This window comes from Lepus europaeus, chromosome 5 (genome assembly GCF_033115175.1).
Source record: "Lepus europaeus isolate LE1 chromosome 5, mLepTim1.pri, whole genome shotgun sequence".
In the NCBI taxonomy this organism is placed as follows: Eukaryota; Metazoa; Chordata; class Mammalia; order Lagomorpha; family Leporidae; genus Lepus; species Lepus europaeus.
The window spans coordinates 57,914,343-58,491,058 of NC_084831.1; the positions used below are offsets into that span (position 1 = coordinate 57,914,343).

At 39.5% G+C, this 576,716-nt stretch overlaps 1 protein-coding gene across 2 annotated transcripts; it reads left to right on the top strand.

Annotated features, from left to right (window-relative positions):
* Positions 1-29,600: 29,600 nt before the first annotated feature.
* PDE4B (phosphodiesterase 4B) lies at positions 29,601-487,054 on the top strand. 2 transcript variants are annotated; one of them, XM_062191495.1, is made up of 15 exons: positions 29,601-29,836; positions 329,012-329,206; positions 340,391-340,427; positions 340,555-340,625; positions 349,127-349,176; positions 442,173-442,285; positions 467,974-468,067; positions 473,794-473,972; positions 475,565-475,663; positions 475,806-475,970; positions 478,529-478,628; positions 480,601-480,755; positions 480,854-480,976; positions 481,675-481,857; positions 484,753-487,054. In XM_062191495.1, exons 1-15 carry the CDS (start codon positions 29,601-29,603, stop codon positions 485,116-485,118), a joined length of 2,166 nt encoding a protein of 721 aa, XP_062047479.1. In that variant the 3' UTR covers positions 485,119-487,054. The 2 variants fall into 2 exon arrangements, with proteins under 2 accessions (XP_062047479.1, XP_062047480.1); XM_062191496.1 differs by lacking the exons at positions 29,601-29,836; positions 329,012-329,206; positions 340,391-340,427; positions 340,555-340,625; positions 349,127-349,176 and adding an exon at positions 441,899-441,915.
* Positions 487,055-576,716: the final 89,662 nt, after the last annotated feature.

The following is a 576,716-nucleotide window of genomic DNA, read 5'->3' on the forward strand; positions in this document are numbered from 1 at the left end:
CCCCCTCTCACACATACAAACACTCTTTCTTCTCCAACAGTTTTCAGCATAAATAGAATTAAGTGAAATGACAATTTTGCACTTGTACTGACACTATTCTTTTAAAGTGGCTTGCTTAAAATCTTGTTTACTTAGAACAGTCTCCCCAGGTTATGTGCCATACAATAAAATGATGAAAATTTTGAAAGTTTTCCAAGGCAAGATTATTCCAAAACACTGTAACAATTAAGCCAAGAATTCAGTCTTGTACCTGAGGCACTTAAATCTTGGCTTTCAGTATGGATGCATTAGTATCAAGAAGGCCAAGAATTTCTGTTACTGGTTCTTTTGTTTAAAGCAATCGAAATGCACTTTTTTTTTTTTTTTTGACAGGCAGAGTTAGTGAGAGAGAGAGAGACAGAGAGAAAGGTCTTCCTTCCGTTGGTTCACCCTCCAGATGGCTGCTATGGCCGGCGCACTGCGCCGATCCGAAGCCAGGAGCCAGGTGCTTCCTCCTGGTCTCCTATGGGGGTGAAGGGCCCAAGCACTTGAGCCATCCTCCACTGCCTTCTCGGGCCATAGCAGACAGCTGAACTGGTAGAGGAGCGACCGGGACAGAATCCAGCGCCCCGACCGGGACTAGAACCCAGGGTGCCGGCGCTGCAGGCAGAGGATTAGCTTAGTGAGCTGCGGTGCAGGCCAAAATGAACTTTTTTTAAAAAAAGATTTATTTATTTATTTAAAAGTCAGAGTTACACAGAGAGAGGAGAGGCAGAGAGAGAGATGAGAGAGGTCTTCCATCCGATGGTTCACTCCCCAATTGGCCGCAACAGCTGGAGCTGTGCCGATCCGAAGCCAGGAGCCAGGAGCTCCCTCCAGGTCTCCCACAAGAGTGCAGGGGCCCAAGGAGTTGGACCATCTTCTACTGCTTTCCCAGGCCATAGCAGAGAGCTGGATTGGAAGTGGAGCAGCCAGGTCTCAAACTGGTATCCATATGGGATGTGACACTTCAGGCCAGGGCATTAACCCACTGTGCCACAGCGCTGGCCCCTAAGCAAAATGCGCTTTTATAAGCCATGATGCAATTCACAGAATTCTATGTGCTTACAATGTATCCATTAATGTTTCTGTTAACGTAAATTAATGACAATTTAAGTCCAAATAAGATGTTCATCAAGTATACACATTTTATATACTTTTTGAGATATTTTCTAAAGCATTGTTTAAAATTCTGAATAAACTTAAAAATCCTTCATCTCTCATAAAGGGGTATGATTTAATTTGCAGCCAGAAAATGGACTGCTGTGTGGCCATTTAAAACTGTGGTGTAGGAGAATATTCAGACTGGTGAAAGCAAGCTATAAAACGTTATGATAACATTTTAAAAATACCTCATGATAAATACAAACTAGAAAAATAACAGTGATCTTTCTACTTTTTCCTTGTTGAACACTATATTTAGTGGAGTTTTAAGCCTGTTATTATAAAGTACATTGAAAGTATGTTATCACAAAAGAAAAAAAAAAAGAAAGGAAGGAAGGAGGAAGGCGGAAAAGAGGGAAGTAGTCTTATGATCTTAGAATTGTACAATTGAAATACATCATATCTTGTCTCTTTACATAAATAAAAAATTTAAAAAGGAAAGATATAGTGCGTTAACTGTGATTTTTTACAGTAGTATACTGCGTGCACTAATTAAAGTCATATCACTTTACTCTCCTTTTTATCTTTTCACTAGGTTCTATTTTTGCTATATTGGGAATGCTGGACTATGGATAGTTCAAGGAAAAGTTATCCTTTATGAATGTGAGGGAACTTCCAAAAGTTCATGATAAATGCATAGTATGAGTGGATTTAAAAAAAATTGTGCACCAAAACAAACTTATCTTTTAATTCAATTTGCCTGAACCTTTTAAACTGTCATTATATGTATGTGTTAAATTTATGGAGCAAGAACATGTACGAATTTCAGCCCTTTTATTCAAGGATAGGTTTTAGAAAGGCAAACTGGGGTAGCCTAGAGGTAAGAGAGCACCTTGGGCAACATAAAAAGAGCTAAGGCATCTCATCTCCCCACAGAGCAGAGAGAACAAAGCTTTTACTGTACTATTAATTAGAATGCAGCTTTGCATAGTCTGTGGTTACAAACACCAGTGAAATGCGTACAGGATCCTATTCTCCAAAGGGTACAAAGCACATATTGTTGTCAAAGTAAATCCAGTACAGAAAGATGGCATCCTTGGAATAAAAATTACATACATTTTACATGGAGCAAACCACATTAAACACGTTCATAGGTTTAAATATTCAACAGTGGTGAGCAGTTCTAGGAGTCTTTTCGGTTTTTTTTTTCCCCCCATAAAATGAATGCTTTTATTTCCCAGGAATCCAAGATTTAATATTTTAACAGTTTATATGATAGGGAAAAAAATAACCTAACTGGAATATAAATACTGTCAACCATAATGATTCCTAATTAATAGATCAAGGCAACTATGAATACATTTCTATAAACTAAGAATTACATAGGGTTCACCTTCTGCCTCCAGTGCTTAATGTAGTGGCTGGCATAGTAGACACTAAATAAAAGTGTGCATACTTGATAGGGCCAGCAAATGTGCTTACCTGAAGGTTTCTAATGCATACTTGATGTTGAATAGAATGGTGTGGTAGAATAATGCACTAAGACCAGAGTTCACTTTCTAATCCTAGCTCTTCTATTATCCCAATGTATGTCATTTTCTCTTTTTGGCTCCATTTACCCATTTGTTTAAAGGTGACTGGAAGGGCCAGCATTGTGATGTAGTGGGTTAGACCTCCACCTGTGGCACTGGCAACCCTTATGGGTGCAGGTTTGTGTCCTAGCTGCTCCTCTTCCAATCCAGCTCTCTGCTATGGCCTGGGAAAACAGTAGAAGATGGCCCAAGTCCTTGGGCCCCTGTACCCTCATGGAAGACCCAGAAGAAGCTGCTGGCACCATTCCTGGCTTTGGAATGGCTCAGCACTGGCCGTTGCAGCCATCTGGAGAGTAAACCAGTTGATGGAAGACCTTTCTCTCTTTCTTTCCCTTTTTCTGTAACTCTGCCTCTAAAATAAATAAATACATAAAGTCTTTAAAAAATAAAAAGGCAGTTGGGCTAGATTAACTCCAATGGGTATTTTTGTTTGATATGAGCATCATTCTAAGGTTATCCTTCAGGACTTTTTCCTTCCCTTTTGCAAAGGCTCATGCATTTATTAATGCATTCAACATATGCCTATTGAACTTCCACTTTGGATGTCAGACATTGTGCTGTGCCATGCAGAATAGGCCTTTTGTAAACAAAACACACACAGTCTCTGGCCTTGAGGTCCCTTACTACAGTGAGTGAGTTATGTTCTCCCTTACTTGGCTTACTGTGATTTTTAAAAACTTGTACTCATAGTTTAAAGTAAGATCTTAGAGGGATGAAGAGATATTTTTGGGGAGAATTTCTTGTCACTCTTTGATGAGGTAGAGGAATTTACAAAGATTTAAGTTATAAGTTGCATTTTCCTACAGATTGTTTGAGTGGAGCAGAATAATGACAAAATTGATGTTTTCTAGCTTTTTAGTGACATCCTGGGTATATCTTACAATATCACGTTGACATATATTTAAAATGCAGTTTATAAAATATGTTTTATAAACTGTTATGTTTTTATTGTTCCAGTTTAAACTGTTCATTTAAATGAATACTTTAGTAACACATAATGAATCATATTGTTATGCATGTATTATCCAACCTGCATTTTTATTTCAAGATTTTTCATAAGACAAATCATCTCAAAATGTTATTATATAGGAAATTATTGTACTATAATAGTCATAGCCACATTTTGACATAGCATAGCTCTTTTTTAGTTTAATCTAAAAGTGTGCAGACAATAGGATATAATAAAATTTCAAGTTTTACTTAAGAAACACCCTACTGTCTCAGGATAAATAAGTCAGGATGGGCTGGTCATGATGCTGTAACAAACACCTCCAAATTCTCACTTTTGAAGTACTTCAGATTTCCTTCCTGTTCACATCAGACATTCATTTTGGTGATGGATGAACTAGACTTTACTGTAATAATTGTGGAACCCAGGCTGATAGCAGCCAGCATTTCAAACATTTTCATGATAAATGTGAAAGGACATAAAGAGCTCTGGAGGGTCTCCCTAGGCAAGAAATTGTTTGGTTGCCTGTGATTGCAAATCATGGGTCAGGTTTTGTCACATGCTCCACAGTCGAAAGGAGCCAGAACCTGCTCTCCTACCATCTGCCTGGGAGGAAGACAGCTGGGGAACACCATGAGTAACACTTGTTACCTTCCTGCCATAATGTGGGCTGAAAGGATTGTTTTCAGGCATTAGGTCTCTTAATTTGCTAGGAAATCAATTAATTGCTAGCTGTATCCTGGCAATGTGTTTAGTTGAGAAATCATTTAAAAAAATATGTTGAAGTATTAACTTTCTTGAGCACATAAATTGCATTATATGATCTACTAGAATTCTGTCAATATCTTTGCATTTAGATTTCTGGCAAATGTATGTAACAATGTGTATTTCTACACTTTTGCTGATGAATATTAATCCTTTTGTTACTGTGATTTGCTAAAGCATTAGAAAAGATGAGAAAGGTTGGGTTATTGTAGAAGTTTGGTTTCTTTAATTCTCTTTCTTTTTATGTTTTCACTAGACCATATTGGGCTTTACTCCAAATTTCTCTTTCAGTATTGTTCCTTGCATGAAGCCTGCTAGTGCTTACACATTTTCAGTTCTAATGCTAGTTTTGAACTAGAACAGATAAAAGAATTTTCATATAGGAGGGTCCTTTTAGACTTTCATTTCCTTCTTGATATCAATCTTAAAGATTCATTTTAGTTTTCTACTTTCTAATGTAGTTATAAATAATGTATGAGTATCTTTTAATTCACATCTTCAAACTAAAGTATTATTTTTATATATGTATTAATAACTTTATTTATTCACTTATCCAACATACTTGCTTTGTGTTCTGCCTATGTAGCAGGCATTCACATTTAATTATATGGATAGTACTAGAAAGTAAAAAATGGGAAATGCATTATGAAATATATCTTCAGTGTTAGAGGCTAGATGATACTCTTTCCTACATTCTTTTATAGAAGAGTGAAAATGGAACTAAAGGGTAAGTTAATTTGGAGACAAAATTTTTTCAAAACCCATATATATGAGAGATATTCAAAAATTTCATGGGAAATGTATATTATGAAAAGACTAGGCATGGATTTCAAAGTTTTTGCCCCAAAAACTTATCTCGTAATTCCATTTTCCAAAAATGTTTGAAATACCCTTATTTGCATTTGGAAGATGATAGACTCGGAAGTACAAGCATGGTATGTCACAGTTAAGTATTCTGGAACCACGCTTGTTGTTACTTAACCGGGCAGAAGTGACTATGTGTCTACACTGGCCCATGCCTTGGTAACACATCTTTAAGAAATAGGCCATTTTCTCATGGATTTCATGTTCAGTTGGCGGAAATATATATGTTAATATATTATTAACAAATGTCGAGTATAATAAATGCTATGGTAGAGGTACATACCTTGTGCAATGAAAATATCAAGAGGTTGTAGAAAAACTGACCTGGAGGTGTCTGCAAGATCTTTGAGGAGTGGGAGAATCAAGTGCCGTTTGACATGGGCCTTGAGATGGAAGGCTGTGGGACAGAGGGAAGTTAAGTTCCCTGGAAGTACAACAGGTAGCCTGATTAAGCATGCGTGAAAACACATGATGCCAGAGGGTTTTATATGGGAGGTGTGGAGAGGAGAGGCAGGAGACCAAGCTGGAACAAGATAACGGGCCAGGCAGAACAGGGCCTTGGCTTTGGTCTGACTCAGAGGAGTATCTTTTCTAGATAAGAAAAGAGAACAAAAAGAGCCCCTGAAGAGGCATTAGCACGAAGGATTGGAATTTGTCTTGTGGGTACCTGGGGTCAACAATTCCTATAAAGCTAGAGAATGGTATGGCCAGGCTGGGGTATCTTCAGGCTGTTAAGTAACTGTAATGGGAAAGGAAGAGGGAGAAACCAGAAATGAGACTTGGAGGCACGGGTAAGTTAAATCTCAGCATCATCAGTTTGATTCTTCAGTGAGTAAGTTCTAGGCAATTGAGATAGGTGACTAATTCTTATATTCTAAGTTATAATATTATGACTATGTGGTTAGGAAATGGCAGCTTGTCCTTTAATAACCGGATTTTTTTTTTTTTTTACATAAAACATCTCCATGAAATTTTCTTTGAAGTACCAATGTATTTGTTAGAAAGCAGCAGACATAGCAGTAGCAGTCATTGCCTCTCTCTGCTATGAAAATCTAGGCAACACTGAGTACTTATTTAAGCATTTCTATGTATAGACAGCAGTGGGTATGGTGGGGGAGATTCCTCAGGGATTCATTTCAAGAAAAGTTTTTTTTTTCTTTTTTTTCTTTTTTTTTTTTTTTTTTTTGACAGGCAGAGTGGATAGAGAGAGAGAGAGAGGGACAGAAAGGTCTTCCTTTGCCGTTGGTTCACCCTCCAATGGCTGCCGTGGCGCACCGCGCTGATCCGATGGCAGGAGCCAGGTGCTTCTCCTGGTCTCCCATGGGGTGCAGGGCCCAAGGACTTGGGCCATCCTCCACTGCACTCCTGGGCCACAGCAGAGAGCTGGCCTGTAAGAGGGGCAACCAGGACAGAATCTGGCGCCCCGACCGGGACTAGAACCCAGTGTGCCGGCGCCGCAAGGCGGAGGATTAGCCTGTTGAGCCATGGCGCCAGCCAAGAAAAGTTTTCTGTGACTTAAATGCAAGAACCTATTAGTGAATAAAGGAAAGAGTTGATGTCAAATATGCTGGTACTTCAGAAATTTAATAGGAAATGGAGTTAAGAGATAAGTTTATTTTGGTGCAAAAAGTTTTGAGAACCATGCATATGAGGGGCCTTCAAAATGTTCGTGGAAAATATGTGTTATGAAAAAACTGTGCATGGATTTCAAAATTCCTTGCATAAAAATAAACTTATTAATTCCATCTTTCCCACAAAGTTTTTGAAGTCCTCTTGTATGTACCCATTAGCATAGTTTGAGGAATGGCATGTATTAAAGTGTAAGGAAAGGATTGAGAGTGATTTTTATTTCAGCTATTTCAAAGGGAGAGCATGATTTGCATGACAATGTTCAGAGAAGATGCTATCATTAGCAATATCAACTGTTTTTGACAAATCAAGAATAAAAATAAAGGATGATTGATGTTAAAATTGGCTAACCTGTAAATAATCATCCCTAGAATGCCTTAACAGGTGTTTTGCTGGGTTCCTGTAGCTGTAACAATACATTATTTGAGAAGGCTCAAAAGTGAGCATCATTATCAAAAATGAAACAAAGTAGGTCATAATTTTTCTGTCCTTGGACTTTTAAATGCAATCTCTTGCATCTTATGACTGTAACAGCCAATATTTGTGCTACCAAGAAATACCTACCATCATTATCTCTCTGTTATAAAATGGCAACATTCTTTCCTGCTAGACTGGAAACTAGTACAATAAAACCTTGTTAATGAATTATAGCTGCTTTTGTTGAACGTTTTGCTTCTTTTAAGCTGGTATATTTGATATTTAAGTTTATAAGCATTTCAGACCTTGCACTTTCATATACAGATGTGCTTTCATGGCCTACTGGGCGCATTTGTACAGTTTTCTATCTTGGAACATTACACAGAGGCTTTTTTTGTCATTTGGATTACACATCCAATAGAGCTGTTGACAAGTCAGGAAATGTCTTCGGGACTTTTTTTCACAATTTGTCATTGATTGAGATTATTTGATGAGAGGTATGGTAAATCTGAATATTTCCCCCCAAGAAAGGAGTAATTTGTAATCTACTGGATCAGCCTTCCTGCGATGGGAAGTAGCTTTGCCAAAAAGTGGAGATATTTTTCAACTGGTGAATGTGGAATTAAAAAGAGACAGAATCATCCTGAAATCTATGCTATTTCCCAAGAAGAAGATTGGAAGTGGAGAAAAAGGTATCAGAGGCATCTGATATGCTCTGATTTACTTGGAGTTTCTGCATGGCTGTATTTTTATCAAAATTTTCCCTGATTTACTTAGTGTTTCTGCATTGCTATTTCTGAATTCTCAGATTTTTCCCTAACCTAGTAACTGTTGCACTATAATTGGTTGTCTTACAAATACTTGGTTTTTTTCCATTAAAGAGAGAAGAAAAAAACATACTCTATTGTTTTTATTTCTTTAGGACCAAATAATTATTGAATGCCTACTTCATGTCATGTATAAAATTGAATATGACAAATTAGCACTTTATAGAAGTTCTATACTAGTGAATATTTTATCTTGAATATTCTTTGGATTATATTTGGGTAAATTTCTAGTAGCAAAGTGTTCTGTTGGCTGAAAATCCATCCCTTCTGTTTTAATCAGGAAAACCCAGGGCTAGCCAGCTTTCAGCATTAGCTAATTGATAATACTGGGAAAAACACCAGCTCCAAAATGAGCTCCTTTTTGCTTTAATTGAAAAAAATCATGCAGAATTATTCATTACTGTAAAGTTTTAATTCCACATAACTAAACTGAAGGTAACTGAATGTTAAAAAAATGCTTCAATTCACAGGTAATTATGAATGAATGTAGGTTCGCTAATGTAGGCATTTAAAATCAGTAATTTTTATATTTATTAAAGTGTATGTTTGTTTGTAAAATGATATTTACTCTAATAAAGTAGTTGCATTTTAGAGAAGATAAATTAGTTGGAGAAAGAACTTTGGAGTGAGACTGAGATGGGTTTGAAAAAAGCCTTTGGTACTTACTACTTTTTGGTTTTGAATCTCAGATGTTGAATTTCTTTAAATCTAAAATGGGAGATGAATATATTTATCATGCAAATTTATTAAAATATTTGCAGCTGACCACTAGGAATTGGTAGCTACCTTCTTTTCTCTTTTTTCTTTTTTTTTTTTTAAACAAATATTCAAGTGCTGTTCTGAGCAAAAGATTGTAAGAAGTTATTGTGGGGAGAATACAAAGAATGCAAAATATTAAATCTCTGTCTTTCAAGGAGATTGTCACAGTTTCATTGGGAAGATAGGTATATTCACCCATCATGGAAATCTGTAACAATCATAATAGGAATATAAAACAATGAAAAACATTTAGAGGGCAGAAATGTAGTGTGGGATAGCTTTTCTGTCACTGAGATAAAAATTCTAGATGATTCTTGTTCTCTCTTCTAATCTTTACATAGATATCTCATTCCCACACATGACTATAAAATAGAATATTCTTTAATTTTTTTTTTTTTAGAAAGAGACAGAAAGAAAGAGAGAGAGAGAGAAAACAAGAACTCCCACCAACTGGTTCACCCATGCCTCCAAATGCCTTATAGCCAACCACTAAAGAACTCAATCTAGGTCTCCCATAGGTTTTCCATGTAGATGGCAGGGACCCTACTAGTTGAATCATCACTTGCTTTCTCAGTGTGTGCATTAGCAAGAAGCTAATGTTAGGAATGGAGTCAGAATTTGAACCCAGGCCTTTTGATAAGGGATGCAGACATCCTAAGGGGTGTCTTAATCATCGTAACAAATGCTGACTTCTAGAATATGTCAACTCACAAATGTTTGTGAGGACTATTATAAATAACAGGAGTATTCAGCCACAGTAAATAGAACTGTGTAATTAGCATGGGTTGCTTCAACTCAGTGCAACTCAATTCTGTATTAAAGTCTCATTGTTGTTTCCAATGAGCCATCAATCTCTAAAACTACAACTTTATGTTGGTCTTTATACTCAGATGTTAAAATAATTACAGGTGCTTACAATGGATAATCCTGTACTACATGGGTGCTGCCATTCCCTACTTCCTGGTTCATAGCAGGTGTTACTAACTGATCAGGGCATTCTTTCCTACTGAATTCAGTCTCAAAAACCCTATCATCTCATTGTTTCAGATCGTCACAACCAATTAATTTGACTTGGCATGTGAAATACCACTTGTTTTTCACCCTGATGTAATAAGCATTTCTGTTTGAGAACATCTATGCTCACTATTTTAACTGAAGCTATCTTCTAGCCCAGTTAATCTATATTTGGGAAAATTATAGGAGCTATAGATGCTTTTTCTTCCCTTTTTCAGTCTCATTATATGCCATAACTCTAGAATTACTCTGAAAACATGATGGAATACAGTGGTTCATATATACATGTGTCCAAATCAGTGGAAGTCTCCTTGATGCCCAGGATCACCTCAGCATTTCTGACTCAGAATGTAGCAGTCTTTAAGAACAAGTCCAGAGTACTTTTAGGAAATATATAAAATCTAGAGTGATATTGGTGGTTTCAGTCATGGAACCATAATTGGTGAAGAAATAGTATAATGAAAAGTATATAGAATTACAGACAGAAAAGCCTTAGGGCATCACTACTGGAAGTTTCTTGATATATATAAAAGAATTAAATTCATACCGTGAATTCCTGAGTATTACCTGAGAAACATTTCAAACATTTAGTAATAATAATTCTGTGACAAAACTTTATTACCTTTCTTGTACTTTTCTTTTTTCTTTTTTTTTTTCCTGTTTGCAATAGAAAACTGTTCTGGATGGTGTAGGGAAGTGGAGAGTGCTATGATGTGTTGTTCTTGCTCATTCTTTCAGCAAATGTTACACGTTCTAGTCTTCAGAAACACAGACAAGGGGTGGGGCAGGGCGGAAGAATGCACATATAGGGGCAGGAGGTTCCTGGCTAGCTGTGGGATCTCCAGGAACTCAGGAGTGTCCAAAAAGGTGGAGGGTGGGCCGGTGCTGTGGCTCAACAGGCTAATCCTCCGTCTTGTGGCACCGGCATACCGGGTTCTAGTCCCGGTCAGGGCGCCAGATTCTATCCCGGTTGCTCCTCTTCCAGGCCAGCTCTCTGCTATGGCCTGGGAAGGCAGTGGAGGATGGCCCAAGTCCTTGGGCCCTGCACCCGCATGGGAGACCAGGAGGAAGCACCTGGCTCCTGGCTTCGGATCAGAGCGATCCGCCAGCCGCAGCGGCCATTGGAGGGTGAACAAATGGCAAAAAGGAAGACCTTTCTCTCTGTCTCTCACTATCCACTCTGCCTGTCCAAAAAAAAAAAAAAAAAAGAAAAGAAAAGAAAAGAAAAAAAAAAAAGGTGGCGGGTGGAGAGTTTGGCAGTAACACAGAAGAGGCGTCCTTAGGAGGTGGGGGCCCGATCTTGGCCAGCAAGACCTGGGCCTGGAGCAGGCAGAGGAAAGTAGAGGAGATCGAAGAGACTGGGCCAACCCAGAGGAGGGAGGGAGAGCAAGGGAGGAGTTACTTACAGTTGGTCGAGCGTGGTCCGTAGTCAGCCTGGGGCACCAGACAGGTTCAAGGAGCGAGGGGACCTCAAATCCAGAAAGGGGAGGCGCCAACCTCAGCTCCCGGGTTTCGGTGCCATCTGCAAGGTGTCCGGCACATAACAAATCTTCCCAGGCAGACGAATCAATTAATTCACAGGCTTTTATTGGGGTTCTGCTCCAGGGCGAGGTTCCATGGCCCTAGCAGAGCAACAGAGCAGGAGCTGGGGAAGTCGCCTCCCAGAGATTGGGAGAGCTCCTTTTATAGATTCAGGGAATGAGAGTTAAAGGTTGAGGTGGGTCTGATCCTCATTGGTTGACCTTTAGGCACCTGCAGGGTCCTTGACAAGGACTTTCTTCCCCAGAAGTAGGCCTCTCCATTCCCGAAAGCATAGGCCTTCCTTCCATGCGGATCCCAAAGCTACCACATATTATTTTAAAGATCATACCCTGTTTATTCTTTGCTCTGAAAACCTTGCATTAGGTTAGGAGGAGAGAGTTTTACTCTGAGTTTAGAAAAGTTGGTAAATTGCAATCCAGTAGGTGACTGTGGGTAAAAAGGAGCCACATTCAGACTGGAATCCCTCTGTTTATCAGTAAATAATTTTAAGTGGATGTGATAACATCTATAACACTTTTTAGATCTCACAAGGGAATGCATTATCTAGATATATACACCATATTGCATTGCAAATGCAGTTCCATTTACATTTTAAATTATAATTTGTTAATTTACATGAATTACCGGGCAGAATACTTGATAGGAACATTTGCATCTATGGATAAGGAACTAAGGAACTGAAAGCTTGAAAGAATTGCACAAGGTTGGGTTAGGTTTGATCTCAAAGCACAGACTACTGTTAAATAATTCATTCACTTACGTCATTCTCCTACTTGATTGCTCTTCAATTTTCCAGGGGTTTAATTTGTTTCCACATAAGTATTTTTACATGCATTCACATTACTGTATTTTTGTTTCATAAACTTAATGAAAATATCAAGAGTACTTTTTAGGAAATATAATGTTAACTATGGCAAAATAGTTCTTAATTATAATGCATTGTTTTTGGACAGTATAAATGATAGCTTAGAATTGAAAATAGACTTACTATGCTCATCATAAATCTCCTTGACAACAAGCTCAATGTTTTGAATACTGATTCATTTATAATTTTATGCAGATATACAGGTCTCTCACTTTGGCATCTCATTTTTTTGTTAATCCATCTGAGATTTTAACAACATTCTTTAAAATCTATTAAACCTTGTTGCTTTACTACATGTTTGTGGCCATCTAACTCAGTTGTATTTGAAGCATTTCCCCAAATTTTTACCATCATGATTATCATCACCTTTTTCCAATGTATATTGAGTTATAGAAAACTGTGAAAACAGTATTCAAAGAACACTTTGATTATTTTACCAAAATGAAGCTCTTATTGGAACTCCACTGCAGAAAAAAAAAGTGATTCACAGGCAGAGAAAAAAAATGCTTCATAGGCCCTGGTCTTTGGCCTGAGGGATATGCAATGTCACTGACGCCAGGGCAGTTACCATCCCCCAACCGTTGCTTCTCACTTTGAAGGGAAGAGAGCGCTCTCAGCAGATAGTGCTCAGTGCAGCTCGCCTTCCTGCCTTTGGCAGAGCTCTTGTTTCTCCTGTGAATCATCCCTGCACACAGTGTTAGCATTGTGTGTCTGAAAGAGCCATTCCTGCTGGGTGATGGTGCAGCGACTCCACCGGGAAGGTCACAAGTTCATGTCTGCTTTGCCTTCCTGCCAGTAAGAAGTGTTCTTGTGAAGGAATAGGAAATTGTGATCTTTCTCTGCTTATGGAGGGTTAGACTTTTGATGGCCACCCAGCAGTGGTGGCTAAAAGGCCATTGGTAGTGGTGGGTTCAAGACAAGGTTTGTCCTTGACTGTGGTCTCTCATTCTGCCTGTCTTTTATCATCTCTTTCCCAGTGGCTGTAAAAATGAAATTTCCTAAGAAGTTGGTTGAAGTGACTGAGAATGAGGCAGATGGCGCTTCATGGGAGCCAGGAGCAAATGTTCTTGTAGTTTAACTAAGTAACCTTTCTGTATTCTGCGGATTTATTATATACCAGGCATTATTTTAGGTGCTAGCTTCAGTGTGGTAAACAAAACATTAAAGGGCGCTGTCCTCCTGGGATTTCTAGTGGGAATATTAGACAATAGTATTGCAGGCAGTGATAGAAACTGTCAGAGGAGTAAAACTCAGTAGGTGAGAGTGTGGCTGGGAGCTGTTTGACACAGGGTCATTGTGAGCAGCCTTTCCCACAAGATATGTAAACAGATGCCTGAAGGAAGTAAGAGAGGAGCCCAGGGAAAGATGTTGAGAAAGAGCCTTCCAGGCAGAGGTAAAAGCAAACACCCCTGAAGACTAAGTGTCCTTAGCCATGAGATGGGTCACATATATATTCAGCATTTATCTGAAATAAGAATGTTTTGTTGATAATGATTATGCAAATATATATAAATACATTTTAAAATATTACATTAAGGAAAAAGAGCCATTGCCACTTTTAAATTGTGTGTATGTAAAGAAGCATAAAATAATACTTTTGTCAGAAATCTTCCCCGTAGAGCCATCACAGGGTTAAAACAACATACTTCAAACCTAATTTACTGTAACTGCTTTCTTAACAACTGAAAATGTACAGAAAATGTTGTTTGGATTGTCTATCTTTAGTCTTCAGCTGTTGCTGTCACGATTCAGAAATCTGTATCTTTGCCTTAAGAGGCACATTTCCTTAGCTGTAAAAAATCTGATGGAATCTACAACTGTAATCACAGGCTGTGATTTTAGAATATAAATCATTTCACATAATGGGGGGAGAGTGTTGGTGTTTCTTTTCATTTGATTCTCATGTTCTCAGTATGCTTTGTTTTGAGTTTGTCCAAAATTTGATGCAGATGAAATTTTCTTTGGTTGCAGTGTGGCAAGAAGTGTCCATTTATCTTAATGGATACCGTATGAGAAAATCCCAACGTGTGTCAGAAAATCCAGAAAACTGAACCCAGTAATGGTGCTAGTCACAGATAGGACGGAAGAATTAAAGAATTCTGACATGCTACTTTGATGGTTAATGTGAAGTGGGAACCTCATACTGCCATCCAAAATGCACTGACATTCAGAAAATTGAGACAAATTTAAGGCAATTACACAAAGCAGTATTGTTGTGTGCTAGGTGGAGTCTAAAAATCCCTATTCCAGGATCTTGCCCTCTTATCTAGAGAAGCATTCTACATACAGGCACAAATACGACTTACAAAGTGAGAAAGTTTATCAAAAAGGTGAGGAATTCAGCATGTGAGCCATGTTCAGGAGTAGGGTGGGCTGAGAAGTGAGAGGATGAGGGGAGGCGATTTCAGTAACCTGCCTCTTCTGAGTCCACAGGAAGAGAAAATGCCTGCATCCACTGCTGTGCTTCTTATGAGCTTGGAGAGGTAATGGTCTTGTGGTACCGCCCCCAGGTCAAGGGAGGTATTTCCAGGAGAAGGGGTCATTTGATTGACAGGTGGTTGGATAGGATTATGTGAGCAGGGAGGTGTGGCTTCAAGCCTGTGGCCCTAATTTAGCTATCTGCTTTATCCCAGATCAGTATCATTAGTAATTTGGTCTTTTACCTCTAAAATGTATGTATTATCAAAAATGATATGAAAACACTGGTTTTAGCTAATGTTGCTATATAATGTAAATTAAACAGTTTAAAAATCCTAGTTTAGAGCTTGCAAATTCATCTATATTCACCCCAAAATATTATTCATAATAATGAAAACCATGAGAATTTAGTATTAAACTTAGAAATTTCAAATATATATCTTAGGAGTATCTGTTAGAAGGTAAAAAGACTCTAGAAATAGAATCAAGACAGTATTTTTATCTCTAATATTTAAGATAAGAAGCAAAGAAAACATGGTAGATTTTAACAACAAGTGAAGGTCAAATAAATTTTAAATTTGGATTACCAATGAATGAACCTGCTAAAGCACATTAAACCAATACCCTCTATTCCACAATTGGCATAAGAGTGCATTCAGGCAAAATTAAATTTTTAAAAGGTTTTTTAAATTTTTTTATTTGAAAGGCAGAGATATTGAGAGAGAAGGAGAGAGAGAGAGAGAGAGAGAGAGAGAGAGAGAGAGAGAGAGAAAGATCTTCCATCTGCTGGTTTACTTCCCAAATGGCGGCAACAGCCAGGAGTGGGCCAGGCTGAAATCAGGAGCCAGGAGCTTCATCCAAGTCTCCCACATGGATGTAGGGGCCAGTACTTGGGCCATCTTCTGCTGCTCTCCCAGGTGTATTAGCAGGGAACTGTATTGAAAGTGGAGCAGCTAGGACTCAACTGGGACCCATATGGGATGCTGCCATTGCAGGTGAAGGCTTAACCCTCTGTGCTGGAACTCCGGCCATCCAAATTAATTTTAATTTTTTTTTTTTGACAGGCAGAGTTAGACAGTGAGAGGGAGAGACAGAGAGAAAGGCCTTCCTTCCATTGGTTCACCCCACAAATGGCCGCTACGGCCAGCGCGCTGTGCCGTTCTGAAGCCAGGAGCCAGGTGCTTCCTTCTGGTCTCCCATTCAGGTGCAGGGCCCAAGCACTTGGGCCATCCTCCACTGCCTTCCTGGGCAACAGCAGAGAGCTGGACTGGAAGAGGAGTAACCGGGACAGAATCTGGCACCCCAACCGGGACTAGAACCCAGAGTACCAGTAGCCTAGTGAGCTGTGGCGCCGGCCAAATTAATTTTTAAATAACTAAATAATAAAATTAGTTTTTGCTTGAATAAAACTTTGTTGCATATTTGAATTACATTGTGTTGTTCACAAAAATTGATATTCTTTGTGTTGTTTTGATATATGACATTTATGGAGGAATATGTAGGATTCTTGTTTTAGGATATAGTGTGATTGAATACGTTTTTATAAAATGAATTTATTATTTTTATTTATGGCATATCTTTATGCTTCTTTTCCATTTTTGATTTGTAATGAAGTATAAAGCTTTAGAAAACATGATTTGAGGGGCTGGTGCTGTGGCATAGCGAGAAAAGCAGCCGCCTGCAGTGCCGGCATCCCATATGGGTGCCGGTTCGAGTCTCAGCTGCTCCACTTCCTATCCAGCTCTCTGCTATGGCATGGGAAAGAAGTAGAAGATGGCCCAATTCCTTGGGCCTTTGCACCTGCGTGGGAGATCTGGAGGTAGCTCCTGGCTCCTGCCTTCGGATTGGCGCAGCTCTGGCCGTTGTGGCCGTCTGGGGAGTGAATCAATAGGTGGAAGAACTCTGTCTGCCCCTGCTTCTCTGTAACTCTGCCTTTCAAATAAATAAATAAATCTTAAAAAACAAAAAAACATGATTTGAAATTGATGGCTTTGGATTCCAGTCATTTTTAACTGGGTGATCCTAGTAATTAAGTCACCCTCTATAAAATTCAGTGTTTCTTATGTCAATAATAGATTGTATTCTTTAAAGAGGAATTAAGAGGTTTAAATATATATATATATATATAAAATGCCTAGTATACAGTCAACTCTTAATATATACTAGTAATTATATTTCATTTTCCAACTAGCTCTTTCTCTGTGCCTCCCTTCCCTTTTTTGAGAGAGACCAGGAACAGACTGTTTCTTTTCAGCCTTAAGAACCTTTCTACTAATGCATTGATTTTTTAAAACTGTGAAACGATATGTTTCTGGTTTTTAAGCCACTCTGTGGTACTACCAGGAAGTAATAAGGTGGTGCTGAAGCAAGTACTTTACAATCTGAAAATAGCTTTGGATTTGGCTTTGAGTAGATATTGAAGGAGATTTGAAGTGTTTAATAGAAAAGGTCTAATTTGCCTTGAGGAAACTATTGGTAGAACCCTCAGTGTTAAAGGTGCTTCTGATAAGGTCTCAAAAATCAGCAACATCTTATTGGAACTGGAGGAAGAGACATCTTTGTTCGAAAAATAGCAAAGAATTTGGCCTAATTGTGTTTCGGTGTGGGTGGGGGGAGTGGGTAGTAGAACTGGTAAAGGATTACATTGGATGAACAGGCATTGTGCATTGTGGAACAGTGGCTTAAACCACTGTTTGGGACACCTGCATCCCATATTAGAAAGCCAGTTTGAGTCCCAGCTACTCTACTTTCAGTTCAGCTTCCTGTTAATGTGCAAGAATGTAGTGGATGAGGGCAGAAGTACATGAGTTCTTGTTGCCCATTTGGGAGATCTGGATGGAATTAGTGGCTCCTGGCTTCAGCCTGGCCCAGCCCTAGCTCATGCAGCAATCTGGGGAGTGAACCAGCAGGTAGAGAACTTTTCTATCACTTTCAATTAGATAAAGATATATTCAAAAAATACGACATTTTGTATTTAAATGAGATTTCTCAGTTTGGCCAGTACATTCTGATTTCTTCTTGCTACACTGAAGAAGGAATTATTAATATAAAAATAACAAGGCTTTGAAGATTTGGAAAATTCTTGACCAATCTATATTGCAAAATAATGAGAAAATATGCTCCAGAGAGAAAATATGCTCCAAGGATGTGAATGGACAACTCTTTGCTAAAAAAAAAGATTAGGTGGGTGACTTCTGGATCCAATAAACCATCTAATTAAAATCCAGGAATATAGAGATAATTGTCCAGAAAAGCTCTAAAGAGGACTGTCTTGTTTCATGGCTTGAACAGTTGACGATCAACAAAATTTTTGAAAGCTTTATATTGGCCAAATTGCCACCTATTTAGCCAAGGAGGATAGAGACTGGATGGAATCAGACTTTTGAGATTCTATAAGCAGGGCATGGATTCATAGAGCTATCTCATTGCAGATATACATTATCTTTAAGAAAAAGGAAGAATAACCCTGACAGAAGTTCAGAGTCCAGTGGAACTACTACTGTTACCGTAGATCCAGAGGACACAAGCCTGGGAAGGTAGGGCCATCTCTTTTGTTCCAAAAGATAAGGCCACCCTCTTGGTGTCAGAGGCAGGGCCAATATTGCCCAACTGAAGAATACTAGCACCATCACACTAGCAGAGCAGGAACACAGTATTCAAACAAAATAAACTATTCCCAGACTAATCTAATTCTTCCTGCTAGGTTTTGAATTTGCTTGAGATTCATGACTGATTTCTTTGTCTAGTGTCTTCATTTTGAAAGAGGAATGTCAATCCTATGCCTATCCCACCTTTGTATTCTGGAAACAGATAGCTAGTTTGGTTTTATGGGTTCACAGGTGGAAAGAAACATTGTGCCTGGATGACTTATACTCTTAAGTGTAACCCATGATTTATTTGGATGATTTAAATGAAATGTAGGACATCGAGTTGATGCTGGAATGATTGAAGACTTTTAGGGATGTGGGTTGGGGTACATGTATTTTGCATAGAACAGACTGTTATGGGTTGGATTGCTTCTTCAAAAAATTCATATGTTGTACTCGCTTCGGCAGCACATAAACTAAAAAATTCATATGTTGTAGTCCTAATCAAAATTTCACCTAATTTGGAAAAAGTGTCTTTACAGAGACAATTGTGTTAAAACTAGTTCATTATGGTGGGCGTTTATCTAGTATTATTGATATCCTCATTAAAAAAGGATAGACATCTATATATATATATATTATATAAAATATATATTTGTATATATATGGAGAGAGGGAGAGAGAGAGAATGAGAATATGAATACTGGAAGAAGGTAGTCATAAATAAGCCAAATCCTCAGAAGGCAACAGTCCTGCTGACATCTTGACTTTGGACTTTTAGCCTCCAGAACTTTGAGACAATACATTTCTATTGTTTAAGTTACCTGGTGGTTTGTACTTTATCATGGCAGCCATAGAAAACAATATAACCTACCCACTGCTATTGCTTATGTCAGTGATTCAGTCTAAATATTATTTAAAAGTATTTAATCTGGTCAGCGCCATGGCTCAACAGGCTAATCCTCTGCCTAGCGGCGCCGGCACACCAGGTTCTAGTCCCGGTCGGGGCGCCGGATTCTGTCCCGGTTGCCCCTCTTCCAGGCCAGCTCTCTGCTATGGCCCGGGATTGCAGAGGATGATGGCCCAAGTCTTTGGGCCCTGCACCACATGGGAGACCAGGATAAGCACCTTGTTCCTGCCTTCGGATCAGCGCGGTGTGCCGGCCACGGCAGCCATTGGAGGGTGAACCAATGGCAAAGGAAGACCTTTCTCTCTGTCTCTCTCTCTCACTGTCCACTCTGCCTGTCCAAAAAAAAAAAAAAAAAATTTAATCTATATTATATCATGAATAGTTGAAGAATGATAGCTATTTAATATGGAAAAGGGAAAATATTAGAAAGCACATCTTTGAAAGGCTATATTTATAGGTGACTAATCCATTGTAATTACAGGTGGTAGAACTAGACCCTCTGGGAGGGTATTATTGGGAGTCATAGTATGGTTCACTGTAAAGAAAAAAAAATGCATTTGTAATGTACAATTAAAACTGAACACAGCTGTCCATGTCTTCTAGTCAGTATTCAATTAGAGGTAAAATAAGCTAGTTTTGTGTTCATTCATTGATTTTGATGCATTTGTTGCTGTATGTGATTGGATTAGCATTTACATACCTTTGATATTTCAAAAAATTCATATGCTGAGTTATGAGCAAGGAATAGGGACTGAGTAAGCAGACTAATGGAAAAAATGTCTAGATACTCTGGATAAAGAAGATATCCATATTTTATATATAGGAATATCAGGATAAGGTTAATCCCCTGTGAAACAGAGAATACAAATACAGAGGTAAACAAAAAAGAACTTGTTTTTGATCCACTTTTAAAGGAGAGAAGGCGAATAAGGAGACAAATGGATTTATAAATATAATAAAACTTAAACTGTGAGTATTATGAAGGCAGCCGTATTTGTTGCAGCATTCCCAAGACTGGCACAGTCTGAATACATAATGTATAGTCATAGTGCTGTGTTTTCAAACACTCATTTAACACACAATGCATTTTCTATGTTTTTAAAAGTGTTTTAGATAAAGAAGTTAACACATAAACAATAACTTATAATCTTTAATCTCTAACACTATAGAGATTTTTTTTTTAAAGATTTACTTATTTATTTGAAAGTCAGCATTACACAGAGAGAGTAGAGGGAGAGAGAGAGAGAAGTCTTCCATCCGATGGTTCACTCCCCAGTTGACTGCAATGGCCGGAGCTGTGCCAATCCGAAGCCAGGAGCGAGGATCCAGGAGCTTCTTCTGGGTCTCCCATGCAAGTGCAGGGGCAAAAGGACTTGGGCCATCTTCTACTGCTTCCCCAGACCATAGCAGAGAGCTGGATAGGAAGTGGAGCAGCCGGGTATCAAACTGGTGCCCATATGGGATGCTGGTGCTTCAGGCGCAGGCATTAACTCACTGCACCACAACACTGTAGAGATTATTGTGAGACATATACATCCGAAAAAGTGATTATTAAGGCTGATGCTAAAATATTCTTAAGTAGTATACTGCCTAACTAAAGAAGACTTACATATTTACAGAATAGATTCTCAAAATACAAAATAGACAAAAAGTTCATGAATTATAAGATTATGTGAAAAAGTTGATAAGTCATACCTGTTTTAGAAATTTTAGGAGGCCTTTGAAAGTTGTAATTTTGTGTTCAATGATAAGTATGTAAACTTCAGCAATAACCCAGGCCTACCCATCAAGAATCACATTTCTGGCACATAGTACCTACTCAATAAGAATGTTTGTAGAATGTATGAATCAGTAGAAATATACCAGCAAGGAGAGGAACAAACAGATCCTTTTGGAGCACAATATTTTGAGATAAGCATGGGACCACAGCCAACAGCGGAGAAAGAGGTCTGTTGCTTGGGAAGTGGTCAAGATTGGACATACAGAATAGGAATCACTTAAAGTCAAATTCTAGAAGGATTTCTTTGTAAATAACTATAAAAGGCATCAGATCTTCTGGTGTTCCTCAGAGATAGCATCTTTCAGTGGCACTGAGGACTAATTATAGGAAGGATGAGCTGTAAGAAATCACCGTAAATGGTCCCAGATCCAAACTCCACAGATGAAACAGTGAATTCTAGAATGCAGTCACTGAAGACTTTGGGAAGAGAACTGATAAAGTCAAAGGTTTCTAAACTGTAAGCCAATTTGAAAGTTTGGGAATTTTTAACTGATATGCTACTGCAGGCTCTTTTTTCCAAGTAAAATGAGAGCAATATGCTGCAGTCTATCTCTGCCACCAGTTTTAGTTTTTGGACAGAAAGTATAGAGCAGCTATTTGGAGAATCTGAAAAGTCAATGCTAGTAGGCATATTGGGGAAGAAAATTCATTTGCAAGAAAAAAAAAATCCATCCTTTCTAAGAATGGGCAAGAGGGTATACGGATAGAAAATAAGCACATGAAAAAATGATCAACGTTATCCATTATGGAAATGCAGACTAATACCATTATGAAATAATACTAAATGTCTATTAGAATGGCTAAAATACTGTCAGGAAGAAATCCTGGAGAATAGTGGAGCAACTAGAACTCTCATATATTACTGGTGTAAATAGAAAATCATACAACAGCCGTTCTAGAAAACAATTTTCAATTTTGTTGTAAAGATGAACTTACCATAAGATTCCAGAATGCTATTCTGGAGTATTTACCATAGAGATATGAAAGCATATGTTCATAGAAAAACCTGTACATGGTTCTCTACAGAAGTCCCATTTATAATTGCTCCAAACCAGAAACAGCTCAAATTTCCTTCAGTGGGTAAATGAATAAACAAACCACGGTATATCTACACAGTGGAATACTATTTAGCAATAAAAATGAATAAATTATTAGTAAATGTGACATTTTGGCTAAACTTTAAAGACATTTGCTGAGTGAAAGAGGCTGGTTTCAATACTTACATGATCTTATTGAAAAGACATAAGTACATTGGTAGAGAACAGAGCATGGATACTAGGAATTAGGGGTGGAAGGAGGCTATGACTGTACAAGTTTAGCATGAGAAGTTTTGGAGAGTGACAGAACTATTCTGCATCCTGATTGTGAAGATTATTATAAAGATCCACATGTATTAAATTCCATAGAACAGTGCATCAAAAGAAGGTCAGTTTTATTGCATGATAAATTTAAAAATAAATAAAAGATATAAAAATAATCCTGGAAGCTTTGGAAAAATACAGCTTCTCCTTTACAATCCCTGTTATAAAGCTCAGTGTGCTTAATATAAACTGTTCCAAGCATTTGGTTTCAGATACACTAATATTGTACCATTTTGATTTATGAAATGTTTTTATGTAACTAAATTTGAGTTACTTCATAATCCTAGAATTTCATAGTCAGTCTTAATAAAGAAAACTATGTTTTCTGTGTTACAAACCAACAAGCAATTATTAATAATGTGAATGGATTTTTAAAGTTTCTAATATGAGCAGTTTTTTAGTGAACCCACCATATAGTTAATAAACAGATCTTGAATTGAGTGAGCCAATCTTGATCTAACCCATTATTTTTGAAGCATTTTCATATTGATAGATATTCTGTATTTCTTTAAAATTCATATTATTAAAATATTAATTTAGGAAAATATCACTTCTGTGAAATAGTGTATAAATACTTTATTAAATATGAAATTGATCCTTAAATATTATTCTCTTCTTAATGGCAACACAATGATTTTGATTTAATTTTCATGTGTGATATATTTTTTCTATGATGTGTTTAGTATCACAGTTTATTAACATTCTTAACTATAGATTAATACTAGAGTCAGTAGTAGTATTTCTGCCATCAGTAGACTTACAAGGTAGAAAATAAGGACAGGATAAAAGCTCATTCTAGAGACAGAAGTTTTCCCATATATGCTTTTGTTTCCAATATGTATATTCCTGGGACTTTACTCATTTGAAATCACCTTTTTAGACTACTTGATGACAGATTACTATTATCTTTGGGAACAGGAGTACCCTCTTTTAGTGTGGTTGGAAAACACCTGACGTGGAACACTTTCTTTCCTTGCATTTAGGTATTTGGTTTATTCTTGGTAATATATCTTAATGTTAACAACCTGGGAAACAAAGGCAGGAACTTCCATAGCATTTTCATTCTATGTGACTTTGTGTTCTCAGAATGTACCTTGTAAAAGAAACATCTAATTATTCTGCCAAAATCGCAGTGAGGGAAGAGCCTGGCCAGTCTATCCTGCCAGTCAGCTGCTTAATTAATAGATATTAAACATGCTGGTATTTTGCTTTTGCACCTCAGTGAGGATGAGAATAATAAAAACAAATGGTATTTTAAAAACTGCTTTTGGTTTCATTTCAGTTTGGAATAATTTGTAAGCTTAAGTACAAAAAATGAGGGTACTAAGCTGGAATAGCTTTCCTTTTCTTTATTTAAAGATTTGTTTATTTATTTGGAAGGTAGAGTTACAGAGAGGCAGAGGCAGAGAGAAAGAGAGAGAGAGAGAGATAGAGATAGAGAGAGAGAGAGAGAGAGAGGTCTTCCATCTGCTGGTTCATTCTCTAAATGGCTACAGCGGCAGGAGCTGGACTGATCTGAAGCCAGGAGCCAGGAGATTCCTCTGGGTCTCCCATGCAGGTGCAAAGGCCCAAGAACTTGGGCCATTTTCTACTCAGGCCATAGCAGAGAGCTGGATCAGAAGTGGATCAGCTGGGACTTGAACCAGTGCCCATATGGGATGTTTGCACTGCAGGTGGTGGCTTTACCCTCTACACCATAGCGCTGGACCCTGGAATAGTTTTCTTTTTCTTTTCTTTTCTTTTCTTTTTTTTTTTATTTCTGACAGGCAGAGCGGATAGTGAGAGAGAGAGAGACAGAGAGAAAGGTCGTCCTTTGCCTTTGGTTCACCCTCCAATGGCCGCCACGGCTAGCGCGCTGCGGCTGGCGCACCGCGCTGATCCAATGGCAGGAGCCAGGTGCTTATCCTGGTCTTCCATGGAGTGCAGGGCCCGAGGACTTGGGCCATCCTCCACTGCACTCCCTGGCCACAGCAGAGAGCTGGCCTGGAAGTGGGGCAACCGGGACAGAATCCGGCGCCCCGACCGGGACTAGAACCCTGTGTGCCGGCGCCGCAAGGCGGAGGATTAGCCTGTTGAGCCACGGCGCCGGCCAATAGTTTTCAAAATACTAAGAAAAATACAATGGTAACAAGAGGGCATGATTTGGGGGCATGAAATTCATATTCTATTCATATTTCTATCAACAAATATTACTCAAAATGCAATGTCAAACTGTAGAGGCACAAAGATGAATCTAGTAGTTTCTGTCCTTGGAGAGCATGTGGATCAGGACAGAAGACATAGGAAAACAACTTCTATGATACGTTTCAGAACATTCTGAGGGCCTATCCACCCAAAGCTGGTGGATACAGATTAGAAGACACAGGTGCCTCTGCCTATACAGGTTGGGAAAGATTTTATTGAGAGTTTTCTTTTGAATTTTGTGACCATGCATTTCCTATCTGTTCCATTAGGTTTCCTCTGTTATAAAAAGCTTGGGTGGCATTTGTGTACTGTAATAAAATAGATGCTATAGTAAAAATAGGAAGACCTGAGTTTGATTATTGGATCAGTTCCTTAAAAGCTATACATTTTTTGTTGTGATGTTCGCACCTGAAAAAGCACAAAATAATGCACAGTCTACAAATATTTCTTGAGTGTCTACTCTGTGCCAGACTCTGTTGCATCTTATAGTATTACTGTATTGAACAAGACTCAGCCCAGCCCTGGAGGGCCAAATATTTAATAGTGTGTAGAAGTAGAACAAGGAATTTGAATAGTATTTGTCAGATAAGTGTATGAGATCAAAAGAAGTAATTTCCTAGAAGTGCTCACTACCATCTCTGACTCTCAGTAGGTATGAAATAAATTTAAGTTACATCTTTTTAGTCTCTTTATTCTTAGGTGTTGTCAGTCTATTGTTGTTTTCAAAGAAAGATAATTATTTTTATTCAATTGATTCTTTTTTCAATCCTATAGACTAATTCTCTAGCTCCATTTCTTAAAACTGAAATAGAAAAGTCTAAGGAAGTTGCAATTTGTAGTGAGCTAGTTACACATGATGGTACTGGTACTGTTATGGACTGTTGCTAGTGGAGACTGCAATTGTTGGTGTACTTTTGAACTTACTACCTTGCTTTTGACTGAAGGCAGGGATCTGGTGTATCTTTAATTGAACAGAGTCTACTATCTGTGATCAGATGGTATTATCATTTTAGAGGAAAAGGAACTTGATAGTCAAATAAAGATACTCTTTATAATATAATTGAACTCTTAATAATGTTATTTAACTATTAAAAATTTATTTGAGTGGCAGAGGCAGAGAGAGAACACGAGTTCCTATCCACTGGTTTACTCCCCAAGTGCCTGAAACAGCTGTGGCTGGACTGGGGCCAGAATCAGGAACTAGGGAGAACACAGTGATGTTTTCCATGAGGGTGACAAGAATAGGATTACTTGAGCCATCACTGGTGCCTCCCCGGCTCTGCAGCTGGGTATCAAACCCAGGGGCTTTGATGTTGATTGTGGGCATCTTAATTGCTAGGCTAAATACCTGCTCCTGAGATCAGCTTTTGATGTCTGAATGAAATTGGATATAAAAAGAATGTAATTCTTTTAATCTAAAATAATTTTATAAGGCTTTTGAATTTTCAAAATATTTTAATGTTTTATTGAAAAACAATATTCATACCATCAAATGTACATAAGTATGGAGATAAATATGTTTTTGCCCTCTGATCACACTCATAACCAACACACAAATTAAGAACAAAACATTACCAGTACCCCAAGTGTCCTCACCATTCTTCTTCTGCATTGTTTTTGAACATGGGAAGGAAGAGTATGTTGTCTTTTACATGGTAGGATTAGGCTGTTGGTTTTGAAAACATTTTAAAAATTGTTTTGTTTGTACTGTAAGTTGATAATTTGGGTATAATTAATTGACCTACCTTTTCAATTGAATGAAAATCAAAATGTTTCCATAATATTTATAATAAGTAATCCATTATTTGATTGTTATTGCACATTTAACATTTTTCAAATCCATCAGTGATATTTTATTGTGATAAAGTCTCAATCCTTATTGCTTTGATAGGATGTGGATACCAGAAATTTCATTATTTAAAATTGAGACATAGCTATAATTGGAATCCTGAAATAATTCCTAAGGGTGAAATCTGTGCACATATAAATTGCCCGAGCATTACTCACTCCTTCATTTGAGGTGCCAAAGGCTAAGAATTATATGTGTACAGAAAGTTTTTAATTTTATTCACTAATCTGCTTTTTTAGGCATTCCACAGAGAAGTTAAACTCCATTTGTTTTCTCTCATGTTCTCAGAATACTGTTCTTTGCTGAAACATAGCTGAATGTTTGCTTTTACTATGCTGTTGTTTATTTTTTCTTAGTATTTCCTGTTTCCTACCTCTGGATTCACCTTGGATCTCATATATGTTGCCTCTAGACCCACACTTTCATGCATTTACCTAGAAATATGCATTTTCTTTCCTTGGAGATAATTAATTGTTTAGATTTTCAAACAGTCCGATTACCTTTTACGTTTAGTGTTTCCGTTAACTCTGGTATTCCTATTTTTTTCTTAAGTAGGTGGAGTTAATTGACTTTATATATTTTGATAACTTTTTTTTTAGAATGATTCTCAAAATGTCTTTAATTTGGATTTTGGCTATCATAGTAGGTGAAGTGAAAAGAGTAATGCATAATGCCACATGATGTCACATAATTTGGCAATATTACAATTAGAAAGTATTAGAGTCACACTGTCTTGCTGGTTAAGGTAAGTTTACATTAACAATTTAACATTCTAAACTGCTGTTTACATACAACTAAATGTGCATTTTGAAATTTGCTATAATATTTTGTGGAAGAAGTTCCTAAAGTGCTTACTATATTTTGGCATATTTGACAAGTAAACATAAGAAATATCTTGTGTGACTATAAATTGCTATTTTATGTTTTGCTAATAAATCACTCTGAATAAAGACGAAATAACAGAATTACATATTCCTGTTTAAATAATATTATCAGAAGAATGTTCTCGGCTTGTTTTCATAATAAAGCAAAATAGATAACATTGTGTTGTGATTCATGATATTACAAATTATCTGTGTTTTCAAATAACACAGTTAAATATCTTCAGATATAAAAAATGTACACCCTAGGGCCTCGCTGGACAAAATTAAACCTTGTAATTGAATGAATGCTGTCTCAGTTGGGAATAAGAGAACCTGGGTTTCAGTTTTAAGTCTAGCATGAACTACCTGTATGACTTTGGATAAGTCACTTAAATTCTGTGGCTCATCCTTGGAATGAGGACCTGAGTTGGGGTTCCTAGGATCCAATATGAGTTTAAAATTCTGTGATGGTGCTTTTGTTCATAATGTATTTTAATTAGTGACTGAAAAATCAATATACTTTCCAAGGGAGTCCATGTCAACAGCTAGGTTAAGCTTTCCCTGTTATGTTTGAACCACCTGCCCAAGGTAGTTTGAGATCTATTCCTACATGTAGCTCTGTTCACGTGTAGCCTGTTTAAACATTTAGCACATTTTTAGCCACATATGTGACGCAAGAGGGTTCTTCAAAAAGTTCATGGAAAATATGCATTATGGAAAAAAAAAACCGACATGGATTTCAAAATGTTTTTGACCCAAAACAAACATACCTTTTCATTTCATTTTCCACAAAGCTTTTGAAGTCCTCTTGTGTACAAACGGTTTTGTAAGGGCAGAAGACCTCACACCTTCATGGAAAAATAAATGTCACCCTTTTCGCCTCAAGTCGCACTGCAGCTCATTCCTCTTTTGTCACTCTTGCTGACGAGCCTTGGTTCAGCTTTGTTGGATTTGGTTGAGATCAGGCTGACCCTGGTGGCAGTTATTGCTGGTACAGACTTTTCACAAAAGCCCAGAAGTTCGGAGTCATGACCTTTTTTTCTACTCCCATGTGCCTTTTATAGAATCCACATGCCACTGTATTTCTAAATGGAATGCCAGGTTACAATGATCTACCATTGGACTTGAGACATTTTTTAAACTCACCTGTACATACATGTCACCTGCATCCCTTGTGCACAAAATGCACACACAGTCACTCCCAAGCATAAATACCCATGTACAAGCATTCATTGTCTTGTGTCCCTACCCACACACTCATACATATGCATAGTGGGCCTTGTACCATGCCTGCATGTCTCTGGCTTGTGCTCCCCAATTCAGGTTTGAAGAGCTGTGACTGTCTTAAGTGGTTCTGTTTTTAGCATAGAGGGGCTGTTGTGAGCACTCATGAACAATTAGCTTAAACTAGAAGGAGAGGGGTCATGTCTATGGCAATAAAAATTAGGCTTAAATTCTTTGGGGAATTGAACCAACTCCAGTGTTTTCCTGTTTGCTGACAGCTTTTAAAATGTGGATGCAGTATGGGATCTACTGGAGAAAGGAGAGGAAATAAAAAACTTTGGCAAATTAGCTTTCATTCAGAAATGGAATGTGGAAGGCAGTTGAGTTAGACTTTTTGACAATCCCTGATTTGGTCAATTTTCACTCTGATGAGGACAGTAGCCTCACAGATTTTGAGAAAATCTGAGCGATGAAGGGTGTTGTTGAGGGGGAAACAGAGTGTAATTGTTTAAATAATCCTGAGCCAATAGCATTTGGTAGGTGGAGTTACTGTTGTGTGCATTACGGAGCTAGATAATTCTGAATGAAGACTTTAAGCATGACAAATGCTGGTTCCGCGTTTTGTGCGAACAAAGCAAGTGACTAGGGGACTAGGCTTTGCTTACTATCCATTAATGAATGTAGCTCGTCTGATAAGATTTGAAAAAAAATACATGTAAAGGATTTATCAGAAGCTCTTATGAATATTTCATGAGTTGATCTATTCAGCTGAATGAATTCAGCGAGTGTCAGTGTGTAGCTTGCAGACAAACCTCATCCACAAGGAGGCTACTGACATAGGAAGCACTTTGGCGCATATTCAGAGGCAAAGCCAGGCTGATACTGCTCCTTGTGACTGCCTGACTTGCCATTCTTCTTCGAGAATGCTGCTCTTGCTCTGAACAGCTCCTACCCTGGAGCCACAGCGCCCCAAATTAAACTGGAAAGAGTGTGACTTCTCAGCCTTCTAACCTGCAGCAGTATCTGCTATGTTTGAGGTTTTTGTTTTGCATGGTGAGAGCTAGCACTCCATACAAGACATGACAGCAAAAAATTCTTCAAAGGAACTTACTGCTTCTGAATCTGAGGTTTGCATAAAGACTTTCAAGGAGCAAATGCACTTAGAACTTGAGCTTCCGAGACTACCGGGAAACAGACCCACATCTCCTAAAATTTCTCCACGCAGCTCACCGAGGAACTCCCCGTGCTTTTTCAGAAAGTTGCTGGTGAATAAAAGCATTCGGCAACGTCGTCGCTTCACTGTGGCACATACGTGGTAAGACGGGACTTGGAGGCATCTAGCGTGCTTTTCTCATTCCTGCCTTAGCGGCAGTGATTTTGAAATGTAAAAAATGGAACGTTCAAGTTTTGTTTGTAATACACAGTGCGGGTGTGATATGAATGGAGATGGGTCAGCTGAAGAATACATGCATGTACCGTATGCTAAGTGCTGAGTGTGCTACCTGCTGTTTCCAGATACAAATAAGCCTCTACAGTAGAGAATCTTTAAAATTACTGCTTAGAAAAACACATGGTTAATTCTAGGTAAATGGAGTGATGAAGGAGTTGTGAAAGGCTGATTTTGTATTTAACCTCTGTTGAGGTGATTGGTGACTTTTTTGTTTTGTGATGTTGTTGATGATTTTTAATAGTCTGTTTTTGGCAGGAGAATACATACCTTAATCTTAGTTTTAGTTTATTTCTTGAGACAATGTATAGAGTCAAACTTAGCTTAATGTGCCACCATGATTACAGTGCATAAACCAGTGAGTTTTTAATTTTTGACATACATCTTTACACTATTTAACAGAAGGGAAAACTAAGTTTCAACTTTTGAAACTGCATGATTAATGGTTAATGTTTTATTTATGATTCTACACTGCTGCTATCTTTCAGAACCTCTTGTTTTAAAAAGATGACTTAAAGTTTATAGATATTTTGAGAATGCCACGTAGATAAATTCAAAAACTTTCAGTAAAAATTTGCACTGTGACTGCTACCTTAATGTATATTTATACTAGGAATATAAACACACTAGATGAATTCCTTAAAGCAGTGTAATAATGAAAGGTAAGGAAAAACACAATAAAGTTAGATCACCTTTACTTTAAAAAGCTAGGCCTTTTCAGATATCTTTAAAGAATATATTTTCTTTCTGTTTTAGATAACCTTCAAAAGTAGGCATCTATACCTCAGTTTTATTTAATAGGGTTATAGTCATAAAGGGAGTTAGTGACTTGTAAAGGAAATCCTATAATAGTGATTTTTTGACTGCAGGCTCAATTTCCAACCAACAAATTAACTGAAGATATCTAATTTTTAAAAATTAATATTTAGCTGAATTCTCTTCTTCTCAACTGAAGTGTTTGTCTACTTCCTCTACTGCGTAGTACATTGACAAAAGTTACCCTCAGAAAGATATAGCTTACCTTTGATGGATACCACATGTTTAGCATAGTTTACCTGGCTAAATGTGATGTGGTTGTTTCTGTTTGTTGATGGTAGACAGTTGTTTGTATACTGCTTTGTTGGATAATTTTTGGGGGTCATCTTGTGGATGAACTAAATATTATTACTTGTAGAACACACATGAGTAGTTTTTCAAAACCTACCAATGGTAGTAGCATTTGTAGAAAGAGAAGGTTGATGTATAAGGGGGTGAACTGATTTGTAGAAGTCTTATGTCTTGTTCTTTACCCCACCCCTAATGTGTGGGCATTTTTATATTGCTAATTAGTGTAGGTGAGTAGGGGAAATGATGAGATATATTGCTAATTAGTTCTCATAAAAGGAGTATATGAAGAAAATATACAGTCAGTTAATAGATGCACATATTTTACTCGTTGAGTTAATATTAAGCCATTGTTTTGACCAGAATGGCATTTACTTTTAGGTAGCTATTATTCAGTTAATGGCAAATCTTCTTAAGACCACGGTAATATTTTCCTTAATGTAGAGTTTTGATTCTTGAATATAACAATGTGACCTTTCTTTTTCTGAGAATAGATGTTTGATGTGCTAGGAACATAGAGCTATAAATACTGGTGTTTTTTTTTTTTTTCTTTTCAAAGGAACCCAAATTTTAAAATGATTAAAGAAGCCAGTTTTACTCATGCATTATACAAATTTTCTTGCAGCAAATTGCAAAAAGAACATTTTAGTGATATTTGAGGTTACTTATGCTAATAAAATTATCTTCTTTTAGACGAGTTGAAATTTTCCACAATTGTCAAAAAAGAAAGCATATGACTTTGGTGTAATATATCATGATATAAGTTTAAATAACTGATTAATCATCAAACTTGTAAAATAACTTTCATTATGACTGTGATTCATTTTCACCCTTTTATTCCCTACAAACTCTCACACTCCCCTTCTAATGTTTCTTAGTAAAACTCTACAGTTTCTTCTCAGCATCTGATTGCATTGGTATTTACATCTGCAACTGTTGTGTTATATGGGTATAAGCTTAAATTTTTTGAATATATTTTCATGAAACACGAGATGAAAATATCTTTTGGAAAATAGACATCTAGCTTATGTATTTGAATGACTTTTTCCCCAAATATTATTAACTATATGAAGCTTTTTTTAGTACATCATATGAAGTAGTTACATGAGAAAATAAGAGCATAAGCTCTTTATGTTTGCCTCCTTGTCATCATGAAATGTAACCAGCCTTTCACGATCAATGATTGGTATTTTCCAAACCATGCATTTAAGTTAGAAATTCCAAGATACACACTTAAAAGTCTCTAAAAACCTGTTATTACTTTACAGTAGACAGTAGCCTTCTTTTAAGAAGACTGGATTGTTTTGACTCCAGCATTGAAATTAAAGTAATTTTCATGATGAAGCTAAACAATGCAGAGGATACAGTTTATATCTAAACCCACTGAACAGTTTTGTTTTTTAACCCTGGGTTATTTGTAAATTTCATAATTTGGTCAGATTAATGTATAGTTCTTGTTTTGAAAACCTGTTATGAAGTATGGACTAATGGCAGAAGATTTAGGAAATGTTTGAAATTCTGACTCTGGGATTGTTTTTAAAATATTGTGAGAAAAGCAGATAGTCAATGTGTTGTCACTAATCAGAGTATTTACACAATCCAAAATCTGGAAGGAATTTGAGTGATTATCTCACTGCTTTCTTTTACCCTTGGGTAGAACCACAATTACTCCATCTTTACCATATGGGAATTTGCCCTACTTTTAAGACTATAGGGCAAACAGCTTTATATCATCACTTAATGCACACTTAGTACTTCATAGTCCACCTATTTCAAAATTTTTCTTCAAAAGTTGCATGTATAATTTATATATAATGTACTCTTCTCCCCACCCCCACCTTGGATGTTAAGAAAAGACTTCTAAGAACCTTCATGAATCCGAAGATCATTATTAACTGATCTCAGGGTTTTTGTCCTTTCTTATTTCTTCAACATATGTGATTGAGCACTGCTGTGAGCCAAAAAAAAAAAAAAAAAAAACAACAACAACAACAACAAAAACCACATTTAATTTAACCCATTAGCATTCCAACTCTTATTATATTTTATATTTCTTTACTAGAATGTTCATGACTATCACATTTCAGTTTTATTTGGAGTGTAAGTATAATTAAAATTCATGTTACTTTCATTGTTACACGCATTTACAGAAAGTATTCTGAATTTCTTTAACTGCTTTTAAGCAGTTGTACTATTAATCGTTACTTGACTTTGAACCATCACCGAATTTCCAAATTCTTCTTTTAATTCTGAAAAACAAACAAGGGTATCACACACAGTGTATTGATGAATATCATCCCCTCTCTGTCCATACTTGCACACAAGGCACAATATGCTTTTAATTAGTAGTACAAGGAAAAATGGACTTACACATTTCTGTCTTTTCCCCATTTAGTTCTACTTATATCTTGGAACTATTTCCTCATTAAAAAAAGTTCATGATCTTATTATGAAAAGTATGAAGGATCATAGTTTAGACACCAAATTGACATGTACTTGGCAAGGCAAAGTTGGAATAACAGGAGAAAAATATAAAAAGTAATAAATACTAATATGGTTTACCTTTCTCTAAATTTTAGGCACACTAATTGTATTTTATAATTTAGTCTGGTTGTTAGCTGAATCTATTGAATTTGAGCCTGGCATTATTCTTCAACTGTCTTGTATGTTTCCCAGTAATATTAGAAACTTTTTGAGAGATGATATTCCTTTACATATGTATTGATTGAAAATAGATTTCACAAAAACATTTATGGGAAACTCTTATTCTCCAGGTCCTTCCCTGGGCTTAGGAGGTAGAAAATGAGAAAGATAGAGCCTTTGCCTTTGAAACACCCAGGCAAATCTTCTTTGTTAATACTTAATACATAAAATGTAAATAATGGTATTGAAAAATGAAGTTCTATTTGCCATGAGAGCATAGAAGAAATAACCACTACTAAAGAGAGTCGACATGTTAAGGAAAGTTTAAAGGAAAGATACTATTTGGGGGTCTTGAGGAATGAATAAATGTTTTTTTCAGAAGAGTATGAGGGGGGAGTAGGAGAAAGGGCATTCTTTTGTTGGCCAAGAAAGCAGTAAAAGGAAATCTCATTAGCAAATAATAGTAATAGTAGCCGCCATTTATTTAATACTTACACTGTATTTTACATTGTTCTGAATGTATTTACTCATCCTCAACAAACCTATGAGTTCTATACTATTATTATTTCTATTTCATAGGAAAAAATTGAGAGAGGATGTTATTTGATCTAGTTTACACAGCAAATAAGCAACTGATCTGATCCTTGATTGTGCACATGGAGGAAGTATGCATTTTTCACTGAATTTCCAGTATAAGAAGAAAGATGGGGAAGACAGACGTATTCTAGGTCTCCCATTGCCAAAAAATAAGACTTGGGATTTTTGTCTATCATCAGAGCAGAGCCACACCAAGGTTCTGAGAACAAGACTGCCTTGTGGTATATAGTTTTTACTTTAGAAGATTATTTTAAGGCAGTATGGGGAATGGATTGGAGTATGAGGAGGTTAGAGACAAAGAGAATGTGCATTTGAGATATAATAGCTCCCAATTATTTTGTATATTTATTTCATAGCTTTGAGAATTGTGCTTATGACATTCCTTATGACTTAACAAATTACTCTTTGTTGAAGTTACTTTAACTGGAATACCTGAAAGGAGTTTCTTTGTGAAAGAAAAGGTTTGTTTCATCTTACAGTTTGAGCTTACAGGATTGAGTGGCTCCACAGTCTGGTGTCTGGTGGAGGCTGATTATAGTGTGTACAGCAGCAGTGATCACAGTGAGCCAGGAAGGAGAGGGAGAACTTGGCTGAATGAGCACTGAATATTCAAAACCTGTTATGGAAATCACCCACCGAGGACATGTTCCTAGTGACCTAAAGACCTCCACTGGCCCCACCTCTCAGACACCATCATGACATCAAGTCTCCACCCTTAGTCAGCCTTTAAAACATGAGCTTCATGAGTTTTGGAAAGACAAGTCCTGCTCAATCCATAACAGTAAGTGAACCTGGTGCCCCTTGCACTTTCTTGCCTACAACATGATGTTATGCATGGTACTAGATGGTACACTATCCCACATATGTGAAACCATCATAGCCGAGGTGGGTGGGAAAAGAAATGCATCTGGGGAAATCCTGTTAACTCAGTCCTAATGTACAAGAGGTGCTTTGTGTTTTGCCTAAGTGCTGCCTCCTGGTGGGATTTATTACAAGAATTATCTTAGTCCACTATCTGAATCAAATGCCAGTGGAAATCTATGCCACTTACTCATAGCTTAAGTTTGTTACTTTAATCAGAGCAAGCATTTCATCAGTAAGACTATAAATGGTGTTTTCCTGGCCTTTTAGTGTTCTCAAGTCTTCAATATATTGAATTTTTAAAATACTTACTGTAACAAGGGCTTTGTAAAGTAATGGTGACGTTCCCCAGGACACCTGCCAGACGGTGGCCCAGCAAGCTCATCTGCTGCCTGACTGCCAAAGTCTAAGCCCCTTTTGTGAAATTCCATTTGCTTCCTCTTTGCATTTCTTGCTTTACATTGCCTCCCAGTTTTTACTGTGGATGTTTATAGTGTTTCCTTCTCTAAATCACTGTCAGGAGACCAGCAACATTGTTCCAGGGGCATTTAAGTGATTCTTATAAAAGCATCTAAAATGCTTACCATGGTTTCCCAGGCCCTCCATTATCTGGCCCCAGGCTATCTCTGATCTCATCTGTTCTCCAGCCACGTCAGCCTTCTATTTTTCAACAACATGTTTCCACGTCCAGGACTTTGCACTAGGTTTCCTTTTTGTTTGTTTATTTTGCTTATTATTTGAAAGGCAGAGAGACAGACAGAGAGATCTCAGATCTTCTGGTTCACTCCCCAAATGCCCACACCAGCCAAGGCTGGGTTGGGCCAAAAACAGGAGACTGGAACTCAATCCAGGTCTCTCACTTGGGTGGCAGGCACCCAACTACTTAAACCATCACCTGTTGCCTTCTACTGAGCATGTTAGTAGGAAGATGAAATATAGAATGGAGTTGGGACTCAAATCCACTCTAATATGGGATGTGCAGACATTACATGGAGCAGCTTGACTACTACAACAAATACTCATCCCTTGGTTTTCTTCTGCATTTAAGATTAGCTCCTTAGGTATTGGCATGATTCACTCCTACTTGCATTCAGGGTTCTACTCAAGCATCACTAACCGGAGAGGCCTTCACTGAGACCTTGTATCTAAAATAGCACCCTTTTCTTTTCCAAATCCTTGGTCTGCTCTATATTTCTTCTTAGTACTTGCTTACTGTTACCTGGAAATACATTTTAGAGATGCTTGTTATATTAGCGATTTTTCCCCTTTTATTATCTGACACCCTTGCTAAATTGCATGAAGACAGGGATGTCTGTTTTTTGTTTTTTTTATTCCAGGAAACTACAAGAAAGGCTGACATCTAATAAATATTTATTGAAGAAAATAAAAGAAGCAATGAATATGCTTCCTGTTCCTGCTCTTAATTCTTAGAGCACTTTTCTTTTATCTTGATGTGCAGACAGAGGCAGAGAAGCTAGTTGGTGGTTATTCTACAAACATCCTTACTTCATCTCTTAATAGCTGTATTCTCTTTCATAGTAGGTCTATTCTACCTGGCTTTCTATTTTATCTTCTATGATATTGCACATATAGGCTAATTTCAATACTTCATTATTGGCTAAGCATTTTACATTGGAACTCATATAATGGGTCCACTGTGTACAAATCATACTTTCTAGGCTCTATTGCTGTAGAACAAATATTTGTCTATGAAGTGCTATAGAATCAAAATGTCTATAAAAATGATTTATTTGATTATTCTTCATGCATCAAATGACACAGTTGGTACGTCAGCTCAGGAAAGTTCTACATATCTCATTAATTGTTGAGTGGAAGTATTGTACAGAAGAATCTATTTGCTATTTTGGCTTCATAATGTTTGCATATTATATGTTGACATTTTCCACTGACACAACATTTACATTATTGAACACTAGCAATAGGTACAGGCTCTTGAGCATATTATAGGATTTCTCCAAGAAACTTAGAAGTGAGATTCTGTGATGTGCAGAGGGAAGAATATGCAAATGAATATTCTTTTCACTCAAGAAGGGACATCCCCAGGAGTGAAACTTTTCTCTTGACTCTGGCTCATTTTCTCTGAACCAGGGGATTGGGAACCTCTGTCACTTTCAGCAACTTATCTGACACTGATATGTTTGAATTCCTTTATGTTAAAAAATGTAAATTATTGACTTCCTCAGGTTGCTTCTTGTTATAACGTAGACATTTTCTCTTTAAGGGAGAACAAGAATGACTGCTTCAGAACCCTTTATGGAAGTCCCAGAGTTTACATGGGGCACCCATGGTAGTGTTGGCTTATCCTCCTCCTTCTGCCTCCAACCCTCCTAACCTAAGATTACTGCAGATTATGTAGACTGGAGATAAAGAGACAGGGGATAATGTGGCTTCAAGGAGAACTTCTTTCAAACTGTATTTGATGGAATATCAGTGATCTAGAAACCATTTTTGAAAATCTTTTAAAAAATAGGTGATGATCTGTTTTCTGGTCTGAGCAAAGAAACTGGATAACTAAAGGCTTGAGAACTTGGAAGAATTCTCACATGGACTCTGTCATGTTCAAATACTTGAAAACCTGCAGTTTAAGAGACAAGTGAATAGAGAGAAATAAAAATCTGTATAACTGTGTCTGACAAAATCCCAGAAATTTCCAGATAATTTCTAACTTTAAAATGTTATGGCTGGTGCCATGGCTCAACAGGCTAATCCTCCGTCTTGTGGCGCCGGCACACCGGGTTCTAGTCCCGGTTGGGGTGCTGGATTCTATCCCGGTTGCCCCTCTTCCAGGCCAGCTCTCTGCTATGGCCCGGGAAGGCAGTGGAGGATGGCCCAAGTCCTTGGACCCTGCACCTGCATGGGAGACCAGGAGAAGCACCTGGCTCCTGGCTTCGGATCAGTGTGATGCGCAGGCCGCAGTGGCCATTGGAGGGTGAACCAACGGCAAAAAAGGAAGACCTTTCTCTCTGTCTCTCTCTCTCACTATCCACTCTGCCTGTCAAAAAAAAAAGAAGTTACAAAAAAAAAATGTTATGTACCTAATATGACCAGAAAGGACAGTGGGTAAATGAGAAAGATGGTAGTATCTGGGGCTCAAAGAGAAGTCACTGGTAGTAGAAATCTAAAAGTTCAGAAAGTTGAAAGAATCTTAGCATGAACAACATTTATCTAGATTTACTAATTGTTAATATTTTCATACATTTATCTCTACATCTTTATTCATACATAAAGTCACAAATATGTTTTCATTAGGTTGAAGAGAGCTCATTAATGTGGAGAACAGTGGTTTCGAGTTCAAGAACAGAGTAGTATTTATTTTTAAAGTACAGAAATATTTCCATTCTATCAGCATGTTCTCCTATCTATTTAAGAGTTGGTTTCTTAATACTGTACAAGCATACTGACAATTTATGAATACTTTTTGGCCCCATTTTTTTAAGACAACTGTTGAAATGATTATAGTGGAGAATCAGAGACAGCTGTAATAGTTTATGACTTTCCCTGGTGATAAATTGCTGGTCTTAGGTACGAGAAATAGTTTCTAAGAGGATGTCTGCAGCATTCAAATTTTTCTTTCTTATGAAGAGATGATATTCTATTTCTAAAGTGATAAAACTTGTATCCATCAGTATGGAGTGTTGTATAACGTCTTTTTTTAAAAAAAAAGATTTTATTTATTGATTTGAAAGGCAGAATTACAGAGAGACTTGGGCATAGACAGAGAGGGAGGTCTTCCATCCACTGGTTCACTCCCCAGATGGCCTCAATGGCTGGAGCTACGCCAATCCAGAGCCAGGAGGTTCTTCCGGTCTCCCACGTGGGTGTAGGGACCCAAGGACTTGGGCCATCTTCTACTGCTTTCCCAGGCCATAGAAGAGAGCTAGATATGAAGTGGCGCATTCGGGACTTGAACCAGTGCCCATATGAGATACCAGCGCTACAGGCAGCGACTTTACCAGCTATGCCACAGCACCGGCTCCGTATTATGTCTTAACACACTACACATGAGGTTGGATCATTACATCATTTTGATGTTATCTTAAGTTTCATTTTTTTCTGTTAATCTATTATGTATTCTCTTGATTTATGCTGGTTTTGTTCTAGTATTTTTTAAAGATTTTCTTATGTATTTGAAAGAGTTACAGAGAGAAAGGTAGAATGAAAGAGAGAGACAGGGAGAGACAGAGAGAGACAGAGAGAGATCTTCCATCCACTGGTTCATTCTCCAAATGTCCACAAAGGCCCAGATTTGGCCAGGCCAAAGCCAGGAGTTTGGAGCTCCATCTGAGTCTCCCACCTTGGTGGCAGGGGCCGAAGTTCTTGGGTCATCTTCCTATGCTGAAGTCTTAGATCATTTAACTGTCTTAGACCCCAATTCCTTCATTTGAAGAACGGTAAGAAAAGCCTTATATTCAAATATTTTCAGGTGTCAATTTTAAAAACATATCTATCTGCTGCTAGGCATGTATCTACTTTTTGAAATAATTTATTAAATTACTGAGCATAATATTTTATACATTATGTCACCTTATTGATGTAACTGTTTATCTTATTAAACCTTTAAAATACAGATACCCAGAGATTTTTTTTTTAAAGATTTATTTATTTGAAGGACAGAGCTACAGAGAGAGGTAGAGACAGAGAGAGAGGTCTTCCATCCACTGGTTCACTTCCCAGATGGCCGCAATGGGCTTGAGCTGTGCTGATCCGAAGCCAGGAGCCAGAAGCTTCTTCCGGATCTCCCATGCGGGTGCAGGGGCCCAAGGACTTTGGCCATCTTCTACTGCTATCTCAGGCCATAGCAGAGAGCTGGATAGGAAGAGAAGCATCTGGGACTAGAACCAGCACCCATATGGGATGCTGGCATTTCAGGCCAGGGCTTTAATCCGCTGCGCCACAGTGCCAGCCCCCCTGATTATTTTCATTTTTTAAAGAGCATTGCTGTACATAAGATGTACCAGTCTGAGAGAACCAAAGTCACTAGAGTTTGTAAAGAAATACATTTAGAAATACATTGTGACCATTCAGTATACTGGACAAACAAAATGAGATTAGTTTACTGCCTAAAATAACCACAGCCTAATGAAGCAAGCTGAATCATCCTAACGTGTTCATCTAATTATAAGACCTAGTGTGAATAGTTTATATCCTCAATAAGAAATCTTATAGTCTTGTTTTGCTATCATTAATAAATATATAATATTTATTTATTTTTGCTATTTTTAAAAAAATTTAATTGGTTTTTTAACTGAACCAGTATGGTTTGTAGATATAATTCTAAGACCATAATGATATTCCCTTCCTTCCTCCTCCTCCCATTCTTATTCCCACCTTCCTTTCTTTTCTGTCTTTATTTAGTTAACATTTTAAATTTAAATTACAGTAAAAAGGCTTAATACTTCAGTGAATTAGAAGTTTAACAAGTGAAAAGGAAAAAAGACTCTAGTTTAGGAAGGATATAGACAATGTCTATAAACAATAATTGAATGGAAAAATTACCACACCACCCATATACAGCAAATTTTAAAGTAATCACAGATCATTAAAACTATAGTAGCATGACATTCTTAACCATTGGTATGACAAAGGTCTGGAACGAAGTTTCCCAAAACTATATTTGCAGCAATAAAGACATATTTTTAAAAGCCATTAATTATCATCAACTGTGTGAAAGGGATAGGAAGACAACCACTCTGAAGTCATTCCACCACTTACATCAGTAAATTTAAAAGCGAAAAAACAAAAACAAAAGCAAAAGCCAAAATCTAAAAAGAGGTCTTGTCTGTTTCAGGATCCCATATATAAAAATCAATATAAAATCCAGTGAACAAATACCTTGGAAGGATTCCAGTTCCATCAAAAACTCATTTATCCCAAAATGTTTCCTTGCTGCTCTTTCTATTCCCCCACAGCATCAATAAGCTGGACTTGTTTGTCACAGCTCAAATGATCAGAGAGTGCGTCTGTGGCTTATTTGTGCCATGATTGCCTCAGCAGCTTAAAGATTTTAACTCAGCACCAGGACTCTTAAGGCCCTGAGATAGAGGCTAGGACACAGTGCATTATGGTATCCGAGTAGTCTCTCGCCCTGATGGCTTAACTCCCCAAGACTTCTCTCAGATTTTAACATTGACATACATCTGTGGATTTTAACTTTGTTAGAGTCACTGTGGCTTTTGTCCTTACCTGTTATCTGACTGAGCCCTCAATGAACTCACCCATAAAACATAGTTGTGTCTCCAACATGTTTGTTTTTACTCAACAGCATAGAAGCCTTTGATGAGGACTTGTGAAATGGTAGCAAACACTGTGGCATTTGAATTCCAACTCCACCTTTTACTTGCCCCTCATTTTCAGACAAACCATTCCACCTACTTTAATTCCTCTTCTGCATCTGAAAACCTAGAAAAAAAATGCCATTGCTGTCTCATGAAGCCTGTCTGAAGATTAATGGACATAATAATACCAGATTAATGACAGTCATCAGATATTAGTTCCTAATGCACTCAGAGTTATGATTTCAAGAATATTTATAATGTATATCATCATATCAATTGCTTAAATATTTAAATGATATGGTTCAATAAGTTTATGTTAAATAATTTTAGTGTTTCTTGTCCATTTTTTAGATCACTTAGGCATTACTCATTTTCATGGAATGCTACTTTAATGCTCATATTAAGTCTTGTTACCACAAAATAATTTAAATTTTTAAAAAAATTTTACTATATGTTTGAAGTATAATTGACACCCATTTTTACAAAGACAACAGCAAATTATTTTTGCTGTAAAATAATCTTTCCTCTTTAAAATTCTAGTTACCTTCTTGAATTTGATACTTTTTTCGATTAGTGAAACTAGATACCAATGAAATACATTTCAATAAATTTCCACAAATTGAAAAAAATTAATGGTCTTTCAAAGGACCAGAGTGTCTCTGCAGTTGTTTTTCCTAGTTGGTAGAATTTAACCTCCTAGTGACCTGTTTATATAAGAAAGTTTACTTTTGGGAGTCAGTAGACAAGAGCTGAGGATCTAGAGTCAAATAATCTAGACATGCACGCTGGCGCCACTGCTGACAAACTACTCTTTATTTATTTATTTTTAAATTTTTTGAGTGAGGAAAAAAAGAAGTCATTTAACATTTGGGAGCCTCAGTTTCCTGATCAGTAACTTAGAAAAAAACGATAGCAATTATTTCCCTATTTATATATTTAGAAATATGAATTAATATTAGTCAGTTGGAAAACATGAGAGATGAAAGATGTTTCCTGGACAGAAAGTAGTGATAAATTATGACAAATGTATAAAAAGCAAAATGCTTTACTTAAATGCTGCAGGTGTATTTGAGTTTTATGTAAAGAGCATCCTGTTAATAAACATTATTAAACACTATAAACACTGCTCCAGATTTCTTGTATAAAAGGAAGAGGAATTTCTGCTGGAAGGGAATACATAAATGAGAGACTGTATGGAGATAGGAGTTAGACTTAATTGTATCTTTGTATTTTAGCTCCAAATGGTCTATATCTCGTTCATGCTTCCTGCAGAAAAACAGTAACAAGCTCATGTGACCAATATGCAGTATAGCAAAAGTTGTATTTAACCTTTATCTAGATGACTGTACAACATTTAAACTGAATTGCTCTTTATTTTACTGGTCATTTCCAAGAACATTTAAGGATAAACGTAGAAATAAAGGTTATGGCTTCTATTTTGACAAAGATTTCCTTTTCATAGTATCTTTAATCAGATTGATTCTGTCTCATGCCAATTGAAAGACTTGAGTTAGGTATGTCTTTAAGGCAGATTATTCTGTTTAAATGAGCTGGTGCCTCATTGAAATAATGACCATTCAAATAAATGCAAAGTTTAGCAACAATGAAAAATAAAATAGAATACTTTGATGCTTCTGTCTGAAACAAAAATAAGACTTTTAGGAACCCATTTCGATTTTGTATATTAAATATACTTAATATATAAAAATAACTACTTCACCTAAATAACACTTTGCAGAGTTTGATAATATGAAGAAACAAACACTCTTCCTTAATATTCAAGGTATTTGAGGTTTAATATCAGCTGAATCCCAAGTGTCCAGGGAGTACATATGCAGATATTAGCTGCTGTTAGCTACTTTTTTAAAAAAATATATTAATAATTACTTGTTCTACAGCACTTACCTTACTCCTGATGGTATGAATATTCCAAAACCAATATTTTCAGAATGCTTTGATTTTTCTGCAAAGCAACATGGTATAGGTATTCAGGAAAAAAATGGCTCCTAAAAATGTTGTGAACATATCAAATATTTAAAACTATGTCTCTGTTTTTTTAAAGATTTATTTTATGTATTTGAAAGACAGAGTTACAGAGAGAGGTAGAGAAAGAGAGAGAGAGAGGTCTTCCATCTGCTGGTTCACTCTCCAAATGGCCACAAAGGCCGGAGCTGAACCGATCTGAAGTCAGGAGCCAGGAGCTTCTTCTAGGTCTCCCACGTAGGTGCAGGGGTCCAAGGACTTGGGCCATCTTCCACTGCTTTTCCACGTGCATTAGCAGGGAGCTGGATCATAAGTGGAGCAGCCAGGATTTGAACCGGCACCCATATGGGATGGTGGCTCTGCCAGCTAGGGCTTTAACCTGCTGAGCCACAATGATGTCCCCTGTGTCAGTTTTAATATGCATTAATTAATTTTATATTTTTATGAACCCTAGAAGTGTGCTTGTCAAATACTCTAGACCTATATCTATCCAACTGTGTTGTTAACAATCAAAACTTAGCACATTCAAAGCTGATGTCAAGATTCTTGCACCCCCCCACCCCACCCTTGTTGCCGTGTTTCCAGTCTTCTCATTAGACTGCAGTTTCATTTTTCTAATTGCTCAGGCCAGAAATTTTGGAGTCTTATGTGACTCTTATTTGTCTCTGATATTTCACATTCCAAATGCATCAGCAAATTTTATCAGCTATGCTTTTCCAATGAATCCAGAATCTGACTACTTCTTATCACCAGTTACCACCGTTTTGATCCAAGTCTCCAGTATTTTGTAGGTGAGCCATGTAATGAACTTATCACCTGATCTCTCCACTTTTACCTGTTCCTCTTTACAGTATATTCCTTATACAGTTATCACAGTGATCATTTATAATGTGTGAGCAGTTGTGAGACTTTACTAGGAATCGCAACGTAGCATTCCATCTTGTTCAGAGGGCGGATCAACATGTATGTACCATGCTTACAAGTCCCCACTGGTCTCACCCAGTTGCCTCTCCGATACCTTTACACAGTGGCATACCTGTTGGTCTGCAAATAGCCTAGCAAAGCCTCTGCTTTTTCTTGATTCAAGAAAAATTTTCCTCCAGATACTTGCATGACCCTTTTCTTCTTCCAAGTCATTGTTTGAAGTCACCTAATTGGAGAAGGTATCCCTGACCATCTGGACAAAAAGACACTTCCCATCCTAGCCTTCCTATTGTCCTTCACCCTGCTTTGGTTTTGGAGAATACTCACCACTACATGATGTATAAATCTTCCTCTACATCTGTGTGGATATACCTACAGCTACACGTATTTTATTTCCATACCATCTGTATCTGCATCTAGCTGTCTTCCACTATAATATAAAGCCCATGAGGCAATGGACTTTATTGTGTTCATCTCTGAAACTAGAATACAATCTCTGAAACTAGAATACAAGCTAGGACATGTAGATAATTAATATATATTTTATGAATAACTGAATGAAAGACAAATGAATTACAAAGCCTTTCACTACCTTTCAATGTAAAGCATTGAGCCACCAAGTTGAATGAACTATACTTTGTCTTCAGTAACATGATGGTGAAGCCATGTTTCACTTCCCATTTCAATTCTTCAAATAAGTGTTACAGAATTTTGATGCTGCTTGATTCAAAATTCTATTGAAAACTCTGCTGTCACCTGCAGCTGACCTGGGTACAACAGTTTTGACACCATTGTATATTGAGTTTGTTACACTTTATTTTTTCAGTCAGAATTGAGAAAGCTGAACCAATTGAGATATCTATGATCTTAGGTCTTATTTATACTGGTAATCACCAGTGCTCTTCAATTAGGGAAAGAGAAAGATTAATTTTTACTTACAAATTATTGCAACTGGTCTGTCACTGGGGACTTCATCTTCAACCTTATTACATCCCATCTTTAAATTGCTGATTTCTTTGGGACCTTTTTCCCATAAACTTTTCATATACCATCTATGATTTCAACATTCTTCCCTCCGAATTTCACCATCAATTTAATGGTTGTTCTTAGTGTAATTTTAGCAAAATTCATGTTCCTCAGCTAGGGGCCCTTTTCAAACCAATGTCTATCTTTTTTTAGTTCCTTACAGCATATCCTGTTCAGACACGTTATGACAGGGTATTATGAGTTTATTTTGGTGTCAAAAAATTTTTGGAATACCTGCACAGTGTTTTCATAGTATGAATTTTTTAAGTAAATATTATCTGTGTTATTTTGTGTTCATAGAGAGAGGCAGTATGAAAATTATATTAAATTTAGAGTGAGAAAACTTAAATTCATTTTAATTATATCTTTACTAGTTGAGATATCATAGACAAATAACTAATATGGACTATTCTTTGCATTATATCTACTATGATATCAAAGTTGTTTTGTATTTGTGAAAGTTGTATAATATAATGCATAGTAGTCATTAGATAGCTACAGTTTTTTATATCCAGTTCTTTACCATATGTTCACAAGTTAGCCCTCTATAATCTATTTTACTCATTTGTAATTTCTCAATGTTTTCTAAATCCCCATCTCATTCATGTTCTGTCATTCTTATCCTGTAAGATGCTATGGTATCTTATGATGCCATAATCAAACTCACCATTCTCTCAAAGATTAATTATTATGTCTTCTTGCTTCAATCATATCACAAATAGCTGTTAGAAGTATGTTTCCTTCACACTCACTAGAACAATGGTTCTTATCACGTCACTCATATGCCATGCATCAGAAGTGAAAAGGGTATTCACCGAGCAAATTCACAAGGAAGTGTACATAAATCAAATCCATGGCTATTTTTTTTTCTCCCTCTGCTCCAGCTGGGCTATAGAAACAATAATAGCAACATGAGTTTCTTTTTTTTTTTTTTCAGCAAACAGTATCAGGATTGTAAATGTTATTTGAAGGGCATTATGTGGGAGAAAAAATCATGAGTCATTGTATTAGACTAATCTCCTTGAGGACAGGTGTTATTTCTTATTCACATTGTTTGGTAACTGGCAAGTAGTTGTTGAAGGAAAGTTTTTATTTTATTTTTCCTCTTTCTGCACTTTTGGTGTTTGTAGGACAAACTAATTTTGGTTCTTATTTTGCCATTGGGGTATTGGCAGGCAGAGAGTCATATAAAAATATAACATCTGAAATTATGTTATGAGGGAATCCACACACATATTATTTGTCAAACATTTGGGATATTTCTAAAATGTAAACAGTTGTATAATAGAAATTAGCAAAATGAGAAACTATTCAGTTTTTTGTTTTTATGTTAACCTAATGAAATTATGTTTTATATATGTTTTTTTAGGTTATACTAGTTAAAAGTTTTTCTTTCTAGGTATTCAGTTAAGCCAGTAATTGAGGCCTACAATTTATTATTGTTTCTCTTTTCATGTTATAATAATTACCTTATCAGGAGTTATATCATCACTTTTTGCCGGGATCCAAGTGCTGTTTTTAAAACCTCCATTCCAGATTTTTTTAGCCAGGTTTTCACCAGTTGGGAACCCTTAGGATTGTTTAGTTTGCAATGAAAGGCAATCTTTTAAGGAGTTTATGTCCCAAATATTTTCTGGTTTTGCAGTAGCATACATCAGACATAGTCATTGTGTTTGGATTGGGATTTTCATTTTTAACATGCTCTCAAATTCTCTAGGCATTTAATGTTTCCATCTGGTCCTCATAAAAGATTTCCCATTTGTAATGCAACTCAGGCTCCTGCTCAGAGAGCATCATTATAATTCTATCCATGACTCTAGTTTGATAGAACAGATACTTTTTAAATTTGGGACTTGTTTTGCTTTTTTTAAGTTCTTAAACCTAGGAATAATACTTTATTTTAATGGTCCATTTCTCTATGAAAATAAATACAGTGTGCACTTTGTGGAAACAGGCTTGCTCTTACTTCCTTCTGTACAGTTTGAAATTGCTAAGGCAGGAAAAGTAACCACACTATAAGCTTACCACAAGCAAACTTAGCAGTTGTTATACTTTTTCTCCTTTCACAGTCTGCTTTCAGTCATCACAGATGGAGGGGATATTTCAATGGACTTGAACATATTCTTGAAATAGCCAGACAACTAGGAATCCTCTTTTGCTATGTTAAATAGTAGTTTTGAGCAAAGTTCACAGTTTTGTAACATGGTCTTTTTTATGCAGTTGGTTGTATAATACATGTTTGTGGATTTGTTTAGTGAGTACTTATGTGGCTCTATAACAACTTCACAAATATTTCATACTCAGAACAACTTTATGTATTGGGTATCCCCATTCAAGAATGAGGAAAACAAGGCAAAAAGACCATAGCTAGCAAGTGGTAGAGCCAGCATTTAAACCTAGGTGGCTAGGTTCCAGACTCCACGGTCTTAACTACTAAAGTATGTTGAGATTGACTGTGTTCAGATGCAGAGTTCCAGGAATTTGTTGTTACTTCCCTAGAATTGAGTTGCACATTCTGTGTAATTCCTCTCCATGCTCTTAGCACCGTGCTTGACTCATAGTTGGCACTCAATGAATATTGTTTGTCTTAGAGCTTAATTAAAAAGAATTGAAATAATAATCAAGCTTTCCGTAGTTTGAAATAGGAAGAAACAAAGGCAAATCACAATAGTTGCCAGTGGAGAGGCTGCTTTTCATTCAGAAATGCCAATAGGTCATATCCAAGAATAACCTTATTTAAGGTCTATATATTCCAAGCATGATACTGCAGATTTTACATTTTCATATATGAGAGAATGGTCTTTATTTTAATAATTGACCCCAGCTGATTAAAATATTAATTGTGGTAAGACACAACATAAAGTTTACCATTTTAACTGTATCTTTTCATGTTCTATTTGGCCATTTGTATGTCTGTGTAGGAGAAATGTCTATAAAAACCCTTTGTGCATTTTTTTAATCATGTTGAATTTTTAAGTTGTTGAATTGTAGAAGTCCTTTATATATTCTGGGTATCAAGACCTTATTTGATATATGATTTCCAAGTATTTCCTAATGTTTGTAGGTTGTATTTTTACTCTATTGTTTCCTTTGATGCAAGAAGTTTTCAATTTTAATTTAGTCAATTTATCTATTTCTACTTTGTCACTCGTGTTTTTGGATATCATATCAAAGAATTCATTATCAAATCCATTGTCATGAGATTTTCTCCTGTTTCCTTGTAGGGGATTTATAGTTTTGATTGTTGTGTTTAAGGTTTTGATTCATTTTGGGGTTGATTTTTGTACACAGTGTAAGGTAAGATTTCAGTTTTTTTTCTCCTTCTCGTGTAGATATTCAGCTCTCCCATCGCCATTTATTGAAAAGACATACATATTTAAGTGAAACTCAAACCCACACAACTAGAAATCTGTAGTTTCTCTCATAGTTTGTTTCAACTTAAATATATTTGGAAGGAATATTTTGTGGAGTTCTCAACTGGGGGCAGTTTTGTTCACATGGGAGACATTTGATGATGTCTGGAGACGTTTTTGAGTGTCACATCTTGGTGTGGAAGAAAGTAATGGTTGCTGTTGATATATATTGGTTAGATGTTAAAGACACTTCTAAATATGCAATGCACAGGATGACTACTTAAAACAAAGAATTATCTAATTCCAAATGTCAGTAGTGCTGCATTAAGAAACCCTGGCCTAAGAGTACACATGAGTAAGGGTAATGCTAGAGTAATGTCATGAGCAATGCTCATTTTTTAAGAGACTTGTTTGTTTCTTTGAAAGGGAGAGTTAAAGAGAGAGAATTCTGTCTACTGGTCCACTCCCCAAATGGCTGCCCTGGCCATGGCAGTGTCATGCTGAAGCCAGGAGCCTGGAACTCCATGTAGGTCTCCCATGTGAATAGTAGTGGGCCAAGTACTTGGGTCATCCTCTGTTGCTTTTCCAGGTACATTAGCAGTGAGCTGAATAGTAAGTGGAGTAGTCAGGACTTGAATGGTTGCTCATATGGGATGTTGGCATTGAAGGAGTAATTTAATATGCTGTTTCACAATGTGGCCCTGAAATATTCATTTTTGCCACTTAAAAACCTGGAAATGATGATTGCAGAGGTCCTAATTATATGGCTAGGTAATTTGAAAATAGATCTGAATTTCAAACATATGCAGTTATGATTTTAACAAAAGAATAATATTTTATATTTTGTTTAATCATTCAAACTTTTTTTGCTTACTTTTTTCACCATGAATTTGGCCATGTATACTCTCAATTTTTCCTTGCAGTTGAGAAGTAAATAAGTAGTCATAGGGTTATCATGGAATCTGGAATCCTTTTAGATTGAATAATGGACAAGAATTACAAAAAGGCCTACAGCCAGTCTTGGCCTAGCTATTCCTCCTATTACTGTGCTGTTTGCTGGAGAAAAATTCTCAAAGGACAATATAAAGAGGAAATGAGTAATTTCATAATAATAAGTTAATTTACAGTACCTGGACTTGTATCTGAAACTGAACAACTTGGCTGTCTGCTGAGCTGAGATAGAATGAAGTATTTGCAGATTCCTTTCAGGCTTGCAATTGACAGGTGTGTAAGAAACTGATTATGTATTGCATGATTGGTTCACATTATCAATTATTCTTAAAACATTCATTCCTTCATCAAAAACTACCAATCACATTGTATATTCCAGGCATTGTGCTCATTCTAACTTTAGATATTGGATGGACCGAGAAGAGTAAGACACAATGTTTTGCAAGAAGCTCAAGATATAATTTACAAGGGGGAAGTTTAATAGGATTGTTCTAATTATGGACTATGCAACCTTAGGTTATGTACTTAAACTCTCCATGTCTATCTCCAGCTATAAAATCTATGTAGTGAGAGATCTGCAGAACCTGCCCATACAGTTGTTGTTTGGATTGAGTTAATACTTTTAAAGTATATAAAATAGTACCAAGGATGTAGTAATGACTCTTTTTTTAAAGATTTATTTATTTCATTTGAAAGTCAGAGTTACACAGAGAGAGGAGAGGCAGCGAGCGAGAGAGAAGTCTTCCATCTGCTGGTTCACTACCTAGATGGCCACAATGGCTGGAGCTGCACCTATCCAAAGCCAGGAGCCAGGAACTTCTTCCGGGTTTCTCATGTGGGTGCGGGGGCCTAAGGACTTGGGCCATCTTCTACTGCTTTCCCAGGCCATAGCAGAGAGCTGGATTGGAAGAGGAGAAGCCGGGATTAGAACCGGCGCCCATATGGGATGCCGGCGCTTCAGGCAAGGCCATTAACCCGCTGCACCACAGCGCCAGCCCTGTAGTAATGACTTAATAACTATTAGCTATTATTTTTGTTGTTGGAATGGCAGAAAAAGTCTAGTGAACTCAGTTCCAAGGGTTAGAAAACTTTAAAGACAAGATACAGTTTGGAGGGGAGGAACTACATTCTCAAGGGACAGTTGGAGAGAAATTTGCAGTAGAAATTCTACAGAAAGAAGTGAGATGCTGCGGAAGAGTGGAGACGGTGGAGATGGTACAGTTATCCGGCAGTGAGTGGAGCACCAGCAGCTACTTCCACAGCCAGTGGCTAGAAAAGACAACATCTTTTTTTAAAACTTTTATTTAGTGAATATAAATTTCCAAAGTACAGTTTATGGATTACAATGGCTTTTCCCCCCATAACTTCCCTCCCACCAGCAGCCCTCCCATCTCCCGCTCCCTCTCCCATTCCATTCACATCAAGATTCATTTCCAATTATCTTTATATACAGAAGATCGATTTAGTATATATTAAGTAAAGGTTTCATCAGTTTGCACCCACACAGAACATAAAGTGTAAAATACTGTTTCAGTACTAGTTATAGCATTAATTCACATTGAACAACACATTAAGGACAGAGATCCTACATGAGGAGTAAGTACACAGTGACTCCTGTTGTTGACTTAACAATTTGACAACTATTGTTTATGGCATCAGTAATCTCCCTAGGCTCTAGTCATGAGTTGCCAAGGCTATGGAAGCCTCTTGAGTTCGCTGACTTTGATCTTATTTAGACAAGGTCATAGTCAAAGTGGAAGTTCTCTTCTCCCTTCAGAGAAAGGTACATCCTTCTCTGATGGCCCGTTCTTTCTACTGGGATCTCACTCACAGAGATCTTTCATTTAGGTTTTTTTTTTTTTTTTGCCAGAGTGTCCCCATTTAGCTCCATGAGGGGAGAGGACGTTATTTTCTTCCCTTCTCCCTCACAAGGGCACCTAGAGACAAGTAGGAAGGAAGCACATTTTAATAAGGTGAGTATAGGTTACTGCAGCCCACATGGGACTGGGGGCTTTTATTGAAGGGATAAATCCCCTGATTTTGAGTCTGGCTTGGAGGGTTGGAGGGGGGTGAGGCACCCTCTTTGGCCTGTGCAGTGTTTCCCTTGCCTTGTCCTATCAAGATGTCTGGACTTAGCCTCCAATGCAGAAAACCAACCAACTTCTACTGGGCAAGTAGTTGGCTCACACCGTGGCTTTCGCCCTGCATGAATCCCCTGCTCCCTGTGATGGTGGGAGCCATGTGCACTATGACTATGTGAAATCTGTGAATTCTGTGACTGCATGATAGTGCACGGCTGTGGCTGGGGTCCTGTGCAATCACTATTTCTGGCTTCAGAGGCTCAGAGTTCCTTGAATACCCAGGGTAGTTTATTGCAGAGTGTTCCATGCGTACACCGGGGAGCACATAGATCCTTTGTGCAGATCATGTGTCTGTATGGCTGGGGTGTATAGTAATTGTGGGCTCACCCTGAACAGTTGGTGCACATTGTTAGAGAGGAGCGAGGCTGTGATCATGCCAGCCAAGATGATCATACTCTCCCCTTTTGCTGAGGATAGAGGAAATCTACCATGCCCAATTTGGGTGTCCATCTTTTTTCTGCTTGCAAGAAATACATCTCACCATCAAAGATTCATATGTTACCAACATACATACACATAGACTGAAAGCAAAAGGGTAGGAAAAGACTTTCCATGCTTACAGAAAGTAAAACAAAGCTGTTGTAGCCATCCTGATATCAGACAAAATACACTTTAACACAAAAACTGTAAAAGGAGACAAAGAAGGGCATCATGTAATGTTTAGGGGTTAAATTGAACAGGAAGATGTCACTATAGTTAAAAAAAAAGGCACCAAATACCAGGGTGCCTGGCTATTTAAAACAAATGCTGGGGGCCGGTGCTGCGGCATAGCGGGTAAAGCCGCCACCTGCAGTGCCAGCATCCCATATGGGTGCCGGTTCGAGACCTGGCTGCTTCACTTCCAATCCAGCTCTCTGCTATGGCCTGGGAAAGCAGTGGAAGATGGCCCAAGTCCTTGGGCTGCTTCACCCGCATGGGAGACCTGGAATAGACTCCTGGCTCCTGGCTTTGGGTCAGTGCAGCTCCAGCCATTGTGGCCACTTGGGGAGTGAACCAGTGGATGGAAGACCTCTCTCTCTCTCTGCCTCTCTTTCTCTCTCTGTGTAACTCTTTCAAATAAATAAATAAGTGTTAAAAAATAAAATAAATGTTAACAGATCTAAAGGGACACTTAGACTCCAATATAATAATAATGGGGTTACTTTAACAAGAACAACAAAATCGAAAAAGAGGGAATCCTCCCAAAATCTTTCTATGAAGCCACTATCACCTTAATTCCTAAGCCAGAAAGAGACGCAACATTGAAAGAGAATTACAGACCAATATCCCTGATGAACATAGATGCAAAAATACTCAATAAAATTCTGGCCAATAGAATGCAACAACACATCAGAAAGATCATCCACCCAGACCAAGTGGGATTCATCCCCGGTATGCAGGGATGGTTCAACATTCGCAAAACAATCAACGTAATACACTACATTAACAGACTGCAGAAGAAAAACCATATGATTCTCTCAATAGACGCAGAGAAAGCATTTGATAAAATACAACACCCTTTCATGATGAAAACTCTAAGCAAACTGGGTATGGAAGGAACATTCCTCAATACAATCAAAGCAATATATGAAAAACCCACGGCCAACATCCTATTGAATGGGGAAAAGTTGGAAGCATTTCCACTGAAATCTGGTACCAGACAGGGATGCCCTCTCTCACCACTGCTATTCAATATAGTTCTGGAAGTTTTGGCCACAGCCATTAGGCAAGAAAAAGAAATTAAAGGGATACAAATCGGGAAGGACGAACTCAAACTATCCCTCTTTGCAGATGATATGATTCTTTATTTAGGGGACCCAAAGAACTAACTCTACTAAGAGACTGCTGGAACTCATCGAAGAGTTTGGCAAAGTAGCAGGATATAAAACCAATGCACAAAAATCAACAGCCTTTGTATACACAGGCAATGCCACAGCTGAAGAAGAACTTCTGAAATCAATCCCATTCACAATAGCTACAAAAACAATCAAATACCTTGGAATAAACTTAACCAAAGACGTTAAAGATCTCTACGATGAAAACTACAAAACCTTACAGAAAGAAATAGAAGAAGAGGATACCAAAAAATGGAGAAATCTTCCATGCTCATGGATTGGAAGAATCAATATCATCAAAATGTCTATTCTCCCAAAAGCAATTTATACATTCAATGCAATACCCATCAAGATCCCGAAGACATTCTTCTCAGATCTGGAAAAAATGATACTGAAATTCATATGGAGACACAGAAGACCTCGAATAGCCAAAGCAATCCTGTACAACAAAAACAAAGCCGGAGGCATCACAATACCTGATTTCAGGACATACTACAGGGCAGTTGTTATCAAAACAGCATGGTACTGGTACAGAAACAGATGGATAGACCAATGGAACAGAATAGAAACACCAGAAATCAATCCAAACATCTACAGCCAACTTATATTTGACCAAAGATCCAAATCTAACCCCTGGAATAAGGACAGTCTATTCAATAAATGGTGCTGGGAAAATTGGATTTCCACGTGAAGAGCTAGTTTTTTTGAAAAAATAAAATTGATACACCATAGACCCAACTAGGAAAAAAAAATAAAGAAAATAAAGGAGAAGACCCAAATTAATAAAGTCAGAGATAAAAAAGGAGACGTTACAGTGGATACAACACAAATAAAAAGCATCATCAGGAATTACTACAAACAGTATAAAAGCTGTTTGCCAACAAATTGTAAAATATAGAGAAATCAATAGATTTATGGACAAATAAAATCTATCAAACTTAATTCATGAAGACATAAGAAAACCTAAATAGCTCAATAACCATGACAGAGACTGGATCAGTAATAAAGACCCTCCAAACAAAGAAAAGTCCAGGATCAGATCGCTTCACTACTGAATTCTATCAAATTTTTAAAGAAAAACGAATTCCAATTCATCTCAAATTATTTAAAACAATTGAAAGGGAGGGAATCCTCCCAAACTCCTATGGTGCCAGAATCACCTTAATTCCAAGCTCAGTAAAAGATACTAATTCCAAGTTCAGTAAAAGAGTGCTGTAGACCAATATCTCTAATGAACATCATTGCAAAAATCCTCAACAAATTACTAACCAGTTGAATCCAGCAACACATCAGAATGATCATCCACCGAGACCAACTGGGAATGATATGCAGGGATGATTCAACATTCACAAATCAATAAATGTGATTCATCACGTTAACAAATTGAAGAATAAAAACCTTGTGATTATCTCAATAGATTCAGAGAAAGCATTTGATAAAGTATAACACCCTTTTGTGATAAAAAAAAAAACCTCTTAGGCAAATTGGGTATAGAAAGAACATACCTCAACATAATCAAAGCAATATATGACAGTCTCACAGCCAGCATCATATTGAATTTGGAAAAGCTATAAGTATTTCCACTAAGATCCAGAACCAGACAAGGATGCCCACTCACAGCATTGCTATTTAATGTAGTTCTGGAAGTTTTACCAGAACTGTTAAGCAAGAAAACGAAATCAAAGGGATATAAATTGGAAATGAAGAAATCAATATCCCTGTTTGCAGATGATATGATCCTATACATAGAGAAACCAAGAGTCTACTAAGAGATTATTGGAAATATTAAGTAAGTTTGGCAAAATTGCAGGATATAAAATCAACTTGCAAAAATCATTAGCCTCTTTATACACAAACAAGGCTGTGACTAAGAAAGAACTTGTGAGATCTGTCCGATTCATAGTAGCTACAAAAATCTAAATACCTTGGGGTAAATTTAACCAAGGATGTGAAAGATCTCTACAGTGAAGAAGATTTTTTCAAAGGATGAAATACAAATGGCCAACAGACACATGAAAAGATTCTCAGGATCACTAGCCATCAGGGAAATGCAAATGGAAACCACAATGTCTTACCTCACCTCAGTTATAATGGCTATAATTCAAAAATAAAAGTATAACTCCATAGAATACTATACAGCAGTAAGAAACAATTAAACCCAGTCATTTGCAACAAGACGGAGGAATCTGGAAAACATCATGCTGAGTGAATTAAGCCAGTCCCAAAGAGACAAATATCATTTGTTTTCCCTGATCGGCGACAACTGAGCACCAAAGGGGAAACCTGTTAAGTGAAATGGACACTATAAGAAACAATGACCTGATCAGCTCTTGTCCTGACTCTAGATGTACAATGTAATACTTTATCCTTTTTAGTATTTGTTGTTGTTGTTGTTGTTCTAGTACTAGTGGTTGAACTCTGTAATTAACACACAGTTATTCTTAGGTGTTTAAATTTTAACTGAAAAGTGATCCCTGTTAAACTTAAGAGTGGAAAAAGAGAGGGAGGGGATGTACAATTTGGGACATGCTCAATCAGACTTGCCCAAAATGATGGAGTTAGAAATGTGCCAGGGGATTCCAATACAATCCCATCAAGGTGGCATGTACCAATGCCATCTCACTAGTCCAAGTGATCAATTTCAGTTCACATTCGATGGCTCTGATAGGTCTAAGAGTCAAAGGGATCACACAAACAAGACAAGTGTCTGCTAATATTAACTGATAGAATCAAAAAGGGAGAGAAGGATCCAACATGGGAAGTGGGATACACAGCAGACTCATAGAATGGCAGGCGTCCTAAACAACACTCTGGCCTCAGAATCAGCCCTTAAGGCATTCAGATCTGGCTAAGAGACCATGAGAGTATTGTAGGCATGGAAAGCCAAGATACCATGGAAAAGAAAAAAAAGAAGAAGACCTAAATGAAAGATCTCTGCGAGTGAGATCCCAGTGGAAAGAACGGGGCCATCAAAGAAGGAGGTACCTTTCTCTGAAGGGAGGAGAGAACTTCCACTTTGACTATGACCCTATCGGAATAAGATCAAAGTCAGCAAACTCTAAAGGCTTCCATAGCCCTGGCAACTCATGACTAGAGCCTAGGGAGATTACTGACGCCATGAATAGGAGTGTCAAATTGTTAAGTCAGCAACAGGAGTCACTGTGTACTTACATCCCATGTGGGATCTGTCCTTAACCTGTTGTCTAATGTGCCGTGATGCTATAACTAGTACTGAAACAGTATTTTTACACTTTGTGTTTCTGCGTGGGTACAAACTGATGAGATCTTTACTAATTATATACTGAATCGATCTTCTGTATATAAAGATAATTGGAAATGAAAAAAAAAAAACCTGGTGTTAAATTGGAAATGGCATAGAAAATTAATTAATTTTTAAAAAAAATATTATGTAGGATCTCTGTCTTTAATGTGCTGTACACTCTTATTTAATGCTATACCTAGTACTCCAACAGTATTTTTTTTCACTTTGTGTTGCTATATGGGGGCAAACTGTTGAAATCTTTACCTAATATATACTAAACTGATCTTCTGTATATAAAGAGAATTGAAAATGAGTCATGATGTGATTGGAAGGGGAGAGGGAGCGGGAAAGGGGAGGGTTGTGGGTGGGAGGGAAGTTTTAGGAGGGGGAAGCCATTGTAACCCATAAACTGTACTTTGGAAATTTACATTCATTAAATAAAAGTTTAATAAAAAAAAAATAAAAGTATAACAAATTCTGGCAAGGATATGGGTAATGTAATAGACTGTTGGTTGGAATGTAAACTAGTACAACCATTATGGAAGACAGTATGGAGATTCCTCATAAATCTAAAAACAGATATACGATATGACCCAACCATCACACTCCTGGGAATTTACCTAAAGTAAATAAAATCAGCATATGAAAAAATTATCTGTACCCACATGTTTATAGTAACTCAACTCACAATAGCCAAGGTATGGAATGGGTCCAGATGCCCATCCACTGATGACTGCGCAAAGAAATTGTAGTATATGTATGCAATGGAATACTACTCAGCCATAAAAAAGAATGAAATCCTTTCTTCTGTAAAAAAGGGATGCCACTGGAATCCATTGTGCCTAGTGAAATAAGCCAGTCCCCAAAAGGCATATATCATATATTTTCCCTGATATGTGGTAATTAATAAACAGAGTACAAAAAGTAATGTATATGAGTGAAACTGACATTTTGAAATTTAATGATTTTTTTCATAGCCCTTTTCTATACTCCTGACAAACAGTGTTTTTTCTACTTACTACTCATTGAATTTTTTTATTTGGTGGAGGGTTAAGCTTATGATTATAAATAATATTGAATATATGTCATTGTAAAAAAAAAGAAAATTAGAGGAGGGGGAGAATGGAAGTGAGGGAGTGAGGGTATGGTGGGACATATCATTATGTTCTTAAAATTGTATATATAAAATACCAAAAAAAGTTAGAGTAAAAGTTAAAGAAAAAAAGAAAGGAAGAAGGAGAGTAGTTTGAGACATTGAGGAAAGAAGGTAATCTGGCTATATTTTTAGAATTATATCTATGAAATCTGTTATATTTATTAATAAAAATTTTTAAAGATAAAGTTTGATTTCAACTGTCTCATGTATTTATTGGAGGAATATCTATTTAGTATCTCATGTGTTCTGCACTCTGTTTTTCTGCCTTTGTGTATACTTTCTTCTTTCTGCCTATATCATCTGTGACAACATTGTTCTGCTGTCAGATTTTAACATATGCATCATTTTCTCAATGAAATACCTTCATTGCCATTAGAGATATGAGTTATATAAATAATTATTTATTTACCATTGTGAGCAATGATAGCAAGTGTAATCTATTCAGTGAGAGGAAAAATCAGAGAGCATCTAAAAAGAATGAAACGTGTATATTTCCTAGCTAAGTGATGTTATGGGAGAGAGAAAAAAAATGCAGGAGTGAAATAATCAGTGACTCTGTAGAGTCCTTATTCCCATATTTTATGTAGTTGTATTCGCCTACTGTCCTAGTGGTTCAACACAATCAAAAGGGTTATAATGTTTGTTTTTGAGAAGTGATAAATGGATAAGAATCAGAGCAATGCTTTCAACCCTAAGTCAGGAGTGTGTTGGGAAAGATGTTTGTGGAGGGATTGTTCCAAGGGACAGAATATGATGAGCACCTGTTGGATTAGAGGAATGTAAGATCACAAGTGAGAGATGATGGATCCAGGGAGAGGAGCATTGGGTTGCAGCAAGAAGACTGTGGGTAGAACTGGAATTTGGATTGTGCCTATATACACACTTTTGGGGGAAATTCTGGGGCTTAAATACTTAATATCCTTTATTACACTTTGGAACATTAGAGCAAAGATTTGAGATCAAATAATTTATTGTTTTTATATATAAAATATCTGTAGTAAATGTTTCCTGAATTACTTTATCAATTTCATATTATTTAATGGCATCATAAATTAAGATTGATTCAGAAGATCATATCCACTAAAATTAGCCTACAATCTGTTCAAGATTGATATGCTTAAAACATTTGACAATACCTGCACAAAAGGTCAAATTGTAATTTGTGATTGCCATAACCAGAATTTATTTAGTATTTCTAAAAATCAGTAATCTTTCATTTTATCCTACAGGTAACTGGTGGTTATTGTAGACAACTGAGTTTATGCAGTCGAAAGTTGCAGATAGAATCAATATATGCATGATTTACAATTCTGTTTTGATTTTAAATACAATAAACCTACTGTCTTGCTAATTTTATCTGTTTAAATAGAGCGAATATTATGGAAAGAGCAAATGCTTCCCAAATTTTCATATATTTTCTCATTTATAAAGGTTTACTGTGACTTAGAGAATTATAAATGTCTTTGGATATTGTAAAATAAAATCAAATAAGTAATTGTTTACTGGGAAAAAGTCCCTATATCACACACTTCTTGGGTTTAGAAACTCTCAGCTCAGAGAAACTACTGATTGTTCCCTGACTATAGCCACTTGTGTGGCACAGAAATCCTAATGATGGTGACCCAGTATTAGTGAGACTTAAACATTTATTTTAAGGTGTGCTTTCTAAGAGCAACTTATGTTTCACCAATTATATAAATAGTTGCATATGGAAATCAGAATTAACTGTCACCATTTATTCCAGCTATATTTTAAAACCATGTACAGATTGATACCTGATAATTGACTATGTTTTATATGGACTGGATAAATCATAGACTCCTAGAGATGGAAATTATTTCTTTTCTTCCAGTTATCCTTGAAATGAGATGTAGTAAGCTATTTTAGTAAAGGTAAAACAAATATTTCCACCTAAAGGGTATATGGTTTGAGTTTCATAATAGATTCTGATTGAATAAGTTTTAAGATTAAGTATTTCAATTTTGTGCTTTGCTTGTGTACACCCAACAGAAATTTCAGAAGACATTTCCAATATGAGGTTAATATTTTAATATCCCATATCAAAATATCTGAGCACAATTGACAGAGATAATGAGCAGCTTAGATGACCCTTAAAAAATTCAGCTTCATTGTAGACATTTACTTGATTTGGAAACAACTAACATTATCAGATGGAAAGTGATATTGTCTTATAAAAGCATCTATGGAATTATAATCTTAAATCAGTGGAATGTGTGAGTGTTATACATTTATCCAACCAATATCAATCGAGGTTCCAGTGCATGTTGAGGCAGACAATAAATGTGTTTTATAATTGTTACAAAGTTATGTGGTAAAGACTGTGAAGTGAGAACAAAAATGCTCTGTGATGTAATAATTACAACTTTTCATATTTTATGATGAACCTGCCTATGTAATTGGAAGCACCATCTCTTACTTTTTTTTGTTTTTGGAATGAATTGTAATCATAAACTAAAGGTAGAAGTTATTATTTACTGTTTTCACATTTAAATGCATTCTAATATGATGACATATAGTTTTGATGGGCTAGTTAATACTGATGAAAATGTTCAATGACACTGCCTCAGGTTAGTAGTATACTTTATACTTTATTGCAATAATAACTAAATGTGTTAGTGCTTTTTCTAGCCTAAAAATCATTAATTAAGGAATCAAATCCCAATTTATTTAAAAATCAGTTTTTAAACAAGTAAACTGTTCATATGTAGTTATTTAGATGTCCTATTCAAGTGTATGGGATGTTCAGGCAAATATTTTTTAGAAAATTATTTTTCATAGGTCATATTCTTTGTATAGTCATTACAAACCAGTATTACATGAAGTTATTTTGCATCTAAAAACACACCTGGATATCTGTACATCAAGCTATACATTTTTGTGTAGTTTTTTTATAGTGCTAATCTAAATCCAAGATGGACACCTGTCCGGATCCAGTCTGGGAGTCTACTTAAGGAGAAAATGTCATCAGAGAGATACAGGAGCTAAGTGTATGTTCTGGTTTGTTTATGGACATTATTCAAGCCTCATGTTTGGATTCTTCAGTTTAGGTCAGCCAGTCAACATGAATTCATTGAGTCATCACTTGTGTCTAGGACCTGTACTAGACTGTATGCATAGAATTCAAAGAAAAATGGTTATTATCAACAAGCATCTGTTGAAACATTTAGGCACATTTCTTTTTTTACAAGTTTTCTTAATGTTGAGGAGACAAGACAGCTATATTTTTAAAATGCCCATTTGAAATTTGGCCAGGAATTTTGTTGTCAGTCAACAGTGTAATTGGGCTAGTTGTAAGAACATGTCAGATACAGTGAGATTCAGATTAAGCCAAGTGTCTGGCATCATAATAGTGGAAGACAGAAAGGTAGGAATCCAGTGATGTCATATCACTTTAAAAACACCATTACTATTACTGTTGGGTGGAGACTAAGTGGTAACAGCCCATTGGTACCTTGGAGAGCTCCCGATATCTTCTAACTTTGCTCTTATTAAGGTTCAAATGAGGCTGTTGGTCCTCCTTGGAACTAAAAGGTAGTCAATGTAGCAGTACTCAATTCTCTGTAATTAGACTCTGTGGCTCTAGGACATCATCTTCAACCTACTAAAACTTTGACTTTTACACCAGATCATGGGCAATATATTTAGTTCCTGTGCACTAAAAAGGTAAATAGGATCATCAGGAGTTCACAATGTTTGAATCCTTCTCTCCACAGGAGAAGGAACAATTTTTGGACAAGGCAAGAAGAGTGTTGCCAATAACAATATGGCATATGTTCAGTTGCCATTTAGTGGCAAAAGCAATAAACACCATGAATTCAGAGAAGGAAGTTGTTGCTGAGCAGGGTATAATCACTGAAAGATTCCACTTGAAAGTTGGCTCCCTAGTAATGAAACTAATTGATAGAATTAAAAAGGAGAGAATGATCCTACATGGGAAGCAGGATACACAGCAGACTCATAGAATGGCAAATGCCCTAATCAGCACTCTGGCCTCAGAATCAGCCCTTAAGCCATTCAGATCTGGCTAAAAAGCCCATGACAGTATTTCAGGCATGGAAAGCCAAGACACTCCGGCAAAAAAAAAATGACCTAAATGAAAGATCTCTGTGAGTGAGATCCCAGTGGAAAGAACGGGGCCATCAAAGAAGGAGGTACCTTTCTCTGAAGGGAGGAGAGAACTTCCACTTTGATTATGGCTTTCTCTAAATAAGGTCAGAGTTGGTGAACTCAGGAGGCTTCCATAGCCTTGGCAGCTCATGACAAGAGCCTCAGGTGATTACTGACATCATAAATAAGAGTGTCAATTGTTAAATCAACAGTGGGAGTCAGTGTGTACCTGCTCCCCATGTAGGACCTCTGTCCTTAATGTGTTGTACTATGTGAATTAACGGTAAAACTACTATTCAAACAGTACTCTCTACTTTGTATGTCTGTGTGGGTGCAGTCTGTTGAAATCTTTACTTAGTATATACTAAGTTGATCTTCTGTATATAAAGATAATTGAAAATGAATCTTGATGAAGAATGGGACGGGAGAGGGAATGGGAGATGGGAGATGGGATGGTCGCGGGTGGGAGGGAGGTTATGGGGGGGAAAGCTGCTATAATTCAAAAGTTGTACTTTGGCAATTTATATTTATTAAATATTATTAAATAAAGTTAAAAAAAGAAAAAAAAGTATTCAGACAATTTAAGAACAGGGAGAGGTAATTTCAGGTAGAGAAATTGGTTGATATCAACATTCCATTGGTGTTAGGGGAAGTCAATTACAAGATAATTTCCTGATCTTTAAATAACCTATAATCCATCTGAGGGAGAAAAGGAACATGAGCCAACACCAGACTAATTGCCAGTTAGATAGTAAAAGGGTAATAAAGTAGAGTATAAACTTGTTAGTGATGCTTAATAGTGATTACTAAGAAACAGCTTTAGGCATAAAGGGTAAGTATTGGATAGGACTAGTTAGGACATGATGTGGGGATTTGCCCCTGGGTCTGAGTTATTATTATTATTTTTTTTTAATTTGTACCTCATAAGTATATGTTGTATGTGCTTACCTGGAAAACTGAACTTGTTAGAAGAGATCCAAAATGAAGGAAAAACCTCATATGCAGGGATATTTAAGTTACACATATTTGATCATTGATAATGTGGGTTATGTTAGGCTGCATTTACTTTTGTCTCATGTACTTACTACTTACAACTGCTCATGCTTCTGTCTGCCTCTGGTCTTCTGAAATCTTCACTCTGGGACACTCACCATCCAAATATCCTCCATTAAGAAGGAACCAAATTTATTACATTTGAGGAAAGTCTTAGAGGTTGGAAAAATGATTTATAATGGGCACAAGCAACAGATAAACATCATTTTCCTTAGTAGTCAATTAGGTCTTAGGCAAGACATTTTTAGAATGTCCCTCAATAATATAAATTTAGCATCACAATGTCTTGAAGTCGGAAGTACTTCAAAGGTCATCTCATTTACTCCTTACCCAATCTTGTAACCACCCAGCTTGTATGATATCTCTGACAGCTGGGCACCAGGCTCTATGTGAACATTTTCAAAGGTGAGAAAGTCACTATTCCAAAGGCAGCCATTCCTGTGTTGACTAACTTTAACATTTGGAAACATGTTACATTAAGGTGTTTGTACCCATGCATTTAGAGGTGGTGTTGCAATTTCTTTCTAGGGAAGTTCCATCAAATAGACTGATTCACATCTTTACTCAACAAAACTTATGGGGCACAAGTGAGAACTTTTGTAGGTCCCATAAATGATAAAATTATGAATAAGGACATATTTACCCTCAGTACAAGTACATGGATGGATAAGGGAATAAGTTACAATATTTTCTCCTTTTAACCATGAAACACTGGATAAAATCTTCATATATAGGTAATTTTGGTGTACTCTTTGACCAGGAAAGGGTGTGGATGAAGTACAGTAATATCCTAGTATCCTTACAAAAGGTGAAATAATATTGTATTGCATATCCTATCAGTTTAAGAAAATCAGGCAGGGGTAGGTGTTGTGGTGAAATGGTTAGTCACTGCCTGCGAAGCCAGCATCCCATATAGTTGCCAGTTTGTGTCCAGCTGCCCCACTTCTGAGTCAGCTCACTGCTAATGGCTCTGGAAACACAGCAGAAGATGGCTCAAGTGTTTGGGCCCCTGCCACCCACTTGGGAGACCCAGAAGAAGCTCCTGGCCCCTGCCTTTGGCATGGCCCAGATCTGGCCTTGTGGCCATATGGGGAGTGAACCAGTGGATTGAAGATCTCTCTGTCGCTCCTTCTCTCTCTGTAACTCTGATTTTCAGAATTAATAAATAGACCTTTAGAAAAGAATCTCAGGCAAATCAATATTTATGACCTTATATTCAAATTATAAACATCAATTATTGAACTAAAATGTTATGTATGAACACTAAACAGAAATATTTTATTTTTAATGATTTTTTTTCATTTATTTGAAATGCATGACAGTGAGAGGAGAGGAGAGGAGATGCAGAGAAAGATTGATCTATCTGCTATTTCCCTCCCCAAATCCTACAAAAGGCAGGTCTGGGTGAGGTAGAAGTCAGGGCCCAGGAATTCTACCTCATCTCCCACATGGTGGCAGGTGCCCAAGTACTTATGTAATCTTGTGCTGCCTTCTCAGGCATAATAGCAAGAAGCTAGATTGGAAGCACAGCAGCCAGTACTTGAACTGACCCTGTGATAAGGGATTCTGGCATCCCAAACTGACCACTAGACATATTTTTAAAATTTGTATACAAGAATATATAATCCTATAGTATATTCCCATATCTCAATTAAGTACCTTACATACCCCACATTGTATAACACATGACATAGCATAAGTTTTATAGCCTGGTTAGATGTCCAACTATATAGTCTTTCTAGAAAGCCAGCATTTTACTTGTCCGTTATATTTTTGTTCTTTCTCATTGGAGTCAAGTGACTGCAATATGCTAGCATTTAAAATTTGGCTCAGGGACACATTGGAACTTATCAATTTTTAAAAATATGCTTTGAGACAACATTAAGAAACTTACAGTACCTTAAGGAAGGGTTTGATAGAAATAATTCCTGAAAAACAATTTATAAGAAAACCATATATATTTAATATAGAGTAGTATATTAAAACTAAACCCTATAACATTACACAAAAAAGAGTGGAAATTTGAGGCAATACTCTAAATCTAATATCTTAATCTCTTTAAAGATTAATAATCCAGTTGGAATACCACACAGTGTAAGATTTAATGATTTTATTAAAAAGAAATATTTTCAAATAACTCGACTGTAAGAGACAAAATTTGGCCGGCGCCGTGGCTCGCTAGGCTAATCCTCTGCCTTGCGGCGCCGGCACACCGGGTTCTAGTCCCGGTCGGGGCACTGAATTCTGTCCCGGTTGCCCCTCTTCCAGGCCAGCTCTCTGCTGTGGCCAGGGAGTGCAGTGGAGGATGGCCCAAGTGCTTGGGCCCTGCACCCTATGGGAGACCAGGAAAAGCGCTTGGCTCCTGCCATTGAATCAACGCGGTGCGCCAGCGGCAGCGCGCCAGCCGCGGCGGCCATTGGAGGGTGAACCAACGGCAAAGGAAGACCTTTCTCTCTGTCTCTCTCTCTCACTGTCCACTCTGACTGTCAAAAAAAAAAAAAAAAAAAAAAAAAGAGAGAGAAAATTTAAGAAATGGAAACAAAAAATAGACAAAATAATGTCTTTTCCTCTTAACTTATTGGCTGCTATGCTAATTTGGATGACTATACTTCAATTTTAACAGGCTAGAAACTAACTCATCATTTCTCCTCAGACTGATGATTCCAATGGTGTTTCCTGATTTTGTTTATTGTGTCACCAACCTTTAAGTTTTCCACGCCCCCAACTTTAATCTCAACATCCTCTTAATTTCATAACAAATTGGTTACCAAATTCTTTTGGTTCTCCATAAAATCAAGCAAGCAAATTGTACTACTTTCCAAGGTACAATGAACAGTTGTTTTTTTAACCAATTATAGTGGTTTATGCTTTTAACTTAATTGTGAGATCTGGAAAATTTGTAGTATTTATTTTCATGCTTATGTGTCAAATAGATTTTAGTAATTTTATCTTCAATTTTAGTCTTTAAGAATCTCTTGTGTCTGTCAGAATATACACTTTGAATAATGTGCATTTCTTCCCTGCTCAATAAAATGTTTTAATTTTTTCACTTTTTTTGAAAGCAAATCTTCAGTGCCTTCGCATTTGCCTATATTTCCTAATAGACAAAAGTATAAGTTCAAGCCCAATTTTTCACTTTCATAAACTTATTAAATGCCTTTGAAACATCAGTGATGGTGTTTATCAAGGGTAGAGTCTGGGGAACCAAGGATATGGTCATGACTCAACAGCTACCCTTTCTGTTTTGACCCACTCTGGACATGGATCTTGGTTAAATGAGTAGTCTCACTCAGAATCAAGGTTGGATTTAGTGGGATTTATAGTCCCACTATAAGGGGACTATAAATTTTATAAGGGATTTATAGTCCCTTTCTAGATCTATCGTGTCTCATGGCTAGAATATCATGAATATCTAGAATATCTTGTCTCAAGGCTTCTACTACCCTGTGTGGTCCTGAATAGGTGAAGCTATATATAGCATGAGTGCTTAGCTTCAAGGTTAAGCTCTCAGGCTTGGGGTCTGATTTTTTGGATATGCACAAATTTCTTGCGTCTGCTAACTATGCCAACAGGGAGTATATACTCCATTTGTTCATGTTTTGTTTCCCGTTCTCTAAATTAGGGCTAATAATAGCACTTAATTCTTAGGGTTCATGTGAGGATCTACAAGTTTATATATAATAAGTAGTTAGGACCCCAAGTACCACATGATAACTATTCTGTGTATGCTAATGTATACTCATGTAAAGCATTGAACAACACCTGACACATAGTTTGTGCTCTGTAATATTTGTTGTTATTCTTATTGCCAGAAACTCCATTCTGATTTCTGTAAGCCTTATTTTAGATTTTGATCACAAAGCAAAACAAATGGGTATGTACCCTCTTAATAACAAATCCATGTTCCCACTTTGGTGAACAAATCACAAAATTAAGTTTGGTAAATGACGTACTGAGGAAGCACGCAGGCTATACATTATAATGTTATGAATATACCTGCAAAGGACTATATTACAGTACATGACTTAGTAAGCTTACTTTTTTCACAGCTGAAAACCAAGATTTTCTTTGAGTAGTCCTTTTAGTTGTACCCACTCTTATTGTGAAAGTGTGTATTTGAATTCCCAGCCCTTGTTTTACCTGTTAGTTTTAATGCATTTTCCTTTTCAGTATTGTAATGCAGTAAAATTTTAAAATGTATGATCAGGTAGGAAGCTTTCTCTAAGCTGGTAGAATGTAATTTAGTATAAAAAGATTTGAGTAGAAACATTTTAAGATAAATACTGTTTATATTTTAGAACAAAATTTTTTCCAATTTACCATAGCTAAAAAATGTTTTAGATTTCAATATAAAGTCGATTGACTAACTTCTCAAGCTAAATTAGGTAACTCCAGTATTATTTATATACAGTATTCACGGATGACCCTTTTACATTTTGATATGAAACAAAAGTCATATATACTACATTGAGTATTAGTGACAAAATCTTTTCTTCTGCCTTTTAAAAGATTTATTTATTTTAGGACATCTGCCATTCTATGAGTCTGCTGTGTATCCCGCTTCCCATGTTGGATCCTTCTCTCCCTTTTTGATTCTATCAGTTAGTATTAGCAGACACTTGTCTTGTTTGTGTGATCCCTTTGACTCTTAGACCTATCAGAGCCATCAATTGTGAACTGAAATTGATCACTTGGACTAGTGAGATGGCATTGGTGCATGCCACCTTGATGGGATTGTATTGGAATCCCCTGGCACATTTCTAACTCCACCATTTGGGGCAAGTCTGATTGAGCATGTCCCAAATTGTACATCCCCTCCCTCTCTTTTTCCACTCTGAAATTTAACAGGGATCACTTTTCAGTTAAAATTTAAACACCTAAGAATAATTGTGTGTTAATTACAGAGTTCAACCACTAGTACTAGAACAACAACAACAACAACAAATACTAAAAAGGATAAAGTATTACATTGTACATCTAGAGTCAGGACAAGAGCTGATCAGGTCATTGTTTCTTATAGTGTCCATTTCACTTAACAGGTTTCCCCTTTGGTGCTCAGTTGTCGCCGATCAGGGAAAACAAATGATATTTGTCTCTTTGGGACTGGCTTAATTCACTCAACATGAAGTTTTCCAGATTCCTCCATCTTGTTGCAAATGACTGGGTTTCATTGTTTCTTACTGCTGTATAGTATTCTAAACAACACTCTGGCCTCAGAATCAGCCCTTAAGGCATTCGGATCTGGCTGAAAAGACCATGAGAGTATTGTAGGCATGGAAAGCCAAGATACCATGGAAAAGAAAAAAAAAAAAAAAAACCTAAATGAAAGATCTCTGTGAGTGAGATCCCAGTGGAAAGAACGGGGCCATCAAAGAAGGAGGTACCTTTCTCTGAAGGGAGGAGAGAACTTCCACTTTGACTATGACCCTATCGGAATAAGATTAAAGTCAGCGAACTCTAAAGGCTTCCATAGCCCTGGCAACTCATGACTAGAGCCTAGGGAGATTACTGACGCCATGAACAGGAGTGTCAAATTGTTAAGTCAGCAACAGAAGTCACTGTGTACTTACATCCCATGTGGGATCTGTCCTTAATGTGTTGTCTAATGTGCAGTGATGCTATAACTAGTACTGAAACAGTATTTTTACACTTTGTGTTTCTGCGTGCGTACAAACTGATGAGATCTTTACTAATTACATACTGAATCGATCTTCTGTATATAAAGATAATTGGAAATGAAAAAAAAAACCTGGTGTTAAATTGGAAATGGCATAGAAAATTAATTAATTTAAAAAAATATTATGTAGGATCTCTGTCTTTAATGTGCTGTACACTCTTATTTAATGCTATAATTAGTACTCCAACTGTATTTTTTCACTTTGTGTTGCTATATGGGGGCAAACTGTTGAAATCGTTACCTAATATATACTAAACTGATCTTCTGTATATAAAGAGAATTGAAAATGAATCATGATGTGATTGGAAGGGGAGAGGGAGCGGGAAAGGGGAGTGTTGCGGGTGGGAGGGAAGTTATGGGAGGGGGAAGCCATTGTAACCCATAAGCTGTACTTTGGAAATTTATATTCATTAAATAAAAGTTTAATAAGTGAAAAAAAGATTTATTTATTTATTTGAAGAACAGAGTTATAGTGAGAGAGGGAGAGAAAGAGAGAGATCTTTCATCTGCTGGTTCACTCCACAAATGGGCTAGAGCAGGAGCTTCACCAGTCCTCAGATGTGGGTGGCAGGGCCACAAACACTGGCTTGGACCACATTCTCCTGCTTTCCCAGGCACATTAGCATAGAGCTGGGTTGGAAGTGGAGCAGCTTAGACATGAACCAGCGCTCATGTAAGATGTCAACACTGCAAGTGACGACTTAACCTACTGAGCCATAGTGCTGCCTCCTGTTCTTTTCAAAGTATAAAATTTGATGATTTTTAATATATTCACAAAATTGTGAAACCACTATACCAGTCAAATTTAGAAGGTTTTCATCATCCTAAAAAGCAATTTCGTTCCCCTTAGCAGTGAATCACTCCCATCTCCATTCAACAATACTTTCTGTATTGATAGAGTTACTTATTCTGAACATGATAAAAATTCATCTCTTGTAATTTAAGGATACAGAAGACTGGATTCTTTCACATACTATAATGTTTTCAATTTTCATCGATGTTGTGGCATCTATCATTACTATGTTCCTTTTTGTTGTCAAGTAGTATTCCATTGCATTAAATAAAAAAGAGCTTTATCCATTGATCAAATGTGGAAATTTGTGTTGTTTCTACATTTTGGCTATAAACAATGTTACTATAAATATTCATCTATATGAATTAATGTGTTGACTTTTGCTTTCATTATTCTTAGGATTTTCTAGCAGAAGAATTGCTGGGTCATGTGGTAACTCTACATTTAATCTTTTGAGGAACTGTCAGACTGAAAATGCCTGCATGTTTTACATTCCCACTAATAGTGCATGAGAGATCTATTTTCTTGCTGACCTGCATTATCTGATTTTTAAAAAATATAACCATCATACTGGGTCAGAGATTGAATCTCCTTTGGTTTTAATTTGTATTTCCTTGATGGTAATGATACTGAGTATCTTTTCACATGATATATCTATTTCAGATCTTTGTATACATATATATATATAGGCACATAAAAACTATATATATATATATATATATATATATATATATTTGAAAGGTACAAAGAGATAGACAGAAATTTCCCTTCCATTGACTCACTGTCCAAATGCATGCAATAGTTGAGGGGCTTGGATAGGTGGAATCTCTTCTTAATTGTCATCATAATATATTGAAATCAATTCCCTATACCTAGACATGAAATAATGAAATATCTTAACCCACTCAATTCCAAGTTTTAAATATTGTGAATACTTCAATGACATAATATTTATTTCAATAAGTAGTATATTTGTTGCTCAATTTATGTCTTTATAGGTGTCCTAAATATAAAATCATGGGATGATGGTACATAATGAGTATATTGAATTTGGAAGAAATTTGAATTTAAATAATGTGAAATTTGAAATCATTACTCTTGAATTTCTCACCCAATGATAATTATGATTTGCTTGGTATAAAAATATCTTTGAGTAGTACACCTTTTCTTGCTCACTATGCATTTTTTTTTGACAGGTAGTGCTAGACAGTGAGAGAGAGAGACAGAGAGACAGAGAGAAAGGTCTTTCCATTGGTTCACCCCCCAAATGGCCGCTATGGCCGGCGCACTCGCCAATCTGAAGTCAGGAGCCAGGTACTTCCTCCTGGTCTCCCATGCGGGTGCAGGGCCCAAGCACTTGGGCCATCCTCTACTGCCTTCCTGGGCCACAGCAGAAAGCTGGACTGGAAGAGGAGCGACCGGGACAGAATCTGGCGCCCCATCCAGGACTAGAACCTGGGGTGCCAGCGCTGCAGGTGGAGAATTAGCCAAGTGAGCCGTGGCGCTGGCCCCACTATGCATTTTTAATAATAATTTCAGAAGACTTCGGCAGTTTAAGTGATGTCATTGAGCATAACCACTGAATAGCTGCTAGAACTGAACATCTGGTGCCAAATGCTGGATCTACAGATTTTTAAAGTAAATTGACTACACAAGTGCCAAGAGAATTGTAGGTAAGAGTATCATAGTCTTTCTCCATGGGTTAATGAAGAAGGAAAAAGACATTCCCTTTTAAAACTCTCATCTGGCTTTCCAGTGAAGAGAAGGGCCTTGGGAGGAGGGGAGTGCAGGAAGAGATGGCCAAGAAAGGAAAGTGATTCACAGCAGTAAACATGGTTTTGCCATAAGGAAAGAGAGATCTTGTTGGTGAAAATTCAGTGCAGTACACCCAAAATAAAGCATCAAATTCATATTTTTAAATTTGCAAAAATTTTGAAATGGTAATTTAGAAGGAAAATAAAATATTTCAGTGACCTATATATTTATTTTTATGTGTGTATGTGTGTGTGGGTGTTTTCTTTTCATTTTTTGCCTATTATTCAGAATTGGGCTGCAGCCTGTGAGTAAATTAGAGAGCACTTGTTGTTTTCATTTTTAATTATTGATCAGCTGCCTGTAAGGTTCATTTTCTATTAATGTGGAGGTGGAATTGTGTTTTTTTCCTTGCTCTTTAGTTCTTGATGAACCCCATATGGTTCTGGTGCTCACAGCTCTTCAATTATTCAAGTTTATCATATAAAAAAACCATTAAGTTTTGAAAAATCTGAATCAGTGGTTTTCCAAATTTTTTCCTTATTAACACTAGAAATGCTTTTTCAAGTTAAATTATAATCTAGACTCTTAAAATGTATTTAATCAGAGCTGCTTGGTTTGCCTATAAGAAGGAACATATCTCTGTGGCTCATTCAATTTTCAATCCATGTCTGGTGGCCCCTGAAGTGGTTCCTTCAAAGCCTAGGGCTGCCATTTAACAGAATTTGTAGTACAATGGCTCAGGCTGAAACAGAAATGATCTGGATTCAAAATATAATCTCACCTTCAACTGCTGTTGTTACCTTTAATTAGTACATCTTCTCTAATGTCAGTTTCTTCCTCAGCAGAAATGGGAATAAAATAATGCCACCTCATAAACTGTTTCAAAAATTCAAGCAATGCAGATAAAGTGCTTGGCACATATTCTTACTAATATCAATAGTTAATAGTGTATCACTCTGTAGTGATACAATGTTGCATAACACATTTTTGATGAAAGACTCCAATATTTCAAATTATAATCATGAGACACTAAGGTAGTTTTCTTTTTAACTCTATTTTGTGTAAAGACAAATAAATCATAAAATAGTACATGCCTCAAGACCCAGCATTGATAAATATTCTTAGCATGCTGGGTGATTTTCTTTTATAGTATGTTAATATATTTAAGATAATTTTACAAGAGCAAGATGGCAAATCTACTTTTTCCACACAAAAATAGCCTTTGTTCCTTCTAGGGAAGAGTCTCCAAAGTAAAGACTTTTAATGCCATGATATTATTTATTGAATTCTTTAAAAAAAAAACTTTTATTTAATGAATATAAATTTCCAGTGTACAGCTTATGGATTACAATGGCTTCCCCCTCCCATAACTTCCCTCCCACCCGCAACCCTCCCCTCTCCCGCTCCCTCTCACCTTCCATTCACATCAAGATTCATTTTCAATTCTCTTTATATACAGAAGATCAATTTAGTATAAAGATTTCAACAGTTTGCACCCACATAGAAACACAAAGTGAAACATACTGTTTGAGTACTAGTTATAGCATTAAATCAAAATGTACAGCACATTAAGGACAGAGATCCCACATGAGGAGCAAGTGCACAGTGGCTCCTGTTGTTGACCCAACAAATTGACACTCTAGTTTATGGCGCCAGTAACCACCCTAGGCTGTCGTCATGAGTTGCCAAGACTATGGAAGCCTTCCAAGTTTGCCGACTCTCAAGGTCATAAAAGACAGAGTGAGGATAGTAACCAATGATCCTAAGAGTGGCATTTACCAGGTTTGAACAATTATACAGCATTAAGTGGGGAAGAGGACCATCAGTACACACAGATTGGGAGTATAGCCATTGGTGGTAGAGTAGAGGTTATGATTATGAAGGAATGAGGCCCAAGTGCGCTAGACAGGGTCTAGAACAAAGGACAGAGTCATTATTAGAGGAGCTAAGAAAGGTGCTGTCTAAGCTACAATTAAGTTTTCTGATTGAGAGGCAAGTAAATAAATTTATTGAATTCTTAATAAGCAACCCAATTGCTTCCCTTCTTCCCCTCATTCTCTTCTCCGTTCTTTCCCTTCCTTGCTTCTACTCAGTAGCAAACAGTGTGTTTTATTTATGATGTTAAACAGTAAAGTGAGTGTCATAGCCTTAAATGGTGGCTGGCCACTAGTGGCTGGCGCTTTATCCCTGGAAGTCACTTTCATCTCAACACTGGGCAAATAAACTTTTCAGCAGAATCATCAAATGGGAACTTTAGGAGAAGGTATCCTACAAGACAATATGAGGAGAGTGAACAGAGAATACATTACTTCCACACCTGCTCTATTTGCCTAACTACCTTGCTGCCCATGGAGCCCTTGCCAGGTTTTACCTGGCCCAGACTCCTAGCTCATCCAGCCATGCTGGAATTTCTTTCTCTGAGAGCTGCATCAGGCCCCAAGGGTTAGTGCCTTATTGGCTACTAATTCCCAGGCTTGGTGCTTACTGTGCTTCACTTTATTGAAAACTTTAAATAGTCTCTTTAAAAAGTTATCTGCCACTGGAAGTAGTATACCTGAGGGGACCCTTTAATCTTATTTAGAGCTATAGTTTCAGTCTGTTAGCAGCCAGCTGAAAGAAAGACTAATTTAGGAAAGAAGGCAGAGGACAGATGTGTCAAACTAGAGAAGACGAGAGCACCAAATGGGAGGAGTGGCAGAAGAGGCTGAAAGAACATTTCATCTGTTTTCCTTTTTGTAATTTCGCCTTAAATTTTCCATTCAACTTATCTTGTGCTCCTTGGACTAGCTATTTATATTGGACTTTTGTTTAATTAGCATTTCAAAGAGATCCAGAGGATGAGGAATGCTTCCATCAGTCAACCACTCTACTGAATGACAGCTTGATTAACCCAGTGACACAGGTCTCAGTCCCGCCCCTAATCTGTGCTTCAATTCCAGAATTCTCTCCCTTAATCTTGAGCTTAATGTACCTGTATCTCATTTCATTTATGAGTCTGTCCTACCTCTTGTATAGAATCCTATTTTCCTGCTCTTCAAGCCCCATCACTTTCTGTATTTCTATATTTCCTTCTCTTTGGGAATAAGTTTCCCTTCTCTTTTTTTCTCTAAATGTTTGCATTGCCCCTTAACTTTTATCTGCTCATTCCATGGAATTTTGAGGTACATATTTAAATATTAATGATAGTTATTTAATAAAGATTTACAAAATTTTCACTGAAAAACAAATAGGTTAAAAGTTTAAAATTTCACAATTCAAAGGAGAGGAAAGGGTTTTGTTGTTGTTATTTTGCTATCTGATCCACTCCTCATTGGACTTTAGGTTACACTATTTCAGTAGAAAAAAGAATGATCAGCCCTAATTTGAACTGTCATTTTAATCTTATTGGATAATAAATTTAACTTAGACATGGTGTCATGGAATATTACTGGGTTTCCTGGCCCTCTAGTTTTATGCCACAAAGTTTCATGAACTGGATTAACTACAAAACCATTATTTGAAACACACACAAAGTATTAAAAGGGTACAAAAGAGCACGCAGAAGAGCCTGCAGACACTGAAAAATCGTTGTGTAAGCCTCAGCCTTCAATCCATTGAATTCACTGGCAATGTCTGTTCTTTTCCGTTCATATGTTTTGGAAGAAATATGCTTTTTTCTTCAGACCCCTAGATCTAGGAACTTATATTTCATGTGCTAGAACTTGGAAATGACTGTATTTCCTTTTAATTTCTAACTCTGTTCAGCTTCATCTCCTCTAGTGTTTCCTCTCTGGTCATAAAATTTTGATCTTACCAATTCACTTTCTCCCAGAAAGCCCCTGAACTAAATCAGCTGTGTCGTTTCTGTCTGCTAAAGTCTCCTCACCAGTGTGATGGAATGGGGCAGAGTGGGGGCTTCAGGGTTTACTCAGAGCTTTTCACTTTTGGGTCACCATTGTAGCTCCCTCCTCTCCAGTACTGATTTTCTCTTTGTTAGGGTATATTCCCAATCTACTTTTTGCATCTAAATCTTCCAGTACTTCTGTTCATTAAACTCATAGTAAATGTAGTTTGGCTCAGTTCCCACTGACAAGCTAAATTAAATTTTGGCTTAAGTAAACATTGACATCATTTTCAACTATAAAAACTCTGAAAATTTTTGTGTTATAGTAAAAAATATTTTTTTTGTTTTGTTTTACCCTATTTTCTCAAAGAGAGTTATTGCTACTCTCCAAAATCCCACAAAATTCTGTTTCTATCTCTGGTAGTGAGCACTCTGTGAAACTATTAATTATTTATGGTAATGTTCCCAGAATAAAACTGTGAACTTCCCATGGGCTAGGAGAGTTGTGCATTTTTACACAGAGCAGGCGCCTAAAGTGGAACCTGGAAAATAGTGATCACATGTGCATGTTGTAATTGATTGACTGACTGCCTCAAGCAGCCACCATTGTCATTTTCTCAATATTTTTCCACATAGAATCTGTCTGGTTGTTTAGCTTCTTGATGTATCTTCAAGTAAAAGACTTCATACTTTGGAATGAGTGAGTCAATATTTTTCTTGATGAAATCAGTTTAATGTCCAAAGCTGAAAGACTAGTGCCTTTTCAAAACACAGGGTGAGTGATAGCTGATTGATTTAATAGTCTTATTATTAAGTATCCAGTTTGATACATATAAAAACTCTTCAACATTTTCTATTTCTCTAATTGTAGTGTCTGTTCTCAGAGGTTCCCCAATGTAATGTGGGTCTCTCTCTTTCATCTCTGTATCTATTGAGCCCTCTATCCATTAATATATAATAACATTTGCATACAAATGTACACTCTGAATCCAGATAAATATCCATTTAAGTGTTCTTAGATTCAATCTGTTGAGACTCAGCAATATCACGTCGTAAATAAATGAGTGTCATTGTCTGTATCTGAAAATAATGAAGATTTTCTCTTGTCTTGCATTGTTTATGACAGAATTACAAGTAACATCTCAGAAGTTTTTAATTATTACACAATTCATAGGAGATATTATTCTTGTGTGTTTTATAGTGCTATTATTAGAGTTGCAAATTGGCATAAATGCTTATTGTTTTCCATAAGTAACATATTTTCTTATCAATGTTGATGTACATCTGGGAAGAAGAATTAAAGGTTAGGTAGAAGAAGGTAGGATTCTGTATTCCTTTCTTTCCATTAGAACCCAAACTGCAGCATTCAGGATAGAGGGCGGAGGGGCCTCCTGTTAGGAAGGTAGATGCACCGTCTCAACCCTGGTTGTACCTGGTACTCTGTGTCCACCTTTCAGCATTGTGAACTGGGATGACTACTGTATTAGCAGGAAAAGTGCTTCTTGATATTGGGTTGTGTCTGTGCCCAACTCCTAACACAGCAATCTTAGCAGAAGACACCTGGATACTCACACTCTGGTTAATATTGAATAGAGAAACAGGCACCTTATATTATTTAGAGGAACTGAGAAGCTCTTACAGTGATGTTCAGTTCTCTCCCCTTCCTGATCCAGCAGGAAGAAGGGGGCTGGATACACAAGTGCACATTTCTTCCTACTCCCAAAGAGAAAGGCTACGGATAGGTGTAGGCTGAGTGTTATACTTTTTCTGCTGCATTAAGAAATTAAAATGACGAGTGACACGTCTCTTTTATAAGTTAGGATCCCAAGGAAACAAAAGTTGCTTGCTCTGGATTTTCTTTTTAATAAGAAGAATACACAGAAGCACAGGGTGTTAGAAAATAGAGTAGGTAAGAGATTTGATGAAAGGCTGGGAATAAAAGCAGTTGCATTTCTAGTACAGCATAAAAATGCAATACTGAAATGTTTGACACTTTTGGATGAAGTTCTAAAAGAACTAACTACACAGGAAATTGAGTTTTTGATCAAGGAGAGCCAAGTTAAAAAGGAGCCTGAGGTTTGAACCTATTTTCAGAAGGCAACCTCAGGTGCACCATGTGCCCTTCTGGGAAGCTGAACCTTAACTCAGAGTGCTGGGGAAGGAAAAGGGGAGGAGGCCCTATAAAAGGAAGTGAGGAAGGCAAAACCAAGCTGTGCTCACTAGAGAATTTTCCTTAAAATGCGATATGCCTCAACCTCTTTGGCTTCATGACCCCTTCTTTCAAAGCTTTCAGTCCATCTTTTCTGGAACTGATAGTAGATAGGATCTCAGTGCATCTTCAAATGATTCTTGTTGAACAGAATTACTGTTTTCTTAACTGCCCATTCTAAGATGTTGTAAATAGAAGGAATGGGTTGGTGTGATCTAGTTATTTCTCGGACAAACATGCCAAGGAAAGCAGCTTAGTGAGTGCAGTGGTCCAAAGGTACACAGCTGGTGTTCCTCCTGCTTACAGAAATATAATTTAGAATGACTCAATTTAGTAGTTGGCTTCTAAATTTATTTATCACCCAAAATTCACAACGTGAGAAAATTTTCAAACACTTCACCAATAATCGAATGACCACTGTCTTCGTCCTGACAATGCCCGTTGATATCAGTTCATTGTACATTTCATCCAAAGCCAGACATTTTTGGTGTAGCATCTAATACTTTCCATCACTAAACCTTACTGACCTTCCTCCCTCTTTTTCTCCAAACTGAAGACCCAACTGCATGGAAATATTAGTTGCTTCTATAGCAAACTGTTTTTTTTAAAGATTTATTTATTTTATTTGAAAGTCTTAATTACACAGATTGAGGGAGGGTTCTATCTATCTATCTGGAAAGGGAGAGAGAGAGAGAGAGAGAGAGAGAGAGAGAGAGAGAGAGAAATCTCTTCTATCCACTGGTTCACTCCTCAAATGGTTGCAATGTCCTGGATGGGGCCAGACCCAAGCTAGGAGCCAGGAGGCAGGAGCTTTATCCGGGTCCCTCACTCAGGTGCAAGGGCCCAAGGACTTCTGCCATCTTCCACTTCTTTCTCAGGCATGTTATCAGGGATCTGGATAAGAAGTGGAGCAGCTGAAATTCAAACTAAAGCCCATCTGAGATGCTGGCACTGCAGACAGCTTTACCCACTGCTCCACGGGGCTGTCAGCACACTGTATTTGTTTATGCTATTCCTTAGTGATTGGGACATTTTCACTTACTTCTCCACTGCCCCTCATCCTACTGTATACTGAAGACAAGGCTGAAAATCTTATAGGTGGCCTGGTCATACACATAGTGGGGAAAGAAGGGAGGCAAGGAAGGGTGGGAAGGGAGAGTGGGAGAGTGATCCTATTTACTGGTTAACTCTGTAAATGCCTGCAATGGCCAGGGCTGGGTTTGGGCTGGGCCAAATCTGGAGCTAGGAACCCAAATCAGGTCTTTGACATTGACAACCAGAACCCAGTTACTTCAACCATCAACTGCTGCTGGAGACAGTTGAGACATTCTTAACTAACAGGCCCATCCCAAGAGAAGTATGTCAGTAGTACCATTTGCAAACCCAAAGTAGTGTATTTTCTGAAAATAGGAAGCTATACTACTGTGACTTAATTTATACTACATTTTAATACTGACAGAAAAATAATGATCTATTTATTTAACTGAAGAAGGAAATGTTAATGCTGAGAATTTCTTAATATGCTATTCATGGCTGCATACATAATGGCAGTAATTCTTCTCATGCATCTGAATGACATTTTTGAATGACAAGTTTACTTACTGAAGTTAAAGGATAGAATAATAAATTAGCATAAAGTATTAAAGCATGGCAAGAACTGGGAAGAAGTGGACGAAAATAGTGGAATTAAGCAAACATGAGTTCAAATTCTGACTTCTTTATTTAAAAGCTCTGAGAGTTCAGTAAGTTGCTTCCCCTTCCTGAGCCCTCTTTCCTCATCTGGGACAGGTTGATAGTGTGACTTGGGTTCAAGAGATTTGAAGGAGATAATGAAGGGAAAACACTCAGTTTAGTTTCCATCACACAGTAAGTGCCCAGTTAAGTACCATTTCTCTCTTAAGTATCTTGATCTTAAAGCAGAATGTTGGATTGGTTTTTGAGTCATTCTGGTTTTAAGAATACATTTCTCTGGCATTATAAAATTGCTGATCTATTAAGGGAAGATCATTATATTGAAAAGATTGAATATTTTATATTCACAAAAGTAGTACTGATTGTTCTTAGTATAAAAATAGAGTTGATGTATTACTTAAAAATCTTTGACTATCCAATGCCTTTCCAAACACCAAAAATAGTATGAGCCTGATAAGCAGTGAGTCAAATTGAAACTGGTCTCTAGCGATGATGGAGTTCTTTGCAGTATAATCTATTATGTTAACAATTTTCCTACTGTGTGGAATTCACATGGTCTTTTCAGGAACCTGGGATTTTAGAATGTCTGAGAAAATTTTTGAGTTTAGGGTCATGAATCCAGCTTTAAGAAGGTCTCAGGAAAGAACGAAAGGGCAGATGGATCTCTGTGCCTACTGTGTTATTCTAGTGCCTACTGAGTGCTTTTGGAACGAAAAGATGAATAAATCTGATCGCTTTAACAATAGTTCTTGGGAGCCTGTAGAAGAAAAGAAAGTTAAAGAATATTCCTTTGAATTTTTGACCAGTTATAAAATAAAGTGAACTGTAGAAGTCAAATAATTGGATTCGTTTCAGTTTTTCAGTCAATCTCTTGAATCTTTGAGCAAAACTGGTGGAGCAGCTTACATGACAGCTTTCCAAGTAAATGGAAAATTTCCTAAGCTCATGCTGGTTAGGAAACAGAAGGCCTCTTTTAAGGCAGTGCAGAACTCAGCAGTTTGGGTTTCATTAAACTGGTTTAGTGGTTTCAACTTATATAACTTCCATATGGAAGCTTGAAGGGAACACAGAAATTAAACCCTCTTATTGTGCCACCTGAGAGCAGTTGCTATTCTAGGAGTCGCTGTTAAGTGGCCTAAGACCTTAAAGATCTTTTTTACCTCAAAACCTGTATTTCTTTCCAAAGACCAACACAGCCATGAAAGTCAAAGTTATGAAAATTCATTTCTAATGGCCACGAGAGCAGGAAATCCAGTTTAATCTCCTTTTTAAAAGTACAGGAGTACTTGGAACTGGCTCACCTAAATATCAGCAAAGGGTCCAGGCAGAACCAAAACCAGACAGCAGAATTGTTTTCTGTAGTGAAGCAGGGATGGTGGAAGAATTTTGTTTTCCTATTGCTATAGTCTGGGAGCAAATGAGAAAACTAAGTTGAGCATAGTAATTCACAGATAGCTAGGATTCAGTGATCATTAAGAAGTAAAGTTGCAGTTTTCAAAATGAAAGTGAACAAACCAATCAATATCTCCCTTGGTTATGGGAGGGCATTGAGAATCATTGAGGTCGATTGAGTATTATACTAAGCTTCTTACATGTGTTTTCTCATCTGATTTTCTCTCCACCTCTAGGCATCATTGGCTTTTACCTTGTTTTAGCTTCTGAAGAGACTGACCAAGAGACATACTGTCTTTTTGAAGGTCACGTGTCTTAGAAGGGGTAAATCAAAGATCCAATCCCATGTGTATCTCTACATCTTTTCACCAACAACACTATATTCATGTTTTAGGATGTATACACATAATAATAAGTGGAGCCATACTCAAAATATTGACAGATCTCATTAACAAAGAATTGTAAAATGGAGAGAACTTTTGGCAATGGGTTAATATGCCTCTTGGAGTACCAGCACCCCATGTAGGAGTAGCTAGACTCAAGTTATGGCTTAGTCCCTGATTCCAGCTTCCTGCTAATGCACACCCCTGGGCGGCAACAGTGATAGCTCAAGCAATTGGGTCCCTGACAGGGTGTGGGAGATGTGGATTGAATTTCAGGCTCCTGGGCTTTGGTGGAGTGAACCAGTGGATGGGATGTTTGTCTCTTTCTCTCTGCCTCTCAAATAAATCACCTATTTTAAAAAAAAGTGTTGGTTCAGTTTTTTGGCACAGCAGTTAAGGTGTCACTTGGGAGGCAAATCTCTCATGTTGGATTGCCTAGATTTGAGTCCTAGTTGTGTTTTAGCTTCTAGTATCATGTTAATGTGCCCCCTGGGAGGCAGCAGGTGATGGCTCAAGTACTCAGGTCCTTGCCACCCACATGAGAAACTCAAAATGAGTTCCAGGCTCCTGGGTTCATCCTGGTTCAGCCCCAGCTGTTGTGGGTATTCATACAGTGAACTGGCAGACAGGAAATCTCTCCTTTCTTTCTCTCTTTTCCTCTCCCTCTCTCCTTTTCAGATAAAATAAAAATAATAGGTCAAATTTATTGTAGAAGATTTGCAAGCCTGAAACTTTTGATAAACTATGGAAGCCAGTATCTAGATGTTAGAGATCTGTTGGAAAATGACCTTTTAGATGAGAAAAATAATGAACTATTTGTTGATTGTGCAGTGTGTTTATCTGGTGATTTAGGACCCACACGGCTTGTTTGGATGACTTTAGCACAGCGGTCACAACCTTGATCATTTTAGGTAATATTGGAAACGTTGACTATATCTTTAATTAGATAAACATTTTGGACTCTCATTGTGCAGCAGAATTTGAGAAAATTAGTATAGGTTAAAATTCACATTTCTAGCAGAGTTGCATTATAATTATTTTATGCTTCTTGATGTGTAAATGAAATATTCCACATAACTAAAACATACATTTTAACTTTGTGAGGGAAAGGTTTTATTTTTAGAATTTTAATAAATATATCTGAAAATAGTTTGTATTACTCTGCCTTATGTGTTCATTTTCTTGGTAAAATTTTATTTTTCTTAGAATCATAGGATACTATTAAAAATGCAAGCTATTGAATTATTCTGCTAACTTACATTGATGCAGTTCGTTTGAAACATAATCTTGAGTAATAGCCAGCTCCAGTTTTTAGTTTTTTTTTAACTTTTATTTTATTTATTTGAAAGGTGGAGAGAGAGAGAGAGATAGACAGAAAAGAGAGAGAGAAAGTGTGTCTATTCAGTTGTTCACTTCCCAAATGGCCATAATGCCTATGGCTGAGCCAGTTCAAAGTCAGGAGCCAGGAGCATCATCCAGGTCTCCTTTGTGGATTCAGAGGCCCAAGGATTTGGGCCATCCTCCACTGCTTTCCTAAATGCATTAACAAGGAGCTGCAGTGGAGGTGAAGCAGCCAGAATTTGAACTGGTGGCCACACGGGATGTCAGCATTGCAAGTGGCGGCTTAACCTGTTATGCCACAATACCTGTCCCAGTTTCAGTTTTTAAGAATAAAAATGAAATTATCCAATTCTCTCTAATGACATATTTTAAGTTCTCTGTGGCTGTAGTAAAGTGACCCATTAATATAAACAGGGACTTCTTATTTTGGTGCAAAAATGTTTGGAATCTATGCATAGTTTTTTTCATAATACAGATTTTCCATGAACTTGATGAAGACAACCTCAAACATATTTGATACCCCTACATTCTAATTTTTTTCCCTATGGTATGAGTGAAGCTTTCACCAAGTGCATGATCTTTTTCTTAACATTGGAACCTCTGGCTATTTCCAGACTGAACTTTTAATTAATCTTATGACTCTTTCCTTCACTTTAGAGTCTCAAAATATTGCTGGACCTTCTGTCTATATTACATATTTTAATATTAATGTTATAGACCTACTCTGGATTCTGTAGCTCCCCAAAGATGATGTGAATTCCAAAAGAGAAGGCAACTTTAGAGATATGATCAAATTTCCTAAGATCCTTCCTAGCATATTTGACTGAAATGATTCTTATCACAAATTACCCTGTCAAAATATTTTTCCTGATATGTATGTCTTAATTTCATTCAAGAATGTAGGTGGAAGTTCATGAAACATTGATAAGTAGCTTATTCTATGGAGGTGCTCTCTTAGATGCTTCATACACAAAGATGGCAAAGACACATGCTGAATTCCCAACATATCCATATCAAAGTGGAGGAGAGAGTGGCATGCATTGTGTGGCAGAGGATTAGGCTGCTGCTTGGGATGCCCACATCCTATGTTGGAGTGCCTGGAATTGAGTCCTACTTCTACTTCTGATCCAGCTTCCTACTAATGTGTATCCTGGAAGGCAGTATATGATGTCTCTAGTAGTTGGGTCTCTGTCACCTACATGGTAAACCTGGATTGAATTCCTGGCTCTTAGCTTCAACCTGGCCCAACTCTGACTACTGCAGGTAGTTGGGCAGTGGGTGGAAGATCTCTCTCTTTCTCCCTCTCTCTCTCTCTCTTTCCCTCTGTCTCTCTCTGCCTTTCAAATAAATAAAAATAAATATATAAACTTATTAAAAATGAGAGACAGAATGAGAAGATAAAATATGTATGGAATAAAGATACAATATGTATGGAATATGGTACAGGGATATGTATATAAAAGATTCATTCAAAAAGAGATGGTCTTGAAAAATGAGTCTTGCAGAGTGAGTAAGATTATGACTAAGAAAATGGGAATGAGCAAGGCAGGCAGTGAGACAGACCATTGATATGGAAATAGAAGCTGTAAGTTCAGTAACAAAGTGCTGTGAAATAATGCTGAGCATGAAAGTAGGAGAGGTGGGTGAGTGCAGGATAAGAGCCAGACCATGGATGAGCCACGCTAGGAACCAGCCGTGATTGTATACATGGTGAAGTGCTTCTGAATTATTGGCTGAATTATTCCCTAGCAGTAGTGCAGAAGAGACATTTGAAAAGGACAATACTTGAGACAGAAAAAGTATTTAGGATCATTCTAAGTGATCTAACTTGGATATGATGACTTAGACTAAGCCCATGGTGCCAGACAAGGAGAAGGAGACTGTTCCATAAAATATCAGATCATACATGAGAATTCTAAATATGTAGATGGATCAACAGGAACCAATATTATTTTTATGGGCTTTGAAATATATTGCAGCTTATGAAAAAGAAAGCAAGGTTAGTACTTCAAAATTAGACATGCAAGTCATGAGAAAAGTCACAAGAATACATGTTTTAGGAAAATGACAAAAGCCACAATGTCAAAAAATTCAGAAAAAAGATATAGATCTTTTTAAGTACAAACTGAATGTTTTGCAATCTCAACTTTATATCTCAAAATTGTCTGTATCCATTTTGACGTCTTCCAAAATGAAGAGATAGGGCAGAGATGAAATCAGAGTTCAAAGAGAATTAGGAGAGCTCAGGATACACCTGGAATAGTTTGTTCTAGGTGGCAAGCTGAGTAATCATTTCTGGTAGATTGCTAGCCCAGATAAGAATTATTCTTATCCTTTCTCATCTGTATGAAATATTTTCAATTTTTTATCAAGAAGAGTCTGAATTATCAGGAATTATTTGGCTGAATAAAAAGCATAATGACTATGATTATTAATAATAAGGAGTGATGGAGGCTGTTCAATAAGGAAAATAATTTGTAACGTTGGGTCACACAAGAATACTTATCAACTTTAATATATAATCATTTTTGTATATTGCTGAGTAAAAAACTACCTGATATTAGAGATACAGTGGGCTCTGGTATGATCTTTAAGAAACAAAAACCTCAACTTATAATGACTTAATGCTTATAGACTTTTCTGAATTTTAATTAGATTTTTATCTAATTTGATATGTATAGGACAAATAAATAGGATTTTGAAAATTTCTCAATTAGAGAATAGCAAGTATTAATATGCCAGAATTAATTTTGGTTCCTTTGTTATTTGTGAGACAATGAGCCATTCCAGGGAGAAATATGGTGAGATTTGGTGAAAGATGCCATTTATTAAATTTTTTATCTTTACTTAGAGACGATGCAGCACAGAGACTGAATGCAGGGACTGGAGCTTGGCTGACGGAGCTGGGCCCTGCACTTTGCTGCTTAGTACTTCAGTGTAACCTTTTTGTACCTCACTTTCCCCGAATGGTTAAGTGGAGATGATAGTAACAGTCATCTCACTGGGTCATTGAGTGGATTGTAGATATTAAACTATGGAAAGAACTTAGAAGTTCTTAAAACCTAACACTTTTAGGTATTAGATCAGTGTTTTTGTTGTTGTTGTCTGAGAATCTAACAGTTTTCCTTAGACTACCCTGGAAGTCCCTGTACAAGGGAGTCTGATTTCCAAATTCCAATCATAGCTGCTGTGCCAAGTATGCTAGACTCCACTCGGTGTTTCCTGCTTTATTTTATTTTATTTTTTAAGATTTATGTATTTATTTGAAAGACAAAGTCACAGAGAGGCAGTGGCAGAGGCAGAGAAAGGTCTTCCATCCACTGGTTCACTCCCCAGATGACTGCAACGGCCAGACCTGTGCAGATCCAAAGCCAGGAGCCAGGAGCTTCTTCTGGGTCTCCCACGTAGGTGCAGGGGCCCAAACACTTGGGCCATCTTCTACTGCTTTCCCAGCCAAAACAGAGAGCTGGATGTGAAGTGGAGCAGCTGGGAACCGACGTCTATATGGGATGCTGGCACTGCAGGCGGCGGCTTTACCAGCTATGCCACAGCGCTGGCCTCTCCCAACTGTTTCTGTATATGGATTTTCCGAAGTAATTTGGAGACCCAATAAATACTGAGCTGGGTTAAACGAACCATCTTTGAGGTAGCAGAAACCTCTGTACGGTTTTTAATGTTAAAGACCCTTAACTCCAAGTTGACAAGGGTGGGTTCTGAAGATGTTTGAGCAATAACCTTTCTATTTGAGGAGATCTGGAAAATACTGTTACTACCTCTGAGCCTTCCCTGAGTGTGACTCTAGTGGATTGTGCTGACTTTGGCCTCTCTTACTTCTGGTGGTGCAAGTTCAGACCCTTTGAAGAGGCAATTTGTAAATGCCAGTCATATAAATCCCACCCCAGCATTAGCTGTCCTGTCCTGCCAAGGAAAATGTGGCTTGTTTACATAGCACTTATGATCTTGTTCATACTGGTGATGGACACCAGCCACCTGTGGGTGTGAATGGGGCTAACAGGCTGTTAAGTGACAGATGAATCATTTCCACAGGGTGTTCACATAAATTCTGTTCTTTAGATCATGACGAGGTTTGTCCTTGGCAGACCATGGTCATTTTCAGACTTGTTTCCAGTAGCTTCTGTTATTTTGTGGCATCCGGCAACTTATACGCTCACTCTGGGAGAAAAATCATGGTATCTCATTGCTGTACCTCTTGCCTTATCCTCTGAATGCAAGGTTTAGGTAACTGTCATCACTACTTCCTTTGGCTTTGATCACTGAACTTCAATGATCCAGGCATCACTTGTATTGATGAGTAAACCTTTCCCTCTGAGCCACCCCCATACTTCGAGGTTTCTAGATGACCCGTTTCCTGACAGCAAAGGAGCAATCAGCTCCACAATCCTCCTACATAACAATGAATAATCTTTTCTGCAGTCAACAGTACAGGCTCCCACGATAGTATCCTCCTTTGACTTGGAGATGGTGGTAAAGAATTTTGACCAGCTATTACTTGATTTGGGAGAGTATAACAATATGAATATAGTATTCAACTTGCTTTTTAATAGTTATCTGTTATTATTATATCTACCCTTACTCTAAAAAATAGTTTGTGTATATACATATTTACATATGACACAAATAGGATAAAATGTCAAAAATTGTTTAATGTGGCCAGCGCCACGGCTCACTAGGCTAATCCTCCGACTGTGGCACCAGTAACCCAGGTTCTAGTCCTGGTTGGGGCACTGGATTCTGTTCCGGTTGCTCCTCTTCCAGTCCAGCTCTCTGCTGTGGCCCGGGAAGGCAGTGGAGGATGGCCCTAGTGCTTGGACCCTGCACCCACATGAGAGACCAGGAAGAAGAACCTGGCTCCTGGCTTCGGATCAGCGCAGTGCACTGGCTGAAGCAGCCATTTGGGGGGTGAACCAACATAAGGAACCTTTCTCTCCGTCTCTCTCTCTCTCACTGTCTAACTTTGGCTGTCCAAAAAAAAAAAAAAAAAAAAATTGTTAAATGTATGCCTGGTCATTGAACTCTTATGTATACTTTTCTATGTTTGAAATATATATATATATATTTTTAACAGGCAGAGTAGACAGTGAGAGAGAGAGAGACAGAGAGAAAGGTCTTCCTTTTGCCATTGGTTCACCCTCCAATGGCCGCCGTGCTGCGGCTGGCGCACCACGCTGATCCGAAGCCAGGAGCCAGGTGCTTATCCTGGTCTGCACCCATGGGGTGCAGAGCCCAAGGACTTGGGCCATCCTCCACTGCACTCCCGGGCCATAGCAGAGAGCTGGCCTGGAAGAGAGGCAACCGGGACAGAATCCAGTGCCTCGACTGGGACTAGAACCCTGTGTGCCGGCGCCGCTAGGCGGAGGATTAGCCTGTTGAGCCACAGCGCCAGCCATGAAATATTTTAAAATAAAGACAATAATGTTAGAAAAACTAGTTATCTGTGTTAAACAAGATTTATGCTACATAAAGAAAGTAGTCAAAAATAAATGAACTATACAACTCTTGAATGTTGCTGACAAAAGGCATGATATGATTGTCTACTCTGGCTTCTTTGTTTTGTAGCAAGGGAAGCTGAGGCCAGGTAAAGTTGGCTTAATCAAGACAACACAGTCAAGCACAATGGTGACATTGGATGGAGTCTCGATTCACAACCCAGTGCTCTTCATTTCCAAACATTTTATACATGCACTATGTCTGAAAATATCTAAATATTGTTGGGTTGGGAGGCTATTTGAGATCACTTCCTTTTCAAATGACATGTCAGAGCAAGCATCAGAAGTCTAAATAAAGCTAATGAGTAAGGCAGTAATAGATTAAGTGGAGTAAATTACACTGTTGGTGAGAGGGGAGAAAGCTCCCAGAGCATTACTTGTAGGTCTTTCTTGAATCTATTTACCGTCATTGTTGTGGTCATTCATTGGCCTCCTGAAGTATGGAGCTTTTACTGGGTTTTCCATATCGTATATTTGATTTAATTTTTTTTTAAATTTTTTTTAATTTTAATTTTTTTTTATTTTTGACAGGCAGAGTGGACAGTGAGAGAGAGACAGAGAGAAAGGTCTTCCTTTTTGCCGTTGGTTCACCCTCCAATGGCCGCCGCGGTAGCGCGCTGTGGCCGGCGCACCGCGCTGATCCGATGGCAGGAGCCAGGTGCTTCTCCTGGTCTCCCATGGGGTGCAGGGCCCAAGGACTTGGGCCATCCTCCACTGCACTCCCGGGCCACAGCAGAGAGCTGGCCTGGAAGAGGGGCAACCGGGACAGGATCGGTGCCCCGACCGGGACTAGAACCCGGTGTGCCTGCGCCGCAAGGCGGAGGATTAGCCTAGTGAGCCGCGGCGCCGGCCATGAATTAAATTTTAAAATACTCATTATCTGTTACTGTGAGTGTAAAAAAGAGTAGAACCCTAGAATTAGAGATTAGGTTCTGCTCCAGATTTTAGTGTGACCCTGAAGACTAGCCATGAAAAAGCCACTGCACTGCTCTTTGCCCTAGTTTCCTCAGGTGTAAAGCTGAGTGTTTCTGTAAATGACACCATCCAGAATTTGCTTAAGTTATTATGCATGGGAAAAGCTACAGTTCCTGTATGCTACAACTGTCAACTCAGTTTATATCATGCATTCCATACATTTCTAATGACTAGCTGCTGGAAGATGGGAAAACATAGGAATTGTTATCTTTGTTAGAGTAGGTGGCGTAAATAGCGAAAAGACCTTCTTAGATCATGTCACCAACTAGTGGACCATTGCTGAAGAGAATTTCTAAATAAGCACATTTGGATATTTTTTACACATTTTTCAACAGGATCTCCATTTCATATTTTAAAATACAAAACAATGTAATGATTATGTAGCAGACTTACATTAAAATTCGTATGTTGACAGGCATATTTTCAAAAACTGGGTCACATAGTGTGGGTTTCCAAATAATCCTTCAAGGCAATAGAATGAGAAATTAGAGTTATAGGACCTTATTTAAACTCATTTGCAGAGTAATAGGGAGTCTTCCTGCAATTATAAATAGGGAAGGCAGCAAGGTGTGTCTTTATACCACTGACACCCAGATGTAAGTCCAGCATTTCTTGGCTCTTAGGGCTCAGTTGTTATGTACCTCTTCAAAATACTCTGCACTTCTTTGTAGAAATATGTTTCTAAGTTACTTTTTGTCATTTAGATTAAGGTTCCTACTCTTCAGCTAAGAATTAAAGAAAAGCAGTGCGAAAACTCCACAAGAAGAAATAAAATATATTTTTAAAAGTGCTAGATAAATAATTTGAAAAGGAAGTAATTTTGGAAGATAGACAACAAAAGAATCCCTTCTACATAGGCTTCTTTAATTGAGATTCATTATACAGACTTATGGAGATGGGTGATCCACAATGAATTAAAAAATATTGGAATTGCCAGAAATCTACCAACAACAGATGCTGGTGAGGATGTGGGGAAAAAGGGACACTAACCCACTGTTGGTGGGGATGCAAACTGGTAAAGCCACTATGGAAGTCAGTCTGGAGAGTCCTCAGAAACCTGAATATAACCCTACCATGCAACCCAGCCATCCCACTCCTTGGAATTTACCCAAAGGAAATTAAATTGGCAAATAAAAGAACTGTCTGCACCTCAATGTTTATTGCAGATCAATTCACAATAGCTAAGACCTGGAATCAACCTAAATGCCCATCAACAGTAGACTGGATAAAGAAATTATGGGATATGTACTCTATAGAATACTATACAGCAGTAAAAAACAATGAAATCGGTCATTTGAAACAAAATGGAGGAATCTGGAAAACATTATACTGAGTGAAATAAGCCAGTCCCAAAGGGACAAATATCATATATTCTCCCTGATCGGTGACAACTAACTGAGCACCAAAAAGGAAACCTGTTAAAGTGAAATGAACACTATGAGAAATGGTGACTTGATCAGCCCTTGCCCTGACTGTTAATGAACAACTTAATACATTATCCCTCTTAGTATTTTTTTTGTTTGTTCTACTTAATACTATTGGTTGAATTATGTAATTAATACACAGTTATTCTAAAGTGTTGAAGCTTAACTGAAAAGTGATCCCTGTTAAATATAAGAGTGGGAATAAGAGAGGGAAGAGATGTACAGTTTGGCACATGCTCAATCGGAATTACCCCTAATGGGAGAGTTAGAAACATACCAGGGGATTCCAATTCAATCCCATCAAGGTTGCATGTACCAATGCCATCTCACTAGTCCAAGTGATCAATTTCTGTTCACAATTGATCACAATGATAGGACTAAGAGTCAAAGGGATCACATAAACAAGAATAGTATCTGCAAATACTAACTGATAGAATCAAGAAGGGAGAGAATGATCCAACATGGGAAGTGGGATACACAGCAGACTCATAGAATGGCAGATGTCCTAAACAGCACTCTGGCCTCAGAATCAGCCCTTAAGGCATTCGGATCCAGCTGAAAAGCCCATGAGAGTATTTCAGGCATGGAAAGCCAAGATACTCTGTCAAAAAAAGAAAAAAAAAAGAAAAAAGATCTAAATGAAAAATCTCTGTGAATGAGATCCCAGTGGAAATAACAGGTCATCAAAGAAGGAAGTACCTTTCTCTGAAGGGAGGAGAGAACTTCCACTTTGACTATGACCTTGTCTAAATATGATCAGAGTTGGTGAACTCAAAAGGCTTCCATAGCCTTGGCAACTCATGACAAGAGCCTAGGGTGATTACTGATGCCATAAACAAGAGTGTCAAATTGTTAAGTCAACAACAGGAGTCACTGTGCACTTACTCCTCATGTAGGATCTCTGTCCTTAATGTGCTGTTCATTGTGATTTAATTGTATAACTAGTACTCAAACAGTATTTTTTACTTTGTGTTTCTATGTGGGTGCAAACTGTTGAAATCTTTACTTAATATATACTAAACTAATCTTCTTTATATAAAGAGAATTGAAAATGAATCTTGATGTGAATGGAAGGTGAGAGGGAGCCGGAAAGGGGAGGGTTCTAGGTGGGAGGGAAGTTATGGGGGTGGAAAGCCATTGTAATCCATAAGCTATACTTTGGAAATTTATATGCATTAAATAAAAGTAAAAAAAATCAATAAGTAAAATATAAAAACATTGGAATTGCATTGTTGCTAAATATAGTACTGGGAAATTTTCAGAGGTGTTTCCATAAATCCGCCGTTTAATTGATGTTACATTTAATTCAACATCAATAGGGAGTTGATTGTTTTTTACTACTGACATGGCTCTCAGATGATTTAGTGTAGCAGTGGCTAGTGGCAGGAATGAGGCTATGGGCAGTTTAGTAACTGGAACATTAGTGACATCACTTAATGGACACAGGATTTGGAACATTTGGGAAACAAAGCAGTGACTTCTTTGTTCAACTCTGTGCAAGCTGAATGAATGCTAAGAAAATGTAGTGGGCAGTGTTGATTTCTCTGTATGCTTAGCCATTTTATAAATAGGCACACACATATGTATACATACATGCAACATGTTTTATATAAATTTTTCTACTAATGTTGAGATTCACAATGCCTGTCAGATGTGAAAAGGATGCTGAGCTGAAGTAGCAAAGCTATGCTCTACTTTAAAAGCAGTATCTTTAGATTATAAAACATGTGGAATCCACAGGGCTCAGAAAAGATGCCTTCAGTTTTTCTTGTCTGGCCTTCACTGACTGCCAATGATGGTACGAAGGGATCCTACATGACTGTTAGTCTGTGGTGTTGGCGATCCATGAGGGGACTATCGTTGTTACTATAGAAACAAATGCTGCTCCTGTCGTGGGCACACAAAGAACAATCTGAAAACTGAGGAGTGGAAAGGCAATGGGAGGAGGAGATGCTCCCCAATGAGAACAGAAGAAGAAGAGACTAAAGTATGGCATTGAGAAAAGAACAGCGTAACAGAGCATAGGGCCTAGACATTGATAATGCTGAGGGAAAGGTATAAAACAGTATCACCCCTTTGGTGGGTACAAAGAAATGATGACTTTTCTAGTTTTAAAAGTTGCCTTTTGTACTAAGCTAGGCATAGCCTATCTTCTTGCTGTTAGAGCTACTTTTGGAATCCTGTAGTCGTTCTTACAAATTTTGAGAGAAAACAAAATAAGGAAAATACTCAAGTTTGTTCTAGAGTATGTATTTGAAAATTGAATCTTGTAATTTGGAAAAATCAATTAATTTAATTTAATACACATGATTTTAAAGTATTTATTTCCATTTTATTTGAATAGTAGACAGGCAGAATCTTCCATTTACTGATTTGCTCCCTAAATGCCTGCAATAGTCAGGGCTGGGCCACTCTGAAGCTAGAAGTCTGGAGCTAAATCAGGGTCTCCCATGTGGGTGGCCATCATCTTGCTGCCTCCCAGGGTGTGCATTAGAGGAATCTGGATAGGAAGTAACCGAACCAGGTACTCAGCATGAGATGTGGGGATGCCAAGTGGTGTCTTAACTTCTGCATCAAACAACTGCTGCATCCTTACTTTAAAATAGGGAAAATAATGACCTCACACTTCTGGATTTAGTTTATGATGGAACCAAATTCATGGAGTGTACATTTCTGTTTGGGAGAAAAATTAGGATTGGAACCTAGGAATATATATCACTTGGGCATTTTAGAATTAAAAGAAAAGAAATTATTTTTCCTCATTCCTTTTTCTAAAGGTGTGAATGACTTTTTCATGTTTGCAATCCATAGATAGATGCAGAAAACTTTTACTGTGCATGTATAAATATATAATTGGATGACACTATGCAAAGTGAATGAACAAAATGATGTTAAAATACTTTTGGCTCTCAAGAAGATCTTTATAGGATTAATATCATTCAGTCATTTGCTAATTTGGATAGATTGTCAAAGTAAAATTTTATTTTACAATCTCTTCATTACTGAATAGAATTTAAAAGGTGGCATTTGTATAAAATTTGATATATATAGAACTATTTCTGTATGGGTTAATACCATTATATATTCTAGTAGATGTTCCATTCAATTTTTCAAAGAAACACTGGCCCTAGCTCCTGCCTCCTTATCCAGGATGACAATGTTCCCAGAGCCACCTGTTTTCATGGTCGATGGAGGTGGGTTTGTGAAAGTCCAGCCATTTCTGTCCACTATGGAACTCTGACGTGCCATTTGGTTGACCAAGGCAATGCTGGGCCTGCATTTGTGTTCAGCTTCTTTTCCTGACAATCCCACTTTCTCACCTTCCACAAGTGTTGAATCAAACATCTCTCCTCCATAAGCATCCTGCTTGCGACTTTTCATCTCAGAATCTGATTTTTGGAGAACATGACAGACAACATGTACTTATTTTTACTGCAAGTATATGGATTGTCAGTTTTCAAATGAATGTTTGGCCTCCAATTACCTATATCATTCTATAAGAAGTCACACAGAAAGAAATAATTACTTGTGAAATGTATGTGCAGAATTTTAGTAATTAAAGGGCTTTGGGACAATGCCTGTAATTATAGGGTTAAGAATACTCTGTGAATCCCATCCAAGTCACTCATGCTGGTGAGAAAGCCAAAGCCCAGGAAGCTCAAAGGACTCTTTCAAGGTCATGCTAGAGGTTAGAACACAGGGCAGGCCTGCTACTCATTTAGCTTTCTGTATTCAGAGAGGATTTTTTTTTTTTTTTGACAGGTAGAGTCAGAGAGAGGATTTTTCTTTCTTCTCTCCTTTCCTTCTCTGTTCCTTTAACCTAATTGCCTTCCTCATATGGCTGAGCCACAGCTGTTTACAGAAACTGTCTAACCTTTTTGCAGAATTGTTAGAAGTTTGGTTGTGTGGAGGAAAATACTTATTGGGTGCATATAGCTCCTGCAATTCTGTCAACTTGTACCTGTGCTTAGAATGTATCAAATCCAAAGGTGCTTTCTGAACCCTATGAGTCTTAAGTGTCTCTCAAAGATGAAGTGTGGATCTGCCAAGGCCTTCTCTGAGTGTGCAGGAGGCAGGCTGATGGACAGCTTCTTCATTTCACATTTGGGACCACAGGCTTGTGCCTTCCTCCCATGAGCACAAGAAGTCCATTCACTATTTTTTAGGCATTAGTTTCAGTAAGTTATCATTAGGGGAACAGTAAAATAGATAAGTGCACTCTTTCAGAGCCCATTTTGGCTTCTCAGTGTGGGAAGACAATGTTTTTAGCGCTGTATTCCAATGTATATGTCTTGGATTTGTTCTGCATTCATCTCATGTATAAGGAGATATTTAAGTAACCATGATCTGCTTTTCTTTCTTATTTAATGTCTACATGATATATTTGCAACTCTTTAGCATGTAAAAAATTCTTTCATATAAATATACATCAAACATTTGTTGACTACATAATCCTACACATATTTTTATATTCAGACACTAGGAAAGAAATTATGTAATAATCTCATTTAATTTAAGCCTCAGAGTAACAATATGAATTTTATCATTTCTATTCTCAGATAAGAAATCTAAGATTCTGTATATGGAAATTTAGATAGTTGCTTGCATTCACTGTTTACTATGTCCCACGCATATTCTCAGAGCTTTATGCATCTTAGTTATTCATTTCTCAGAACAACCCAATTAAAGTTGCTACCAGTATTATCACTTTAAAAGAGTATACATAGATCAGAGAAACACTATAACCTGGCCAACGTTACATGGTGAGTGAGTGTTGGGTGTGAGATGCAGCCCAGGTTAGGTGAACAACCATCCTGGTTAGCCCAAGCCTAAGGGCTGTCCCAGGACACAGGACTTTCAGAGCTAAAACCCTACCAGTCTCAAGTAAATGAAACTGAACATCTCACGTGTAGTCTGTCTGCTTGCATGCCCACACTCTTCAGCACTTTGTTCCTCTCTTTTTCAGACAGAAGATGGTAGATTTAGGATTTTTAACTCTTACTGAGTGATTCTGTAGCCTGTTCTTTTCTATTTTCATCATGTTGCTGTGACTTGTGTTTTTATAGAAATATATCACAGAAGTGAGCACTTTGCTCGCTTGTAATATTTTGGCATAAATAATCATATGCCGTGGCCTAGCAAATTCAACTCTGAAGGAACATATTTCAGATGTCTGTGGTGATTCTTTTCTAAATAGTTTCATCAAGTCCGGATAGATGACCCAAAACAGATATTTAATGTGTACAATTTGGTAAATTTGGACATATGCACATACCCATATCTATAAGCAAGTTAGTAAAAAATATCTATCATCTCTGAAAGTTTGGTCATACCTCTTTCCTTTTTAAAAATAAGTTGTAGATGTGCTATACAACATAGTGCCTATAATTAACAATCCTGTACTGGGTGTTTAAAAATTATTAGGTAGGCATTTAGATCTCCTGTTAGGATTACTTTTCAAATTTATTTGTTTATTTATTTTCATTTTAATTTAAAAGCAGAGAGATAGATGGAGAGAGATCATCAACACTGGTTCACTCCCTAAATGCCCGCAACAGCCAGGGCTGGGCCAGGTCAAAGCCAGGAGCCGGGAACACAATCTAGGTCTCCCATGTAGGTGGCAGGGACCCCACGACGTGAGCAATCACCTGCTGCCTCCCCGTGGGTACATTGGCAAGAAGTTGTTCCAGATGTAGGGTAGCAGCGACTCAAACCAGGCATTCTGATATGGGAAGTGGCTTCCCAACTGGCAACTTAACCTCTGTGCAAAATGTCTACCCTGTCTTACGACTCTTAATTGGCTTCATCTCATTTGTCAATAAGCCATTTTTCTGTTTGCACTTTGCTTTCTCCTAAAAGTCTATTTCCATAAGCTGCTGTGGACTTCTAGTACAGATTGATGCCTCTTCCATGGGTCAGTCCTGAATGATATCTTTCTCAGGGGTACCTCACCTCCACTTCACTTACCATGTAAGTCTGAGTTTTAGGATGGATCTGTTCCAGGTGCACCGATGCTGCTCAGTGTCCTCTTCTCCCTTATCCTGCCCTCCCACAACTTTCTAATCAGTTCCTGGCCTCTCCCAATAACAGTATCCATCAAACACCATAGAATCGCATAGAAGAGAGAAATGATTTAGACCAGTGCTGCCATGCTCTCTTGTGGAGATATGAATGCAGCTGAGTTTTTGAGGAGAGCAAACAACTTAGATTATCATCAGTATGATGGAAGGCTTGATTTTACTGATCCAAATGTTGACATATTACAGTCTAGGAACTAAAAAATATTAAATTAATTGTTTTGGGTTATATGACCTTAATTGTGAGTAACCTAACTGCTGATTGATTTGCACACTCTCTTAAATCTCTGTATTTGAGAGTAGTGATTCCTAAGTACATGGAAGCTCATGGTGGCTTACTGTGTTGGAGGTTGATTTTGCCTTGGAAAGACTAGGTATGATTAACCCTTATAAAGTGGATGACTTTTGGCTAGCTTTTATTTGACTTCTCTGAGCGTCACTTACCTTTTGGCTACCAATCTCTAACACATAGAGTGGGCATGATGATAGGAATAGATACAGGCTTAATAAAATAGCTAGTTTGGCGTCTGGTACACAGTAGCTATTATTAGTCTTACTTTGAAAATTATTATTCTGTTCATGGATGAAGGCACATTAAAAAGCAACTGATTTCTGCTCCTTGCAATAATCTGATGAGATAACAAGGGGGTGCATAACTGTGGTTAGTACTCTAGGTCAGGAATAAGAACTTATTTTTAAACTCATCCCACGCTTTCCCTCTATAGCAATGCCGCCTTTGTCTGGGCTGAGATTTATGTGGGTACCTCCCTCTGTGCATTGTTATTAAATGTTTAAGAAAACTAGATATTTTAGTGCTTTTAAACCACACCTTTTCATATAAAATGATGTCTTAGAGATCTGAACATTAAGAGCAGAAAATTTTCAGATGAAAGTAAATTGTTGTGGCCAACTGAAAATATTTTAAGCAGAAACATGATATGTTAGATGTTAGAGTGAGGTAGACAGGGAAGATGTGGTTGCATACTTGTCCACAAAAGATAGCTATCAGAAATGTTCATTGTGTAATAGTTTGTACATGTATTTTGATAGACTGTTTATTATAAATACCAATATCTAATTTTTTCTGGTTACAATTCTCTGAAGATAAAATAATAGAGACAAAAGTGGTTTTAATTTGTACTTTGCCCATGATGGATTAAACTTTACTATTTGGATTTATTTTATAGTCAGATATATATTTACTTTATCTCTGCAAATGATTTTTTTAAAAAACTCTATCATAGATGACTTTCAAGCTGATGAGGATTCTATAAGCGATAAAACAGCTAGAGGAAATAAGAATTTTTAATTTTAATTTAATATTCTTTGCATGCAATTTTTTTCAGACTCTTGGTCTACAATGGGACTGGAGGAGGCAGGCAGAAAGGGAAAGGGGATTAGAGTGGCATGCCAAATAGCCTTTCCCCTGGCAAGCATTTGGCTTGGTGGTTAAGACCGTGGTTGGGATGCTGGTGTCTCACACTGGAGTCCCCAGGGTTTGATACTTGGCTGCAGCTCTAGCACCAGTTTCAGTTCCTGACTCCACTAAGAAGCAGTGGTGAAGCTGGCACTGTAGCATAGTGGGTAAGGCCACTGCCTGCAGTGCTAGCATCCCGTATGGATGCCAGTTTGAGTCCCAGATGCTCCACTTCCAATCCAGCTCTCCAATTCCAATCTAGCTTTCTATTATGGCCTGGGAAAGCACTAGAAGATGACTCGAGTCCTTGGGCCCTTGTACTTGTGTAGGAGACTCAGAGGAAGCTCCTGGCTCCTGGCTTTGGATCAGTGCAGCTCTGGCTGTTGTGACCAGTTGGGGAGTAAACAAGCAGATAGAAGACCTTTCTCTCTGTCTCTCCTTCTCTCTGTGTGTGTCTCTTTCAAATAAATAAATAAATTGTTTTAAAAATGAAAAAGAGGCAGTGTATTGTAATACTCCAAGAAATTTGGTTCCTGCCACACACAGTTGAGAGACCTAGATTGAGATCCTGTCTCCAAGCTTCATCAACACCCTCCATCACCACCTTCAAGTGCTATTCTGGACATTTGGGGAGTGAACTAGTAAACAGGAGTTTCTCTCTCTCCCTCTCTCGCTCTCTCCCTCTCTCCCTCTCTTCCTCTCTCCCTCTTCCTCTGCCTCTCTTCCCATCTCTCTTTGTGTCTGTTTCTATTTCTCCAGTAAATGATAATAAAAATAACTTTCCTGGTTGTGGTCAGAGGGTCATGTGCCTATGGAAGAATGGTTAGAGAGATGCAATGTTGATGGCTTTGAAAATGATTAGGAGCCAATGAATGCAGACAGCATCTAGATGTGGGAAAGGTAAGAAAATGCGTTGCCTCCACAAAGATATCCACAGATGTCTACACCTGGATCTTCGTAATCCATGAATTTCCCAAATTTGCTAGAAGAGGCATGGGATATATGACTAAAGATTTGGACTTTTAGATAAGGAGGTTATTGTGTATTATCCAATATGTCCTATTTGATCACTTGAATCTTTTTAAAATATTTATTTATGTATTTGAAAGGTAGAGTGACAGAGATGGAAGCATACATATACAGAGAGAGAGCGAGAGAAAGACAGAGAGAGACATGGACAGAGAGACAGACCTTCCATGCACTGAATCATTTCCCAAATGGCAGCAATAGCTAGAGTTGGGCCAGGCTGAAGCCAGGAGCCAGGAACTCCATCTGGGTCTCCTTCAGGGTGGCAGGGGCCCAGGAACTAAGGCCATCATCTGATTCCTTCCTAAGAACCCATAGCAGGAAGCTGAATCACAAGCAGAGTAGTCAAGACTCGAACCTGCACTCCCATACAGAATGCTGGCATCGCTAGCAGTGGCTTAACCCACTTGTACCACTACACCCAACCCACTTCAGTTTCTAAAAGTGGAGAGCCTTCTTTGTCTTTCCTAGATGTAGTCAGAGAAGGCTTGGACTACAGAGGAGTTGTCAGAGGGGTATTGTGAGCCTTTGAAGGCAGAGGAGTTGGTCTTGAGTTGGGATATGCAAGCAGCTTCTGGAAAAGGCGTGGAAATGGAATCTCTCCTGGAGATTACAGAAAGAGTGTAGCCCTGCTGATACCTGGATTTTTTTTGTTCAGTGAAACTTGTGTCAGGTTTATGACCTCTAGGACTATATGATAATAAATCTGTGTTGTTTTAAGCCACTTCATTTCTGTTAATTTGTTATAGCATCAACTGAAAATGAATGCAGCCTTGAACACATTTCATGTGACATGGAGGGAAAGAAATATACATGTGTATTTTGAATTTGTGTGTATTCACCTCTACCATCATCTCTTAGTAATGTATACTTAATATATTGCCGACTGTTACCCGAGGCAAGTTCATGTGTGAGAGCCCACAGTTTGCTGCATCATGAAATTACAGAGAGGGAACTTTTTCCTTCATTAGTGGTTATTTACAGATTAGTTGGTATATATTGAAAGCAAGTATTCCAACTACTGCTAAATGCTATAGATCCTGCAAATAAAAGTAGACACGTTTCCTACTGTTTTTACATTATTGTAACATGAGTTACTAATTGTGCCAGATTTTCTCCTTTTATTGTGTACATTTCTCGAGGGTAATGACTCTTCCTTTGCTTTCAATCAGCACTGTTTTGGCATTATGATAACAAAAATTATTTTTAAAGAATGAAAGCCTTTTGGAAGCCTATACAGATATACTGAGGTTACTAGGCATTTCCCAGTATGATGTGGAATCAGAAGATAGCTAGGTTTCTTTGGTTTGATTACATTGTTTTATAAATATAAATATCTCTTACAGTGAAACCCTGAAAATGTAAAACAAATTCTGGCAAAAATGCCAGTAAGCAAGAAAAAAAGCCCAAATAGATTTCCAAGTCTAGACACAAATTTGGAATCCAACCAGGGCTTCAGACATAGTTTTTAAGTTGTTCTGTGAAAATTAAATCATAAATGACAGATATGCCAAGATTAATTCTTTAGCTACTATAGTGTAACATGCTTCATGAATGTCAACAGCTCTTATTTGATTCAGAAGGCACCACAGTAAAAAAATTATATCTTGTGGTCTTCAATCTGGCTTCATTTGTCACTGGGTTATGAAACTTCAGGATTAAATTTTGCAGGACTAATGGACATGTAGACTCTCTAGCATTCTTGATGACTACTTCAAACTTTGCACATCATGCAAGAAGCCAAAAGAACAATATATAGATTCTAAAATTTAAGTAGTTTTCACTTGCCTAAAATGTTTTCATATTTGAAATATAGAATACAATAACCATTTTCTACTAAAAGAACATTAAAAATATGTAGTACTCTTTGTGTGCTTTATAATACAGTAGCCGCTAGCTACATGTGTGATTATTTAGCATTTGGAACATGGTTGGTTCTGTATGTAATATTGTGTATACATTGGATTTTGTAGACTTAGTACAAAATAAAGAATGCAAAAATCTCTAATAATAAATTTTGTATTGATTATTGATGAAATGGTAGTATTTTGGATGCATTTGACTTATTGAAATGTTATTAAAATAATTTTACTAATTTTTTTCTTTTTTAATATGAATGCCAACAGATTATTAAAACAATTGTTAAATAGCCACACTGTATGTAACAGACCCTCCAGTAGTTCGAAAAAATATTATAGATATAGAGGGAAGGATAGAAAAAAAGAATGAAGGCAAATTATAAAGCCAATGGAGTAAAATATTAAGATTAGGGCAGTTTAGGTAAATATATATGAATGTTCATAGTAAGATTTAACTTTTACAACTTATTTGAGCTTGGAATTGTTTCTCAATAAAACATTTTATAATTAAGTGAATTGTAACAAGAGTTTCCAGTGAGCATTTAAGAAATTCTGTTGATAGCAGATGTAGGAGTTTGCTTTACTTAAAAGGCAGCCTGACTGCACAAAGAATGCTGGCACTGCTCCTCTAATTCATCTCTGCTCACTAACACACAAGAAAGCCAGCCAGCTGATAACTTCTTTCTTGTGCAAAGTGAAAATAAATTGAATTAAAGTATACTTAAAAAAAAAGAAAATTCATTATTATGTAGGTGCTTTGCTCTTGTAACTCACATTATATTTCTGTTGGTCATTGCTGCTCCAGAAGATTAAATTAGCCAGTCCCATTGTAGGAAAACACAGGAAACCATGACTGGGTGCTCAAATGCTAAGAGTTAGGTTGGTGACTCTCTTTAATAAGCTACTCTTAAATGGTTCTTTTTGTTTTCTTGAGCCTAGTGAAGTCTTTCTTATAAGAGCCTAATGAAGTCTTTCTTATAATAGGTGTAATAAATGTAACAGAAAGAAGAGAGCATTATCATATGCTGTCAAAGCAAGTGAACGAAATTGAGAAGAAGTGGGCAGCACATTCTGTCAGCTATAACTATGTACTTTGTCCTTTTTCTGGGAATCTCTAGAACCTGTCCATTGAAAATGATTAGAGACAGCCTGTCTATTCACTAAGTGAAGATTACATGTGACACTTATCAAGAAATGTGAACCTAGGAGAGTGTGATAATGACAGATTTTAACCTTATTTGAATGGAAAGGGAAGAACTGGGTAGGATGGATTAAATATAGTGATTTCATACTATCTTCATTCTTGATAATGACTGAAATTAATTGACAATAGAGCAGCTATTGTTTTATTGAAATACTGTTATCAGGACATGGGGAAGTGGTTATCAAGTGCCATGCTTCCTAGAGAAGCAACCAAAGATGTTGTTCCCTGTACAAGTTCAGACTATTTCTCACTTAGACTTCTTAGTTTCATGAAGAACAGGATGGAGGCAGACAGACCATTCGCAAAATGGGTACAGGGAGAGGAGGTTGAATCATAATGTCTAAATCCAATTATGATTTAAAAAGTTTTCTTTCCAAGCTTCTTTTAAGTTCTGGAGACTACTCTTATTGTGTAGAATTGTTAAAGGTTGAGATTATTACCATCTAGTCTGCTGAATCTTGTTTTATTTGAGCTAATATACCAAAGGAAACCATGAGCTCTGTATTAGCAAAAGGGGGGAGATTTTCAATATCCTCTTACTGCTTATTAACATTATTTTAGTTGTTCTCCATTATCCCCAGAGGAAGAGGGACATAATTGTGAGGTTCTTGTGGAAGCAATTTAAAAACAATCACACGCAGTTCTCCAAATGAGTCTGCTTTCTCTAGGAGCAAGGTGGGAGGTGTCTTACTCATCCAGTTTTCCAAATGTTGAATATTATGGTCAACTTAGCATTTGAAAATTGCTAGTAGTCTGTATTCTGAGCCATAGAAAATGGATAATTTTATCTAAACTAGCAAACCCAAATAATATAATATCTTGATTAAAACAAAAAGTAGAGGATATTATAGGTTTCTTTGTAAAATGGAGTTTTTTATTCTACAATAAATTCTTTAGTGATAATCATAGGAACTATGGTAACAAGATGACATAAAAATGGCACACCATTCATTAGCTTCATGTTGAGCTAACAGGAGATGGCTTTCTTTAAAGATTTATTTGTTTATTTGAAAAAGCAGAGTGAGAGAGAGAGAGAGAGAGAGAGAGAGATCTTCTATTAACTGGTTCACTCCCTAGATGGCTGGGTCTGGGCCAAGATGAAGTCAGAAGCCAGGAGCTAGGAACTCTATCCTGATCCCCAACCTGGGTAGAGCAGCCTTAGTCCATGGACCATATGCTGCTGCCTTCCCTGGCACATTAGCAGGGAGCTGGGTCGGAAGCAGAACCAGTGCCCTGATATGTGGTGCTGGTAGTGCAGGAGGTAGCTGAAGTTGCTGTGCCCCAACACTGGCCCCAGGACATGACTTTTAAAGATTCGGTTTGAGAGACAACTTAGGAGTTCTGCATAGCTCTCTTCTGAGAATTTAAAATATTGTCATATGGTGGAGGAAATTAGACTTGTTCTACATAACTTTTGTGTAGTAGGAAGAGTAATGAGAAGGAAATTTCGTGTAACAAAGAGATTCCTAGCAAGTATAGTTAACAGTGAAATTGAAAGCACTTGAAAACCCTGTTCACCCATGAGAGTAAGTATTAAGCAGAGGATTGACAATAGTCTATAAAGTGTGCTAAAATGGGATTTCAACCTTAGGTAGAATATTAGACAACCTAATCTTCTAAGATTCTTCAATGTTCAGATTCTATGAAAAGGAATGATTGATTTGTTTTATGAGGCTTCTGAAAAGAAACTGTCAGTATCAGTGTTGCATTACTCAATGCAAATCTAAATGAAATACACTTATGTATTTAAAGCTGCAGACTATTTGTGTTACCATTCAGTATGGTGTCTTTCACATCCCCTCTTTAGTGCAATGAAGAACAACACATTTATTATATGGATCACCTCATTCCAGAAGATGCCTTTTTCTTGGAAATAAGAGTGTGGGTGTTTATGCAGCCTTCTACATACACATAGCTTGGTACCTGATAGTTCTTTTTATTTATTTATTTATTTATTTTTGACAGGCAGAGTGGACAATGAGAGAGAGAGACAGAGAGAAAGGTCTTCCTTTGCCGTTGGTTCACCCTCCAATGGCTGCCGCGGCCAGTGTGCTGCGGCCAGCGCACCGCGCTGATCTGAAGGCAGGAGCCAGGTGCTTCTCCTGGTCTCCCATGGGGTGCAGGGCCCAAGCACTTGGGCCATCCTCCACTGCCTTCCCGGGCCATAGCAGAGAGCTGGCCTGGAAGAGAGGCAACTGGGACAGAATCCGGCACCCCGACCGGACTAGAACCCGGTGTGCTGGGGCCGCTAGGCAGAGGATTAGCCTGTTGAGCCACGGCGCTGGCCCCGGTAGCTGATAGTTCTATTATCACAGCTTATCTTTTTTCTGACTTTATTAAAACATGATCAACTAAGATATCATGAAACTTATTTGTAAACCACTGCCTCATGGTAGATATCATTCATTTTTCATAAGGAATACTTAAAAGACACCAAACTTAAGACTGTGAAGATGGGAATGTGTCTTTTTTCTCAGTCAGAATGGTAAAATGTTAGAGCAAGAAGAGAAGGTGGTCATTATTTATTTCATTGGTTCTAAAACTTGGCTATTCTTTGTAATTATTTGGAGATTGATATGGCTTCTACTCTCCTATTAACGGAGTATGGGCCCCCTTCCTGGGGATTCTGATGCAATGAGTCTAAAGTAGCTGCTGGGCTGTGTTGTTTTTGAAATCTTCCCAGGTAATTCTAATGAGAAGCCAAGGCTGGGAAGCACTAGCGTTTTCCAATTAAATTTATATTTGTAACATATGTTCAAAATCTGTGAGTTTGGGCAGTGTACTCAAGAGAACCAGGACACTGAACGGCCTTGCAAGTCGCCAACTGATAGTTTCAATACAGCACACTCCCTTTTGCTGCATGATGATGGCTTCCAGTGTCCACAGAGGCATCCCCAGCTATTGTGCTCACATTTCGGTCAGCTGTGTAACTACCTACCTAGTGTCTTGATCATATGCTCTTACATACTCATGGTCAAAATGAGTAGATTCTCGGAGATTCGCTAAATTTCTGACCTTTCATGTTATTGCAACAAGGTACCTTCTTTGAATAGTAACTCTATGACCTTTATTGCATAGTCTTCCATCCATCTAGCAGACATTTCATTGCTTCATTCATGCAACACTGGAGGTATGGGAGGCTACACATTCATTGTGCTCCAAATGGTTTTTATTAGACTTTTTAACAAATATAAAATTATATCTGTGACAAGAACAAAGAAGCTCTATGAGAAAAATGTAAATGGGAAGTCTGGGCAAGGCTGCCCTGATGAGGAGAAAGATAAGCAGGACTTTACTAAGCAAAGAATGAAAGGGAAGGTCATTCCTGAAAAAGAATATTAAAGATTATTTCCTGAAAAAAATATTAAAGATTATTTTATAACAACTTGCTACTCAGTTGTGAGAAAATAATTTTATATATTGATCAAAATTTAGCCTCATACCTAAGAATGGCTCATGTGCCAAAGGATTTCCATTTTGAATCTAACAAATGTAATGAGTCAAAGTGACCCATTTGCAAAACTTGCAGCTGATTAGTTTGTTAGAAATTTGGCCTCTGGTTCTGTTAAACTCTTAAATCTGCACAAATAATAAGAGATGATGTTTTTGTAAACCATCTTATAATTGGAGATGCTATAAAAACTTTAATGAACAGGTGCTTCATGTAATGACTTCTACTGTATTTGATGGGGACAGTTTTCAAAGAATAATCATCTCTCCCTGATGTTGAATTACAAAATGAACACATTGTGTTTGCTTAATATGGATAATGTTTCTTCCATATTATATTTTTCTTTCTAATTTCTCAAATAGAATAAATCAGTTTCTCTTGAAGCACTTCAAATTATTATGAGAAGTTAGACTTTCTGAGGTGTTGTTTGACAACATGCCAATGTACTCTGTAACTTTGTGGAACGACAGAGAATAATTAGTGGATGAGCAATTATCAGCTTTTTTATTGAGTTTACATAATGGATGACATAGGTCTGTGGGTATGTGTTGTTGATCCAGGAGTTCTGTGTCCTCTCTTGTTTCTTCCAGTCATGAAGAAATATCTGAATACATATAAATAAAAGCAGGTATCATTGAAGCTTGAATTAAGCAAATACCTGTCTTGAAACTTCTGTACTATTGTATTTTCTCCTCTCCATGGGTGATCATGGTTTGCCATTTATCTATTCCAACCCTCTGTCTGAAAAGTTTTGCTGTGGCCCAGGAGTGCAGCGGAGGATGGCCCAAGTGCTTGGGTCCCTGCACCCTCATGGGAGACCAGGAGGAAGCACCGGGCTCCTGGTTTCGGATTGGCGTAGCGCTGGCCGTGGCGGCCATTAGGGGAGAGAACTAACGAAAGGAAGACCTTTCTCTCTGTCTCTCTCTCACTGTATATAACTCTACCTGTCAAAAAAAAAAAAAAAAGTTAGGGAACTATTGTATCTTCTCCTTTTAAATTAAATATCTTTTAAACTGGGAAGAGAGAGTATTCTAACAGCTGCAACATCAAACAATATTCAATTCTTTGGAGGAAATTTCAACTTGGATATTTTTAGAAAAGACAGTGAGAGTGCCACCACTCCCTCTTAACTAACCTAACAATTATCAGAGGTGGTGGATGTTGTCTTGAAGGAAGAATTAAAGATATAAAGGCAATACTGTTCTTTTTTGCTTTCCAGTCTTTGCACGTGCAATGCCATCAAACTAGACCAGAGAATGCTTTACCACCTTAAGAATCCAACTCTAGGATTCTTCTGCATAAAGTCATCTTTAATGCCCTCCAGGTAGTATTAGCTTCTTCCTTAATCAACATACTCAGTCCATTTCTCCTCTGTAAGATATGATTCACTTTTGTTAAACAATTTATTCATCTTTACATAAAAATCTAAAATTTCTCAAAGCTAGGCACTTTAATCTATTGGTGTATTTTCTAACATAGTTTTGGCATGTACACTAAAGAAGTGTTTACCAGAATAAAAAATATGATTGGGTAAATGCATGAATGAATGGTTTTCTGCCTTGAACTTTAAATGCTAAGTATACAAAGAATGTCTCAAAAATCTGACTTTTGTATGAAACAAAAACATCTAACATCTTGGCTCTTGAAACAAAAGCTATATAAAAGCAAGGTGGAGGACTCTCAGGAAATGGTAATGTCAGACTGTTTCCTAGCAGTTTCGGGGAAGATGACATTTTGATTTAAGAATAAGACTTTATTTCTTATAGTTTCCAATGACATAAGCTGAGTTATAAAAACTATAGAAGTCAGGAGAGTATGGTTTCCAATCTTCTGACTATTTATCTAAGTTTGTGTGTTTAGAAGTATCTGGACCCTATTTCCCATAGGAAAGAGGTTATGCCCCTTTGAATTCCTGAGGGACCAAGTGTTCTTCATACCACTCATGCTGAGTGCTTTCCCAACTTTGAAAACCTCAGTCCCAAGTCTATCGCCAACAGACCCATTCAGTTGCCACACTAATAATATAAGGAAGATGACCTTGTTATCTAGGTGCTAATTAGCAAGTGTAGTGACCTCTCAGGTATATATCATGTGATACCTGTCATTTTTTCCTTTACTTACTCTAGCTTATTCCCCCTGTGTACCACCAGTTCTACAAGAAGTATTGCCTCTGAGATCTTATGGGTCCTCCAGCCATAGATGTAGCTATTTACAATATGATTATGGATGAATGATTTAATTAGTATGTTTTCAAGTCCTGTAAAATAGCTTATATGTAAAATAGAGCAATGATTTATAAAAATAATAACATTGGATAAGGAAATGAGTTTGCTTTTCATTTTTATCTGTTCATTTCTTAAATTCAAAAGAAGGAATTTCTAATTGTGGTAAAATAAATGAGCTATCAAAACCAAAATCAGAGCAAAATGTTTTATGGAGGATGCTCTTGCATAAAGTGATCCATAAAGAACATCCAGGATGTTTTCTCTGAGTCCTCTGAGATGAACAGGTGCTTTTTAGTTAGAACTCTCAATACTGAACATTACAATGAGGTATGGGAAAGATCAGATTTAATAATGGGCCACTGAATTATTCAAAGTTGAGTCAGTGCTTTTCTCCTGAGAGTATTGAGGTAACCCATAAAAAATGGAATAATTAAAATTAGATTTTTGTGCTCCTCAAGATTACTCACATTTTAGGTTATACCTAAGTTTTTTTTGTTTTTTTGTTTGTTTGTTTGTTGTTTTTTTTTTGTTTTTTTGTTTGTGTGTTTGTTTTGTTTTTGGCTTTTGTCAGAGACCCAGCAAAAATAAATCCATCTCAGATGATTCTGGTTAGGAGATGTTAATGCAGGAATTACTTACAGAGGTGTGGTCACTTTAAGGGGCAATGCAAAAGTTGAAGAGACAACAAACAAAGGGCAATGGAATGCCCAAGTTTGGCAGAACAAAAACTAAAATAGTAGCTGAAGCTGAAGAGAAGGGCCACCCAAAGGAGTTGTGGAAATGGAAGATTATGACTTCCTAACAAAGTAAGGAAAGAAGGAAAGGGAAAGGGGAAATAGCGGGCAGGGAGAAAGAGAAGGGAAGGAAAGATGGTAGCTTCAGGCTAGAAAGGAGTCAGAAGAAATAGACATGGTTTGTCTCCCATTTGCCCCTCAATTTCCTGCTGTTGTTTACCACTGGTCATATCCAAGTAGAGGCATGGGTGTTGTGGTGCAGAGGGTTAAGCCACCATTTGGGATGTCCACATCCCATGGCGGAGTTCTGGTTTGAGTCCTGGCCGCTCCACTTCCCATCCAGCTTCCTGCCAATGCATCTTGGAAGGCAGCAGATGATGATCCCATAATTGAGGGTAGGAGCTACTCATGCAGGACACTCAGATGAAGTTCTTGGTTCCTGGCTTCAGCGTGGCCCTGCACTGGGAGAACCAGTGAATGGAAGATTTATCTCTCACTTTCTCTCTCAAATAAAGAAATAAATAATTTAAAATATATAAGTGGAAGCCAAGAGAAGCTTCTTTCTTGAATTGTTTACCAGTGGTGCTCTCACTGGATTTTTTTCTTCTGGTTTATTGTTTTCTTAGCCTTTGAATATCTATTTTTTTTCCTCCTACCTATTATGGAACCATATAGCTGCAGCATGTTTTATTGATTTCTTGGACTCTGCGCTTGCTCTCCTGTCTTTATTAGAATGTTATCCCATATGTTTCAACTTGAGTGCCAATTCCTATCAGTAGCATTTACTAAAAAAAAAAAAAAATTCAGAATAAGCTTTATATCTTTGGTACTTCTTGCCAAATCAGAGGTTAAAAAATTTTATATAGAATTTTTTGGAGTTTTTATCCTGAAACTATATTTTTGCTTTTTCTATTTTTAAACTCTGCAATATGAGCTAAGAATAAGGTAAAATTTTGGTTCCTTTTAATAAATATGAGAAAGTTTCTGGTATTTTTATTACTGATATTTAAAACATTTTACATACTTCTATAGTTTTTAGAATTTTTCTATCAATACTTTAAATTGCAGCCAAGCATTTATATAGAGGTAGATTTTTAAATGTCACATTTATTTATTTAAACCACAAAGAAATGCCTTTGGCATCAGTAATAGAAATGAAATTAAGTAAAAAAGTCAATTTGTTATTTAGTTCACACTAGTCTTTATTATTTCATCAATTCATTTATTGATGAAATGTTAATTGAATGACTATTACCATATATCATTTAATGTAAGTTACCATCAATTGTATGTAGCATTCTGATTTTAGAAAGTTTTATGTGTTAAAAAGAAATCCTGTGCTTTAGAATTGATGAAAAAATTAATGTGATGACTGTTTTAATTTTATAATACCTCATAGGTAGGAAACAACTTATGATCTATGATTTATAACCATAGGCAAGCAAAAAAAAAAAAAAAACCCCAGATTATGTGAGTCTTAGTTGTCAATTTTGTATGTTGCTCTTCTTTTCTCAGTAAGTCTGTTTGTGTCCATTTTTAAGATTCATTTTATTTGTTTGAAAGGCAGAGTTACAGAGAGAGACGGAGAGACATAGAGAAAGAGAGATCTTCCATCTGCTGGTTCACTCCCCAAATGGCCACAACAGATGGGGCAGGGCCAGACCAAAGTCATGAGCCGTTAGCCCCTTTCAGGCATCCCACATAGATGCAGTGCCCCAAGCACTTGGACCATCCTTCACTGCCCTCCCAGGCACATCAACAGGGAGCTGGATCAGAAGTGGCGGAGCCAGGACTTGAATGGGATGCTGGCATAGCAGGCAGCTTCCCAATCTGTTGTGCTACCTGCAGGTCCCTGTTTGTGTGAATGCAGGAACTGTGTTAGACTTGGACACTCTCTGCAGTGTGATTACATAGTATAATCATAAAATGTTAGTGATGGAAGATCCTTTACAGATCATCTAGTGATCAAAGCCAACCTCCGCATTTATAGACAAGGTCACTTAGCTAGTCATTAGCAGAGTAGACACTGAAATCCAATTCTCAAAATTTTGATGCAATATTCTGTCCATTATACAATGTTATTATTATGAGACAGATATCAATTAAAAGTAGTACATGTGTCTACTATATGCTTAAAATGTACAAATATTAATTCCAATGCTCCACTTAGGTGTTATATTTTATTATAATTTAAACGTAACACAAAATGCTTCTTGATATCTTGTGTTGCCATTTGGTATACATGTGTGTTAATAAAAGTTGTTACCCTAGGAAATTTCATCCATTTCCTGATATATTAACTGGTTCATCCAATCTTCTGTTGGGTGCCTGTGTTCTTTATGCCAGCCACAAAATTTAGAATTAAAAAAGTATAAGTAATTTGCATGTATAAAATTTAATATGTACAAATGATTTAATTATGTTGCATTTTTGTAAAGCACTTAACTTACAGTTTCTATGATGAACATTCTCGAATACTTACATATTTTATCGTACTCAGTGATGAGATAAAACCTTTATTCATCTTCCCTTCCAATACCTAACTTAACTATAGATTTTGCAAATGTGTAGATATAGTAGGATTCAGAAAGAGATATGTACTGAACATTCCAAGTTGCCATTTGTTTTGCTATAAGAACTAATCTGTGATAATGTGCTTTTAATCTACTGTTTTCAAGCATATAATTGTCTAAATCTACTTTTGTATCACTGATTACATGAAAAGGAAAAGCTTGCCCCGAAGCTTTGCAGATTTGATGAGTGGTACTTATTACACAAATTTCCTAAGTGTTCAAAGATAGATGATTTTTCAACATAAGTAGGAAATGATTGGTAATATTTCTATTGAGTATAAACAAACCTGATTTTGTCTTTGAACTTCCCACACTTTGGCACTAGCTTTGTTGAAATATTAATGTGGATGTGATATGTCAATATTCAGAAAAAGTAAATATAATTGGAAAGTTTCAGGTGGGATCATATATTCTTTATATTTATATATAATATGTATTATATATATTTATATATATATTTATTTATATATAAAGAATATATTCTCTACTAGTCTTTTGAAGGCAGAACACATGAAGCCCAATATTTGTGAATGTTGTTTCTTTAGTTCCCAAGGCTTTGGTATGGAGCTTAAGCTCAGACTAATTGTCAGTATGTTACTTGATCTTCTTATTTAGTTTTCAAATGTGTAAAATATAGAAAATAATAAACTTCTCAAGATTACCTTTAAAATTTAGCCAGAAAATGAAACAAATGTGGTTTGTTGTAGTTATTCAGCATACCATGTTGGATTCAATTTAGCTGCTATTTGTATTTTATAATGTTTATTTACCAAAACTTTGGTTGCTAAAGCATAAAAAATAGAATAGCCTAAAGTACATGTCTTAATGGGATATATCTATAATTGTTCTTATCCTTTTTGAAAATCAGAAGTATATAATGCACCTTGGAGAGTTCTCAATGTGAAAGAAATTCTTTTATTTAAAGATTTATTCATTTATTTGAAAGGCAGAGTTACACAGAGATAGAAGAGGCAGAGAGAGGTCTTCTATCCGTTGGTTCACTCCCCAGATGGCCGCAACGGCTGGAGCTGAGCTGATCCAAAGCCAGGAGCCAGGAGCTTCTTCCGGGTCTCCCACAGGGGTGCAGGGGCCCAAAGACTTGGGCCATCTTCTACTGCTTTCCCAGGCCATAGCAGAGAGCTGGATTGGAAGTGGAGCAGCCGGGTCTCGAACTGGCGCCCAAATGGGATGCCAGCGCTTCGGGCCGGGGCTTTAACCCGGTGTGCCACAGCGCCGGCCCCAAAAGGAATTCTTGAAAGAAATTCTTGGAGGAGAACCACAACTGAAAAGCAGTTAAGCTCCTCTCAGGAAGCAAGTTAGAAGTCAGCAAGCATTTTGCAGAATGATCGTCCAAGGAGAGGAGACTGCCTTGGAGATTGGTGCAGGAGTTATTAGAATTAACCAATAGATGAGACCATAGGTACAGAGGTGATGAAGGATTGATGAGGTTTTGAAAGTTATGACTTACCATGTTTTAAAGTCCAGAGCACACTCAATCCCTCACTTACAAAATTTATATTTTTAACATTTCCAAATTTAGAATTAATCTTACCATTGAAGTTAGTGTTTTGTCTTTTCCTATTAAATTAATTTTGTGTCTTGTAATCAAGTCATATATCTGGACTGAGGAAGTAAGATGTGTTCTTATATTAACTAATGCACTTTAAACAATTGCAGGTGAGGATATGGAGATATTCTCCTCATTTAAATATAATCTGAAACTACAAGCACACTTTTATATAAAGCCATTATAGCAAACCAAAGTGGGATGTAGAATACAATGGGGCACTCATGAAGTCTAGTCCAGAATCATAGGAAATGAAGATGCATATGAGATCAGAACATACACATTCTCCATTGTTTGACCAGTTCCTTAACTACAGAATCACAAGGATGTTATTCATGGTTTTTAATCACTGTTTTGCTAACTGTAGGTAGATTTCATCTCACAGGATAACTAGATAATTTTGAATTAAAATGTACGTTATCTCCATAAAGTCCTGAATTATAAGAATAATTCCATTATTTTATAAGACCAGATGGACACCTAAATAATAAAATGAGGGGATGGAATAGACTGGAGCAGTTCTCAGAATGATTTCCAGGTAAGCCTATTTCTGTTTGGTGATTGTGTTAACTCTCTGCTCTGTCCTTACATGGTTCCCTATTGTCTATTTCAGCTTGGGCACTGGAGTTCATTAGTACGCAGGTTCTGACTCACAGCTCCAATAAACTTTTCTAACCTCATTCCCATTACTGAATCTCTGACATCCAATCAAAGTCTATCTTTCTCTTAGTATGTTGTTTCTCTCTTGATGCAACTCCCTCCATCTGATGTACGATTTCTGCCTTATCTCTGTGTGACAAAATTTCATAACTCAACTTCAAGACACAACTCAAATTCTCACTATTCACAGTTTTCTTGATTATCATAGTATTAATCTCTATTCTCATCTCTTCCCTGGTTCATTTTTGTACTTATCTGCTTTTAGCATTTGCTGCGATTATTTCTGCATTATCTTAATTTCTATATATCCTTTAATTATCTATAACTATGCCTTTGCCAGTAGAGGTCACACGCTTATTGAGCACATACTATATTTGGCCACTAGCAGTGTGAAGATGAAATGGCAGTGCTTCCTGTTCCCCGCCCCCTCCCCATGTTTTAAGACTAGTGAGGACACAAAGAAGAATATGCAACATGGTGTATCAGTGCTATCCTAGGCACAGATGGGTGACACCAAAGTTATTTTAGGTAGCAGTAAAGGTCTGATCAGAGAAACTTTACAGGAGGAAGCTAAACATTAACTCTGTAAATAGCTACTTCCTTTATTCACCATTTAACTCATTTGGGGTAGAATTCTGTTTCCTATAGGGCTTTACATCATGTATTTATGATTATGTGAAAACAGAATTATTCCCTTTTAATTCTTGATGCAAACCTGTTATAGTATTTATTCCATGCTTCCTTATATTTACATGGGTGTGTATGTATGATTACTATCTATCTGTGTGTTTGTTTATCTAGTGGGACTGTAAAATCTTGATCCAAGTGTACATGACGTTTCTGTACACTTGTAAACCATGAAATGATCTATTTAGCATCTGTACACCTTTAAAAGATCCTGAATTCTTGGGCATGAGTGTCATCACCTACTCAGATTCTTATCCACAGGTGGTCAGTTCAGTGCCTACAAGGCAAGTACTCAGTAAATATGTTGAACTTGATTTGTTAACGAGTCTGTATACATCCTTTAATTTCATGAGGAGCAGATCTGTTGTCAATTTTAGTTGGAATACATGAATGTCCTTGTTACCATATATAGTCTGTAACTCCATGGACGAAAGGCTTTGAGGGTGGACAAGACAGATTTGCAAGCTGGAGAAAAAAGAATGTGCCAGTTTTCAGGAGAATGGCAGAGGGAGAAATCAATGGTGTGGGAAGCTGAGCGTGGTGAAAGGTGGTAAATTGAGAAACAGAGTGATAATAAAGCATTTAAAAATAATGTGTCACAAAGCGTTGGTTATTCTAAATTGTCTTTGCTCAGAAATTCTATACTTTTGGATCACCTTTGGGAAGGTAGAGATTTAGGCTAGGCAAAAAGTAGGCAAGCTCAAATTTCCATGGAAACAATTACCATAAAATATTGATCGACAAAGATATTAGGAAGCAGGAAAGAAAAGAGATAGTTGCCATGGAAACATGGACATTCAGAGACATGCACTTGAAGTGATTCCTTCTTATTTATTTTAGTTATAACGTTAAAATTGCGTTACCTTGGTTTGCAGTTTCTTTTTTAATATTCCTTAAGATTTGTTTAAGAACAGTGTTTTTCTAAATTGGTCAATTACATTCACAGTAATTTAGGGAGCATCCTTTGACCTCCTATTGTGTAAGATGCCATTTTTATGATTATGAAATTCATTAATAATATAGCACATGTACTGTAAAAATTATAGAAGTATTATTTTGTAACTAAGCTTTTAAATGTATTCTTTTTTGTATTAAAAGTGATATTAATAATTATATTTTTCTTAATGGAACATAAATGATTGCTTTTAATTTTCATGAAATAGCAACATAAAAGACTCTAAAATATTGAGAAGATTATTGCAAATATTATGATACAATAAAAGCAGGGTCACTTTTTTTCTCTTTACAGTTTAAGATCCTTCTTAGATTAATGATTTCATTTTGGTTATTTTGGTTGTCAGATTATCATAGAAATATGAATAAGTCAGCATTAAGAACAATATGTCTATTGTTGATAAGCATACAGAACTTAGATGGTTAAAAATGCCTCTTGTAGGAAATTGATTTGATAAAGCAGGATACTGAATTTTAAAGTTACCTGTAAATTTGTAGGATTCAATTTCAAAGCTCCCTTTGCTGAGCACTTTAGATAATATGTCCTGAAATGATCCTTCAGTTCTGTAAGATGGAAATATAAAGAACTTACAGAGATACCTCCAAGTGGCACTCTTAGATTGAGTTGCCTTTTTTGAGAAGCTTTCCTTGCCTGGCTGTCACCTCCTGTCATCTTTGGCATTCAGAGTTTCGCTTTGCAAAAGAAGGACATGTAGACACTCTTGTGTGGGGCCCCTTGTCATTACTGATCCTTTGTATCTTAGAAAGTTGGTTATGAAAAAAAGCCTCTTTTGGTGATCTAGGTATGTGTGCTATCCATAATCTTAGGAAAATAAAGCATGTAGATTTTTCAGACTCATGGGCAATTGGAGAATCCTCCCACTTTTTTTGAAGGTCACACAGTTTTATAGGGAAGAGGAACCCAGAGGTTCACTTGCTCAGCACTTTCATTTAAAGAATAAAAACTGAGTTACAAAGAGGTTAGGTGATGTAGTTAAGACCTTGTCTTCTATTAGCCAATTTATTGTTCTCTTTACAACACCAGTAAAATCTCCAAGGCGTGACGTGGGTATACTTTGGGTTACAACTCCATTTCTATTAGCCTATTCTAAGTCACCACGAATAAAGATATATAGATATTCTGCTCTTCAAGCAAAGGAAACTTGAAGACAAATTCCTCACTCCATGACGCTTCTATAAAGAAACTTCTGCAGGTCAAGAAATACCAGAAGGGTTGCTTAAGAAATACAGAAATGCAGTGAAGAGTGATGACTGTATGTCTAAATAGAAGGAATCTTCTCCAAAGACATATATTCAAGTCACAGCCAAATGAAGGAGACAGACTTGACTTCTATAATAATTTGATTACGGCATTTCTTTTTCTTTTTTTTTTTTTTTGACAGGCAGAGTGGACAGTGAGAGAGAGACAGAGAGAAAGGTCTTCCTTTACCGTTGATTCACCCTCCAAGGGCCGCTGCGGCCGGCGCACCGCGCTGATCCGATGGCAGGAGCCAGGTGCTTCTCCTGGTCTCCCATGGGGTGCAGGGCCCAAGCACTTGGGCCATCCTCCTCTGCCTTCCCGGGCCATAGCAGAGAGCTGGCCTGGAAGAGGGGCAACCGGGACAGAATCCGGCACCCCGACCAGGACTAGAACCCGGTGTGCCGGCGCCACAGGCGGAGGATTGGCCTATTGAGCCGCGGTGCCGGCCTGATTACGGCATTTCTTATTACCTGGTGCTAACAGTTTTCACTTCATTGTGAGCACATTTTTTGGTCATTTCTCTGAGAGAAATGCTATAACTAAAATGGTTTTCTGAATTTTAGTCTTAGGGGAGATGTTCAAGGTAACTCTCCAGGTTATTAGGTAGATGCCTGAGGATACTTCTCCTTTTATGGCGTGAACATGGCAGCTTGAGGATGTTCATGCTGGTGCAGAATAACCTTTCAAAATGGCCCTTACCTGGCCAACTCAATACAATCTCATCATTCTGCTCCAAAGGAAAAGAGCAGGCTATGTTTCAGTTATCTAAGTACCCAGAACAAACATCTGAAAACCTGCCGGCTCTATCATACATGGTCCTTGCCCTTACAATTGTGGTGGGGAAGAGAGGCAAACAAACCGCAAATAGTCTAATGCACTGGCCTCATAGACAGGAGCTCAGAACAAAGACATCTAATGCACACTCATGGAAACTAAGTAGGACTGATGGAGCTGAAGGTGATATCAACTGTCAAGCAGAAAAAAAAAGTGAGTCCTACTTCGTTGATGGAAATAGTTCCTAATATGAATCCTTTTTCAGATAATTTGGCCATTTCCTTCTAAGAAAATATTTGCCAGCCCCAACCTGTGTGTAGTGATGGTCCTCTTCCCCACTTAATGCTGGTTAATGCCACTCTTAGGATCATTGGTTACTATCCTCACCCTGTCTTTTATGACCTTGTCTAAATATGATCTGAGTCGGCAAACTTGGTAGGCTTCCATAGCCTTGGCAACTCATGACGACAGCCTAGGGTGGTTACTGGTGCCATAAACTAGAGTGTCAATTTGTGGGGTCAACAAGAGGAGTCACTGTGCACTTGCTCCTCATGTGGGATCTCTGTCCTTAATGTACTGTACATTGTGATTTAATGCTATAACTAGTACTCAAACAGTATGTTTCACTTTGTGTTTCTATGTGGGTGCAAACTGTTGAAATCTTTACTTAATATATACTAAATTGATCTTCTGTATATAAAGAGAATGAAAATGAATCTTGATGAGAATGGAAGGGGAGAGGGAGCGGGAGAGGGGAGGGTTGCGGGTGGGAGGGAAGTTATGGGAAGGGGAAGCTATTGTAATCCGTAAGCTGTACATTGGAAATTTATATTCATTAAATAAAAGTTAAAAGATAAAAAATAAAAAAAAGAAAATAATTGCCAGCAAACAATGATTCAACAGCATTCCTGCTCTGGTTTGATGATGGGTCCTGCCAGATCTTGTGATTCTTTGGAGAGGGATTGGGTCCTGCTGTATTTGGTATGAGTTAAAGTACATGGGACTTCTATGCACCTGTCTTAACAATTGTCTCCTCTTAGTTAAGAGCAAGCACTGTGGGATAAGGAAGCTCTAGGTCAGCATTGTCTTGAGTAATGACTTTATTTCTGCAAGTCAATTTCTTGGCCTTATGGTGAGGATTTAGTGAAGAATCCATTCATCAATTCACTTATTCATTCAAGGAATGTTCATGGTTTTAGGAACTTTATTGGGTACATATGCAAAACTTGCTTCCTGTGTCTAAGAAATGTAACCTCAAATGCATCAAGATCAGATGCATCAACTCTGGCAGCAGAAAATGTGACCAGTTTTGCTTTCTCCTGTAGATTATGTGGATTCTCAGCTAATAGTAATAAAATGGAAATGGGTGTCCTGAGCGCTCTCTCCCACTATCTGAGTTTCTCTGTCTCTTTGCTTCTGTCTTCTTTTTCTTTGCTGCTTTCTCAATGCCAGTTAAAGCTTTGTAGACTATTGGGGGTGGACGGATAGTTCTAGTTAACATATTTATTTCTAGTAAAAATTTCCTGTTGATTGCTCCCTCCTTATTGGTGTCTTGAGGGAGCTATTGAATTCTGTTCCATTATCTCTGTCATCTTTCATGGCTGGTAACCTAAATGTTACCTTGAATATATGTCACCTAAATCTGCTAGTGTTCTAAATTCCCTGTGGATATTCAGCAGAGTGGTCTATCAGCTGGATTGTACATAGCTGTTGAAGTACACGTGTCAAGCTACATGCATTGGGGCTCAACAATGCCAGTAAATGAAAGAAATTTCTGAGAATGCAACACAAACTGATTAAGAGAATGGAAAGAGTTATCTAGAGAAAAGATTAAAGGAGCTAATTATGCACAGCTTGACTGAGCAGGAAGTAAAGGGAGAGTTAATGGCTCTTTGATATTATTTGAAGATACTAAGAGTCAAAGAGAAAAAAAGATTTTGTGTAATACAATGAAGTGCTATTAAGAGCAATGAGGCAGAATGGAGAATGAGAATATTTAAATGAAGTATGTATGAACTCTATTAAAGTAAAATTTATAAAATTATGCAGTATTCTTTCCAGTGATAATGTAGAACATTTCATCAAAGAAATAAAAATAAGAATAGAAAATTAAACAAAAATATTTTATTAAAATCATTTTTAATACTTTCAGTTTAAATGAACTGCTATTTTTTAATCTGGTAATTTCCAATTTGAGCAATCTTTTCATTCTAACAATGGCCAATTGTGTTCTAGATGATTCAATAACATATATCCTGGAAAATCTTGGATCTCAATCTGTATGAGAGGCCCAAGATACCAATATTAAAATAAATTGTTTTAGGATTTTGTTTTATTGCCACATTTTTGAGAGCTATTGACCAGCCTGTGACATTTCCTTGTTTCTTTATCATTGTGTTTTTCTTTCCTGAGTGGGAAAGTCATTCCAATACACACAGGAAAATTCTATCGAAATGTTATAAATCAAATGCTACAAATCACCATGAAACTAACAATATAACATGTCTATAATATAAATTATCAAGAAACTGAGCAAGTAAAATGAACTTAAATCAGTATGTTGACAAAACTAACCAGTTTAAGTAATTAACTTCTAAGCAAGTAAGAATATAGTGACTTATAAGTTAAATTACAGAATTGGAGAGAAAAAGGAGGAAGCTTACTTATGTAGTAAAATTCAAAATATAATAATTGGAAACAATGACAAAGATTTCAATGTTAGGATGTTATTGCTGAGATAAAATGAATTAATATAAAATGATAGGAAGGGTAACACTGATGGGATCTACAGCGAACAAAGTAGATGTCTCCACCAGATTTTTCCCAAGTTCTAACAAAGAGGAACCAACTTTGAGGCAACATCAGGGTGGTCACTGTGTATACCTGGTATACTCTTTTTTCTTATTGCTGATTACAATATATACATTTTTAGATGAGGAAAGATCTCCCATATTATACTTGGTTCTTAGTGCAGATTTTCTAAAGAATCTTTCCCTTTTTCGTCTTCCATGCTTATGTATAACCTATAGAAATGTCCTCATGATCTTTCTCTCCATGTGAGGAAATTCTATTTTAACCAGTATTTCATGTTTTTCCTGCATAAAAATTATATTTTGTCTTAAAGGGTAAAAGATCTTCACATTGGAATAGATTGAGATTAGAATGATTCAGTATATGTCTTTCTATTGTTAATATTCTCAGTCTCATTCAATGTCAATGGTAAGTTCTGTATCTAGTTCAAAGCATATGACCAGAATAGTATCAAACCACAAAAGAAGAAATAAAGTTAGGAAGAAAGAAAACTAAAGGCATCAATCCATGTATTCAAACCCTAAGCAGGATAAATGGACTTTTTATAGTACAGTTGCTAAAAACCAAAGAATAATAAAAACTTAAAGCAGCTAGAGAAAAAAGGCAAATTCTCCTCAGTGAGCAACATCTGTACACTGATAGAACGTTTTTATTTTCACTAGAAATAATAGAAATAGAAGACAGTGCAATAGTTTCAAATTAATGAAGGAAAACGATTGCCAAATAACAATTCTAAACCAAATAAAATATTATTTTAAAAAGACAGAATAATTTTCTAACACAAAAATAAATAAATAAAGCAAGAAATAAAAGACATAAAAATTAGAACAAGAATTACAAAATGGCAGTGGTAGATCCTTATCTAGTAACAGCTATCTCATATGTATACGGATTAAATTCTCCAATAAAAGGATAAGTAGAGTGGCCGAGAGGATTTTAAAAAGTAGGAAGATCCAAGCAAATGTTGCCTGTTAAGGATTCATTTTACATTTTATAAGGAGTAAAAGTCAAGGGATGCAAAAAGATGCTCTACAGAAGTAGAAATCAAAAGAGAACAGAGATAGCTATAATTATATCTGACAAAATATAATTTAAATCAAAAGTATAAAAATATATTAAGGTCATTAATAATACCAGATTAATTCACAAAAGATATAACAAATATAAATATATATGTACCAACATTGGAGCATTTTAATATATAAACCAATTTTTAAATGATCTGGAGGAAGAGATAGACTACAATAGCATAGTATGAGAGAACCACATTACTGCACTTTCAACTATGAACAGTTTATCTTGACAAAAAAATCAAAGAAAAAACATAGGACCCGAATTATGCTTAGATAAAATGGGACTTACAGACATATTCAGAGCATTCCATTTAATAGCAGTCAAATGCACGTTCTTCTTAAGTGCAAATGGGACAAACTTCAGGATAGATCAGATGTTAGGTCAGAAACCAAACCTTAAAAAATGTAAGAAGACCGGCCGGCGCCATGGCTCAATAGGCTAATCTTCTGCCTTGCGGCGCTGGCACACTGGGTTCTAGTCCTGGTCGGGGCACCAGATTCTGTCCCGATTGCCCCTCTTCCAGGCCAGCTCTCTGCTGTGGCCCGGGAGTGCAGTGGAGGATGGCCCAAGTGCTTGGGTGCTGTACCCCATGGGAGACCAGGATAAGCACCTGGCTCCTGCCTTCAGATCAGTGCGGTGCGCCGGCCGCGGCAGCCATTGGAGGGGGAACCAAAGAAAAGGAAGATCTTTCTCTCTGTCTCTGTCTCTCACTGTCCACTCTGCCTGTAGGGGGGAAAAAAAAATGTAAGAAGACCATGATCATGCCAAATATCTTTTTGGATCACAATGGTATAAAACTTGAACTTGTTAACAGAAGGAGTTTTGGAAAAAACAAATATGTGGAAATAAAACAGTGTGCTTTTAAGTAATCAGTGACTCATAGAAGAAATAAAAAAAGCAAAAAATATACCTGAGGGAAACCAAAATGGAAACAACATTTCAAAACGTATAGGATAGCATAAAAGCAATCCTAAGAAGGAAATTAAGACCAATAAATGCCTGTGTCTAAAAAAAAAAAAAAATTCATTAATGTTATACCTCAAGGAATTAGAAAAAGAATGACAAAGTAAGCCCTGAGTTAGCGAATGGAATGAAATAATGAAGATTAGAAAGATATAAATAAAATAGAAACTAGAAATGCAGTAGAAAAAATCGAGAGGTTTTTTTTTTTTTGTATTGGTAAAACCTTTTTTTATTATTATTAAACTTTTATTTAATGAATATAAATTTCCAAAGTACAGCTTATGGGTTACAATGGCTTCCCCCCTCCCAAAACTTCCCTCCCACCCACAACCCTCCCCTTTCCCGCTCCCTCTCCCCTTCCAATCACATCAAGATTCATTTTCAATTCTCTTTTGTTTTTATTTTATTTTTTTTAATTTTTGACAGGCAGAATGGACAGTGAGAGAGAGATGGAGAGAAAGGTCTTCCTTTTGCCGTTGGTTCACCCTCCAATGGATGCCGCGTTAGCGCACTGCAGCCGGCGCACCGCGCTGATCCAATGGCAGGAGCCAGGTGCTTCTCCTGGTCTCCCATGGGGTGCAGGGCCCAAGCACTTGGGCCATCCTCCACTGCACTCCCTGGCCACAGCAGAGAGCTGGCCTGGAAGAGGGGCAACCGGGATAGAATCCGGCACCCCAACCGGGACTAGAACCCGGTGTGCCAGTGCCGCAAGGCGGAGGATTAGCCTAGTGAGCCGCGGCGCCAGCCTTCAATTCTCTTTATATACAGAAGATCAGTTTAGTATATATTAGGTGAAGATTTCAACAGTTTGCCCCCATATAGCAACACAAAGTGAAAAAAAAAAAATACTGTTGGAGTACTAGTTATAGCATTAAATAAGAGTGTACAGCACATTAAAGACAGAGATCCTACATAATATTTTTTTTAAAAAATTAAGTAATTTTCTATGCCATTTCCAATTTAACACCAGGTTGTTTTTTTTTTTTTCATTTCCAATTATCTTTATATACAGAAGATCGATTCAGTATATAATTAGTAAAGATCTCATCAGTTTGTACCCACGCAGAAACACAAAGTGTAAAAATACTGTTTCAGTACTAGTTATAGCATCACTGCACTAAACTTTATGTGTGTTTTCTCTGACCTCAGAATCAGCCCTTGAGGCTTCCTGGTCTGGCTGAAAGGTCTGTGAGAGTATTTCAGGCATGGAAAGCCAAGTAAGACTCTGTGGCAAAAAATATCCTACACAGAGGATCTCTGTGAGACCTCAGTGGAAAGAAAGGGCCATCAAAGAAGGATGTACTTTTATCTGAAGGGAGGAGAGAACATCCATTTTGCTTATCGCTGTGTCCAAATACTGATGGAGTCAATGGTCACAGGAAGGCTTCCATAGCCTTAGCAGCAAGAGCCTTGGATGATCACTGACGTCATAATTAAGAGTGTTAATTGTTAATGAGACAACAAAAGTCACTGTGCACTTACTCTCCATGTAGGACTTCCACCCTTAATGAGTTGTAATATGAGAATCGACTGAAAATCTTTTATTTATTTATTTATTTATTTGACAGAGTTAGTGAGAAAGACAGAGAGAAAGGTCTTCCTTCCGTCGGTTCACCCCCCAAATGGCCACTATAGCCTGAGCTACGCAGATCCGAAGCCAGGAGCCAGGTGCTTCCTCCTGGTCTCCCATGGGGGTGCAGGGTCCAAGCAAGTGAGCCATGGCGCCGGCCCCTCGACTGCAAATCTTGTTTTCAAACTGTACTCTATAGTTGTGTGGGGGGGGGGGAGTGGTGGGTGAGTGCAAACTGTTGAAATCTATGCTTAACATGGAGTTGGTCCTCTCTATATAAAATCAAACTAAAAATGAACCATAATGAAGAAGGAGATAGAAGAGGGAGAGGGAGGTGGAATGGGAGTCGGGGTGGGAGGGTGAGTAAAAAAAAAAACACTAAATTCCCAAAGTTGAACCTGTGAAAAAATGCATTCATCAAATAAAAACTTAAAAAAATAAAAGTAAATATAAAAACTTTGTGTGTTTTTTAATACTTCAAGGAAGTATTAAAATAATTCCTTTAACAATTATCTACTTGATACTTACATAAACATGTATTTTTATATATTCCTTTTAAAAATGTTTTTATTTATATAAAGGGAACAAATTTCACGTATTTTATATATACAATTTTAAGAACATAATGATACTTCCTATCCTACCCTTCCTCACTCTCACCTTCCTTCTTCCTTCCTTATTTTTTCAAAAACTAAAACAGAATTGACAAACCTGCAGCTAGACTAGTAAACAAAAAAATAGATACAAATCAAATAAATAAGGTCAGAAGAGGAGATATTGCACCAAAGTACAAAGGAACATAAGAAACTACTATGTACAAGTGTATGCGAACAAATTGGACACACTAGAAGAAATATATGAATTCCTCGGCACATATGAAGTACCAGACTGAATCATGAAGATTTAAAAAATCTGAAGAAACCAATCATGACTAATGAGATTAAATCAGTAAAAGTTCTCCCAAAGAAAAGCTCAGAATCCGATGACTTCACTACTGAATTCTACCAAGCATTTAAAGAATAGCAGTTCTCCCAAACTCTTCCAAAAAACGGACATAGAAAACATACTTCCAAACTCATTTTATGAGGCCACATTACCCCAAGACAAAAACCACAAAGTAACACCATAAGAAGATAAGATGATGGACCAAGTTCACTGATGAGTGCACATGGAATGATTCTCGACAAAATATTAGCAGCTGAATTCAATCATCCACCATGATTGAATGGAATTTATTTCTTGGATGCAAAGATAATTAAACATATGCAAATCAAGCAATGTGATATGCATTACTAACAAAATGGAAGATAAAAATCAAGTTCTCTCAGTAGATGCAGCAGATAGTATTTGACAAAATTCAACACTCTTTCATGATGAAAACTCTCAACAGATTAGGTAGACAGGGAGTGTACCTCAATACAATAATATATGCCTATGTGACAAGCCAGCAGCTTGTCATTCTTAATGTTGAAAACTTGAAGTCTTTTCCTTTATGACCATGGAAAAGATCAGGATACCCTTTCTCACTATTTCTTTTCAAAATGATATTGGCAATGCATGCCAGAGTAAATAGGCAGTGCAAAGAGAAATAAAAGCCATCCATCTTAAAACGAAAGGAGAAATAAAAGTGTATCTTTTTACTAATGACATAATCTTAATAAAAAACTAAAAAAAAAAAACCAAAAATTGTTATAACTAATAAACTCAATAAAGTTACAGGGTATGAAATTAGCATATAAAAGTAGTAGCATTGCTAAATAATAATAAAGGATACAAAAAGGAAATTTTTTAAAATCCTGTTTATAACAGTCATAAAAATAAATAGTTGTAAATTTAACTAAATAGATAAAGAATGATATTGAGAATTGTAAAACACTGATGAAATATATTGAATAAAACACAAATAATTGAAAAGATATGTTATATTCATGAAATATAGTAAATATTGCCAAATATCTACCACAATATCTGTATCCAGTCATTAGCTGATGAACATCTTAATTGATTCCATGTCTTAGCTATTGTGAATTGCGTTGGGTGTACAGGTAACTCTTTCATATGCTGATTTAATTTCCTTTGGATTAAATCCCAGTAATAAGATGATTGGGTCATATGGTAGATCTGTTTTAGAATTCAAAGGAATCTCCATTTAGTCTTCCATGAGGGATGTACTGGTTTACATTCCTATCAACAGTGTATTAGGATACTCTTTTCGTCACATATCTTCAGCATTTGTTATTTTTTATTTTTGGATTATAGCCATCGTTATTCATTAGTGAACTTTGCTTAAAATATTGTTAGTGTTTTCTAAGCTTAAAATACTATACTGGGCATTGGTGAATAAGATAGAAAGCATGCTTTTTCCTGTGGAATACAGAATCTAGTGGGATAGAAATACGAAGAGTAAACAATTAGAAGGACGATTACTGTGTTAGGGTTGACCTTTGACTTCTTTGTGTAGTCACAAAATCGCCTCCCAAGAATGGTTACATATATTTTCTTTAAAGTGTTTCAAACTCTTGGCTTTGCAGTCTACTGCCACCTGCCTCATCCTGTACTTTGTCACTTTGTGCCTATTATCACAACAGCCTTCTACTTAGTGTCCATGGCTGTAGCATTTTCTCTCTCATTCTGTGCCTACAGAGCCACATTAATCTCCTTTAAACACTACTTTCATCATGTCACTGCCCAGTTCACAAACTTTAAATAGCTCACTGTTCTTCCTTTCTCAAGTCCAAAGTTGTCTTCTAACTTACAAGACCATACAATTTGTGTCCCCAACCTAACTATGCAATTTTTGCTTTCTACTTCTTACTATCATAGCTACTCTAGTGTGGAGAAAATCTGCATACCAGGACACTAAATCCTACCCTATCACTATTGTTACTGTATAGCTAACCTATGAGTCTTTAAGATATGCTAGGCATTGTACTAGCTCTGTACATAGTTTATCTCTAATTTTTATGTAAGCAAGCTCTTCACAGGCACTATTATCCTGAATTGAAAATGAGAAGGATCCTGAGAGGTTAAGGAATCAGATTGAGAATCCCATGTCTGTTTTGCCTCAGCTTTTCTCAAGAATACTTTTCGCAGTGCCTCTACTTTTTACTATTCATTTGACTTAGGATGTCTTTGTGCTCCTTTCATTAATCCAAAAATCTTAAAAGCCCCTCCATGACCCGACTGCTAGATCAAATGTGTTATCTATATATTCCAGTCTTCTTTCCCCAGCTGCACTGTGTGTAATTTATATGGAAGTACTCTTCATAATTCCTCAGAGGAGTTGCAGGTTTTCTAAGCATTAGTTTAGTGTGTGGTGCATGCTTGTTGACAGGATTATTTGTCTTCTTTAGCCTTCAAGTTACATTCTTCCACTATTTTAAAAAAAGATTTATTCATTTATTTGAAGAGTTAACAGAGGGAGAGGGAGAGACAGAGAGATCTTCCATCTGCTGGTTCACTCCCCAAATGGCCACAACAGCTAGGGCTGTGCCAGACTGAAGCCAGGAGCCAGGAGCTTCATCTGGGTATTACAGATAAGTGGCAGGGACCCAAGCACTTGGACCATCTTCCAGTGCTTTCCTAAGTGCATTAGCAGGAAACTAGATCAGAAGTTAAAACAGCCAAGACTTGATTCCTACATGGGATGCCAGTGTCATGTGTAGCAGCTTTACCTGCTATGCCACAACACTGGCCCCACTTCTTTAATTAATTAATTAATTAATTAATTTAAAAGATTTATTTTATTTATTTGAAATGCATGGTTACAGAGAGAGATGGAGAGACAGAGAGAGAGAGAGAGAAAGAGAGAGAGAGAGAGATGAGTTATATTCTTAACTTGGGTCCACATGACCAGTGCAGGAATGAGTCAAGAGTAAGTCATATTTCAGATCTTTTTTTTTTTTTTTTTTTTGACAGGCAGAGTGGATAGTGAGAGAGAGAGACAGAGAGAAAGGTCTTCCTTTTTGCCATTGATTCACCCTCCAATGGCCGCTGCGGCTGGCTTATTGCGCTGATCCGAAGCCAGGAGCCAGGTGCTTCTCCTGGTCTCCCATGCGGGTGCAGGGCCCAAGCACTTGGGCCATCCTCCACTGCCTTCCCAGGCCACAGCAGAGAGCTGGCCTGGAAGAGGGGCAACTGGGATAGAATCCGGCGCCCCAACCAGGACTAGAACCCGGTGTGCCGGCGCCGCTAGGCAGAGGATTAGCCTGTTGAGCCACAGCGCCGGCCAGATCTTTTTTTAAATAAGACATATTTCAGAATATATGAGAATATGACAAGGTAGCAAAAACTGAGATAAAAAAGAAAGATGGAAAAATCAAAGTATATACAATGTTGCTGGGAATGGTACTTAAAACATATAGCTTAAGCTAAGATGTGGCTGTCTTTCCTTAGCAGTCAAAACAGAAACCTTCTCAGAAAATTTAGTGTCCTAGAGATAAAAAAGAAAAACAAATCAATTGCTCACAAGAAGTAAATCTATTTATGGTATTAATACTAGACATAAATTTCTCCCACCAATTCTACTTAGGAGTAAATTGGATAAGATAGTGGACAACATCCTTGCCAACATCATCATATTTACCATCAAAAGTTTCATGGGGATCTTGCTTATGTTATGGTGTTCAATCTAGCCAGTAATATCACAACAACAATGCAAATACAGTAAGAATTCTCCAGGAGAGGTTCAGGGCAGACACTGAAATTTAGACCCCAAGAGACACATGCAGTGTAAGGGCTGAGGGACTAACTGTGAAAGAAAACATGATCCAACTCCATCCTCCAGGGAGGCTCAGACACAGAAATTGGAGGAGTAACATGTCTCCATGGGGATCATAAAAGGCAGGACTGGGCTGTCAATAGTCTTTTTTAAAGGGATGAAGTAGTCTCTTCATTCTATTTAGGGGTCTATCTGGGGTTTAGGTAGATACTCATGTCATGACTGTGGCTACTTCCTGAAGGTAACTTGGGAGAGCCTAACTAAATTGGGCTGGAATTCTAGATATACTAATTGCTTTGGGTAGAAGCGGAAGTACTAATCAGGAAACCAAAGGTAATACTCAGCAAATACATCCAGATAGGGCAGATGTGGAAGGCATGTGGGGTTACTTGGATGAATTCTAAGGTGTGCTTGAGCATGCCAAATGTGAGAATAAGTGAGGATAGGGCTGGAGATATGCTTGTGCCAAGCTGCATTCTGATCAACTCAGCAGTGCCCCTCAGTGTGAGAAACAGAATCACCCAGGGATGCCTATGATCCTTGTGCCTCACAAAGGACCCTCTAAGTCAGTGTGTTTGTCAAAAATCTTGTACAGCTGCATTTTTAATAAATTCTCCATGTGATTCTCATGTAGACTAAAATTTGAGAACCATTGAATTCAGTGGGGGCTGAACCTATATAGGCTTCAGGTTAAGGATTTGCTCTTTGGATGACTTGGAGCTGATATTGGACAAAGGACAATTTTAGAAGATTAGATTCCATTAAATTTTTTATGAAACATAGAGTGATGAAGTGGCTTGGAACTAGCCACTGAATTAAAAAAGAGATTTTAATGAGAAAAGAGCAGATAGGGAAATTTAGAGGTCTTCTTAATAATGGGAGAAGGTACAAATTTAATGAATGAGAAAGTTTTAATATGAGCCAGCAGCACATCCTGCCATTTACCTTGAAGTATAATAGCTATAAGAGCAACTGACAAGTTTTATTCTGGGAAAAGGGAAATCTAGAATGTCACTACATGCAACTAGGGAAATAATACCTTGGCATCAAGCAAAACCGCAAAGGTAGATTGACATAGTAAGGTGACTGGCTGGCACTCTGCCTCCAGAATGTTCTCCTGGTGTTGGTATATTTTACCAGCAAAAGTACAAAGATCCCAGGGATGCAATGCACATTTCCCTTGTATTGACAGGTTCTGGGAACTCATGAAAAACTTTGTTTGTGTTAGGCTCAAAAATAGGTGTTGTGACTGTAAGTTTGTGCAGCTGCCTTTGAAGAGGAGGAGCTCAATCCATGCAGCTATGTGTTGTGTTATTGTTTCATTTGTTTGTTGTGGAGATTTTAAATAGAGAAAGAAAGGAATTGAGGAGAAAGTTTGAACCAAAGCAATCAGGCAACTTCAATAATGAAATGCTACCCAAGCTTTTGCTATAGGAAATCTTTGCATTCCCACTGCTAATGCTATTCTCGCTATAGGAATTCATTGAGCCTATTTTAACAGCTCAGTGGGGTTCAATGCCTCTCTACTCTGAAGAGGAAAAAAAAGCCAGAATTATTACCAGGATAATGAAAAACACCCCTCCCACATGTAAGGGGCATTTTAAAAAATATGTTGCTTTGGTCTTACCTGCCAGTTAAATATGTTAGTAAAAATGCCAGAATAGCTCTCAAGGGAAACACTTCCCTTTGTGCTAATTTAAAATTCCTCCAAGAGCATGCAGTCAGGTGTGATGCTATAATTTGTAACTTTGCCACCTGAGATTTTCATAAAGGAAATGTTGGCTCAGTACAGTTAAGGTCAGTTGAGTTCTGGAGCCATCTGACTAGGTCCAGCAGTTTATTGTGGTTTACTTTTAGAAAACATCACCTTTCTGATGTCCCACCTCTCAAATGCATTTTTTTTTCTTTTCTTTTCTTCCTTTCTTTTTTTTTTTTTTGACAGGCAGGTGAGAGAGAGAGACAAAGAGAAAGGTCTTCCTTTTGCAGTTGGTTCACCCTCCAATGGCTGCTGTGGCTAGTGTGCTGTGGCCGGGACATTGTGCTGATCCGAAGCCAGGAGCCAGGTGCTTCTCCTGGTCTCCCGTGCGGGTGCAGGGCCCAAAGACTTGGGCCATCCTCCACTGCACTCCCGGGCCACAGCAGAGAGCTGGCCTGGAAGAGGGGCAACCGGGACAGAATCCGGCACCCCGACCGGGACTAGAACCCGGTGTGCCAGCGCCGCAGGCGGAGGATTAGCCTATTGATCCGCGGCTCTGGCCTCAGATGTATTTTCTGATGTCATTTATCATTAAGGGATTCTGATCAGCATTCTTACTGTTTGTAGACCAATATTATTTTCACCTATTATTCCTGTCACATTTTACTTTTTCTGTATTTCACTTTCTATTTGCCAGTGGAATTTTTACACTTTGCTCCTAGTTTTTAAAATCTGAATCCAATCTTGTTTTTTTCGCAAACTACACCATTAGTTCCATACAATTAGCATTTCATTCTCTACCTCATCTCCATCTAATTCTCCTAAAACTTTAGGGCCCATATTAAGTTCTAGGACAATTAATTCCATCCACAGCATGTTGTCTAGTAGAGGAGAAAGACTTGTAAAGAAATAATCCCAAGAGAAAGTAATAAGGATAATAATAGAGGTGTTTGAAGAGAGAATGTGTGATGGAGAAAGTGATACTTGAGTTGAATCTTAAAGGACTGTGTGTGGATTCACCAGACTTTGAAGGAACAGGCACTCATGCCAGGGAGAGAGACCTGTAAACCCAAGGCCATGTTGTCAAGGAAGAGAGGAGGATTTGGGGGGTAGTTCCATGCTTGTGAAGTAGGGGTGAAGGGTACAAGATGGTGCCAGAAACCTAGGATCCAAATTGTGAGGGCCTTATGTTTTGCACAGCTGGTCTTGGACTTTTTCCTCTGAGTATTAATAGGCAGTTAGTATTTTTAAAAGCATCCTAGAACTATTACTCTAGCAGAAGGATGAAAATTGATTTGGAGAGAGACAGACCAGCAACAGGGAGCACAGCTAAGAGTTTAAGCCAATAGTTCTGAGAATACGTGATAGGAACCACGACTTGGGCTAAGACCCTAGGGATAAAGATACATTTCTAAGCAAAGATTAATGAGCTTAGTGAATGGCTGTTTGGAGCAGAGGAAGGAAGAGGACATGGGAGTTGGTGGAACTATGTCAATTCACATATCATATGTAGGAGAAGGGTGTTTATTTTTAAGGGCAAGAAGTGAATAAGTTCAGTTTTGGATTTATGCATATCTCTGTGTATCCAAATGAAAATTTCTAGTATTTAGTTAGATAAAGAGGCCTGGAACTCAGGAAGAAAATGTGGGCAGGAGATATGGGTTCGGGAGTATAGGGTTTTTTTTATTGGCTTGCACAAGTAGTGACTTTATAGTGTGATTAACATTAACATCTGTGCTTCCACCTTATATAGATGGCTTCTTTAGAAATTCTACTGTAATAATTCTTAGGTATTTTTACATCAGCTGCTGCTGTAACAGATCTCTCTGCTGTACTTTATTTCTCTACTATTTCAGGGTAAATGCAGTGGAAGCCGGTTGTTTTTTAATCTTTATTCAATGTCATCTTATTGAAGATACAACAAGGCGAAGTGGATAGTACTTATACTTTGAAGCCTGATAGTCCTTGGTGCTCTGTTTCTCTTCTGCCTGGAATAACATGATTGCAACCCTTGTCCCCCTTTGAGTTAGATTTTAGCTATCTAACTAGCTTTTAGATCTTGAAATGTGAGTAGATTAACCATGTAATTTCCAGGAAGAAGCTTTGTTGATTTGTAATTCCCCACACCCCACTTTCCTGCCTCAGTAACAACCTTGGAGATAGAAGCCCCCATCAACCAGGGTTCCTGAATGACTAAAATGAGCAGAGTTCTCATACGACCCACATGACACAGGTGGTGTGAGTGATAAATAAAACTTGCTGCATTACACCACTGAGATTGTTACCATCCGCAAAACATAAATTCCCAATGTGGCTGGTAAACAGGTAACCAGACGTAAGTTCAATTCCTGGCTATGCAAATAATTAACTAACTATAAACTAGTTACACAGCTTCTTTGAGCCATAGTTTCTTCATTTTGGAACTGAGACTAATGATACTGAGTTTGTCAGAACTCGGTAATAGTTAGAGACCAGATATGCCTAGAACCTTAAAAGTAGAAGTCATTCATTATATTACAGATATCCTACTTTTCATCCATCCTTTAGATAAGTTTCCATTTAATAGACTTCTTCTGCCATAGCTTACAGTGTGTATCCTTCTCAGACTTGTGTCTCATTCAGATTTCTTGAACATGTTATCAGGTTTATCTGAATGAAATGGCCAAGGACAGGGCCAGGTGGTCTTGCCGACATAGGTCTTCTCATAGATAATCCATTTATTAATAGATTGCCTCTAGTAGAGTTGTACAAGTAATTTACCTTGCAGTAGCCCTGAATTTTTCATATTGTTTTTTGCAAAGGTACCATATAAAAGGGATACGCCTTGCTAAGACTGCATATAAGATGATCACACAGGCTTCTTGAACAATTTAGCTATTCTCCCTACTTCCAATGTAATTCTACACCAACACTTCTTTTCCTCTTCCATCAGTTATTTTTCTGTCATGATTTGATTATCTGCTTATGCCATCTTCTTTTAAAAAAAGTCCCATTGGTCCTGTAGGAACATTATCTACAGAATTAAGTTTATAGATGTTATCCATTTGGGTATCAACTGAAAATCCAAATCTACTGGAAGAGCATTCAGTACACCTTTGATTTATATGACTGGCAAAAATCAATGGAAAATAGAAAAAGAAGGTATCAGAAATTACATTTCATAATGTCATTTTGCCAGGTGAAAATTGGTTGGTATTGTGGAAGATATGGGAATTTAGGGACTAATGGTTTAGGATAAAATAGTGGTAATTAAACTAGAGAATGATGAAAGTATTAATAAGGAAATATATTTTTTCTGAAATGAAAGTACCTTTTCAGTGATGGTGTCCTTAAACTAAAAGTCTGATTTTTTTCTAGAGATGGTACAGACCATTAATATATTTATATTCTAAGTAAGTTTTGATGAATTTATAAATATCTCAGAAAGGTCATAAGAACATAAATATAATATTTGAGCTGAACTCTGTGTTGGCCCAATATTCTGAGAAGAAACCTAGGTTGGATGGTTCAGGAGGTTGATCTAGTGTAACCACTCCCTTGTTTTTAAATTTATAAATATAATTGTAGTCTGATTACTCAGAGCAATAAGTAGCCACAAGTTCACCAAAGCCTTAGGTGACAAAGTTGTTTCCATGTATATGTGTGCACATGTATAGTAACATTATGAAACTAATAGGTAAATGTATTTTAATATTTTCTGAGAACAGTCTTCTCTTTCTCTTTTTAAAGGAATCCTAAAGAATAGTTAAAGTCCTATGTTTGAAAATACTCATTACAAATGTGTTTTCCTTAAAATCTGCCCCTCAGTTGAAGTGACAGTAATTCTCACCATACTCGTTTCCCTGGGTAGCCAAATTATTTGGAAAAAGGAAGAATGCATGCTTTGGAGTGGTCTTCCACAGGATCATGGTACACCTTTCCATTAGCCCTGACAGCACCCTATTGTGTCCCACACCTACTCTACCTGTATGATGGCTTTCAGAAAAGACAAGTGGTTTCTCTTGGGTAGAAAGTTTTAATAGGCAATTAAAGAGCCATCCTAGGTTTTTTAAAAAAAAGTAACTGTAACTTCATAATTTTATTTCCTAGCATCTGTTCTATTCAAGCCAAGCCTACTGTGGTGATCTTCATCTAGATAATTCAGTGGTATCCTAGCAACCAAGTTTCCTGTGGTTTCCTTGGTTATATGCAATGACATAACTCTTGTGGGAAACTTCAAAAGCACAGAAGAAAGCCCTCCTAAAGAATGAGATCCCAAATACTCAGGTTACTGCTTTCTGAGCACCTATCATGAAGAAATTCTCCCTATGAGAATTAATAACACTATTAAATGATTTATGTATATTGCAAAGAAAAACCACATTAGAGTATACATTTTTTTCAGTCTTTGTCTATGACTGATCCTAATTATATTTTCTGAATCTGAAATCTTTTTCCATATCTTCTAATTGACTTCTATACTTAGACATATCTAGCAGATGATTTAGATACTTAAAAAAAATTACATGAGAGCTGATTTAAGAAGACTATAGAGTTGTAATTACTCAAAGGATGACCAAATAAAACACTGTCTTGTTTTCACTAATAATATATATTTTAGAGAAGTAGATGGGAGCATCAAGGGTTGTGGGTAGAGTCCATTAAATAAACGTTAACTCAATCCAATTTACAATAGCTACCAAAAATCCCTTGAAAACTTAGGAGTGTATTTAATCAATAAAGGTGAAAAAACCTGACACTGACAGGTGAAAGAAATTGAAGAAGACTCAAGTAAATGGAAATATATCCTATGTTCATGGTTCATGATTAGAAGAAATAATATTATTGTCTATAACTATCCAGATGTATCTACAGATATAATGCAGTCTGCACTAAAATTCAAGTGGCTTTTTCATAGAAATAGGAAAAATATTCTGAAAATCATATGGAATCACAAAAGGGCCCATATAGCCAAATCAATCTTGATCAGAAAGAACAAAGCTAGAAGTGTTATACTATCTGAATTCATAGTATACTACAAAGTTAATATCATAAAAATAACAGCGTGGTGGCATAAGAACAAATATAGAGATCAATGTAAGACAGCAGATAACCCTGATATAAACACCCCACATCTATATTCAATAGATTTTTTTTTTGACAGGCAGAGTGGACAGTGAGAGAGAGAGACATAGAGGAAGGTCTTCCTTTGCCATTGGTTCACCCTCCAATGGCCGCTGTGGCTGGCGTGCTGTGGCCGGAGCACTGCGTTGATCCGAAGCCAGGAGCCAGGTGCTTCTCCTGGTCTCCCATGGGGTGCAGGGCCCAAGCACTTGGGCCATCCTCCACTGCACTCCCGGGCCACAGCAGAGAGCTGGCCTGGAAGAGGGGCAACTGGGACAGAATCCGGTGCCCCGACTGGGACTAGAACCCGGTGTGCCGGTGCCGCAAGGCAGAGGATTAGCCTATTGAGCCACGGTGCCGGCCTTATATTCAATAGATTTTTGACAAAGGTATCAAAAATATACAATGTAGAAATGACAGTCTTTTCAATACTTGGACAAATGGACATTAAAAATGAAATTAGATCTTCATCTCATACCATATACAATACTCAATTCAAAATAGATTAAAGATTTAAATGTACCCCTGAGAGTGTAAAACCACTAGAGGGGAAAAAAGCCACATTGGGAACAGCTCTGTGACATTAGTTTGGGCAATGTTTTCTTTGGATATGAACTCAAAATCAAAGGCAACAAAAGCAAAATTAGACAAATGGGATTACATCAAACTAAAAAGCTTCTGCACAGTGAAGGAAGCTATCAACAGAGTAAGGGTGAGAACTAAAGGAATGGCAGAAAATATTTGCTAATCATATATCTCATAAGGAAATAGTATCCAAAATATATAAGAAAATCAAACAATGCAATAGTAAGAAAAAATTACCTGCTTAAAAGATGGACAAAGGATCTTGAAGCTATTTCTCTAAAGACATAAAAATGGCCAATAAGTACAAATTAGAATCATAACAAGAACTCACTGTATACCTATTGTAATGGCTTTTGTAATTTCGATACCTATTGTAATTATCAACAAAAGAGGATGGCAAACATTGGTGAGGATGTGGATAAAAGGGAATCCTTGCACAGTGCTGAAAGAAATCTAAATTAGTTGTAGTACCTTTCTCTGAAGGGAGGAGAGAACTTCCACTTTGACTATAACCCTATCGGAATAAGATCAAAGTCAGCGAACTCTAAAGGCTTCCATAGCCCTGGCAACTCATGACTAGAGCCTAGGGAGATTACTGACGCCATGAACAGGAGTGTCAAATTGTTAAGTCAGCAACAGGAGTCACTGTGTACTTACATCCCATGTGGGATCTGTCCTTAATGTGTTGTCTAATGTGAAGTGATTCTATAACTAGTACTAAAACAGTAATTTTACACTTTGTGTTTCTGTGTGGGTACAAACTGATGAGGTCTTTACTAATTATATACTGAATCGATCTTCTGTATATAAAGATAGTTGGAAATGAAAAAAAAAAAACCTGGCGTTAAATTGGAAATGGCATAGAAAATTAATTAATTTTAAAAAAATATTATGTAGGATATCTGTCTTTAATGTGCTGTACACTCTTATTTAATTCTATAACTAGTACTCCAACAGTATTTTTTTTCACTTTGTGTTGCTATATGGGGGCAAACTGTTGAAATCTTTACCTAATATATACTAAACTGATCTTCTGTATATAAAGAGAATTGAAAATGAATCATGATGTGATTGGAAGGGGAGAGGGAGCGGGAAAGGGGAGGGTTGCGGGTGGGAGGGAAGTTATGGGAGGGGGGAAGCCATTGTAACCCATAAGCTGTACTTTGGAAATTTATATTCATTAAATAAAAGTTTAATAAATGAAAAAAAAAAAGAAATCTAAATTAGTTGTAGTAATGAATGTCCTGGGAGCCGTAGCTTCTTTATTTTTTCTGGTGGAAATAGGATTTTGTATGGAGATCTTTGGGCTAAAGTGATTCACATTTGGAAAAAGAAAAAAATATACTGAGTACTGTATAAAAAAAATTTTAAATTTTGAGCCGGCGTATATTCTTTTGCATAATATTCAAATATTCATTTGTTCATTCAATTATTTGTTATGGGCCTACTAGGTGCCAGGCTATTTGCTAACTGCACAGAGTACAGTTGTGAGCAAAATTAAATATTATTCCTGACTAAAAGAGTTTGAAAGCTAAATTATTGGAAATTACAGATTAAATAACTCAGTACAAAATTAAAATTAAAGCTTGTTAAATTCTGTAAAAGCAAGATACATTACTCCATGGGTTTAACAAGGAAACCTATTCTAATGTTGGAGTGAGGTACTCAGGGATAGTTTCTCAGAGGAAGTAACATTAAATTTGATAGATGAAGGCTTGATCAGGTAACTAGGAGAAAGATGAGTATAGGTGGAGACAAGTACAGATAGAGGGACGAGCATGTGCTAAGGGCCTGTGAGACTTTAAAGGAACACAAAGAAGTCCAGTGAGAGTTCAGAGATTAAAGATAAGAACAGAACAAGAGAAGGTTTCAGATGGTTTGAAAAAATCCTTTGTAGGACCTTAAAGGTCACTTTGAGCACTGAGCAGAAACAATCTAGGAAGAACATTAGGAGACATGGTGCCTAGTTGTATTTTAACATTTATAGTATTACATATATTTTTTAAAATCTCCAAAGACCTTGATTTGGAGATAGAAATTTAATTTTGAAGTTACTGATATAGTTAGCACTAGAGGTAGGGCTTGAGGCCTGGCTGGGGCTTTGTACAGACTGTGCTAGTGAATGAGGAGTCCAAGTAGAAAGATCTGTAAGTAATTCAGGCAGCTTTCAGATATGAGTGAAACATCTGATATTTCTCTGTCTGCATCTGGAATATTTCACTCAGTATAATGGTGTCCAGTTCCATTCATGTTACCTCAAATGACAAAATTCCATTCCTTTTAGTGGCTAAAATTTCATTAATGGATGGGTATTTGGCACAATTGGTAAGATGCTTGTGACACCCACATCTGATATCAGTGTCTCCACTTTTGATACAACTTCCTGCTAATTTATACCCTAAGAGGCAACAAATAATGGCTCAAGCACTTGGGTCCCTGTCACCCATGTGGAAGACCTGGAATGAGCTCCCGACTGCTGGCTTCAATCTGGAACAGCCCTAGCTGCTGTGCCCATTTAGAGAGTGAACCAGCAGGTATCTCTCTCTCTCTCTCTCTCTCTTCTCTGCTTTAAAATAAATAAATAAATAAATATAAAAATAATATTCCATTATCTGTACATATCATATTTTACTTGTTTATATGAAGGCAACAAAAGCTGTTGCCATATAAGTAGATTGTAGAATGGGTGTTCTCATAGGCTACAAAAGGTAGGGGAATGGGGAATGTGAAAATAGCAAGTTTGGATAACTAATACCAAAATAGGGTTAGATAGAAGAAATTAGTTCTGTGTTCTATAGCATAGTAGAAGAACTATAGTCAGCAGAGGTTATCATGAAGTATTTCAAAATAACAAAGTGTTCAAAGGTTCTCCACCACTTAGAATTAATATCTATGGAAATAGGAAAGCTAATTAACCTGACTTGATCATTGATCATATGTATCCAATTATCTTACCATACCCCATAAATCTGTGCAAATATTATGTCATTTAAAAACATTCTAAATCTAAAAGTAGAAGATTAGAGGTCTAAGAGGGGGAATAATATTTACTTAAGGTGGTTTTATAGCAGGCGCTTTATGCGTATCATTTCACTTAATTCTCAAAACTGGATCAAGCTGATACAATACTCTTCTTCCTTATTGTGATATTAAGAAACTGAGAAATGCAGAGATACTTCAAATAGTTTATGGAAAAATTAAATTAAAAAGTATATTTTGGTGCAAAAATTTTAAAATCAATGCTTTTTCATATAATGCATTTTTGGTGAATGTTTTTGAAATATTCATATGCATGAAATCCATGATCTTAACACCAACATTAAGTTATCTTTTCAGTACATTTTCCACGAACATTTTGAAGTAACTTGGAGACAGTGTCAGTAAAATGTCTTGGATGACATGATACCAGCAATGCTATTATTTGGATTTAGAATTTTCTTGGATTATAAACCTGCTTTGATTAAGTATACTACATCATATTTCCAATGTGGTAGTTGTGTCAAAGAGTCTTTATAGCAAGATGGCCTTTGTATGGTAACTCACAAAAGCTGGTGAAGTAGGTAAAGGTTTTTCCTGATTTTTCGTCCTGAGCCTTCTGGATAATGGGCAACACAGTCTAATTTCACTGAAGCAAGAGCCTTGTTTAACCATTTGTAATAGAACCTTTTATTTGTGTGTTTACTTATTCTGGTACTTTACTGAGTTTTGTTCAAAATAACATTCTTAGTCATCATTTTGAAATCACATATTTGAAATTGGGTGTATTCAATTTTGTGTCAAGATGAGGAGAAACAAATCACTTGACCCTTATGCCCCTTTTAGAATCAGATATTGAGGTAACTTGGACCTCTTAGGTTCATGCATTCATTCAATAATTTTGTTGTTGTTGAAATTGTTCTATATGCCTGTCACAGTTCTAGATACTCTGGATATTTCATTGGACAAAGTCCTTGGCATCATGGGAAATAGACAAACGCATTCTAGAATGATGATTTGTTGTCAGGGAGTGAGAAATGACATGAAGTAAAACAAGTAGGGTAGGGCAGCAAGCGGTGGTCAGAGAAGGGCTTTCAAGGGGAAGTGGCCTCTGATCAGAAACACCAGGGAAGCTTTAGAGTGTTGTGTGGGTGAAGAGAATTCAAGCTGAGGAAACAGAAAGCACCAAGACTCTTAGACAGGTAGTAGGCTTGGTAGGTTGGAAGAGTGGCTAAATTTAAGATTTTATGAAAACTTAGTGATTAATGAATTTTCCAGCTAATAAACTGAGTTTTCAGTCCTTGTGTAACAGAAGAGTTTCAAAGATCTGTCACTTGCCTAATAGGCACTTGCAGTTAAAACTATACAAATCCAAATTTGGCCTCCTTTAATTTGAACAACTGTATTAAAAAGCAGTTTCTTTTCAGTATTAGGATTGACTCCTTCAAATGAAAAAAAGACACTCTTTTTGGTTTTAAAACTTTGAAAGTCATTTTGGAATTAGTTGAGTCAAAGAAACTGGATCAATTTCAGAGTGAAAATGGTTCTCTGTGGGTTGCACAACATTTTGTAAATTATCAAATCATAGAATTCTAAAGTTTAAAGTGATCTCCAAATTCATTGAGAAAATAGTGGTAATAGCTGACATTTATAGAAACAGCTGCCATTCTAAATGCTTACATCTCATGAGGGGTGTCTTCAAAAAGCTCATGGAAAGTGCTTCTTACAAATATACCATGTGTGGTCTTTATTTTTTTAAGATTTTTTTTCTTTTTTTTAATTTAGTAAATATAAATTTCCAAAGTACAGTTTATGGATTCCATTGGCTCCCCCCCCCCCATAATTTCCCTTCCACTCGCACCCCTCCCATCTCCCGCTCCCTCTCCCATTCCATTCACATCAAGATTCATTTCCAATTATCTTTATATACAGAAGATCAATTCAGCATATATTAGGTAAAGGTTTCATCAGTTTGCACCCACACAGAAACACAAAGTGTAAAAATACTGTTTCAGTACTAATTATAGCATTACTTCACATTGGACAGCACATTAAGGACAGATCCCACATGAGAAGTAAGTACACAGTGACTCCTGTTGTTGACTTAACAATTGACACTCTTGTTTATGGCTTCAGTAATCTCCCTAGGCTCTAGTCATGAGTTGCCAAGGCTATGGAAGCCTTTTGAGTTCGCCGACTTCAATCTTATTCCAACAAGGTCATAATCAAAGTGGAAGTTCTCTCCTCCCTTCAGAGAAAGGTACCTTCTTCTTTGATGGCCCTGTTCTTTCCACTGGGATCTCACTCGCTGAGATCTTTCATTTAGGTCCTCTTTTTTTTTTTCCCACAGTGTCTTGGCTTTCCATGCCTACAATACTCTCATGGGCTCTTGAGTCAGATCCGAATGCCTTAAGGGCTGATTCTGAGGCCAGAGTGCTATTTAGGATATCTGTCATTCTATGAGTCTGCTGTGTATCCCGCTTCCCGTGATGGATTGTTCTCTCCCTTTTTGATTTTATCAGTTAGTATTAGCAGACACTAGTCTTGTTTGTGTGATCTCTTTGACTCTTAGACCTATCAGTGTGATCAGTTGTGAACTGAAATTGATCACTTGGACTAGTGAGATGGCATTGGTACATACCACCTTGATGGGATTGTATTGGAATCCCCTGGCACATTTATAACTCCACCATTTGGGGCAAGTCTGATTGAGCATGTCCCAAATTGTACATCTCCTCCCTCTCTTATTCCCACTCTTATAACATTTATTTATTTATATGTAAGTCAGAGCTAGAGGAAGAGAGGGAGAAAGAGTCTTTCAACCACCAGTTTACTCCCCAGATGGCCACAAAGGCCAGGGCTGAGCCAGGCTGAAGCCAGGAGCCAGGAGCTTCATTGGGTTTCCCACATGAGTGTAGGGGCCCAAACACTTGAGCCTTCCTCCACTGTTTTTCCCAGGCCATGAGCTGGCAGCTAGATCAAAAGTGGAGCATCTGGTACACAAACCAGTGCTCTTATGGGATTCTGGCAAAGCACACAGTGGCTACCCCACAACGCCAGATCCTGGATTTCAAATTATTATTCATGAAGTGGCCAGTGTTGTGGCTAGTGGGTTAAGCTACTTCCTGCGATGCTGGCATCCTGTATCAGAGTGCTGATTTGAACCCTGGATGCTCCCACTTCCAATGTAGCTCCCTGCTAATGCACCTAGGAATGTAATGGAGGATGACCCAAGTGCCTTGGCCCCTGCCATCCATGTGGGAGACTTGGAAGAAGCTCCTGGCTCTTGGATTCCACCTGAACAAGGCCTGAGTGTTGCAGCTATTTGAGGGAATGAAACAGCACATGGAAGATATCTCTCTCTGTGTGTGTATGTCTCTGTCTCTCTTCCTCTTTCTCCTCTCTCTTTCAAATAAATAAAATGAAGTTTAAAAGATTAATTTGCACAAAAACAAATTTATTTTTTGATTTCTACAAATTTTAATATGTTTTTTCCTCATGACCTTTGCAGAAGTTATTATGATCTCTGTTTTCTTATGTATTTATTTATTCAAATAGCAGAGAAACAGAGACAGAAAGACAGAAATCTCTCATCCTGTAGTTTATTACACAAATGCCTGCAAGCATCCAGGCCAGGTTGAGGCCAGTACCCAGGAATTCAATGTGGGTTTCCCATGGGGGTGACATGAACCCAGGTAATTGAGCCATCACCAGCTTCTGCCAGGGTGAGCATTAGCAGGGAGCTGGAATGAGGAATGGAGCCAGGACTTGAACAGATACACTGCTGTATGGAATAGAGCACTCAAGCCGCATTTAGCTACTGCACCAAATGTGGGATGGGGAAACAGAGGAACAGAAATATTAAGTGATTTCTTTAAGGTTACATTGCCATTAAGCAATGGATCTATGCAGTCTGACTCCAGATTCTTTGCCTTTAACCATTTAATACTAGGTAGGAAAAAAATGGAGACTGAGTGGTTAAATAAATATTCCAAGATCACCATCTTAGGAAGCAGAGATGGGATTTCAGCCTTGTCCTGCAGACCCTGTAATTTGAGTTCTTAATAGCTACTCTGTGCTGTTACTGACCCTGGAGAGCATCTAGTTTAAACTCTACATTGAGAAGCCATGCTATTTAGTACAATGTATGTGGACTTTTTGAACTAGAAAAACCTCTTTTTAAATCCAGTTCTGTATTTCCAAGCTTACAATCTTGAGCAAGTTACCCAACTTCTCCAAAGTGGCTTATCTATAAAATTTGGATCTTCATACTTACCACACTATGTTGCAGAAAGCGGTGATGTGTCTAACATAGCACTGAGTATAAATGAGGCAATTAATATATGGAGTAATTATAATTCTGAGGAATTAAGGACATAGGAATTATATCACATAGAATATCCAGGATCAAATCATCTTTCCTGATAGGTGTGTTTCTTGCATTGAACCACACAAAGGACTTAGTATCAAGATTCATGGAAAAATTACCTAGTTTTTCTGTAAATATTTTCAAAAGGGAGAGAAAACCTGTGATATTATTTCCATTAGCTAATTTGTTGAACTTCAAGTTGGAATGTGCTACTTCTGTAATACATATAATTTTGTGGATTACTGAGTAATATGTTATGTAATACTCTTGTTTTCCCAATGAGATTATAAAATATTCATGCAGCGAAATGTTTCTTGTTTGTTTCTTGTGTTTCTTCTGTAGCCTTGAGTTTTGCTTTCCAGGGTAGGAGGTCTTCTATGTTAGCAAACCCTGTAAAATGTTTTAGCTACTTTTTTATGTCTGCATTGTGGAGAGATAATTTACACACAATAAACTGTACTGATTCAAGTGACTAATTCTGAGATTTGACAAATGTATTAAATTGTGTAACAACCAACACAATCATGATATGGACTAATCCGTTCAGAATGGCTGCCACTAGCATCTGTCACTCTTAATCACTTGAAATGTAGCTGGATCTAATCATGTTTGATCTAGGTATAAAATACATAGTGGTTTACAAAGACATAGTATGGAAAATTTTGAAATAGCTCATTAATTACTTATGTTGATTATATATTGATAATACTTGATATATTAAATGATATTACAATTAATTTAATCCATTTCCTTTTTTTAAAGTAGCCAGTAAAATATTCAAACTTCGTAAGTGGCAGACACTTTGTTTCTATTGGACAGTATTTACACTGAACAATGTTGGTGCCAGCATTGTGGTGTAGCAAGTTAAGCTACTGCTGCTGGCATCATGTGCGACTATCAGTTTGAGTTCTAACTGCCCACTTGGATCCAGCTCTCTGCTGATATGCATGGGAAAATAAAAACAAAGATGGCCCAAGTACTTGGGTCACTTCCATTGATGTGGGAAACCCAGATGGAGTTCTAGGCTCCTAGCTTTGGGCCAGGCCTAACACTGGATGGTGTGGCCATTTGGGAAGTGAACCAAAGATTGACTGACTCTCTCTCTCTCTGTGTCTCTCCCTCTATTTCTGTAACTATGCTTTTCAAATAAATTAAAATGAAATAAGTTTTTTTAAAAAATGTAGAATAATGTTATCACTTCTAAAAACTTTGCCCTTCCACAACTGTCGGCCGTTACTGCTATTCTGTCACTGTAGTTTAACCTTTTCTAGAATTTCAAGCATGCTTAGGTTTTTGTATCTGGTTTCTTTCATTTAGCATGCTTTTGAGGTTCATCCATGTTTTTATGGATCAGTGTTTTTTTTTTGTTTGTTTGTTTGTTTGTTTTTACTGTTGAGTGGTATGTAAGTATGAATACCCCATAATTTATTTCTCTACCAACTGATGTGCATTTGAGTCATTTCCAGTTTTTCACTATTTTTAATAAATCTGGAATGAGCATGTGAGTACAAGTCTTTATATAGACATGTGCTTTAATTCCTATTGGACTAATATATCAGCTTGGGATTGTTGGATGGTATTGTAAATACATGTTTGCCGAGCTGTTTTCCCAAGTGCTTGTAACAATTTACATACTTTGTTTTAAATATTTATTTATTTATTTGAAAATCAGAGTTACACACAGAGAGAAGGAGAGGCAGAGAGAGAGAAGTTGTCCATCTGCTGGTTCACTCCCCAGTTGGCCGCAATGGCTGGAGCTGTGCTAATCCAAAACCAGGAGCCAGGAGCTTCTTCTGGGTCTCCCAAGTGGGTGCAGGGGCCCAAGGACTTGGGCCATTTTCCGGTGCTTTCCCAGGCAATAGCAGAGAGGTGGACTGGAAGTGGAGCAGCCGGGTCTTGAGCCAGTGACCATATGGGATGCCAGCACTGTAGGTGACAGCTTTACCAGCTATGCTACAGCGCCAGCCCCCAATTTACATTTCTATTAATGATGTATGAGAGGTGCAATTACTCCATATTTTTATCAGTTTGGCATTGTCAGTCTTGTTTCATTTGAGCCATTCATCAAGTGAATGTCTACACATTTCATTGTTACCATTGTCAGTTTGTGTTTTCCTCTGGTGGGAGATGTTGAAGATCTTTTCATGTGTTTATCTTTCATATTTCCATTTGGTGAAATGTGCCATTCAAATCTTTGCCCATTTTTCCCATTTTATTTTTCTTCTGAGTTGAAAGAGTAAGGAGTTTTTTTTTGTTTTGTTTTGTTTTTGTTTGTTTGTTTGTTTTTTTAATCTGAATTGAAAGAGTAAGGAGGTTTTTTTTTTTTTAATTATTTATTCGAAAAGCAGAGTGATTGCGAAAGAAGGAGAGACAGAGAGAGAAAGAAATCTTAAGTACTTGGCCCACCTTCTACTGCTTTCCCAGGTGCATTAGCAGGGAGATGGATCAGAAGTAAAGCAGCTGGGACTTGAACCAGCATTCTGATATGGGATACTGGCACTATTAGCAGTGGCTTAACCATCTGCTCCACAATGCCAACCCCTGGACATTTTAGATTTTAGATTGCTTGCTACCAAATTTTGTTGTATTTTTTAATAGTGTTAGATTTTGTCCTGGCACAGCAAGGCTATAGGGAATCAGTTGAATTTTCTGAAGTTTGTTGTTAGGCTTTGCTGGAATGGGTCCAGAGTAGTCATTAGTTAGGACTAATTAGCCTCTACTATTACAGTAATAGTTGTATGATGATTCTTAGTGGTGTTCCATGGAAGCACACTGGCTGGATATCTGAATTGTGGTGAGCTATACATGAGCTCCAAGATTTGTTTAGAATGAGGTTCTTCCTTCAGCTTTGTGTACTTTCCTGTCACATAGTTGCATATCCTTATCCAACCGCCTCAAGGGGACTCCTTACCAGGTCTCTGGAGCTCCATCTCTGTGCAGTGTCCTCATCTCTGGTACTCTATCTCTAGTTCTCTTCCCTCCATTTCCTTCCTGACTCAGTGTGAATGCTAGTCTGCTAGGTTCCCCAACTCTAAACTCCAACCAAGCAACTATCTACAGGTTATATGCTGGGCACTCATTGGATGCACCTTGTTTCTTTACCATTTCTCAGTAATCACCGCCCATTATCTCACTGATATTTCCGCCAGTTATTTAGTTATTCAAGGTGTGTGTGGGGGTATGGATTATGGGTTAATCTATGTCATTATTACATCATGGCTGGAAGTGTAAGACTGAATACTTTAACTTTGAAATCCAACATTATATTTGAAACCTGCACATATTACCTCTGTAGTATGAGATTTTCCTTTTCACCAACAATTCAAATACTGGTTCAAGATATCAGTTCGGAAATTTTGCTCTATAGGTAACAAGAAAAATCTAGTTAACAGTGTTAGCACATGAGGCCAGTGTTGTGACATAGCCAGTAAAACCACTGCCTGTGATGTCAGCAACCTATATTGGCAGTGGTTCGTTTCCCGGCAGCTCCAATTGTGATCTAGCTCCCTGCTAATGGCCTGTGGAAAGCAGCAGCAGATGACCCAACTGTTTGGGATGGGGCCACCCATGAGGAGACCAGATAAAGCTCCTGATCCCTGGCTTTGACTTGGTCTAGCCCTGACCATTGCAGCCATCTGGGAGTGACCCAGTGGATGGAAGATCTCTCTCTCTCTCTCTCTCTCTCTCTCTCTCTCTCTCTCTCTCTGTGTGTGTGTGTGTGTTTCTCCCTCTCTCTCTGTAACTGTGACTTTCAAATAACTAAATAAATCTTTAAATAAAAAAAGAATGTTAACACATAAACATTCAACAAGGAAGTGTATAATATTAAGGAACACACCTGATTCTAAATCTTTAAGACCTCATTTCTGTTTCAATTAGTGAATTCAAAGCATTTTAATTGAAGTGCTTTCCTTTAATTTCCTTTAATTACTCCAGCAAGCCATATTTCAATATTGGGATTTTAGCTTTTATTAAGAAAATATAAAAACATATTGTAACTTCTGTTCAAACACACACACATGCACACACACACAGAGACATGGACATATGAGAACTGGACCATCATAATACATCTTCCATAACTTTTCAGAGCTAAATCTAATATTAGATCTTTTATTCCTTGCTAGGTGAAAATGCAAAATAATAAAATTAATAGATGTGTAGTTTTGACTCCTATTTCAACTTGCTTGCTCTAGTAAGTTTTCCTCATTTTACTATGATTTTTAAAGGCTTATATATTTTTAATTAAAACGTTGACCTCATAGAAAGAAGATAGAAAGGCGATTGCCAGAGGCTGGAGTTGAGTGTGAATGTGTGTGTGTATGTGGCGGGGGTTGGGGGAGGGAGTCGTTTCCTGAAATGGGAGATGTTGGTCTAAGGATACCAAGTGTCTGACTAGAAGAATATGTTTTAGTGATCCATGCTATTAAAACTTTAATAGAAGAATATACATTCTTAAGCCAATAAAAGAACACAATTTGTTTTTCTATTTTGACTGTGCTGGATACCCAGCAAACTCAGATAAAATGGAAGAGCACGGCAAATAGACTTGAGCTAGTGAACATGTCCTTTCTTCTTTGCTGCGATACTGCAGTGAACAAGAGGTGGGTTAAAGTCCATTTATCGCAGTCTCAAGCACATGCTGGTACCTACAGTGCCATGTGTTGTGGTGGGTTCTAGGAAATAAGATGAGTGGGATTGGTCCTGGTTGGACCTTGTTGATGCAGTCAACAGATTTTCTCTGCTTGCAATGCCCCTTTCCCCCTGCAACACACCTCACTCTCATGATTTCTGCTCTTGCTCGTTGCTTCATCCAAGCCCTAGGTCAAATGGTACATCAAAGAATTCTCCCCTGGTTATTTTTCCTAATTTGGGAATACGTCTTTACACTTCACTCCTGATTCTTCCTAATTTTTCTTTAGAGATTTTGTCATTGCATTATGTTTCCATGTATTTCTGCTCCCACTCTCACTTCACAGTAAACCCTAGAAGAAAGGGAACTTTGGGTAGTGTATTCATCATAGTAACAAGTCCTAGAACAGTGCTCACAACAAGCAAGTGCTTAATAAATACTTAATGAATGAAGAAAAATGTATTCTCTATTGTTTATCTCATTGTACATATGTCTAAATTTAGCCATAGTTAATTAGTGGTTTGCTAGAATTTCTCACTGCCTGCCAACTCTATTAGATCTCACTGAGAATGGTTTCCAATGACACAATTGTTTGTGAGGAGGATATTCTATTTGTAGAGTTTAGTTAAACATCCCCATAAAAAGCATTGTGAATGGAATTCTTTTTTTTTGTGAAGTTGAAATTTCTGTGCATGTTGATAGTGACATCAATTTAGTATGATAAAGCTGTAGACAGAAACATGGATATTCAAGTGAAGATCAGGAAAACCTTTCTCCTTCGCTTATAAGAATTTCAAGATAGTAATAAATGCATAGAAGAAATAAGAAAATAATATAAATAATAAAAATAATTCCTCTAATATTGAGTTCATATGATAACCATGCTACACAAAGAATTAGCTATAGGTTATTTTCCTTTTGTCCAAACATTTTGGGCTTCCATGTAGTCTTTGAGTGATATTCATGTTTCATTACAAAGTCTGTAGCTGTTAAAACATATGCCCCATTACTTTCCCAGAAGTAGAAGGTGATTGTCCACTGTGAATGCATAAACACATCAACTACATGCAAATTAATTAAAATTAAGACACATTGCTCACTATTTTCAGTGTGCACCTGAAATGGGAAAGCTCAATAAAGAACTTGAGTTGTTTATGTTAACCTTTTTTCCCTTACTTACTAGAAACCATCATAAATGATGAGCTTAAAGACTACTTTGAGTTTTGTGCTTTAAATATCTTTAATTGCTCATATAATTTATAATATATTTGCCTTTCTATGAGACTCATCATGGCAAGTTTAGCAGGACAACCAAAAAGACTTTTTGCCACGGGAAATGATATATGATCATGTGGATGTATTCATTTCCAGAAAATACACCAAGTTATTTTCTAGTGTTTTTCCTTTTAGGAGTTTTCATGATTCTAAACATTTTATGAGACAGATAAAGCAGATCTTTCTGAAGACAAATGGCATACTGTGGAATACAAAACTATTCTGAGCTACCAGGTGAACATGATCAATCTCAATAGTGTATGTGTCAACGCAAGGCAATAACAACTGTTTTGCAGTGTGTATTGATGCAAACTAAATGCCAATATAAAACAACTGCAACAACAAATCTCAACACATTATGGCAAAACTAGAACTTGGCTATTTGGCAAGTTAGGAGTTCTATTGCACAGTAGGTTGACTATAGATAATATACCATTTATTTCTCTACTAAAAAAACTTATTTACTTATTTATTTTTACTTCTAATTCTTTTAGCTTTAACAGATTCAATATAGAGTATAATTATATTCCTTTCCTCCCTCAGGTAGAATTTTGGATGTAATTACCATAAAGAAACATTAAATGTTTGAAGAGATTGATGTATTTACCTAAAAGACATTATACAATTATACATGGACATAGTACTCCATGAATATGTATAATTTTATATGTTTATTAATTTTTAAGAATAATCAAATTTATTAATAATTATGGATAATACATTCATTTTTTTAAATTGACAAAAATACGCAAATAAGGGGCAGAATGTATCCCAGAGGTTAAAGCACTACTTATGATGCATGCATGCCATATTGCAGTGTCTGGCTTAAAGTCCAGGCCCTGCCTCCCATTTCAGCTTCCTGCTAATACACACCCTGGGATGCAGCGGACAATTGTTCAAGCACCTGGGTCCCTGCCATTCATGTAGGAGACTGGCATTGAGTTCCAGGATCTTGGCTTCAGCTCGAATTAACCCCTGCTGTTGTTGGCATTTGGGGAGTGAACAGCAGAAGAAATATCTTTCTCTATCTCCATTTCCATCTTTATCTCTGCCTTTCAAATACAAATGAAAATAAATTAAAAAAAAAATATTTAACAAAAACGTGTACAATAAAATAACAGGATGTTTAATAAGTGTACCCATTACCTCACATACCTAAAGATTTTTGTAGTGAGAACATTTAAAAATCTACTCTCTTAGCAATTTTCAAGTATAACTATAATCACCATGTTGAACAATCAATTCCCTGAATTACTCCTCAGTCTGGTTGAAATTCTATATTCTTTGAGCAAGATCTCACCAGTTTCTCCTCATCACACCTCAACTTCTGATAACTGTCATTCTCCTCTCTGCTTCTATTAGTTTGATTTTTTTAGATTCTAAATAGTAGATTTATGTAATTGGTATCATGCAATATTTGTCTTTCTGTGCCTGATGTGTCCACTCAACATAATGTCCTGTAAATGAATGAAATTTTTAAATGTAAGACCTGCAACTGTGAAAGTACCAGAGGAAATCATAGGGAAAATTTCTGGGTATTTATATGGGAGACTTCTTGGCTTTGACTCCAAAAGCACAGGTAACAAAAGCAAAAGTAGACAAATAGGATCGCATCAAACTGTAAAGCACAGGGCCAGCAAAGGAAACAATCAATAAAATGAAGAGACAACCTATAAAGTGGGAGAAAACACTTGCAAACCATAATTCTGATATGGGGCTAATGCCAAAAATAGATAAGGAACTCAAACGACTCAGTAGTAATTAAACTAGTAACCCACATAAAAATGAGCAAAGAATCTGAAAGACTTTACTCAAATGTAGGCATTCAGATAGTCAATAAGAACATGAAAAATGCTTGACATCCCTAACCATGAAGGAAATGAGTGTTTTCATGTTTTTATTAATGGCATGATGGTGCCAATAGATATTTGTTAGTATATTGTTAGTCATGATATCCAAAATAGAGTTTCTACTTATAAGGGTGTTTTAAATTATTTTTATTCAACTGATTCACCAAATCAAATAAATGATTTGGTATTTTCCAATGAAATTATCTTGCCTAATTCTCATTTCTAACTGAATTTATGTCAAATCAAGAAACATAAGATGGCTGACTGTTTATTTAAGATGTGTGATTGTATCAATATTTTTATTGTTCAAAGTTCTTATTTTTTTAAGGTATTTTCAGAACAATTCCAAAGTTCTCACTCCTAATTCTTGTGTTCTTTCTCTCCTTGCATTAGGGCAAATTGAAAGGAAACACTAAGACTTTATAGCAATGTTAGAGCCTCTGGTGCTTGGCTAGGGGCAAAAAAACAGGGATTAGGGAGGGAGATTGTTACTTATAGAGATAAGAAATCTATACAAGGCATTGGTTTACTCAAAAATACAGAGGAATGCATGATTATTTATTTATTTGAAAGTTACAGAAATGGAGAGGCAAAGGCAGATGGAGAGAGAGAGAGAGAGAGAGAGAGAGAGAGAATGTCTTTCATCTGCTCATGCACTCCCCAAATGCTAGGGCTGGGCCGGGCCAGGGACAGGAACTAGGAGCTCCATCTGGATCTCGCACATGGTTTCAGGGGCCCAAATACCTGAGCTATCCTCTGCTGCCTTCCAGGCACATTGGTGGGGAGCTGGATCAGAAGCAGAGCAGCCAGGACTTGAACCGGCACTCTGATGTCGGATGCCAGCATCGCAGGTGGCAGCTTGGTCTGCTGCACCACAACAACAATTCCCAGCTGCTTTTTTTTAAGCCAATAAAATCTGGGGACAAAATGGAAAAAAAAAATACAAGCATAATAGGTGATGATGAGGCAATTCATTGAATTAACTTAATCGTATTTGTGTATGTGAAGTTAAAAGGTCATATTGAAATCACTAGGCTTTTTTTTCAATAATTTTCTCATTAATATATCAAGGATTTGAATCTATAGAACTCTTTAAAATGCTGCAATGGTGACTGGATTAATTTCTATGCATGCTCATACATTAGAGGTTTTCTAATTTGTCTGGTTTCAGAAAGATCACGTAATTCAGTACCAACATTTTTCAATTGAAATGTTAGCCTTGATGTAAATTTCCAGTCCTGCAGTACAGCCCAGGTACCATATAAACCTGATTGTTCTAGCAAAAACATTTCGAAGTATTTATAAATGCAGAACAATTCTGGTGAAAAGGATCCTGATTTTTAAATCATTGACTAAGTCTTCGTTTGCAATAAAGGAGAGAAGTCAAGGAGCATTTGAGGGAATAATAACCAAAGGACACAGTCAAAATTGTACCTTTTGATTTCTAAGAATGGAATTGTAAAAATGGGAGTGTGTTTAGGAATTGGGAGCTCATTAGAGGCAATAACTTAGGCAGCTTTAACTAGACTGGGAGAGTTCTAATGTATATGGCTGCAGGTATTCACTATTTGAAAACGTAGACAAAAACAACTGATGAACATACTTCACAAGTTATGTCTGATACAGTGAAAAAGTAGATAGCACAGTTACTGACATGTAGTGAAAGTCAAATTCATGGTAGATATTACTGAGAGAGGTAGTAATGCTTAATGGCTAAAATAATAGACTCTGAAGTCAAACCATCTATGTTTTCATCTTGCTTATATAATGACAGCTGGGTAAATTTGAGAATGTTATTTAGCTTCACTGAGGCTTACAGGATAATAGTAGTATCTATCTACCTCATATGGTTGCCAGGAAAATAAGAGAGTGTAAATATATACAAACCAACTAAAACAACAACTAGTATGTAGTAAACACTCAATTAAAATATCACTTACTTGTAGTACAACTGAAATAATGATGAGGATGACTGCTACTATCACCACGACTTCAGAAACTACTTTTATCTTGTACATCTTGTTAGGCACTGGTAGAGAAATTGTATAGGCTTTGAATAAGCAGATTTGAATGTATTAAAGGTGGCCAATATAACCAATGTGGGTAGGGCTAAAATTTACCTTGGATACTTATGTATAATATGGGAAAAAGCAAGTTGTCATTAGGATTTAATTGTTCTGTGAAGCAAAGCACTTCTATCAACTTTAGAAAATTTTATTTACAATAAATGATGAATTGATGCTACTTTAATGACAGATTTAAGGCGTGCCAAAATCATACCAAAATGAAAAGATGTGAGCTCTGAGATTCATTCACAAAAGACTTGTATGACACAAACTTTGAAATAGTTTTCTAACAGTTTTTTTGTTTGTTTTATTGATGCTTTTTTATTGAGATAAAATATATACAAAACAAAATTGCTTATTTCAACCAGTTTTTCAGTGTGCAGTTCAGTAGTATTAAGTGCATTTACATTGTTGCATAGCCATCACCATTCTTACCTTTCTTCTTATACTTTCTTCGTCCCAAACATAAAAATCTTTTTTTTTTCAAATATTTATTTTATTTATTTGAAAGAGTTACAGAGAGAGGTAGAGACAGAGAGAGAGTCTTCCATCTGCTGGTTCACCTCCCAGTTGGCCGCAACAGCCGGAGCTACACCGATCCAAAGCCAGGAGCCAGGACTTCTTCCGGGTCTCCCATGTATGTGCAGGGGCCCAAGGACTTGGGCCATCCTCCACTGCTATCCCAGGCCAAAGCAGAGAGCTGGATAGGAAAAGGAGCATCCAGGACTAGAACCAGCGCCAATTTAGGATGCTGGCACTTCAGGCCAGAGCATTAACCTGCTGCACCACAGCGCCCGCCCCCCAAACATAAAATCTTAATCCATCAAACAATAACTCATTTTTTCTTCCCCCCAAGTCCCTGGTATTTTGTGTCAACTACATTCTACATTTTGTGTCAACTAGGTGCTTCATACAAGTAGAAGTAGTATCATCTAATATTGTTCTTTTGTGTATGGTTTATTTTAATTGATATAATGTTTCATAGATGCTCTATCATGTATCATAATTCCCTTCTTTTTTTGAAACTGAATTTATATATATATATCACATTTTGTTTATGTATCTATGTGTTGATGGCCATTTGGGTTGTTTCCAACTTTGGTCTAGTGTGCAAAACATAACTAAGCTTATTTATGTGCCTATTGTTATTTGGAAATACTGTTATTTAACTTTGACTTTCATTAAAATGAACTTACTCCTCTAATAGCCCAAATTAGTGAGATTTCCCTCTGTCTCATTTATTTATTCTTAGAATGTTACCTAAAAACAATGGTTATCAAGTCTTACCATACATCAGAATCATCTATATAGATGACTTAAGTATTTGGTAATTTTCATTTTATTTGAAAGGCAGAAAAACAGGTAGGGAGAGATCTCTCATATGTTTTTTTCACTTGCCAAATGCCTGTAACCGCCAGGTCTGGGCCAGGCCAAAACCAAGAGCCTGGAACCCATCGAGGTCTCCCATGTAGGTGGCAGGGACTTGAGTAGTTGAACCGTTATTTGCTGTCTTCCATGTTGCAAGAAGCTGAGTTGGAATTGGAGTAGCTGAGAGTGTGACCAGGTACTCTGATATGAGATGTGGAAGTCACAAGCAGCAACTTAGCCACTGTGCCAAATATCTACCTCTTGGAGTCTTCTTGAACACTTGGTCCATTTTCCACTTCCTTCCCATTCATATTAGCAGGCGGCTCAATGGGAAGTGGAGCAGCCAGGACTCACTCACATCCATATTGGTTGGCAGCACTGCAGGGCATGGCTTTAACCCACTGAGTCACAGTGCAGGCCCTGAGAATTTGAATTTCTTACACATCACCTAGTGATGCTGTTGCTGCTGGTCTGGTAACCACATTTTGAAAACTGTCTTATAGCATTGCCTTAGTTGATAAAAACAACTTCTGATGGTGGTTTCATCACTAGCTTTATCATTTGCAGCAAGCAATTTTCCCTCACTTCACCTACAAACTGAGCTGGGTACACTAACTTGGATGAACTTACTCCTAATCTAAAATTATGCACATATATGTAAGTTAGTGTCCTGATGAGAAATGGATGGTGCTCTCAAGCTTACATAATTTGAAGATATTTATTTTTAAAAAAATGACAAAGGTGTATATAGGCAGCCATTTAAGATAGTTCTGTTTTTCAGTTTAGAAATGACAGTACCGTTTACTGTTCCTAAGTCTTCAGAGGACAGAAAGAGGCTGAGTTTTACAAGACGTAAAACTTCTAGTTGGTTCATGATGACACCTTAGGAAAGAGGCTGGAGAATAAGTTCCTCTTCCATCCTATCTCTACTTGCCAACAACTGAATGCAAAGAAAAGTTGGAACAAGAGGACCAAGTGATGTGAATTATGTAGGTCAGCCTTGCCTAGCCAAAACGGTAGAGACTTCATGTAGAGGGATCAAATAAGGTGTGTCCAGCACAATAGCATTCATAAATATAAAAAGCTGCTGCTGGAAAAAATGACACATATATATTTGTGTATATCAGACATCAAAGATATATATCAGAGATACATATATATAGATAGAATTTTTTTTTTCTAATTGCAACTAAAGTGTCTCAAGACAAGATTTCAAATCATGATTTTGGCTTTTTAGTCCCAAGTGAGTGTAATTGTTGGTGTCTAGCAGGTGTTGATGAGTCATTCTCATTATCGTCAGAGACCTTGTTTATGTCACAAAATGTTTGCAAGTGTGATTGCATGTAGAGCATGTACTTGGAGAAGAAAGACAATGCCCCCCCCCCCTTGGTTTCAGCTTTCTCCCTGGCCATAGATCATTAAGATTCATCTAGTGTAACCCAATTTGTAGTTGATTGGAAGGGCTCATACTTTTGATCAGGTATTTTCATATTGTCTGGTCATGGTTTCTTGCCAAAACATACTAATGCTAGATTTCGCTACAATCGCTATTTCCTAGTGATGAGACAACTAAATGGAGTGGTCTTAGCATTTTGACAGGACTAAATCTTTTATATTTGAAGCCAGCAACTTCTGAGTCCCACCCTATTGGAACATTTGCATTTTATCCAAGGACAAATCTGAGATAAACAAAAGATCAAAAGACAGTGTATAAAATAATTTGATCACTATATATACATTGATACTAATTATAGGCAAAAAATTCTCATGAGATGCTGAAATGATTACAAAAATCTGTGACTGAGTCATACCATAGGAGCTAACTTTATTTGTACAGAAAAGGGAAATATGCCTGCAAAAATAGTAATTAAAATGTAGTGATTTCCCTTAATTATTTCCAGGTGGATGCCCTTATGTTGATTCCTTTTATGCCTTTCATACAGGACATTTATTACAATTTATAATTTTATGTTTAGGGAAATTACTTGCTAAATATTTGCTTCATCCTATACTAATGAAGGCAAAATTATGTCATGGTTTCCACCAATGTGATGAGGTGCACTGGTAAACATCTATTAAATTAATTAAATAACTAGATAAATGCAAATATAAAAAATAAGTCAAGGGTCAGTGCTATGGTGTACTGTGTAAAGCCACGGCCTGTAGCTCAGGTATCCATTATGGGCACTGGTTTTGAGACCTAGTTGTCCACTTCCAAACTCCCTGCTGATCCACCTGGGAAAGCAGCAGGAAATTGCCCAAGTGCTTGAGACCTTGCATCACATGGGAGACCCAGAAGCTCCTGACTTCTGGCTTTGGCCTGGCCTAGCCCCAGCTGTAAACCAGCAGATGGAAGATCTCACACTCTGTATTATCTCTCTCTCTCTGTAACTCTGCCTTTCAAATAAATAAATAAATCTTTAAAAAATAAGTCATAGATTAGTAGTTGAATGTGGATAAGCAAAAATTTACCAGTAGTATAGCATGAGCAAGATACCTTACATAGGATCTCATTTACTTGGTATGGCCAAGATGATAATAGACAAGGGAATGAGAATACACCAAACTCTGCAGGATTCTGTGCCTTCTCATATTTAATAGTCTGAAGTGTTTTCCATTTTACAAATGGGCACCAAGTCCATAGGTCGACAAAACCCCATAAGGACCATGTGGAAGAGATATTGTCCTCCCCGTTTTGCAAAAAGATGAAACAGTCAGTAATGTGGTGACTTTCCCAAGACAGGAATGTGAGTAAAAATCAGTACAGAACTTAAAATTGGATCTTCCATTTCCAAATCAAGTTATTGCCCCCAAGCCATAGCATTGTACTGCAGTTTATCTGTGGTGCTTGCGACAGCTTCTGAAATGGGCACGTTCCTTTTCTGTTCCTTTTCTCCCTTGGCGCTCAGTTTTGGAGTCACAATTGGGATTTGCATTTAGAATTCTCAAGCTCAGAAAGGTGCTTTCCCCCCCATGGATTTGAATCAAATGTGTGAATAGCATCCAAAAAGGTTAATCTGTTTACCCAACTAGAACATTTTGCACTGCAGAAAAACACTAGGAGTTGCATTGCTGGGCTGTTCCACATGTACTATGCTTTGAGCTGCTTTATTTGCATGTGGTATTTCAAAGCTGGTGATCAATTTACAATTATAATTGCCTTCAAAATTTTACTTTAACTAGCACTTTGTGAAGGAAAACATCAATTTATATTATTTCACAGAGTTGCAAAATATCTAATGATTTATAAAGCAAAATGGGTTTTTATCAAGACAAGTGAGTACAAAATTGCTGTATCTACTCTGTTATAACCATTTTCTTATACAAGATCCTTTATTTTCATACATGTGTTTTATATTCCTGAGAGTCCATAATAAGATAATTCTAATCATTGAATTATACAACTGCTAGAAAAGAAAAGAATGAAGAACAGGGCCGGTGCCGTGGCTCACTAGGCTAATCCTCCACCTCGCGGCACCAGCACACCGGGTTCTAGTCCCGGTCGGGGCACCGGATTCTGTCCCGGTTGCCCCTGTTCCAGGCCAGCTCTCTGCTGTGGCCAGGGAGTGCAGTGGAGGATGGCCCAAGTGCTTGGGCCCTGCACCCGCGTGGGAGACCAGGAGAAGCACCTGGCTCCTGCCATCAGATCAGCGCGGTGCGCCGGCCGCAGCGCGCCAGCTGCAGCGGCCATTGGAGGGTGAACCAACGGCAAAAGGAAGACCTTTCACTCTGTCTCTCTCTCTCACTGTCCACTCTGCCTGTCAAAAAAAAAAAAAAAGAATGAAGAACATAACCATGAATAAGAAAATGAAGCAATTGATTATAAAATGTGCATTGAATATCTGTTTTTACAAGAGTTGCAACTAGATTAGCAATTAACCATGATTCCATATACAAGATATTTCTTAGTTTTCATGTCTCCTTTATAATACACAGAAACATATTCCATAAACTATTGGGTCATTGAATTAGAAGAATTCTTAGAAATATATCATTCTTTAAACTATAAAAATCGTAGGAAAAATTGATCATAGATTATGTATTGAATATATTGTTTTGAGGGTTAACAGACCATAATAGTAAACATATTATACCCTTACTTTGAGCTGGCTCTATCAGTGCTAAGAACATTATAGGTAGATGTTCATTTAATACCTGCAAGAATCATTTAAGAGCAATCACTTCAACTTTTTGGAACTGCTAGGGTCTGAGCTTGTGTCCCTGCCAAATTCATATGTTGAAAGGCTAATCACTAATGTGATGTAAGTAGAGATCATGATCTGTGGAAGTCATTAGATCATGTGGGCGGAGCCTCTGTAAAAATGATTAGTATCCTCTTAAAAGAGGCTCCAGGGAGGTGCCTCTTATACCACATGAACATACAGTGAGAAAGTACTATCTAGAAGCCAGAAAGTGGGCCCTTACCAGATAATAAACCTGTTGGTGCCTTAATCTTGTACTTCCCAACCCTCAGAACTGTGAGAAAGAAGTTTATGTTGCTTATTAGCTACTCAGTTTATAGTATTTTGTTATAGACACTAAGATGTGAACACTCTTTCAAAGAAGAGAAAACAGATTTGGAATGTTTTAGCTAGTTTCTTAGGCTTATATAGCCAATAAGAGGTAAATAAAGCATTAAATAATAAAGTAGATTTTTAAATAAAAGTAAAATCCAGTAAAAGGCAGAAAGTACTAATATTTGGTTCTAAATTCTATTATTAGTCTAATAAAAGTAAAATAATCTATGGACAAATTATGCAAATTTTAGCTTGAAGAATCCCTGAAAACAAAGAATATTTTACTCATAACTGGATTTCTTTACATAAGGTAGCCAACAGAAAATATTGAGTAGAATTTTGCCCAGCTTCAAAGCCCTTTCTAAGGTCAGAAGTTTAGAATTCATTCTACTCTTGAGGAGTTCAAGGTATCAAAAGTTCTCTTACATACCAATCATCTGCTCCATAACTTTCCTCTGTTGAAACTGGCCATGGAGCATAAAAAAGAACAATAAACAATGATAAGATAATATTGATGTTCAAAATGAATGGTGCAGTCCATATCAAACTGTCAGGAGACCAATATTAATTTAAAATCATGGTCTACAATTATTTACTGATAGTTTTTTCTCTAGTTTACTTTTGGGTCAATGAGGAAATACTTTAAACACACCAATGCTCACTTCCCAGTACAGATTGAATTGATTTGAATGTCTGGAGTTGGTCTGAAGAGAAGAGTTTTTAAAATAAGTCCTCAGATAATCCTAATATGCAGTCAGTATTAACCATTATTATAGTGAAAAACACATTAAATATAGATAACTATTACTGGGTAAGGAGTTATCTAGCTGCTTAGCCATAACAGTCGAGTAAGGCATTATTTATTGTGGATTCATCAACATTGAGGTCCACAATTTGATTTTAATCCTGCATAAATGTTGATCAGATGCCAGGAAAGTGACAACATGTTCATCAAGCAAGAGATTATCTAATATAGAATACAGTTCTTGTAACTCAGACTTTCAATGGAGCATTTCCTTTCATTTTCAGAAAACCTCTTCCTTTTTTTATTTTATTAACTAGCCAGACAAATGTATCAAATCATTACTCTGGAAAACTAGTATCTCAGCAGGAAGAATTCAGTGTTGGAATGTTTTCCTTAAGGTACGGAGAATCCTGATAAAATGTATTTGCCTTAAAAAAAAAAATCAGTGTCATTGCTCTCTTGTCCAAATTCTGATATTCTGCAGATTTGAGGTCTTCTGGATATTCTAAATGGACATTGCTAAATCTACTAATTTGACTCCCATTTTTCAATGATCTTATAATGAACCTCATTGTCTCTTTAATATATAATACTTTATTTTACAGTTTTTAGCATTGGTAGCATTTTTCGTAAATGTGTTATTTACGTAAATGTGTTAAGGGCGCTAGGGCTCCTGTAGCGTGGAAAAGCTTCCTATAGACACTCACAGAATGTGCAAAACACAGAACACTCATTAGAAGGACTGTTTGTTCTTAGCCTATTTTTTCCTTTAGACACTATCCAAGTTGATGTTCACTTGCACGGGCATACTCAGATTTTGAAAATCTTGTCAAATTATCTCTATGTCTGTTCCCTTATTTGGTTCTCTATCATTATTTAAGCTTTTCTCCAATGTCTAATGACTCTTGATTTTCCATTCTTGTTTAGGAATGAGTCAGTGACAAAACTAAATTGGAGCTGAATGTTCAAGAGTAGTTCTAGCTTTAGGGTAATCAGGCAGAGCAGAGACAGCATTTAACTGGGTACTGTGTACTGGGCTCTTCTCAAATGTCCTGCACCCAACTAACAGCTTGGCAAGAAGCAATGCTCTGGTTTTCCCATATAGTTTGGTCAAATTCTTTAGGAGAGCTCTAATTCTCTTCAAGAGGAACATATGGGGGTATGAGGGTATAAATATCTGAAGATCTACGTGGAGACTTTTGGCTGTTTTTCCAGTTTTCAAATCTACAGTTCATTATGGCTCCCTTGCAGATGTAGCCTCCAGGATGTTAGTGGGCTGAGGCTATCTCTGCCCTTGCTCATGATTTGCTACTCCTCAATCCAGCTTTGCTTTTCCAAGCTGCTAATGATTTCCCACTATCCTCCTCTTCATAATACATTTACCACTATCTTGAAAGTCTCATTTTTATTTGTAAAATCTCTAAGGAGGAAAAGGAGAAAAACTCTTGTGGATACAGACAAACATGAATTTGGAAAATTATTGATTGTGAGCTGTACTTGATGCATTACTCTGGTTGAGATATACTGTGTTCCTTTGTCTTAAGAAAATTCTTACTTATTTCAAAAAAAAGGAAAAATGATGACAGTACTTAGATTTTTTTAAAATCAAATTTATGCACCCAGGTAGTTGAATGCTAATAAGAAATTACTTCCAACCCTATTCATAACTGTTTATGAAAAGGATTCTGTTGTCACATTGATTTAAAGCAGTTTCATTAAAAGATTTCAGTGTTCAAAAGATCTTCACAAACTACAGTTATAAAAATTTTCTTGCAAGGTAACCTTTAATGCTAGTGGTTAAAAGATTATACTTGTTTGGGGCTGGTGTTCTAGCAGGAAGGTTAAGCAGCCCCCTTGATGCTGGCATCCCATATGGTGCCAGTATGAGTTCTGCTGCTCCACTTCTGATCCAGCTCCCTGCTAATGCGCCTGAGAAAGCAATGGAGGATGGCCAAGTGCTTGGGCCCCTGTACCCATGTGAGAGAGCTGGAAGAAGCTCCTTGCTCCTGGCTTTGGTCTGGCCCAGACCTAGCTGTTGTGGCCATTTGAGGATTGAACCAGCAGATGGTAGATTCATTCTTTCTCTTTCTCTTTCTCTCTCTCTCCCTCTCTCTCTTTTATTCTTTCTCTCTAATTTTGCCTTTCAAATAAATAAATCTTTTTTTAAAAAAAGAGATTGTACTTGTTTGCATAAAAATTAGGAGATTAAGTATACATGTTGGAAGAAATATGATGGTAACTACAATCTACCAAGGCTTTTTAAATTTCTCAAGGCTACAACTATTTCCAAAGTATTTTTGTATCTCTCTTATATCATCCTGCAGAGTTTTATCCATAATGAGTCCTCAGATTGACAAATTGAGTTGATTTCTGGGGCACTGACAGTCCACCAACTCATAAAATATTAGATCTTGAAAGAATTTATCAGATTGTTTAATTTTCCTGTTTCTCAGTTGTTTGTTTTTCATATGTCATCATTGCTAAAATGAGGATGCATATGAAAAATTGATACATACAAAGTTAGAGTTTCTTTTTCTAAAAGAAAACAAATGTTATTACATTTATGGATTGTCTTGAAGTTGGTGTCATTTAAGAATTGAGTAAACACAATCCTAACTTGTTCCCATTTATGCTGTATTTTTTCTCTACTTTTGCATATGCACTTTGTTGGAAAGCTCATTCTTTCTTGTTGTTTGGTAAATTCCTAATCTTTTTTTTTTTTTTTTTTCAAAATGAGATTATATGTTCCTTCTTGGGTGAAATCTTCCTGGATTCTCATAGGAACCTCTAAAGGTTTTCCTTTTAAAGGATAAAGGCGTATCATTGTCTTTATTTATATACATAACCTTCTTCAGCAACTTTGCTTTTAAGCTTTTTTCCTTTCAATTAACCATAATATTTGTAATAATTACAGAAAATAGTATGATATTTCAACACATGTCTACATTGTCTACTAATCAAATACAGGAATCTATTTCCTTATCATTTCTTTATGGCTGGAGACTTTCACCTCTTCTTTTCTAGTTCCTCAAAATATATAATAGGTTATTGTGAACTATATTCATTCTACTATGCTACAAATCACTAGAACTCATTCCTCTTATCTAACTGAATTTTGACACCTGTCGTCTGATCTCACTCTGTCCTCCCTTCCTAGCTTCTAGTAATTAACATATTGTTCTCTTTTGATTTGAGATCAACTTCTTTAGCATTCACATATGAGAATCTTTCTGTATCTGGCTTATTTTATTGAATATAATGTCTTCCAATTCCATTTACTTCCCTACAAATATTGAGATTTCATCTTTTCTTATGGTTAATTGTGGATATATACTACATTGTCTTTACTCCTCTATTGATGGACACCTGGGTTCATACTGAATCTTGGTTACTGTGCATAGTGCTGAAATAAACATGAGAATGTACATTTTTTAAAAGAGTTTTATTTATTTATTTGAAAGGCAGAGTTACAGAGAGAGAATTACAGACAGAAAGAGATACCAGCCCACTGATTCACTCCCCAAGTGACCACAATGGCTAGGACTAGATCAATCTGAAGCCAGGAGCCAGGAGCTTCTTTCAGGTCTCCCACACGAGTGACAGGGGCTCAAACACTTGGGCCATTGTTTCTTTCTCAGGCCATAAGCTGGATCAGAAGTGGAACAGCCAGGACAAGAACGGGCCACCATATGACAATGTTGCAGGTGGGTAGCTTTACTCGCTAAAGTACAAAGCAAGCTCCAGGTGTCTCTGACATGCTGATTTTACTTTCTTTGGACATATACCCCTAAATGATATAGCTGAATCATATCATAAATCTGTTCTTCATAATGCATGTATTAGTTTAAATTCCCACCAACAATGTACAAGAGTTCCTTTTCTCCACATGATGTTTGCCATCATTTTGTGGTTGTTTTATTAATTTTTTTTCTGTTTAATAGAGCATTCTAACTGAAGTGAGATAGTATCTGTTTCTGGTTTTGAATTGCTTTTCCCTGATGACTAATATAATGAGAATTTTTCATATATTTGTTGGCCATTTGTATGTCTTCTTTTGAAAACTGTTTATTCAGATAATTTATCCAGTTTATTTGGATTATTTGACATGTAGTTGTTGAGTTATTTGAGTTGCCTATATTACTGAAAATCACTCTTCAATAAAATGATTAGTTTGTACATAATTTTCCCCATTGTGTTAGTTGCCTCTTCAGTTTTGTTGGCTTTCTTTGCTGTGCAAGGACTTTTAAATTTGATATATTCCTATCTATTTATTTTTACTTTTGTTGCCTGTACTTCTGAGATTTTACCAAAAAAAAAAAAAAAATCATTGCCAGTACTGATGTCTTGAAGTGAGTCCTCTTTATTTTCTTTAGTTTCATAGTTTCAGATCTTACATCTAGGTCTTTGATACATTTTGAGGTGATTTTTTGCTTAAAGCAAGAGGTAAGGAGGGATTGTTTCTGTCTTTTGCGAGTGTATACCCAGTTTCCCAGCACCCTTTTTTGTAGAGGATGTCTTATCTCCATTGTACATTTTTAGTGCTTTCATCAAGAATTAGATGGCTGTATACACATGGGTTTATTTCTGGGATGTTGGTTCTGTTTCATTTGTCTATGTGTCTGTTTTAATGCCAGCAGCGTGCTGTTTTGACTGCAATAGCTCTGTCATATGCCTATAATAGGTGCTGTGATGTCTCCAGCTTTGTTCTTTTTGGTCGAGATTTCTTTGACTATTTGATGTCTTTTGTTCCTTCATACGATTTTTACTTTTGTTTTGTTTTTAACTCTGTGAAGATACCACTGGTGTTTTTAAAGGGATTACATTGAAACTCTAAATCACTTTGAGTAATCTGGACATTTTAACATTAATTTTTCAAGTCCATGAATATATAGATGGAGTAGGTTCCATTGTTTTTTGTCTTCAACTTGTTTCATCAGTGTTTCATTTGTTAAATTTATTTCTGGATATTCAGCTATTGTAAATGGGATTGCTTATTTGATTTCTTTCTCAACAAGCTTTTTACTAATGTATAAAAATGTCACTGACTTAAAAATTTTATGATACCTTATTTTAATATTAATAGAATATTAATACAAACAGAACAGAGTCAATGTAATTCATAGATACAATTCTAAGAATATAATGATATTCCCTTCCTCCTTCCTTTTCTCCTTCTTCCTTCCTTCCTTTTTCTCATTTTTGAGCTGACATGTTTAATTAACATTATGGTCAGGAGCTCAATTTTCAACTAAACATTGAACACTTATTTACTTGTCAAAAGAGACAAGCAAATAAAAAGTAAAAAACCCTAGTTCAGTGGTAATATAGGCAAGGGCTATAAATAGTAATCAAATGGAAAGATGACCAAATCACTCATATACAGTAAATTTTAAAAGAATCACAAATCCTTAAAACTATATTAATATAAAATTCTAACCATTGGTTTGACAAAGATATAAAACAAAGTTGGACAAATATATTTTCACAATATTGATACACACAGGCATTTCTTTTATTTTTTTGTTTTTGTTTTAGACTTTGTTCTTTTTTAATCTAATCTCCCACACATATGCAGTATTTGTCTGTGTCCAGCTTATTTCATTCAATATGATGTTCTCCAGCTGGATCCATTCTGTCACAATGATAGAGTTTCATTCTTTTTTATAGCTGAATAATATTCCACTGTATACATACACCACAGGTTCTTTATCCATTTATCTGATGATGAACACCTCTGTTATTCCATATTATGACTACTGTGAACAGTATTGCTGTAAACGTGGTGGTGCAGGTATCGTTTTGATTTAATATGTTCATGTATTTTGGTATATATCCAGTAGTGGGATGGCTGGATCATACAGCAAGTATATATTTAGCCTTTTGAGAGATTTCCCTTCTGTTTTCCACAGTGCTCAGAGTAACTTACCTTCCTCTCAATAGTGTGTAACTGTTCTCCTTTTTCCACATTCTTGCCAACATTTGTTTGTCTTTTGGATAACAGCCATTCTAAGGAGAGTGGGGTTATATCTGATTGTGGTTTCTATTTGTATTTTGCTGATGCCTAGTTATGTTGAGCATTGTTTCATGTATTTTTGGCTATTTGTCTTTGTTCTTCTAAGAACTGTCTATTGACGTCTTTTGGCCTGTTTTGTTGTTGAGTTTTTGAGTTACTGATATACTCTTGATATTGATAATTTGTTGGATAGGTAACTTGTAAATATTTTTCCCATTCTGTCAGATATCTCTTCACTTTATAGATTGTTTTGTTTGCTGTGCAGAAGTTTCTGAGCTTGATATAGTCCCAGTTGTTTAGTTTTGTTTTTGTTGCCTGTACTTTGGAGGTCTTATTCAAGATGTTATCACCTGCATCAATGTCTTGGAGTGTTTCCCCTGCATTTTCTTCTGGCAACTTCATAATGTCAGGTCTTAAATTTAGGTGTTTGATCCATCCTGTGTTGATTTTCGTATATGGTTAGAGATATGGATCTAATTTCATTTTTCTCCATATATACATTCAATTTTGCCAGCACCATTTATTGAAGAGATTCTCCTTTCTCCAAGGTATAGTCTGGACATTTTGTTAAAAATCAGTTGGCTGTATTGTAAGTGAATTAATTTCTGGCTCTCTATTCTGTTCCACTGATCTGCGTGCCAGGTTTTATGCAGTACCATGCTATTTTAATTGTTATTATTTTGTAGTATGCTTTGAGATCAGGTACTGTAATGCATCCAATTGATCCCCCCCCCAGGATCATTGTGGCTATTCTGAGACTTTTGTGCTGCTGTATGAGCTTTAGTATTTTTTTTTCTAATTCTGTAATGACCATCATTAGTATTTTGATAGGTATTATATGAATTTGAAGGTGGGTTTAAGTAGTATAGACATTTTAATTATGTTGGTTTTCCAATCCATGAACAAAGAATATCCTCATTTTTTTGTGTCCCTGCCTATTTATTTCATAAACATTTTATAATTGTCATTGTAGAGATCTTTCACTTCTTAATTTAAATTTATTCCAAATATTTGATTTTTGTGTTGTTCTGAATGGTGCTTCTTTCTTAATTTCTCTTTCAGTGAGTTTGTCATTAGCATATAAAAAGCTGCTTTTTAATATGTTTATTTTGTAACCTGCAACTTTACTGAATTGGTTTACCAATTCTAACAGCTTTTTGGTGGAGTGCTTAGGTTATTGCGTGTATAACATCATGTTATCTGCATGCATAATTTGACTTCCTCTTTTATAATTTTGATGCCCTTTATTTCTTTCTCCTCCATAATTGCTCTTGCTAAAACTTCCAGTACTATAGTGAATAAGAGTGACAAAAGTGAGCATCCTCGTCTTGCTCCAGAACAGAGGGAAAATGATTTCAGTTTTTCCCCATTCAGTATGATATTTAAACATTTGTTTATTTAATAGTGCCCTGTAAATCTAGGAAGAATATTTATGTATTCATTCATTCATGCATGCATGCATGCATTCATTCCTTTTTTTCCTGACTGGGTATTTCAAGTTTAGAAATTCTTTCTTTTGTTTCATATAATCTGTTATTCAGGCTCTCAACTGTACTCTTTATTTGAATTATATATAGAATTCTTTATCTCCAAAATTTGTTTAGTTTTTTAAGATTTCTATATCTTTGATAGATTTCTCACTCATATCATGAATTATTTTCTCAATTTTTTTCAATTATCTGTATCACATTGACTTTTCTGAGAATCATTCTTTCAATTCTTTTTCAGACATTCCATCAGTTTCCTTTTTTTGTTGTTGTTATAGAATTATTTACTTCCTTTCAAAGAGATTATGTTACTTTGCTTTTTCTTACCTCGTATGTCCCTATGTTGATATTGCACATCTGGAAGATCTTTGATCTCTACCAATTTTATGGGATGGCTTTTTCAGTAAAAGATTCTCTTCTGAAGATGTATCTTGGGGTATTTTTTGGTAGACTATTTTGGCTTCAACTGTAATTAGTACTGTAGTTTAGTTTCCATATAGCTTCTTCAACTTTAATGAATGTTCATGAGTTAGTGCATGTAGCAACAGGATTGGAGGCCTGTTTGTCTCCATGGCTTACACAGGAGTTGGGACACTCTACTGGCACACACAACAGTACCCACTGAGTGACCACTCCTGCAGGCCCAGGAAGTAGTGCAGGGCACAAGCACAGGCACAAAAGCAAGAATGTACTTGTCAGTCTCAGTGGGCTGTGCAGGGATGGTGCTACTCAGTGGAGTCTGGTGGTTGAAAAAATAGCTTAAGCATCACTGAGGATAGGCATCTTTAAAGCACATAGCACACCTATCACTCTCTAGGTCCCATGTTGGGGTGAGATTAGTGCAGCAGTGTAGCAGAATGAGTTAGGCAAGGAATTAGAGACAGGGTGCAGTTAATATTGGTTTCAGAATAATATTGCAGGGCCACAGCCTTGGAAAGGGAGGGTAGTCCGTAAACTGATTTCACCCTCTGGAGTTTTGCAATGATATACATTTCCCACCAGTTTTCCATTTGGGCTCAGAACCCACAGGGCTACAGAATTCCCCAGCAACAAAAATTTTAGGTGTTCATTATATTAATGTGGACTGTTGGGTGCCTCTCATTTACCCTTTTTATGATTGTAGGAACCTTTCCTTGGTTCAACCTGATCCAGACTGCAGTGATAGGATGGTCAATACAGTATGCCATTGCCTTCCTCACCAGACTGTCTAGAGTCTTTGTGTTCCATAATTTCTTTATTGTATCCAAATTATACTCTAGTTCTTTCCCCTTGAATATTCCAGCAAACAGTAGCTGGTTATTCTTTGGTTTTGATCCTTTTTTTGTGTGGAGGAAGCACATTCTACACCTCTGGCCAGCCAGGCTAGAAGTCCATAGGCTTTTTCATTTTCATCTCTATGGACAAAGTAGCCAAACTTGTCCATAGAGATGAAGCAATAATTTCAACGTTAAGCATCAAGGTTATTTTCAAGATTAAACCTCAGAAGGGCCTCATACATAGGAAAATCTCATTCTAGACCTATGTGAACTTCAAATATCCAGCTGCGTGGTAGCCCAGCTAGGATCTGGTTCATCTCTCTTTTGGTTGAATTCCAAATGTGTTTGAGAAGGAAATAGAGGAATAGAAAGGTCAAGAGTTCATTATAAGAAATGCATTGAATGACCACTTTACTACGTAATTTGTGTATCTTTAGAGGCTCAGTAGTACATTTTCCACTGTGATTTTGGCCAATGTGCAGCTACACAGAGGCATTCAGTATAATTAGTCCCATAGAATCATGTAGAACATAACCCTTCAAGATCATTAATCTGGGGTAGGACACAAAGAACAGCTAAATTTGTGTAGCTACAACAGGTACAGATAACAGAGCATATCCACAGACTGTAGGGAAGAAATGTGTCTATTTAGTTCTATAGAAAAATAATATTGAGTCTAGCAATATCCAGACAGCAAAGTAGAAAAGCAGTTCTGTGTTTCAGGACTATAATTGCTGTTACTGCCACAATTCCCAATTTTCTTTCCCTGACCTAAGCTTCTGTTGAAATTTCTAAGTAGCAGAAGGGATTCTGCAGTTTGCTAGAATGTGGACATTGCTGCTGTTGTGGGCTGAATACGTTTTCCACAAAGATGTTAAGTCCTAACCCACAATCCCTGTGAATGTGACCATATTCAGAAACAGGGGCTTTGCAGATGATCCAGTTCAGATGAGGTTATTGTTGTTGGGTCTAATCCAAATTGACTGATGTCTTTATCAAAAAGAGAAATTTACACAGAGAGACAGCTATGTACAGAGGGAAAACACCACGAGAATGTCATGTACAGGCCAAGCTACCCCTGGGGCTGCAACATTACATGAGAGGCACCTTGCACCTTGATTTCAGACTTGGAGCCTCCAAAACTGCGAGACCATAGATTAGCGTTGCTTGTATCAGTCAGTGTGATACTTTTGTTACAACAGCATTAGAACACTGGTCCAGCTGCTGACTTGCTATCATCCAGGTTTGCCTCTGCACATCTCAGCTCCTTGTTTTTATAAGAATCAACATGATCTCCTGCTCAAATTTCCCTGACTCTCTCTGTGAGTAAACTGACACACTGATTATGCACCCTGTCTTTCTTGTCACTTCTCGCTTGAGATCTTTCTGTAGAACCGTGGTTCGGTTGAGGCATGGCTAGGGGCGTCTCACCCTTCTCTGGTCTTTTCTAAGTTTAATTTAGATAATTTCTCCTCCTGCTCAGCATTCATGGCAGGAACTAAAGGAAAGACTTAGTGTTTCATGTAAATGCCATAGGTCTGATCCCATGTCCTTCTGTCACATATGCCTGGAAATTTCTGGCTAGATATTCTGTGCTGATGATCACAGTCTGGAAGCGGCATACAAGTGAGTTTCGTTCACGTGTGCTCTATGTGTTTTTTAAATAAAAAATATTAGTTGATGAGATTGAAAAATTACAGTATTTCACACCAAATTCTGAATTTCTGACTTGCATTCCCACACAGTGATCACGTACACCTCATTTCATTTCACTTCTGAAGGGATATACACTCTCCCATTTGCCATCGCCGTGGGCCCTCTCTATTCTACGTTCACAAGACTCTGTTTCGAATTCTTTTGTAAATACTTCTTCCATGGGTATTCTGTAGATATTATGATGAGAACTATTTATTTCCCTTCTATTTCCTCTGAAGGCACAGAATTTAGTTTAAGTCATTTTTTTTTTTTAAATTTTTGACAGGCAGAGTGGACAGTGAGAGAGAGAGACAGAGCGAAAGGTCTTCCTTTTGCCGTTGGTTCACCCTCCAACGGCCGCCGTGGTAGCGCGCTGCGGCCAGCGCACCGTGCTGATCCGATGGCAGGAGCCAGGTGCTTCTCCTGGTCTCCCATGGGGTGCAGGGCCCAAGCACTTAGGCCATCCTCCACTGCACTCCCTGGCCACAGCAGAGAGCTGGCCTGGAAGAGGGGCAACCGGGAGTTTAAGTCATTTTTTATGCCTCACATGTTAGTCAAGTGTACAGTACATGTTTATGTATCTTTATGCTCCATAATGATTAGGGATTATATCCCCTAGCATTATGTACATTATGGAAATTAAATAGGGTTTTATAAAATATTTTTATCCACAATCTAAGTATCAATTTTTTAAGTACCATTAGGTCTATAAAGATAAACCAGACGATGCCACCTCAGGAGTGGCTACTTTGAAGGATTAAGATATTGAGTCATAAACTCAAGAAGAAAGTAAAAAGTGTCAAATTATTTGCAGACAACATTTGTTCAGAATTGAAAGGAATGAAAGAGTACTTCTGATCGGAGCCGTCAGGGAACTTTTGTAGTATGGGAGTACATTGTATCTCTGAGATGGAAAAAAAATGGTAGAACTTGGTCAAACATGAAGAAAAATGAGCATTTGGATTAACTGAGAAAAATGCAGTTTCATTTGACTGACTGGGAGAAGCTGTGAGGAATAAGCTAGGAAGGATAATTTGGAGCTACATAACTGAGGTATGAATGTCAGGACTAAGACGTTTGGGCAGCTCTGAAATGTCAGCTTCTTAAAGGAGCTATATTTATTCTTTGGCCATGACTAAGAATTAAGCCAGAAGGCTGTACTAAACCACTGTTACTCAGAAAAAAAAAAAAAAAAAAGGCCACTTTTGTTCATGTCCACAGCCCTGGTGTGTAAGGCTCTTGGCTGCCTGGTGTGAGTCTCCTGGGCCATGCACTCCCAGGCCCCATGTGCGCCCACACTGTGACAGGTAAGAGTACCTGCTCTCCAATACGTTGAACACCTGCCCACCTGATGGGTCAGAACAGCAGTCGTCTGGGTTTGCTGGTTTCTGGTGAGGCTGGACAGCTGTTCTGATAACCTACTGCTGCATTCCAGATTTAGTGTCAAGAGGGAAAAATCTGCCTGCCTCCTTCTTATGTTTTCCTTCATTCTCTTATGAGTGGCATTTTTCAGGGAAAACAGTCTACACAGTTCTTGGTGGGCAGTTCTAGAGCAGCAGTACAACAGTCTTATTTCTGCCACAACTCCCCCACCCCCACGGTTTCATAAGTGGGTGTGTTAGCATTCTTCATTTTCACCCAAGTAGCCCCAATGACTTATCTGCTGAGTGTCACGGCTGTGTGGTTAAAGAACTAATTTGTCGTTTTGAAACTTGAGTTAGATAAATCATTTCTTTTCACATCTTTTGCTATCTTCCCTTTATTTGCCAAACTTTCTCTTCTCTCTCTCTTTCACTTATCTCTGTCTACTTCTCTTTTTTTTGTTCTTTCCCATTCTTTCCTCCTTTCTCTTTATCCCCTCCTCCTTCTTTGTCCCTACCTATTTCCTTTCTACCTTTACATGACAATGTAGGTTTAAGAGAAATACTTTGGCATTCATATGCCATGCATCATAATCCTCCTGCTACTACTTACTAACTATAGAACCCTGAGATCACAACTTAGCTTCTTTGAACTTCAGTTTGGTAATCTGAAAAAGAAAAAATAACAACATATGCCTCCCCTAGTTATAGAAAATAAGCACATATTAAGACATATAAAACAGAACAGTTCCAGACACGTGTTAAATACTCAGCAAATGTTTGCTATTGTTACTGTTGCTATAACTGCTGCTTTTCTTTTTCACATTCATCTGCATTGAGGATATTATTATTATTATTATTATTTTATTTTTGACAGGCAGAGTGGACAGTGAGAGAGAGACAGAGAGAAAGGTCTTCCTTTTGCCGTTGGTTCACCCTACAATGGCCGCCGCGGTAGCGCGCTGCGGCCGGCGCACCACGCTGTTCCGATGGCAGGAGCCAGGTGCTTCTCCTGGTCTCCCATGGGGTGCAGAGCCCAAACACTTGGGCCATCCTCCACTGCACTCCCTGGCCACAGCAGAGAGCTGGCCTGGAAGAGGGGCAACCGGGACAGGATCGGTGCCCCGACCGGGACTAGAACCCGGTGTGCCGGCGCCGCAAGGTGGAGGATTAGCCTGTTGAGCTACGGCGCCGGCCGAGGATATTATTTTAAAAATAGGAAGAGAGGCCAGCGCCGCGGCTCAATAGGCTAATCCTCCGCCTATTGGCGCTGGCACACCAGGTTCTAGTCCTGGTCAGGGCGCAGGATTCTGTCCCGGTTGCCCCTCTTCCAGTCCAGCTCTCTGCTGTGGCCAGGGAGTGCAGTGGAGGATGGCCCAAGTACTTGGGCGCTGCACCCCATGGGAGACCAGGAGAAGCACCTGGCTCCTGGCTTCGGATCAGCGCGGTGTGCTGGCCGCAGTGCTCGAGCCACGGCGGCCATTGGAGGGTGAACCAACGGCAAAGGAAGACCTTTCTCTCTGCCTCTCTATCTCTCTCACTGTCCACTCTGCCTGTAAAAAAAAAAAAAAAAAAAAGAAAGAAAGAAAAAAAAATAGATAAGTTATGGCTATCCATTATTTAATGTTAAGCCTGAAATTTATTTTTGTATTGAAAAGGAGTTGTATCTGTTCCTTGGCCTTGACTAAGAATTTTTTTAAAATTCTTGTTAGTATGGAATAACATATGGTCTTTATAACATAAACCCATGTAACTAATAAAATGAATTATTGGATATTGATTGATAAGTGGATGGATTATTATGCTCATAAAAACTAAGATGACTGTTAGGAGAACATGGCTATGTTAAAGATAAATTATTCTATTTGCTGATTGAGATAGAAAACCTTGACTGTGATATGACATATTGTATGCATAAGGGATAAGAAGGTCTTGAGTTTCTTTGGGACATTTCAAGAGTTGTTCTGTTTTTTTGTTTTTGTTTTCTGAGAGAGAGAGACAGAGAGACAGAGAGAGAGAGAAGACACTCCTATCCACTGGTTTAACCTACAATGGCTGACCCTGAGCCTTGCCAAAATTGTGAATACAATACAAGCCTACCTGTGGGTGACAGGAACCCAGTTACTTGAGATATCATCACTGCATTCCAGAGTCTATATCAGCAGGAATCTGGATTCAGGAGCTGGAAGTGTACCTCAAACTCAGGCCCTTCAGTATGGGATGTGTGCGTTTCAACCACGAGGCCAACCATCTTCCCCAAGAGCTGTATATTTTGACCGTTTATCTATTTCTGTTTTCTTTTTCCTTTTTGGGAACATTCAGCCTATCATATCTTGACATTTAAAAAGGTCAGTGTTTTTCCACACATTAGTAAACATATTTTACTTGAAATAAATAGGTAGAACAATAAAATGCTGATTCCTTTCTGGGGTAGGGAGGCAGGACAGTGGATTTTAAGCATGAGAAAAAAAATGTATAGCTTAAGCCTGTTCTAAAAACCTAGAGTTCAACAGATTTGATAACTGAGATCCTAACAGGTTTGGCAAGAAAGAATACCAGTATAATATTTCACACCATTTAGAAGGTCATCCTTCCCTAACGCCTTTATATAACTGTGGAACTCATTTCCTACAACATTATTTTCTCTTTTTTTTTTTTTTTTGACAGGCAGAGTGGACAGAGAGAGACAGAGAGAAAGGTCTTCCTTTGCCGTTGGTTCACCCTCCAATGGCCGCCGTGGTAGGCGCGCTGCGGCCGGCGCACCGCGCTGATCCGATGGCAGGAGCCAGATGCTTATCCTTGTCTCCCATGGGGTGCAGGGCCCAAGCACTTGGGCCATCCTCCACTGCACTCCCTGGCCACAGCAGAGAGCTGGCCTGGAAGAGGGGCAACCGGGACAGGATCGGTGCCCCGACCGGGACTAGAACCCGGTGTGCCGGCGCCGCAAGGCGGAGGATTAGCCTAGTGAGCCACGGCGCCGGCCGTACATTATTTTCATCAGCTCTTTCAGATACCTGAATTATAGCTTCTGATTTTTATTTCAAGTGAGGTAATGTGATATAAGTGAGAGAAGTGAGAGTGTAGCCTTTGCAACTCTTTCTTTTATTCTTTTCTTTTTCTTTTTCTCCAAATGCTTTAATATCATTCTGCTTCTGTTAAACTGACAAGAGTTGTGATTAAATTCTCACCACAGACCATTTCCATCTCCTCTTTTCTATTCATCAAATAAAAACAAATTAGTTATGTTTGTATACCATTTATCAAATTGAGTGCATTTGACCAAGAATAAAATATCTTTCAAACAAGCTAGAAGAATGAATTTACTCATGTGTGATCATGAAAAATCTCTTAGCCTGATTGTGGCTTTATTATTTGACTTATACACTAAAATAAAGAATCTTGTTCTCTCAGTCTGCCCCTGTCATTATCGCATCACAATAATATTAATATTAATACATAACTTTGGTTCAGCTCATGAAAGTTTTAAAAGGTCCCCAGTACAAGATGATGACTATGAAATCTCTTTGGAAATACAAAATTAAAAAAAAAAAAGTATTGTACTTTTTCATTAGCAAATTTAAAGAAGCATTCTATATTGAAATAGGCCTATGTGATACCATTATTCATCTAATTATACTTCTCAAATTATCAATTTTTCCATGAGAGGTGGTGTGCTTAACAACATCAGCATAAATGCAGCAGGATTGGATACCACAGAAATGTAATTCCAGAGTTGAGAAGGCACCACGAAAGTACTTGCTTTTGCTGTAGTTTCAAATGGAAAATGATCATTCCCCATGGTTAATTCTAAAGATCTTACAGATAGACAGTAATATGAAATAGAATCCAATTTTACACTGATGCAATTTAGATAAAATATAAAAAAATTGGGGTGCAAGGAAGAACACATGCATTTGCTTATAAATTTTATTCAATTGGATAACCTGAAAAGGGTATATGGTAATCATAATTCCAAAACATCCAAGTAAATATTAAAAGGATGCAATGAATTATTGTTGAAAGTGATTTATGGGTCATCTAATCAGTTAACTTGATTGACAACATGAGACTCAGAAGACATAGTGATTTTGCTGTGTCCATATGACTTTAAAATAGCTGAACCACACTTTTTTTACATTGTCTCCTACATTTTGCCTGTAACAATTAAAATTCTCAAAAAAATAAAGACCCTGAGTGTAGGTACTTTGTCTCCTCCATCCTTCCAAATATCCTTCCAGAATTTATTAAATGTCAATTTAATGCCAGAGATCTTGAGAAAGGCATTTGGTAAGATACCACTTGAGATACTTACATCTCTTTTTTTTTACAACTTTTTTTTTATTTCATAAATGTGAATTTACAAAGTGCAACTTTTGGATTGTTGTGGCTTCCCCCCAACCTCCCTCCCTCCCGTGGCCCTCCCCTCTCCCTCTCCCATCCCACCCTTTATCAAGTTTCATTTTTAATTACCTTCATATACTGAAGATCAACTTAGTATATACTAAGCAAGGATTTCAACAGGCTGCACTCACACAACCGCACAAGGTATAGGGTACTGTTCCACTAGTAGTGTTTTCAAGTTTCATAGTAAAACACATTAAGGACAGAGATCCTATGTCAGGAGCATGTACCCAGTGACTCCCATTGTTGATTGAACAATTGGCACTCTTATTTATGACGTCAGCAATCACCTGAGACTCTTGCTATGAGCTGTCTAGGCTATGGAAGCCCCTTGAGTTCACCGACTCTGAACTTGTTTAGTCAAGGCCTTGTCACAGTGGAGGTTCCTTCCTCCCTTCAGAGAAAGGCACCTCTCTCCTTGATGGCCTGTTCCTTCTGCTGGGGTCTTGTTCACCAGGGTCTTTCATTTAGATTGTTTTTTGCCACCGTGTCATGGCCTTCCATGCCTGTGAGACTCTCATGGACCTTTTAGCCAGATCCAAATGTCCCAAGGGTTGATTCTGAGGCAGGAGTGCTGTTTTGGGCATTTGCCATTCTATGAGTCTGCTGTGTGTCCTGCTTCCCCCACAGGATCATTCTCTCCCTTTTAATTCTATCCTTCATTATTTTCTTACACTGGTCTTATTTGTGAAATCTCTTTGACACATACTCTATCTTTTTGATCAGTTGTGTATTTATACTTATCACTTTACCAAGTGCACTGCCATTGGTACCTGCCTCTTTGGTAAGATTGATGTGAAATCCCCTGGCACATTTCTAGTTCCACCATTGGAGGTAAGTCCGAGTGAGCATGTGCCAACCTATATATCTCCTCCCTCTCTTATTCCCACTCCTATGTTTAACATAGATCACTTTTCTGTTAATTTTAAACGCCTAAGGATGATTATGCATTGATTATGGAGTTCAACCAGTGGTCTTATGTAGAACAAACAGAGCAACAACAACAACCACAACAACAAAAATACTAAAAGGAATAAAATAGTAAGTTGTTCCTCAACAGTCTAGACAAGGGCTGGTCCTGTCATTGTCTCTCATAGTGTCCATTTCACTTAGCAACAACAATAGCAACCACAACAACAAAAATACTAAAAGGAATAAAATAGTAAGTTGTTCCTCAACAGTCAAGACAAGGGCTGATCATGTCATTGTCTCTCATAGTGTCCATTTCACTTCAATGGGTATCATTTTAGATGATCGTTTAGTTGCCATCGATCAGAGAGAACATATGATATTTGTCCCTTTTGGACTGGCTTATTTCACTCAGCATGATGCTTTCCAGCTTCCTCCATTTTGTTGTAAATGCCTGGATTTCATTGTTTTTTTACTGCTGTATAGTGTTCCATAGAGTACATATCCCATAGTTTCTTTATCCAGTCATCCGTTGATGGACATTTAGGTTGATTCCATGTCTTAGCTATTGTGAATTGAGCTGCAACAAATATTGAGGTGCAAATGGCTCTTTTTTTCTCCCCTTTAATTCCAGTGGGGTAAATTCCAAGGAGTGGGATGGCTGGGTCCTGTGGTAGTGCTATATTCAGGTTTCTCATATTGAGGTACTTGGATTTGAGTCTAGGTTCTTCTGCTTCTCATTCAACTTCCTGAATATCCTGAGAGACAGCAGATGATGATTCAAGTACTTGGATTGCTGCCACCCTTGTGGGAGATCAGAATTGGATTCTGATGTCCTAACCAACAGTCTGGCTCAGTCCTGCCTAATGGACACATTTGGGGAGTGAACCTACAGTGGAAGATCCTTCTGTTTGTCTCTTGCTCTGCTTTTCATGTAAAGTGAAAAATATTTATATATTTTTAACCCACTCATCTTGGTCTATTTTCAGTTGTCATGCCAAAATATCTAAAATACTTAACACATGGTAATTTACAAAGAAGATAAGTTTATTTGATTCACAGGTTTAAGGCTCAGGAAACCCAGAAGAATGGCACAGGCACCTGACAAGGGTCTTCCAGTTGCATCATAACATGGAGAAGGATGAAATCACAGTGAGATATAGCAAGACTTTTAGCTCAGTAGACTTACTCTTCTTATAAACCCACAATGCTGTCATGGAGGCCCTACCTTCAGGACCTCACCCAATCAGAATTGCCTTCCAAAAGCCTTACCAAGAAACCCATTAACACGTGAACTAGAGGATTACGTTTCTGACATAGGAACTTTCAAGAGACAAATTCAAGCCCCAGGACCACACACATATTAGCACTATGTTGTTAAGTGATAAAAATAAAAGAGCAAGGGCTCCAAGATGGCAGAAGAGAGACAGGATGGTCTGATTCACACGGGTCAAAATTACTATTGAAATAATGGGAGAAAGTACACTCTTAGGATAAAGCTGCAGGAGAACTGCAGCAGGAGACCCTACGAAAGCAGAACAACAGGTGACCGAGCAGTTCAGACTCACACTGAAAGAGCAAATACACAGCAAAAGACAACAAAAGTTTGGAGCTGGGGAGGAAGATGTTGCCAAGGCAAACCAGGTGAGAGGAGAATCCATTGCCCCATGGCACTGCTGATAACAGCAGGAGGGAGAGCTTGGTGAACTGCTTTTGGAGTTCCAGGTGGACCCCTTAAGAGCACTCAGAGGCGGCGGGGATTAGGGGAAGGAAGGTGGCACATCTCTTTCTCAACCCCTACTTCCTGCTACAGCAGAGACCTGCAGCCAGTAAGGGAAGGGCTCATGACACAGGCAGGGAGTTGCTGCCACACCTCCCCCACATGCCCATCAATAACAGGGTTGCCCCCCAACCCAGTCAGCAAATTCAGAAGAATTTTTTCCTCCTTCATGTCAGCTGCACTGAGTCAGTTGCCCAGCAATGGGAGGGGAGTGGGAGCTGCCCCTACAAAGGGGAAATGCCAACTACGACTCTCACACCCACCCAGCACTACTGAGAAGTGAGCTGCGCTGCAGCGCATGGGTATTATGTGTGCCTTCAACCACAGACTTAATCAGATAACTTATCCAATTTCCCCGCTGACACAAACCTGGTTGGGAATACCACACACAGACAGTGGCTCTGGGAACAGATTAGTTTCCTTATAGACAGGATTGGCTGAAGTATGGATGTCCCACTAAGCCAGAGAGACACAGACCAAAGATTAAAGCCATCAGACAAAAAAAAAATTCTACGAATGCCAAAATACAAAAGCATAAATTCAAAAATAAAAATAAGGAAGACACTATGAGCCCCTCAAAGGAATAGTACAACTTTCCAACATTAGAAGGTGAAGATGAAAAGATTGAGGGAATGCCAGAAATGGAATTCAAAAAACTAATCATCAGATTATTCAGAAGCAATCAGAAGCAAATTCATGAACTAAAGAAAGCTATATATGATATGAATGAAAAATTTTCCCATGAAATTGAGATCTTAAACAGAAAACAAAATGAAATGCTAGAAATGAAGAATTCTATAGATCAAATAAAAAATGCAGTGGAAAGTCAACAACAGACTTGGTGAGGCAGAAGAAAGAATATCTGAGCCAGAAGACACATCTCTGGAAATGTTACAGTCAGACCAAAAACATGAAGAAGAAATTAGAAAACTAAAAACCACTGTTGGAGATCTACAGGATACTATCAAATGACCCAACATACAGGTCTTAGGAATCCCTGAAGGTGTGGCAAGGGGGAAAGGATTAGAAGGCCTTTTCAGTGAAATAATAACAGAAAACTTCCCTAATTTGAAGAAAAAAAAGGGACGTCCAAATACAGGAAGCACATAGAACTCCTAACAGACATTTCAGAAAAGATCTTCACCATGACACATTGTAGTAAAACTCTCCACAGTAAAACGTAAAGAAAAGATTCTAAAATGTGCATGAGGGAAATGTCAGATTGCTTTCAGAGGACCTCAAATTAGACTCACAGTTGACTTCTCATCAAAAACCCTACAAGCTAAGAGAATGGCATAATATATTCCAAGTCTTAAGAGGAAAAAGCTGTCAACCAAGAATACTGTATCCTGAAAAGCTCTCATTTATGAATGAATATAAAATAAAGACATTTAATAACAAAAATAAATTGAAAGAGGAGCCAGTGATGTGGCCCAGAGGTTAAAGCTCCATCCTGCAGTACCGGCATCCCAAATGAGTGCCAGTTCGAGTACCGGCTGCTCCACTTCTGATCCAACTCTCTATTATGGCCAAGGAAAGCAAGAGGATGGCCCAAGTTCTTGGGCTGCTGCACCCACATGGGAGACCTGGAAGAAGCTCCTGGCTCCTAGCTTCAGATCAGCTCAGCTCTGGCTGTTGCAATCATTTGGGGAGTGAACCAATGGAATGCAAAACCTCTCTCTCTAGCTCTACCTCCATCTGTAACTCTGTCTTTCAAAAAATTAAAGTAATCTTTAAAAAAATGGAAAGAATCTGTCACCATCTGTCCAGCCTTATGAAATATGCTTAAAGATGTGCTACAAACAGAAACACAGAAACAGGGTTTACTATGAAAGAAATTAAAGGCAGAAAATCTCCCAGTAAAAGTACAAAAAACCCGAAGTAAAAAATGGGAATATATTATTGAAAAATGGTAGGGCAAATTCGATACTTATCAGCAGTCACCTTGAATGTAAATGGCATAAACTCCCAATTAAAAGATACACTGTGGCTGAATGGATTAGAAAAAAAATCCATCTATTTGCTACCTATAAGAAACATATCTCATCACCAAAGATACTCACAGACTGAAGGTGAAAGGATAAAAAAGATATTCCATGCTAATAGAAACCAAAAAAAAAAAAAAAAAGCTGGTATAGCCTTCCTAATATTAGACAAAATAGACTTTAACTCAAAAACAGTTAAAAGAGACAATGAAGAGCACTAAATAATGATTAAGGGACCAATTCAATACGAAGATGTGACTACTATAAACTTAGCAGCTGGCTATTTAAAAAAATATTAATAGATTTAAGGGACATGGACTTAAATACAATAGTAATGGGGACTTAATATCCCAATTTCACCAATGGACAGATCAACCAGACAGAAAATCAGCAGAGCAACAACAGAGTTGATCAAAAGTAAAAACCAAGTGGACCTAACAGATATCTATAGAATTTCCATCCCACAGCTGCAGAGAACACATTCTTCTCACCAGTGCATGGAACTTTCTCTAGGATAGACCATGTTCTAGGCCATAAAGCAAGTCTCAGAAAATTCAAAAAAATGGAAATCATACCACGCATCTTCTCTGACTACAACGAAATGAAGTTCGTAATCAACAACTCAGGAACCTCTAGAACATATGCAAACACATGGAGACTGAACAACATGCTCCCAAATGAGCAGTGGGTCATTGGAGAAATAAAAAAAATTTCTGGAAACAAATGAAGGTGACAACACAACACATCAAAACTTAGGGGATACAGCAAAAACAAGGTTAAGAGGAAAGTTTATAGCAATTGGTGCCTACATCAAAAAATTGAAAAAGCACCTAATAAATGAGCTGTCATTGCATCTTAAGGACCTAGAAAAACTACAGCAAATAAAATCTAGAGCTAGAAGAAAAAAGAAATAATTAAAATTAGAGAAGAAATAAACAAAATTGAAATAAAAAAATACAGAAGATCAAAAAAAGAGAGCTGGTTTTTTGAAAAAATAAATAAAATTGACACAGGTTGGCCTAACTAACCAAAAAGAGGAAGGAGAATACCAAAATTAGTAAAATTAAAGAAGAAAAAAGAAATTAGTGACAGGTACCACAGAAATAAAAGAGTCATCAGAAATTACTACAAAGAGCTGTATGCCAAAAAACTGGGAAACCTTGAAGAAAGAGATAGATTCCTGTACACATTTGACCTACCTAAAGTGAGCCATGAAGACACAGAAAACCTAAACAGACCAATCACCAAGACAGAAATTGAATCAGAAATAAAGATCCTCCCAACAAAGAAAAGCCCAGGATTGGATGGCTTTACCTCTGAATTCTAACAGACATTTATAGAAGAACTGATTCCAATTATTCCTAAGTTATTCAAAGCAATTGAAAGGTAGGGAATCCTCCCAAATTCTTTCTGTGAAGTCAGCATCACCTCAATTCCTAAACCTGAAAGAGATACAATAGAGAAAGAGAACTACAGACCAATTTCCCTGATGAACATAGATGCAAAATTCTGAACAAAATACTAGCCAATCGAATGCAACAGCACATCAGAAGATCATTCACCCGGACCAAGTTGGATTTATTGCCAGTATGCAGGGATGGTTCAACATTCATAAATCAATTAGTGTGATATATCACTTTAACAAATTAAAAACAAAAAATATGATTATCTCAATATATGCAGAGAAAGCATTTGATAAAATACCACAAAGTTTCATGATGGAAAGTCTAAGAAAACTGGATGTAAAAAGAATATTTCTCAACATGATCAAGGCAATTGATGACAAATCCATGTCCAGCATCCTACTGAAATGGGAAAAGTTTGAAGCATTCTTACTGAGATCTAGAAAAAGACAAGGATGCCTACTCTCACCACTGCTAATGAATATAGTCCTGGAAGTTTTAGCCGAGCCATTAGGCAAGAAAAAGAAATCAAAGGATACAAACTGGGGATGAGGAAGTCAAACTCTCCCTATGTGCAGATGACATAATTTTATATATAGGGCATTCAAAACACTTAACTATGATATTATTGGAACTCATAGAAGTGTTTAGAAATGTAACAGGATATAAAGTCAACACACAGCATACAAAAATCAGTGGCTTTTGTATACTCAGACAACGCCATGGCTGAGAAAGAGCTTCTAAGATCAATCCCATTCACAATAGCTACAACAATAAAATCAAATACCTTGGAATAAATTTAACCAAGAATGTCAAAGATATCTACGATGAGAATTACAAAACATTAAAGAAAGAAATAGAAGATACAAAACAAATTGAAATTCCTTCCATGTTCATGGATTGGAAGAATCAATATCATCAAAATGTCCATACTACTGAAAGCAATTTACAGATTCAATGTGATACCAGTAAAAATACTAAGGACATTGTTCTGAGATATAGAAAAAATGTTGCTGGGATTCATATGGAAACACAGGAGACCCCAAATAGCTAAAGCAATATTATGCAATGAAAACAAAGCAAGAGGCATCATAATACCAGATTTCAAGATATACTACCAGTCAGTTATAATCAAACCAGCCTGATACTGGTACAAAAACTAATGGATAGAACAATGAAACAGAATAAAAATGCCAGAAATCCATCCAAACATCTACAGCCAACTTATCTTAGACAAAGATGAATCCCTGGAGCAAAGACAGTCTCTTCAACTAATGGTGCTGTGAAAACTGGATCACTACAGGCAGAACTATTAAGTAAAACCCCTACCTTACATCTTTCACTAAAATCCATTCAAAGTGAACTAAAGACCTAAATCTATGACCCAGTACCATCAGATTATTAGAGAACATTGGGGAAATCTGCAAGACATTGGTATAGGCAAAGAGTTCTTGGAAGAGACCCCAGGGGTACAGGCAATCAAAGCCAATAATGACAAATGGGATTACATCAAATTGAAGCTTCTGTCTACAAGAGAAATAATCAGCAAAGTGAAGGGGCAACTGACAGAATGGGGGAAAATATTTTCAAACTATACAACTCATAAAGGATTAATAACCAGAATATATAAAGAGATCAAGGAACTCAACAACATCAAAACAAACCACCCAGTTAATAAATGGAAACTTTTTCCACACTACCTGGTGAGGAGTCCATATGGCATTATTCTTGATTCTCGGTGTAACTTAAGAGGAAGCTGTCACAATGTGCGGAGCTCTTGATGTCCTGCAAATGAAGAAGGAGGATGTCCTCAAATTCCTTGCATCAGGAACCCACCTAGGTGGCACCAACCTTGACTTCCAAATGGAACAGTACATCTTCAAAAGGAAAACTGATGACATCTACATCATAAATCTGAAGAGGACCTGGGAGAAACTTCAGTTGGTAGCTCGTTCTATTGTGACCATTAAAAACCCTGCTGATGTCAGTGCGCTATTCTCTAGAAACACTGGCCACAGGGCTGTGCTGAAGACTGCTGCTGCAACTGGAGCTATTCTTGTTGCTGGCTGCTTCACACCTAGAACCCTCACTAACCAGAGCCAGGCAGTCTTCCATGAACCACAGCTTCTGGTGGTTACTGATCCTAGGGCTGACCACCAGCCTCTCACAGAGGCATCTTATGTGAACGTTCCTACCATTGCTCTGTGTAACACAGACTCTCCTCTGCACTATGTGGACATTGCCATCCCATGGAACAACAAGGGAGGATGCTCAGTGGGTCTGATGTGGTGGATGCTGGCCCGGAATGTTATGCGCACATGTGGTACCATCTCACATGAACACCCCTGGGAGGTCATGCCAGATCTCTGTTTCTACAGAGATCCTGAAGACATTAAAAAAAGAAGAGCATGTCACCTCTGAAAAAGCTGTGACCAAAGAGGAGTTTCAGGCTGAATGGATGGCCCCAGCACCTGAGTTCAGTTACTCGGCATAGGGTTGCAGACTGGTCTGAAGGCATGCAGGTGCCCTTGTGCCTATTCAGCAGTTCTGCACTGAAGACTGGAGTGCTCTGCCTGCCACTGAAGACTTGCCTGCTGAGCCCACTGCTCAGGCCACTGAGTAGGAACAACCACTGAGTGATCTTAAGCTCCTTTTTACAGTCTCTGAAGCAAACATGGAAATGAGGATGATGGAAAATAAACACTTTTGAACAAAAATAAATAAATAAAATAAATGGGCAAAAGGCTTAAACAGGCATTTTTCAAAAGAGGAAATCCAAATGGCCAACAGACACATGAAAAAATGCTCAGGATTGCTAGCTATCAGAGAAATGCAAATCAAAACCACACAAGGTTTCACCCGACCCCCGTTAGAATGGCTTTCATACAGAAATCAACAAACAACAAATGCTGGCAAGGATTTAGGGGAAAAGGTACCCTAATCCACTGGGTAAAAAATTATGGGATATGTACACCATGGAATACTATACCATGGAAAAATCCAGTCATTTGCTACAAAATATATGAAACTGGAAAACATCATACTTAGTGAAATAAGCCTGTCCCAAAGGGACAAATACTATATGTTCTCCCTGACCTGTGATAACTAATAGAGCACCTAAAATGTGGTATGTAGAAGTGAAACTGACACTTCGAAAAGCAAAGACTTTGAACAGCTCTTGCCTTGTTTGTTGAACAGTTTTTTTCTATTTGTATGGGTTTGTTAAATTTAATTGAATTTCATTTTTTTTCTTTCATACTAATTGTTGAATCCTTTCAAATCATAAACAAAAACAAACAAAACAACTGTCATTCAAACTTCTCCCTTCTGGAGAATCCCTATTAATAAATAAATGTAGAGAAATGAGAGGAACATAAAGAATGCAGAAGTATAATGGTTTTAGGCAAAATCTACCAATGAATGATAAAACTTTTGGGTGAAAGTTTGAGAAATGACAGGTATTTCCATAGTTTTAATTTATTTACTATGTTGTACTTATTAATTACAAAAGCAAAATTGCTAACTTTATGGTGGAGAAACCTAGCAGATTTCACCTTAATTAAATGATCAAATTCAATATTAGTGGTAATGAGATATATCAACCTCATGTACCTCCTTATAGGTACACTTGAAAGTTGAATCACTTATGACAATTCTACAAAGTGATCAATCTTTTCAAAAGAATCAATTTCATGAATGGCAAAGAGAGGGAGGAGCTGTCACAGACAGGACATGAATGAGAAAATTTAAAAATTAAATGTATGTAAGACACTAGATTTGGTTATGAAACAGTGACAGGATATTATAGAAAAACTGGTAAAATACTAAGAAAGACTGAAGTTGGGTTAGTCATAATGTCCCATGTTGAATTCTCAGTTTTGATAATTGTACATGATGTGCAATATGTTAACATTAGGGAAACTCTATGAGGGTGAAATATACACAACTTTCAACTATATTTGCAGATTTTCTATAGGTTTAAAATTGCTTCAAGATTTTAAAAAATTGTAAAAGATAACTATCTTTACACACTGGGGATTCTTCTAAGCTTACCTAATCTATGCATTAAAGGAAATTTGAAACAAAGAGAAAAAAGTTGCATTGTTGTAACATATTTACTCTCAACTTTAAATAAAGTATAGAATTTAATTAAGCATATATGAATATTTTAACCACGATAATCATTTTAAGCTCTTTTATTCTTAAATAATGTCAGAATTAGCCTTAACCTGTCTAGTGCCTCATCTATGTTCAGGCCTTTACCCTAAAAATAGCTTATAGTATAAAAGAAAAAAATCACATGCTCTCCTAAATATATCCAGGAGCTTGATTCCGGGGTATAAAAAAAGTGTATGGCTCTCAGCCCCATTTTTTAGCAAAGAAAACAGAATTAATTTCCTTTAGAAAACATTTCTCCCAGGAGATGTTATTTTTTGAGACAGTATTGACTCTCTCATTATGCAACTTTCTGATAACTAATATTTTTATTACTCAGCTGATGCCTTTCTCAGCTTTTTCTTTATGCCAAAAGATTATTTTTATCAGCTGATGATTTTAATTGGAGGGCTTTCTAAATTATTCAAATGTAAGAATTCTTGGGTAATTCTACTTCTGTGTTCAGAATGTAAGGCATCTGTACTTTTAAATCATATAAAGGTTTATTTGTTTGACCTTAACTGAGCTAAGTGTGTTTTATGGGACATTATTTCTTATAATATCATGTGTTTTGAAAATTTCCCTGGTTTAAAATAGGTAGATTCTGGACCTAATTACTAAATTTTCTTTGCTTAAAATTCTGTGCAATCAAGGTGAAAGGGTTTGTTTCCAAGGAAACAAATGCACTCCATTTTTATCACATAAGATGTTTTCTGCAAGAAAATTCCATAACCAGTCTCCAGGGAGATACCATGTCACAAGATAGCTCTCATTGGAGATTTTTTTAAAAGACTTTATTTTTGTTCCCTGAAAATCACCCTGTATTTGTATAATAATCATTGTATCAGATTTCAAAGGAAATTAACAACTGAGCCATTGTGATCCCCTCATTGCAGTCATAAAATGTACAGTTTTGGAAGAATGTGATTTCTCTCTGACCATCAGGTTACATTTATAGTGGAGTCTAAAGAGCATGTATTCAGATGCTCACTTGAGAAGAAGCAGCCTGTTCCATGGATGGTATTTTGTCATCCTGAAGGCTGGAAAGTTATTTCCCTTTTTATTGGAATTTATCTGAAGTCATAAATTACCGTTACTTCTTAAGAAAGATTTAAAAAAAAAACCCACATAAATAGCCTGGTTTTGCATACTCTGATTGAATAAAAAATAAGAAAATTGTGCAAGGGAGACTCAGGTGCTAGAAATTTGTGCCTTTGTTCTGACCTGTTGTAGTAGCTGGTCTTATCCATGTAAGTGTTTGCATCTAGAGACATTGTTTAATTTTTCTTGCATCCTGGACCTGCTGTATAAGAAATGGTACAAAAATGCTTCATAGTGTAAAATTAAGGAATTAATTAATTTGCTGTTAAAAAAATAAAATTCTGAAGTAGAAAACAAAGGAGTTATGAGGCTATGGGAAATGGGGGAGAACTAAGAGATAAAATTGGAAGCCATAGTCTGCCCCATACTAATTCTGTGACTTGGAACGCCATTTAAACATCTCTGTAAAATAGAATATTGACCTCATAAGTTGCTACCTAAAATAGTATTGTTAAAACTGTATTTATTGGAAGAATTTCAAAATATGAGAATTATTACATAAGGAGCAGTGTGAATTCCAATTTTGTAAAAGCAATAATCACATAACAGGACTTTCTGTTAATTCAAGAGATGTATCATATTTTCCTTGATTCTACTGCAAATCTCATATATAGGTCAACTCATGTGAAGTAATTTAAAAATATTACCTTGCTAGCAGTGTAGCCTAAAATATAAAAGTATCTCTTTTCAAAATTTTGTGAAAGACTACTCTGTCAGTATAACCCTTAAATATTACACATTCCCCAAATTCTATCTTCCAAGGTCAAATTGGTAGCTGCGTAACTCAACCTACCTAGCGCAAGCCTTTACATGAGCAATCAGCTCCCAACCTGAGACAGCAGCCTCACCCAGCGGCATGATTCCTCCTGCGGGCAGCCTGTATCCAGTGGCTGATGTATGCTATGCCTCACTTCAGTTTAGGACATTACTAAAAGCCACCCCAATGTGGAGCTCAAGCAGAGTTCAGCTAAGGCTTCGGTTGCAATGGAATCATTGCTAGCTTCGCTTTGCCAAGTCCTGTTTCCTCACGCTCATAGGTTCCCAAAAGCACTGGCTGCTGCAGAAATCTTAAAGACACAGAGACTACACCTGGAAATTTGTTTTACAAAGGAGAGCTCTAAGGTTAGAGCTGTTTTATCATTTCACCCAAGCTCGCACAGGCAATATACGGCAATACACTTCAAAGGAATTAGAAGTGAAGGACTACTAAGGCTGAGACTGGAACGTTCTTTCTCTCCCTTTTTCTCATCACCTTGAAATCATTTACCTCAAGCCTACTGTTTTTGTCGTCTTCAGTTCATGCAGAGAAACCTGATAGCAGCCTGGGCTGAATAGAGAACATTTATGAGTGTGAGCATTTGCTTTTGATGCTCCTCTTCCTTGCGTTAGCAGTGACTCAAGAACAAGGCACTGGGGAAAATCCGAGTCATCCAACTTGCTTACCAGGCTTAGTGGAACTTGCAGATTCAGGGCCCGCAGTGGCATGTCATGGAAAACACTGCTTGGAAGATCTGTTCCTCTGAGGTGGTAGCCAGATGCAAGAGTTGATAAACCAAGTCTACTTGCTTACAGGGCATGCATCAAGATTAGAAGTCACAGAAATATCCTCACATGCTTCGGTTTTCTAACTTCATTTAAAATGGAGGACATGAGAGGAGGCAGAGGAGACCTGGAGATGAGGACTCAGGATTAGATAACTTAAATTGGATAATTAGGTACACAGGTGGGAAGTTTGCCCCTGTTTCCCTTTAATGAGTGATGGTGGCTCAGTGCAGGGCTATCCATGGTTGTCCCACAAAATTGTAAAGCCCAGCAGATCCTCTCAATGTTCCATAGACTATAGACAGCTTCTGATATCATTATCAATCAGGTATCTGAAGAAATCCCCGTTTGTTATTGTTATCATTGCTTATTGATGAATCTAAGTTCACAAACTTGGGAATGTAATAAATATCACTCTTTAATTTCAATAACACCGTAAGTGTTGTTTCTGAGTCCTATTCTGCTTAACTGGAGGAGAACTTAACCTTAGGTCACCCTGATGTCCTCATCTTCTTTTTTTTTAAGATTTTTATTTATTTATTTGAAAGGCAAAGTTACAGACAGAGAGGGAGATAGAGATCTTCCATCTGCTGTTTGACTCCCCAGGTGGCCACAATGGCTGGAGCTGCAGATCTGAAGCCAGGAGCTTCTTCTGGGTCTCCTGCATAGAAGCAGGGGACTAAGGACTTGGGCCATCTTCCACTGCTTTCCCAGGCCACAGCTGAGAGCTGGATAGGAAGTGGAGCAGCTGGGACCAGAACCCATAGGGGAGGCCGGCATTTCAGGCCATGGCCTCACCGCTACTTCACAGCGCCGGCCCCTCTCATCTTCTTACTAATAAATAAGAATCTTGTCTTTGGTCTTTGGGCTTGCTGGATGACTCGACCTTGAGAAAAAGTCTGCTGTCTTCATCCTCATAACTGCTTTAGGGCTGCTTTGGTGACCTTTTATTCCCTCCTTGCCATGACTGGAACCAGGATTCTTTTTTTTATTTTTAATTTTTTAAAAAGTATTTAAGTTATACAAATGTCATATGTTTCATATATACAGATTTAGGAACATAGTGGGACTTCTTGCCCTACCCTCCCTCCCACCCACACTCTAAGCCTTCTCCTACCTCTCCCCTCTCAGATTCCCATTCTTACTTTTTACGATGATCTATTTTCAGTGTACTTAATGATCATATAGTTAACCTGCTCTAAGTAAAGGAGTTCAACAAACTGTATGAAGAGAAAAACAACAACAACAACAACAAAACAATGTTCCCCAATAGAAGAGACAAGAATTATAATCAATCATCTGTTCTCAAAATATCTATTTCACTCCAATACATTACATTTCAGGTATTCTACTAGATACATTGGATTGGGAAAACATAGGATATTTGTCTTTTTGGGACTGGTTTATTTCACTAAGTTTAATGGTTTCCAGTTGCAACCATCTTATTGCAAAAGACAGGATTTCATTTTTTTATATAGCTGAGTAGTACTCCATAGTGTATATATACCATAATTTCTTTTTCCAGTCAACAGTTGATGAATGTCTGGGTTGAATCTGTATCTTAGCTATTGTGAATTGTGCTGCAATGAACATGGGGGTGCAGATAACTCTTTCATATATTGATTTCTTTTTGTTTGGGAAAATTCCCAGGAGTGGGGTGGCTGGATCATGTGGTAAGTCTATATTCAAATTTCTGAGATAGCTCTGTACGGTCTTCCACAGTGGTTGCACCCGTTTACATTCTACCAACAGTGGACCAGGGTATCTTTTCCCCCACATCCTCATCAGCATTTGTCATTTATTTATTTCTGTATGTGAGCCATTCTAACTGAGTGAGGTAAAACCTTGTGGTTTGGATTTGCATTTCCTTGGTGGCTAGTGATCCTGAGCATTTTCACAAGTGCCTGATACCCACTTGAATTTCCTCTCTTGAAAAATGCCTGTCCAAGTCCTTTGCCCACTTATTAACTGGATTGTTTGTTTTGTTGTTGTTGACTTTCTTGAGCTTTTTATATATTCTGACTGTTAAACTTTATCAGTTGCACAGTTTATAAATATTTTGTCCCATTCTGTTAGCTCTCACTTCACTTTCCTGAGTGTTTCTTTTTCAGTGCAGACACTTCTCAGCTTGATGTAGTCCCATTTGTCAATTTTGGCTTTGATTGCCTATGCTTCTGGGGTCTTTTCTAAGAAGTCTCTGTGTATGCCAATGTCTTGCAGAGTTTTCTCCATGTTCTCTACTGATTTGATGGTATTAGGTCATAGATTTAAGTCTTTGATTTATATTGAGTGGATTTTTGTGTAAGGTGTAAGGTAGTGGTCTAGTTTCATACTTCTGCACGTGGAGATCCAGTTTCCCCACCACCGTTTGTTAAAGAGACTGTCCTTGCTCCACAGATTGATTTTAGCTCCTTTATCAAAGATAAGTTGGTTGTAGATGCATGGATTGATTTCTGGAGTTTCTATTCTGTCACATTGATCTACAAGTCTGTTTTTGTGCCAGCCCCAGGCTGTTTTGATTATAAATGCCTTGTAATATTTCTTGAAATCAGGTATGTGATGTCTACAGCTTTGTTTTTGTTATATAAGATTGCTTTAGCTGATTGAGGTCTCTTGTGTTTCCATAAAAATTTCAGCATAGTTTTTCTAGATCTGCAAAGAATGCCATTGGTATTTTGATTGGGATCACATTGAGTCTGTAAATTGCATTTTGATGTTGAGTCTTCCAATCCATGAATATGGAAGATTTTTTTTCATTTTTTTTAAAGATTTATTTATTTATTTGAAAGTCAAAGTTACACATAGAGAGGAGAGGCAGAGAGATAGAGAGAGAGAGAGAGAGAGATCTTCCACCCGCTGGTTCACTCCCCAGATGGCCGCAACGCCCGGAACTGCGCCAATCCGAAGCCAGGAGCCAGGAGCTTCTTCAGGGTCTTTGACTCGGGAGCAGGGGCCCATGACTTGGGCCACCTTCTACTGCTATCCCAGACCATAGCAGAGAGCTGGATCGGAAGTGGGGTACCCAGGACTTGAACTGGCGCCCATATGGGATGCTCGCGTTTCAGGCCAGGGTGTTAACCCGCTGAGCCACAGCACCGGCACCTCCATTTTTTAATGTCTTCTTCTAATTCTTTCTTTAGTGTTTTGTAATTTTCATCATAGAGATCTTTGACATCCATAGTTAAATTTATTCCAAGGTATTTTATTCTTTTTGGAGCTATTGTGAATGGGACTTATCTTAAAAGTTCCTTTTCAGCTATGACATTATCTGCGTATACAAAGGCTGTAATTTTTCCATGTTGATTTCATATCCTGCCACTTTACGAAATGCTTTTATGATTTCCAATTGTTTCTCTTTTTTTTTTTTTTTTGACAGGCAGAGTGGATAGTGAGAGAGAGAGAGACAGAGAGAAAGGTCTTCCTTTTTGCCGTTGGTTCACCCTCCAATGGCCGCCGCGGTTGGCGCGCTGCGGCCGGCGCACCGCGCTGATCCAATGGCAGGAGCCAGGTGCTTCTCCTGGTCTCCCATGGGGTGCAGGGCCCAAGCACTTGGGCCATCCTCCACTGCACTCCCTGGCCACAGCAGAGAGCTGGCCTGGAAGAGGGGCAACCGGGACAGAATCCGGCGCCCCGACCGGGACTAGAACCCGGTGTGCCGGCGCCGCAAGGCGGAGGATTAGCCTAGTGAGCTGCGGCGCCGGCTCCAATTGTTTCTCAATGGAGTCTTTTGGATCCCCTATATGTAGAATCATATTATCTGCAAATAGGGATAGTTTGATTTCCTCCTTTCCATTTTGTATCCCTTTGATTTCTTTTTCTTGCTTAATGGCTCTGGGGAAAAGCCCCATAAGATCCAGAACCAGACAAGGATGCCCACTCTCACCATTGCTATTTAATATAGTTTGGGACTAGGACACTTAAAGTAAGGCTTTCTTCGCTCCTGTCTGTTTAGAAGTCCCAGGAAGCCATTTCCCTCTTGGAGTCTTCCCACTTGCTGATGACATTATTGGGGAACAGAGACTAGAATCTTTCTAATCCCAAAATCCTAGCCCAGGGACTGGGATTGGGTTCTCACTCCCTATATGTTTCCTTTGTTTCCTGTTCTAAAAGTTTTCTGATCTTTCCCACTTATCCTTTGGGGGCAGTGAGCTCAGTGTCTACCTCTTAACTTTAATGAAAGAAAAAGAATCAGAAAAATGCAAGGAGAGGAAAAGGTAAGATATTATTGCAAATATCATTTAAGGACTGCCAGGTGTTTGGCCTAGTGGTTAAGATGCCAGTCAGCGTGCTCAGGTCCCACACTATGGGGCCCAAGCTTGAAACCTGGCCTCCTGCTCGTCATTCCAGCTGCCTGCCAACACAGATGCAGGGAGGCAATGTTTGTAACCTAAGTAATTGGATTCAGACTTGGATTGTTGGAGACCTGAATTGAATTCTTTGCTTCTGGCTTTGGCAACCTGGACATTTGGGGAAGGAACCAGTGAATATTAGTTCTGTCTATCTTTGTCTCTCTGCCTCTCAAATAAATAATAATCATTTTAATAAAATTCATGTAGACAAAACTGGAAAAAGACTATTAAGAATGCCATTAAAGAGTGAGAATATTTTCCAAGATGAGAAAGAGATCCAGATAAATGTGTTGAAACCAAAAGAACAATTTTTCTTTTCATGCCAAAACCATGTTGGCTTCCTAGGGAAAACATACTCTGATTCAGTATGAGAAACAATGTGTCTTAGGCAGAGTGATACGGAGTTGGCACTGTGGAGTTGCCTTGGATTTGCCAATGTGATTTAGTAGTAATTTAAAACCTCCATTTAATACTAGGATGCACTAAGATAGATAGGGACCATAAAATAGCAAAGCTCTCCAAGGTAGCATGGCCTTTTACCACTTCTGTCTGCATTCACACAGCTTAGCCCTTTGTTTTCTTTTCAGTGCATTTAATTCTTCTCTTTCAGATGTTTCAGGGCTGCAGGAAATACCTGTCAATGTTATCAGACACCCAACTCTTTGTTTCCCAGTTCCATTTAGATTCAGCATCTAAGGGGTGCTGTTGTGACTCAACGGGTGGAATCACCATGGATCTTGGATCTGGGGACACAAGGACACTTCATTTGGTGATGTTTACCATGTTGCTTAGCTATCTAGGACTGTATCCCTATTTTTAAAACAGAAATTTAAAAAAATCTATATGATATTTTTGGTGAAAAGTAAATAAAGGCTGGCGCTGCGGCTCAATAGGCTAATCCTCTGCCTTGTGGCGCCGGCACACCGGGTTCTAGTCCCGGTCGGGGCGCCGGATTCTGTCCCGGTTGCCCCTCTTCCAGGCCAGCTCTCTGCTATAGCCCGGGAGTGCAGTGGAGGATGGCCGAAGTGCTTGGACCCTGCATCTGCATGGGAGACCAGGAGAAGCACGTGGCTCCTGGCTTCAGATCAGCGCCATGCGCTGGCCATAGCGCACTGGCCGCGGTGGCCATTGGAGGGTGAACCAACGGCAAAGGAAGACCTTTCTCTCTGTCTCTCTTTCTCTCACTGTCCACTCTGCCTGTCAAAAAAAAAAAAGAAGTAAATAAAATAATGTGATGCAAGGTGATTTGAAAATATTGTTGTATGTGATTTCTTGCTTCTTTCCAAAAATATTTATTATGTGTGTGCCATGTGCCTGATACTTTTTGTGGTCTAGACTTTAGAGCTATGCACAGGCATACCTCGTTTTATTGTGCTTCACGAGCATTGTTTTACAAATTGAAGGTTTGTAGCAACCCTGCACCAAACGTATCTATAGATGCAATTTTTCCAACAGTATGTCCATGTCTCTGTGACACACTTTGATAATTCCCATAATATTCCAAATTTATTTACTATTATGATATCTGTGATCAGTGATTTTGATGTTACTGTTAATTATCTTGGATCACTATGAACCATACCCATGTAACATCATAAACTAGATTGATAGATGTTGTGAGTGCACCCTATATCCTGAGCTACATTGATACTAAGCCAATTAGTAACCCTTCAATGGCCACTACATGTTCAAATGAAATTTGCAATTCTCTCACTTCTAAACAATGCTAGAAAGGAATAACTGTTTGAGGAAGGCATCTTGAAAATGAGATAAGCAAATTGCTAGGCCTCCTGTATCAAACAGTGAACCAAGATGTTAGTGCAAAGTGAAAGTTCCTGAGAGAAATTAAAAGTGCTGCTCTAGTGGAGCACATGAATGACAAGTGAAACATCTTGTTGCTGATATGGAAAAGATTTTGGGGTCTGGATAAATCAAACCAGCTGCAACACTCCTTTAAAGCAAAGCCTAATTCAGAGAAAGGCTGTAGCTTGCTTCAATTCTATTAAGGCTGAAAGAGGTGAGGAAAAAAAGAATAGTTTTAAGGTAGTAGAGATTGATTTATAAGGTTTAAGGACAGGAACAGTCTTCAGAACATAAAAGTGTAAGGTGAAGCAAGTGCTGATGTAGAAGCTGCAGCAAGATATCCAGAAGATGTAGCTAAGAAAATGATAGATATTTGTCTGTTGGGGAGTAGCTTATTTCACAATGGATAATGATCATTATATAATGAATAATGAATAATGATAATTGTATCCATTTTGTTGCAAAAGATTGGATTACTTTTTTTAGATATCTGAGTAGTATTCCATCATGTATATACATAATACATATATATATGTATACACACAAACATATATATATATATATATATATATATATAACAATTTCTTTACTCAGTCATCAGCTGATGGTCATCTGGGTGGATTCTGTATCTTAGCTATTATGAATTGAGCTGAAATAAACAAAAGGGTAGTGATAATTCTTACATATGCTGATTTCATTTTATCTGGGTAGATTCCCAGGAGTGGGATGGCTAGATCATATGGCAGACCTATTTTCAGATCTCCATACTATCTTCCACAATGGTTGTACTAGTTACATTCCCATCAGTAGTACATTAGGGTACTTTTTCTCCACATCCTCACCAGCATTTGTTGTTTTTTTGCTTTTTAATGACAGCCATTCTAACTGGGGTGAGATGAAACTTCCTTGTGGTTTTTGTTGGTATTTCCCTGATGGCTAGTGTCAGTTGGTCATTTGAATTTCATCCTTTAAAAAAATGCCTGTTCATGTCTTTAACCCATTGATTATCTGGATTGTTTGTTTTGTTATTGCTGAGTTTCTTGAGCTCCTTGTGTATTATGGATATTAATCCTGTATCAGTTTCACATTTACAGTATTTTCTCCCATTCTGTCTATTGCCTCTTCACTTTCTTGAATGTTTCCTTTGCAGTGCAGAAGGTTTTTAGCTTGACATAATCTCATTTGTTTATTTTACCTTTTATTGACTATGCTTCTGGTGTTTTATCTAATACTTTGAGTATTTTAAACCTACTATTGAGATTCCCTTTTTAGGAAAAAAAAAGGTTTCCTTTCAAAATGTTACTGTTCATTGGCAATACCCCTAGTCAATCAAGAGTTCTGATGGAGATTAGACAGTGCAATTAATTATATTTTCATTCCTGCTCCAATATTAACTGGTTATTTGTGACCCCCCCTCACCCAACTTCACTTTTACAGTGCAGCTTTATAATGGTATCCTGAAGCCCATGGACCAAGGATTAATCTTGACCTTTTAAATATTACTAAGGAGATATATTTTATAAGGTTATTGCTTCCACAGAGAGTGATTTCCTTGATAGATCTGATCAAATAAGTTCAAATCCTTGTATTCTAAATGCCATTAAGAAATTCATGATTCATGGAAGCAAGTCAAAATATCATGATTAACAGGAGTTTGCAAGAAGTTCATTCCAATGTTACAGATGACTTTGAGGAGTTCAGGGATTCAGTGGAGAAATAAATACAGAAGTTTTAAAAATAAGAAAGAAGTTGAATTAGAAGTAGAGCTTGAAGATGTGACTAATTGATGTAATCTCATGATAAAACTGTAACAGACGAGGAGTTCTTTTTATACAGGAGCAAAGAAAGTAGGTTTTTGGAGGAAAATCTAACCCTGGTGATGATTCTATGAACATTGTTGAAGTGACAACAGCGTATTTAGAATATTACATCTACTTAATTGATAAAGCAGTGTCAGGATTTGAGAGGACTGACTCCAGTTATGAAAGAAATTCCACTGTGAGCAAAATAATGTCAAGCAGCATCATATACTACAGAGAAATATTTCAGGAAAGAGATTCAATGGTGAAGCTAGCTTAATTACTGTTTTATTTTAAGCAATTGCCACAGCCATCCCAACTTTCAGCAACCAGCACCATGATTATTAAGCAGCCACCAACATTAAGAGAAGACCCTGTGGCCCACGCCGTGGCTCAATAGACTAATCTTCCGCCTTGTGGCGCAGGCACACCGGGTTCTAGTTCTGGTCGGGGCACCGGATTCTGTCCCAGTTGCCCCTCTTCCAGTCCAGCTCTCTGCTGTGGCCCGGGAGTGCAGAGGAGGATGGCCCAAGTGCTTGGGCCCTGCATCCGCATGGGAGACCAGGAGAAGCACCTGGCTCCTGGCTTCGGATCAGCACTGTGTGCCGGCTGCAGCGCGCCGGCCACAGCGGCCATTGGAGGGTTAACCAAAGGTAAAGGAAGACCTTTCTCTCTGTCTCTCTCTCTCTCTCACTGTCCACTCTGCCTGTCAAAAAAATAAATAAATAAAATAAAAAAAGAGAAGACCCTGGGCCAGAAAACATATCATGAGCTAACTGAAGGCTCAGATGATTGTTGACATTTCATAATAATAAAATATTTTAAATTAAATATTTAGACATAATGCAATGTTTTGCATTTAGTTGACTATAATAGAGTATAAACAAAGCTTGCAGATGCATTGGAAAACCAATGATTGCGATTGCTTCATTGTTATTTTTGGAATCAAACTCACAATAGCTCCAAGATACACCTGTAGATAACTAAAATATGATCAATTTCCTGAAGCAACATAATCTTGTGAAGGAAACAGATAAAGAGACTGACTGCATAGTCTGTATAAAAGGGTAATACTAAAATTGCCTTCCCGAAGAAGTTGGTTCATGAACTGATTGTTATTGTGTAAATAGTTGGGTGTGAGTTGGATAGGTGAGAAGAGCACTCTAAAGTGTAACAGAATGGACAAAGGGAAGCAGCAAACACTCTTGTGTTGGTATGAGTTGGTGAAAGGAAGTCAACAGACTTATCAATATAGTTGGAATATTCAATTTGAAGAAATGCATAACTAATATAACTAATGATGAATATGTAGAGGAAGTTAAAGGCCAGAATTAAAGGAACTGAGACACGATTCTTTAGGTGATGAGAAATCATTGAGATTTTCACTATCAGAATTTCAGTTTTAATAGATAACCCTACCAAACAGATTAACAGTGATGGGTGCAGAGTTGCAACATCAAGACCAGAATTAGAGACACCAGTTAGTCTAGTCGTCCACTGTAGCAATGACAAGCACCAGAATTAGCACAATGACAATAGGAATAGAATGTAAATATTAGAACGAAGCTTGGAGATTGGTTTGGGTCTTATAATGCTGACTTATTAAAACTTATTAAAACTATAGTTTTAATGATCTATGATTACTTTAAAATTTACTGTATATGGGTGAAATGGTCATGTTTCCATTCAATTATTGTTTATAGCCATTATCTATATTCCCAATTAACTAGGGTCCGATTGCTTTTTACTTGTTAAACTCCTTTTTCAATGAAGTATTAAGCCTTTTTACTGTAATGTGAATTTAAATTATGTTACATCAAAAACTAAAGTATAAGGATAAAGTATTACATTGTATATCTAGAGTCAGGACCTAAGCTGATCAGGTCATTGTTTCTTATAGTGTCCATTTCATTTCAGCAGGTTTCCCCTTTGGTGCTCGGTTAGTTGTCGCCGATCAGGGAAAACAAATGATGTTTGTCTCTTTGGGACTGGCTTAATTCACTCAGCATGATGTTTTCCAGATCCCTCAATTTATCCTTATACTTTGCGTTTCTGTGTGGGCACAAACTGATGAGCTCTTTACTAATGATATACGGAAGTGATCTTCTGTATATAAAGAGAATTGGAAATGAAAAAAAAAAAAAATAACAACCTGGTGTTGAAGGGGAAATGGCATAGAAAGTTAATTAATTTGAAAAAAAAATCATGTGGGTTCTCTGTCTTTAATGTGCTGTACATTGCTATTTGATGCTATAATTAGTAATCCAATGGTAGTTTTTTCACTTTGTATTGCTATATGGGCAAAATGTTGAAAACCTCACCTAATATATACTAAGCTGATCTTCTGTATACAAAGAGAATTGAAAATGAATCCTTACATGAATGGAAGGGGAGAGGGAGCGGGAGAGGGGAGGGTTGCGGGCGGGAGGGTAGTTACGGGAGGGGGGAAGCCATTGTAACCCATAAGCTGTACTTTGGAAATTTATATTCATTAAATAAAAGTTTAATAAAAACAAACAAACAAACAAACAAAAAAACTAAAAAGAAAATAGGGAAAAGGAAGGAGGGTGGGAGGGAAATGGGGGACAGTGGGAGGAAGGGAGGAAGGGAATATCATTATGTTCTTAGAATTCTATCTGCAAATCACACTGAATGCTAAAAACTAATTAAAAACTAAAATAAAAAATTTAAAAATATGGAAATCAGGGATGATTGATGTAAATAACTGAGAAATAATATAGCATGGTAGTGCTGCTTTTACAATGGTATGCTAGTATGATTCTAAACTAAGATATCCTTTTCACTCCAAGTTTTTCTCAGGTGCTATGGCACTTGTCTCTGAAATATGCCACTAATTGACATCCATTGACTTGTTATCCCAATCAAAACTGAGGTGTAAAAAAAATCTCATTTTATATCTTGTTTCAAAGATGTGAGAATCCTTCTGTTAGAGGTCATCATTGAGATGGTGAGATCCTTCGCTCTTCCAACCTTCTCCCTGACAGCAAAAATAAGTAGGCAGCTGTAAGAAAGGTGACAGAATCAATGTATCAGATGCTGTGAAGAGATTCAACTAGATAAGGACTAGGATAAAAAATGTGAGATTTAGAAAGAAGGAGATAAATTGCTATTTCAGCAAGAAAATCCAGTTAAACTTTGGGAGATAGTGATGGCTTTTTGAGACATTCAGATGAAAAAAGAGAGATAATAGGTGTGGGATAGAGGATATGAGGGGTCAAGGTAGATTTTTCACAATGGGAGATTCCTAAGCAATGTTCACGGGATGAGAGAAAACAGGCATTGGTGGGGGCTGATTTGAAGATCTAGGAAAGAGGATAGCCGATGGCAGGTTGCTAAAGCTGAATATTTCCTTTGTGGGAACTTCCATGGCCTCATTGGGAATATGAAGGAAGAGGATCAAGAAGTCAGTGAAGAGGTTACGACTGATTAAGGGAAGGATCTCTCCTTCTCTGAAAAAGGAGAGCAGTGACACAAGCATGCATTTTGATGTTTATTCATGATGGCAAAAAGTTAAAGGATATCACATCTGAAGGCTTTAGTTCAGTAAGGGATATAGCTGTCTGTTTAGTGTGTGAATCACTCTCTGAGTCACTTATTCTAATCCACTAATTTAAAGACTGAGTTGTGTGGAGTGGTATTATTATACTTAATAGAGGTGGAAACTGATTCAGACACTTAAGAGGCTTGCTTGGGGTCATCTAAGTGGCAAAAGCTGGGATCTAGACTGCATCAGGAGTCTCCAGATGGTTAGGCTATAGGCACTTCATGATCTTAAGAGATTTTGATGTTTTTTTCTTTATCAGACCATAAACAAGCAAGAAGTAAAAACAGAAAATTACAAAAATAGTTCTAAATTTGTTCATTCTTGATTACCTTTATCTGCTCACTTTTATAACCAAACTCTAACATTTATTTACTGAACATCTAGTATCTTCTAGTTACGGTGATAGTTACTATTCTGGGAGATCAAACATATATTCAATATTCAGTGGGTGGTTACAATGTGCTGGGAACTTCTCTAAGTGTTTTTCAGATGTTATCTCCATATTACAGAGAAGGAAACCAAAGTTGAGTGAACTTAACTAGTTTAGACACATTTACCAAATGACAAACTCAGACTTGTACAGTTTTATCCATTACAATATAGACAGTTTCTGTTCTCAATGAACTCATCTTCTTTTGCTTAAGAAGAAGGAAAGCAGAATTGATTTTTTAAAGATTTATTATTTATCTGAAAGGCAGAGATACAGACACAGAGGGAGATACAGAGCGGGAAAGATCTTCCATTCTCTGGTTCACTCACCAAAATGGCTCCAGCAACTGGGACTGGGCCAGGACAAAGTCAGGATACAGGAGCTTCTTCCAGGTCTTCTACATGGATGCAGTGGCCTAAGCACTTGGAACATCCTCTTCTGCTTTCCCAGGCACATTAGCAAGGAGCTGGTTCAGAAGTGGAGCAGCTGGGACATGAGTGGGTGCCCATATGGGATGCTGGCTTGCAGGCAGCATCTTTACCCACTATGCCACAATTCCAGTCCCACAGAATTGATTTTAACAAATAGAACAATCATATGGGGCCGACACTATGGCATAGTGGGTGAAGCTGCTGCCTGTTGGTGCCGACATTGCATATGGGCACTGGTTGGACTCCCGGCTACTCAACTTCTTGTCTAGCTCTGTGCTATGGCCTGGGAAGCAGTAGAAGATGGCCCAAGTCCTTGTACTCCTGCACCCATGTGGGAGACCCGGAAGAAGCTCCTGGATCCTGGCTTTGGATCGGCACAGCTCCAGCCATTGTGACCAGTTGGGGAGTGAACCAGCAGATGGAAGACCTCTCTCTCTCTCTCTGCCTCTCTTTCTCTCTCTGCGCAACATTAAATTTCAAACAAATAAATAACTAAATTTAAAAAAAATAATAAAAAATAAAATAATCATAGCAGAATGATATAAAAAACAAGAAAAAAAATGACACAGGGCATGATGGAATGCAAAAAGACTAATGCAGGCAATTAGAGATAGGCATAGAGCTCAGTGTGGACTAGATTGCCCAGCAGTTACGATAAGGATGGTTTCACTTCCTCTAATCAGGGAGAGGTCATAAAGATAAAGCTCTTGGAATTTTATTAGGCCCACCAGAATAATCCAAGATCATTTTCTTATCTTGAGAACTGCATCCTTAATGGTATCTGCAAACTCCCATTTGTCATTTAACAAAACATGGATTCTGGAAAATTTGGGCATGGACAACTTTGAAAATCTTTCTGCCCACAACACCTTCCCTCTGGAGTCAGTGAGGCATTCCTCAGGACAGCCACAGAAGCCATTCTTCCTTTTATTTATTTGTCTATTTATTAAGATTTATTTATTTATTTGAGAGTCAGAGTTAGAGAAAGAGAGAGGGAGAGATGGAGAATTCTTACATCTGCTGGTTCACTCCCCAAATGGCCGCAATGGTCAGAGCTGGGCCAATCACAGCCAGGAGCCAGGAGCTTCTTCCAGGTCTTCTATGTGGGTGTAGGGGCCCAAGCACTTGGGGCATCCTGTGCTGCTTTCCCAGACTATTAGCAGGGAGCTGAATTGGACGTGGAACAGCTGGGACATTAACCAGCACCTGTATGGGATGCTGGCACTGAAGGCAGAGGCTTAACCTACTATGCCACAGTTCGATATCTATTGTTCCTCCAGCTGTAGTCAAAGAAAAATAGACATTATTTTTTCCAAAGAAACCTTTTATTTAATAAGTACAAATTTCATAGGTACAACTTTAGGAATATTGAGGTTATTCCTCCATATCAGCCTTCTACCACCACTCCCATCCCACCTCCTCCTCCCTCTCCCATCCCACTCTCCCTTAAGTTTAGTTTTTAATTAACATTATACACAGAAGACCAACTCTATACTAAGTAAAGATTTCAACAATTTGTACCCCTCTACACACACAAAATATAAAGAACTATTTGAGAACAACTAATTCTCATAATATAACTCATTAAGGACAGAGGTCCTGCATGGGGAGTAAGTGCACAGTGATTCCTGTTGTTAATTTAACAATTAGCACTCTTATGTATAACATCGGTGATCACCTGAGGCTCTTGATAACTATTTGAGAACAACTAATTCTCATAATATAACTCATTAAGGACAGAGGTCCTGCATGGGGAGTAAGTGCACAGTGATTCCTGTTGTTAATTTAACAATTAGCACTCTTATGTATAACATCAGTGATCACCTGAGGCTCTTGATATGAGCTGCATAGGCTGTGGAAGACTGAGTCCACAATATCCATCAGTATTTAGAAAAGGCCATGAACAAAGTGGATGATCTCTCCTCCCTTCAGAGAAAAGCACATCCTTCTTTGAGTGCCTTCTTTCCCCTGGGGTCTCACTCACAAAGATCCTTCATGTAGGACATTTTTTTGTTTTGTTTTTGGCACAATTTCTTGGCTTTCCATGCCTGAAATTCTCTCATGGGCTTTTCAGCCAGATTAGAACACCTTAAGGGCCAATTCTGAGGAGAGAGTACTGTTTAGAGTGTTTGTCGTTCTACAAGTCTGCTGTATGGACTGCTTCCCATGTTGGAACATTCTCGCCTTTTTAATTCTATTTTAACTACTAGACACTTGATCTTATTTATATGATCTCTCTAATACTTAATCCTTTCCATATGATCAATTAAACACTTAATATGATCACCTTAAGACTTAAGATGGCATTATCACCACACAAATTAATGGGATTTGGAGACCCATGGCAAGTTTTTCCCTTTACCTTTTAGCTTTACCTGTAGGAATGTATGCAGAATTATACAACTCCTCCCTCTCTTATTCCCACTCTTATTTTTTTACTGAGATCTATTTTTAATTGACTTTATACACGTATGATTAATTCTGTGTTAAATAAGGAGTTCAACTAATGGTATTAAGAAGAAAAAAAAAAAACATTCCTTCACCATTAAGACAAGAGCTGTTCAATTCATTGCTTCTTATAGTGTCAATTTCACTTCTACAGGTTTTCTTTTAGGTTCTCTGTTAGTTACCACACATCAGGGACAACATATGCTATTTGTCAATTTGGGACTGGCTTATTTCACTGAGTTGTTTTCCAGATTCATGCATTTTGTTGGAAAAGACCAGATTTCATTTTTTTTCACTGCTGTGTAGTATTAAATAGAGTGCAAATCCCATGATTTCCTGTCCAGTCTTCGGTTGATGGGCATTTAGGTTGATTCCATGTCTTAGCTATTGTGAATTGAGCAGCAATAAACATGGGTGTGCAGATACATCTTTTATTTGCTGATTTCATTTCCCTTCAGTGAATTCCGAAGAGTGGGATGGCTGGGTTGTATGATAGCACTATATTCAGATTTCTGAGGTATCTCCAGACTGTCTTTATTTTTTTATTTTATTTTTTTTAAGAGTGATGTTACCAGTTCACATTCCTACCAACAGTGGATTAGGGTACCGTTTCCCCTAAATCCTTGCCAGCATTTGTTGTTTATTGATTTCTGTATGGAAGTCATTCTAACAACGATGAGGTGAAACCTCGTTGTTTTGATTTGCATTTCCCTGATGGCTAGTGATCCTGAGCATTTTTTCATGTGTCCATTGGCCATCTGGATTTCCTCTTTTGAAAAATGTCTGTTTAAGTCCTTTTCCCATTTCTTAATTTGGTTTTTTGTTTTGTTGTTGTGGAGTTTCTTGATGTCTTTATATATTCTGGTTATTAATCACTTATCAGTTGCATAGTTTGCAGATAATTTCTCCCAATTTGTTGGTTGCCCCTTCACTTTCCTGACTATTTCTTTTGCAATACAGAAGCTTCTCAATTTCATGTAATCCCATTTGTTAAATTTGGCTTTTATTGTCTGTGCTTCTTGGGTCTTTTCCAGGAACTCTTTGCCTGTGCTAATGCCGTACAGGGCTTCCCCAATGCTCTCTAATAATTTGATGGTGTCAATTCATAGATTTAGGTCTTTCATTCATTTAGAATGTATTTTTGTATAAGGTGTAATGTAAGTGTCCTGTTTCATCCTTCTGCATGTGGAAATCCAGTTTTCCCAGAAACATTTGATGAAGGGACTATCCTTGCTCCAGGGATTCATTTTAGCTTCTTGGTCAAATATAAGTTGGTTATAGATATGTGGATTGATTTCTGACATTTCTATTCTGTTACATTGGTCTGTCCATCTGTTTATGTATCACTATCAGGCTGTTTTGATTATAAATACCTTGTAGTATGTCTTGAAATCTGGTATTGTGATGCCTCCACCTTGCATTTGGTTGTATAAGATTGCTTTAACTATTCAAATTCTCTTGTGTTTCCAAATGAATTTCATTAACATTTTTTCTATATCTGAGAACAAGATCCTTGGTATTCTGACTGGTCTCACATTGAATCTGTAAATTGCTTTAGGTAGTATGGACATTTTGATATTGATTCTTCCAATCCATGAAATTGGAAGATTTTTTCCATTTTTTTATCTTTTTCTATTTCATTATTTAATATTTTGTAATGCTCATCGTAGAGTTCATTGAAATCCTTGGTTAATTTTATTCCAAGTTAGTTTTTTTTTTTTTTTTTTTTTGGTAGCTAATGTGAATGGGATTGATCTTAGAAGTTCTTTCTCAGCAATGGCATTTTCTTTTTTTTTTTTCCCAATGCTGATGAAAATTTGTCATTTTGTTTAAACTTTTATTTAATAAATATAAATTTCCAAAGTACAACTTTTGAATTATAGCGGCTTTTCCCCCCATAACCTCCTGCCCGCCTGCAACCAACCCATCTCCTGCTCCCTCTACCATCCCATTCTTAATCAAGATTCATTTTCAATTATCTTTAAACACAGAAGATCAATTTAGTATATACTAAGTAAAGATTTCAACAGTTTGTACCCACACAGAAATACAAAGTATGAAGTACTATTTGAGTACTAGTTATGCCGTTAATTCACATAGTACAACACATTAAGGACAAAGATCCTACATGGGGAGTAAGTGCACAGTGACTCCTGTTGTTGTGTTTAACAATTTATACTCTTATTTATGACGTCAGTAATCACCCAAGGCTCTTGTCATGTGTTGCCAAGGCTATGGAAGCCTTTTGAGTTTGCTGACTCCGATCATATTTAGACAAGGCCATAGTCAAAGTGGAAGTTTTCTCCTCCCTTCAGAGAAAGTTACTTGTATTTTCTATGTATACAAAAGCAATTGATTTGTGTATTGTGTGTTGATTTTATATCCTGCTACATTTCCAAATTCTTCTATAAGATCTAATAATCTCTTAGTGAAGTGTTTTGAATCCCCTCTATATAAAATCATGTCACTTGCAAATAGGGAGAGTTTGACTCCCTCATTCCCAGTTTGTATCCTTTTGATTTCTTTTTCTTGCCTAGTACCATGTTCTAAAACTTCCACTGATTAGCAGTGATGAGAGTGGCATCCTTGTCTTTTTCTAGATCTCAGTAAGAATGCTTCAAACTTTTCCCAATTCAATGGATGCTGGCCATAGATTTCTCATCAATTGCCTTGATTAGGTTGAGAAATATTTCTTTTATATCCAGTTTTCTTACACTTTTCATCATGAAACTTTGTGGTATTTTATCAAATGCTTTCTCTGCATATATTGAGATAAAAACATGGTTTTGTTTAAATTTTTTAATATGACGTGTCACACTGATTGATTTCTACATGCTGAACCATCCCTGCATACTGGCAATAAATCCAACTTGGTCCGGGTGAATGATCTTCTGATGTGCTGTTGCATTCGATTGGCTAGTATTTTGTTCAGAATTTTGCATCTATGTTCATCAGGGAAATTGGTCTAGTTCTCTTTCTCTATTGTATCTCTTTCAGATTTAGGAATTGAGGTGATGCTGACTTCACAGAAAGAATTTGGGAGGATTCCCTACCTTTCAATTGCTTTGAATAGCTTAGGAATAATTGGAATCAGTTCTTCTATAAATGTCTGTTAGAATTCAGAGGTAAAGCCATCCAATCCTGGGCTTTTCTTTGTTGGGAGGATCTTTATTTCTGATTCAATTTCTGTCTTGGTGATTGATCTGTTTAGGTTTTCTGTGTCTTCATGGCTCACTTTAGGTAGGTCAAATGTGTACAGAAATCTATCTCTTTCTTCAAGGTTTCCCAGTTTTTTGGCATATAGCTCTTTGTAGTAATTTCTGATGACTCTTTTATTTCTGTGGTACCTGTCACTAATTTCCTTTTTCATCTTTAATTTTATTAATTTTGGTATTCTCCTTCCTCTTTTTGGTTAGTTAGGCCAACTTGTGTCAATTTTATTTATTTTTTTCAAAAAACCAGCTCTCTTTTTTTGATCTTCTGTATTTTTTTATTTCAATTGTTTATTTCTTCTCTAATTTTAATTATTTATTTTTTCTTCTAGCTCTAGATTTTATTTGCTGTAATTTTTCTAGGTCCTTAAGATGCAATGACAGCTCATTTATTAGGTGCTTTTTAAATTTTTTGATGTAGGCACCAATTGCTATAAACTTTCCTCTTAACCTTGTTTTTGCTGTATCCCCTAAGTTTTGATGTGTTGTGTTGTCACCTTCATTTGTTTCCAGAAATTTTTTTATTTCTCCAATGACCCACTGCTCATTTGGGAGCATGTTGTTCAGTCTCCATGTGTTTGCATATGTTCTAGAGGTTCCTGAGTTGTTGATTACGAACTTCATTTCGTTGTAGTCAGAGAAGATGCATGGTATGATTTCCATTTTTTTGAATTTTCTGAGACTTGCTTTATGGCCTAGCATGTGGTCAATTCTAGGGAAAGTTCCATGCACTGGTAAGAAGAATGTGTATTCTGCAGCTGTGGGATGGAAAGTTCTGTAGATATCTGTTGGGTCCATCTGGCTTATATTGTTGATCAACTCTGTTGTTGCTCTGCTGATTTTCTGTCTGGTTGATCTGTCCATTGGTGAAAGTGGGGTATTGGAGCTCTCCATTACTATTGTATTTAAGTCTATGTATCCCTTTAAATCCATTAACATTTCTTTTAAATAGCCTGATGCCCTGCAATTAGGTGCATATACCTAATAAACAATAGTCACATCTTCCTATTGAATTGGTCCCTTAATCATTATTTTGTGCCCTTCTTTGTCTCTTTTAATGGTTTTTGTCTGAAATTTGGATGACCACACCAGCTCTTTTAGATTTCTGTTAACATAGATTATCTTTTTCCTTCCTTTCACTTTCAGTCTTCATGCATCTTTGTTGGTAAGATGTATTTCTTTAGGCAGCAAATAGATAGGTTATGTTTTTTTAATCCATTCAGCAAGTCTGTGTCTTATAACTGGGGAGTTGAGATCATTTACATTAAGAGAGACTGTTGTTAAGTACTGAATTTGGCCTGCCATGTTTCGGTAAAGAGTTCTGTTTTTGTATTTTGGATTTCCTTTGTACTTTTGCTGAGTCATTTTCTGCATTAATCTACTTTCACAATGATGTTTGTTTCTCTGTTTCTGTGTGTAGCACATCCTTGATCATCTTTTGTAGGGCTGGGTGAATAGTTACAAATTCTTTCAATTTCTGTTTGTTGTAGAAGATCCTTCTTTATACTTCATTCATAAATGAGGGTACAATATTCTGGGTTGATAGATTTTTTTTCCCTTCATACTTGGAATATCTCTCTCCATTGTCTTCTAGCCTATAGAGTTTCTATTGAGAAGTCTGCAGTGAGTCTAATTTATTTCCTCTGAATGTGATTTGGCATTTCTCTCATGCACATTCTAAGATATTTTCTTTATGTTTTACTGTGGAGACTTTTACTACACTAATGTGTAGTGGTGAAGATCTTTTCTGGTTGTGTCTATTGGGAGTTCTGTGTACTTCCTGTATTTGGATGTCTCTTTCTTTCTCCAAATTAGGGATGTTTTCTGTTATTATTTCATTAAGAAGGCCTTCTAACCCTTTCTCTCTTTCCACGCCTTCCGGAATTCCTAGACTACATATGTTGGGCAGCTTGATAGAATTTTATAGATCTCCAACATGTGTTTTTCAGTTTTCTAATTTCTTTTTTTTCTATTTGTTCTGACTGTAATCTTTCCTGAAATTTATCTTCAATTTCTGATATTGTTTCTTCTGTCTCATCTATTCTGTTGCTAAGGCTTTCCACTGCATTTTTTAATTTGATCTATTGAATTCTTCACTTTTAGTATTTCATTCTGACTTCTCTTTTTTTTTAACTTTTATTTAATAAATATAAATTTCCAAACTACAGCTTATGGATTACAATGGCTTTTGCCCCCCATAACATCCCTCCCACCCACAACCCTCCCATCTCCTGCTCCCTCACCCATTCCATTAACATCAAGATTCATTTTCAATTATCTTTATATACAGAAGATCAATTTAGTATATATTAAGTACAGATTTCAGCAGTTTGCACCCACACAGAACATAAAGTGAAAAATACTGTTTGAGTACTAGTTACAGCATTAATTTACCTTGTACAACACATTAAGGACAGAGATCCTACATGAGGAGTAAGTACACGGTGACTCCTGTTGTTGACTTAACAAATTGACACTCTCGTTTTTGGCGTCAGTAATCTCCCTAGGCTCTTGTCATGAGTTGCCAAGGCTATGGAAGCCTTTTGAGTTTGCTGACTCTGATCTTATTTAGACAAGGTCATAGTCAAAGTGGAAGTTCTCTCCTCCCTTCAGAGGAAGGTACCTCCTTCTTTGATGGCCCCGTTCTTTCCCTGGGATCTCACTTGCAGAGATCTTTCATTTAGGTGTTTTTTTTTTTTTTTTTTTTTTTTTTTTTTTTTGCCACAGTGTGGAGCTTTCCATGCCTAAAATACTCTCATGGGCTCTTCAGCCAGATCCAAATGCCGAAAGGGCTGATTCTGAGGCCAGAGTGCTGTTTAGGACATCTGCCATTCTGTGTGTCTGCTGTGTATCCCGCTTCCCATGTTGGATTGTTCTCTCCTTCTTAATTCTATCAGTTAGTATTAGCAGACACTATTCTTGTTTATGTGATCCCTTTGACTCTTAGTCCTATCAGTATGATCAACTGTGAACAGAAATTGATCACTTGGACTAGTGAGATGGCATTGGTACCTGCCACCTTGATGGAATTGAATTGGAATCCCCTGGCACGTTTCTAACTCTACCATTTGGGGCAAGTCAGCTTGAGCATGTCCCAAATTGTACATCTCCTCCCTCTCTTATTCCCACTCTTATATTTAACAGAGATCACTTTTCAGTTAAATTTAAACACCTAAGAATAATTGTGTGTTAATTATAGAGTTAAACCAATAGTATTAAGTAGAACAAAAAAAATACTAAAAGTGATAATGTATTAAGTTGTACATCAACAGTCAGGACAAGGACTGTTAAAGTCACTGTTTCTCATAGTGTCCATTTCACTTCAATAGGTTTCCTTTTTGGTGCTCGGTTAGTTGTCACCGATTAGGGAGAACATATGATATTTGTCCCTTTGGGACTGGCTTATTTGACTCAGCATGATGTGTTCCAGATTCCTCCATTTTGTTGCAAATGACCGGATTTCATTGTTTTTTACTGCTGTATAGTATTCTATAGAGTACATGTCACATAACTTCTTTATCCAGTCTACTGTGGATACTGATGGGCATTTAGGTTGATTCCAGGTCTTAGCTATTGTGAATTGAGCTGCAATAAACATTAATGTACAGATGGCTTTTTTGTTTGCCAAATTAATTTCTTTTGGGTAAATTCCAAAGAGTGGGATGGCTGAGTTGTATGGTAGGGTTATATTTAGGTTTCTGAGGAATCTCCAGACTCAGTTCCATAGTGGCTTTACCAGTTTGCATTCCCACCAACAGTGGGTTAGTGTCCCTTTTCCCCCACATCCTCGCCAGCATATGTTGTTGGTAGATTTCTGTATGTGAGCCATTCTAACTGGGGTGAGGTGAAACCTCATTGTGGTTTTGATTTGCATTTCCATGATTGCTAGTGATCCTGAACATTTTTTCATGTGTCTGTTGGCCATTTGGATTTCTTCTTTTGAAAAATATCTAATGAGGTCCTTGACCCATCTCTTAAGTTGGTTGTTTGTTTTGTTGTGGAATTTCTTGATCTCTTTGTAGATTCTGGTTACTAACCCTTTATCAGTTGCATAGTTTACAAATATTTTTTTTCCTATTCTGTCGGTTGTCTCTTCACTTTCCTGTTTCTTTTGCCGTACAGAAACTTCTCAATATGATGCAATCTCAAATGTTAATTTTGGCTTTGACTGCCTGTGCTTCTGGGGTCTTTTCCAAGAAGTCTTTGCCTGTGCCTATATCTTGCAGGGTTTCTCCAATGTTCTCTAATAATTTGATGGTGTCGGGTCATAGATTTAGGTCTCTAATCCATGTTGAGTGGATTTTTGTGTAAGGTGAAAGTTAGAGGTCTTTCTTCATGCTTCTGCACGTGAAAATCCTTGTTGGTATGCCGCCATCTTGGGCTTCCTTTTTTTTTTCTAGACATGATTTTGAAAGAAAATAATGAAATATGTCCTCTGAAACAAAATGAATGCAACTGGACACCACTATACCTAGTGGAATAAGCCAATCTCCAAAAGACAAATATCACATGTTTTCCCTGATCTGTGGTAGCGTACAGTGTACAAAAACGTGTACTGTATATGTATATGAGAGAAATTGACATTTTGAGTTTTGATTATTGTTTAAAGTGTTTGTCTCCACTGGTGGGAGACAGTTTTATTTTGTTGTTGTTGTTTTTACTACTTACTGAATTCTTTACTCACTGGAGGGTTAAGCTTATGATTATAAAATAAATTTAAAGTATGTCATTGTAAAAATTAAAAGAAAGAATAAGTAAGTGAAAGTAGGGAGGGTGGGAATGTTGGTGGGAGGAATGGTGTCTCTATGTTCCTAAATTTGTATATATGAAATATATGAAATTTGTTCACATTATATGAATTAAAAAGTTATTTTTATAAAAAGGATTCTCATCAGGTATCTCAGGGTATATATATATTGGGTATGGACAGTACCCTACCTGTATGAGTACTCAGTAAACCATTGTTGTGTGATGATGGTGATGGCAGTGATCCGGTAGATATAACATGAAACAGAATGCTAGTGACTAATGCAGATTCAAAGCAAATCAAGTATAAACCTAGGAGAAAATGGCAATTGAGCAGGTAAATACAAGATGCAGCAGTAAATGTCTTGAAAAAGTTACTTCTTTTTTTCCTTTTTGATGGAAGTTATTGGTCTCATTTTTGGCTGTCTTCACCCAGACAAAAATGATACAACTGTAGAGAGTACAGTTTGTTACCATGTGATCTGACCTGATTGCCACTCACCCCATGCAAAGCTGACCTTCCAAATCCAGGAAGGCTACCACTTGATGACACCTCCTCAGAGAGGGCAGGAACTGGGAAAGGTCAGCAGAGCCACTCGGATTTAAAAATAGAGAACCAGGAAACAAAAGACTCAGTGCAACGTTTTACAACTACAAATTAAATGCAAAGAATGACACATCATTACATAAGCAGCATAAAATATAATTTAAATGTCAAAAGAACTGAAGATTTTTTAATCACATAAGAAAAACTTGCAAAATGTGCTAAACATCTCAATTTGTACTATATGAAAAGAGTGAAAAGTAAAAATGGCATTGTTTTATAATGTAAAAGTACAGAAATCAGTCAGTTTTGTTTTCCTGCTGTTTATAGGAATCCTCCAGTTTATGTTACCCAACTTTAAAAACATTTATCTCTTAAAAATCCTCATGACTCTCAGGGATGGTGGATATATTTGCATACAGCAGGGAATTCTTTAACCTGAAAGTGATGTGTATACCTATTAAAGTTATACTTAAGGCTTGCAAATGAAGGACGAATTTTCACTGGGAGCTGTGGCTGTATTGCAGATTGCTCTACTACTTAGAATATGGATTCCACATGCATTTTTGCTCTCTTGAAAATCAGATTTGTGGCAATTCGTTTTCATACTTCTGCCACCCACTTACATTTTAGATCTCTGTTTTGAAGATTGTGTGATATATTTAAAAACATCATATTAACATTTTAGGTCTCTGTCTGGGTACAGTGTTCCACATATGCTGTTCTTTGGCAGATATAGGATTTTACTATTTGTTCATTGTCAAAGATATCAATCTAAGTACTCTAAATATGTACATATATATGTATGCATATCCTCATGAGTTTGTTTCTGTTTACATATAAACTAAACCTAAAACATTTACTCTCCATTAACTTATTAAATATTTACTGAGCGCCTATTGTTCCCTGAAATGACCTGCATACAGAGAATATTAAGGTTATTAAGTGATAAGATTCTGGATTCAGAGAGCCCTAACAATACTGGCTGAGGGAAACTTGGAAGGATATATTGCAGTAAATGCTGCAGTACCAGCCAGCAGTGCATCTAAGAAGCTTTGGGAATACACAGAAGTGAACCTTACTTTAAACTAGGGCAGAAAGAATTGAGCACATTTTCTGGGAGATATATTTGTTTTAGTGAATCTTTAGAAGAAATTTGTTTTTTCAGGTTGTTTGTATTTTTGGTATCTTTTCAGACTGACTGGATTATATAGTTCAGTGGAGAGTGAGAGATAAAGGAAAGCAATGGAAAGTGGTTAAAAAAGAGGAGTGAGAAGTCCTGTTAGATGATGTTTGTGGTTTTCCCTGGGCTAAAAAGTCTATTACAGGTGATTGTTTCCCTGATCTGAACTTCATAGGATCAGAAGGCAGTGACCAGCCAGCGCCGCGGCTCACTAGGCTAATCCTCTGCCTGTGGCGCCGGCACCCCAGGTTCTAGTCCTGGTTGGGGCTCCAGATTCTGTCCCGGTTGCTTCTCTTCCAGGCCAGCTCTCTGCTGTGGCCCGGGAAGGCAGTGGAGGATGGCCCAAGTGCTTGGGCCCTGCACCCCATGGGAGACCAGGAGGAAGCACCTGGCTCCTGGCTTCGGATCAGTGCAGTGTGCTGGCTGTAGCAGCCATTTGGGGGGGTGAACCAACAGAAGGAAGACCTTTTTCTCTGTCTCTCTCTCTCTCACTGTCTAACTCTGCTCTAAAGAAGAAGAAGAAGAAGAAGAAGAAGAAGAAGAAGAAGAAGAAGAAGGCAGTGACCATCTCCCTGCCTTTTGGAGAAATCACAGCAGAGATGAAATCCTCTCTGGGTTTATGAGAACATCCTAGAAGGGCTTGAAGAACATCTAAGAACAGCTGCCTGTAGAGCATTGTTCTCCATGGATGATGCTGCATGTAGTCACACAGGGTTCCTATCCAGGTCAGTTATTGTTCAAATGAGGACAGCAACATAGTGTTTTGTGCACTTGAGAAATCATGAAAATAGCACAGGAATAGAATTAATTGATGTAACCTGTAAACTAGTCAACAAATGGTAGTGCTAGAAGATTCAAAGTCACTTCAAATGGTTTATGTGTTGCTTTGCTTAGATTTCTCCAAAGTTAGAAATTCTTTGCCACAAAATCCATATGCAATTATTTTATAATAATGAAAACCATAGGAAGAACATGTATTTTGTTGCAATGTACCAACATGCTGATAGATTGCTTTTTTGTTGATAGAATGCAGCATTAGAAAGCAAACACAATAGAGTTCATTTACAAGAGCACCTGCTTTAAAAAGAACACTACTCTTAGAAAGAAACAACTTCTGGATCAATAGTGTGTGTGTGCATGTGTGTAAAATTCCAAAAACATTTAGGAAATATAGTAAAATTGCTGTTAGTTACACACACAGCATTTGCATGGTGGGCAACGCTTTACATTTCATTTGAAGGGCCACCTTCATGTTTTGATGTAACAATACTGTAATGCCTGTATTTCATCTCTTTTGTAAATGTCCATATGTGGTAATGTTTTGTGTGTGTAGCTTTCATTCAAAAAGAAACTAGAAAGAAAGAACATTTGAGAGTAGTCTTCAACACTCGTATCACCCCCCAGAAAAGTTCTCAAAAGCATGAGATTATGGATGGCTTAGATGGAGAAACAGCTTAGGTAGATAGAGCAGTGCAGGTGACATCCTGCTTTCCATGTTGCACAGCAGGCATTTAGGAGAGGCTGCACCAGAGGATCCAGCTGATGGGTTAGAATAAGGAAGAGAAAATGCATGAAGACTTGGAAGAATATCACATTAGTGCAAATAATACTTATTGAGGAACTCTGTTTTGATAGATGCTGAACTACAATAAAAAATGAGATTTAGCTCTTGTATTCAAAAGTTGGTCTTCTAATGGAAACAGGCTCTCTAACAACTGTTTTATGAGCCTTTAATACATCAAAATGCTGATTTATTTTGATCAGAAGAAGTAGGAAGTCTTTGTTGAATAGAAAACATTTGAGTGAAGCCTTGACAAATTGGGACAATATCTGCAGGTGGAAAATGGGAAAGTTAGGAGGAGGTAGGTCAGGATCAGTTATCAGACCTGGAATACAGGGCAACAATCTGAATATGATTGCAGAGTAAGCCAGGGCAGTGAGCTATAATAGGTGAATTGAATTAGGCAAGTGCAGTCAGAAGACCCTATGCCACCCTTGTACTTGTAGGATGGGTGGTGATGCCAGATGGTGGTATAACAGGCACTGTTAAGTGTTTCTCTGGTGCCCAAAGCCCTAAATTGGGAGTCCAAGTGCCCACATAAAGTCACCCACCTTCTCAGAACTCCCTTTTAGCTTGGAATGGCTATACAATCTAGTTTTAGCCAATGAGTTAGAAGTCCAAGTTGTTCAGAGGACATTCTGGAAAGTTCTTAAGATTGGCAGACACAGCTGATACCTGTTTTGTTTTTTTTTGTTTTTTTTTTTTTTTATTGCCTTACACTGTTTTTCACTCAGTTCACTAAGGGTATCCACTAATCATCCAGAATGCTTGAAGTCTTACTGTGCTAAGGATCATAGAGGAGGAAGAGAGAGGGAGTCTAGTACAACAGGTGCATTGGTCTGGGCTGCCTACTGTTGCAGGCCTCTTGATTTGGGCAGCAACTAAGCTCATTTGTTTAAACCACTGTGGCTAAGTTTCTATTAATGCAGCTAAAGTCAGTCTTGTCAGATATATATGGCTTGCAGGGAAAACGAATACAGGTGAATAGAAAAGCTAAGGTCGCTGACAAGAGGTTACAAACCTAAGAACAGTGAGGAGGTAGAAAGGGCCTTTCCAGATCTTCTCAAGTCTATACTTTACCGAGGACCCCAGGATTTTTTTCCCTGTTGAAGAACTGTGTGTTCTTAGAACATCTACCCATTCATCAATTAGTTACCATGCCCCTTGACAGGTGTTGGGTATTGTTCTGGATGTCAGGGATACAAAAAGGGATAAGACATGGACCTTTATGAGCAAATGGACTCAAAAGTGTCAAAATTAATCATCAATAGCACGGGTTTCAGAAATGTGATTTAATAATAATATTCTGAAACAGTAATAGACAATACATTTTTTTTTCTCCCAGCCACACCAAAATTTTGGATTGTAAATTGGCTGCTGAGCCATCAGGGCCACAGAAGAAAAGAAGTCATTATACTTTATCACCAATGACCTTGAATTAAGGGAAGACAAAATTCTTGTCTTTCTGAAGGAAAGTGAATTGTGTAGCTGAAGACAGGTCATCTTGGGACACATGTAAATGCCACAAATAGATAATTACATATGACTACTCTGTTTGGTAGACTTCTAGACACTCCCACTTTTTTTCTTTCAAAAACTGTGGCCTTTTACCCAACTTTTAAATTCTTAAAGCAATAGAATAGACTAGAGTGTGAAATTAAACCACTTTACACCTTGATAAAGTTCTGATAGCTATGAGTAGTAATCCACACACATGAGCATTAATGTGTTCCTTTCCAGGCATCCATCACACATTATTGCTTGTGTAGCAGGTGTCAGACACCATGGCCGGTGAGGAAACAAATGAGGGCAGCATGGTGCTTACCCTCAAGCTCCTGGGAGGAACCTGTGTATGCAAAAGGAAACACTCAGGTCACAGGCACCTAAGAGAGCAGCAGTAGGTACATGGATGGTTAGCTGATAGAAAGCCAAGACAATCTGATGGCATCAGTCTTCAAGAGAACTTTGTAAATAGTAAGGCATAACTCAAGCCCTGCTAGAGAGCATGTTGTAACATGGGCAAAGTTATCATTTCTATGACCTACAACCTTACTGCAAATAAGTGAGTAACCGGCCCCAGAGATATAAGTTTACCCTCGGGAGATACAAGCTCCTGTGTACTGTAAAAGTCAAAATGCAGGCCTTTCATGGGGATAAGGATGACTCAATATGCGCTGCATGCATTATGCAAAGGTGGATGAGATCTTCAGTCTCAGGGACCTTTGGAAGACATTTCCAAGCTTTTTATTTAAGTAACAATCCTGTGGTCTTCAGGTGATGGTAAAGACTTTCCACAAAACCTTTTATTTCTTATTATTGCTTGCACTTTAAGACATGTGGGATGAGAGAAAATGAAGACCTTGCCACCCCAACCAGGTCATTTGCTTCCCACAGAAGATTGTTGTGCTTTTCTGGATAATTACTGAGTACTGTTTTTCTCCTAATTATTTCCTCAGAGTGATACTATAAGGCCTCTAACATTGAGCAATGATCTCTGCTATTATTAAGAATTTGTGTGTTTTGAAAATTATATGAGTGCTGTAATATTTCAGTGTTTTCATTGCTTCACAAAAGTCAGAGGAAAAACAACAACAACAAAAAACCTAGAAACATTTTACAGATCACCATGTCCACTTCCCACATCTAAAAATAATTTCCAATACCAGATGTCAGACATTCTTATCGTTTTCTTCACACAGCATAACAGGAATATGACAAAACCACTCATCCTGAATGAGACTTAAGAGATGACCATAGCATGTGGGCATGACTTTTAAAATTATATTCATTCATTTTCATTTGTTTGAACTGGAGAGAGAAAGAGCAATGCAAAATATGGAGTTGGGCCAGATCAAAGCCGGGAGCCCAGAAGTCCAGGTGGTTCTCCCATGTGAATAGCAGGGACCCACGTTACTGGAGCCACCATCTGCTGCCTTGAAGAGTATGGATTAGCAGGGAGCTGGATCAGAAGTGCAGTGGGGACTTCAATCCAGGCTCTGAAATGTGGGATGCTGGCACCCCAGCAACATCTCAAGCACTGTGCCAAACATCCAACCACACAGCATGATTTTTGTGGACTGAGTCTACCATGACCTTTCCCAGGGTGAGCAGAGACACAGAGTTGCTGCTGATGCATAACTCTTGGAGAACTGTCAAACCAGAGTCTGTGTGGATGGTAGCTTTGAAGTTGCACCATGCACTCTGCAGACAGTGAAACCTCACAGCTCTGAGTTAAGATACTGAGAAATTGTCCATCTTGGCATCTGACCCTCCAGGAGTCTGCGTGCAGTCCTGAAGACTCCAGGATAGAATTTCATGTACATTTTGCTTCTATTCCAACATATGACTATTTATTTTAGGACACCAATTGTGTTTTAAATTATTTACCATGGAGGAAAATTAATGTTCCAGAAAAACCCTCCATGTTTAAAATTGTGTTTTCTTGTACCTATTGCACACTAAAAATGATGAGCACACAAAGACACTTTCTCAGGTAAGAAGTTGTATGCAACTCCAGGGGCTAGAAATTTGATCTGTTCTGATTTGTGGGTCTGTGCTCCCCAGGGTTTACATAACTACATTAATAAACAGTGAATGGCCTTGAAATAGCTTAACAGCCTGTGCAACCCCAGTGAGCCAATTTGTATGGTATGAACAATTCATATGGAAAAAAATGACATCTTAGATTTGATGTTTCACATTTACATTATACTTTAGAAAGTGCTTGCACACTAGACTGTGAGCTCCTCTACTCAGACTCTTTAAATGCTTTGTTTTCACATTGCCATGTATCAAAGTAGATCTTCAATAAATATTTATATAGTTAATTTATATCTATCATATTTGACACCCCAAATAGATACGTAAGTTGGGAAATATGGCCATTTTGCAAAAGATGGAACTGAGGTTCAATATTGTGTGGTCCAAGATAGCAAGGTTAGTTCATGGAAGAATTGGGAGAACAGGGCACTGTCCATGACTTCAGACACCTTTTACATGCCTTCATGCACAGCTACCTCTCAATAACTGCACAGCTTCAGGAGAGAGGAAAAATGGTCCACACAGATCACGTTACCTTTTCTGGTTCAAATGTCTGATACAGATAGAGTAAAAGCTACTTTCTAAATCCGGTAAATCTTCTTGTCATTTTGAATTCAGTCAGACTTCAGGATGGAATGAGCAAATTAAATATGGCAGTAGTAGGGTGCTTTTGGAGTGCTAGGGGACAGCATTTCCTATCTACTTTATTCTGCTTCTTGAAGTTCCACATGGAAATATTTTAAAACACTCAGGAGGAGGAACTAGAATGTGATATCCAGTCTTGTAGTAAGAGTTATGACCTGACAGGAGTCTTTAATGATTTGGCATTACTCTGTCATTTGAGACTCTTATTGTTTGCACTATAGCAAAGTAAATCTGCAAGTCTTGCTGGAAGAAAGACAATGGAAATGAGAATAAACTTGTTATCTCTTCTTTTGGGCATGACTATCTCCCTGTATCATTAAAGGGATGCATTCACACAAATCTAATAATTTGCTTTTCCTATAGTTTAGCTTATGTTTGACTTTTTGATTTTAACATATTTACTGAGTTATGATTCAATTCACATGCCATAAAATATGTCAATATAAAGTATACAATTGAATTGTTTTCAGTGTATTCATAGATCTGTATAATCATCACCAACATATGTTTTGCAATGTTTTCATCACCCCTTCATAGTAATTTTATTAACATTCCATCTTCATAGTGTTCACTCTCTACCCGCACCCTCCTTGGCCTTAGGCAACACTAATTTACTTTCTATCTGTAGACATTTGCCTATTCTTTACATTTCACATGAGTGCAGTCTTATAATATGTGCTTCTTTCACTTAGCATGTTTTCAGATTTAACCATGTGGTTTGTATCAGCACTTCATTCCTTTTTATTGTTGAATAAAATTCAATTGTATGGACACATATCGTGTTTTGTTTATCCATTTATTAGCTGATGGACATTTGGGTTGTTACTACTCTGACAGTCAAGAATAACTGATTCAGTCAGGCTTTTATTACTCAACTAAATACCAAAGGCAAGCTGTATCTGAAGGAAAGAGGTGTATATTGGCTCGTGATTGTGGAGGTTCACAGTTCAAAACTGGGCAGGCCCCATTGGTTCAGCCTCTGGTGAGGCCGGAGTGTGGTAATGGCAGAGCTTGTGCAGAGGGTGTAGCACATCGTGAGAGAGGCAGCTGAGAGAGTTGTTAGGCCCAACCTAGCTTTTATAACCAACACTCTCATGAGTATGCCTTCTGAGGTCACTCTCTCAGTGACCCAAGGATTTCCAACTAGGCCACCTCCTGAACTCCGTAACTGGATCTAGCTTCCACTCTCCTGGATCCACTAACCTGTTACTGTGGGGTTGGGAACACCTGCATGAGTTTAGGAGTCAAATCCTATTTGAACCATAGGATAATGTTGTGAGCATTCATATACAAAATTTTGTTATAACTACAAGGGAATTTTCCAGGCTGTGTGATCATTCTGTGTTTAATCTTTTGAGAAACTGCTGAACTTTCCAAAAGTGGTTGTACCCTTTTAAAATTCTACCAGAAATGGATGAACATACTAATATCTCTATATCTTCACCAACATTTGCTTTTGTTGGCTTTATTATTTTAGCCATCCTAGTGGGTGTAATGATACATAGTTATGATTTTAATGTGACTCTCCCTTCAGTAATGGTGGTTAAATGTTTTTCATGTTCTTTTTTTAGAAAAAGGTATACTTACTGATTGATTGATTTGGAAGGCAGAGTTACAGAGCAAGAGGGAGAAAAAGGGAGAGAGAGAGAGAGAGAGAGAGAGAGAGGGAGAGAGAGAGATATTCCATCTGCTAGCTCACTACTCAAATGATTGCAACGGCCAGGGCTGGACCAGGCCAAAACCAGGAGACTGGAACTCCATCCTCATCTCCTACATGTGTGGCAGGGTCTCAAGTACTTGTGCCATCTTCTGCTGCTTTCCCAGCTGCATTAGCAGGGAGCTGGATCAGAAGTGGATCAGCTGGGATTCAAATCGGTGCCCATATGGGATGCCAGCATTGTAGGCAGTGTCTTAACCCCCCCATGCCACAATGTCTGCCACCCCTCTTTGCATGTTCTAAGGGATGTTACTATATAGGTTTAGATAAACATTTATTTAAATCCTATATCTGACTTTAAATTATATCACTTGTCTTAATTTTTGAGTTCTCTGTATATTATGGATATTAGCATATCCAGATATCAATTATATAATTTCCAAATATTTTCTCCCATTTTGCTTTTTTTCACTTTTTGATGTATCATTTAAAGATATATTTATTTATTTCAAATTCAGAATTACACAGAGAGAGAGAGAGAGAGAGAGATGGAGACACAGAGATCTTCCACCCAGTGGTTCACTTTCCAGATGGCTACAAAGGACAGGACTAGACCAGGCTGAAGCGAGGAGACAGGGGCTTCTTACAGGTTTTCCACGTGGGTAGCAGGGACCCAAGCACTTGGACCATTTTTGGAGGCTTTTCCCAGGCCATTAGGAGGAAGGTGGATTGGAAATGGAGCAGCTAGGACATGAAATGGTACCCATGTGGAATGCTAGCATTGCAGGTGGCAGGTTTACTCTATGCCACAATGTCACCCATCCCCTACCCCAATGTCATTTATAATGCATTCATTTTGATGTAATAAAGTTTATTTTTTCATGTGTCACTTTTGAGGGTCACATCTAAGAAATCATCACTTAACACAAGGTTACCAAGATTTACTCATGTGTTCTCTTCAAAAAATTAAATATTCAGCCATACTATTTGTTAAAAAGACTATTCTTTCCTCATTGAATCATCTTGCCAATCTTGTAGAAAATCAACTGATCTTGGACAAATGGGTTTATTTCTTAATTCAGTTATTTTCCTTTGATCTATATGTCTGTCTGAATGCAAGCACCATGTTGTCTTGATTACAAGATAAGTTTTGAAATAAGGAGTTATAAATTCTCCAACTATTTTCTTTTTCAAGATACATTGGCCATTTAGGAACCCTTAATATGAAATTCTGCAAAAGAGGCCATTGAGAGTTTGATAGGGATTACATTAAATAACTAGATTATTTTAAGGAATATTGTCATCTTCAAATTACTAAGTCTTCCAATCAATAAAATGGGTTTTTTCATTTATTTCATTCATTTTTCTAGTAATGCTTTAGACTTTTCAATGTACAAGCATTGTATCTCTTTGTTAAATTTATTCCCAAATATTTTATTCTTTTGACACTATTATAAATGTCTTTTAAATGCCTTTTAAATGTTTTTCTTGACTAATTGTACTAGCTAGAACCTCTAATACAATATTCAAAAGGATTGGGGAGAACAAATAGCCTTGTCTTGTTCTTGCAAGGAGAAAGGCATTCATTCAATTTCCACTGTTAAATATATGGTAATTATGGAATTTTCATAGATGTATTTCATTAAGTTGAGGAAATTCCCTTCTATTTCTAGTTTGTTGTGGTTCTTTATCATGTAAGGATATAGAATTTGTCATTTGTTTTCATTGTATTTAGTGAGATCATCAGATGGTGTTTATTCTTTATTCTTTGAACATGGTTTACTCTAGCGCATTAATTGATTTTTGTATGTTAAGCCATCCTGAGAGTCTTTGGTTATATCCCACTTAATCATATGTCCCACATTTTTACATGTTGCTGGGTTTAACTTCCTAGTATTTTGTTGAATATTTTTTTTCATCTATATTTATAATGGATATTGGTCTGTGATTTTCCTTTTTTGTGACAGATCTGTATAGTTTTGGAACTGAGTAGTACAGGATATTTTTAAAAGTTCATGGAAATGGAATTAAAAAATTATTTAGGTACAAAAATTTTAAAAATCCATGAATAGTTTTTTTTAGAATATTCATTTTCCATGACGACTCCTTGTACTGGCCTCATGGAATGAGGTGGAAAATGTTTCATCTCATTTTATTTCTTGATAAGAGTTTATGTTAATTCTTCTTTAAATATTTCATAGAATTCACCAGTAAATCCATCTAGCCCTAGGCATTTTGCTGAATGTTTTGTGATCAAGGGACTTAGAAAAAAAGATTAAAATAAAATATAACAGAATCTGGTTGATTTTTCATGAGAGCAAATGAAAAGCCAATACAGTTGGAGCTAAAATGATTCCCATTGCCTATGTGTTAAAATATAATTTCCTTAGCCTGGTTCATGAATCTTATGTGGAAATTGCTTAAGCTCTGCAGCTTCACTCATCTCTTATCACTTTTTCTCTCATGCTGTAAATATCATTCACTCATGCTTAACTAATGATAATAATAGTTGTTCTCTTCCAGGTACCATGTGAAGCCTGTGACACAATTTCAATTAACAATTACATTCAATTTCCTGGAAATAAGGACCCTCTGATTTCATGACTTTGCTCATGACTCCTCTACTGCACAGAATTATCTCCCCCTTTATTTACACCTGCTCCTTCCCTGCCTCTGTCTCGTGCAACTAACACCTGCTCCTTATGGCTTAAGACTCACCTCATATATCACCTTCATTATGAAGATTTTTTTATGTTCCTAAGTAAAGTATCATCTAGCAATCTGGGTACTTTTATTAATCTACTTCTCTCCTATTATAAACCTTTGATGACAGAAATCATTATTTGATTCTTTTTTTTTTTTTTTATCCTCAGCCTATTAGAGTGTCCTCAGTCTATGTTAAAGACTCAATGAGTATTTGTTGCACTAATGGATAAAACCAGCTTTCCAGAATGAACATTCCCCCAGCATTTTTGATAGCTGAGATGTTACTGTGTTGCTTTATATTTCTCATAGAACCTGATATGACACTGGTAAATGCTTATTGAAGTTAACTCTACTGAATGACAAATTAATATTATAATGTCAGTAGCGCATTTTGAACTGTTCAGAAAAAGGCACCATAAAAGCCTGAAAATAGCTGTAATAAATAGAAATGATAAAAATCTGTTTGGATGACATCTCTTTTTGAAAACACAAAAATAATTCTGTTGTGTTTTGATATGTAATTACACTTGAAGACTTTTGGTGTAACAGAGCTGTGTTTGGGGATTCTGGTGATCATAATAACACTGCTTGATAGTAGGGGAAGGGAATGCATTTGAGAAACTTTCAATGGCTAGCTTTGTTTTCCTCTATCCAGCAGCAATTCCGTGTTGTTTAATTAAATGCCTTATAATGTGGGAAAGTCAGAGACACTGTGGGGACCCTACATAGAAGAGCAGATTTAATGTTTCTTATACTGTTCCTCTGTCACATAACAAAGATGAGCAGGCAGAGTAGAAACACTGGCTGTGGCAGGAACAAGCAGCACATCAATGCCACCTAAGCAAGGTCTATATCTTTAACATGGCATGTGAGATCTGTGTCAGTCAGGGTTCTCCAGAGAAACAGAACTAATAGAGGAGATAGCTATATGTTGCTACAATTGTGAGGTCTGGCTAGTCCAAAATTTGTAGGGAAAAACAGTATACTAGAAACTCAGGCTGCAATTGATGTTACAGCCTCGAGTCTAAATTCTCTGATAGGCTAGCAGGCTGGTTAGTAAGGCAGGTGCCAATGCTGCAGTCATAAGGCAGATCTGCATCTTCTTTGGGAAACTGGTTTGGCTTCTAAGATCTTCAACTGACTAGATGAGATACCACCCACAATTCTGAAGGCATAAGCAGTCTCTTCTACTTAAAAGCAACTGACTGTTGGTGTTAACTACATCAACAGAACACCTCACAGCAGCACACAGATCAGTATTTGATATAATTAGTGAGTACAACAGCGTAGCCACGCTGATACCTAAAACACTCATCCCAGAATCGTTTGTCACATGATGCCTCACTCTCTCCTACCTTGTGTCTTCCATGCCTTCCTGCACCAGGCTCCATACCGTTAATTGCTAATCCTGTCTAAAGAAGCCATGCCCTACCTTTCCTTTTTATCCCTTTACTGGTTCCCCCGCCTCTACTCTAGTTTCTCTCCTTCTTCTGCATCAAATACCTGCCCTTCATACTGCATCCAAATGTTGTTTGCCTTCCAAACCTTGCTTGCTTTCAGTTTAAATATCATCCCTCACTCTGACACCCAACAAATTACATGATTTCTATATGTATTTATAGCAGCTGACACCTCCCTTGTGGTCTGAGGGGGTATGAACCTCATGATGCTTTGTTTTGTTTGAACTTCTTTGTTCTCTACAGAGTAAAGAGTGTTCATTCATACTGCAGTCTTTATCTTTACTCTGTGCCTGGTGCTGTGCTAGATGGCAAGGAATACAAAGATCAGTTAGAGAGTTTCTAGCACTCTGAGATGTCATAGTCTAGTAGGGAAGAAAAATAAGTAAGCTGAAGTGTCCAGAAGTATTAGTTTAAGTGAATTAATTCGTGCTGTGAAATGTAGTCATGTTCGCCTCTACATTCTCTCACCTTAATACTCCTGTATATAGACATGAGCCAGAGCAAACAGAGGCTTTTTAGAGTAAGCTCTGTCCTCATAAGACTTGTAGAGGAGTAATGCATGTGGTGTGATCTGAGAGCATCAACGAGGTCAACTGTTCCAAAAATATCCCTGTTGCTAAGAAGCCTGACATGCCACTGTTGATAATTCATTCATTTGGGTTCAGAGTTAGCCTATCTCCAAGTACATCTGGAAGGAATTACTAAACACCTCTGCGAATATCTCTTTGAAATTTCATTCCTTTCTTTACCTCCGCATCTTCCTCCTCCTTTAGGACATAGCTAAATTGCCCCCTTTGATAGACTCCCACAGTGCAGGGGAGTTAGGATTCTCTTCTCTGGGCCCCCGAACGAACGACGCTGTACCTGTTACAACAGATTTTCACTCTCTATTGTTCACCTGTTTATTGTTTACTTGAGTTCCCCACTAGGCTGCACTGTTAATGGAAACAAATGGTCTTCCATAATTTCTGCTACCCCTACACTGATCAGAGAGCCAAACCTATGAGAGGCTCTTTAAGGGTCTATGGAATGACCAGGGGTTCTCTGTGAGGATGAGTCTGTCAGTTACCTTTTCTCTTGGGTGGAATAAGCCTGGAGCCTGTCTAGGTGACAGGCTTGATGAAAGAGTACTGAAGCGTAGAGAGGAGAGGTGAGAGAGAAGAGGCCTTCAGGAAAACACTTTCCTGCTCAGGACCATCCTTGATCCTGCTGTCTGCTGTTGTCTATTTCTTTGTTCCATTCAGGGATAAAGTGCTTTGTGAATTAAACATGCTCTTTTCTTTTGTTCTGAAATACACAATCAGAAGCATCCTCAGCTGACAGGAGTTGTTCTGGAGGCATTTTGTCGAGTGTAAAGGTACCTGCACATACTTCATTTACAAAACCAAAAATGCTTTCAAAATATCTTTTTACTTCTGCATGAATTGAGAACACAAAACTTCTTCTCTTTCATGCCTGTCTCTCTTATCCACCAACCCCTCAGCTATGCTCAAAGGAGAAGCTAGCAAAGACAGACAAAATGGATTTTTCCAAGTTTCTTATGTTTGCAAGGAACACAAACCTATAAAAGTTTTCTCAACTTATAAGGCTGCAGTGTTAAAGATGCATGTAGATTAGGCATGGAATCCAGATGGAAGCTAAGACTAAAGCTCTTGGAATCTGCTATTTATCTGTTTCTCTCTCATGAGCTGAATGGGTTCTTTTTCACATGACTTCACTTTTCTCATTAAAGTTGCTCTATTGGCCTTGTGCTCCACATGCCCCAAGTGTCTCTTCTTGGTCTTCAGATCTTCTGCTTATTTGTGTTCTCTGCAATGTCACAATGTCATATGACCCATTTTGGCTGCTACAGGCTCCCACTTCCTTGTGACCTTTTTTTTTTTTTTTAAGATTTATTTATTTATTTGTTTGAAAGTCAGAATTACAAAGAGAAAGAGGAGAGACAGAGATAGAGATCATCCAACCACTGGCTCACTCCCCAAATGGCCTCAACTGCCGTGGCTAGGCCAGGCAGAAGCTAGGAGCCAAGAGTCTCTTTTAGGTGTCCCAGGTGGAAGCAAAGGGCCCAAGGATTTGGGCCATCCTCTGCTGCTTTCCCAGGCACGTTAGCAGGGAGCTGGATGTGACACAAAGCACCTGGGACTCACATGGATGCCCATATGGGATGCTGGAGCTGTAGATGGTGGCTTAATCTGCCACAACACAGTGCCAGCCCATTCTTTGTGACTTTTAAGATTCAAAAATACCTGCCTCCAATGGATACCCTCTGGCTCATAAAAATTTTAATTTTTCCACAAATATGTTCTGAAACTTAATTTTCAGCAGGGTTGATCAACAAATAGGTTTACATAATGTAAAGAGCTATTTACATAATGTAAGTACTTGTCTATTGGTTGTTACCTGTAGATTATTTAGTATCTATAATATACTCTATATCATAATGGGACCTATAGGACACTAGAAATTGTCTAGGTTCTGGGATACCGTAGTCCATTGTCTGTTGCTGACAACACAGTACCACAGATTGGATAAGTTATAAAGATAAGAGATTGATTTTGACTCATAATTCCCACCCAGGACACATCTGGTTGGCCTTCATGCTGGTAAAGTCCTGAGGCAGCAGAGAGCACTGTGAGAGAATTTGCACAAAAGATCTAGTCAAACTGGCTTTTATAATAGCTTTGTTGTTGAGATCATCCATTAACCCATTAACCCATTAATCACACATATGGATTAAACTATTCATGAAGGCAGAGCACTAATCAAGTCTTAAAGGTTCCAGCTGTACCCATGTCTTCATATCTCATGGTGAGAATTAAATTTCCATGTGAGTTTCAAAGGAAACAAACTATATCCAATCCATAGCATGAGGATTCCATCATGAGGAGATAGAAACCTATTCTATTGGTAATAACTGCTAAGTGATACCTCTCTTCTCACTTAACTTCTTCCAATCTTTCTTGGAAAGACTAATCTTTCCAAAATTTGAAGCAAGTTATGATATTCTCTGCTTAAAATCATTAATGACATCTATTATCAAAACTAGTGAAAGGATTATTTTTTATTAAACTTTTATTTAATGAATATAAATTTCCAAAGTACAGCTTATGGGTTACAATGGCTTCCCCCTCCCAAAACTTCCCTCCCACTCACAACCCTCCCCTTTCCCGCTCCCTCTCCCCTTCCAATCACATCATGATTCATTTTCAATTCTCTTTATATGCAGAAGATCAGTTTAGTATATATTAGGTAATGATTTCAACAGTTTGCCCCCATATAGCAACACAAAGTGAAAAAAAAAATACTGTTGGAGTACTAGTTATAGCATTAAATAAGAGTGTACAGCACATTAAAGACAGAGATCCTACATAATATTTTTTAATTAATTAATTTTCTATGCCATTTCCAATTTAACACCAGATTTTTTTTTCATTTCCAATTATCTTTATATACAGAAGATCAATTCAGTATATAATTAGTAAAGATCTCATCAGTTTGTACCCACGCAGAAACACAAAGTGTAAAAATACTGTTTTAGTACTAGCTATAGCATCACTGCACATTAGACAACACATTAAGGACAGATCCCACATGGGATGTAAGTACACAGTGACTTCTGTTGCTGACTTAACAATTTGACACTCCTGTTCATGGCGTCAGTAATCTCCCTAGGCTCTAGTCATGAGTTGCCAGGGCTATGGAAGCCTTTAGAGTTCGCTGACTTTGATCTTATTCCTATAGGGTCATAGTCAAAGTGGAAGTTCTCTCCTCCCTTCAGAGAAAGGTACCTCCTTCTTTGATGGCCCCGTTCTTTCCACTGGGATCTCACTTGCAGAGATCTTTCATTTAGGTCTTCTTCTTTTTTTTTTTTTTCTTTTCCATGGTATCTTGGCTTTCCATGCCTACAATACTCTCATGGGCTCTTCAGCCAGATCCAAATGCCTTAAGGGCTGATTCTGAGGCCAGAGTGCTATTTAGGACGTCTGCCATTCTATGAGTCTGCTGTGTATCCCGCTTCCCATGTTGGATCTTTCTCTCCCTTTTTGATTCTATCAGTTAGTATTAGCAGACACTTGTCTTGTTTGTGTGATCCCTTTGATTCTTAGACTTATCAGAGCCACCGATTGTGAACTGAAATTGATCACTTGGACTAGTGAGATGGCATTGGTACATGCCACCTTGATGGGATTGTATTGGAATAACCTGGCACATTTCTGACTCCATCATTTTGGGCAAGTCTGATTGAGCATGTTCCAAATTGTACATCTCCTCCCTCTCTTTTTCCACTCTTAAATTTAACAGGGATCACTTAGTGAAAGGATTATTATTTCTTACTGTAGTTTTATTTCCTGATCCTGCCCAATTTCTTATACTTTCCTAGGAATAACACTAAAACATCAGTGGAATTTGTTCTGTTATTCTAGGTTCTTACCTTTGCACATGGCAAAATCAGAAAAGACTGGAAATATAAGGTGAAACAAAGGTAAATTTAAGATAGGTTGATGAGATCCAATGTCTAATCGATATTATTGACCAATGTGTAAATCTTACAATACCTATTATTCTCTCTACATGTAAGCATTTGGTATATTCTCATCATAATGGATTAAAAAATGGCATTTGCTTTTTAATTGGCTTCAGATCTGGTAGGAATGAGTGAGTGAAAGGAACCTAAAAGGGTGAGTTCATTGGTACATGAACAATTTCATCCTATTTCAAATTCAATAGCTATTATTGTGGCAAACAAAGCAGCTGTTATAAGTTGAACACAAACAAGAAGTAGTCAGGAAAGTGCTTATGAGGTCATCATAAATATTTATAATAAGGACATGATACAATGTTTTCTGAGATGTGGGTTAAGAAAGGTTCAACTGTGAGTGTTACGTAGATCATATTATTAGACATTTGTATAGCCTTTTCTAGTTTTTAAAGCACGTTCATATTTATTATCCTACTTAATCTTCAATTTCTCCATCTTGCTTACATTCAGTGTAAAAGCTTTGTAGTATCTCCATCTTTAAATTCGCTCCTGAGTTTCCACGTCCTTCACCAGAAGCAAACATTCTGTCTTCTACAGCAGAGCTCAAGAACTGTTTATATCACTGCCTCCACTTTCTCACGTGACATTCTTTTCTTGGTCAACTCGGGTCTTTTTGTCATCCCCACAACTCCACTGAAATTTCTTCTATCACAGTCTTTAGGAACGTCCACCTTGTCTCTTCAACCATCCTTTTGGAGACACTCATCTTCACTGGGCTCCAGGTACAGTATAAGAGGGATCTTTAAAAAGTCCACGGGAGATGCTTATGAACAACATATCCATGCATTCCAAAATGTTTTGCATCAAAGTAAGCTTATCTTTTAAATCCATTTTTCAATGAACTTTTTGCTGTGCCCCGCATTTCACTGGTTTCCTAACAATCACACTGGCTACTCTTCCTATAGACCGATAAGTATCTCACTGCTCCATTCTTGTCTCTGACTACACAACACCTGGGATAGGGTGAGAGATACCAGCCAGTTCTTGGTTTTCAGCATTATCTGCAAGCTAGTGATTCCCATTTTTATGTCTTCAGTCATTTATTTTTCCTAAAACTCCAAAATTGTGTATCCAATAGCCTTTTTAAACTTTCTCTAAATAGGCATCTCAAGTTTCTATTCCTAAAACAGGACTCTGGGAGAACCTGCTTTGATGGTAGTATTCCCTTTCTTAGGAAGTGGTACACTATTCATCCAGGTGCCCTGGACAAAAACAGACATAACGCTTAATGTGTCTCTTTCTTTTGGCTCAGTGTTTTATTAATCAGCAAGTCCTGTCAGCTTTACATTCCAAATGAACTTATGATTAGTTATTACTTCCTGTACCAACCTAAGCAAATTTACCATTATCACCAGCCTAGGCTTCTGCAATAGCTTTATAACTGGATTTTCCACTTTGTTTCTTGCTTTTTTTGCAGTCACTTCTCCACAGTGCTTTCTTTTTTATTATTATTTTTATTATTTAATAAATGTGAATTTACAAAGTGCAACTTTTGTATTGTTGTGGCTTCCCCTCCACCAACCTCCCTCCCTCCCACGTCCCTCCCCTCTCCCACTCCTGATTCCTTCATAGAAAACTGCATGCTGGGATTCACTTCACATTTTATCCTTTAGGATATTTGCACCTACTGGTGTTATCTGGAATGTTTTACCAGATCTTCCCATGATTCATACCCTTACTTTTTTCTTATTCTACTCAAAGGTCATCCCTCTTCTATCGTCCTATAGATTTTTGTCCCTGAATCCACTTTATTTTTATTTGTTCACTTATGTGTCAATATAGTATATATTTGCTTAATTGTTTACGATTCTTCTTTCCCTCACCAGAATGCAAGTCCAAGGGTTTTGTCATCTTTACAGTCCTGGCATCAAAAAGAGTTCTCTATTATTGTAGGTGCCAAACAAATATTTGTTGGGTGAAGGAATGATACTTAAATATAAATCTTTTGATTAGAAATCAAATGATCTTTCTATGACCCAATGCTATGTAAAAAGTAGTCATCTTTCCATAATTTTGATATCTCCAGAATATTCTGAAGAAACATTTTGAGAACCTTGATTTACAATTCTTTTAGATAGATGGAGATACAATTTATAAGAGTAATTATGTAATAACAGGGACTAGCTTGGTGGCACGGCATGTTGAGCTGCTGCTGGTGGTGCAGGCATCCCATAGAGTACCAATTTGGATACCAGATGCTTCACTTCTAAACCAGTTCCCTGGTAATGTGCCTGGGAAAGTAGTGGAAGATGGTCTAAGTACTTGGGACCCTATCATTCACTTGGGAGACCAGGACAGAATTTCTGGGTTCTGGTGTTGGATTGGTCCAGCCCTGGCTGCTGTGACCACTTGGAGAGAAAATGAGCAGATGGAAGACCGATTTCTCTCTCTCTCTCTCTCTTTTTCTCTGTTCTCTGTCTCTTCTGTTCTCCTCCCTTCTCTCTTCTCTCTCTCTAACTCCTTATTCCAAATAATTAAACAAATCTTATAAAAATTATGTAATTGTAGTTTGTGTTGGTTGGGTGTGGGTTTATGACAGAGACATCAGCATTATCTCCATTGGTGCAGTCATGTCACACTGATATTCTACTGCATATATTTAGGCACAGTACAGGGAAACCTCCCTGAGAAATAAGAGTTCTGATATTCACACATTTTGACCAATGAAACTGACATAAGTTTATTAAAGTAATTTCAGATAACCCCTTTGTAAAATACTTGGATAAAAGTATCTTGGTCACAGCCTTGAATAACTTGAGGGTCCAGCCTGGTGTCCCAAACTAGCCTACTGGAGTAGTATCCTCTTTTCACTCTGTAAAGTTATCTTTAAAAAATTCTTATATTCTCTGTCCTTGTTGCCCATGACTTCAGTGTTCTCTAATCTTGCCTAGAAGACATTTGAAATTACTTCAAGAATATATATATATATATATATATATATATATATATATATATATTTTGGACAGGCAGAGTGGACAGTAGAGGGAGACAGAGAGAAAGGTCTTCCTTTTTGCCGTTGGTTCACCCTCCAATGGCCGCCACGGTAGGCGCGCTGCGGCCAGCGCACCGCGCTGTTCCGATGGCAGGAGCCAGGTGCTTCTCCTGGTCTCCCATGGGGTGCAGGGCCCAAGCACTTGGGCCATCCTCCACTGCACTCCCTGGCCACAGCAGAGAGCTGGCTTGGAAGAGGGGCAACCGGGACAGGATCGGTGCCCCGACCGGGACTAGAACCTGGTGTGCCAGCGCCGCAAGGCAGAGGATTAGCCTGTTAAGCCACGGCGCCGGCCTTACTTCAAGAATATTTAAGATTCATTGTTAGATACAGCAGGTGCCATTGTTGCGAATGTGCCAGGCATTGTAAGTCTGTTATCTTACTTGGACATTATAGTATTTTTTTCTGTACATAATAACCTCCTCAATCTATTAGGAGCTGCTCTTTTCTCATCAAAACCCTGGTGGTGTGTTTTTTTTTTTTTTTTTTTTTTTTTTTGATAGGCAGAGTGGACAGTGAGAGAGAGACAGAGAGAAAGGTCTTCCTTTTGCCGTTGGTTCACCCTCCAATGGCCGCCGCGGTAGCGCGCTGCGGCCGGCGCACCGCGCTGTTCCGATGGCAGGAGCCAGGTGCTTATCCTGGTCTCCCATGGGATGCAGAGCCCAAACACTTGGGCTATCCTCCACTGCACTCCCTGGCCACAGCAGAGAGCTGGCCTGGAAGAGGGGCAACCGGGACAGGATCGGTGCCCCGACCGGGACTAGAACCCGGTGTGCCGGCGCCGCAAGGCGGAGGATTAGCCTGTTGAGCCACGGCGCCGGCCCCCTGGTGGTTTTGATAGGGGCTTTGCAAATAGCTCTCACTTGCTGGCCAGAGGAGTTATCATGTGACAGGAATGAACCAATTAGAGTTACCACACAGAATTTTTACAAGACTGCTGAAGGGAGAAATTGTTCTTCACCCTGATCACAAAGCTGCAAGGTGTGTTCTTCACTGTGTGGAGGAGCTGAAATGAGAGAATTACTTGACATACAGAGAATAAAGACAGACAGGAATCATAGAAGCCCAAAGGTGTTTGAATCCTTCTATTACATCTTTTTTAGACATTGGCACTGCCCATTCCCTTCCAATTATTACAATGGTTTCATTATGTAATCCAACAGTTTCCTCTTTTTTACTTATGCCCATTTTAATTGGATATATGGGCCCTTACAATTCTAGGATCTCTAAATAGCACAGTACACTGTATCTCCATTTTATAGATTCAAATCTCAAGCATAGAGAAATTAAACTACTTGCTATCTGTGAAGTGGCTAAATGAGATTCAAATTTGTAGGCTTCTAATCTCCCTCTGCTCTATCTACTACACAGCATTTCCACTCTCTTCCATCTCTCTAAAGAAAGGATTTAGCACTCAGTAAGTAGTTAAATATGTGACACAATCTATTTTTATTTTAATGGCAACATGCATCTCATGTAATTACAGAATAAGAATTCTAGCTGAGACTCTAAGTTCTGTATCCGTAAAATAACCAAGTTGGGTTCAATGACCACTGAGATTTTTTTCATGAAAAGTTTTCTAAAGTGAATTTGATTATTAGTGCCTCTGAAGATCTAATTATACTGACTATGCCTCTAGGATTTATTTAAATATGAAAACAAAATCATCAAGAGGAGGTACCTCTATCAGACTTCATGATCATGAGCCAAGTTGGCTTCCAGCCCTCCAGCAATAATGCTAGAGCAGTGCTGTGAGAACATCAATATGTTATTATTTCCAGATCAGAGTCCTATCTTAAAGGACATGTGTGCACTACCAGCAAGGAATTAAAAAATATTCATAGCCAGCATTATAGAAGATAGGTTTATTTTTTTTCTTGAAAATTATAGTCTATACTTCTAAATCTTGGAAACACTATTTTGGAATGATTATCCATCAGCACTTTACATTGGCATTCAAATTGGGTGCCCAACAAAAACTCCTACAAAATATTGGGTGTTCTATAAATGCCTACATTGGAAATAAAATTGGTACAGTGACACCCATGTCAGGGCCAACACATTCAAAAAGGGATAGGCATACAGACCTGAAGGAAGCACACACACACACACACAATGGTTTTTTTTTTTTTTTTTTTTTTTGGACTGTGTTCTTAGACTGGATGCTAGGAACTTTTCCTCTATGGGAGCTTTTTGATAATTGCCCAAGTCTAAATATCAAGATAATCTTGCCCTGAATGCATTTTAACTCTCAGTTATTTGGAAAAGAAAATTAATTCATCCTTTTAAATTATATTTTCTACAGAAGTTCTAATTATTTTAAATTCATCAATATATGATATTTTGTTTACCAGGTATTTTATGTAAATTAAAAAATCTGTAAGATCAGTAGAGTTATTATTTAGGCTTTTCCTGCTTGTGTTTCATTATCACAAGAGCTCCGTTGTTATTTGCATTTAAGGATGAAGATACTGAGCCTTGGTAAATAAATGACTTATCTTGAACATCCGGTTAGTAAATGTTGTTATGTCCCAAGATACGTCATTTATTCCACTGATGTCTTCTCAGGCTTCAGATAGTGCAAAGAGCGAGGGCTTCAGAACTAAACATATTTCTTGGAATCTTAAATTCATCTACTCATTTTGTGACCTTGAGTAGATGACTTAATTTCTTAGATCTCTCGTTCCAATATCTGTGAAATGGAGTTAATAGGAACAAAATTATAAGCTTATTGTGAGTTCTAAATGAGAAATTACATAAAGCCCTTGGCAGTCATCAGTGCCAATGTAGGTACTCATTGATGTGAAGTAGGCACTCATCAAATGGCACTAGTTTTAATCCAAGTGCTCCTGAGTGATGGTGGGGGAAGGAGTGCCCTATTCAGTGTGGATAAATGAGATCTATGAAAGCTACAAATGTTCAGTGAAACTTTTTGAGTTTGAAGTGGCCCCTCTTCAGGTATAGCAAGGCTCCAGGGATTTTCTAGGGATTTTTAATTTCTAGTTGAAAACTAATGCACATGGATAAATTCTGGGGTTTTTACAGAGTTCTTTGGTGGTAAGGTTCATGGATTTGCCTGTTTTGATTTTCCCCATTTTAGTGCTCCTTCAAGAGTGGGGAACATCTAGTCTGCAAGCCATATAAGGCCCACAAAATCATTTGGTCTAGCCCTTCCAAGGCAACCACAGGTGGGACTCAAAGTTCAATTAGTCTATAGCAAGCTAATCTTTAAGTTGATAATTTTGGATGGCTAGTGAATGATATTATAAATATTCATATAGCCCCTAACAGAAAAAAGGTCCCCCACTCCTGCTTTACACAAACACACACACACACGCACACACACACATACAATCTAGCATCTTGTGGCTTCTAGGGAAGGCAAGGTTCCTGCCTTCCTTGGTGTGTTCATCTGGGACTGGTATCTAAAGCAGTTTGTATTCTCTAGAATAGAGTTCATCAGATTTGCAACCAGCTTCTCTCCCCTCTATAACTACAAGTATCAGTTTGCTGCCCAGTCTACTGTGGCTTCTTGTGATAGTGTGTGGATGAGGTGGTACTAAACCTTAGATAAACTAAAGAATGAGTTAAAAAGGATCCGTTGTTAGGATAATGGGTCAAGAAATCATCAAGTGCATTTTGATCTCTAAGATATGGAAGACCCAATTCAACGTGACTTGAACTCTTAGTTTTACTGTGATCATAAACAGGTTACAGAACTTCTCTTATTTCAGTTTTACAATACCCTAAGTGAGACAATAACGCTGCCATCTTTCTAGGCTTGTGTAAGATTTCTTACTGGAAGAGCACTAGCCTTAGGCTCAGAGAACTGTGCTCAAATCCATTCCTTGTTTCTTATTAGCTATAGGATTGGGCAACTTTCAGTTCTCATCTTACAAGACTCATCTGACAAATGTTATCTTCAATACTTGACTCAAAAGGTGCTGTGAGTGGTAAAAAAGATTTGCTGGTAGATAAGATTGTAAAGGTGGACATACCTGAGACAGGATCCCATTGACTTTATTGAGACTGAATCCCAGATGTAAGTTTCCTTATCTTTAGAATGGAGCTAAGGATACTTAAAAAAAAAAAAGATTTATTTATTTATTTGAAAGGCAGAGTACAGAGAGGCAGAGGCAGATTGAGAGATAGAGAGAGAGTGGTCTTCCATCTGCTGGTTCATTTCCCAAACGGTCACAAGGGCCAGAGTTGGGCTGATCCAATGCCAGGATCCAGGAGCTTCCTCTGGGACACCCATGCAGGTGTAGGGCCCAAGTGCTTGGGCCATCTTCATCTTCTACTGCTTTCCCAGGCCATACCAGAGAGCCAGATTGCAAGAGGAGCAGCCGAGACTAGAACTGACACCGTATGGGATGCCAGCACCTCAGGCAGAGGATTAACCTACTGCGCCCCAGTGCCAGTCCCACTAAGGTTACTTTTTCAGAAGATTTTGGTGGGGATTAATTGCAATAATATATTTTAAGGCAGTTTAGAAACTCAGATAATACTTAAAGGTAATTACTAGTGCTGTTATTAATCTCTTATAATTATTTAAATAAGATTGTGCTATTATTATTATTACATTGATGATTGTTGGTAGTTTTATTGTTTCCAATTCAAATAGTAAAGATTTTGGTTGTTCCTTATTAAAGCAGTAGTAATGTAAAGAGATTGAAAATTTCCAAATTCATCACTCCATAAGATTTTGTTCAGAAATAAACACAGTATTTTTTATAATATACTTTAACCAAGAAGTCACGTTTTAGCATGTAAAATTGTGAGTGAAATGATTTTTTAGATGCCATTTAAAACTAATAATGTTAAAATTAGTAAAATAAATAAGTGCTGCCCTGTTTGAGTACTTAATGGCTATGTAGCTATTTTCACATTTCAGATTTTAGGTGTTAGGGTGTAGATCTTCACAAGGTACTGGTGTGTGATTTATTACTAAATGAGACTAAGGCCGGATTGTTTTGGTGTCTTGCATACTGTTATCTGTTGATGGACTATCTGTGTGCCTTTGTGCTCCCTGATAATATTCATTGTTTGTTGCTTTTCTTCCTGGTGTGCTTGAAGCACTCATCTTGTGATGTATTTGTCTGTAAGTATGCAAGTGCCTGCCTGTCCTGTTTCTGCCATTTATATTCAGCCCTCTCAGCGGGAAATTGAGATTCAAACTATCAATAAGATTTGCTTTAGTAGAAAGCCAAAAGAGAAATTTGCAGACATAATCTTAGAGTGATGATTTTCATGCTCATGATCTTTTATTCCCCTATCCTGAGAAATTTCTACTACCAGTAGTTCAACTTTTTGAGAAAAGACCAAGAATCTCTTTTACTGTCAGTAATGAATACTGCAGGTGAATTATAGAGTCAGAGGACTTAGATTGTAGCCATGACTTCTAGATAAGTGATCTTGAGCAAATTTAACTCTCAAATGTTGTTTCTTTAACTAATATTTGAATCCTTATGCTGACATATGTTTAATTGTATCCTAAGACATGTCATGTAACCATTATTAAGCTCATTTTTGTTATAAAATGAGGACAAAAGTGGTTCTTATTTCAGAGGGTTGTTATGATGGTTAAATGAGATAAAATTGAAAAAATATGTTTCTTGGCATATTTAATGGTTATTATTATTATAGGTCAGTATTAACAAGGCAACATTTGAGAAGAGATACAGTTCATAGTTCTTCATTTTCTTTAAGACTATTATCTCAGAATCAATAGGTTTCTCTCAGGGAACTCAAAGAAGGAAATTATTCTGCCTCAATTCTGGTGTTAAAGCTAAATAATTTATTTGACAAAAGGCCTAATCTTGCAAATAACATAAAATTTTTAAAGATTCATTTATTTATTTGAAAGTCAGAATTACAGAGAGAAGAAGAGAGATCTCCACTTGTTCGCCCCTTATTGGCCACAATGGCTGGGGCTGGGCAAGCCAGAAGCCAGAAGTCAGGAGCTTCTTCTGGGTCTCCCATGTGGGTACAGGGGCCCAACTATTTTGCATCTTTGCTGCTTTCCCAGGCACATTAACATAGAGCTGTATCAGGTGGAGTAGCCAGGACTTGAACTGGTGCCTATATGTGAATCTGGCATCACAGGTGGTGGCTTTACTTGCTAAGCCACAATGCCAGCCCCATAACATAAGTTTTTATAGAGATAATCCTAAAGAATATATACATACCAAACAGAAAACTAAAATAAATAAGTTTAGCAAAGTTCTAAGATGTAAGATCAATACATAAAATCGTTTATAATCCTATATCCATTAGCAATGAACCCTTTCAAAATTAAATTAAGAAAATATTACACTGTAATTTTTTACTATAATAATTTATTGTAGTATCAAGATCAAATCTTTAAGAGTAACTTTTCTAAGGAAATGCAAGGCTTGTGCATGGAAAAAATATAAAGTATTGTCAAAAGAAATTAAGGAAGGCCTAAATAAATGGAAAGAAATCCTGTATTCATGGACATGAGTAATTAATTTTTAGATGGCATTAATTCCCACATTGATTTACATATTCAACACAAGCTTGACCAATATCTCCAGTTGTCTTTTTTGGGGAAATTGACAAGCTAATCCTAAAATTCATACAGAAATGCATGGGAGCTTAAATAGCCAAAGCAAATTTGAAAAACAAGTTCTAGAATAGCAAAAACAAACTTGAAAACAAAATTGGAGGACTCAAATTCATCCACTTGACATTTAATTTATAAGACAGTACCATGCAAACATAAATAGATTAATGAAATATAATTGGGAGGCCAAAAATAAATCCATACATTTATGAGGCCAGCAAAGTGGTACAAGGGTTAAACTGCCTTGTGACATCACCATCCCATATCAGAGTGTCAGTTTGAGTTCCATCTGCTCCACTTCTGTTCCAGCTACCTAAAATGCACCTGAGAAATCAGAAAATGGGCCAAATACTTGGGTCTGCACCAACCAGGTGGATCAGGATAAGGTTCCAGGATCCTGTCTTCAGTGTGGCCCAGCCTTGGTCATTGTGGCCATATGGGGAGTGAACCAGTGAATTAAAGATCCCTTTCTCTGTCTCTAAATTTCTTTGTCATTTTACATTTTAAACAAAAAAAAATTTGAAAAATAATTATATCTAAATATTTGGGATCAGTCTATTTTTTTTATTTAAGTGCCAAGGCAATTTAGTGGAGGCTAATAAATAGTCCTTTTAACAAATAGTAACAATGCTAAGGTATATCCAGATCAAAATAATGGAGTTAAGCTCCTATTTCACACCATATATAAAAATTAACTCAAAATGATTCATGAACCTAAAAGCAAGAAATTAAACTACAGAAAGCTTGGGGCCGGTATTGTTGACCAATAGATTAAGTTACTGCTTGCAACACTGGCATCCCATATCAGAGTGCAAGTGTGAGTCACAGTTGTTCCACTTCTAACTCGGCTTCCTGCTTGTGTGTCTGGGAGGGCAATACATAAGGGTTCAAGTACTTGGGACCCTGCCACTCATTTTAGGAATGTGAATTAAGTTCTTGGCTTCTGCCTTTGACCTGGCTCAGACCTGGTTTTTGCAGCCATTTGGGGAGTGAACGTGTGGATGGAAGATCTTTCTCTCTTTTTCTCCCTCCCTCCCCGTTTATTCCTCACTCTGCCTTTCAAATAAATAAATGTTAAAAAATAAAACTACAAAAATCTTATAAGAAAACATAGGAGTAAATACTTATGATTTAGGTTAGTAAGTTTCCTAGAAATGACATCAATGGCAAAAATGACAAAGAACTAAATGAAATAGACTTCATTAAAATGAAAAGCTTTTGTACTTCTAAGGACACTAATAAAAAATAAAAGGACAGCATACAGAGTGGTAGCAAATGTTCATAAACCATGTGTCAGATAAGGAAACTATTTCCAGAAAATGTAAAGAATGCTTACAACTCAATAACAAAAAGCAAAATACCCAATGTAAAAATGGGCAAAGAGTTGGAATAGACATTTCTCCAAAGAAGATGTACAAAAGGTGAGTAACTATATAAAAATATGGTTGATGTCATTAGCAGTTAGATAAATATAAACCAAAACCACAGTGAGATACCAATTCACACCCACTAGGATTGCTATACTAAAAAAGACAGATAAATTCTGGGTAGAATATAAAGAATTCAGAATTGTCATCCATTTCTGGTGAGTTTTTAAAATGGCATGACCACCTTGGAACATAGTTTGGCTATTTTTTAAAATATTAAACATAGAATTATAATTTCACTTCTAGGATTATATCTAGGAAAAATGAAAACACATATCCACACAAAAACTTGTATATGAGCGTTCACAGATGTGTTATTCATATGTAATGACTAAAAAGTAGAAATAATTCAAATCGCAATCAACATAAGCAAAACATGATACATTCTTGCCATGAAATAAACTACTAATAAATTATATTATATGAATTATCCTTGAAAATTCTATAGGTGAAAGAAATCACATATTGTAAGATTCAATTTATGTGTTTAGAGTGGACAAATCAATAGGAACAAAAACATAGATTCACGATTGCCAGGTCTTGGGGAACAGTAAATGGAGATGGAGTTTCTTTTTGGGTTGATAATGTTACAAAATTTTAAAAGTGGTAATAGTTAGACAACAGTGAATAAACTAAAACCATTCACATTGATACTTTATAAAGGTATATTTGACAGGATGTAAATTATGTCTTAATAAATTCATCTTATAAAAGAGAAACAAACTTTTTGATGATTCCATGTAATAATCATAGTAATTTCTTATGATTGTGTCATGGTTTAGTGATGAATTAGTCACGTGTCATCTTTAAAATTTTCCTTGTCTGATATTACCAAATGGCCTTTTTAATTTCGTATTTTCTCCAAAATAATCTAAAAATAATGATTTAGTAGCATTCTCAGAAGTAAGCAAGCTACCTGATTAGATTAAATTGAACACATTCAGCCAGTGCCGTGGCTTAACAGGCTAATCCTCCGCCTTGCTGCGCCGGCACACCGGGTTCTAGTCCCGGTTGGGGCGCCGGACTCTATCTCGGTTGCCCCTCTTCCAGGCCAGCTCTCTGCTATGGCCCGGGAAGGCAGTGGAGGACGGCCGAAGTCCTTGGGCCCTGCACCCACATGGGAGACCAGGAGAAGCACCTGGCTCCTGGCTTTGGATCAGCGCGATGCGCCGTCCGCAGCGGCCATTGGAGGGTGAACCAACGGCAAAAAGGAAGACCTTCCTCTCTCTCTATCACTATCCACTCTGCCTGTCAAAAAAAAAAAAAAAAAAAAAAAAAACCCTCTATAAATTGAACACATTCTCCAATGCTTCTTTCTTTTCTTTTGAGTCTTTCTCGATAACTACACTGCTTCCCAAACCACCCAAGAAAATAAGTTTTTTTTCCTATAAGAGAATTATCTTGAACATTCAACCTGACACAAGATATTATTTTCATAAATATCACTTTTGTTTAATTATGAACTAGGCCAACTAGCTTCTTCCTTGTCAGTCTTTGGACTGACATTTGTTTCTATTATTTTATCAATTAACTGATTTCTCAGCAGAAATTTATTGAGCACATACTTTGTGCTGGGCAGTAAAGTAGGCACTAAAAGTCATGTAAAATATACCGATATCCTCTTATTCTTGGAGTCACATTCTAGTGCAAAGATACAGATTACATACCTAATAAATAAATTATATGATATGTTAGATAGTGGTAAATATTGTGCAAAAAAATAAAAGAGCAAAGAAAGGCGAGTGCCAGAGTTGGGGCACACAGGCTAGATCTCATTCACAATGCCTTCGGGAAGCTGAGAGAATTGGGGAAGAGCATTTTAGGCAGAAAGAACCCCCACTGAGTACTTCCTGAGCCTGAAACGTGACTTGCATGGTCTAGAAGTAGCAAAGGGCCACAGTAGCTTCTGCAGGGAGAAGAAGGGGCAGCACTGAGATTAGTGAGCTAATGGGGAACATTTTCAGGGCCTTGGGACCATTGTAAAGACTTTGGCTTTCATCTGAATGAAATGGAGACCAATTAGAACAGGTTTAGCTGGTGGATGATGTGACCTAAGTTAGATTTTTAATGAATTATTCCGGCTACTATTCTGAAAATAAACTATGGGGGTGGGGGCAAGGACAGAAGAAGAAGTCGAATCAAAAAATTAGTTTTCATGTCCAGACTTTGATCTTTGGTGAAGCTGTTTATTTATTTATTTATTTTTTTTAAGATTTATTTATTTACTTGAAAGTCAGAGTTACACAGAGGGAAGGAGAGGCAGAGAGAGAGAGAGAGAGGTCTTCATCCACTGGTTCACTCTTCAGTTGGCCACAACGGCCGGAGCTGTGCTGATCCGAAGCCAGGAGCCAGGAGCTTCTTCTGGGTCTCCCACGTGGGTGCAGGGGCCCAAGGACTTGGGCCATCTTCTGCAGCTTTCCCAGGCCATAGTGGAGAGCTGGATCAGAAGTGGAGCAGTCGGAACACGAACCGGTGCCCATATGGGATGCCAACATTTCAGGCAGTGGGTTTACCTGCTACACTACAGCACAGGCCCCGGACCTATGTTTTATAAACATGTTGCCAGCATTGCATCCAATGAGCCCTGCCTTAATGTCAACTTCTCTGAGACATTGTGAGGACTGTGAGTCTCAGCTGTGGGGATCACTCTGAAACAAAGAAGCCAGACATCCCTCCCAGCAACACAGATAAAATACAGAATTAGCAGGATCCAGGCAGAAGACAGATAAGGATGATGCCAAAGGAGGGCATTCGGACATGTATTTCATTCGGTTGCAAACCAGTGTTGGTCAGCGTGAGTAATGATGATATTCTCCTCGCAGATCCAGAATGCTGGGACCCTAGTCCTCTCTGTTGAACGTCTTTGGGGTATAAACAGTCACCCTGGGAGATGCCTTTCGATCTCCGGATTTTAAACCTGTTATTGTTTTTCTAAGTTACCAGTGATCCCTGTGGCCTTCAAGAGCTACTGTGTCAGTTAAGAGGCCAGTCTTTCTGGGCTGGAGACGGAAGTTTAAATACACACCAGCAAGCTCAGCTCAGTCAGGGGAATTGATCCCAAACCTGAAAGTTGATGTCATTATTCTAGTCTCACTGTTGTTTCTTTGTGTAGCAGACATTTTCGTTGCCCTGTAATCTTCTGCGATGAAAAAGACGTATAATCTCTCCAGGGTTTTCTCTATTGCTGTGGTCTAACATATGTCATTCAGGAAATCTGACCCCGTGTGTGTTAGGTGTTCTCTGATCGTGCACTGAATGGGCTAAACAATGCAGAACGAGTCAGGAGGTTTGATAGCTCCAAACGCAATGCAAAAGGTAGCAGGGGAGAGAATTGCACCTGACTAATCTGATCACTGTGAACTTCGACTAAAAGAAAACCCAGAAAACATGCTGAAATAGCACAAGGCGTGGAGGAGAAAATGCAAAATGAGCAAGAACACAAAGGCTACTGTTTAAAGGGAGATTTTCCTACAGTTTTGGAAACTCAAATTCTTTCCTTCCCCGAGGTAAATTGGAAGAGATGCTACACACACCGTAGGAAGCTATCATTCAGATGTGGCTGCAGATCGATTTTCTCATTTGATTTCTAAAGGAAACTACTGAAGATGCTCCTGTTGAATGCATACACCGTGATTGCTAAGTCATTTGTATTCATATTGAAAATGATATCTAATCTGCAATGGGAAGTGACATGCCAGCAGGAAGGAAAATAAAAGGACAAAGAGCCCAGTAACAACTCTGTGGCAGCAGGAACGCAGGGAAATGAATGAACATGAACAAAGTTGCTGAGTGGTGGGATACCGATAGCACCCCAGCTCTGCAGGATGTTGCGTGTTCAGGATCTGCCTCCTCCCCGGCGACATTCGTGGATATGGTAGGTGCTGGTAATGCTACGAGCAGAGAACTTTATCTGACAATTCAGGAGGACAGCTGGGAGATGCTTTCATATCTAAATCACTGAATAGCAAGAAATTAAAAATAAGCAAAAGTCTAGGGGAAAATGATATGCTTGCTAAAATGATATGACTTTTAGTAAAAATATTTTGAGTCCAAATATGAAAAGTCCTTTATCTTATTTTGAGTTATAAAAATATAGAATGGACTTTTTCTGTAAGAATAAATTATCAGTTTCCTCAGGCCAGGGTAAAACTAGTGAATGCTATTCATTGTTCTTGACTTGAAGTTTAAAGTAAGAATATTTCTTAAAAGCTTTCCCCTATCAAACTCTTTTAAAAATGAAAAATAAAGTTATGAGCAGTTAGATTAAATTGTCGAGATTTTTTTAACCGTTTTCAAATAATTATTTTTTGTGTGACTAATGAGTAGTTAGTATTTTTCTCATTTTATTTTTAGAGCTATGGGAGAAATTTAAAATACTTTGGTTTAAAATATTTCTGTTGCTAATGAACTGTGTGTCCCCTGTTGAGTGTCATCTCAGTAAGAAAAATGGAATTATGGGTACATGGAGGATCTGGGGTAACATAAGCCAGGACCATGCAATGATCTGGTTTAGCTTTGTGTAATCTCAAAGCCCCCAGATTTACAAAGTAACAAAACAGGAACGTGAGTGCACATTTTCAGCATTGCCATTGCTTATGTGAGGATCATTTCACTTTTGAGCCACTCTGAATGCCCAGGTTTCCTGAGGGCAGACATTATGGCTGGAGTAACATTTTAGCTTCTCAGACATGGCTTCAGTGGTCCATTCAATACGTGGTTTGTGGTGATATTTATGAGAAAATTAACATTGCAAGATATTTTTAATTTTGAACATAAATAATTCTCAAAAATCAGAGCGGATTTTTCCTGATCACATTTTTTAAATAGGATCAAATGAAAATATTGGGGGCATGCAAGGGAAAAGAACATAATTTTTTTACTATTCTTATCAGAAGTGGAGTTCAAAACAGAATTTGGAGTAATTGGGCCAAAAAGGAAGCCTTTTCTTCCTACTTTAATAAAACATTTGAAAGTAGTAATGTACTTCTTAAAGAGGAAAGTAAGAGTTGTGTGGAAAAATTTATTAAAACGCAGTTTCTTTTTTAAATGTTTTATTATTTATTTATGTATGCTTGCTTGTTTGTTTATTTTAAAGAGACAGAGATTCCCCCATTGCTGGTTTACCCCTCAAACACTTGCAATAGCTGGGGCTGGGCCAGACCAAAACCAGAAGACAAAACCTGCCTAATCCAGGTTTCCCATGTGAGCAGTAGTGACCCAACCACTTGAGCTCTCACATCTTGGTTCTCAGGGTACACAATAGCAGGAAGCTGGGATTGGGAGTGAAGCCAGGCCTGGAACTGAGCAACTCGTATGGGCTGCTGGCGTCCCAGGCGGCCTTACAGTTATGCCAAAGGCCAATCATAGAAGTGGTTTCCTTAAAACTAGAAAACACTTGGTGATACAGATTAGCACATTCTTGGTGGTCTTCAGACCTGTGATATACAGCTAATATCATGGGGAATTTCTAAAAGGATGATGTATTTAAAAAGAAGGAAAGTAGTTTATATTTGCCCAAGTGTACAACCCTCTTGGGAGTGAAATGCACATTAATATCCAGGGGGCTCTAGAACACAGTCTAGGTGATGTGATATTATCTCCATGACGTTGTCTGCCTAGACAATGCTGAAATGGCAGAAAGGACTGGATAAGACCTCACATTAGCTTTGACTCTATCCTGAAAGTTAGACGGGACCATTAAGCTTATATATGGACACAGTAGAATTGTGTTCTATTTTAGGAGCTAGTGCTTCTATACCCACAGCAGTCCATTTGCATGTATCTATAATCTTTGAGATATCCCAGTGGTTCACTCAACTCTTACATACTCAATCTGAAAATGGAACATCACAATTACACTGTTGAATTTAATGGTGAAATCCTTTCAAGGTTCAACAGTTAAGGTTGGAAATATGGCTAAGTATCCTTTCAAGCTTTCTACCTGGAAAAGATTTATCTCTTTTTATATAATTCCTTGAGAATTAAGTGTAAATTATTCTTTATTTCTGGTTGAACTCATTTCACATACACACACACACACACTCACACACACACATCATATTACCTATTTAAAAATTTTTATTTAAAAGGAAGAGAAAGAAAGAGAGAGACCTCACATGTGCTATTTCACTCCCTAAATGCCTACAACATTTGGTCCTGAGCCAGGCCAAATTCAGGAGGCTTGATCTCAATCCTTGTCACCCATGTGACCTAAGTCACCCCAGTATTTAAGCTATTGCCTACTGCTTCCCAGGGTGCACATTACTAGGAAGCTGGAATGGAGGGAAGAGATGGGACTCGAATGGAAAGACTTTGTAATAGGGTGCATTGTCTCAAGTGATGACGTATCCCTCTGCACCAAGTGCCGGTCACACCTACATGTTTTTCACCTACTTTTTTTTTTTCTAGTGAACCAGAGCTAATAGTGAATTCAGGTGAGAAAGTAAAATTGAGCTCTCTATTTTCATTTACACCCACATCAATTAATCATATGTAAACAATCACTTCACAGCACAAGGGAATCTAGAATTTAAAGGAACCTTCTGGGAAATCCTTTAGCAATGAGGATTATTTGTATGGTAAAACTACTTCCCAATGTATTTGTTTTATGCGTATCCATTTTGTCCCAGGTGATTCCCTAAAAGTGGGGCACATCTACATTTCGTATATATAGTAGGTAAGACTATGGGCTTAAGCTAAAAATAGTGTTGGCTACTATGATAGTCATATTCAAAGCTAAATTACAGTTTTATAAAAATTCCAGAAACCCATAAATGTATGTTTAGTCTATGAACTAATTGGGAAGGAAATATGGTTATCTTCTTAGAATTGTATCTATGAAAAGCATGAAATTTGTTCTGTATCCATACAACATTTAAAAATTAATTGTACACAATCTCAGACAACCTAGAGGATTAATTTTTATTTCATTGTAAGCACTTTTATACATTTACAAAGTGCCTTGTCTCTGAAAGTCTCCTCAAAAGCTTATTACTTAGTGCATTTATATCTGCAAGAATAACTGCTGGAGATCTGTAATTCCCTTGCTCTGCAAAATAGACTACCTGCATATGAAGCACCGAAAAAGGAAAAAAGAGAAAGAAAGTAAAAGAAAGCATAGAACATGGCACAGTGTATTTTTACTGCTAAATCCTGAGCAGAATCTGACATTCAAGACAACCATTCAGTTACCATCCTGTGTGTGGTTCTGTAGAAAAGGATACATATTTAGCTCAAAGAAGACCCTTTGCTTTAATTACCCAAACCAGCATGAGAAAAAAATGTACCTAAGACCGGGCCCATGACAAGGGAGCTCTATTCCTGGTATTTCTCAGATTGTCTTCTTATTAGCAGGTGGCTGGGTCTCCCAATGTAGGACAAGTTCTTTCTAGACAAGAACTTAGCAAGGACCACTTACTGGCAAGGATTTTATCACTGGGGTCAGTGCACACAGAGCATGCTAGACAGGTGTTCAGTTAAGAAAAGAATGTAGTTTTATTCTACCATTAAGGAAAGAAAGATTAATTGTGGAGTTAGTGGTGATTAGGATGATTCTTTGTGCACCATCCACACTGAAGGTTGAATAATTTATCAATGTAGGATGTCTTTTGCTTGGCGGAAAAAAAAACCCTATTTTATGTGAAATACATTAGCACTATTTTACTAAAAGCTGATTCAGCACAAACGGTAACTCAAAAAGCTAGCTTTTAATTAGTTGACACAAATAGCCTTAACAGAAATACTAATTTTATGACATGACTTTTTTTTTTTTTTTGACAGGCAGGGTGGACAGTGAGAGAGAGAGACAGAGAGAAAAGTCTTCCTTTTCCGTTGGTTCACCCTCCAATGGCGACCGAGGCCAGCGCGCCGTGCTGCTCCGAAGCCAGGAGCCAGGTGCTTCTCCTGGTCTCCCATGCTGGTGCAGGGCCCAAGCACTTGGGCCATCCTCCACTGCACTCCCGGGCCACAGCAGAGAGCTGGCCTGGAAGAGGAGAGACCGGGATAGAATCCGGTGCCCCAACCGGGACTAGAACCTGGGGTGCCGGTGCTGTAGGTGGAGGATTAGCCTATTGAGCCGTGGAGCTGGCTGACATGACTATCTTTTAAGATGGCTAAGTTCATCTGTACTGTATTCATCTGAATTAGTTGAAGAGTTAAGATGTGTACTTTCTTTAGCCTTCTAATTATAGCAGGAAAATTAAACTAGTTGGTTACTTGAAGAAGGAAACTTAGCTATTCGAGTGACTTACTATGATTGGCACAACACAGCTTACCCTAGGGAGCCACAGCTTAAAGCAGGGAATATTCCAAGAGCGGAGGGGATGCATCTGCCCGGACAATGCTAAATATTGATTTTTTTGTACTTTTCATTTACTTGAAAGGCACAAAAATAGAGCTGGGTTTGGGAGGTAGATCTAGACTCCACGCCTTGTTAGATCCGTGGTTTTGTATGTGAGGTTCTCCCAGGCCATTTTATGTAAGATTTGCTGCTGTATTTTTGCCGTTTGACCAATCTTGGAACTTTTCTTCAGCTGGTGCAACTTTGCCTTTGTTGATTCAACTATGCAATGAAAGAGAAGGCTGCATTTCTGACATCAAGGAAGATCTTGGGAGCAAGCTAACATCCCTTCCTACAATCAACTGTTAGGATAATTTTAGGTCTTCTAACTGAACTGATAGCTCTCTCTGTTAGCCAGGTTGTAAGTACTAAGTAGCTTTTATACTGAATAAGAAGGTTCTCCTTGCTCTTTTCCCTCCTGCCAATAAAAAAAAATAATCATTTGCATGACTTTTTAACGAAATAATCTCACAGAAGGAGACTGGTTTTCTGCCTCAAATTTGAGTCTAGGGATTTCACTCTTCTTTTGCACCCCCAACTCTTATGTTATGCTGAACACAGCAAATATATTCTGATTAATCAATGAACTGATGTATATATGTGGTCTGATAGAATAGGATGTATGCAGATTTTTAAAACAGCACAATGTGGCTTTATATATATATATATACATACATTCTTCCTCATCAAAGGAGGACTACAGGCATTTCACTCCAGTTTTGTTATGGCTAATATCTCGAGGTGACAACATTCATCAAAAAGAAATAACATGAACATATTTTTAAGGACTTGGGTATTTATAAGTTGTTGATTGAAATGAACTGTTCTGCTGTTTGTCCTTATCAGTGACTATCAGTAAAAGGGAATACATTTGAATTTTTATGAGTATTCATATTTTTGTTGGTTTTCATCCTGTTCATGGGCCTGAACTTAGGCACATCTTTTTCTCATGCTGGTTTAGGTAATTAAAACAAAGGGTCTTTGAGCTAAAAATAAATGTAGCCTTTTCTACAGAACCACAGGCAGGATTGTAACTTAATGGTTGTCTTGAATGTTGGATTCTGCTCAGCATTTAGTAGGAACAATGAAAGTTAGCAAGGTCTTCCCAGAGGTAGTGACATTTGACTTTAGTCTGACAAGGAAAGCATCAAAGGTGAATAGCATGGGAATGGAGCTAGAAATGGGAAGACTGGCCCAGAGAAAAACTGAGCCTTCAATTCAGAATTTGTGGATGATTTCTGTTCTCTCTCCTCTCATTTTATCCCCTACCACAAGCCGAAATGGGGATGCCATGAGAGCAGGAAATTTTGTTTTTCTAAGTGTTTTATCTCAAATGCTTGGAAATAGTGCACAGCACATAGTAAAGGCTCAATAAGTATTTGTTAAACAAGTGAATGCATGTGTGTGTTTGTATGTTGAATTGTGTGACTTGGGACTTTTTATCCAATAATTCAAGTGAGTTTTTTAAAACATATTTGATGATTCATTTATTTTATTTGAAAAGGGAGGGATGAGAGAGAGAGAGGAGAGAGAGAAAAATGAATCTCCCATCTGCTGGTTCACTCCAGAAATGCCCACAGCCCCACAACAGCTGGGACTGGGGAGCAGGCTAAAGTCAGGAGATGGGAACTCAGTCTGGGTATCACAAGGAGGTGGCAGGAACACGTCAACTTGCCTCCCAGGGTACGCATTAACAGGAAGCTAGAGTTGCAAGTGGAGCCAGGACTTGAACCCAAGCACTCTAATATAGGATGTGGGCATCTGACTGCTTGCCCCTCAAGTGACTTTATGGAAATAACATTTGGTCTACAGCCAGATCTCTGAAGCTAAGCAAGGTTGGGCCTTGTTAGTACTTGGATGGGAGAAATAACAGTTGAAGTACCTTGCTATTTGGCCCTCTTACCTACTTAAGAATAGTTGGCCTGAAGAAATATTTGTTTGAAAACTAAGAATCACTCAATAGTTTTATTCTGATGGCAGTAAATTGTCAAAGCCTGAAAAATCTACTTGTCCTTGAGCTTCAGGCTGGAATAAGTCAACTTTACATTTCTGTTCACTGAAGCCAGGTAACAAATATTCAGGCTGAGTTAGATTTTAGAAACCTGAGTTCAAGGGTATTTAGGACATTGGTGTTGAATTTATTTCCAAATAAGCACCCGGAATGCCCAGCAGCCTTACTTGTAGTGGGGTGTCATGATGGCTCATAGAAAAAGCTTCAAGAGATTCAACACAAGCTTTGATAAGCATTATTTTTTTTTTTAATTTTTTTTATTTTTTTGACAGGCAGAGTGGACAGTAGAGAGAGACAGAGAGAAAGGTCTTCCTTTTGCCGTTGGTTCACCCTCCAATGGCCGCCGCGGTAGCGCGCTGCGGCCGGCGCACCGCGCTGATCCGATGGCAGGAGCCAGGTGCTTCTCCTGGTCTCCCATGGGGTGCAGGGCCCAAGGACTTGGGCCATCCTCCACTGCACTCCCGGGCCACAGCAGAGAGCTGGCCTGGAAGAGGGGCAACCGGGACAGGATCGGTGCCCCGACCGGGACTAGAACCCGGTGTGCCGGCGCCGCAAGGCGGAGGATTAGCCTAGTGAGCCGCGGCGCCGGCTGATAAGCATTATTTTTAATTAATATTCAGTGAAATTTCAGGCACATGATCAAAAATCACATTCTAAGATACAATGCATGCAGTCTTAGTATTGAAATTATAATTCTCGTGTTAAAATACAATGAAGCCATATCATAGCGCCTATCATTCTGTAAAAAAGTGACAATAAAAGGAGGAGATTATATATGCATTTCTTTCTCTTTTGTGTTGTTTGAAAATGCTCAGAACAGATGATATCTTCTGAAATTATCCAGTAATGTTTTTCTTCTTTTCTACCCCCAAATTCAAAATAAACAAACATATTTACATTTTTAAAAAATATTAGATATTTACTCTATGCTAGTTTAGGGTAGCTTATACATGTTTACTTATTCTTCCTAACAACCTCCTAGATAGATATTCTTATCCCTATATAACAGAATAAAAACCAAGGTTTTGATGGCATTAAATTTTCCAATTTTAATGGAACAAATACTGAGCAAAATCTCAGGGAAAATTCAATTTTGAATGATTCTGAAAGCTTTGCTCTTTCTGCCATGTGATAAAGTTTATAAATACTAAACTTGTAGTTAATAAACATACATAAATTATTCTGTGACCTTTAGGAACAGAAAACTATATGTTGCATAGTTCCTTTAGAACTATTTCATGCTCTTGACTACAAATACTTTGAGTGCTTACAAAAGCAACAGTCAGCGGATTTTTATGGAACAATTCTTACAGGCGAGGAAGAGCTGTGTGTGCTCAATCTGTTGCAAATAAGTGAAAAACCCTTAAATTCCATCCAATTACTTTGAATAATAATGTATATGAAGGGTCTTCAAAAGTTTCATGGAAATATGCATTAGTAAAAAAAAAAAAAAAAAAAAAAAACTATGCATGGAGTTTAAAAAATGCCCCCAAATAAACATCTTTTAATTACATTTTCCATGAATGAACTTTTTTTTTTGACAGGCAGAGTGGACAGAGAGAGAGAGACAGAGAGAAAGTGTCCAGCTGGCGCACCGCACTGATCCAAAGGCAGGAGCCAGGTGCTTCTCCTGGTCTCCCATGGGGTGCAGGGCCCAAGCACTTGGGCCATCCTCCACTGCACTCCCGGGCATGAATGAACTTTTTGAAGTATCCAGATTTGTGCTGTCATATCAGTCATCTGTCGGCTAAGACTCACCTTCACTTCTCATTCTTTTGATTGATTCAAAGTCATGGATTCCTTGGCATTTGCTAATCTTGCCATGGAATCTCAGTTGGAGACTGCTAATATCAAGCCACCATGAAATGTTGGGCAATACCAAACTATGTGCCCATACTTAGAAGTTGTATTTTTCTTCTTTTTTTGTCATTTAGCAGTGAAGTCTACAATAAAATAGGTAACAGCACAGGAAAATGTTGGAATAGGACTGAAAATGGAAACAAAGGTTACATGGAGAAAAAGATGCAGTGTATGGCGTGCAGAGAAAGATCTATCCATTTAAAAAGGGAGCCCATTTCATGGGCTGATCACATATCAGAAATATATCATTAGGAAAGAAAGTACCATAATAAATGCTCAATGAGTAAAATCCAATGTTTGCCATCATGAAAGTTACAGGATGTCATAGTTGTTGCTTAATATTTGTTCAATATTTGCTGAATGAATATATAAGTGTCCAAGTATTTAGTTCACTTGGACAAATGTGATTATCAATAGTTAATTTGCTTGCTTTTTTGAACTGATGCATATTCTCATCTCTGACTTCACTGCAGTTTCTGGATCAGTGTGGCAGACTACACACTTGTTTCAAGATTAGGAAACAAGTAGAATGTGTGGATTTGAAGTATATTTCTTTGAACCTATTTCTAGAATTTCTAGTATTCTTTCTCTTGCTCCAGAATCCAGTGCCTATTTCCTCAAGGAAAATAAGGTTCATAGGGGAAGAAATCAGTGCCTATCTGGCCAAGAAGCTGCTTAAGTTCCATCCCTGTTCATATAAAGGATTCTGAAACCTCTTTCATAAGGTAAATCAACTGAAATAAAAAAAAATTCATTTAGCATTTTGTAAGAACAGCATGTCATTCTGTGCCTAGTTAGGGGAAAGAGAAATGAGTAACGTGGTTGTTACTCTTCAGGATTTCAGTCACGTGGGAAGGAAGCAGACATGTGAATAAATACATGTATTGCAATCTGCTTAGTGTCTGTCATCATAAAAGCATTTATTAACAGGAATTAGAAGATAAAAGTGGAGGCAAAGGGCAGAGAATACATGAAAACATGAACTAGCACAGCAAGCTGAAAGAATTAAAAGATTATGGCATGGGTAGATATTAAGAGTCACATCAGGGAGGTAAAGTGAGAAAGTTAATAAAGCCCCATATCGTACAGGGTGTGCTGTGCTATGCTAAGAAAAAGAGACTTTTTTCATCAAAGCTTTGAGAAACCATGGGAATTTTTAAGCAGGGAGTAGAATGGACAGATTTATAATTTTAAAAGATGACCATGCAGGTAGAGCTCCAGACAGGAAAATTATTTAGAAGCTGTTGCAATAACCCAAGAAATAGCTGATAAAGACATGAATGAGGACATCTAAGGCTGGAGAAGGAGGAAATCAATTTGAGAAAAGCAAAAGAGGTAGACTCCTTCATGCTAGGTAACCAGTTGGTGGTTATTATCCTGTTTATGACACTGGCAAGGTTTGGTGAGCCACTGGCTGGTAAGAGATTCCTCACAGCTTTCTATTCTGTTTTCACTGGTGTTGGTCGTGGTTATTTGACAGGTGAGATAAGAATGATTCTCACATTGTTATCTTGGCTTACTCTGTGGATTATGGTGTGTTTGTGTGTGTGTGCCCACCACCTACACTGAAATATTACAATAATACGCATTTTTTAACAAACAAAAGTAATAGCTATCACATTTAGAGTGCCTCTGAGGTGTTTATTCATATATCATTTCATTATCATTGAGCCAATGCAGAGTCATCCAAGGACATATATCTATTAAGAGGTGGAGCTGGGATAGAAACTCACACCAATCAGGCATCCATACCCATATCAATACTATCATGCTGAACAAAATCAATGAGGAATCCAGTAGTGGAAGAAAGTTTAGGGATGGTTCTCTCAGAAACGATATAATATTCAAGATACTTGCTAGCTCTGGGACGTAATGACTGCTTCACAGCTAAATGAAGGGAAGAGGTTAAAATCCAAATAAGAAAGATCATCGTAGATACCCTAACATGGATAAACATGACCTGATGGCATTAAATGTATTATTCTAGAGAACCTAAACTGTCAGAAGTGACATTTAAACACCTGTTCTCCTATTGGTTCCTCATTTAAAAAGCAAATCTCCTGCATACTTTTGGAGTCTGTTATGAATCTATATGAATCATGTGAGTCTATATGAATCCTTTATATTTTTGGAGTCTATTATTAAGTTTGAGGAATATCATCATTAATAATATTAGCTGATGCAATAATATAGATTTCAGTGAGGATACCTGTTGAGCCATAAACAGCTGTAGAAGTGTAGTGTTTTCTGATTCTGGCTCTTAGTCATTTGATCTTCTAGACTAAATGACTTTGGATTCTGCTGAGTTTGACTATATAACCTTGAGAATTATATTGATGTTTTCTCCCTTATTTTTCACTCCCAGTCTTCTCTGTACTCTTTTTATGCTTATTTTGTCAATTTCATTGTTTATCAACATTCCAGAAAAAATGCCATATTGCAGTTGGTTCTGTATTCTTGGCTCTGGTAATAGATTTTTATGCCTACATTTCCAAGGTATTTGAAAACAATAAAAAAATTCATCAGGGGCATTCATTAGTTAGATTTGCTGACTGGCTTTGAATATCCCTAGTAACGTAGTTTCCTTCTTTAAAAAAATCAGAAAGGAAAAGAGACAGAGAGGAGACCTTTCCTTTAAAAGCAATGTAATTAGATTAAGTGCTGCATTTTTTCAGATTTCAATATGCTGTTATATACTCAGGCAAATAAGACTATTCCTTAGAAGAAGTTGAAAAGTCAGAAAATAATATGTTATGCTTAACAAACAAACAAAAAAACAGTTGGCTCTGCTTTCTTCTTTTTGGTTTTATTTTAAATGTTTTTGAAAGAAATGTTAATTCACAGAACACCAGTTTCCTTCCTGTCAGTTGTACAGGGTTGTTTGCTGTTCTTGTTCTTTCCTAAAGGAGAGTAAAGTTTGCACTACATATTGTTTTCCTGGACATTTCTTAAAGGTTGGTTAAAGCTTATCATTCGGCTTTTATTAATGCTTTTAAAAAAGGTAGTCTTATTTTTTTGAATTTTTTACTCAAAATATATGTAGAGAGATTAATCTTTAATAATTTGATAAGGGAAATGATAAAGGAAGTTGCTCCCATATTTAAATTAAATATTTTAGTAAACATTCTCTTGTTTAATTCAGTCTTAATTGTATTATTAATTGTCACGGACAAAATATTCCTAGGGAAAAAGCTGAACAGTTCATCTAATTGCAGCTTTTACTGCCTTGAATGATAAAGTGCCTTTGATTTGGTGCTGAGCCAGGAGGGCTTGATTGATAATATCTGTCTCAGATGTCACCCTGGGAGAAAAGAATAAAACCTCAGTAGACTTGCTGCATTGCAGCTGTCTCTGCTGCTCCAATTTCTCTGCCCCATTGACGTCATTGGGAGGTTTCAAACCAGTCCAGGATGTCTAGTAAACCTGCACATAAATGAAATGAAGAAACAGAAAAACACTGATTCATAACCCAGCCCTCACTCCAAAGAGGTGGCTGCTCTGTTCTCTCAGATAATGGGCAGATGTTTTCTCCTTTCCTGCATTTAAAAAAATAAAATAAAATATCATCAGCTATCCAGAAATGTGGGAAAGCCTCAGACAAGGAATGTGAATTGCGTAAGCCCTTCTGAAATCAGATTATATCACAATGAGCCACATTTGTGCAGGGTTCTCAGATATCCTAACCTGCTTCCAGCTTGTCTCTAAAACCAGGACTGTCTGAAGCAGAAAGTGGCATGGGAAACAGCTCTCTCTGGACACAGGACCATTCTCGCCATCCAGGCTGGCTCCCAACAGTGCTTCCTCCTTTTTTCTCTTGAAATACACTATTTTTTTTTTTAGCTGAATTCTGAGAGACCCTATAGACATGGATTAGAGTAAATTTATAGTATTTTCCAGGGAAGATTGCTTATTTTGGGATACATATTTTTGAAAAACCCTTCTACATTAGCTTAGTATGTTAAATGTGTGATGAACACTAACCTTCAATATAATTTATCACAGAGAACTTTTCTAAATGTTGTCACATGCAATTTAGTGACTTGACTGAGAGTAATGTTAAAATATGTTCAGATGCGAATTTTTCATCTGCTGGGCAGTTTGGCTGCTGGGAAAAGAAGACTCTGATTTTCCCATACGCATTCTCAATGAGACATTCAAGAGTAAAACTCACAATAACCAAGTAGCTTTTATTTATTATTCATCCAACAAGTTCCATGACATATACTTTCAAACATAAATGAATCATCAGAGCACTTTAAAGTTTGCAAATCGGTATCAGGTCCATTTTCCCACGTAAGTCCCATAGGCAACACGGTGCAGTAGTCATTACAATCATTGCTGTTGTTGCTGATCATATGACTTATATTTTGGGACCACTTCAACTTAGTAGGTAGGTATTGACCATTTATTACCTGTGGTGGAAACTTCAGGGTAAAAGACAGACTTTGGAGAGCTCAAAAACTGGGAGCTGTAGATTCACACATAGTGCATGAAAGACTGGTGATGTGTGACAGTGAATCTTGAAATATTGCATTTCAAAGAAATATTTAAGAATTAGTGATATTGGGGATGGTGCTGTGGTATATTAGGCTAAGCCTCTACCTGTGGTGCTGGCATTCCATATGGGCGCCAGTTGGTACCCCGGCTGCTCCTCTTCTGATATAGTGCTCTGCTTATGGCCTGGGAAAGCAGTGAAAGGTGGCCCAAGTGCTTGGGTTCCTGCACCCATGTGGGAGACCCGGAAGAAGCTCCTGTGTAACTCTGACTTTCAAATAAATAAATAAATCTTAAAAAAAAAAAAAAAAGAAAAAAGAAACTGAAGCCTGGGATCAAGTGAGCGTAGCTTAGAACTGTTAATGGCTGATGTTAAATGCCAGTTTGAGGAGTTTGTAATAATAAGGATACACTTAAAATCATAAACAAGGGAGTAAAACAAATCTATACTTTAATAAAATCATTTAAACAGCCATGGTAAGGTAGAATAAAGAAAATAAAATCTGATTCATTGAGGCTGGCACTGCTGCTCCTCTTCCAATCCAGCTCTCTGCTGTGGCCTGGGAAAGCAGTAGAAGATGGCTCAAGTGCTTGGGCCCCTGCACTCACGTTGGAGACTGGGAAGAAGCACCTGGCTCCTGGCTTCAGATCAGCATAGCCCCGGCCGTTGCAGCCACTGGGGAGTGAACCAACGGAAGGAAGACCTTTCTGTCTCTCCCTCTCACTGTTTGTAACTCTACCTCTCAAATAAATAAATAAAATCTTTTTAAAAAAATCTGATTCATGTTATCATTTAGGAGGTTCTATAGAAATCTAGGGCTTCATGGGATGGGTTGAGGAAACAGAATAAAGCAGGGTTATAGGAATTCAGTTATTTGTTTTAAACTATTTATTGAGCATCTCCTGTCTGTCAAATACTACTCTACATGTCAGACTATAACAGTCACACTAATAAACCATGCCTTAATAAAAAGGCAGCTGGGAATGTTGGGTAGAAGTAGAAGCAATAGATCATGGGTAATTCTGAATAGTAAAGACTCAGACTCGACTTGGGAATTCCTTTGCTTAAATGAACATGCCTCATAACCCATTAGCTAAAATTGCACTCACTCTACAAAGTTAGCCTTCTTTGGGTTTTACACTTTGTGTAGATGCCATGTAGCTCAAATTTTATGAGTTATGGTACATGTTTGGCAAAGCATGAATTGCTACATAAATATTAGCATTATTAGTTGTAATTGATTGTTTTAGTACATATTTATTATAAAAATAAAATCTCAGAGTGTTTAATATGATGAATTATTTCCATTTATTGACCTTTTGTAAGCAAAATTGATGTATTTATATTATGTATTTTCTAAGAATCTCAGGAAATTTATCTCAGAGGAATGTTGTTTTGAACTAAGCCTACTTTTTAATATTACATATTATGTGAGGATCTCCCCTATCTTTTATCTAGGGTCTTATACATAATGTAGATGGGACTCTATTCTACAAAGAGTATACCTTATGTATTGGTACATTTGGTGAACTACATCATGATAAGCATTTAATGCTTCAAACATCTAGCCATCTTCTTTGAGTTTACTTATGTGAATGATTTATCGTATGGAGTTTAGGTGATTTGTCCTATACATATACAAATCTCAGAGGTTATTTAGAATGATGATTTGTTATGCTTGCAATTAGTGAGATTCTTATGTGCATATTTTAAAATTAGCAAAAATTAGAATCTTGCCTCACTGCCAAGTGATCATGAGCCACATAATCTGATCATTGTCCAGTCAATAGAATCCCTGGGGATATCAACAATGGCCTCATTTATGTGTCTACCTTTTGATACATTAACGAGGAGACTCTCCAGCCATGAGGAAATGGAGAATTGAAAATATTAACTGGGTAGTTTCTTTAAATAGTCCAGTTGATAAAAACAAGATGATACTAGAATAACCTTCTTACTTTGATAATTACCTCTAACAGATAACAAATTTATTAAAGGAAACTTATTCAGTAAATACTTAGTGATACACTCAAATGTGTATGTGACAGGTCTGGTACCCAAAATTACTTCATTATGTTGTTTTTCTTCTCCCTTTTTCTCTTTGTACCTGTTGAAGATTCTTGTGATTGCTCAACTGAATGAAGATGAAGCATTTAAATACTAATTTGATTGTTGACCTCTTTTTGTCTATAAAATTTTAGTTTAAAACAAATGTTAGTGTTCCTGATCTCTGATTGTCTTCTTCTTTAGAATTTAGAGTCCTCTGATCTGATCCCAGTCTCTCTAAACCTTCGCCAGTTCTGCCCATTGCTCTTTCCCATTGTCCTAACCCTTCTTACTAGGTCCTGTCCTCACCACTTCTTCTTCCATAATTGAGTTTATCTGTTTAAAGAATTCTTAGATCTCTAGGCCATGAAACTCTTGTGATCATGACTATCTCCCTCATAATTATACTCACAGCACCTAGTAGAGTCTCTGACATAGCTTAGGTTTGCTGGAAATCTAGGAACTTTCTTTTGACAATGGAAACGTGGCTTTCATAGCTTCCAGAGATGTTTTGTGATCCTAAGAAAGATCCCTTTTAATATTATACGCCTAACAGGAAAGCTATGTCTTTCATCATCTTTTCAGCTAACTTTCTGAGTATTAAAATGTAGGCATAATAATAATGATGATGACGATGATGATAATAATAATAATGGTAGCAGCAGCAGATGTTTGGCCTAGCAGCTAAGACATTGATTAAGACACATATTGTCCCACATCAGATGCAATACCTGGCTTTGGATTTTTTTTCTTTTTAAGATTTATTTATTGGCCGGTGCCGTGGCTCACTTAGCTAACCCTCCGCCTGCGGCACCGGCACCCCAGGTTCTAGTCCCAGTTGGGGTGCTGGATTCTGTCCCAGTTGCTCCTCTTCCAGTCCAGCTCTCTGCTGTGGCCCGAGAGGGCAATGGAGGATGGCCCAAGTGCTTGGGCCCTGCACCCGCATGGGAGACCAGGAGGAAGCACCTGGCTCCTGGCTTCGGATTGGCACAGCACACTGGCCATAACGGCCATTTGGGGGGTGAACCAGTGGAAGGAAGACCTTTCTCTCTCTCTCTCTCTCTCTCTCTCTCTCTCAGTCTAACTCTGCCTGTCCAAAAAAAAAAAAAAGATTTATTTATTTTTATTTATTTATTTGAGAGGTAGAGTTATAGACAGAGAAAGGGAAAGACAGAAAGAGAGGACTCTATCCACTGGTTCACTCCCCAGATGGCTGCAACAGCTGGAGCTGGGCCAATCTGAAGCCAGGAGCCAGGAGCTTCTTCCGGGTCTCCCATGTGGGTGCAGGGGCACAAGAACTTGGGCCTTCTTGTGCTGCTTTCCTAGCCCATTAGCAGGGAGCTGGATTGGAGATGGAGCAGCTGGGACTGGAACCAGAGTCTATATGGGATACTGGTGTCAAACCTACTATGACACAACATCAGACTTGAGGCTTTGGTTCTTGACTCCAGCTTCCTTTGTGGACATTGGCAGCTCAAGTAATTAGATTCCTGCCACAAATGTGGGTGACCTGAATTGAGTTCCTATCTCCCAGCTCTGGCCCTTCTCAGGGGCTACTGCAGATACTTAGGAAGTAAATAAGCAGATGAGAGCTGTGTATGTGTGTGTGTGTGTGTGTATCTTTCGAGTTAAAATAAATTAGCATTAATTTACTGAGCACTGAGTGTTTTCCTGGCCTGTGGTAAGCACCTAACATATAACAATACCTCAGTCAATCTAGGTAAATATTCTTATCTTCATTTTACAGCTAAAGAAATATATAGGTTCAGATTCTTGCCCAAAGTTACACGAATTAAGACTTGGTGAAGTCAAGGTTAACACAATTATTTTTGTCTCTACAGCCTACATTTAAGGGGAATTGGCTAATTGACATATAAAGAACCCTAAAGGAAAGTTATGAATTTCACTTGTATACAAATCTGGAATATGCTAGTCACATATTAATGGAATAACTATGATATATGTAGCTCGTTGCAATAAGATCCCCAATTTCATCATCATACTGTGGAGTGAGAACCTTTTGTTTTTACAAGAAAGGAATTTCGTATTGTTTGTGTAGTTTTTCAAACATCTGGATATATGTATGCTTGAAACATAATTTTTTAAATTGCTTTGCTTTAAGTCTCTGACAAGTGAGAATGTATTTTATGAAACAGTCACTGTACAGGGAGCCAAAAGACTTGAATTCCAATCTCAGCTTTGTGTTTTGCTAAACTATATGATTCTACATAATTCCTTAGACCTCTGAGCCTATTTCTTCGTCATCAAATTGATGAACTGTATGTAATGATATATTGGGTTTGCTGTACCTCATTTATTCCTGTTCCTTTGCTGAAGTTTTGATTCTGAGCAACCCATGAAGACACGTATCACATTAATTTTGTGATAAGGTGCCTGAAACTTGCAGGGGTGGTACTAGCAGGGGAATTATCATCTCAGAGCTTTAAAATAATAATCTCCACTGGATCCTGCGTGCTTTGGGATTACTATGAAACTTAATGAGCAAAAGAGATACCAGTTTTCAAAAAGTTAATGATTTCCTGTGTTTGGCCTTTTAGCCTTTAAATCATTGACTAAGTCACATTTAAGTGGGTTGTACCTGAACTTTGGAGAAAACCCATGAATAGAGATTATTACCTCTATAGGAAATATATTATCTATGGAATGCTTATATTGAGCTATTAGCAAAGTAAAAGGGAGACTTTAAATGTACTGTACAAAAATGCTTTTAGTATCTGAAATCATCATAGTGATGGAGTGGTTGAGCTGGAAGAAAACTTGATAAGCCATCTAGATCACCTTGCTGCCTGAGGCCATGTCACATTTGAACCATAAAAAAAAGACTAGAAAATTTTTTTAAGGGAAATTCCATAACTTTCCTTGGTATCTTGTTTCAGTAACTGACATCTCATCTGTCAGCAAGTCACTTTCATAGCTAACCTAAATCCCTACAGCTGCAATTTAAACTCATTTTCTTCTACCCTTTGAGGTAAAAAAACAGTTTGTAGGCTATCTCCTGTGTGCATAAAGATTGTCATCAAGATGTTATTTAGCTCTTATCCTGCAGCCAAATTCCTTGAGCCTTCCTTCATAATTTTTTTTTGTAGAGGCCTTTAATAACCTGACTTTGCACATTTGGCTCTCCCTAAGTCTTTATCTTTTCAATTATGAAACTCAGAATAATATATGATAGCAGAAGACCTCGAATAGCCAAAGCAATCCTGTACAACAAAAACAAAGCCGGAGGCATCACAATACCTGATTTCAGGACATACTACAGGGCAGTTGTTATCAAAACAGCATGGTACTGGTACAGAAACAGATGGATAGACCAATGGAACAGAATAGAAACACCAGAAATCAATCCAAACATCTACAGCCAACTTATATTTGACCAAAGATCCAAATCTAATCCCTGGAATAAGGACAGTCTATTCAATAAATGGTGCTGGGAAAATTGGATTTCCACGTGCAGAAGCTTGAAGCAAGACCCATACCTATCACCTTACACAAAAATCCACTCAACATGGATTAAAGACTTAAATCTACGACCCGAAACCATCAAATTATTAGAGAGCATTGGAGAAACCCTGCAAGATATAGGCACAGGCAAAGACTTCCTGGAAAATACTCCAACAGCACAGGCAGTCAAAACCAAAATTAACATTTGGGATTGCATCAAATTGAGAAGTTTCTGTACTTCAAAAGAAACAGTCAGGAAAGTGAAGAGGCAACCAACAGAATGGGAAAAAATATTCGCAAACTATACTACAGATAAAGGATTGATAACCAGAATCTACAAAGAAATCAAGAAAATCCACAACAACAAAACAAACAACCCACTAAAGAGATGGGCCAAGGACCTCAATAGACATTTTTCGAAAGAGGAAATACAAATGGCCAACAGACACATGAAAAAATGTTCAAGATCACTAGCAATCAGAGAAATGCAAATCAAAACCACAATGAGGTTCCACCTCACCCCGGTGAGAATGGCTCACATTCAGAAATCTACCAACAACAGATGCTGGAGAGGATGTGGGGAAAAAGGGACACTAACCCACTGTTGGTGGGAATGCAAACTGGTTAAGCCACTATGGAAGTCTGTCTGGAGATTCCTCAGAAACCTGAACATAACCCTACCATACAACCCAGCCATCCCACTCCTTGGAATTTACCCAAAGGAAATTAATTTGGCTAATAAAAAAGCCATCTGCACATTAATGTTTATTGCAGCTCAATTCACAATAGCTAAGACCTGGAACCAACCCAAATGCCCATCAACAGTAGACTGGATAAAGAAATTATGGGACATGTACTCCATAGAATACTATACAGCAGTAAGAAACAACGAAACCCAGTCATTTGCAACAAGATGGAGCAATCTGGAAAACATCATGCTGAGTGAATTAAGCCAGACCCAAAGAGAAAAATATCATTTGTTTTCCCTGATCGGTGACAACTGAGTGCCAAAGGGGAAACCTGTTAAGTGAAATGGACACTATAAGCAACAATGAACTGATCAGCTCCTGTCCTGACTTTAGATGTACAATGTAATACTTTATCCATTTTAGTATTTGTTGTTATTGTTGTTGTTCTAGTACTATTGGTTGAACTCAGTAATTAACACACAATTATTCTTAGGTGTTTAAATTTTAACTGAAAAGTGATCCCTGTTAAATCTAAGAGTGGAAAAAGAGAGGGAGGAGATGAACAATTTGGAACATGCTCAATCGGACTGGCCGCAAATGGTGGAGTTAGAAACGTGCCAGGGGATTCCAACACAATTCCATCAAGATGGCATGTACCAATGCCATCGCACTAGTCCAAGTGACCAATTTCAGCTCACAATTGATAGCTCTGATAGGTCTAAGACTCAAAGAGATCACACAAACAAGACAAGTATCTGCTAATACTAACTGATAGAAACAAAAAGGGAGAGAAAGATCCAACATGGGAAGTGGGATACACAGCAGACTCATAGGATGGCAGATGTCCTAAACAACACTCTGGCCTCAGAATCAGCCCTCAAGGCATTCAGATCTGGCTGAAGAGCCCATGAGAGTATAGCAGGCATGGAAAGCCAAGATATCATGGAAAAAAAAAAAAAAAAAGACCTAAATGAATGATCTCTGTGAGTGAGATCCCAGTGGAAAGAACGGGGCCATCAAAGAAGGAGGTACCCTTCTCCGAAGGGAGGAGAGAACCTCCACTTTGACTATGACCCTATCGGAATAAGATCAAAGTCAGCGAACTCTAAAGGCTTCCATAGCCCTGGCAACTCATGACTAGAGCCTAGGGAGATTACTGACGCCATGAACAGGAGTGTCAAATTGTTAAATCAGCAACAGGAGTCACTGTGTACTTACACCCCATGTGGGATCTGTCCCTAATGTGTCGTCTAAAGCCAAGTGATGCTATGACTGGTACTGAAACGGTATTTTTATACTTTGCGTTTCTGTGTGGGCGCAGACTGATGAGGTCTTTGCTAATTATATACTGAAGTGATCTTCTGTATATAAAGAGAATTGGAAATGAAAAAAAAAAAAAAAAACAACCTGGTGTTAAAATGGAAATGGCATAGAAAATTAATTAATTTGGAAAAAAAAATTATGTAGGATCTCTGTCTTTAATGTGCTGTACATTGCTATTTAATGCTATAATTAGTAATCCAATGGTAGTTTTTTCACTTGATGTTGCTATATGGGCAAAAAGTTGAAATCTTTACCTAATATATACTAAACTGATCTTCTGTATACAAAGAGAATTGAAAATGAATCTTTACATGAATGGAAGGGGAAAGGGAGCGGGAAAGGGGAGGGTAGCGGGCGGGAGGGAAGTTATGGGAGGGGGGAAGCCATTGTAACCCATAAGCTATACTTTGGAAATTTATATTCATTAAATAAAAGTTTAATTTAAAAAAAAAAAAATATATGATAGCATAGTCAGCTATTATACCCTATGAATTGCTTTGTTGAATAAGTTCTATGAACATGATATACTGGATTAGGTTTCTATTAAAGCAAATGTGATGAAAATGTTTAACAATAGAAATGTAACACATCGAATTGATAAGAGAAATTACAAGGGTTTGCATTCCCTTAAAAATCTCATTTACAAAAATCACAATCTCAAAATGAATAATAGAGGTAATTGAACAAATATGTCCATGACTCCTTCCTCTAAATTTCTAATGCCATAATAAGCAGAGCATAATGCAGCCAGACAAGAATAACTTTTGATATCTATCAAACAATTCCAGGTTTAGTCTTGGAGGTAAATAGATTCAATGAGCAAGTATATTCTAATTTCTGAACCTTACGGACCTCGTATGTTATGGAGGATGGTACTAGTAAAAAATAGTGAGTTTCTTGAAAACAAGGCCCACTCTTCCTTATTTACAAATCTCCATGGCCTAGCTAAATTTGTATCACAAATCAATGCTCAATTAATGTTTGAATATGACTGAAGGCTTGCTTGTGAGAATGAAAAGAGATTATATATGTGAATTGTGAATCACTTTTAATGATTTCAAAGGAGTTATTTTTAGTAGTGCATTAAAACATTTAACCGTGACTTGTACTTTTTGTTCCAGGACCATTTGTTATTTATTTGTTGTGTATCCTGAGAGAAGTTATCTAAAAATGAGCTTCTTAAAGTTAATAATCAGTGGTGTAGTGCTTCCTGCTTGAAGTTGAATGTTCAGTCTCCTCTGATGAGCAGTCTGAGTAGGTGAACTCAGATGTGACTTAGTGAACTCCCAATCAAAAGTCACTTTGGCACTGTAGGAACAGAACTATTCAGAAAAATTTATACTTTTCCAGGGCTTCCATGACCTTCTGTACATTCCCCTATGTTGGAGAGAAAAACAGTGCTACCTTTGGCTGACAGAAGCACCCACAAGTTTAAATAGCATGGCTTTATTGATTAACAACATGACTAAAACGAGTCTTCTAAGCACTTGATCTTCTACCATGGAACACTGCCAAAGGGCCAGAGGAATAATATATGGAACACATCTACGTCAGGGATTTTAAAGCAGTATTTGTGAATCATATTATTTATCTTTCTAAAGAGTGCCTTTCCCTGTCTTTCTACTTGGTTTACAGGTATTTAGTTCAAAGAACATGAGCTGTGGAATCAAAGAAGTTCAGATTGATGTTTTCACTCTGCCATAAGAGTAGATCTTTGGGAAAATTTCTTAGCCTATCTAACTTCTGTTTTCTTTTCTATAAAATGGGAACTGTGTTACCTAAATCATAGGATTTCTGGCACTGTTGAGTACTTGGTAACTAGTACTCCTCCCCCAACCTGTGTTCTTCTGTGTTACCTATCTTTGTAGTAAAATTTAGCTGGCTAGTATGATCTATAAGACTAGTATGTTCAGTGGTCTGAAGAGACCCCTGCAAAAAGCAGCTGAAACTCTTTGCTAAAATGTCTCATTGAATTTCTTTCCAAGAGCAATATTGATAGCTTGATAATGACACAAAGCTATAAACCTCCAAGAATGTGTTGCTTTTTGAGGAAATGAGTAAAAAAAAATAAGAGGAAAGAAAAGAAACAGAAAATATATAGTGTGTTAAAAGTGAAAATTGATTACAGCCTGCCAAGGCCAAATAGCATGGGAGAGAATTCTGGGCAGGGAATCAGAACCCTGGGTTTAGGCCCAGCTCTGCCACAAACTAGATAACCATGGGCAAGTCATATTTCTTTTCTGGACCTCATTTATTTCATCTTTAAAATAAAAAAAAAAAAACTAGCGAGTGATGTGCTAGGCCTTTTCCTGGATCAGCCCTGAGATGCAGTCATTGTTACTCCCTCACACAGATATTGCCTAAGGCACGCCAGGGTTCAGGCTCCAGCCCGTAATGCTGTCAAAACTTCAGACACTGAGGACCTCTGCAGAGTGATATGGCCCTGAGGCCAGCACATCTCTGTAAGGAAACTATCACTTGTTCCAGTGTGAACGGAAGATTCTGGAGACTCTATTCCTCACATTTATTTTGTAGATGAAAATCATGCCATCTGGTTTGGTGAAAAATTGTCACTAAGTCAAAAGAAAAAAAAAACAACAAAAGAATTGTAAGCTTGAATTCAGGATGAAGCAAATAACAAAAAGGGAGTGAAAACCATAGCAATCTGAAATCAGACACAGAATTGACTTTGCTAAATCCAATTTCAAAGATTAAAGTCTGGATCATTGTATTTCTGCAATCCCTCTTGAATTTACCAAATTGGAATATCACTCTTGATAATTTAATTTCAATGGAGCTGGAAGGTATATGTTTTTGTGAATCTCCCACTTAAGGCTTTAATTAGATTGCTTTATTTAGAATAAAGAAAATATTTGGGAAGCTTCTAATTTATTTTTTCTCTCTATTTCCTACATATGAAAATATGTCATGTTTAATTGTAAGCTCAGCCTAGAGAGATATTATTGGTTATAACAGATGATAAATTGATTTATTTCATTCATCCAAACAAAAAGCAAAATAATATAGAACTAGCACCAGTCTTTCTTACTTTTAGTGGAATTTAAAAACTAGAGACACACATCATATTATGCTTATTTAAAATAGAATATTTTGGGATGATGTTTTTCACAGTTAAAACTGAACTAAGGGGCTGGCATTGTTTGGTACCAGGTAAAGCTGCTATCTGTGATGCCAACATCCCACAGGGACACTGGTTCAAGTACCTGCTGCTCCACTTCCAATTGAGTTCTCTTCTAGATACCTGCAAAAAGCAGCTGAAGAGGGCCCAAGTACTTGGGCACCTGACACCTGCTGGTTGTGTCTCCTGGCTCCCAGCTTTAGCCTGGCCCAGCCTGGGTCATTGCCATCATCCGGGCAGTGAACCAATGGATGGAAGATCTCCCTTTCTCTTTCAATATCTCTTGTTTGCTCCCCCAACCCCGACCCCGTAATTCTGACTTTCAAATAAATAAGTCTTAAGAAACTGAACTGAAATACTCTATATATATGCCCCCTAAAAATACAATGAAATACATTGAAGAACCACCTTTGTTCTTTTTCTATGTGCTAATGAGAGACACTGTAAATCTTAACTAGCAAAAGCTTTCTTCAGAATCCCCTAGCTGAAGACATGCCATTAACCCAGATATCCATCAGCTGATGACTAGATTAAAAAAAGGTGGGCTCACTAGGTTAATCCTCCGCCTTGCGGCGCCGGCACACCGGGTTCTAGTCCCGGTCGGGGCATCGATCCTGTCCCGGTTGCCCCTCTTCCAGGCCAGCTCTCTGCTGTGGCCAGGGAGTGCAGTGGAGGATGGCCCAAGTGCTTGGGCCCTGCACCCCATGGGAGACCAGGAGAAGCACCTGGCTCCTGCCATCGGATCAGCGCGGTGCGCCGGCCGCAGCGCGCTACCGCGGCGGCCATTGGAGGGTGAACCAACGGCAAAATGAAGACCTTTCTCTCTGTCTCTCTCTCACTATCCACTCTGCCTGTCAAAAAAAAAAAAAAAAAAAAAAAAAAAAAAAGGTGGTATAGATACATAATGGAATACTACTCGGACAAAAAATGAAATCCTGTCTTTTACAATAAAATGAATGCAACAAAAGTCATTATGCTTAATTAAATACGCCAGTCCAAAATACAAATATGTTTCCTCCGTTGTGTGGTAGTTAATATAATATACAAAACAAAATAGTGTAAGAATAAAAAAAAAAAAAAAACCTCTAGCTGGAGCCCCTATTTTGTGTAAATTTATTTTTTCTACAAAGATCAAATTAAAATAAATGTATTTAAGGCAAATAAGAAATACATAGTCAAAGTTGGGAGTGCCCAGTCATCCAGAATTTATACTGAAAGTATTTAAAGTGCATTAGCATTTAATTTGAAAGAAAGAAAAGGAAGACCTTATTGGTATACATTTCTGTTCAAAAGTTACTGCACTTTCTCTGGAATGGAAAGGAACAGGATTCTGTTGAGTTGGCAAATTAGTATGCTTGAACCAAATAGAGAGCAAGCCAAAGAAATCACATTGCTTTAAATACTTTCTTTGCAAAGAGCTTTTTTGGACCATGTCCACTACTGCTACAAGTAAGTACTCAGTTGCAATAAGGATATGAATGCAGATCAACTAGGCTCGGCTTTGGGTTAACACACTATTAATATTACCAATATTATTTTGAATCTGGAGACTTGCAAACAAATCAGGTGGCTAATATTCTGCAGTGAGCCCTGTTTTCCTTTCCTGTAGAGTCCTGTGCATAGCAGTAATTTCTAAAACCTGATATAAAATGGCACTCTTCTGAGTGATTCAGAATAGCTGGTGTTAAGAGTTTTGCATCTTATCTGTCTAATCTGTCTACTCTTTCATCACATGTATGACTATTTTAAATATGTTTTTATTTCCAAGTATAAAAGAAATACATGCCCATCATAGAAAATGTATAAAAAGTAACCAAATGTACAACATTCCCCCATCCATGGTTTCAGTTGTCCACAATAGTCCAAAACTGTTAGTGGAAAATTCCAGAAATAAACAATTCCTATCTTTTAAATTTCTGTTCTGAAGAGCATGATGAAATCTTCCACCATCCAGTTTGGGACAGGACTCATTCTTTTGTGCAGAGAATCCACACTGTGTTTGCTACTTACCCCATGGGAGTTGAGAGACAGAGATCCCATTCCCGTAACTTATTATAGCAAACTGTTGTAATTGATCTATTTTAATATTATTATTGTTAATCTCTTACTGTACCTAATTTATAATTAAAAATTACCATGGGTATGTATATATTTATGAAAGAAACACAGCATATACAAGATTCAGAGTTAGCAACGGTTTCAAGCATCCCTTGGATATCTTGGGATATATCCAAGAGATATCCCAAGCATATCTCTTGGAACATATTTTTTGCAGATAAGGGGGGACTACCATATGAGCTACAACAAAAAAACTCCTTGTCTTTGATGAGCACTCAGAAAGCATAGTCAAACTTGATAAAGGAAAATGTCACTTATTATAGGTATCATGAGGTATGTTAGCAACACTATGGTAGGAGAGCACATATTTCCAGAGCCTCAAAGACCACTCGGATTAATTTGTGACTTCTTTCTGCTTGTCTCTGCATTCTACTGTGTATTAAGTTTGGGGCAGTCCAGTATTTTCTAGCTCATGTGACAGAAAGTATGGCCTCAAAGCACTCACACTTTAAAATTTATGGCTCAGCTACGCAGAGAAAAGCTTACCTATCTTATCTGTTTTCCATTCCATAACTTACGTGTTAGAAAGCTGCTCGTGGGCTCTACCTGTCAGTGGGCCACCCTGGCCCAGTCATGTATAGCCCAGCTTGGTAGTGGAGAATAACGAGAGAACACAGTTGCTTCCACTGCACCCAAGTGGACTAAGGCATTGAGCATACATTCTCCTAAAAAAGGATACTGAACAGGCATTCCAATAAATCTTAGGTAATTTATTCATCCAGAGATAATTACTGATAACATTTTGATATATGTTCTTTTGATTTTCCCCCTTGACTTACGTATTTTAATGCTAATAAAATTTTTAATTTTGCTTTTCTCCAATTACTATTCCATCATTAGCACTCACCCATAGTTTATTTTTATCAATAACAGCTACAAAGTAACCACAAGCACAGTAAGTAGCATGGTGCAATTACTATATCATTATTCAGAACTTTATAGCATCTTATTCAATCGCACAGTAGAATGTTTATCAAACTGTTTACAATGTGTTGCAGGTTGTGACACACTTTCATAGATATCATTTCACTTAATCATCTCAACAATGCTGTGAAACAGAGTATTACTTTTAATTTCTACATTATATATATATATGTGTGTGTGTGTGTGTGTGTGTGTATATGTATGTATTTTAAAAGGCAAGTCATACTTCTAGTAGAGGGTCCTTTCTGGTCAGATTTCAAGTCCTTTTCCCTCAATTCCATTCCCTGGTATTTTTCTGCATTCAGATAGACTGGTTGTGCTCAGTTGTTCTCCAAGGCAGTCATTTACTAGGCAATAATAGCCCTTCTCTACCAGGGACTCTCTGAAAACCCACAGTGCCTGCAGAGACAAACAGGGAAGGTAGAGAGGAGAACTCAAGCAACATTCCAGGAATCAGTGATTTGTCAACGATGACCTCCATGAGCATTGGTGGGGTGGCAGGAGGTAGCACACCTTCCAAATCAGCAGATCCCATCTTCCTTTTAACCCAGACCTCGGTTGCTCCTCTCCATGGCCTTCCCCTCCAGATACCCTCACTCCTGAAGGTGTTCTTTCTGGGATCCGTTTTTCCTTCACCCTTCAATCCACTTTCCTCCACTGAAACAGAATATACCCTACAGGAACAATATGCAATTACCAGCTAGGTTCAAATGACCTAGCATGGCGCTTCTGTTTCATTGTCCCTGAGCATTCAGCAGTAGGAGGCTGCGTGGCCTGGAGCACAGACAGACCCATAGGCAGTGATGCGATCAAACCACACACTCTAGCATCTCATCCCAGGTGGAGCCAAGCCACCAAAGCGTGGAGGTAACCTGGAAGCCCTGGAGAGGAACCAGCATGAAAACAGAAGACTTGGTCATGCTAGATGTACTAGTCATGTTGTAGCCACTTCCTATATTTAAAAAAATAAATCCTTTGAGTGGAATAATAACAAAATGATACTGTGAAACATGATCCACCTATTATAATGACCTTCATGTATTTTGCCAGCAGCTGGCTTCGTTTCGAAATATGGTTGCCAGTGAACTGTCACAAGTAAAGAGAATAGCAAGGGACAGAACTGAAATTGCAACTAGGTAATCTGAGTGACTTGAGACAACGTGAGAAGCCAATTACAGCCAGGGCAACAGTATAGAAGTTACGCCAATGTAATCATGTGTGGCACTTGGAGACCTCTGGTCCTCCAGCTCAGCAGTTGGTTCCATTTGATTCTGAATCCATAACATGCAAGTCTGATACATGTTAAGTTAAACTGTATATAGGTGCTAGGGTAAACATGAACAGGAGGCTACATCCTAGTGTGGTTTGTAATGGACTGCTTTGCTGCCATTTCATACACTTTTATTTGTTTCTTCATTCAAAAACTCGAAAGCGGAGCCCATTTCTTAGTGGAAGATTACCAAGGTTTGTACTGCAAGGAATTACTACTTTCTTGTTGTTGTCATTGTTAAGCCATAACATTTCTAGAAAGAGTAATGGGGTGACTTAAAGTACAAGTTACAGGAGAAGTCTATAAATTCTCAACTCATATTGTACATAAATGGAGAGTTAAAAAGATTGAGATCTTTATTTTTGCCTTTAGAGTAACTTAATGATAGCATATTGTTTCTTATGATCTGTTATATTTTTAGTCTTCAACTGATATAATATCTTATTAAAAATATGCAGATTTATGATGTTATAATATTCTATGATTGAATCTCAGCTGTAGGATTATAACAAGTTTAATGTCTTTTAATGTGATTTATAGTGTTAGCCTCAAGAATTTAGAAATTGAACCCCAATTATTTACAGAAATGGCATTTTACTATTATAAATATTTATCATCCACAGGCCACTGAAGATATAAATTAATTTTCCACCAGTTAAGACAAAAAATTTAAAGCAAATTAAAAAGTATCTTCAAAACAGAAATTTCTTGTCTTTTTAATACTAGTTTACATCTGTTTCTGACCTTGTTACTGGCAAGGAACTCAGAAAGAATCACATTTTCAGGGTTTTCTAAAAAACAATTGAAGTTATTAGGCAATATGGTTTGCTTAATTTCTTATATGATACACAAAGGGGAAGACACTATTCTAGGATGTGGTCTCAGATGTAATGGTGAGTCATTGCCGGCAGCAGTCATAATGATAAAGGAATCTATTTATTGCCGTTCTCCAAGCCTTGCACAATGAAGCCATGCAGAAATTATATAATTATTCCTCCTGGGTGGATCTTCTTATTGGTTTGTAATTACCTAATACTCTTAGTACTTGCGTATCCTGAAATTAAATCTTCAAAATTGCATGAAGAACCATAAGGCTTGATCTCAGTTTGTTTATCCTCTTTATATTTGGTTTTACCAATTAATAGTTTAGCTTCCTAGGTGTTAAAGTGTGACTTGGCTCAATTACTTAATTTTAACTGAATCTTAAGGGAAACTTCTTATGTTCACAATGACATATTTTCTACTACTTATAGCTGTTTCCTGAATAGATTAAATAGCCTATGTTGCGAATGTTTGGGCCTCTCTAGGTATGTTCCCTTCAGTGTTTCATTTCGTTTTGGCAATTGATCAGAGTTACTAATTATTCTTTTTTTAAGATCTATTTAGTTGAGAGGCACAGTTACAAACTGAGAGAGGGAGAGATCTTCCATCTGCTGGTTTACTCCCCGAATGGCTGCTGCTGGTCTCCCATATGGGTGCAGGGTCTCAAGGACTTGAGCCATCTTCCATTGCTTTTTCAGGCACATTAGCAGGGAGCTGGATCCAGAGTAGAGCAGCTGGGACTTGAACCAGTGCCCAAATGGGATGCCAGTGTCGCAGGTGGAGGCCTACCCTACTATGTCGCAGCACCAGCCCCCTAATTATTCTTATGATTGTCTCTTGTAGGAACTTTGAAGAGTAAGCATAACTTCTTTTTACATAAGCTATTATTGATATTGGTTGCTTTCCTCTCCCTCTCTTACCTCAGCTAAAACAGGGAGAAATAAATGGGTCCTCAAAGAATTCAGGATGTGGGTAATATCTATTTTCATAGTTGTCTTTGCCAGCACCTGCTAGTTCCAGAGAGATGTACCCATCCAGGTCATTACTATATGCTTAACTCCTTGGCAATTTTTCTGGGGTGTTTATTAAGGTAATTGTCAAGAGAAACTATGGTTATCTTCCCCTTCAGAAGATTTTCATTTCTTTATAGTTGTAGGTATAGCGAGTTTAAAATAAGCTTTAACTATAAAATTATTTTCATGACTGAAGCCATGGAATAAACTTATCTCTTTCCTACAATATAACTTTTTCTCCTTTAATCACATTTAAATATTACAAATCAGGCCTTATTCTGTATGTTGCTTAATGGAAAGTCATCAGAAATAAAAAGTGGACCACAATGAGTAGGTCAGTTAAATAGATGTAGAAAAGATATTTATTAATTACAAAATAATACTGTTCTGAATGCTTTTCTAATGCATTTAATTTTCATAGCGACCCTTTGCATAGATATTGTATATACTCCCATTTAAACTGAAGTTTTTTAAAGAAGGACTTTGCATACCCAGATTTCTAGAAAATGGCAACAGATCAGGACTGTCTTGAATCCAGAAAAACATGTCCTTACTTAGATTCTTTCACTGTGTGATGCTCAATCATCTATGCCAGGATAGGAATCCTGTCTCAAGCTTAGGTCTTTTTCATATCTGTTATAGATAGTGACTTTTCAACCTAGTGATGGTTTCTTGTCAGACAGTAATCTGCATGGAAGCAGTTACTAATATATACTTTGCTCATAAGTTAGCATGTGTATAGCATTACTTAAAGCACAGTGAATCTGGTTTGGCTGTTTATTGAAATTATTATTTATTGAGTTTCTACTACATGCTAGGCGGTTGCATGCTTTATCTCCTTTAACCTTATTATAAAATTGATGAGGATACCAACTCTCTGTAATCTGTGGTAATTTGCCCAAAATTGTATAGCTACCAATGGATGGAGTATTTTGGATTCACACCAACTGTTTGATTCCATCTATACCAGAGCTTGTGTCAGTGCTTGTGTTTATCACATGTGTGTGCCACTTGCATCTGATTTTTGTCTCAGTTTTGCTGATGTAAAATTTACATAAAATATAATGCACACATTCTAAGTATGATGCATTTGGTGACACTTGAAAAGTTGTTGCCTCCTTGTAATCACAACCTCACTCAAGTGATGCAACATTTCTATCAAGCCAGTGCATTGCTTTGTGACTCTTTGCAGTTGCCATTGCCCCTTGTCTCAGGCTACTACTGATCCAAATGCTAACACTCTAGATTAGTTTTGCCTGTTCTAGAAATTAATATCAAAGCAATAGTACAATATATATTCTACAGTGTCTGCTTTTTAAACTCAACATAAAGTTTCATGAGATGTGTATAATATTCTATATCAGTAGTTCTTTGTAATGGAGTAATGAATAGTAGTAGTTCATTGCAGCACTACACCGTGTTTGGTTTTCCATTTGCCTGTGGATGGGCACATGGTTGTTTCTAGGGTGCAGCTATTGTAAAAAAGCCGTGAACAGCCCCATTCCAGATTTTTAGCCTATTGGGCATCATTATCCCAAAATACTTCTTGAACTCTGCATTTGCCTTGAGGGATGTGCTGATTGCTCTTCACACTAGTCCAATCTCATAGAATATAACATAGAATCTATTTTTGAAACCTATGTTAATAGCAAGCATTTTTTTCTCATGTGTTTGGTTAGACATTTACAAACCATTTGCCATTTCCATTGTGATGTGTTCTTCCAATTTATTACATTGCTTTTATGGTCACTGGTATTTTCATGCCCCATGCAAGTTATATTTATTCCTTTATCATTCAGGCTTCTTAGTTCCAAACAATTGAAACCAATTTTGGCTTTCTTAAAAAGTAGGTGAAGTAGTGGACAGATATAGAGTAGTTCATAAAATCACCAGGAACCTGTAGAAGGAGGTTTGAACAAACAGACAAGAGCAAGGAAAGCTAGACAGCTTCTAGGACCACAGCCAAGGCTGTATCACAAAATGTTGTCCCAGCTGCTGACATGAGACTCTACTTTTGCTCTTGATACTAAAACCATAATTAGTCATGCATGACTCACTTTCCAGTACCTATTCCATTTCCCCTTTGCTGTCAGATGGCTGTGCCTAAGAAATTTCCAGTGAGGCCATTGATCTGGGTTGGAGCTGGAATAATAGAACAGCAGGAGTAGGCACACAAGAGGTGTGGGCCAAAAGTGCTTGCCTTTTAGTTGTGATAGCAATATTTGCTTCATTACTTCCACCTGAAGACAGAGCACAGCACAGAAGAATATGTCTGACCTGAAGTCCAGGAAAATAAGATACGCTGTTCGAGAAGTGCATCCTGGACACATAGTCACCTGAATTCACAGGAGTACAAGCTTGAAGGATGTAGCCGTTCCTAAAGATTCAGATACTAGAACATGTGACTTTGTACTTATGGAAAAGGCATGAGTCTTCCCCCAGGCAATCATCCTTTTTGCATTCTGTGTCCACACTCCTAAAATTCTTGAGGAGTATTTTACACCTTCACTTCTACTCAAACTTCCATTATCTCCTTCCCCGTGCTTATTCTCAGTGGTGATCTTTTTTTCTAACTCATTGAATAAACTGAAACCATGAGAAGAGGACTTCCACAGACTCCCAATTATTAGTATCTAAACTCAAATATCCTACCTTCCTGCCCACAGGTGAATTATTCATGCTTAGATCTAGGACCAATTAAATAATAACATTGTGTATTGGAGGAAATGCTTTTGGTTTGTTAATACTAAAATAACGTTGTGCTAAGTACTTGGATGCGTCATCTCATTTAATCCTCTCAGCAACATTTCACCAAGGTACTTTATTTAGCTCTGCTTTATAAATAATGAAATTTCATCTAAGGAATGCTAACAGACTTGTCTGACTTTCAATAACGAGTACATGGCAACAGACCATGTTGGCTTAACATTGAAAGACAGCTTCGGAAGCTTTGTTTCCTCAATTTGGTGGTGTTCTTTATTGTGGTGCAGAATACACTACTGCTATTCAGCAGGTTCTTTCCCACGCTACCTGATATTCCTTCAGCCTGCATCCCAGCTGGTGGATACTCTTGCCCAATAGGAAATCCAAACCTTTATTCATAGTCTATTCCTTGAGATTCTGAATGCATTGAGTTCACAGGGACTTTTCTGTCCTTCTCCCACTGAACGGGGAGTATGAAAGTACTCCAGAGGATTTCTTGGATTCCCTCAATTGTTTCCATATTCCCTTTGTATAGCAGCAAATATCATGCATAGCCTATGAATAAATTCGGATTTGCACCTAGACTCCTCTTCCAAGAAAATGGACGACAAGATGTGGTACATAGATTGCAGCTGGTGGGAAAACTTACCCCATTGCTTGTCATGGGCACCCCAGGTGACAATTCTTTTTCATGGACAGAATATTTGCAGTTGGCACCAAAGCTTTGAATTCTCTTTGTCTCATTACTAAAGTGTCTCATTACTAAAGTGTCTCATTACCATATTTGATCCAGCTGTCCATTATTTCTCTAATTTTTACTTCTTTGACTTCTGTTCTTCTCCCTTTTCCCTTCAACCATTTAGGCCTCCATGATGTTCTTCAAACACAGCGTATATGCAGTCCTGCATTAACGACCTTTGCTCTGGCAGCTTCCTGTATATAAACTGCTCCCAACCACATGTCCACTTGGCTACCGCCTCAGCTCTGCCAAGACTTTGCTCTATTCTCCTGAACTCCAGGAGGTCTGGCTCTCCCCTCCTCTCCCACCGGAACTCCTGATCTCACTCTTCTATTTTTACTTTTCCTATGCATTTATCACTTTCTAATGTACTTTATAATTTACTTATTTCTTATTTTAGTATTTATTACCTTCTCCCCTGTACAGAATGTAAACTTTTTGACATGATTTCTTTTGTGTTCACTGACATGTCATAAGCAACTAAAACAACCCTGACCCATATGAAGCTGTCATTAAATGTTTCTTGAATTGAACCATATCTTCACCATTATGCTCTTTCTGAGACTTGATCTAGATTACAGATGGCCCCCTAGTTTATGTTCATGTAGCATCATCAGAAGGCTTAATAATAAGAGTACAGTAGACCAGCTGCTGACACTGCAGCACAGCACAGCAGCAAGGTCTTCTCTGGCTATGGACCTTCCTCAAAGCTAAAAGCTTGGGATGGATGATGTGTCAGAGTGGGTTAAGCCACCAAATCGGTTGCCTACATCCCATATTGAGTGTTGACTCAACACTTGGCTCCTCTGCTGACCATCCAGCTCCCTGCTAATGTACTTGGGAAAGCAGCAGAGGATGACCCAAGTACTTGGGTCCCTGATACCACATTTCCTGGATCCTGGCTTTGGCCTGACCCAACCCCAGCAGTTGTGGGCATTTGGGAAATAGACTAGTTGATGGCAGATCTCTGTGTCACCTTACCTTTCAAATAAATGGATTAAATAACTAATTTCAAAAACAAACAAGCAAAAGAAGCTAAAAGCCTTTCAAGTCAGTTGGTCAGTAAGTCTGAACAGCACAGCATACCCTTCCAAGTTTTGTTTCTATTTCTTGATGATAGCTCAATCAAACCTTATTTTCCTTTTCTTTCTTTTCAAGTTCTGTTCTGCCCATTTATTTTGTCCCTAGAGACCAATGATTGATTAACCTGTATTTCTGGTAAATATTCTTTCAACATACATCATTAAATTCCTAAAGGAAGTCTCCTTTTGGAGGAATCTCCATTTCTACAGCTCCTTGAGACTGAACTGGATACCTCAGTGGTACAACATGAATCAGTGTCCCAAGAAAGGACCAAAGTATCTTGATTATCTTCTTTTTTTTTTTTGAATAAAAGATATTTTATGTTTAATAATTTAAAGGACATTTTACCAGTCTATCTTTCCTCATTTCAGCAATGTTGGTTAAGTTGTGAGGTATACTGACTGTATAAGCATTATCTTTTCTTGATTTAATTGCTATTGATAAAAATCCAAATCTCCATGATGCTGGCATTTTTCTTTTTTTTTTTTTTTACTTTTATTTAATGAATATAAATTTCCAAAGTATAGCCCATGGGTTACAATGGCTTCCCCCCTCCCATAACTTCCCTCCCGCCCGCAATCCTCCCCCTTCCCGCTCCCTTTCCCCTTCCATTCATGTAAAGATTCATTTTCAATTCTCTTTGTATACAGAAGATCAGTTTAGTATATATTAGGTAAAGATTTCAACATTTTGCCCATATAGCAACACAAAGTGAAAAAACTACCATTGGATTACTAATTATAGCATTAAATAGCAATGTACAGCACATTAAAGACAGAGATCCTACATAATTTTTTTTTTCAAATTAATTAATTTTCTATGCCATTTCCATTTTAACACCAGGTTGTTTTTTTTTTCATTTCCAATTCTCTTTATATACAGAAGATCAATTCAGTATATAATTAGTAAAGACCTCATCAGTTTGTGCCCACACAGAAACGCAAAGTATAAAAATACTGTTTCAGTACTAGTTATAGCATCACTTCGCTTTAGACGACACATTAGGGACAGATCCCACATGGGGTGTAAGTACACAGTGACTCCTGTTGCTGATTTAACAATTTGACACTCCTGTTCATGGCGTCAGTAATCTCCCTAGGCTCTAGTCATGAGTTGCCAGGGCTATGGAAGCCTTTAGAGTTCGCTGACTTTGGTCTTATTCCGATAGGGTCATAGTCAAAGTGGAGGTTCTCTCCTCCCTTCGGAGAAGGGTACCTCCTTCTTTGATGGCCCCATTCTTTCCACTGGGATCTCACTCACAGAGATCATTCATTTAGGTCTTTTTTTTTTTTTTCCATGATATCTTGGCTTTCCATGCCTGCTATACTCTCATGGGCTCTTCAGCCAGATCTGAATGCCTTGAGGGCTGATTCTGAGGCCAGAGTGTTGTTTAGGACATCTGCCATCCTATGAGTCTGCTGTGTATCCCACTTCCCATGTTGGATCTTTCTCTCCCTTTTTGATTCTATCAGTTAGTATTAGCAGATACTTGTCTTGTTTGTGTGATCTCTTTGACTCTTAGACCTATCAGAACTATCAATTGTGAGCTGAAATTGATCACTTGGACTAGTGCGATGGCATTGGTACATGCCATCTTGATGGGATTGTGTTGGAATCCCCTGGCACATTTCTAACTCCACCATTTGCGGCCAGTCCGATTGAGCATGTTCCAAATTGTTCATCTCCTCCCTCTCTTTTTCCACTCTTAGATTTAACAGGGATCACTTTTCAGTTAAAATTTAAACACCTAAGAATAATTGTGTGTTAATTACTGAGTTCAACCAATAGTACTAGAACAACAACAACAACAACAAATACTAAAAAGGATAAAGTATTACATTGTACATCTAAAGTCAGGACAGGAGCTGATCAGTTCATTGTTGCTTATAGTGTCCATTTCACTTAACAGGTTTCCCCTTTGGCGCTCAGTTGTCACCGATCAGGGAAAACAAATGATATTTTTCTCTTTGGGACTGGCTTAATTCACTCAGCATGATGTTTTCCAGATTGCTCCATCTTGTTGCAAATGACTGGGTTTCGTTGTTTCTTACTGCTGTATAGTATTCTATGGAGTACATGTCCCATAATTTCTTTATCCAGTCTACTGTTGATGGGCATTTGGGTTGGTTCCAGGTCTTAGCTATTGTGAATTGAGCTGCAATAAACATTAATGTGCAGATGGCTTTTTTATTTGCCAAATTAATTTCCTTTGGGTAAATTCCAAGGAGTGGAATGGCTGGGTTGTATGGTAGGGTTATGTTCAGGTTTCTGAGGAATCTCCAGACTGACTTCCATAGTGGCTTAACCAGTTTGCATTCCCACCAACAGTGGGTTAGTGTCCCTTTTTTCCCACATCCTCTCCAGCATCTGTTGTTGGTAGATTTCTGAATGTGAGCCATTCTCACCGGGGTGAGATGGAACCTCATTGTGGTTTTGATTTGCATTTCTCTGATTGCCAGTGATTTTGAACATTTTTTCATGTGTCTGTTGGCCATTTGGATTTCCTCTTTCGAAAAATGTCTATTGAGGTCCTTGGCCCATCTCTTAAGTGGGTTGTTTGTTTTGTTGTTGTGGATTTTCTTGATTTCTTTGTAGATTCTGGTTATCAATCCTTTATCTGTAGTATAGTTTGCGAATATTTTTTCCCATTCTGTTGGTTGCCTCTTCACTTTCCTGACTGTTTCTTTTGAAGTACAGAAACTTCTCAATTTGATGCAATCCCAAATGTTAATTTTGGTTTTGACTGCCTGTGCTGTTGGAGTATTTTCCAGGAAGTCTTTGCCTGTGCCTATATCTTGCAGGGTTTCTCCAATGCTCTCTAATAATTTGATGGTTTCGGGTCGTAGATTTAAGTCTTTAATCCATGTTGAGTGAATTTTTGTGTAAGGTGATAGGTATGGGTCTTGCTTCAAGCTTCTGCACGTGGAAATCCAATTTTCCCAGCACCATTTATTGAATAGACTGTCCTTATTCCAGGGATTAGATTTGGATCTTTGGTCAAATATAAGTTGGCTGTAGATGTTTGGATTGATTTCTGGTGTTTCTCTTCTGTTCCATTGGTCTATCCATCTGTTTCTGTACCAGTACCATGCTGTTTTGATAACAACTGCCCTGTAGTATGTCCTAAAATCAGGTATTGTGATGCCTCCGGCTTTGTTTTTGTTGTACAGGATTGCTTTGGCTATTCGAGGTCTTCTGTGTCTCCATATGAATTTCAGCATCATTTTTTCCAGATGATTATCTTCTTCAAAGTGATTTTTGCTGCCCTCCTAGGGAATATCTTTTCAGGTATTTTTTCTGCAGACATCTTAAGTCCTAAAATCACTTCAATAGTTACCCAAAGGTGCCTATTAACTCTGCAAATGGGAACTTTGGCACCAAGACCTTATATCCAAATGTTCCATGGAATATCTTTATCCCTAGGTCTTTGCTAGATATCAATGAAATTTCCCTTTGTACAGTAACTTTAGCTAAACAGTATAATCATTGTTACAGCACAATCATAGGCTACCTAGCATCTGCATAATTTGTGCTTTTCTCCTTTTAGAATTTTTTCTTGGAAATCTGAATATATAAGCAATCACCAACTGTTTATATTAAAACCAAAATTTTTCTTCTTCCTGCTTGATGGGGACCATGTGTATGGCTGAACTTCCCTGTGTTAATTTGTGCTTGCTACTCAACCATGTTTCAGGGTGCTTCAAAACATTCATGGAAAAAAGGAATTAAAGACCAATTTTCAAAAATAATTGAAATTCATACATATTCTTTTTAAAGTTCATGGAAAAGCTGTATCCTGAAATAAGTTTGCAGGGTTTGTATTTTTTGCAACAAATTCGTTTTTCTTTAAATTCAATTTTTGAAAACCTTTTGGAAATACCTCCTGTTTACTTTGATGTGGAATTGAAGACTCTGTGGCTTTTGGCTCCAGTGTAGATTTAGAGGACTTCTACTTTTACTCCCCCATTTCTTGGTAACACTGATCCTAAATGCAATTTCAGAAATGCAAATATTATTATCTGAAGATCTCATTCATACTTTTTTTTTTTTGACAGGCAGAGTGTACAGTGAGAGAGACAGAGAGAAAGGTCTTCCTTTTGCTGTTGGTTCACCCTCCAATGGCCGCCGCAGCCAGCGTGCTGTGGCCAGCGCACCGCGCTGATCCAATGGCAGGAGCCAGGTGCTTCTCCTGGTCTCCCATGGGGTGCAGGGCCCAAGGATTTGGGCCATTCTCCACTGCACCCCCGGACCACAGCAGAGAGCTGGCCTGGAAGGGGGGCAACCAGGACAGAATCCGGCGCCCCAACCGGGACTAGAACCCGGTGTGCTCCACAGGCAGAGGGTTAGCCTATTGAGCCGCGGCGCCAGCCCACGTTCATACTTATAAAGACAGGTTCCCAATCACTTTCAGGAGAGAAATTTAAACTAGTTAGCATAATAAAATGACTCTGCACAACTTTGACCTGCTTGCCTTTCCAGACCCTTCCGCCAACCACACAGTTGCCTACCACACAAAAATAATACTTCTGTATCAAAAAATTGAAGTGCTACCTGAAGTATACTTTCGGTGAGACACATACTAGGATCATGGGCATAAGCTACTGAAAGCTAACTGACAGCCCTTTTTGAACAGTGAAAAGCTTTTTAGATTCCTGGTCCACAAAACATCCCCTACCTCCAAAAGTACAATAACCTTTTCCTCCAGGAAACCATATATATTGAATTATCACTATGTGTACGCTTTTGAAGAAAAGTCTTTTTTAATGCAACAAGAAAAATCAAGGGTCGGCATTGTGGTATAGCAAGTGAAGCTGCCACCTGCAACGCCAGCACCCTATAGGGCACTGATAGGCGTCCCAGCTGCTCCACTTCCTATCCAGCTCCCTGCTAATGGCCTGGAAAAAGCAGCAGAAAATGGCCCAAGTCCTTGGGCCCCTGCATCCACATCAGAGACCTGAAAGAATCTCCTGGCTCCTGGCTTTAGATCTGCCCAGCTCCAGCCATTGCGGCCATTTGGGAGTGAACCAGTGAATGGAAAGATCAATTTCTCTCTCTCTCTCTCTCTCTCTCTCTCTCTCTCTCTCTCTCTCTCCCCCTCTCTGTATGTGTGTGTGTCTGCCTTTGAAATAAATAAATAAGCCTTTTTAAAAAATAAATAAATGAGGGAAAGAGATCTTCTATCTGTTGGTTCATATCCCAGTATCTGAGGCTCCAGAAAAAAGCTAGGAGCCAGGAACTTTATCCATGTCTCCCATGTGGGTGCAGGGGCCCAAAGCACTTGGGCCATCTTCTATTGCTTTCCCAGGCCATAGCAGAGAGCTGTATCAGAAGAGAAGCAACTGGGACACAAACCGGGCCCATATGGGATGCTGGTGCTATAGGCAGAGGCTTAGCCCACTATGCCACAGCACCATCCCCTCATTTATTTATTTACTTAATTATTTTTGAATTTTGAGAAAACTTTGAAGAGAAAGGAGGCAATGAGGGTGAGAGAAGTCACATATACAGGGAGATGGAAGGTGATTTCCCATGGTGGGTACTTACTCCTGGTTAGGGATTAGACTGAGGGCTCGGCTCGTACATATATCATTACATTAATTATTTTAAATTTTATACTTATTTTATTTTTAAAACTTTTGTTATTTACTTGAGAGGTAGAGTTTAAGTCAGAGAGAGGGAAAAACAGAGAGAGGTCTTCCATTGCTTGGCTCTCTCCCCAAATTGCTGTAACAGCTGGAACTGGACTGAGCCGAAGCCAGAAGCCAAGAGACTCTTGGGTCTCCCACATGGGTGCAGGAGCCCAAGCACTTGGACCATCTTCTAATGCTTTTCCAGGCCATCAGCAGGGGGCTGGATCAGAAGCAGAGCAGCTGGGACTTGAACAAGCGCCATATAGTATGCCAGTGCCACAGGCGGATGCTTAACCTACTAGGCCACAGGGCCATTCCCTATTTTATTTTTAAGATTTATTTTTATTTTTTGAAAGGCTGAGTTACAGAGACAGAAGGAGAGAGAGAGAGAGAGAGAAAGAAATATTTTTATCTGCTGGTTTGCTACCCAAATGGCTGCAACTGCCATGATTGGGCCAAGCTAAAGCCAGGAGCTTCATCCAGGTCTCCCACATGGGTGCAGGGGCACAAAAACTTGGGCCATCTTTCACTGCTTTCTCAGGCTCATTAGCTGGGAGCTTCATCAGAAGTAGAGTAGCCGGAACTTGAACAGGTACCAATATGGGATGGTGGTTTTGCAGGAACCAGGTACACCATAGTGCTGGCCCAAAATTTTATATACATTTAAAATTATACATTTTTAATATGTCAGAAATATGGGCTAAAATTATTCATGTCTTTAATTCAGTGAACTATTCCTTGCTTAATCTGAGCACTAAGTGTTATAGATCAAGAACCTATAGGTCAGAGAGATTATGTCCCAAGTCGCAGATGTCAGAACCAGGACTCATGCTGAGGTTTGGATAACTCCAAAAGTCATTGACAAATTGTAGATACTACATAAGATGTGGGATAAATGCCGGCTCTTCACTGTGACAAAATATTCTGAACTGGCTAGAGCAGCCCAAGAATACTGAATGCAATGGAAAATGTTCCTCTCTCATGACATGGCCAGGCTTGAGGGAGTAAACCGCAGTGGGACAGTCAGGAGCGAGAACTAGACATACCTCCTGAGTAGTGCAGGAGCTGAGGTGACATAAGGGGTTAAAAACTGATCAGCTCTGAGTAAATATGAAAGCAGAAAGTCTAGGCTGTAGTAACAGGCAGTAGAAACTGTAACAGGTGAGGGCAAGTGCAGTAAGAGGTTAACAGGATGTTTTGACAGACAGATAGAGAACAGGAGTGGAAGCCTCAGCCCAGGCAGTATATAACAATACAGACAAAACGTCTCAGAGGTCTCCCTTCACAGGTAGCAGGTCATGTGCAGCAAGCCCCTGCAAAGGTTAGCATAACCTGATGACAGCAAATGTTTTCACTCTATAGACAAATTATTTTGACAGACACTGAACAAGATGGTTTTAGAGAATGGCACTTGGGTACATCCCAGGCCTGGGAGATGCCACGGAAAATAAGAGAGCCAGCATTAACACAATGTGAACAACCCGAGGCTTGGTGTTTGAACTCTCAGTTTCCAGCTGTGCTCCATTAGAAAGAGGAGGAATTGCACTCCTGTAGCTCTTTCGGACTCCACATGAGGAAGGTTAACACAGAGGAATAGGAACTGTGAGCTGGCCAAGTTACTGCTGGTCAAGTAACATGATATTCTACTTACTTCTGTACAGGGGCATAGATTCTTTCAGAGGACAAAGCAATATGATGGCTTCTTTCTGCATCTGTGGAGACAAAGAACTGGGTCAAAACTGAACATGGTTCTGGGAGAGCCATATACTCCTTCTGCAGGGAAAACAGTTCATCAGCGTGACCGCTATGGAGACCAGGAAGAGCTGCCTGGATCAATAAGTGGCTGGTCACCTAAGGACATCGCCACCCCCCTTGTTCTTCCCAATATCTACTCTAGCCTCAGAGAAGACAGGCCTTAAAAGAAGTGAAATGGTGATGCAGCAGCATGTTCTATGTCCCATCTCATGAGGTGTGGGACTGGGAAGAGGAAAAAAATGGCAAAGGCCAAACGTCTAGCCAGTAATTAGTGAGGAAAGAACATGACATTTGATAGGACATTGGGTTTTTTTTTTAAGATTTGTTAATTTGTTTGAAACGCAGAGTGACAGGGGTTGGGAGAAAGAAAGAGGGAGAGAGGGAGGAAGAGAGAGAGGGAGAGGGAGAGGGAGAGAGTGAGGGAGAGAGAGATTGATTCCATCTGCAAGTTAACTCTGCAAATGGCCACAATAGATGCCAGGAACTCCATCCTGGTCACCCACATGTGTGGTGGGTTCTCTTCTGCTGCATTCCAAGTTACATTAGCAGGAAGCAGGATTGGAATCAGAGTAGCCTGGCCTCAAACTAGCCCTCTGATATGGGGTACTATGTTTCAAATAGCAGCTTAACCCACAGCACCACAATGTCAGCCCCAAGATTGGAATTTTAAAATAACAAGGATGGAACTTCAACAACCAATCTGCCCAGGATATTAGTAAAGTGTCACAGCAAAGAGAATCACAAAACAGGACAAGTGAGGGTTCATCTTATGAGTCAATTTGACTGGACCACTGAGTGTCCAGGTATTTGGCAGACATTATTCTAAGTGTATTGGTTGTAGTGTTCCTGGATGAGATGAAGTTTGAATTGGTAGATTGAATAAAGCAATTTGGCCTCCCCAGAATTGGTTGGCTTTAGTTCCTATTGGTTCTGTTTCTCTAGAGAAACCAGACTAATCTAATATATTTTTAAGACAGCAATTAGAAATGGAAAAATCAGTCTTAGTTTACTCCCAACTATTTGTTTTGCAATAAGTTGACTGTAGTAGTGTTATAAAGAGATACTACTGAACTCAATAATGAATATCCAACCACATCTCTGAATTTTTTCCCATTACTTCTGTGGATTCAGTTCTGGTACTTCTAGCCAGCTACTCTTTAAATATATTACTTTTAACAAAAGCATACCACATTATTAGACAAGGCAATGCAATTTGACCAGGAGCCTATTTCTTAGGACATCTTGGAAAATGCCTCAAAGCCTAGCCATTTATTAGCTGGGGCTAGAATCTGATGTATTCACATCCCGACTAACCAGTTCATGGTGTACAAGACAATAAAGGAAAAAGGATACTGAAGCAACTCATTTCAGCACAGGAAAGGGTAGGATGTTTGGAAAAGAAGGCAGTACAGTCATTACTTTTCCTAATTCTGTCTGAATTGGGCTACGACCCTTTGGGTAGCATGTTTTCCAACTCAGCCTTCCTACGTATGCATAGCAAGGTGAATTGAGGACAAATTAGGATCCTAGACTGCAGTCTCATATATAAACTGTCTTACTTTTAAGGTGAATAAAACATTGGGTTTAAATTACTTTTTTCTTATGTCATCCTACCTGCTTCAATTGCTCCGTGTTTATTCTTCCAAAGTGAAATATAAGGGAGGTCATTAGTTACCAGAGGGAAATGCAGTGTGTTGTGGCCTCAGTTAACTTTCCCCAGATCCTTGCCTGTGTGTGTCATTTGTGGCCATAGTCCAATGGATCTCTTCATCCTTTGTCATTCTTGAAAGCCTTAGGAGGCCAATACCTTTATACATTGAGTGTTTACCCCAACATTGGGAACGCAAAACATATCCGGCTAAGATTGTAAATGGCATTTGACAAAGATTTATTCACAGACATGTAGGCAGCGTTAAGGGAAACAATAAGGCATGCTGAGATTCCCAAGGACTAGCAACAATGGGAAGTGGTTATTACCACTGGACCTGAAGGAGCAGGAGGGGGAACTGGGTTTAGTGTTGTGTAGAGAGCAGTGGCCACCAGAACTGCCATGCCAAGCAGGAAGGAGAAAAATAGAAGTGTACTGACAGCTTTCTCCTCCTGCCTGCCTGGCTCTTGTCAGCATCTCCTGTTGGCAGAATTCAACCAAAAGTCAGAGGACAAAGGAGCCCTTATTTAGCCCCCTACATCTCAGAGAACCATGGAAGATGGATTGGATAGTGCAGGTGGAGAGGCAAATGGGGAATAACCCAGATGTTTTGAGTACTTGTGTGATTTTATTATTTTTAGCCTTGCATTTGTTAGTAAAATAGCATGTATTCAAAAACTTGATTGTTTTTGTCAAAGACTATTTTTTTTAACTTTTATTTAATAAATATAAATTTCCAAAGTACAGCTTTTGGATTACAGTGGCTTTTTCCTCCCCATAACTTCCCTCCCACCCGCAACCCTCCCATCTCCCGCTCCCTCTCCCATTCCATTCACATCAAGATTCATTTCCAATTATCTTCTATACAGAAGATCAATTTAGTATATATTAAGTAAAGATTTCAACAGTTGGCACCCACACAGAAGCACAAAGTGAAAAGTACAGTTTGAGTACTAGTTATAGCATTAATTCACATTGTACAACACATTAAGGACAGAGATCCTGCATGGGGAGTAAGTGCCCAGTGACTCCTGTTGTTGACTTAACAAATTGACACTCTTGTTTATGGCGTCAGTAATCACGCTAGGCTCTTGTCATGAGTTTCCAAGGCTATGGAAGCCTTTTGAGTTCGCTGAATCTGATCTTATTTAGACAAGGTCATAGTCAAAGTGGAAGTTCTCTCCCCTTCAGAGAAAGGTACCTCCTTCTTTGATGGCCTGTTCTTTCCACTGGGATCTCACTCGCAGAGATCTTGCATTTAGGTTTTTTTTGTTTTTGTTTTTGTTTTGTTTTTGTTTTTTTTTTTTTTTCCCAGAGTGTCTTGGCTTTCCATGCCTAAAATACTCTCATGGGCTCTTCAGCCATATCTGAATGCCTTAAGGGCTGATTCTGAGGCCAGAGTGCTATTTAGGACATCTGCCATTCCATGAGTCTGCTGTGTATCCTGCTTCCCATGTTGGATCGTTCAAATTTTGCCATACAATTATTTTTTGAGTATCCAATAAAATTCCTTTATACGGTAACTGAACCTAGGATCTTCCAAAGTATATGTCATTTAGTCATTTATCCATTACTATAACCATGAGGGGAATCTACTATTAGCTCCATTTTACAGTTGAAAACAGCAACAACAAAACTGGAGTTGAGATGGGGTTGTAGTTCACTTGGTTAAGCCTCTACTGAAGATGCCTGCATCCTGTATCTGAGTGCTGGTTCAAGTCCTGGCTACTCTGTTTCTTATCCAGCTTCCCACTAATGCTCCTGGGAAGCAACAGTGGCAGCTTAACTATTTGAGTTTCTCCACCCAAATGGGAGACACTGATGGAGTTTCTGACTCCTGGCTTCAGTCTGGCCCAGCCCTGACTATTATCTCTCTCTCTCTCTCTCTCTCTCTCTCTCTCTCTCTGTGTGTGTGTGTGTGTGTATGTGTACCACCCCTGCCTTAGTAGTCTGCCTTTCAAATAAAGAAATAAATGTGTTTTTTTAATGAAGTTGAGAGAAATTGAGCTTTCCTAGGTTTTATAAGTAGTAAATGGCAGAACTGATACTTAATCCAGGTTCTTTGATGCTCAATCCATTTTCTCTCAAGAACCATGGTACAATTTAGCATGGATGTACTAGTTTGAATGTCTGAATGTCCTTAATATTCATGCATTTATATTTTCACTTAATCATCCATCCATCCATCCACCAACTTAGCCATCTATATCCTCTACTTCTTCTCCCCCTTCCTCTATCCTTTCTTTCTCTAAAATCCTTTTAGGAATATCCAGAGACAAGGGATTGGACATTGAGCTACTGAGTATTTTCCTCACACATCTTTTGTGTAACCTTGAGCAAGAGCCATTGACTTTCTGAGCCTTAGATTTTTCATCGAAAAATCAAAGAGTTGGCCTAGATTGGTAGTGTCAAGCTTACTTTTTTAACCACAGTAACTTTTAGAAAAAAAGATCTTACTCAGAAATTTAAGCACTATTAATGAAATTGCAATTCTTTGGACAAAGCTGGAAAGAATATCCCTGGAGTTCTATTAAGTGCTTTCCTAGATCCTGATCTCACCTGAGTTTACTTCTTAGGGATTCCCATAGAATTGAAGTTGATAAGCACTAAATTGCCCCTGATTCCTAAAATCCAATTCAACTTGTATACTCATGTGGGTCTGTAATTGTTCTAAGGCACCATGTAGATGAAAGAGCAGGATGCAGGCTTAAGGCCATATTTTCAACAGCAATTAATGCCAACACACTGGGTATAATTTCTAGAACATAAGAAAAAACAGAATGTTTATAACTCCTTAAATTAGTGGTTTGGGGACAGTTTGTGAAATCACTGGATTTTTCCATACTTAAATTTGTAAAAAATTATCCTCTGTGATTCTGTTCTCTTGCTCTTCTTCTACTTCCAAATTATACCTTCATTTTCAAACTATAGTGGTGCATTTGTTTTCAAAATGCTGCCAAAGATGAGGCTATAAAATTTAAGAGAGTGTTTCCAACTCTAGATAAAAAATGGGCTATATTTCTTTTGCTATGACCTAGATAAGAATAAAAATAAGTGGTAAATTGCATTTCAACTTCCAAAAAATATAACTTGTGTGTGCCTGGTATCTAGTAGAATAGCAACCACATTTTCTGAATAAATATGTATTGCTGTTTATATAACTCTCCCATTATATGGTGGATTTCTTAACAGTAACTATCTAAATCCTAAGTGTCATGACTAGTACTGTGCATATATAGTAGTTGTTTATTGAATATCTTTTGATTAATTCAAAGAAAATAATGTTTATAATTCACACAGTATTACTTGAGATAAAATATGAATGTTTTCTTAAGGTAATATTCAAAAAGGTCTTTGAAGGATGGCTGATATTTGAATAGTGGGAAAGATGAAGTGCTTTCCAAGTTTTGGAATAACAGGCAAGACCCAGAGGCAGGAAATGGAGTTGTTTACATGCAACTGGAGAAATTCAGTTTAGTTGTGGCCTAAGAATTAAAAAGAGAAGACACAAAATGCACAGCTGGAAAAACAGTTAGAATCCAGATCATCTAGAAGTTCCATGGACTGATGAAGAATCTGATAGGCATGGGAAGACACTGACAGATTTTTGAGGAAGCAAGTGGATGACAGAAAGATTAATCTCATAACATTTGTGTCAAGTGTATTGAAGGGGGAAAAATTAAAAGAAAGGAAAGCATTGAAGTAAGCAGCATTAGTCTGGTGATAATTGTCCCAACACCTCTATATGGTTGTTGGCTGTAAGTTAGCAGCTGATTCTCCAAGACAAAGGACAACCAGGAAGATTCAATGGCCATCCAAAACAGGAGCACCTAACTACCAGTTGGAAAACAAGGAAGAAACTGTGGTACTTCCAGCTGGAATCAACTGAGATCTTAGAAGCACTGACAAAGAGGGCATCTTCATGAAGTCCAAGGGCAGAGTCAGTAAACCAGGGATTTCCAGCCACCATGAATGAGACATGAGAGTGGCCCCAGTCTTCCACTGTGGAATAAACTCAAGGTTCACACGGTCCCTCTCATTCCCAGCTGTCTGGAAAGTCCAAGGGAAGGGTGTGGGAGGATGACTCACCAGTCATACTTTAGGCTCAGTGATGTTTCTTCTCCTTAATAATCTTATTTCTATTTGCCAAAAGGTAAGTTCCTCCCAGATAATCAATCCTTTTCAATATTGTGCTCACCACCTATCGCTAGCCCAGCAAATTTTAAACTTCATATGACTCCCCTGAGATCTCTCTAGCGTTCAGAATCCTGGGATCTTGGAAGAAATCTGCTGTCAGGTCCTTGTGCTCATGTGATTCTACCACTAGATGCAATGTTCTTAAGAGCAAATATGATATTTATTCATCTTAGTAGGTAGCAAAATCCTAGAACTTTATGGCCTTAAATAAGTTTGGGTTGAAAGATTATATACCATTATAAGAATACCAGTAGCTGTCTTTTTCAAAAGATAGGTGTGGAGTAGGCTTCTGGCACAGCAGTTAAAGCACCTCTTGGGACTTCACATCCCATATCAGAATGCCTAGGATTTGAGTCCTGGCTCTGGCTATGATTCCAATTTCCTCCTGATGTGCTCTCTGGGAAGCAAGAGCTGACTGCTCCAGCCACCCACATAGGAGATCCAGATTGAGTTCCTGGCTCCTGACTTCAGCCTGACTCAGCTCCAGCTATTATGGACATTTGAGGTGTGAACTCGTGGATTTGATTTTCTGTCTCTGTCTCTCTGCCTTTCAAAATAAATGAATAAGTTCAAAAAATTAACACAGAGAAAAAGAAGTTTCACAGAGGTTGGAATTGGTTAGTAAACCATTATGCAGAAATGGTTAGGGTTGATATATCATTTAATACATGACAGCACTTTACTAACTTGTGGTTTCAGTAGTGGTCACAAAGTGTATCACCACTATCTGTATCAATTGTATCTTTGGTGACAGAGACCAAATCATAGGGAACATTGAAACCCAGAGAAGTGCAAAAAATGTAATATTATTCCTTTTTGTTGTTCCCAGTCTATATTTGCATTTTATACTCCATTTTTGTGTTGAAATATGTTTTAATGATTTCTGGGTTGGGCAATATTGTTTGAAGGGGTGCTACTTTTTTTTGTCAAGACAGAGGTCAAATTGCCCAAATAAAACAAAATAATAGGCTGGAAATCGTCAGTTCAAATACTGGCAAGAAGACTGTTCTTAAGCAAGGGCCCTGCTTGAACTTTCAGAGAGAAAAATCACATGAAGAATATGGATGGCGATGAGTCTCATTCTTAATAAATCAGTGAAGGAGGGGCCGGCGCTGTGCCGCAGTAGGTTTATCCTCCACCTGCGGCGCCGGCATCCCATATGGACGCTGGTTCTAGTCCCGGCTATTGCTCTTCCAATCCAGCTCTCTGCTGTGGCCCAGGAAAGCAGCAGAATATGGCCTAAGTCCTTGGGCCCCTGGACCCTCATAGGAGACCAGGAGGAGGCACCTGGCTCCTGGCTTCGGATCAGTGCAACTCTGGCCATTGCAGCCATTTGGGGAGTGAACCAATGGAAAGAAGACCTTTCTCTCTGTCTCTCCCTCTCACTGTCTGTAACTCTACCTCTCAAATAAATAAATAAATTTTTTTTAAAAAATTAAAAAATATTAAATCAGTGGAGGAGTAAGTAGGGCTCTGGTCACCTTGTCTGAAAGAGAGTTAGGAGGAGGAACCACAAGTTGCATATTTCATATGGTTCTTGAAACCTTTACAATTTCTATAATATATGATTTTATGACCTTTTGACAATTGTCCTATAAAAATGATTAGCATGGTAACTCATATGAATGGCCTTTATACTTATCTTCTAAGACAAGAAGGAATTACAAACTAAGAAAAAATTCCCAAGCGATGGAGAGGAAGACTACTTAATGACAGAGGAAACTAGGAAAAGAGAAGAAAGGAGGAAATTCATGAACATCTGGAGCCCGGGAGGTAGTCTGGGTCTGAACAGAAAGCTGCCAATAACATTGGGTGTTTTACTTACTATCGAGAGAGAAGAGCAGAGTAGCTGATAACAAGAATGCACTTTGATCTCCTTCTACTTCAAAGCATTGTAACTTTAGATTAATATTCAGTACTTCTTTGTTCAGGTTCTTTTCTCTTAGCCTCACCCCCTGCCATTAGAGTGAGAAAACATTTTATAGTTTCCAAATTGTCTCTTCATAAGTTTCAAGGGATAAAATGGGAGACATTCAGGAGCCTGGTACATTAGCATCGTCTTAATGCTGGATGAAGTTGAGGGACTTTTAATGCAGATGTTAGTTATCAAAGCTGATTATTGAAACCGTGAAGAAGCCATGTATGCTGCTTGCAGGCTAAGACAGATGATGACAGTGGCGCCTTCTGCATTATACATTAGAATGGATGTTGCCTTTTCAAGCCATTGCTCTTTCAGCTTGCTAATTTATCTTCTTATCTGTGATTTATCCTTCCTCACTCACATTTTGAACTGATTTTCCCTCTGCTACTATTCTTAATGGCATAGGCTTGGATTTACTGTGACTGATTTGGCAAATTTAGAGCTTTAGAAAGGTGTCTAAGAATTGTTGCCAAGAGCTTTCTGGAGATGGGTAATAACATTGATCGGAATTGATAGTCCCTTGAAGGAGAAGAAGTTGAAAATGTTGCCAGGGCACAAGGGAATGACATGAAGCTGATACCTTCATTTATTTTTCCAATTAGGTCTTGGCTATTTCTGTCTAAAGTGGCAAGCAGACATGTTATTTTTGCTGATATTAGTAGTAGCAATAGCAATAACAGTACTTGTGTGTGTGTGTGTGTATATATATATATATATATATATATATATATGAATGTATCAGGGCATTTTGCCTTCTCACAACAGATATTGACTTTGCTATCTTAAACAAAGGAGTCTTTATGGAAATGATGTTGAGAGAATCTACGTTCATTGGAAGCCTAGAGAGGCAGCCCTAGAAGTAGACAAGAATCAAAGTAGCCCTAGAGACAAAAAGCAGGACCTTCCAGAAAGGCCTCCCAACTACAGCCATCTGACAATGGCCAGCCCCACTAGGATGGAAGGGAACTCTAGCCACCTTTTAGCCTCTTAATTCTTCTAACCAGGCTATAATATTCAAAGATAGGGCATTTATTTGGACTACCTGGGATCACCTGCAAGCCCTTTACTCAGTTTTTTTGCATAGGACCTCTAATTATTTATTATGGTATCAGACTTTATCTAACAGGGAACATAGAATTGGTTAAGGACAAACTGGGACATTATTAAAAGCAGGAAATGAGGCCGTTGCCGCGGCTCAATAGGCTAATCATCTGATGTGGCGCCGGCACCCCGGGGTTCTAGTCCCGGTTGGGGCGCAGGATTCTGTCCTGGTTGCTCCTCTTCCAGTCCAGCTCTCTGCTGTGGCCCGGGAAGGCAGTGGAGGATGGCCCAAGTGCTTGGGCCCTACACCCGCATGGGAGACCAGGAGGAAGCACCTGGCTCCTGGCTTTGGATCAGCGCGGCGTGCCAGCCACAGTGGCCACTAGGGGGTGAACCAAGTGAACCAACGGAAAAAAAGGAAGACCTTTCTCTCTGTCTCTCTCTCTCTCACTGTCCACTCTGCCTGTCAACAACAACAACAAAAGCAGGAAATGAATGCTGGGACACCAAAACAATAAATTCACTGTACTTCATTTTTCATAAAAAATGTAAAACATTATGCAACTTAATCTTTGCAATAGCATTCTAAGAATGTGTCTGGTATTATAACTATTTTATAGATTAGGGAATTAAGGATGCAATACATTAGATAAATCCTCCCAAATCATGTGGCAATTAAGCAATACAATAATATAAAGCCAAATTTCCTGATTATATATATATATGTGTGTGTGTGTGTGTGTGTATTCCCATGCTATCTCTCTTACTATTTTTGAATAGAAAAGATCCCTGAGGAACTTTGTTCCAAAATCTATTCTCCTCTCCTCTGACCCTTCTACCTTTCATCATCATTCCTCTCATCTTTCCTTTTTCCTTGTGGTCAATGTTATCAAAAAATCACTGAATTCTCTTTTTGTAAGTATTTTTAATGTGCAAAGATGGATTTCAGAGACTATGTGTATTGATCATCATATCTACATTACGATGAGTTTTGGCTGAATATCTAGGAAATTCTAAAAAGTTTATTCTCTCAGATGAGGTAACCCAGGTGTATTGTGGAAGCTCTGAGAAGACCTCAGCAAGCCATCACCCTTCCAGCTTTCTGTTCTATCATCATGGTTGTTGCTATCAATTTCAAAACCTCCTTGTCAGTCTTCATGACTGTTGCACCCCAAATCAGCACTGCTGGCATTTCAAGTCGCAATAAGGAAGCAAAGCAGAGGAGTCAGGAGAATTTTCCTGAGCTGTCCACAGTCTTTCTAAGAAACTTTCTTCCTCCCAACAGTTCTGCTTACACTTCATTGACGAGCCACACTTCACATCTAGTCCAAGGGTGAATGGAATCTCTTTGCGAGCTGGATTTCCTCACCTTTAACCAATGATGACATCTAATTTTTTGTATTGTTGCAAAGTTCAAATGAGACACTGTATGTGTGTTTCCTAACAAAAGGACTTGGGAAATAATAAGTACCTAACAAGAATTGATTCCTTGCTACTCTTGTCCTGAGGCCTGGATTCCATACTGCCTCCAGTGGTTCAGTTTCTCTCTCTCTCTCTCTCTCTCTCTCTCTCTCTCTCTCTCTCTGTGTGTGTGTGTGTGTGTGTGTGTGTGAAATTCGATGGACTAAAAGAGAACATAGGAATTTTAAATACTTCAGATGTCAGCAGTTGTACTTGCTATGTGATCTTAAGAACATTTTCAACCCCTCTGATCCTCAATTTTCTCACTGTTCAATATGAATAATAAAACATGCCTCATGGAATTGTAAGAATAATATTATACAATGTAAAAACATGGGGCCACTGTTGTGTAGCAAGTAAAGCTGCCACCTGTGACACTAGCAACCTATATGCGTGCCAGGTCATTTGCCAGCTGCTCTGATTCTGATCCAGCTCCCTGCTAATGGCTAGGAAAAATAGCAGAAGATGGCCCGAGTGTTTGGGCCCCTGCCATCCACATGGAAGACCCAGCTGAAGCACAGCTCCAGCTTTTGAGGCAATTGGGGAGTGAACCAGAGGATAGAAGACCTCTCTCTCTCTCTCTCTCTGCCTCTCCTCTTTCTCTGTGCAACTCTGACTTTCAAATAAATAAATAAAGCTTTTTAAAAAGATTTATTTATTTATTTATTTGAAAGGCAGAGTTACAGAAGGAGGGAGATACAGAGAGGGAGAAAAATCCTCCAACCACTGGTTCACTCCCCAAATGGCCTCAATGAAGTCAGGAGCTTCCTCCAGATTTTCCCATGTGGGCACAGGGGTCCAAGGACTTGGGGCATCTTCTACTGCTTTCCCAGGCCATAGCAGGGATCTAGATCAGAAGTGGAGCAGCCAGGACTCGAGTCAGCACCCATATAGGATGCCGGCACTGCAGGCGATGGCTTTACCCTCCTCCATGCCACAGCACTGTTCCCTAAATAAAACTTTAAAAACAAGAATACATGGTCCTGTATTTCTATCCCCATCACAAAGATTTATTGTCCTTTATTGATAGAAGCCTTTGTCTTTGATGAAAAAAATCATCATATCGGTGGTTGTTAAGAATGATTTTTAAAATATTTTAAATATTATTTAAAAGATTATTGGTAATGATCACTAGTAATGATTTTTAAATAAAGGCACAATAAAAGATCATCTAAACAGCTCTGTTTTTCTACATGTGAGCTCAGACTACTTCAAATAGGATTTGTTCTTCATTATCATTTTTAAAGGATGTATGAGTGTGAACATATTTCACTGAGTGCTCACTGTGTGTCAGGTATAGTCTAGTTAATAGGTTTGTTTCTTTTCTGGAGCACATGCTAGAGGCAGAAATAAATACATAAATAATGAAATGTCGGGTAGTGATGCATGCTATGAACTATTAACAGGAAAATGAGATAGGGAAGGATGGAAGATGCCATCATGGGTAAGATTCTGAGCAAAATCTCCCTGCTCATCACAGCAAACAGCCTGAGGGACCATTCGTAAGAGCTAATTACTCAGCTTCGCCTAAAAGTCTTCAGAACTAACTACAACTTGTCTCACATTAATGTCCCTCGGTTTCCATGAGCAACCAAATCTCCCATAATCACCCTGACCTATCACCCCCTAAGACCTGTCATATCCTCTAACACAAACTCACCTCCCCTAATCTTTCCACCATGCTGCAGGAATTTAGTCTTGCAATTTCCCCAATTCTCAGTCTATCCTAATTGTTCCTTTTCCTCTCAAACAGACAGCTGCTTCCCCCTTGTCCCCTGCACTACCCTTGAGGTGTTCTTAGGAGGTACTTTCTTTCCGCTGTTGCCCCCATATTCATTCAGTGAACTGTAGTGTCTAGAAGTGGAAGAGGCCTCTTTGTCATTGCTGCTTAGAGACCATCTTATTATTTCCCACCCCACCCCCAGCTTTCATTCTTAAAAAATGTTGGCTCCTTTGAGTTGCATGCTATCAGGTTACACAACCTATTACCCGTCTTTGGCGTACTCATACACATTCCCTCTTATTCACTGAATAGTGTAGCATTTGGCTCACTCTGTGTCTACCAAAAGATTGTGTCATTATTTGTGATGACTTCTACCTCCATGTAGATGATGTGTTGAATACCCTAATTTTATCATTACTTGCTATCACTTTGAATAATCTTTTCTTCCATGCCAAAAACCATCTGCCATACCTTCCCTCAAACTTTCAGTTATCAACAACTGGTCTCCACAACTCTGATGTCAAACATTCCACTGTCTGACTCCTACTTGCCATCTTTCTCTCTATTCCTCTTTGTTTAAACTTAAACTCAGTGCCACTTGCTTTTTCTAGACTCTACCACTTTCACTATTCCTCACTTCCCTCAGCCCCTCTCATGCATTCATTGCTTCTTTCCATAGCATCTTAGATTCCAATGTCTGTAATTAAAATCACTCCTTTTAAATATCCCTAACTACTCCTCAGAATTCTGGTAATATTTCAGAGCTGGTTATATCAATTCTGGTATACTCGGAGTTATCAAAAGAGGCAGCTGAACATGGATGGAGAAAAGTACTCAACCACAGTTATTGGCCTCATTCTAAATTGATGACCACAAAGATGAGATGAGCAATTTTATTGCATGCCTGTGTCCTCTAATGCTCCCAGCCCTCCCAAACAATTTTATACCATCTTACCCTCTGTAAACCTCGAAAACCATGTGCATCTGCTCACCACAACTGAAAGAGGAGATATCACAAGAGAGCCCATTATCTAGCTGTTGTAAAATCTACCCATGTCTACTGCATTTTGTTTGGATACAATCCATGAACCAAGTATACTATCTCCACTGTACATTAAATACCATTCCATCTCACCTCCTTGAGGACTTTACACCTAATACCTCTCTGCTCCCTGAGCTTGAGCATCAATTTGTCCCACTCTCAAACACACAAGTGCAAAATCAAAGAAGCTTAAATGGACTCCAGAACCCTCTGCAGTTACTGTTCCAGGTCTAGCTTGCCCTTCACAACACAACTCTTTAAAAAGTTGTCTGTTTTATTGTTTTATTAACTCCAATTATCACCTCAGCTCACTTCAATCAGACTTTTATCCACTATATCTAAGTGGAAGCTACATCATCAGAATCACCCTTTTTGCCAAAATCTATAGCACATTGTCAGTCCTCATCTTACTCTAATCAGTACCTAGTATTTCTAAGAATTCTGCATTATTAGTGTGAACTCAAATGTTTTTCCACTCTCACATTTTTTATTGTTTTTTTTTTAACTTCAGAAGAGAGAGATGGACACACACAGAGACAGCCCTCTTCCCCAAATACCCTCATGACCAGGATTGGGCCATGATGAAGCTAGGAGCTAAAAACTCCATCTTGGTCTCTCACATGGGAGGTGGGCACTCAACCATTTGAACTATCACCTACATACTTCCTCCCAGGGTCTTCATTAGCAGAAACTGAAGTTGGAATCCAGGGCCTGGGCTTGAACCCAGTTACTTCAGTATAGGACAGAGACATATTAACTATTACATCAAATGTCAGCCACTCAGCACCATGATTATTGCAGCTCAATTCACAATAGCTAAGACATGGAATCAACCTAAATGCCTGTCAACTGAAGACTGGATAAAGAAATTATGGGATAAATACTCTATGGAATACTGCACAGCAGTAAAAGAAAAATCCAGTCATTTGCAACAAAATGGATGAAACTGGAAAACATCATACTTAGTGAAATAAGCCAGTCTCAAAGGGCTGAATACCATATATTCTCCCTGATCTGTGATAACTAACAGAGCACCTAAAAGGAAATCTGTAGAAGTGATATTGACACTTTGAAAAGCAATGACTTGTCTTGATTGTCAAGGAACAATTTTTTTTTCTTTTCTCTTCTTCATACTATTGATTGAACTCTTTGCTTAACATAGAGTTAATCGCATGTGTATAAAGTCAATTGAAAATAGATCTCAGTAAAAAACAATGTGGGAATGAGAGAGAGGAGGAAGGTTGTAACTGTAAAGTTTTATAGTTCTGTATACATTCCTATTGACTTAGATCTAAGAGTACAATTTAAAAACTTGCCATGGGACCCCAAATCCCATTAAGCTGGGTGATAAAAATGTCATCTTAAGTGTTAAAAGGATCATATTAAGTGTTAAAGTGATCATATATATAGGATTAAGTGTTAAAGGATCATATAAATAAGATCAAGGGTCTGGTAATAATAATAGATAGAATTAAATAGGAGAGAATGTTCCAACTTGACAAGCAGTCCAAACAGCAGACTCATAGAATGCAGTCACTTGAAATAGCACTCTGACCTCAGAATCAGCCCTTAAGGCATTTTGGTCAGCCTGAAAAGCCCATGAGAGTATTTTAGGCATGGAAAGCCCAGACACTATGACAAAAAAAGGTCCTGCATAAAGGATCTCTGTGAGTGAGACTCCAGTGGAAAGAAGTGGCCATCAAAGAAGGAGGTACTTTTCTCTAAAGGGAGGAGAGAACTTCGACATTGCTTATGGCCTTGTCTACATACTGACAGAGATTGTGGACTCAAAAGACTTCCATAGCCATGGCAGCTCATGTCAAGAGCCTTGGGTAATCACTGATGTCATAAGTAAGAGTGTTAATTGTTAAATCAACAACAGAAGTCACTATGCACTTACTCCCCATGTAGGACCTCTATCCTTAATGAGTTGTACCATGAGAATTAACTGTAAAACTTGTTCTCAAACAGTTTTTTTATATTTTGTGTGGGTGGGTGGGTGCAAATTATTGAAATCTTTACTTAGTATAGAGTTGGTCTTCTGTGTACAAACTTAGTTGAAAATGAATCTTAATGGAGAATGGGACAGGGAATGGGAGAGAAAGGAGGAGGTGGGGTGGGAGTGGTGGTAGGAGGGTGGGTATGGTGGGAAGAATCACTTATATTCCTAAAGTTGTACTTATGAAATTTGTACTCATTAAATAAAAAGTTTCTTTGGGCAAAAATGTCAGCCGCTATTCTCATATTTTGTAATGGTGTCCCTGAGAGATATGAACTCCCTTGCACCATTAAGTGGATCTGAAGTGAATTAAATGAGGAAGATCCATATCTCCTTGAGTACAGATTCACTAGTATCCATAGCATTTCTCCCAATGGGCTTTGAAGCACAATCCCAGTCATGATCCATCTAGACCTAGGCTCTAGAAGCTATAAACTAAATGCTAGGGTTCAGCAACCAGGGAAGGAATATTTGATGTTTACCCAAATGTGAAATCTTTTTAGAATAAACTTCTATTCATGTATGTAAACCTATACTATTTTTTGAGGCTCCAGATTTATTTGATTTTCCAGGCGATTGGGGATTCGAATTCTTTATTTTTGTTTGAAAACAAACATTTGTTTCAATGAACTTTTAATAATTTTTAATTAATAATTTCCCCAATAAGAGGAAGGAAGTAACACATGCATTGTGTGAATTGTTTGTCTTACAGAAAGCCTCACTAACTAGAACATTTTTTCTGTTGGTGCAAGCATTGCAGATCCAGGGCAAATATGCTTCATGAGATTAGAGGTACTCATTAACATACTGAAATTCACTGTCATTCTGCTTCTATGTTTTCAGGTCATCAGTTTTATGGGATGGATGAGAATAATTAGGTCAGGAGGTAAAGTGGTAGATTTCAGAGATTATAAATTCCAACAAATCTTTTTATTTAGTTCGAGATTATTTTTAATTAATTAATTATTAATTAATTTGAAAGGCAGACTTACAGAGAAAGAAAAGGAAAAACACACATACAGGGAGAGAGAGGAAGAAAATCTTCCACCCATCGGTTCATACCCCATATGGCCACAATAGCTAAGACTGAGCCAGGCTGAAGCCAGGAGCCAGGAACTTCTACCAGGTCTCCCATGTGGATGCAGGAGCCCAAACACTTGTGTGATCCTCTGCTGTTTTCCCAGCACATTAGCAGGGAGCTGGATTGGAAGTGGAGCAGCGGGACTCAAACCAGCCCCAAATGGTGGAGTTAGAAACATGCCAGGGGATTCCAATACAATCCCATCAAGGTTGCATGTACCAATGCCATCTCACTAGTCCAAGTGATCAATTTCAGTTCACAATTGATCACTCTGATAGGTCTAAGAGTCAAAAGGATCACACAAACAAGACTAGTGTCTGCTAATACTAACTGATAGAATAAAAAAGGGAGAGAAGGATCCAACATGGGAATGATCCAACATACACAGCAGACTCATAGAATGGCAGATGTCCTAAATAGCACTCTGGCCTCAGAATCAGCCCTTAAGGCATTCAGATCTGGCTGAAGAGCCCATGAGAGTATTTTAGGCATGGAAAGCCAAGACACTCTGGAAAAAAAAAAAAAAGAAGAAGAAGACCTAAATGAAAGGTCTCTGCGAGTAAGATCCCAGTGGAAAGAATGGGGCCGTCAAAGAAGGAGGTACCTTTCTCTGAAGGGAGGAGAGAACTTCCACTTTGACTATGACCCTGTCGCAATAAGATCAAAGTCGGTGAACCCTAAAGGCTTCCATAGCCTTGGCAACTCATGACTAGAGCCTAGGGAGAGTGTCAAATTGTTAAGTCAGCAACAGGAGTCACTGTGTACTTACATCTTATGTGGGATCTGTCCTTAATGTGTTGTCCAATGTGAAGTGATGCTATAACTAGTACTAAAAAAGTATTTTTACACTTTGTGTTTCTGTGTGGGTGCAAACCGATGGAATCTTTACTTAGTATATACTGAATTGATCTTCTGTATATAAAGATAATTGAAAATAAAAAAAAAACCTGGTGTTAAATTGGAAATGGCATAGAAAATTAATTAATTTTTAAAAAATATCATGTAGGATCTCTGTCTTTAATGTGTGGTACACTGTTATTTAATGCTATAACTAGTACTCCAACAGTATTTTTTCACTTTGTGTTGCTATGTGGGGGCAAACTGTTGAAATCGTTACCTAATATATACTAAACTGATCTTCTGTATGTAAAGAGAATTGAAAATGAATCTTGATGTGAATGGAAGGTGAGAGGGAGTGGGAAAGGGGAGGGTTGCGGGTGGGAGGGAAGTTATGGGAGGGGGGAAGCCATTGTAATCCATAAGCTGTACTTTGGAAATTTATATTCATTAAATAAAAGTTAAAAAAAAGAAATAAAAAGTAAATCAGATCTTGAAGTTTACCACATCTGTGATCATGGACAAGATTCCTAAGTTTTGTAGACCTCAGAATCCTCATTTATATAATGAGATTAAAGCAAGATAGATTTCATAGTTTGAGTGCAAAGATTAACACATGCAAATTATCTAAGAAAGTGCCTGGAAAGATGGGTATCATTGCATATTATGTGTTATTTACTGGATACCCCCTCAGAAATGTGCTCTTTGTATACATAAATTGATCGAATCTTTCCCACATTCTTCCATCCTTGCTGTCAGTTAAATATACTACAGGGTACTGAGACTAGATGGATACAAACACAGATTTAGTTTCCACATTTCCAAAAATGTGCACACCTGCACAGACCACCCCTGAGTTATCAATCTTGGAAACATTCAATTGAACTTAAAACATGTGTGTCATCACTGAAATCCAGATTCTTCTATCCACTGCCTATTTGACATCTTGTATTTGACGTCTGTTATCTCAAACCTAATGTGATCCAATCTTTCCCTCCAAATCCGAACCTTCTCTATGCATCTCAGCGGATGACATCTCAGGCCTTCTCATTTCTCAGGTATAGCACCTCTGTTATCCTCGGTGCCTGCTTTCCTTACAGATGCTTTATGAAAGCCACATGGAAAATAACTTTGTGGTACCCTCTTGCCTTCGCTGCTGCTATCCTCTTCACTCAGTTTGATTTCTGGCCAGCTTGGTATTACTCAAATACACTAGGCGTGTTCTTGCCTTTGCACTTGCCATTACCTCAGCCTGACCTCATATATTCCAGATTGTTCCCCCAGATGCCTGCTTTGCTGCTGAGTACCCTGTTTAAAATTGAAGCTATCCTAGTACTTCCTCTCTTCTCTTCTTTTCCCTTCCCTCCCCTCCCCCTCTCTCCCCTTCATATCCTTTCTCTTTTGTCAGATCATGTTGCCTCCAGGGACAGCTTCAGGCTTGTTTCTACTCCAAAATGGTTTGCTCATCCTGAGAGGCACTGTACACTCTGAAGCCAGTCTCTGTGGTACTAGTTCTCCCATCCAGTAAAGGTACACTGGTCCTCTACCTGCGGATGCAGCACAATGGCATCAATTAAGTTTGTTGTGAGCAGCTGTGTAAGATATTCTTCTACAGTGACTAAACAAGGCTTTGCCTCATGCAGTGAGAATTTCAGGGGTAAATAGTCTAAAATCTCATACTGCTTACAGTGGTGTTGTCAGACTGAGAACCCCCTTTCCTTGGTTTTCCATTACTCTAGTGCTTATCCTCAAAGTTGAATATTGCTATTGATCATCTATACCTTGAGTCCTCTGTTCCAGGCAGGAAAAAAAAAAAAGAAGAAAGGACAAAGAGCAGAGGGTAAAATGGTTCCCCAAGATAGTAATGTTTGTCTTTTATACGCTGAACTATCTGAAATTCCATTTTTCATCTATAAAATTAGCACTTCCATGTGATCTCACTTAATACTTAGGAAGGAACACCTTCCCCAGAGACTTTGCTCTATATCTCATTGGCCAAAAATTGTCACCAGGATACTCTTACCCTCAAAGCAGAGTAGGAGATGAAAATTATGTGAGCCTTTATAGCAGCTAGTTTGTTGCCCACCATATACAATTTGGGTCTTCTTGAGTTGCCAACCTTCTAAGAATCCACTCAGCCCATTGATTTGGGGCCACCCACCCAGGCCTTCTGTTATGGGAGTGCTCCCGTCCTTCAGGGATCAAAGCATGCTCAACTCATGACTGAAGTCCTCCACACCTCATCAGCTTCCCTGGCTACATGAGAACTTTTGTGTCTAGTGTATGATGTCCGCACATCTCAAGGAACTGCACTTCAGCGAGTGGACAAGGTTTTTGTCAGCAATGTCAAAGTCTCAGGCCCTGTGTTTAAATAAGCTGTGCTGCCATTTCTGTTCTCTGTCCTGTGCTGACATGGGCAGAAAACTACATCTAAATCTTTGCATACATTATTTAATTTAATCCACACCTTAAGCTTTTCACTTTCTCTTTTTTATGCAGTTTTTTCAGTTTTTTTTGCAATTTTAAAGTTTTATAAATTTTTTTGACCTTATTTAATTTTAGTTAAGGTATACAAATTTCATATATTTCATAAATAAAGATTCAGGAACTTCTTGATACGTTCCACCCTACCCTCCCTCCCGCCCACACTCCCACCCTTCTTCCTTCTTGCTCACCTATTCCCATTCTTATTTTTTTTTTTACAAAGGTCTATTTTCAATTAACTTCATACTCATAATATTAACCCTACACTAAGTAAAGAGCTCAAAAAATAGTATGAAGAAAAAAAAATACACTGTTCCTCAACAGTCACGACAAGGGCTGTTAAAAACCATGGTATCTCAAACTTCTAGTTTCATTTCTATAGTGAACATTTTAGATACTTTTAGAGATTTTCTTTAATAGAGATTACTCTATTAGTTACCACAGATCAGAGAGAACATAAGTATTTGTCTTTTTGGGACTGGCTTATTTCACTAAGTATAATGGTTTTCAGTTGCATACATTTTGTTGCAAACAACAGGATTTAATTTTTCATCAATGTGTAGTATTCCATAGTGTATTTATATCATAATTTCTTTATCCAGTCTTCCATTGATGGAAATCTGGATTGATATTTTAGTATTATGAATTGAGTTGCAATGAACATGGAAGTACAGATAACTCTCTCATATGCTGATTTCATTCCCTTGGGTAAATTCCCAGGAGTGGTATGGCTGGGTCATGTGTTAGATCTATATTCAGATTTCTGAGGTATCTCCATATTGTCTTCCATAGTGGCTGCACTATGGAAGAAGTCCCACCAACAGTGAATTAGGGTTCGTCCCACATCGTCACCAACATTTGTTGTTTGTTGATTTCTGCATGGCAGCCATTCTAACTGGTGTGAAGTGAAACCTCATTGAGGTTTTGATTTCCATTTCCCTGATGGCTAGTGATCCTGAGCATTTTAGTCATACTCTTCTGTCACTGTCTTATACATGAAGAAACTATGTCTAAGAGAGGTTAAATACAAAGCCATTAGGTAGTAAATAGCAAAGCTTGTATTCAAAGCAGTTCTGCCTTCATCCAAAGCTTCTCCCTAGCCTGTGACATTAAACTACTTCGAACTACAACTTCCCCAACACAAGCATTCCCTACTGTCTACAGGACACCTTGAGTTACTCCTGATTTTTCCTAATGGGATTGACAAAAAAGGGAAGCCTAAAAGATTTTAGGCAGTCACTCTCAGAATTAGAGATGCAGAATTTGCTCTAATTCCTGGGCTTTCCGTCCCCGATCCTGGACTTCGCTCACACATGTATTTTGATTTGCAGAAATGTTGGAAAAGTTATTCTAGGTGGAGGCATAGACTAGGAATAGAAAGAACATAAGCAAAAGTAAGTAAATATGGCACGGACAGAGTGTATGATTCAGCTTGTTTGAGGACACATAAACAGTAGTGACATGTAAACCTAGAAGGTCAAGTTTAAATTATATCATTAGGACTTAGAGTGTCAGGAGGGGAGTTTGGACTTTATTCTTTGGCCATGGTAGATATTAAAGATTTTGACACAGGAGAGATAAATTATACTTTGTACTTAGTGCTATCACTTAATTTTTTTTTTAATTGCCTTTAGTACAAAGAGAACATGATAATGCTACTACAGGGATTACCAGGAGAGTTTTTAGACTTTTCTGTCTTTTTCTATCATATTTTTTCTCCAAGATAAGCAATGAAATTTACAGTTAGTGCATCAGAGAAGCTGTAAGCCTTTTAAACACACAAAACAGAAAATCATCTCCAAACTCAAATTTCCTAGCAAGAATAAAAGTTGCTGCTACTGTTACATCTCCCAATTCTATGTTAAAGGAGTTTCTAACAGTAAATTCAGCATGGAAAATGGAATGAGGATTAAGGTTTTCTTGTCCACAGTAGAATAACTGAAGTTCAGAATACAATTAAGAAAAAACACGTTACTGAAGTCAAGTGACTCATTTATAAGATTGAAAAGCAACATACAATCAATTCAGCTGGACTACTTAGGGTAATGATATTTATTTGTCCAAAATAATGTGACATTTTTGAGGTGGCACAGAAGGCAATACATCCTTCTGTGGGTCAGAAATCCATGAATTGGAAGCACTGTGTGACAAGCCCTCTTTTTAATTACTGAAACTGATGTTTTGACTTGATAATTTGCCTGTAAGTTACAGTAATCAAATATGAAAAGGGAAATCCATGTTGAGAGACTTGGTAAACTGAGAAAGAGGGATTATTGACAGAACTGAGAAGAAGTGTTCAGGAGTGTCTCTATCCAGTACATCAGTTCTTCAAGTGAGTGTTGCACTGCTGGTGAGTGATTCAAAGGAAAGGGCTGCAAGAGAAGCAATTCAAAGGAATGCTTTGCAAATGTGTTTTCTCAAGTACTTAGTATTGAAGGCAGCAACTGTTATTAAAAACATGGATTTATAAAGGAACAATGCTCTGTCCAAAACAGAAATCTCAATACAACTGATAAGTGAAGAAGAAAATGAATTCACAAAACTGAGGACTTCTTTGTCCACTTCAAAACAGTGCCCCTAACTCCTTCCTTTGAAAGGACTACTGTGGAAAGAAAAACTGAAGCCTGTCACAATGATTTAGGATGTCTGTACTGCATGTGAGGTGGCAGTGTGAGGTGAAGGATTGCCCCCATTCCCTAAGGATACTTCACTGCTGAGGCCATCCCCCGAACTTGCCTGGTTCCTTTTTACCTCGCTTTGGGGAATAAGACAAAGGACTGCCCAGCCTGATGAAGGGTAAGCTATGACCTGCTCATAGGCATTTGGTTTAAATTACAGGAAGATTTAATTTCTAAAAATAACCGCAAAGAACAGCAAAGCTTGGAGACTTTGCTTGAGCTCTAATAGAATCACGATACCACTTATTTTTGGAATGTTGACATATCTGAAACTCTTCAGATACAAAATCGATGCTAAGCAGTTTTTAGAAATTGGATGCATTTTATGTAATACTACCATGAGGGCTGAGAGCAGTGATGCACACAAATAGTGCAGAGAACGGCCTCCAATGCCCAGAAAATAGTTTGGGGACCTCTCAGGCAACACCTGGCATCCATCTGTACCACGTCTGCAAATGTTTATCCTTTATTAAAGCATCTCCACCTTCTTGAGGTGTCCTGAGTGTTGCTTTTGTTTGCCTATCTGGATTTACCACTCACCATATTCTTCCTATAGTTCTCACTATTTTAATAACATGGTGGGAACAGGGGGCTCACTAGTCAATAGAGAGTATTTTGTACCATGACAAAAGCATCGATAAAATCATCAAAGAAATGAGTATGGGTAAATAAAAGAAAGCCAAGCTCAGGGGTCTCCAACATTTGAAGTGTGGAGAGAGGCTAGTGACAAACTATGAAAGCCAATGCAACAGGAAGAAAAACCAGGAGAAAGTGATATCCTGAAAGTCAGATGGAGATAATTTAGGACAAATATTCCTGACATTTTAAAAAGGTGTTGGCGAGAATTGGCCATTGCCTTGGGCATGAAGTAGGACACTAATGATCTTGACCAAAGAGATTTTTTGGATGTGTTATGGAGCAATTCCTAATTATAATGTTTAGAAAAAAATACTTGTTGAGGAAATGAAGACTCTGATAAAGACAAACCTTTTGTTTTCTGCTGTATGGATATTCAAAAGCCACTGCATCTTGTATTTGCTTTGCAGGGTTCCAATGCTTTCATTTTTATTCTTTAATTTTTAAATGCATTGTGTATCCTGTGGGTTTACAGTGTGATCTTATAATTGCAATAGTGAAGTAGATTAATGATATTATCATCTCACATAGTTACATTTTCATGGAAAGGTCAGCTAACGTTTACTTACTTAACAAAAGCCCCTAATACATGGGTACTTTAGAAAGTCAGCAGCAAAGAAAATGGAATTAAATGCTAAACTTACTGGGGGTAGTGTTGTTTTGCAGGGGGTTAAGCTGATGGCTGCAATGCCTGCATCCCATATCACAGCTCTGGTTTCAGTCCTGACTGCTCTACTTCCTGGTAATGCACCTGGGAAGGAGCAGAGGATGGCCCACATGACTGATCTCCTGCGATCCATGTAGGAGACCTTGATGGAGTTCCTGGCTTCTGGCGTTAGCCTGGCCCAGCCACAACTGTTGAGGCCATTTGGGGAGTGAACCAGTGGATGGAATATCCTCTGCCTCTCTCTCTCTGTCTCTCGCTTTTCCTCTCTCTCTCCCCTTTGACACTCTGCCTTTCAAATAAATAAAATATTGTTTAAAGAGAAATTTTCATTCAAGAAATTTGAAAATCACCCACCTCATTCTTTTGAGGAGATTAAATAAATAAGTGTTTGTGACACAGCAGATAACACCCACATCCCGTACCAGAGTTTCAGCTGGAGTCCTGGCTCCCCTACTTTCTCTCCAGCTTCCTGCTAACTCATTTGGGAGGTAGCAGAGGATGCCTTAAGTGCCCGAGTCCCTGCTGCTGACGTAGGAGACCCACGTGGACTTACTTGTTGTCAGCTTTGGCCTGACCCAGCTCCAGCTGTCCTGCACACTGGGGCAGTGAACCAGGGAATGGAAGATACTTCTCTCTCCGTCTCCCTCTTCCTTCTCCCTCTCTCTTGCCCTGCCTTTCAAGTAATTGAAATAAACATTAAGCAATTTCAAAAGCCATACACAGTTTTTCATAATACACATTTCTGAAAACTTTCTGAGTACCTCACATACTCACGGATTCAAGATTTTTTCTACGAAATAAACTCATCTTTCAATCCAATTTTTCATGAGTTTTTTGAAGTATCTCATACAACATAAATTTGTTAACTTTAGTACTCATGTTAAGCATTAGATCTCTGGACTTATTCTTTCTACATTCTGCTATCTTGTTTCCATTTACCTTCACATTTCCTATCCGCTACCCCTGTCTGTGGTAAGGACCGTTTCATTTTCTATCTCTGGGAATTTGATCTCCTTTTGTTTTTTCTTTTTCTTTTTTTTTTTTTTTTTTTGCACGCAATGACATCATGTATTTTTTTTTTAACTTTTATTTAATGAATATAAATTTCCAGTATACAGCTTATGGATTACAATGGCTTCCCCTTCCCATAATTTCCCTCCCACCCGCAACCCTCCCCTCTCCCACTCCCTCTCCCTTTCCATTCACATCAAGATTCATTTTCAATTCTATTTATATACAGAAGATCAATTTAGTATAAATACTTCAACAGTTTGCACCCACATAGAAACACAAAGTGAAACATACTGTTTGAGTACTAGTTACAGCATTATAACGTGTAAACAAGACAATATAATGTTTTTCCATCTACATCTGGCTTATTTCATCAGAATAGCATCCTCCAGGTTCATTCAAATTGTGGCAAATGGCAGAATCTTCATCCTTTTCAAGGCTGGAAAATATTTAGTTCTGTTTATCTCACATTTTCTTTTTTTTTTCTTTAGTAAATATAAATTTCCAAAGTACAGTTTATGGATTACAATGGCTTCCCCCCCCCCATAATTTCCCTCCCACTCGCACCCCTCTCATCTCCTGCTCCCTCTCCCATTCCACTCACATCAAGATTCATTTTTAATTATCTTTATATACAGGAGATCGATTTAGTATATATTAAGTAAAGATTTCATCAGTTTGCACCCACACAGAAACACAAGGTGTAAAAATACTGTTTCAGTACTAGTTATAGCATTACTTCACATTGGACAACACATTAAGGACAGATCCCACATGAGAAGTAAGTACACAGTGACTCCTGTTGTTGACTTAACAATTTGACACTCTTGTTTATGGCATCAGTAATCTCCCTAGGCTCTAGTCATGAGTTGCCAAGGCTATGGAAGCCTTTAGAGTTCGCTGACTTTGATCTTATTCCGATAGGGTCATAGTCAAAGTGGAAGTTCTCTCCTCCCTTCAGAGAAAGGTACCTCCTTCTTTGATGGCCCCATTCCGTTCTTTCCACTGGGATCTCACTCGCAGAGACCTTTCATTTAGGTCTTCTTTTTTTTTTTTTTTTCCCCCAGAGTGTCTTGGCTTTCCATGCCTACAATACTCTCATGGGCTCTTCAGCCAGATCCGAATGCCTTAAGGACTGGTTCTGAGGCCAGAGTTATCTCACATTTTCTTTATCCATTCATCCATTGAAGACATTCAGGTTGTTGCAGATTTGGACTGTTTTAAATAAAGCTACAATAAACATGGGAGTGCAGATACTTTCACAAAGTTGTGATGTCATCTCCTTTGGGTATAGGCCCAAAAGAGGGACTGCTGGGCCATATGGAAGTTCTATTTTTTATTTTTTTTTTTTTAGGAATCTCCATACGGTTTTCCATAATAGTTATACCAGTCTATATAACCATCAGCAGTATTTTAGGACCCCCTATTCTCCAAACTCTTGACAGTTTTTGTTATCTCTTGGAAAACAACTTTTTGAAGTCTGTTGCTTAAAAAGAAGTCACAAAAATGAAGTAATAAAGATAGGGTTGCATGGGATAATCATGTTCTTTTTAAAAAATCATCTTTATTGAGATATAATTGATGCCCCAAATGCAATGTTTTAAAAGATTTATTTTATTGCCAGCACTGCGGCTCACTAGGCTAATCATCTGCCTGCAGCACCAGCACCCTGGGTTCTAGTCCCGGTCGGAGTGCCAGATTCTGTCCTGGTTGCTCCTCTTCCAGTCCAGCTCTCTGCTGTGGCCCGGGAAGGCAGTGGAGGATGGCCCAAGTGCTTGGGCCCTGCACCCGCATGGGAGACCAGGAGAAGCACCTGGCTCCTGGCTTCGGATCGGTGCAGCGCCAGCAGTAGCGGCCATTTGGGGGGTGAACCAACGGAAGGAAGACCTTTCTCTCTGCCTCTCTCTCTCACTGTCTATACGTCTCTCTCTGCCTCTCTCTCTCTCTCTCACTGTCTAACTCTGCCTGGCCAAAAAAAAAAAGATTTATTTTATTTATTTAAAGCAGAATGACTGAAAGGAGAGACAGAGACAGAGATCTTCTACCTGCTGGGTTATTCTCCAAATGGCCACAATGGCTGGTGCTGCATCTGGCTGAAACCAGAATCCCAGAACTCCATCTGATTCTTAACTTGTGGGTGGCCAGGGCCCAAATATTTGGGTTTCCTTCCAGAGCTTTCTGATGTGCATTAGCAAGGAGTTGGATGGGAAGAAGAGCAGCCAGGACTCGACCTGGCAGTCCAATTTGGGATGCTAGCATTGCAAGCAGTGGCTTAACCTACTACACAATTTGAATACACTCATAAAACCATCACTATAGTCAAGATAATGAATATGTGTCAAATCCCAAAGTTTCCCTTCCTAACTCTTCCTAGCCACTACCTGCTGCCTGCTGGGAAACACTGATCTTTCTGTCACTAGAGACTAGTTTTATTCTCTAGAATCATATAGAAACTGAGTCACACAGCATATGCTATTTTCATCTGCTTTCTTTCCCTTAGTATAATTAGTTTAGGATTGATTCACATTGTTGCAGCTATCTAGTTCATTACATTGTGTTGCCAAGTAGGATTATTCTGTATTATAATTTGTTTATCCATTCCCCTGGTACATATGGGTTCTTTCTAGTATTTTCTGACAACACAACTGAAATGAATATTCTATGTAGCCAATCATACCATCTATGAATAAAAGCAAATTTACTTATTCCATTTCAGTATTGGAATCTTTATATCTTCCTCTGCCTTGTTGCATTGATTAGAAACACTGGTAAAAAGCTGAATATGAGTGGTTAAGGACAGACGTTCTCACCTTGTCCCTAACTTTAGGGGGAAATAAGTCATAGTCTTTCACTTTGAAGTCTGATGTTGGCTGAAGCTTCTCATAGATGCTCTTTACCTGGTGGAGGAATTTTCCTGCCACTTCCAGTTTTCTGGAAATTTGTACCACGAGTAGATGTTGAACTTTGTCCAATTTTTTTTTGCATCTACCACGGCAATCTTTTTTTTTTTTTTTTGCTGTTTTCTGTCTTTTTGTGATGAATTACATTGATTTTGAGTGTCATTGCAATCTTATATTCCTTGAAGAAACCCTACTTAATCAGAATGTGTCATCCTCTTCACATGCAGTTCTGTTGTATTTGCTTTCATTTTGTTAAGAGTGTTTTCCAGGGGTTAGCTTTGTGGTGCAACGGGTTAAAGCCCCAGCCTGCAGTGCTGGCATCCCACATAGGTGCTGGTTTGTGTTCTGACTGCTCCACTTCTGATCCAGCTCTCTGCTTATGGCCTGGGAAAGCAGTAGAAGGTGGCCCACATTCTTAGGCCCCTGGATCCACGTGGGAGACCCAGAAGAAGCTCCTGGCTCCTGGCTCCTGGCTTCAGCTCAGCTCAGCTTCAACCATTTCAGCTATTTGAGAAGTGAACTAGTGGATGAAAGACCTCTCTCTCTCTCTCTGTCTGTCTCTCTCTTTCTCTCTCTCTCTCTCTCCCTCTGTAACTGTCTTTCAAATAAATAAAATAAATCTTAAAAAAATTCCAAGTATGTTATCAGAGATATTATCTGCAGTATTCTTTATGGGAGGATTGTCTTGTTCTGATTTAGGGAATCACAGAAATCCTGCCCTTATATAACAACTTGGGAAATTTTCCTTCCTCTCCAGTTTTCTAAAAGGAGACATAGAATCAATAGAATTTTTCAGTTTCTGGTGGAGTTGACCAGTTAAGTCACTTAGGAATGCAGCTTCCTTTGTGGGAATGTTTTGAACTTTATATTGCAGTTTGAGTAGTAGATACAGGTCTGTTTACGTTCACTGTCCCTTCTTGAGTGAACTTTGATAGTTTGTGTCTTTCAAGGAATCTTTCCATTTTCTTTAACTTGTTGAATTTATTGGCATAAAGTTGTCCATGACATTTCCTTATTATTTTTTGTAGTATCTTTAGAATCTGTTCTGATATCTTCTCTATATTCTTGGCATTAGTAATTTTTATCTTCTCTTTTTTCCCTGGTAAAGCTGACTAGAGGCTTGTCAATTTTATTGACCATTCAAAGACTGTTTTAGCTTCATTGATTGCTCTGCTTCTTTCTCCTTGTTTTATTTATGTCCACTTTCATCTTTTTTTTTCTGCTTACAGTGGGTTTCTTTTGCTCTTATTTCTGTTTTTTTTAAGGCAGAATTAGAAGGAATTTATTTTCCAATAAAGGTATTTAGCTCTAAAGAGTATTCTATAAGTATTGATGCAGCTGCATCTGACAGATTTTAATATATAATGTTTCATTGTCATTCAATCAAATGACTTTTAATTGCTTTTTGATCTTATCTTTTACCCATGAGTTATTTAGAATGAATTTAATTTCTGAATGCTTAAGGATTTGCCAAAATGTTCTTGATGCGATGTGTTAAGAGACTTCTTTATAGTTTGCAATATCATCTATTTTGGTAATGTTCCACCAACACTTGAAGGATGTATATTCAGCTATCAATAGTTGTAGTGTTTTATCAACATCAGTTATATCAAATTGATGTTGTTCAGGTCTTCTATATCTTTACCAGGTTTCTAGCTGTTCTACCAATTATTGCAGCTGTAATTTTGGATTTTTCTGTTTCTCTTTTCAGCTTTATCAATTTTTGACTTAGGAGTTTTGAAATTCCATTATTAGGTGAATAAACATTTACAATTATTAATGTCTCCTTTATGATTATTCCTGGTAATATTCTTGGCTCTGAAATCTATATTAATATCTACATTCTCAATTTATTTTTCATTTAAATATTTATTCCTTTATTTGAAAATCAGAGTTAGAAATAGGGAGAGATAGGTGTCTTCATTTGCTGGTTTACTCCCTAGATGGCTGTAATGGCCAATGCTAGGACAAGCCAAGCCAGGAGCCAGGAGTTTCATCTGGGTCTCTAATGTTGGTATCAGAGGCCCAAACACTTGGGCCATCTTCTCCTGCTTTCCCCAGGTCATTAGCCTGGGGCTAGATTAGAACTGGAACAGCTAGGACACAAACCAGCACCCATATAGGAATGCCAGTGTTGCAAGTGATAACTTTACCTACAATGCCACCATGCTAGCCCCATTCTCAATTTCTTTACATTACAATTATTATGGCATATCTTTTTCCATTCTTTTCCTTTTAACCTGTTGATGTCTTTATATTTAAAGTGGCTTATCATATATAGCAATATTTGTTCATTAAAATGTCTGCTTTTTCATTTCTGGCATTTAGACCATTTATATTTGAAGAGATTATTTCCCTGGGCAGGCTTAGATCTACCATTTTGCTATTTGTTTTCTGTTTGTCTTATCTGTTCTGTTAAAAGAAAAAATTCATGGTGTATGTTTAGTAGCTAAGGCCCTGCCTGTTGTGCCAGCATCCCATATGGGCTCCCGTTGATGTCCTGGCTGCTCAACTTCTGATCTAGCTCTCTGCTTATGACCTGGGAAAGCAGTGGAAAATGTCCCAAGTTCTTGGGCCCCTGCACCCGCGTGGAAGACCTGGAAGAAGCTCCTTGCTCCTGGCTTCAGATCAACCCAGTTCTGGCCATTGATGCCATTTGGGGAGTGAACCAGTGGATGGAAGACCTTTCTCTCTGTCTCTGCATCTATCTGCCTGTAACTCTGCCTCTCAAATAGAATATTTTTTAAAAAAGAATTATACACTATTATAGCTTTGATGATCTATGACTATTTTAAAATTTACTTTATATGAATGCAATTCAACATCTTTTCATCTGATTATTGTTTAAAGCCCTTGCCTAAATTCCTGCTGAACTATGGTCTTTCTACTTTCTATTTGTTGACTTTTTACTTAATAGAACATTAAGCCTTTGAATGTAATATAAATTAAAAGTGTGTTAACTCAAAAATAAGAGAGAGTGAGACAAAGAAAGCCCCACTCAGCAAGGTTAGGTAGCCTTATTTGAACATGGTCTGATCACTTGGCAGCCTGTGATTGAATTTTTTAAAAGACTCATTCATTTATTTTTGAAAGAGTAATAGAGAATGAAGGAGACAGAGAGAGAGAGAGAGAGAGTGAGAGAGAGAGAGAGAGAGAGAGAGAGAGATCTTTCATGTGCTGGTCCATTCCCCATATGGCTACAAAGTCCAGCACTGGCCAATGCCCGGAGCGAGGAGCTTCATCCAGGTCTCCCACATGGTCGGCAGGTTCCCAAGCACTTGAAACATCTTCTGCTGCTTTCCCAAGCCACTAGCAAGGAGCTGGATCAGAAATTAAGCAGCCAGGACTTGAACTGGTGCCCATATGGGATGCTGGCATCACAGGCAACAGCTTTACCCACTACACCACAATGGCAGCCCCAATTAACCGAATTTTGACTACTGTGATTGACTGAGACTCAGATATTTGTTATAAAAATGTACTCCTCACTTCGCCTCACTTCGGCTTTCAGTTATTTATACACTAATTTAGGTGGCAATTCATTATTTAAGGACTCAAAATACAAGGTCATCCTCAGGCTAAATTTAGTTTAATTAATCATTCATTGTCTATTTTTTCTCTTTCTATTCTATTTTAATAGATAATTGTTTTGTGATTCCATTTTCTTTCTTTTGTTTATTAGCTGTAACTTTTTTATTTTAATAAATACATTAAGATTTGTACTGTAAATTTTAGCTTTTTGCACTCTGCCTTAAGTAATATTGTACACTTCATGCATAGTATAAGAACCTTTCCATAATACATTTCTACTTCTTCCTCCCTTGCCTTTGTCTCTTGTCATACAGCTTACTTATACATACATTGTGAAAGCCACAATCTATATTTTTGCTTTCCAGTCAATTTTTAAATTTTTTTGTTTATTCATTTGAGGGGCAGAGAAGGATAGACAGAGAAGGTGCCTATCCACTGATGCATTTTCCAAAATTCAATCCAGGTTGTCCACATGGGCAGCAAGGACCTAACTGCTTGAGGCATCATTTGCTGCCTCCTGGGGACTGCCCTGGCATGAAGCTAGAATCAGGAACCAGAACCATGAATTCAGTCCAGGCACTCTGATGTAGGACCCAGACATCTCAACTAGCATCTTGACTGCTAGGCTAAATGCTTGCCTCCAGTTGATGGTGTTCTGAGAAATTTTAATAATAAGAAAAAAAATTATTCCTTTGTGTAGGACCAGATTTCCATCTGGTGTTATTTTCCTTTTGCCTGAAGGATTTCCTTAGCATTCCTTTCGCTTCAGTTTTGCCAGTGATGCATCCTCCCAATTTTCATATGTCTGATGGAAATCGTGGTGTTTGATAATTTGTTTGTGAGTTGATTTGTTTTAGATAGAAATAACTATTGTTTTCTGATGTACAAAATGGAAAATGATGATGCAGAAGAGAGTAAACTTGCTGTTTATACTTGCACAGTCCAAGAATAGGCAAGAAAGACAGGATTCAGAACACAGGGGCTGGCTTCATAAAATCATGGAAATATACCCAGAGTAACAAGAAGAGTGATGAACAGATGTTTACAGATGCAAGTGAATTGACTTATTTTTTAATAGATCTGATCAAGCTGCTTTAAACCCGAGATCTACCATTAAAAAACTGAATCTTTGTTAGGCTATTTACATGCTTTGAACTTCAAAATCAAGTTCATTCCTTTCTCACAAAGTGATTATGGCAATGAAATGAGTTAATATATGCCAAATGCTTAGGACAGGGCCTGGCATGATGTGCATGCTTAATACCTGTGAGGAAAAAGAAAACGTGTCAGTTTTCCATGCTTTACTAAGAAAAGGAGAAAAGATTCTGGGGTCTCATATCCCTACTTGCTCTTCACCCCCCTTCTCTCACTCCTCCTTCCTTCCTAAAAGAACATATTTAAAATCCAAATGCCAAGCTGTCTGCAGGTGCACTGTTCGAGACTGATAACATTTGGAGGCCAGATGTTAACTGACGTAAACACTATTAAGTGCTATGTAGCCCGGAGGCGGGGGCATTGATTTCCAATTTCATGATCATTGTTTGAGTTTACTGCCACTCCTTCCACCCATCCACCCCTATCAAGAAGGAAATATAAGACCTATGCATCTTCAAGAGAATGTAACTTATTTTTTCTAATAAAATATTCCTAAAGTATACATCTTTGATGTAGACCTCAACACCTCCCTGACAGAAATGTCAGTGACTTGTGATATCTGAACTCAAAATCAGAAATAAACTGGGAGTAATAACCACAAAATGCTGTAAATCTGTGACAAGATTTTATATCCATTAATATTTTAAATTTGAGCTTGCTTAGGATTGGTGTGTGACAATTGGTGGTCCAATTATAAGAAATGAATCCTACTCTGTTTAAAGGAATATTTTTAAAATATAAGAATAAGCTGGGATTCTTGCAAATCACTGAAGTGATTGTTGACTCAGTCAATTATTTATTTTTCAACCCATTGATATAGCAGACATTTCTTCAGGATTAGCACTATGTCCCAGGCAAGTGCAGGGTGATACTTAATGCATTGGTAAATATGAGATAGCCTTGGTGGGGGTTAGAGTCTCTTGAGAAATAAAAGCAATTTAAAAGTAAGAGCAGACAAATATGGCAAAAACCTTTAGTAACTATAAGGAAGAAAATGGATCTACTTAAATAATGGGTTGGACAAGGAAATTTTTCATATTTAAATTTTTTTTATTTTTGTTTTGAAAGGCAGAGAAACAGAAGGAGAGAGACTGAAACACAGATATCTCTCATCAGCTGATTCACACCCCAAATGCCCACAATGTTGCCAAGATTGGGCCAGGCCAAAGCCAGGATCTGAGAACTCAGTTTGGGTTTCCCACACGGGTGGCAGCACACAACCACTTGAACCCTCACCTGCTACCTGCTAGGGCACACATTATCAGGAATCTGGCATCTGGAGTAGAGCCAGGACTTCAACCCAGGCACTTCGATTTTGGAGGTACATGTCCCAAGTGGCAGCTTTGCTATTAAGTGCTTATACCTATTAGGTCATTTAATCCAAGGCTTAAAGAATGAGAAGAAGGATGGCATTGTGGCATAGCAGGTTAAGCCATCACTTGCAAGGCAAATATGCTGGTTCAAGTCCTGGTTGCTCCACTTCCAATCCAGCTCCTTGTTAATGTGCCCAGGAAAACAGCAGAAGATGGACCAAGTACTTGGGCTCCTGCTTCTTATATGCAAGAGCTAGATGCAGTTCTTAGCTCTTGGCTGCTGGCTTCAGCTTGGCCCAATCCATTCTGTTGTGGCAATTTGGAGAGTGAACAAGCATATGAAAGATCTGTATCTCTCTCTCTCCCTTTCAAATAAATAAATAAATAAATAAATCTTCTTTTAAAAAATGAGAAGACAGCCATACAAAGAGTAGAGAAGGAAACAAGCAGAGAGACCAGAATTTATTCATTCCTTCAATAAATATTTATTCAGCACTTTCTATGAGCCAAGAACTATTGGAAGCCAGAAGATACACCAGTAAACAAAACATACTTGTGCAAAAGCACTGAGGGTGGAAAGAATTTGGTATGTTTCTAGAATAGCAAGGATGCCCCTGAGGCTGAATCATATTGAGCAAAGGCAGTGTGGTACCAGAAGTTAGGGGGCGACAGGGGTGAGTGCATTGGGAGATTGCTTATCCATGGTAGGATGGGATTTTATTCTGAAGGGACTGCAAGGTATTGTTATGTGGAGAGGGTTTGGAGGATGGGGTGGTGAGAGTAGAAGCATGAAGACCCATAGAGTGGTTACATTAGTTCTGATGAGAGTTTAATGCCCTGAAACAGTGTTGACAATAGAGCAAGAGAAGAATGCAGCTTTGATACAAGGTAGACAGAACTCTTTGGTCAACTGAACAAAAGAAAGGGAAGGGAAGAAGCAAACAAAAGCATGGATAACTCTTGTGTGTACAATTCGATAGATAGTGGCTCCATTTAGCCAGTGAAGGAGAATTGATGAGGGGCGGGGCAGGGGGACTTTGTGGAGCAGGCAAAGTGGGACAAAATCAAGTCAGGATTCCTGTCTCAAGTCAAAAAATTAAATCAATCTAAAAATGGAATTCACTGTCTCGTGAGATTAACATATTCCCCATTACTGGAAAGGGCCAACAGAAGGTAAATGACCACTTATACACAATATTTTAGTTACTGATTTAAAGTATATTTCTAGAACTGATTTCCAGATGGTTTATGAAGACTTAGCAAAAGAAAGTAGCAATTGCTTGAAGCCATCACTGGTTGAGTAAAAACTAATTTTCCTAGATCAATCTCATTTTCCTAAATTCCTTTCAGCTACCAGAAACTGACACCATATTATCAACAGGCTTTTTATTTAATTAATAGATTTTGTTATCAGCAGAGCTACCTCACCTACAAATTGGATTATTTCTATCTTAAGAGAGTATTTGAATATTTGTTGTAATAACTTTTCTAAAATTTATTTTTAGTTTGACAACATTTTTAAGTGGTGAAAGTCTGGGAAATATTGAGCAGGTAGATAATTTGTATGCCTGATGTGAATACCAGGGCATCATCAATAAAAAGTTGTTCTTCCCCTTGTAATACCTACATGAAAAGCGCATTCCACATGCAGTCATTCTCATCTAGGGAATCCCTCTCTCTCCTGAGAGTGAACGTGCTATAAAAAGTGACTATGAGTTGTCATAGGTGACAGGATTTTTAGTGGGCGAACATTTGAAAGAGGATCTGTGAAGTTTCATCCATAATTAGAAAATTAAAAAGATATATACATGTTTTATTACACTCCTATTTCTGAAAAAACATTTTTACCTGAAAATAAATGAACAAAGTATTTTGTAAATTTGCTAGAAGTAGCATCCTTGTAATTATGAAGTAGGATTGTTTCTGTATGCTCTTGTTTTCTTTGTGTATTAAATCAGGTGGCCTAGGAATAATACAATGTGAAATTATTAAAGGCTTATACTAAAATATGCTCCAAAGCATTTGAAACAAAACTTTTCCAAAAGGACCCCTATCTGACAACTTCACTAGAAAAATTGTATGTTGATATTACTTATTTGTTCACCACTTTCTTTAATGAAATGTTTACAACCCAAGAAAGATTTTTAAGCAGGATAAAGTCCTTGGTAAAATTAAAGCTCTCTACCAAAGGACGATCAAGAAGAATGTTTGTAGCATTTCCATCTCTCACATGAGTGACACCAAGGAAAGAGAATGACAGCTGCCATATGTGGTCGCTGGCCATCTCCAAGGGGCATGGCATGCTGCAGAAATCATCCCAGCCTTCTTTCGGCAGATGGTATTTGATAGCAAACCCATGGTTCTTCTTTATGAACCTAGTTTTTGGTGTTGATTAGAGCAGAGTGAAAGAGTTGTCTCTGAGTCTCTATGCCACTCACAGCCCTTTGCAGTATGTCCATGCTGTCCGTGTTGGTTATAAAGGGGAATTTGTAAAAGTTCCTTGGTCCCAAACCATTCATGCTTCCATGTGTTTATGTTTCAGACACTGAATACCTATACTCCTATAGGCATGACCTTAGCAAGGGTGTAAAGAAATAGGAAAAAGGTATTATTTGTTCTTGATGACCATAACTCTTTGGGGACAGACTAGTAAACTAACAGTTACACTGGACAAGTGCTAAGGTAGAGATAGATAAAATCTCAGAGACTGCTGTGTGGAGTGATGGGACCACTAACTCAGCTCAGAAAGGAGGGCTGAGATGTGGAAGATTAGATCACTAGCTGTAGAGATGGTACCAAACTTAAACCCAAGTCATCATCTGACTCAATTATTTGGCTAAGGAGAGTGTAGAAATGGAGCTAGGAAAGAAGCTAAGAACAATCTGTATCACTACCTCAATCAGATCTCATTTCAGGTGACACTGAAGGAGAAAAATGGGTGGTGTCGCCTGCCTTAGGGCAACAGACAACATATGTGGCTGAGAAGAGTGGACCCGCTGACTTCTCAAACTAGAAAGCACAATCTTCTCCCTATCTGCCTCGACCACATTATTATGTTTAACGTTCTTCACAACATTTACCATTATTTCGAATAATCTTATTTGATTGAATTGTTTTCCTTGCTTCCCACCCCCCGGGGACCTTATCTGTATTATAGATTTATACATTGCTCATTTCTCAGAGTAATGCTTTTGTTTCATAGTGGGTACTTAGTAAAGATATTTGTTGAATTATTAATGATCATCACCCAAAATATAAAACCATGCTTGAGAACCAATTCTTCTTCTTGCTCCGAAATGTCTGTAAAACGTCTAATCTTACAGGCACTTCAGAGATCTCATAACCACAGCTCCATTTCATGTGGGCAAGACTGGAGTATAAGAGCTAGAATACAGGAAGTCTCTGTTTCATTTCAGTTTGTGCCCCACAGAACAGGAACTGGGAGCCATCCTCTGTTGCTTCTGTATAAGTCTTTCTGTGCAGAAAGCAGTTGGGGATTATTGTCCTGGATTGGATTTTCAAAACCCTTGGGAAGAAGAGAAAGCTTCTAGAATTCAGATGAACTGAACCTCATAGCTGTCCCTAGTCTATGGACGAGAAACCAAAGACTTTGGAACTGGACTTGGGACAGAATTGCAAGATTCTGCTGTAGCCATCACCAGGGGAGGTCTGCCTGCCTTCGGCTAGGGTGTGGACGCTGCAACAGCTGGCTGGCTGTGATCTTGCACAGTTAAGTCTTTCATTAGAAATCAGGACTGGCTGCAGTAAGCAGCCATTAATCATATAAAGATGATTACTGTTAACTGTTGGTAAAATGTAGCCCCCTGTATACCTTTCTCATGTATAAGGACCAGAAAACACAATACATGATGTCCAACATAAAATACGTAACTAAGTAAGGAAGTACTATTAATTTTCTTTTTTTTTTTTTTTTGACAGGCAGAGTGGATAGTGAGAGAGAGAGAGACAGAGAGACAGAGAGAAAGGTCTTCCTTTTTGCCATTGGTTCACCCTCCAATGGCCGCTGCGGCCAGCGCATCTCGCTGATCCAAAGCCAGGAGCCAGGTGCTTCTCTTGGTCTCCCACACCGGTGCAGGGCCCAAGGACTTGGGCCATCCTCCACTGCCTTCCCGGGCCATAGCAGAGAGCTGGCCTGGAAGAGGGGCAACCGGGATAGAATCCAGCGCCCCAATAGGGACTAGAACCCGGTGTGCCAGCGCCGCAAGGCGGAGGATTAGCCTGTTAAGCCACGGCACCGGCCTAGTGCTATTAATTTTCATCAAAAAAAATCAAGAGTTTGAAAGTGTTAGTTTCTAATTTTCTGGCATAATTTTAAAGAACACAGCAATTTTTTGTGAATATACCATCTCAACATGTATGTTCATGTTATAGGCACAACAATTCTTATAAGCAAAAACTCCTGGATGGAATTCCTGGGAAACTGTGGGGTACCTGAAAAAGAGCCTATCCTAGGGACTCCAGGTAGGGATCCAGAAGTTTTCACCTGCTTTAACTCAAGTGAAACATGCTTTTTGTCAGCTGAGAGATACAAAGTGTGAGATGCTTGCCTTCATTCAACAAATCTGCGTTATGTGCCATCTGGTGTGAAACTCACTGTTGGGGTCTGGGAATACAACAGTGAATGAAGGCTCCGTTCCAAGGATGTCACAGTGTTAAGGGTGAACAAGATAAGTAAACTGAGAAACAGACCAGCGTGGCAAGCTTTGGGATCAAAAAGGGTCCCCGGGGAAGTGGAGGCGAAGACTCTGGGCACAGATTATTCAGTTTAATTAAGGGAGGTCACACCTGAAGGCTTTTCAAATGAGATTTGACATTCTGAAGCCTCAATTTTCTCCTCTTTGCAACCAGATGAAGAGAATTAACCCACCAGAGATATTGTGAGAATGCAATGACATAGAAGATATTTACCAAGTACGCAAGTAATTTTTTAAAAAAGTAAAATTAAAACAGCAGCTCTCTCTCTCTCTCTCTCTCTCTCTCTCTCTCTCTCTCTCTCTCTCTCTCTCTCTCTCTCTGTCTCTCCTTCTCTGCAAATGGCACAAAGAGTTTGTTATCTTTTAAGTGGAACTGTTAGGATAAGCCAAAGAAGCTCTGCTGGGGAATGACAGAGTTGAAAAAGAAAAATCTCCTATGATTCCAAAATGAATTATTCCTAGGATGTTGCTTCATAATCCTTTGTTACAGAAATTGGGACTGTGCAGGTAATTGAGAAATCAGGAAACAATCACCTTGGGGACAATTGCAGGCAATTCTGCACCTGGCTTAGCTTGAATTCTTGCAGGTAGAGCATCTCTTAGTTTAATCACAGGTTTCATGCACACCTTGTAGTTCTGATCTTTATCCTTGATTTTTCCTGCCAGGCTTATGAGTAAGGCTTCAGTCATATTTCTTGCTCCGACACTGCCAAGCAGCCCCACCTGCTAGGATTGTAGGCTGGGTAGCACAGCCTGAAGAAGCTGTGGTGGTCTCCTGCCATCTGCTGGTTGGCTTCTGTCACCACTCACCTCTGGCTCTGCAAGGATTCCTAGGGTGTGGAAACCACCAGGAGAAAGGAAGTGTGGGCAGGGAATGTTCCTGCTTTGTTTACCAACACGGAGATGAGAAGAGGGCAAACAGAAGCAGGGACAGGAGGGCTTCTCCACTCATGGGGATTGTGTGAAGATGTCACTGTTCCCAACGTCTTGGCTAGCGATAGTCCCATCCGTGTTTCTTTTGCTCAGAAACAACACAGTCATGCTTTTCAAAAATTTTGTTTTATTTTTAGATCATTGCCTTACAGGGCTGATCAAAGAAATTAATGTCAAATCTCTATAGTTGTTTCTGAAGGAAACGTCAGAAAGTAATGTCTGGTGAGGTGAGGTGAGGACAGAATGTCAGAAAGAGGGAAGGGAGAGAAGAAACCTTTCCCCATAAGTTACAGTCTTAATTGGTTCAGTAGATCTTTTTTGAAGACCAACTATTTATAAGATTCTGACCCAGGTGTCTGGGATACAAAACTGCATAATACTGAGTCCCCTGTCTCCTGAAGGTATCAGTCTATCGAGGAGCAGCTAAATAAATGAGGAAAATTGAGAAGTGCAAGTAACCATGATACAGTGTGACTGGCACTCCTTATCTATGGGTTCCACATCCATGGATTCATCAACTGCAGATCAGAAATATGGAGGGAAAATTTGTGTCTGAACTGAACATGTACAGACTCTTTCTTGTTTAACTTCCTTAAACAACCAAGTGTAACAAATGTTTACACGGCAATTACATTGAATTAGGTAGCAAAAGTCGTCTAGAGATGATATAAAATAAATGGGAGGATGTTCATAGGCCATTTGCAAATACCGTGCCACTCTATAGAAGGGACTGGAGCGGCCATAGATTTTTGGTATCCAAGGGTAGGGGGTCTTCGAAGCAGTCCCCAGTAGATACTAAGAGGACAACAGTGTAGTCTCAGAGAGTCAAGGGGACAGCAGAGGAGGAGCATGTATTCAAATTGAACAGAGGATACTGCGTCCAAGAAAGTGTACTGGAGACAGACTCATGAATGAAGACAGTGTCTTCCTGGAGACGCTGTGGGGATGGCATTCCAGTTACAGGGAACACTGCTTCTCGCACACAGCATCACCCATCACTGCTGCCTGCAGAAGCTGAGAACTCCAGACACGAAGAAGGAGAAAGTTGTGAGCACATTAGGTCTCAGGGAATGAGGCTTTGATTCAATCCAGGGAGATCAGCAGAGGCGTGGAGAAGCCAGCACGTCCCTGTGCGGGAGGCAGCATGTAGACCCTGGAGATCGGAAAGCAGGACTGGGGGAGAAAGCAGCTCTGATCCCAGAAGAAAGGCCACTTTCATTGCTACTTTAGTCCGTGTGTGCATAAAGGAAACCCTTTCTGGAAGATAGAAGTCCTAGGCAAATATTCAGAAGTATGTGAGTGATATCCTCTCTTCACCTACCTGAAAGGGCTGTGTGGTCTAATGTAAGTGTTAAAGTAGCCATACGTTCAAAGAAATCAGCTGCAACATTTTTTAGAGTCATAAATAAGATGATCAAGGGTAGGAAAAATGTTTTTTAAAAATGTGGTACAGTGAGGCCATTACGTAGCCCATGGAAAGTGATAATTCTAGAAACTGCAGTTTCATGATAAATTCTTCTTAAAAAATAAAAATACAAAGATACAGGAAAAATATTCAGATGGAAAATGCTCAACTGCTAGTAATCATGTGGGTGTTCTCCATTGTCTATGTTTCACATAGCATTCTTATATCACTTTTCCAATGATTGTTTTTAAATACAAAAGGCTATAGTTGAATTGCATGTCAAGATTAAGGATGTGGCATAAACCACTCTAAATAAATAATGACCCGGTACCTGTGTTTGTTTCTGCTGTTTCAGATCCAGTTTTCTTCTGAATTGTATTTCAGTTTGTGCAATTTGCTTGTTAAGTCTGTCCTCGGTCCTCCCCATGCCCACACCCCTCCTTGCTCCCTGGATCTGTGGGACGTATTGTGATGTCTGTCCGCTAATTTTGCTGTGACTGTGGCTGGTGTCTGGTTGGTGATTCATGTTTGTTCCAAAGTTGTGCATCTGTGTTAGTTGCTTTGGAACAGTGCCCCAGGGAATATGAAAGGCCATTTGTCTCACTCAGACGGCTCCTTAGCCCCAAAGGATTCTTCCCTGGCTTCTTCTGAGTACCAGCAGGCTCTCCTGTGAGTTTCGGCAGGGTAAGCAAGAATGAAAACAAAATCAAAGAGGAGCAATATAGGGAGAGCTTAGGTGCCTGGTGTAGTCTGAATTCATGTAGCAGGAACGAACTTCCCAGACACTAACACCATGGACCCATGCACGCCAAGGGCACTCCCCTTCAGGGTAATGGTATGTGCACTGACCTCCTGCCCACAAGGAACATCTCTAGCTGAAAACCCTCAGTGGAAAAGTTTCTAAGAAATTTCTGGGCATACCCTCTTGGCACCTCTTCTAAGATTTTAGCACAGATGCACACAGTGACAGGCATAACATTTATGACTTCTTCCATATGAACACTGACCAATGCAGGGGTCTCACGCCACAGTGCTGGAACCTTTGCAGACAGGAACCTTTCAGCTAGTGGATCTCTGGCAAGTCTGACTGACCCTCGAGGGCCTGGGGCAGCAGCTGGATGCCAACTGTTGAAAAGGTTTTAACATCTGTCCAGATGCATACCAGCTGAGCAACACATGAATACACATGAAAAGTAAAGGCTTCTTCTCACTGCTGGACTTAGTGTACTCCCACTCCACCTTGTTCAGAAGCTGCACTTTTTGTCCTTAGGAAGCTGTCAGAATCAGGACTTACTGGTTCTACAGGATAAAGGTGCCATAAAAGGGTTCTTATCCACAAGGGAGATCTCATGGTTTGCTGAACAACTAGTACAGGTCTCTCCCAAGAGAAGTTTGCAAGCTTGCTTCATTATGTCTTCATTTGTTGCAATGTCTGTGGCTTACAACAGCGCTCCACTTCCAGGCAGCCTGGCAAGCAGGGTGGTATGGATGAGGGACTGCTTGCCTCACTGCCCGTGTGCGGTGTATGAAAGGCAGCCCATTCCTGACCATCTGAGAAAACCCATCTGCCGTATCTTGAAAGCCCAAATACATACTGGGCTGCTGCAGTTCTTCCTGGTCTGTTATCCAGAGATTCTCACTCGCTGCTTCTTAACAGACACCTGGAGTTTGGGAGTTGTCTGAGAGCAGCTTCTCAAAAGGATCTCTGGGAAAACATTATAACCCTGTATTCTGTCATTTCTTCCTCTCCTGTTTCAAGGAAACTAACAGCTTCAAGGCAATTTGCTGCCTCCCCTATCTTCATTCAAGAGAGCAGCCACCTTCTTGCAGTCTCATTGACTCTTTGCATACCAACCACAACTTGTGTTTGGATGCAGAGAATGGGGAGAAATTTTACTCCGTTATCCTATGGGCTGTTCCAGAACTCTGTGGTTAGGGAAATCTGAGGTTGTAAAGAAGTGAATTGGAAGACTTGAGTCTTTAGATTCTTGTTCCACAAGTTACTAGCCTGTGACTTTAAGCAAGATATCTACATCTCTCTAAGTCTCATTTACCACAAATGTAGAGTGGTATCTTATTGTATACTTCAAAGGGTCAGGAGTAAGTGGAATGATACAAAGGTGTGTCAATTGTTCATATAAAATGGAATTATGTTTATTTTTGTTCCAAAAATTTTTAAATCCAGGCATATTTTTTTCATAATATGTGTTTTGTTGAACTTTTTGAAAACTGCTTATATGCATGGATTTAAAAATCTGAGGCACCAAAGTTAATTTAACTTTTAATTTCATTTTCTATGAGCTTTTTGAAATATTTCCTGTATCAGAAAGCATTGTATGAACTGAAGAAATATCAGGAAAATCCATCTGAAGATAGCAGTAAGAACTACTGGAAGAAAAGAACAAAGAATGAAGACATACATATAATAGCAGCTGGATGAGTATAAAGGAAGCCCACTGTTGTGGTCTGACTTGGAAAAGTAGCCCTAGCCCTGTACCCTTTTTGCACAATCTCTGCAAAGCTTTACCTGGGCAACAGTGTCTACAGAAATACTAGGCAAGACAGTAACTATCCATCTAAGCCTGAGGGAGGTAGTATGGGTACAGGCAAAAATGCACTTGAAATGATGAAGGAGAGTGTGGGAAAGACAGAGTGGCTATGGCAGTTCCAGGATGGGAAGAGAGCTAACGACAGGCAGAATCTCTGCTATACCCACCTGCATATTTATTGGTTAGAGCTTGCTTAAGAATCCTTGGCTAGTAAGCACTTTTGAGAGTGAGAGAGAGGGATCAGGAATCTCAGCAGTGCAGCTCTGGGGGTACCACTGAGTGCATCCTCCAGAGACCAAGCTCTGCAGTTCTGGGGAGTAATTAGGTGGTGTTGTCAGATCAATTCAGTCATTTACTGTGTTTGAACCTGCACATGAATGTGAATGCTCAGGCTGCGCCTCTCACCTAATCTGCCAGTGGAGGTTCTCAGGATAACACTGTTCCCAAAACATCTGGGGGTGTGCATGTCGTGTCTTTAATGAGACTGTGGTCTTTATTAATGGCAGAAAGAAGTCTTCCCGCTAGGGAGACCCATTCAGAAGATAGTTCAGGGCCTGACAGTGAACGCTGTGCTAGATACTGGAGTTTCTTCTTATCACCAATTGTTTTACAATTGTTTCTTATTCCAACCTGGTCGAAGTTGCTCATATTCCTGAAGGGCCATCGGGGTCTGTCCCTGACTTCAAATTCGGGCTCCACTATTTGCTGATGGTAGACTTAGCTGGATGACTGAACTTCTAGGGGACTAGTTTCCTCCAGACAAAATGAGAATAATAGCAACTAACACTCAGAGCTCTTTTGGGGGCCAGAATTTTCCACAAAGCGGGAAGTTTTCTGTCCTTGTTACGTGTGGGTTCTCAAAGTATGTTAGATGTTAGATGTCCTTTTTGGTAGTTCTCCTGTGACCAGAGTTCCCTGCTTTCTTTTTAAGCTTTGACGTGGAAAATGGCCCTTCTGCAGGTCGGAGCCCGCTTGACCCCCAGGCTGGCTCTTCCTCTGGGCTGGTGCTTCACGCCACCTTTCCCGGGCACAGCCAGCGCAGAGAGTCCTTTCTCTACAGATCAGACAGCGACTATGACTTGTCACCAAAGGCAATGTCGAGAAACTCTTCACTTCCAAGCGAGCAGTAAGTACAAGCTTGTCTCACACTTACCTCATCTTTAATTCTGTTTCACCAACAGTGCCAGCATTCTCCTTTCACCTGTACAAAGGAGGGAGAGAAAAATGAACACAAAGAGAGGTGACAGTGATGTCCATCTCAAGGGTGTTAATGCTCTATAGCATGAGTGGTATGTAGCCAGGGTCTACAAGGCCATGAAAAACCCCAGGCACAGTGTCCAGTTTACATGTTATTGAATCCTGAAAAAATTCATTTTCTAAACTGCTGAATTATTGTATGAGATGAAAACGTCAACACTTTTTGCAAATCACACTTGAATATGGGGCTGCATGTGTGGTTTGCCTGGGGCTCCAGCAAGGAAGAAAAATGGTGACTGGTTCCACGCATACCCTCCCAGAGGCCGTTGCTCAATGACATTTAGTAAACTGCCATCCAGTCACATGCCTGTGTCTGTTCTCAGGAACATTCACACAATGCCCACTTGTTGCCCAGATTGTGGTGAGACACAACACCCTCTACCACCCGATTGAGCACAGCTGATGTTTTTGTTTTGCTGTTATTAATTGTAGATCTCTATTTCAGGAGCAATGACTGGGTGGTGTCGCCTATTTATTAAATTTCTGAAACCGAATAAAACTGGATACTGAAAGTCGTGTCTTAAAAAGGGTTCTGGGCATGCATACAATTGTATTTAACATCATATGTTACAAAAATATCAGTAGTTCCCTAAAGTCTCCAGCCTGGAAAATTCCACTGGGTTCTGTTCCATTTTTGGAAAAGAAGCCAAAACAGTTCACCCTCTTGTGAAAAGGGCAGGGGACATTTTAAAGCTACCAGTAAGGGGGCCGTGCTGTGGTGCAGCAGGTTAACGCCCTGGCCTGAAGCACCAGCATCCCATATGGGCACCGGTTCAAGACCCAGCTGCTCCACTTCTGATCCAGCTGCTCCACTTCTGATCCAGCTCTCTGCTGCAGCCTGGGACAACAGTAGAAGGTGGCCCAAGTCCTTGAGCCCCTGCACCCACATGGGAGACCTGGAGGAAGTTCCTGGCTCCTGGTTTCAGATCGGCGCAGCTCTGGCCATTGCAACCGTCTGAGGAGTGAACCAGTGGATGGAAGACCCCTCTCTCTCTCTCTCTCTCTCTCTCTCTCTCTCTGCCTCTCCTCTCTGTGTAACTCTGACTTTCAGATAAATAAATAAATCTTCAAAAAAAACTACCAGTAAGAAAACATCACTGAGGGTGTATCTGTCAGCCAATTTTAATAGAAACCCCTGACCTACAATATCTCAATCACCAGGTGGGCCAAAATTCACTTTTTTTTTTCTCATTTGGCAAATGTTTACTGAGGCTCTGCTATGTTTCTTTAAAAAAAAAAAAGCTTTATTTATTTTTTAAATCTATTTGAAAGTGTTACAGAAAGGAAGAGGCAGAGGCAAAGAGAGAAAAATTTTCTATCTGCTGGTTCACTCCCCAAATTGTTGCAACGGCCGGGGCTGATCCAGACTGAAGCCAGGAGCCAAGAGCTTCATCTGGGTCTCCCATGTGGGTGCAGGGGCCTAAGGACCTGGGTCATTCTCTACTGCTTTCCCAGGTGCATTAGCAAGGAGCTGAATGGGAGTTGGAGCAGCCAGGACTTGAACCAGAACCAATATGGGATGCTAATGCCGCAGAAGGCAGCTTAACCCACTGTGCCACAGTGCTGGCCCCTCTCCTATGTTTTTTATAGTGTGCCAGACTCTGCAGAAAAAAAAAGATGAACAAAAGAGTGGAAAAATCACATACCAGTTAAAACCCAATCTCATTCTTTAAAAGTTTCCATGTGCTCAGCACGAGGATAGCGGTAAGAGGAACATATATGTACAACTAACTCTACAAAGTAGAAGGAAACTAAGAAAAAGAGCACTTAACATGAGGCCGGATCCACTCATGCATGTTATCTCTGTTAATCTGCACAAAAACCCCAGCAGGTAAGTGCCATTACTACCCCCACACTTTAGACGATGAAATTGGAACTCTGATTGAGAAACTTGCTTCTACCATGAGCATATAGCATGTTAAATCCCGTGATGTAGCTAACAATGATGTGTTAGTCCATTTATTGTTGCTATAGGAAAGTACCTAATGCTGGTTATTTTGTAAAGCAAAGAGGTTTATTTGACACATAATTCTGTTACTGGCTGGTCCAAACAGCCTGGTGCCAGCCCACTGGCTACATCTCAACATGGTAGACAAACAGAAAGGGAGCTAGCTGGGGCCAGGTGCATGGAGTGACCTTGCTTTATCAAAACCCATTTCAGAGTTAGCCTTATGGAATCATAAGATTATAGAAATTTCCACTGTGAAAAGACCTTAAATATTGCAACTCAACTCAATCTACAGCTGTTGAAACAAACATGGAGCTCTGGATGACTCCACATCCAATATCCATAGCAGTAGTGACTTACTGGCTTCTCAGTGTTACTGACCAGAAAAATTTTCCCCCAGTCTTAGAACCCATGGTGTTGCCAACCTTAAATTTAGGCAGGCAAGGGTAATATAAATGTAAATTATTTAGTATCATTTTCAACTTTAAAGGATAAGGACTTTTAAGAAATAGTAGAAGAAGTAGAAAGAGTATACTTTCATGCTATAAATAGCCTTTTCCAAGAAAACAGTTGACAACATAATAATATCACCCTATCAGAAATACTGATAAATGAATATATTGAAACTCTTGCAGGAGTAAAAATAGTGCAAGATTTTGCTTTGTCAATGTTTCAACTTTACAATAAAATTTTTATGTGTTTGTCAGTTTAGGAATTTATATTGTCAACACAACAAAAGGCAGAGTTTGAATAATTATCCAAGTCTCTGGTATTTCATTTAACAGGACCATATTTGAAAATCCATTTTCACACAGGCATCGGGATCTCAACTGAAGTAATGCTCCTCTAGCTGTTTCACCTGATGGTTACTTTTCAGGATGAACTGAAATACAAAGAGGAACAGTAGCCCTCAAGTTTCTCACTGCTTCTCCTACCTCTTCCTGTCAGAAAGAAGGGTGGTGATAAACCAGGAGTCTTCTGTGAAGGCCATTGTGTGGGAGCTCTGAAAGCCTGCTAGGAGCCCCTTATAGAGAAGTCATTAATTTATATAAAACCAGGAACCCTTGCGAAATTCCAATGCATTAAATTCTAGTCATAGAAGACACTTCTATAAATTTCATAAAATTTCACAAAATGTCATAAAATTTCTGTCTAAATGCCTTCAAAAGACTAAGAGGGAAAAAAAGAGAATAAGTGAAAAATATAAGAGGAAAATATAAAATTAAAAATGGATAGGGGCCAGCGTTGTGCTATAGCAGATAAAGCCTCCCCCTAAAATATCGGCATCCTACATGGGCGCCAGTTCAGTCTCTGCTGCTCCACCTCCCATCCAGCTCCCTGCTGGGTGGAGGATGGCCTATGTGCTTGGGCCCCTGCCACCCAGGTGGGAGACCCAGGTGAATCATGTGGCTCCTGTCGTCATCCTGGCTCAGCCCTGGCCACTTGGCTTTGTCTTTCAGCAATAAAGGAGAGACCAAAATAAGATTTTCTAGTAAAGCAGAACAATATTATCACTAGGTCCTCGAAGGAAATTCTGGATACTTCCCTAGATGTGGCTGGTTTTCCACAGTGCCTTTCTTGTCATCATTTCTCATTCAATGCCTTTGCAGATTGAGGTACAGAGATTTCCCAAAGAGTACATAACATTCTGCAAACTGATGAGATCAGTGTTATTGCCCCCAAACTGTAGCAGGAACCACTCTGGACAGGATGGAGTTTTGATCATCAACCTGCAAGTCACAAGATTGGCTGTATTCATTGGGTCATCCTATTGGCAACACAGTACGCAGACAAGAAGGTTTGTAAACCTGCCATTTACATGAGGACTAAGTGGTCTCCTGAGACAGCTGTCAAGGGAAATGAGAACTTGGAATCAACCCCACTGAAATTTAAGCCGTTTGGTGATGGTTCACCAGAACGTGCAGTGTGCTCTCTAAGGCTTGCCTTAGCCTTGTAGTCACCACAGTTATTAGCACCAGGATTTTCCTTTATCATCTCTAAATGATCTATAAGCAAGTCAGACATTTATTGGGCATTTCCTATGGGATATGTACTATCCAAAGTAGTATATATTGCTTTAATTCAAAGTCCTTTATAGTATTTTAATTAATTTACTCTCCATATACCCAGTGTGGTAGGCATTATGATTATCTTTTAAAAATCAGACACTGAGGGGACCGGTGCCATGGCACACTAGATTAATCCTTCACCTGCGGCGTCGGCATCCCATATGGGCGCAGGTTCCAGTCCTGGTAGCTCCTCTTCCGGTCCAGCTCTCTGCTGTGGCCTGGGAAAGCAGTGGAGGATGGCTCAAGTGCTTGGGCCCCTGCACCCACATGGGAGACCGGGAGGAAGCACCTGGCTCCTGGCTTTAGATTGGCGTAGCTCCGGCCATTGTGGCCACTTGGGGAGTGAACCAACAGAAGGAATATCTCTCTCTCTCTCTCTCTCTCACTGTCTGTAACTCTGCCTGTCAAATAAATAAATAAAATCTTTAAAAAAAATAAGATATTGGGGCACAGAGAGGTAGAATAATAATAAATAGAAAGCAAGACTTAAATACAAGGAGTATAAGTAACTAAACCACGTGGATATCCAGCACATAAATGGGCTGTAAATGAGGCTGGAAAATAAAAATATAACTTAGATATGATTTCAAGAATTTTTACAGCAAAGAGTAAACTTTTCTTTTAATTCTATTTCCCATGAACTTCTTGAAGTGCTCTCATAACGGGTTCATCTGTGCTCTGTCTTTCCAGCTGCTAGGAGGATCGCATTTATTCTTTCTTTTAATAAATATTTACTTAAATTTAGGCATTTTGCCAACAAATAAGACAATTCCAGTGTCTCCAGGAAAGCTGAATGTTCAGTAAGTTAAGGCTGCATTTATATCTTCAGATGAGGGGAACTATACAGTGGTGCACACAAGATTTTGAAACATCATGCTGAGTGAAATAAGCCAGTCCAAAAGGGACAAATATCATATGTTCTTCCTGATCGGTGACAACTAACCGAGCACCAAAAAGGAAACCTGTTGAAGTGAAATGGACACTATGAGAAATGGTGACTTGATCAGCCCTTGTCCTGACTGTTGATGAACAACTTAATACTTTATCCCTTTTAGTATTTTTTTGTCCTACTTAATACTATTTGTTGAACTCTGTAATTAACACACAATTATTCTTAGGTGTTTAAATTTAACTGAAAAGTGATCTCTGTTAACTATAAGAGTGGGAATAAGAGTGGGAGGAGAGGTACAATTTGGAACATGCTCAATCTGACTTGCTCCAAATGGTAGAGTTAGAAACATGCCAGGGGATTCCAATTCAGTCCCATCAAGGTGGCATGCACCAATGCCATCTTACTAGTCCAAGTGATCAATTTCAGTTCACAATTGATCATAATGATAGGTCTAAGAGTCAAAGAGATCACAACAGAGTCACTGTGCACTTACTCCCCATGTAGGATCTCTGTCCTTAATGTGTTGTACTATGTGAATTAATGATATAACTAGTACTCAAACAGTATTTTACACTTTGTGTTTCTGTGTGGGTGAAAACTGTTGAAATCTTTACTTAGTATATACTAAATTGATCTTCTATATATAAAGATAATTGAAAATGAATCTTGATGTGAATGGAATGGGAGAGGGAGCGGGAGATGGGAGGGTTGCGGGTGGGAGGGAAGTTATGGGGGGGGAGATTAGCCATTGTAATCCATAAACTGTACTTTGGAAATTTTTATTTATTAAATAAAAGTTACAAAAAAAGAAAGGTCTGTCCCACAGGGCAGGCAACCTACTGAGGACATTACAGTTCAGCTAAAGGAGTCAGCAGGTGTAAGGAAGGATGTGCAGAGGAAAGGCCACGTGCTGACCAACACTCTACGCATGGGAAGCATTGTGGGCAACCGCAGCGCAGTACGGTTGACACAGAGAATGTTAGGGATGGGGAAGTTGTGGAAGATGAGGCTGCACAAGCGAGCAGGAACTTCTGCATGAGGGGCATCTGCTGAGGTAGCCTTTATGCCACGGGTGAGCAACGGGAAGCTACTAACGGCTCCTAAGCAGGAAAACACATAATCAGAAGTAATGTTTAGAAAGATGGCTCCAATTCCGTTATAAGGAATGGTTTGGAGGATTAACACACTAAAGACCAGTATCCAAGACCCAAATGGGGGAACAGGTAACAGAGCATAAGGCTCTACATGAAAGTGCATCCAGTAGACAGTTAAAAAATATTTACAAGTTGGGAGCAACTGATGTGGCTGATTGACTCAGATGAGAGAGATGGAGGTTTCAGTCTTGGCCAACACAATAGGTGGTTGCAACATTTCCTAGCATCTGCAACCTTCTCTTATTGCATGAAATAAAGTATATAAAAGTGTTTTATATACTGTTAGGTACAAAATAAATGTGAAATCCTCTTGATTGCAACCATAAGATACGTGAATTTCTTAAAAGGGTCTCTTAACACCTGGGAAGACAAGCATGCAAACTTTCACTTATAATAATAAAGATAGTGACTACATAAAAAGAATGATTATAACTAAATAAAGTGTTTTTATATGCCCACCACTTTTATTTAAAGCTCTATAAGTGTAGTCAATCATTTAATTCTCATAGAACCCCATTTTGTAGATGAAAAGAAAATTGATGGAAAGGTTACCCAAGGTCTCACAGCTAGTAATAATGCAGCTGACAAACCAATGTTAGAGGCTTCTAGATCTGTGTTCTTGAACAGTGTGGTCTGCATCTCTTTATAAGGGAGGCTAAAATCTGTACAAGGAAAATACAGTTCTGTGTGTAGGGAGAAAACGGAGAAAAGTGAAAGTAATCAATTAAATTCAGAATGTAGCGATGTAAAGCAGAATGTTTGCTTTCTAAAAAATCATTTCATTCTTTAAAGCAGACTTACCTTCAGTTCCAAGATCCATTTCTAAGAATGAATTCTAAGATGGGAGTTTTCATCTGAGTTTTTGTCAATCAAGTTGTAATGTGCTGATTTGGTCACTAGGTGTTGCTCGTGTAATTGTTCTGAAGATTTAGTCTCTCCTGAGAGGACTTATCAGTGGCATGGGAAAACAACAAATGCATCCTTTTCATATAACCAATCAAGTATTTTGTTACTGCCACCCCAGTTTATTCTTCTTAATAGCATGCGAGACCAGGAGGAAGCACCTGGCTCCTGGCTTCGGATCGGCGCAGCGCTGTCCGTAGCGGCCATTTGGGGGGTGAACCAACGGAAAAAGGAATACCTTTCTCTCTGTCTCTCTCTCACTGTCTAACTCTGCCTGTCAAAAAAAAAAATAATAATAATATGTGAAGTCATGATCTTAAAAAATTCTATGGATAGATAATCTGGCTGTACTCAAACAGGTGTTTTATTTGTGTTTTGTTTCTTTTCTAACATTTACCATAAGTTATTTGATAATGTCTCTAGCAGCTGTTATCTGACAAACTGCATTAGCTGTTGCAGCTCAAATCAATTAAGGCAGCCAGTGCTGGGAATCCATAAATCCATTTCTTGCTTCTGAATGTTCTGCTCTCCTAAAATTAAGAAGTGCTGTAATGGTAAAGTCACATTGCCCCTTGTGTTTTCTTGCCTCTCTTTAATCATTAGTTTGTGTAACTCATTCAACATCAGCTCCAGGCACTACAGATGTATAAGTTTGCTTGTATTATTTCTCTTTCATCAGATATTTAAACTCCAGAAGTCCTGGAAGCATAGAAGACCTGTAAATTCATTACCTGGAACTTCACATCACAGATATCAGCAAACAGCGAGATCTTTCACTCATCTCAGAATCCATTTAAAGAAAATAGATGAGGAAGGAAGAGCTTTTGACATTCATCACACTACATCGATCATGACTTCTCTCTTCATTCTTTGTTCTGTCACCACTACTGGCCACTTTTCAAGACCCTGGTTTTCTTACCTGGGCTCACATCTATATATACTGCCACCTAAGGAAGCCAATCCCTGTCATTGCCTTCATTATCCCTACTTCTGTAGATAACTCTTGAATCTATGGCTCTCATCCCCATATCTCAGTCTTCCTGCCTGATCTCTCAACCTAGATGTCAATATAAGTACCTTAAAACTCAACATGTACCTCAAAAACTCAAGGAAGCCTTAAAAATCCCCCAATTCCTCCTTACTTTTTATTTCTGTCATGGACTTACATTCTTCTGTTGTCTATTGTTTAAATGGAAAACACTATTTCTTTGTATCACTTTTACAGTTAAATGAGAGGTTCTGGGAAGACCTCCAAGGTGTCTTCAATTGTCTCCTCCTATTCCTTTCTTGGCCTTACCTATTTCTCTTATCACCTGAATCAGTTCAGTGTCCTCCTAACTGTCCCTTCTGGATTTCTCCCCTCTCCAATTCACCCCTTGACTTCCATAGCATTTTACTCTCTTCTTTTAAAAAGCAACCTGCTAATCTTTAACACTAAGCAAGAAAAACAAAACACCTTAATTAGAGATATGTTTGTATATTTCAGGATTCTTCTAATGCCTTCTATAAGCCATGCTCCCACCCTTACTATACTTTCTCAATATTGGCACTATTAATATTTGGGACAGGGTGATTCTTTGTTATTGGGAGTCATCAGGTACATTGTAGGATATTTAGTAGCATGCTGACCTCTATGTACTAGATTTCAGTAGCAGCCCCTTAGCCCTCTAATTATGATAATCAAATTTTCTTCACATTGACAAATGTCCCTGGCAGGGAAAATCAACCCTAGTTGAGAACTACTGTGTCACTAGAAGCTCATCGCAATCATAAGTACTTTTACACATATTATTACTGCAGGTTTATCTGATATGACATTTTACTTTCTAAAATATTTCCCTGCTTGTTTATCTCACGTCCCATCTCTATAAAACCTTTCACTAGCTGGTATCTGCCTACAGAATTAAGCACTGATTCCATAATCTCTGTCTAGATTGTCCTTACAGTAGGTGTGAGAGATACTCTAGGCTCTTCCTCTACAAACATCTACATTTAATATGCTCAGCTCCACCTGAAGAGACACCAAGCGTCTCAATGATCATGTTCAAGATCTTTCCTATTTTTGTGTCTTTGTTCTACTGTCTTTCTCATTGGTAGCAACTGATATTCCTGCCTTTTTAAACTTGGCCCTTTAAAGTTCATTTCAAACACCACTCACTCACTCACTGAAGCCTTTCCTACTTCCTCTAACCTTAAATTAACCTCTCCTTCTCCCCACCCCCAGTATCTATGGTTTGTATTTTTCATTCTATATTTACAATGTCTACTAAAGATTTTTTGAATATTTCTGTCTCTCCAATTATGTTTTAATTTGAAAAATCTTGAAATTTGTATAATCGGCTTTGTCAACCATGTAGTATCAGCATAAAATAGGAAACCTAGTATTTAAAAGCACAGATTTGAGCGCATCAAACAGGCTCAGGTCTTTCACTTGTTGCTTACGTGCTAACTAAGCAGCTGTGTAACTGCTCTGAGGCTTGACATCATCTTCAAAATAAGAATATTAAGAGTGCCCACCTCCCACCCTTGTTACAAGAATTCAGCAAGACAATGCACATAAAGTGCTCACTCAGCACAGAGCCTGACATACAATCACATGGCCTTCTTTGTATTATCACACAAAGTAAGCACACAAAGGTTTGATTGGTTAAATTGAAGGAGGAGTTCTAACTACATAGACAAAGATGGAAAGGGAAATATTGCATTAGGTGAGACCCCTGGGTAAAAATTGTGGTACAGCAAGTTAAGCAACCACTGAGGAATGCCTGCATCCCATATCAGAGTGCCAGTACAAAAGTCCCTGATCCTCTACTAGTGATACAGCTTTCTGCTAATGCATCCTGGGAGTAGCAAATGATGGTCAAGGTACTTGAGTTCTTGCCACCCATGTGGGAGGCCTGTATTGAGTTGCATACTCCAGGCCTTGGCCTTGCTCGACACTGGCTTTTGTGAGCATTTGGGGAGTTGAACCAGTAGATGGAAGGTCTCTGTCTCTCTTTCTCTCTTGTGCTGCCTTTCAAGTAGATGAAAAATTTAATTAAATTAACCATTAAAAAGGCCACATGTCAAATGCCTAAATTAGAGAAAAGGTCCAGATGGTTGTGTGTATTGTTGAACCTGGATTTCCTGGCCTCATATAATGTCTGTTACAGGGTAGATGCTTAATAATTATTGGTTGCCCTCATTGTAGCTGATGAATAAGGTGCCATATTTTTGTAGCAACTGTGAGGACAGAGAAGGTAGACCAGAGAGCAAAGAAAGGTCATTGTCCACCAGATTCTGTGCTGCTGTTAAGATTTCACATCATGATAGAAAATTGGCCTGATTCTCTGGCTGCGGCACAAGCCAACGTGTCTTCTAATATCTCTAATAGAGAGCTTGCCGAATGTGGGCTTAAGTAGATTTACTGAAGTATATGCCATGGAAGGAAGAATGAGTACACTTCTGAAAACACATTTATATAACACTGGGTACAGCTTAATCAGCTCTTAGGAACAAAATGAGCGGCAACAGCATGTTGTAGTAGGCTCAGTCCGTACCCTCCCATCAAAAGCTTTTCTTGGGTACTTTAAGAAAAAAGTTATATTAAAAACAAAAAGTAATGGGATTCCCAGACAGAAATCTGTGTTTAAATGGCATTAAAGCTGTGGCTCAAATCAACAAAAGCCAGGAAATCCAAAGTTAACCTTTATCCAGACTGTTATACCATTTTTTCCAACTCTGTGTGTGCCTGTGAGCAGCCCTCCCTTTGAATTTCCTGGCTCTGGCAACCAAAATCCACAAGTCGCTTTGAATTACAGCACTCTGGGTCTGCTATTTAATGGGACTATACCCTGAGGATATATGCTTACTTACAAAGGCTTTTATGTGTAGTCATTGTAAATCCAGGAGTCATGAACCTGGTATTTTTTCTTTCAAGCTCTCAGGATCCCCATTTATGCCTAATTGTTGAGTCCTGTCGTATATTCAGATAAAAAGACTTGCTAACTTTTAGGTTGCTAACATTGGTAAAGTGTAATATTACAGTTTATATGTTACAGTTATAATTCAAGTGCATCTTTAAGTGTTGTCTTCTCTTTTTCCCTAGACACGGCGATGACTTGATTGTAACTCCTTTTGCTCAGGTGTGTATCATGCTGGCCCTGGCTTGCTCTCACTCTGTCTCTTGGTGTGGTTGCTAAGTGTGGTTTCTGAAACTGGCCACTTGCCTCCTCTGTTTGTCCCTAACTATTTGAAACATTTTCCTTATAGGTCCTTGCCAGCTTGCGAAGTGTTAGAAACAACTTCACTCTACTGACAAATCTTCATGGAACATCCAACAAGTAAGCATTGACCTTGGGCAGGGTTAGGAATCCCTTCCATAATGGCAAAAGAGGTTGAACAGCATTGAAAGAACAGAAACAACCCAACATTGAATAGAGATTTGTCCTCCAGCTAGGATACACAATGAAAACAGAATGGAGCATCTATATTGTTTTAAAACTGGTAAGACATTAGGAATTATCTAGTCTGGAATTTATTAATCATTATACTCTTAACATTTTGAACACGATAAGAGTTAAACAAATGAAAGAATGAGATCAGGATTTTATTGTTGTTAACTTTTATATTTGCCATGTTGGCCATTATTGAACACAAATTATATTACAATTCTTGAATAAGTTATTAATGAATTCAGAAATTTAAAATTAAAATTAAGGATACCAAAAAGTTCAACTCCAAGGTGCGTATTATTTGGTCACATATAAACAGGTTTATGCAGTTTGAGGAGTAAGAGAGGGATTATCTTCTCCTCTGCCCCCAACTGTATGACCTTTTTCATTTCTGTTGGCATTGCTGATCTTCAGTCTCTTCATTTGTAACATAAAGGGTTGGAACTTGACATCCTCTGCAGTAAATGTCTCCTCCAAAACAGTTCTAAGCTATGAAACCTGACCCAAGTGCTACACAGTTCATGCTGTTGCATGTGAAAAGATCATACTAGGGGTCAGAGGGCCATAGAACACATGATCCTGGAAGGGAGGAATGGAGAAAGTCTTTTGACACATTGATTCAACCTCCTCATTTTACAGAAGGAAAAACTCTAGCCCTCAGGAACCCGAAATTGGCTAACAACCGCACCATAAATTAGAAACCCATGGGGGCCCAAACCTCAATCTCCTGATTTATCAGCCAATGCCCACTATGGATTAACCTATCCCTTCACATCTGTGAATTGTTAATCAGTCCTCTATTTTGCTACATTGAAACTTTGATAGAGTGAGCTTGTTAAAAGTGGGAGTGCACCCTGCTTTGAATGCTTACTTCTTTTTTTCACCATCCTGTAACTGGGCACTAAGCTTTCTTGTGACATATCCTATTGGACTGGTATCTCCTCCTCTAAACTATCATTCAAACTTCAATCCCAGTGAACTTTCTACCATGTTGTTTAACCGTGTCACTCTCAGGCTCACAGCACTGAAGCAGTCCACCCTTATTAGTAAGATAAAGTTTAAATGCTGAAGTCTGACACCCAAGGCAGCTCATGACCTAGTTCCAGTTGATTTGATTAATAGTGCATTATATTATATTTGATGCAATGCACAGAGAATTCCTGACCCAAAATTCTCTAAAATCCAAAATCCAAAGATGTTGAACACTGATATGATACCACAAGTGGAAAATTCCACACTGACCTCATGTGACAGATCACAGTCAAAATGCAGATGCAAGAAAAATATTGTACAAAGCTATTTTCAGACTATTTTGTGTAAGGTACATATGAAACACATATGAATGTCATGTTTAGATTTGGGTCTTAATCCCAAAATATCTCATTGTATATGTTCAAATACTCCTGCATGAAAGGAAATCCAAAGTCTAAAGCACTATCAGCCCCAGACCCTTCAGATAAAGAACAGTCAACCTGCGTATGAAAACTAGAAGCTTGTCTCAGCTCCTGTTATTCATTTACTAATTAATTCACCTCACAAGTATTTGTTTAGTATGTGCTATTCGTATATGCATGCATGTATGCATTAAACAAATATTTTCTGAACAGCTATAATATACCAGGAACTAGTCATATAATAGTGACCAAAACGGACAGGTAGACAAGCTCTCTGCAACGTTCTAATAGGAAGTACCTGGGTATATGGCGGTGAACATCAGACCAGGTCTGTAGCTACAAAAGATTATTTTCAACAACCGTGGTCTGGTTGTTCTCTGCGTGTTCTCTTCTCCATCCAAATTATGGACTTACTGTTCTGTCTTTCTAAAATTTTTCTTTCCACCTGTCAGCCTCTACTTAGCCAAATTCTGATTGTCTTTGTGACTCATCTCAATTATCATGTTCACAAGGTGTTTTCCCTGACCCCACCAAGCCTGGCTGAATGGGCTTCATTTGGCCCCAGAGCACTCTGCCAACCTCACCACAATCTTATGGATTCCTGTCCGCAGTAGACTGTGTGCCCCTTAGGAGCAAGACATGTGTTTATTTGCAGAATACGTGACACATAGTTTGAACTCTCTACATATTCATCATACCTGTGAATTTCTAAATAAAAAAGTATTGAAAGAACTACCAATTATTTAGGAGTGATACCTTTTCTATACCCACTTTTTTTTTCTTTACAGAATATGGCCTCTGGACCCATGCTTACAGGTTCAGTTTTACCACTTTTAAACTATATAGTCGAGCAAGTTAATTACCTTCTCTGTAACTCAGTTTGCTAATCTGTAAAATAGGACTGTTGTTTGGATTAGAGGGATTGATACTTGCAAAGCACTTAAAATAGGATCCAGTAGAGTAAATATGAGCTATCAGAATTGATAGTTACCTTTTTCTTGCTGAATAAAGCAAGGAGTCAGACTTAACATTTAAGAGAAGTAATCTAACACTTCAGGGTTTTCCAATTGATCAGTTCAGTTACAATCACCATAAGCTATGTTCCTGACAGGTATTGTTAACTGTATTCTGGGGATAAGCAAACAAAGTTTAGGGAGATTCAATGATTGTGTCCGCCATACTGTTTCTAGTGAGCAACAGAGCCATAGTGAAATCTGACATCCTGAAAGACGTTTTTAAGAAGAACAAAGGGAATAGATGAAGTCAGGGACATTAAAAATGTCTTCAGGAAGTAAAACATGAGAGTGAAGTTCCAGACAGACCACAGTGATGGAGGTGGGAATGGGGAGGATGGGGTGAGTAACGACAGAGCCCAAAGGCCTAGTCAGCATGGACTGTCTCCGAACCACTACTGCATAGCTCCAATGAGAACGCTGGTCAGGGCAGGTGCTTCTCTTGTCAGCATGGATTTGAGTGTTCTTCCTCAGTAGTACTTCTGGGGCATGCAGTCTAATCATACTGCTTAGTAGGCTTGTGTCAGCTCAAATCACATTCTTAAGAATTCGGTGTTTCCATAATGCGGTGTGTTTCAGAACACATGGACTTTCAGGAACTGTGTACCCTCTGACCATGATTCCTCTAGACAGAAGAGATCCACAGTGCATTCTCACACTGTGACCCCTTTAGTCACCTCTGGTCAAAGCCAACCACACATATCCAACACTGAGGGATTTGTCTCTAATGATCTTGCTGAAATCCATACCCACATTTGTACAGTGGATCCTATTACTGATGACAAATACTTCCTCCGAGCCAACATTAACCACAAATCAAAATCAGCGCACATTCAGCACTAGACATCACCAGGGGCAGCTGAAGGGGCCTCACTCTAGTTCAGGTTGAGGATAGGTTTCAGCCTCAGATGGAACAGTCTGACAGGGGCAGGTTGGAAAACAGAGGGTACGCTTAATTCCCTCCATTCTATTCCTAGATAGTCAATGTCCTGAGACAAGTATGGAAAATCTACTGGAAGGAACTGAAGATAGCGTATCTGCCAGGAGGGGATGCAGCCTGCTGAGAGCAGCCCCTGCCCCATTCTGCTAGATATTGACTTATCTTGGCAACTGGGACTGTAAGATTTGTGGATCTCAGACTTTGCTTTCTGGGATATTTGACTTGGGTTCCAGCATACCACTCCTCTGCCTTGACTGTAACATTTAAGAGATAATTATGTCCTTGGAGTGGTTTTCATGAGACATCCAGATAGTACGGTTTATTACATGTAAAGGAACTCCCACATAGAACTATACTTTGCATGAGTTAACATTTCTTTTATCTTTTGGCTCTTTACTTGGCATGCAAGCAGTCCATTGTCTGCCTGAGCTTTACCACACAAAGGGTGAAAATCTCAAAATTCCTGTTGAGGTGGTTTCCTTGCACCTCCATGAAGTGTCCCACTGAGGGAGGCTTGATTAGGCTTGTGCTTTTTGGCTGCAAATGAAAACCCCCATTTCCTTTGTCACAGAAGTGAATTTGAAAATATGGCTTTCGTATAGAATTGTTAATTCATATAAGCATTCCTTAAGCATTCACGGGCCTCCAACTGTCTGGTGGAGTAAGTCAGGTTGTGTGAGTGGGAATGCTCACCACGCAGCAGTCTGTAACCAGAGAATGGGCTGGGAGCAAAGGGACAGCCTCCTTTATCATTCAACCTGCTCTCACCAACATCAGGAACACCACCTGTGGCTATCAGGAAATCATGTAACATCTTTGTTTTAACATTCTGCCCAACCATAATTTAGTCAACGTGCATGTACTCTTTGGGAAAGAATTAATAACCACTTAATTTTCTTTCAGTATATATCTGAAGTGTCTTTCATTGCTTTATGTACTTTGGCATGGGATTTAAATTAGCTGAGAATCGTAAAATCTTGAGCATTCAGAGCTGGAAAGAGCCTGGCCAAATTTCCTCAAAGTAAGTAGGGAAATATAAGTCAAACCCCCCACACAGGACCTGGCACATTGTAAATCAGCAGTAAATCTTAGTTGCTGCCTTCTCTCCCCAAGCGAGGAAGAAACTAAGAAGTTCAATGAGCTGCCTAAGGCTGAACAGTTGGGAGGTGTCAGAGCCAAAGAGTAAGATTCCTGTCTTCTTACTCATAGTCCAGTTCTTTCTCCACTGTGCTATTCAAAGATGGAAAGTAGCAACTTCTATGGCCACATCATCCTCACAATTCCTGTTGCTATCTGCAGCACGCAGGCAGATCACTCCTTATTCCTCTTCTATAAGTTAGGGACTATTGGAAAGGGGGCAACCAATACTGTTTTCCTTTGACACTCTTTACAGTTTTATATTTGACACCCTCGTGCCCTAAAAACAATGTGGCTTCCAAAAGCCACTCATGCATTTGAGATGTGTTGAGTCTCTTTTTTACAGCAGGCATCTGTAATAAGTGATAAACCTAATACACATGCTCCCTGCCTTTCCAGAGCTCACATACAGAGGTACTTTTCTCAATTAGCAACTCTAAACAAAGTCATATTTTGAAAATTAACATCTGGACTACAGAGTTTTTCTAATACATGTCATTTCCAAGAAGTAATTGAGATAATTGAATGATGTGAATAGCCATGGTAGAAAGAAAGTGGAAACTTTTAATATTTGTGGTCTCTGAATTCAGTGTCTCCTTTCATACAAAACTTGCTTTGGGAAAAGCTACAAAATAAAATTATTGAAAATATGTGGTTAAACCACTGCATATATATATTCAATACCTACTTCAAACCAAATATTATGCCAGTTCCAGGGCTACCAGCATGACTCAATTTTAGGTTACATTTCCACAGGTGAGTTGAGGAGACAGGAAAATGGGAATTGCAATATGGTGTGAGGAGTGCATGATGGGAGAAGCATAGGAAATTGCATAGCACAGGTGCAGGCCACAAACAGGGCAGAAGGCTCCGCTGAGGAGGTGATGACTATGTGCAGTCCCGGGACATGTGAAAGCATCAGTTGCTTTAAAAGGAGGAGAAAAGTTTTCAATGGAGCAAAATGTATGCAAGGCACAACAACAAGAGAGCATCCTGTGTTCAGGGAACAGCGAGCAGTGTGTAGAACCAAGACTGTATGTGGAAAGGGAATCAAATCAAATATTCACATCAGGGCCAGTGTTGTAGCATAACAGATAAAGCCAACTCCTGAGATGCTAGTATCCCATATGGGTGTTGGTCCAAGTCTTAGCTGCTCCACTTCTGATCTAGCTCCCAGTTAGCACTGTTGCATGGAATTGAGTTGAGAACCCATGTCGGTCTCTCATAAGTTACTTCTATAAGACTCAGTTTATTTATCTGGATAATGGGAAAGCTGCAGAAGATGGCCCAGGTGTTTGGGCCCCTGCTCCCATATGGGAGACACCGAAGAAACTCCTGGCTCCTGGCTTCAGTCTGGCACAACCAGCTCCAGCCCCAGCTCCAGCTGTTGCTGCCATTTGGGGAGTGAACCAGCGGTTGGAAGATTTCTCTCTCCCTCTAACTCTTTCAAATAATAAAGTAAATCTTAAAAAAACATCATGTCAAGCATTTGGTTCTCATCCCTTAACCTCATGCTCACATTTGGAGTTCCTCATGTTCACCAGGCAAGTTGAGTGGGGGATCAGAACTAGATCCTGCTATGAAGGAGTCATAGAGTAGTGATGGCTAAACATGTGCCCATAAGCTTTGCAACATGGAAAAATGACCCAGAGGGTACAAATAAAATACCACAAGAGATTTTAGGAGTGGCACTTTTAAGCTAAACGTATGGCATCCTTTGGACAAACTAGCAATGGACCATGGAAGGATAGGTGATATTTAGTGAGTAATGGCAGGAAAAGGGCAGCACGTGTCCAAGGAAACAAGAAGTGATCAAGTTGGGCCTTGGCAGAGTGAGTCAGTTCTTGCCCTCATGCACACATTCATTCATTTGTTTATAATCCCATTCAATAAATACTTAAAAGTATTTGGCTTATGAGAACCTATCTTGGGTGCCAGGGACCCAGTAGGACCAAATTGCTTCCTGCCCACATAAAACTTACAATCAATCGAAGGAGTAATATATTGGACGCTAATTAGACTTATTTTAATTGCAATTGTAAAGTGCCTACAGGAGAAGAGCAAGATGCATGAGAACACACAATCAATCAGTGGTTTGAGAAGAAATATCAGGAAGAATTCTGAGGGAGAAAAGGGAGTAAGTGCCTGGAGGCCAGAGAATAAAGGATTTTGAATGCCAGGCTAAGGAGTTGCAAATTTAATCTCTTAGATTTCCTGAAAAACAGCCTTTGGTATTAGTTAGTGCAGGGGTTATCAATCTATGGTATAGTGGGGAAAATCATTCATTTAAGATTCAGACAGACTTAGCTGTGAATCTTGGCCATGCCAGTTATAAACCATGTTTGCTTCAGTATCTCTAAACTCTGAGCTGCTCTTCCCTTTTCCTGAAAATAAGATGCTGCTACTCCCAGGGAAAGTCAGGAGTACTCGGCACAATGACCAGCACAGGAGAGCAATCACTAGATTATCATTTCCTTTCCCTTGTCACACACAAAAAGTTCATGCCACAAAGAGCTTAAAAGAACCTTGCCTAGGATCAACCTGTTAGTAAATTAATGATGGATATGAAACCTGTCCTTTGAGTCTGCAGCCATAAGTTCTTGTTACCTGGAAGCTAGACTAATATAAAGAGATCAGATATTGATATGGAGTACTTGAAACCTTGGAACATAATTATGTGGCCAAACCATATGAAGATTTCTTAGCAACATCATTTCAGGCCTTTCTCTGTCACTTAAAATGTGATTGATTTCTCAAACTTGCCTGTGCATGGGAATTCAAAGAGGAGTAAAAAAAGCATAGATCCCCAAGTTTCTTTCCAAACACTGAAAGTAAATAGCTCCCAAGTCAATCTGATGCTTGTTCATGTTTGAGAACCACTGGCCCGAGGTCTCACTCTCCTGCTCATTTCTAATATCCTGTGGCTCCTTGTGGGGCAGAGAATCCTTCATACCAGTGGTTCTGAGGATGCAGACACCAGTCCTGCAGCATCAGCACCACCTGAGAACTTACTATAAACACAGACGCTCAAGCTTACTCCAGGTCGACTGATTTAGACACTGGGGAGATGGCATTAAGGCCTAGCAATCCATTGCCATTTAGTCTTTCCGGTGATTCTGATGCAATTTGAGGTGCTCTAGAATGCTCACTGGGGGATTCTCCAGCCGTGCGCTGGGAGTGTGTGAGAACATAGCACACGAGGTCCTGCAAAGCATGGGAAGGATGGTGAAAGCAGCAAAACTGAGGGTGCGGGGAGGTGTGGAGAAAGAGAAATAAGGCAAGGAGGAGGAGCCCCCATATTAGTGGAGTGTGGGCTTGTTTGCTTGATGCACTTTGATTCTTCACATCGGCAGGCTTGTTATGATGCATATAAAACCCAGTTCCTCTAGGAAAAGACTGTTTCCTAAGTTAAGCAAGATGAATCACTCTTCCCTGTGGCTGTGTGACCTCTTGCAAGTGACTACACATCTCTGGTTCTCAAGTTCTTGAGGTATAAAAAAAAAACTGCAAATCCTGAATCGTGGGTCCCTTTGGCTTTATCTTTTCTATGGCACTGTCCAGAGAGATTAGGACTCACCCTGACTTGTGGAGGGGGTGCCTGAAGCAGGGTCTCTTCTTCCAAGGGACGCCTGGAACAGCAAAACCTGAAACAGAGGGGCTGGCTAGGGACCTGGAGTAAACAGCTTCCTTCCTGGAGAGCTGAAGCATCCTGAGTCTGTGAGGGAGATTCCAGGCCATCTGGATGTGAGAGAATTGCAGTCATCTGCCCGTGTTACAGCAGCCTGCCTTCCGGAGATAGCATGATGTCACCTGGTAGCTCACTGTGGCCTGGAAAACTCCTCAGTGATCTCGGGGGGCTGGGGTTGGGACACACAGACTCAGTCCTTCTCTTGTCTGTCTCCACAGGAGGTCCCCAGCGGCTAGTCAGACTCCTGTCTCCAGAGCCAGCCTGCAAGGTAGGCCTTGCCACAAGGTCCATCTCGATGTTTCAGAATCACAAATATGCCTCTTGTTGTAAACTCTTTCTGAATAATAACCTATGTTTGCAGACGATGGCCTTTGAAAGTATGTCTCTTGGTGACTTTTGTCAAAGGCATACTGGAGCTTTGCTTCATTCCATGTGAAACCAAGTGAAAGCAGAGTTAGATTAATTTGCCTGTGGCTCGCCCGGGCTTTCAGAACGTAACAAATGTGTGGTAAGGCTGCTTCCCAGAAGAGGAGCAGAAGGGAGGCTGTGTTGATAGTGCAACTTGACCTCAGCTTGCTGGCCCCAGTGAACTCCAGGAGCGCTAACCTCAAAGACCCCGAGGTGGCCCACGTTGGCCTGATGGCCCCCACGGGTTTGTTAGCGGTTTTCCTTTTACCGTCAACCAAAGATCCCACTTGAATCTACATCCTTTCCAGGTGTGAAACCCAAGATTCTTTCCAGGTTTCAAATCATTTCTCTTGGAGGTCATCCAACTCTGTTTCTCAGAGGTGTTTTTTAAAAGGCCCTAACCTCCCATCTTTCAGGACCATGCATCCACTTTCCATGAAACGTTGAGAACTGAGGACAGGATAGGCCACCCTGAAGAATGCCATGGAGAAGTGTTGAACACAAATTCTTCTTGATATAAAATGCACCCAATTAGATGCCATTTTCAAGTCCAAATGGAGTTCTCTCCCTTGAACCTGTCCCCCTGTTGCAGCAGTAAATTTCAGAAGCAAAATGACAGAAGAAGCAATTCACACAAACGTATACCGAAATCGCCTAACGTCTAGTGTTACCTGGTACACTTCTCTGTTTCCAGCAGCGCTGTTCCCTTCACTTTAGACTTGTGACCTGCCTCACTGGGCTGTTGTATTCTTCTGCCAGAATCGTGGCCATACATACTACAAGGAAAAATATGAGAGGAACCGCACCTCTAAAAGAAGAGAACAAAGGCAGTGGATTCCATTGCCTCTTGGCTTCTGAAGTACTTATGGTATACACTTTTTAGAATATCTTTATATGGCAAAGATTGAGGACAAGAATAAAAGTGAAAGAAACCCATGAAGTAAAGGCGAGTGTACTCGAGAGCCCTATCATACGAAGTAGAAAGTAGTACTCTCTCCATAGACCTCAGAAACCTGCTGTGCTGGATGCGCTATTTCCTTTTGAAGTTTTCTAAAAGGAAACAAAATAGAGTGCTTTAAGGGATAACTGGTGTTATATACTTGGAGATCAAAGGAGCTGGTTTTGAAACTCCTATCATTTCATAAAATTGGCCTGCCAGTGAGGCACTGATGCTGACAGTCCCACTAGCCGAATTTACTAAGATGCTTTTGACTTCAATTTGAATATCAAGATGATGTTTTCTTTTTCTTGTAATAAACACTGACAAACGTTAGAAGATGTGATATTTATGGTTCTATAAATTAGCTCATTAGCCAAAGATGCTGTTGGGAAGATTGTTTTGTGATTATTGGCAAAGTAACTACAGCTTGGCAACTCAAGCCTCTTTTGCTAAATTCTTTTAAAACAATGGAGTAATAAATGACAATACCATCTAGGCAATTTGTTTTCATCCGTCTTTGCAGCAAACAACAAAAATTCTGACTTTTGATTGGGAAGAGAATGCAGTGATACCAACTATTACGTAATTACAGGTTTCAAAATCTTTTTAACATTTAACCACAGTCAGAAAAGGAAGGAGGAGACACACATCCCGTGTTTTGTTCTTATTATCAGCTTAAATAAGCCAGGCAGATTTTTCCTGTTATTTTAATATTTATCAGCATATGACAAAGAGGTGTGCTTAAATAGAAACTTTAAAGGGGAATGAAAAATAAATGGCTGAGAGCAAACGGAAATGAGAACCAGAGGGCAGCATTAAACTATGTTTCATGATAATAAGATCAGGTTTTCATTTATCAGTACTGAAGTTGAACTCACAGTTTTCAGTTGAAATCTAAGATAAAAAGGTACAAAAAACCCACATAATTTACACAGATTTGGCAACCTAGTTTGTTAAGAAAGCCTAACTGACTTAGATAATTGTATTCTCATTTAGAAGTTAGAAAAAGAAAGAAAAATGTAAATCTCCTTAAAAAGCTTCTTTGTTTTGAAATATATAAGTGAAGACGATGTAGTTGCCTTTAACAACTAATTGTCAGAAGCTATGGTTAAAATGGTATGCTTACAAATCGATCATTAACTGAAGTATTCGACAAAACTTCCCAGTCTGAAAGCCTTTCTTCTCACTGTTGAGCCAAGGTTATTCTCAATTCTTATAGAGCAATACAAATTTTCCTCCACTGCAAAGACATCTTAATTTTCTAAATTGGAGTCATTGCTCATTTTCTCTGCTGTGGCAACAATTTAATTCTCAGATGTATGATCCTCTGTAGCTTGCATGTCTCCTCCATTGGAGCCTGGGCTCCTCAAGTCAATCATTGTACCTTATTCATCTTCTTATCATTTGTGGTGCATTAGCATAATTATTTTCATCTAGCAAGAAGATGGTTTATGTTGAATTGGCCAGGAGAACTACATAAAATCTGAGGACTTTGAAGCAAAATGCTCATAAAATAAAGTTATAAATGGGGTGGGCGCTGTGGCTCACTTGGTTAATCCTCCGCCTGCGGTGCCGGCATCCCATATGGGCACGGGGTTCTAGTCCCAGTTGCTCCTCTTCCAGTCCTGCTCTCTGCTGTGGCCCGGGAAGGCAGTGGAGGATGTCCCAAGTGCTTGGGCCCCTGCACCCACATGGGAGACCAGGAAGAAACACCTGGCTCCTGGCTTCGGATCGGCGCAGTGCTGACTGTAGTGGCCATTTGGGGGGTGAACCAACGGAAGGAAGACCTTTCTCTCTGTCTCTCTAACTCTGTCAAATTAAAAAAAAAATTATAATAATAAACCAATTTTTTCTATGATTATGAGAAATGCTCAATTATGTGGGTTTTTTTTTACTATTAAAATTAGTTACTGCATTAAAATTCAAAGAGGTTTGAATTGCTTGCTGTAGTAGCTTATCTATATTAGTATGTTCATATAGCTTTTGAACACAAAGAGTTAAATCAAAGAACTTGTCATTTTTGCCTTTCGAAAAGGAAAGTCAGAGTAAGCTAATGGAAAATTTGTTTTCAATTTTTAGAAAATTATTTATTTTGTTTATTGAAAGAGAGAAACAGAGATGGATAGATAGCTCCCAGCCAATGATTCATTTACCAAATACCCACAATGGCCAGGAATTCAATCCAGGTCTCCCACCCTGGGTGGCAGGGACCCAACTACTTGACTTACCATCTGCTGTCTCCCAAGAGCTGCATTAACAGAAAACAAGAACAGGGAGTGGAGCTGAGACTGGAACCCACGCTCTCTGATATGGGACTCAGGCATCCCAAACAACGACTTAACCACTAGGCCAAATGCCAACCCCAATAATGGTGAATTTTAAGCCCAGGAATAGGGACAGAATGGAAACCATATGTTTCAGGTTGAGGACAAAGATATAGCAGATCCTCCCTGTGGTGTTGGATATGCTATTGCTATGTAGTTTAAGGGGCATCTCAATTTATACCATGTTTTGCCTTTTCACAAGCAGGAATCCCAGGATTTCTTTACCTGGTGTGCGTAGTGCTAAAAGGGGAAAGAAAACAAACAAAAAACAAAAAATAGAAGAAAGAAAACTCTGAAACAAGGGCTTGAAAGATGTCACCCCTGCATTTTCAAAATGGCACACTGAAGTAATTCTCAGGATTTCAAGCCCCAAAACTACTTTCAACAACAAAATAAGATAATTGATAAAAATTGATATGCGTACTTGTTTCACTTTTCCCACCTCATCCTTGCTTTTGTATGCATTGCAATAGTGATGACAAGTATGTGGTTAAAGTAAGGGTTGACTGAAAAGGTAGATGAGCAAATGTTCACTGCATTTGCTTTACAAAAGATTTAGAAGTATTCCTTGTGATGGCCACACTTATGAGTTATATAAATGCAGATCAATTTGTGGCAATATATATCATACCTACAATGTTTTAGCAGCCAAACCGATGTGTAAGGTGGGTCCTCTGTACTAATTTTCTTGTTTTGAAATTTACCAGTCAATGTATTGAGCAGAACCATCACCACCTGTAACAGACCAGCTCTCCTGAAGAATAGTCTCTGAGTCTATAGGTCATTCGAAATAATCTGCAAACCACAGAACCAAGATGTCTACACACTTGCCTGGAAGATCTCAGGCCAGATTGCTGCAGACACGAAGTCTGTCATATCCATCACCTTGGTTGATGGTGGTTTTCAACACCAGTCAGTTCGAGTGTGTTTTAAGGGAAGACTCTGCTCAATTGTCCTGTCTGAGCAGCAACCTCTTGTTAAAGTTTTCCAGTATAATGGGAATTCGATTCTTCTAATCCGTGTGCAGGCCATTCTGGGGAGGAAATGACTCTCCACCAGGTGAAGAAGTGGCTCTCTCGTAGGAAGGTGGTCTCCCCGTCTGGGTACCTCCCATTTCTGGATTGGGACAATCCCGCTAGATGTTCCTGGGTGGGCACTGGGTGTAGGGTCTGGGGGAGGAGAGGATAGGGCCTCAGTGAATTATCTTCCATTCCAAGGAGTTTGGAAAGAAGGCAGGCCAGCTCGCTGCAGGTCTCATTCCTTGGCAGGACTTTCAGGGCCTGGGATGAGCGTGGGATGGTGTGGCCGCAGGTAGAGGGCTCTGTGAGCACCACAGCCGGGCTGAGAGCTGGGCTGTGTCAGATGACTGGAAATGAAGCCCGGCCTAAGCAGAACCTCTGCTTGGTTTCTACATTAAGCAAGAATTGTCGGGCAGGATTACAACACATATGAGCAAATAGGAATAAAATCAATCCTGTTACCAAAGCCTGTGACCGTTCAGGATAAAAGAGGAATTGGAGAAAATTGCAACAAGAAAAAAAGTAAAATAAACGTAGAAAAAGGAAAAAGCAAATAAGAAAGAAAGAAAGGAAAGGAAAGAGAAAAATAGAAGTATGACATTTTATCAGATCCTGTTTTCTTCAGTGTTCTGAATGCTGTGTGGCCCAAATTCTTGGATAATCAGCTTAATTACTTACCTTGAATGTGTAGGCAGTGTACATACAAAACGATAGGGCAAAGCCTCAGTAATTCTGAGAATAATTCCCCAAGTGGTTGCTATGTAAGTGTTGCTTTTGTCTCAAATAGTTCTCTTGTGAAAGTTTACCCTATAGCGTCAGTGCTGAGCTGTTCGTATGGATTTGCAATTATTCCAGATGTGTCTAACATTAAATTCGGGTATCCCCCCCAAATACTCACAAGACAGCAAAGTGAGAAGCATTAATATATCACCCTTGAGCAAACATTGCCAAAAATATCACCCTGCTCATTAATGGCTATTTCAGTAATTCCAAATTAAGTCCTCAATTTAGCATGAATCTTTGTTCCTATTAAATGGACCCCAGGGAAACCTGCAGCATCAATCTCATCTCCCACTAGCTGCCTTAGGAGTGGAGTTCAGTCCACGTTGACTCCACTTCGTGTTTTCGTACTGCCGAGAAACACCATCCACCCAGCCCCCCCTGAAAGTTGGAATCATGCATGTTAGTAAGTATTTCAGTTATGCTATTGACGTCAATGGAGTCATTAAATAGATTGCTGGCCCTCCCAGAGGCAAATCACTGCCAGGGACCTAGATACAGACACGTTTCTTACAAAGACAACCATCGGGTTTTGCTAGAGCAGTAAGCCAGAAAAAGGGAAAAGTTTATACTGTAGCAGACCAATCTCCAAACACAGTTTCTTTCTTTCTTTTGCATTTTAGTTCCGGCCTTTCTTTCTCTTTGGTTACAGTAGGTTCAGGAAGATAGCAGATATTGTTGCCTGAATGTTTTGTGTGCAAAAGCATCTCCTGTAATTGAGCATGAAGGGAGGGACCCCACTTTCCAGACTGAGTCTCACCTTCTGGTCTGCACAGCCTGGCTTGATGTTTATTCGGCAGCGTTCAGTTCGTTATCTAGGCATTCACTATTGTCTGCCAGCAAGGTTGGGTTTGATATATAGCCCCCTGAATAAAGTTTCCTCCAAACACACACGATTTTGCCCTCTCTACCACTGCTGCGTGGCTTGTGGCTGCAGCCCCTCAGCTATGAATTGGTTTTTATGCCACTGGCACCGTGCTGCCTGCTGCACCGGGGCTCTCTAGTGCAGGGTGGAGGGGGAGGCTGGGGAGAAAGCTGGGCGTCTCCGGGCGGCCTCCTCTGCAGTGCTCCCGCAGGAGGCTGTCCACGTGCCAGTGGCCTCCCAAACCCCAGCTGCTGCCTGCATCAAGTCTGGTCATGCCGCGCCCAGGCGCCCAGGCGAGACGGAGAGGGCCCTTCAGGCAACATCTGCCTCTTTTTCTGGGTTTTCTTGACAGCTCTGTTCACCTGGACAGCCCCAGGAGGTCAAAGCCATAGCTCCACCCGCCACGTGGAGCCCTCCTCCTCCCAGGCTCAAAGCTAGGGAGGCATCCTCAGCAGATTTTTAGATTGCTTCAGGTCTAGTTGTCAGATCTGTCTTAGGACCCCATCTCCCTCCTGGACCCCTGGCTCTTTGTGGCCATGGCATTCCTACCAGCAAGTGTGCAGAGTGAGTGCTGGATGTCTGACCGCCTTGGGTTACCCCTTATGGTTTCTCTAGGGACCCAGTCCACCTCTCCCCACTCCCCCCGCCACTTCCCCCACTGTTCCTTTTCCTGCTTTCCTGGCTTTGAACAGCAGACTCCTATCCACCCTTTTGCCTCTCTCCTAACCTACCACAGCCACTTCCTTCAGTCTTTTTTCTAATCCTCCCCCCTGCTTTCCTCTTCTGCTTTTTACCCTGGCTGATTGTCCTTAATTTTCCCCCGCTCCAATCCAGCCTACATTCTATTAGTGGAATTATTCTTCTAAAACTCACTTATGGTTGTTATCTTATTACGTGGCTCTCCTTGACCTTGAAGATGAGATTTTACCAGGTATACAAAGGCCCTCAGAATTTTGCCTCTAACATATCCATTGTCATCCCCCACTGTCCGCCTACACCATGCACAGCTGGCGGCTGATGTGCATTGAATGAGCTGTTGCTGAAGGATTCCAGACTCTTCTGCACTGCTTCTTGTGTACCTACTGTCCCCTCTATCTGGGATGCCCTTTCCCAAAGATATTGTGCTCATATGCAGCCTTGAGATTTGCGGATTTGCATACATTGTCACTGTGCAAAAATTCTTTATCGTATCTGATTCTTGGCTTCTGGAGTCAGGGATAAAATAAATAAATAGTCTCAATCCAAGACCTAGGATCTAATATGTGCTTAAGAAACACTACTTCTTTAGTTGTTCCCATCTGCTTCCTTCCAGACTCAGTATAAATGCTGTTTTCTTGATGCCTCCCCAGAGTACACTCATGGTTACTCTTAATAATGTTTTCAAAATCCCTCTTGTTACATTGTGTTATAATTATTTAGTTAATTTTCTGCTCCTCAAAGCATAGAACATCACAAGTTCAAATACTAATCCTGTTTTTTAATATCCCCAATTTATAGCATAAAACCTAGAACACAGTAGATTCTCAGTAAATGCTTATGAAATGGACAAACACAGTAAGTGAATGAACGCCTGTGCCTGAATCAGAAAAGACTGGAAAGGAACTGAGGCTTTGTTCAGTTTTGACTAATGGTTTACATGCAGACTCTAGGGCATGCGCACAGCACAGACATCCCTAGCTAATTTTTTTCCTTTTTAAAAAATTTTATTTAAGATATACAAACTTCATGCATTTCATATGTACAAATTTAGGAACATAGTGATTCTTCCCATCCACCCTCTTCCTGCCGGCACTCCCACCCTTCTACCTCCTTTCTGTCCTATTCCCACCCTTAATTTTAAAAGGATCTATTTTCAATTTCCTTTATGCACTTAAGATTAATCCTAAACTAAGTAAAGAGTTCAACAAATAGTATGAGGAAAAAAAAAAAAAAAACACAGCTCCTCAACAGTAGAGACAAGGGCTGTTAACGATTATTGAATCTCAAATGTCAATTTCACTCCTATACATTACATTTTAGGTACTCTATTAGTTACCCTAGGTCAGGAAAAACATATGGTATTTGTCTTTTTGGGACTGGCTAATTTCACTAAGTATAATGGTTTCCAGTTCCTAGCTAATCTTCACTACATGTGCCTTTCAAGGCACTAGAAGTGATCCACCACTTCAAGAAGAAGTAGCAATGTTAAAACAAATGAAGGGATGGCAAAATATAACTCACTGATCACTATGTTATTCTCTTAGTGCCTAACACTGTGGCAAACACAAAGTGAGTACTCAAAGAGCATATTGAATGTTAGGAACCCAAGTTGGTCTCTCATAAGTTAATTCTGTGAGACCCAGTTCATATGTCTGGCTAGTGGGCATTTTAATATTCTAATTCATAAGATTACCATGAGGATTAAATGAGAAAAGTTATGAATAGCAGTTAAGAGCGAAGACTCTACCTCTTTCAAATTCCAGTGTGACCCATGGACCTTAGGACAATATACTTAATCTCTGTCTCCATTGCCTCATCTCCAAAGTTGGGATGGAAATTGTATGTATCTCAGGGTTGGTTGCAAGGATTATGTATGCTAACAGATGCAGAGCATTTAAAAGGGCCAGTACTAGTATTGGCATTATTAGTTATATACTGCACCTCCTCTACTACCCAGCACAAAACAGGTAGCCAATATATGGTACTTAGGAGCCCAGGCTTTTTAGTTTCAGTAAGGAACCAAAACAGAAAGCCCTGTGGAGAGCTTTCTAACAGATCCTGAAATACTTCCCTTCCATAGTAATGCAATCTAAACGGGGGAGGGGGATTCCTTTGTTAAAGTTTTTCTTCCCCCTTGCAACCACAAAAATCTGGTTACATAGGAATGTATTGCAAACTAATTGTAGTATTCTCCAAGACAGCCTCTGGAAACCTGAAGGAACAGGCAGGTGAATGGAGCCAATATTATATATCAGAGGATACTATCTAATGACGGCTCCTTCTTTCGAAGCAGAATACAAAGAAAAGTGCCAAATGACTTAGGATTCTGGTAAGCCTGGGCTTTGTTCACTGGGAGCTTTCTTTTCATTAAGACTGAGAGGCTGTCCTTTATAAAAGAGCATAGTCACAGCTCCACAACCAAGTACAGCGGTGTTTCAGGCCAGCATTCGAAATTCACACACACCTATACAGACAGGCAGAGCATTCTCAGGGCAAGGAGGAGCAGCAAGAGCTCGTGCAGCTTCCCTTGGCAGAGAAGACAAAAGCTACTGGCAGCAGGATCCAGTGTCAAAAGGGCTTTGACTCCGTTTGGAAAAACCTTGTCCTCTCAGTGACTGCTGGACAGGGGAAAGCACTCTCCATCCACCTTACCCCCTTTCCTCTCTGTGTTGGAAAGGAAGGAAATAAAAAGGAGACTGGGTTGTCCTGGAGAAGAATGAACATGGAAGTTGGCTAAGAGAGAAAGCAGGAAGAAGAGGACCTCTCAGTTCCCTCTTCTGCCTTCTGCATCCCCAAGACAGCATGATCCTGGAGGCAGGGTGAATTCTGCCTGCTTTCTTCTGATTAACCCTGGCCAGCATATTACAGAGTTGCCTCCAGAGCTGTTCTCGGAAGCCAGGAGCCTTTTAGGGAACAGTCTTTCACCCGAGAGAAGAGAAACAAAGCAGAGACTGTCCCCTGGAAACAGAATGGGCAACAGAACTCACTGGATCTTTCTCTTAGTTTGTTGTCTTGACTTCCTTTGCGCCAGAGCTGTTGACAGTTACCAAAAGTGACCCCTCAAATGTTGTATGTACTTCCCTACCCCATCTTGGGTTGTATCCATGGAGTAAGCTGAGGCCAGGGCAATCACTCAACCCACATGACCTGTGGAAGCAGCTGACTCAAACAAGCTCCTTGAGCTTCAAATGTCTAGGGTCTAGTCTTGCTGGTGCAGCCTCTCCAGCCCCACATGCCTACCTCTGATTTCAGGAAAGACAGGGACAAAGCAGTTCTATGCCAGGCACTGAGCTCGCCCTTTGTATGCATTATTTCACCCAATTCTCTCAAGTAAATTTTCCTGGAGATAGACTGTCCCCATTTCACAAATTTGAAAAACAAAAAAGCAGGGTTAAGGAGTATGTGGGACTTTTTCAAGATCACATAGTTAGTAAGAGATAAAGTCAGAACTGAAACCAAGGTCTGCATTTCTTGAAAACCCATGCTCTTTCCTCTAAAGTCTAAATCATGCTTTTCCTTCCTCCACCCCACACAATAAGAATAATACTAGTATTTACCATTAGTGTTGTAATATTTCAAAGTGTTGTTATACATAAAGATATTAGAACACTACCTGCCCTCCAGTATTATTTAAGGTTAGCTCGAATTATTATTGTCATTAGTTAGTATGAGGAAATAGATGTGAAAAAGGAAAGGCCTCTGTAAATAAGTGACCTTGAAGTTGAGCTCTGAACACTGAGAAGGAACCAGGGAGGGTGGAGGATTCCTGAGAGAGTAGCCAACATCTCAAAGGCCACCGCCAGAGACCCAGGGTGCTTGAAGGGCAGTGAGGGAAGAGGCCAGAGACTGAAAGAGGCCAGGTTTGGCAGAACATCCATAGGGCATGGTAGACGTGTAGATTTTATTGTAAATTCAGTTAGGAGCCATTGAAAGATATTGAGAAATAGATTGACATGGTCTGATTTGAATTTTAAGCACAGATCTTGTCTCTGAGTTTCAAGTCTGAGTTACTGGCACCTCCTATGTGCTCCCAGTCCCTGCACTTTCTTTGTCATAATTGTCAGTTCCTGCCCTTCCATCCCCTCGGGATTTGCCAGGTAGGCTCTGGAACTAGACTGCCTGACTTTAGTTCTGTTCTATTCCTTTCTTTCTGTATGACTGTAGACAAGTATTTCACCATCTGTGGCCTTGGTTTCCTTATCCTTACAATGGGGATAATAATAGAACTTTTTGCATAGAATTGTTATGAGAGCAAAATTACTTAGTCGTGTATAAAATATTTAAAACAGTGTCTAGCACACAGATATCACCAAATATTTTTATTTCTAATGTATTATATTTGCCTATATTCTTGATGGCTTAGACTGTTAGGCTGTATGCTCAACTACTGGCGTAGGGTAGGTGCTCAAAAATATTTGTTGAAAAAAAAGGGGGGGGGTTAGCACTGTGGCACAGTGGGTTAAGCCAATGCCTTCAGCATCCCATGTGGGCACTAGTTCAAGTCCCAGCTGTATCACTACCAATCCAGCTCCCTGCTAATGTGCCTGAGAAAGCAGCAGAAGATGGCCCAAGAGCTTGGATCCCTGTACTCAAGCGGAAGACCCTACTGAGGCCGGCACCATGGCTCCCTAGGCTAATCCTCTGCCTGCAGCGCCGGTACCCCGGGTTCTAGTCCCGGTTGGGGTGCCAGATTCTGTCTCGGTTGTTCCTCTTCCAGTCCAGCTCTCTGCTGTGGCCCGGGAGTGCAGTGGAGGACGGCCCAAGTCCTTGGGCCCTGTACCCACATGGGAGACCAGGAAGAAGCACCTGGCTCCTGGCTTCGGATCAGCACAGTGCACCGGCCGCAACGTGCCAGCCATAGTGGCCACTTGAGGGGTGAACCAATGGCAAAGGAAGATCTTTCTCTCGTCTCTCTCTCTCTCTCTCACTGTCTAACTCTGCCTGTCAAAAAAAAAAAGACCCTACTGAAGCTCCTGGCTCCTGGCTTCAGCTTGGCCCCACCTCCAGCCCCAACCATTGCACCCATTTGGGTAATGAGTTCACGGATGGGAGATCTCTCTCTCTCTGTCTCTCTTTCTCTCTCTCTCCCCCCATATCCTGCTCTTTCTGTAACTCTGTCTTTCAAATAAATACATAAACCTTTTTTAAAAAAAAAAAAAAAAGAATGGAAAGAAAAGAGAGGTGGTAGAATAAGCTGCAAGTGAAAGGAGAGAGAACTGCTGTGCTATTCCTGGGGAAAGAGGCTTCCTGGACTCAGCAGTGCATTCTTGACAGGGAAGAGTTTGCTTTCGGAACATAGAAACTGAGACTTTGCAACTATTCAACTGCTACAACTTTGGGGAACTCGAAACAAGTCCATGGGACAAAAGCTTGTTTCAAAACCTGTGATGCCAATCTGGTCTGCCACATGCACAAAACGCAAATCAGTCTTATGAAAGAACTTTGTCATCGTCTCAGGCTAGGTGACTATTTCTCTTAAAGGCAAAGACAAGGCAAACCCTCCTGCTGCCCTTGGAAGGACAGTGCTGCCGATGGAGCCATAATATTGGCACTTCCTTTTCACCCCTCTGTTGCTAATAGGACTTCAGATGAACAAGGGTTCCGTTCTGGAAAGTAAATGCATACCTTAAATATGTGTGACCTCACAAGTCTTAGACATTCAGGGGTACCACAGTTCTTTTATTTATTTATTTTTCATGCATCTGCACAGGGTACGTACCTTGACAAACAGCTCTCTGAAAATTCCAGTTCTCTGCTGTACGTGTATGTGATGTTTGTGTGTCTGTGTGCTGGTTTGTTACTTTTTTATCCCGGAAGAAACTAAGGGTTTTTCACATGCTTTTTGTCAACACAATGGGTCTCTGTTCTCTCTGACCTGGTTTTCCACTGTTCCTTCCCTTTTTCATCACAAGTTCAGCCGTTTGCCTCTCTGCACCCTCGGATCATTTCTCAGCCTTCTCCCTTGTTTGCTCCTCTCTCTGTACCCCTTACTCTCTCAAGCAATGCTCTAGATAGTCCTCTGTATCGAATCTAAAGGCTTACCTCTTCAAACTCTCTGTGCACTAGTCTTTATTGTCAGTAATTTCTCACTCCATTTACATTCTATTGGGTCTACTCATTTTCCTCTACCATGCACCCCTTTGTTCAGACATGTGTGTTTTCTTGGAGATAACATTTTTATCATGGCTGTCAATGAGCCAGGAGGCACGAATGGGTAGGTACCTGAATAAAACCGAGCTCTGGTCTTGAGTTCTTCACCATCTGCAAATGAGAAGATGGATATTTGAAAATAAAGATTATATCAGGATCCTACAGAGAAATACAACTCAGCACATAATATTTATTTTAAGGCTTTAGCACATGCAATCATGGGGGTTGGCAGGTTTGAAATTGCAAGGTGTCTGGCGCATAACAAATCTTCCCAGGCAGATGAATCAATTAATTCACAAGCTTTTATTGGGATTCCGCTCCCAGGCAAAGTTCCCCAGTCCCAACAGAGCGGGGAGCGGGGAAGTCGAGTGTCAGAGGTTGGGAGGGCTCCTTTTATAGATACAGGGCATTTGGGTTAAAGGTTGAGGCAGGTCTGATCCTCATTGGTTGACCTTTAGGCACCCGCAGGGACCTTGACAAGGACTTTTCTTCCCCGGAAGTATAGGCCTTCCCTCCTCGCGGATCCCAAAGCTACCATCCCGACCTTTTGATGATAGGAAAGGGGGCGATGATGAGTCTCTCTGGCTACTTCCTGCTGACTGGGGACGTCGTCTACAGGGGCCCGCTGAGGGTATCTTGGGGCTTTGCAGGGACAGGCATGTATGGATGGAGAAGCATATGGTTGACTGCCTGATTGCTGAAGGCCTTGGTTCATTCCATTATCACCTGCTGTAAACACTTAAGCAGACACGGTAGTATACAAGTCAGGGTGAGAATAGCAACCATTGATCCTAAGAGTGCCATTAACCAGGTAATGAAGGATTTCATAGAGGAGAGGAAATGAGGGGGATCTCTGGACCCTTGTGAGGATTGTTTGATGGACGTGATTTAAATCTGATCCCAGCCAAGACTGGGAGAAAGGCCACTCAACTTTTGGAGGTAGAGGGGTTTGTCTGTGGAGAAATTCTGAATAATCATACAACATTAAGTGGGGAAGAGGACCATCAGTACACATAGGTTAGGAGCAGAGCCATTGATGTTAGAGTAGAGGTTATGATTACAAAGGAATGAGGCCCAAGTGTGCTAGACAGGGTCTAAAACAAAGGACAGAGTCATTATTAGAGGAGCTAAGAAAGGTGCTGTCTAAGCCACAACTAAATTTTCTGATTGGGCAGCAAATAGAAACTCACAGAAGGGGCTTGATAATAATCTGGTGGGCTTTAGGCCTTGTAAGTTAAGAGGCCCAGACCTATCTATCTCTTCACATAGGGTACATCCTAAGGGAGGTGTGAACCTCCTAGAGGAAGGCACCCTGTTGATTTCCATTACCTAGCTGGCCTGGGAGGAGAGCTGGCCAGGTAAAGGCAGGTGGCATCTCTAACAGGAAATTTACAGCTCTGCCTGCAATGTTGCTGACCATACTTGACCATACCCTCAGCTGCAGTGGTCACTTTGGAAGCTGGGCTGAATGAAAGGCTTTTCAGCTTAGAGCCAATAAGATCTGTGGCTCTGACCTGGGCATCCTTCGACTCCAGGGCAGTTCCATTTCCAGAGATCTAACTCTTGGCTGGCAGAGCTGCCAGGGCCCATCACAAGCTGACTTCTGCTGAAGCCCAGGCTTACCACATTGAAAGCCACTGCAGTAGACTAGCCTGTTGGGTCTCCCTGATGGCAGACCACTGTACAGAGCAGCCTTTACCAGGCTGCCACCTATCTTTACATTTCTGATGCCTAGCTTTCTTTTCCTACTGATTTTTGTTAAAGCAGACCAGAGGATGCAAGTCAAGGGGGTGCTCAAGTCCCATCTATAATCTTTAGTGGCCTACACTAGAAGTCTATAGTCACAGGCATGTTCTGATAGTGTTTTTTCTGAGGTAGATAATGCCTATGAGGAAAGCTATGTCCTCGCTTTAAAACTTTCTTTCCCTTTGGTCTGAAAGGGAGGTCTTCCCTGTTTACTGTGCTGATGGCGAAGTAGATCTAGCTGTGAAATTATAATTTAAGCTTTCATTTTGGCTAGGCTATTATAGAAAAATGTTAGCTATCCCTTTTATAAGATCTAAAAATCAAATTGTGCATCTTGAAGAGTCCTTCAGAATAGAATGAGTTTCCTACCTCAAAGAGAATAGAGAATTGAGAGAACGAGTTAGACTTAGAATAGAGAAATGGGGATGCCAGTCTCAGATCACTGACAATAGCAATATCAAATGAAAACTTAGAAAGCAGTTTCAATCATTAGATAACAAATATAGCAGTTTCAATACTAGCTTTTTAAACTCTTTAACTGTTTTTTAATTTACTAATTGATTCGAATTTCTGCTCTTAGTAACCTCAGCTAACAATACTTTCAGTTGGTACCTATAATACATTTTTGGCTTCATCTGTTTACAGAGCCATCCCAAAGTACTGAATACAATAGATGTGGCTGGAAAAAGTCCATCAGAACCTATAGGAGGACAGCTAAGCACAGAACCAACAACGCTTTAGTTTTATGAGCAGCAAATCTGATATATAAAATTGTGGATGACAAAAGACTTTAAGTTGCCACGTTTAAAATTATAAACTTATTATACACTCAACAAGAGGTGTCCAGCTCATAACAAATCTTCCCAGGTAGATAAATCAATTAATTCACAAGCTTTTGGGATTCTGCACCCTGGTGAGGTTACCCAGTCCCAACAGAGCGGGGACCGGGGAAGTCAAGTGCCAGAGGTTGAGTGGGCTCCTTTTATAGATACAGGGCATGTGGGTTAAAGGTTGAGCAGGTCTGATCCTCATTGGTTGACCTTTAGGCACCCGTGGGGACCTTGACAAGGACTTTTCTTCCCCAGAAGTACGGGTAGGGACTCTCCATTCCCAAAAGTATAGGCCTTCCCTCCTTGTGGATCCCAAAGCTACCAGAAATCCATAGGGCGGACTGGAAACTCAGGTAGGAGTTAATGCCACAGTCTTGAGGCAGAATCTGTTCTCTTTTAGGGAACCTTTGTTTATGCTCTTAAGCCCTTCAACAGACTGGAGGAGGCCCACCAGCGTTATCCAGGGAAATCTCCTTGATGTTAGTGCCACTGCTTACAGATGTTAACTGCATCTACAAATTGCCTTCATAGCCACACCTAGGTAAATGTTGATTCCATGACTGACCCATGGTCTAGCCAAGGTTACACACAAAAATGGAGCATCACCAGGACCACACAACCAAACAACCAACTAACAACAACAAAAACCTGTCTTAGCATTCAGGCTAGAATTTTGCCTAGTGTTGCTACAAGTAAGATCTATCTATCTATCTATTTAGATAGAGTCTCATATATAATACATATAATATAGTTATTATTATATATGTTGTATATAATAAATATATAGTCATATATAAATTATATATACATATGATCCAGGAGAATATAAATCTCTGTCTTCCTTCTGACTACTGAGAGTTTATTTTAAAACACAGTGAAATAACTGCTCATCCCAGATCACAGAGATGTTTTGAAAGCCAAAGGACGGTTTCAAAGACCAGAAGTGCAGAGTGTTGCTGCTTTGAACACCTTGCCCTTCCCTATAAGTGGCAGCAAACTTACTAGATCCTGGGGCCGCACCAGAGCGTCACCATTCCTACCTCTCTCTGCTGAGCGTTCATGGGAGCAGAGAAAATCTGAGCATGCCAGTCATTGTATGCTCAGCGCCTGTCCAGCGCCTGCCCACTGCCTGGACCCATGATCTCAAATTCAATTAAGATAAACATCTTCAAAGTTAACTTGGGTCAGAAATATCTCAGTGGAGATAGCATGAAGTGGAATCCTCTCTATCTGTATGACTTACTTCCACAGAGTGGGGATGGAAACAGTCACGCTCTCTTACTAAATTTGGAAATTTGAATGTCAGTCCCACGCCCCAGGCCATGCTTGAGACTTCTTTCTCCTCAAACCTGAATATGAAATTTTCCTTGTCTCCATTTGCCCTCTGCCTTGTATTCCTGTCACTGAACGCCTCCAGAGCACCTTGGCTCCAGGCAACTCTCCCAGCCCAGCCGGTTCAGAGCCTTCCGCTCAGCAGAGATACAAGCTTCTGGTCTCACCTCTTTATCCTCGCATCTCCAGGAAGGCCTTTTTAACCCAAAGGCACTTGGCTCCTGTAACTGCCTCTGGTCGTGACTATCTTAGGCTAGAATCTTCAGAAATGAGCAGGTTAAATGTAGCTTAAGAACAAGTGAGCATTGTGGAAAGAAAGCTGAGAGTGACTGGAAGAGCAGATGTCAACATTGTCATGAGGCTGTGTGCATCTGAGATGGGTGGGGGTGGGCACTACATGTGGCACTGTCACTCACCTGAGAGCACAGAGAGTTCCCAGGCCTGAACATCCCAGAGCCTGCCTTCAAAATGCACTTCTCTCCTCACTCTCATTTGTCTTTTGATAGCAAATTGTTTTCAACAAATTACTAAGCAGAATGTACTGTTCGTGTTTTCTGGGATTTAAAGAATTAGCATCTCACCATATTCTTTTCCCAAAAATCTATTTTTTCAGGTCTTGAGTAACTTGTTTTCCTAAAGTTGTAGAAACATGTCCACCTATCTCCGCTTTATCTGCAGCAATGGAATATGCGTCCACCCTTCCATGTTCTAAATTTGTTTGATGGGATTTTACTTATTGCACCATTCCCCTCATTTCTATGGAGATGATTATCTGATTTAGAAAAAGGGTAGGGGCCGGCGCTGTGGCAGGTAGGTTAATCCTCCACCTGTGGCGCCAGCATCCCATATGGGCACCAGTTCTAGTCCTGGCTGCTCCTCTTCCAATCCAGCTCTCTGCTGTGGCCTGGAAAAGCAGTAGAGGATGGCCCAAGTGTTTGGGCCCCTGCACTTACATGGGAGACCGGGAAGAAGAAACTGTCTCCTGGCTTCGGATCGGCATAGCTCCAGCCATTGCAGCCATTTGGGGAGTGAACCAATGAAAAAAAGACCTTTCTCTCTTTCTCTGCCTCTCACTGTCTGTAACTCTACCTCGCAAATAAATAAATAAAATCTTAAAAAAGGGGGCGGGGGAGACTCAGTTCTGCAGAGGATGGCCCAAGTACTTGGACCCCTGCATTGACGTGGGAGACCAGAAGAAGCTCCTGGCTCGTGGCTTCAGCCTGGCGCAGCCTTGGCCATTGTGGCCATTTGGGAGTGAACTAGTAGATGGAAGATCTCTCTCTCTCTCTCTCTCTCTCTTTCTCTCTCTCTCTCTCTCTCTCTCTCTCTCTCTCTCTCTTTCTCTCTCTCTCCCTCTGCTCTTTCTGTATCTCTGCCTTTTAAATACACGAATAAATTGTTTAAAAAAGAAGTCAATATCATTGTCCCATTTTTTTAAGCCAAGGAAACTATGCCTCATTAAGAGTAGCAAGTGTTAGAAAGACAAACAGATGGTAATTGACAGAGCTAGGATTTAATCTCTGGCTTGTTTACGCCAAAGCCAGTACACCTGGCACCAGCCCTCTGCATTATCAGGTAAGTAAGAGTGCTGCAAGAGATGTCCATGCCAAGTACCTGTATTACAAGGACCTAAATATACAAAGGTATATACACCTTTGCGATTAAGTGTGCAACTGCTATTGTAATTACTCTTAGCTTTCTCTGGATAATACCCACTTATACCTGTATTACATTTCATTTATTCCTTTCTTGAGATTCCAAAACTAGAGAGAATTGAAGAGAAAATAGGCTTCAAGGTCTTGTCTTCCCCTCAGGGGAATAATCAAACCAACAGGAAGATAACAACACCTTTTCCCTTCTAAGAATAAGTCCCCTTTGCTGAAAAACACTTGGGTTTTGATAGGCTGTCTGTCAGGAAGAGGAGGCAGGGGAGAATGTTAGAATGGAGCAGGGCAGTGGGAGACTGATCTCCAACCTGAGTATGAATCACTGCCTAAGAGATCCCCCAGCCTCTGACATCACAAGGAAAGAGTGTTAGATTTCAGATCTGTAGTGAAACTGGGGGCGTGCCTTGCTTGCACACAAGGTAGGCAGCCATCCAATTCTAGGCTAGCACTGGAAAGTCCCATTTCGAATGATTTGCTTCTTACTAGTCTTTGTTCAACTTTCCTCCCTCAAATGAAACTGTGTGACTTAAGCGAAAGCGCACTGGGCTGGAACTCAGGAAACCTAAAGTTCTGGTCCAAGCCAGGTGTGTGGCCTGAGGTAAATCTTTTAATCCTCCCACTGTTAGTCACCTTTATTTCCAATTCTTTTGAGTCTGTGAGTCTACAATCCAGTCTTAGTGGGCCCTCAAATCTTTCCAGACCCAGATGGAGTGGAGCATGAATGCTGGGATTGGATAATTTTATGTCAGAAAAGCAAGAGTCCCTGAGCCATAACACATTAATCTGGAGTTCAAGTCCAAGTCATTCTGGTCTGGCACCGAAACCTGGGCTTCTTCCACACCCTCCCATCCTGAAGTGAGGCCATACAGTTTTTCCGAGGTGCAGTATATCTTTATTATTTTCCCAATCCTTATTAGCCTGGTAGCTGGCACAATGCAATAGCAAACATTCATTAAGTGCTTATGAGTGCTAGGGTAACAACAATGAAGGGGACATGGTGCCTCACCCACTCTGAAAAGCATTTTTACAAGGAGATTTTGGAGCCAGATTGCCTGGGTTTAGACCTCAGTTCTACTGCTTTTTAGGCTAATTACTTCCTAAACTCATGGCACACCTCTGTGCTTTCATCCTCATTTACTTCACTTTTTTAATTTAAATTTTTTATTTATATAAGGTGAACAAATCTCACATATTTCTTATATACAGCTTAAGAGCATAATGATACCTCCCACCCTATCTTCCCTCCTGCCATGTCCCACTATTCCTCCTCCCTCCTTATTTTTTCTTTTAATTTTTACAATGACAGGCTTTCAGTTTCTTTTATAATCACAAGCTTAATCTTTCACCAACCAAATAAAGAATTCAACAAGTAGTAAGTAGCAAAACGACTTGCTGCTCAAGAGTCTAGACAAGGACTATAAAGAATAATCAAATCTCAAAATGTCAATTTGGCCCATATATATATTACATTTTTGTGCTCTGTATGTTAATTGCCACATATCATGGAAAACATATTTGTCTTTTTGGAACTGGCTTATTTCACTCAGCATAATGGTTTCCAGTTGCATCTATTTTGTTACAAAAGAAAGGATTTTAATCTTTTTATGACTCAGTGGTATTCAGTAGTGTATATATACCACATTTTCTTTATCTACTAGTCAGTTGATGGATATCAAGACTGATCCCGTATCTTAGCTGTTGTGTTGCAGGTAGCAATTCCATATGATGATTTCATTTTGTATGAATAAATTCCCAGGACTGTGATGGCTGAGTCATATGGTAGATCTATTTTCAGATTTCTGAGGAATCTCCATACTGTCTTACATAATGGTTGTAAAGTTTACATTCCCACCAACAGTATATTTTTGGTACATTTTTCCCCATCATTCATTGTATTTTTATTTTTGGATGATAGCCATTCTAATTGGGTGAAGTGAAACTTCATTTTGTTTTTTTGCATTTACCTGATAGCTAGTGATCCTGAGCAGTTTTTCAAATGTCTGTTGGCCATTTGAATCTTACCCTTTAAAAGATGCCTGATCATGTCCTTCGTCCATTTCTTGAATGGATTGTTTGTTTTATTGTTGTTGAGTTTCTTGAGCTCTTTATAGACTCTGGATATTAATCTTTTATCAGTTGCATAGTTTGTAAATATTTTCTCCCATTCTGTTGGATGCCTCTTCACTTAATTGAGTGTTTCCTTTGCAGTGGAGAACCTTCTTAGAGTGATGCAATCACATTTCTCTGTTTTTACTTTTATTGCCTGTGCTTCTGGGGTCTTTTCCAAGAAGTCTTTGCCTATGCCAATGTCTTGCTGATTTTCCCCTATGGTTTCCCCTAGTAATTTAATAGTATCAGGTCATAGATTTAGATCCTTGATCCATTATGACTTGATTTTTGTATAGTGTAAGGTAGAGTTCTTGTTTCATACCTCTGCACACCAAGGACTAATTTTTCCAGTACCATTTTTAAAAAATATTTATTTTATTTATTTGGAAGACAGAGTCACAGAGAGGTAGAGACAGAGAGAGAAGTCTTCCATCTGCTGGTTCACTCCCCAGATGTCCGCAATGGACAGAGCTGCACTGATCTGAAGCCAGGAGCCAGGAGCTTCCTCCAGGTCTCCCATGAGGGTGCAGGGGCCCAAGGACTTGGGCCATCTTCCACTGCCACCCCAGGCCATAACAGAGAGCTGGATCAGAAGAGGAGCAGCCAGGACTAGAACTGGCACCCATATGGGATGCTGGCACTTCAGGTCAGGGCTTTAACCCTCTGCATCACAGCGCCAGCCCCTCCAGTACCATTTTGAAGAGGCTATCAATGCTCCAGGGATTGATTTTAGCTCATTTGCCAAGTACTAGTTGGTTGTAGATGAGTGGATTAATTTCTGAGGTTTCTATTCTGTTCCTTGGTCTAAATGTCTATTTTTTTGTGTCAGTACCATGTTGTTTTGATTATAACTACCCTGCAATATGTCTTGAAGTCTGGTCTTGTGATGACTTTGTTTTTGTTGCTTAAGGTTGCTTTAGCCATTTGGAATCTCTTGTGTTTACATATGAATTTTAGCATTGTTTTTTTTCTAGATCTAGATGCTTTTTTCTAGATTTTTTTTTTGTATTTTGATTGATATCCTATAAATCTGTAAATTGCTTTGGATATTATGGACTTTTTGATGTTACTATTTCTTCCAATCTATGAACATGGACAATTTTTTTTTCATTATTTTGTATCTTCTTCTATTTCTTTATTTAATATTTTGTAATTTTTATTGTAGTCATCTTTCATATACTTGGTTAAATTTATTCCAAGATATTTAAGTTTTTTTGTGGCTATTGTGAATGGTACTGATCTTACAAATTCTGTCTCAGCCATGGCATTATCTGTGTATACAAAGGCTACTAATTTTTTATGTGGTGATTTTATATCCTTCAAATTTACCAAACTCTCTTGTGAGTTCCAATGGTCTCTTAGTGGTAGTGGAATCATTCGGTTTCCTTGTATATCGGATCATGTTCATCTGAAAACAAGGATAATTTGGGTTCCTCCTTTCCCATTTGTATTCCTTTGATTTCTCTTGCCTAATGACAGTGGCTAAAACTTCTAGAACTATATTGAACATCAATGGTGAGAGTGGGCAACTTTGGTTCCTGATCTTAGTGGAAATGTTTCTAATCTTTCCCCCATTCAATATGATGTTGGTTGTGAGTTTGTCATATATTGCCTTGATTGTGTTAAGGAATGTTCTTTCTATACCCAATTTTTATCATGAAAGGATGTTGTATTTTATCAGATGCTTTCTCTGCATCTCTTGAGATAATCATATGGTTTTTATTCTTCAATCTGTTAATATGATATATCACATTTATTTAGTTTGCATGTGTTGAAGAACCATCTCTGCATACCAAGGATAAATCCTACTAGATCTAGGTGAATGATCTTTCTGGTGTGTTGATGTATTCAATTAGCTAGTATTTTGTTGAGGATTTTTGCATCTATGTTCATCAGAGATGTTGATCTGTAGTTCTCTTTCTTTGTTATATCATTTTCTGATTTTGAAATAAAGGTGATACTGGCCTTATAGAAGGAGTTTGGGAAGATTCCTTCCCTTCATTTGTTTTAAATAGTTTGAGAAGAATTGGAATTAGTTCTTTTTTAATAGCTTGGTAAAAGTCAGCAGTGAAGCTATCTGGTCCTGGTCTTTTCTTTGTTGGGAGGGTCTTTATTACTGATTCAATTCCCATCTCGATTATTGGTCTGTTTAGGTTTTCTGTGTCTGACTCAATTTTGACAGATTGTATGTGTCCAGAAAACTATTGATTTCTTCTATATTCTGCAATTTGTTGGCAGATATCTGTTTGTAGTAATACTTAATGATCCCCAGATTACCTTCAGAGTATCTCCAATTAGACTGACAGCTGATTTCTCATCAGAAACCCTACACGATAGAAGAGAATGGAGAAAGTCCTAAAAGAAAAAATAACTATCTACCCAGAATACTGTACCCTGCAAAGTTCTCATTTATAAGTTGAAATAAAGACCTTCCAAAGCAAACTGAAATTGAAATAATTTGTCATCACTTGTCCAGCCTTATGAATGATACTTAAGGATGTGCTACACGTGAAAAAGATAGTCATCATTATGAAAGAATGTGCAATCAGAAAATCTCCTAATAAAAATATAAAGGGAATCCAAAGAAACAATTGGAATATTTATGGAAAAATGGAAGGACCAAGTCATTACTTAACACTAATAACCTTGAATGTAAATGACCTAAATTGTACAGTGAAAAGGTACAGACTGGCTGAATGGATTAAAAAACAAGACTCTGTTTGCTACCTGCAAAAAGCATACCTCACCAACAAAGATATACATAATCTGAAGGTGAAAGGGTAGAAAAAGATATTCCATGCTAACAGAAAGCAAAAAAAAAGCACAAGTAGGCATCATAATATCAGACAAAATAGACTTTAGAACAAAAGCTATTAAAAGAGACAAAGGCATAATGTAATGCTTAAGGGATCAATTCAACAGGAAGATGTGACTACAGTAAATATATATGCATTCAATGCCAGAGTACCAGGCAATTTAAAACAAATGTTAATGGATCTAAAGGGAAACAGGGACTCCAATAGTAATAATTGAGGATTTCAATAGCCTGCTTTCACAGAAACTCAACAAAGAAACAGTAGAGCTAATCTACAGTATGGACTACACTCTTTTCATAAGTGCATGGAATTTTGTCTAGAATAGACTATATGCTAGGCCATAAGTCTCAACAAATTCAAGAAAATTGAATTCATACCAACTATCTTTTCTGACTACAGTGGAATGAAGCTGTAAATTATCAAATTAAGAAGCTCTAGAAAATATGAAAACACATGGAGACTGAACAACATTCTCCTGAATGCACAGTGTGTCATAGAATAAATCAAGAAGGAAATAAAAAAAGTCTTGGAAGTGAATGAAGATGACAACACAGCATATCAAAACTTAAGGATAGGGGCCAGTGCTTTGGCATAGCAAGTAAAGCCATAGCTTGCACTGCCAGCATCCCATATGGGCACTGGTTGCAGTCCTGACTGCTCCTCTTCCAATCCAGCTCTCTGTTAATGGCCTAGAAAAGCAGTGGAAGATGGCCCAAGTGCTTGGGCCCCTGCCCGCTATGTGAGAGATCTAGAAGAAGCACCTGGCTCCTGGCTCCTGGCTCCTGGCTCCTGGCTCCTGGCTCCTGGCTTCAGATCGGCGCAGCTTCAGCTGTTGCAGCCATTTGGGGAATGAACCAGTGGATGGAAAAACCTCTCTCTCTGTCTCTGCCTCTGCCTCTCTGTAACTCTAACTTTCAAATAAGCAAGTAAATCTTTTAATAAAAACTTAAAGATATAGCAACTACAGCATTAAGAATGAAGTTTGTAGAAATTAGTGCGTACATCAAGAAATTGGGTAGGTATCAAATAAACTATCTAACAATGCATCTCAAGGACCTATAAAAGCAAGCAGAAACCAAACCCAAAATTAGTAAGAGGAAAGAAATTATTAAAATTGGAGAAGAAATAAACAAAATTGAAACAAAAAATACAGACGATTAGTGAAATGAAGAACTGGTTTTTTGAAAGAAAAAAAAAAAAAGATACAGCATAGGCCCAACAAACCAAAAAAGGGGGGAGAGTGGAGAGGACCCAATTAATAAAACCAGAGATAAAAAAAGAGATGTTACAACGGATGCCCCAGAATTAAAAAGAATCATCAGGAATTACTTCACTTTTAAAACCTTTTCAGAATGGATGTTTAGCCTGTGCATCCCTATCAGCATCTTGAGTTTGCTTTCTAGCTCTGGCTCCTGACTCCAGCTTCCTGCTAATATATGCACTAGGAGGCATCTGAGGTGCCAAGTATGACTCAATTGACTGGGTGACCCAGATGGAACTTCTGGCCCCTAGCATTGGCCCCAAACTGGCACCAGTGATTATAGACATTTGGAGAGTAAATCAGTGGACAGGGGTTCTCTCTGTCTCTCTTTCTCTGACTTTCTGCTTCTTGAATGACTAACTAAATAAAATATAAAACCATCATCTTACAAATTATTGTAAGGATTAAATGAGTTATTTAATGTAAAATACTTGAATCTTGATAGTCATAGAGTAATGACAGATACATCATTGCTGTTACAGCTACTCTTAACATATGTTGGTCATTTTCTTGTGCCAGGAGTCTTGGTATGTTGAAACTGGTTCTTTATCATTTTCACTTAATAAATGTTTGTTGAATCCAATCAGCCAACAAGTATTATAATGCTTCTATGGTGTGCAAGACCCTCTGATAGATCCTTGGTAAAATCCAAACTTCGACAACCTAGGAAAATTGATAATGCTTTAGAACTTACTTAAGTATAGTTTGGAAAAAATTTTCTCTCTAAATGTTCCTCTTCCTTTTTACTTTCCTCTTGCTTGTAAAGGGTTAAGTCATGGCGATGAAAATATTCCATATGTCTACTTACTAACTTGATCAGAAAGATCAGTCTGGAAAAGGTATAATTAACAACAAACCAATAGAAAGATCAATCTTTCTTAAAGGAGAATGCTCTTGGACCATTGTTGCGGCACATCTTTAAGCCACTGCTGTGGATGACTTCATCCAATATCAGAGTGCCAGACAAAGTCTCTGCTAGTCTACTTCCAAGCCCTGCTGATGTGCCTGGAAAGCAGCAGACGGTGGCTCAAGTATTTGGGCCCCTGACACACATGTGGGAGACTCAGATGGAGTTTCTGGATTATGATTTCAGCTTGATCCAGTCCCGGGTTTTGTGGCCCTTTGGGAAGTGAACCGGTGGATGATAGACTTCTCTCTGTCTCTCCCTCTCTCTCTTTTTCTTTGTCTTTAAAATAAGATAAATAAATATTTTTAAAAAGAGAAAGATTTTTCAAAATGGAGAGTATCACCTACTTTTATGAGGTTTTCTGTGTTAGGGAGAAAGAGTGAGAGAAAGAAAGAGAGAGAGTGAGAGAGACTATCAATCATTCTCTTATTCATTTACCTTCTTATTCACTCATGCATTCAGTCTAAAATGCCAGTGAGTACTCACCACAACCTGAATCAAGTATTGTGCTGGGTGTGAAGATACAGGAATGAGTAAGACACAGTTTCTTCTCTGGAGGAGCTCGCTGTCTTGTGGGGTATTTATTACAGAGTGATAAAAATGTGCAGAAAGTGCTCTGAAAGTGCAGAGGAAGGCAAGTTGTTAGGATCAGGGTCCTGCCCTAGGTGTACAAATAACCTTCTGTATTGAGATTCACGTAGGACATTTATAAATTGGGTTTTATTAAATTTAAAAATTAGTATTTCCCATGTGAGTCATTATATGCTTGCATTTTTCAGTCATTTTGGCTCAAATCAGCGCATTCAATGAGCACCTCTTATAGTTGAGTGGCTTAGGAGATCACAAATTAATTTCAACCAGGACCATTAAGACAAGGAAAGTATAGGAGATATTATTTAAACTTTGCCTTAAGGGATGGGTAAGATTTCATAAGGTAAAGTGAGAAATAGTGTTTAAGAAAACAAACCATGCTCCAAGGCAAGTGTGGAGCCAAAAGTGTGGGTTTGGTATTTGGATGAAAACCAGCCTGAGATATTTGTGAAGAAAGGAGAGAGGACCTGGAAGTGATGGGAGATTAGGCAGGAAAGCCAAGTGGGAAAACTAGAGATCAGTGTAGCACACCTAACACAGAGGCTGAGAGTTTATTTTATGTGCAGTGGGGATTTTATGTGCACTTACATTTGTTCAACAAGGGAGCATATTAACAGAGCTATGCTTCATGGAGATGGTGACAGGAAGCAGTATCAGACTTGGGACCAGAAAGCGTGGAGGAATTGGATAGCTCTCAGTCGATCATCTGGGTGACTTGAGCAAGTCTGTAACCATTTCTGAGCTTTGCCTCTCTCATCCATACAGTAAGCAAAATGAAGCCTCCTAAAAACAATAGCAGCAACCATCACAATGATGTTTATTGATCATTACTCTATACTTAGTATTATGCTAGTCCATTTCCTTGTAACATTTAAGACTCGAAACAACTCTGTGAAATCTGAAAGAAGTTAAACCTAAATTTATTCATATGACCCACCAAGTCCACTCCTAAATATCTACACAAGTGACCTGAAACTATATATTCACACAAAGTCTAAATACACATGTTCTTAACAGCATTATGTTAACAGCCAAAAAATTGCAATTAACTTTTAAATGTGTGTTAACTTCTGAATGGCTAGAGAGCAAGTATTATATCTACATAGTGAAACACTGTTCAGCAATAAGAAGGAATATGTTAGAGGTACATAGTACAGATGACATGGATGAACCCCCAAAATACAATGCTGAGTGAAAGAATCCAGACCACATATACCAGCATATCATGTGATTCCTTTTATCCAAAATATACTGCAAGGCAAAGATTTTCAGACAAAAAAGGTATTAGTGATTGCCTAGGGCTGGAGCAGAGAGAAACCATCAGAATGCATAAGAGATCATGTTAAGGTGTTAAAAGTATTTAAACTGACTTGTGATGATGACTACTCAGCTTAATAAATCTAATAAAAATCACTGAATTGTCCACTGGGAAATAATATGCAAAATACACCTTGATAAAGTCATTTAAAAATAAAACACCTCTGTGTGAAGTAGGTATTAGTCTTTACAGATGAACATAGTGACATTCCAAATTCTCTGCTAAAAAGTAATACAACTCAGATTCAAAATTCTTTCTGCCTGATCCTGAGCCCATGCCCTTGGCCTATATCCCACTGTGTGAAGGTATTTCTAAAAATTTGCAGAAAAAAAAATGCGATTAAGATAAGTTTCTTTTTGGAGCCAACATTTTCTTAAATCCATGCTTAATTTTGTTGTAGTATGTATTTTCCATGAACTTTTGAAGACCCTCTCATAAACTTGGGTTCTAAAATTTCATTGTACCCAAATAGACATCTTTCAACTACAATTTCTATGGACTTTTAGAAGCGCCTTTGTGTTCTTCCTTATGTCATAATGTGGTGATGAGAAGTACAGCATGTGTAGGAGACATGTTTGATCACATTATGCACAGAGTAGGTACGTGGCCCACTCTCAGAAAATCTTAGTTGATTTTGATTTTTGTTGGCCAGATGGGTTGGAAGGAGAGGAGAGGAGACCATTTACAGAGCTGGGGAGAGCGATCCAGGCAGGAAGCCCCAGGAGTCTGGCTGGGGCACTATCAGGAGGAACAAACAGTAGGTGCAGAAGATGAAGCCAAACTAGGGTTATGCTCTCACTCCTACCATATTTTAACTTCTCTAAACAAGCATCAGGATGCTTGGTTTTATGAACAAGAGAAGACAAAGAACAGAGGTCTTCCTTTCCTTCAGCAAACAGCTGACACACTTTCCCATCATAAACTTTGTCATTCAGGATGTAAAACCAAACCCAACAACCCAGCCCAGCCAGAAGGTTAAGTAAATAAGTGCTAAATAAATAAGTGTAGACTTTTTCCCTCGGCCCATGAGGCTCCATAGAAGATGCCACGTGCTTTTGGCAATTGAGGTCTGCTAGTCAGTTTTTCTTCCTTAGTAAATCCAGGGGAATAGCTTATTCATGAAATTTGGAGGAGTTGAAAATCTTGTACATGTGCCTTATATTTTTCCAGCGTGAGCCCCTTTTAATGATAATTCTGAGTCACAGGTGAGAAAGCATACCTACCATTATGTCTCTTATTTCTGAAATGATGTTAAAACTCAAAAGGTAGAAACGTAGCTTGCAGTCTCAGCAGATACAGACCTAAGTGACTTTATGGGAGGTTTTCCTTCATTGCTCTCTATGACTGATACTTTGTGGTCCAGATTTGCCTGCTATATTGTGAAACTTTATTATTAATAAATCCACATCTCCCAAAACAAACAAGGCAACACGGCAAACAGTGATGTTTGCTCTGTATACATTTGGGTTGGTTTTTCATCATTTTCTACGACCAAAGCCCTGTTTCTTCCCATCGCATTGGTGGAAAAAAAAAATGTGAGAATTCACAGTTTGCCTATTTTGGCAACATAAACATGGGACAGTTTGTGGTTAGAGAGTCAGGACTACTTGTTCCGGAGGACTTGGTTGCGAGCCGAAGGAGCTGGGAGGCTCATTAAGGAGTACAATGTTGAATCTGGAAGTGCACAGCACTTCGTCCATGTGGTAAAGAGAATATTCCGAGTATACCCTGGTTTTATGGCATTCAGTCTTTGAGTCACTGTCCCAAAAGTGCCAGGAAAAGCTAGTGTGTGCCTGCTGTGGTAATTAAGTGTTCAAGCTTGAAGAAGTTTGATGAAATCCTAAATGTTGTAAAACTAACATTGCCAGCTTTGTTAGCTACTGTAAAAACTCGACCAGTCACAACTCATTCGAAACATCTCTGTTAGACACTGTGTGTGGAACAGAGACCCATTCTGAGTCCTGAGTGATTCCTGGTAAAATAGGACTAATTCCACCTACTTCATAGTAGCTGAGAGGTTGCCTGGATTGTTGGTCAAGAATGAAGATGCCGCAGCTTTCTTACCTGGGCCCAAATTCTGGCCTGCTTGTTAGCTCCGGGGTTGTGAGCAAAAACTTGCCTTTGCCTCAGTTTCTCAAACTATCAAATAATGGTAATAATATACCTGCCTCTAAGATTACCATGAAGGTTAAATGAATAATGTACCATTCTTAAATGAGGACCTGGTACATACTATATTCAATGAGGATATTTTTTAAATAAAAAAAATAGAAATCAAAAATTTGAAATTGATTGTATCAGCAGTCTTCGAAATGTTTATGGAAAATGTACATTACAGAAAACTATGCTAACCTCAAAAATTTTTACTCTAAAATAAACTTATCTTTTCAGTTCTAAGTACTATTTCTGTTAACTTGATGGAATTGTATAAAATGATAAAAACTGTATATATATTACCATCAGATGAATAAATAATTAGAACTGTAAAAAAAATAGAAATCAATTTACAATGAGAATTAGTGAATGTTAATGTTAGAAAAAGTTTGACTTAGGCCATCCAGAAGATGTTGAATAAATGTTAATTTAAAGAACTTTCTGTTTGAGCCCTATTTTCTAAATTAGTGCCTAGCTTATAATAAATGCACAAAATGCAATGCAACAATTAATTGAGTTCTACCTTAACTGAATTACCTGGAACCAGAAGAGTAAAGATTGTGGATTGTTTCAGATTTTGGAATATTTGCATATATTTAATGAGATATCTTAGAGTTCTAAACATGAAATTCATTTATCTTTATATACCCACAACCTAGGATAATTTGGTACCATGTTTTTAGTGTGCTCCAGTTTGACTGCAGCTTGTCCCTTTGGGTCAGGTGTGGATTTATTTTGCTTGTGACATCATGTAGGTGCTCAAAATTCTCAGATTCTGGGGCATTTGGTATTTCAGATTTTGGATTAGCGATTGGAGATGCTCAGTCTGTGCAAGTTTTCTGAGGGTTGAGAGGACCTTGTAGACTAGAGACATAAAGGATGGCTTTCATTGGAGCTACGTCTGAAACTAAATGGCAGAGGTAAGGAGTTCACAGAGGAGGCACGCAATCTGCAAAGGCTGGAGGAGGAGAAGATCGGGTCCTAGTCACAAGCACTTCCATCAGTGGACTTGGCCCCAGTTTCAGGAAAATAATTTGTCATGGTCCAGCATTCTAACTGAGGTTGTCCAATGCTCTGCTTTCTTTAGTCATATGATTTCACCTGCTCAGAGTAACATTTTGATGACCATTTATTTGTTCATTCATTCATTTATTGAGCAAGTATTTATGTAGATCTCACTATGTGTCAGGCATTTTGTTAGACTTTGGGGAATAAATTAGAAATGAATACCATCCCTTTGGGACTAGGAGGGGGAGGCAGACTATGAACAAGAAAATAAAACAAATTTTGATAAGTGCTTTGAACAAAGTTCAGAGCATACCACCATAGAAAGTAATAGGCAGGGAAAGAATATTTAGATGAGGAAATGGGAAAATATCTCTCCCCAAGGAGGTGACATTTTCACTGAAGCCAGAAAGCTAAGAAGGAAAAAGCGGATTATTCCAGACAGGAAAATGTAATGTTCAAAGGTCTTGAGAATGGTATACTTCATAAAGGTCAGTGGCTATAGAGGAATGAGGTCAGGTGAGTGGTAGAAAGCAGGGTTGATGGCAGCTGGACATGGGCCAGATCTTGTAGAATTTTATAGGCTCTGGTAAGCAATTTGATTATGTTAAAGCAATTAGAGCCACGGAAAAAGTGGAGGAGAGGAGACAATGCTGCATCATTTTTCAAATGCTCACTCAGAGTTTAATGTATATGTAAACTGGATTGGAAAGGGCCAGGGTAAAGGGCCAGGGTTGTGGCATAGCAGGCTAAGCCTCTGCCGGTGGCACCAAAATCCCATATGGATGCCAATTCGAATCCTGGCTGCTCCTCATCCGATCCAGCACTCTGCTATGGCCTGGGAAAGTGTTAGTAGATGGCCCAAGTGCTTGGGCCCCTGCACCCATATGGGAGACCTGGAAGAAGCTCCTGGCTCCTGACTTCAGATCGACCTGGCACTGGCTGTTACTACCATCTGGGGAGTGAACCAGTGGATGGAAGACCTTTCTCTGTCTCTCCCTCTCTTTGTCTGTAACTCTGCCTCTCAAATAAATAAAATAAAATCTTAAAAAAACATAAAAATAAAAATAAATTGGATTGGAAAAAGAGATGTCAGAGGAATATTGAAGCAGTTAGGCAATGAGGTAATGTTTGCTTAGCCCAAGATGGTAGCAGAAGGGATTGAGAAAAGTGGAAAAATTTGCAATATTTTGGAGGAGGAATAGATAAAAATTGCTGACACAGTAACTAGGGAAGGAGGGGAGGTAGAGACAGAAAGGGTAAGACAGTTTCATGAATGACATCCTGGCTTCTGGCTCGCACTGGATGGGTGTCAATGCTACTGAGTTATGTAGAAAAGATTAGAAGAGGAACTATTGGAAGGTGGAGTGAGAATAAAATTGAGAGTTTGGTTTGGTTATTAATTTTGAGTGCCCTGATGCATCCAAGAGTTGATGGCAAGTCAGCGTGGGAAAGATCAGGCTATAGAGAGAAGTCTGGGAGTTGTCAGCATACACATTATGAATGGAGCAATGGGCAGATGTGAGAGAGTAGGGAGCAGAGAGTCCAGGACCATATCAGTGGACAGCACAACCATTTCGATTCTGACTCGTGAAGGGGCAGATGGGGAAGAAAATAAAAATGGAATGATCATAGACGTGAGAGAAAGCCTTAGGAAGTGGAGTGTCAGGGAAGCTGAGAAAAAAAAAAAGTATTTTAAGCAGAAGACAGCCCTAGCTGTGATGAAGTACATTGATATGGAAGCATGACCACCAGTTTGCCAACATGAATAACACTGGTGACCCTGACAGAAGCAGATTTATAGGATAGCAGATTTGTGAAATCACAGAAGCTAGATTCAGAGTGAGTTGAGTACAGTAAAGCATACTTGTATGCACTGAAAAAAATCAGAGAGAAAAGGTTACTGACGGAAGGAGAGGGCAAATAGTCAACGGAGCAATTCTGAAAGAGGTAAAGGGTAGCATAGTGCAGAAAGTGGGGGTGCCATTAGCTTTCAGCAGTGGTGGGGACACCTGGTGATGGGGGAAGAGGGAGGAACCGGGTTTAGGCGCTAATAATAATCACTGTGACTGCTGATATTTTTATGTTTGCTATGTATTAGATAATGTCCTAAGTAATTTTCATTTATGAACTCACTTCATCCTCATAGCAGTCTTATGAGTTAGGTTTGTACACACAGTGAATCAAAACTGAAAGTTCTCATCTAATGGTTTAAATTGTAGAGAAGGAAGCAGGAGGGAGATTTGAGAAGAAACATGGTAGGCCCCAGTTGTCATAGAAAGTGAGCACTCAGTGGGACACCTCAGCACTGTTCAGCATTCATTTGAGATTTGAAATCACAAATATAAAATGACTCTAACACAAAATGTGAATGTTTGCTACTGCAATCAGCAACCAACAGCCTGCTTAATTGATACTTGGTTTGGATAATTTTCAATGCAGGAATAATAATCAAGTACTTTAGCATTCCCTACTAGCATCCCAACCCTTAATGTAATTACATGAAGTTGCTTTAGAAACTTAAGTCCCAACTCCTCATCCACAACTCAGAGGAAGGAACCATGGTGTCCATGAAAAAAATGATAGGGAGGGTGCTGGGTAGCCCATCGAGATGGTGGAAGCTGACTGCTGGAGTTTGAACTTTGTATCTTGAAGAGGTAGTCTGGGTGCTCTGTTCTATCCCTTACAGCTGGCCAGGTTTCTCTCAGCTGCGTAAGGCTACCTCCTCTACAAGAAATCACTTCAGGCCGGCGCCGTGGCTCAACAGGCTAATCCTCCGCCCTGCGGCGCCGGCACACCGGGTTCTAGTCCTGGTTGGGGCACTGGATTCTATCCCGGTTGCCCCTCTTCCAGGCCAGCTCTCTGCTATGGCCCGCGAAGGCAGTGGAGGATGGCCCAAGTGCTTGGGCCCTGCACCCACATGGGAGACCAGGAGAAACACCTGGCTCCTGGCTTCGGATCAGCGCGACGCGCCGGCCGCAGCGGCCATTGGAGGGTGAACCAACGGCAAAAAAAAAGGAAGACCTTTCTCTCTGTCTCTCTCTCACTATCCACTCTGCCTGTCAAAAAAAAAAAAAAAAAAAAGAAAAAGAAAAAGAAATCACTTCAGCACTCCTCACTGCCCAGGTATCACAATTTGAGAAAAGGTACGGAATCTTTACTTGACATAGAATGCTGTAGATCTACAACAAACAGCAATAGCCAACATGCACTGAGCATTTTCTCAGAATCATGCTGTAGGCTAAGTGCTTCTCCGTGCAGTAACTCCCCTCATCCTCCATCTTACACAGACAGAGTAGGAGAGGCAGAGACAGAGAGCGAGGTCTTCAATCTGCTGGTTCACTCCCCAATTGGCATCAACAGCCAGAGCTGTGCCGATCTGAAGCCAGGAGCCAGGAGCTTCCTCCGGATCTCCCACATGGGTGCAGGGGCCCAAGGACTCAGGCATCCTCTGCTGCTTTCCCAGGCCATAGCAGAGAACTGGACTGGAAGTGGAGCAGCCAGGACTCTTAACTGGCGGCCATATGGGATGCCAACACTGTAGGTGGTGGCTTTACCTGCTATGCCACAACACTGGTCCCAAGAGATTCAATAACTTTTATAATATGAGAGAGTTCACAAATAGAGAAATCAATTGTGGAAACCAGGCAGTCTGATTTGAGAATGTGCCACACTCTTAACAAGTACAGCACAGCAGCAATTCCTTGCCATATCCTATACCAAGCTTTGAGAATATGCACACAACATCACATGTTGCTATTATTCTATACTTTTTTAAAGAAAATATAGGTTTTATTTTATTAAATCTTGTTTCTACTCCTCCATGTTCTCAAAATAAAGGACTAATTCTTTGGAAGTGACTACAGAATTAAAGAATTCTGTTCACATTTCCTTGTCTTGATAGCAACCAGCCTTTTAAAGGAGAAAAATTTCTGGTAATTTTTTGTAAGCTGGTGACCTACGTTAAGAAAATTTCCCCTGAAGTCAAATGTGCTGACACATCTGACAGAGCATAATCTCCATGTGCCCCCAGGACTGGCAATGACCTTATCTTTTCCCACCATGTAATTAGGAATTGAGATTTGAACTTTATAGCAAATTGAAGTGAATAGAAAACTGTTACTCTGACTGAGTATATTAACTATCTAGGATATTTGTGAATATACTGATGATAAACTCTTGATAATGATCTGCATTTAGTTGTTCATAGCCTGGGGATTTTTGAAAAATAAATTAAGGATGTATGAATTTTCCTGGATGCATCCACATACTCAAGATATAATTAGAGCCAAATGGTACTCAGCTAGGATCAACCATGAGCTTTGAGTTTCTGGGTAAGAGTTCAGGGAACCTTCATTTTAAAATAAAGCCACAAGTGCCTCTTTTTTTTAAGACTTATTTATTTATTTATTTGAAAGGCAGAGTTACAGAGAGGCAGAGATGGGTGGGGTTCTTTCATCTGTGGGTTCACTCCTCAGGTGGCCACAACCACTGCAGCCATGCCGATTTGAAGCCAGGAGCCAGGAACTTCCTCCAGGTCTCCCATGCAGATGCAGGGACCCAAGGACTTGGGCCATCTTCTACTACTTTCCCAGGCCATAGCAGAGAGCTGTATCTGAAGTGGAGCAGCTGGGACTCGGTTCCCATATGGGATGCTGGCACTGCTGGAGGCAGCTTTACCTGCTACAACACAGTGCCGGTCCCACCAGTGATTTTTATACCAACTAAAGTTTAAGAACCACTGAATAGATGTTCTGTAATCATTTGATTCCTTTTCTTTCCTTCTTTATTAAGGATGAGAATGACTAGATAACCTCCTAACAGGCTTGAAGGTCACTACAACAGTAATAAAAGCAAATAGCTTAGTGAATGCTTACTCTGTGCCTACTAATGCTTTCTGGGTCTAGTTCATGTAAAAAATTTCCTATACAGAGACTATCATTAGCTTTTAGAAGATAAAATGAGATGGATTGGAGTAACTGGCCCAAAGTCTCCCAGGGCCAAAAAGGCAAAATGAGAATTAAGACTGGTTTTGAACGCTGTTACTATCTGGAGACCTATAGCCATGGATGTAAATCACAGTTTTACTACTTACAAGTTTGAAGAGGAAGTTAATAATATTAATTTTGCATGGTTATGGTAAGAATGACAAAAGAATGCACACTCAACACAAAACACATGCCTACCATGTAGCAAATGCCCATTAAATGTTAGTTTTCATTACTAACTGCAGTAAACTAGACAATCTGGTCCTATATAATTTGGAAAGTAACATAAATGTTTCTATTGTCTTTCTTTCCTTTCTGACTCAACATTAATATTCCTGTTGTCTTCTGACCTAAGTAAGTTTGAATGAATCTAAGATATTTTCCTGATGGCTTTAGGTAGTGATGTTCGCAAAGGGCCAGAGCTCCCTGGGGGTAAGTTGAAAAACAAACCCAGAGGATTTTGATGACCTCCCAGCCCAGACCTACCATAGTGACCTATTTGGGGATGACATAGGAATCTGGTCCATGGCATTTGGGTTAGTGGTTCCAATTGTGACATATGATGATTCAAATTTACTCATGTACACACCAGAGCTTTACAAAAAGACCTTTCTGAGGGCCTTGAGGTCAGGCAGGGAAAGAAGGAGGAGCACTTGGGCGTTCTGAACAAAGCCTTGTCTTTCACACCACTTGTTTGGACAAATGTCGTCTCACGTGCACTAGCCACTTGCTGTGAGGCTCTTGGCAGGGTGGCTGAAATGTGACAGAAATGAAGGGCAAATTCTGAAATCTGAAAAACAACCCTTCCCAACAAATGTTAGCCATGGGATTAAACATCAGCAAGTTGCTTGTTATTCAATTTCTTTGCTTGCTTTCTTCCTTTTTAGCCCTTTTAAAGGGGAGTTAATTGAATATTTCTTGACTGCTATGTCTATTTCACATACTGTACTAGGTCTATGGAAGATAGAGAGTGGGTTGAAATCATTGCTCAACTCAGATTCATTAAACTGGCCTGCAAAATGGAGCACTTGAACTATATCAATGACTCCCAATTCAACACATAGTTTATTGAAGTATATTCAAAATTGCATTTTTACTTTAAACATAAAAGAAAATGTTTTCAGAAACAAAAAAAAAATAAACTTCGAATATCTTCTTAGCTATTTGTGTATAAAAAGTATAGAATCTCAACCAAGAAGCCATCTGAATTTGATAAAGACAAAAGAAGGTAAAGGAAGGAAACCTCACAGCAAAAAGATCACAGGAAGCTCAATTTCTCTTTGACATAGAATTAAACTCTGATGCTCTGTTAAAGCAATGTGTTAAAGTAATCTATTATGTTCTCTTGATGTCTGTTAAATTCTAATTGTTCAAAAACAGCTGCATTTTTATTAAGAGCTATGGGTTATTTATTTTTTTTTATTTTTTATTTTTTTTATTTTTATTTTTTGCAATTTTTTTTAACTTTTATTTAATGAATATAAATTTCCAGTGTTCAGCTTATGGATTACAATGGCTTCCCCCTCCCATAACTTCCCTCCCACCCACAACCCTCCTCTCTCCTGCTCCCTCTCCCCTTCCATTTGCATCAAGATTCCTTTTCAATTCTCTTTATATACAGAAGATCAATTTAGTATAAAGATTTCAACAGTTTGCACCCACATAGAAACACAAAGTGAAACATACTGTTTGAGTACTAGTTATAGCATTAAATCACAATGGACAGCACATTAAGGACAGAGATCCCTCATGAGGAGCAAGTGCACAGTGGCTCCTGTTGTTGACCCAACAAATTGACACTCTAGTTTATGGCGCCAGTAACCATCCTAGGCTGTCGTCATGAGTTGCCAAGGCTATGGAAGCCTTCCAAGTTTGCCGACTCTGATCATATTTAGATAAGGTCATAAAAGACAGAGTGAGGATAGTAACCAATGATCCTAAGAGTGGCATTTACCAGGTTTGAACAATTATACAGCATTAAGTGGGGAAGAGGACCATCAGTACACACAGGTTGGGAGTAGAGCCATTGGTGGTAGAGTAGAGGTTATGATTACAAAGAAATGAGGCCCAAGTGCACTAGACAGGGCCTAGAACAAAGGACAGAGTCATTATTAGAGGAGCTAAGAAAGGTGCTGTCTAAGCTACATTTAAGTTTTCTGATTGAGAGGCAAATAGAACCTGATAGAAGGGGCTTGATAATAATCTGGTGGGCTTTAGGTCTTGTAAATTCAGAGGCCCAGACCTATCTATCTCTTCACATGGGGTATATCCTAAGGGAGGTGTGAACCTCCTAGGGGAAGGCACTCTGTTGACTTTCATTACTTGGCTGGCCTGGGAGGAGAGCTGGCCAGGTAAAGGCAGGGGGCATCTCTAACAAGAAATTTACAGTTCTGCCTGCAATGTTGCTGACCCTACTTGACCATCCCCTCAGCTGCAGTGGTCACTTTGGAAGTTGGGCTGAGTGAAGGGCTTTTCAGCTTAGAGCCAATAAGATCTGTGGCTCTGACCTGGGCATCCTTCGACTCCAGGGCAGGTCCATTTCCAGTGATCCAACTCTTGGCAGAGCTGCCAGGGCTCTTCATAAGCTGACTTCTGCTGAAGCCCAGGCTTACCACATTGAAAGCCACTGCAGTGGACTGGCCTGTTGGGTCTCCTTGAGGGCAGATCACTGTACAGATCAGCCATTAATAGGCCTGCCACCCATTGCTTCTGATGCTGAGCTTTCTTTTCCTCCTGGTTTGTGTTAAAGCAGACCAGAGGATGCAAGTCAAGGGAGTGCCCAAGTCCCATCTCTAATCTTCGGTGGCCTGAACTACAAGTCTATAGTCACAGGCATGTTCTGTAGTAGTTTTTCTAAGGTAGACAATGCCCATGAGGAAAATTATATTCTCACTTTAAAACTTTCTTTCCCTTTGGTCTGAAAGGGAGGTTTTTTTCTACTTACTGTATACTTCGCTGATGGCGAAGTGAATCTAGCTATGAGATTATTATTTAAGTTCTTATTTTGGCTATGCTATTGCAGAAAAATGTTAGCCATCTCTTTTATAAGGTCTAAAGATTAAATTGTGCATCCTACAGATTCCTTCATAATAGAATTAGTTTCCTACCTTGAAGAGAATAGAGAAATGAAAGAACAAGTTGGGCTTAGAATAGAGAAATGAGGGAGCAAGTCCTAGATCGCTTGCTGACAATAGCAATATCACATGAATACTTAGCAAACCGTTTCAACCATTAGATAACAACTTAAGAAAACATTTACCAGAAGGTCCAATGCCTTCTATAAATTTTAAGAATCATGTATTTGGGAACACCTCTTAAATATCTAACATGGTGTAGTTTGTTTAGCCAGTAAACTTAAGCACAACCATCTAAAATGTTTTTAGTTTCTTTCTACCAACAAGTCTAAAACATATGATACACAGATTCAGGTCCCACAAATTAAAATGTATCTTTGATTGATTTTAGCAGCTTAAATTTGTGGACAATCTTATCTATAAGCCATTTAAAATAAAACTCTTAATAAAATTTCCCCATGTGGACATACAATATGTACACACATATAATATAGCATAATAGACCAATATAGCAATTTTAATAATAGCTTTTAAAATCTTTAACTCTTTTTGTAGATTGCCAATTGATTTGAATTGCTTTTTCTTCTTAGTAACCTCAGTTAACCGTACTTTCTCTCAGTTGGTACTGTTAATACATTATTGGCTTCATCTGTTTACAGAGCCGTCCCAAAGTACTGGATACAATAAAAGTGGCTGGAAAAAGTCCATAGGAACCTATAGGAGGACAGCTAAACACAGAACCAACAACGCTTTAGTTTTATGAGCAGCAGATCATATATAACTGTGGATGACAAAAGACTTTAAGTCGCCATGTTTAAAATTATAAACTCATCAACCAACAAGAGACAATTGCTTACTTCACAGTATTTTTGAAAGCACCTGTAGGATTTTACAAGTATTTAACCCTTTAAGCCTCTGGGGCTTTCTCATTAAGATAACTATCATGTCTAGTAACAGAAGATCCTTAGACTTTTTAATTCTCAAACATTTGTATTAATAGCATTTTCCATTATAGAAACTTAAAGTCTGGTACCACATCACATCTTGACAGTACTTCTAATATACTCCAAATAGACTGATTAGTTGGTGTCTCTATAAGATGAGAGACATAGGTCCTTCGATTTTTTCAGTTGGGCCCAAACTGGAAAAACCAAAGTCCAGGATTTACTGGAAATTTTAGAGACCAGATTGTTTGAAACTTTGATTTTTTGAATGCCTGTCAAGAATGCCAAGAAGGCTCAAAATCCAAAATATCTGGTTGAAATAAGATTTCTTAAAATCATGACATAACATAGACCAAATTTGATCATTGTTACAAGGTGATTATTCAAATTTTTGAAAAAAGCACATATTTAAATAACCCATAGCTCTTAATAAAAGTTCAGCTGTTTTTGAACAATTAGAATTTAACAGATATCAAGAGAACATAATAGATTACTTTAACACATTGCTTTAACAGAGCATCAGAGTTTAATTCTATGTCAAAGAGAAATTGAGCTTCCTGTGATCTTTTGCTGTGAGGTTTCCTTCCTTTACCTTCTTTCATATTGGTGACCATGTTTCTGTGTTTCTGTGTGTAAGACATCTTTAAGCATCTTTTGCAGGGCAGGATGAGTGGCAACAAATTCTTTCAGTTTCTGTTTGCTATGAAAAGTCTTAATTTCACCTTCATTCACAAATGAGAGCTTTGCAGGATATAGTATTCTGGGCTGGCAGTTTTTCTCTCTTAGTACCTGGGCTATGTCTCGCCATTCCCGTCTAGCTTGTAGGGTTTCTGATGAGAAGTCTGCTGTGAGTCTAATTGGAGATCCTCTAAGAGTGATCTGACGTTTCTCTCTTGCACCTTTTAGGATCTTTTCTTTATGTTTCACTGTGGTGAGTTTGATTACAACATGTCGTGGTGAGGATCTCTTTTGGTCATGTTTATTAGGGGTTCTATAAGCTTCCTGTACTAAGATGCCTCTGTCCTTCTCCAAACCTGGGAAATTTTCTGCTAGTATCTCACTGAAAATGCCTTCTAATCCTTTCTCCCTCTCCATGCCTTCAGGAACTCCTAGAACCCGAATGTTGGGTTTTTTAAGAGTATCCTGTAGATTCCTGACAGTATTTTTTAGATTTCTGATTTCTTCTTCTTTTCTTTGATTTGATTGTTTCCTTTCCTGTTCTCTGTCTTCTGAGTCTGATATTCTCTCTTCTGCTTCGCCCATTCTGTTTTTAAGGCTCTCTAATGTGTTTGTCATTTGATCTATTGAACTCTTCATTTCATTATGATTTCTAGTCACTATCAGAGTTTCTTGTTCCACTAGTTGTTTCATTTCATTTTGATTCCTCCTTAATATTTCACTTTCACGAGAGAGATTTTCTATCTTGTCCATGAAGGATTTCTGTAGTTCAAGAATTTGTTTTTGAGAACTTCTTAATGTTCTTATCAATTTTTTGAGATCCGCTTCTTGCATTTCTTCGATCTCATCATCTTCATAATCTTGAATTGGGGTGTCTTTTTCATTTGGGGGCGTCATAGTTTCTTCCTTGTTCTTGTTAGCTTGGTTTTTGCGTTTGTTGTTTGGCATGTTGGAGATATTTGGTTTCTTCACTGTGGTGCTTTTTCTTGTTACACTATGGCTCTATATTAAGTGGACTGTCTGCTTTCAGTGGAGCCTTAGAGGCTTGAGATGAGTGTGGACTGAGAGCTGTGTTTGGTTCCTCGGGGTTGAGGGTGTGTCAAAGATGACACTCCCAGGTTAGGTGTGGTAAATCTCTCTTTCTTTTTTTTTGATTTAAAAGGGACGTAATTCGGTTATTTAAATATGTGCTTATTTTCAAAGATTTGAATAATCACCTTGTAACAATGATCAAATTTGGTCTATATTATGTCATGATTTTAAGGAATCTTATTTCAACCAGATATTTTGGATTTTGAGCCTTCTTGGCATTCTTGACAGGCATTCAAAAAATCAAAGTTTCAAACAATCTGGTCTCTAAAATTTCCAGTAAATCCTGGACTTTGGTCTTTCCAGTTGGGCCCAACTGAAAAAATCGAAGGACCTATGTCTCTCATCTTATAGAGACACCAACTAATCATGTTATTTGGACTACATTAGAAGGACTGTCAAGATGTGATGTGGTACCAAACTTTAAGTTTCTATAATGGAAAATGCTATTAATACAAATGTTTGAGAATTAAAAAGTCTAATGATCTTTTGTTACTAGACATGATAGTTATCTTAATGAGAAAGCCCCAGAGGCCTAAAGGGTTAAATACTTGTAAAATCCTACAGGTGCTTTCAAAAATACTGTGAAGTAAACAAGTGCCTCTTGTTGGTTGATGAGTTTATAATTTTAAACATGGCGACTTAAAGTCTTTTGTCATCCACAGTTATATATGATCTGCTGCTCATAAAACTAAAGCGTTGTTGGTTCTGTGTTTAGCTGTCCTCCTATAGGTTCCTATGGACTTTTTCCAGCCACTTTTATTGTATTCACTACTTTGGGATGGCTCTGTAAACAGATGAAGCCAATAATGTATTAACAGTACCAACTAAGAGAAAGTATGGTTAACTGAGGTTACTAAAAACAAAAAGCAATTCAAATCAGTTGGCAATCTACAAAAAGAGTTAAAGATTTTAAAAGCTATTATTAAAATTGCTATATTGGTCTACTATGCTATGTTATATGTGTGTACATATTGTATGTCCACATGGGGAGATTTTATTAAGAGTTTTATTTTAAATGGCTTATAGATAAGATTGTCCATAAATTTAAGCTGCTAAAATCAAACAAAGATACATTTTAATTTGTGTGACCTGAATCTGTGTATCATATGTTTTAAACGTGTTGGTAGAAAGAAACTAAAAACATTTTAGATGGTTGTGCTGAAGTTTACTGGTTAAACAAACTACACCATGTTAGATATTTAAGAGGTGTTTTCAAATACATGATTCTTAAAATTTATAGAAGGCATTGGACTTTCTGGTAAATGTTTTCTTAAGTTGTTATCTAATGGTTGAAACGGTTTGCTAAGTATTCATGTGATATTGCTATCGTCAGCAAGCGATCTAGGACTTGCTCCCTCATTTCTCTATTCTAAGCCCAACTTGTTCTTTCATTTCTCTATTCTCTTCAAGGTAGGAAACTAATTCTATTATGAAGGAATCTGTAGGATGCACAATTTAATCTTTAGACCTTATAAAAGAGATGGCTAACATTTTTCTGTAATAGCATAGCCAAAATAAGAACTTAAATAATAATCTCATAGCTAGATTCACTTCGCCATCAGCGAAGTATACAGTAAGTAGAAAAAAACCTCCCTTTCAGACCAAAGGGAAAGAAAGTTTTAAAGTGAGAATATAATTTTCCTCATGGGCATTGTCTACCTTAGAAAAACTACTACAGAACATGCCTGTGACTATAGACTTGTAGTTCAGGCCACCGAAGATTAGAGATGGGACTTGGGCACTCCCTTGACTTGCATCCTCTGGTCTGCTTTAACAAAAACCAGGAGGAAAAGAAAGCTAGGCATCAGAAGCAATGGATGGCAGGCCTATTAATGGCTGATCTGTACAGTGATCTGCCCTCAAGGAGACCCAACAGGCCAGTCCACTGCAGTGGCTTTCAATGTGGTAAGCCTGGGCTTCAGCAGAAGTCAGCTTGTGAAGAGCCCTGGCAGCTATGCCAAGAGTTGGATCACTGGAAATGGACCTGCCCTGGAGTCGAAGGATGCCCAGGTCAGAGCCACAGATCTTATTGGCTCTAAGCTGAAAAGCCCTTCACTCAGCCCAACTTCCAAAGTGACCACTGCAGCTGAGGGGATGGTCAAGTAGGGTCAGCAACATTGCAGGCAGAACTGTAAATTTCTTTCTTTTTTTTTTTTTTTTGAGGCCCAAGTGTGCTAGACAGGGTCTAGAACAAAGGACAGAGTCATTATTAGATGTGCTAAGAAAGGTGCTGTCTAAGCTACAATTAAGTTTTCTGATTGAGAGGCAAATAGAACCTGATAGAAGGGGCTTGATAATAATCTGTTGGGCTTTAGGCCTTGTAAGTTAAGAGGCCCAGACCTATCTATCTCTTCACATGGGGTATATCCTAAGGGAGGTGTGAACCTCCTAGGGGAAGGCACTCTGTTAATTTCCATTACCTAGCTGGCCTGGGAGGAGAGCTGGCCAGGTAAAGGCAGGTGGCATCTCTAACAAGAAATTTACAGTTCTGCCTGCAATGTTGCTGACCCTACTTGACCATCCCCTCAGCTGCAGTGGTCACTTTGGAAGTTGGGCTGAGTGAAGGGCTTTTCAGCTTAGAGCCAATAAGATCTGTGGCTCTGACCTGGGCATCCTTCGACTCCAGGGCAGGTCCATTTCCAGTGATCCAACTCTTGGCAGAGCTGCCAGGGCTCTTCACAAGCTGACTTCTGCTGAAGCCCAGGCTTACCACATTGAAAGCCACTGCAGTGGACTGGCCTGTTGGGTCTCCTTGAGGGCAGATCACTGTACAGATCAGCCATTAATAGGCCTGCCATCCATTGCTTCTGATGCCTAGCTTTCTTTTCCTCCTGGTTTTTGTTAAAGCAGACCAGAGGATGCAAGTCAAGGGAGTGCCCAAGTCCCATCTCTAATCTTCGGTGGCCTGAACTACAAGTCTATAGTCACAGGCATGTTCTGTAGTAGTTTTTCTAAGGTAGACAATCTAGCTTAGAACTGTAAATTTCTTGTTAGAGATGCCCCCTGCCTTTACCTGGCCAGCTCTCCCCCCAGGCCAGCCAAGTAATGGAAGTCAACAGAGTGCCTTCCCCTAGGAGGTTCACACCTCCCTAGGATGTACCCCACGTGAAGAGATAGATAGGTCTGGGCCTCTGAATTTACAAGGCCTAAAGCCCAACAGATTATTATCAAGCCCCTTCTGTCAGGTTCTATTTGCCTCTCAGTCAGAAAAATTACTTGTAGCTTAGACAGCACCTTTCTTAGCTCCTCTAATAATGACTCTGTCCTTTGTTCTAGGCCCTGTCTAGTGCACTTGGGCCTCATTCCTTTGTAATCATAACCTCTACTCTACCACCAATGGCTCTACTCCCAACCTGTGTGTACTGATGGTCCTCTTCCCCACTTAATGCTGTATAATTGTTCAAACCTGGTAAATGCCACTCTTAGGATCATTGGTTACTATCCTCACTCTGTCTTTTATGACCTTGTCTAAATATGATCAGAGTCGGCAAACTTGGAAGGCTTCCATAGCCTTGGCAACTCATGACGACAGCCTAGGGTGGTTACTGGCGCCATAAACTAGAGTGTCAATTTGTTGGGTCAACAACAGGAGCCACTGTGCACTTGCTCCTCATGAGGGATCTCTGTCCTTAATGTGCTGTCCATTGTGATTTAATGCTATAACTAGTACTCAAACAGTATGTTTCACTTTGTGTTTCTATGTGGGTGCAAACTGTTGAAATCTTTATACTAAATTGATCTTCTGTATATAAAGAGAATTGAAAAGGAATCTTGATGCAAATGGAAGGGGAGAGGGAGCAGGAGAGAGGAGGGTTGTGGGTGGGAGGGAAGTTATGGGAGGGGGAAACCATTGTAATCCATAAGCTGTACACTGGAAATTTATATTCATTAAATAAAAGTTAAAAAAAATAAATTTATCTTCTGAAACATATAAAACTAGCTGGAAATCTCTGGGCCAGATAATTACTACTATTTATTCTTTCAAATTCAAAGTGTCGGTGAATCTAAGAGAATTCCTCTCCATTGTAATGGTGTTCATATAGCTCAGAGAGATGCATTCTTAGAGAAGGATAAATCATTAGGACTTGGGAGATAATTAGTCATTTTCAATGTTGACTTCTGCTTGTTTATTTATAGACAAATGCATATATTGATCCATAAAATATGATTTTCTGATTAATTCTATTGATAGTGCCAACCAAATCTAATTAATTTAGGCCCCAAGTATCTTCTTGACTTATTTTAGCCAAATAATTAGTCAGATGAGTAGTATTTGTTAAACAATTTCCATCAATTTGCTCTCTGACTCATGAGCTTTGACAAAGTTTGGTAATAAATCCCAAGTTGTTTCTTGCTATGGCCATATTTTACATGTATTTTTTCTTATGTACTTTTTTTTATTAATTCAGAATGATGAGTCAAAAGAGGAGGGACACAAGATCAAACACAGTAAAGAAAAAACGAAGACCACAGAAAATGGCAAGGGATTGGTTGAATCAGAAGAGACAGTAAAGGATAAAACTCAAACTGAATTTTTAGGGAAAATCCCTGAATGATCCCTGGAAAAGCAGAGAAAGATACGACACTGGGTGTGTTTCATGACTCAGGCTTCAGCTCTGTACCTGGGTGATTCATTTGGTGGAAATATTGTTGGCTCAGAGAACTTTTTTATGGGCCCCAAACTTTTTTGGAATCATTTGAATCTTTATTTCTTGTGAATATATTTTTCATTTCTCTAAAATAGAAATATTCAGTTATAGCCCTGATTATTGGAGTTTTTCTGTATGGCCACTTGAGATTTAGAATTAAATCATGGACATTGTTGTTAGGAAAATGTTTAAGAAGCTGGGGCAGGTTTATTCCTGGAAGTGTTTGTCTCCCAACACATGGCAAGTCCCTCAAGGAAGTCCAATTGGCTAGATCCAAAGGGGACAATCACTTTATTTGTTTGGGGGTTACATGTATCTGATTATAATAAAGTTTGGATTAATGAGAGCCACCTATTGTAGGCTTCTTGTATGGAGTAGGCTGACTTTTTGGTAAGCTATCATTGCTGTGTCATAAACAAGAAAATATACTTTGATGGGAAATACTCATCTGCATTTCAGTTGATGTACTGATCTCCTTCGAGCCCTTTATCTGCTGCTCATAGTCAATGCAGTAGCAAAGCAGTTAAAACCCCAGACTTTGGAACTGTACAGAACTAGATTAATTCTGGATTATCAGTCACTAGCTCTGTGATCTTATGCAAGTTACTCAATTTTTTTAAAATTTTGACTTTCTCATTTGCAAAATAGGAATGATGCCTTCTGTGGGTGTTAGGACTGTGTGGCTATTATTAAATGGTGGCACATACGTGCCACAAGGACAGGGATTCTTGTCAGTTTGGTTCATTGTAATGGGCTTAGACAGGTGCATGGCACATAGTGAAGCAGTGAATGTTTTGTTTGTGATAGGTTCTCCATAGTTTATAATAGCTCTTATTCACATGAATTTCTCATCAATGCTTACATTGGATTTCTTGGAGTATATATGATATATATAATTATTTATAACTTGAATCAAAACTTAGTCTTCTATCTGTGTGGTGACCCTTCCATGAGTCTGATATTTAGTGATGCAAAATATTTGTAAAAACATTTACTTCCCTAAGGAGTGGTGTTTTTCAAGCTGCTAGGCCATAATTAACTTCAGTCATTTTGAGGGCATTTGCTTTTGTGAAGTTCACCGATTCTGTTTTTGAATCACCACATAAGGACATTTGATTCTTTTTTTTTTTTTTTTTTTTGACAGGCAGAGTGGGCAGTGAGAGAGAGAGACAGAGAGAAAGGTCTTCCTTTGCCATTGATTCACCCTCCAATGGCTGCTGAGGCCGGTGCGTTGTGGCCGGTGCACCACGCTGACCCGAAGCCAGGAGCCAGGTGCTTCTCCTGGTCTCTCATGGGGTGCAGGGCCCAAGTACTTGAGCCATCCTCCACTGCACTCCCGGGCCACAGCAGAGAGCTGGCCTGGAAGAGGGGCAACCAGGACAGAATCCGGTGTGCTGGCACCGTAAGGCAGAGGATTAGCCTATTGAGCCATGGCGCCCGCCTGACATTTGATTCTTTGTTTCTTTCTCATACAGCATATCACTATTCATTGCATCAGATAGATTCACACAAGTTCTGATTCCAAGTCTTAGGAAAAATTAGTGTATTTCTCTGTGTTCTGAGAGTTGTTTCACTCCCTTCCTACAAAGGTCTTGTGTAAGACCCACAAGTATGGAAAAACCATTATTACCTAATGTCCTTTACTGTTTTCCACTTCATGAATGGATGTTTTGTATTCCAAGATTTTTATTTTGGGCCTTTCCCATTTTCAGTACTTTTATAAGCAAGTAACTTCAAATTTTGTTATGTGTCACATAACAAAGGTATTGTTTTAAACAATTTTGAAGTTTATTGGCTTACAGATATTTATCTCTAGTGGTTACTGTTAACTCTCTCTGCATATTATACTTCTATACCTCCCCCCAAAAACAAACAAGTTTTGTAAAGTATTTCTCAAATACTTCAACAAGCAAAGCCAAATAAAAAAAACAATGTTTTTATTTATTATATATTTTATTTATTAGATATTTCCATCATATATTTTTAATATTTATTTTATTTATTTGAAAGAGTTACAGAGAGAGGTAGAAACAGAAAGAATTCTTCCATCCGATGGTTCACTCCCCAATTGGCTGCAATGGCCAGAGCTGCGATGATCTGAAGCCAGGAGCCAGGAGCTTCTTCCCAGTCTCCCATGTGGGTGCAGGAGCCCAGGCCCTTGGGCCATCTTATACTGCTTTCCCAGGCTATAACAGAGAGCTGGATCAGAAGAGGAGCAGCTGGGACTAGAACTGATGCCCATATGGGATGCCGGTGCTTCAGGCCAGAGCTTTAACCTGCTGCACCACAGCACTGGCCGCCTCCATCATATATTTAAACAATATAATAAAAAGAGAGCAAGGGAATATTCTTACCTTGCTGTCATTTTCTCATGCATTTATCAAAAATTTATTTTCATTATATATTCATTACAGAATTTTTAAGTGCAGGGTTAAATATTTGATATTATTAGTCCATTACAGCTGTTTAGCTTACATTGCATAGGGATGAAAATCAGGGGTGAAGATCAGGGTTGTCCTATTACCTACTCTACCCTACAAAATCTGTTTTACTCATTTGTTAATGAATGTAGATACCATCTCAAAGTGTTCTTCTTACCATAAATTCCTTAGATACATACTAAAAAAGTATATGTAGAAGAGATCAGTAAACCATACAGCACAATGGCAATCTTATATCTCATGAAGTTCTTCAACAGAACCTTATACATTTGTTCTCATGCTAGATTTTGTTTTCAGATTTAATACTGTTCAAAAGACACTACAATAATATCATTCTTTGTGGGGCTTTCTGTTAAAATTTTGAAGATGGGGTGGACATTTGGTAGGGTGGTAAAGACGGTCATATCCCATATCAGAATACCTGGATTTCAGTCCCAGCTCCACTCCCAATTTCAGCTTCTTACTGATGTGTACTCCCTGTGGGGCAGTAGCTGATGACTTACCTAGTTGGGTCTCTGACCCTCACATGAGAAATTCCCATTGATTTCTTTGCTTTCAGCTTTAACCTGGCCCAACCCTGGCTGTTGAAAGCCTTTGAGGAGCAATCCAGTGGACAAAAAATTCTCTTTCTCTCTCTCTATCCTCTCTCTCTCCTCTCTCTCCTCTCTATCCCTCCGCCTCTCAAATAAATAAATATTTATAAAAATTTTTTGAAGAAAAGAGGAGCATATTTTGGGGGAAAGAAAATACTTTTTGGCAAGTGGAATTATGAGAAAGGGAAGCTTATGTGACCCTCTGATGGGTCTCACTTAGTTGGTTCAGTGATGGCTAACAGTAGATCACAGAAGAGCAGAGCTGTCCGAAAGGAAGGTTACTATTTCTGAAATTCCTACTCTCTGGTAAGTGTTTTCACAGGTCTTTTCCATCCTTATATTGTAAATCTGAGACAAATTATTGTTTCCATTTTAAAGTTAACCGTTACCTATCTAAAAAATTCATTCAACTATCCAAAGTGATACAGTTCCTAAGGGCCGAGTCTGAATTTGAATCCAAGACTTCAAAACTAGTGGTATTTCCTCTAACTACATCAGATCCTCCAGTTAAACCAACTATACAATAAGCCAGGTGTGTGTCACATTTGACATCTTTTAGGTTTCCACTTTAAAACATTCCCCTACAGTTGAGAAGAAAGTTTCTTACAATCCCATAGAACTTGAGACATCTTCTTTTCAGCCTTCTACCCTGAATGGTTCCTCTAAGGGCACCACTGTAGCCTGAAATATCTTTTACATGGATCTCAAAACCTTTAGTGAAGTAGAAAGTGTTATGTTTATAGTAGCCAGTACTATAGTACTCTTTCAATAATAATAAATTGTGTTGCAGAAGAAAATATTACAGGAAAAAGTAATGTGCTGTAACATAAACTAGGTAATGAATATTAAAACCCAACCAAATGTGTATTGGGAATGTTTGCTCTACAGTACAAACACAGAAACCCAGAAGAATGTCTTTCTGTCTAGTGTTCTTTCTTTTACCTTCTTTATTCATGGATAGAACATTCAAGGGGTCCTATTTCATTCTTTGGGTTGATTAGATCACCCTGAAACAAACAGTGGACATCAGAAGCCAGCAGCTTAGGTGAATAAATTCGTTTTCTGTTAACTTTAGTTTCCCTCTTTCCAAGATTTCCTGAGATACTGACAATGAAAGTGAATGTTAAGGCCAATGCTGCAGCTCACTGGGCTAATCCTCCACCTGCGGCACCGGCACACCCGGTTCTAGTCCTGGTTAGGGTGCCGGTTCTGTCCTGGTTGCTCCTCTTCCAGTCCAGCTCTCTGCTGTGGCCCAGGAAGGCAGAGGAGGATGGCCCGAGTGCTTGGGCCCTGCACCGGCATGGGAGACCAGGAGAAGCACTTGGCTCCTGGCTTCGGATCAGCACGGTGTCTGGCTGCAGCACGCCGGCCGTAGCGGCCATTGGGGGGTGAACCAACGTAAAAAGGAAGACCTTTCTCTCTGTCTCTCTGTCACTGTTTAACTCTGCCTGTTCAAAAAAAAAAAAAAAGAGAGAAAGTGAATGTTAACAGCGTCGGTCTCGGCACTTGGTCAGAACTCGAGTACATTCCTGAGTGCAGCTGGAACATAACTGCTTGCTGGAATCACTTCCCCTTGCCCATCAAGGAACCTGAAAACCACAGTGGGGTGGAGAGGAGAATGTGACACCATGTCCCTGCTCAGAGATCAGCCAGTTCTCTGTACATTATTGAGTGTGGGCTACTCATTTATCCAAACCCTCTCACTTCACATGTTGGCAAGTGGAGAGATTTGTAGTGACTTCCCTATGCTCACATAGCTAGCTGCGTGTAGAGAATGTGCTAGAATCCACATCTCTTGACTGCTATTCCAGAACTCTTTCCACTACCCAGTCTTCACTCACTTATTCGTACATTTACTGGACGCCTACAATATGTGAGTAGCTGTGACTACATAGATGAATTACACACAGACCTGGCACTCAAAGCCATTACTGTGTCGTGTTTTGATTTCCCAGAGGGTCTGAGTTTCATTGGAAATTGACTGTACACCAGGGCGGTCTCTCCACCATGGCTGGATTAGTCAACCACTACTGGCCATAGGCAGACCCATTTCCAGTGTCCAACTGTGTTTTTCATAAATAACCTATTCTCTGGGTCTTTTAGCTTTCATGCTGGCGTCTCGTGCTCAAACATAGCATGACTGATAGATATTTCAGTGTGTGAGCTCTGAATATCCAGCTCTTCATTCTACAAGCAGGCACCGTTTTCTCTCTAGTAAAAGAGTGTGTGTGTGTGTGTACATGTGTGCGCATGGAACGTGACTCTCTGAGACACTTGGAAGAAAAGTGCCTGTTTGCTCATGAGCAGACCAGAGGATCAGCTACATATGTATTCAAGACCTCACATGGCTGCACAATTCACAACAAATCAATATTGAATGATCAGATTATTTTTTCAATTGGTGATTTTTTAATACTCTCAGAACACTCTTTTGTCGTTATTTTCAAAACTCAACTTGGAGTTTCTAGCTTAACCAGAAAGTATTTCCCAAGGGCCTATTTTATTCCCAGCCCTTTTAGACGTAAAGGCCATGGGAGACGGAGAGATCAGAATCCTCAAACCACTTTCACATTCTTTTTGTTGCTATCATTTGTGCGCCATTTGATCTTGTGGCACAAAAGGACTAGTAATGTCAGCACCGGGTCAAGGAGGAAGCTGAGGCCCTGAGTGACTTACTGACGTGCCAACACCCTCAAAACTAGTACACAGTAGATATGGGACAAGATCCACAATCTTCTGGCTTCATTTTTTACTATCCAAGGTTGCCCACCCATTTTTTTTAATGTAGGAGGAATTATGGAAAGAAATTTTACAAACACATGAATCTGAACTCCAAATAATAACAGCGAAATGAAAATGTTAAAGTTTACTTAAATACTATCTAAAAGTAGGTCATGAATCCAACCCATAGCCTTTCTTCCCTGTGGGCATAATTGTACTCCTTTCCCAAATGACAGGTTTGGTTGCTACACCCATATGAGTTATAAGAACTTTTTCTTGCAGGGATCCCTGTTAGACTTATCCTAACCTAAGTAATGACTTTGTCTCTTTTTTTAATTTTTTTTTTGACAGGCAGAGTGGACAGTGAGAGAGAGACAGGGAGAAAGGTCTTCCTTTACCGTTGGTTCACCCTCCAATGGCCGCTGCGGCCGGCACACCACGCTGATCGGAAGCCAGGAGCCAGGTGCTTCTCCTGGTCTCCCATGGGGTGCAGGGCCCAAGCACTTGGGCCATCCTCCACTGCACTCCCAGGCCATAGCAGAGAGCTGGCCTGGAAGAGGGGCAACCAGGACACAATCCGGTGCCCCGACTGGGACTAGAACCCAGGGTGCCGGTGCTGCATGTGGAGGATTAGCCTATTGAGCCACGGCGCCGGCCCTACGTAATGACTTTGTGATGTGAGAGACACAAATATGATGTTTACTGGGCTTTTGTCACTCTAGAGAAGGCTTCTTCAAAACCTTGGAGCTTACTGTTCATCCACCTGATTGACTTTGTCTGGAAAGTGGCCACTACTTGCCCCAGTTCAAACCTCAATTACAGTAAGCCTGGGAAGAGAGAAATATTAATATGCAGCACCACTGGGTGATAATGAGGAAAGCTCAACTGCTTCCAAATTGCAGTGCATTGCCACGTATTACTTTCTAGAAGACTTGAGAAAACCCTGGGGCTAAAGAGACCCATTGGCTTTGGAGGCAGGAGACATGGAAATTCACAGGTCAGTCACAAACCATAGTTCACTCATTAGCTGAGTGATACTCATAAGACCCATCCCTGAACCAGTTTCCCTGTTTGCCAAATGAGTAAGAAAAACAAAAAAGATACACAGATTTCTCATTTTTATAAATCTCTCTGACATTCATCTTATTGTTGTCAACACAAATGGATTGTGGTATTATGAAGTCTGGGAGAACCTAAAAGCTGATCTTTTGGCTTTTGATCACCTGTTTGATTGACTGACAGATGATATTAAAATTAGCTTGCATTTGCCCTGCACATCTGGATGGGTGATGGGGGATGGAAACAGGGAGTGACCTGGGCAGTAGCCAGAATAAGAGTAATAATCTCTTGTGTTCCTGAGGTTGCAAAGCACTTTCCCACACACTGTCTCATTGGATAACTACAAAGTGCTGTGAAGGCATTTGAAAAATGAGAAATCTGTTGTTCCAGAGAGTAAAGTGATTGGTTAGGGTTCACACACACACACACACACACAACCATAAAATGCAATATAGACAGAAGAATAAAAGCCAGTGGTCTTGCTTCCATGAACAACTCACCACAGGGTGAGTATCATCTACAGTAATACTTTTCAGTTATACTCAGAGACAGTCAGCACTTGATCCTAACAGTGTCAACATGTACTCCAGTTCTCTATTCTTTTGGGGCCTATGTATCTACTCTTCTAGTGGCTCTCTTCCCTCCACCCCTTAATCTGTGTACCCCTCAGTTTACCTCTCGGAAATCACTTCCTCCGACAGTCCCCAAAACTGAATCAGCTGCCCATTGTTTAGGTTTCCATGTCATCAGAGATGACCACCTCTTTATCCTTAGAACTCTTATCAATTACCTGTGTTGGACTATACCTCCATCTAGATATTAAAGCTAGCTATTCATAGTCATTCATGAGTGGCTGGTTTTTCACCTTTGTTGCCCTAGGATCTAGTACAGTAGACTGTGGATATATACGTCTTCAGTAAATGTCACATAATTATTTGTGACCAAGAATGAATTTTGCTTCCATGTCATCTTCAGGGGGAGGAGGGAATTTAAAACTCTTCCCCCACCCCACCACCCTTGCTTTATTAATATATAGTGACAAATAAAATTTATGTATATTTGTGGTGTGCAACATGATATCTTTTGATCATTCTGACATGATAGAATTAAGCTGACTAACATTACATTACCTCCCAGACTTAATCATTTTTTGTGTGGAGAGAACATTCAAGATCCACTCTCCTGGCAGTTTTCCAGCATATAATACGTTACTATTATCTGTAGTCACCATGCTGAATAATAGATTTCCAGAACTTACTGCTGCTGTCTATCTGAAAGTTTGTTCCATTTGATGAACTTTTAAAAGCATCCAACAGAGTACCTTTCCCAGAAAGAGGCTCTTAGGAATCCAAATTAGACATTTCCCTGGAATATTAGCTCATTCCCAGAAGTAAGCCTTAAAGTTGGGAGAAATTAAAAGTGTAATAAAGATGGGGGCTATTTTTTGTGTGACTATATGTGAAAAGAAATAAGAGCAAATATTTTTGTACTTACTGGAAAAGTGAGCCATACCACTTGGCCTGCTCACGTGCCTGGTGCTATTGCTGGGAACCAAACTTCATGCCAGACCTCTAGCTATCCGATATCAGTTTCAGGAAGAGACTTAAACTTGCTTTTGTGGTTATTTATAATTATATTTTGTCATTTTATATCAGGTTAGAAGGCCGGGAGTGCATGTTCACGGTGTTTCCTCTTTTATATCAAGTTAGAAGGTCCAATTGAGATATTTTATCAGAACCACATATGGGTGGAATATGAAAAACATGGCAAATGATTAATTAGACCTAGGGCTCACAAGTCATGGAAATATGGAGCCCAGCATTTAACTTAGTACCTGAATATGCAAAGTCATTTGGAATATTAGGAAATTAATTGATATACCTGAATATGCAAAGTCATTTAAAATATTAGGAAGTTAATTAATGTAAGAATACAAAACTATAATAAGATGAGTTGGCCCAGTCTTGCAGTGAGGCCAATTACATAGTAACAGAATCTTAAAGGACACAAAAGGCTTGATGAAGGACGGGGGTTACAGGCATTGAGCTGAAATTCCAGAAAAAGTAATCATGCCCTACTAAACAAACAGGCACAATTGTGTTCTGATAAAACTTTACTCACAATAAGAAACAGATCATATTGGTTGCACCATAGTGTCCTGGTTCCATTATAAATTATAGTTAATAATTCTCATTTTCACTATTCGATTTCTATCTGAGAGTCCTTCCTGCATTCTCCATTGTCCAAAGCAGAAGCTCAAACTCCATCACTCTCTGCACACATTGACTAGTACTTTCACATCTCCTGGTCCTTCTCCTCTTAATGTTCTTCCTCTGTGCTCAGCTCACTTTGTTCTGTGCAGACAATACCATCCTTAGTGGTTTCTGCTTAGTCAATTCCTATCCATACTTGATGTGAAGCGAAGTCTCAGGGTCGTATCAGAATCATCTAAGAAAGCTTTTGATAGGAAACGTAGTACATTTATCCCATGAGAAATGTTCTTACTCCCAGTGAGGAGAATGGGGAGGGTAGGATAACATATAATCTGAAAACGGTCCTCAGCTTATTCAAGCAATCCCTACCTTCCCCCAAAAGATAAGTGTCTGTAATTAAGCTAAAATCTGAGTGCAAAGATCTGGAGGAAACAAATGGTAGACAGAGGGAACTTACAGTTTTATCCTTTACCATCTACAAATGTTATTGAACATACAGTGTCGAAGTGGAAGGACTCACAGAGATTATTAAACAGTTCTCCCATTTAGGATTGCCATATACAACATGGTTAAATTTCAATTTCAGATAAACAACAAGTAACTTTTTATTATAAGAATGAATTGTAGTATAAGAACTAACAACCAAGTTGTCTCAGAAATTTAACTGCATGTCCTGATTTTCAGCTTCTTTGTTTTTGGCCAAATATGACAACCTTTTGCTTTATTCATAGGAAAAGTGGTCCAGGGTGATTGTCACTAACATCATCTAGCTCCTTTGGAGCAGAACCGAAATAAAATCTTTTATTTATTTTTTTTATTTCACTCATACACAGTAAATTTTAAAATGATCACAGATCATTGAAACTATAGTAGTATATCATTCTTAACAGTTTGTTTTGGAAAAAAAATCTAAGACAGCTGCAATTCAATTTGGTATAGCTGTTTCAGAGGATTCCATACTGTTTTCTAATTGTCTTGTTTGATAGCAATCTGTCTCCCTGATAACGCCATAAGGGCAGACTGCTGTGACTTTTTAAAAGTCATGTAGTAAGTGCAATATTAAGTGCTATCACATTCTTTTATCTCCCTTCTATTGTAAGCCTGCCTATAACAGAAATGTTTTTGTGGATTAAGAAGGTGACACAGCCTCTGGCCTCAAGTGTGATGGGAAGAATTAGCATATATAAGTCATTCTAAATCAGCACGTGTCAGGGGCCGGTGCTGTGGCACAGTTGTTAAAGCTGCTGCCTGCAGTACCGGCATACCATATGAGTGCCAGTTCAAGTCCTGGCTGCTCCACTTCCGATCCAGCTCTCTGCTATGGCCTGGGAAAGCAGTAGAAGATGGCCCAAGTTCTTGGGCCTCTGCACCTATGTGGGAAAACGCAGAGGAAGCTCCTGGCTCCTGGCTTTGGCCTGGCACAGCTCCAGCCATTGTGGCCAACTTGGGAGTGAACCAGCGGATGGAAGACCTCTCTCTTTCTGCCTCCCCTCTCCCTATGTAACTCTGACTTTCAAATAAATAAATATTTTTTTAAATCAGCATGGGTCTTGTTAAAGGATCACAACAGAAGTGCTCCACGAGTTGGACTTCTAAGCAGAGACAGATAGCTCCCATTGCTGGAAATCAAGGAAGTCCTTCATTAGGAGTTAGCATCTGACTTGGACCTTGATTGACAGAAAAACTTACAAGGAGGAAATGTAGAGAACATCACCTGGGGAAAATGGCTCAAACAAGGAGAAGCTGGTGAGCACAGTGGGACTTATTTTGGCAAGAAGTCCATCTCTATAGTTGCAGCTGAGAATAACTAAAGGCGAAAGGCAAGAGAAAAGCATAAAACCCAGGTTATAAAGAACCCTGACTAACAAATAAAGGGCCTTGAATATAGTCAGTTAGCTGTTTTTGAGGTGGTACTTAATCTAATAAAAGACACAAAAGGGGAAACCCGATCTAATGGTGGCGTCAGGCATGGAGGCTGGATAGAGAGTGAAAGGGGAGCTTGACTCTAGTTTATAACAGAAAAGGCAGGATGGGACTCTACACCATGGGTATTTTTCAGGTAGAAAGCCCTGGGCCTTCTCTGAAGGGAAGAGAAAACTTCCACTTTGCTTATGGCCTTTTCTAATTACTGGAGGAGCTTGTGGTCACGAAAGGCCTCCATAGCATTGGAAGCTCATGGCAAGAGCCTCAGGTGATCACTGACATCATAAATCAGAGTGTTAATTGTTAAATCAAGTCACTGTGCACTTACTCCCCATGTAGGACCTCTGTCCTTAATGAGCTGTACTCTGAGAATTAACTGCAAAAGTTGTTCTCAAATAGTACTTTATGTATTGTAAGTGTGTGTGGGGGTGCAAACTGTTGAAGTCTTTTCTTTACTATAGAGTTGGTCTTCTGTATATAAAGTTAATTAAAAATGAATCTTAATGAAGAATGGGATGGCAGAGGGAGTAGGAGGTGGGACAGGACTGGGGGTGGGAGGGTGGGTATGGAGGGGAAGAGCCACTATATTCCTAAAGTCATACTTATGAAATTTGCATTCATTAAATAAAAGCTTTTTTAAAAAATAAAAAGAAAGCCCTGGGCCTGACAAATAGTGATTTGTAGAAATTGAGGAAAATGGAAGGATTAAGGGTAAAACTGAGGTAGTAAATGTAGATGGCAAGGGGAATGAATGGTGGCACTATTAATAAAAATATGTAAGTCAGGGAGAGCGGTGAATGGTGGGGGTGGGGGGATGATGACTTTAACTTTCTTAAACATGGCATTATAGATTTCCATTGCATGCAAGTCATCACAATAATGTCCAATCCCTTATTTCATGTAAAAGAGAATCCAATGAATATAAATTACTTGCCTGTGATTACTCAGCAATTTAGGGGACCAGCCAATGCTGAAAATATGACATCCTATTTTCTGTGAACAGTGTTTCCTCCATAAGGTGGTTAGTTCAGTCACTCCTTATTCCTTATCTTGTTTTCTTTTTATTATATGAAACTATTTGATTCACTCTTTGGGGCACATCCTGTTGTCTGTCTTTCTGTGTCATTGGAATGGCATCTTCAGTGGAGAGTCATACGGATGAATTTACAGAAATGGCATAATCATATGATGAGATAGATGCCATGGTCATTTGAAAAGTAGATGTAACACACTGACAACTAGTCAGGTCTGGTGATTTGGGAAGCAAATTATTGAAAATGACTACATTTTGAGGTATAGAAGCAAATGAGATTACCAAAAGAGACTTAGTTTGTATGTCAAATGTGACAAATGAAAAAGAAGATGAAGAAGTGTCCAATAAATTTCTCATTTAAAAAGGCATTAAGGGCAGAGAGTACAGAGAGAGAGGGAGAGAGAAAGTAGTCAGGATAGAATAAAGGGAACAGAACCAAGAAGCAACTTTATAAACCTCTTTTTAAGATTTATTTAATTTTTGTGAAAGTCCAAGTTACAGAGAGAGGGAGTAACAGAGAAAGATCTTCCATCTGCTGGACAAGATCTTCCATCTGCGACAGCCAAGTTTGGGCTAGGTTGAAGCCAGGCGCTAGGAGCTTCCTCTGAGTCTCCCACATGGGTGCAGCAGCTGAAGCCCTTGGGCCACCTTCCGCTACTTTCCAGGCCCATTAGCAGGGAGCTGGATCCAAAGTGGAGCACCTTGGACTTGAACCTGTGCCTATATGGGATGCCAGCATCACAGGCTTAATCCATTAGGCCATAACACCAGCCCCTTTGTAGGATTGCAAACATTTAAATGAGAGACTGGCAAAGAAGTGGAAACAGGTTTTACAACTTTTTCTGGAAGGTGGCAATAAAAGAGGAAAGATAGGATATTGTTGAAATAGTGCCTGATGCTAAGTTTTTAGGTATTGCTGGATGGAAGGTGTTGCTGGATGGAAGGCAGAAGTAGTGAAGCCGTGGGGAGAAAGAGTTTCAAGGGATACATGAATGAAGGTGCAAGTGAAATGAGCAAGGTCTTGCAAGAAAGTGAATGGGGATGGAGATGCAGGGACTGAGGAAGACCAGGAATCCCATAAGGAGGGCTCCTGAGGCATGAAGGCTAAAGTGGATGGAATTTAAAGTGGCCTTTCCCATGTCAGTGAGGTAGGAAGTTGCATCCTCCATTAAAGGTGAAGATAAAAGTGATAATGGGAACATGTGAATAGTTGCAATGTTTTGAGCATAACAACTTTCCAAAGTGTATATTGGACCCTGCTGAAGTTAGAGAATCTTATCTGTGTAGAATGAATCAATCTAGTGAGGTTTTTCAATGATGGATGCAAAAGGGAAAATATGACAATGGTATTTTCCCAAGGAATACCCACTGGGTATTTTTGTTTGTTTGTTTTTTGCTTTGTTTGTTTAAATATGACTGTAGAGATAGTATGCATGTCAGGTAAAGAAGGAAACAGACTGGGCAAACGTGGGGAGTAGAAATTATGAGAATGAAGTCACACTGAAGGCCAAGTTCAGGTTTCCATGGGTCCTTGCTGGCTCTTGCATACATTATTTCATTTCGCCCTCATAATGAGTAATCACAACATTATGAGGTAACCACCACTACTCTAGTTTTGCAGATAGAGATCTTCAAACTCAGACTGAGTAAGCTGCTTACTCAAGAACGCACAACTGTAAACTAAATGGCTGCAAACCATGCCTGCTACTTTCTGTAGTAGCCAAGGAGAACATGGTTGAGGTTGGATGAGGAATATCAAAATTAGAAGCAGAACATTTCCCAGTGGTAAGCTCCAAGGTACAGCAGTAGTGACAGAAAAAAATCAGACTCTTATTTATAGATCACATGGTCCCAGGAATCAGAGTTAACTAATTTATTAAGAGACTTTTTACTGAAGTATAACATGTGGAGAGAAAAGTACACAAATTGCAACTGTAAAAATCAATTAATTTTCATAAAATGAACATACGATTGTAACCAATACCCACATCAAAAATCAGATCATGGAGCAGGCATTCAGCAAAGTGGTTAAGATGCTGTTTGGGACATTTGCAAACCCTATGAGAGTGCCTGGGTTTGAGTCCCAGTTCTGCTTCTGATCCCAACTTCCTGTTTGTTACTGTGCAGCCTACGAGGCAGCCTACCTTGTAAATGGCTACCACTTCCTCTAATGAGTAAAGAGTTCAATTATGTGAGACGAATAAGCAAAATATTATTTACATTTACTGTGTACTTTATTTGGGTAGAAAATGGGGGAGACTTGACAAATGTCTCTGATATTTTTAAAGCAATGTTAAAATTTAATTTAGATACACTTTGTGGAAAATTAATAAGTAAGTTATTTGAAATCTACTCTGTAGTACCACATCTAGCCTTATCATCAGGATGCAAGGCTCAAAATTCAGTGTAATTTGCATACATGTTGTCAACTCAGGAAAGAAGATAGGGTTCAGTGAACGAACCATCATTTCAGAATAAGTAAGCTGCATCATCACAAGGGCTTGGGACTCTAAGAGTCACCCAACTATTCTTAGTTGTTTGGAAATGATGTACACTTAGTCCTGGAAAAAGGTTTTAGGAAACACCAGCTGCCGTTCCGTCATATCTCTCCGGGAAGGCCCTATGTTAACCATTCTGCAATACAAATATAAATAATTGGATACATGCTACGACACAAAACATAATGTTCTGAAAAATGATGTCCCAGAACAGTCAGAAACGGAGACAAGTACATGGTTCGTGTAGCGAGTGGGTTTTTAAACTGCTAAGTGACTCACCCACCCTTGAGACTCAGTTTCCTCTATAAAGTAGGGATAATGCTTTTATCTATCTCTCTGGGCTGCCATGAGAATCAGACGATATGACATGTGAGAATGGCTTGCCAGTTGTCAAGTAACAGTCTGGTATGGTTCCAATTGGTTGTATATCCTTTTCACTTGCTCTTTGCAGTTCAAAGGGAAAGGAAAAGGCCCAGATTGGAAGCACCACTGACTTTTTAGCAGAACTGTGCCTTTGAGTCAGTCCTGGATGAGAGTACAGGTTCCACTACTTACCAGTGGCTGTGTGACTTTAAGCGAGTTGTTTAGTCTCTCTTCGAGCCACAGATTCATTTCTAGAATGGAAATAATAACGCTTCTTAAGTTTGCTGAGAGGAACTTGTAATTGTACCTAAGTCGCCCCTCATGGTTATCCTGATATATAGTGCCCGTTACCATAATTCTGTAATGTTAACAACAATAATAATAGTATCATAGCTTCAAGCAGCCACTTGTTGGTTCTGATGTGCAGGGCGTGTGACAAACATTGATCTTCAGGGGCACCTGTCAAATTTCCCACTGGTTGGTGGTTTCATTATTAGGGGAGCACTTCCAGGCTGATAGAGAATAGGCCTGGGACCCTGGTAGCACATACACGTACAGGACTCGGGTGCTGAAGGGGCCACATGTGGGAGGGCTTCTGATGAACTGAACTACTCTCCTCCTCTCAGTCCCACCCTCCTAGGTAACTCTGTTTCTTCCTGCACTGACTTGATGAGTCTTAGCCTCATGGAGCATCAGGGCTAAAAGAGGACATCTTGATATCAACTGTTCTAGCACACATGCTTCCCAACTAAAGAATCGGAGCTCAGAGAGGCCGGGGGGCTTGTCTAGAGTGAACTGGTGATGATGCTGGGACTAGAACCCACGTCTCCCAACTCCCAGTGCAGAGCCCTTTCCTCTACCCGACACGACCCTCAGGAGGAAGCTGCATCTCTGCGTTTTCAGTGAAGGTGGAGGATTGTTGCCTCCTTCAGAGTGGGGCTTGAGTCGCATTCCTTGTGGAACCTGCTGGCCAATGCTTTGCATGGAAGTTACTCAGAGAAACATTTGTAAGTGGAATTGCATTTGTTGGATATTCTCTTCTCATATTCAGGTTTTAGCTCACATTGCAGCCTTAAAGATCATCTTTAAATGGCCAGGTTCGTTTCCCATTGCTGTCGTGTTCGCAGCTGGGCCACGTCCTAGTGAAAGCCTTCCCTTGCTGCTCTGGTTGCCAGCTTTCTCCTGCACTCTCACAGCCGTGGTGTCGAGCTGCGTGCTGATGCTTTTCGTTGACACGGAACAGCAGGGTGACTAAGAAAATGAGATCTGGGGCCAAGAGAGAATGAGGATTCTGGCTGACACCTACTAGATACTTAATGACCCTAAACCTCTCTTCTTGTCTATAAAATGGGGAAGATAATATCTACTTTGCAAACTATTAAACATTAATACCATGTGCTATCCTTCATATAGTGTCTGGCACATAGGGCTCAATGAATGTTTTGCCATTAGGTTGTATCACAATGAACGCAGTGACATGTGTTTCCTATGGAGCTGTTGTCTTTTTTAGGTCTAGAGTCTTACTTAGTTAACTTTGTATCCAGGGTACCTTGGGTTGTATTGTGGTAAATACTCAAGATCTCCAGAAGAGAGAGACAAAGAGAAAGAAGGAAAGAATGGAGGAATAATTCTGAGATGTGCCTGAGTAACTGGAAATCTGTGTTCAAGCCCATTCTTCAGTATGAGCTGTGCAGCTCTATCCAGTGATTCCAATTCTCACTGTCAGCAAAATGGCTGTGCTAACATTCACTTCCTAACACTGTTACAAGGGTAATTGGAGACAATGTGTGTAAGAGTGTTTTTGTAGACTGAAATGTACTTTCTGGATTTATGAGAATCATCATCATTATGAAATGCTCTGTTTTCACTGGCTCCTTTGTTTTACTGTGCGGTGACAACCCATCTGTAGGATAGAAGGCACTGGGTTAGGTGCTATGGGCAGGTCTCTGTGTTCAAGACGTTTACAATTGGAAGGGAGGCTGTACCCCACAGGCTGTGCCTGCAGCTGTGACAGGTAGCTTGGTGGGGACTTTGGCCTCCATTTCGCCAGCCTGGGAGAGTGCCCTGCAGCTGTGGACTCTGAAGTGACCCCTGACTGCATGTGCATGCCAAGCCAGCTCAAGCTCGCCTGTGGAGTGTCTGCCCCTTTGTCAAATGCCACCAGCATCGTGTTCTCATTTTCCTCTTAACACAGCAAACCATATTCCCCATGACGTCAATGGGACAGTGCACAGCATGGGGCAGAGAGTGGCTCAACGCCAGTGGAGTAGAATGTCAGGACTGATTTCTGAGAGTGCAGTCCCCACTGTGAACACCACATACAGGGACTTGCTCTGAGAATTCCATCTCCACCCTCCCACACAGAGGTCCTCCTTCCTGAGGTAGAAATCCCCACATGTGCAGCTCTGCAAATCCCAGGAGACATACAAATAAAGAGAATTTCATTTCAGGGCCTCTTATACTCCATGGGGGACCCACGAAGCCTTCGCAGTAGTAAAAGCAGCTCTTTATTATAAATGCTCCCAGAAAGCATCGTCTCATTTCCTCACATCCAGATCCAGGTTTCTTTACCCTACGCTCTTCATTTGAAGGAGGCCTTTAATTGGCTGACAAATCTGCGTTCTTCATTCTGGAGGCTGGGCTTGTCCTGAGTGTTTGGACAGGTTCGTTCACAGGTGTATTTGTATGAGTTTTCTATCGCTGCAGTAACAAACCACACAAACACAATGCCTTAAAACAACACAAATCAAGGTTTTGGCAAGACTGTATTCCTTTCTGGAGCTTCTAAGGGAAAATCCATTTTCTTGCCTTTTGCAGTTTTGAGAGGCTTTGCAGATTCCTTGGCTCCTGCTCGGCTGGCATCCTCAAAGCCATCAGTGGCAGGCCCGATCCTCCTCATCTCCCGTCACTATGACATTCTGCTGTTTCTTTCACATTTAAGGACCCTTTGGATTACATTGGGCCCACCAGATAATCCAAAATCAATCTCCTTTTTGAAAGTGAGCTCATTAGCCATCTTCACTCCTTCTACTACCTTAATTCCACTTTGCTGTATAACGTACCACATTCAAGAGTTGCAGGGATTAGGGCGTAGACCTCTTGGAGAGGCCATTTATACTGTGTACCCCAGATTTTGAGAGTGGTTTCAGGATCTGAAAATGTCTCTCTAGCAGGATTAGCAGAATGTGGCCTGTGGACCAGCCATATGTTTTCGCAAATAAATTTTTTATTAGAATACCCCCAAAACACATGTGTTTATGGCTTGTCTATGGCTGCTTTCATGCTAAAATGACAGAATGGAGTATTTGCCATAGAGACTGCAATGGATGGTCCATGACCTAAAATGTTTACTGCTTGGCCCTTTAAAAACAGTTTACTTACCTCTTCTCCATAGCACTCCATATAACTCTGGTTCTGACTGCTATAACATCGCTCGCAGATCCTGTGAGGATTTCTTCATGTTTTTTGCACATTCCTCAGCCCTCTTTCTAAATCCTAGCAGTGCTCTGGCTGCCTCTGCAGTTGTTCCTCCTTTATTCTCAAGCACCATAAAACTACTGAACCTTTGTAGTAATTCCAAAAAAGGGTCAAATCTCTTAATTTTGATAAATGCTCTTTTCTCTGCTTGGAATGCATTGATCTTCTTTCTATATCTCTTGCCAGGCAAACTCCTGCTCATCCTTAAAACCTTGCCAAGGCATGGCTTGCTCCAGGAAGCCTTCCCTGAAGTTGCCCTCCAAGGAGAAGTGATTAGTCCTATTCTCAAAACAGTCCTTCTGGGCTCCAAGTGCCTTGGTGTCAGTGATTGCTACATTTACCCCTCTGCATATCTCCTGTGCTCAGCTGCGGAAACTGATTTCTTCTGTTTCATTTCTTCTGTTTAGGGGAAAGAGATGTTTTCTGAAATGCAAGTTCCCTTTTCCTGTCCTGAGTCTTATCACCTGTAAAGAGAAAAGTTGGGGCAAGTCCGATTGAGCATGTCCCAAATTGTACATCTCCTCCCTCTGTTATTCCCACTCTTATATTTAACAGGGATCACTTTTCAGTTAAAATTTAAACACCTAAGAATAATTGTGTGTTAATTACAGAGTTCAACCAATAGTACTAGAACAAAAAAAATACTAAAATAGATAAAGTATTACATTGTACATCAACCGTCAGGACAAGAGCTGATCAATCACTATTTCTCATAGTGTCCATTTCACTTCAACAGAACTACTTTCTAATTGGGCTCACAGCTGACTTCTCATAAGAAACTCTACAGGCTAGGAGAAAATGGAGAGACATAGTCCAAGCTGTAAGATGGAAAAAAAAAAGTTAACCCAGAATACTGTACCCTGCAAAGCTCTCATTTATGGATGAAGGTGAAATAAAGATCTTCCATTAAAACGGAAATTGAAAGAATTTGTCACTACTCATCTAGCTTTACAAATGATGCTTAAGGATGTCCTACATACAGAAAAACAGAAAGATAGTAATCATTACAAAAGAATGTGAAGGTAGAAATCATGTAGTAAAAGTACAAAGGAAATCCAAAGTAAACAATAGGAATATTTATGAAAAAACAGCGTGGTCAAGTTGTTACTTATCAATACTAACCTTGAATGTAAATTACCTCAACTCTCTAGTACAGAACTATTCATCCCAGAGTTACAGAATGCACATTATCTTCATCAGCTCATGGAACTTTCTCTAATGGTGGAGTTAGAAACGTGCCAGGGGATTCCAATACAATCCCATCAAGGTAGCATGTACCAATGTCATCTCACTGGTCCAAGTGATCAATTTCAGTTCACAATTGATCACACTGATAGGTCTAAGAGTCAGAGGGATCACACAAACAAGACTAGTGTCTGCTAATACTGACTGATAGAATCAAAAAGGGAGAGAACGATCCAACATGGGAAGCGGGATACACAGCAGACTCATAGAATGGCAGATGTCCTAAATAGCAGTCTGGCCTCAGAATCAGCCCTTAAGGCATTCGTATCTGGCTGAAGAGCCCATGAGAGTATTTTAGGCATGGAAAGCCAAGACACTCTGGAAAAAAAAAAGAAGAAGAAGACTTAAATGAAAGATCTCTGCGAGTGAGATCCCAGTGGAAATAACAGGGCCATCAAAGAAGGAGATACCTTTCTCTGAAGGGAGGAGAGAACTTCCACTTTGACTATGACCATGTTGGAATAAGATCGAAGTCGGCGAACTCAAGAGGCTTCCATAGCCTTGGCTATGACTAGAGCCTAGGGAGATTACTGACACCATAAACAAGAGTGTCAAATTGTTAAGTCAACAACAGGAGTCACTGTGTACTCACTTCTCATGTGGGATCTGTCCTTAATGTGTTGTCCAATGTGAAGTAATGCTATAACTAGTACTGAAATAGTATTTTACACTTTGTGTTTCTGCGTGGGTGCAAACTGATGAAATCTTTATTTAATATATACTAAATCGATCTTCTGTATATAAAGATAATTAAAAATGAATCTTGATGTGAATGGAATGGGAGAGGGAGCGGGAGATGCGGGGGGGTGAGAGTGGGAGGGAAATTATGGGGGGGGGGAGAAGCCATTGTAATCCATAGACTGTACTTTGGAAATTTATATTTACTAAATAAAAAAAAAGAGAGAGAGAGAAAAGTTGGGTTAAATATGGTTGCTGTCTAAAGCCCTTCCACTTTAATGGTCTTTTCCATCCCAGAGGGTTTGGCCTAGTTCCTTTGAAGAGAAACATCTCCATTAAGCTTGTGCCCTGCACAGTTGGAAATCATCCAAGATATGTGTCACTCATAGCTTTGACTGTGTGGCCACTAGGGCAGGGAAATGGGGAATGAGGGAGCAGAGGGGAAGCAAAGAGCTGGTAAGATAATCTGGAGGTATAAGGCATTTAGTTATCTTTCTCCAGGCACCAATTAGGAGGCAGCACACATGGCCTACAGAGTCCTAACCAATGCCTGGAGCTCTATGCACTTGCTCAAGACCCACCCTAAGCCCTTTCTACCATATGGGAATCAGGCTAAACTCAATGTGGTCCACATTAACATGTTTCCCTTCCTCTCCCAATTCCCTCACATCTGTCAATGGTTCTGCTTTTTTGTCCCACCCTGTCTAGAAAACATTTTGGGCACCCTCCTTTAACTAATTTACTGTATCTCATCAGTGAGCATATACTTCTTCCCTTCTGAACATAACTTAACTCTTCTCTTCCATCCCATTATCCTATTGTGATCTTGTCTGCCTTGCTGTAAGCTTCAATCCCAGCAGCAGGGCTTCCAGGTTTCCTAGCGACTTCCCTTTGAGAACCATCTTCTCTACCCTGCCAGCCAAGACTGCCCCACCTTCCTTTCCCCTGTTGAAGAACTCACAAAAGCTCCTTGCTGTTCCCTTGTCCAATCCAGACTCCTCTGCCTCACATCATCAGCTGGCCCTGCTCTGTGTTGGGGTTTTTTTCAACACTCTGTTCAGCGAGACCCAGCTCCTCTCTGCTTTGCATTTCATTTGACCCTCACCCCTTTCCTCCTGTGACTACCTGTACCTGACCTGAAACTCACTTCAACTCAGGGCACTTCCAAAGGCATTTAGAAAGCCCTTGCTCTCTTCAAGGCCCAAGCACACCTCTGCTGCCCCCAGCCGCTCCCTGATGATCCACCCCACTGCCCATGCTGTTTCCATTCTGTGTTTGTGCCCCTTCTCCCCTCCTGGACCACACATATTTCTTGAAGACAGAAACAAATGTGTCCTTTTTTTAAAAAGAATTATTTATTTATTTGAAAGTCAGAATTATACAGAGAGAGGGAAAGAGAGAGAGAGAGAGAGAGAGAGAGAGGTCTTCTATCCGCTGGTTCACTCCCCAATTGACCACAATGGCCGGAGATCTGAAGCCAGGAGCCAGGAGCTTCTTCCAGGTCTCCCATGTGAGTACAGGGACCCAAGCACTTGGGCCATATTCTACTGATTTCCCAGGCCACAGCAGAGAGCTTGATCAGAACTGGAGCAGCTGGGACTTTAACAGGCACCCATATGGGATGCCAGTACTGCAGGTGACGACTTTACCCGCTACACCACAGTGCTGGCCCCACAAATGTGTCTTTGCTCTCTGTATCCCCCACTAGGGCCAGCTGTTAAATAGATACCCAGGCCACCTTTCCATCCCTAGCCACTGTTTCCTCTCCACCTGTTCATCTATCATTCATAAATTAATGATAATAAGTCGACCTCATAAAGCTGCTTTGAGGATTAGATGTATTTTGGTCAGGGTGGGCCCTTGAATGATGATTGTGATGACTGACATTATCGTTTTTATCCATCTTTCCCACAGCCTTCAGTTTTTGGTACACAGACTCAGAGTTACAGAAAGTAATAAAAGAGATCTTATCCTTCCTGGACATAGACATTGTTCCTGCCACTAAGTGTTGATTGAAAAATTCCACACTCAGCCTCACAAGTTACAATAGGTTAAAGCACCTCATTTCACTTGTTCGTAAGACAAGCACTTATGAAGTGCTTACCAGTTAACAGGTACTATTCGGGGCTTTCCTTAGCAACGCCTGTGTCCTTTCTCATAGACGAGTCATTCCCTCTTTCTCGACTCAGACCCAGCTCTTCCTACCTAACAGGAAGTGTGCAATTCAAAGTTTTCACTGAGGGTTTGGTCCTCAGTTTTGGCTGTGGAAACCTCATTTGCTCTCCACCCTCTGGAGTTCTTCCCCTGAGGCTGTGGGTGCCAGGTGCCAGCTGGGCCTTCTGTCTGCTGGCTGCCTGGACTATTCAGTTTCAGAAAAATAATTTCTAATCTAAACTACAACTACTTAAAATTCATTCAAAGTATAGCTGTAATTCATTCATTCAGGAACTCCAATCAGTGACTAAATCCAATTCAGTAAAATTGCTAAATGAAAGCAACTGCTCGGATAGACTGACAATCTCAGAATGTCTGCTATATGTTTCTGTAAGAAAACTGTTGGCATAATTTATTTTTTTCAAAGATTATAAATCTTTTGTTTGCTACTATCTCAAATAATATAAATTTTTATAATTCAATAGACTTTTAAAATTAGATAACATGACATTATATGATGAATGCCAGGACCACCAAAGCAAAAAACTAAAATCAGTAAAGTTTGACTAATAAGAAAAATCACTTAAAATATTACTGTAGGAATCTATTATCTACATTTTCCCAATTTTATGACTGTTCTGAATCTGTGTCCAATTATTATATGTGCGAGCTGGCAGAGAGAAGCCAGAATGTCAGAAGTGACATGCAAAATACTCCCAGTCCCGGTCTGTACGTGTGTGTTCAGAGAGAGATTGACTTAAGCCAATATTTTCTACCGAGCCTGCACATTTATGTTGGCAGGATTTCACTGGTAAATATTGGCTTAAACCAAACACTGAAATCTTTAATCACATTTAAACAGACCTCGCATTATTCTCCATTAGGCACTGTGTTAGAAAGGGAATAACAAGGAAAGAGTAAGTACAGCCGATAGGTACGATTTTTCAAGGGTAAAAGCGAAAAATCTGAATTAAGAGAAATTCTTCAGAGGGAGAAATGCCAGGGAAACCACTGCTGAAATACAAAATTTTGTTTTTCTAAAGTCTGGAGCTGGGTTCAGTTAAGTGACGTAGTTTACAAACCAGGGGAAATTAGGGCAGGAACGGAAGTACTGCCAAATTAGGGGAAATCAGCTGAAGGAAAGGCAGCTAGCTGTCTTACACAGCGTTTGTTGGCTTCTTCCTCTGATTCTCAGACCATTCTTGTTTGCAACTGTGTCAGGCTGGGTTGCCATGAAACTCGGGCCTAATTTTATATTTCATTGGAAGTTCTGAGTCTTGCACATAAAGCAACTACTTGTCTACTCATAGAGGCTGCAGAAAGCAAACTTAACCTTTCCTACCGCACACACAACCTTGACCCTGAAAGAATCACTTGGCTCTGTCCTTTCTGGTCTTCTTTCACATCCAGTGGTTGTGACTGAGTCATTCAGAAGCCCATCAGTTGCCCGAAGATCTATGACTCTGTGGCTAAAGCGTTCCTTCCCCTGACTCCTGTCACTTCTGCACTCCCCAAATCCGCACCCCTCACATTGCAGACACAGCCAGAGGCTGCGCCAGGGTTTGCGGAAGTCTTCAGGAGCACTGGCCCTTCATTTCTCTCCGAAATCCATGATTATCTCTGCTCCATTCAAGCCCTGCACTTCACATTGGGAGGCAGAGGATAAGGCTTGGAGGGGAGTGCTCAGCTCTGTAGAGGCTGCCTGAAGGAAACACTGTCTTCATTTGTGTCTTTACTTTTTAGCTCTCTGAGGGGAGAGTGAGAAGGTGGAGGTGCTAGAAATAAAATGGAAGACTCTGATAGAATGATGATCGCCCAACCAACCTGAGGATGGGGCTCCCCTGGAACAATTCTGAAAAGAAAACCCTGGCGCAAATCCACGCCGCAGGTGCTGCGTCAGCCATCCGGGCTTCTGCCTGAAAATGGCCCCTGCAAGTCAGAGGAAGCTCTTTTATAGACTACCGCGGTGATGCGTATCAACTTTGAATTCAGGCTGGATTAGAAACTGTGTTCCAGCCGGTACTTAGCGGTGTGCCTGGGGGCAAATTGTGTAACCTCTCTGAGCCTCAGTTTACTCATCCATAAAATAGGAATAATAACTATTTACTGAGGTCGTTGCAGAGATTAAGTGAGTTAATAAACAAAGTCTCTCATGCACTGCCTGACATGGTAGGTCAAAAATAAACTTAAGCAGATCCAAATGTCTCCTTGGGGCTTACCCAACAGAGGCAGCCACGAATCATTCCTGATAGCACTGGAGGCAGATTGCCTAAGTCTCCATTCTGGCTCCACGAAGTCTGTGACCCTGGGAAAGTTGCTGAATTTCTGTTTCTCATCTATAAAACACAATGATCTATTATATGTAAATAATACTCGGGTCATCAAATTATAATAAAGGTTAAATTATTTACTGTGCATAAGTGCTTAGGAACAGTGACTAGTACTCAATAAATGTTAACTACAGTCATTATTTTTATTATACCCCTTTTAACACGAGCACTTACAGTAGAATGAATGCTTGCCTTGGATTGTTCAAGTCCAGGCTGTAGCCTTACGATCTAAAACAATGCTAGCTAATGGAAGCATAATGCAAGCCGAATAGATCGTTTAAAATGTTTAGTAAACACACAAAAAGAAGCCAATACAATTAGTTTTAATAATGTATTTTAATTAACTCAATACATTTAAAATATGGTCCCCTTAGCATATAATCATATATAAGCATTGGGTTAGTTTACATATCATTTTTCCTGCAAACTGTTTGATGTACCTATACACACCTCACATCAGGCCAGCCACATTTTAAGTGCTCAATAACCACATGTGTCACAATGGCCACCATATTGGACGAGGCAGAAATTCCAGATTCTAAAGCAAGTCCCTTCGTCTTAAGGAGCCTCAATTACCTCATTTGTAAAAATGGAGATCATTTTAATGGCTTCGCTTGCAGGGAAAAAAAAAAAAAATTAGCAAACGAGCAAACTTGGAAGTACTTTGTCAACTGGACGAGACTTTATATAGCATTTCTAATCTTCACAGCACTTATATTGCCAACTGTAATATCATTCTCACAAGGTGCTGTGCCCAAAGGCCTGAGTGATATATCACCCAGGATAGAAACAGGTAGTCACTTTCCTCTAGACAGAAGGGAGATTTTAGCTGATAATGATTCGGGAGATTAGAAAACGTGTAGTCCTCTTTCTCTGCCCACTCAACTATTTTCACTCTGAGTAGAAAACACTTTTGCTTCTACTCCCCAGTGATTTTTGAAAGTTCTTGGACAACTTTCATTCTAAAAATAAAGATGAAAATAAAATATTACATTCTCTGGGATCACATTTTAATTTGAAGCCTCCTTATTTCTTAAAAATAATCTCTTATATAATAATCTCTGATATTAGTAATTTACCAAATTTTTATTCTCTACCCTGTCTTTTAACTCTCATAGCTTTTTGCTATCAGATAAATAATTCATCTTTTTATTGGCTGTAGAGTGTATAGCAAGAGCACCAAGCTTGGGGTCAGAAAGCCTGATTTCAGGTCTCTGGGTTTTGCATCACTAGCTATGGGATTTGGGTGAGATACTTAAAGTCCCTGAGCTTCAGTCTCTTCCTCTACAAAACAGAGACAATAATACCTCTCTCACAAAGTATGATGGAGATTAAAAGAGATGACACAAAAGAAAGCAGTCAATAACTGCAAAGCATTAGACATGTGTAAAAATGGTATCAGGAGCTTTATAAACCACTTTGTTCTTGCCATTCTTTTGTCAAACAGTTTTCTTTTCTTTTTTAAAGATGCATTTCTTCATTTGAAAGGCAGAGTTACAGAGAGACAGTGGCAGAGAGAGAGAGAGGTCTTCCATCCACTGGTTCACTCCCCAGACGGCAGCAATGGCTGGAGCTGTGCAGATCTGAAGCCAGCAGCCAGCAGCTTCTTCTGGGTCTCCCACGTGGGTGCAGGGGCCCAAGGACTTGGGCCATCTTGTACTGCTTTCTCAGGCCATAGTAGAGAGCTAGATAAGAAGAGGAGCAGCTGGGACTAGAACTGGTACCCATATGGGATGCTGGCACTGCAGGCAGTGGCTTTACCCGCTATACCACAATGTAGGCCCCTGTCAAACAGTTTTCAATGGCTGCCTCTTTCCTGGCTAACAAAATAAGATTCCTTAGATTAGCATAGAAAGCTCTCCTAGATCTGGCCTTACTTTTTCGCATTTATCCTGTCTTACTCCCTGACTCAGACAAAATGTTTTCACCAAGTAGGACTGTTATATTTGCCTTTCATAACCAGAACTGAATGCTGTGGCATGTTCCTAGCCCCATATCTTTCTTCATGTTTTCTATTGCTTCACCTGATCTTTTCATCTCTCAAAAATCCAATTTTTAAATTATTCTTTTTATTCTATTTGATAGACAGACATAGAGAGAGAAAAAGAAGAGAGAGAGAGATCCTCCATATACTGGTTAAACTCCCGAAGTGCCCACAACATCCAAGGTTGGGCAAAGTCGAAGCTTGAAATCCAGAATAAAAATCCAAGTCCCCCATATGGGTGGTACAGGCCCAACTGTCTGAGCCATCACTTGCTGCTTTCAAGGTGAATATTAGCTGGAAACTGGAATTAGAAACAAAGCTGGGAGTTGTACCGTTTATTCTGCTACAGGATGCAGGCATCTCAGCAGCATCTTTAAGCACTGTGCCAAATGCCCAGCACTGCCTTTCCCACCCATTTTACTTTACCTTGCCTCTAGATGTCTCCTGATCTCCATTTCCCCAACGTCCTTAAGCGCTTTCTACTAACTGTGAACTTTGATTGTGTCTTTCTTATGACAACTGTAAGAATCTATCTGGGATTTTCAGCAATGCTTAGAACACAGACACTGGTGATGACTAAATATGGCTAGTCAAAGAGAGTACAATAACAAAATCTGCATGTGATTTTGCAGAAGTTCCTCTGAGAGGCAAAATGTCTCCCATATGAAAAGCAGCCAGCCCAGAAATCTAACCAAGACATGAGTGCAAAAGAAATACAGAGCTCATTAATTGTGGTAACTCTGAATAAGTCAGCAAAATTAATTTGTTTGGAGACTAGCAAAGAAAAAAAAGACATTGTGTCTCCAATAACGTTCAGTTGCAAAGGCTCCTTTCCTTCTGCAATTTGTATCTCATGTATTGATATCTTGGGCAAGTCAGCAGTGCAACCAGTATTTTTGAGATTCTACCAAGTAATAGATGTTCTGCTGTATAATGGACCAGCAAAAAAGATACCTTCCCTGCTCTCAAGAAGGTTAGCTTCTGATAAGTGAGCTACAGCAAGAGGAATAGTTGCAATAAAGTTGGTCAGATGGCATTGTGGAGTCTGATAGGAAGGCAGCTTCATCTAACTTTAGAATAGCTACAGCATTTCACGGAGGAGATATGTCTAGACTGGGTCCTAGAAGATAGGTGAGCAAAGTTGGTAAAGATTCTTTGGGTAGATGGAAATGCTTGAGCAGAATTATCTACGGTCCATCTAAGTGGAGGAACTAAATACAACAGACTTGAAGAAAGGAGTCATTTAAACCATCCAACTAACTCCCCTGCTCTGTTTTGATTTCCTCCCTACCAAGCAATTGTGTGATTAGAATTTGATCTCCCATGTACTGGAGAATCTGATAATGATCCAGAAAACAGGAAAAGGTTTTTGTAAATTATTACTCTCTGAATATTAATTCATTGGCTTCTAGTTTGTTATGGGTTGTAGTGAGTTATAAGTTGAATTAACTTTAAAAAAACTAACAAAAATCACATTTCTAGACCCAAAAAACTGAGGTGATTATTAATTTTGTTCATCAACCAAACACCATGGCTCTTGAGACTAAATGATTGCAACTCATAAATGTCTCAACTCCATTTCTCTCTCTCCATCACCACTGCTACTAAATAGTTCTAGCCATCATCTCCCACATAAACTACCACAATTAAAAAATGCTATTAATAATGATGCACATTGCTGCTACAATAACAAAATATGTAGATACTGCATGATTTATAAAGGAATTTACTTCTTAAGGTTCTAGCGGCTGAGAAGTCCAAGGTCAAGGTGCTAGCTGTCTGATGTGGGCCACTTTCGAGAGAAAGAAACATGTTATTGCATCCTCTTACTTGGGATAAAAGATATGTCCTCAGATGAAGGAATTACAGAGGGCAAAGGGGCCTAATTAGCTCCTGCCAGCCCTGTTATAAAGTTGCTAACCCTATTCTTGAGGGAACTGCCCGTTTGACTTATTCACCTACTAAAGGGCTCCCTCTTAAGATTATCACATTAGTAATTAAGTTTCAACATGCAAATACTATTATCATCCTTACCACATGGGTGAAGAAACTGAGCCACAGAGTATTTAAATAATGTCTCCAAGGTTTGCAAAATATAAGTGCTTGTACTAGAATATAAACTGAGTCGGTATGGATCCAGAGACCAAACATTTAACCACCACTATACATTCTTCATAATTGTTCCTTGTCTGTATTACTTTGTTAGAAAAATTACTGGACTGCAACTTGCCTCCATCTCTGATCACTTTCTGGCGCCACTAGTCTTTCATAGCTACACAAATTAATCATTTCATTCCTTGAGCAGCTTTTCATGTTGGTGATATATGTTTTTTGTTTGTTTGTTTGTTTGTTTTTTACACGCAGAGTGCAAGAGAGAGAGAGAGACAGAGACAGAGAGAAAGGTCTTCCTTTTCCATTGGTTCACCCCTCCCCGCCCAATGGCCGCTGCAGCCAACGCGCTGTGGCCGGCGCACCACGCTGATCCAAAGCCAGGAGCCAGGTGCTTCTCCTGGTCTCCCATGTGGTGCAGGGCCCAGGCACTTGGGCCATCCTCCACTGCACTCCTAGGCCACAGCAGAGAGCTGGACTGGAAGAGGGGCAACCGGGACAGAATCCGGCACCCTGAACGGGACTAGAACCCGGGGTGCCCATGCCACAGGCGGAGGATTAGCCTATTGAGCCGTGGCACCAGCCAGTGATATATGTTTTTAACTGCAGAGAAATAGGTTATCTGTAAGTAAATGCCAAGTCAGAGTCATTCTGAAAGCAGGTTTTGGTAAGAGCATAGGTGAAATCAGGCATGACCCCCTAAATTTATACAAAAATGTGGCCCTTTTAAGTTCCCCAGAATTTCTATCTGGGGTGCCACATGTGCTATCAAAGTTTGGGGTGCCATACGATTTCACCATATGCTTACTAATAAATCCCCAATATTAGTAAGCCCAAAAGGGTTCTTGCCTAATATTTAGAGAAGAATTCTAAATACTGGCACAGATAAACAAGGCAGCATGGTACGTTTTAAGCTTTTATTTAGTGCGAGAGGAAAGAGAGTTTAGTTCAGGTTGGAAAGGGGGGGAAGTCTGGAAACTAGGGTAGCGTCCATACCAAGCAGGGAGCAGGCCAAAAGCCACGTGCAGCAAGCACCTTGAGCTGCTATCCATTTTAAGCTTTTATTTAGTGAGAAAGCTGCATAGGAGAGCTTTATTAAGAGAGAGAGGTAAATTTGGGTTCATATTGAGCACCAGGAACCAGCCACGTGAATGAGCATCTAGGCCAGGAAGCCTAGAGCACATGGCCCGAAGGCCATGCGCCCTGGAGGCACAGAGCTACAGCAAGCCCCCTCCTGGCAAACAGAAACTGAAAGAATTTGTTGCCACTCATCCTGCCCTGCAAAAGATGCTTAAAGATGTGTTACACACAGAAACACAGAAACATGGTCACCAATATGAAAGAAGGTAAAGGAAGGAAACATCACAGCAAAAAGATCACAGGAAGCTCAATTTCTCTTTGACATAGAATTAAACTCTGATGCTCTGTTAAAGCAATGTGTTAAAGTAATCTATTGTGTTCTCTTGATGTCTGTTAAATTCTAATTGTTCAAAAACAGCTGCATTTTTATTAAGAGCTATGGGTTATTTAAATATGTGCTTATTTTCAAAGATTTGAATAATCACCTGTAACAATGATCAAATTTGGTCTATATTATGTCATGATTTTAAGGAATCTATTTCAACCAGATATTTTGGATTTTGAGCCTTCTTGGCATTCTTGACAGGCATTCAAAAAATCAAAGTTTCAAACAATCTGGTCTCTAAAATTTCCAGTAAATCCTGGACTTTGGTCTTCCCAGTTTGGGCCCAACTGAAAAAATCGAAAAACCTATGTCTCTCATCTTATAGAGACACCAACTAATCAGGCTATTAGTACTGTCAAGATGTGATGTGGTACCAAACTTTAAGTTTCTATAATGGAAAATGCTATTAATACAAATGTTTGAGAATTAAAAAGTCTAATGATCTTGTGTTACTAGACATGATAGTTATATTAATGAGAAAGTCCCAGAGGCCTAAAGGGTTAAATAATTGTAAAATCCTACAGGTGCTTTCAAAAATACTGTGAAGTAAGCAAGTGCCTCTTGTTGGTTGATGAGTTTATAATTTTAAACATGGCGACTTAAAGTCTTTTGTTATCCACAGTTATATATGATTTGCTGCTCATAAAACTAAAGCGTTGTTGGTTCTGTGTTTAGCTGTCCTCCTATTGGTTCCTATGGACTTTTTCCAGCCACTTTTATTGTATTCAGTACTTTGGGATGGCTCTGTAAACAGATGAAGCCAATAATGTATTAACAGTACCAACTGAGAGAAAGTATGGTTAACTGAGGTTACTAAAAACAAAAAGCAATTCAAATCAATAGGCAATCTACAAAAAGAGTTAAAGATTTTAAAAGCTATTATTCAAATTGCTATATTGGTCTACTATGCTGTGTTATATGTGTGTACATATTGTATGTCCACATGGGGAAATTTTATTAAGAGTTTCATTTTAAATGGCTTATAGATAAGATTGTCCATAAATTTAAGCTGCTAAAATCAATCAAAGATACATTTTAATTTGTGTGACCTGAATCTGTGTATCATATGTTTTAAACTTATTGGTAGAAAGAAACTAAAAACATTTTATATGGTTGTGCTGAAGTTTACTGGTTAAACAAACTACACCATGTTAGATATTTAAGAGGTGTTTTCAAATACATGATTCTTAAAATTTATAGAAGGCATTGGACCTTCTGGGAAATGTTTTCTTAAGTTGTTATCTAATGGTTGAAACGGTTTGCTAAGTATTCATGTAATATTGCTATTGTCAGCAAGCGATCTAGGACTTGCTCCCTCATTTCTCTATTCTAAGCCCAACTTGTTCTTTCATTTCTCTATTCTCTTCAAGGTAGGAAACTAATTCTATTATGAAGGAATCTGTAGGATGCACAATTTAATCTTTAGACCTTATAAAAGAGATGGCTAACATTTTTCTGTAATAGCATAGCCAAAATAAGAACTTAAATAATAATCTCATAGCTAGATTCACTTCGCCATCAGCCAAGTATACAGTAAGTAGAAAAAACCTCCCTTTCAGACCAAAGGGAAAGAAAGTTTTAAAGTGAGAATATAATTTTCCTCATGGGCATTGTCTACCTTAGAAAAACTACTACAGAACATGCCTATGACTATAGACTTGTAGTTCAGGCCACTGAAGATTAGAGATGGGACTTGGGCACTCCCTTGACTTGCATCCTCAGGTCTGCTTTAACGAAAACCAGGAGGAAAAGAAAATTAGACATCAGAAGCAATGGGTGGCAGGCCTATTAATGGCTGATCTGTACAGTGATCTGCCCTCAAGGAGACCCAACAGGCCAGTCCACTGCAGTGGCTTTCAAAGTGGTAAGCCTGGGCTTCAGCAGAAGTCAGCTTGTGAAGAGCTCTGGCAGCTCTGCCAAGAGTTGGATCACTGGAAATGGACCTGCCCTGGAGTCGAAGGATGCCCAGGTCAGAGCCACAGATCTTATTGGCTCTAAGCTGAAAAGCCCTTCACTCAGCCCAACTTCCAAAGTGACCACTGCAGCTGAGGGGACAGCCAAATAGGGTCAGCAACATTGCAGGCAGAACTGTAAATTTCTTATTAGATATGCCACCTGCCTTTACCTGGCCAGCTCTCTTCCTAGGCCAGCCAAGTAATGAAAGTCAACAGAGTGCCTTCCCCTAGGAGGTTCACACCTCCCTTAGGATGTACCCCACGTGAAGAGATAGATAGGTCTGGGCCTCTTAACTTACAAGGCCTAAAGCCTACCAGATTATTATCAAGCCCCTTCTGTCAGGTTCTATTTGCCTCTAAATCAGAAAAATTACTTGTAGCTTAGACAGCACCTTTCTTATCTCCTCTAATAATGACTCTGTCCTTTGTTCTAGACCCTGTCTAGTGCACTTGGGCCTCATTCCTTTGTAATCATAACCTCTACTCTACCACCAATGGCTCTACTCCCAACCTGTGTGTACTGATGGTCCTCTTCCCCACTTAATGCTGTATAATTGTTCAAACCTGGTAAATGCCACTCTTAGGATCATTGGTTACTATCCTCACTCTGTCTTTTATGACCTTGTCTAAATATGATCAGAGTCGGCAAACTTGGAAGGCTTCCATAGCCTTGGCAACTCATGACGACAGCCTAGGGTGGTTACTGGCGCCATAAACTAGAGTGTCAATTTGTTGGGTCAACAACAGGAGCCACTGTGCATTTGCTCCTCATGTGGGATCTCTGTCCTTAATGTGCTGTACATTTTGATTTAATGCTATAACTAGTACTCAAACAGTATGTTTCACTTTGTGTTGCTATGTGGGTGCAAACTATTGAAATCTTTACTTAATGTATACTAAATTGATCTTCTGTATATAAAGAGAATTGAAAATGAATCTTGATGCAAATGGAAGGGGAGAGGGAGCGGGAGAGGGGAGGGTTGCGGGTGGGAGGGAAGTTATGGGAGGGGGAAGCCATTGTAATCCATAAGCTGTACACTGGAAATTTATATTCATTAAATAAAAGTTAAAAAAAAAAAAAAAGAGGCCAGGGAAGAAGAGAAGGGCGGACATATCATGTCCTAGGCTTTTTTTTTTTTTTTTTTTTTTTGACAGGCAGAGTGGACAGTGAGAGAGAGACAGAGAGAAAGGTCTTCCTTTTGCCGTTGGTTCGCCCTCCAATGGCCGCCGCGGTAGGCGCGCTGCAGCCGGCGCACCGCGCTATTCCGATGGCAGGAGCCAGGTGCTTCCCCTGGTCTCCCATGGGGTGCAGGGCCCAAGCACTTGGGCCATCCTCCACTGCACTCCCTGGCCACAGCAGAGAGCTGGCCTGGAAGAGGGGCAACCGGGACAGGATCGGTGCCCGACCGGGACTAGAACCCGGTGTGCCGGCGCCGCAAGGCAGAGGATTAGCCTAGTGAGCCGCGGCGCCGGCCCATGTCCTAGGCTTTTAACCCACTTCCAAAGGGGAGTGGTTAACTAACCTGATTGGTTGGTTGGCACTCAGGTGTGGCCAGGTAGGGGCATGAGGTCACACAGGGGCATGGTGAAGGCATGGTCTTCCAGCTCACAAATCTAATCTTTTTCTTTTTTTTCTTTCTTTCTTTTTTTTTTTTTTTTTTGCCAGAGTATCTTGGCTTTCCATGCCTAAAATACTCTCATGGGATTTTTAGCCAGATCTGAATGCCTTAAGGGCTGATTCTGAGGCCAGAGTGCTATTTAGGACATCTGACATTCTATGAGTCTGCTGTGTATCCCGCTTCCCATGTTGGATCGTTCTCTCCTTCTTAATTCTATCAGCTAGTATTAGCAGACACTAGTCTTGTTTATGTGATCCCTTTGACTCTTAGACCTATCATTATGATCAATTGTGAACTGAAATTGATCACTTGGACTAGTGAGATGGCACTGGTACATGCCACCTTGATGGGATTGAATTGAAATCCCCTGGCATGTTTCTAACTCCACCATTTGGGGCAAGTCAGATTGAGCATGTCCCAAATTGTACCTCTCCTCCCTCTGTTATTCCCACTCTTTTAGTTAACAGAGATCACTTTTCAGTTAAATTTAAACACCTAAGAATAATTGTGTGTTAATTAAAGAGTTCAACCAATAGTATTAATTAGAACAAAAAAATACTAAAAGGGATAAAGTATTAAGTTGTTCATCAACATTCAGGACCAGAGCTGATCAAGTCATTGTTTCTCATAGTGTCCATTTCACTTCAACAGGTTTTCTTTTTGATGCTCAGTTGTCACCAATCAGGAAGAACATATGATATTTGTCCCTTTGGGACTGGCTTATTTCACTCAGCATATTTTCTAGATTCCTCCATTTTGTTGCAAATGACCAGATTTCATTGTTTTTTTTTTTACTGCTGTATAATACATCTTAATAAAGCAAGGATGGTGGGATGGGGGAAGAGTTTTAAATTCCCTCCTCCCCCTGAAGATAACCTGTATGCCTGCCTATTTCATAGCGAGAGGTAGAGCAAGAAGGAATAGTGCTATGAAGCTGACACCCAGCAAAGGCATGAAAGAAAGAGAAAGACTATTTGCCAAGAAGTCCCATGGCTTAGTTATAATGACGATGGAATTTAGAATTAGAGAACTTACATTCTTCCTCTTTCATTCCCTTTTCCCTCTTCTCCGGTTTCTCTCTCTGTGTGTCTCTGTCTCTCTGTCTCTCTCTTTCCCTCTATCATGTCCAACCTCAGTTTTCTCATATGCATAATGGAAAATGTGTGTCATAATAATAATAATCTTGATCTCATGGGGTTTAGTTTTCAAGGAAAAAATGAGATGCAACTGAAAGTGCTTAGTAAATTGTCAGGTTATATATACAAAAACAAGTTGTGATTGGAATTTCTTTAACTTGCAGTCTTAGAAAAATTTGCTAAAGAGATCTGCATTAAAATGACCCACTTTTCATTGTTCTTTCCCTTGAGGGCTGCTAACCTCTTCTGTGAATCCAAGCAGGGTGAAATCCATGTCATATGCAATTGCAAAGCTCTGCATTCAGAGGGACACATTAACAAAGTGCTGCCTTAAGAAAGGCCACAAAGGGCTTACAAACTGTGCCTTCAGAAGAATTGCATTCAGAGTATATTCAGGGTGTTCTCCAGATCCGCGATTTGTTCTAAGAATGTTTTACTCAGGGTAAAAGCAAAACATGTTCTTGAAATGTTGAGCTCTAACACAGGTGTGTTTCATTTACTAAATATTCATCAAAAGAAAGGGAACGCTTTGGGCATGGTAACTTATGATGAAGAAAAGATACTGCTAAGAAAAACAGGGGGAAAGTCATAGCCAAGACCAAATAGATAACTAGCTCAACACAATGCCATTAAATAGAGGCTGATTTCCATATGCACGGAGCTAGTTTATATTTTAACAAATACACTGCACTTTGGGAAGGAAGATAAGAATGAAATAAGCATGCTAACTTCAAAAGCACTTAGAGGCTGGCAAGAAACCAAGACGTAAGGACATCTACAGGACTGGAAGCTTGTAGATAAAACTAGAGTCATAAGGTGAATGTAAAACATCCAGTTAGCACACACTTCCACCTTCCAAAGATCAGCAGAGTAGGGCAGGAAGCTGAGAAGGCCCCTATCTTGAGAAACCTACCATTTGAAGTGTGGGAAGAGGATTTCCAATAAAATCATTCTATGCAATGGACAATACCACTTCTACAGTATCTTGTTCATTGCTGTAACCCATCACTCCACTCAGGCTTGGTTATAGTAGTTGCTCAATATACCTTTGTTGAATGAATGAGCAAACATCTTTCCATACAGTTTACAGCATCAGACAGGCCACTGTCCTGCTGTGTCAGTCAGGATTTGGTAAGGAATTCAGCAAACTCTAATCAGATAAGTATCAAGAAGGCAATTTTCTGACATTTTGTCAATTACAGTATGTCATTGCCACCCTTATATTACTCCCTTCCCTAGGACCAGAGAAAAACTCTACCCAACTCGCCTATCAAAAATGTGAATGTACTCTCAGAAAAGTGACTGAGAACCTGAGAAAGGGTGGTAGAGATGGTGGGAAATTTTCCTTACATGTTTGGTACTACACTTTGGCAATGTTGGTTCACTAGGGTCTCACAGCTGGTTTAAACCATCTTTTTGTTTTATAGGTGAAGAAACAGAGGCACAATAGCTACTTACTTAGTGTAAGCTCACACTGCTAGTTAATGGCATAACCAGGATTTACAAACGGCTAGGTCAGACTCCAAGATGTTCTACTGAATTTGAGTTAGTAGGAGCACCCTGGTTTATGTCACGACAAAACCAATAGCTTTTGTTGTTGTTTTTCAGCACTGTGAAACTTAGTTAAACTCTGTTGATACCCATTGCTAGAACTCAACAAAAAGAAACAAAATGTGTTTGTAGAAATCCTATTTTTGTTTTATTTTTTGAGATTTTTTAAAAATTTGAAATACAGAGTGACAGAGAGAGAAAGAGAAGCAAGCTTCCATCTGCTGGTTCACAGCTTAAATGCTGGCAATATCCAGGGCTGAGATTGTCTGAGGTCACGAGCCTGGAACCCCATCCTGGTCTCCCATGTGGGTGGCAGGGACCCAAGTTCTTGAGCCACTACCTACTGCTTCCCAGATGCATTAGCCAGGGAGCTGGAACCAGAGTGGAGTAGCTGGAACTCAAACCAACCCTCCAATACAGGATGCCAGTTGCTGTTACCGTGCCTGCCCCTGTTCTTGTTTTTATAAAGTGACCTTTCCCTAGATGACTCTTTGTTGAAAGGCTGCATGGAAAGCCACAAGGACAGAGGGGAAAGTGCACAAATCCTAAGTGTAGAAATTTGTGAATTTTTATAAAGTGGACACACCCAGGTAACCAATACCCAGACCAAGAGCTACTCATAGATCATTATTAGCCGCATGGAAGGCCCCTCAAGTCCTTCCTCATCACTAATCTCTTAAAGTAAACCCTACTGTGACTTCTAATATCATAGGCTAGCTTTTGCTTCTTTGGAACTTTATTGAGTCATACTTCTTTCATGTACTTTTAACATTTGATTTTTTTTTATTCCACATTTCTGATGTTCATCCCTGTTCTTGAATGTGACATTTTTCCAATTGATTTGACCACTAGCATAGCACCGAAAATAACTGCCACCTTTTAAGACTCCAATTATGTGAGGCCCATAAACAAACGGTTTTATTAGTTTCCTACTAGGTACTTTCTTTGGGTATAAAATGGAGGAGATTTGACAGATATGTTTCTGATATATACAGAACTATGTTAAAATTGCATTTAGAAAACAGGTAATTAAATTAAAATGGTTAGGGGCCAGCACCGTGGCTCAATAGGCTAATCCTCCACCTGCGGCGCTGGCACCCGGGTTCTATCCTGGTCGGGGCACCGGATTCTGTCCCGGTTGCTCCTCTTCCAGCCCAGCTCTCTGCTGTGGCCCAGGAGTGCAGTGGAGGATGGCCCAAGTCCTTGGGCCCTGCACCCGCATGGGAGACCAGGAGAAGCACCTGGCTCCTGGCTTCAGATCAGCGCGATGGGCTGGCCACAGCGCACTGACTGCAGTGGCCATTGGAGGGTGAACCAATGGCAAAGGAAGACCTTTCTCTCTGCCTCTCTGTCCACTCTGCCTGCCAAGAAAAAAAAATATAATTAAAATGGTGAGTAGATCTAAAGAAACATTTCTCAAAGGAAGACGTGTGCCAACAGGTACATGAAAAAATGTTCAACATTACTAATCATCAGAGAAATGCAAATCAAAACTACAATAAGATGTCAACTCACTCTAGTAAGATTGGATGAAATATAAAAAAGATAAAATTTAGCAAGCCTTGGTTAGAATATGGAGAAAACAGAACTTTGCACACTGTTGATGGGAATATAAATTAGTACAGACATTGGGGAAAACAGTACGGAGCTCCCTCAAAAAACTAAAAATAGATATACTATATGATCCAGCAATCCCATTACTGGGAATGTATATCTAATGAAAAAGAAATCAGCCTATCAAATAGACATCTGCACTCTCCCATGTTTATTGCAGCACTGTTCACAATAGACAGAAAATAGAAGCAATCTAAGTATTCATCCACCAATGAATGGACAAAGAAAAAGTGGTATATATGCACAAGGGAATACTACCCAGCCATAAAAAGGATGAAATATTGTCATTTGCAATAACTTAGATGGAACTGGGTATCATTATATTAAGTAAAAGAAGCTAAACACAGAAAGTCACGTCAAGTATCACGTGATCTCACTCATATGTGGAGTCTGGAAAATAGCTGGACTCATAGAAGTTAAAAATATTATGGAGGGGGTCAGCTCTGTGGCGCTGCAAGTTAAAGCCCCAGCCTGCAGCGCTGGCATCCCATATGGGTACCGGATTGAGTCCCAGCTGCTCCACTTCTAATCCAGCTCTCTGCTATGGCCTGGGAAAGCAATAGAAGATGTCCCCAGTCCCTGGGCCCCTGTACCCGCATGAGAGACCTGGAAGAAATTCCTGGCTCCACCCTTCTGATCAGCTCAGCTCTGGCCATTATGATCATCTGGGGAGTGAACCAGTGGATGGAAGACCTCTCTCCCTCTCTCTCTCTGGCTCTACCTCTCTCTATAACTCTATCTTTCATTTATTTTTTTTTAATTTTTTGATAGGCAGAGTGGACAGTGAGAGAGAGAGACAGAGAGAAAGGTCTTCCTTTGCCGTTGGTTCACCCTCCAATGGCCGCCGCGGCTGGCGTGCTGCGCACCGCGCTGATCCGATGGCAGGAGCCAGGTGCTTCTCCTGGTCTCCCATGCGGGTGCAGGGCCCAAGCACTTGAGCCATCCTCCACTGCACTCCCTGGCCATAGCAGAGAGCTGGGCTGGAAGAGGGGCAGCTGGGACAGAACCGGCGCCCTGACCAGGACTAGAACCCGGTGTGCCGGCGCCACAAGGCGGAGGATTAGCCTAGTGAGCCGCGGCGCCGGCTTATAACTCTATCTTTCAAATACATAAATTAAATATTTTAAAAAATATATATTATGGAGATTACCTGAGGCTGGGGAGAGGATTAGGGAGGAAGGAATGGGAAAAGGTTGGTTGACATATACTTAGGTGGGAGTAAGACATTAAGGTGTTCTATCACACTTCTGTATTTCTCCATTTATTAAAAAACCTGAAAGATAACATTTGGGATACTTTCACTATAAAGAAATGTTAAACGCTTGAAAGGAAAAATATATTCACCCTGATTGGATATTGCACAATGTACATATGTAGCATAATATCACATAGTACCCCACAAATAGGCACAATTTTATGTGTATATTAAAATATTTAAATAAAAATAATGTTAAATGTCATTTAGATATAATTATCAGAACATTATATTTTGGATGTATCCTGATGCTTTCACTTGCTTATTATGTGCAATTTCGGGCAGGTACTTCCCTCTCAGAGCCTCGATTATCTAATCTATATTGAGTGAGGATACTTAAGGTTTCAAACTTAAATGACATCAAGTATATAAACAGCCTCTGCCCCTACTTTTCCAACGGATGAGTCAGGTGGTAAAAGCATGCTTTCATCTGCACATTGCAGGGCCAGCATTTAAGGGCACCTGAAATTATTACCAGGTTGGCCACTGACTGCCTGCTGGCTGAAATCCCTCGCCAGGCTTTCACACTATGAGCCGCTAGTGATTTGTGGCCAGCCTGAGTATCTAATCACTCTTTCTTCTCTGCATCGCTCCCTTTTTCCAAACCACTTTGCCAATGCACACACATTTCTACCCTATTTTCATGAAAAATATGGGGAAATTGAACTATGAACCTAACTGTTAGGGGAAATGGAAAATTATGAAAACAGAAAAAAGGAAAGAACATAGACTTAAAAAAGAATATTGTTTAGCAGTTTGTACAGTTTGACCTTACCATGGTTGTGTACAAGGTCACTTCAAAGAGCTCATGGAGAGTGGAATTAAAGCATACATTTATTGTGGTGCAAAAATTTGAAATCTACACAGTTTTTTTTCCTTTTATTTATTTATATGAAAGGCAGTTACAGAGGGAGATTCAGAGACAGAGTGAGAGTGAGCAAGCAGTGAGAGAAAGACACAGAGAGAGAGAGACAGAGAGAGATTTTCCATCCACTGGTTCACTCCCTAAATGGCTGTAATGGCCAGTACTGGGCCAGGCCAAAGCCAGGATGCTGGAACTCCATCTGGGTCTCCCACCTGGGTGCAGGGATCCCAGTACTTGAGCCATCCTCTGCTGCTTTCCCAGGCACTTAGCAAGGAGCTGGATCAGAACAGTGGGGATTCAAACCAGTGCCCTATGGAATACCAGTGTCACAGGCAGAGACTTAACATACTGTGCCACAAGGCCAGCCCCTGCACAGGTTTTTCATAATACATCAGTTCCATGAACTTTTTGAAGACCCCTCATACATATATGTGTATACAAACATATACATGAACAGATATGTAGAAAGGTTAACCTCCCCATGGTAAAAATGTGAGATTTTTATTATTTCCAGCTTTTGTTTTTCCACAATGCACCTAAATCCATCTGTAATAATAAATGAGATATTTGTGCATAATACTTAAAGGTTTATGTTCTGTTTTTGTGTGTATTTTTTTATGTTCCCTTCCCTGTGAGAATATGACATTTTTCTTACCCTCACTTTACAGACGAAAGCATTTGTCTCAGAGAGTTTAGGTAATTTGCTTGAGGTTACCCACTGAAGCAAGGTGCAAGATGAGAACCATCCCAGCTCTTCTGAGAAAATATTACGCAGCCTCTCCAGGCTAAGGGCTATGTTAGGTAGACCAGAAAAGGGAAGCAGAGGCTCATGAAATGACAACATTTAGAAAAGTAATTACACAATTGAAAACAGAAAATTCCCAATGGTAAGATGTAACTTTGAATGCATCTTTCTTTTCTTTTTTTTTTCTTTTTTTTTCTTTTTTTTTTTGACAGGCAGAGTGGACAGTGAGAGAGGGAGACAGAGAAAGGTCTTCCTTTGCCGTTGGTTCACCCTCCAATGACCGCTGCGGCCGGTGCACCGCACTGATCCGAAGCCAGGAGCCAGGTGCTTCTCCTGGTCTCCCATGGGGTGCAGGGCCCAAGTACTTGGGCCATCCTCCATTGCACTCCCAGGCCACAGCAGAGAGCTGGCCTGGAAGAGGGGCAACCGGGACAGAATCTGGCACCCCGACCGGGACTAGAACCCGGTGTGCCGGCGCTGCAAGGCGGAGGATTAGCCTATTGAGCCACAGCGCTGGCCCTTGAATGCATCTTTCAGTGCTGAGCTGAATCCTCTGGGCCTGGGTCAGGCAGAAGCCAGAAGCCTGGAACTCCATCCGGGTCTCCCACATGGTTAGCAGGGGCCAAAGAATTCAGGCCATCTTCTTGTGCATTCCCAGGTGCATTAGCAGGGAGCAGAATAGGAAGTTGAGCAGCCAGCAACTGGGACTTGAACCAGCGATTTGATAAGAGATGCTGGCATTGCAGGCAGTGGGCTAACCCACTGCACTATGATACTGGCCCTAGACCAAAATATATTCTTGCCAGGAATCTGGAGGGGACTATTTGCTCTAATAATTTAACCTGTGCCTTAAGGTAAACTAGAGATCATCATACTTGTTCCATTCTATCACATAACGATGTTGCAAGGATTAACGAATAGTATGCTAAGAACTTCTTAGACATAAGCGCTATTTGAATGACATGTATTATTAGCAGATTAATATTAATTATAATTACTCATCTATTTTTTCTCTTCCAGTTTCTCAGGGTCAAATGCAATATCTACATACTCACAGAGGAAGAGAGTACCCCTTTGCCTCTTGCAGTGAGAGTTTGGGAAGCAGAGGGAAAGAGAAGGGAGATGGGTTCTTCTTGCTGCTTCCCACTGTAAATTTTTGGAAACTAGAGTCACCTGCATGGTCCCATGACCTGCTTTTCCTCTCTTGAGACTTGCTTCTGTGGCACTAAGCCTGCTCCTTGTCAAGATCATCTTACACCAGACAGGAGCAAGAACAACATCCTGAGAGTATAGCCAGTGTGGTTACGGGGCCCAGGCTCACAGGGTTCCATATTTGCTCTTAATTTTTTTTTTTTTTTTGCTTATTTATTTGATAGAGTTACAGACAGAGAGAGAGAGAGAGAGAGAGAGAGAGGGAGAGACAGAAAGAGATCTTTCATCTCCTGGTTCACTCCCCCAACTGGCCACAATGGCCAGAACTGAGCCAGGACAAAGCCAGGAACCAGGGACTTCATCCTGTCTTCCATGTGGGTGGCAGGGGCCCAAGCACCTGAGCTGTGTCCACTGCTTTCCCAGGCCATTTGCAGGAGCTGGATCAGAAGTGAAGCAGCCAGGACACAAAATGACACACATGTAGGACACTGGCACCACAGGCAGGGGCTTTACCCACTATGCCACAACACTGGCCCCTCCATACTTGTTCTTAAAATTTGTAGCAACTGTGTCTCTGAATTTATGTTTTGAGAGTGAAGTCTGATGGGACAGTGGAATCTGTGCCAGTGGCTTAGAGCCTTGTCTCACGTGTTGTTTCACATCTTGCCACCTGTCACTGTGCCCTGGAAAGATCCTCCATCATTCTCTCCTATGATCCAGGCATCCCAGGGATCATCCAGCTCCCTTCTCTCCCCTCCCCCATCTATGACCACTGCTTCTCCTTTCCCAGCAGGGCTCTTGGTATATATAGGGAGGATTCGAGTTAGGCATGTGTGGGTTGCCAAGGCTCAGGTGGGGCATGACAGCAATTGTCCCTCCCCTTGGCTGACATAGCTATAGTGTGGTGCACAGATACCATGACTTGATTCTCCAGGGCCTACTCCTGGCTGGGCAGAGGACATCATTCTGGCAGCTGTCAGGAAGGGGTACATAGCAGCTGGTGAACTGTGTATGTGCCCTAAGTCAGAGGATGCAGGGCCTCTCAGTTCCTGCAAGAGTTTTATAGTATCTTATGCTCCAAAATATGGTATTAAATACCATACCAAGTTAGTTGTGACAAATGTACTATAACAATGTATGACACGTGCAACTTTTTGGCCAATCTACAAGCATTTAAAATAAAAACTTCATTGCAAAACAAGTAGCAAAAAACATCTTGATAGATTGAGAGACAAAATGCAGAACAAAAGCATAAAGCTTCATTCATTAGTACCTCTAATAGTGCATTCTCCTGTTTTCTGAGCAAGGGATTCCACACTTTTATTTTTCAGTGGGCCCTGCAAATTATGCAGCTGATTCTTACTATAAAATCCCTTGCTGAGTATATCATTCTGCTGTCTCTCTTTCAATGCCGGTTCACACTGTTTCCCACCTTTCAATGCCAGGGCTTTGAGTTCTTTGATTGTCATTAGTAATGACTCCATGTGTTGATAACCTATGAACTAACTACCATATCAGGCACTTTAGACACTGTACCTCATTTACTCCCTTTATAACTTTTGAGATAAGTATTCTTAGCCTTGTTTTATAGATGTACAATATTGAGGTCCAGAATCATCCCCTCAATGGTAGTAGAGATAGTCAATTTCTCTGATTCTCACTCCAAAGCTACTGTTCTCTAGACCCATCTGCCTCCAGGTGCCCAACTATTTGGCGTGGACAACTTCCATTCTCCCCGGTATTGACTCAGTACCAAACAATGGATATGGTGCTAGGGCTATGAAGTCACAGCACGGAGATCAGTCCTGACTGTACTGGTCATTTTCTTTGCCTCCGTCTACAAGTAGCAGGTGTTTGAAGACCCCATTCTGAAGTCTGTGCTCTCTGCCTTAGTTATCTGACAAGAAAACTATGAAATGGGGCACAAAAGAAGTCTTGATTGTGGACTGGGAATTTTGGAAGTGAGACAGACCTAATGTAACTTCAAAATGTAACCAATAGCAAGTAGAAAATCTACTGTGGTTGACCTGAAGAGGGGGAAGTGAAGCAAAGTCCTATCCCATCTATCAGCCGGTTACTTATGTCTCATATTGGCCCAATACAAGAAGCACATGGTGTTTGTTCTGTGCAAAAGATAAGACATGAGGCCGGCGCCACGGCTCACTAGGCTAATCCTCCGCCTTGCGGCGCCGGCACACCGGGTTCTAGTCCCAGTCGGGGTGCCAGATTCTGTCCCGGTTGCCCCTCTTCCAGGCCAGCTCTCTGCTATGGCCCGGGAAGGCAGTGGAGGATGGCCCAAGTGCTTGGGCCCTGCACCCGCATGGGAGACCAGGAGAAGCACCTGGCTCTTGGCTTCGGATCAGCACAATGCACTGGCCGCAGCGGCCATTGGAGGGTGAACCAACGGCCAAAAGGAAGACCTTTCTCTCTATCTCTCTCTCTCACTGTCCACTCTGCCTGTCAAAAAAAAAAAAAAAGATAAGACATGAACGATGGCAGTAACATCCAATCAGTATATCTTTGAAGAGGCCTCTCCCCCGCCCTCCCAGTGGTTCTATTATTGTATTTCCTTGGCCAAGCTTGAATGGACATCAGATCCCTTTTTTCTCTTCATGACCGAGAGATGTGAGATACCACCTTAGAGTTGGTTTGCACATCAGCCTATTCCAGACAGATCCTGAGCAACTTGCTGATTCCCCACTGTCCCAGTGCATGCCTGCCCTAGTCACAGACAACCACAGGCTGTGATGTGGAAGACACCAGGCACTGAAGCCGGAGTAGCCGCAGTAGCTGAAGTTTTTCTTTCATTAGCGGCAGGGCCTGAGGATGGGAGGGTTCTGTGTCTTCAGGAAAAGCTTCTTTGGGAAAAAAAAAAAAAAATGCTTTTCTGGAAGCGGACAGAGGAAGCACACTGGAGTTTTGGTCACACTAAGGGAGAGTGAAGAGGATCTTCCTGTTGGGGCGACATTGCAAAATTGAAGGAAAGGAAGGGAGGGAAGGTTTGTGCAAGTCTGGCTTGAAATGCGTTTTATTAAAAACACCTCAATTCTTGTCTGCACATTTTTGAGGAGTGTGAAAAAAAAATAGAGGAAGTTACCTCCAGTGGTTTTGTGGCTTTTTAAGCATGACATACAGGATATTGAATTTTAACCCCTGTTTCTCCTGAAGTGTACCCACATTTCGGGGGTAAACAAAGCAACTATTCTTTGAAAAGTGCGTCTGTGGCCAAATGATTCCAGTCGGTTTATTCCCTTTTTGGCTTCAAGTATTTGAGTGCCACACATGTAAAATTATTAATATAATAATAAAAAAGCTAAGTGGTCTTACTAGGATCTCTGTATAAATGTATAAGAAGCGGGCTCCAAATGTGACAGAACTTTTATACTAAAACTACATATGAGATTTATGGCTTTGTTAATGACTAGTGTGTGTTTGTGTTCCAGAAATTTGGTAGGGTCATTGTGTATTGTCCCCCGTCACAAAGAGTCATGTATGTTGGAGATTGCTTTTTATAGCCAGCTGTTGCTTCATTAAATCACCCAGCATTTATAAAATTAATTCAGTGTTTATTAACATGGGTTTCTTGAGTCAATAACCTGAAGTATGTGTTTAGACCCACAAACTTTTGGATACAGATCGCCATGTTGTGGATACATAAAACGTTTTAATTGTGCAGTCAAAATGTGATCTTGCAAAGGCTGGGTTTTGTTTTTGTTTTTGTTTTTTTTGGTGGTAGGGACCACCGCGAAATATTTCCATAAAGTCTAGATCATAAAAACGACAAATCAGAGCCCCCGGCTTTAATCGAAATGAAAAATGTGCAGCATGCACGTCTGGCTCCACCTGAAACTCCGGGTCAGAATTTCCCTGTGATCCTGGCACCCGCGGAAGGGAAGTTTTAGCTTTGTTTAGTATAACAAGAGCCGCAGGACTCCCAGGCCCATAAACGTGTTCACGTCAAACTCCAGACAGTTTTTCTTAGACCGAACTCTTATCAGGGAGACCTCATTTTGCCTCTAATTAAAGGAGAGAGTCAGGGGAGAGGAAAAAAAAAAAAATCGCCTCGCTCTCGGACTGGTGCGGGGCAGCGTTTGCTGATTAAAAGTCATCCGCACCGAACACAGCGCCGCACCCCCGACCCGCACTTCTTCCCCCGGGCCCACCACCTCCCCGGGACGAATGACCGCTTCTCCCCGAAACGTGAGGCTCCGTCTCCCGCCCCCAGCCCCCTGCCCCCCACACGTCCACCGTCTGTTTCATTTAGCAGAAAAGCCAGAGGAGGAAAAGCGCGCCTCATTTCTCCTCTAGACTGCAGACACTCCGAAATGACATCAGGCGCCCTGAACCAGCGCGGGATGACTCAGGCCGCGCGCGCCTGTGAGAAAACTCGCCCGGCTTCGCGGCCCCGGGTTTTCGGACACATGCAGGCAGAGGAGCTTGCCAGAGCCGGCTCCCCGCCTTCTTCCTCAGAGGAAGTTTCTTGGTAGATCACTGACACCTCATCCCGGCGGGCGGGGGCGCGGGGGGCGTGAACACTTGGCCGCGGCCGGCGCGCACGGCGCCTCGCGGTGATTTGTGCTCCGCGAGGAGAGAGCTGCAAGGCAGGCGTCGGCGCGCAAATAATGAAGGAGCTCGGCGGCACCTTCAGTAGCGCCGGGATCAGCGGTGGCAGCCGGGCCCCTGCTATGGACAGCCTGCAGCCGCTGCAGCCTAACTACATGTCTGTGTGTTTGTTTGCAGAAGAATCTTATCAAAAGTTAGCAATGGAAACGCTGGAGGAGCTAGACTGGTGCCTAGACCAGCTAGAGACCATACAGACCTACCGCTCTGTCAGCGAGATGGCTTCTAACAAGGTAAGACAGGAGCCTGTTACTCCGGAGAGGGGGACCCTGGCAGGGAGGGAGCTCTGGCTGCCCTGGCCCCTGCCCCTGTGTGAGAATCTGTGTGTGGATCCGTCTCTCGGAAGATTCCGGTCCGACGTGCCACAGCCTCCCTGTGTTGTGGTACCACAGCAAAAGTTGAAAATCCTCAGTAAGCCGTCATGCCCAGGAGCCACACTTCTGTCTGCTGGATGCAGTACAGAATGTAAGGCTTTCTGTATCATAGAAATGAAAGCTTTGTTGTGGTGGTTGCTGCTGTTGCTGTTTGTCTTTTCCATTTATCAGGAAACTAAAATCTGAATGAGTCCATAGCGTAACAACGTATGCAACACCTTGCGTTGCCATCAGGTGTTGTTCATAGATTTTTTAAACAAGAAAAGTACTCTGACCTCCTTCTGTGCATGGAAGAAAATGACTTGCTCTCAAGTTTGAAAAATTTCTTCCGAGGACATAGTAAGATTTTGTCGTGACCTAAGACAATAAACACAATCTACTTGGTTCCCTGAAACAGAAAGTATTTTTTTTTTTAAAAAAAAAAGAATTTGCTGTTTTTCAAAGTGGGATCATTTGAAATTAAATTCCACTTATATTGCAAGAAAAAAAAAGGTTTTATTTACAATCTCCAGACAAAGCTTCGTGTTGAAAAGCTTTAATTATGTATCATTATATCATTTGTTTAATTAACACCTGGACTTAGAGTGCTAATTTATCTAGTGAGAGTTGTTGCTTGTTGTTTCTGTTTGTTTGTATTTTAACTTGGAGAATATTAGCTATGCAAGCACAGTAAAAGCAATAAAGTTATGCGTATGTATTTGTACAGAGTTGTGTATATACATGCATGTACCTACTTGGACAGAAAGCCTTCCTGCTGTTGCCCTCTTAAAGGTGCGTTTTCAGAGTCCTCGATCTCTCTAGCCTGAGGAGTTGTGTGCTTGTCTTGGATTTCTGGGACTGGGAAGAGGTTTTGCTCCTGCACCCGCCAACCTGCCCTTTCCAGCCCTGAGGTGTACTCAGGAATAGGAGTCCCTCCTCCCTCTCTCCAGGGCTTGGAAGTATCACCTTTGGATCCAGACTTGCTGGCTCCAGCACAAAGGATCTGAGCAGAGGAAGCAATGCATCCTTAGGAGATCCTGAAGGAAGGGAGGGGAAACTTTTCTTACTCTGCAACTCTGTTCATTGGTTAAGAAAAGGGCAAAAATAAGTCCCTTTCTGAGCTTTTAGTCCAGAGTTCACAAGTTGGGGGTGGGAGGTGGGACACCTACGAAGTTTAACTATTTACAGACTTTCTCTGAAGGCTACATTCAGGGGCTTTCCAGGCTGGTGTAAATCTCAACCAGCTGCTTCCCCTTGAGGAGGGCTCAACTGCCTATCTTCCTGAGATCCTGTTAGGATCCCAGGTAAAAGGACTTTCACACAGGGTTTCACACACTTTGGAGCATTAGCAAACACTCCATTCTGCATATTTTGTGATATTTGGTATCCGTACATGATGTAGATCCATTATTTAGGGGTAATTTTTCAGTAGGTTAAAACATGGAGGAACTTGGGCAGTCACCAAGATAAAGCAGGCAACTAACTGCAGGAGAAGTTAAGAAGACTTCCTAAGAAACTCCACATTGTCTTTACTTCTCATTTTTAGTGTTGATATGCTGTAGCCTTCTAACCATATTTGTGTCTGGAGTGCTGACATTGGACATTGTCTGTCTTGCAAACTTACTCAAAGTAATTTCATATTCATCGTAGTAGTTAACAAGAGTCTGAGACCAGGAACCACACAGATCTTGGTGAGAATGCCAGTCCCTCAGGCTTCCGCCCCTCCACTATGGTACAGTGTGCAGGAAGCAATGAAAGTTGAATAGAGCTAACCCTAAAGAAAGGGCAAAACCTCAAGGCTGACAATTAGCTTAAGTAGAAGTCATGACACCTCAACTGTTTTCACTGGAAAGGCTGTAGGGCAAAGCAACTATCCAGGCCCAACTGACAGTTAAAGGCAATTTCAATTTTTAAAAAATTTTTAAAAACTTTTTTTTTTACTTAACTACCTTTTTTGGTAAAGTCTTAAGTTCTCGGATAATTGTCTTGGGTGAAGTGTAAGCATAATGTCAACCAGGCTACATATAATGCAATGAGAATAATTTTATGACCACTAAAAAGAAATCGATCTATATAAGTTTTGGGGAGAAACAAATGATTTATTCCATATAAAATTTTAATTGTTGCTAAAATTATTTGAAATGTTTAAGTTGCTACTTAAAAATATTATCATTGTCATTACTATCATTACTATGTATCCTTATTTGGTCATATTTCTTACTAAATGAAGAAGCCAAGACAGATCTCTGATTTACAGAGTTAGAAGTGAGTGTGAATATTTTTCTTAAAGATTTTATGTATTTATTTGAAGGTAGAGTTATAGACAGAGAGAGGGAGATGTAGAGAGAAAGGTCTTCCATCTGCTGGCTCACTCCCCAAATGGCCACAACGGCTGCAGCTGAACCCATCCAAAGGCAGGAGCCAGGGGCCTCCTCCTGTCTCCCACACAAAATCAGGGGCCCAAGCACTTGGGCCATCTTCTGTTGCTTTCCCAGGCCGTGTGAGAGAGCTGAATCAGAAGAAGAGCAGCTGGGACTTGAACTGGCATCCATATGGGATGCCGATGCTGCAGGCGGAGGCTTTGCCTTCTACATCACAGCACCAGCCCCATGAAGACATTTTTATAATAATAAAAAGAAGGTTAATTTTATTTTTTTGAAAAGAGAGACAGAGGCAGAGATCTCCCACCCACTGGTTCATTCCCAGTACCCATAAACAACCAAGTCTGGGCCAGGCCAAAGCAGGAATTGGGAACACAGTCCAGGTCTTCCTTGAGAGTGGTAAGAACCCAGCTACTTGAGCTATTACCTACTGCCTCCCATGATACACATTTACAGAATGCTAGAACCAGGAGCGATGTCAGGTGTGAAACCCAGGCATTCCAATGTTGGATGTGGGTGTCCCGAGCAGTATCTTAACTGTTGCGCCAGACCCCTGCACCTATAAAGTGGTTTTGAAGAGCCTGGGCTTTTCAGTTAGAAATCAGCGTCTGAACTCTGCCTTTAGTATTTACTAGCTATTTGACCTGGACAGCTTAACTCTTCCAAAACTCAATTTTCTCATCTGTAGAACAAGGATAAAAAGGATGCCTTTCAGGGCTGCTGCTGTGGTGCAGTGGGTTAAGCCTCAGCCTGTGGTACTGACATCCTATATGGGTGCCCTTCAAGTGCTGGCTGCTCCACTTCTAATGAGTTCCCTGATACTGTGCCTGGGAAAGCTGTAGGAAACTCTCAGTTGTTATATGGATTAATTTAGATAATGTGTCTAATAGGCCCGTGGCATGAAGTAGTAACTCAGTAAACGGTAACTTATTCACAGAATCCACTACATTTTTACGAAGAATCTGTGTTTCTAGCTCTGTTGTATTGTTTTAACTTACTTAAAAGTGATGGTGGGAGAGCCAGTGTGACCCATAGCTTGGCATAAAGGGTCCCCATTAAGAAGTTTATGAATAATGGAATTAAAAGATAAAACTTCTTTGGTGCAATTTTTTTTTTTTTTTTTTTTTTTTTTTGGACAGGCCGAGTTAGATAGTGAGAGAGAGAGAGAGAGAGAGAAGTCTTCCTTTTCTGTTGGTTCACCCCCCAAATGGCTGTTATGGCCAGCGCACTGTGCTGATCCAAAGCCAGGAGCCAGGTGCTTTTCCTGGTCTCCCATGCGGGTGCAGGGCCCAGGCACTTGGGCCATCCTCCACTGCACTCCCGGGCCACAGCAGAGAGCTGGACTGGAAGAGAAGCAGCCGAGACAGAATCTGGCGCCCCAAATGGGACTAGAACTCGGTGTGCTGGCCCTGCAGGCAGAGGATTAGCCTAGTGAGCCATGGCACCGGCCTGGTGCAATTTTTTTTAAAAGCTTTATTTATTAATTTGAAAGAGCTACACAGAGAGAAGGAGAGGCAGAGAGATAGAGAGGGAGAGAGGTCTTCCATCCGCTGGTTCACTCCCCTGTTGGCCACAGTGGCTGGAGCTGAGCCTATCTGATGCCAGGAGCTTCTTCTGGGTCTCCCATGTGGGTGCAGGGGCCCAAGGACTTGGGTCATTTTCTACTGCTTTCCCAGGCCACAGCAGAGAGCTGGATAGGAAGTAGAGCTACTGGGACTCGAACCGGCACCCATATGGGATGCCAGCACTGCAGGTGGTAGCTTTACCCGCTATGCCACAACGCCGAGCCCCCAATTTTTTTTTAAATCCGTGCATGCAAGTGTTTTTCAAAAGACTAGTTAAAATGCATATTATGAAAATAAAGAAACAAATGGTGGACCAAAATGAACTTACCTTTTAATTCCATTTGCCACCAGTTTTATGAAGTACCCTCATATTTGGGAATGACATATGTGCCAGTCAGCATTCAAAGGGTCACTCCGGTATGTCTGGTGTATGGAAAGCAAGTAGTGTTTCATCCTTTTTTCATTGTTGTTCATTTTTTGGTTTGCTTTAGTTAACCCCTTTACATTTTGAAGACAACTGAGTAATTAAAAGATTGTAACTGGCTTTCCCAAGTGTGCTGCAGAGTCCAGGTAGTTAGATAAGGAACTGGCTTTTTTAAATCTTTTTTTAATTTAAGATTTATTTATTTATTTGAAAGGTGGAGAGAGGGAGAGGTAGAGACAGACAGAGATCTTCCATCTACTGGCTCACTCTCCAAATGGCCTCAACAGCCAGGAGCCAGGAGCTTCATCCTGGTCTCCCAAGTGGGTTGTAGGGACCGAAGCAATTGGGCCATCCTCTGCTGCTTTCCCAGGCGCATTAGCAGGGAGCTGGGTTGGCAATGGAGTAGCCAATACTCGAACCAGTGCCCATACAGGATGCCGGCTCTGCAAGCAGAGGCTTGACCTACTGCAGGCAGCACTTTGCCACTGCAGTGCACTGGCCTGAGGAACTGTTGCTGTGACTTAAACAGAAACAGTCTTCCACTTGGCCCAAGGCTCCTTAATCCCTTTACACTGGCCACAGGCCATGTGAAATTTCAGAATTTTAGAGAAAGTTGTGGCCATGTGGCTAGTAGTGCAGATTACTTATCCCCCTAAAAGTTCAAGATCGTTAAGTTCAGCAGGAGCTTTACAAGGCAGTGGACTTGTTTATCAAGAGGGGAAGGATGTCTAGTGAACCTGCTGCCAACAAGCCCAAGTTCAGTTAGACACATTAGAGCTGTTTTGCTTAACGACGGATTGCCTTAGATTTGCTCATTAATTTTTGTGCTGCAACTTTCATCACCTCCTGAATTAGAAGAATTGTCTTACACATGAGTTCCTCAGTGGCAAAACAGTCAGATGTTTTGAAAACAGGATGCTTTGGCTCTGCATTATAAAAAGAGGAACGGAAAGAGAAACAGTATAGAAAGGAAGAAAGCAAATAACCTCAGCAGGATCCCCAGCCCAGCGATGGCATAAACACTGACCTATCTTCCTGACCTTCGCTGTGGCTCAGTTCCTGACCTCGTGTCACCAAAGCCCATCGACGTCATTGCAGGAGGATAGGAGGAATGGCGCAGCTGCTGTGAGGGTGACTAGAATTTCCTGTCTCCTTCCTGACAGACGCAGTCAGAAAAGTACAGGGTTGCAACAACAGTGGCTGAGGAAGGACCAGCCCAGAACAATCCCAGGGAGACGTAGTTGTGACTGATGGGGCCCCAGGGGGAGGGGTTCTTTTCCCCATGTGACTGGAGCTTTCAGGTGAAAGATTGCATGGTGAGCATTTTTCAGTTGAATGTGCCGTGGCATTCAGTAAGGAACTGTACTCAAGCAACTAGTCCCCGTCTTAACTTCTCCCCGAACGCCTGCCAGGGTCCTGCTCATGGTCTCCTAGCTTTGCCCTGTGTTATGTGCAAAGAGGTTTGGGCTCTGTTGGTGAAGATGAATGAAAGAGCGGTCCTGCCTATCAGTACTTTCTTTAGAATGGAGCATCAAGACCTAGCACTTCAGTAAATGTTTGCTAAGGAAACTTAGGAGATAAGAATGAGAGATAGGCAGTCCTTTTTCTCCTAGGGCATCATGAAGTCAGCTCCAGATACTATCACAGGAAAGGTGAGTCCCCCTGGCTTTGCAGGTTTATTTTTCCATTTCTGCAGAAATGACCATCCTGCAATACAGAACATTGAGAATAGAAGCAACTAATTGCCTATGCCTTAGATGAGAGAGAATAAAGACATACAATTCTACCAGCCCAGAGCCACCTAGGAGCCAGGCTACAGGACACTGGGAGATGAACGTGGCAGACTGACTGCCCGTACGTTGTATGAGTCATTTTCTAGCTAACTGAATATTCAGTAACTATGGGAAATGTTGGACCCAGCAGGACTGTAAAGAAATAGATCTTATTGACCAACAGATTCATCCATCAGGAAGACAATAGCAGGGTGACCAACTCTTGAAAGAAACGAATGCCACTTTTGCTGAAAATTCAAAATATGATTAGTGCAGTGCCACAGTTAGTGCAAGATGGATCTTGGACCCAGTGCCTTAAGAGAGACTTAACTTGGGCTGGCTCAAGCTTGCCTCCATCCCAGGAAACAAGCCGATGGGTAGGGCAAGCGATCACATGTGCTGCCACTCCTAGATCACACTTGGCGTCTGCTGGACCCCCACCCCCACTCCTCCTGCCCTTTGAACCCACTTCTAGGTTCTGAGCGTTCTGTGGGAGAGGACTCAAAACTGGGTGGGAGAGGATTCACAGAGTCCTACACAAGAGGTCCCTGGCAGTGGGGAAGGGGAAGGCAGGTCATGAGCCAGGAGCAAGGACCCCTTGTACTACCATATCAATAAATCCTTTTTCAGTCTGACCCTTCAGGTTGCTATGAATGAATATCGATCAAGGGAGGAGTAGAGGTGATAGTTCAATTCATGTCTTTACCTATGAGTATTCAGACATATAGTCTGTGGCCTCACAAATGTGAGAGGAACCCTGGATTAGAGGGCAGAATAGAATGAAATCAGTTCTGACAGCCCAGCTGAGCACTCCTATGTCCCTTGGTCCAACTTCTCTCTCTTTAGTAAAGCTCAGATTTATATAGAATAAAGTATACAATTAACTAGAATTGATTTTATATAGTATAAAATGTAGAGCAGTAAAGTTAAATGAAAATAGCCTGAGATTAAGCCATGTTTGAATTGTAGCCCTGCCTTTATTTAGTTGTGTTATCATGGATAACTAAGTCATTTTGAATCTTTACGTTTTCTTATCTATAAAACAAAATAGTTAGAGAAGACCATCTCTATGGTCTTGTGTAGCTCTCGTTGCTATTGATAAAGTAATAATATAAGCAACTAAACTACTTTTATGGTGTACACTATGTGTTCCGAGATTGTGCTAAGCTCTTTTCGTACATTCTGTCATTAATATTCACAGCAAACTTTTGGAATAGTGTTGCTATTATTATCCCTGTTTTACAGATGAGTAAAGTGAGGCTTAGAGAGTTGAAATAATTTGCCAAAAATAAATGAATGAGAAACAGAATTCACCCAGGGCCATCTGACTCATCATCAATGATCCCAATGAGACAGATAAACATAGAACAAAGTTTAGACGTATTAATTCTTTAAAGAGAATTTTGTAGTGATTGGTGGGAGATCTTATTTTTCTAACTCTAGCTGTCCTTAGCTAGGTCTGGTTCAAAATCTCAATCGGCATCTACCTATTCTCAGCCTCTGGGCCAGCCATTTATCACTCCAAGCTCAGTTTTCTTGGCTGGGAAACAGGGTCTACTAACATAGATAAAGGAGAAGAATAACCATAGTTCTAGGAAATGATTGCAAAGCACTTATAAAAATATAATTTTATTAATCTAATTCACTGCCTATTTTGGAAAAGTTTGCCAAATTCAAGATATGTTTGTTGCCTAAGAGACAAGATAGTAAACTTTTGCTTCATGGCCTTTAGCTAGGCATCCTCAAATTCCTTTTTTACCTGTCACCTAAAATAGAAAAGAAAATAGAGAAACAATTCCTATTTTTAATTTATTGTCATTGAAATTATTGGGGCAATTTTATTGTGTATTATGTCCTTTTCAATGCATGCAACATGAGCATAAAACAGAATGATGCTTCAAAAATAATAATTTATGTAGGGAAATTTCCTGGAAGTAAGATGTAGATGGTTCTCCATTGACTTTGTCTGAAAACCAAGATGAAAGGAAAGATTAAGCTGTTTATTTTTTATCCATCATTGTTTCAACTACTCTTTCTATGATAAAACAGTTGTATTATTTAGTATAATTTAATATCCAAGTTAATGTCTTTTCAAAACTTACCAAATCAGAGTTTGAAAGTTATTTGGTGCTTGGTAATAAATTTAATTTGCAGTCTGTTTTGCTTAAATTAAATATTTCTGCATTGGTATTTGCAGAACCATTTCCTTCACTGAATTCTAATACATGTGGCCCAGACTTTCTGCTAACTCACGTGGAATTCCCTGAGTGAGCAAATCTCTACAGTGCAATTAGGAAGAAGTCGGAGACATTACCTTTGATTGTTGCTCCTCTGACTAGTTGATAAGACAGCATTATACTCTCAAAACCTAAGAAATAAGTCACTTTAAGGAGAGCCTCTCTTCATGTGGGAAAATATCACAGAATCATGTTTAGAATGCAAAGATAAATCTAGAACACTAGCTTTGAAAAATAGAATTCAGACATATTAATGGGATAAATGTTCACTTTCCTTTTTTGTATACTTCTTGCCTTAAATATTTTTTTCATCTTTTAGAATATCTCCCAGGCTAAAAGGCTCCCAAGTTCTATGCCATTGTTACCTATCAAAGAAAAGCCAACGGTGGAGCTTGCTCTTGTAGTGTTCTTCCACAACATCTCACGTCTTAGTGCCTTTGTGCTCAGCCAGTGGAGACAGCTCAGCTATCTGGAAGCCAGGTCCTACTGAACCAGAGATGCCAGGACGAACTTGTGCCATAGTCAATAGGTTTCACACTCTGGAAGGCATTGTGCCAAGTGCCGATGTGCTTGCCTGCACATCCCTTCACTTGAGTGTTTTCTCAGGGAACTGCCAGCCTGTCTCTATCTTGCCCACTTGTACGTGATGTTTCCCTCAACTGGTGCCAAACTGTTTAGTCTCTTGGATATTTTACTGTAACTTCCTTTGTTTGATTTACTTTAAAGTAGCCAAGTGCTTCCACAAAGAAAGGACTGTTAAGTTCTTCAGAAATGAAGATGACAGTAAAACTCCTGTTTCTTTTGTTTTTGTTTCGGGAAGTGCTTGCTAATCTTTCTTCTTTATGGAATAGATTTTAAAGCTGTAAATCAGGCCATTTTGCTCATCAATCACAGGATTTTTCCTTCTGCTAATGACCTGCAGTTTAAAAATATACCATTGAAACCAAGTCCTCAGGGATTGAACCCTAGCAAACTTACTAAAATAAAATTCTGCTTCATGACTCAATCACTTTATCTTTTAATTTTCGTTATTCAAAATATAGCAATGTTTTTTGATTATTAAAAACTTTGAATGGCTACGTCGTCTTCGCTCTGCTCACAACTAGCGTACCATGTTATAATCTCAAGCAATTAGAAAAAACGAAATTTGAGTAAAGATATCAAAATTAAAACTTACTAAGATCATTAAACAATTTTAGATTCAGAATATTTTATATCTGAAAAAGTAAATATTACATAACTATTTTGGAAATAATGTGGTAAGAAGATAATTTGTCACTAAATAAAGATATCTTTCCAGCTTAATTACGTAGGCTGTGCTAAATCTGATCAAACAGGGAAAAGTGAAATGTTGCTTTGACAGCTATCTTTTTCTAAGATTTGTTTATTTGAAAGGCAGAGTGACTTAGAGATAGACAGAGACAGAGACAGAGGGGTAGAGAGATATCTTCCATCCACTGGTTCACTCCCTAAATGGATGCAACAGCAAGGTCTAGGCCAGGCCAAATCCAGCAACCAGAAACTCTGTTCTGGTCTTCCACATGGGTGGCAGGGGCCCAAGTACTAGGGCCATCTTCCGTTGCTTTCCCAGGAGCATTAGCAGGAAGCTGAATCAGAAGTGGAACAGCCAGGGCCTTAAACAGCACTATGATAACAGGATGCCAACATCACAAACAGTGTCTTAATCTATTGTGCCACAATACAGACACTAATATGACAACTATTTAATAAATGTCTTTGGTCACTCTGGATGGCTAAATTTGATAAATCTAACCAAACAAGATGTAACCATTTTCTTTCTATAATTTTACTTGGTTGCAATAGACAAAATCCTAGAACTTTGATCCCCAAAGGGAGCCTTATTCAAAGTTGTTTTGAAGATGAGAAAACTGTATGTTGGTTTTCTTATTAATAAAAAGTGAGGATTAAATATCTAATGTACTTCAAAGACTTTTGTAAAATATAAAGCACAATCTAAGCTAATGGTGATTTTATTCTGGCATGACTTCTCCAGTGTCATAAGGCTAATTAGTGGGATTAAGATAGTAACATAGATTTCAGCTTGTATTCTTCTATGGAAGGCTGTCTGTGCATGAGAAAGACAGACATGGGCCATTCCCTCTTTAGTTTGCATTGATTTGAAACTTTCTTATTCTCCATTTATCATTAGTGAGTAAAAGCTTTATGTAAATGCTTATGGTATTAGTTGCTTTTCTTCACTTTTTGCTATTCTAATTTCTGAATTAAAAACATAGACACACACACATACACATACATACACAGTCATATATAAAGCCTCAGAAAATAAAAGCCTCAACTTTCAAAAGTAGCTAGGGTTAACTTTTATCATCCATTGAAATGCTTCCATCTAGATAATTTATTTTCAGATATTTTAGTCAATCCTATCTCTTCATGTGATTAATTATCTTTAGTAGTATCAATGGGTATGTGATACTCAGTTGTGTAAAATATGCTATTAATAATTTATGCGATTAATGTTTCCAGTTATTCATCATCGATATGCATCATCATTATGATTTTATAGTAGCTCTGGTCATTTTCTTAATTGTGTTAGATTACTGCAAATGGAATTAATAGATTAAAGGGTATGAACATTTTTGAGTCTCTTGATACTCATTTGCTTTTCAATAATCTCAATATCAAAGTTTAAGCAGCAAAAGTCCCCTATTTAGTGCAACTGCCTTTAATTTCATTATTTTCTTTCCTTTCTTTGCTCTAAAACTGGAGGTGATAAGTGGGAGAATTTTACCATGCTGTGAAAACATAACAAAGCCTTCAATTCTTCTTGCCACTTAGCAGAGCTGTGAGTTTGGGAAATTGAGATTATGGTAATCTCAGTTGACCATCTCCTATACCTAAGAATGTTTTTTTCCCACTGATTCAGACTGCCTAAAACTCTCAGAACTCAAATATGATTTATAAGTTTGCTTTCTAAAAATTATCTAATTATTTACTTCATTTTATTTGAAAGGCAAAAAGATCCAGAAAAATCTTCCATCTTCTGGTTCATTCTCCAGATGCTTTCAATAGTGACAGCTGGGCCAAGCCTAAACCAGGAGCTCAGAACTCAATCCATGTCTCCCCCATGAGTGTCAGGAACTCAGGTATTTGAATCATTACCCTTCCTCTGAGGGTCTGCATTAACAGAAAGCTGGAATCTGAAGTGCAGCTAAGGGGTCAGCACTGTGGCAAATTGGGTTCAGCTACCTCCTGCACTGCTAGCGTCCCACATGGGTGCCAGTTTGAAACCCAGCTGCTTCACTTCTGACTCAGCTCCCTGCTAATGCACCTGGGAAAGCAGTGGAGGATGACCTAAGTCCTTGGGACCCTGCACCCATGTGGGAGACCCAGATGATGCTCCAGGTTCCTGACTTAGGCATGGCACAGCCTTGGCCTTTGCAGCCATTTGGGGAGTGAACCAGAGGATGGAAGATTCTCTCTCTCTCTCTGTAGCTCTGTCTTTCAAACAAATTTTTTAACAAAAGAGTAGAGGTAGAACTTGAACCCTCACACTGAACATGTTGTGAGCATTCCATGTGCCAAATAACCAATACCCTGATTTCTTGATTCTTGAGTCTACACAAACATTCTAGTGGAGTAAGGTTTAAAGATGTTGACAGTTACCTAATGAAAAATAATCTAAGTATCATTAATACCTTACAAACTTTTTAAATTAAATATATCTCATTCATAGGCACTTTTAGTATTTTTTTCTTATTTAGACTTGTAAGTTAAGCAGATACTGCAGCTATTTTGGCATAAAATATGGACAATGAATGAGTGAGTGAACTATTAATCTGATTATTTTAAATGTGGATATGTAGGGGGAAATAAAGGGAATATGGGAGAAAACTGATCATCTTTATATGTTTATTAAAGGAAATTATTCCATGCCTAAAAGATCCTTGACTGGTTTTTTTTTTTTTGGTATCATCTCATTTTAAATCATAATTTGTATTATGAAGTAGGAAAATTTAAGAGAAAATTTCCTTCCATATAATGAAAGAAATGCAAAGTCTTAATTTTTCATTGGGTAAGGTCAGTGTTTTGGCTATTGAAATAATATATACATGGTTTTAATTAAACACCTAATCTATTTGAGAGGAGATTCCATTTGGTCAAAAACCATTTTCGAGTAAGGGTAATCATTTGCATGGAAGAAAGAATTGGACACACATAAGAAAAATAGACTAGAATTGTAGTAGCTCCTGTTGACCCCAATCAGTAGACTTCCAGCTTCCTCTCTACTTTGGATTGAGAGAATCTATTGAAAACATACCTTAAGGTACCAGTAAGAATTTTATTATCCCTTGACAATGAAGAAATACAAGCCTTCCCTCCTTTCTTGGAATTCCATTGAAAACAGAATGTCCCTTTGGCTCAAACACATTATCAGACCCCGAACTATGAACCTACTCCTTGCATGCTGAGCTGCTTGGTTTTCTTTGAAAGCCTGGCTGAACTACTCTAGTCCCATCAGATTCTCATAGGCCATCTCCTTACCTGTCTTATCAGTTAATACCATAGCTAACACTTGTATTATTCTATGTTTTATTTGTGTCTCTTTCAGTTTGCAAACTCTGAAGGCTTGAAATCATGTTTTGACTGTTCAAGACTCCACTTTGCTTATGGTATTAGGGCTAAAAAGTACCAAGGAGTCGCTGCTCTGTTTCAGCTTAATTGTAAGGAGGGAAGTGAAAAACCGATAAAAGTTTTGTCAGTTGGTGGTAGTTAATTTTTGGTTTATTTTTAAAAAGCTGCCTGTAATTTTACTAGGTTTGGTCATTTAATAAAATCATTGATGTGGTGACTTTCAATATATGATCCTGCTTGAAATAAATACTAGGATATGGATAATAATCTCACTAATGGGCATAGGATGATGGAATTTTTTAGCACTTAAAAATTAAATTTACAAAACATCACTAAGACTATCCAGTGGTAATGTGCATTTCCAGGGTATGTGTTGTAGGTCTTTTTGATTATGAGAAGCTAGGAACCTTCTGATTGGTCACTAAAGAAATGCATTTAATCTCCCACTCTGGATACCCACAAGGGTCAATTTAACCAGCCAGATGCTACCCATTTACCAAACTGCAAGGGCACAGTGCCCTCCCTGTCGGTAGCCTCTCCCTGTCCATTGTGATTGTTCCTGCTGGCTTCATTCTGAAATTGAGTCAGATGATTCAGATATATATGTGTTTACTGATGCAATGGATATGTTTTCCTTGGCCAAGACAATCCATTATCTGTGTTCTTGATAGGGTAAGCTGCAACTGAGTCTTTCCTCTATGCATTTTAACACTTAGCATTTGGTTTCATAAAGCTTATTTGCATCTTTCTTATTCACTGTTTTGGAGCTTTCCTAGGAATAGTTCATTAAGACTTCCTGGTATTATTTTTTAAATATTTTTAAATCAGTGTCACGTAAATTCATAGAATTTGTTTTATATTCATGAGAATTAATTTAAAATAATATTATTCTTTTATGTTTAAGGTATTAAGATGAGATGCTGTATTTTATATTCATATGTCTAGCATAGTGAAAATTGTATTGCTTTTCAAGAAAGATTCTTCAGGGCCATTATAAGTCCTAAAATTTGAGAATCTTGCCAGAAAAACACAAACAAAATGAATCCTTGGGCAAAAATAGATTCTCTTTTTTAAAAGTTAAAGTAAATTTATTAGGTTAAAATGAATAAGCTATGAGTTCTTTTTTGGTAAGTATATAGGGAAGAGTAAGCATCAGTTAGAAAAAAATCAGGAAAGACTTTTCCTTTATCATTACTGCTTTTCCGATCTAATCACATGACCAGAAAGTTCATTTCTCAGGAAATTCTGCATCTGCCTGAGGGAGAACTAAGGATGGGAACATAGGAAGACTTTTTTTTTTTTTTTTTTTTTTGACAGGCAGAGTGGACGGTGAGAGAGATAGAGAGAGAAAGGTCTTCCTTTGCCGTTGGTTCATCCTCCAATGGCCACTGTGGCCGGCGCACCGCGCTGATCAGAAGCCAGGAGCCAGGTGCTTCTCCTGGTCTCCCATGCGGGTGCAGGGCCCAAGGACTTGGGCCATCCTCCACTGCCTTCCCGGGCCATAGCAGAGAGCTGGCCTGGAAGAGGGGCAACCGGGACAGGATCTGTGCCCCAACCGGGACTAGAACCCGGTGTGCCAGCGCCGCTAGGCGGATGATTAGCCTATTGAGCCACGGCGCCGGCAGAGGAAGACTTTTAAGATCTATTTCTCCACCTGTAGCTTATTTGCTTTCAGTGCTTCCTGTGGTATCAGGGTAGATCTTGGTCAAATAAAGGTTCATTCTCTTTAAGTGTATAGCTATGTATTACTTTTGTGTTGCCAGATCCAAGCTAGCGTGATAATGAAACATATCTGAAAAACCCTTTCCTGCATTTATGATGCTTTCATTGAAGTTCTTTATGATCCTCACCATGAGGAAAGTATTACTAAATCTCTACTCTCAGATGTGGAAATGAGAATCAAGGGAGAACTATTTTGCTCAAGCCATTTAGCTAACTAAATATTTAGGCTTATAGTCAAATCTTGTTCTCTTTGCTCCCAAGTTGAATGATTTAAAAATAACAAGTGGAAATCTGCAAGGTAAATGATGATATTCTTCTATAACTTCTCATAAAAACATATAATCATAGAATTCTAGAGCTAGAGATTGGTCAAGGCTCCTTTTTTTTTTTTTAAGACATCAGTTTAGATGCTATATCTTTGCAGAGAAATCTAATTCCCTTGTCTCAGCAGCTTGTTGGCTTTACAATTTTCTATCACAATTTGTGATTTCTGTTTTTTATTGTAAAACTTGGTTTTTCTTCATCTACACTAGACTATGTTACTGGGGGCATGAATTGTGCCTACCCTGCTCACTATTGTAGCCCCAGCACTAAGAATAGCTCTAGACTCGTGGTGGGTATTTAATATTTTTGCAATCAATTTCATGAAGTTCAGAAGTTTAATTTAATTTATTCAGAACCAAATATGTTGTTGATGGCAAATCACATAGAACCCAAGAATCCCACCCCCTGCCCTGCTTTTCTTGTTGCATCTCAATGGGCTACATGGAGGTGCTTGCCTGAAATCTAATTCCAGTTTTTCCAGCCATGTAGTTGGCTTACAATGATTCCTTGAATTACCCTAAAAGGCAGTGAAAGGCACTGCTCCTACATTCAAAGTCAGACGTCTAAGAACAAAGCTTTCGTGGACAGATGCTCTTTTCTTGTGAGCAGAGATGTGAGGCAAATTTGTAATTGTTGTTGTGTGTGTTTGGGGTTGGCTCCTTGGTTGGTTTGGTTTGGTACTATGTGGCTTACCTTTCTTGTTAACAGTCTGCATCCTGTAAATGAGAAGCAGAGCCTTTAGAGACTAGCAAGGGTGGTTGCCCTCTAGCAAGGGTGGTTGGGGAGCATAATCACAAGCACATACGTGCCCGTGGCTCAGCCACTCCCCATCTCTGTTGTGCCTGGAGAACAGGAGCCTGATCATTCGAGCATTGTTTGCTCATGTTTGCCCTTCCTAGCATACTGCTGCCACCCTGTCGCCCCAGCCACAGTTGGTTCACAGTTACTGCATTATTCTGAACTGCGCAAATCTCAGCAAAATGCATACTGGTACAGTGATCCTGTGCCCTGCAATCATGGCCATTTATACATCGTGGTCAATACATGAAGAGTCCTCAAGTTCTTAATTGGAGGAAATTGGCCAAGTAAGGCAACATGAGTGGTGTTACCAAGAGCTGAATGTCTGTAAATCTGCTTTTTTAAAATGGTATGACTTTAACATGAAGCCACTGTGAGTTATGATTTTCATTTGACATGCTTTACTTATCTTTCTGACAATTCTGGGTGAATAATATAAATGTCAACCGAGTCTGAGCTTCTCTTGAGGAACTCATGTGTCACATAATGTATATGACATTAACACTGCATCACACCTGCAGCAGCATATTGTGGGAATCCAGTAGGTAATTATATAAGCTGTTGTCAACAATGAGATAAAAACAGTTTAGGTGCCAAAGAGCCAACAGAAACCTCCACCCAAAACCAATCCAAAGTGAGGAAGGTACCATGAATTCAAATCTTTTAAAATTCAGAGATCAAATCTAGCTTCAAATACAAATCTTGTGGAATAAAGAGAACCAACTAGATCTCACACACCTTGGTAACCACTTTACATATTTTCTTGCTGATCTTCCCATTTTGAGTATGGATAAACTTAGTCTCTTAGAGACTCAGAGGCCTGCTCACTTTCTCAGACTAAGTTACAGTATAGGCTTTCATTTCTAGACTCAGTTGGATGGTCAGATACTCCCGTGCCATGCTGCTATGATGTTGGGTTGACTGCTAGAGTCTCCTTTGTGCTGTTGGAGCCCACTGGTAAGGCAAGCCTGTAACCAGCATTGCCTTTGCTTTATTTATGAACTTAGTGGCCAACTCTGAAACTACTCTGTAAGCCTTCCATGAATACAGCAAACCTATGCATCTTGGGGTGCATTGATATTTTGAATATCATCCATCAATTCCTACAAAACTATGGTGGCTAATAACTGGGAAAAAGCAAAATACAGTAGAAATATAACTTTATTTTGTTGATTGGATAAAATGACTTAAGATTACTATTTTCATCCTTTCTAATTTAAAAATATGTTCAAGCTTCCAACCTGGGGCAGATTCTTCTCAAATTGCCTGTGCATATTCTAGCATGAGGTGAACAAAAATACCCAAGCAGATAACGTACATGCTTTTAGGGAAGAAAATGATATGTCTAGGTAGCTCAGAGTTCCACAGGCTTCAAAGTTGATGTTGAAAATTGCCAGACTAGCGAGCTCTCCAGTCCTGAGAAACTGCTAATTCTGATTCCCAAGGCGGGTTTTGAAGCTTCCAATTGTCTTTTATCTCTGCATGACAATCACTAGCTGAAGTCAATATAATTAACATAAGCACAATGGATGCCACATGATGTTTTGCAGGGGTAGAGTAGGAATCTCAAAAGTAAGCTATGGCAGATTTTTGTAGCTGCAAACAATATGGGAAATTTTCATAAGGCAGGGTTTAGAGCAAATCAGGAGATGTTATAGACTAAATGGAAATCTGTTCTTATACAGAATCATATCTAATGCTTATGGGTCATAAAAAGAAAGCAAGGGTATTTGGGAGTGCTTTCCTTGGTCCCTGTCATTGTGTATAGCAGGGGTTCCCATTTGTTAAAATACTGCCAAAGTAGAGCTTCAGGCTGTGAAATGTGTCAACAGAAACCTTAGTCATCTACTTCGGAATCACATTGCTATCCTTTGGCCTTAGAATTGGCTCTAGAAGCCTGCAGTTAAATATTAGCCATTTTGCCTCTGCAGAAAAAGGTGTAGCTGACTTAGAGAAGCAAAAGAATAACTCAATAGTGTATCTTGATTACTTGATTTTTTTCAGTTGCTACTATGATTTTTATCATCTCTTGAATTGTTAAGCCAGTACCCTAAATCTGACAAAGTACCTTTTTTCTTTCTTTTGGTCTGTATTAACAGATAGATTAAAAGGCAGGGATCAAGTAAATGAAATGATTATGATGATCCAAAAACAAGAAAAAGGACAGATCTGCTTATGTTTCCCACTAGAAGGAAAGATCTCTGTCCAGAATAACAACTTGGGGAATTGTAAATCTTTTAAAAATATGTAGTATCGCTAAACCTGACATATTATGATGAGTGTGTGATGTTGAAATTCAATGTCTTCATGGAATATTTGGACACATAATATGTGAAACATACCTATACCAAAAAAATTGCTTGTCTGAAATTTAAATTAAAGTGGATATCCTTAGATTTTGTTTGCTAAATCTCTCAACCCTATGTATGTGGAAGTATACATGTTTTATAAATATTATATATGTATGTAGGTTTTAAAATGCACAGTGGACATATCAGTCTTTATATATAAATAATTGTGGAATCTTTGTCTACTTAATCATGTCACTACAGCTACTTACCAACTTAAAGGAATGTTGAGTCGTGAGAAATTTCTATAAACATTCTTATGGGAATTAGTTTGGGTCTAAAAGAGGTCATTTTTTCAGTGTTCCAATATTGTGTGTCATATCTCTTTGAAAAGTTTTCACAAATTCTAAGAAAAATGGACAGCAACAAGGGGAATAGCGAGATAAGAAAAAATGTCTATGATTGAGGCTGTTTAAAACCTAGTCACAGATACAGAGCAATTGTAGTCAAAATCTTTGGATTTTTTTTTTTTTTCATTTCTCTATATGAAAGAACTAATGGCTTGTCTGTATTTTTCCTTTTTTTTTTTTTTAAAGGTTTTATTTGAGAGAGAGTTAGAGAGAGAGGGAGAGACAGAAAGAAAAGTCTTTCATCCACTGGTTCACTCCTCAAATGGCCACAGTGGCCAGAGCTGGGCTGATCCAAAGCCAGGAGCCAGGAGTTTCTTCCAGTGCAGGGGCCCAAGGACTTGGGCCATCTTCCACTGCTTTCCTAGTTGACAGCAGAGAGCTGGATTGGAAGAGGAGCAGCCAGAACATGCATTGGCACCCATATGGGATGCCAGCACCACAAGCTAGGGCTTAGCCTACTATGCCACAGCTCTGGTCCCTGTACATTGTCTTTTACTATGTCACTTGAGCAGAACTACTTGTGATAAAGGTACCTCACAAAATTCATGGAAAAGGGACTGGTGCTGTGGCATAGAAGATTAAGCCTCTGCCTACAGTGCCAGGATCCCATATAGGCACTGAATTGAGACCCACATGCTCCACTGCCAATTCAGCTCCCTCTACTGTGCCTGGGAAAGCAGTGGAAGACGGCTCAAGTGCTTGGGCCCCTGCACCCACTTGGGAGACCAGAAGAAGCTTGTTCTGTAAGCTTGTCACAGAACTTTTTCTGTAACCAACAAGTGGAATTGATTCTATTTTGCTTCATCACAAAGGCCAATATTTTGTTGCAGAATTACAGTATAGATGTTCATGCTTGCTTTCCATTAGATAGATATTTATCACAGAGTACAATCTCAGTGGACAGTGAGGAGGAGAATCACTCAATTCTAGTATGTTTGGGAGAGTTTCTTTCTGATTTGGCACAGGGACAGTGAAACCGACCTAACTGTGCTCCCTGGTGTATGAGAGATTTGCTCCAGATGCTAGTACAGTAGAACTCAATTACTCAGATGACCCATTTATCAGTTAAGGAGATGTTCATGAATGATGGCAGGCCTGTTCTTCCTTCTTTTACCGTGTTACCAACTCTCTCAATTCACCTGCCTCTCAAGTCAGGCAAGCACGTCATTAAACTGGAAATCAAACTTCAAATAATAGAGTTTATAGGGAAAGACAGAAAGGAATTGGCGATGAGGTGGGCATTATCAGATAATCTGAAATGCTAAGAACTGGGGACATTGTGAGTTTTATAGAGAGTTTTAAAAAAAGCATATCTGTGTCCTTGTTCTGGGTTTCCTTCTTCATTTTAAAGTCAGAAGTACAAAGGACAGTGTCAGTGCTTAGGAATTAAAGTCTACCTTTTGTTGATTTTCATTTCTTCGCATGCAAAATAAGGGTGTGCAAGAAGTAATTTTTTTTTTTAATTGAGAGACTAGAAATCACACACCTGAAAACTGAACCCTCAGCTACAGAAACTGAGCCCCAAGAACCTAATTCATCTTTCCCAAGATTACACATTTGGTTAGTGCCAGCGTTAAGAATGACACAAGCTTTGCTTACCACCATTTCCCACAAACTGGTGCCACCACAGGTTCCGCTTCTTTCTAGCACTACTAAACACTCAGGATTTCAGAAGGAATTTTCAACTCCTTTTCTTTACTGATGCCCGGGAATTCTTATTAACTTATGACTAACAAAGTATAAAATATGAGTCAAAAGTTAGTCCCTAATAAAGTCATTGTGACTCTAATGACTTCGGCAGTTGTTTCATACTGCAAAAACAGGAAGATCTCACACAATAAGGCGCCTGTCTCGCAGCCGGGATCCTGCGTAGATGGCCACCCACCGGAGTAGCTACTTGGGTTGTCTTCCTCTCTTTGGCACCTTTATTTTCCGTCCTTAGAATTTTCTCCTGCTGACTTCTCTTGGAGGTTATCAATGAGAAGAAAGTGCCAGCTGTAGCTAGCCTTCGTTAGGCTCCGTAACATGTTTTGATCACTTAGGATTCACTCCTAATGATTTCCAGGTCACCCCTAACAAGTTGTATAGTCAATGTGCATGGTACTGGCTCCTTGTGTTGTCACTCTTCTGAATTGTTTTATTCTTAGGAACACAAAATTACTAAATTTTAGGTTTGGGATGACTGAGATCATCTAGTTGAACTAACACTTGCTTACTGAGACAGTGCCTAGCTTGCCTGTAGGTCTTTGCACAAAGCTCAAACGGGTCCGCTGATGAGAAATACAGAGAAACGATGACGTGTTCTGTGACTTCAGAAGAAACTGGCTCAGCAGAAGATCATTTCTGTTGTAGCACTGACGCTAAAGAAATATCGATGCCATCAAACAAAATGTTCATGTAAAGGATACTTGATTTTTAGTTTTTGCTAGTTGTTATATTTTTCTTAAAAAAAAACTTCTCGCTACTCAAGGCAAACTATTAAAATATTACAGATTATTTTGTTGAGATATTATTGGCGTATTCTGGGTAAATAATAAATTACTTCCATAGAAAATGGTGCCTTCTTCGCTTTTCAAGAAAGTCATTTTAACTGCTAGCAGTGTTTGCGAATCTAGTGTCATGTATAAGCTTACAGAGGCCTTGGAGGAATTTGTGTGACTAAGGGTTCATTCACAAACTTTGCTTGTCTGTTGCACAGGGGCTTTGGCTATTTCCTCTGGGGACATTATTTCTAGGTAGGCTCTAACAGGGTTTCTTGTGAAGGCAGATTCTTACAGAAAAATCGGATCTGTGTTCATTTGACACATTTATCTTTGAAATAGTGTGCTCCTGTTCATGAATTTCTCTGCTGTATTTGATAAAGTCAGAACTTTTCTGTCCCCTTCAGTCTTATAATTCCTTGAGACATAGTTCCACTCAGGAGTTATATCTTTGTATTTTTTACTGACCTTAAAACTTGATAAACAGACAGGAAGACCCTAAGAGTCCTGGACGCTAAAACTCTGAGGCATGATAAATACTTCTCTTCCTTTGTTGGTGACTTATTCTGATAGACTGAGACATTTCCTATCCGTGTTGTTTTTCTAAGTATCGTAGGAGTTTTGTTTTCTGGGAAGTGTTGGTTGCTGGTAAATAACATGTCCAGACTGTAGGAGGCAGCCACACAATTTATCATAGAATCCTGAAAGGTTAAGGCTGGGGAACTGGGATCCTAAAATCACACATCGTCTTCATTTCACCTATAACAGATAAAGTGACTTCACACGACTGGTAGTGAAAGCTGAGAGTCAAAGCCTGGTCAGCTACATCGTGGCTACCTCTGTCTCACCAGAAACAGCTTCCATCTGGGAATCCAAAAGCCCAACTACACAGCTCCTGAGCTCTGTCCCCAGCCTTAACCTCAAATGTCAATTATGTCTATTCCATTTCTTGATGTGTCTTGTCACACAGCATAGCACCAATCTTACTAATAGGACTCTGGCAGACACCCCCGTCTGCTCCTTGAAGGCCATATGTGCCCTCTTTAGCTTGTACAGAGCCCAACATAAGTGGGCCCTTCATAAGTGCTTTTTGATGACAGCAATGATTGCCTTAGTCAGTGTGGTCAGGCCCCTCCCATGTGGAGGAGGAAAACCAACAGTTGTTGCTAAGCAACATTTAAAGGACTGGGTTGGTTTTTGACTCTGGGTGACCTCCATTTGCGTACTTCATCGTGTTGTGTGTTTTATGGTTGCCTTGAGTTGACTTTAAGTTTTTGTCACATTGCCATGCCTTTAGCAAAAGGCTCATCGGACGATTATTTAGGCCCTGGAAGGAGGGGGGTGGTATTCATCTGTTAACTACTTACATGAGTGTGCTGACGCCTTAAGCAAGGCAGGAGAGGTGAGGGGCTTGGTTTGCTGCCACCCATACCTGAGATCTGCCCCTCTCTTCCCACATTGGCAATGTATTCCAACAGGGTTCTGTGCCAATGGGAAGCCATAGAAAGAAAATAAGGAGAAAAGTCTCTTCTAATCTTTTATGATTAATGTTTTACCTGCTCCTGTTTTCTGAAGTGTGGGGCCAATATAGCTAAGAAAGAACTGGGCCCCACCCTCTCCAGACTGCCAACTGTTGTGGTTAACCAATGTGTCCAATACATCTCACTATTTCTACTAGAATGAAAGCTGATTAAAAACATGAAGAGGTTTTGTTTGCTCACTTATTTTTACTGCTATCTCTTCACTGCTTTGCCAGGTCATTTTAGGTATTCAATACATATTTATCAAATATATGATCAAGTGGCATGATTGATGTACAAACCTGATTATCTCCAGAGCATTCCCAAATATTTCAGAGAAACCAAAGGAACAAAAATAAGGATGCTTGTTTGATTGAATGTTACATTTGGCTTAATTCTTATGCAGAGAACATTGTGGATGTAATCCTCCATCTCTGGTCTTTTTGCAGATTTATTTACAATGGTCCAAGTGAAGCTTGCTTGTTTGCCAGTCTTTAACTGATTGATAAGAGCACACAAATTGTCTTTCCCAGGTTCTAATTCTTCAGTGTAAATGTCTGTCTTTTGAGGGCTGATGAGGAGGGACCATTGTGACTGAGCAGTTGTATCTTAAAAAATAAATAACTGGGGATTTATGTGATTCACCTAAGCTCAAAATTGCACAGAGGTTCAATAAGCAAAATATACTAACTGAGAAGATTGATTTAGAGATGCTTGGTTACTGTTACTAACGTGTTGTCTCCTGGGAAAATACAAAGGATCAGGTAGAGTTACCCACAATAAAAGATGGCTGTGCCTTTTCCAGGACAGTGGCCCAGCAGGCAGGAATACTGACTTACATTAGCTTCACCTCAAAAGGCAGGTCTTCTTGGCATCAGCATGGCAGGACCAGGGGCTTGGATGCTTGAAGTGAAGCCATTGTTGGGTTCTGGATACTCATTGAAAGAGGAGTGCCTCAGAGGAAAGAAAGCCAATTGCAAGTTGAGGCTGTTGCCATGGTGCTTTGCTATATTCCTCCAATTTGCTGCACAGGAACTCCTGGGAGTCCAGGGGTAGGATGACAGAGAGGAGGGAGGGGCGGAATGGGATGGGCTTGGGTTGGGAATCCCACTGCAGTAGGGCTCTATTCTTAGACCTTCCTCTTGCCTATTTGCTAAAGCTGACAGGGTGATCGAGGAGAGGAGGGAGAGGGAGGGAGAGAGGAAGAGAAAAAAGAGAGAGAGAGAGAGAGAGACCTCTATAGGAAAGGAATATTTTTCTCAACGTGCCCTAGGTTGCTGAAATAAAATAAAAAATAATTTAACTTCTAAATACTTCTAACATAAATTACAAGATGTAGCACTAAAATACCAAATAAGCCATCACTCATAGCTGCAAATAATTCACCATTCATCCAGCATGATATTTGGTGTTTCCTAACACACTGTAGATCCTAGATGGAAATATTAAAGGAGCTCAATCCATTTGTCAAATGCATCCTAATATGCATATTACTGAGCTGAAGGATTGCAGAAAATTTCATGCTGCATATGAAGTACTTTTCCAATAAAACAAGTTAATCCTATTCCCATTCATTTTATTGTGAAAAAAGGCTGCATGCCTCAGCATACCATCTGTGGGCAAATAATCCCCCAACAATCTGGTTAAAAGAGCAAAACAGAACAAAACAAAACTTCTTGTATACTGGAAACGTAGTCTGTAAACAGCCATAGTCCTAACCTTTAGCCATTTTTAAAAAAGGTTCAGAGAGTCAATGAAGCAAGGGCACCAAGCCTTTGAAAGGATTGGAGGGGCTGAGCTTTCTGCAGAGCTGCATCGGCAGTCAGCAGGTCTGTGGTGGAGAGAGAGGGTTAAGGAACACCTAGTTGAAATGGGGGAGGGTACGGACTTCAGATTTGCTTAAATATTCATGGGGCTTCCTCCATTTTAATCTTCTCCTTTTAAAAAGATGGCTGTGTTTCCCTGCCTGGCAAGTCCTCAGGAAAGAATTGCTGCTTCGTGGCAGAGTTCAGCTGAGTAGGACTAATCTAGAGTGGAAACCCCTTCGGCCACCAGAACTATTCATAATTCATAAGTGCTGCAAAGCAGCCAGCTGAATACATTTGGACAGGCTCTTGCTCCTTCGTGCAATGCCTGATTTCATTACTTTCTCCTGCCAGGAAATAAGCAGGCAGCACAGACTTCTTGCAAGAATGGAGTGCGAAGATGGGTTTTGCTTGGATTAGGAAATGCCAGCAATTTTGGAAGCTTTGTCTTTTCTAAGTTGTGATTCTTTTACCACTGGATCTGCAGGGCTTCCCTGCTCTTTTCGGGACTGCTCTCTCAGAACTGTGAATTCTTTTCCAAGGGATTTGTGGATTGTGGCAAGGAGAACATCCAAAATGCCTGAGGCAAACTATTTGTTATCTGTATCTTGGGGTTACATCAAGGTGGGTTAATTTGATTTGTGTTATTTGTCTTTGATAGAATGTGAAACACATCTATATGCTTTCTGTGAAGGAGAAGACAGCTGTAATGATTTATTTTGTGCATTAATTTGACCCAGTGGGGTTTCCGACTATGAAATCAGGGCATGTTACATTACATTGTATTTAAACAGATTGTGCCATATTTTAATTCAATTCATTTTAGTCAATTCTGTTTTTTAATGGATGCCTCTTTTTTCTTTAAAGTTTTCATATATGATCTCCTCTTATTCAATATCAGATTATTAACTCAAATAATATTTTAATGTCCAAGGCATGCGCTTTTAAAAGTAGTTAGATTTTAAGTGAAATTATCTTGACCTCTGTTAAGATCTCTTTTTTATGTTTGCATCTTGAAATCAAATATTAATTTTCACAAGTCTTAAGAAGGTGATATTAGAATAATGTCAAATGAAAGAGCCACTGTATTTTGTAGAACCAGTATTATTTACCTAGTGGTATCTGCTTGTTCAGTCTCTTGGTACCGGGCGGTAAAGTTGGAGACAATTTAAAGTCATAATTTATTCTTTTTCAGTTGGTTGATGCATTTTTGTTCTTTATTAAACAGTTCAAAAGAATGCTGAACCGGGAGCTGACACACCTCTCAGAGATGAGCCGATCAGGGAACCAGGTGTCTGAATACATTTCAAACACTTTCTTAGGTAAGACATGAATGGGGAGAAACCTGTCCCATAACAGCTTTTCTAGCAGGATTCTCTGCAACTCATCAAGCATCCCCATATGAATATGGAGTATGTTTAGGTCCTAGAAAACCAAACTCGTGTAAAATAAGAACTAAGGACATTTCTTATGGGGCAAAGTAAAAGAAGGGAAGTGATTTTTTAAAAACTGAATGAAAATATGTATGAAAAGCAGAAGGCTATTAGGGACTGATTGGATTTACATGGGCACAGTCCCCCTACCTTCTCCTGATCCAGTTCCATCTCTGTTCAGATCTCGAGGTAATGGGGAGGGCCAACCCCTCACACCTGAGAGATGGCTCCATTGACTCTGTTGACATTGTATTCCTTACATTTGTCCAGCAACTGGGTTTCTTCTAAAGCGTTTTATAAGGCATGAGGCTCAGGAATAATTCTGTACTGATATTGTCCATGAGAATGAGCTTTGGAAATAGTTGGACGAATGCTTTGCTATTTCTTAAAGATAAATGGGCAGGGGTAGGGGGTTGGGCTTTCATCTCTCTGAAAGATTTCATTTTCTGCAACCAGCAGTATTATCTCCCCAGTCTGGTCCTTTTTCTATTTGTCATTGTTGCTACATTGCTAGTATCTAACCCATGACGCTAACTGAAAAGGTCTGCCTGATGATCCCCAGCTACCGTCATGCACCCTGTTTGATTATTAGGGATTTCTGATCCCAGGCTTAAAGGCAGTTCTACTGTCTGTGAGCCTATTTGGACTATTTTGATTTAATAAAGCCTACAGAATCTGCAAATCGGTACTCCAAAGTAAATGGGTAGCATTTAGATTTTGATTATGTTGACTTTCAATTACTGCTTAGTTAAACCTTGTTTGCAAAGGTTCATTTACCAGGGAAATGATCCGTTCTTACAGCATACCTTTTCTTCTTTTTGGCATTGCCAGCCATCATTGACCTGTGAGCATTTGCCTTGGTGCTTTAGGGAAATACTTACCTCTTCAGGTTTTATGTTTAAAAATCAATTCTATTTCTCTAACACCAAGGCAGTTCCTGCTGCCAGCAGATCAATTAGCTTTCTCTTTGAGCAGCCTAGTACAAAGCTCACCGCATTACTCTGCAGCCGAGGGTCACTCAGCACAAGGAACAAGTGCCATTCTAACTGTTGTTAGGATGTGGTGTCTGCAGCACTTGGTTTTCTCCAGCTGCACTTGCAACAAAGAACAAAGGAGAAGAATTTCTCATGCGCCTGAGCTCCCAGCGGTGGTTAGATTGTACTTGAACAGAAAGCATTACATCCTGAGCCTTTTCATCCCCTTTCTCCCCCATTGTTCCTCTTCCAGGGACCATTTTGGATATATCCTATTCTGTGACACTTCCAGCTTATGAAAAATAACTGAGGGGTGTTTCAGGGACATTTTACAAGTTAATGGCGATGGGATAGGAGAATAACATCAATAAGTGAAAGAACCCATTTTTGTTTTCATAAGTGTACATTTTAAAAGCCTTTTATAAATGGCTTGTCTGTCTTCTTAGAAGACTCTCAGTGCTATGTTTGAGCTCCATGAAGTCTCTGAGCCCTTCATCATTCATAACTGGACTTAAGAGTCCTTTTCATTTGTGGGCATCAATACCACTTACCAAGGACAAGAAGGATATTTTAATCTACTGATTAATTAAGCTTTTTAATCAGCAGAGGCTATGAAGGAAGCAAGACGGGAAGATAATAAAGATGAGCTCCAAGTCTCAATACTGTGTCTCAAGAATGGCCAAATGTCAACTCTTTCTTGAATATTCTATCTGCTATGTAGGCTCGCATTTGGCTTCTCATTTTTCCAAACATTAAATTATAAGAGCAAATTGTTGAGGAAGGTTTTTAAAATTTTCAATCCTTACAGACTGTTAGCATTAAGAGGATGGTGTGACATGGGTATGTGTGTGAGTATGTGTTTGAGTGTGTGCGTGGCAAACCCCATTACACAGAAGAGATAGCCAGTAGAATTTTAGATCTTCTTGAGAAAATATATAGGGAGGAAAAAGCTATCATATAAACAAAAGATGCCTTTGTTAAAATGGGAGTGCTGGAATATATGAGGTCACAAATTCTTTCCAAATCTAACATTATATGACTCTGATTTGCAAAGACGTAACTGACAACCTGGGTTTTTGGTGATGACTCCTGATGTTACAATGTGACAATGCTAAGAACAAACAAACAAAGCTTGCTGCTGGTGTCTGGAACTCTGAGCTGTAACTTGTGAGCAGGGTGGGTGTCCCTGGAGGACCATCAAGCCTACTTCATAAGCTGTCAGATCTGCAAGGACTTCAGTGGCATCAGGAGGGAAAACAGCAACAGCGTCCCACAAGGATGCAAGAACTCCATCAAAGTCAGTTGCCTGAGATATCCCTGAGCTAGAAATAGGACTTAGCTCCCTTGACATCTAGACCTGAATATCCTATTGCTCTTTTAACCAGCCAAAAATGATGCGAGGGACTCAGAAAGTATAGAAGAAAGTCACATTTAAGGACAGTTAAGTAGTATGTATATTGTTTTATGAAAGAACATGGTAATTCTGTCAGTGAGCACAAAATGAGAAAACCTCAGCATTTTCTGTGAGACTTAACAATATACGTCAGTAAGAGCCATTGGATGTTAAAATGCACCATCCCGGGAAGAGACAAAAACTTACATTGTGCCCATCTGAAAAGGTGGTGTCCAAGTGGCCACACAGAAAGGCAGGCTAGAGACCATTTACCAATGCTGGAGCTTATTGGTATTGTACTATGATATGGGTGCCAGGTTGCTGGCATAAGCAAAAATAAATCTATCTGATTTAAGTAGAAAATAAAACAGGACATCAGCCGGCGCTGCGGCTCACTAGGCTAATCCTCCGCCTGCGATGCCAGCACCCCGGGTTCTAGTCCCGGTCAGGGTGCCGGATTCTGTCCTGGACACTCCTCTTCCAGTCCAGCTCTCTGCTGTGGCCCAGGAAGGCAGTGGAGGATGGCCCAGGTCCTTGGGCCCTGCACCCGCATGGGAGACCAGGAGGAAACACCTGGCTCCTGGCTTCAGATCGGTGCAGCGTGCTGACCGTAGCGGCCATTTTGGAGGTGAACCAACGGAAGGAAGACCTTTCTCTCTGTCTCTCTCACGGTGTAACTCTGTCTGTCAAAAAAAAAAAAGAAACCAAAAAAAAAAAAAAAAGAAAAAACAGGACATAGATAAAGGAAGCATAAATAGAGGAAAATTGTAGGTGCGATATTATTACAAATTAGTTAATATTTTACAGATGGAGAAAATTTTTTTAAGTTTCCTACTTAACATCTCAAAACCTAGAATTTACACTTTTCAACAGGCGAGGAAAAGCCCTAAGGAATTTTGCATGATTCAGCGATGCTGGGATCTAGCAAAATAAAAAACACCTCAGTTTGATTAGACTTTATTTTTTGCATCTGTTTCTTGTTTGTTTTATACTGGCCAACTGTTTCCCTACTGCATTGTGACTGCTCTGTAAATTCGAATTCACCAAATGTTGATGATGTTGGTGATGTTTGGTTTCTGTGTTTCAGGTTATTTCCACACAGTGCTGGCTAAGCATTTAACAGGAGGGAATTCAGAATAGGGAAACTTACCAGTGGTTCTGATGCCTGCACAGGGAAACACCCACTAATGTCAAATTGGCAGTACTCAGAAATAATGGTCTCCTTTATTGCCGTGTTCCAGACACTGGCGAGGTTCAGCTCAATCACTCAGGGGTGCACGGGATTTTTCATTAAAAAGGGAAAAAGCTGCTAGTGCCCCTGCAGATGGTTATGGGTGCTGCAGCATAGCCTCTCACCTGATGTGAAAAATGGGGTTTGAGACGGGCTGAGACTGTTGTCTTTCATTTTAGCAAAAGCTACTAATAATTAAGAGTGAAGCGACAAGGAGAAAAGTAATTTCAAAAATAATTTAATACAGTTTTTATGCCAGAGATTGCCCAGCAGGAAAGAGATTTTTTTTTCCCCCACAGGAACCCCAGTGCATGGGTTCTAAGCTATTCAATCACTGTGTCTGGAATAAAGTATTGCAAAATAAATATCTGTTAAATAAGTTGCCCTTTGAGCTTGGGAAAGTTGCTGACTTCATCTGAAAAGTGAAAGTGTGGGATCGTTATTGGTTCCCAGACCTGCCTCTGCTCATCCAAGTCACTTGGGAATCTTTTTAAAAATACTGATTCAGTAGGGTGGGTGGGGCCCATAAATCTGTGTTTTTCCAAAGCTTCCTGGGTTCTTCTGATGTCAGACTAAGTTGGAAACCACTAAACTTTCTGAGATGATCCCTAAAATCCTTGCAAAGAAAAAGCCGTAGGCTATGAGTAGGAGTTTTGGGGCAGAATATCCTGGGGTATTCTGGCTGGAGAACACCCGTGTGATAGCCCTACAGCCAGCCAAGTGGTGAGGTATAATTACACTGGTACTGTCTCACTGGGCTTGCCTTGATTTGATGAAGTGTCCTCAGGGGCCTAGGACAGGCAGAGGTCCATGGGGAGAACACGTGACCAGGCCATCATCTGCAAGGCTGTGGAGGCAAACGGTCTAGATCCCAGCATGCCATCTAGAAGCATGTCATTTTTTTCAAAGGGAGAAGTCCTCTTCATAATGATCTTCACAGTAACAAGCAGAGATAAATGGAGGCACTTTTGAAAGCTGCCTTAACTCTTTCAGCCACAGGGTGTCATTGAGTTCAATAGAGCAGCAGTTAAGCAGCTTAATGACTCACTGCCTCTGTGGACACACCAGCATCCGTGTGGCCTGAAAGAGTTAAGGCGTTTTTCAGAAATTCCCGCATCTCCCATGGGGTGAACTAGAATATTTGATTGCTGATATTTTAAACAGCATAATGTAAAGACAAGAGCTTTTGTAAACAGGCAGACCCTTGTTTTTCACTAATCCTACCTCTGCTATTCACATTGTTGTAACATAACTTTAAAAATATTACATGATTGTTTCTCGGCCTTTTGGCTAAGATCAAGTGTAAAAATATTAAGTGAGATGATCAGAAATATTTTCATAAACATTAATATGTGCGTAAGTGTAATTCCTGTTACAAATGATAGATCTATTATTAGTAGAATTAATAGACACAGACATGAAATAAAACTAAAATTATAAACCTCATATGGTAGTAAGTCATGGCTTTCAGTAAATATTTGAACATTATGAACACTTACTTTCCTAATGTATATCCTGCCCATTTAACTGAATCCAGCTAAAGTCATATGGATGTTCTAAATTATAAAATAAATGAAAATATAACAAAATGAACGGAACATGAACCTGTTTTTATTAACACAGTTTTCACCAGCGGAGGATTTTAATTATACAAGCATACAAATTACTCATGTTCATTATAAATATACATGGAAATATTTGTGCTCCACTTTGAAAATGAATCGGTGTAACTCTCCTAAATTACACTGAAGACAGCCTAATTGGGCTTGAGTTCTATCACTGCTACTGCTTGAAAAAAAAAAAAAAGCCTCAGTTTGCCTAAGAATAACATGGAGCGCTGAAACCCTAGATTTTCCTGCACCAGTACAAGACTGCCCTGGAGATCCAGTATGATAATACTAAGAGAGTCCTTTGTAAGATCCAAAGCTCACTGCAGATGGTAGAGCGGTGTTGAATGTTGCCGTGGATTCCCATTGACACATATGTGCTGAAAAACATATTGCTTTATCTGTTGCAGATAAGCAGAATGACGTGGAGATCCCATCTCCTACCCAGAAAGATCGCGAGAAAAAGAAAAAGCAGCAGCTCATGACACAGATAAGCGGAGTAAAGAAACTCATGCATAGTTCAAGCTTAAACAATACAAGCATCTCACGCTTTGGAGTCAACACAGAAAATGAAGATCACCTGGCCAAGGTGTGTATGCGCTGGGGGTGTGTGCATGTAGCACTCTGCCTTACAGTAAGTGTATGCCCATCTACCATGTAGCAGATAGTCGGGATTGCCTTTGATTTGTTATTACATTTTATAAGGAAGCCAATGAAGCACCTTTGTACCTTGCTGGGACACCCCACTGAATATCCTTTTCCCATGTTAGTTTTTTTGCTTGTTTGTTGTTTTGCTTTCTGTCCTGAGTTGGGTTCTGTAAAGGGCAATTTCTCATGAATAAAGAATCCTTCTGGGCCAGTGCGCAGCTCACTAGGCTAATCCTCCACCTGCGACGCCGGAACCCCGGGTTCTAGTCCCGGTTGGGGCGCCGGATTCTGTCCCGGATGCCCCTCTTCCAGGTCAGCTCTCTGCTATGGCCCGGGAGTGCAGTGGAGGATGGTCCAAGTCTTTGGGCCCTGCACCCGCATGGGAGACCAGGAGAAGCACCTGGCTCCTGGCTTCAGATCAGCGCAGTGCGCCAGCCGCAGTGGTCATTGGAGGGTGAACCAATGGCAAAGGAAGACCTTTCTCTCTGTCTCTCTCTCTCACTGTCCACTCACTGTCCACTCTGCCTGTCAAAAAAAAAAAGAATCCTTCTGAAGGGACACTGAGGAAGTTCAAGGGAAGGCCAGTAGTAGCTCTGTATTATCCCAGAGGACGTGTGTTGGGACAGTATGCCAAAGACTAATGGGAAAATCTGCAGTGAGTGGTAGGGCTGGAGCAGAAATGAAGAGACACTGACAGCGCTGACTGTGGAGCCCAGACCCCAGCAGTGGAAGAAGGCACAGGAAAAATTCACTCCTCCTCTAAGCAGCTCTACAAAGGCACTACTGAGATCCTCTTAGCCTGTGTGGATATGAACTGAGCTTACATGAGCAAGTGAACATTCAGTGACAACTTCTGAAAGCTGTCGCTGGAATGAACTTGACAAAACGCTACGCCAATCCTCTGTGGGAGCTCCTGGATCCCATAATCTGGGAAGTTACTCAGAATGGGATAAATTGTCCCCTAAGTCAGATAACCTTGGAATAATCCCCAAACAAGGCCTGAATGAAGCTTCCTCCAGGTCTACCTGTGCTGTAGGAGTCCTGGGATATAATTCATGGCTGGCCTTCTTCATGGCCTTTTACATTATATTTTGGTTGAGTTCTGCATGCTCTGGCGGCAGTGGCTCCCTAACCTACTCTTAGTGATAATAAACAAAGGGCAGAGGAGTTTCCGTGAGACTGTTTTCTGACAGTTACTAATGGGCCAGTGAGCTGTGAGGGAGAGACAGAGCAATGGGACTGGAAAGATCTCTATGCACTTGAGGCTACTTTTGAAAACAACATTGGTTAAGGATTGATGCATGGCAAGTTCAGCAACTGCATTTATAAATCAAAACATGTACAGAAACCTGTAGTTGTGAAGAGGATACCCAACCTCCTGGACTATTCCATTTTCAGATTGTCATGCGATTAGAGCACTGTAGATAGAAATTCCAGACTTAGGCAGCCGTGGTCCAAAAAGTAAATGTATAAAAAATGAGGTTTGCTAACAAAACTGTCCTCATTCCTAAATTTCTCTAAATTCGATTACAGGAACTGGAAGACCTGAATAAATGGGGCCTGAACATCTTCAATGTGGCTGGATATTCACACAATAGGCCCCTAACATGCATCATGTATGCTATATTCCAAGTAAGTAAACAGTATTGAATGTCGATCATCCAGTTAGGTGTTTCTTCATGATTTTTTCTCATCCCAGTTCACCTTTTTGATTTAAACTTCTTCCATGTTTCAACATCTACTTATTTATGTCCTAATCCATTTGACTACACAGGAAAGGGACCTCTTAAAGACATTCAAAATCTCATCTGACACATTTGTGACCTACATGATGACTTTGGAAGACCACTACCACTCTGATGTGGCATACCATAATAGTCTCCATGCTGCTGATGTGGCCCAGTCAACCCATGTTCTTCTTTCTACACCAGCATTAGATGTGAGTAGTTATGATCTATTTTGCATATCTGTCCATCTTTTTTGAAAAATGGAATATAATATATATTTACAAAACTAGTATAACTGGGTGAACTTGAATCCTTTAACTGGTGCTTTTTAGTACAGCATCCATAAATTGGATTATTTATAAAAATGGATTTCATCTTGCTTTGCCTTCAAATATCAGAGAAACATTTTCTTAACATCCCTTACATTGAAAACTATTTTTTTTATTTAACAGGTAAAGTTATAGACAGTGAGAGAGAGAGAGAGAGAGACAGAGAAAAAGGTCTTCCTTCCCTTGGTTCATTCCCCAATTGAAAACTATTTAATTATCAAGCAATTAACAAAATCCTCAGTGCAGGGACCATGCTTACTCTTCATCGTAGTCCCAGTAAGGGGCTACAATGTGTTTCAAAGTGTTTGATATGTATCGTATCCTCAATATACATGGATTGGTCTGAATCACCCAACACCATTCCAGGCACTGAAGAGGGAATGACAGGAATGTAATGTAGCTGTTAAATAAAGTTCCTATTAAGAATAAGTATCTAGGGGCCGCCGCCATGGCTCATGTGGCTGATCCTCTGCCTGCGGTGCCAGCATCCCATATGGGCGCCAGGTTCTAGTCTTGGTTGCTCCTCTTCCAGTCCAGCTCTCTGCTGTGGCCCGGGAAGGCAGTGGAGGATGGCCCAAGTGCTTGGGCCCCTGCAACCACACGGAAGACCAGGAGGAAGCACCTGCCTCCTGGCTTCGGATCAGCGCAACACCAGCCGTAGTGGCCATTTAGGGGGTGAACCAACGGAAGGAAGACCTTTCTCTCTGTCTCTCTCTCACTGTCTGTCTCTATCTGTCAAAAAAAAAAAAGAATAAGTATCCATTGTCTTGTTCTCCTAAGAGTTCGTAAAACTGATTGTATAGGGTAAAGAAAAAGTAACCGAAATTCTAGAAGAACAGAGGAATTAGTAATGGTTAAGGAAGGAAGGGGCCAGTGTTCCATCTTACCAGATATGATTTGAGAAGGTGGCCTTGACTCCTTCCCTCACACATGTATAATCAAAACCATGCCCAGCAGGCTATGATCTTCCTGGACAGATGGAAATGGTGGCCCCAGGTACTTCTAAAATATGCTGCCCTACTCTAAGAAGTGACTGGCCATATCCTATCCAGCCCCAGGCTTGAAGACTCAATCTGGAAGAGAAGAAAGTTACACTGTCCTCAACTCTTGCATATTTTCTAAGAAAGTAAACCCAAGAAGACTTAAGAGAGTAAAATAAATCTAAAGGTGTTTGATAAATATCACAGAGTGGGGAAATAGTGTTTATCAATGACCCACTAGTAATGATAAGATACCTACTGTGTGGCCAGAAATTGGCTATGAGTGCTACAAAGCTTTTTTTTTTTAAGAATTTATTTATTTATTTGCGAGATAGAGTTACGGACACAAAGAGCGAGAGACAGAGAGAAAGGTCTTCCATCTGTTGGTTCACTCCCCAAATGGCTGCAATGACCAGGGCTGGGTCCATCCAAAGCCAGGAGCCTGGAGCTTCTAGGTCTCACAATGGGTGCAGGATCCCAAGCACTTGGACCATCTTCTACTGCTTTCCCAGGCCATAGCAGAGAGCTGGATCAGAAGTGGAGCAGCCAGGACTCAAACCAGTGCTCACATGGGATGCCAGCACCTCAGGCAGATGCTCAGCCCACTATGCCACAGCATTGGCCCCTGCTGCAAACTTAAAGAAGGGAGATTTCAACGTGTCCTTTAGTGCTAGGATAGGTCCTGATGGAACAAGTGGAAATGTAATGGGCGTTTGAAGGGCCAAAGACTTAAATAGTCACAGAGGATCAGGAAAGACATTTCAGCCCCAGAATCCGCAGCAATACAGGCCTAATAAATACTAGATCATTTCAATCATTATGCATGCCTGTGGGCAGAGACGTTGTCATGATATTAACCTGAAAGAGTTGAGCAGCAAGGCCTTAGCTACACTTAGGGATGTTCTCAAATCTTGCCTATAGTAAACATTTAGTGAATACATGTTTAGTGAATACATGTTGGATGAGTGAATTCCTGAATATATTAAAGTTTGTGACCAAACTATAAAGTTAACTTTGGGAAATAGTTTATTAGTTATCTTATGAATCTGGAATTTGGCCTTTTTATCTAAGTTACTCAGCATGAAAGCGTATGAAGGTTGTTATATCTGAAAGTAGAGCCAGTCTGACTTGCTTTTTCAACTTGTATGTGCTTGAACATAAGTACCGTGCTGTTATACCACTCCTTCAAGAAGCAAACATCAGGTGTTTGCACACACTGAAAGCACTGTGCTGATGTTTTCCAAGCCTCAGCCTGCAGGGTTGATGTGGGGATGAGCTAGAGCCATCATCTCCAGCACATCAGAGACTTTATGATAAGGAACAGAATCTACATTTAATTGACTTACCATACTGAGGTGTTTTATAAGTCAGCAATACCTTTACCAAGAATGAAATGAGGTACTTTGAAATGAAGTTGGACCTAACTGAAGTGAACCTAACTGTGCTCCCTTGGCTCCGCAGGCTGTGTTCACAGATTTGGAGATTCTGGCTGCCATTTTTGCAGCCGCCATCCATGACGTTGATCATCCTGGAGTCTCCAACCAGTTCCTCATCAACACAAGTGAGTTCACCACTAGTACAGATAATTGTATGAGTCACTGTACTTTATTCCTCCCAAAGTTTTCGTTATGGATAATAACAAGGGTAATAATGAGGTAATCCTTCCATTCCACTCAGTCGGGTCAGGTCTTTCCTGGATACCATGTCCAGTCTGGCAGCACAATGTTTGAGCTCCATGGAAAACTTGGAGAGGGTCATAGGAGAGCAATAAAAAGTACTCCAAGTTTGTAAAATACAATGTGTAAGGGAAGAATAACAGATGTGGAATTATCCAGTAAAGACAAGGAAGGCCTTGGTAATAATGTGATAATGACTTTCAGTACGATGCAAGGCTCTCACACAGAGCAGAGTAACCTACACGTGTCCTTCTCTGCGGAGGAAACAGACACAAATGTGGGATTGGAGCATGGCAGCCTCCCAACAATTCCCCCGAATGCACTGAAATAGGTTTCCACAGTTCAGAAGGCAGAATCATTAACATTTCTACACACTCTCTTCCAACGGCATAGGTTTGTTGATGGATGGTCTGTAGCGTGGAGGGTGACTCCTGTGACCTTTAGACTTGGTCTGTCCTTAGGATTCTAAATAAAATTCAGAGGTTTTGTCGTGCTCACGCTGTTTGGTTTCTATGCTAAGGAGAATTTGCCCATTCTCTCGTTCTCTCAGATAATGCACTATCTCTAGGAGCTTAAAATCTGAGTACTTTTTCTTCTGAGAATACTGGTTATCATGCTGTGGTCATGACTGACATTAAGTGCTGACGTTTTTATAGAAATGAGGTTTGAGCTACTTGTAATGAAAGAGTCATCAGTCCTCATCATGACATTTTTACCATGAAACTATCTGAGTAATCTAGGTGTAGGGTGCCCTCCTTTTTTTAATATCATACTTCTATTGAAAGAAAGAAAGCTTTGGGTAGCTGCTTGTCTCCTTTGGTTATACCAGTTGTCATAGTGTGGAGCCTTGAATCCATCCATATATATACATAGGCCACAGGAAAAAAAAATGGTCTTTTTTGCTATAATCACTTGAAGCATTGCAACATATAAAGCCTGCTTTTGGACCTGTGCCCTCGATCACAGGTGAACAGGCTAGGAGTCCTCAAATGACTCCATGGAGCCTACCGCCCTACCTGAGGACGTTCCTGAAAGCCCACTGTTAAATAAGTGACCGATGAGGGGCAGAACCTGCAAGTAGCAACACATCACCATCACTGCTTCTTATTCTTGACGAAGAGGAAAAGTGGTTGCATAACGTTGGTGATCATATTCCCAAGTGCAGAGTTTTGTCTAACTGAAGATTCTGTGATTCTTTTGTGCAAAAGGAAGGCTAGAGGCTGTATCCTGACATTGTAACTTTTGGTGTAGAGAACCAAGAAGACAGAAAATTCGATATCTGAGTTATTCTAAAAAATAGTTTAGCTATCATATTTATAGGAAGCTCCAAAAAGCTGTGTTATTTAGGTAAAATGAAATTTTAAACCAACATATTATCTTCTCTAAAAATCCGAAAACCAGATTTGCCAGAGGTAGAAGGTGGCAAAATGAGTGTGGTTTGTAAATCTTAATATATTTGATAAAGTTTAGTGATATTTTAGCCTTTTCCAAAACATAGTATGTTACAATATAAAGGAAATCACAAACTGAAATTTAAACAAATACCTTTTAACTGCTCAGAAGTGTCCTTTCCTGATGTCAATTTCTTTTTCTTTGGTGTAGAATGAAAAAAAAAAACAATTTTAGAGATAGTTAATTTTAATCAAAGAGTAAGTTTATGCTCCAATATCCACTAGAAAAAATTTTTGCTAGAAACTAATTGTATTCATAAGGGACACTTCTCTAGGAGGAAACGACATGTGGATGGTGGTTCTTGCAATAATTTGGGGAGAGCTAGATCTGGTGCCACGTTGAGGTATTGCCAGTGTTTGGGTTGTATCCCTTTGTATTCAGTCATCATTTTTCCTTGTGTGTTAGATTCAGAGCTTGCTTTGATGTACAATGATGAATCTGTGTTGGAAAACCATCATCTTGCCGTGGGTTTCAAACTACTGCAAGAAGAACATTGTGACATCTTCCAGAATCTCACCAAGAAACAGCGTCAGACACTCAGGAAAATGGTTATCGACATGGTATGAATTCAGCCTCTTTACATTCCCCACTTACATTTACCCATTCTCTCTGGTAGAGTGAATTTATTAAGAGAGGTTTTTTTTTCTTTCTATCCAAGGTATTAGCAACTGATATGTCCAAACATATGAGCCTGCTGGCAGACCTAAAGACAATGGTGGAAACCAAGAAAGTTACAAGTTCAGGTGTTCTTCTCTTGGACAACTATACTGATCGTATACAGGTATTTAATTTGAAAGGGAAAGCCAAAGCAATTCAAATAACAACTAGAAAAGGAAAAGAAACATAAATTCAGCTTAGTTGTGTGTCCCAGATAGCTACTACATATTAGGGACTATTTTAAGAACAAGCTAAGGAAAATGAACATTCAAGTTTGTCCTCGAATTTATGAGGAAAAACATAACCCTATTTATTGAATTTCTTACTTCTAAAAATAAATTGTAAGATCTATTTGTAATAGGACATACGTGACTGTTGGTTCCAAAAACTTGTGTTTGGATACAAATCCCATAGACTAGACGCTTTTAGGTCTGTTTTGGGTTGTACAAATTATCATCAGATGGTCTCCTCTTTCCACAAGTGGAAAATATGAAGACATCTACTTTGAGTAATTCTTTGCATTCTTTCCAAACTGAGGAAAGGAAACGATAGCAGCATCTGACCTCTTATGTCCCTTTCAGTTTTTAAATTCGATAACTGTCAGCCTGAGAAGACATATATTTTCCCCTTTGGGACCGTATAATGGTAAATAAGAAACCCTGGTTGACACCATCGCAAGATTGCATTTCTTGGTGCCTACAGTGAAATTATTATCCAACTAAAACATTCTTGGGTTTTGATACTGGGCACACTAGAGTGAGGAGAAGATGTGCTGGCAGGATGTGCACCTACTTTAGTGAGGTTTCTTAAACTTGGTTGCAGGTCCTTCGCAACATGGTACACTGTGCAGACCTGAGCAACCCCACCAAGTCCTTGGAGCTGTATCGGCAATGGACCGACCGCATCATGGAGGAATTTTTCCAGCAGGGAGACAAAGAGCGGGAGAGGGGAATGGAGATCAGCCCGATGTGTGATAAGCACACAGCTTCTGTGGAAAAGTCTCAGGTATCTAATAGAAGATTTTCAAAGCTTTTGTGAGCTCTGCTGGTTGTAGAAATGGAGGGTTCTAACTAGTTCCTTTTCCTTAACAGAAGACACATAGATGATAAATGGAGAGATAGACACAGATACAAATATAATGATAATGAAGTAGTTATCTATTTTGTTCCATTATACTCATGACGAATTTCCCTGCTCCGTTAAGCTCAGTTTCACATGGTAGGACCAGTCATCTTCAGAAACCCATCAAAATTTAGACTGTATACCCTCCAACAATTTGGTAACTGCCTGTGACCTAGCAGTCCACGGGATTGGCCTGAATGCTGCTCTCCTCCCATGCATCCATTCAGATTTCTTCCTGTTCTGTCTTCCCCCAGGAGCTCTGCTCCTCACCCTGACTTCCAGCATGTTGTTTTTGCTGCCTCTTCATAATCAAATTCTCTGCTGCCATTCCCAGAGGTAGTCTCATAGTCAAAGCATTGTCCAGTGTTCCCTTCCAAGATGCACCTGCACATTTTGGAACATGTTGATATTTTCCAGTTGTGTCCAAAGCTACAGGTTCTCATGTGCTGCGTATGGAAGACAAAACTCTAAAGAAAAAGAGGGTAGAAATGCCCCAAACATCAATAGCTTAAGAGTATGGAGCACTAGAAAGTGTAGGTGTCCCTACAAAGCCTTCGTGGCTCATGGGACTGTCATTTCCTTCAGGCGACACATGGATTAAGCAGGTGGCTGTGATTGAGAGTAGTTCTTGGGCTTGTCCAAAGTCTTTATCACAGAAACATCAGGAATGCTTTTGGTAGTGTGGATTCCCTTTCCCCACTGTCTGCAAACCCCACATTTACATATACTTCTAATATCACTGTACTGTTCCTTTGTAATTATTATTTTATTGCCTTCTTAGAGAAAACCAATTAAAATCAGTGAAGGTACTCTAAAGTACATCATAAAATGCAAGAGAACATTCAGTTAATCAGGGCCAACTCCAAGATTCTGAAGCCTAAATTGGAGCAAATAAATAAAGAGGAATCACATGATTTCACTCGGAACAGTGATGTTTTACATTTATTTGATGCTCTTTTGTCTTTCGTCACATTTTTCTATACATCATCCCATTCAGACCTCCACATAGCCTTATGAGATAGATAAAGCAGCTGTTTTCCCAGTGTATCAGGTGGAGAAGCTGTCTTCTGGGTACACTTCACCAACATCTTGGTGACCCCGCTGTCCTCCATCGAAAGCTCTTCACTCCCCACTGTTGTGGATGGGGCTCCCTGTTGCCATGACACCATCTTCCCTCTTGTGTTTCCTACAGATGGGCCCTGTTGAACACTGCCTGATGAGTCTGGCAATAAAACTCTCTACTAGGTGCTCTTACACTCTGTGGAGCTCTTTTATCCCCTGATCTAGGAAAGAAACACCTTAGCAGCTACCTTTCAAAAAGCCCTAAACATTTTTTTTCAGCAGGAGAAAGCAAAGGAAGAAAGGAAATGACTGCACTGTGTTCAGCTTATTCAATTTTCTCCCTTGCCTTGAGCTTATTTCAGGCCCCTGGAAAACACCTTGAAAACAGTCTCTAAAATCCATTAAACACATTTAAAGAAGGAAACAGGAGGAAAAGGGAGTGGGTAGAAGCAAGAGAAGTATCTGAGTCATCTACACTTAATTTCTCATAACCAACGCAGATTAGAGATGCCCTGACTTTGGTGTGAATCTTATTTGTTAAGTGCAGGAAAGCACCAGGGTGAAGAATGTATAGGAAAGAGCCTCATATGACAAAGGCTTTTGCATATGATACAGTTTAGATGCATTAAGTAACTGGCCAACCACCAGAATGATAATAAAGGGCAGTTTCCAGTGGCGTGGAAAGACAGCTATACAATGTCCCGTGGGTGGCCTTGCTCATCTCCTTCTGAATCCTAATGCAGCCTCTCTCTGGTTCCCCAGACCATGACAGGGGAATTCCATTCCCTCATTCAATGAGTGCCTATTCTTTCTTTCTACCTGCCCTTCCCCCAGTGTTTCCTGTTTGTCCGACAATGTGGAGGTCAGCATAAGGCCACAGAGCTAGCTCATGCAGGATGCATAGCCCCTGTGTAAACCATAACAGAGCCATAAGCCTCGTATTTATTCACAGAACACCAGCAAGAGGAACTGCTTAATTGTTTTCATTCGCCCTTCTTTCTCCTGATGGAAATGACTGTGTGTTCTATACATCCCAAACAATTGCAGACGTGTTCACAGAGGGGATCTTTGTTTGTTTAGGGGCATGAAGGATTTTCAGGTGTTTTATTGAACTCTGCTACAAGCCAAAAGCATCCCACGGAGCTTGAGAAATCCCAGAGTAGTCAGGGGCCAGCTCCCCATCGTTTTGGCACAGTGGCAACGTTTAAAGGTATCAGGGAAAGAATGTTGAGTCAGACTCCCTTGGACCTGGGGCTTCCTTCTTCAGAGGATGACTCAGAGAATGCAAGCAGTGAAAAGTCCTTCCCAGCCAGGCTTCCATCCAGCCTCCTGAACCTGGCACAAGTCAGAGGAAAAGCAATCTGTTGTAGTGAGACAAACACAGGCTCTGGATTCAGACCCTGGCTATGCTAAGTCCTAGCTCCACCACTTATTAATCACATGAGCTCTAACAAGATATTTAATCTCAGTGAGTCTTAGTTTCCTCCTTTGTAAAGGTCAGATACCGGTACTTAGCAGGATTTAGAGGGATAATTCATATACTGTGTCCAGTGTAGGACCAGCCATACCGAAAAGTGCTCAAATAGTGCAATCCGCTATTGTTATAGATCTTCCTGGCTTTGTTATTGCCCTCCGTTTGCAGGAGAGACCAGGAAAGCTTGTGTGGTGTTCAAGGGCTCATCACAATAACAGATGAACACTCTTCTTTTTCTCCAGGTTGGGTTCATTGACTACATTGTCCATCCATTGTGGGAGACCTGGGCAGATCTGGTGCAGCCTGATGCGCAGGACATTCTGGATACGTTAGAAGATAACAGGAACTGGTATCAGAGCATGATACCCCAGAGTCCCTCCCCGCCGCTGGACGAGGGGAACAGAGACTGTCAGGGTCTCATGGAGAAGTTTCAGTTTGAACTGACGCTCGAAGAGGAGGATTCTGAAGGACCTGAAAAGGAGGCCGAGGGCCACAGCTACTTCAGCAGCACAAAGACACTTTGTGTGATCGATCCAGAAAATAGGGATTTGCTGGGAGAGACTGACGTGAGCATTGCGACAGAAGACAAGTCCCCAGTTGACACATAATCTCCCTCTCCCCGTGGAGATGGACATTCCACCTTTGACAAGCATGCCAGCTATGTGGCAGGGTCAGCCTGCCGTGGGGGCCGAGGCCTGCACAGGACAAGGGCCACCTGGCCTTTCCAGTTACTTGAGTTTGGAGCCAGAATGCAAGGTCATGAAGCAAATAGCAGCTCAGGAAATCCCACACTTGGCTTGCCTAGCTTGCAAGCGTGGTAGAAAGCTGAAGCTTTATGTGGTAGTGGAGGCCAGTTTCGATCACAACTAAATGGCTTGAAAATGGAAGACACAAAACTGAGAGATTTTTTCCGCACTAAGTTTCAGGAACCTGTCCCTGCTAGTGAGTGAACTTACTAATTACTTCATTGATAAATCTGCTCCCCTGTCCCTTTGTCTGCCAACCTGTGTGCCTTTTTTGTAAAACATTTTCACGTCTTTAAATGCCTGTTGAATATCTAGAGTTTAGTAGCAACTTCTACACAGATAAGCATTCAAAGTTGACATAAACTTTTTTTTTGGCTGTTTCTGGGGAGGAGAAATAAAAGGAAAAGACACGGTCTTCCTTCTTTCTTGGGCAATATCTTTCACTTTACTACAGTTGCTTGCAAACAGGCGGAGAGGATACACTTCTAACCACATTCTACTTCCTTGCCCTGTTGTCCAATCCAGCTCCACCAGTTGCCCTTATAACTTATCTCTGTTTGCCTGCTTCCAACAGTATTTCTTCTCGTCTAGAGTTTCACTGTTTTGCTGTAAACAGAATAAAGTTGAGCAAACTAGGGGGTAGGAAGGGGTAGTTGTATTGTACACCATGACCATCTGTATCAAACTCAGCTCACTAAGGCAGTGTGTCCTATTCTGTCCTGGACCCCTTGTGCCACTGCGAGTTGCATGGTCCCCCTTCCCCCGCCCTCCTCTCTTCACCCAATGATGCTGTTTTCAATTTAATGCTGCCGTCTTTCTCTTGCACTGCCTTCTGCACTAACACCTCCATTCCTGTTTATAACCATGTATTTATTACTTAATGTATATAATGTAATGTTTTGTAAGTTATTAATTTATATATCTAACATTGCCTGCCAATGGTGGTGTTAAATTTGTGTAGAAAACTCTGCCTAAGAGTTGCGACTTTTTCTTGTAAGATTTTGTATTGTGTATTATATAACCCAAGCACTGCTTCAGAGCAACGTACAGCCCCCGCGGCAGTAAGGACCTGGGGCCTTTGTTCGGAGAGTCTGCCTTTTCCCTGTCTGAGTTGTTAATAACGCACCAACCCCTTTATGAACTGGTTTTGCAAACAGGATTCTCACATTAGATACTAAATGGTTTATACTGAGCTTTTACTTTTGTATAGTTTGATAGGGATAGCGGGCAATGGGATGTAGTTTATACCCATGTTCTATCCAAATCTGTATACGCGTGAGTTGGGTTCTAACTGGGTTCTACTCTAATTGTGACTTCGGTTCAAAAGCAACACTACATTTGCTCACAGATGATTCTTCCGCGTGTTCACAAACTACTGACTTTGAAGAGCTAGCCTCCTGCCTGCCAGTGTGCAGGGATGTCATGTTCCCATTCATTACAAAAGAAAACAATAAAACAATGTGAATTTTTATAACAAAATGTGAACTGATGCAGTATCTTACGCAAATGTGAAGCTTCTTCTGATAACACTTGTTAGGCCTCTTCCTGGTGTCAGTTTCAGTTTGTAAAATATGTCCCATGCTTCAGTTCAGCATTGTGACTCAGTAGTTGAAGAAAGTGGCACAAGTGGGCATGAGCAATGGGTTTGTGTGTCTATGAACGCTGCGTTGTTTCAGGTGGACGTTTTATGTTTCAAGCGTTTCTCACAGTGTATGTTATAATATTCTATATTGTGCTCAAGTGCATTCTTCAGAGACTTTTATATGAAGTGAATAAACAAACGCATGATTAGATTAGATTGGATTTGCAGGCCCGATTATTTCATGGTTGGTTCTGATCTCTTCTTCTCGTCTTTCTTACGCCAGCCGACCACTCTGCTGGCCAACATTACGCAGCTGAACTTTCAGAATCCGTGTCCAAAAGTCCCCCTGAGCTTAGAATGTTTCACTTCTTCCTTAGCAATGGTTCACTCAGCTCAATGGTGCAGGAAAGCGGTTGGTGAAGGGAAGCAAACAAAACCACTTTGTTCACCTTGAACCATTTCCTCCTACCTCTTTAAGAATGTGAAGAGTTTAATCTACCAGATAAGTAAAAGGAATCCTCAACGTGGCTGAGTCCTTTAGAAAAGTGAATCATAGGCTCATAAAGCACAAGGGAGATTTACTCAGGTAGTCCTGTTGACTCATGACACATGAAGAATCTCAGCTCCAAAGAATCAACTCTCACCACCATCCACAGAGCACAGGGGGACCGCGTGGTCTTCTCAGTGATCTGTGCCGTGCCTGTGATCATGTGGTTGTGCTCTTCTTTCTGGACAGAACTGTTTAACTATCACGGGTGAAGTACACAAATGCTCCGTTGGAATCTTGAAGTCTGTATTTAAATAAATGTATCCTGAGACCGGTGCTGCGGTGTAGCAGGTTAAGCTGCCACCTGCGACACAGGCATCCCATAGGAGTGCTGGTTAAAGTCTTGGATGCTCCACTTCCGATCTAGCTCCCTGCTAATGGGCTGGGAAAAGTAGTTGAAGATGGTGGCCCCTAGTGCTTGGTGCCCTGGCACCCATGTTGATGACAGTAAAACTACTTAACAGGAAGAACATAGATTCTATGCCATTGACCTCTCAATTTCTCTCACTCCATTGAAATGATTTGGTTTCAGATCTATCTCCCCACTCAACAGTGAACCCTTCCAAGAAAAGTCAATGATTTTTGCCTGTTCTCTCTTTTAATCTTCCTATTCCTCTCCAACAAGCACTGGGCTGGTCTTAAGCAATAGCAGTGCCCAGTGATGCTTCTTGAACTAAGAATCCAAGAAAAACCCTCTCCATTTAAATTATTTGCAAAATATGTCCATCTCCTGGATTTTCTTGGGTTTTCTGGGACTTGTGTCCCAGACTTTTTCCTGCCACCTTTTTAGCTGTGGGAACTTAAACAAATCAAAATTAGTTTGCATCAAAATAAACTTATCTTTTAATTCCATTTGCCTGTATCTTTTTTGGCATAACTGCAAGCATATAATTCTTTTTCTAATCTCCTTTTCCAATTGAAGATAGAACCCACATTTCTCAAGTTTTTGACTTTGTCACCTTGAGAAAGCTTATATGACTTTTCTGTGCCTCCTCATTTATAAGATAAAGCTGATAATAACAGTACCTACATTGCAAGATTATTGTGAGAATGAAATGAATTAAAATTGTCAGTTAAGAAGCCACTTGAGGTACCTGCATTCCATATTGGAATGCCTGGGTTCAAGTCCACCTCAGCTTCCCATCTAGCTTCCTGCTAATGTGCGCCCTGGGAGGGAGACCTGGGTTGAGTTCTGAGCCCCAGGCTTCAGCTTGTCACAGCCCTGGCCATATCAGGCATTCAGGAAGTGAACCAACAGATGGAAGATGTATATCTGTCTCTCAGGCCTTTCAAATAAATGGAAAAAATACAAATAAATATATAATAAAAACTATAAAATATTTAGATAGAGTGTGGTTCATTGTATACATTTACAGGGCTATATTACATATAGCTAATGGTAGCTCATTTTGAATGCTGTAGCTTCTTCAACAATTTTTTATATGACTATGTACACCATTCTGGTCCAAATATCTTGGTGTATTCAAATTGACATGCTTCTCCTGTGTCCAGTGCCTATAACCAAATATCATATTCATCCGTGGTAGGGCACACTGTGATTCTTGCCCTTCTTATTCTGGGCACCATTCCATAGCCCAAGATTGTGTTCATTTGGGGGGATGTCAGTTACTCAATTGGATGATTCAGTAGATGCTTACAGACAGACAAAACCCTTCACACTTTTTCACATGAACTGTTAAACTGAATCAATACGTTCTGCACTTGTGCAATTGAATTTCTGACAGAAAGTACCAAATCAATCTTTTCTGATACATTTTAGCTAAAAAAAAAAAAAAAAAAAAAAAAAAAGAGTCAAAGTATAGGAAAGAGGGCTTTCAGTTTGGGTGTCAGATTGACTTTTTTTTTTTTTTAACATTTATGTATTTATTTGAAAGACAAAGTGACAGGGAAAGACAGACACAGAGAGAGAGAGAGAGAGAGACAGAGAGATCCTCCTGCTGGTTCAGTCTTCAAAATGGCTGCCAAGAGTTGGAGCTGGTCCATGGTGAAGCCAAGAGCCAAGAACTCTGTACTGGTCTCCCACATGAGTGGCAAGGATCCAAGAACTTGGGACATTTCTACTACCTTTCCAGATGTATTAGCAAGGAACTGGATCAGAAGCAGAGCAGCCAGGACTTGATCCAACACTCCAATATGGAATGCCTGTATTGCAGGCAGATTAACCATGCCAGTCCCATAAGATTGACCTATTTTTAGATCTCAGCTCCAGAAGTATCCTTGTGACCTTACAGAAGGCACTGGTTTGATTCTGAGTTTATGGAGAAATGACAGCCATACCAGAGGCTTATTTAGAAAGACTAAGTAAGATAACTCATACAAAGAGTCTCTCACATTCCATGTATACAATAAATCAGGGTAAGTTAATAATACTAATCCACTACTATGATGATTAACTGAGATTCTATGTACATGGAAAATCTTCATATTATTGGTTTTAATCTATCACTTTGTTTTTTAAAAAAGATTTATTTATTTATTTGAAATTCAGAGTTATACAGAGAGAGAGAAAGAGAGGCAGAGAAAGAGAGGTCTTCCATTTGCTGGTTCACTCCCCAACTGGTTGCAATAGTAAGAGTCGCGCCAATCCGAAGCCAGGAGCCTGCAGCCTCTTCTGGGTCTCCCACAGGGGTGCAGGGGCCCAAAGACTTGAGCCATCCTTTACTGATTTCTCAAGCCATAGCAGAGAGCTGGGTCAGAAGTGGAGCAGTCGGGACTCAAACTGGTGCCCATAGGGAATTTGGCACTGCAGGCAGTGGCTTTATCCGCCATGCCACAGCGTCGGCCCCAATCTATCACTTTAAACTGAAAAATCATTTTAAATTTTGATTCTGGCAATTCATTGCTATGCCCCGCCACAAGCATTTGTGATCTCCATCATTGGCAATAAAGTATTTTATATTTTCATTTACATTTAGTGAAAATATTTCCCGTGCCAAGGCCAAGACAAGGGATACAGAAATGTTAAGCCACCAGTCATCTTTCAGATCAGAATTGATCTTAGTTAATGTCCCACGGGCAAGGTTGCTGATTTAATGAGAGTGTTCACTTGTGTGTACTGTCATTTAGGACTACTTGACCAAAAATACATCAGGAAAAAAGGGATCAAAATATTTTCAGAAATGTACACATATTGTGTCTGAAGTCTTTCCCTCCTGCATAAAATTTATTAACCCTCAACTAACGAAGACTATGGTAGTCTGACTTGTCCTGAGAGAACTCATGCTAGTTACTTCCCTCTCAAATGGACTACAAATAAAATGCTTAAAATTTATTCTAGAAATTTTCATGAAATTGATGTTATACTTGAAAATTTGTATTTCTAGACTCTGTCTTTCTGAAGAGTGGAATGTATTTGTCTAACACACACTCAGATTTCTGGCCTATTTTGTTTTCACTCTGATTTCTCAAAGATCGACAATTATGAACCAAAACCATGTATCAATCTCTTCCAGTGTTTTGGGAAATCTTGTGCCTAGATGTCCTAAACCTCTTACTCTTCTAACATCTCCTATGGCTCACCTTAGGGGAGAATGAAGAAGACCTGGGAGTGTAGGAAGAGCTCAGAGAGAAACTTTGCTTCTGAGGCCTTCATTTTGGGTTATCATTTTCTGATCCCCAATTAGTACCTAAATTTTTTAAGGCACTGTTCTGAAGCATTGTCTCTTTCTTATGCTTTGAAGGATATAGAAAAATATGTGCAAATAACAAATTCAATAATATTTTTAAAGTGCTAAAGTAGAGGTACACATGAAAAATGCAAAAGTGGGAGGTAACCAGAGAGCATTTATCATAGGAGGATAAGGTTGAATCTTCAAGGATGAGTGGGAAGAGGTCAACACACCCAAGGGATCAGGAGAGGCAAAGCAGGAAGACCTGTATTCCAAGTGGAAGGAAGAGCGTGTGAAGAGTGGGGAACATGAGAGATTATTTGCAAGACTCATTCATACATTCATTCAGTTCAAACATTCTTACTGAGTGCATTGTGCCAGGGACTCTACTGGACACTGCAGATACGGAAATGTACAGAGAAAAATCTTCATGAAATACAGCTGCAGTTGGGGAGACAAATGTTAAAAAATGTTTTAAAGTGAATGTATTATTAGGAACTAATACAAGTTCTCCAAAGAGTAGAAACTCAGCTATGTAAGAATAAAGATAAGAAATCACCTTGGCCAGTTTGTAAGGAAAAGGGGAGAGAAGGTTTTAGTTGTTGTTGTTGTTGTTGTTGTTTTTTTTACAAAAACAACTTGTACCAAAGCCCTGTAGTAGGAGGCCGCAGAGCATCTAGGAGGAACTGAAAAGATCGGTGAGACTTGTGGTACAGAGGAGTAAGAAATGATGCTGGTGAGGTGGCAGAGGCCAGGTCCCTTAGGATCTAGGGGGTTATTAAAAGAAGTTTGCTCTTCCTTAAACACAATGGGAATCCACCAAAATTTTACGTACGGAAATGATATGATCAGACTTCCATTTTGGAAACTATACTATGCCGACAATAAGGACTGAGGGAGAGAAGAAAGCAGCCTAGGACAGTTGTCAAGGCTAAAGTGGAGCTGTGAGGATAGAGTGATATGGATGCAGACGGAGTTCTTTAAGCCTTGCATTTAATGATCTTGGTTGAGAGAGTATATTAACGAAGAAGGTGGAAGAAAAGGCGCAACAATAAATCTCAGGTGTTTGGTGAATGTGATTAGAAAGGTGGTAAATTGTTTTCTTGGGAATAAAGTGGAAGAACCACCAGGGCAGTGTTAGTCGGCAGGATTTCAGTTTGCAGGCATGGACTTTTGGGTGTCTGTGACATCCAAGTGCATGGGAAGTAGTCAGCTCAGGATGTCCGTCTGGAACTGCAATGAGGAGACAAGATCAGAGGGAAGCTTGTAGATAACAGGTAAGGCTTCTGAAGCCATAAGATGCCCTCAGGGAAGAGCGTGAGAGATTCAAAAAGGTGAGGCCTCTATAGGAGACTGAAAAGGAAAACTAAAGCAATTGGAAGTTTACCAAGAGAATCAAGTACTTAATGGAAGAGAATGTCTTAAGAAGGAAGTAGCCCATGATACTAAATCCTTAGAGATGAAGTACTAACAAAAAGGGGCAAGATATGAGGCGAGGGAAATAGCCATTTTATTGAGAAATATGGATCTCACTGGTGAACTTAGAGCATGTGTGGTGGAGTGATTGCCCAGTAGCTGGTTTTCAGTAAGTAAAGACACAAGGCAGGTGAAAAAATGGACACAGTACAAACAGATAAAAACCACCTCAGTTATATGAGGAATTTAAGATCAAGTGGTTTCTAGAGAAGAATGAGAGGTAAACAAATTTGTCTTTGAAAGTATGAAGGAGACTTACATAGTTTTAATGAAAATGGAAAGTATCCTGACAAGAGGAGGCAGTGGAAAATTCAGGAGGGAGAGGAGATCACTGACAATGGTGCCTGTGATGGCAGAAAGAATGCGACCCAAGGCATCGATGGAGAAGCCACGCTTAGAAGAAAGGTTATTGTCTCCAACACAGCGCAAGAGGAGGGGAACAGAGGTAAGCAGACTTATTTCACTCACTAGAGAGAAGTTGAAGGAGATCTCTCTTCTGACATTTGATATATTTTCTTTTAAAGAAAGAAACTTCACCTTTTCTCACACATGTTTCTTTAATAGGAGTACTTAGTTAAAATCAAGTTAAAACAACCTCAGAGGATGCTAAAAGGACTCAAACATCTAATTGTTGAGTACAGGGGCTGGTGCTGTGGAGTAGCGGGTAAAGCAGCCGCCTGTAGTGCCGGCATCCCTTATGGGCGCTGGTTCGAGACCTAGCTGCTCCACTTCCGATCCAGCTCTCTGCTATGGCCTGGGAAAGCAGTGGAAGATGGCCCAAGTGTTTGGGCCCCTGCACCCACGTGAGAGAACTGGAAGAAGCTCCTGGCTCCTGGCTTCAGATCAGCACAGCTCCGGCCATTGTGGCCAAATGGGGAATGAACCAGTGGATGGAAGACCTCTCTCTCTCTCTCTCTCTCCCTCCATCCCTCTCTCTCTCGCCTTCCCTTCTCTCTCTCTGTAACTCTTTCAAATAAATAAATAAATCTTTTAACAAAACCAAAGAAAACCTAGAGTGTTGGAACTGAAGATGTGATAACTCAACTTGGCAGAGGAAATGATATCAACTTCAAACACACCAAGAATTTTTGTGTGAAAAGTAATTCAGCTTGTTCTCATTGACACTAAGGATGAGACCCAGGCCCACAAAGCTGCGGAATGATTTGTTTGGGCTCAGAAGTAAGACACAGTGGACTCTCTGATGTTTTTGTCCAAAAATTGATATATTTTATGAATAGATGGAAGAGATAAACACAAAGGCTCCAGACATTAAGTAGTGACAATGAGCTGGAAATAGTAATTATTCAGATTCAAGCAGTATACCTTGTGAATTACTAAGTGTTGGTCAAAAAATTTTTATCAAATATTTAAGGAGGTAGCAATTGGAGCTAACCTGATGGGCCATTACTCTTAGAACACATGTGTTGAATCATTGCACTGTACCCCATAAGCATGTACAATAAAATTTTTCAAAATAAATTTTAAAATGAAATAATTTCAGACATGGTAAGGGGCCTGCGCCGTGGCGCAGTAGGTTAATCCTCCATCTTCAGCGCCAGCATCCCATATGGTTCCGGTTCTAGTCCCGGCTGCACCTCTTCCAATATAGCTCTCTGCTGTGGCCTGGGAAAGCGGTGGAGGATGGCCCAAGTGCTTGGGTTCCTGCACTTGCATGGGAGACAGAGGAAGCACCTGGCTCCTGGCTTCAGATTGGCATAACTCCGGCCGTTGCGGCCATCTGGGGAGTGAACCAATGGAAGGAAGACCTTTCTTTTTTTTTTTTTTTTTTTTTTTTTGACAGGCAGAGTGGATAGTGAGAGAGAGAGAGACAGAGAGAAAAGTCTTCCTTTTTGCCATTGGTTCACCCTCCAATGGCCGCTGCGGCCATCACATCTCGCTGACCCGAAGCCAGGAGCCAGGTGCTTCTCCTGGTCTCCCATGCGGGTGCAAGGCCCAAGGACTTGGGCCATCCTCCACTGCCTTCCCGGGCCATAGCAGAGAGCTGGCCTGGAAGAGGGGCAACCGGGATAGAATCCGGCGCCCCAACCGGGACTAGAACCCGGTGTGCCGGCGCCACAGAAGGAAGACCTTTCTCTCTGTCTCTGCCTCTCACTGTCTATAACTCTACATCTCAAATAAATGAATAAAAAAAAACTTTAAAAAAAGACATGGTAAACCCTCAGTTGCAGGAAGTGGTCGCCCAAACGGTTAGACTCTCCTGTCTTTGATTGTGTTTGTGTTTGTGTGTGTGTGTGTGTGTGTTGTTTGGCTTGGTTTCCAACAGAACTTTGAGTGCTCTCTTTATTGTACTTAGCAATTTCTCATCTGGCTTATTCTCGGTTTTCACTAAGCACATATTAATGTCCATCAAGTGGCATACTTGACTCTTCTTTCATGGCCATGTATTCATTCTGAAAAAGTTGCTTCTCTTACTTTCATTTTTATGCCTGTTATTTTACAACCTGAGATCTTGGTAGAGCACTCTTGTACACTCATAAAAGTTTTTTTCATTTCCTTCCTAAAATCCAGAATACTGGTCAGGTGCATCACACTTTACGGGCTTTATAACATCCATGCCTAGGCATTGCTGTATGTGGCTACCACAAAGACTCCACAAGACACAAATTGTGCAACACCAGCTCCCATAGCAACCTCACCACCACCATCACCTTCATAGTTATCTCCACAAACTCCATTTTAAAGAAAAAAATTGGGGTCAAGAGAAAAATAGGGAAGTAACTCAAACTATTCCATTGGAGACTGGAAAGTAGAGACTCATGAGAGATCTGTAGGACCCTATGGTCTAGATTCTTTCCAGATGTACAAACTCTTTCCAGATGTAAAGCTACTGCTGCAGGCTACTGGGCTATCATCAGTTTGAAGCTGGCATTTTCACTTTCTCCAAAGCTGCCTATTATTTCCTCCTCAACAACAAGCTCTTCCTCTGGTTATAATTACATGAAATTTCAGTTCCCTTAGTAACTTCCTCAATTGTAAATTACATTTGTAGAATTCTTGAGTGAACTCTCTGAGACCCTCTTTGATCCAATTCCCTGGAATATTCATGTTTCTTAAGTCGTCTGAGCCATCTCCTCTGCGTCAAATTATTTTTTTCTTTTGGGATTTCTATCTAAATTGTACTTATTTTCTAAAAAGTATGTATTTGAAAAGCAGAATGGGAGAGAAGTAAAACACCTACCCACCCACCCACCTACACACACACACACACATGCACACAGATCTTCCATCTACTGATTCACTAACCAAATGTCCACAACAGCTGGGCCAGGCCAAAGTCAAGAGCCTACAATTCAATCCATGTCTTCTGTGTAGGTGCCAGGGACCCAAGCTCTTGTGTCATTATCTGCTGCCTCTCAGGTACTTTAGACAGAAAGCAGGATTGGAAACAGAGGAGCTAGAGGAGCTAAACATGAACCAGCACTCTGGTATGGGATGCAGGCATCCTAAGCAGCAATATCACCCACTGCACCACAATGCCTCACCTTAAATCATCCTTCCTAAAGCCATATAAATGCTAATCTTGATAATTTTATCTAACCACTAAGTCTATTGGTCAGTCAATAAAAAAAAAAAAATTTACCTGACACTTGCTAAGTACCTTATGGACTTAGAATAGAATAGTGAAAAGGAAAATAAATACATAGATTTATAGAGAGACTTAATCAGGTAATTGTAAAAAAAACTTAAAGCGGGGTAAGTAGTTGTATTTTTTATTCATTGTTAGTTCTTTTATGCTTCCTTTTGTTAGGTTTAGCAGTTCATATGACAAACCTACTCCACAAATTTATGTCAGATACTGTGAGTTTTCCACAATGTACTTTGCTCTCTTAGAAAACCATAGAGCTTTAGAATTGAAAAGGAACTTTGAAATTACCAACATTGCACCTTTCCAACTTGAATGCACATACATAACACCTGAAGAGCTTGTTAGAATGCAATGTCTTGGAGCCAGTGCTGTGGCTTAGGTTAAGCCTCCACCTGCGACACCTGCATCCCATATGGGTGCCAGTTCACGTCCCAGCTGCTCCACTTCCAATACAGCTCCCTACTGCTGGGTTGGGAAAGCAGTGGAAGATGGCCCAAATGCCTGGGGCTCTGCACCTGTGTGGGAGACCCAGCAGCTCCTGACCCCTGGCTTCAGCTTGGCTCAGCTCCAGCCATTGTGGCCCTCTGGGGAGTGAACCAGTGGATGGAAGACCGTTTTCTGTCTGTCTCTCCATCTTTCTATCTGTAACTGCCTCTCAAATGAATAAATAAATAAATAAATAAATAAGTCTTTAAAAAATGCACTGTCTCAGTCAATACGTCTGGTATGACATTCAAGAGTCTGCATTTTTGTTTTTACTTGAAGGGTGGAGGGAGTTCTTCCATTTTCTGTTTATTCCTCAGATGCTTGCAATCACCAGAGCTAGATCATAGCAAAACCTGGAGCCTGGAACTCCATTCAGTCTCCCACATGGTTGGTGGGGATCCAAGTACTTGAGAGATCACCTACTTCTCCCAAAGTACACATTAGTTGGAAGCTGGATTGGAAGCAGAGTCAGGACTTGAATCCAGGAATGGGATGATATGGGTGGGAGCATCGAAAGTGGCATCTTAACTTCTGTACCAAATGCCTACCACAGATTCTCCATTTTTTTTTTTTTTTTTTTGCAAGCTCCCAGGTTAAGCTGCTGCCACTGGTATGCGGTCAACAAAAGAGAAGAGAGATCCAGTCCTCTTGTTTATAACTAGGAGTAGCCATCAGCCTATCCTGTGTCTGCATTAACACAGGTTCTGAGTCATACTCCAGCAAAGGGGTTGGGACGATTGCAATTTGGAAACAGTATCATATTTCTACTTCCAGTCATTATGGAGTAATAGGAACTGGATTTGCCATTCTGCCTGAAGTAACTAAAAGAGCAAAACCTGACAAAACTTGATACAATAGTTTTCAAGATAGAAGAAATTGGTCAATGAGGGGGCGTGATCCCTGAGAGACAGGGAACCAGTGAAGTGAGTCCCGTGATGGACCCAGTTTTTTGCCCTTTAGAGTTTCCAGACCACAGCACCGACAGCAGCAACCTAAGTAAAGCCCAGCTGATCAGGACTGGTGCTGTGGCTCACTTGGCTAATCCTCCACCTGCGGCGCCGGCACTCCGGTTTCAAGTCCGGTTGGGGTGCCGGGTTCTGTCCCGGTTGCTCCTCTTCCAGTCCAGCCATCTGCTGTGGCCTGGGAGTGCAGCGGAAGATGGCCCAAGTGCTTGGGCCCTGCACCCGCATGGGAGACCAGGAGAAGCACCTGGCTCCTGGCTTCGGATCAGCGCAGTGTGCCGGCCGCGGCAGCCATTGGAGGGTGAACCAATAGAAGGAAGACCTTTCTGTCTCTCTCTCACTATCCACTCTGCCTGTCAAAAAAAAAAAAAAAAAGAGATTTATTCTGTGACACATTCGTGGTATTTGGGAATAGCTTCATCTTTGTGAGTCTCACTTTCAACAGTTCTTAGGTGGGGTGTGGCAGACCTCAGTTTGGGGTCTCTTTTTTCCATACATGAGGAAGTCCTTCCTATGTACTATATCTAGCACCAGCAGAATAAATCTCAGTAACACTTATAGAGACACAAATTCTCCAGCACAAAACAAGGTAAAATTCACAATGGATAGCACTCAATGAAAAATTATCAGGCATGGAAGGAAGAGAATATAACTTAAAAAGAAGGGGAAAATGAATCAGACAAAACTGACTCGATCTGATAAAAATGTTAGAATTAGGAGATATGGATACAGTAAAAGCCACTCCCTATATTTTCAAAATCTCCAGTAGAAATAATGACAATATAAACAATACTGATTAGACATTATGGAAGACAAATTTAGTAACCTTAAAGACAGAGAAACAACAATAATTAAAATTAAACACAGAGAGAAAATTTTTAAAAAGGATGAACCAATCCTTGTGATCATTGTGCTTTGGGACAACTTCAGGGAGTCCCTGAGGAGAGAAACTCCAACTTATTTCCTTAACCAAATCTAAGGAAAATATTACTGAGGAGTTAATATAATTATATCTATTGAAATTTAAAAAAAGATGGAAGATCTCCAAATTTGATGAAAACTGTACACATACAAATTCAAGAAGCTTAGTGAAGCCCAATCACATTAAATGAAAAAAACTACATCAAAGAGCATCATAATTAAATGACACATAGCCAGTGACAAAGAAAAAAGCCAAATTGGGGGACAGGGGCCTTGTTCTATACAGAGCAACAAAGGAAATGTCAACAGATTTATTGTAGCAAGAAGACAATGGAACAAGATCTTTAAAGTACTGAAATAAATAAAAAATTAGAAACTATACAAAGTGAAAATGTATTTAAATAATAAAGGTGAAATTGATATTCTCAGACACACAAAGGCTATAGGAATCTGTGATCAATAGATGTGCATTGCAAGAATTACCAAAGAAAGTCCTCTAGCAAAAAGAAAGGACACTTGATAAAAAGTTGAATCTACATCAAGGAATGAGAAGCATCAGAACCAATTACTATGCCATTTAACAGATTTTTTCTTATTTTTAAAATATCTTCATAATTGACTCTTTTTTAAAAGATTTATTTATTTGAAAGTCAGAGTTACACAGAAATAGAGAGAGAGAGAGAGAGAAAGACAGAGAGAGAGAGAGAGAGAGTGAAAGAGAGAGAGAGAAAGAGAGAGAAAGAGAAAAAGAGAGAGAAAGAAAAAAAAGAGAGAGAGAGAGGTCTTCCATCCACTGGTTTACTCCCCAATTGGCCGGAACCGTGCCAATCTGAAGGCAGGAGCCAGGAGCTTCTTCTGGAGCTCCCATGCAGGTGCAGGGGCCTAAGGACTTGGGCCATCTTCTACTGCTTTCCTAGGCCATAGCAGAGCTGGATCAGAAGTGGAGCAGCCAGGACTTGAACTGGCACCCATAAGGGATGCCAGCACTGCAGGTGGTGGCCTTACCCACTACGCCACAGCGCTGGTCCCTATAATTGACTCTTTGAACAAAAATAAGCACAACATAGTATAGAAAATGTGACATACACAAAAGTAAAATGAACAACAACTTCTGCAAGAAGATTCAGAGGTGTACATGCCGTACACTAACACAGAGGTTGGCAATGGAAAGTACTCAATAACATCTGAGAAATACAATTTTTTAAAATTTTTATTTATTTATTTTTTTAAATTTTATTTAATGAACATAAATTTCCAAAGTACAGCTTATGGATTACAATAGCTCCCCCCCCCATAACTTCCCTCCCACCCACAACACTCCCCTCTTCCACTTCCTCTCCCCTTCCATTCACATCAAGATTCATTTTCAATTCTCTTTATATACAGAAGATCAATTTAGCACATATTAAGTAAAGATTTCAACAGTTTACACCCACAGAGAAACACAAAGTGTAAAATACTATTTGAGCACTAGTTATAGCATTAATTAAATACCTAAGAATAATTGTGTATTAATTACAGACTTCAACCAATAGTTTTAAGTAGAACATTAAAAAAAATACTAAAAGGGTAAAGTATTAAGTTCTTTTTTTTCTTTTTTTGTTTGTTATATAGTTATTTTTTTATTTAATAAATGTGAATTTATAAAGTGCAACTTTTGTGTTGTTGTGGCTTCCCCCCCAACCTTCCTCCCTCCCACGACCCTCCCCTCTCCCCCTCCCTCTCCCATCCCGTCCTTCATCGAGTTTCATTTTCAATTACCTTTATATACTGAAGATCAACTTAGTATATACTAAGCAAGGATTTCAACAGGCTGCACTCACACTACCGCACAAGGCATAGGGTATTGTTCAATTAGTAGTGTTTTTAAGTTTCATAGTAAAACACATTAAGGACAGAGATCCTACGTGGGGAGCATGTACCCAGTGACTCCCGTTGTTGATTTAACAATTGGCACTCTTATTTGTGACGTCAGCAATCACCCGAGACTCTTGCTATGAGCTGTCTAGGCTATGGAAGACCCTTGAGTTCACCAACTCTGAACTTGTTTAGTCAAGGCCGTGTCACAGTGGAGGTTCCTTCCTCCCTTCAGAGAAAGGCGCCTCTCTCCTTGATGGCCTGTTCCTTCTGCTGGGGTCTTGTTCACCAGGGTCTTTCAGAGAAATACGATTTTTAAAATTTATTTTTTTGAAAGAGTGACACACAGAAAGAGACAGGCACACTCACATTCACCTATACACACAGGGTAGAGAGAGAGATCAGTTGGGTTCACTCCCCAAATGGCCACAACAGCTGGGGCTGAGCCAGACCGAAGCCAGGAATTGAAACTCCATCTGGGTTTCTTATGGGAGTGGCAGAGGTCCATGGACTTGGGCCTTCTTTCGCTACTTTCCCAGGTGCATTGGCAGGGAACTAGCTAAGAAACAACAGCTAGGACTCAACTGGCACTCCTATATGATATGCCAGTGTGGCACGCAGCAGTTTATCTGACTGTACCCCAGTACTGGCTCCAAGAAACAAAAATAAATTCATGTACACAAACATTTAACTCAACAGAAACAACCTTTGAAGTTCTATTTTGTACTTGTTTTTCCTTCCTACACACATACTTTGGAAGACCTTCAGCTGCTCTGGTTTGACCTGTTTTTAAAGATTCTCCCCAGTTTGGCTTACAGATTTCTTATCAACACATCTGCCTTTGCAACTATTTTAGGTACTAGATAGGCTGTAACAAAAGACCAAAAACTTGGTGGCTAACAGACTCAGAAATTTGTTCCTTTTGGAGGCCAGAAATCCAAAATCAAGGGCCATCTTTCCTCCAAAGGCCCCAGAATAATCCTTCCTTGCCTCTTTTTTTAAAAAATTTTTAAAAGATTTATTTATTTATTTGAAAGGCAGAGTTACAGAGAGGCAGAGAGAAAGAGAGAGAGAGAGGTCTTCCGTCCACTGGTTCACTCCCCAGCTGGCCACAATGGCCAAAACTGAACGGATCCAAAGCCAGAAGCTTCTTCCAGGTCTCCCACGTGGATGCAGGGACCCAAGGACTTGGGCCATCTTCCACTGCTTTCCCAGGCCATAGCAGAGAGCTGGATCAGAAGTGGAGTAATCAGGACTCGAACCGGCGCCCATATGGAATGCCGGCAAGGCAGGAGGCAGCTTCACCTGCTAGGCCACAGCACCAGCCCCCTTTGCCTCTTCTTAATTCTTGTATTTCCAGGCGTTCCTTAACTTCTGGTTGTGCATACCTAATCTCTTTATCCATATTTCCCTCTATATGTCTGTGTCTTTTCCTCTCTTGTCTCATATATTTTGATTAAATATTTATTTAAGATTTAATTTTTTTTATTTATTTAATTTCAAGGCAGAAAAATAGAGATAAAGGAAGAGCCAGAGAAAGAGAGACCTTCCATTTGTTAATTCAAACCTCAAATGGTTGCAATGGACAGGGCTAGACAGGCAAAGCCAGGAGCAAGGAACTTCCTTTGGGTCTCCCACATGAGTGCAAGGTCCCAAGAACTTGGACCATCTCCCTCTGCTTTCCCAGGCACATTAGCAGATAGCTGGATCTGAAGTAGAGCAGCCAGGACTTTAACTGGTGTCCATACTGGCATTGCAGACAGCAGCTTTACCATTTACACCACAACACCAGCCCTAAGGATAGTTGTCATTGAGGTTAGGGCCCATTCAGTTATTCAGGATGACTGTACCTTGATATATTTAATTACATCTGCAAAGATTCTTTTTTCAATTAACTTTGCATTCACAGTCTAGGGGACAGGATGTGGGCCTATTTAGGGGGGTCACAATTCAATCTACTACAGGGGCATTTCCAACAGGATCAGGACCACAGTAAAAATGGTGATACACTCACTTCACATGTAAAAGTTAAGGGGGACTGGTGCCGTGGCTTAACAGGCTAATCCTCCGCCTTGCGGCTCCGGCACACCCGGTTCTAGTCCCGGTTAGGACGCCGGATTCTATACCGGTTGCCCCTCTTCCAGGCCAGCTCTCTGCTATGGCCCAGGAAGGCAGTGGAGGATGGCCCAAATGTGGGCCCTGCACCTGCATGGGAGACCAGGAGAAGCACCTGGCTCCTGGCTTCGGATCAGCGTGATGTGCCAACGGCAAAAAGGAAGACCTTTTTCTCTGTCTCTCTCACTATCCACTCTGCCTGTCAAAAAAAAAAAAAAAAAAAAAAAAGTTAAGGGGAAGTTCCCAAATTCAAGATGAGACTTTATCGAAATTACTGCAAAAAGTCAATGGCGAACAAAATGTAAAAATTATAAAGCCAAGCTCAATATTGCTGATTTTTCCTTCCTTTCTGGTCTGCAGGATGGATGAGCACTGCACTGACTTCCAGAAACAGCCTACGCTTCTGATCTACTGTGAGAACAAGCTTAGCCCAGCCCGCCATTCCCCTCATCACACTTCAGTTGATCCTTCTCAGAAATGATGTTCCAGGGAGCTTTGCCCAGGACACCAGGCTACTAGGAACTCGACTTCACACTTCCACTGAGGGCTTCTTTCTCTTAGGAATCGTGCGGACACCTCCTGAGAAGCTAATTAAAATGGAAGTCAGTGATGCCAAATCCGGGAAGCCTCCAAATGAGCATCATGAGGCTGCCAGAAAGTGTTATTAATACAAACACCCAACTCCTCTGGAGGCTTACAGGGAGCAGAGGACGCCCAAGGACAAATTCAGTCTGAAGGTGAATGTGGGGGTGAAAGTCACTGAGCCCCACTGCCCAGCACAGCATAAGGCTAATGAAAAACACTCCATATGTATATGAATAAATAAATACTTGCTGGTTGGCAGGTGGATATTGGACTCTCTGCTTCCTAGTACCACTAAGAAAAATTTATTTATTTACGTAAATAAATGAGTCGTTCTCCTCTGACGAGGCCCGTTTCTTCTGCCACTCGTCCTTGTCCGAGTCGCTGTCACTGTTGCTGTTCCTGGGACGTCCTTTGTCAGCAATCTTCAGTTTATCCTCTATTTACATCTGATTTGTATGTCACCATTTGGAGATGGGCAAGTTGGGCCCAGCACGAAGATGAAAATACAAAATCTGGTATGAAGTAATAACCATTGGAATGTGTAATAGGGGCTGGCGCTGTGGCACAGTGAGTTAAAGCCCTGGCCTAAAGCGCCGGCATCCCATGTGGGCACCAGTTCTAGTCCTGGTTGCTCCACTTCTGATCCAGCTCTCTGCTATGGCCTGGGAAAGCAGTGGAAGATGACCCAAATCCTTGGGCCCCTGAACCCGTGTGGGAGACCCGGAGGAGACTCCTGGCTCCTGGCTTTGGATCAGTGCAGCTCCATTCGTTGTGGCTATTTGGGGAGTGAACCAGTGGATGGAAGACCTCTCTCTCTGTCTCTACCTCTCTCTGTAACTCTGTCTTTCAAATAAATAAAATAAATCTTTAAAAAAAGAGAAATGTGTAATAAAAATAATATGCTTTCACATGGAAAAGTGTAATAAAAATGATATGTATTCACAATAGCTCTGCTAAAATATTTTTGCATGCCCAGGAATACATGCAGATGTTAAGCCTATGGATTAATAGACTGGCTAAGGCGCCCACATCCCACATCCCAGTACCCGGGTTCTATAACAGCCTCCAGCTCCTGGCTCCAGCTTCCTACTAATGCAGACTCAAAGAGGCAGTGATGATGGTTCAAGTAACTGAGTCTCTGCCACTCTCATGGGAGAAGTGGATCGTTGTCTCTGACTCCAGCTGGGGGCTGTTGTGGGCATTTGAGGAGTGAACCAGCAGATGGGAGTTCTTTCTTTCTGCCTGTCAATAGTTTCCCTTTTCATATATACAAGTATGCTTAAAAAATTAGAACAAAATAGAATTAAGCATGTTTGTTTTCCTGTAAAAGTTTTTGAAATCCACATGTAGGTATTTCCTATGAACTTTTTGAAGTTTAAGTTGATTAGTGAGTTAAAGGTAGAAATTAATTAATTAATTAATTAGACCCTTGAGCAGGTTCTGAGTTCCTTTCTCCAGGACCTGGAATGCTCCATACATATCTAAGAGATGAATGAACTGAGGAAATCAATTAATTCTACCCAACTCACACCCAAGTATACTATAGATCTCCACCCTGCCCTAATTATCAATTATTAATTATTATTATTAATTAATTACTTATCTCAAAGTAGAAAGATTTTTCTAAGCATCAAACAGGGAAAAATACCATAAGGGAAAAGATTAATCAATTTTTACTCTATAAAAATTAAAACTTTTATGTAAAAACTCACCATAAAAAATTAAAGAAAAGAATGTAGAAAATATATGTCACATGTGAAAGAAAAATGATTTTTGGCCTTTTTGATGTTGATTATCAAAATAAATCAGTCTCTGGCCTCAGAATCAGCCCTTAAGGCGTTCGGATCTGGCTGAGGAGCCCATGAGAGTATTATAGGCATGGAAAGCCAAGACACTCTGGAAAAAAAAAAAAAAAAAAAAGAAGACCTAAATGAAAGATCTTTGCGAGTGAGATCCCAGTAGAAAGAATGGGGCCATCAAAGGAGGAGGTACCTTTTTCTGAAGGGAGGAGAGAACTTCCATTTTGACTATGACCTTGTCTAAATAAGATCGAAGTTGGTGAACTCAAGAGGCTTCCATAGCCTTGGCAACTCATGACTAGAGCCTAAGGAGATTTCTGACGCCATAAATAAGAATGTCAAATTGTTAAGTCAACAACAGGAGTCACTGTGCACTTACTCCTCATGTGGGATCTCTGTCCTTAATGTGTTGTCCAATGTAAATTAAGGCTATAACCAGTACTGAAACAGTATTTTACACTTTATGTTCTGTGTGGGTGCAAACTGATGAAATCTTTACTTAATATATACTAAATCAATCTTCTGTATATAAAGAGAATTGAAAATGAATCTTGATGTGAATGGAATGGGAGAGGGAGTGGAAGATGGGAGGGTTGCGGGTGGGAGGGAAGTTATGGGGGGGAAAGTCATTGTAATCTATAAACGGTACTTTGGAAAATTATATTTACTAAATAAAAGTTTAAAAATAAATAAATAAATCAGTACGAAAAGAATAAATGAATACTCACGAAACATGTGAAGCTCATAAACACAGGTTTCATTTAAAAAGAAATCCAAATGTCCAGTTGCATATGAAAAATATTAACCTTAAATATAACAAAGAATGTAAATTAAAATAACAAAAAATATCATTTCTCAAATTGATACAGTTATTGTTAAGAAAATCAAGCCCTCTAGTGAGATTCCAGAAAAACTTATGTTTCCACACATGCAATTGTGGCAGAAGTGCCCATAAGTAATACACCTTTGGCGTTTTTTGAGTACTATTTATCAAAAGCCTTAAAAAAAATCCCATTATTTATCCTGAAAATTTAATTTTATGTAGAATTGTCTATGGAAATGATTTAAATGTATACACCACTTTATACACAAAAGCCACTATACTATTTTTTATAATAGTAAAAGTTTGATATCCTCAATATCCAAGAACATGAAAATCATTATATAATGACATTCTATGGTATCATTAAAATAATAATTTTGAATAAATTATAATTTTGTAATTTAATGCTATATTTTAAAGTTATTAAAAGTTATGTAATAGGGCTGGCTTCATGGCTCACTTGGTTCCACCTGCGGTACCAGCATCCCATAATGGCGCCGAGTTCTAGTCCCAGTTGCTCCTCTTCCAGTCCAGCTCTCTGCTTTGTCCCAGGAGGGCAGTGGAGGATGGCCCAAGTGCTTGGGCCCTGCACCCGCATGAAAAACCAGGAAGAAGCACCTGGCTCCTGGCTTCAGATCTTGCAGCGCTGGCCGTGGTGGCCATTTGGGGAGTGAACCAACGGAAGGAAGACCTTTCTCTCTATCTCTCTCTCTCACTGTCTAACTCTACCTGTCAAATAAAAATTTTAAAAAAGTTATATAATAAGCATAAGGAGAAACACATGGGCAAACATATACATATATATATATGTACACATTATAGGAAAATAATTTAAATAAATATGGTACCTTTTTTCAAGGTTAAGCTTTAGAATTTCTACAACTAGAATGCATGGTTTTGTTACAGGAAAAAAAGTAAAACATACTTTTAAAAGACTTGACCACTAGCTCATGGGATGTCAATACCAGAAAGAGCATTATAAAGAGCTTTACCCAAGAACTTCCTCATTCTCCCCCTTAAAGAAAAAAAAGAAAACTCAGAAAGCTAGATGGTTGGCAAGAACCAAATGTTATTTGCAAGCAAAATAACTATCCCCCCCGGAGCCAGCCTATTTTAGAGCATCCCTCCACAGGCACACCAAGGGAGGAGTCACCAGTCCCCCCATTCTAGGGGACATGAAGGTCAATCAGTTGGCAGTTGTCCAAAGCATCTCAAGCTCTGGCCATTCTTCAATAAAACCTCGAGACTATAAAGTGAAGGAAATGACCAGGCCCCCAGTCCTGCTGCACAAGAGACCAACACACAGCTACCTAGACCCTTGAGCAGGTTCTGAGTTCCTTTCTCCAGGACCTGGAATGCTCCATACATATCTAAGAGATGAATGAACTGAGGAAATCAATTAATTCTACCCTGATCACATCCAAGTATACTATAGATCTCCACCCCTGCCCTAAACACGCAGGTCCCCTTCACCCAAAAGCATGTGATGGTAGTTCAGAGTAAGGCAGACTTGTATCACGTGGTAGTCCTGTCTAGAAGCACTTAAAATAATTTGCCACTGAGAGAGGACAGAACTGGACGGGTTTGCCAAGCAAAAGGAATCATGTGTACAAAGGGCCAGAGCTAGGATTAAGTATGATGAGAAGTACAGCAGCCTGAAGTATTTCAGTGAAGACGATGACAGTTGATGGGGTTGAATTGTGAAAGACCTTGAAGGCTGGTCAAAGGAGGACTTCAGGAAGTTATGAGCAGGATGTGGTCATGGATGGAGTGGGAAGTGTGCAGAAGAGGGCCCAGGCTCCAAAAGAAAAAGAGTAATCGCCACCAAGGGTGGCTCACTGGCCCAGGAAGCACCGGAAGCGTGACCTTGGCCAGGGGCCCCAGGCAGACTCAGCAAAGCCCCCAGTCCCAGGCTCAGAAAGAGGGTCCAGCTGGCTAAGCCAGACTTGCTACACTTGCTGCACAGTTTCCTCTTCTGAAGTTCAGCGTGGACCATCGGCAGGAGATCTATGTATCAAAGGAAAGGGTGAAGCAGGGGAAAAGCTAGAGAGGAAGTGGCAGAACTTGACTCAAGTAAGTTTTCATCTGGGAGGAAACTAATCAGAAATGCTGAAGAGGCCTGGCCCACAGCTGTTTGGCTGAGAACAGCCAGCTGTCCGCAAGGAAGACAGACACAGTTGGGTTTCAGGTCAGCTTGGAAAACAGCAACCTGTGATCTCATTCCAACTGCACCACTTCCTAGTGCTGACGTGCAAGCTGTTGGTCCTCTCCAAGCTTTGGTTTTCTCGTCTGAACAAAGGAGATAATAATATCCATAAAGCAACAATGAACAGGGACAGTCCTACCCCAAGGATTCAAAGACAGCCTGCACCTATTTAGACAGTTCCTCATGGAGAATTTAAAGGATGAGTCTCTTGAGAAGGATGCGGAGATGTTCTAAGATGTCTGTTCCCCCACCCGAGACTCCAATTTTGTACATTTGACCAGCACCCTTCACTTTCTAACAGAACGAGTCCACCAGGTGTCCAAACAAAAAGCACAAGTGGTCTGACAGGAAGTAAAAACTATTTAGGGCTCATCCTCACCTTAGGGTAGCAGAGACAAGCCCCCTAGAGGATACAGGCCATGTATCAGATTCCTACTCCTACAATCTTAAGATAGCTCTGAGTATTTCTTGGGCTAGCAGGTATGAAGCCCCAGGTAGAGTGAAACAATGAAGCTCCTATATCAGGTTCTCAAGAGCAAGCCAGAACAGGGCCCCTTCCTTTGGAAAGGGAAACAAAAGACAGCCTTCACCCAGTTAAAGGTTGTCATGACAAGGGCCCCTGTGCTATGGTTGCTAAACCCGATCTTTTAAAACAGGAAAGAAATTAGGCTAACTGCTGCCCAAAAGGGCCTCCAGGCCATGCTCCAAATGTGTGCTTTTTGGGTCAATCAAACTAGACAGGTACAAAATCATATTCACTATTTCTTGGATGAGGCCAGACAACTCTAGGACCAAGATGAACAGGGTTGGAATTTCTGGCAGCTTTGGCTTGTGGTGTTACGGGACAATGCAGATGACCTTTGCTCTTGTCTCATGCCAAAAATTATTTCCACACAGACAGGGACAGTGAACAAAGTGAGATTTAATGATATAAGAAACTTGCTGCAGCAGTCAGGAAGGGGATTCCTAGGGAGAAGCTGCCCAAGAAGCTGTGGGTACTGGCTCTTTTATGCATAAAGTGAGCCCTAGATTTAACTAATCAGGGGAGGAGTAGAATAACAGCTAACAACCAATAGAGGATTAGAATAATAACCAATCAGAGGGTTGGAATAGCAACCAATCAGAGGCAGGGATAAAAATCCATTTGAGGGTTGAAACTTGTAATCTTGTCTAGCTTATTCTCGTGATAAAACTAAGTGTTGCTAAAGCCAGCCTCTGGGAAGAAGCAAGAACTTTGTCCAGTCTTAAAGGGACTCTACCCTTTTGCTCATTCTGACAGGGACCTGACCTAAATGCTTATTATCCTGTCTAACTCCTCACAATGGAAACCCTTGTTATTGTCTCCCCCATACATAACGCTTCTCTTTGGACCATGTGTTTTTGATGCACCTTTTGTTTTGTCTGTAACAGAAAATAGGCCATGCAGCTCCAGATAGTCATGAGGCAGGGCTTCCAGTCTGTCCCGTTAGAAGATGTAGCCAAGCCCTCTGCACCTCACAAGAGAATCTTTCCCAAGGCTCCATTGAAACACCAGAGGATAGAGATCAAGAGAACAATACCCATAACAAGTTTTGTGCCCAGTTACCAGCTCGAAGAAAATACAGAAGATGGACTTTTACCCATTGCACCATCATAAGACTATGGGTTACTTCTCTTGATGGAGAAATGTTACAGACGCTGGGTAGATATTAGCCTACCTATTTATGGGAGATTGATGACTGGTTAAAGAAAATGTGGTGTGTATATACACTATGGAACACTACTCAGTCATGAAAAAGAATGAAATCCTTTCACAATAAAAGAGATGTGACTGGAAACCATTATGCTTATTGAAATAAGCCAGTCCTTAAAAAACAAATACTGTATCTCTTCTCAGAAATGTGGTAATTGATATAGAGTACAAAACTGTACAGGGATAAAATGGAAATCTTGTGATCTGATTGTTGTTTTTGGCTCTTATATATACTCCTATGGAACTGTGCTCTCTCTACTTTTTCTTTGTTGAATATTATGGTTAGTGGTGCGTTGAGCCTGTGATTATGGAAGGGATTGAAAACATGAAATCATGTTTTTGTAAAATTTGAAGGAAAAAAAGAAAGCAAGGAAGAGGAAAAAATTGAGGGATGGAGAATATGTACATATGATGAACTGCCTTGGGGAGGAGATCTAAGCCTAACATGAATTCACTTCTGTTTCATAGGAACTTGGGATACATTGCTTGAAATTATTTCATACAGCAATTTAGATAACCATGTGCATGAAATGAACCTTCATGGTGTGAAATTTTCTACTAGTGGTTTCATGGTGGTAAAAGTTTCCAGCTTTGGAGTATTTTTGGATGAGGAATGCTTGATTTTCATATTACATAGGGAATGGATAATATAGGATCATTACTGCTTCTCATTGTTCTGGGACCTAGAATCATTATTGGTATCAGTGTTCAATGGTAGGGACAAGTGAGCAGCCTCCTCCTGAGTCTGTTTGTATGAATGATCCTGCTTCTCCTCCCCAGGACCCCATGAAGAGCATTAAAACCTCTCTTCTGCAGAGAAATTGAAACTCAGAGAAGCTAAATCATTTTAGTAAGGTCCTGAGCTAATTGGAGACAGAAAAATAATTCTGCTTCCTCCAAAGCTCCTGCCTGCTCACCCGGCAGGCTGCCCCCAGCCTGAGCTGCCTTCCCCAGCTCAAACCCCCACACGCTGGTGGTGCCACCCACCCAACACACCTGCTGCCATGGGAACAAGGCTTCTGCCCCCTCAGTCACGCAGACCTGGAACATGGCGCTTGTTTAACTGGCCAAGCTGACCCAGGCCAGGACATAAGCAGCTGTGCTACTCCTGTGCTCAGGACTGCTGTGGGTCACAGTGAGACACGGCACCCAGAGCCCAGTGCCTAGCTAAGCACAGGAACACAGGGTGAAATAAATCTGTGTGTGCTGTACCTCACAGGGACTTTCTGGGAAGCCTCTCGGGGGCCCTGGAAACTCAGAGGTCTGTGTCTCGAACCCATTCTAATGCAGAATCGTAGCAGTGGGATTAGACAGAGATATCGGACATACCCTATGGCACTGTCATTTGGTTTAGCCTTTTCGCTATGCAAAGAAAACAGGCTCAGATACAACACAAAGAGGCTGCGTCACTGGGTAGAAAGAACTGGGCTTGTGAGGCCCTGAGATCCTTGTTCAATTTTCAGTGTTTATTCTTCTTCACATTTTATTCATTCATTTGAAAGGCAGAGTTTGTACAGAGAAAGAGAGAGAGATATCTTCCATCCACTGGTTCACTCCTTAAATAACCCCAATAGGCAGAGCTTAGCCGATCTGCAACCAGGAGCCAGGGCCTTCTTCTGGGTCTCCTACATGGGAGCCCAAGGTCTTGGGCCATCACCTGCTGCTTTCCCAGGCAAATTAGCAGGGAGCTGGATGGGAAGTAGAGCAGCCGGGATTTGAACCAGTGCCTACATGGGATGTTGGCGTCCCAGGAGGTGGCTTAAACCTGATGCGTGTGCCACGATGCTGGCCCTACAGTTTTAATTTCTTTATTATTTTGCTGTGTGATCTCAAGCAAGTGGCCTAGCCACTGTGATAACATGGCAGTCACAACTACCATGGCCATTAATTGAGTACTTACAAAGGGCTAGGCCTCGTCCTAAGCTCTGAACATTGCCGTCTTCACAATAACCAGATGAGATGGGAGGCCTATTTGCTCTCTTCCATGAACACGGATTGAGGTCCAGGGTGGATGGCAAGCCCTTCCTTAGGGCTCTGAGCGTTCAGCATAGGCACAGGATCCGCTGGAGCAGATACCTCTTTACAGAGCAAGTGAGTCTGAGAGTCAAAGGCTGGCGTCACAATGCTCTTTCCTTTCAGAAGCCACCACTCTGGATGGGTCTTGGGGACATTGTTGGGGGAGGGGAGGCCCCTAGAGACATTTACAGCAGTTTAGGAAGGCAGGGGCTCTGGGGCTGGGGCCCCATTGGTCACACTCAGTCACCAAGGCTCATTCACAGAAGGAGAGTGCCCCTCCCCTGTGCTACACTTGGTGTTTCCGGAGCCTTGGGCTCTGCTCTCTAAACAGTTTCGAAACTCTGTAGAATTCAGGGGAAATCTTTGCTGGGTCAGAGCCTGTGCAGTTAGCCCTCTGGGGGTTTCCAGCTTTGTGTGGGCTCAGTGTTTATTCCAGAAGCTCTAGAGTTGGCCGAAAGCCAATGCTCTCTTTACCATGCCCAGGTTGTGGGTAAGAAAACTCAAAGGTTAAATTTTTATGAAAGAAAGAAGTTGCCAAGCTGATTGCCTCACCAGAGGAGACTGGCAGGAGGGACGAGGGAAGAGCCAATGTTTGTCTCACGCCCAGTGTGTGCAGGGGGTTTACAAACATCTTGGAGGCCAGGGGTGTTAGGCCCATTTTAAAGAAGGGAGAACTGAGTTGGCTAAGCTCACCCAGGACATAGTAGGGTTGGGAAATTTTTCCGTTTTCATTGTCTGTGATTTCTTGCTAATTCCCCAGCTGAAAGGCAGTGGTTTAAGAACATAAACTCTGAGGCCAGGCAGGGATTAAATCCTGGCCCTCTAAGAAATAGCTGGGTGTTTTGGGACCTGTTCCTTCATCTCTCTGCATCTTGTTTTCCTCAAATGTGACGGACAGTGCCAGTATTTGCTTCGTTGGGCTCTTTTGAGTTTTAAATGGGTTCATTTTAGGAACACGCTTGGAACAATGCAACATGACCTAGCGTCAGCTAGTCGAATGACATAAGCTGACTCAAGAAATGGACTGTCAGGTATGCAGAGTGCCCTGGGGAAAGGAAGGGAATTCCTAGAGAGCAAATCAGACTGTGGTTGAGGGCACTTCAGATTCATAAACCACGTGGATCCGCACAGCCCTCGTGGGAAGGAGGCATCGAGCTGATGAAGAACTTGAGGAATCCGCAGGTACAGCTGGAACTGCAACCCCAGCCTGATGCATCCCCTGGGCTTGCTGTCCTCTGCCTCCTGGTGGACATGGAGAAGCCCACCCACAAGGCAAGTGTCTGTGAGTGCTCCTGTGTGGACTAGGGGAGCTCCAGGGCCAGGAGTTGCCATCTGACTGTGTGGTCTTAGTTTACAAAAATACGATTTTCCCTACTAGCTCCTCTACACATTTAATTGGGGTTAATATTTAAAAAGTTCAATGCACAAAAGGAGCTGGCAACTCGGGAAAATCCTGAAATGCTTCCGAATTTGAGCACACTGGTCTGTATTATTTGCTCATTGTCTGCCTACTGTGTAACAGAGCTGGATCTGTGAAGTAAATGGAGTGACACGTTGATGTAATAATGACAGTGCAAATGCATATCCACAAATGACAAGTACTATTCTAGAAAGTTCCAGGGCATTCTGGAGAATACATGGAGGTCTGATCTCGAGCTGGTGGCTCATGGTTCACGGCAGTATTCAGAGTACTGAAGGATGAAGAGAAGTTAGCCAAGCAAGGAAGCAAGAATAATGAGAAAGCAGTGTTGAGAGAAAGAAGAGAGCATGCAAAGGCCCTGTGGGATAAGGAAATGTAGACCGAGATACTGAAAGGTTCTCACTGTGTCTGCAGCACAGAGAAAGAGAAAGACAGAGGTCCAAGATGAGCCAGGAGGGACCAGCATTGTGGCCTAGCAGATTGGACTGCCACCTGCAACACCAGCATCCCTTGTGGGACCCCGTTTGAGTCACAGTTACTCCACTTTTTTTTTTTTTTGACAGGCAGAATGGACAGTAAGAGAGAGAGACAGAGAGAAAGGTCTTCCTTTTTCCGTTGGTTCACCTTCCAATGGCCACTGCGGCCAGAAGCCAGGAGCCAGGTGCTTCTCCTGGTCTCCCATGCGGGTGCAGGGCCCAAGGACTTGGGCTATCCTCCACTGCACTCCTGGGCCACAGCAGAGAGCTGGCCTGGAAGAGGAGTGACCAGGACAGACTCCGGCACCCCGACCGGGACTAGAACCTGGTGTGCCGGCGCTGCATGCAGAGGATTAGCCTATTGAGCCACGGCGCCGGCCTCCACTTCTGATCTAACTCCCAGCGAACGCTCTTGGGAAAACAGTGGAAGCTCTTGGGCCCCTGCCCTCAACGTGGAGACCCAGATGGAATTCAAGGCTTCTGGCTTCAGCCTGGCCCAGCCCCAGCTTTTCTGCCATTTGGGGAATGAACCAGCAGACGGAAGATACCTCTCTCTCTCTCTCTCTCTCTCACACACACACACACACACACAAACAAACACACACACACATTTACTCTGTGTAAGTTTGCCTTTTAAGTGAACAAATAAATAGTAAAATAAAATAAAAGGTGAGGCTGGAAAAGCAGGCAGGTGCCAGGGTCTGCAGGACATTGGTCAGCACATAGAATGGGCCTTTGTTCTCAGAGAATGGAGAAGCATTTAGATGCCAAGAATTAAGACTTTTGAGGTGGCTTGTAAAGATTCAACCTGTTCAGGTTATGGCTAACACAACACTACTTACCTTCCTGTGACAGGATGACCGTTAGTTCTCTAGCTGCCTGCCATCTCTGAAAGATGTCTAGTGGTTTTATGGAAACAGTATGTCGAGGATGCTGTAGGGATATCTGAACACAGGAAGGATGAGCATTGTTAACCTCTCACAATGTAGGCCTGGAACAGGCTGGAGCCAGCTGCTGCTGCTTGGGCTGCACAAACCCCGGTGGCTGTGACCTCAGCAAGACCTAGGGCCAAATGACATCTCTGATACTTGGTGTCTGTTGGAGCTTGGCCAGTTGATTTACTAACTCAGTCTCTCAGCTTCCTTAGCAGTAAAAAAGATCTAACAATGCCCATCTTCAAAGGGTTTTGTTAGTATTATAGGAGTTAAACTGTTTAACACCCCAGCATATAACAGACTCCATAACAATAACTTCCTCAGTATGTAAAGGGAACTCAGGAGTATAATCATAGAATATTTAAAGTTTAAAATACCTTAGGATGAGCAGGAAGGCAAAAATAGAAAGGCTAGCTTGTTTCACCTTTTCACAACAAATTTTTGACTTGTTTTCTGTGTACTGTGAAAGCTCTTAGCACAGGAACCTGATAGCCAGCACGTAGGCTGTTTTGAATGAGGCTTCCAGGGCACGGAGCAATGTTTTGGAGAACACAAGTTACCCTTAAGTATGAGTGCTGTGCACTAGACATTTATTGAAACAACCAAGAGAACAGGTTTGTGCTCAGCATTTATTTACTACGTTTGATAAATGACCTATTAGCCCCTTCACCTCACTTATGTAAGAGAATGGTAAACTGTGGCACCAAGGCACAGATGACATATTAGACACTGAAGTTCATTTTCAGGCTCTGCACAAGGAGACTGGAGAAAGGAAAGAGTCAGGAACCATTGGATGATTCTCACAGAGAGTGTATGGGGATTGGGGCATGCTAACGATTAAAAACAGTTTTGTGGGAGCCGGTGTTGTGGTGTGACTGGTTAAGCCGCAGCCTGCAGCACCAACATCCCATGTGGGTGCTGTTCATGTTCACACTACACCTCTTACAAGCCAGCTCCCTGCTAATGCACCTAGAAAAGCAGCAGAAGATGGCCCAAGTGCCTGGGCTCCTGCACCCTAGTGGGAGACCTGGGTGAAGCTCCTGGCTCCTGGCTTCAGCCTGGTACAGCCCTGGCTGTTGCAACCATTTAAGAGGTGAACCAGCAGATGAAAGATCTCTTTATGTATCTCCACCTCTCTTTCTGTAACCCTGCCTTTCCAATAAGTAAAAATAAATATTCTTTTTTTTTAAGAGCAGTTTTGTGAAGATTTCTTCAGAGAGTGCCGCTAGTGAGCTGTGAGTCCCAAAGCCCAGGGTTTCGTTATACGGTAAAATGTTTATGGTGTAGTGCTAGACACAGAGTAGATATTCAACTAGAATTATTGAAGGAATAATTGAGTGAATAACTAACACATGATTATAATCAGAAACAGACACTGAGTAGGAAAAGGGCATGATTAAGATTCTTTAACCTAGGGCTTGCGAGAGCCTACTCTGACACACAGAGTTGGGAATGCTTGTTAAGTGTGATGGAGTCATTTGTTACACTCTGATGAGTACGGAGTAGGATTCCACAATGGAATGAGAGTTCATTTTCAAAAGAGCTGAATTTCAGAAATGATACGACTGTGTCATCAATTTGGATAAAACCCCTGAGCATATTTCTAAACATTTAGTCATGAGAATAGTTATCACTAGGAGCTAGCAGTTGTCTACTGGACCTACTAGAACCCCCTGACCAAGAACACGCTAAAAATCATACTAATTCCAGAGGGAGAAGAGATGGCTAGGTTAACCACAGAAATGTGGATGCCATGGTAACACAGGCAGAATCACAGTCGGTTAACCACCTGGCCCAAGGCCATTCATCATGAATTGATTGGTCTAGGTGGGACCCCTAAATACTTTCAAGCAGTTCTGGCCAACTGTGAGAACACACAGGGAAACTTTGAAAACACATCAGCGTCTGAAGGATACAGGTTGCATTGGTCCAGTAGAGACCATTTGAGTATCCCCCAAATTCACTGCTTTTCTAACCTGCAAAGGTCCAGCAGCATTTTCGTAATAGATTCTTCTTGGCCACAGGCTCTACAACATGTTCTTAAGGAACACACTGGGTGAAGGCAGAGAACCCTCTTGAGTCAAAACTCTGAATTTATGGGATTAAGCTTAAAATAAGCAAACACAAGCTTTCAACAAGAGAGAAAAATGAGCAAAGACACGATTAAAAAAAGATCTTGTTGCAGAGATACTTTGCCAGTAACATGAGTCAACACATGTACAGAACTTGGAGCGAATGAGGCGCGGAGTAGATGTTGTCAGTTCAGGCATTACACTGGATGCTCTTCACCACAGCCGGGCCTTATCAGCTCCGTGGGGTGCAGTGGAAGGGGCTTTCTGGCCCAAGTTCAGGCAGCAAGTGGAAAACTGAGGCCTCCAACTCCTGGTTGACTTCAGCATCCACACTCTTACTGTCCTGGGTTGGGATCAGTATTTACTGTCTTGATATGAACTTTAATTTTAGAGCTCAGAGGGATGATGGGAATCACTTCAGACACTTGACAGAGGGAAGCAGAGCCTCGGGGCTGAGTAACTTGTGCAAACACACGACTAGAGACTGGGAAAGCCAGCACTTGGACGTAAGTTTTGTAAAAACAAACAGACTAACTAAAACACCGAAAGAGGAAGAGGAAGAAGGGGGGTGGGGAAGAGAGGACACCAATTCCTGTGTTCAGGGGCGTTTCCAGAGTAAAGGAAACTTGGGAAGGCCCTGACTTGTTCCACAAAAATGGAATGCACCAGGAGGGAAATCCCCAAGGAAGCTTCTGAGAAACTTCCACAGAAGGTCCTCTAACGCTAACGGGCAGTACCTTTTTCTCAGTAATACTGAGACCACCCTAAGGGGCAGATTCCCTCCCACTCCCAGCCCCATATCTAGACCAAAAGATTAATGGAAGAACTGAACTTCCCTGTCAAGGAGAATGTTAAGGATAAGAGTTGAAGTCTGTTTTCTTTGGCTTAGAAAAACCCTGTCCCAGAGAAATGGAGAAGGATACTGAAGGTGTTCTATAGAAAAACACAAAACCTGTGGCCAGGAGTTAGTTCAGAAAGACCATCTGATGTGCACCATGGCTGGCTTTTGCTTCGGCTTGCTGCTGAAGAACGCAACCCTATCCCCAGGAGTGGGGTCCAGTGATTTCTCCGAGTCCTCAGTGGTACCTGGGGACCCAAGTGAATTCACGAACAAGCTTTACTGGCTATCATATTCTTCTCTGCCAGCACACCCACTCCATGAGGCTTTCATTCCTCAGGGTAGAGCAAGGGGATTAAGTGAGATGGCATATGGTAGGCATTCAGTAAATCAAAACTTGTAATATTGAAATTAGTAATGAAATTAGTTTAATAATGAAATTGGTTGGATGTTGATTTAAACTAGATGTCCACGAGAATCCAGAGGGACTAACAGGAGCTAGCTTGGAATATTGAAAGGAAAAGCAATTCTTTTCTAAATATGGCTGTGACTCAGATTTAAACCAGGAGGGAGACTGAGTCAGGATGCAATAACCATTCCAGGGTCTCTTAAACCAACTCCTGAGGGACATCTGACCTAGGAGCACCCAGAGCTCAGAATCCTTTAGCCTGCACCTGTCAACTTCTGCCTCCTGGGAGAATGAAGACAAAGAGAGCAATCAGCCTGGGGGAAGCATGGAGAGGGACAGGGCCCATGGTACATGCTGCCAGTAAGGGACCTCATCTGGTCTACGTAGCAACTCGGGAAGCCAGTACTCTTGGCAGGAGGGGATAGACACAGGTTCCAGTTGTTGAATAGTTTTCCCAAGGAAGAATCGGGTTTCCAAGTCAAAAACACTTTCTTGACTCCTTTGGATGCCTTGGGAATCTGGTGGGTTTCTGCCTCCAGACCTGCAGGAAAGGCCTCCTCTTCCCTTCATCTACTCAGACCCTAAAGTCATCTCCACACCGTGGACTGCTCCCTCGCTGGAGCGCTTTCCTTCCCTCTCATGGGAGTCACTGTGAGGGATGAATTTAGCTTCCCGGCTCTGCACCTTTGCGTCTTAGGCAGAGAGAGGACTCACACGACGCTGAGTGTCAGGTCCCTGGGGACAGCACATCCACACACTAGCTGCAGCTCGGACTACTAGTGCACACACTGTTTTGGGAGGCGCTGTTGCACACCCTCTGAGGGTCTGAGCACCCTACCTACCCCTGTCTGAAGGGCACTGAAGAAGTATTTGGGGTCATCATGCATGGGTCAAAAAAGTCTACTTCTCAGCAGGAAAAGGCAGCTCCCTTAGCTTGCCTAGAACAGAAATGTCTGCTGTCAAGGAGATGGGACATGGCTCGAAAGAGCTGGCGCTGCTCCACTGTACCGGCTCTCTGTGTCCCAGGCCACTTGCACCATTTTCTTTTCCTGGAATGGTGGCAGCATCTACAGGGAAGTCTCCTCCTGCTGGCACGAAGGTTCAGCATGAGCAGCTGCTGCATGCGGCATTCCCAGGAAGAAACCCTGCATGCTGCAGACACATATGCCCCAGGTTGAGGGTTTTTGCCTTCCACAGTTCTGTGTAGGCCCTTGAAAGGCCTAATAGAGCTTGTACTTTGTGTGCCTCAAACTCCAACAACCTGTCTCAGCCGCTCCAGGTGAGATCTGGCACTTGTTTGAATCCTTCCAGAAAATGCTACCCTGATACCACATTATGATTCTTGCTAGAGAATTGTCTGGCGAGCCTATTAAGGGTGTGGCAAAAAGACATCTGTGCTCTCCCTCGTTAACATAGAACCTCAGTGCAGCAAGCCAAAGAAAGCTTGAGATCAGAGAGACTGAAGCTGAAATTACTCAAAGGGCCATTGATTAGGTTCCATAGACACAACCTGGAACAGGGAGAATTGTGCCCAGAGGTTTGTTGGGGAGTGTCCACTGAACTATCTACAAGAGAGTGTGAGAAACAGGACTGGACAGAGGGAGAACTTGAACTTCACTGACAGAGGTTTCAGCTGACCTCTGGGTGTGGGTGCTCTAAAACTGGGCTACACCTTTAGAGATGTCCCACATTACCCTTTGTATCTACGCACAGATCTGGCCCCAGGATGGTGGTTGTGTGCAACCTTGAATAAAGAAGTTACCTTTGGCTGAGAGACAGCAATGCTCAAAGAGGAACTCAGCTATGGACCATCAGCATCAAACACTCCCAGCCACAGGGGGCACAGAAGACCTTTGTTTTGAAGAGAGCATCGGAGTGGCACACCACAACATCTACTAGATATCACAGGAAGCTGAGTCCCCCCAGAGGAAAAATGGATAGCCAGGGCCTTACAATAATGTGATGGAATAAAGAATCTTATGCAAGACAACAATCCTCAAAGAAGTACTTGCCCTCATAATACCACTTCTCCCACTTGCGAATGTCCCCTATGTGCTGACCAACCAGGTAAGCAAGGCACACGACTGCATAGATTAACTGATCAGATAGAACCCCGTAAGGTAGGTATAAAGCACTTTCCTTTCGTAATGGAAGAAACTGAGCTCTCAGATAAATTCAGTAGTCTAGCAAAGTGCCTGGCACATATAAGGTTCTTCAAAGAGTTTACAGAAAATGCATATTATGAAATAATTGCATGGGTTTCAGAAACTTTTTTAAACCATGTAAACGTATCTTTGTGTTTATGTTTTTCATGAACTTTTTTCAATTAAAGATTTATTTGTTTACTTATTTGAGAGGCACAGTGATAGAGAGGGAGAGACAGAGAGAGAAAGAAATCTTCCATCTGCTGATTGACTTCCCAAATAGTGGCGATGACTGGCAGGCCGAAACCAGGAGCCCAGAACTCCATCCAGGTCTTCCACGTGGGTGGCAGGAACTCAAGCACTTGGCTCACCTTCTGCTGCCTTCCCAGGCACAATAACAAGGAGCTGGATTGGAATCAGAGACGCTGGGACACGAACTGGCTCTCTAATAAGGGAAGCCAGCATTGCAAGCAGCAGCTTAACCTGCTGTGCCGCACCACCGGCCCCTTCCATGAACTTCCGAACTTCCCTTGTAATAAACATCAGTTTGTCTCCATGTTGGTCCTGACAATTAATCATCAGCCTTCACTCTGCCACTGCAAACCACTCAGTCAGTCGCCCCTGGTCATTAGCAGTGAAGAGAGGAGCAAGTGACCATTCCCTTCTCAGCAACCATATGCTGCTGTGTGAGAACACGCACCTGAATTTCCAGTCTTCGAGAGGAGCCAGAAATACGCATTTTATGTGAAATATCTTTTAAATTTGGTGAGTAACCCAATCATCCTGTCATCATTAATGCAAACTAAACAAAAGGCCTATGTGGGCAGATTAAGCTCTGTGTTACTCCCAGAGTAGTAGTTCACCTGAATCCAGAATAATCTCACTTTGAAAGATCAGGTGCACCCTATGCTCTCTGCAAGCCTTCTCACAGAAAACTCCAAATTGTGTCCCAGTTTCCTTGCTTGAGGAGCCTATAACCTCTGCAGATCCTTTCTCTGACTCCTTGTAGCTCCATTCTTTCCTGAGTCTGGGCTGTTCACTGACATGCTTCTGTCAGGAAATAGCTTGGTTGTGGGCGTCTGCAAACAGCAAGAGAAGGCTACGTGACCACTGCTCACAGCCTCCTTCCCGCTTCGTGTTCCCACTGCCACCAGATGGTCCTGAGATAATGCCACGTCTTTCCTGCAAGAAACAACAGTCGCGAGCTGTTCTGCTGATCCCTTCTGATCATCCTGGGAATGCAATTTCTCAGCCTCTCCCCTTCTGTCATTGCTTCCCTTGTCTTATCTCCAGAGGGCTGGGGGACCTGAACTGGTTCCTTTCCAAACAGAGTCAATCATCCTCCATGCTGGGAGTCCAGGGGCTCACGTAGGCAGCATAACTGTGCAGGCTCAGAGTTCCGGCTTGCCCGTGGATGCTTACAATATGTTTGGGACCACCCTATCTTTCACAAATTATTTATGATACCAATGTCACTCATTCTCTAATCAAACAAATGGAGTTCTTGTCTCTTACAAGTCCTCTGGGAAACAAAAAACAAAATGATCTGAGTCCATAAAGCTGGCATCTAGCCGAACTTTGATCTGATCCCAAACCATTCCCAGTCCTCAACATGATTCCAACCACAGGCAGACAATATCTCTTTCTAGCTCTGTTGATGACATAAGAGGCAATGAGTAGAGATCTGATCAATAGTTACTGCTTGTTCCTGGATTCGTAGGAGGGAGAATTAGGTCCCAGCAATGAGATCATGATTAGCTGGAAGAAAAAGCTGGCAGTATCGCTGGCACTCAGCCTGGGTCACTCATCTTCCCAGGCACGAAACTCATGTCTGACATGCAAAACCCAGAGAATGTTGACGATATTCAGAGTATATTGCTAAACATGAGCAAATCTTAGAAGTTATGATTTTACATTTCCAGGTATTTTCAAGCTGTCCTCCAAAGCTATGTCATACCATTATTTTAAGACTGTGGCACTGTGGCACAGTCACAGTAAAGCCACCACCTGCAGTGCCAGCATCCCATGTGGGTGCCGGTTTGAGTCCTGGCTGCTCTACTTCCTATCCGGCTCTCTGCTGCGGCCTGGGAAAGCAGTGGGGGATGGCCCAAGTGCTTGGGCCCCTGCACCCACGTGGGAGACCTGGAGGAAGCTCCTAGCTCTTGGCTTCAGATCGGCTCATCTCCAGCTGTTGCGGCCAACTGGGGAGTGAATCAGCGAATGGAAGACCTCTCTCTCTCTCTGCCTCTGCCTCTCCTTTTCTCTCTGTGTAACTCCAACTTTCAAATAAATAAATAAATCTTAAAAGAAAAGAGACTTTACTGAGGCACAAATTCAGATTACCTGATGAGAAACAAGTCATTTAACAAATAAATGGGTCTAGTTGACTGCCTGGCACCTTCCTCCCTCCAGAGAAAGGGAATGGGGGTTTCATGTGAGATCACAGATTGTAGCTGCCATAGGGCAGCTTTGGCTCCACTCAGTGCATGATTTCATGGACTCCTCACACAGAGTCCTATTGCAGAGGTGTTATCCCCCTAATTTTACAAATGAATACATAGTGGCCAGCGCTGTGACGTAGAGGGTAAAGCCACTGGTTGCAGTGCCGGCATCCCATATGGGCACCAATTCAAGACTCTGCTGCTTCACTTCCGATCCAGCTCTCTGCTATGGCCTAGGAAAGCAGTAGAGGATGACCCAAGTCTTTGGGTCCCTGCACCTGCGTGTGAGACCCAGAAGAAGCTCCTGGCTCCTGGCTTCGGACTGGCCCAGCTCTAGCTGTTGCAGCCAATTGGGGAGTGAACCAGTGGATGGAAGACCTCTCTCTCTCTCTCTCTCCCTCTGCCTCTTTGTAACTCTGAGTTTCAAATAAAATAAATAGATCTTTTAAAAAAAGAATACATAGGAGACCATGGGCTATGGTAATATTCATGAAGATGAGGATTTGAGAAAATCTCAAAAAATATCTCATTTGCATGTCAGGAGTCTGCTAGACCAATCTTCCTCTTCTCTACTTGGAGCAATCCAGCTGAAGGTGAAAACACACATGTGATGATCTGCAAAGGGTCTTCTAACTATAGCTCAAGCATCAGTGAAGGTCTCCCTAGAACTGAAATCTAAATAAAGTCACTACAGCCTCCAATTCTGCCTTCTAGAAAAACCTTAATCCCAGACTTGCTTGCCAGGTCTGTGGGCTTTACACTCACATGGCAGCTCCTTTGTCTCTAAGTGCTATCTCTATTCCTTTGGGGATATTCCCAGGCCAACCATTCCATATACTTACATAACAATCCAAGCACATGTTTTAGTGTTTGGTAGACTATACAGAACTTTGTTTGCTTGCTTATTTGTTTTGAGAGAAGGTGCTTAAAAAGAAGTTTTGTGGAGAAGCAAATAGTTTACCACCATTTTACTAACCCTTCCTTTCTCCTTTCCACCTTTATTTTATTTTATTTTATTTTATATGAAAGAGAGAGAGAGAGAGAGAGAGAGAGAGAGAGAGAGAGAGAGAGAGAGAGAGAAAGAGAGCACACTCCTACTGTTGGTTCACTGCCCAAATGCCTGAAACAGCTGGGACTGGGCTAGTGCTGGAGCCAAGAACTGAGAACTCAATCCAGGTCTCTCATATCCCTCTTGGGTCTGCATTAGTAGGAAACTGAAGTAAGGAGACAGAGTAAGAAAATCAAACCCAGGTCCTCAGTGTAGGACCCTGGCATTTTAACCACTTGGCCAAATGCCCACTCTTGTCCTCCCTTTCTTATGTTCTCATTCTCCCAGCCCTCTGGCAGCTACAATCTGTGATCTCACATGAAATCCCCATTCCTTTTCTCTGGAGGGCCTCAACCAACTACAAATCTTGAAAGGTTTAGATTTGCCTTAGGTAAGGCTATCAAAGTTTTCCTATGAAATATTCCTGTGTCTGCTATGAAAAGAATATAAATTCTCTTCCTTTGATGATATAACCATAGCAATTGTCCTAAAACTGAACAGGCTGCCCCAGGAAGGTGATAGATTTATTTCTCTATGTCAAAGGTCTAGAAAACTCTTTAGGAGGACATTGGAAGGTTGAGGTGGATGATTTGCCAGTGTACCTTTAAGATCCTCCTAGTCCTGAGATCTTCTGGTGTAAGGGTTCTAGGCACTCCCTAACATTGACAGCAGCCAGATGTGGACTTGAGCCAATGCTTCCTCTCTAGCTGCAGAAGTATGGAACATGACACATCCTCTTCAAGATTAATTCCCCATATCTTTAAAGTGCAGGTGATCATCGATGACAAAATGTTTCTCAGTTACTTAACACAGGGCTTGCTGTAGAGTATGGGAGTAGCACAGTAGAAGTAGGTTGCCAGTATTATCTTTACTTGGCTGTCATCGTTTTATTGTTAGGCTTTCCAAGGTAGAGAGGCTACAGAACTCGATAAAAACATACTCAGTTAGGAGTCAAAAATAAACTCGAGTAGCACACATGTGATGTAACAGCTAGTGATACAAATCAGATCACTTGACTGATTTGAGCATCGGTTTCCTTACTCAAAATGTGGAATGATGATAATGATCTTATTTGACTGTCTCAAATGGTTGTCACAAGAGTTCCTTGACAGGTGAAGGGAACTATACTTTGAAATTTTTAATTATTTTAAAAATTAGTCCAAATGATGATGTCTGCCTTTGCTGCACACCCTCTTAGTGTTTCCGGGTCCTTTTCTCCCTGTTGCACACCAGTTTACCCATGCTCTTGGGGAAAAAACTCAAATCTGTTCTGCCTGCGCTCTCCTTCCCCATCAAAAGCTTGCCTAGCCAGTGGTCCCTATTAAGACTTGTTAATGGGGGTCAGCACTGTGGCATAGCGAGTAAAAGCTGCCTCCTCCAGTGCCAGAATCCCACGTGGGCACCAGTTCAAGTCCTGGCTGCTCCACTTCTGATCCCGCTCTCTGTTAAGTCCTGGGAGGGCAGTAGAAGATGGCCCACGTGCCTGGACCCCTGCACCCCCATGGGAGACCTGGAAGAAACTTCTGGCTCCTGGCTTTGGATCTGCCCAGCTCTGTCCATTGTGGCCATTTGAGGAGTGAACAAGCTGATGGAAACCGCGCCCCCCCCTTTCCTCTGCCTCTGCCTCTCTGTAACTGTGCCTTTCAAATAAATAAATAAATCTTTAAAATAAAAAGCCTTACTAGTGACTTTGTAAGCTACTATTCTCTTAGAACATGTTTGTATTTCAATAACGACCTTATAGAGACATCAACCAAGAGGAAGATAAGGATGATGGTATTATTTTAAGTAAGATGGACCTTACGCTACCCATGCAGCTGCAGCCTGCTTTATCTAAAGCTAGAACAGAGCTTTTCTGTGTTGTGTCCCAATGGAGCTTCTGTCTGAATCCCATCAGTCAGCTGTATGGTCCATGGACACTGTTATTGGAGCAACTTTCATTTGATATTAAACTGCTCTCCTTTAGGGCCAGGTGCAGAGGCATGGGGACCTATGACCTCCAAACTTCTCTTCAAATTCTTGGAATCAAATATCAAAGAGATTTTAGGTAAAGCGGTGACGACTGTCTGTCATTTCTTCATCAACAAACATTTACAGAACTCCACTCAACCAGGCACTAAGCCAGGCTCTGAGCCCACAAATCTGAACAGGATGCAGTGTAACCCTGAACTGAGTGCTAACCTCTTTCCACAGAACTAAATAAAAGTATCATTATTTTCTATTTGAAACAATACGAAATAAAACAAGCAAAAACACTTTTCTTTTTTTTTTTAATTTTTTATCTCATTTTCTCACTTGAGCTTCAAGCAACTCAGTGTTAGGATAACTGAGACCCCCACTTTCTATAGGAGACAAAGGAGGCCTTGAGGGCCTTGAGGGATTTGCCTAATGTAAAAGCTCCTTTATGCAACAGACCTGGAATCTCAGGGGAACATCCGTTTCCAGTGCCAGTCAAGCCCATTGTCCATCTGTCCTTGGGATTTTGAACCTGTTGAAAGTTTGGATGTGAACCAAAAGAAGTATGTATATAATCTACTCACTGTAGTCTTTCTATTGCATTGGATGCCCATCCCTACTTTCTTAATTTCTCTGGTATCTGCAATGTAAGCTAGGCTGGGGCAAATACAAAGAGAGGGTGGATTTGCACACTCCAAGGAGGCTGCATACACCCTGAGGGGCATGTCATCTGCTTGAATCGTTATTTTCTTCTCTATCAGAAGGGCTCTGGCTGCAAAGCACATTTCAAAATTGGAATGAGAGAGGCATGCACAAAACCAGAAGTCAAGTTTTAGAACAGTCTAGAAGCTTCTAGGCTTTTTGCCTGGAGACAATAATTTGGTTAGAGGGCTTTTAGCTCCTCATTTGGACTCAGGGGAGAATATCGTTATCTGTAGTTTCCATGACAACCACATGTTTTTCTCTATAAGTAGATCTACCCCAAACAGAGTGCAGGCATGTAATGAGTTCTTAATTAATCTTTACAAATGACTGATCAATGACTGGAAATACATCTCCCTTCTCGGTATCCCTCATTCCAACAATGACTGCGTTCATAGGACTTCTTTTGCATTACAAAGAAATGAAGTGTTTGTGAGGGCTAACAGAAGTAGATTCAAATAAACAGTCTCTATGCTTTTAATGAATCACCCATGTCTAAAAATAGTCTAAACTAGCATTTCTCCAGGCAAAACCAGCTTGAGTCTCAATAACTCAATAACAAAACAATATTTCTCTGACTCTTCCCTGCCTGCAATTGCAGAAGAGCCCCAAGCTCTTCTCTGGCTTCTGGAAGTCCTCAGGGAGTAGCCCATCCCTTCCATGTAGGCTCCTGAAGTGAGGTCATGGCCACCATTCCCCTCACTTTCTGCCCAGGCTTATTGTGCTGGTGTTCTCTGTCACGGTTGATGCGAAGGCCCCATGGTATGAGCTTGCTGCTGGAGTGCAGTGACCTCTTCATTCCAGGTGTGAACTTACTTTGGCCCAGGCAGCAGTCCTCCATGTGGAAATGCCTTTGGAGGCCCACCTCAACTCTCCTCCATATGTCTTTGGAACTGTCTGTACCAATGATGAATACAACATAGACTGCCAAAGTGGAACACCTGCTTACTAGGGAAACGATCCAGCAACGGCCCTGGCTTTGCATCAGAAGCTGAACCAGCCTGGATTAGACTAAGAGGTAATGATACATGTGCTGGAAATGCCTGGGTCCATTGTATCCCTGACATAGGGGTAAGCTAATCCTACTTCTGGTCTTAGAGTGATTGGAGGGAGAACAGAGCTCATTGACTCCATCCCCTGGGAAAAGGAAAGCCGAGCAGAAACCTGGGGCAGAGTCCCTAGATGAACAGTCACCTGAGTGGCATAATTTCTCAAACAGAAGTTGAGTCACATGTCTGACAAGTGAATTTCCAAAGGCAGTGGAATAGAAGATTTGAAATTAAGATTCTTTCAAATTCTGCATTTTTTAACTTCCTGCGTTGCTCCATGCAAGAGTTAGTGTAGCTGTTAAAAATATTTGAAGACCGCAAAGAGATATTTTAAACAAGCAGTACACATAAATAAAATTGGCAAACACAGTTGAGGTATAAGATAAAATGGGAGTGAAATTCATGCAAAAATGGCACACTTGAGGCTCTAAGCTTTTCAGTATTGATAAGCAAAGGGAAGCCCACAATAAGTTTTGAGATTCCTAGATTTTTGAGAATCTGTTTTACATTTCAAAGAAAAGGTAGCTATTATTGATATAAAGTAGAAATGCGTTTATCCTGGTTAGCCTTATAAAATGTGTGCCATGAGTAATTCTAGCAAATGTGATCAAGAAAACCAAAGAAAGCAATAAATGGGAGATGGTAAGTATACAAATGGCAGAACTTAAGAGTGGAAGACGAAAGGACTCCCAGCAAAAGCTGAAAGCTCTTCCCCTCTTCTCCATCTTCCTCTGTGCCTCTCTTTCATGTTTTTGGCTCCATTTGTCATTTCTCATCCTATCGCTCTTTTTTCTTCAGTAGCTCAGTCCCTCGACCAGTCTCTCTCCCTCTTTCACTCTCACCTTTAGTGAAGTCAGTTCCTGAAGTTCAGAAAGGACCACACACCTGCCCAAGGTCCTGCAGCAACAATGTAATTTATAGGTCATAAGGCTTTCAATCCGACCTATGTTTCATCCCAATCTCTCTCCCTGAATACCAGTTAGCAAATATGTATTGAGTTCAAACTGAGGGGATCTTATCTAGTCACAAGATTTGACACATCATGTATATGTTCATATTGTCCAAGTGTATACCTGTGGTCCTGATTTATTCCCTTAAATCTCAATTTCTATATCCGATGTCTGTGAGTATGTCCACTCAGAATGTCCAGTAAGTACCCCAAAGTATCCATATCCAAAGTATCATGAAGTTTGGCTTTTTCCTCCAAAGCTTTTCCTATGTAAGTCTTCTCTGTTTATACAGTTTCTTAAGTTAGCTTTCTTTTCCTGTCCCCATTGAATACATTAGGAAGCTATATGTTCCACCTTCAAAATAAACTCCAAACTCAGCCACTATTTACTGTCTTTAATACCACTGTTCCAGCTCATGTTCTCTCTCTCTCCTATTCTATAGCTGGCTTCTTCCTACCTACCCTTGCTGTTTCAAATCTTGCCCCTGTCCAAGCTACTACTCACAAAATAGCTATAGTAATCTAGCTACATGGCATTCCCTTGCATAAAATGTTCCAATGCTGCCCTTGTATTGAACAATTCCTAAGTTTGGGAGTAGCTTCCTAATTTGTATGACTTGGTTCCTGACCATCTCTCTGAACTCAGCTCCAAACACTTTGTCCTTTATTTACTGCTATCTTGCCCACCAATCTTCTTGTCTCTGGAACAGACCAACTCCTTCCCCACCTCAGGGCCTCTGCTCTTGCTATTCTCAATACTTGGAGAATAGTTCCGCAGATCTTCATAGGGTCGATTTGTTTTTCATTCTTGTGTATCAAATCCCATCTCTTTGAAGGAGACATCCTTATCACCCCAACCCCATTATTCTCTTCTCTGTCCCTTTCTCTGCATTTTTCCCCATAGCACTTATTGCCTCTAATTAGCTTATACACTTGCTTAGTTTTTTGGTTTTCTGACTCCCTCAGGCAACACATAAATAAATTAAGTGAGGTAAGAGCCTTGCCCAGCTGGTTTCTGTGGTATCCTTAATATCTAGTAATAGTGCTTGGCATGTTAGACAAATTCAATGTGTCTTTGTTGAGTGAATGGTGCAATGTGCTAAACACACAGTGAAAGCTGAGTATCTGTTAACTGGAGGAATCAACATAACCATTTCTAGGGATACAGCAGTAAACCAGACAGATACACCTGCATGCTTATGGCATTTGGGTATAAAGACATCATTAAATAAATTATAGCAATAAACCCAGAAGAGTGTTATGATAGGGGAAGCTCCAGGAAATAGCGGGAGTTTCTAATCCAATCAGGCTTAAAACTTAACACCTTTGAGTTATGACTTTAGGAAATGAACTTCTCCCAGTCCTACTATCCACCTCTATGACATGCAGGTGTTGATTGTATGGCTGTTGCAAGAAAGAAAGGGAATGTATGTAAAATGCCTGACACATAGTAGATGCCCAATATGTTTTAGCTATTATTGCTATTATAATATATTCACATCTGTTAGACTTCTTGGCACCCTTCTTTGAACTACCCTTCTACACTTGGAAAACTGGTTTATATATTTTTTTAAACTTTTTCATTCACCACTTTTTTTTAAAGATTTTATTTATTTGAGAGGTAGAGTTACAGACAGTGAGAGGGACAAAGAGAAAGTTCTTCTATCTGCTAGTTCACCCCCCAAACGACTGCAATGGCCAGAGCTGGGCTGATCTGAAGTCAGGAGCCAGGAGCTTCTTCCAGGTCTCCCACACGGGTGCAGGGGTCTAAGCACTTGGGCCATCCTCCACTGCTTTCCCAGGCCACAGCAGAGAGCTGGATCAGAAGAGGAGCAGCTGAAACTCGAACTGGTGCCCAAATGGGATGTGGGCACTGAAGGCAGCAACGGCCCCATGTTTTACATTTTGAATTCTGCTATGCCAAGCTAGAAATCAGCAATCCTTTTCCCAGCCTTCCTTGAAACTTGGATGGCAGTACATGAAGCTGTGCTGTCACACTCTTTGATTAGGAGGAGGGCAATGAGATGGTGCATCCACTCACAGACTCCATCTGTTGACAAAGAGAGTGCCAGGGATGTTCAGCTTTGGGGCACAGTTTTGACTGAGAGTTCAGTGTCCTCCATCTAGCATCATCAATATGGGCTGAAGTGTTTGTTTCTACAAGTAGGGTTGGTGAGGAGACCTTACCCACTAGTGGGGCTTGGTGTTGTTTCTGGTTTAATATCCCCTAAGATTTATTCTGTGGTTCTTTGGAAACGCTGTGAGTTCTCTAAGATCCTTAGTACATTTCCTTTTAAACTAAGTAGGGTGGATTTTGTGTTTCCAGCTAAGAACCTGGATGACTCACAGATGATCTGAATTATTCAGCGGTTGAGGGCCCTGTGCCCTGCATACTGTGTTGGCTACTGATCAGAGGCTTGTGCAGGTCAAGTGTATCCAGGAAGGGACTCCGAGAGGTGAGGGGAATCATTGCTACCTCAAAAGCACTCTTCCCCCTGGCCTGGAGGGGCTCACTCCATCCTTTCTGCCTCTTACATTGTACGTGGTACCTGTACTAGCAGTATCATGATCACTTAGCCTGATACACAAGGGAGCCTGTGGTTCATTCTTGTTTTCCCACCCAGGATGCACTCATTCAATTTCACTGAACTCCTACTATGTGCTAGACACTGAAGATGTGAACAGGAAAGTGCTGTATTTCTCTCCAAAGAATGTAGACGTCTCCTCAGATAACTGGACAGAAAGCAAGATCTAAAAGGCCTGGGTGGGTGGGTCATCTGTAATAAAGCAGGATAGTGTTATGACACAATTCACAGACTTCAGAATCATATTAACGTATTACAAATTCTGGTTTTGACACCAGCTGGTGATATTTGCTAAATTATTCAATCTCTTAAACCTCAACTTCTTCATCTATGAAATAAGAAAATGACTAATGCTAGGGTGGCTGTGAAAATTAAATAAAATAAAGTGCATGAGTAGACTGGCTGCTTCTTTGCAATGTTCAATAAATATTGTTATTAAAAACAAGTCTGTCTGAGGTTGTCAGGAAATCCTTCAGAGGGAAAAAAATCTTGGATGATTACTTAAAGGAAGCGTTCTTAAGCTAAGCAGGCAGGTGCACTTGTACATTTTGCTTCTTAGTCAACAATTATTCACTTAAGAAAAATTGTTTCTTGTCACATCCTAGGCTGAGGAGTATCCTGTTTTGGTTCTTTTATTTTGCAAATAGAGAAAAATACCAGAAGTTAATTAGCTCATCCAAGTGCTTACTAGTTTTGTTGTTTAACCAGTAAAGACCTTCTGTGAGAAAAGATTGTGTAGAAAATCTGCATTGCATATCTACTCTATAGGGGGTACAGAAATGTGCAATCAGTAAGACTGGGGGAAGTGGAGCTGCTGAGATAAGCCCTCCGCAGAGGCACACAAGATAGGATGATCCTATCTTGGGGCTGGTCTAGAGCTACAAGAATAAAGAAGACATCAAGTCATTGTTGAGCGGGGTGGTCAGAAAAGACTGTTATAGAGGAGAACTGTAAAACCTGGGCATCAAAGATGACAGTGGGAGAAGAGCGGGAGGGGGTATGTTTGGAAGAAGGCACAACAGCACTCAGAAGACATCATGTGGTTGAAATCCCTTTGTTCAGGAAGTTCTTATGGAAGAGGCACGAAGGAGGGAGACTTCAGAGAGTTGCAAGCGGAAGGAGTTTGGGTTTCATGCTACAGGCAACTACATGATTAGTTTTAATGGGAAGATTTTTAGGAAGAAAATAAACATATTGTAGTTGGAAATAATAGGGGCAGGAATTCAAATCAGAAGCCACTGCTATCATCCTCACATATAATGGATGACATTATGGTGAGAGTAAAAGAAAGAGGTGGATGAGGCAGACTCTGCCTGGACAATCACCAGCTCTTAGTGACTGGTTGGACTAGAGAGCAAGACGGACAGTCACACCGCAGGAGCGGGAAGAGTCCTTGCCTGGAAATAGTTCTGGAAGTGTTGTCTACAGATTGCCTCTAGCAGAATCGCTTTAGGGCTTATGAAAAATTCATTCCTGTGCCCAGTTTTAACCTATTGAATCAGCCAGTGGGTCATGGAGCTCTACATTATGTAGTTTAATAAACGTTGCAGGTGATTAACGCCTGCTGAAAGAGAACACCTGTGTTAGAGATGATGTATCAGCTGCATCAGTTCCAAAGATGTGGAAACAGGTATTCAAACAGGTCAAGTGACTTTTACAAGGTCACACAGCTACTGGGGCCAAGATTAAGTCTTCTCATTTCCAATTTGACTTGTTCTGTCACTCTGCAAATTTAAATCTAATGGTTGGGTATTCCAAGGAAAGCATGGTTTACTCTCATTCAAAATGGGCATGGGATGGTTATTTGGTGCAGTGTTTACAATACCACTTGGGGTGCCTCTGTCCCGCCCACATCAGACTACCTGGATTTGAGTCCCGGCTCCACTTCTGATTCCAGTTTTATGCTAATGCATATTCTCAGAGGCAGCAGGTAATGGCTCAAGTAGTGGACATCTGCCACCCACATGGCAGGGCTGGGCTGAGGTCCTGGCTCCTGGCTTCAATCTGGCCTAGCCCTGGCAGTTGTAGGTATTGGAGGAATGAACCACTGGATGGAAAATTCTCTCTCCTTTTCTTTCATATAAAATGAAAATGAAGCAATAACTTAATAAAAACCAGAAATGATGAGGCAGAAAGACTAGAAAAAAACAAGGTTTAATGGATGCAGATGTGATTGCCTTAAAACCCTAGCAGACTGATGTCTACCTGCTATTGCCAAGCAGGACCATCCTGTAGGGAGAATGTTGCTGCCAACCTGGTAGCTTTCACATATCCTGGCTCTCAGACTCTGAAAGTATGGCTTTGTTGGGCATACTGGGGGCCAGGTGACCTCAGGGCAGCCCAACCACATGACCATACAAAGGAGGTTGGTCCACATGGATGGGGTATCCTGACTCTTCAGATAGAAGTGCAGGTAGCATTTCTTTTTCTTTCTTTTTGCTTTTTTAAAGATCAATTTTAAAAGAGAGAGAGAGAGAGAGAGAACCATCTGCTGGTTCACTCCCCAGACAACTAAAACTGCCAGAGTTAGACCAGGCTGAAGCCAGTGGCCAGGAGCTTCTTCTGGGTCTCCCACATAGGTGGCAGGGGACCAAACACTTGGGTTACCTTTTGCTGTTTTTCCCAGGCCATTAGGAGGGAGCTGGATTGGAAGAGGAGCAGCGGGGACACGACCTGGTGCCCATACTGGATGCTGGCATACCAGATGGCAGTTTTACTTGCTTTGCCACACGCCAGCCCTGGGCAAGCATTTCTTGACTTAATCATTCTGGAGAAAGCAAGATCTGCGGACTTCCCAATTAATTGCTCGAGCACCATCCCATTCGATAAACACTGTTATTTAGAAGACCATATACTGAGTTTGAAATAAGAAGATATAGGTTCAAGTCCTTTTCTAGCTTTGTAATTTAAGACAAGTTAAGTATGATACAGTGTCACAATAGGATTAACTATACCAATATCCCTTTTTACAGGTTAAAAACAACACTGCCCCTCAGAAAGGATGACTTTTTAAAAATTCATATAAAGTTAAATCTCTAAATTTCCATTTCCTCAAAATGAGTGTAATAGTATCAACTCTACCTTTCTCACAAAATTTGTACAGAGCTCAAATAGGAAAATACAGATGAGAATACACAGTTGCACTTGATATAGATTTCAGGGACCCCCAAACCTCCTCTTTTTGTATGAGTAAAATGATAGTAATCATTCTCCCACATACATACTCTCCATACAAATACACCTACAATATAGCATACATATATGTAAGATTTATTTAAAAATTTATTTATTAAAAATTTCCTGAGAAGAAAAAGATTAACTTGGATAATAATGAACTCTGTTATGTGATGTCCTAAAGCCAGGTCCCTACTACAACTGCTGAGAGGTTCTCCAAGCAAGCTCACCACAGCCCATGTCCAGAAAGGCAGTCACTAGCACACTATGTCTATTCTGTTCCGCCTTCTGCCTCGCCTTTACTGGGGAGCAAGGGGTGGGCATCCAGCACAAATATGTCTAACCAGGTCATCCCAAACAAAGGGAGCCTGAGCTGGCATTTAGATTTGGGGTGCAAAGCAAAGGAGCTAAAGGCTCAGAGGGCTGGGAGAGCTTGTGACTGGGCAATTTCCACTTAGGACAGGGTTTTTTTTTTTAATATAAATGGGTTGCATTCATTTAAGCACAAATCCAACCTCCCTTCTCCCAGTTTCAGAATAGATAAATGTAGAACAGAGTAGAGAGGGAAGAGAGAGGACTTTTGCATGTTTGTTCTGGGTTTTGGAATTTTTTTTTTGACAGGCAGAGTTAGACAGTGAGAGAGAGAGACAGAGAGAAAGGTCTTCCTTCCACTGGTTCACCTCCCAAATGGCCGCTACTGCTGGAGCGCTGCGCTGATCCGAAGCCAGGAGCCAGGTGCTTCCTCCTGGTCTCCCGTGCAAGTGCAGGGCCCAAGCACTTGGGCCATCCTCCACTGCACTCCTGGGCCACAGCAGAGAGCTGGACTGGAAGAGGAGCAACCAGGACAGAACCGGTGCCCCAACTGCGACTAGAACCTGGTGTGCCAGTGCCGCAGGCAAAGGATTAGCCTAGTGAGCTGCAGCGCCGGCCTGGAAATAATTTTCCAATATGAACACTATAAACAAGAGGTATCCTAGAGAAATTAGATTTTTTACTTTAAAAATTTATATTCCTCTCACTTTTTTGGCAATGTCCACATTATATAAGACAATCAAGCTATCAGGGCTTATTCGTGTTTCAGCAGTCTCAGTAAGATAATCCCAAGGGGCTTGTTAAATGCAGACCTGTGGGCAGCTACAGAAATCCTTGCACAGGTCAGTTAAACAAGCTCTCAACGAGACTCTCGGATCAACTGAATTTGGAAAACACCGCATACCCTTCAAGCATCTGTAGCCATTTCTGTTTTCGCCTGATAAACTAATCTGTTATTTTTAATGCTCACATCGTTCTAGGCTTTCAAGGTCACCAAGATCTGGTGTCTAGGATAGCACTCAGACAAAGAAATTAGATGAAGCATTTCCAGCAAAAATGGAAATAAGACCTCGTGCTTCCTATCATAAATCTTCACTCTTCTGTCTTCTTGCTTCAACTTGCTCCACAAACACATAGCAGCAGTAAAATACACCTATTTTTAAAGTTCTATTCTTATGCACCCCAAAGCTTAAGAAACACTACCTTCCTTGTGGTTGGTGCTGCACAAGCCAATGTCTTTGAGTAGTAGGCGAGGCTCATGAGGAATTTGTGGTGAATGCGTCAATGGGAGGAAGGAAGAGGGGGAGAAAAAAATAAAGACAAGAAATGAAGACGCTACATGGGTGTGGTGTCAGGAGTGAAAAGAGTTAGGTACCGGTCCAGCTCTTTCATTAACTTACTGTGTGACCTGAAGTGAATCATGCCACTCCCAGGGCCACAGGGTACTCACATAAGATAAACAACGACAAAAAAAAGCAGAGCTCTCCAGCACGCATGCAGTATCACACTAGCGTGTCACACATGGATTACAGAAGTGTCTCTTGCCAAAAAGGAGCCTCATCACAGTTTTCTTGGTGAGTGGTCTGGGCAGTGGAAAAGTCCTAGGACTATCTTGATAGTCCCCAGAGAAGGCAGTGAGTAAGTACCATGGGCCACATCTACCATGCAGTGCTCTGTCATTGTGCCTTGCATGCAGCCAAGAAGGTGTGCTATTGTCTGGGTGTCTCAGCAGCCAGCCACAGCATGTACCACTAACTGTCCTAGATAAGGTCTGAAGACCACTAGGGAAGATGGGAGCCAGGTGCCCAGAATTTTGGAGCTCAGCCCAGTATGCAGCAAGCTGGGGATGAAGGAGTGAGGAAGCATAGCAGGGCCCCAGAATTCTGATAGCCCCAAATCTCTGTCTCTGTGTATAGCAGAGACTCTGGTCCACCTGCAGCAGATAGACAAGATGTACATTAGGTGATCTTCACTAGCTGCATATGCAATATGCAATGTAGACCTTAGCAGGAAACACATACAAGTTTGAATCAGAAATGTTTTTGCTTTATCATAAAAAAAAACATTGATTTGCCTGTATAAGAAAAGGATGAGCTATAATATTCTTTAATTTCGAATGATGCAAATCTACAAGTGGCTTAATTTTTTTTTCTCATCTGCTTTTGGGAATGTGCGTTCCTGCTGACAGATACCACTGGGGCTTTGAAGCACTCATTAGAAGTCTTCACCAGTGTTGTTTATAGCTATCTGGAGCATGAGATCTGAGGGCAAAAAAGTAGGTCAGTGGCAATCATTTCCATTTTCTCATTTAAAATTTTATTTTAAACTTATGTGAATTTTATGTTTCACTAAGTATTTTGTTATTTTATTTTTCTTAACAATATATTACTTGAGGTGAGTCACATCACTCTCATACCTTTAAGTATAGAAATATAAATCTTAATGATTTTTACCCAATGTTATGAACAACTGTAGGATCTCCTATAGTTTATCCTTTATCATATACAAATATTGCTATTAGCTATGTGATCAAGATGTAACAATGGTGGGGAGCAGTACTTTAAGGCACTGATTCTCAAATAGGGGATCCCCCCATCCCTGAGGGACATTTGACAATGTCTAGAGATAGTTGGTTTTTACCACTGGAGATATGCTCACTGGTATGTAAAGAGCAGAGGCCAAAATGGTGCTAAATACCTTACAATACCCAGGAGAAATATCTATAAAAAGAATAATGGGACCCAAAGTGTCTTAGTGCCAGGACAGGAATGTATTGTAGGGCTCTTCTCATCCCACTGTTCTGAGTTCTAGGTGTATAATTAGAAGGGTTGAGTTCAGAGGATGTGATCAGCAATAACAGATGTGGCCAGGAATGGCCAGTCATTATCTCCTAACACCGTCTTTAAGAGTAGACCCAGTAGGCAGGGAAAGGATGAGTGGAACTCCCCAGTGGTCTGCTAGGACTCAGACTATGGTTATTTGCTGGAGGTGGTTTTCAAACAACAGGTGTATTTCAAACAACAACTGGCTACTTTTACTGCTACAACCTTGGTGCCTGGAAGAGAGCACCTTTTCTTCCTGTCTTCCTAATTCAGAGTTCCATATTCTGGAAATGATGTGTTTGTTCCATTGCATTGTGACTTTTCAACAACTGTGTTCTCTCTTGACTGTGTTCTGTATCTCTTCGTGATTAGCTCAGTTGGGATGAGTGTCTGGACAGGCAGAACTTGCACTAAGCAGCTTTTCAACTCACTCCCTTCTCTTCTCCACCCACTGCAATGTTCTTGAAAGTCAAAGCTATCTACTCTTCTGGTATTAATACTTTACTTCCGAGGCTCAAAAAATCTCCCAGATCCTCTTTCTCTGCTGCACATGCCTTTTTTTTCTTTCTTTCTCAGCATTTTAGAATGATGAAAGTGACTAATGATGATACCAGTTCAGGTAGCCATATCGTTTATCGATACGGCTCTTACCACTCCTTCAGTCAATTTTACAACAGATTCACATCTGCCACCTGATACCAAGAGTAGGCTGAATGGAGCATTAGATATTGTTATTTATTCTGGTACTTAATTGAGGATGGGTAATTCTATTATGACCTGTTCATGATAGAAGAAAAATCAATAGGCTCAGGAATTTGTGGTGTAAGTTTAGTCTTGTCAGTCATTTGAGCTTTACTTTGCTCCTACATAAACTGACAATAACAACAAGGAGGCCACTGGAATTCTTTCCAACTTAAAAAAAGAAAAAGAAATAGTCCTGAGAAATTTGAAAAATTATATATTAGTAGGAAGAGCAGACTCTTGTGGTACTGACTTGTTAATGTGTCATTTCTACTGAAATGGGGAAGTTAGTTTTTACAGTTGGATTCAGGAAGTGGTTTACATCCTCTGGAGGGTTTGGAGTCCCTGGAAGATTGTGGTCTTTGATGTGACTTGTGATAGCCCTTCAGTGTTGGCAAAACCAAAGCATTAATTTATTAAAGGGATATGTGTTAGGTTTGTAGTATGTTCTTTATGTCCAGTAATGTTTGTTTCTCTGTTGAAAAGGAGCAAAATGAGGCATCCGAGGGTTAAATGGACTAGTCAAGACAATCCCGCAGTTTTGACCAGTGAGGAAGGAGAAGGCCAGTAGAGCATAAGAGAAGCTATGTCTAAAACAATGAAAACCTCTCAGTTCTCAAAGCCATGATTTGAATACTTACTAAGAATTTTTCTGACTAAAAACGCAACTGCTTATATCAGATATTCATTATTACTTATCTTGCTAAATTGTAGTGTGAAGCTATTGATCATAAAAGAAGGGATAAGTTAATGTTTTATTTTGGTAGTACTTGTTTCACTGTCCTGATTGTTTGAAATGCCACCTGAGCTCTTCCTTGCACTTGTGAATCATCCTCACTTAGTGGACAACATCCACTGCTTCTCCATAGAATAATACCTCATTTAATTTCCTTCCTCTTTCTAACAGAGAGCTGCATTATTATATCAAACTTCAACTCAGGATGAACGTTTGAACTGCAGAGACTTGAGAGTCTGGGAAAGGAAATACAGCCTGCTGAAGTGCAGCCTGGTCTAGCAGCCTCCCTTTCTATCTTCTTTCTCCAAGCAGCCTTAAGTAACTTCCAGCAAGTAACCCCCTACATTCAGGCCCATGTTTGCAGCCCAGTGCACATCAGAACTCTCAAAACTTCCAAATCTTTTAGGCTTTCTAATTGTTTGGTGTTCCTGGCTTGGAAGGTTCATGACCACATCCTTAAGTTTCTTTTTATTGCATTTACCTTAGACTGTGGTTCACTAATTGGGTATGTGGGCATTTAACCAAAAAACTCTGCTGTTTTTGACACAGTAAGACACAATCATAAATGTGTTTCAAGTATATGCTCCAGGTTCTGTTCTAGTTAAACCTCTACATCCTCATTTGATATTGTCAGTCTTTTCCATATCTCACTGGACAGATGTGTAGTGGTAGGTCATTGTGGTTTTAGTTATCATTTTCCCAATAGCTAATGATTTTGAATGTGTTTCCAAGTTCTTAGTTTCCACACATGCAGAGTTTTGGTGAAATGTCACACATGCACAAACTTGCAAATCTGCAGTCTACTTCTATTAGCCTGAGCCTGTCCTTCCCTTCTTTCAACAACGTTTTCAAAAGAGCACAAGTGTGTATGAGATACATAAAATTTGTTCCCTTTATGTAAATTTAAAAAGTAAAAAAAAAAAAAGCACCGATGTTAGATTTTGAAGAAGTCTAAATTACCATTTTTTTTTCTATTTTGTGGATTGTGCTTTGATGGAATATCTAAGAAGAGTTTGCCTAACCCCAGATCCCTAAGTTTTCTCTATTCTAGAGGTTGTGTAACTTTAGGTTTTAAAGTGAAGTCTGTGGTTCATTTTTGAATATTGTGCAAGGTATGTATCAACCTTCATTTCCTTCCATATGGATATTCAACTATTTGCATACTATTGGTTGAAAAAGATCATCTCTTCTTCAAAGATTTTTCTTTATACTTTCTTCAAAAGTCTGTTGCTGGGTATTTGTGGTCTATCTCTGGACCCCCAATTCTGATCCGTCAATATGCCTGTCTTCATGTCAGTACCATACTCTTTTTTTAAAAAAGTTATTTCTGTGAAAAGCACAGGGACAGAAAAGGAGGGGACAGAGAGGGAAAGAAACCTCCCATCCACTGGTTCCCTCCTCAAACTCCAGCCACAGCTGGGGCTGGGCCAAGCCAAACCAGGAAGCCAGATCTCCATTTGTTTTTTTTTTTTTTAAACTTTTATTTAATGAATATAAATTTCCAGTGTACAGCTTATGGATTACAATGGCTTCCCCCTCCCAAAACTTCCCTCCCACCCACAACCCTCCCCTCTCCTGCTCCCTTTCCCTTTCCATTCACATCAAGATTCATTTTCAATTCTCTTTATATACAGAAGATCAATTTAGTATAAAGATTTCAACAGTTTGCACCCACATAGAAACACAAAGTGAAACATACTGTTTGAGTACTATTTATAACATCAAAATGTACAGCACATTAAGGACAGAGATCCCACATGAGGAGCAAATGCACAGTGGCTCCTGTTGTTGACCCAACAAATTGACACTCTAGTTTATGGTGCCAGTAACCACCCTAGGCTGTCGTCATGAGTTGCCAAGGCTATGGAAGCCTTCCAAGTTTACCGACTCTGATCATATTTAGACAAGGTCATAAAAGACAGAGTGAGGATAGTAACCAATGATCCTAAGAGTGGCATTTACCAGGTTTGAACAATTATACAGCATTAAGTGGGGAAGAGGACCATCAGTACACACAGGTTGGGAGTAGAGCCATTGGTGGTAGAGTAGAGGTTATGATTACAAAGGAATGAGGCCCAAGTGCGCTAGACAGGGTCTAGAACAAAGGACAGAGTCATTATTAGAGGAGCTAAGAAAGGTGCTGTCTAAGCTACAATTAAGTTTTCTGATTGAGAGACAAATAGAACCTGATAGAAGGGGCTTGATAATAATCTGTTGGGCTTTAGGCCTTGTAAGTTAAGAGACCCAGACCCATCTATCTCTTCACATGGGGTATATCCTAAGGGAGGTGTGAACCTCCTAGGGGAAGGCACCCTGTTGACTTTCATTACTTGGCTGGCCTGGGAGGAGAGCTGGCCAGGTAAAGGCAGGGGGCATCTCTAAGAAGAAATTTACAGTTCTGCCTGCAATGTTGCTGACCCTACTTGACCATCCCCTCAGCTGCAGTGGTCACTTTGGAAGTTGGGCTGAGTGAAGGGCTTTTCAGCTTAGAGCCAATAAGATCTGTGGCTCTGACCTGGGCATCCTTCGACTCCAGGGCAGGTCCATTTCCAGTCAGATCTCCATTTGAGTCTCCCAAGCAGGTGGCCAGGGCCCAAGCAATTGGGCCACCTCCCATTGTTTTCCCAGGCACATGAACATAGAACTGGGTTGTAAGCAGGGCAGCTGGTACCCCGACTGGTGCTCTGCCACAGGATGCCAGTGTCGCAGGTGGGGGCTCAATCTGCTGCCCTACAACTCTAGCCCCTCAGATTTTCTTGATTTCTGGAACTTGTGGTGCTACTCTTCCAACTTTGCTCTTCTTCCAATTTGTTTTGACCATTCCCATCATTTGCATTTCCATTTGAACGTGATAGCCAATGACTGATTTCTACCACACCTGCCCAGGAGGCTTCGAGGCTCCTCTGGGGCTCCTTTTCCCTGTGTTGCACCTGGATACTCTCAAGCCAATAAGCTGGGGCAGTGGGCTCAGCACATCTGTTTCCCATCTTCGAAGTATCTTGTTCTTCATTGCCTGAAGCTGAGAGTCTCGGACAACATTGTTTAACATATTTCATATTTGCTGTTGTTGTTCCAGGCAGGAAGGAATATCGAGTCCATGTTGCCCCTCTCTTGGCTAGAGGAAGAGTTATGATGAACTTTTTTTGAAGTATCCTTATCCTGTAGATTAACATATTAATCTATGTATAGATATCTAGAATTGGCTTAATATATTCCTGACATCTGAAAATGTGGGGGTCATGGATGGAACACCACCAGACCTGAGTCCATAATTACTGATACTGGCTGATGGGTACGATATCCAATTCTACTTCTAAAAATGCTTATATGGGCTCGAAATTTTCCATATCTGCTTAGTTCACAGGATGGCTGTGAAGACTAAATACAGAACTGTAAGTGAAGTGCTTAGCACTGGGCTTAGAACTCAATAGCTATGTTCATAGCACATATTTGCATGAAACCAACTCTCAGAGATACACAGAAGTCAGAAAAAACTTCCATGAAAACCTGATGAGAACCCTTTAACCAAGAACAAGTACGGCAGCGGTCTCCAGGCCAACCAAGATTCTCTCAGGGCATTGGATGCTGCGGGAAGTCTCCCAAACACTGGCATTGCCCCAGTGTCCTGGCCCTTCTCCCTTCAAAGCCCTTCAAAGGGAGCCTGCAGCTTTGCAGTGACGCCTCTGCCTCCTATGTCCTGAGAGCTCCCCACATTCACCTCTGCCTTCTTGGAGCTCAGCGATCTGTAGACACCCCAAGCCCACTTGTTCTCTCTGGCCTGCTCACTTACCAGAGTTTGCAATACTCTTCACTGTGCATTTTGTTCCTGCCTACGTGCACCGTCTGCCCCGGGCTAGCCCTTTCCTGTTTGAGGACCTTGACATTCAGTTTTTGCTATGTACGCCCTCCAGATCACTCTAAGGAGCGAGGATCTTTTCTTCTTCGATTAATTGCTTGGCTGGGAGAGCTCTATGTCTGTCCACCCTTTCTCGGAAGACCTGTTGTCTGAAGTGGCGACTTCATTGGGCAGACAGCCAGAGCTCAAGGTGACAGTAAAAAGATGGCACCAATGAAGGGAAGAGGCGGGTGCTGAGAGACGTGCAACCATAGCAGTAGACTGGCTCAGAGCCCCACAGGCAGACCCACAGGGTGGAAAATTCAATCACCAATGCTAAAGACCTTAGTAGCATAGAACTGGAGGACTGGAAGGGGCACCAAGCTAGTAGAGTGTTGTGTCTCGTTCAAATTTTCTGCTTAGAGAGGGTCACATTCTTAGAGCGAAAACCAACTTCAATATGGAGTTGTTCTGCTCGAAAGAGTTGAAAGATACATTACTTCTTTTTTTAAAAAGATTTACTTATTTATTTGAAATGCAGAGTTAGAGAGAATGAGAAAGAATCTTCCATCCCCGATTCAGTCCTCAAATGGCCGCAATGGCCAGGACCGGGCCAGACTGAAACCAGGATCCGGGAGCTTCCTTCAGGTCTCTCATGCAGGTGGCAGGGGCCCAAGGACTAGGGCTATTTTTCCAGTTCTTCCCCAGGTGCATTTTTAGGGGGCTGAATGAGAAGTGGAGCACCTGGAACTCGAACCAGAACCCATAAGCCATTGCAGCAACTTAAGCGGCTGTGCTACAACGCTGGCTCCTATGGTCCTACTTTCATTCCCATTTTGTAGCCTCTCCCCAGCCACCAACCACCAAACACACATCCACACACATCTAGGCAGCTGGGGGTGTCCCCTCTGGTCACTGAAAACCAAGAACACAATTTGAAATCCCTGGCCAAGATGAATATTTTTGCTTTGAGGAGAGTCGTACAAGGATTTTGAGTGTGAGCCCCGGTCTCAGATCTCTTGGTTGCCAGTCGTGTGTAAGTTAATTCACACTCTCACCCCTGACCAAAACATGCCCCACAGATGTGTGTGTCTTGTGAGTGTCAGAGCTGCAGAAATCTCAGGGCAGATCTGTTTCAGTAGAAATGCTGGTGCAACAATCACCATCGTTGGGAACGAATCAGAAACATTTCCAGATTGTGTCAGAGAGAAAAGGCTGCATGATATCCAGACTGAGACGGTTGGAAACTCAGCGCAGATTAAATCTCTTCTTTAAGAGGCCAGAAAGCATCGAAGGCCATCTTGCCAGTGTGTCAGTGGTTTTATAGCACCATCTAGTGGCAGAAAGCAATACTGCCACCAAAGCGCAAAAAGGGGCCTTCCATTTTTAAATTCAATCAATGTTTATTTAACAGCCTCTGATTCGTCAGGTCTAACACTAGACACTGAAACGATATCAAGTATTAATTACAAAAACTCATATATTGATTTCAGGAAGTTCTCTTTTCCCGTCATCTTACAGGCGTCTCTAGCCTGTATTTTCTCTACCAAGAAGGTAAACCAGGCATCTAAGACAATCCTCAAACAGGCCCTTCTCCCTTTGAATTACAAATTCAAATTGACCTCAGTAAGCTCAGAGCCAGTAAAATAAAGGCTTCTTAAGTAGTGGACATTTCTGGCGAAGGAAAGGTGTTGGCAAAATCTCCCTGGATGATAACCGCTGGGTTGTTATCAGTCCGAGAATGCAAGTTTATGTGCTTCCCTGACTCTCGGAGAACGAGGCATCCAGTTTTGGGTCATTCTCATGGAATCTTGAAGAGAAATTCCTATGAAACAAGTGGACCTACGATGATGTCTTCAAAGGAAAACTTATGCCCAGAACTCCAAAACTACCTGATCAATTGGTAAAATTTTCCTTTCTCTACCTTATAGGTCAAACTCAAGATGGATACAAACTCAAGATGGATACAATACAAGATGGTACAATTGTACCCTTAGAATGAGTGGTGACAGTATCTGGGCTGCATGGCCTGGATGACTTGGACACATCGACACACGGTTGAAAGGACAGCTTTATCTATGGCATTGTGGGTTTTTTGTTTTTTTTTAATTCTGATCCAATTCACAGACCACTGGAGGGACCTAGGTAATTCCTTAGTTTCCTGTGGTATGTTATGATCCATTTCTGCTTCTGTTTGTTGAAGTAATTTGCATGAGTCATTTTTATCCCTCTGATCTTATTTTTCTCATTGGAAAACTAGTGTGGAAAGATTGGACATAGATAATCAGGAGGTATGTTCTCTTTCTGGAAAATGTGTGCCAAATTCCTTAGAGCTTCAGACAACTCAAACTCTCAGCCTCACTAAAAAGTTTTACTTATCAAAGAAAAGAAATGGATTTCAATTTCTAGCAAAGTGGCAAACTTGTTAATTGATAGTACCTTCCAGATAAAATATAATCAAGAATTAGATGACAGGGCTAGGCTGTGTCATAGCAGGTTAAGATGCCACCTGTGATGCTGGCCTCCCATACTGGAGTACCAATCCTGGTCACAGCTGCTCCACTTAGATCCAGCTCCCTGCTAAAGAGAAAGCAGCAGCAGAAGGCCCAAGTGCTTGGGTTCCTTCCACCCTTGTGGGAAATCTTGATGAAGCTCCTGGCTTCTGGCTTCCACTTGGCCTAACCCTGGCCATTGTGGCCATTTGGGGAGTGAACTAGCAAACAGAAGATCTTTCTCTCTCTCTTCTCTTTCTCTCTAACTCTGCCTTTCAAATAAATAAATAAAGCTATAAAAATAGACAAACAATAAAAGCATAAATACATTATGACACCGTACTGAAGAAAATTTCTGAGGGTCTAAGAATTCAACAAATGTAACAGAGAACTAAAACCCGAGCAGGAAGCAGGAAGCAGTTAAGCAAATAAGCAAAGGAAGAAGCTGTACATGGGAGTTCTGGGAAGTAAATGCTTGCATTGCTGTAATCAGTAACCCCAGTATAGGTTTGTGTGATTCTCACAGATTTCATTAAAAAATATATTTCACAACTAAAAACAAAACAGAACCCCAAACCCAGAACCAAAAATCACAAAGTAGTGAGAGTTAGAAGTAATAAATGAAAAGTTGAGACTTTCAAAGTCTTCAGAAATTGGACTATTTTGATAAAGAATGTGAAATAATTATGCATAAAATGCTAAAGGAAATGAAAAAAGAAATAAAAATAAGCAAGAAACAATACAATATAAAACTGATAAGGCAAATTGTTAAGACACCTGCGTCCCATATTGGAGTACTTGAATTTGATCCCCAGCTCCACTCCTGACTCCAGCTTCCTGCCAGTGCTGACATTGGGAGTCAACAGTGATGATTGGGTTCCTTTACCCATGTGGAGACCTGGATTGAGTTACCTGGCTCTTGGCTTCAATCTGACATTTGGAGACTAAGACATCAGATAGGCTATCTCTCTCTTTGCCCATCTCTCTTTCTCTTGCTTGCTCTCTCATTCTCTCTCTGCCTCTAAATACATACATACACACATACATATTTTAAAAAATAAATAAGGCAGATTTCACAAAGAACTGAATAAAACTTACAAACACACACACAGATCTCAGTGGCTAAATGAAGCCTCAACTGTAACAGAACAAAAGAGGCAATTAGAGAGTTGGAAATTATAATTTGGAGGAATTACATGTAATGCAGTCCAGAGATACGAAGTGATAGTGTAGGGAGGAAGCCTTCTCTCTACCCTTTGGAGGTTCAATAATTGAGTCCTTGAAGTGACAGTGGACAAACTGACAGAAGACATGCTTATGCATGAGAGTCCCACTAGTCATGAGACTCAGAGAAGGGTCAGATGGTGGAGTTTTTGTAAGATCTGGAGCTACAGAAAGGAGTGGGGCATGTGGCTTCTAAAAGGAGGTGGCACGTGTTACAGGAAGGTAAAGGAAGGAAATGCATGGTGAATAAGGTTGTTTTGTTCTGCAGGTATAAAGTCTGCCAGGTGAGAGAAATTGTAGGGAAGCAGTTCTCAGAAGAATGTGTGATAGCCCACGACAAGGTCTGCACATGGTGCCCACCTTCAGTCTCTGCATGGGTTAATCTTCCCTGATTCGTGAGCGTCCCAGACAAGAAGTCCGCCACGGCTGAGTCCCTTTTGGGAGGATCTATCTTTAGTGAGATTGGGGAACTTCAGAGAACATGTTGGGGAAGAAGAGAGGCTGGAGACAGGAGGGCAGAAAGTCAGAGAGTCCTTGGCAATGCTTTCACTCAATGCAGCCAGCATGCTAAAGCACCAAACTTTGAGTCCCAACGCTGGTTCATAGGAATAGACAAAGAAAAAACACAGGTGATGGTAGCAAATTCTGAAACAACAAATCAACCTTGCAGATGGAAAGGTTGCTATACAAGTGGGAGAAAGTCTTGCCAGGCAGCAATTAAAAGGACAATGAGCTGAAATGATGGTGACAGTCATGATGATGATGATGGTGATGATGGTGGTGATGGTGGTGATAAAAGAACAAAGGGTTCTGAGGTTTACAGCTGATTTTCATTATTCTAAAAGCACATCCCACAGGGAGTAGGAAATGCAATGTTTTTAAAAGGTCCTTGGGAGGAACAAAGAAAACTTTACAGTATACAACCCACAGTGATGAGCTCTGGGACATGGGATTCTGAGTGTTTTAACATTTTCTTCTTTGCTTTTTAAATTTCTACAAGAACTAGGTGATAAGGCATATTGCTTAGGAAGGTGGGCTGTGTTGATTTGGTAGGGGAGGGGAAAATGGACGCCTTCCACCCTTCTCCGTTCTTTGGTTGGGCTATGAATTAAATTGATATAAGGAAGGTAGACAGAAGAAAACCAATTTTGATTACATATGTATGCGTGGGAGTCCCAAAAAATACCAGACTCAAAGATGGTTGTAGCTTTTACAGCATCCTGAGCTACAGAAGGGAATGGTGGTTTGGAGCTTCCAGTAGGAAGGAGAGGAGAGGAAAAGTGTAATGAATAAAGGTGTCCTTGATATGCACATAGGAGTCTCTAACCTGACAGAAGTCCCAAAAGCCATTCTCTTCCTGATCCAGTTAATTTTACAAAAGAAAACTTTCCTTTATACATGCAGATGTCTTTTACAAAAGGCACGTTTTAAGAGTCCCTCTGATGTCTACAGTTTCTCAGAATAACTAGGGAGTCACCAATATGCCAAAAAAGGAATATTTAAGAGAGGTGTGTCTGGAGCCCCAGTAGCCTCTGAGGGCTAACGTAACCAGGTATCACAGGCTGAGTGGCTTGAAACAACAGAAGTCCACCGCCTCACCATTCTAGAGGCTAGAAGTCCAAAATCAAGTTGCTGGCAAGGGCACACTCTGTCTGAAGGTGCCAGGGGAGAATACGTACCAAGTCTTTGTCTTAGCTCTGGTGTCAGCAGCACTTCTCATCACTGTAGTGTCTGCCTTGGCCAATACCACCTGGCCCTCTCCCCGCATCTCTGTGTCTCATCTCCTATAATAAGGACATTAATCATGTTGGGTTAAGAGCCATCCTACTCCACCATGACCTCATCCTAGCTAACTACATTCGCAGCAGCTCTGTTTCCAAATAAGTACACCTGTTGAGGTTCTGGGAATTTGGGGGACACAGCCCAACTCAATACATAGGCTTTGGGTTCAGATTGTGGTTCAGCTTTCAATCAGCTGTGTAACCTTGAGCAAACTCCCAGCTGTTCCCAACATGCCCTTTCTCATCTGTAAAGTGGAGAGGAGATTACTCATGCCACAGGCCACCCATAAGGATTAACGGAAAGGGCTTAACAAGTGACTACTGCACAGTAAGTTTTCAGCACAAGACAGCTCTCATTTTTGCTTTCATTACAGAAAAAAGGAGTTAATGTTTGACACTTTTAAAGCTAGGGAAAGAAATACTTAGTCCCTGGACCCAAACATGCCATCTAGAGGTGGACACTGTGGTGCAATGGGTTAAGTGGCTGTTTGGGACACCTGCATCCCATATCCGAGTAGCAGCTTGAGTTCTGGCTATTCTGTTTCTGATACAGCTCTTTGCTAATGTGCCTGGGAAGCATCCAATGACGGTTCAAGCAGTTGAGTCCCTGCCATTCACATGGAAGGCCCAGATGGAGTTCCTGACTACTAGCTTCAGCCTGGCCCAATCCAGCTATTGCAGTCACTGGGGGAGTGAACCAGGGGACTGAAGACTGTTCTCTCTGTCTCTGCCTCTCTCTCTATCACTTGTCTTTCAAATAAAAAAATCTTAAAAAAAAGGATACCATTTTAAAAAAGGACTCTGAGTACCACAATTTCTGCCTAGCATCCCTTTCTCTCTCATATTGTACTTGGTAGCTAGTAAGAAATCTAATTTAGTTCAGGTGATATACTGCATTATAGTTAAGTGATTGTTTCAGACACGAGAGATAACATCTGGGTCTATTGCAGTCTCATGTCAGAGACTTCTAAGAGATGCACTGTTTTATCCAAGAGAACCTGTTGCTATTGTCCCCATTTCTTTCCTTACTCTGAGCAAGGCTCATTTTTTCTCTCCATTTTAGCTTGACCCCAAGTTCAAGACCGTTGGTATTAGTAGGAGGAAGCTGTAAGATCAACTTAGCAAAAAGTAGCTGCCTCATCAAGCTAATTAAACTTCTCTTTCTTAAGGTCAGTTATTACGGATTTAGTGATATGCTATGTAGGAAGGCTATTGATTTATCAGAAACTCAGCATTTTAGAATGCATGTTTTTTTTTTTTTCCTGATAAAGTTGGGCCTCCAGAGGATAAAACATTCTGACCAGAGGAAGGAGGTCAAGAAAAATGCCAAACCCTGGCTCACTGTGTAATTTTTATCCAGGGAAAGCAATTAAAGGCTGAGAGCCTCTAATAGTTGACAGAGTCACCATCAAAAAAACAAAACAAAACAAAAATCCCTGAGGCAACCGTTATGGTGCTGATATTTGCATAATGTTCTCAGTGATCCTCTAAAAATGTCCATGTGACTTTGAGCATGCATGTGTTTATAGACTGTGCAAATAAATATAAATAGACTATGAAACACACACACACACACACACAGAGCCACACTAACAGAGCTTACAATCTAGCTCTCCCATTTATTAGCTTTATGATTTGGAGCAAGTAATATAAGATCATTTTTACCATTAAATAGAGCTAATGTCCACCATGGCTGTCAGCAGGATTAAATTCATTACTACACATAAAATACTTAAAATATTGCTGTACATAATAGATGCTTTAAAAAGTCCTGCTCAATAGTTGAACCTTTTTCCAGACACAGAGATGACGATGTTGGCCCTCTCTCCATTTGTTCTTCAGAATCTCATTGAGTTTTGCTTTGGAGCAGTTGGTTATAACCACCCGAGGGCTCCATTTTAAACTGATGACCAAGATCAAGCTAATTCACTTCCAGCTGAATCTGTATCAAATTTTGAAAAGCAAAACATCTTTAAAGGAACAGACTGATATTTAGTAAGGGAAGCTACAGCATATTAGCAGCACTTGTTAAAAAGACTAATGGAACAGCTTAAAGAACCAAAATATAGCTCTGAGATGGAAGTGAGACACAGTTTTTGCTAGTATCAAAATAAAACATAGCTATTTTTAAAAGGCATACTCTGCCTAGTGGTTTCTGTTTTTAATTGGGAAGGCATCCAGTGTAGATAAGAACCTTTGGAGAAAGCACACAGTCAGATAATACCACAGTTTTAACCCAAGAAGCTATTTTGCTTTAATCTGTTAGTAAATAGAAGCCTCTGTGGAACACAGTGCTATACATCTAAAATGAATAACTCAGCAGGACAAGGTTGGTTGGGCCCTACCACAGGAGGAAGCATATTCTAAAATTCAGGGCAGACAGGATGGGCTATTTCCCCAATGGAAAAAGCAGGACAGGTCCATAGCTTCGAGAAGAACCGGATGCAAAGGGATTTTGGTTTTTACATTTTTTAAAATTTATTTGAAAGTTAGAGAGACAGAGAGAAACAGCGACTAACAGACAAGAGAGCTCCTATCCACTGATTCACTCTTCAAATGCCCACACCATTCCTGTCTGAACCAAGTCAAACATAGGAGTCCAGCACGCAGCCCAGGTCTCTCAGGTGGATAGCGGCCATTGTTGGCTGCCTCCCAGAGTGTGCATTCTCAGGAACCTGGAAACAGAGGCAGAGCCTAGACTCGATCCCTGGCACCCCAATGTGGGATGCAGGAGTTCCAAGCTGCCCTTAACTGTGTGCCAAAGCCAGTCCCTGAAGGCATTTTGAATAGCCCTATTCCTGGAATGCTTCTTTTCAAACTGTGTTACGGCCATAATGATCACAACAAATAACAGGAAGTCCCTGGATGTTTTCATTTGAGTCTATATATGTCCAGGGCCCTATTATCAGTCCCTTCCATTCTCCAGGATATGCAAAAATATACAACAGATTACTTGGACTCCTTAATTTAAAAGACTTCATAAATTATTATGAATCCACATTACAATATTTTAAAAGAACTTTAAGAATCTAATCAAATTCTGACAACAGTGAAAATGTGGCCAAGTAGCTGGTGCCAATATTAATAGATAACATTTATATCAAACTGAAAATGTGGCAGACACTACTTTAGGTACCTGTGTTAACTCACTGAGTCCTTACTACAACTCTATGAAGTACTTACTATTATTACTGAGGGCTGAAATGTTAAAAAATATTAAATGATATATTAATATAAATTATGTTAAATAATATATTAATAATATTAAATAATTTGTCTGGCATCACGTAACTAGTAGGGAGCAAAGCCAGGATTCAAGCCCAGGTAGACTGTTGTGGAATCCATGGTCTTACCCTCTATATTACACGCTTCTTGAAGGCAGTGATGGAGAACATCTTTGAACATTTCCTGTTCACATAACACATATTACAGCCTTTAGAGGCTCTGCCAAATCTCATAGGGAAAATCGAAGTGCTTGAGATCAGACCTCTTAGTTTACTTTCCAACTTATTCAACAAATGAAGATTGAATGTCTACTATGCATCAGATAGTGGGACACAATGATGTATATTTCTGCCTTCAGGCAGTTTACAATCTAGAGAGGAAGGTTGATGATAAACAAATCAACACCTCTCTAATAACCAGTCAAGAAATTAGCTGAGAAGAAGCAAGGTGGAGTACAAAAGGTAATGGGAGACCACCTGAGTTCAGGTGGTGAAGGCGGGCCTCCCGGGGGAGGTCACCCTGAGCACAGATGTGAGGAGGTGATAGAGGGAACCTTGTGATCAGCAGCAGTAAAGCCAGGTTTCCTTTGTCAGAAACTTGATTCTCTGCAAGCTTGGTCAATTTTCTGGAACTTTCTATGCCTTAGGTTTCTTATCTATAAAAGGGAGATAGTAGTAACCATTTTACAGTATTGAAATATAAATACTTTTCATGAGTGTTAGTCCATTTTCCATTGCTATGACAAAATACCTGAAGCCAGATGTTTTATAAAGAAAATAGATATATTTAGCTGACATTTGTGAGGTCCAAGAACATGGCACTGGGGTGTAGCGGGTAAAGCCACCATCTGCAATGCCAGCATCCTATATGGGTGCCAGTTTGAGTCCTGGCTACCCCATTTCTGATGCAGCTTCCTGCTAATGTGCCTGGTAAGGCAGCAGAACATGGCACAAGTGTTGGGCCCCTGCACTTATGTGGGAGACCAGGAAGAAGGTCCAGGCTCCTGGCTTTGGTCTGTCCAGCCTTGGCCATTGTGGCTATATGGGGAGTGAACCTACAGATGGAAGATCTTTCTCTGTCTTTCCATCTATCTGGAACTGTGCCTTTCAAATAAATAAAATATACCTTTAAAAAAAAAAGAAGAGAAAAGCATGGCCCTGGCATCTGCTGGCTCTAGTAAGTGTCTTCTGGCCATATCAGATCATGGCAAGTAGCATCATGATGGGAGTACATGAGAGAAGGAGAGGTCACAAGGCAACACAGGAAACCAGGGGAGGATTCAGGGGCCAGGTTCTCTCTTTTATGGTAATTCACTCTCAGAACTGACTTACCGCATAAGAGCAGGAGGGTGACACCCGCGATGATCTAATTACCTACCTTCCACTAGGTCTTGCCTCAAATATTCCGCCACCTCAATACTCCCACACCTGGACCAAGCCTCCAGCACTTGAATCTTTGGGAGACAAACTGTGTCCCAACCATAGCAAGCTATATATCATCAACTCTAAAGTTCCATTTCCCCATATGTTTTCACAGCTCAAAGTCAAGAGCTTCTCAAAAACAGTAGAGTTTGCATTCCTGGATGGCCATGCAGAAGTTCCAAAGAGGTTGGAAGTTCTGTTACTGACTGCTGATGAGCTAAGACTGTTGCTGTTGCAGGTGGAAGGACGGGACACCTGCACCTACTCCATGCCATGAGTCCTTTATTGTTGGAAAATGGTTGGGGTAACACCTTTCAGTGTGATCCAGATAGCTTGAATATCAAATCTGGGTAAGGGATGGCAACAGTTTGGAAGAAAATTCTGGAACTAGAATCCTATTGAGGCAATTTTGTAAAGAATATGACATGACAAATCTCTTGGCGATGCTGTCATGTTTAGTTCATGAAAAAAAAAAAAACAGGACTTTGCTAACTTTGTCTAAACTACTCAAGAGTGGACATCCCCCAAATATGCAAAGGAGTTTTAGAAATAGATTAAATAATTATTTTAACTTATATTTCACATTTTATTTGTGAACAACTGTGATTTCTGGCTTTAAAAATTTTATCCAAAGGGTCATCTTTCAATAAGAACCAACAAAACAAGTTCAAGTGCTATCATTTGGCCTAGCAGTTGAGATACCTGTTAAAATATCAGCACATCTTTCAGTGCCTGAGTTTGAATCCCTAATCCAGTTCAGAATCCCAGCTTCCTGCCAGTGTAGACCCTAGGAGACAACAGGTGATGGCTCAAGTAGCTGAGTCATTCCCACCTCCCAGGTCCAGCTTGACGCAGCCCCAGGCCATTGCAGGTATGGAACCACTGGATGGAAATTCTGTCTGAATATTTTTGTCTCTCTGCCTCTCAGATAAATAAATACAGAAACATTTTTAAAAAGTGACAAGAAAGCATTGCTCATATTTCACATTTAATTGGCAACATTATTTTCTTTATTACTGGATTATAAAATAATAAAACATCTTTTGAGGGAGGAATCTGAAGGAGTCAGTGCCCCGCTGGTGACTCACCTAGAATGGTGTCTGGTAGTAGTGAGCTCTCAGGACAGGTCATCCGAATTTACCAGCTCTTCCAGGATCAGCGATGCTCACGCATCCCTCACTTTGTAAGTAAAAGTTCTTTCCTTAAGCCTCTACTATGGTTCCCTGATAAAGATCCAGAATTAGCATGAAGTGGTAGTTGATTAAATGAACAAATGGATTAAATGGGCAAGTGACTGGGTTTCTGCTGGAAGTTTTCTGGATTTCAGACAGCGGGGGCGAGAAGGTCCCGCTGACTCTCCAGTTTGTGCTTGTCGGTGCCTACCCCAGGTTTCAAGCCCTTTTCTCTCCCACCCGCACTCTGAGGTGCAGCCAGCTCTCCAGGCTGTCCTGTCTCTCCTGGAGTACGGAACAGCTGAGGGCAGGGCCCTTTACCACGGTTCTGTGTATTTTACACACTCAAAGACTAGCATTCTGAATTTGCAGCTGGTTGCAATTTATGTACTGAGATGTTTGTAACAACTGTGGAAGACAATTAAAACTCAAATACATCGACCCACACCGCAGCTCGCTAGGCTAATCCTCTGCCTGTGGTGCTGGCACCCCGGGTTCTAGTCCCGGTTGGGGTGCCGGATTCTGTCTCAGTTCCTCCTCTTCCAGTCCAGCTCTCTGTTGTGGCCCAAGTGCTTGGGCTTGCACCCACATGGGAGACCAGGAGGAAGCACCTGCCTGGCTCCTGGCTTCTGATCAGCGCGGCGCACCGGCCATAGCGGCCATTTGGGGGGTGAACCAACGGAAGGAAGACCTTTCTCTCTGCTCTCTCTCACTGTCTAACTCTGCCTGTCAAAAAAAAAAAAAAAAAAAAAAACCCTCAAATACATCATACCCTCCTTTTTGACTGCATTTAGGAAGAGAAGCCATAGCTGAGTTTCAGAGAAAGGAAATTAATTCTTGCCTCTTGAAATGTTAAAATTGGAAGTCTTAACAGATTTGGAAGAATATTTTTCTTCACTCCTTACCCTTTGTCCATGTCTCTGTCTATGTCACTTGCTCTCTCTCTCACAAACACACACACACACAAACACACACACAAACACACACAAGCACCGACATGGAGAAGATGTTACAGTTCTTCCGAATGGATCGGTTCTAAGGAATTGGAGAGGTGCTCCCTGACAAGTAGCCATGGATCCCGGTCCTCTCCATCCTCTGCAGTGGATGCAGGCGGCACACCTGTGGTTTGCACAGTGGTGGAGGCCACGGTGCTGCTTCACACCCGTGCTGGGAGGCAGTGAGCAGCTGGGCGATCCCCCACGACACTGTGCGTATGGGAGCAGGGACGAGACTCTGCACGAGGCGGCCAGGCTGTGGGCCTAGAGGCAGACCCGAGCTCTTTCACTCACTGACAGAACATTGAGAAGAGCAAAGTGTTTCTGGCACAGCCAAGAGGATCATGAACGTGACCCTGGGAAATGAAGGAGCTGGTGGTCCCTGGAGACCAGGACAATGCCCCCAGCATGCCATTGCAATGAAGCTCTGAGAAGTAAGCAGAGGAAGTAAGCAACGAGAAAGAGTGCAGAGTGACAACTTTTCCTTATATCTACTAAGACAACCTAGGATGACAAAGTGCATCGGAATGGCAACATTGGATCCTGTTACTGATGGTGTACGAGCTTAAGGAAGAAATATTTCCTACATCTAAGTACTTGGTTTAAAATTCTTACTTGCCATTTGCATATACTAAGAAACATCATTAATTTAGAGAAATTATGGACAGAACCAATGTAGTATAAACCTATAAGGTTTCCTCACTAAGCCAAAAGTTCCCCTAATCTTGTCAGTTTCTTGGAGGACTCTACACCAAGAATCCTTTAAGAAAAGTAACTTTAATGGATGTTCTGTTTGTTTCCAAAGGATGGACTCTAGATTAAATTCCTTCAGTTTAGTGAGGCACCTGCTTTTTAATGTGTTCATTGGGTGGTTGAGGGATGCTGGCCAATTCTTTCTGTCATGGATGTATTAACATTCTTACAAGAATACCCAGGAACCTTGTTTCTCTAAAAATAAAGGTATGAATTCCTCCCACTGGAGAGAAACTCCAGCAGAAGATTGAGGGGAAGCAAGGACACAAAGAAGATTGAAATAAATTTTGAGAAAGTATTGTAGAGTCATCTTCATAAAGAACAGGCTCAGATGCTTTGTGAAGGAAGAAGAGGCCAAGGCCAAGTTGCTGGGGAAGCCTGAGGGTTGCAAAAGGACTGTGGGAGTTAATCCCTGCAGTACCTGAGCAACTCTGGACCTGCCCAGGAAGTGAAGAATGGTGATGTCAACCAGGAAATATGTCAATCAACAATGAAAAAATGTCATAAGAGCAACCAAAATGGTATAAATTGGGAATTTATTAATTTTGGACTCTTTGTCATCAGCCCACACAAGGTTTAATAAGAAGTCTACGAAGAGGCTTAGGTGAGGAAGCCTTCTCTCCTTCGGTCATTCCCCATAACGGCCTTCCCTCTTACCTAATAGTGGGTACCACATGTTCCAGAATCGTGAGCCGGGAGAGACAGGCTGCACACATCCACACACACACCTTCCCTATTCTCAGGCCCATTGCTTGGGTGAACAAGCCAGCTCAGAGGCAGCCAAAGGTGGGCATTGCTGCCGCTTCCTTGAGCTGCACCGTGCCAAAGAAGTGTTTTCAGTTTTTGCTTTATCTTGTTCTCATTTTAATTTCTCACATTTGTTAGCTTAAAAACTTTATTTAAAGTGAAAATCATATATTTCAGACTTTTTCTTTTTTTCAGTCTTCCCAATAATGTTCTTTTTCTGCTCCAGGATCTAATTTGAGATCCCATATTGCATGAAGCTATCTTATCTTCACAGTCTACACCAATCTCCAAGACAAGAAGTGGTAACATTAAATGTTTTGATAGCTAACAAGTTTTTTAATCTACATAAATTACACATGAAAGGATAAAAAGCAGCAAATTCAGAAATAGCTATTACATATGTCAAGGACGATTGAGAAAGAATTATAGTATCTTAAACTGTCGAAACTAATTTATAGCAAATAAAATTCAGTTTTTGGTGTGTATAATCCTCTGATTTTTGACAAACACATAGTTGTGCAGAGTTACATCACAATCTAGATATCAATTGTGTCAGTATCACAGTCAAAATGTAAAACAGCTCCATCACCCTCAAAAATAAAAATAAAAAAATTCCTTTATTTTGCCACTTTGTGGTGATTTGTGTCTGAAAATACACATCCCCATGACATTTTTTCCATTGACATGAAATTATTCACATAATATTTTATTATTGTTGGATTTCCATAAACTACTTAATGATGATGATGGCTCAAGTACTTGGGTCTCTGCCACCCACCCATATGTGAGATCCAGATTGGATTCCAGGCTCTTGGCTCTGACCTGGCCAAGCCCTGGCTGTTGCAGGCACTTGGAGGGTGAACCAGCAGATCTCATTCTGTCTCTGTCTCCCTCTCTTTCAAATAAACAACAACTTAAAAGTTTAAAAATCTGGTTTCTCTGATATTTCCCTTCCAGCTTACTTCTGTTAAGTGTTCACATAGTATCTTTCTCCATCCCATTACTTTCTATCTGTATTTTAAGAGCTTTTTTTAATAGACAGCATACAGTTAGTGAGTTCTTTATACAATCTGGTTATCTCTTTCTTTTATTTTTATGCTTAATTTGTATAATATAATAATTGATATATTTTATTAAAATTCACTTGTGTTTGTGGTTTTTTGTTTCTTCCATTTGTATTTTGCTCCGTCTGTTCGGCTTGCTTTGGATTAACTGTCTTTACATTCAATCTGTCCCTACTCTTGATCCTTTATGCATACATCTTCTTAAACACTTTATTTTTACTGGTTATTTCAAGGCTTACACTATTCTTTGTTCATAAAACATTGTCTTTCTAAAGTAATACTACACTTCTTCAGCTGTAGTGTATATGCTTTGATGTCTACTCACAAATCCCCCTCTCTTATTTAGTATTATAGATGTTATACATTTTACTTTTACATATGTCATAATGCATCACTCTTACTTTTGCTTTATACAGTCAATCATCTATTAGAGTAATTAAAACTGAGAAATAATTCTCCAATTTGTCTTTATTTTCACCACTTCCAGAAATCTATATTCCTGATGTACATCAAAGTTTCTTCTGGTGACGTGCTCCTTTAGCCTAAGAGCTATCTTTATCACAGCTCGTGGTATAATCTGCTGCTAGGGGATTCTCTTGGCTCCTATTTATTTCTCCTAGAGTTCTGAACTATATTTTCACTTGGCATAGGATTCAATGTTTACAAAGTTTTTGTTTAAGCACTCCAATGATATCACCATATTGTCTGTTAGCTTGTATAGGTTACGACAAGGAAACTGTTGTAAATTCTTTTCTGTTTCTCTGTCTATGTGTCTTATTTTCGCCGGCTGACTTCACAGCTTCCTCTTTATCTTTTATGTCCAGCAGTTTGAATACGCCATCTCTCAGCGTACGTGCCTGTGTGCATGTATGTGTGTGTGCGCTCTGTGCATTTGGCTGGCTTAGCGCTTTTGTGCTTAAATTTATCTCTACTGTTTTGACAACATTCATCATTTAAGGAGAATTGTTGGCTGTTAACTCTTCCGATACTTTTTCTGCTTCATTCCGTCTCTTAGTCTGGAGTTCTAGTTACAGGAATGATTTGATATTATTGCACAGTTCCCGAGTTCTCTGTTCTTCCCTCCCCCACCCCCCGCCTCTTTTTTCCCTTTGTGTTTCAGTCTGAGTATTTTCTTCAAGGTCACTGATTCTCTCCTCAGCAGTACTGATTCTCCTGTTAAGTCTGATGATGTTTCATCATCAGTGTTATGACTTTTGTTGGAAGTAGTTCTATTGCCTACCTTTTGGTTTTTAATTTTCTGGGCTGACACGCACATCTGTTCCTTTATAGTGTCCATATTGTGTCCTAGAGTATTTAACATAATAGTCATAGCTAATTTAAATTCTTTAAAATTTTCATTTGTTTAATCTACTTGAGAAGCAAAGAGACAAGGGAGAGAGAAAGAGAGAGAGGGAGAGCGAGCACACAGGTAAACAAAGAACTTCCATCAGTTTGTTCACTCCCGAAATGCCCACAACAGTCAGGCCTGGGCCTGGCTGAAGTCAAGAGTTGGAAACTCAGTGTGAGTCTCTCATGTGGTTGGCAGGGAACTCAGTCTGGGTCTCTCATGTCAGTTAGGGACCCAACTACTTGAACCCTCACCTGTACCTCCCAGGCTGTACAGTGGCAGGAACCTGGACTCAGGAGTGGAGCTAGAATTCAAATCCAGGCTTTGTGATAATGGATGCAGGTATCCCAAATGGCATCTTAACTGCTAGAACAAATACTCATGCCTAATTTAAATCCTTATCTGATAGTCCCAATTTCTGGTAACCTATGAGTCTAGTTTTGTTGATTACTTCATCTCTAGACAGTGATTGCTCTATCTTTTTATTGTACATATGAAAGTACTTTGACAAGTTCATGCAAAATAGAATTAAAATATAATTTATTTTGGTGTAAAGTATTTGAAATCTGTGTATAGCTTTTTTTTTTCCAAATATGTACTTTCCTTAAATCATTTGAAGTTGTCCCATATTGCTGGATATAGTATACTGAATAGTAGAAACTGAGATAAATAGTGCTTGTGAATACTTCTTGTGGTAGGTTATTAATGTTAGGATCTGAGTAATTACAGCCAGCAATTCATCTGAGTTTCAGCTTTGCTTTTGCTTCAGTCCTTTCCAGCCTAATTCTTCAACTATTACCTTATGGTTAATATGTAGGGTGGTTTGCCTGGTGATTTTATTCAGTGTGTCTTTTCTACCTCCCAGCTTCAGGCCTTCTCTGTTCTAGCTGTATCAGAGTCGTCTGTCTAATGCTCTTGCCTTTCACCCGGGGATGAGATGACTATTACTTGTTACTTGGTGCTAGCTAGCAGAGTAGCTGGGACCGAGGCACGCTCTCTGCTGTTCGCTTCTGCCTTGGCCTCATGCAGGCCTCGCATCCAAGGGTCGCAGAGTTGGTGCTTTCTCAGTGACCTTCCCCTCCTGCAGAGCAGGAGACCTCGAAGGGCCTGGGTCCAGTTTAATTACTTATCTACTTCCAGTCATAGAGAGTTTTGTTCTTTTCTCCTTCCCCTGACGGAAAGGAGTCTTCCCCCATGCCCTGAGAAACAGGCTTGGCCACCTTTCCACCAGCAACCTAAGTCTTTTGCTCTCTAGGAGAGAGTGGACTGCACAGGATTTTGTGTTTTTCTCACAGCAGTGGCTGCTAGCCCTTGTCCAAGTCAATGAAAGATATTAGGCTTTTGTGGGTTTTCTCAATTGTCTGTTGTGAGGTAGAAGCAACATTCTTTTCAGAAGGAAACGGGATATTTCCAAATGAAAATTGGATATTTTTAGATGTAATTTTAATTTGTATTCTCTCTCTGTCTTTATTTAATTTTAAGTTGGATATATATCACCATAAAAAATTTGGACAACAGTGAAAGGTGCTTTCTATAAAGATCAAATTAACTGGAAGTTACTTCACACAAATACAACTCCTTCAAGATTTACTTTTCTATGCTCATGTAAGCCTTGAAGAACAGTATCACAGATGTGAACTAGGGAAGTATAACCCTGAACCCCAAGGTGTGTTGCTAATGCAGCATGATTAAACATCAGAATGTGAAAAGGCACCATTTCGTTGTGGACAAGTTTCAATTCTATGGTGTGAGTCCCCAGCAGTGACACATTAGACATGATCAAAGCCTCCTTGCTATAAACAGAGATGTGCTCATTCTCCCGCTTCATCTAAACGTGTCTGAAAATAGAACTCTTCCAGTGCTGTAGCTCCACCACCTAGAAAAACGCTTGATACATAGTGGTTACTCCATAAAAATTTGTTTTCGGAACAAATAAATGAATGAGACAGCTCCTACGTTGCTTGAGAAATTAGTATTGATGTCTCAAAAAGACACTGAATAGTCATAAGGGTGTATGGGAATTCCAGTCCTTAATTGAAAAGACAAAGTAGGTACACCAAATTATATCTCAGGCTAATAACAGGTAGCATAAGTTACGCTTCTTAGATGACATTGATGTTGTTTCATAAACTGCATCTTTCAGCCACTACACTTTTAGATATCCCTGTCAAAAAGAATCAAGTAAGAAATTAATTTAGAAAATTGGTAGTGGAGGAATGAGAAATAAGGGGAAAAGATTGATCTTGCAAGTATAATCCGAGGCTCCCATTTGTTTTGCTCTTTGGTAGGCACTGTGGAAAGACCTGCAAGTGAGTTATGCAGAAGTTGATTCCAAAAACTTGATCGATAAGAAAAAAGCCAGTTCTATAGAGACTTGTGCCTTACTGATAAGAAATTCCAAAATATTTAGACAAGTAAGAAGTTAAAGTATCCATCAAAGAACACTCCAGTTCATAAGGATTTGTCAATCATTTTGACTGCTTAAGAATTATTTTTTATAAATAAAGTAGCTACTGGCATAGATTACTTTTCTTTGGTTACCCTACCTCTTGGGATCTAAAAAATTCTCTCACAATAAGTTATGTTTCAGTCTGAATTGTTTTTCACAGTTAAAAATAAAGCGAAGGGAAAAAGTCAATTTCTATTCTGCCACCTTTCCCAACTATCAGGGTCAGACTCTGTTGCCTTGGCAACCTCAGAAAATACAATGTGCTGCTATATCCACCTTGGCTTCATAGCGGATGATACCATCTTGGCAGCAGAATAAAGTGGTTGCTCTCAGGACTGTGTTTGGCTTGTCTCAGCAACGTGATTCACAGAAAGGATCATGCCATGTTTATTTGACATGTGGCGCACTTTAAAAGCACTAGATTGCTCCAGAATAAATCCCGCTCTGTTCATGCCAGCACATGAGAGAACAGTAGGGAAATGGAGTCAGAGCTCCTTACTGTGCCTGTAGAAGGTGGGGGAGGAGGTCTCTGAGGCGCCTATAGTTTGTACTGTTTATTGCTTGCACAATATCCATTTCCTCTTCCATTCTTGCTCACTTGGTTGAGGCATCCATCACTCACCACTCCCTGGCAGTCATATTTGTGACTGAGTAGTTAAACTCATCTATATTTCTGGAAAGGGATCCAAATAACTTGGGCGATTGTAGTAGTCTCATTCTCTAGCCACTAATTTATTCAGGGAACCTATGTGTAATCTAATAAGTGCGTAGGCATTTCCCTAGTGACTGTGTTGGCTCAGGATTGAGCCAATTTTGCCCAATCAGATGCTATTCACTGGTAGATAAGAACAAGGAAATATGTTGCCACGATTACAGTGACCAGGGATGCTATGAGCATGGAGAATTCAGGTGTGAAGTCAAAGCTAACACTTGGTGGAAGAGCAGAGCAGAGAGAATAGTGGAGTAATGGAGTCAGAGCTCTTGACTGGGACTGGTTTTGAGAAAGTCTCACTTCTAGACTTCCTGTTCTTCTCTCTTCTACCAAGAAGAGATCTTGAAGTATTTCCTGAACTTGCCATGGAAGATTTGAGTTCTAGGATACCCTGTGCATCTCTTTTCATTATTCATAATTTATTCCTGGCTCATATTTCACTGAGGTCTCTTTGTAATGTGATTTGGTATTACTGTACCTTGAATTAATATCACTTACTTTTCTCTCTATTAGTTACCAATAACACTTGTCTATTACTTTCTTCTTTGTCTAAACATGCTTCTTCAGACTTCAAATTGCAACATGTAGGGTGCTAGTCATTCTCTCCATTCTGGAAAAATATTGACATAGCCTCCCATGCAGTAAAATACTATAATTTTTACAGATAGGAAGGTTTTTAAAGCTTACCTAGTCAACATACTTGTTGAAATGATAAAAAATTTAAGGTGATCAGATATGAAATGACTTCTTCAAGTTAGTGTGACTACTTTATAGGAAAGCCAAAACATAAAATCTGTTATTATAACATATGGTAAAATGGTGGGGCTTTTTTCCCCAATACTGAAGACAAAACAACGGACATTATCTTAAATTGTGCTTACTCATGAGTCCATGATGAAAATACTTGACAGTACCTGAGTGATCTGTACGCTAGTATCAGAATCTCTGCCATAGCTTTGAGCACTCTAAGCCAAATAAAGGCATGTTTAAACAGGATAGTAACATGTACAAGAAAAGATATAATTAGTGTGGAATAAAATAACTAGCAAAAAATATCATATGCACAGCCAGTGCTGTGGTGCAGCAGGTTAAGGCCCTGACCTGCAACACTGGCATCCCATATGGATGCTGGTTCATGTGCTGGCTGCTCCACTTCTGATCCAGTTTTCTGCTATGGCTTAGGAAAGCAGTAGAAGGTGGCCCAAGGTCTTGGGCCCCTGCACCCGCATGGGAGACCAGGAAGAAGCTCCTGTCTACTGGTTTCGGATCGGCTCAGCTCCAGCTGTTGTGGCCATCTGGGGAGTGCACCAGCAGATGGAAGACCTCTCTGTCTTTCTTTGTCTCTACCTCTCTTTGTGACACTGTCTTTCAAATAAATAAAAATAAATCTTTTTTTAAAAAAATATGCTTCCTGCACCACTTTCAGAATTTTGGTTTCTTGATGCTGGAAGGGATCCTTCAAGTTACTCAAAGGAGGACGTTCTGTGTGTCAAGCATTCTAATAAACCATTGACACATGATCTTTTATGTATTCATCACCAATAACCATGCTGAAGAAATCTTTCTGTTTTTAAAATGACAGGAATTGGGTTCAGATAAGGTAAGTACCTTCCTCAAATTTCTAGTCAAGAAGTTAAGGAACTGATTTACAAACCCAGATGTGCTCAACTCTAAGAACTTAACCTTTTATGTCATATATTATGGGATTCTGTTCTACAGGTTGCTTGGGTTGGTAGCCCTTAATTCATCAGGAATATCTCAGTCTGAGAGGCAACTCTTTCTATATTTGAAGAATTCTTGTTTTCCTAATTTTAGACCCCAAAACTTGCCTGCAAAAAATTTCCACTGAGTCTACCGAGTGCTTTGGAGCAAGCTTAAGCAATCTAATTCTTTGTAACTCTGTCTTCCAAGCTCTTTTCAGTTTCCTCAACCTTGAGTCTTCCTTTCTTTGGGGAAACCATCTGGACTTCTTTCAACAATTAGTGAGGAAACGTTCATCCTAGGCTCCTTCCCAGGTGGCATTTCTTGTACTTTGTATTTTCAGTGTTGCTGTTGAAGTATAGAATCCAGAACAAAATTCAATAGTTGTACTCTGTTTTCAGGTTGACATTCAATCTCAGTGAATGCAGCCTAAGTTTATTCGCTTTCACATCCGGACCCAACACACTAAAGCAGACTTCCTAAGCACCACTCTACAAGACTTAAAATCACTCAAGAAACTCTCAAAATCTTGGCCGACAACACTTAAGATTCATCCAATTAAAAGGGAACATTATTAACAAGCAGTCAAATGCAACTGAATTGGATTTCATAACCTAACACTACAGACTTATAGGAAATGACAAGGTGCTCCACTCTGAGTTACTTGTGTTAAATTAATTATAGAGTCAAATCATTCTTGGTGGGATTTTTGCCAATGTCTGTGCTGAAATGTGCATCAGCCTTTATTTGATGCCATTTTTAGGATCATCCCACTTGGTAAGAAATAACAGTTGTAGAACCACAAATTCAAGACTGGGTTATATGCTAAGAAATTCGCTCCTCTGACTGTACTTTAAAATAACGTGTTTTATTTTAATGGGTCCTTAGAGAACTGCTTGGGCCTTTCTGTCCCATACAAGGCAGAATCGGCAACAGCGTAGACAATCATGTATCTTTATGTCCTTGCTTATCAAAAAAAGATAAGGGATACCAGGGAACCATTCAACCAACACGGAAAAACACAGCTTTTTTCATATTGTTAGTGCAGAAGCAGTATGTGATAAAAAAAAAATACATCCTGGCATGTCACAAGTAGTGAACACTGCCTATTTGCTTATTTTGAATGGATCTAAGGATCAGTAAGATTGTAAGCAACATAAGAACATTTCTGTGTTTACCATCATATCCCAGACATGACAGATACTGCCACATACATTCTATGAATAATGGAATGAATCAAACTTGGAAATGATTGACATTGGCTGAATCATGAGGTTTGAGTGTTGCTGGGTAGAGTCTCAATTCTCTCTTTTGCTGCCACTGCCTATTAGCAATCCCCAAAACCAATGCTTCTAGGTTGGGTAGGATTCCTCAGTTTCGTGTTCCTTTTTTTGGATGAATTGGGTAAACTGAGGTATTCCACACATACAATTTTATTTTTCTATATTAAAAGAAATTATATAATAAAAAGATGTTGGTCAAAGCTCAGCCATCAATGTATTCTTTTGTTCTTTATAATTTCCTATCAGATTTTTTCTTTTGTATGGAGTCAGGTCAAAAGGAAAGCTAGCAAGACATATATTTTATCCTTGTAACTCACAGGAACTGTAAGTTATCTTAGGAGGAAATAATATTTACTTTGGTAAGGAGTGCTTACTAGGTTATTTGTGATGTGATTAGTCATACATCTTGTTGAAATAGAAAGAAATTTCAAAACACAAAATCATTAGTTTCTCTGCTGTCCTTACAGACTGAAAATTCACATCTTTCCATTTGTGAGATATCAAAAACTGGACCAAGTAAATTTTTTTGTATCCAGCCAAAGACGTTAGATAAGATAAATGAATGAGATCTCATTCTCATGTGTAGATGAGTATCATTTCCCAAAGGAGGGGCACTATGGGCTGAATGTTTGTGTGCCCCTGAAATTCAAATATTGAAGTCCAAACTCTCAAGGTGGTGGTATGAAGACGTAGTGCCTTCAGAAGGTGACGAGGCCTTGAGGACTCTGCCCTCATGAATGTGTTAGTGTCCTTCAATAAGAGGTCTGAGGCAGATCGTTGGCCCTTTATGCCATCTGAGGATTCAGCAATAAGAAGCCATCTATGAAGCAGAGAGAGAGCACTCACAAGACACCATTTCCACCAGCATCTCCTGGCCTCTAGAAATGTGAGCGATAGATTTCTGTTACCTATACATGGCTCAGTCTCAGGTATTTAGATATTTTGTTACAACAATCTGGACAGAAGAAGACAAGGAGTTGAGGATACCAAATTGTGGGGCTAAAAGAAGGCTATGGCAGGAGAAGGAAGTGATACTACAGGTCTTACTTTCCTAAAATCAGCCCGCCAAAAACACCCTTCCACCATGTAATGGAGTGAGGAGCATCACATGGAAGCAGATGAGGGGGAGGGGAACCCGTCACACTGGAATTACACTAGCACTTACCACTTTGCATAACCATATTTATTAGTTGGTTGTTTGGTCGATGTCCCCTTCTCCCAGACACTGAGCGCTCTGCTCTACTCCCCCTGCACCTTCAGTTCCTAGCCTGATGCCTGGTAGGTAGTAGTTACTCCATTCAAGTGAATGAAAGTTAAATACATACATGAAGAACTTATTAGTCAGTGTAAAACTCAGAGTCTTCTAGGTTGGAAATCTTTCTAGCAGTGAAGGGTGGCTGGTAACGCAATCCAAAAATATCCCAGGGATTCATCTTTCCATGTGGGGTCTGTCATTAATCGTCCATGCTGGCTGTTTACCCCCTCCCACCCCTGGTCCAAGAAGGAGCCCTGAACTTCTCTCTTAACTCTTATCCCAGATGAGGTAGAACTAGCATATCCAAGTGGAATTTTACTATAGAAAAATAATGAAGGGGAAACAGAGAGACCAAGAAACCTCAAACAATGGTCTATTTTAAAGACTCCTTTTTGAAATTTTGAGTGGTATAGAAAATAATTATCTAGTAGATTTTAATGAAATAAACCTAAACATGTTAATCTCTGTTTCTGAATAAAATATTAAAACAGGATTAGGACATGCATAACTGTGAAATGCTTCAAAACATAAAACTTCATGTGATTCAATTTTAATTACTTTTAGGATCCAAAAATATGAAAGAATTTTCTGACATCATTGAGGACTAAGAGACATAACTGAAAGTCAGGCCTCTTGCTGGCCAGCTCAGTTCTCTGGTCATCCAACTCACTGTTTGCTACCAACTGCCAGACTCTTCAGTCTCCCTGGGCCTTAATCATTGAAATCTTTAAAAATTTAAATCAAATTAATGTTATTTTTTGGAATTTTATTAAAACATAGCTTGACTTTTTAAATTTTAATTTCTTATAACTAGAGAAGTAACTAAATTCATTGAAGAAATCTTGGTATTTGTTGATATAAATGTGTTTAGTAAGAGATAAGCCACCAAGAGAAAGAATAGTTGCTTGTTTAGAAAAAGATGGAGTTGGGAGATAATTGCCATTTTTCTTCCAATTTTTCAGGCATAGATTTTAGATAATCAGACATTCAGGTTATAGTCACATGACAAATGGATGAATTAAATTTTTCTGGGCCAGCATTCGATAGAAAAAGTATCCAAGGCAGGATTAAGATGCTGACACAAAGATGATGTTGAGTAAGTTTGCTTTGGAGAAGCAGGTAGAATGGGCAGAAGAGGCAGAAACAAAGGAAGAGAGACTATCAGACTATCTGGAACGTCTATCAAGTAGCTTTGCAATTCTTTCAAGTACCAAATTGTACTCTCGTAGTTTATCCCCCTGGAATAAGATGCTGCACCATCTGACATGGCTGCATTTGCAGCAGTAGCTGCTTTGCTCTTGGATAAACAATTGCTAATACACGATCTCATCTATAACACTATATGAGAGAAATGAAACTAACGATGTGGGCAGAAAACCCACCTCTGCCACAACAAGTCTTCAGCTTAAGCTACAGAAAGATGTTGACATTTCTCAACTGGTTTAGACCAGAAGACATGAATGGGAAACTTAATTTTTAACAGAAAACTGTTGCAGGCTTAATCATTAGGATGGCAATGGGGAAATCTAGTTGTCAAGAGCCTGGAGAAGGAGTGAGCAAGCTCAGACACAATTCTGACAGGTATGAGAATCAGAAGAGTTACAGTCAGAGAGGAAGTATGTCCCCAGGATTTCCCATAGGGAAGGGGACATCCCGAACCTGAGTAATATAATGGGCCTACCTAGGAAGCTCTTCCTGTAAATCAGAGAAACCAAGGCAAAGCCCCAGTCACACGGATGGGATGGTTACAAGATTGTTGATGGCAAAAGACGGAGAAGATCTCAGGGTACAGAGGACTTACTTAACACACAAGGCTGAGTCTACAGCACTAGAGGTCAACCCACCTTTGATGTACTAAAGTGCAATAACTTGAAAGTCAAAAAGCACTGGTTCTAAATCCTAGCATTGCTGCTTACCAGCTGATAAGTTAATTATTCTCTTTGGGCCTCAGTTTTCCCATTTACAAAATGAGATTATGTCCAGATCAACAGACTTATCAAGATTAATGGAAATAGTATTGTAGTTCACAACTGTGTGCCATGCAATAAGCATTAAGAAAAAGGTAGATATTACATTAATTATTTCTCATTGGTGGGATCAAAGCTACTAATATGATCCTGGCTTAGGAACATGATGAATTTCTCTGATAGTGGGGGCATAAGTTCTAGATGCACAAACCAAGAAAGTGAGGGAATTAGAGGTGCAACCGGGAGATCTTTGTAAAAAACATCTATTTTAAATTTTAAATTTTATTGCTAAAAGCAGAGCACAGAAATTTTATGGATTGGTATCTACAAAACTTTAGTTTAAGGATCAAACAAGGGCCAAAGTAAGTGCTCCAATTCAAAGTTCCATCCGATCTGCTTCACTCAACAGAAGTAAGTCGTATAAATCATGGAAAAGAAATGCATTGATATTGTTTTTACAACTTGGGTAAAAACTGGTATTCCTCAGTAGCTAAGTGGTTCCCCTGAAATCCTATTCAGATTACTAATTGGCATAGTGAGATATTAATTCAAATGATACAGATAATATACTTCATCTTAATTTCTGCCCACAGCATTACAAATGTATGAGATCTGAGTAACTGAGAATATCAAGGGGTTTCCTTAAGATGTTAACAAATGGTGCTACAAGTTAACTTTAGAATGTCTAAGGATTTCTATCTCTAAACTAGTTGTATATCTGAATGCAAAATGGAAACTTAATATTCCTGACCAAAGAAGTCATTCTCAGCTTAGTATAGCAAAAATCAAAGCAAACAAACCCTTACAAACCAGGGTATGTTCCAAACTGTTTCTGAAATGCACAGGGTTGCAGAGTTTTAGCTATGCCCAAAACAGGCTCAATATGCAAACATTGTTTTTTGTTTCATTCAGTAAGGCATTGAATTTTCTACAGCACCAAAGAAACAAAATTGAAAACTAGAGGCAAATTTCCTGCCCTCATGGAGTTTATATCCTAGTACAAGGAAGCTGACATAAGCACATTAAAAGCATACAGACATATAACTTATGTAGAAATAAATGGAATTAAGAAAACACAAAACAGAGAAAAGGCTGGGAGACTTTGTGAGATGCCATTGTAGGTTGCACACCAGAGACGGAGTGGTGATGGTGGTGCCCGGTGAGCAGGCCCAGGATGAAAGGGATTTAGCGACAAGCAGGCCTGTCAGAGTCCTCTGATCCTATCAGCCTCAGCCCCACCAGTCACAGCAGCCTCCTCCTTGACAGCAGTCGTAACGTGAGGCTCAGGGACAGAACTCGGGCTTTCTCCAAGGATGGGAAGCACGGACATGGCTTCTACTCTGCCATCTGCTTTGCCTCCTATGACACCACCAAATTACACCTACTTCTACTAGCATGCATATTGTAATACTAGTGGCCTGCCCTTAGGGATTTAGTTGTTCACCATTTTACCAAAGATGTGTGTGTGAGTGTCTGCTGTTAAGAAAGGGTAGAGGAAAAGAATGACAAACAATACAGAAACAAACAAGATGGAAAGGGAGGGAAGAGAAGGGAAGGGAAATGAAGGGAAGAGAAGGGAAGGGAAGAAAGAAGGAAGGAAAAAAGGAGGGAGGAAGAAAAAGAGAAAGCGAGAAAGAGGAGAGAAAAAGAAAGGAGGGAAGAAGGGAGGGAGGGAAAATCATAATACTCTTGTACTTGTATCTGTGAATTACATTGAATATGTTTGTTTGTATTGTTTCTTTCTTTTTTTTTTTTTAATTTTTGACAGGCAGAGTGGACAGTGAGAGAGAGAGAGAGACAGAGAGAAAGGTCTTCCTTTTGCCGTTGGTTCACCCTCCAATGGCCGCCGCGGTAGCGCACTGCGGCCGGCGCACCGCGCTGTTCCGATGGCAGGAGCCAGGTGCTTCTCCTGGTCTCCCATGGGGTGCAGAGCCCAAACACTTGGGTCATCCTCCACTGCACTCCCTGGCCACAGCAGAGAGCTGGCCTGGAAGAGGGGCAACCGGGACAGGATCGGTGCCCCGACCGGGACTAGAACCCAGTGTGCCGGCGCCGCAAGGCGGAGGATTAGCCTGTTGAGCCACGGCGCCGGCCATGTATTGTTTCATTAGCATGAAAAAACTCAAGTGATAAAAAAAGACAACAAATATGAAGGAACTAGCTCAAGTAGCTTGAGTAGTCTTGTCTGTATCAGAACTTTTCAAACTTATTTCAGTAGCAATAACTTTTATCAGACAAGTTCTTGGCCTGAAGAGATTACATATTACTCAGCACAGACACAATAGAACAATTCCGAATAAGGCAGGGGGTAGAGGTGCCAGAGTTCTCACTTCCCAGAGAACTCCTGGAGCAGTCTCATTGGGACAAATGGAAGTTTAAATGGACCAAGTATTTTTGGTTTTTTAAAGGGACAGATTTAACATTTGTCATAGTGTGCTTTCTGTAGCTTTAACAAATTACCTGATGTAAGAAAGAATAGAGGTTTATTGGGCTCACAGTTTGGAAGGTTGGAAAGTCCAACAGTCAGGCCCTGGCATCTGAGGGGGCCTTGTTGCTGCCTCTTAAGTGACAGAAGGCATCATATGATGAAACACTGCAAGCACACGAGCTGGTGGGAGCACAGGGTGTGTGAGTGTGTGCACGTGGGTGTGTGTGTGCACCTGTGTGTGTGTACGCACTCAGGGAGTTGTAAGGGACAGAGACAAATGCTGAAGCAGGCCTCTTTGGTCACTTTACCTACTTTATAGTGATGAGAACATTAATTATCTTATGCATATAAGGTAACTACACCATGCCTTGCACACAAGTAAGCTTTCACTATATGCTGGCTGCGAATCCACGCAATAACCATAAATGGTGCTGTGTTGATCAGTGATTTGATTGTAATAAGCAAAACATGAATGTAAACAACCTTAGATACAAGGGAAATTATTTAGTATCGGAGAAACAGAGATCACACCTAGTTGTCTGAGAGAATCACATGCAGGAAGCAGTTCCACAGACACTGGAAGGCTGCAAGGGCAAAAGGGACACTAAGCTAACTCAGACATACCTGCGGGAGAAGCAACCTCCTCCAGGGAGCAAGTTTCTAGAAGCAGGTATCACGGACGAGGGGCTCAGTGCACTTGGCGCTCAGACTTTTGAGGAAGAGGGGAGGCCCATTGCAGCTGTGGTGGGTTTTCCTCTAAAGAGCCTGCTCCTGGGAGTGCCACAGAAGCTGGAAACTGCAGTCCACTGGCAATGCTGGGGTTGCGCCCGCAAGAACAGTCAGAAAACGGAAAGTCAGGCCTGTCTCTCCTTGCACATCCTTATCTTCCTTGAGTGCCTCCTGTAAATTAACAGGAGCCAGAGAGCAGCGAGTCTGGGAAGGGAAGTTTGCCGAGTCCAGAGGGAGAGCTGGAGCTGAGAAATAATAGGGAAATAGTCAGCAAACTGGCTCATGGAATCCAAGGAGGGCTCAACTCAAAAACAGCAGGCACCAGGACCTGCGTGTCACTGGGACTTCTCTACCTTCTGCTTCTCACTGCTCATTAGCTTTAGCAGTTCCACTCTCCACGGCAGTGCACGGCCATCAGCGTCCCCCAAATTTGATGCTGCTCAACTTTGGCCATCGGAGGAAAATGGGAACTTAGTCCAGCTGCATCTGCCTCTGCTAGAATCTTGTCCCGGTTTGACCTTGGCTCAATTCTGTAGGGTTTCTGTTTCGCTTATTGTTTGCCCCTTCAAGGAGGAATGAATAAGACTGTGCTGGATGACTAAAGCAATGCTTATGAAACACCTGCCTTTGGGGAAGTATAGATGAGCTCATTTCACATTTAGAAGTCACAAGGAGTATTTCTATCCTATTTCATAATAGTTCAATGATGGGCCATTGCATATTATTTTAGGATACATGAAAATTCAAGTAAGAATCATACTTGTAGTTTAGATGTTTTTTTATATATACATATATATACATATGCTTTTGTTTTACCACTTTTCCCCCACTTCCTTTAACAGCCACACCATTAACAACCACACCACAGTGAGAAAAGGAAGAGAGATACTGAGTCAATGAAATTTATTTCAGAGAGCTATGTTTGTTCTTTAGAATTCTGAAGAATTTCAGAGCAGAAATGGCTAAAATGCAAGCTAATAGAGCCCTGGTTTGCCATCGATTAACTCTTGAGTCTTCTCTGAGCCCCAGTCTTTCCACTTTATTTTATTTTTTAAAGATTTATTTATTTATTTGAAAGTCAGAGTTACACACAGAGAGAAGGAGGGAGAGAGAGTGAGAGAGAGTCTTCCATCCGTTGGTTCACTCTCCAATTGGCCGCAATGGCCAGAACTGCGCTTATCCGAAGCCAGGAGCCAGTAGCTTCTTCTGGGTCTCCCATGTGGGTGCAGGGGCCCAAGGACTTGGGCCATCTTCTACTGCTATCCCAGGCCATAGCAGAGAGCTAGATCAGAAGTGGAACAGCCAGCACTCCAACCAGCGCCACTGCAGGCAGCTGCTTTACCCGTTACGCCACAGCACCGGCCCATTTTTTCACTTTAATAGAGTTAATAATAAAAATTATATTTCTCAGATAATAACACTTAAAAAATTAGTTCTTTGGATGGGTGCTTAGTGCAGAGGCTAAAATACCACTTGGAACACTTGCTTTTCATGTTGGAATGCGTGAGTTCAAGTCCCAGCTCCATTTTTGATTCCAGCTCCTTACCCTGGAGGGCAGTAGGTGACAGCTCAAGTAGTTGGGTCTCTGTCACCCACGTGGCAGGCCTAAATTGTGTCCCAGGCACCTGAATTCAGCCTACCCAGCCTTGCCTGGCTATTGTAGGCATCTAGAGAGCAAAGAAGAGAATGGGAGATAGATAGATAGATAGATAGATAGATAGATAGATAGATAGATAGATTTAGATACAGAAATAGCTATAGATAGATACATATATATATAGAGAGAGAGATCTCTGTGTGTGTGTGCTTGTGCATGCGTGCACGCTTGCATGTGTGCGCTTTTCAAATAAAAACAAACACAGGAGCCAAGTATTTCTAAACATTTCAAAAATGAAGTAAATCACTTCTCAGGTACCTTATGATTTCCAAACATACAACTCTAATGATCAACATGGAGCTGTGGGCAGAAAATCCATGCTTGCCTACATTGATGCAAGTGGTCTTTGCTGACCTACCCTTTCCACTACCACGATTAGAAGCCATCAGTTCAGGGAGGTTCAAGGTTAGAGACCAAAATATCCAAATTTCAAAGTGGCTTGAGGCAGAGAAGGATCCAGAATTATTTTCAGTAAAATTTTAATGAAATACAAGAATAAATGAAAAATTTGAATAGTACAAGAAACTACCAAACTCCCAACAGAATTTCTGAAATGTAGTTGAGAGCTTAAAACATAAAAAATCTCATAGAACATTTAGAAGAAAATTTAGATAAATAGCAAACAGAATCCGTTCTTCAGTGGCTTGTTGGGAGAAGTGCAGAGAGCCACATGGACCCTGATAAAATGGTTGGTGGACATGCAGAAAGGCTCCGTGGTGAAGTTAACAGTGCATTGTGTTAGTGATTTGGACTGTCCCAGGTGAGGGGCTTTCAAGGTAATAAACATGCCATTAGTTTTGAGATTATCTATCTGTGCCCAGTTTCATTAGATTTGAGGGTTCAGGCCTCAGTTGCCTTACAAGTTCTAGCATGTGCGTATTTACATCTTTAGCAATATTTATCTCTTGGAAGAATGTGTAACTTTCTGTTTCCATTTTTACATTTTTTCCTATTCACAAACATTTCTACCATAAATATGAAATCAAAATATAAACCAAAAGGTTTTGTAATCATTTTTTAATTAAAATGCATATAAAGCATGCTAAAATATTCCTTTGCATTTGCAGTGTTGAATCATATATCTAATTGAGCATTTAATGGTATTAAGTCCTACTGCAGTAGCAATCATCAAACTAAGGAAGGAAATTCAAAGTAGTCCACCTACTCATGAACATATCCTTTTGTCCAAAGTCTACATCGTTCTCTAGTTGGACAACTTGAAAATGAGCCTGAATCTGAATCCGAATGAAGAGTCTACAATGAAGACCATTGGGGACATTTTAAGTTAATAATTATTATCAGTTATTTTATTATCATTCATGTCTGTCTCCTGAAAGGGATAACAAAATGACCCATTACTTAGAGCACTTGTTCATTAAATAAGGGCTGTGTGTGTGTGTGTTTATAAAGGAGTAGTCCAGATCTTCAAAGCAAATTGTGCATTGTGTAATTGCATATTGCACAATGCTTTTAGAATCTTTCAATTAATCGTTTTGTGAAATCTTCCCAGACTCCCATTTTCTCAAGCCTACTTTCCTCAGCTCTTATGCTTCCTTTTATTTATTCGTTTATTTATTTGAAAGGCAGAGTTACAGAGAAGCAAAGGCAGAGAGAAAGAGAGAGGTCTTCCATCCGCTGGTTCACTCCTCAAATGGCCACAATAGCCGGAGCTGAACTGATCTGAAGCCAGGAGACAGGAGCTTCTTCTGGGTCTCCCACGTGGGTTCAGGGGCCCAAGCACTTAAGCCATCTTTTAATGCTATTCCAGGCCATAGCAGAGAGTTGGATCAGAAGTGGAGCAGCCAGGACTCAAACGGGCACCCATGTGGGACGCTGGCACTGCAGGCGGTGGCTTTATCTGCTAGGCCAAGGCGCCGGCCCTAGCTCTTGTGCTTATATTCATTCACATTAAGCTCCATTTCATCTCTCCCATTCCTTTGATGGTTCCTTGCCTGCTTGTTACTTACAATGCCATTTGACTAAAAGTACCATTATGTACTCATCTTTAAAATGAGAGTGTTCCGCTCCCACTCTCATATTTAAATCTAGAAGAGAAGATAAAGGGTATAATAATCCTATTTTGGAGACTACTTGAAAGCCCAATTTTCTTAATTTCTTGAATCAGATCTCTGCTAACATGTGGGCAAGTCATGAAAAGGGGGGAGGGCAGTGAAAAGGAAGGCCTGGGACCAGCCCCAGGAAATCTGTGCCTGGCTTGTGCTAACCTGAGCTTCTCTGTAATTCCATCAATTTCTCACTGTGTGGATCATGGATACGTCATTAAAACCAAACCTCAGTTCCCTCACTGTAAAATGGGACAATTTATCCACTGAACAGTTATTGTTTATATATTATTTTATATATGTTTATGTATTATATATTATTATATTATATATTATATATAAATAATTGTGATTATAGGCATATGCCCACTTCATGTATTCAAAATTAAGTATGTTCCCCAATTGAAATCCCAACATTAAACATGCAAGTGAATATTTAGCTTTGGACAAGTGAATTAATTCTCCTGTGCCTCAGTCTTCTGCCACTCCTCACTTATCTCCAATTTTCCTTGATCTATAATAGGGACAGATAAGGAAATAGCTGTATTTATTCTTTTTTAAAAATTTTTTTTATTTATTTGAGAGGTAGAGTTACAGACAGTGAGAGGGAGAGACAGAGAGAGAGGTCTTCTTTTCTGTTGGTTCACTCCCCAGATGTCTGCAATGGCTGGAGCTGCACTGACCTGAAGCCAGGAGCCAGGGGCTTCTTCCTGGTCTCCCACATGGGTGCAGGTACCCAAGGACTTGGGCCATCCTCCACTGCCTTCCTGGGCCACAGCAGAGAGCTGGACTGGAAGAAGAGCAGCTGGGACTGGAACCAGCGCCCATATGGGAAGCTGGCTCCGCAGGCAGAGGATTAACCTACTGCGCCACAGCGCTGGCCCCTGTATTTATTCTTGATGAATGCAAAAGAATATTTTCCATGACTTCTTTTTGCCCAATTTCCTTATTTTATTTTTTCTTATTTATATAGAGGGAAGATTTCATATATTTCATATATATAGATTTTAGAGCACAATGATACTTCATACCCTACCTTCCCTCCTTCTCTCACCCCCACCCTCCCTCCTCCTTCCTTTCTTATTTTTTTCTTTTAATTTTTACAATAGGATCCAATATGGCTGAATAGAGTCTAGCCACACTAACTTAAGGTGCTCTAGGATATTAAAAGAACAAAGGCAGACTATGTTTCCAGGGTTGTGACTGACGAAAGTTTTTGGTGAAGAAGTGAAAAAAATGAAGTCTCCATGGGACGAGAGGAGAGAAGACAGAGACCCCGCTGTAGCCAGTTGCATGGCACAGCCAGCTGCAGGTTGTGAGCTGCCGTCTTACCATGTCAAGGCAGGAAGAAACTGCTGTGCACCCCACAGCTCACAGTGTTAGCCGAGGGAATTCCTTAGTCACCTGCTGACTTTTATTTCAGCCTGGAGGGCTAGCTGGGATCTGAGCAACTGAACAGGGGAGCCACGTTGGCTTCCCCATGCATAGAGCTGTCCTCAGTAGCCAAAAGTCACTCAGCGCACCTGCTTTCCAACCAGCACCAGATTCAGAGTGAGGACAATTAATGCAGCAAAGGACAGATCCACTGCAACCTGCAACCGTGGGACTTTTGGGGCATTAGTCCCAGAGCTACTCTCATGCACTCTACGAGAGCAATGGGGATCCGCCTTAGCTTCTTGGGACTAACACCAGAAGCAGCACATAAAAAAATCTGCTGCCACCCTGGGAGAACTGGGTAATGACTCCACTAGACCCTACAACACCAGTACTGTAACAATTCCTTCTAAATTTCTCAGTACCGCTTGGATCTACCTGGTGGACATAGGGAAGAACCTACCTGCATTCCACCTCTCTGGACATGTACCCTCCACTGTTAAATTTCCTGAATAGTCACCCTGTAGGACTGGAATAGAGTCCAATTCACACCCCCTAGTGTGAGGTCTAGGGCTGTTGGTATTATAAGCCATAACACCAGTTGGAGCCTCTTAGCAGGAACTGAGGAAGGGT

Bases quoted from the DNA above. Each gene is read 5' to 3' on its own strand.
- PDE4B (XM_062191495.1), top strand. From the start codon at position 29,601: ATGACAGCAAAAAATTCTTCAAAGGAACTTACTGCTTCTGAATCTGAG. The intron at 473,973-475,564 runs GTGTGTATGCGC...ATTCGATTACAG, and splicing joins ATGAAGATCACCTGGCCAAG to GAACTGGAAGACCTGAATAA. The intron at 475,664-475,805 runs GTAAGTAAACAG...TTGACTACACAG, and splicing joins TCATGTATGCTATATTCCAA to GAAAGGGACCTCTTAAAGAC.